This window comes from Eulemur rufifrons, chromosome 16 (genome assembly GCF_041146395.1).
Source record: "Eulemur rufifrons isolate Redbay chromosome 16, OSU_ERuf_1, whole genome shotgun sequence".
Lineage (NCBI taxonomy): Eukaryota > Metazoa > Chordata > Mammalia > Primates > Lemuridae > Eulemur > Eulemur rufifrons.
The window spans coordinates 71635717-72212432 of NC_090998.1; the positions used below are offsets into that span (position 1 = coordinate 71635717).

At 39.5% G+C, this 576716-nt stretch overlaps 3 protein-coding genes, 2 non-coding genes and 2 pseudogenes across 10 annotated transcripts; 4 read left to right on the forward strand and 3 right to left on the reverse strand.

The window, feature by feature from the left end:
* Positions 1–135557: 135557 nt before the first annotated feature.
* Positions 135558–190637, forward strand: PLEKHG7 (pleckstrin homology and RhoGEF domain containing G7). Its single transcript, XM_069490751.1, has 17 exons — positions 135558–135747; positions 138146–138867; positions 139379–139401; positions 152425–152552; positions 155809–155849; positions 160633–160728; positions 161471–161614; positions 164727–164822; positions 165372–165473; positions 168547–168660; positions 175653–175827; positions 177371–177486; positions 177839–177932; positions 182231–182310; positions 185692–185845; positions 189379–189476; positions 190463–190637. Exons 2-17 carry the CDS (start codon positions 138175–138177, stop codon positions 190568–190570), a joined length of 2262 nt encoding a protein of 753 aa, XP_069346852.1. The 5' UTR covers positions 135558–135747; positions 138146–138174; the 3' UTR covers positions 190571–190637.
* On the forward strand, positions 160419–160559 carry LOC138397637 (U4 spliceosomal RNA). The gene has a single exon (XR_011235781.1). It is a non-coding gene; the product is annotated as a U4 spliceosomal RNA (small nuclear RNA).
* A 5853-nt stretch (positions 190638–196490) lies between the features above and the next one.
* On the reverse strand, positions 196491–298683 carry EEA1 (early endosome antigen 1). The gene is made up of 29 exons (XM_069491790.1): positions 298588–298683; positions 278915–279007; positions 266450–266577; positions 262072–262126; positions 261916–261981; positions 258830–258869; positions 257825–257938; positions 257072–257193; positions 256349–256504; positions 249122–249238; positions 239449–239787; positions 237311–237460; positions 236177–236296; positions 230700–230903; positions 227466–227666; positions 224809–224922; positions 222402–222557; positions 221351–221490; positions 213485–213815; positions 212259–212360; positions 210299–210493; positions 208001–208183; positions 202829–203014; positions 201380–201511; positions 200126–200311; positions 198966–199204; positions 198584–198704; positions 197880–197978; positions 196491–196785 (listed from the first exon to the last, which is right to left on the reverse strand). Exons 1-29 carry the CDS (start codon positions 298609–298611, stop codon positions 196663–196665), a joined length of 4236 nt encoding a protein of 1411 aa, XP_069347891.1. The 5' UTR covers positions 298612–298683; the 3' UTR covers positions 196491–196662.
* On the forward strand, positions 215662–216075 carry LOC138396948 (high mobility group protein B1 pseudogene; annotated as a pseudogene).
* A 10506-nt stretch (positions 298684–309189) lies between the features above and the next one.
* LOC138396844 (putative uncharacterized protein encoded by LINC00269) lies at positions 309190–372960 on the reverse strand. 6 transcript variants are annotated; one of them, XM_069490529.1, is made up of 6 exons: positions 372822–372960; positions 333669–333744; positions 330857–330974; positions 330023–330131; positions 327133–327233; positions 309190–309399 (listed from the first exon to the last, which is right to left on the reverse strand). In XM_069490529.1, the coding sequence occupies exons 3-6, from the start codon at positions 330901–330903 to the stop codon at positions 309297–309299; spliced, it is 360 nt and encodes a 119-aa protein (XP_069346630.1). In that variant the 5' UTR covers positions 330904–330974; positions 333669–333744; positions 372822–372960; the 3' UTR covers positions 309190–309296. The 6 variants fall into 6 exon arrangements, 3 of the variants coding, with proteins under 3 accessions (XP_069346630.1, XP_069346632.1, XP_069346631.1); XM_069490531.1 differs by lacking the exon at positions 309190–309399 and adding an exon at positions 317570–318033; XM_069490530.1 differs by lacking the exon at positions 309190–309399 and adding an exon at positions 324809–325475.
* Positions 372961–513863: 140903 nt separating this feature from the next.
* On the reverse strand, positions 513864–513975 carry LOC138397707 (U6 spliceosomal RNA). The gene has a single exon (XR_011235835.1). It is a non-coding gene; the product is annotated as a U6 spliceosomal RNA (small nuclear RNA).
* A 26546-nt stretch (positions 513976–540521) lies between these two features.
* LOC138397325 (ATP synthase subunit alpha, mitochondrial-like) lies at positions 540522–550033 on the forward strand (annotated as a pseudogene).
* The last annotated feature ends 26683 nt before the right edge of the window (positions 550034–576716 follow it).

The following is a 576716-nucleotide window of genomic DNA, read 5'->3' on the forward strand; positions in this document are numbered from 1 at the left end:
AGCCCAAGATGACGGTGCCAGCAGATTCAGTGTCTGGTGAGGGCTCACTTCCCGGTTCATAAACAGAACCTTCTTGCTGTGTGTCCTCATACGGTGGAAGAGCCAAGGATCTCTCTGGGATCACTTTTGCAAGGGTATTAATCCCACTTATGAGGGCTCTGCCTTCTAAACCTAATCACCTCCCAAAGACCCCAACTCCTAATACTGTCACCTCCCGGGGATTAGGATTTCAACATATGAATGGGGGAAGTGGGGATAAACATTCCTATCATAGCATCTACTATTACAGAATTTCATACATACAGCTTTGTATTGATGTTCAATTATTTTCTTAGAATAAATTCCCAAGAGCATCCACTGACCAGTTCACAAGATTTGAACACTACGTATGTACAGTGATACACTATACATAGTCCTGTTGGTTTCCCAAAGCGTTGAAGCAATTTAGTGTGCCATCGGCAATATGTAAGTTATCAAGATTTCGTCACAAACTGGACAGCTGGGTTTTGCCTTTGACCTTTAACAAATATTTATTGAATCTCTACTATGGCCAGCCACTCCTCTGGATCCAGGACAGTAATAAACAAAACAGAGAAAATCCTCTGCTGGTATGGAGCTTACAAGTAGTAGGAGGCTAATTTCCTGGGTGTAAAGTCATTTTCTCAGTGTTGCTTCAGTTTCATGCTCTTGGTTACTTGTTAAGGTGATCACCGTTCTGCGTTTCTTCACTATTTGCCATTGAAGTTGTATAAATTGCTTATTCATGTCTTATTTCCATGTATTAAATGAGTTCTTAATGTGAAAGTTCACGAGATGCTTCACTGCTTCTATTTCCCTACAAGTTCCACATGGCTTCCCGAGTCCCGGGACGACTGTCCTTAAGCCTCACTGCCCTCTTACCACCATGCAAAAAATTTACTCACAGCTAGGAAAAATCCACCTCCCATGGGACCCTGTCTTCCCCCCTTACAGGCCTTTGTGTTCCAGTAGCTCTTTGGGAGACATTGTCTCCATCTTCTTCTTGACCTGCAGAAGCAGTTTCTTTCCTTGTCACTGAGGCTGATTTTCTAGGACAACTCTCCCAATACTTTCCATATCCAGGGCTGTCTCTTCTCTTTCTACCTTCTGGAGTCAAGAACCCTCCTAGAGAGACAAAATTCCTGGGTAACCACATCCTTCCTACCCCGGGATCATTCCCATCCCCCAGCGCTCTGCAAGACACAGGGGGGTGCCAGAGTCAGCCCCCTTCTCCCAGTGCCCAGGCAGGTCCCCAAGACGCCAGCCCTGCTCCCTCATGGAAGCTGTTTTTCCTGTGTGCCTTCCACAGCTTGCACTGTGGGAAGACCCGGGCCACTCCATTCAGCTCTCCTGTGAGAGTTTTCGCCACAGATCATCGCCCCTATTTGTCATGTTTGATGTGATTCTGTCCCATCTGCTGACCTAAGTTATTTTGTTCTTGTTGCTAATGTATTTACAATTCTTTGTGTAGCCAAATCTGTCAGTCTTTTCCTTTGTGATTTCTTCTGTCACTTCAAAGTGAAAAACAATAGTGATTTCTTCAGAGATCTGACAGGCAATAACATATTTTCTGCTGTCTTCTGCTATCTAGTACTTTAGCCATCTAAAATTTATTTTGATCATAAGGTATTAATTTGATTTTTTTAAAAAAATTCTAAGTAATGTGTATTAAATAATATCCTTCACTGTTTTTTTTAAGATGTCTTTTATTATCTATTATACCCTTATATATGATATGTTTATTTCTGGACTATGTTATTCCATTCATCTATATACTTATTTGGGGAAAATGTAGCTCTGCTTTATTGTCCCTCCTTGCAAAATACCAGTTAATGCTTTTAGTTGGCAGTAAGTGCATGAGCGCTGGAGTCAGACGTCCTGGATTAGAACCCAGCTCAGCAATTTATCATTGTGCAAACTTGAGCACGATGATAACCTCCCTCATCCTCAGTTTTCTTATTTACAACGTGGGAATAATAAAGATACCTATCTGTTTCGTGAGGATTGAGATATTTGCTATATGTAGAGCATTTAGAATAATGCCTGCCATATAGTAAGTGCTCAATAAATGACATATATTTTTGCAAATAAAAATTATCATCGTTGTTAAGTTTAAAAATGTATTCATATTTTTGAGATGGATTATATCCAACCTATAAATTGATTGAATGAAATAGAAGTCTTTCTGATTTATCATAATTTTCAAGGACAATAGAACACTTACCTCTCCATTCATCTTCTCTAATATTATTCAATAAAGTTTTACACTTTTGTTTATATTAGATAAGACATGCAACTCTTTCATAAGAATTCTTATTGTTAAATAATTTAGAGGCTATATAATTATTCTAACATGGAATAAAGAGCTCCCAATGATTTATATATATTTATTTTGCATTCATCTGTCTGTTTTATTGACACCTATAGCTTTTTCTTACTTTTTAGATTATTATTTCTTTTAGTTTTTAAAATTATATAATCACAATATCTTAAAATGCTATTTTAATTTTGTTTTCCAATATTAATTCTTCTGAGTTCTTTTTATATTTTCTTGCATTGACCAGAACTTCCAAAGCAGCATCAAACACATATGAGAATGGTTGCCTTTGTTTTTCTTACTGACTTGAAAGGGAAAGTTTCCAATAGGAAGAAGGAGAAGAGGCTTTGGAATAAGACTTGAAGGTTGCTTAATGCTGATGGTGTCTCTGACTAGCTGGATGTCCAGAACGAATTCCACAATCTCTTTAAACCCCAGTTTCTTCACCAGGAAGATGAGCATATGAACACTGATCTCACAGAGTCATAGGAATAACTGAGATATCATCTACAAAGGGCCTGGCACACAAGGCAGACCTACATTTTACCTTTATCTAGTAATGGAGGTGAGATTTGAAGCCAGATCTACCTGACTTCAGGCCCATTCTCATAGTCCTGTCCTCTGCAGCCTCTTCAGGAGGAATTACATTTGTGGCCAGATTGTGCCCTGTATGGAAACAAACACAGTCACAGGTATCTGGGTCTAGCAGCTGAGACAAAATAAATCTCTAGACACCAGCCCTGGACACTAAGCTACCTCTCTGTGAATACACCAGCTTTTTCTCATGCACAGTGTGACATACAGATTGACAGTTTTCAAATGTCCACATTCTATCCAGGAAGTGCAAATTTCAAGGCAATGTCTACCTCTGGGAGAAGAAGCCAGAGAAGAGGTGTTGGGATAGAGGAGGAACATAGAGGGAAATGCAAGTTATTGATCCTATTCTGGTACTTAGATTGGGTGGTGGTTTCACAGGTGATAAGTATATTATTATACTTTATAATGTGCATATGTATTTTAGTCTCTTCTTTAGTATGTATCAAATTTTACATAAAATATAATTTTAAAATACTAAACAAAGCAAAAAAAACCTCTGGCCAAATTTCAAGGTATGTGATCCTTTAATTGACAATCCCTATTCTCTCTACCCTGTGTCTTTCAACAGCAATCAAAAAGGTCCCCAGGCCAGGCCAACCCCCTGATTCTTTCCTCCTGATAATCATGTCTTTCTGAGCAGAAGGCCTGGGAGTTGCCAGACCCCGTTTTTGAAAATAATTTATTCTATACAATAAAACAAAATATCTTTCTTTGAGGGCTAGTCCTCCTTTTGTCACGGTTTCAAGGAGCAAAAAAAGAAGGAGACTTAAAAAGCAGCCTGTTTCACTGCCACCAATTCATAAATACTGCACTACAGGGCAAGGACCATGCTTTACGCCTCTTGCAAGTCCTTGCGCTTAGTAGGTGGACAATTGATGTTTGTTAATCAATGTATGAATGGGTGAGTCAAATCTCACAATTTCCATGGAGACTCTTAAATGTCACTCCTCTTGAAATGCGACCATGCTTCTCAACCTACTAAAAATTTCATCATGAACCACCCACAAACTCAATCTTGTATGAATGTCCCCTGTGTTTCCCCAAATCCTTTGTGACCTATGGACACAATTGCTAAACGTGAGTCATGCCTCTACCACTTCTCCCACACAATGGGTATTTTTAATGCTGCAGCATTTCCTGAAGTCAAGCGCTCAGGAAATGGTTTTTTCAATAATGACCTCAGCCTCCCCATATTCCTCTCACCCCCACCACAGAATCCCAGAATAGCCGAACAGGTGTCCAAATACCTAGAATTACCCAAGAAACTTCACAACCTGTCTTATATGTCCTATCAAAGTCACAAGGTTAACCTCTTGTCCTTTGGCGCTCAAAAGGAATGTGTCCATGGACAAGGCACACCCAAATTTGTGCTTTATTTTTATCGAGACGCAGTTTATTCCGAAGACTGTCAATAGTTTCCAGACACAAGACCTCAATCAGTATAACACAGTGATTAAAGATATGGGCTCTGGGATTCAATAGCCTTCGAGACCGAATTCTGACTTCACCACTAAGTGTGTGGCTCTAGGCAAGTCATTTAGCCTTTCAGAGCCTCAATGTTCTCATCTGTAAAATGGAAATAATGGAAGAAACTATTTCTTGATATATTAGGAAAATCAAATAATATGACCCATGTAAACTGCTGATCTCCAAGCTCGATGCACAGTATGCTCAATACTTGCAAATAGTTACTATTGTATCAAGTTTTCCCAGACCTCGGGCCGGTCAGTCTCTCTCGGACATCATTTACCACACGGCAGTCACGATGACTGTTTAGTATCTTTAGGTGCCAGATGCCTTCAGAACCTCAATCTGTTCCAGGGAGCACTGTCTGTCCACCCTCTGAGGATCGGAAACATCAAAGGGACCAGATGGTAAGAGAGTAGGGGTGGGTGAGACTTGAGGGACGTTGCAAAACCACCTGGACACACCCAGGTTCAAAGCAAATGATGAGCCACCACACAAGGGTGCAGGGAGGGGTAGGTACACAGCAAGGCTGCTTTGAACCCTCATGGTACAAGTCCACACTTCCTTGGAAAGGAGTGTGTTTGTCTTGTGATTTTTCTTAAAAAAAAAAAACTCAACAACAGGGATGATGAAAATGGACAATTTGACTATGGGAAACAGGCTTCTGCTATTCCCACAAGCCCATCTGACAAGCTTCCCAGGGGATTTTCTGAGGCCTTCCAAGCGGCGCAGGCAGAGCAGCCCCTCAAGAGGATGCCCTGGGGAGCCGCCAAGCTGCAACTGCCCCGGAAATCAGATTCCAGCGGCTCAGACGCCAGGGCAGAGGCTGTGATGCCTGCCTCCCTAAGGCACCAACTGTCGAGCCCAGCGGAGGAGCACAGACAAAGCTGCCCCGAAGAATTGCTTCAGAGGCTCAGATGTAAAGAATGAGATCCTGCTGGCAATGCTGGGAAACGCAGCAGCAGTCGGCCGCACTGGCCCCGGCAAGCAGCAACTGGTCAGCTGAGGCCGAGCAAAACCCTTCTGAGCATTAATGAGCAAAACCCCTCCTGGCATGAAAGCAGACCCCTCAGAGGCTCGTGCTCCATGAAGGTTAAGGATCAACAACAAAAAAGATGTCAACTCTTCTCCTAAATGACATTTCATGGCCATCAAATAGCCATCACAGTCCCATCACAGGAGCAGTTCATCTACATAGGCTGGTGGGAGACCCTCACATCGGCAAGCCCGGGCAGGGGGACACAGTCCGTAGGGCCTGTCTATTTACAAAGGGCAGCACTTTGCATGACAAATGTTCCATGCATAATCTTTACTTGGCATAATTCTTCCTGGACCCAATAATGAGAATTACTCTCTATCCTAATTAAGGGGAAAATAAAGCAGTTAATACTTCCATAAATCAACAAGTAGGGTTAGTATGATGTACAAGGAGCCTCAAAATGGCATCAGGAGACCTCCTGCTCTGTGTGACCGTAACTAGGTCGCATTGGCCACCTGGGCTTCCATTTCCTCATCTATAAACCCTTCCTTTTAGGGGAGATCTTGTGGGTTTTTTTAAATACTCCCACCCTAATTTATTATTCTTTTTGTTTAAAGATTTTTAGTGGAGGCTTAGCATGCATGTAGTAAATCACACAACATGATGTAGTACTCTTACTTAGAATTTTATACCTTCCGAGGGGTGGAGGATGGTGGCGGGGTGACACTCATTCTCACTTTGTACCAGCATCAAAGGTCATGTTATAGATGAAAAACTAGCTAATCAAAGGCACAGAGAGCGTGTCACTCATCCCACTCAGGTTAGAATCCAAGACGTTGACTCATGACATTTAGTCTGGTGAACCAGACCTCGGAGCGTCCTTCCGTGGCTCATGGAGAAATTCTTCATGATGCAGGCAACATTGCTTGGATCGGGGCAGGAGGAAAGAAATGGTAGTCTGAGAAGAGATTTTTCTTCCACAAGCAAATGATGAGAAAAGATGAATACTAATGCATCTGGAAAATTATAATGTCTTTTGACGTTCAATATCTTCCATAATTTAACAGCGATTATTTATTGGGCGCTTACAGTGTGCCAAGCATTGCACAGAGAGCTTAACGGGGATTATCTCATTTAATCCTCAAAATGACCCATAAAGTGAGCGATGTTACTACCCCATTTTACAGAAGAGGAACCAGAGTTTCAGGGAGGTTAAGTTATTTTCCCAAGTTACAGGTAAGAAAGGGGCAGTGCTAGGGCTTGAACCCAAGCCCACAGACTTCACAACATTATTCAGTTTCCACCTTACTCTGCAACCAAGGCACCACCAGGCCCCAGAAAAATGCACTACCCTACACTCCATTCCTGCCTCTGCTGGTTCAGCCTTGAGCTTGGCATGGTCTTTAAGACCTTCCGCTCTGCCATCCAAATTCATCCTTTAAGAACTAACTCAAATACCACCTCCTCCTAGCCACTCCACCCCACCCTGAAAATCCTCTTCTCTGAATTAATTTAAAAGGTGTTACCTATTCTGTTCATTTGGGGTCTTCATCATTTTCTGAAATGTGTACATCATTCATTCATTCAATGACATACACATTCACTGTCCTTTCTCACCAAATAATTGCCAAATACTAGAGAGATAGAACCATGTTGTCTATTTCTTTTGTATCTCCCAAATTATGACAGTATAAAATTATAAGTGAAATAATGTAGCTCTGTGTTGCAGATATGAAAATTATATCATATGACATTACAACCCCACCCTGTATTTATTGTCTAAATGGTCCTTTTTGTGTCCCAATCATTTGATCCACTCTCCCCCAGAATGAATTACTCTTTAAAAGTTTTATCTTTTTATCTTCATAAAGCCATAACATTCTGTCTTCTACTATTTCCATACTGAGACACTAGCTACTGTGTGCATATGTATATGAAGGTGCGTGTACTTGTGTGTGGGAAACGTTGTGTTCTGTTAAGGCAAGGTACATCAGATAACAGCCCGTTGCACCTTGCATTAAGCAAACCTGCCTGGGAAATGAGCAACTTTCTCAGGCCACGCTCAGCCTGGTGTGTTGACAACCTCAAGAGAGAAGAGTTTAATTGCAGTCATAAGGTAATATCTACCCCTATTCCCTTTGGATTGCTTGTTTATAGTCTGAAATTGCTGAACGAGTTCTGCAGGTTTTTCTTGTCCATTTGCTGAGCTTGAAGGAAGAAGGGAGATTCACTCAAGTGTAAACAGTACCTCTCAAGGTCAAACTGGAGAGACTGCACAGTGGTGGGGGGTGGAGGGAGGAAGGTTTCTGGACATGACAAATGAGAGTCACATATTGCATACATACTGTCCTGCATGCCTGGGCAGAAGAAAAAGTGATGAAAAAAATAATATTGCAGAGAATCATGTTCAAACTTGATTTCTTACAGTTTTTTTTTTGTTTTTTTGGTTTTTTTTTGCAAAACATGAAGGTTGACTTTTTAAAAATAATTAGACTTTTGACCTTTGCTTTAATCCCACTGCCACAACCCCCAAACTTTTTCTGTCATTATACGAACACTGTTTGAAGTTACAAAGAGTACAAACAGTAAGGTTAATAAAAGATACTTACAGAAATCCATGAGCCAGCCAGCCCAGGCTGTCTTGAAATAAGCACATGAGCCTGAGCTCCAAATGCACAGGCTCAGATACGTTCAATTCACTAACAGGCACTGGACGCTGCTTTGCCCCAGACCCGTGGAGAAACGACCCTGAAGCAAGCCCAGGCTCTGCTCTCGGGGAGCCTGCAGTCTGGAGAGTGATGAGCATGTGCATTGCACGCCAGAGCAACATGAGGCCAGGCAAACACAACAGGCAAGGATGAGAAAACCCTCTTTAATTTTGAAGGGTGCTACTCATTGATTGCAGATACTGGGTTTTGGGGTTTTGTTTTTAAGCCAACATACTGGAAATTAAGGCTCATTTTTGCCTTTTCCAAGCCTTGAGTTCGAGTCAATTCACATCACCAGTTCAGCCTTAGTTTTCTCATCTGTGAAATTCGAGTGTTGGTGTAGACCAGGGGTTAGCAAATAGTAGCTAGGGAGCCAGATCCAACTCCCAGCATGTTTTGTAAATAAGTTTTCTGGAACACACCCACGCCTGCTCATTTACATGTTGTCTGCTCTTACATCTATGGCTGCTCTCCTGCAACAGTGGTGAGTAGCTGTGACATAGGGTCCACAAAGCCTAAAACTGTTCCTACCCAGCCCTTTACAGAAAATGCCTGCTGGCCCCTGATATAGACAATCTGGCCTCTTCCAGGGGCTGGTAAGATTGTGTGCAGACACATGAAAGCACTTTGAAAACTGAAAATAACCATAAAAATAGAAGGACATGTCAAAAGGCACATGCTCGTTCCAGGAAGACAGCAGTTCCCATGCTTATTCTTATCAATGGCAAACATTTAGTCCAATGGGTCTTAACTCCCCATTCATATCAAAATCATCTAGAGAAATTTTTTCATATCAGACGGGTAATGTGCCAATGACATTGCAACAAGCTTATGAACCACAAAAGGATCTAGAGGAATTTTATTTTTAATGTCCAGGGCCCAATGTCTAGAGTTTCTGATTTAATTGGTACCAGGTGGAGACCTGATATCAGCATTTTTGAAAAGCTCTCCAAAAAATTCTAACATATACTCAAGGTTAAGAAACACAGATTTATCAAAGGCTTACATATAAGAGCTAAGATATGTAATCAACCTAAGTGACCATTAACAGATGAATGGGTAAAGAAATATATATATACAGTGGAATGCTATTCAGCCTTAAAAAAGAAGGAAATCTTGTCATTTGCAGCAACGTGGCTAAACCTGAAGGACATTATGTTAAGTGAAATAAGCCAGGCACAGAAAGACAAATATTGCATGATCTCACTTGTACGTGGAATCTAAACTCATAGACATAAAGAATAAAATGATGGTTACCAGGGGCTGGGGGGAGGCAGGGTGGGTTGGGGAGATGTTGACCAAAGGGTACAAAATTTCCACTAGACAAAAGGAATAAGTTCAAAGTATCTATCCTACATTATGGTGACTATATTTAATAATAGTATATTGTATACTTGAAAACAGCAAAAGATAAAAAATATTAAAAATATATATAAAACAAAATCTATTAGAAAAAATAAGAAAAAGTCAACACAATTATAACATTAGGAGAACATTTTAGCACAACTCTTTCAACCTTGGATAGCTCAGGAGGACTAAGGATATGAAATAACAGCATACAAATAAATACATTTTAAAAAGTTGAATCTTTAGGGGGAAAAAAAAAAAAAAAAAAAACCTGATGCCCCGATCCCTCTCCAGATATATTAAACCAGAAAATCTGGGATTGGGGCCTCCAAACCTGTATATTTAACAAGTTCTCAGGATAATTCTTATGCAGCCAACTCTGCAATAGTCTGCACTGAGTAGGCAGGTTTGGGAATTATATGCAAGACCAACCATGATGTAGGGATTCATAATCAAATGGAGAACTGTCTTTAAGTGTCTTTACCTTTGACTCTCCAAGGCCTAACCCAACATGTGGAACTTAGCAGGTATTTGGTAAATGTTAATAAATAGAATTCAATTTAGAGAGTGACCAGTGAGTATTTTGGTGGACAGAGACACACACAAGAGGACTTGGGGATTTAAGCTTGATCTTGAACGAGGTCAGGCTAAGACTCATGTTCTATACAGTATAATAAATAAACGTCAACTGCAACCCTCCCCCACCTACTCCATGTTGACTATCAACCTTATAAAGGATCATTATTTTGGAACCAACAAGCCACTGAAGCTCACTTAGTTAGACTAGAGTTCACAGGATTGCTTAACCCTTTTTTCTGGGAATAGATCTTTTATGCCAAGTAGGCAGGGTTACTACCCAATAAACATACTTTCTGTCATTAGCTTTGACTGTTGACACTTGCAATGATAAGACAGGGTTGAGCAAAGTGTATTTCTGCAGTCTGTGGGGAAGATTATGGGGCATAAACATCGGATCTCATTACAAACTCCTGAATGTGCAAAACATACTGGTTCCAATGCCATGATTAGATAAGCGCCTGCAACACTCATTAACTTCAAAGGGACATGGAAGCCAAATTTGGGCCCACATGCTACCTGTCCTTACACTTCAGCAAGTCAGATGACCTCTATTTTCACATTAAGTTAATTTCTGAAGCAGCCTACATGATAGCTATTGCTCCAGACTTTTAATAATTACCCCAGGGTGGCCTCCCTCAAACCTGTTGTGAAATACTTCACACCTACAATTTCCAGGGTTTCAGATGAGCCTTTGGCCATACCCTGAACATGCCCTTCTTAATAACAGGTCATTTTAAATGACCCTGAGTGACAGCCTAATGCTACTTCACAAAAGAGAATGAGGTGTGATATTGATCCACCCATCCACAGACACGAAGATGCATGTATTTTATGTGAGGGCAAATAATTAGTAAAGTAGCCAGAATAAAAACTAAGGTTGACACTGGAGGATTGAGACGATGGACAGGGAATCTCTAAAGAAGAGAACACGAGGCCTCTCTGTCTCTATCTGTTATAGTCTGTTGGAAAACTGCCCTGCGTGCTGTATCACAAAGATCTGTGGCTCCAGATAGGAGACTCTAACTAGCCTGAGAAAGAACCACACTCAGAAACTTTGTTGTTCCTACGTGAGGCTACTATGACAAAGTAGCTCCCAAAGTCATGACTCATTCAATCAGATGGCCTCGTCTGGTCAGAGTACAACCTAGGCATAGGTGTAGGGAACGACTGGCTACATGCAAGGAGTTCAAGGGCCTGGGAAGATCCCTCTGTTAAAATATGTCTTTACAGCTCAAGTGTTCAAGGTCCCGGAATCCACTTCCTTTGTATGTCTAGACTGTAATAGAGGCACGTAGCACAGAGAAGCGCACAGGCTGGAAGACTGAGTGAGCAGACAGTTGAGAGACAGTTGGATAAAAGAGGCCCCTAGGGGATCAGAAAGATCTCTCCAGCAAGCCATAACTCAGAGGATGGAAAAAAATTTTAAATAAGTGACCTTCTATGAAAATGAACTGATTCCTCCCTCACTTCCCAGCAGTATCATGGTTAACTGACGTGGAGCCATGGATAGAGAGATGGCTGTGCAAAGACTCCAAGGTCCACCAATTCTCAAAATCAGCAATGGCAGCAGAAGGAAGCACAAGCCCCAGGAGAAGCACGGGTAGGACAAAGATGGCATCACCACCAGGAAAGGTTAGGAAAGGACTTTTTTCCCCCTTTCCCAAGACTGAGCACATCATGTGATACTACATGAATCATGGAGATGACTGTAATCAGCATGCTCACTGAAGTTCCAGGACAAGCAGGAAATGTGAAGCCTGAACCACAAAGTCATACCACCTCCAGGTTACCAGATGGGGTGGGTGCTTATTCAGAAGCCAAGGCAACTGAAGAATTACAAATGGCTATATAATTCTGATGTCTACATAATGAAGGATTTTTAGTTTGTGACGTTTCTAAATAGTATTCTGTGGTGGAAACACTTCTCCCTTGGTTCAGATATATCCAAGAGACCTATGCCACTCAGCAAGATGCTATAAAATTAATTACCTAGGGGAACATTGCATAGACTATGGTGTAGCATATGCATAGATACTGACCACTCTGGTGACCTTTCTTCTGTGCAAATATTCTTGATATGGATAACACTTCAAATCATTAACATTTTAGTATAAAGGAGATTTCTTCTGGTGACAGATGGAGTCCAGGGTTGGGGTGACTTATTTTAGTGGAAGTGAGATGGGATGCCAATGAAGGAAAGGTAAGGAAGACAGCAAGCTCTGTATATAAGCCCAGTCTGATATGAAATAGAGCATTTAAGCATTTGTAGTGAATTCCACAGATATTTACTAGGCACCAGCAATATGCAAGGCAATGTGCCAGACATTTGGGAGGATACGAAGACTAAATATGTCGATGCCACTCTCAACTAGTTCAAAACATGGTGGGAGAAACAGCATAGAGATAGTACAAAATTAGATAGGTGTCATGGAATTGGCACAAGGACACACTGCACCAGTATTACCTGGGAGCTTGTTACAAATGTGGATTCTCAGCCCTTGTATGGGACTTTCAGAATCATAATGTGACTTTGACCAAGATTCCCTAGATGATTGGTATGCACATTTGAGAAACACTTGTCTAAAACAAATACATCTAGGACTCCAGAAAAAGGGGATATCCCCCGGTGTTTCAGAAACCAATGGCATGTTCACGGAGACCTACTGCTATATTGTAAGGGGCTTCAGGGATAGTTAAAGTCTCACTATGGGATATGTGAGAGCCGAGGAAAAGGAATGGTGTGAACACAAGTTCAGAAGAGAAGAACTTCAGTTTTTCTCAAATATTCTTGGGGGATGGCAGATAGACCATTTTGCAAAGCATTTAAGGTACTGGTAAGATGGTCATGAAAAAAATTCTGTAATGGATGTACTCTCCATCAAACTGGCACTGACTGGTCAACACTAAGGTGCTCACACAGTAGTAATATTCTTTGGGGGTGGGGGGTGGGGTGGGTAAACTCACAACTAATGGACACGGTGAGCGTTTTAGGCAGGGAAAGGGCAGGTCTCAAATCATGGTTGGGATGTGGCAAAGTCATAACATGTAACCAAAATGTTTGTACCCCCATAATTTCCTGAAATAAAAAAAGAATTCTGTAAAGGTAGGTGTAGGCTAACTGTAGCGTTCCAGAATAAGCCTAATTTCTGATTTCATAATTACATGAAGGGGTGCAAGCAAAGGGGCATGGGGAAAATTTAAATGGACTAAAAATAAGCTTTAATTTCTCCGTAGAATTGCTGGGACTTCACTTCCAACCTGAGTCCCCTCTTTCCCCTGGCAGAGTCTTTGGGAGGCTCATGTGTTATGCTTATGTGTATGGCCTTGATCAAAAAGGAGGTCTACACAGCTGATGGGAGGAGGGTTCCAAGAAGGGCTGCGACCCTGGGGAAGAGTGAAAGAGAGTGCACGTGAGAAGCCAGAGGGAAACATCAGTGCACGCAGGGAACACAGGCAAAGATTAGTGGGAACCTTTGCTCGACAGACATATTAATGCATGTGCTCAGGGCCTTCACCCTGCACTCCAGACAACTAGCTGGGAGCCTGAGTCAGTTTCAGGCACTCCTCTCCCGGAGCCCTAGACACCTGCCCCACTTACAGCACTACTCGGAGCCCGGGGCCTTTGTACCCATCCCACTGCTGCCAGTCCTCTCTGCTTATGATTGGGTGCTGCCTTCTATAACTAACAGATAACTTATGATAGCACTTATTACCTGCCAGGCACATATCTAAGTGTTTTATGTACTAAATCATTCATATCCATAACCACCCTATTATTTAAGCATAATTATTACCACCAATTCACAGATATGAAAACTAAGTTACAGAAATATCAAGAGCCTTAACTAAGATCCCTCCACTAGCAAGAGGTGACGTTGGGATTTGAATCCATGCAGTTGGCCCCAGAGCTTCTTTATCAGCTCACTCTGAGGCTGGGAGAAACAGTTCCAGAAAACAACCACCTGGCTCGTGAATAGTGACCATTCCCTGCTACCTGACCCACCTGCTTCATTGATACCTAGTGCAAAGCACTTTGGCAAATAGAAGGAAGATTGTTTCCTGTCTTGGGTATTATAACAACAATTTTCAGGGCTGGTCTCTAGATCAGGTCATTTTTCCAGGCTTTATTATGCCTCATATTTGTATTTGTCAGATATTCTAGGAAGTAATTAAAAGAAATTGTTCTGAGGCCAGGCGCAGTGGTTCATGCCTGTAATCCGAGCACTCTGGGAGGCCGAGGCTGGAGGACTGCTTGAGATCAGGAGTTTGAGACCAGCCCGAGCAAGAGCAAGACCCTAAGTCTCTACTAAAAAAAAAAAAAAAAAAAAAAAAAAATAGGCAGACAACTAAAATAGAAAAAATTAGCTGGGCATGGTGGCACATGTCTATAGTCCCAGTTATTCAGGAGGCTGAGGCAGGAGGATTGCTTGAGCCCAGGAGTTTGAGGTTGCTGTGAGCTAGGCTGACACTACAAAACTCTAGCCCAGGCAACAGAGCAAAACTCTGTCTCAAAAAAAAAAAAAAGAAAGAAAGAAAGAAAGAAAGAAATTGTTATGCATCTGAAATAATCATTCAAGAGGAGATAATGCATGCATCAGTGAAGGAATATTCCCCAAAATGGGTAAGCCAGAAGAGGTAAACACTGAGTTGGATGGCATGATTACATAGGACAACCAAGGGGACCAAAGGGAGGAGAGAGGGCCCATGAAGAAATGGAACCAGCCAGCATGAAGGCTGTACGTGGACGTTTAATGTGAAGCTCTGTCAGTTTGCCCCTTTCAGACGGAGGGAGGCACGTTCAGGCTTCTCGGGCTGGGAAGCAGTAGTCCCCGTGTGGTAGAGGCTGAGGCTCCAAAGCGGGGAACACACAGATGCCCAACAAGAGTCCTGAAAACTAACCCACAAGGAAGCACATTTCGCTGTAGAAGGAAGACGAGACACCAGTGAAAGATACACAGCAGCAAGAGATACAGGAAAATAACAAGGGTAATGAAAGTCAATCAATTCATTTATTTGCTCATTCATTCATTCCACAAATCCGCATGGAGCACCTCCTCTGTGCTACCCTCTGTGACAGATTTTGGGTTTGTCTTCAGGGAGCTTACAGGACAGTTTGGGACCCAGAAAATGAAGAAAGCAACAGTCTTTTTCTTGCTTTTTGTCTGTTACAGAGTGGAGCGGGAATGTGTCAGAACAAAAGACAGGAAAGGACCTTCTTGTCAGGGTTTCAGGAGAGCCTGAAGTGGTGACTTTTGTGCGTGTGAGACACACAAAATGAGAAGGATTATGTCTCACAAAATGCAGGGAAGGAGCGTAAGGGGTAAAAAAACATTTAAAAAAGAAAGAGGATGTTTATTTCTCAGAGAGGGCATCTAAGAGTAACTGACAAAAGGCCACAGGCCTCCAGGTTGCCTGGGCGACCTCTGGGCACTGTGTCCTGGGTGGAGGGGGTGGGGGTGAAGCCGACAGCAGAGTGTGAAGGGGACAGTCTGTGGCAGGAAGAGAGGACAAGACAAGACAAGACAAGACGTGCAGGTGATCTGTTTCAGCTGGAGTGGGGGAGGGCCGATGAGCCTCTGGTATGGGCGACTTTCAGTTTCCCTTTGAGCCTGGGCTGGGGTCGGTGCATTCCAGAGGCCCAGAAATCACAACCGGGAGTGACTCAGCGCCCGCTGGCTCCCTGGCGCGGTCCCCACACTCACTGTATGACACCTTCTCCTCAAGCCTCCACCTCCCGCTCCCCCACCTCTTCCAAAATGCCTTTGTCTCATTCTTCACTGAAATTGAGGCCGCCAGAGAAAGGCTTCCTCATCGTCTCTTTTTTCCACCTCAGTATTTCTCTCCGTCTTCACCCTCCCTTTTGGGGACAGGAATGCTGCCTTTATTCCATCCTTAACTCCACCTCAGCGCGTGATCCCTTTCTTCTCTCTCCTCCGGAACTCGTTCCACCTTTTATGCTCTCTCTTATTTAATTTCTCCCTCACTACCACCATCTATTCCTACACCAGGGACTGACTCTCCTGCGTTCTCACGCAGTCCTGCTTTTATCTTTTCAGCCAACCTCCACCTCTCTGGAATTTTACCTCAGGACTTCTGAGAGGTGGTTGCATGGCTGATTTTGCCCGCTGGTGGCCTCACTCTCTCCTCACCCCTCATCACCTGGCTTCCAGCCTGCAGAGGCGTGTTTGTTCCTGCTCCGCCCTCTCACCATTCCAGAACGCTGTTCTCTCACCCTCTGCCTGCCGTGAGACTGTGCCCCTGCCAGGTTTCTCGACCCTGCATCCCTCTCCTTGACCTCCAACGGAAGCCCCACCCTGTGCCAATCTAGAGAAGCAGCCCTGGTGCAGGCAGAAGAGACTTCAAGGTTACCAACCCCACCCTCTGCGCTCCACCGCTGGCCAAGGCTTGACGTAGCTCCAGGTTCAGGCACATCTCTGTTGTGAGAACCAGCCTGATTGTCCTGTGTGAGCCCACTTTTAGCTCCAGGACTAGTCTCCTGGTTTCACTCATCCCATTTATTACGGGCAAGACTCCGTGTCCCACACCTCCTACACACCCATGTCCTCGCAGCACCCCTATGATGGTGTGCACCACGCCATCAGTACCTCCACGCTACAGAGGGTTTCAGGAACTTGCCCAAGGACACACAGCCGTTAGATGACGGAACTAGGACCCAAACCATGTGTTCTGACTCTAGAGCCTTTGCTGCATCAATAGTTACAACTTTTAACAGAAGACAAAGCAGAGATGTGTGAGTGTGTGTATCTGTGCGTAGGGGAGTAAGTAATGGGGGGAAGGCTTTCAGAGACCCTGTTGCTCGTGCTAGATTTTCTGGTCCTGATTAGCTGCTGCCTGCCTGCCGGGGGCTGTTACAATCCTCACTCCTGTGCGCCTGTCACTGGGCCTGTGCAAACTTGCTTTTCCTTCCTGCTCCCGGCCCTCTGATGTTGACAGCTACGCTGGAAAATCCCATGCTGGCTGCTGCTGTACGTGCTGGTCCAGACTTCCTGCCTGACCCCACAGGTCCCGTGCCTGCCCCTTCACACGGGGTCTGTCTACTTCTGGGGGAGGGCATATCTCAGCCTGTCTCACCCCTGTGCAGGTATCCGAGCTCTCTCTGCCACCACTTCTCCACCGAGTGTTTTCCCTGATTCTCCCTGACAGAAGCCATTCTGCACTCTCTCTGCCACATTCCTTTAACTCTTGGCTTACGCTCTCTTTCTGGCTCCTTCCTCAACCTGTGTTAGAGTAAGTTAATGCCACACCTGTCTTGTTAACCTTTTCTAAGAAGTAATTTGCTTTTATTTTAAGATCAAAATACGTGTTGTATTGAATTGAATAATTAGAACACACTCCTCCAAAACAAGGATGGGACCAAAAACTCAAGTGAGCAAGTTTATTGGGGACAGTAAGTCCTTGGAAGGAGAAATCTACCAAGAAAATAAAAGCAAAGATAGTCAGAACAATGGCAACGAACCAACATTTCCAAAGTGCATTGCGATCACCAAACACCAGATTCACTGGATCTTTGCTGTCCTGTACGATGATGTCTGTGACTTGCTGAAAGCCACACAGCAAGTATAACGGTGCCAAGACTCAACTCCCAGGCTCTAACTTTAAGTCCTATTGTCTTCCTAAAATGCTTTTAAATAAAAGATTTCTGTCTCATCAGCCAGCTCATCATGGTCAACTGGGTCATTTGAAAACCTCAAGAAGAAATTCCCAGGGTCAGCGTTAAGTGTTCTCCAAGATTACACATCTTCAAACAGAAACCAAAAACAATGAAAACCAAGAACATGATTTCTGGCTTCTTTTTAATGGTTGAGAGTCTTAGTTCTCTTTCCTTACTCCATGTAAAAAATTATAACCCCCAAAAGAGGATTAAAGAGATATGAGCTTAGGAAATGAAACTTAGCTGAGCTGACGCTCTCCTTCCTCCCCTATAACAATACAAGTACACATCCATTGTCTTACATTTTATTTCACTGAACGAAGAAGCCCTGGTTTTTTTATTTATCCTGTTGCTGCTATGGCAAAACCAAATATGTGGCACATAAACTGTTTTTGAATTTTGTCTCCAACAAGAGTATACTGAGTATGCACTTTTTGAGGACATTAGTTCATTCAGGTTGAAGAGAAAACTTAAGAGAAATGTTTCCCTTGATTTAAGATGTTTGTAGGCCAAATGGACTTCCTTTTCTGGCCTAAATGCCATGTCTGTGAAAATGGTATGGTGTGAATCACAAAGTATAGAAGTAAGACATTATCCCTCTGCTGACTAAACCACACTCCCAGGCAAATGACATGCTGTTTCTTCGAAATGAAGAAACAGTTGTTTCCGAATCTCGTGAAACAACAAGTTGCATCCATTGCAAGTCCTGGATAACATAGGTGTTGGGGTACAAGAAAACAACCTCTTTGAAGGCCACAATTGTCACAGCTTTTAATGTATGACAACTTCTTTCAAGAAATATTTCTCAAATCCTTTCTCTGTGTCAGGAGCCACACCAGGTTCCAAACATAGCCTTGCTTCCATTTTTGACACAATGGTCAAAAAAGTTAGTTCCATCATGTCCTGTCACTCTTCTGCTCCAGACCTTTCACTGGCTTCCCTCTGGTGCATCTAGAGAAACTTCCAGCTCCTTTTGGTGGAGTGCAAGGCTCTGCCTTCTGCTCAGGGGGCCTCATCACTCGCCTCCTCTACACTGTCCTCCACGCCAGCCACTCTGGCCTTCCTGGCAGGCTCATTTTCAACTTAGGATTCTTCTACTTGCTGCTCCCTTTTCAGGGGACACACTCCACCTCAATATCACCTACCAGGAGGTGCCTTTTTCTAAAATTGCTGCTCCTCCATTATTTTCTATCCCCTTCCCTTTTACCCCCTTTATTAATAGTATTTATCACTCTGAGACATCGTATTTTTAATTATCTGTTTACTTATTTATTTTCTGTTTTTGCCTCCTGGAAGGTAAGACCTTTATGCAAATTTGTCTCAGTTATTGTTGCATTCTCAGAACCTGCCCCCCCCCCCGCCCCCCCAGCATCCTGAATTCAATTCCCTGAGTAAACATTCAGGATGCCACTTCTAAGGCAAATCTGTTATATTTGTCCCTCATGTGTTAGAGAAGCTGTAAGATTTGAAGGTATTAATCATTAATGCTAAATGGGAGACCAAAGTTTTCTCATTGCTAAGGGTTTTTTCACTTCAGGCACTACAGAGAGGAGCCTCTTTAACTCAGAGTTTTTCTATTTTCTCCGTGTTGTGAGCACAGGCACAATATTTGGGTCAGAAAGGAAAGTCCAGTAAGTCTGCAACTCATCTCAAATGTTGAAGAAAGAAAGTGAAACAGAGATTTGTTCCAGATGTGTTGGGGAAATTCCAATAAACTCGGTGCTTCACATCCACTTTGCGGAATCTTTTGAATGGTTTGATTTGGTTGTTAAACTTTTTTTCCTCTCCAGAGTCGAGGAAGAGAGGAAGATTCATTTATTCATTCAACAACCAGCTCAACTATCCCTCCTCTGAGAGGCTTCTCTCATTATGATGTCTACGGCGGTCCTCCCAGCCTTCTACTGCTTTTTAGACCATTACGTTTTGTTAATTTCTTCCTAGTACTTATCTCTATCTAAAATTCTATTTCTGTTAGTTTTCTATGTTCATTGCCTGACTCTTCCTAGCAGAATATAAGCTCCATGAGAGCATGAGCCATGTGTCTTGTGCACTGATGGTTCTCTAGAACCTAAGAGTTCCCGGCATATAGAAAATCCCCAACAGGTATCTGTCGAGTAGATGAAGGAATGATGCTTCCTCAGCTCTGTGAAGGTTTTCTGGACAACTTCCTCCCAACTTCGACATTATCGTTTTCCCAGATGCCCTTTGCACCTATCAGCTGTGCCCTACCACCAGGACTTTTTCTCTGGTTCTCTTCTCTAAAGGTTGTATGGTTCTACCGAGCCCTTTGCTGCTTCATTATACTAAAATGACACAAGCTTGTTTGTGATTACTTTACGCATTCGCATTTTGTTTCCCCAGCTAAAAAGGTCAGCTTCCCACAGGGAAGGCATATGTCTTAGGCCAGGGAATAGAGAAGGAAAGGAAGGTGTTTGAGGAGATGATAATGATGTGAGTTTTTAAGATCTTGAGTTTTACATGCCTCTGATATATGCAGGTAGAAATGTCCAATAAGCATTTTAGGTATGTAGATCTGAACGTCAGAGGAGAGGTCTAAGCTGAAATCATTCGTTTATAATTCGTCAACATACGCTTAGTCTGTTGAGTGCACGAGCTTACCTGGGGACAGTGTAGAGTTTGAGGAGATGAGCAATGAAGGGCAGAGCCAACGCAATGCTGTCATGTCAGTCAGGACCAGGCAGAGGAAGGAGGCTGAGAAGGAGCCATGTCAGTGGTAGGAGGGAGACCAGAAGGGTGTGTCTCTGAGGATACCCTGAAAGGTGAAATTTTCAAGATGGTAGAGAATGAACAATGATGGCCAATGTCACAAAGAATCCAAGTAAGAAAAGACTAGAAAAATGTCCACTGGATTGGCAGGTGGGCCTTGCCAGAGCAATTTCACCTGAGTAATGAGAACAGAAGCCTGGCTGAGAGGGGTTGAGAATGGACTTTACTGGAAGGTGAGTAATCAAACAAAGCAAGTTAAGACAATGCCCTTGAGAAGCTTAACTTTGAAGACAAGAAGAAAGATAGGCTGGTCCCTATATAGGAGCTTCTGAGGAAAAGGAATTAAATTTTATTACTCAAAAGTAGATTTTAAATTATACAATCAAAATATGTGCAGTTTATTGTCTGCCCGTTATACCTCAGTAAGGTGGTGCTTTTAAAAAGCACAGTTTAGAATTTCATAAAAACCAGAAATATGTAAACTCATACTCCTGGTTTACAAACAATAATAATAAGAGAAATAGTAACAAAAGCCCTCTTTTTCCTGTAGTAGGAAGCAGGAAGGCACTATCAACTGAAATATGGACCAGCACAGAGAAAGGTCTGGAGTTATGGTTACGGTTTATAGATTGCTGAATACACCTCTAAGAGGCTAGACATTGGGCTAGATTATAGCCCAAATTCAAGCCCATAAGAGACAAAGCCTCCAGGGAAAGCTCTAAGAGTTTCCTGAACAGATGATGTCATCAAAACTTCATTTATGGTCATAATAGGAAAAAATGTTTAAGGAGATGTGGGGAGAGAAGAGAGAATATCATCTAAATTAAATATTTGTCCTTTTTCCAAAGGTTCAGCAATTATCCTACCAGTGGGCTAAAACTGAAGTGAATAAAATGCCAAGGTTTAAACAATTACTCAATAGTCAGTAAACTCAAAGATAAGGCACGTAGACAAAACTAAAAACAACTATTAACTTGGTGAACGCTGTTTATTCAGAATGCAGCCATCTAGAATGTTCTCTACAGAGTTTTCACATGGAATAGAAAATAAAAAGGATGCATAGAAAGCCAACAGACTAAATAGTAACATGTGCAATGCTATACACTTCTCAAAGCATGCTTTTCCTCAGCGGATCCTTAAAAGAATTCAGAGAAATGGGCAGTACACTAGGGCCTTTCCCCAGCCCCACCCAAATGATATTTATCTTTGTGGGTTTTTACACAGACCCTGGGAGGTAATAAATTTTTCCTTTGACCTCTCTTGTTTTCCACAACTTTATTCAGAGAAGCAGATGTACCAGTGACTGAAACGCAACAGCGTAAGCAGGGGAAAGAGGAGGGAAGGGGTATTTTATATCTGTTGAAATGTGCATATTCATTACAAAAAGAAACATAAGCACTGAAGATAAGTGGCATGGTTACAAGCTTACTAATTAGAGAACTGTACAGACAGGCTAAGTGATGTGACCATCTCATCCCAGATTGCAATTCGTGGCTAGGAAAGCAACATCCAGTACCTGCCATAGAATTAGTAGAGTCATTATAATGTCCTATACCCCTATGACCTCAGGACATACAGTGGGAAGTGATGGTCAAAAAAGCATAATGATTCATAAGGGCCCCACAAGACACTGAGCATCAGTTTGGTGTCCAACGTACTAGCATCTTCGATTATTCAGCGACTCTTCTCATTTCCCCACCCCAATCCTGTTTCCCCCCTAAAATCCTAGCCAATGTTTATATTTATAGCAGCCTTACTATATACCAAGCATTGTTCTAAGCACTTTTCACGTCCTATATCATTTAATTATCACAGCAACTCTATTAGGTAGGTGCTATCCTGTTCATATCCATTTACAGAGGAAATGGCCATGAACACAAATAGATTAATTTATGCAACTGGCACACAGCCGGTGAGTGTAAGAGTAGAAATCCAAGCCCAGGCAGTCTGGAATCAGAGCCTTTGCTCCCAGCCACTGAGCTATACGGCCTCCATTTTTATTTCAGGACAGAACCATCTCTCTCTTGGAATATTACAACAGACTCCTACTGGACTCCACTAAACTTACCTCTTCTCATATTACTTTTTATTATAAAAAATAATATATGAATATACTCTTTCTTTAAAATACTATAATAGCATGAATCAGACAAAAATCTCATTTGGCCACCAGCTACAATTCCAAGTTTCTTCTTGGGGTCTGATGTGTCTCCTCCTAGATTATTTTCTGCATATATATGGACCTTTAAAAATATACAATATTGTTTGGTAGACTTTTTAAAAAATAAATGTTACTATACCATCACTTTCAAATTTCATTTTTTAAATTTATCTTTGAGAGCATTCTAAATCAAAACTGTGACCTTTAAAACAAGAAAACCCCATTTCCTTTCTTGAAAAACACCCCCACTCCAAAATAGAGATGGCATAACCCTATTGAAGTGCTCTACTATTGCCCTTTTAGTACCAGTGAAATCTAACAAAGTCCTCCAAAAGAAAACACTAGAAAGAAATGAAAGCAACAACAGTTTGAGTAGTATATACACAAAAGGATGAGGGGGTTGTTTTATGGCAACTAATCCATAGGTGAAACAATATGGGAATTTCCCATGCAGTGAGGCCAGATTTACTTCTTGATAAAGTCTATGCAAATCACCAGATTGTTCAATTTACCTGCACATCTCATTCCTGTAGCAACCTGGAGGACTGGATTACCTTAAGGTTCCACTCACCGAACTGATCCCTTCACAGACTTGAATGTGTTTACGTCCCTACTTGTTTGCTATTCCCAGAACGTAAGCTTGTGAAAACAGGAATTGCATCTCTCCTCTCTCCTGCTGCAGTACCATCACCCCGCTCAGTACTTGGTACATAACTGGGGCTCAACAAATATTTGTTGAATGACTATATGAACCCAAAGATGCATAATTAATTCTGATTATCAACATTCCATGAATTCTGTACCTTGACTTTTTCAAGCCTTAGGAAACAGGATGATTCGATCACCCATGACCATTGCACAGTTAAGATGACTCAAACAGTTAGTTATAGATCTTCAGCAGTCACTAATAACAAGTCACTGAAGTAATACCTAACTGTGACACACTAAAAAGAGCATAAGTTTTAGAGTCAGCCACCTGAGTTAACAAAACACCTTCACCACGGGCATGCTGTGTGACCTTGGTCAATTTTCTTAACCTCTCTCTTCAGTTAGTAATAATGATGATGATAAAATCTTTAGGATTTAGTGAGAACTAAATGAAATAATGTATTAAAGCATCTTATAACATGAGAGACATTAAGTAGGTACTCAACATACGTCAGTCCTGTGCCTTTTTTCCTTTCACCCACTTGCCGCCCTCTTACTAATAATAAGACTTTGAGTTTATTTACCCTGATAATCATGTCTCTTCTCTCATTTCCATTTGCGGCAATGTAGGCAACCACTTCTTTCTCTTCCAGTGCAGACCTACTGCTTTTTTGGAAGCAGTCCCAGGGCTCTGGACTCTAGAGATTGCTGTTGGACTGAAACATTATGGATGAAATCCAAGTGCTGCAGCACATAATGGCTCTGACCATTTTAAAAAAAAATCCAAACTGTTGGAGCTATTTTATGGGGTGCAATATATATCCAAAAGTTTATAAAGGGTTACCAAATGCAGTGTTCTAAAAATCAAAAATCATCCAAAAATTACTCATCTCCTCACGGAAATAAATTGCTATGTTGGGTATTAAGACAAACACTGTGCTCTTAAGTGTAAAGTTTTCTCCAAAAGGTCCCCCAATTATAATTTCAAACCAGTGAATGTTATTCAAACAGGAAAAGGTGGAATTCTTAACGTACTTTAACCAGAATTAGACTTTCATCCTGTGATACTCTTTATCCGACTCTCACCATTCCTGCTACCTCAAACTCTTTTAGATCTACCCCCAAACCCCTTATTTACAAAGTCTTAGAGTTTCAGAAACACTTGCATTGATTCTGCCATGTTCTCACCCTAAAAGTTATCCTAGGGCTTTAAAAAGAATTTAAGGAGACTCAGCCACACTCAATCCTTTCTCTAGTATAAGTCTTGTTCTTCTCCAACATTTAAGAATGTCTTGCCACAAATCATTAGGGCAGATCTATTGGGTTGCTACCTGAGTGATCTCCTAGCAATTAGACGTGTCTTTAAAACATGATATTCATTACTTTTTGTTTATCCTGCGTTACAAACTTGAGCAGTGTCTGGCTTGATGAAGGCAGTGTTTCTGCTGTCTTGGTTACGTTCCAACCATAACTTTTGAGGGGAGATCAGTCTGGGCAGCTTATAAATCTTGTTTAACAAAAAAATAAATCAACTTCTTGCTTTAGATTTGGGGAGTTTCAAGAACATTTGGAGTACTTTCTTCATGTGCCCTTAACCTGAAGATTACATCTTTTCCTCAAAGTTCTAGCAAGAGCCACCCAGTTCAAATTATAGTCAATAGGATTAGCTAAACATACTACACCCAAAAGACAAGCAGCAGCTGGATTACTGTCCCACAGCTCACCTGTTGGTAAATGCTGATCTTAGAGTTCCTTATGCACATAAAGCTCAAAGCCCAGAGGAATTCTCACACCACTCGTGCCCTGTCACAAGAGAGCTCTGAAATGGAAATTAACAGCCAAATGGGACTGTATAGGCTCAGGAGGAATTGTATTTTCTTGACTCTAGATTCCAGGATTCTTTTTTAGATCTAAATTTGTAAGACCCTGCCAAGAGATACATCTGCCATCTACAGCTTGCTGTGAGCCTTTGCTGTGTTCAGTAACCAACACGGGAATTTCACAGAGATGCCAACGGAGAAAAAGATATGAGGCTTCCCTTTAAGAGACTTATAATCACATTAGTCTGAGAAAGCTGGTTTCATGCAAATATCCCCAGCGAAGCGGGGGACAAGGAAATATATATAAACTGTATGGCTAGCTAAGTAGCAGTCCCGAAGGCCAAATATTTGCTGGGAGAAGGAGCAGGGGAAGCCAACCAAGAGAGTTACTTCAGGAGCTAGATCTTTCCATGGCCTCAATCATCCCTAGTGTGCCATCTGTCCTTCCAAGGACTGGTGACTGCACCAAAAATGCCCAATGATCTTAAAGTGCAGTATATGTTTTATACTATTGATAGTTCCTTAAAGCGGCTTGTTCAAATACTTTAACTCTTTAAAGATGGAAAAGAGACAAAGAGAAATACAGGCTATAAATTTCACCCTCAGAATATTTCATCAGCTGACTAGCTAACTAATATAATATTTCATTAGCAATAAGATAAGGCAAAGACGAAAACAATCACTGAAAATACATTTCAGACAAAAATCCCAGCCCAATTAAAATTGTAAATTAGAAATTTTTTTTATCTCTCCCTCTCTCTCTCTCTCTCATCTTTTAAAAAACAATTTTTCCCCAATCCCAACACAAGTTAAATTGCTTAAATTCCAGTAGCAAAATCAAAGCTTTGCTCTGGACATTGGGAGCTGAGATCTATTTTGTACAATCATTCACCATTCCAGGACATCCAACTACAACTTTAGAAAACTTTATGTTTCTTCTTGTATCATATAATGAATTTTAAATAGTTTGTTATTCTGTTGTAACCATTTTCCCTCCAGTGGTGAGCAGAGGGATTGGGTAAGGTGGAACAGAGGCTGTGGTATTTGTGAGCAGAGCATCTTTTAAGACCTCATTTAAATGGTTCATTAGGTACAATAGAGATTTCTTGGATGCTATGAAATTATATCAAATCCTTATCTCAAACTCCTGCTTTTGAGGGGAGTTCACTCCCATTTTAAATGGTATTCTTCAGGAAAAAACAAAACACTGAGAGTTTGAACATACCAACAACTTTTCATGGACAAAGAATAAAACAACTATGTTGCAGATAAAAATCAGCATTTTTATCCAACTTTGGGAGAAGTTAAGAGAGCTATCTGCTTGTGATATCAACCTTAGAAATGTGCCTGTAAATGTCCCCATTAATAATGTTCATCCACCAGTTTCTTAAAACTAATTGTTACGGATCCAACCCAGCAGCTACCACCACTGGCCCAAACTGCCCTACAGGAAATTATGCAAGTTCCTCTTCCTAAGCACACCCACCAAAAAAAGTAAAAACTATCTCTGTCCAAGAGAACTGGGTCACGGGATAAAAGAGGTACCATTCTTTTTAATATCATTAACTCTTGATTTTTAAGGAAACATGGTTCCCATAGGCCTAAGAGGGTTTCTTAAACGTGACCTACATTCAAGCATAATTATCTTTCTTTCCCAATTGGCAAACATATACTGTTTAACCTTGTTGTAAAATCCCATAATTAATACAGTTTTGAACGTTAGAAGCCAAATTATCTGACCTAAAATGTAGTAAGATGTATAATCGTTGAAGACAATTAAAATAGTCTGATTGTACTTTGGACCTGCCCCCAATATTTTTGAAACAACAGTCTTTCCTTTATGCAATGTGACTTATTTTATCCATTGAAGTTATCCATAGAGGTCACTAGGAAGAGAAGTTAAAACTGCTATATTCTTACCAAATATTCAGGACCAGTTTTAAATATTATTAAAAAGTAGAACCAAGACTAAAACTGAAGTATTACACATAAAACCCAGTGGAAGTAGAAATTAATTCTGTAGACAAGTTAAAATATTTATAAGTGCTATAGTATTTATTAAGTTTTATCAAGTGGTATCTAAGAAACATAATAAACATAGTGTAGCATAGGAGAAAAAGCCCTGAAATCTTTGGATATAACCAGGTCAACACTCACTAGCTGTATGATCTTAAGTTTATCAGCTTATCATTCAAATCTCTCAGAATCTCCATTTCTCATCTGTAAAATGGGATAGTGACGATGTCTATTTCACAGTGTTATTTTAAAGAACAAATGTAATAGTTAAAGTAACTTATAACCTGAAAAGGATTAAACAAATGTTTGACTTGTTTTTTCTCAAGAAAGGTATAATATTGAGAAATATTGAGAAAATTGTCAGAGAAATGGCACATGTCAAAAGATATCTTAAGCTGAAGATGCATTTTTACAAATGATGTGGACTATAAGTAGATACTGAATACACATCTAGAACTTTCAGGTCAGACAAATGAGCATTTAAAAATTAACATGGACTTCTAGATAAAGATGGAAGATTATCCACATGTATTTTTATATTCTCGTCCACCTAAAAACCCACTAAAATGTTAGTAAAAGAATACAAATATGTACAAACTCATATGGTAAAATCAGAATAAGAAGTGGTCATCAGCTGATAAAAGATTTCAACAAATTTTTGGAAGGTGAATAGTGGAGACATGCTAACAGATGAAAGTTATCCAAAGAGGCTGTTACCTTAGAGTAAAATAGAGGGTAGGGTAGGAGGTAGTGACAGGGATAGAGATTAGCTGCCTAGAAGAATTATTGAGATGCTCAGGAGTCTGAAAACTGAAATACCATAGGGGTGGGAGTAAGACATAAGGCTAAAACATGGAAGAAATAAATCAAAAGTCTGTTTTTGAAACAGCTGATTTCACCACAATGTAAATTACAACCCCAGTCATCACATTTGCCCCATCCTAAAATGTGAACAGCAAACCAAGGATTCCCATACATGTGGGGAAAAAGTCCCTAATGAGAGAGACTCTGACCAAGATAAACAGGAAAATATGATTCCAAAATAAAAAGCAATAATACAAAAACCAGTGATTTTTACAGCAATTCCAACATCTTTAGAAGAATACATTGTTTTCATTAGACAAGAACAGGATATCATAAAAAAAGAACAAACTGAGATTGAGAAGGAAGTTTGATTTAAGAAAATATGATTGCCAATCTAAAGGCTCCTGTGTCATATAAAAAATATGATTGCTGAAATAAAAAATAGAAAGAAATTATAGAATTATAGAATATAAAATTGAGAAAATCTCTCAAAAGATAAAATGAAAACAGACAAAAACAACAAACCAGGAAGACTAACAGATAATAAATAGAAATTATGGAAAATGAGAAGCAAAAAATGGAGGGAAGGAAATTGTTAATCTGAATGAAAGAGAATTCTGTATCACTGAAAGATTTAAATTTCAGATTAGAAGAGCCCATCAGTGACTATAAAAAGGACGTTCATCTAGAATCATCACTGAAAGAAAAACCAAATCATTCCCCAAAGAATAAGAATCAAGCTGGCATTAACTTCTTATCAGTAATACTGGATGCTCAAGAAAAGGGAACAATGTCTTTAAAATTCTAATGTAAAGTTATTTTCAAACTATATTTTCTGCACCTAGTTAAATTATTATTCAAGTGCAAACATAGATCACACTTGCCCGTGCTGATTTTCACACATTCAAAGAATCAGAAAAGTTGCATCTCTCAAACCATTTCTTAGGAATCACGTTGAGTCTGTCCTGCAGCAAAGAGAAGGGAGCTAAGAAAGCAAAAGACCTGAGTTCTAGAAGTGAGGAAACCAACTCAATAAAACAGACAAAGGCGATCACTGTTCAGGAGGCCTAGAGAACGAGTACAGACAAGACCAGCAGCGTAGAGGCTCTCTTCCTGTCTTCCTGCAGTAGCTGCGGAAGAAGGAAGTTGCTGGAAAAATTTTAACAAAATCTCGGACTGAATGGACAAAAAAAATTGACCACATAGTAAAGACAAGTAGCATAAGAAAAAAAAAGGCAATTAGAAACTCTAGAAAAACTAAAAGCTATATAGGACAGGAAGTGCAATAACAGAACTCTACTTGACACTGTAATAAACAACACTGGATCGCGTCCCCATGTAAACACTTACTGATTTACAGAATTATAGACAAAGACAGTAGAATTATAATGGAAAAGGAGAAGGCAAATCTCAATAATCCCAACATTATAGAGGAATAGATTACAAAAATTGTGAAATGGAAGTGGGAGGGAAGAACTGAAAAGATGAGGACTCAAAATTGCCTATTGTTAAAGGAATAAGTGTTTTACCTATAGTTGCTCAGGTAACCAACAAAGAGCTGAAGTAGAAATATGATTAACAAGGGGTATTGAGCCACTTAATCAAGTTACATTCTCATCTATCTGTGTAGGAAAACAATACATAATATCTAAAACTAATAATTCAGGAATTAACAATATAAACATCTTATTCCGAGATAGAGAGGTAACTAATCAAAGAAATGTTATAAAATTTAAAAGATATCTGTGAAGAGAGACACTGAGGATAAGACGAGTGGGACAGGGAGCTGTTGCTTTTCTGCCTGAGTGGTTCTGTCTTTTGTCATTGTTATCACGTGCGGTGTTCTCACTTTGATAAAGACTTTTAAATGATTAATATGAAAATCCAAGTGTATACATTTTACCAAGACATGTGTAATCCACTGTTATACACAAGTTGATCAAACTTATGTAAAACTTAAGTGACAAAGTATTCTACTATAATGGATTTGGCACTAAACATGATCTCAGAATGGGGAGGTGCTCACTTTATTTTGATAAACAGCCGCTAACTAATTCTCAAATGTTCAAACCCAACAAGATGTAAAGTATCTTCCAGTCTCCCCCTCCATTTGGAGACATCTGTGCTCATTGATCTACAATGTGCAGGGAATGCCTGATTATTGTGTTATGTCATTTGCTACTGAGAAATTATTCATGGTCATTCACTAGCAAGCTGTGAACACGTGGGGCTATCTGGATTCCGAACCTCAAACCTAAAACGGATATGAGTACTCAGTAAATTTAGAAGCAGATGCCACTCCACTGCCAGCACTCTCTTCTTCTACCTTCTAAACATGTACATTTACCACCAGGAACTGTGGTGCATTTTGCAAGGAATGTCCTTTTGAGCAGCAGAGAACAAAGAGGATTTTCTGCAAAATGATGCTGAAACATGATCATTGATGCATACTCTCTTGCCAGCATCTTGCCTATTGAATATCGTCCCAGCCTATTATTCAGATATTGTTCTCTTTGGGTAGAAGAGACAAAGATGAGGAGTCCCCTTAAGTGCTCAAACAGTACCCTCTGCTGGTTGAGTTTAAGCTGAAGATTTGATTTGTAGCAGGGCTTAGTCACGCTAACAACACATGGCAAGGAGAGAAGGAAAGAAAGCAAGGTAAAAACTATAGACCAGGACGCAAAAAACAAACACAAATAGAAATCCACTAGCAATTTTAGTTATATATGAGGAAACTGACATTTTAGGCATCATATAACATATATGATGCAAGTGCACTTTATTAAATCTTAATAGAATACTTTGTTCTTGCAAAAAGAATATATTAATGAGTAAGTTTGCATATCACATTCAAGTTCTTTCCTTTGCAAAATGATTCATAAGTTCTCCCAGTGAGTTTCTCTAGCACTCTGAATATGTGACATGATTTATACTCTGGGGAACATACTAACTGTATAAAACAAACTAGTTTCTTAGGCCACAGTCCAGGGCTCTTACATGATACCAGAGATGCCTGCACTAGCTGACATGTTTATAAATGTTTAGGAAAAGTTCAAAATTAATTTTTGCTGGCCTTTTAATATTCAAAGAGCAGTAGTTTCGAGATGGTAAGATTAATTTATCTGACAAAGAAAGGAATGAGTAACATATGCTGTCCAGGGCAGGGGATCTGGAGGATCTGTTTTGCTTAATATAGTATATATGCTTAATAAATTGAGTAGCCATTAAAAACAGATACAGTCGTATATTTAGAAGAATAGAATTAGCATTTTTTATATCTTGAACTAAAAATCTATTGGATATTGAGCTCTCCCTGCCTACCATTGTGGTAGGGTTCACAATGTATAAAGCACACCCTGTTCTCACTAAGCATTTGTAGTTGAGAAAAACATCAACATGTTTTAGATTGTTCTTAAGTGGGACACCCTCCAGGCCTTAATCTGTTTCCTCCAAAGTAAGGGTGGAGGGGATTTAAATGCCCACAGGCACCAGTAAGGTGTGTGAGTGGCACACAGTGGGTTTGAGGCAAGCATTGAGAGAAATAATTCTCCACTATAAGAAAAGCAACAGTGCAACATGATGATAAATGATAACTGAAGCCTCACTTCGGTGTTGGGGAGAGAGTGAGGAATAGGAAGACTGAAGAAATGGACAGTGTATCCCCCACACAAACTGGTCAGATCCGCAGCCTTGGTCATTGTTGCCTTGAAGTCCTGAGGGCCAACGGTTGCCAGATCTTACGATTTTTCAAGAGGATCTTGAAGTCAGAATATTTATGTAACTCTTTGAGGATCAAATCTTTACAAAAGAGTCTGTAAGCCAAAACAAATATTAAAAACTAGATTTCTCCCACAGTCCAGCAGTCTGTAACTACCACAGACTAAAAGCCCTTTCCTTCTGCCTCAGGGCCTTTGCACCTGCCCTTCATTCTTCCAATAATTTTCTTCCCCCTCCCTTCCTTCTAGTCAACTACACTTATCCCTCTGGTATTGACTCACCTGTCACTGCTTGCAGGAAGTCTTCCTTGATCTGCTAGATTAGGTTAGGTCCCCTTGGGATATGCTCACCCACCTTTCTGTGCCTTTACATCATAGCACATAATTATATGTTTATATGTATAATTGTTTGATTTTTTTTCCTCCTCCACCAAGAGGACAGAGACCATGTCTCTTTTGTTCAAGAGCACATTGCATATCATAAAGTAGGCATTGATAAATAATTGTTGAGTGAATGGGTGATAACTTTAAATTAGTTCTCCATAGGCATAGCTGGAACTGCTCATGGATGGTTAATATCTTATGAACCCTTAGATTTGGGCTTTGGAGGAAGGAAGGTCTGGGTTTGAATCCTGGATAGCCTACCTGGTGTTTGTGATGTTGAGTTTGTGTTTCCTCATTTAAAAGAGTAGGACTTCATAGATTTGTGCAGAGGACTAAAAATGAGACATCTAAATACGTGTACAGTATTAACACATAGTAGTTGCTCAGTAAATGTTAAGATTATCATTACCTTTAATACTAATAATTAGTCTACTTACACTGACTTGCCCACATCCCCCCTGGGCCCAGTGGTGGGAGTTTGACAGAGCTGAGCTAACAGTCCCACTTCCATGCTTTTGACCTCAGAGCAGCATTCTCCCAACTAACAACAATGTTCTCCCACCAACCCAGCTAACTAGACAAGATTATCTTCAGTCTAATCTGTATTCAGAGAAATCAGGCTGGGAGAAGGTCTTACAATCCAGAATTTTAACCATGGAATTAAAAAAAATGTCAGAAAGATTTATTTGCCACAAATATCTTTCCTGATTGTGTATCTGATCTAAATCAACCCCTTTAAAATGCTCGATGCTTATCTCAGCCCCTGTAACCTGCCAGGAGTGAGTGAGGAACTAGGATGGAACAATGGACATATTATCACTGAGGTCAAGCATGTAATTCCTTGACTTAGGATATCTGGGAAGGAGACTGTGCTGTATGAGTCATGGGATCAGAGCCAGACTCATCTGGGCTCAATTTTTTTTGTCGTTGCAGCTCTTTGGTCTTGGCCAAGTCCTTAGGCCTTGCCTGTAAAACTAAGCTCATAAAACCTGCTTGGAGGGTTGTTTTGAAGATGAAAGAGAGTACGTGGGAGAGAGCCTGGCATGGAAGAGAGGCGCAGTGAATGATAGTTATGTATCAATAATAAGGGGGAATTAGAGCATTGAACTCATTCTCCACCCCTATTTCCCCCAAATAAAATTCTCTTTGGTTTATACAAAATAGCACCAACCACAGCAGGCTTCATTTGTGCTGTAAATCACAGGAGTCCAAAGTTATAATGGGAAAAAAAAAAAAAGACAGTCTTTTAGAAGTTTAGAATCATGGATAAACCGGGCCAGAAATCCACCTGCCATGTACAGCTTTTTGTCCTCTATTTTCACCAAAAGGCAGGGAGAGGCCTCGCCCAGCCATAGTGCTTCCCGGGAAGTCTGGCAGGGCACCCAGCACTCTGTAGGCACTGGGCCACCCCCGAAATCCCTGTTCCCAGCATTTGCATTCTACAATCAGGTAGATTCCAGATGCGTCCTGTGACTTATTTCTGGACCACTTCCTAGCAAAATGTCCACAGGTTTCACCCTTTGTCTTTTTTTCTTTTTCTATTTTAATGTCTACATGATCCCAGTGTATCTCACACCAGGCTCTGTGGCCCTTTGCCTCCTCCTCAAATTGAGCACAATATGCGTCATCGTTTGTTGTTTCCTATTCGGGGCATCCGTGCTTCTCAGCGATACCACGTGGCAGCGCCCCCTGAGCCTCACCCGGGTACCCATTTGTCTTCCTGACCGTGTGGGATCACAGAAGCTTAGTCTGACTTACCTTTGTTTTCCCAGCAACTGGAGCGTAGAAGGTGCTCATATCTGCCCACAAAAGGGGCTACTTGTGACTGATGGAGGCAAGAGAGGAATTTATTCAAAAGATGTTGGGCGATTTCCTGGAATCTCCAGGAAGCCTGGAGATCCGGCCTTTAGATCTGTGTGGCCAGAAACGAGGCCCCAAATAGCACTGAGTGGAGTCCCTACTGCAGACCACATGCCGCCCTGGCACCACCAACACCACAGCCCGGGCCGCTGGACGCCACCACCTCCTCAGCCACCTCAACTGTCCCCAGGAATCGGCCTTGCTGCTGCTGAGAAGCAGAGACCCCTGCCCTTTCCTCCTTTCCCCCTGTAATAACTACCGCCCAGGTAAAACTCCAGGGCACGTACCCAGGCCCACCTGCGAGGGAGGCGGGGGACCTGGATCCTAACATGGGAGAGGGGCTCCTGCCCAGCGAGACTGCAAGGTAAAGAATTCCCCCATGGGACGGGGGCCAAAGGCTGGGCAGCCAACAGCACAGCAAATCGCTGCTGCACCGACTTCTCAGCGTCGACTGGAGTCCAAATCGTCTGTTTGGCTTTCTTCGCGCTCCCTACAGCAGCTAAAACTTACAGTGCTCAGTATCTGTCGCAATAAACCAACGAACCACAAATCTAACGCCACATAGTCTCTTTTTCCTTGGGTTCCCATGACATCCACTTTGATTCATTTTGTCCTAAACCTTTAAAGTGGCCAGACTGAGACTGGCTCTGCCCCGCGGGGTGGATGCCGCCAAGAACAGCCGCGCTCACTGCCCTTGGCGCCCGCCCCGGAGCTGCCTGGCTTCCCCGTCTCTGGCTTCGTCTTCTCTTTTCCTTCACTCCCTTGCCCTTTGGACTTGATGACTGCATTTGGCTCATTTACTTTTTGACCCTGGGCACTTTGTAGTGTTTCTCATCGGGGGCACTCTCAGGATTTGGTGCAGAACAACTCTGTGCTGAGCAGACCTTTTTCCATGGGAGGCAGGACTTTTTAACGTCCCTGGTTCCATGGGTGGCAGGAATTTTTAACCTTCTTGGCCATGCTCATTAAAGGTTAGGACTGTTCTAAAGTCATGGTGACAACCAAAAACTGGATGTACATTTCTAAATTGTCCCTAGTTTGTTGCGGGGGCAGGGTGGGTGGGGGCAGTCCCCAGTGAGGAAGCCCTGCTTTATAAAGACTATGCTGACATTTACTACCCGGCTCTTCCCGTGGGTTCACCCTTTCCTGCTCAGCACCCTGGACGTGAACCCAGCTACCTGCCCATCTTGACAGTTAGAATTCCATGCCGCCTTGGAGGGGGGAAACTTGTGGATCGAAATTAGCATTGGGAGGAATTATTGGGCCATAATTGGACATAGCGTTGGGTAGAACTGGACTTTGTGTTCCTGCTCTGCTGTGCAATTTGTTCAAATAACTTTAATCACCCTTAGCTCCAATTTCTTCACTTGTAAATGGGACGTATTTCGCCAAAAGCAAAGTCTGAGATGGGGATTTTTCATTCAAACGAATTGGCGGGAGAGAGTTCTCAGGAGAAGTGGAATGGGGGAAGCAGGATAGGGCGGGAACAAAAGGTCAAGCGAGGCCACTTTGAAGCATAAATTGCACCAGAGTTTGCCCCACCTGGAGATGAGGACTGGCCTTTGCTACTCCTGGGGTCAGCCAGGCAATGGCAGAGAGCTGGGGTGGGGAGGCGGGTCCCAGTGGCCCAGGGAAGCCTCCCCCCAACCCCTCACACACACAGGCACATACACACACACAAGGGTGTTATCAGCTGTGGGTTGTTATCAACCAATTCTCACAGCAATGGGCACCACCGGCATCATCTCAGAAACACCTACGGTGAGAAGCGAGAAGCATGGCTAGCACAGCGTGTGGTATGCAGTAAATGGCCATCAAGTGGCACAAATGGAGAGCATGATGTCACTGCTCTCTGACATGTGTGTATGTGTTTGGGGTGGGGGGTAATGGGGGGGACTGCAGGTGGCAGCCAGGCTGGAGGAGCCTCTTCAAGCTCTCGTTCTCTCTCAGGAGCCCAAAGCTTCCCCGGTCCCAGCCTCTGTGCTGAAGAACGTCTATTATTTACCATTTTCACAATGAATAGAAGGTCCAAGTCTTAGAATACCCAAAATTTAAATGAGGATACATGGAAGAAAGACAGTTGTCCAAGCCCTAGTCAGAGCTTTCTGGAAATACGAAGTTACTGCATTTGTATAAAGAGTCATATTTTTGCTTCTATTGGGAGGGGGGAGAGGGAAACGAAGGAAGGACGGAAGCAGGGAAGGGAGGAGGGAGGGTGGGAGGAAGGAAGGAAGTGGGGAGGGAGGAAGGATGGAGGATTTCATTTCTTGGATACAGATACACAGAAAAATACAAAGGAAAGAGACCATTTACTTCACTGCTGCTATATACCAGGGCATGTTACTTTGCCCTTTTGGCTTATTAAAATCCGTGAAAGCTCCTCAAGTGCTGCTGTAAAATTCATCTCAAACTCTGGCTTTACGCACTGTTTCCCATTGGCAGGCCCTGGCTTACTAGGGGAAATGACTCTGAATACTGCTTCAGTACTGGGAGCACAGAAATCTACCTGCCCTTACCACTAAGTTCCTTTATACAATGTCACAAATTTTTAATTTTTTAAAAAAATTAAACAGTTATGATTTTAAGAATACAGTGGCGATATCTGTTCATGGCAGAAAAATTAGAAAACATAGAAAAGTAAAAAGAGGAAATATAGATCACCCACTACCCGGAAATAAGGAGTTAGCATTTTGTTGTATGTGCTTATAGATATTTCCTGTGAGTGAGTATATGTGCAAACACACACTCATATTTGTATGCACACACATATATCCGCACAATGATACTGGGCACTGTTTGATAATCTGCTCTTTTCATTAAAAATACACATTATTGACATTTTTTACATCAACTAATATAGCATAGTATACTATAATTTTTAATGGCAACATAGAATTTCACTGTATGATTATACCATAACTTTCTTTATCAACATATTATATTTGACACATGTGCTGTTTCCAAATGTTTTGCTATTGTAAACAATGCCATAATGAACATCTTCAGCTAAAATTTGGAGCACATTCATAATTAATTACATATAATAGATTCCTAGAAATGGCATTACTAGATCAAAGAGTTTTCACATTTGCAATTTTATATACATTGCCAAGTTACCTTCCAGAAAGGCTATAAGTATGTCTATGTTCACAGCTTCTATATGAAGGTAGGGTTCACTGTTCTTTTGGTTAACACAGTGTTAAGTATAACCTTTGGTAGTGAAAATGATGCATGATGTTATTTTTAAATATTTCAAAGGAAATGCTCAATACACACATAATTTTGACTAATTGCTGTCTAACTAAATTTTTTTCTGTGTTTATGACATTGGTTAACATAGACACTTTGAAAATACTGGCTTAAAAATCCTATCTAAGGATACAATACATTCAGTGCCCAATTTTAGGACACTGAATTTTTTTAATTTAATTTAATTTACCTTTTAATTTAATTTAATTTTCAATTAAATTTTTTGTCTATATGATATTGGTTAACATAGACACTTTTTATTTTATTTATTTATTTATTTATTTTTTTGAGACAGAGTGTCGCTTTGTTGCCCTGGCTAGAGTGAGTGCCATGGCGTCAGCCTAGCTCACAGCAACCTCAAACTCCTGGGCTTAAGCAATCCCACTGCCTCAGCCTCCCGAGTAGCTGGGACTACAGGCATGCGCCACCATGCCCGGCTAACTTTTTCTATATATATTTTAGTTGGCCAGATAATTTCTTTGTATTTTTAGTAGAGACGGGGTCTCGTTCTTGCTCAGGCTGGTCTCAAACCCCTGACCTTGAGCGATCCACCCACCTCGGCCTCCCAGAGTGCTAGGATTACAGGCGTGAGCCACCGCGCCCGGCTGACACTTTTTAAATACTGGCTTAAAAACCATATCTAAGAATACAATACATTCAGAGCCCAATTTTAGGTTTATGAAATAGGTTTTTAATAATAAAAGCTGACATTTATGTTACTTTCTGATGTTTAGGTTTTCACTTAACTCATAAGATAAACATCTTGTTAGTCACACTTACAGCTCAGCCAACGAGTTAACAAATCAGAAATTTTTAATCAAAAATTGAAAATGTGTCCAAGCAAATAAATGAAAGGGAAGAAAAATCCAAAAAAATACTAGATGAAATGTTAATTGTACTCAGTAAGCAGACAAATAACTTTGGCATTAGGAAACTTAGAGTTTGTTCCCAGCTTTGTCACTGATCTTCTGGCCTTTTAGGAGTTACTTAAGTGTGCCACAAAACAGAGAAATAGAAACAACTCCTGCATTCCCACTTTCCTGCACACTTGGCCTCATTGCACGTCAGTTTTGTAAGATTGTTAGCAACTTTCTGCCAAGCACTTTAAACTTCTTGAAAGGAATGCTTTATAAATAGAATTTTAGCTTATGGGGTGCCGTACTAGTTGAGTAAATTTCTCATGTTTCTTTCTTTTTTCTTTTTGTTTCCAGCCATTTTACCACTTAAGGAATCTCATGTTTCTGAAAAAATTATTGCACAAGTGATTGAATAGGAATCAAACAAAAGCTGTCCAGTTTCATAATCTACTAGTTTCTGGAAAGCTTCCCTAAAATATTCTCATTTTATATATACCTTAAAACAGTAATAACACTTCTCTGGGTCAACTATTTCTCTTTTTTTCCAAATTAAGACTCAACCCTATAGGAAACATTTTTTCTGAGAAGAAATAAAAAAATAATAACTGTATTATATATCCTCAATTGTAAAACACTATTGATTCCAGAACTTGCCTTCAATTTAATGATAATTTTACTGTCATTAGGAAAAAGAAAACATTACAAGAAAAGTAGACCTAGGGAGAAAATATTTGCAAACAATATATCTGATAAAGGGTTAATATCCAAAGTATATGAGGAACTCCTATCAAGGCCAGACTGGCTTAGAGCAGAGAATCTGACTGCCAGACCAGGGTCCCAGCCACCGGGCACAGTGCCTCCCAAGTGTGTCTCGAACATTTCCATTTCCAAACCACCACGTGGCCCTTTATCTGGGCTCTCCTCGGGGAAAGTAGGATTTACAGGGACCAGTAGGACCTGCCAACTCCCAGGTGGCTCTGCCAGCCTGCCACACACCCTCTGCTCCATCTTTACATCCTCTGAAATCCCCGCTGAAACTTTCTTTGTGCTTAGGGGCAGAGTGTCTGTGAACTCATAACTGAAATGCACATTATCTAAAAGGGAACATTCTCTTAGCACATTACTTAGATGAATTTCAGATTAAATAAACTACGTAGATGATTCTACTCATCCTCTTATTTTTCTCTTAAAATGACTTTCCCTGCATATATATGAAATCATATATGTATACATAAAATCATTCAGCAAATGTTTACTGAGGCCTACTATCCATTCAAGCACTGAGGATAAAGTCGTATGGGAACAAAGGTCACAAATATGTCCCTCAAGAATCTTATGCAATGCACACTATCTGGGTGATGGGCACGCTTATAACTTTGACTCAAACTGTACAAAAGCAATTTATGTAACCAAAACATTTGTCCCCCCATAATACTCTGAAATAAAATAAAATAATTATAATAATTTTAAAATAATCTACAATCTAATGGGGGAGTTAAAAATTGTTTAATTTCTATTAGTTATTTCATTTCTATTTTATTAATTATTTAAATTAATAATTATGTGAATAAATACATAAATATAAATTGTAATTCATCCTTTAAAGACCAAGCATGCAGTGTTGTCAATGTATGACCAGGTGTCCTAACCTGGTCGGCTGGATCAGGGAAAGCCTTCTTGGAGAAAATGACATTTAAGACAAGACTCCAGTGACTTAGGCAATAAAAGTAGGGAAAAAACAACTCAGAGGAGAGAACACCACCTGTGAATGCCCTAAGATGGAAAAAAGTTAGATCTAAATATTATGTAGCTTCAAAGCTCAGTGCCAATTAGGTTTTCACCTGAAAACTTTCTAAAACTTTCCCCCATTTAGTCTCCCTGCCTCTTTCTTCCTACAAATTCTTCTAGTATTTTATCACTAACGGTTTTGTAATAATAACAGTAATAGCAACAACCACATTTAATGAAGGTTTCCAACGTCCCGGGCTCTGCTGTAAGCAGTTTATCTAGTTTTCTCATTTACTCCTCACGATTCTATGAGATAAGTACTGTTATCAGCCTCATTTTACAGACAGGTAAACTGAGGCGGAGTGAATTACTTCAACTGTCCCAGTTAATAAGTGAAGCAGTTGGGCAGGCTCTCTTAACCAATGCCCCTGTGTTGCCGTCCTCACCGTTTCTGTGTAGGTCTTACCTCCTCTACCGGATGATAAGCCCGGAGAGAAGGGGCCAGGACAAACGACGCATTCATGTATTCATTCATTCAGCCAGCATTTATTCCATGACTCCTACTTGCCAGGTACTGCACACCTCCACACACCCAAGCCAGTACACTGCAGGGATGAGTGAGTGAACGATCACATCGGACAGCTCAGAGAGCCTTCTCTGGGTCAGGGATGCAAGGCAGAGAAGCTTGAATGAGGGCCGGAAGTAGCAAAGGAAAACTTTACCTAAGTCACCAGAGAGCAAGCACCTCAAGCAAGCAGGGCTCCCAAGCACAGCCAAGCACCTGATGGTGTGTTAGGTAGTGTCATATGTTACCTCACTTCCCGTACAATACCCCTGGGGGGGGTAGCATTTGTTATCCCAAACTGCATAAATAAAGAAATCAAACTTTAAGAGTGTGTGTGACCTGCCAAAAGCCGTATAGCTGGAAAATGGCCAAGCAAGGATTCATCCCAGCCTTGTCCAACACCTAAGTCTTCCTCCTTGCAGCCTCCTAGATTGTATTATGGAGTCCTTCCTTGGTGAACTGAAAGCAGTAAAATGCCCAAAAAGTTTGTCAGTTCCCAAACTGTGGTGTTTATTGGTAAAATGATCAAAACACACACACACATACACACATGCACACACACAGAGAAATGGTTACTACATGAGTCAGGACAAGGATTATCTTGAGAAAGGAGGTGGTTGTGTTGGAAAGGGACACTCAACAAGCTTTTGAGGTGCTAGCAATGTTATATTCTTTGTCCTAAGTGACAATTCCATGAGCATTCACTTTATAATTCATTAAGCTATATATTTGCTTGGTGTACTTTTCTGTGTGTGTTATATGTCACCATGAAAAAGTTTTCAGTGTTGCCATTTCTTCCAGCAAAATACGGCCTGCCATATATTATAGAGGCAGGTGGTCCTGGCAAGAGAGGTATTTCGGTGTTGAGCTACTTTTCAGCAAGACTTAAAGGAACAAATTCTTGTGACGGTGGCATAGGTGAGATGAAGTCATTGTCTCCCTCTCCCTGGTTGCAGGGCTCAGAGCTTCTTACTTTAACTGGTCCAGGTACGAACCCAAAATGCAAAAGCAGGTCATGCAGGAGCTGGGTGATGTTCCCAGTCAGGGGTCTTGGAGGGAATGGGATTTACTATAAGGGATTATTTACTCTTCTGGAAATTCACCAAGAGTAGCTAAAGGACACTGGACAAAGTTACAGTCCGCAAGCAACTGCTTGCGCAAATAGTATCATTGCATTCTCTATCTGCTGCCTTGCCAAGCTGCTGCCCTGGGCGATGACATGTAGGAACCCCTGTCACTGCACTCATGCGGGACAACAGGGGTGGGATGGCCAAGAGTGTTAAAGGACCTCGACTCTGCAAGATGAGGCCCATGGGAGAACAGACAGGCCAGGCCAGAGTGTGACCCACCAAGGAAAATTTGAAAACCATCACTCAAATATAACATTCTGCCTTGCTGTGAGTATCCATTTTCTATTTTTTCCTTATATTTTTGGCTCATTATTTTAGGTGCAGTGGGTCTATTTTGGTTTCCCTAAAGCAATATTTTAGCTATAGAACATTTGTCACTTTGAGAGTCAGAGAGGAATCTCAATGTTCTTCATGATTTTGTAACAGCATTCTAATGTATCAGCCACAGACCCTGTTAGTAAGTATCTAAATTGTGCAGAGTGCACCAAATTAAAAAGATTGTAGTTTCCAGCATCATATATATACACAAACACACACACACATACACACACACACACACCCTTGTTCTTCCCGTGCCATGTGACAAATCCCATGACAGATGTGCCCCAAAAGGATATGCATCAACTGTTATTTTTCTTTTTTGTCATTTTAATTCATTTTCGTAATTACTGACAATGTTCTCATCTAACAAGCAGCATTTCAAATATGTATTTTAGAAACAGAATTGATAATGAACTTTTCTACTTTCTTCACTGCCCTAAAAATTGAGTTAAGTCACAGGCTGTAAGTAATGCAGGGGTCTCAGCCACTTCAGAACTGAGAGACTGGGCAAGTGACTTAACTTCTCTGAGCCTCAGTTTCCTCTTCTGTAAATAGGAGCAATAATGCATGGTTCACAGGACTACAGAAGAACTAAATGAGATTACATGTGTAAAGCAGATAGCACAGTGCGTGGCAAACAGTAGGTGGCTAATACATGTCATTCTCTTCCCCTTTCCCCTTAGCTTACTGAAGTCTTTGGAGGATACAGCAAATAAACACATGGTGCATCTGTGGGTTAAAAATGTGGTTTTTAAAGGCATAGAGTGTTTTAGCTTCTAAAACAACCCTTGTGCATCCAAGAATAGCTCTGTTTATGACTGTGTGTTTTTATACATCTGGGTTCACTCAGCCCTCAATCTATCAGTTAGTCTTTCACATCAGGTTTAAATTTCATTTCCCCCAAGGAAGTCTTTCTTGGGCACTTCAGCTCACAATGATCTCTCCCTTTCTTAAATCCTCCCCCTCCTGAATGCAAAACCTTACCTCTGTGTGTGTGTGTGTGTGTGTGTGTGTAATTTTTCTTAATCAAATTGTCCACCTCTAAAGCAAAGATTATAACCAATGCCCCTTTGTGTTCGCAGAACCCAAAACAGTGCCCAGCATTCAAGCAGGTGCTAAAGATATGCTTGTTGGTCAATTGGTTGATTGATCGGTAGACAAGGACTTAACTTCTTGTTATAATTGTGCAACAGGCTTGTACTATCTAGAGTTTATACAGGGGAGCACCAGGAATTCATCCCCCAATTCCCCAACAGCCCCCCAACTACTCCCTCAACTACTTGGAGTGGGTGAGGAAGGATCATCCAAGATCTGTGATTTGAGCCAATCTGAGATCTACTATAAATCCAATAGCTTAATCCACTGCTCCCCTAGCTAAGCAATGAGCAGTGTTTCTTCTCCACTGAAAACAAAAACATTTGTCCAGTTTAGTAAATGTCAGCCCGGCAGCATGAAGAGCAAAAATATCAAGTGCCATTTCCATGAAGCGAAGTTACTGGGCCAACAGCAGATGCATCCGTTGGCATCAGGCGAAGCTCATTTTGTTAACAACCGTAGCACCAGAGACCAAGAGCACACAAAGCCCAAGCTTTCAGAGCTGGTCAAAAGGCCCACCTATTGTCTCCGGCAGACAGTGCCAGAGATAAAGTATCCTGGAGACTCGATGTAAGGCAGGCTGAAAATGCATGTGCCAAGCCACAACGAAAGCAAGGCTGCACAATGGTAACAACTGAAGGAGCAGCTGGTCCTGGTGGCACCAGACTGTGACTTTCAGCCCATGTCATCAACACTTGTCCAGAGAGTAAACATTTTCTGAAGAGGTGCCTGTCAGTTTCCATTTATTTATAAATAAGTGAATGAATAGCATCCAACTTACACATTTTTCATGGTCTTTTTTTTTTTCCTTTAAATTCTGAAGCTAGATGAGAAAGGACACCACACAGCAAAGTGGTATCACAAGGAGAATTCAGCGCTGTCCTGGAAGGACAGTTGACGACTGACGGATGATACACGTTGAGTCAATGGAATGAGGCAGTCGCAGGCTATTGTTGGAACAAAAGGAGGTCAAGTTTTATTCTTCTCCTCCTGGGACACAAAGAGGTGGTCACAACTTTTCTTTAAAAAGAAGAAGAAGAAGAATGCATTCCTAAAATCAAAGCTTCCTAGGGCAGCGAGAACAATCCCAGCACTTTTTAACTATGCAATCTCCGTAGGTGGACAAATGCTTCTGACCTTTCAAATTGAACTTGCAATCTTCCTGGACTTAGCTGCCGCTTTAAGAAAGTCCTTTTGAATGCAAATTAGCCATAGTCATCTCATTTTCTGCATCTCCTCTTGGAAATATCAAAATAACTGTGAAAAGATGAAACTCTATACATCCCATACTATCCTTTATGGAGGTTTATAGATCCAACGGTACCTGAGTAGGTTTCCTATCAGTAAAAATGGCCTTGGAGTGCTTCTCTCCTTAATAGCTCTCTCTTTAAAAAATAAAAATAAAGTAAATTGAATCAAATCCATCTTGGGCCAAAGGGTGAATTGGAAACAATACAAAAGATTAAATAAAGGCACCTTCTTTGAAACCAGTGATGACATTTTCTAGGCCCAGTTCAGATGACATGGAGCTTCCTTTTGCAAAGCAGTATGCTGCACAACAAATGACCAGCCAGGGCTTTGGGAATAAATTTCAGCTGACATCTACAAGCTCAGTGTGATAGATTGATTGCATTAATCTCCCAATTATTTACTCCTTCCCGTATGCAGGTTCTGACTCCCATTCCAGCCATGTGACTTTCTCTGACCAAGGAGATGTTGTCAGGCATGTCACAAGCAAAGAGTTTTAAAAGTGTGTGTTTCAGCTGGTGTTTCTCTGGGCTTCAACCTAGAGCTGTGATCTGGAAGGAATGAAATCTTTGAAGTAACCTGGGAAATTTCAAACACATTGCAGGATTCTTCTGAGTATCACAAGAGACTTTCTGTTTAAATGTTGGCAGTGTACCCTGCAGACTCCACAGCAATGCTCCAAACAGGGCACCAATTATGGATCACATGGTGTCCACAGTGAATGGAGACCAAGACAGAGGACATTAAGAAGGTATTTCTTCAGTTGGGAGAGATCTAAAGGCAGAATGTGCAGTACAGAAGAAACTCTCATAGATTATATGCCAATTGTGCCATGGCCAGTGCTAAACAATTTCACATACCTTTTCCAATTTAATGAATTTAATTATGACAGTCATCTTGTGAAGAAGTTATTGTACACTCATTTTATATATGAAAACATTTTTTAAAAAAACTAAAGCTTGTCGTGTAAGTGATTTGCCCAGTATCATGTTGTATATCAGTTATCTTTTGCCACCATAATGCTTCATAACAAATAATCACAAAATCTGGTGCCTTTAAATAATAAGTGTTTATTCAGCTCACAAGTCTGCAGGTTGCTGATTTAGGCTGGGTTCAGCTGGGCAGTTCTTCTGGCCTGAGCTGGGCTCACTTACATGCTTGGGAGTCAGCTGACTGTCAGCAGATTAAAATTGCTTTGGCTGAGATGAGTAGGAGGCCTCAGCCATGCTCCAATTTTCTCTCACCATCCAGTAGGCTAGCACTGGCATATTCCCATGGCAAAGGCTGAGGGCAAGAGCCCATCTGAAAACCCAGATTCCCAGACATAGATATAGCAATAATACAAGACTAGAACCATTCCCTCATTTTAATAATATTTAATGAGTGTTAGACATTGAGATTGCAATGTGCAAGATTCCAGTCAGGCCTTTGGCATCTCCCTTCTGGGATTTTGTAGTAATCATCTAAGTGGTCTTCCTTCTTTCCATTTTGTCTCACTCCTCCTCACTATCCCTCCTATATTAATTTTCCACACAACTACCACGTGGCCCCCATGCTTAAGATGCCTTAATGCTCCCCTCCATCCCTGTGGTAATTCCAGTCTTCCTAGAATAACATGCAAGACCCTTCCTGATCTGATCATTCCTACCTACCTCTCCTGCCTCATTTGTTACCACATCTCTGTTCCTTCCACCTTGGCCACACTTAATAACTTGCAATTCCTGGCTCAGTGTGCTGTGTTATATTTCAGTGCACTAACATAAGCTATTTCCTCACTCTGATATCTTCCCCCAAATACCTACTTGCTGAACCCTAATTCCTCCATCAAAACCCTGGCCAGGAGATGGAATGGGTTGGGCAGTCATATCTACTCTCTTGACTGTCCTTTCAAAACCTATCTCGAATCCATACACACTTTGCACATTTTGTACACTTTGTGTACATTTGTACACTTTGTGTTTCTTAAAATTTTTCATAATGACCATTATTATTTTTGTTTGTATACAACACACAAAAAATAAGTACAACCTGAACACAGTGATGGCTTATGCTGCAATCAGGTCAAACGAGAGTGAACTTGAAAATGACTTTGTGATAATCACAAAATCTCAGGATTCAGAAGCACCCGTCTGGTCTGAGAGCTCATTTGATGCTTGCATCTGTTTTACAACAATCTAATCTAAGCTTGACTACCTCCAGTAACAGATAACGTGCTGTTGCCCACAGAAGCCCACTTCATCCCTGGATAATTCAGGTGGTAATAAAATTCTTCCTGGTATTGCATTGAAATTTGCCTCACTGGAGCTTTTTCTTGCTGATTTTCATTCTCCACTTTAGGCTTATAAAACAAGTAATCTTTCCCCACCTGAGAGCCCGTCTATACTTTAACACAAAGTACATGGCAAACTTGAGCCATCTCTTCTTCAAACTAAACATCTCTCTATCCTTCAGCCATTCCACATATGGTGCGAAAAGAGTGGAAGAAACTGAAATAGAGTCCATGAGTCATGAAGTAGAGTTTTTTAAGTATAAAATATGTGCACTTGGAAAACGCTAGCAGTAAAGGTTAGTGAATGAGTTGAAATGGTAGCTTGAGAAACAGAGCCAAAATTTCAAGAAGAGATAGATATTTTGAGTGAAGGGGAGAACTGAGCATTATCTACACGGAGAAAATGGTACCAGTAGGAATGGGATAAACAATGGAATGTGACCAAGGACCCAGGCAGACAAGCAAAACAAAAGGTGAGAAAACAGAAGGATTTGGCAGGGAAATAAATAAGCTGAGCTGAGACAAATCTTTCCAGGAAAAGAGGTGAGCAGATGATCAACTAAGAGAGGATGAGGCCAGTAATGTAGGATGAAAGGGGAGGGGGAAGGGGTAGGAAAAAATGAGAGAGTGCATTGTTGAGTTGAAAATTCATATTGAAGGCATCACAGTGGAACTGAGGAAATAGAGGGAGTCAATGGGAGGTAAAAGGAAGGAGTACAGAGCTGGGGTAAGGCCTGGGTGTAGGAAAGAGTGTACTGGTCTCAGGGTTGAGTGAGTCTTTCCTACAGTGTTTAACAACTCACTGTTTCCCAGCCTCACTCCACACACCCCAGTGCAAGGCCCAGAGTGATTGCACTATTGATGGCTGGCGGAGACCGGAGAAGCCCACTGCAGGAAAGACAGCAGCGGCTCTTTGTCCCCAGTTCCAAGGGAGTATGTGCCTTTGTGCGTGCAGATCCACAAGTGTGTGTCCCAATAGAAACATTCTACTCTCTGGGCTTATTAAAGAATCTTAATGCCTTCTAAAACTGCCCAAGCCAGGATAAAAGCCCAGTATCCAACAATGTGAAACAGCTTGATCTATTCAGTCAGAAAATAGGAAATATATTAAAAGTGCTACCTTTTCATGCTCTTAACATAATGCTTTGTATTTCCAAGGCACCCCAGTGGATTACTGTGAATTGCTTGGTAGGCACAAAATTCTGTTTGTTTTCCCTCCCACCCTAAACTATAATTTTTGAAAATGTATTTATCGAAAGTGGAAGTGACTTGTTTCTCCATCAGCCTTCTCTGGAAGAGCACATAACAGTGTGTAGGAAAGCCTAGTGTTTAAAGAGCTAGACACAGAAGGACCCTTTCCACATTCAACTCAGGGATCACCCCCATGCCTGTCTGGTTGATTTCCTGGTCTGTTTCCTACCTCCATGGTTGCTGTTCTAATAGTCATGGAAGCCCTCACCTCACTTCCTCTCTAGGCTGTTATCTTCCCGTTACCTGTGCTAGGACACCCCTCCCCCATGTCCTTTTCAATAGCCGTGACCCTTTGGAATACTAGGTCTCTGTGAAGGAAGACAGAGGCTGGCCAGACTTAAGACTTTCAGGAGATCTGACAGATATGATGGTGGTGCCCATAGCTCCATAGGGACTGTGATTAGCAGCTAGCGAAACAGACATTTTCATCAAGGTTTATATATGAAAGAGAAAAATATCTTTTCTCATCTTACAATTGTGACCTTCTCCTTTAAGTGTTTTTGAGTGGTCTCCTGCCATTTTCTCCCCAAGAACTCTCAACATGATTTGACATTCACCTCAACATCTTTGCAACTTAGGTCCAGAAAAAATAAACCAAAAATAATCAAGTAGAGGAAACATGCATTCTTTTTTTTTCCCCTTGCAAACCCTTACTCACTTAGAGCATAAACTGGTAACAAGCAAAGTACCTCCAGCTGGAGTGGAAGGGACCACAGGGAAACTGTGATGGAACACGAGTGGATTTGCTATCTGGGGAGGGTGTCAGATTCTTGGTTTGAATGCGGAGAAAAGGAAAAAGAATAGTTTCAAAGATGCTCTGCCTTCAAGCTGGGCAGTGAGCACATTTCACCCCATTTTGACTGAACCCAGCCTTTTAAGTCCACTAATCCTCTTCTTCTATTTTACTGAGAAAATCAAGGCCATTTGACAAAAGCTTCCCAAATTTTCTTCTTTTTTTTTTTAAATCAGCATTATGTAGTAGGTTAGGGACAAGTTCTTTGGGCACAGGCTGACCTGAATTAAATCCAAGCTTTCTCTGCCACTTACGAGCTGCTGGGCAAGTTCCTTGATCTTTCCAAGTAAGTTTTTTTCACAGTAAAAAGGTAAAAATCGTGCTGATCTTGCAGAATTGTTCTGAACTTTTATTTACACCACGTATCAAAAGCTCCCAGTCTTTCCTTTAGCATAAGCTCAAAATGACACACAAAACTCCTGGTTCTGGATCTGTGTTTACTAATGTGGGCCAAATTAGGTGTTTAATAGGTGGTTAGTATTATAATTTCTTTTTTTTTTTCTTTGCTAAGGATATGGAAAAGAATAAGAAAATTAGCATGGAAAGAAGCCACGGGGATAACAGGGCCTTGAGTAGAAATTAATACAAATCTCATAGCTTTAAAAGGACTCCACCAACGTAGGACCTGTGAGAACAGCCTCCTAAGTGGTCCTCTAGTTCTAGATTCTGCCCACAATCTATCCCATAGTCTTCAAAGTGAACTACATACAGTCCAGCAGGTGTGCAAACGATCACTGGGGGAATGGGAGAAAACATTAGAACTTCTGGACACATTTATTTTTATCTAAGAAAACAAGAGATTAAGCTTTTCTGATATTTAATATGACATGGCACTCTCAGTCTGTATGCTAGTGATCCCCTCCCACAGAGGATATGGGGGGGACCTGGGGGAGAACGAGGGTCCACACGTCAGAGGAGGACACAGTGGTCCCCTCACAAGTTCATTTGTTTATTTACTATGATGTATGATGAGTCAAGTGAATATGCAGAACTATTGTCTAATTCTAACATACTGAATAATCACAAAATAGATGAGAAACTTAAAAAGACTTCTAAAAATAAATCATGGGCCAAAGATGATACAACAAAGCAAGCCATGTGAGTGGGAAAAGTTGCCCCTTCTCCACTTAGTAGAGGCACTTTGTCACCACATTACAAGCCCCCCAAATTATACAATATAATTAGATCTGACATGAGATTCCCCCTCCCCTACCCAAGAAGGTGATTTGGAATATAAATTTATGTGTACCCTCCTTAACAATGAATGTCACTCTAAATGCATAATAAAATATTAGCTATAATATTTAGTAAGACACTTAAAAACTAAGCAGAATACTCATAGTACAGTTTTTAGTGAAAGAAAAATTGAAAATCAATTTGAAATATTTTAAATGTAATTTATTTTACCTTTATCTTACCTTTTTGAATAGCCTCATATATTTTACACTATACAAAAGTTATTAGTACAAGCATGCATCTATATAATTTGTAAGCAAACACCTATGCATATGTTAGCAGGACATGCTCAAACATGATGGGGCACATTACCAAAAGTTTGGAGAACATGCTCTACACTGACCCCAGGTGTTTGCCTCACCTTTGGACTATGTCCTACACCTGCTGTCTCAGTCAGCTTGGGCTGCTATAATGAGATGCCATCAATTAGACAGCTTAAACAACAGACATTTATTTCTCATAGTTCTGGAGTCTGGGAAGGTTAAGATCGGGATGCAGGTGGATTCTATGTCTGGTGAGGGCTCGCTTCCTGATTCACAGACAGCCGTCTTCTCTCTGTGTCCTCACCCAGTGGAAAAAGAGCTGGCTAGCTCTCCGGGTCCCTTTTATATGAACACTAATTCCCTTCATGGGGGCTCCACCCTCATGACCCAATTACCTCCCAAAGGCCCCACCTCCTAATACCGTCACATTGGCAGTTAAGATTTTAACATATGAATTTGGGGGCAAATAAACATTCAGTCCATAGCCCCTGCAAAAAGATCTATCTGCAACAGTTCTCCACTGCCAAATAAATATGGTCCGAGCTTCTTACACGTATGTAAAGTGCTTCCTAACCTGGCCCCAGTCCTCTTATATCTCTCTGGATCCTGGCAGGAAATAGACTGGCATAAGTGAGCTGAGGGGAGATTAATAAAAGGACTACAGAGAAGTAGGTATAGAGAAACCACAAGGGATAGTGACACAGAAAGATAGGAGCAGCTGCCTGCCCCCCAGTTCTGAAGTGATGAAAAGAAGGAGCAGAGAGGCCATCCTGACCAACTCTTCTCTCACCCTTATCTGTTCCCTATTGGCCAAATCCAATGCAGAGGGAAGATACTGATGTGGTCCACAGAGGTCGGCCTTCCACGACACAGAATTGGATGGAGAAGCGGGGAGACTGGACCCAGAGAAACCAATGGAAGATATTCAATCCAATCTCTTTCCAGATTTTTCATTCATTCATTCATTCATTCATTGATATTTTCATTTCTTCATTCAACAATTTCTATTGAGCGCAGTGTCGGGGACTGACCTGGGCACTAGGCACACACCAGAAACCAGACAGCCAGTGTCCCTACCCTCGTGTCTCATGCTACCTTCCAGAGAGGCGGGGAGGCAGTAAACACAGTGACAGGGAAAATAACCACAGGTCACAGCGCATTCCTTGTGATACGTGCTATGACAGGGGGTAACAGGGGGCCTCTTCAGGAGATAAGACCCGAGGCATGGGAAGGGGCCAGCCATGCAAACAGAAGGGAAGAATGTTCCAGAAAGAAGCAGCAGAAAGTACAGAAGCTCTGAAGCGGAATCACACTAGTGATGATCCAGGGACAGGAAGGAGGGAGTGTGGCTGGGGTTGGGAAGCAAGAGATGGGCTTGGGAAGGTGGGCAGGGCCACCACACGCCAGGCTCTGCCAGCTGCGGTACAGAGGGCGGTGCGTCAGCGTCTGCTTTCTGAACTGCTCACGCCGCCACATACTACCGGCGTTTGCGTGCTGTGCCTCCATGCCTTTGCACATGTAGCTCCCCTGCCTGGAAACTCATCCCCTCCCCTCTGTCGACAGTTACTCACCCTTCATGACCCAGTTTCCGCGTCATTTCCCATGTGAAGCCTCTCTCTGTCTCCGCCGGCTGTCTTAGTCACTTCCTCTTCTGTGCTCCCTTGGCACTTTGCACGTCTCTCACTGCTCTGTCCCCGTTTGTTTACTGATTGCCTCTCTCTCAAGACAGTGAGCTCTTGGACGGCCAGGGCCATCGAAGCTCTTCGCGTCATCCCCACCTGCTCGGTCTCTCACCACCGAGTCCTTTGGGAGCTGAGACATGTTCATCTTTGTGACCTCACCCTACTCTTCCCCCGACCCCTAGTTCACCTGGCCCAGGGTGTCAACCCAATTAAGGAGTGACATGAGCAATGCACCTGGAGTGAGAAGGACTTAGTTCCCACCTTGAACTAGCTGATTCATCATTGCCCCACTCCTTCACCACTCTGGGCATCAGTTTTCTCATCTATAAGAGAAAAAAAAATGAATGAGAAATTCTCTAAGATTCTATCTAGCTCCAAAAATTGGTGAAATTTAGAAATACAAGTCCATGTAAAACTAGCCCTTGTTTATCCAGGTGACAGTTACTCTCATGCTTTGTAATAGTCTATTAATGGCATATGATTAAAACTCTCATAAAACAGGATGTGAGAATTTATCCTTTATCAAAGACCAGATACAATATCAGTTCTGAGAAAGAGAAACAGAATTCACAACAACATGAGGTCTGCAGAGAACTTCTTGTTACTCTCTCTTGACTCATGACCAGGGAATACGATAACATATGACAAGACAGTGTTTCTCTGTATTGGTGACGGACTAGAACCCTTACAGCAGCCCCCGGAGCCCCACGTCACTGTGGAAGACGTGCCCAATGCTCTTTTCTGAACTCCACGGAGACAGTGCAGTTTTCCTTTAAACTGCCATGAGAATTGCAGCAATGGGGACACAGTCTCTTGAGACATGTGGGGAGAAAGTAATGACTGGAACCCTGTCGACATGAGAGGTCAGGAGAGTTAGAGGGGGTGAAGGAGGCAGGACGGCCATTATGGACACCCGAGTGTGGCTTAGTTGGAAAGATCATTGCACAGGAAGCTGGTCCAGCCGGGTAATCAACTGTGTGATTCTAAGCAAGTTACCTGATCTCCTGTTTATAAAATGAGGAGGTTGGATCAGATCAGTGGTTTCAAACTGAGACCTCAAAACAGAAGTGCCTTGTGGGAAAACCAGGTGGGCGGAGAGAAGCACAAGCCCAGGTAGGTCATGCTCTCAGCTCTCGTTCTATCTCCTCTACCATCATTTCTGCTTTTATCTGTTTTGCACTGGAGTTCAACAAAAGAGTTTATTTCAAAAAAAAAAAAAAACCACAATATGCTATTATAAAGAATAAAGAGTTTGAAACCACATAGATTAGATGACCTCAAACATCTCCCAGCTCCTTCTATGAGTCCACAAAAATATTAACACAGAAGCAGGCACACACTTGCTTTCTCAATTCATTTTCACACCCCAGCAAATATCTCAGGACAAATTAAAAGTGATTCTTTTGAATTTGACCCCTTTTATTTTCTTTTGTCCCATAGTGAATTCTGTAGCCCATTGACAAAATGGTCTAAATTATAAAAATCATCAATTGTCTCCCTTTGATAGAAAATGAGGCTGGCTTTCAGCCAGAAAACCACTATGACTTGTTTTATTGACTTCTCAAAATCATTTTTCTTCTTCTGAATCATCACGATAATAATTATTAATGTTATTATTCACAGAGTCTTGACAAGAGTCCTTGGATAATCATCTCTAACATTGTACACAAGCATTATTGTCTCTGCCACCTGAGCAGAGATTGGCAGCGTCCTTCCCAGTGTTTGTTGATCAAAACACTGCCACTATCTAATCAATCCCAACTAGTCTGCAGTCTCATAGTGCTTCACTCAGTCACCTGAGTCCTGTAGGGTAGGAAGCAAAAGGCGTCCACTTGCTAGGAACCTCAGAGGCAGGGGGAGGGATGATAGAGACAAATCCAATTGAAATAAGTAAATAGAAAGCAGACCGTCTTTGTGCATGGAATAAGATAAGGGAAATTGAGAATGGTCCACCGTATCACCCAATGCAGCCACATGATCTGACTCCACGGCAATTGGCCTAGCCAGACCTGTGGAATTTGCCCAGTCTTAATTGGGCTGTTTTTCTATACCTAATGGATCCCAGAATGAAATCACATTGACATCCCAGAAGGCTTTTCAGTTGTTATCAGCCAGCTTTGGTTCAAATATCACGGTCAGGGGAAGGAACACTGACAACACTGTATTTCAGCTCTTGGGATCTGCCCCAAGTTTTAATCACATAGACAGTCCCTTCAAAGTTGAGCACTTATTCCATTTTGCAGTGTTGGAAATGATATACCTAGTGCCACACATGTTGAGGCATTTCTCCAATTCATTTTCTGTACCTGAAAGATGCAGAAGGTCAGCAAATGCCTGCTGCCACACTTCTCCCCCCTCCCCCCGCCCCGCACCTAAGGGACATGCTGAAAATTGATGACAGCACTCTTTTCACTGAATCCAGATGCAGCCTCCAAACAGTGCTTTGAGCATCTGCAAAAAATTCATCAGAGCTGACAGTTAAGATGAAACTTACTCCCCACCCTGAATGTACCCTTAGGTATTCATGGATTTAACATTTATAATTTCAACCATTCAGAAGCACCTGTCAAGCTCATGATAGCCATACAACTTGGCTTAGTCACATAGCTGAATCACTCACAATGAAAGATCTCCTTGTAAGTTTGGAGAGTTAAAAAATTTCTTCTTACAGATCTCTCAGAAAGGCTCTTGTTATTTAAAACCCCACCATAATAGCTACTTACTATTGATATCCATGCACGGCACCTCCCCAATTCTAAACTCATTCATCCCCCACTGTTACTATTTCAATCACTGATGTCATATTCACAAAGTTTTTCAGAGCAGAAACCTGGGGGTCAAGCATAAATTGTCCTCTGAACTCCCCATATGCCACTCTATGAGAAAATGCTATAGAGTCTACCTTGAATATCTCCCACACTCTGTCTACTAATCTTCCACTTCCATCGCCACCATCTTGATCCAGGTCTTTGTCATTTCTTCTCCTGAATATTGTTCCTGACTGATCTCTTCTTCTGCCCACTTCCCACTCCACTCTGTTCTACAGCCATGGGAGTCACTCTGAAAAGTGACTTTACCATGCCATAGCTCCCCTGCTCCCCCACCACCAAAATCACACTCACATCCACTGAAAATCCTTAATGTGTTTTTCCATTGTGCACTCAAATTGGTCTACAACCAGGTAAGGAGCTTACAGCAGAATATAGTGTAAATTAACACATTCCTTTCACTGAGAGAGCCTTCTACAGATGTGGGAGTGCATGTGTGTGTGTGTGTGTGTGTGTAAGCTCAACTAAAAAGCGTTCTAGGTGATATAGTTGATTTATGTCTGCACAAGCTCCTTTTCTCATTGCAAACTGAAGGGCAACAGGGTGCAGACCAGCAGCCCATGTGCAGACCACAGGTTGAGCAACACTGGCTCCACAACCCTGGATAGTGAGGCCCCTGCCTACCTCTCAAACTTCATTTTGAACCTGCCCTCCTTTGCTTCCTCTGTTCCAACCACAGTGGACTCCTTTTGGGTCTTGGACATAACCATGCTGTTTTAGAGACATAACTAGCCTAACATCACTCATTCTAAAGACTTTGCACTTGCTCTTCCTTAGGTTGGAATACCCTGTCTCTGACTTTTTACTTAAATGACATTCTCTCATACCCTCCTTCCCTGACTGCTTATGCAGAGCTTCCTCTTTATTCTCCATCACCATTTGATCTCCAGTTTGACGCTGTATTTTCAATCTATAAGTATATACTTACGTATGTATTTACCTGCTAATTGTCCACTTTCCTTAATAGACTGGGGGCTCCAGGGGGGAGAACCCACCCCCCCCCATGGTCTCTCTGAATTCACTGGTCAAAGAGCCACTGCTTTTGGCACAGTGCACCCCTCACGTGTGTTATGGTAGACAGAAGATTAGAGAAACCCAGGCCCACCATGCTGATACCCCAAGATGTTAATCAACTTCTTCAAAGCTGCCCAGGATCATTTGCAAAATCTAAAGACTGGACTCTGAGACTCAGGTTGCCCAATCTATAAAGCCACATGTCTCTCCTTTTATAGTTGCAACAAGCCTCGGCCAGTTTAAAGTTAGGCAATTTGTTAATACAGAGGAGAAACGGGAACAACTTCATGTGAGAAAACAATATATTACCTTACATAGCATTTTTTCAGCCTGACTTATTGCAATGTTTTCATGTACATTTGCATCATTGTCATTATCCTTAGAGACCCAGTCATATAATAGCTAAAATGTATAAACAGCCTATGATGTGCTAAACACTGGGGCCGTCTAACAGAACAAGACCAACGAGGCCCCATCTTCACAGAGCTTATGGTTTAGCAAGAAAAACAGGTGTTAACCAAGTCATAAACATAAAGACTGGTGAGTAAGAACACAGTGCCACAGGAGCACGGTGCAGGACAATGGAACAGTGTTCAGCGGTGGGGGGGACTGGCACCTGAGGATGAATAGAAGGTGAATGAAGGGAACAGAAGAGTGAGTCAGACAGCACGAGGCTGGCAAAAAGGCCAAGGAGTAGAGTGGGCTTTGCAAATGCTAGCAGCTAAAACTAGCCCAATGGGGCTGGAATGCAAAATAAAGGAAAGGAAAAGACAAGGAGTATGGCCGTGGGGCTAGCCAAGGGATAGACCTTGTATGGCATAGCCAGGATCTGGACTTTGTCCTTTTAAGCCGAGGCACAACATACCCCACCTTCTATTTGCTAACCCCTTACCTTTAAGTTACCTACAACAACACATGGCTTGTAGCACTTGCTAAGTATATGTTAGGCATCAGTAGATGTCTATTCAAGAATACAAAGCAATGATGAAAAAATTCAGACAGTATTTACATCAGGGAAAGAAAAATTGTAGAAGAAAGAAAATCTAATCAGTCTACTATGTGGCTAGGCTATAAGCCACGCTAGACACTAAAAAGTAACTAACTAAATATGCTACATAACTCTACTTGAAAGATTTGTAGGCAGTCAATAGAGAATATCTAAAATGGAAAATCAAGAAATATGTGTAGAAACACATTATTTAGAAATGAGAAAATATATACAAGAATAAACAATTGAAAGATTTTTAAGCAGTTACTTCTGAGACAAAGAAGTAGAAAAGGGAGATGAGATGGGGTAAGGTGAGGGTGGGGACTGCTTTTATTTTATTATAATTCTTATATATGCATTATTTTGCTATATATTTTATATTATTATATATGTATCATTTTGTTATTTTTATTACTGTAAGCCATGACTATGTGTGGTTTTTTGGCAGAGGTATAAGATAAACGCACGCCTTGCAAATACTAACCTAAGCGCAAGAGAGTAGAGGGAGGCGGTCATGGCGCCCCCTACTGGTCTTCTCTCGGGTGGTTCTATTGATGGGTCTTACCGTCCAGACCTGCCTCAGTTCCTGAACCAATCACATCAGCAGCAGAAAAACAGTAGCTTCTGCTCTTCCATTTTTTGGAGGGGTCAGGAGTTGGCTGCTTGCCAAGCACCCTGTGGGTCTGCAGTACTGAGGACAACGCAGGGTTATCTGCTTAGATTCTGAGTCGGCTGCATCTAAGGTGATCCTAAGCACATGCCCGGGCCCCGCTCCACTGGGAGTTCTAGAGGGCTCAGGTTTTTCAGAGGAGGCCAAGACAACACAGAAACGTAACCTCCAAGTACAGCGAAGCAAGCTCCAGAGCTGGGGCACCTACTCTTTTTGATTTGGCTGAAACATTGACCTATGGGAAGTAGATTGAGTCACCAGATGTTTTAGGTGTTTACCATCTCATTACTTCATATCCAGTCATTGACGAGGTGTGATACTTGCCAAGGACAGAACTCAAACTGTCTTTTACTAACTTATGAAGGAAAAAATAGTTAGAGAAAGATTGCTATGGAAACAATCTACTGAAGAGAAGAAGCTTCCATGCATCTTCAACAACTTTAGAAGGACCACTTTATCAACCATGTTAATTAAAAATTATTCTTATTTATGAAAGCAATTCCCCTAATTTTCTCTACCAGGTAAAATGTTATTAGGCCACTTTCAGTGACAAGATACATTTGAAAGCAAAAAAAAGAAAGGGGTTAAGATGTTTTATAAATGAGAATTTTTACTTCTTCTGAATCAGTTTTACAGTCATGAATTTTAAAATAAAGTGTTATATATGCTAACACAACCTCACCCCACTTAAAGTCAATGAGAATATTTATCTCTTCCAAGCATAGGAGTTTTTTGGTTGGTTGGTTTTTTTATTTTTATTTTTTAATAAAAACTGGATATTTTTCCAAAATAAGTGCCAACTATTTCTTCATTATGTCTTGAAAGAATAACTTCCATGTAAGTAAATGTTCATGGTAAACGTTATTAAGCACAGCCAGCATAATAACTAAAAATAACTCAAATTGTCTAGTTACATTTTGTCAACAATCTTGCTCTAGCCAAGTTCCCCATTTATTGCACAATCTATATTTTGGGAAAGGCAGAATTTAATTGTTTCCAAACAAAATTTCAAGCCTGAATACATTCCTTCCCTTTGTCAGTTTCCATTAAATGAATTAATTAATTTTATTTATTCAATCATTTATTTATTTTTAAAGACAGGAACTCACTCTGTCACCCAGGCTAGAGTGCAATGGCATGATCACAGCTCACTGCAGCCTCAAACTGCTGAGCTCAAGTGATCCTCCCTTCTGCCTCAGCCTCACAAATAGCTAAGACTTCAGGAATGACCACCATTCCTGGCTAAATTTTTAGAAAAATATTTTTTAGAGATGGGGGTCTCACTATGTTGCCCAGGCTGATCTTGAACTCCCAGCCTCAAGTGATCCCCCTGCCTCAGCCTCCCAAAGTGCTGGGATTATAGGAGTGAGGAATTAATTTTTTTAAAGGGTGAATGTGGAACAGGGGACTTTTCCAAGAAACTCATTTAATATGTGTATTTCATCAAGGGCTTCAATTATAAAATTGTAATGGACAATTTTTGTTATAATCATCACTGGAGAGATTTTAGTGTTTTAGTGTATTACTTTCATCTTTAGCCATAACATACTTTGTACAGAAAAATAGTAAACAGCAAATGCCAACTTGACAAAAAGATATTTAATCCTATAAAGGCATAAAAGCAAAGCCAAAAAGATTTCTAATACACTTCAAGCAATATTACATAAAAAATGTTATCAGCTCATTCAATTGCCTCTTCTAAAATAAAAGTACATGAGTAACTAACTCATTTAGGACACCAAGTGAATTTTCTCTGAGTTGGTGAATATTACTTTATAGACTATTCTAGTATCCTTTCAAAAGTCATCAAATTTTAATATTCAAAGCACAGTATGTACATAGTTGGGGAATATGAGCAAGTATAAGATACAGTTCTTACTCCCAATCTGATTAAATTCTATCAGAAAAATAATCTTCCTGTGGGTACATTTTGTCTCAACTGAAGCTAGACTTCTTCATTAATAAATCACCTGTGACTCAGAGCCAACCCTGGTCATATGAAGAATTAAAGGTCTGGCAAATCGAGGTGGCAGAGAGAGGTGTAGTAATGGGAATAGATCCACACTAGATCCTGGCTTCTCACCAGTGAAAAAGTCCTTAAAATGGAATCCTTAAAACATATGTTCTCCTGGACATGGTAGCTTACATCTATAATCCCAGCAGTTTGGGATGCTGAGGCAAGAGGATCCCTTGAGACCAGGAGTTCAAGACTGGACTGGGCAACATGGTGAGATCCTGTCTCTACAAAAATTAAAATAATAAAAAATTGGCTGGGTATGGTGGCACACACCTGTAGTCCTGCCACTTGGGAGGCTGGGGCAGGTAGAGCCACTTGAAGTCCAACAGTTCAAGGCTGCACTGAGCCACGATGACACCACTGTACTCTACCCTAGGTGACAAAGGTGTACTCTACCCTGTCTCAAAACAAAAAAAAAAGAAAGAAAGAAAAAATATATATATATGTTCTACCCAATGATTTATATAATAAAGTGCATTACACTTTATATAAATTCTTATTTAATCCTCACTCCTCACAACACTTGAGTGGAGCTACTGTAATTATTCCCCTTTTGCAGACAAAGAAACTGACACACAAAAGAGATCAATAATTTGCTTGAGGTCATGTAGCTTATTGATTGGCAAAGTCAGGAATTAAATCAAGGAATTGCACAGTACATGTATGGAGTCTTTAATGCCACTTTGGTTTAAATGTGATTATTTATGCATCATAGAGACACATATTTGCATGGGAGAAAAGTTTGTGTATCTATGTCATTATAAATATAGATATCGTCTCTGGATGTTAAGATTTTGAATGATCTTTTCTTCTTGCATATGTGCATTTGTAACTTATAATGATTTTGTTTTGCTCATGTAATAAAATAAATAAGAAATGTTACTTTAAGAATAATATTACATGGTAACAATTAATTTAAGTTGACTTTTTTAATGAGTAAACAAAGACAGTGGGTTCTATTCTCCTGCCATTAATAATAAAAATAGCTAACAGTTCTGGAGCATTTATTTCAGGAAGAACATTGTGCCAAGTCCCGTACTCACGTTATCTTATTTAATCCACAGAATTTTCTTACAATGTAGATGTGTTTATTTATTTATTATTCTCCTTTTACGAACAGCGAAAGAGAGGCACAGAGAGTTTGTCTAATTCATCCTAGGTCCCACAACTGCAGATCACAAAACTATAATCTGAAGCCAGTCTCCAGGTTTGAATTCCTAATCACCACGGTGGCAGCCTCTCCCATAGGACAGGAGTTTCGGCTGAGAACAGAAAGAATTTCCGGCACAGATGCTGCTCCCTGGAGACTGATTGATATTTCCTCCACAATTGGGGTCAGTCTCAATTCAAGCCTAGACTATTAAAGTCCTTCTTTCAACTCATATCTTAAGTAGAAAAATGTAAAGCCATTTTAGAGGTCCCTTTATGTAGAAAGAGGGTTTTACTAATCTTTAGTACTTCATATGCATAAAACACTTTGATAGTTAAAAGCACTTGTCAGTATCCTATGATAAGTTTCATGAAACTTTCACATAATAAAATACAGAACTCAAAGTTATAAAAAATATTTCCATGATTTATATTTTTCTAAATCCCAAATTACAAATTCTTGAATTTCATGCTGAAACAGAATTTAATATACAATTAAACTAAGGTCTTGTATTTGAAGTAGCCACTTACATTACATAAGTATCCAGTAAGAAGATGCAAGATTCTAATGAAACAAAGGGAAGACTAAATGGAGCAAATTTTTCATTTTATCCCATAAGAGGTGATTATGGAAGTTTAGATTTGTGATTCCATATGGATTTTTAATGTTATTATAAGACATTAATTAATCCTGAAATCTAAGAAATTACTCAAGTGACCCGTTCATCTACTTTTGACAATATGTGTTTAAAAGTTTTTTTTCAATTAACCTGATACTAACAGATTCTCAGATTTTGCAGATAATATTCTCCTAGGATGTTTCTAGAAGAGTTCCTTAAATTGTATGGGCAATGGATTGTATATTTATGGGATGAACATAAATATGGTTTATTTGTTTGGTTTTTTGCTTGCAAGATGTTTAATTAACTAAATGTCCCCCAAAGCTAATTGTTAGGAGATGGCAAAAATTTCTGCAGTATTCACCAACTAGTTCTTAAAATGGGATGGAAATGTAGCTTAAGACAATTCTTTCCAAGTGAGTGTTTTGCGAATAATCTAATACATCTCCTCCTAAGAGCAATTTAAAGTATTTCAAAGCTTGCTTATTAAGAGAGACTCCCACTTTCTCTTGCACAGCCTTAATTTTATTAAGGTCTTCATTTCATATTTTTATCCCCCAGTAGGATACTCGGGCTGGTTTCTGTCCCAGTACACGGGGAGAAGTGTTCATTTTATCTGTGCTTCTTTAGTATTGGACAGCACTGTGATACATTTCCAGCCCTAACCATACATGCACATTAAAAATAATTATATACTGCCTATCACCCCCATAATAGTACTGTCTGGTGGTCCCATTAAACTGTTACTAGGGTTTCCTGTGTCGCAGAATATATCGAGCTCTTTGCTTCCCGCTGGAAGGGTCTGAAAAACCCAGTGACATTTTCCTCTCTTTTTCCTCTCCCCGCTCTCAATCATCTCTCCTACATTTAGCTGAGCTCTTAATTCCGTTCTCTTCTTTGGGAGAAAAGGCAAAACGGCTGTCACAGGCAAAAAATGTTCTTTCTTGCCCTTTCATCTCCAGGCAGATGAATCAATAAACCATGAAGACTAAAGTGCTCCATCTTCTGGTCAAGGATGAACATTAACCGGCAGACATTCCCTGTTGTAAAAGGAAGCATTTTATCTCCGGGACAAGATCCCGAAGACAACTATTGATGAGTCTTCCAATACCATCAAGAATAAAACATCCTTCTCCTAGTCCCCTCGGCTTACAAGCTTGAAATGATTTTCTTCCAATCTTCCTCTCCTTTTTCCTTTATTCACACCTACCAATCCAAGTCTGATATGAGTGCAGGCTTTGTTGTGGCATCAAAGCTGAGAACCCTTTCTGCCCGTTCATGTCCAGCCTAAGCAACTTAACCTTTTGCACTCAGCCTGCAACATAAATATAATAATAGTTTCTACCTTCTACATTATTGTGAGGGCTACATAAAATGCAATTTGTAAAATATTTAACCCCACATCAGCACATAGAAAACTCCCAATAAATGTAAGCCACTTTTGATTGAATTTATGGCTATGACAATTTTTAAAATAATTTTCAATTTAATTACATACAAATTTTGTAATTCTTACTATGGTCAAGATGTTAAGTGGAGTAGTAGGATTTATTTTTTTTAAATGTAGCCTCTGCCCTCAACAAATAGTCTACTAGTAGTGACAAAGAAGTATTGAAATACTTGTAATGCAAAATATGGCAGATGACGAAGAGACCTATAAAGTGTGTCAGGACAGTGCTTCTTTAACTGTAACGTGCCTGTTAATCATTTGGAGATTCTGTTAAAATGCAGATTTTGCTTCAGTAAGTCTGGGGTGGGACCTGGGCTTCTGCATTTCTAATAAGCACCCAGGTCATGCTGAGGTCTACATTTTGAGTAATAAAATTCTAGCATAGTAAAAGTCTGATATAAACAGAGCGGTAATTAGCTGGCATACATCAGCATATCTCTGCTGTTTTGTTAAGGGCTGTATCTGTTCTGATCGGCCATTATCTGTGGCAAATCTACTGTTAAATTTGTTGTTGAGTATCACTCTGAATATAAATATTTATGTCAGTGCTCTGGGAAGCTGTAGTGAATGGCATAGATGTTCCATCTGATTTTAAAACAAGTGGGTTGTAGAGCAAGTGGTGTACGAGAATAACCTTGAAAGATGAGCGAGACTTTACTCATTTCCACTTGCTCGGCTAGTGAACTCCTTCTCTCCTTCCCAAACCCCACGGTAACTGTGAATTTAGAGTATAAAATGCCTTCCTATGATTGCTGTCTAAAGCAGCCCTTCTCATTAACCTTGGAGAACAGATAATTTCTTTGGAAGAATTATGTCTCATTGGTTGTTCCCATGTTCTCAGAGCTTCATTGTTGTCCTTTCTGGTTTTGAAAGGAAATTAAACAATAAAAAATGCACAGTGATATCCTCTATCTTACAGGCAAAAGCCAGCCCTTCCCAAGCTGAGACCAACCAATGTGTGTGTTCTGCTGACCGGATACCAACTGTGGAAGTGGATACCAGCTTTTCAATTGGGGGCTTTCACATACAAATCTAAATGCCCAGCTTGAAAAATTGGGAAATCCATCTGCCCAGATACCAAATTCCCACTTGGTAGCAATCAGCTGGAGCAATATAGCCAGGTAGGCTTTGGGTGGGGGAGGTGTTCTGCAAATATCTACACTGCAGGCAAACTCCCATTATCTCCTGCACCTGACCCACTTCACTCTCTCATATAACTCAGGGCCTATGTAAGCATTTGTGTTTATGATACTGTCTACTACCTACCTAAAGCCCAGAAATCATTTTGATTTAGAAAAAATAAGTCTTTGTCATTAATGATATCTAACTAGTATACATAGTTTCAGAATACAAGGAGAATGATTTTTGTCCATGAAAATTAATCTCACTGCAATAATCAGATCATATTTAAAGCTGCACTGTTCTCAGACTTGGATTGGTAGGTGTGAATGAAAGAAAGAAGAGAGGAAGATTGGAAGAAAATTATTTCCAGCTTGTAAGCTTGAACTTCCTTTGTTTGTAGTCTTTGTATTTCTTCATCCTTTCAGTATTTAGTTCCAGTAGTTCATTTCTTCCCTTTCCTCTTGTGGAAGAGAAAGAAAATCTGAGTCAGGAGGAGAAAAAGGATAAACCAAGGAATCAATAGTCCATCTCATGAGTGAGACATTTCTAAGAGCTACACTGGCAACTTTATGAACCAGCAGAGAATTCGTGTGAAGTAAAAAAACAGAGAAAAAAAAGTGTGTGACTTTTCCCAGCCTGAGTTCTCCAGACCCAGAATTTTATTACTGACTCAGTAAAACCTGAGTAAATCACTTAGGTTTCCTATGCCTCATTTATTCCTCATTCACAAAATAAGAAAGAGAGAAAGAAAGGGAGAGAGAGAGAAATAAAAGAAAATATTTTCTGAGTCATTTTAAAAGCATTTTCAGTTTGCTAATAATTGATATGTATTATTTTTAAATCAAGGTCCTATTTACTCACTTAAAATACAATAATGTATTTTAGATTTTTTCCATTCATATTTAAAGGTAGCCAAATCTACCAAACGATATTGATACCAAGAAAAAAAGAGGCACTAACTTCCTTTCTTAAAATACAAAAAAAAAAAATTTACAACTCTTTTTAAAGTTTCATAAATAGATGATCCTTCTCCAGCATAACTGTTTGACAATTTGGAAAACCAAGAGGCTACTAGACGAACACAGGATTATTGCAGGTTTAAGAACTTCTCAAAACATGGCTCCAAAATGAATACATTGCTACCCCATTATTTAACTGCACAACTGATGTGCTGGAAGAATCTGGCTTGCTGTGAACCTAGAAGGTTAACATAGTACCTGAGCCCATATCTGGCCCCCATTTCAAATCTTTAGATTCAAGAAGTTGCTCAATATGAGAACAGAACACAGGAGCTTGGAGGCCTCAGCCCTCTGCATGTGTCTAGCTCTGCCCTGCTTGCTGAGAATGATGACCCTGGGCCTCCCCTGGCTTACCTGAAGGCCAGAGGTAATAAAAACTTCCTCTCAATGTTGTTATAAAGATCAAGGTAAGGGATTGTTAATGGAAGAGTCTGTACACTGTAAAGTGCAATGCAAAGGCAAGAGGTCATGGTTGTTTAATAGTCTGGATACAATCCTCCCAGAATGGGCACAAGAAAGGAATGAGCATTGCTCTCCCCTAAACCAGAAAGAGATAGTGCTTGAACACTTTCTTTGTCATCTCCATGATGCCACCGTCTGTGTCATGAAACAGTTAACAGCAGCATTGACGCTGGAGCCATAGGCTGAGATTTTAATCTTGGCACCTCCACATACAGCCAACTGACCTTGGCCAAGTTCCTAATCTCTTCACTGCTTTGTTTCCTCATTTGTAACATGGGCACAATAAAAAAAACCTAGCTTATAGGGTTAACATAAGTAAAACACTGAGAATAGTGGAAGGTACACTGTAAATTCTATATATGTCTTGTTTGTTTAAAAAAACAGTTTCTAAGATCTGTGTGGTACAACATCCTATTATGAATTTCTTAGTAGTCAGTTACACAGAATATTTCCGTTGTTGGCCTGCTCCTCACTGCCTTGCTAAGTATCCCACTCTAACACTTATGGAAATAGCTCAAATACTGATCTTCTGGTCTTGCTGGCCCTCTTTCCAAAAGTGTATCCAAAAAAGATGCTTATCTAATGGACAATGGAATTTAACATTAAATATCACTTAATGCAGTAACATAAAGGGGTATGGAAGCTAAAAATTCAATGCTATTCAAAATCCCAGTCTTTGAGAGTCCTTAGGCTCATTCAAGGGAGCCAAGGTGGAGGGACCTTAAGTTTAGCATCAAAGATGATATTTATTGTGGTTCTGCTGCTGGGGCAAGCGGGCTGTCCCCTTCCTTTGTCTCTATCCTTCCCAGCACACTCTCATCTGTGTTCCTGCCTCCTGGATTCCTCTGACCCCTGCCACTGACATACTTCCGGCCTTAGAAGATCTATTTCTGACTTCCATTTCTTGGTCCCCAGTTAATTGACAAGACACCCTTTTTCCACTTCTACGCATGACTTAGATCATATGGCACCAACATGCATTTATGTTGTTATGGACATTAGCTTCCTATGTGCTGCTGATGTCACATCAGTGCACATTCATTAGGTGCCTATTGTATACAAAGTGCTGGTGAATACAAAGCTAAATAACTTCCTGTCTACAAGGAGCTTACAACATATAAGACATTTATGTCATTTTCTCATGTATGAAAAGGTACATAATTTTTTAAAGTATGACTATACTCTAGAAGAGCACAAAAGGAAGAATAATTGTATTCACCTCTCTTGTCTTTCTCCCTCACTTTCTAGTTCCTTACCCTCCTTTATTTTACCTTATAATAATTATAACCCCTGACAGTTTTGTTTTGTTTTGTTTTGTTTTTTCTTCTTTGTAGCTAATGAGTATCAACCTGACATGCTATATATGTACTTTTTTTGGATATCTATCAATGGCCATCTCCAACTCCTAGAATGTAAATTCCACATGAGCAGGGGCTTTGTCTACCTTGTTCACTGCTGTGCTTCCAGCCCTTAGAATACTAGTTGGCATAGAGAAGGCTCTTGATAAAGATTTGTTGACACAAGGCCTTCCAGAAGAAGTGACATTTGAGTTGGGCTTTAACCAATAAAAAGGGTTTCAATAAGAGAGAAATGGGGGTAAGAATATTCTAGAAGGAGGAATCGCCATGGGCAGAAACATGAAGGTCTCTAAGTATAATATAACTGATATGACAAAGTGGCTGTAAGATGGGGAAGTGAAAGGATATTGTTGGGGGTGAGGAGGAACTTCCCCTTTCCCCCAAAAGTTCACTGAAAGATCAACTCCCAATTAAGGCAGATTAATAAGAGGAATAGATCTATTTACCACACGCAAAAGGGGAGAATCACAGAGTGATTACCCAATGTCCCAGTGGGATCCAGATATTTTTATACTTGCCTTTAAGAGGGGAGGGGGGTGAGGAGTATAGGCAATTCTGTTTAGGGACAATAAATGGTTGCTAGGGAGGATGAATGGAGGACAGAAACAGACTGACTTGTAAATGATTCTCTTTGCAAATTAAATTAATCTGGAGAGACAGGTATTATGTTTAAGATAATTTGTGCCAGGTCTGGTTGCATTCTTGATTTTCCTTCCTGCAATACAGTGAGATAACAGGGAGGGGAAGGGAAGTCCATTGTTCTTTTGATGGGTCTGTCTGGTTAGGCAGATAGAGGAAAAGCCTCTTCCATGGGCCTGTTAATCTTTAAGGGCCTTTAATTAAAAGTACTCTTTATACCAAGGAGTCATATTTTGGAATGAAATTTCCAGAGCTCCTTTAATATGATGGAATTTAACTGTTTAAATTAATTTTACAAAAGAAAATAATTTTGCATCAACGGTATTATACTTTAGATATTTTAATGACATTTATGGGTCAATCTAAGTACTTGTAGAGTGATCCAGGTCCCAAATGGATAAACTGCAAAGTAAAAGATATATTTGTTAATATCATAGAGAACAGATTGAATGCAGAAAGCTGAGAAGCTGAGGAAGCAAAGGAGAAGGGAAAGGAATGAGGAGGGAGAGGAGAAAAAAGAAAGCCAAAGTCCTTGTCACAGTTGTGCTTAGTGTCTGTCATTTTATTGTATTTTATGTAGGTCCTTCCAAGAGACCCATGTCTTCCATTCTCACCACCTATTTAATGACGCCATCTGTAACTGACTGTCATCCTGGATTTTGACTCCTGGTGATGGCACTGCATTAGAGAAAACAGATGGGAGGTTTCAGGAAGGCATTTTAGTTTCTGCTAACTTCTATTACAAAGAAAGAGGAGATTTTGACATTATAGCAAGTTTCTATCATCTGTAGAAATCTCTTTAAAATCAAGAAAAATCCAATAACATCTCCAATATGAGTCATTAGTAGGTTTGAATGAAAACCAAAAATTTTATTTTGTCTCTCCATTTCCAAATGTCTCTTCCAAAATGTGGTCACCTAATGGCATTTTTTTTTAAAAAAAAAATCATGTTTAGAGATTTTTTAGTAGTATCTTTAAATGGGTTATATCTAAACCATTCTTCTGGATATTGATTGGATTGTAGGGAATGTTGTATGACACACTGTTTTAACTGCCCTGCACAGGCTGCAACTTCACGCTTCTCTCTTACTTCCAGTCAAATATAAGTCTTTCCCCTGTGAAGGAGCTCAGGAAATTTCACCCCAAAATATGACTCCTTGCTATAAAGAGTATTTTGAATTAAGGGCCCTTAGAGATCAACGTGCATTGGAAGGGGCTTTCCTTCTATCTGCATAAAACCAGAGGGACATGTCAAAAAGAGCAATTGCCTTTCCTTCCCTTCCCTGTTATCTCAATATATTGCAAGAAGGAAGATCAAGAATGCAACCAGACCTGGCCCAACCCATTTTAAAGATACTACCTGTTACTCCAGTTAATTTAATTTCCAAAGAAAATCATTTACAAGTCAATCTGTTTTCCCCCATCCATTCATTCTCTCAAATATCTAAAGAATCTATTCATTCTCCCTAGTAACCATTTATTGCCCCCAAACAGAATTACCTATATTCCTCATCTCCCTCTCACCTCTAAAATGAGGGTATACAAATTTCTGGACCCCACTGGGATATGGGGTAATTAAATCTCTTTCTCTTGTTAATCTACCTTACTATGAGTTAAAATCTCTTTTTCTTATTAACTGACTTATTGTGAGTTGATCTTTCAGAGAACCATCTGGGACAAAGGGAGAGTTTTCCCTCACCCATACCAGCAACCAGGATGTAGCCCAAGTGAACTGGGTTATAGATATATAGCTGCCCAACCTTTGTTTTAGTTCAGCTTTCAGCCATATCTTCCCAGTCCATTTTCCAGTATGAAATTTAAACCTTGGTGTGTCCCAAATGCCTTTAAATGGAAGTTTCCATTGTCCTCACTGAAGAAGGGGGAGAGGACTATGAGTTGCATCAGAGCTGCCCCAAATAAGGAACTGTGTTGAGGAACAATTTATACAAGCTCACCAGATCTTAACATTGAGAGTACATAGCAAAATAATTTGAAATTCACAACCAACTAGAAATGCCCATGTGACCTCTAGAACTCTACGACAATAAAAGCCCTTGAGGAAGGGTGTGTTGCTCCTTAGTTGCCTTAGAAAACAGATTGATATGACAGTTCCAGGAATTTGGAAATTGAGCTTACCAAGCAGCCACCCCCAGAGGATGCCAACCCACAACACCGCCTGGAACTGGGTGATGTGGTTTAGACCAACCCTGGGAACATGTTCAGTGTTTAAAAAGGGCCCAAGGGAACCAAACAGAGAATGTGGTAAAAAGACCCAGTGGCACACGTTTTTTTTCCTGTCCATCACCCTCTTGAAATAAAAATGGATTTTTTTTTTTTTCAAATGCAAGCTACAGTATAACCACTTCCATTCTTGCAACCCAGCCAGGTCTGGGATGAAAGCAAGTACTTCAGAAAGAGGATGAAACAGGAGCACACAAACCATGGAGGGGAGAAAGGGTTGGAAGATGAAAACTTTTAGTGGAGTCAAAACAAAAACTTGATCAAAGCACACATCTCCCAGTCTTGAAACACAGTATAAAGACTTTATTGCAGGGAACAAAAGATTCTGGAAGGAAGAATAAAAACAAAGAAATGGCCCAAAGAAAGAGGGAGGGATTTAACAATGACACTCTTCCAAGAACAGGAATGAAATTCATCCTAAAATAATGGGCACCAAAAAAAAAAGATAAGTACAAAATAGAAATATAAAATGACTATGACATGTTGGGCCAGGAAGCCAGTATGACAATATTTTCTCATAAAATGATATACTATTTCATCACCATATGCTTTAGGAAAATCCAATATGTTCCTGACAGACTTCTAACATTTTTTCCCAAGATGGTTAAAGCTTTAGGGAATATGTCAAAGATACTTATCACCCACTGCATTTTTGAATATTACACATCGGTAATTCTCCGGTTCATGAATTTTAATACCACTGCAATTCAGTTTGCCAATCATTCTCCCCAGCACTCACTGATAAAAACACGCAATAGCAGATCCTGTTTTGGTTTCGTTCCACTATACTGCTGAATCTGCAAATGGAATACATATATATAAATACACACACACACACACACACACACATATATATATGTGTGAAAAAGTATGCTAAGACTTGGGACAAAAGCATAATGTGAAGAATTATTTAAAAACACTGGTTGATATTTTGAAATACAGCTCACTAGTTATTGAGGAAAAGAAGTGAACATTAAAGATTTAATGGATTCAATTATAGATATACTACTTTAAGTAGTACCACAAATAAGAATTAAACAGGAAAGCAAAAGGAGTCATTATGTGCCATTTGCTCTGTATGTTAACACTTTTATGCAAAGGAGTTTCTGAGCTATTTCTACAGTCTTACCCTCTCATTCCAACTGCTTTTGCATGCCTTTCACCAACTATGGATTTCTAGTTTTCTGGTGGGCTATTCTAGCTTTATCACAAACGATATAACATACCTGGGAACGTACCCAGTAAACTATAAGGTCCTGTACAAATACTGAATTAGGTGCTGTGCCATTAATAATATTATATTAGTGTAAAATTTTAAAAATTTATTGTTTTCTTTTTTTTCTGGCTTCCCTGTCTTTATTCTTCTATCTTGTTTCTGTTACTTATCTTTTGTTATTTTTATCAAAGTATACTTTATTCTTTCAGCCACCCAAGCTCTAAATGTACGTTCTTCCTTTTCCCTGCCTCACCCTTTCCAGTTACCAAACTCTGTTAGTTCTCTACTAGTTCTCCCACTTACTAGCCTTTACAATTGTCTGTCCTCTCTCTGTTGCCATTTCCTCAAACCAGACTTTCATTACTTTATACCTAGACAATGCTAAAAATCTCTGAATAGCATCCTGCTCCCAATTTGGGGCCTTCTTCACTCATTCCTTTTGTTTACACCAAGTAGATCTTTCTCAAGTGCTGCTTTAAATTTGTTACTTCTCTGCTCAAAATCAAAGGCAGCCACTATTTACAAGATGAATAAAGTCCCTATGTCCTAGTCCAGGGCCAAGGCCAAGGTAGATGCCCTAGGGCTCTTCCAGCTTCGCCTCCGCCACTTCTCGACATGAGCCCTTTGCTCAGGCAGATTGTTCCACTCCCACTAACTGTGCAACTGCGCAATTGCTGGTGGTTCTTTGCTCTACCTGAAACACCTTCCTTTCTTCCCACCTGTCCTTGTAAGTCCCATGAAGCTTCTGGAGGCCACCTTTATCTAGGAGGTGCTCTCTGCCTGGGCCACCTATTGAGCGTTTGTTCAAAATCAACTGTGCATCAAATGATTACAGGACTGCCACACTATTAAATCTGTAGATGTGTCTTTTAATTTCCCCCCAATAGATGTTAGCTTTGTGAAAATAGCGGCCTTCAAGTAACATTTATTAAGTACCTGCTGTGTGTAGAGCCCTGCTTTAGATGCCACAAAAATAAGCAGAGTTATACATTTTGGACATTCCACAACAACAATTATGGTACTGTACTTACCATAGCCACCCAATGCACATCTTGAGTAAATTGTCATAGTTTTTATATAATAAAATGATCCTTTTACAATTTAACTGTCAAAATTAAATTCCACAAATGTCTTCTTTTTATAGTAGGGAAACCATGGTAAAGAAAGATGAAACATCTTATTAACCCAATGCATTTGATAACAAACTTAGTATCGTAATGCCCATTTCTGTTTTCTATTCTGCTGTTCTAACTGCCAAGCCCACCTTTAAAGGATTTTAGAGGCAACGTATTTCTCATTTGGCATGTTACTCCAGCCCGTTTACCAAGCAACCTGAAAAGCATCTAGTTTTGAGTGGGGCCTAGAGTAAGAGAAGGCTCTGCAACAGGTCCAGTCCTCTGTGCAAGCTGCTCCTCCACTTGGGCCGTAGGATCCAGCAGACCCAATGGTTTGAAGTGGCCGCAGCACATACGGATGCTGTTTGGAGCCTTTGATGGGACCCCATAGGTGAATTACAGCTGAGACCTTTAGAATTTTGGAGCAAGGCCCAACCACCATCCACAGATAACCATTCTCCTTTTGAGAGACAGCTCTTGGCCTGTTGCTGGGCCTTAGTAGAAACCAAACACGTGACCATGGGTCACCAACTCACCATGTGACCTGAGCTGCCCATCATGAACTGGGGTTTGTGAGACATACCATGACATAGAGTTGGGTGTGCTTAGTAGCTCTCTACCATCAAGCACAAGTGGTATATACGCGATCATCCCTGATCCATCCCGAAGGCACAAGTTACGTGAAAAAATGACCTAAATGCCCCCGGTGCCCACTCCTGTTACATTGCCTTCTCTCCCAGCCTGCACCTGTGGCCCATGATCAGTTGGCAGAGGAAGAAAAAACTCGGGCCTGGTTTACTTATGCTTCTGCACGACATGCAGGCACGACCCTTCAGTAGACAGCTGCAGCACAGCAGCCCCTTTCTGGGACATCCCTGGAGGACAGTGGTAAAGGGCAGTCTTCCCAGCAGGCAAAATATTGAGCACTGCACCTGGTTGTTCATTTTTCTTGGAGAGAGAAACAGCCAGACACGCGATTATATACCAGTTCATGGGCTGTGGACAATGGTTTGGCTGGACGGTCAGGGACTTGGAAGGAATGTGATTGGAAAATTGGTGACAAGAATATTTGGGGAATAGGTATGTGGATAGACCTCTCCGAATGTGCAAAACACGTGAAGATGTTTGTGTCCCATGTGAATGCTCACCAAATGGTCACCTCAGCAGAGGAGGATTTTTTTTAAGCAACTAGGATTACCTGCTCTGTTAATATCAGTCAGCCTCTTTCCCCAGCCACCCCTGTCACCACTCAATGGGCTCATGAACAAAACGGCCATGGTGGCAGGGATAGAGGTTACATATGGGCTTAGCAACATGGACTTCCACTCCCCCGACTACAGCCACTGCTGAGTGCCCAATCTGCCAGCACCAGAGACCAACTGAGCCACCAATATGGCACCATTCCCCACAGTGATCAGCCAGCTACCTGGTGATAGACTGATTACATTGGACCACTTCCATGATGGAAGAGACAGCATTTTGTTCTAACTGGAATAGATATGGATTTGCCTTCCCTACATGTGATGCTTCTGCCAAAACTACCATCTGAGGACTTAGAGAATGACTTATCCACCATCATGGTATTCCATGCAGCATTGCCTCTGATCAAGGAACTTATTCCACAGCAAAAGAAGTGCGGCTATAGGCCCATGTTCATGGAATTCACATGTCTTACCATGTTTCCCCTCATCCTGGAAGCAGCTAGCTTGATGGAACAGTGGAATAGCCTTTGAATATTTACAGCACCACCCGAGTGGCAATACCTTGCAGGGCTGGAACAAGGTTCTCCGGGAGGTTGTATATGCTGTGAATCAATGTCAAATCCATGGTGCTCCCACAGCCCATGTATTGAACACCATACCTAAAACTCATGGGCCCAGGAATAAAGGGGTGGAAATGGGAGTGGCACCATTTACTATTAGCATTAATGACCCATTAGCAAAATTTTTGTTTCCTTTACATGCAACGGTATGTTCTGTTGGCATAGAGGTCTTTTCTCCAAAGGGAGTATGTTACTCCAAAGAGTAACAACACTTCTGATACCAAATATGTGTGGGTTTTTTCCCACTCCAAACAATTTTCCAACTGAGTGCCCAATATTTCAGGTCAGTTCTGATACTATCTAGAGTGAGTGTTAGATTCCACATGTTAAAGAGCTCAGTGCCATAAGGCTGCCCCTACTTTAGACACCAGTCACAAGTCCTTGATCTCTCATCTTTTTGACTAACTGGCTATAAATTGTGAGTTCCCACAACCCCCTCCTCAGGTTCAATAATTTGCTAGAATGGATCACAAAACTAAGGAAGGCACTTTACTCAGTATCACTGATGTATCATTAAGGAGACAGCACGGGAGCAGACAAATGGAAGAGATGCATGGAGCAAGATATGGGGAAGGGTGCACGAAGTTTTCATGCCTGCTCTGCACCCCCCAGTACCTCAATATGTTCACCATCCCTGAAACTCTCTGAACCCCATAGTTTAGGGTTTCTTTTGGTGGTCTCAATACGTAGGTATGAATGAATAATCACTGGTCACTGATGATTAACTCAATCCCTATCTTGCTCCTTTCCCTCCCCAAATGTCAAGATTAGGGCTGAAAGTTCCAACTCCCTAATGCTGCCTTTGTCTTCCTAGCAACCAGCCCCCATTGCAAAACTATCTAGGGGTTCTCAGCCACCAGTCATCTCATTAACATACAAAAGACATTCATCAACAAAGACAGTACTGTGCATATCATAGCTGCCCAATGCACATCTTGAGTGAATTGATTGCCATAATTTCTATAGAGTAAAATGATCATTTTACAATTTAAATGTCAAAATTAAATTCTATGAATGCCTTTTTTTAATAATAGGGAAACTGTGGCAAAGAAAGAAGAAACATCTTATTAACCCAAGGTATTTGTAACAAAATTAGTATCATAATGCCCACTTCTATTTTCTATTCTGCTGCTCTAACTGCCAAGCCCTCCTACAGCTCTTCAAGAGAAATTTTGGAGGCTATATAATCCTCATTTGGGTATGTTACCCCCTGCCTTACTTTCCTCCATAGCACTTAACACCATCTCTATTCTCTATAGACATTCTATGTGTTACTGCTATGGTTTGAATGTATCCTTCATCAAGCATGTGTTGGACACTTAATCCCAGTGCAACAGTACTGAGAAGTGGGGCCTAGTGGGAGGTGTTTAGGCCACAAAAGCTCCACACTTTTAAATAGATTAATACTAATTATGAAAGGGCTTGAGGCTGTGGGTTTGATCTCTTGCTCTCTCTTCGTCCTTCTTCCACGAGGCAACACAGCAATAAGATCCTCACCAGACGCAGCCCCTTGATCTTGGACTTCCCAGGCCCCAGAACCATGAGCCAAATAAATTTATTTTCATTATAAGTTACCCAGTCTGTGGTATTCTATTATAAGGACACAAAATGGACAAAGGCATTCACTTACCTTCGTATTGTCTGTTTCCTCCAACTAAAAGGTAAGTGACGTAAGGACAGATATTTATATCTATCATGTTCATCAGTGTATCCCTAGAGTCTAGGACAGTGCCTGACAGAGAAGGCACTTGATAAATATTGTTGGATAATAAACAGTATGTGTTTGACATATCATTTAGGAATTAATGAAGAAGCAAATGAATAGTTCATAGAATTTAGTTTTCCAGAGACATCATGCACATTTCATACTAATCTGCCTTCTTAAATAGAAGCTATAGATGCTATTTAACTCTCTATGACTGGATCACTGTTATAGCCTAAGTCACTGCATAGCAATGCCTTCAGTTCCCATCAAATCTTATAAAATTGGTTGTTCCTCCAGCACATTTTATGTCTGCTGTGATTCGTCTCTACTTCCCCTCACTGATTTCTTTGTACCCATTTTGGTCAAGCCCTTTTCTAATTTTCACGTTCAAACTCAAGCTTATTAAGCTCCTTAGAAATTAATTTGTTGGCTCTTACTGACAACAAAGAGATTCTCCTGTAAGTTAAATTCTAATACTTGAGTCCTCAAACATTCTCAACGCACATTTTTGCTTCTCAGAAGTCAGTCTGCAGGCCGGGCGCGGTGGCTCACGCCTGTAATCCTAGCACTCTGGGAGGCCGAGGCGGGTGGATCGCTCGAGGTCAGGAGTTCGAGACCAGCCTGAGCAAGAGTGAGACCCCGTCTCTACTAAAAATAGAAAGAAATTATATGGACAACTAAAATATATATATATACAAAAAATTAGCCGGGCATGGTGGTGCATGCCTGTAGTCCCAGCTACTCGGGAGGCTGAGGCAGGAGGATCGCTTAAGCCCAGGAGTTTGAGGTTGCTGTGAGCTAGACTGACGCCACGGCACTCACTCTAGCCCGGGCAACAAAGTGAGACTCTGTCTCAAAAAAAAAAAAAAAAAAAAAAAAAAAGAAGTCAGTCTGCTTACTTTCACATTTTACTGGGCAGGCAATTAAAGAGACAAGGCAAATGACTTCTGAACACTTGGAAAAATGGAGCTATTAATGGAATTTTGGCTAATACATATATGAATATGTATTACTTGGTAGGTATATGTACAAAAATATACATTGTGATATACTGCACACATAGGAAGCACTAGTCTTCTTTGACATAAAAGGGAATGTAAAAATCTGGATTTTATGATCACCAAATTACTTTTTAAAGAAAGTCATATATTAAAACCCTCTAAAAATTCTTCAGTTACATAACTCATTCATACTTATTAAATTCACTATTTGCCTTTTCTCAGATTCAAATGTAACATAAAAATTTCAAGATTTACTTTTCAAAGGTCAGAACAATTTTAATTGCTTTTTAGAATATGATGATCTTAGCTCAATCAAGTAGTATTAATTCCATCTCTCTGTGCAACTAATTTAATAATCCTTTTAGCCTGTAGATGCAGAAAGTAGTTCAGAGCTTTTGAAGATTTGTAACCAGACCCCCCCCCCTTAAGTCCCAGAGATGACCTGATTAGGTTGATTAAAGCTCTCAGAACACCTTAGCCATTTTGCAGTGAAGCAGCCATTGTATGATTACTCAGAGCAGTAATGTGTGCCTGTCCTAGTTCTACAAACTTTATTCTGGGGTCAAATTGCTTAAAGCCAAAAAATTTTTTGTTTTGTTTTGTTTTACTCTACCAACAAAAGAAAAGCAAAACATTGCTTTAGAGAAAGAAAATTTTCAACTTTTAGGGGTCATTTCTGTTTCTGGTGCTGAGCTACCCTTTTCAATGTCAATCCCCCAATTATGAGTTTCTTCTTTGCCATCTTCACTCTGTCCCCATTCCCCAAGACACATTCTTCTCTTCTTAAGAAAAATGAGTTTAGAGTCACTAACTTTGGATCATGTCATAATGTTCCCCCAAATTGTGTATGTTGAAGCCTTAACCCCCAGTCGCTCAGAATGTGACTGTATTTGGAGACAGGCCCTTTAAAGAGGCGATTAAGCTAAAATGAGGTCATATGGGTGGGCCCTAATTCAGTATGAATGAGGAGATTATGACAGATATATAGGTAGACAGAGGAAAGACCACGGAGGACACAGGGAGAAGGGAGCCAACTGCAAAGGGAGAGGCTTAGAAGAAACAAGACTTGATGACATCTTTATCTTGAACTTCTAGCCTCCAGAATTGTGAGAAAATAAATTCTATTGTTTCAGCCACTCTGGTACTTTGTTATAGCAATCCTAGCAAACCAATATATGTAGCCTTTCCACTTAGTAAGCATATGATTGTTCTATAACAGTGAGGACTATGCCTACTTTAAAGAGTTGTTTGGAGAATTAAGCAAAACATATCAAGTTCCCAATTTTTGTATATAATGCATTGCTGAAATTTTTCAAGTTTTTGAAAATTTAATAGCATTATTATTAATACATATTTTATAAGTGGAACTCCATATTCAGTGTGTTATAAAAAAGATAAAATTCCTAATGTCATTGCACTTTAAACATAATCTTTGACCTTGGAAATCTAGAATATTTCACATGTTCTATAATTTTGTTCTTTGCTCTGACAATTAAACCACAGTAGACTGGCTTAAGATCAATAAATGTCCAATTAAGGATAAATTGTCCCAGTTTTTGGCAGCCTGATGCTTTCCATCTTTTTCTAAATTGAATTACGTTTATGAGACCAAATTACTTATCATTAAAATCAGCACTCTAATACTTTCATTTTTCCATCCCATGTATTTTATAAAATAAGTTCAATAGTACACTAAAATTCATATTATTGAATAAATCACTTCAATAAAAATTAAAATGGAAGATGCTCCCAGAACTGAAGTATCAGTTGAGAGGCAACTGTACCAGGCTGAGAACATTAATTTGTTATTCCAGGTCCAAAGGTCCAAATTCAGCCTGGAAAAGACAATCAAGGAAGTCAAATGTCCAAATGTGGTTTGCAGGCAAGTAATGATTCTCTGTTAGCCGAATGCCTTGTTCTCAATAAGCAGTAGCTATTGTTATTCTTGTTGTTGTTTATTATAATGACTGCTGTTAATATCTAAATGTCCCCTAATTGTGTCATATGCCTAAATAGCTCTAAAGAGCTTGCAGTCTATCAACAAGCATTTGTTGAAAATTGACTTTGTGTCAGACACAGGACTAGGTGGTCGTGCTGTGAAGATGAGCAGGACCAAGACCCTTGAAGTTCACAGACACTCTAACAGACAAGGGACTCCAAGTAGCTGATCAGCCCCAGTGCAGCATGACAAAGGAGACCACCCCGGCCTGTGTAGAGTCCTCAACAATAACCCAGATCTCTGCCTCTTGTGGGGAAGGGTCACAAGAGAATCAGGGGAGCCATCAAGAAGGATCTTAAAACCTGAACAGGAGAGCAGAAACTATTGATGCTCTTCTGCATCACAGTGGCAGGCAAATAATACGAGCTTCAGGGGTCCCTGTGACCAGTATGTTCAAAACAGAGTGGCCCACTCCCCAAGCCAATATCACTTCTGGATGGATATTTGTCATTAAAACCTTTCTAACTTAATATCCACGGACTACTAAATCTAAGTATTTTTAACAGAGGTAAACACCCTGGATTTCTGTGCATAAATCCACTCCACCCTTAACAATTATAATGCTCAGCACTAGACACATTTTTGCTAGTCTGTTACAACCACACAATTAGTACCCTTTTCTACTGGTGAAAGAGTCTACATTTCTGACACTGCCAGAGGAAACAAAGCTATCTTATTTTTAAACTACCATTGTTTTTAGTTCCTTTGTCCACAAAACCATAATAAGACACATACCGCGTATCCAATTTTAGATTTGGTGGGCTAACAGGATATTTTCTTTCAGGAGAAAAAATATATAGAGGAAATTACTGTACAAATAATCATTCCCTCTGTTGACAGGGCTGGTAACCACTGGGCAATACACTTTGTCCCTCCCAAGATTTTATGTCACAGAAACCACCATATCGAAGGTGGCTCCTAAAGAAGGCACGCATTTCTCATGACCTTCTCAGATGAACAAATCTGGACTGAATGAATTAGAAAGGCAAGAAGAATTTACTCAGGGATCATAACTTTATAATCTAAGTGGAGTTATTACTTTTTAAAATTCAGACATTTGACACAAGTAAACATTCTGAGAATTTGATAGAAAGAGAAATCTCCAGCTGTGATGAGGTTCAACTAGGTGGGAGCCCAGTCTCTCAGTATAAAGGCAGTGAAGGTGGGCAATCCCAACATAAGCTCACCTATGAAGTCCTTCCTGGCTCTGGACCATGAATTCCATAACTTCCTATTTGGTTTTCACTTGCAAGAATCACTGATGCAATGCCTTATTAATTTGCAAAAATAGGGATTTTTTAAATTACATACACATTACTTTCAAATTTTACATACACATATATATTAGGTAAAAAGATTAGAGACTATGAAGCCATTCCTTTTTTTCTTCCTTTAGCTAAAAATATATAAAAATAGAATTCCGGGGAGGAAATTATTGGTAAATAGAAATACTTTCAATTCTTTCTTCCCCTTTTGTTTGTTAAACTAATAGCTTAGGCCTCTAGAATACACACATGCTCACGCATCTACAAGAGTTTTTCAAACACAGTAGCCTCCCCCTTATCCACAGGGGATACCTCCCAAGACCTCCAGTGGATGCCTGAAACCATGAAGAGTACTGAACTCCATATATACCAAGTGTTTTCCTATATGTACCTATGAAAAATTTAACTTATAAATTAGGCACAGTAAGAGATTAAAAACAATAATTAATAATAAAATAGAACAATTATAATAATATACTCTAATAAAAGCTATGTGAATATGGTCTCTTACTCTTTATCAAAGAATCTTATTGTACCATACTCACTTATTTTCGGGCCGTGGTTGATTGCAGGTAGTTGAAACTGTAGAAAGTAAAATCCTGGAGGAGAGGGGCCTGCTGCACACATAATCTCTCCATTGATCCTTATGTCGATTCTAAGAGGGAAGAAGAAATGTGTAAGAGAGAACCATTTAAGGAACATGGGCCCTGCCAGGCACAGCTCCAGGTGTTATCTCACTCATCTTCTCAGCTACCCTTCGAGCAAGGTGTCAGCGGTCCCCAGCAGACAGAGAAACTGAGCCTCAGGAGATGGAGTGACTCACTCCAGGTCAGTGACAGAGCAGGGTCTGTCAGGATATTGTCACACCCCTGGATTAGGGCCTGGCAGATTTGGACAGTCTCCCACCACCACCATCCCAGCTCTTGGAAAAACCAAACTTTAAGCGTGTTTTTTAATTGCAATGAGACAGAAATTTAGCAGAGGGGAAGAATCTGGAAACAGAACCTCTGAATCGCTGACCTTCTTAGGCTGCAGGTTTTGGAAGGCTGCCAAGCTGCTCAAGGAACTATGGAGAAAATATGTGCTGTCCCTTCATAAAAATTTCTTTCAGAAAAAAAAAAAAAAAAAAAGTACCATGAACAGCTTTGTTTCCCCAGAAGACTAGACTGATTTTTCCCTCAGGTCAATGACCATCACATCACTGATCATATTTTCATTTTTGTTTTGGCCGCTGGCAAGCACAGAATCACATTTACAGCTCAATTTTATTAACCTCATAGAACTCTCTAGTCTAAATATTTATTCTAGCTTTTGACCTGGCCTTGCCTTTTTACATTTATATATTCTCAGGTACCAATTTTCAACTATTTTATACTGTACTGGCTTGTAAATTATATATACTTGTGGACAAACTCAATTCCTATGCAACCAACAGGTAAGGTAAACAATTATTTCATACATTTGGTTACTCTCTTTAGTAGTAGTAGTATCTGCTATTGGGTAAAGATGCCAGAGCACGTGGGTTTTGAGAAAGATTTCTCCAGAGATTAGAATAGAAAGAAGAAGTTTATTTACTTTTCCCTGGGAAGGGGGGAAAGGACCAGCATGGAGGTAGAAAGAGGAAGAATGTGCTGGTCCCAACAACCAGCTATTGGGGCTTTTTAAAGGGGGTTGTAAAAACGGCAAGATAGAGTCGAGAAACTGCTGCATCTGCTCCTTTCTTCTTGGCAGCAACAGAGATCAAGCTGCAGGATGGTGTTACAACGTAGAGATCCATTCTCAGGCCAGACCTCCTGGTCACCTCACTTACCTGGTGGCCAGCCTGTATTGCAACAGAAGACTAAGCATTTAGGTTAGAGGTCAGTGAGTTCCAAAGTTTTCAAATTCTTAAGGAGACAGCCCAATGGGGAGTCCTTAGGTGGAGCCGATTGAGCGTTGCCCATGATGACAACTAGGAGAAAGTAAAGAATGTTTTAGGGATGGTCACATGTTGCCAAAAGTCTGAGAGGGTGATCCCAACTCAGATGACTTGTTGAAGGTCTCATCGGACATCAGATGTCCCTCAAAATCTGAGTCAGACCAAAACCTAGTGATCTGGGTCATAGAATGATGCCCCCAGCCTCTGATTCAGATTGTGACCTTGAAGTCTTCCCCCTAAGAACTGGGACAAGACAAGAGTTCTCACTGTCACCACTTTTACTCAACATAATACCGAAGTCCTAGCCAGAGCAATCAGGCTAGAGAAAGAAATAAAGAGCATCCAAATCAGGAAAGAGGAAGTTAAACTATCTCTGTTGGCTGGTGATAGGATCTTTTATCTGGAAAATCCTAAAAATTCCACCAAAAGACTCCTAGAATTGATAAATAAATTCAGCAAAGTCTCAGGTTACAAAAATCACTGTACACAAATCAGTGGCATTCCCATATACTAATAACAGTCAAGCTGAGAGTCAAACTAAGGACTCAATACCACTCACAACAGCTACAAAGAAAAAATATCTAGGAATATATTTAACCAAGAAGGTAAAAGATCTCTACGAGAAAAACTATAAAACACTGATGAAATAAATTGTACATGACACAAACAAATGGAAAAACACCCCTCACTCATTGAGTGGCAGAATCAACATCATTAAAATGTCCATACTGCGCAAAGTGATTTACAGATTTAATGCAATACCAATGTCATATTTCACATATCTAGAAAAAAACAATCCTAAGCTTCATTTGGAACCAAAAAAGAGCCTGAATAGCCAAAGTAATCTCAAGCCAAAAGAACAAATCTAGAGGCATTACCTGACTTCAAATTGTACTACAAGGCTATAGAACCAAAACTGCATGGTATTGGTTTAAAAGTAGAGACATAGACCAATGAAACAGAATAGAGAACCCAGAAATAAAACCATACAGCTACAAACTGACTAATCTTGAACAAAGTGGACAACAACATATACTGGAGAAAGGAAATCCTGTTCAATAAATGGTGCTGGGAAAATTGGGTAGCCACATGCAGCAGTATGAAACAAGACCCCTATATCTTGCCACATACAAAAATTAATTCAGCATGGATAAAAGACTTAAATATAAGACATGAAATCACAAAATTTCTAGAAGAAAACATACAAAAAATTCTTCTAGACATTGGCCTAGGGAAAGAATTTATGACTAAAACCTCAAAGGCAAATACAGCAACTATAAAAATAAATAAATGGGACTTAATTAAATTATAAAGCTTCTGCACATCAAAGGAAATAATCAACAGAGTGAATAGACAACCTACAGAATAGGAGAAAATATTCATAAACTATACATCTGACAAAGGACTATATCCATAATTTACAAAGAACTCAAACAAATCAACAAGAATAAAAACAAAAACATCAAAAAGTGGGCCAAGGACATGAATAGAAGTTTTTTAAAAGAAGATAGACAAATGGCCAAGAAATATATGAAAAAATGCTCAACATCACTAATCATCAGGGAAATGCAAATTAAAACTACAGTGAGATACCACCTTACCCCTATCAGAATGGTCATTATTAGAAAGTCAAAAAGCAATAGATGGTGGAGAGAATCTATTGTTTTTTGGCATGGATGCAGAAAGAAAGAAGTGCTTATACACTGTTGGTGGGACTCCAAATTAGTACAATCTCTATGGAAAACAGTATGGAGATTCCTCAAAGAAATATACGTAGACTTACCATTCAATCCAGCAATCCCACTGCTGGATATCTACCCAAAGGAAAAGAAGTCATTTTATAAAAAAAGACACCTGCACTCAAATGTTTATCGCAGCACAATTCATGATTGCAAAGATATAGAATCTACCTAAATGTCCATCAATTCATGAGTGGATAAAGAAAATGTGGTAATATACATGCCATGGAGTAGTAATACTCATCCACAAAAAGGAATGAAATAATGTCTTTTGCAGCAACTTGGATGGAACTAGAGACCATTACCCCAAGTATAGTATCTCAGGAATAGAAAACCAAATACTACATTTTCTCACTAATAAGTGGGAGCTACACAATGGGTACACATGGGCACAAAGGGATCTAAAGAACATTGGAAACCAAGAAGGGGGGAGGGTAAGGGGGATGAGGGATAAAAACTCACCTATTGGGTACCATGAACACTATTCTGGTGACAGGCACACCAAAATCCCTGATTAAGCATTATACAGGGTAACCATAAACAAAAACATTTGTACCCCTTTAATATTTTGAAATAAAAATAAATAAATAAAAAGCTTGCAAAAATCCTGTTAAATAGTTATTAACAGGAGTTATTAAAGTTAAATAAATTTATTACTACATCCTCTAGTTAAAGATGAGAAAATGAATGCTCAGAAGAGTTAGGTGATTTGCTTGAGATTACAGTCAGAAAAGTGGCAAAACTAGGATGAGAAATCAGGAATACTTAAATGAAATATTATATTTTCTCCATGCAGCATGCCCCATGTGGTACATAGCCAATCCATTAAATTCACTTTCAAGACTGGGTACCAGGGAACAAATAGGCAGTTGTAAACCTTTCTGTAAAACTGACCTTGAGCTCCATTCCTGACACACGTAACTGACAGTGGAAAAGAATATGTGAGGCAGAGTTTGTAAATTATTCTAAGAAATGGAAAGTCATTATCTAGATTATTCATGCACATGCATGATCAACCTTGGATTTTTACAAGGGGAAGAAAATAAAACATTTTTCATCATTGGAAAGTAATTTGAAATTTGTAACACTTAAGATACTAAAAATGTAGGTGAACCTTACCTTCACATGCTTTGATTTTAAAAGGCTATCACTCTCGGGTGGAACTAAATGTTCTTATTTCTACCCATAATAAGGGAGAAAATATTTGAAGACGATGCACAGAAATAGTTTCATTTTTCACGTAAAGTATTCTTCACTATTGAGTTGTTCTTATCAGGAAAAAAAAAAAAGTAGCTTTAAGCAACCTCCAGAAATGGACGTGGGATTTTAGTGAAATAGTACTCTTAATAAAAGGAGAAGGGAGTCTCTTGAGCAGAAAGGAGCCACAGAAGAAAGGGAAACCGCCCTGGAAGTCATTCGGCTCTAGTGGCCGAGCATCTCATCAGCCCTTGGCAACAAGTGTTCTCGAGTTGCCCTCACATGTGCTGCCCTTGGCAGGTCCAGCATCCTCCTGTGAGTCGTCTTCCTTCCACTCACAAGCCAGCATTTGTTGAGTGTCTCCTGGCTGTCAGAGAATAGGGGCATGAACTTGGAGAGGGCCTCTTGCCTTCTTGGCTGTTAGAAGTCATTGACACTCTCTGTCACCTCATACCCTCTGCTTCTGTGACTGTCCACTTTGTCCTCTACTCTGCCTTTCCCCAGCTTACACTTCTGCTTGCTGACTTTTTTGGCTCATTCATTGCTTTGGTTCATTCTCAACCTCTCTAGACCTCTGTGATCTTACAGCCTCAGTTTCCCCGAGTTCTTGCTGTGGGAGTGTTGGCATCTGCCCCTTCCTTCTGTGTTCCGCTCTCTCTGTTCCTCAGTACATATTCACAAGAGAAAACCCAATTGTCCTTGTCAATAACCCTGGACCAATTTTGACACAACTGTTTCTACCAGGCCACCTCACTGACTGCTGGCCAAGCTATGGGTTGGCCACCCTTGGTCCAGACAGTCACCACTCTCCCCATAAGGTGTAGCTGAAGGAGGCCACATGGAGAGTCACATGGCACAGATGTGAGGGCAGGCTCTGTGATCTGACTACCTGGGTTCAAATTCCAGCTCTGCCATTTACCAGCTGTGGGACTTTCGGTAAATTCCTTAACATCTTTTCTATAAAAGGCAGGTAATTATAACCTCTATCTCATTGGGTTGTTGTGGGGATCAAATGAAATAACACATTTGGACTGTCTTTAGCTACTAGTAAGGACTCCATAAGTGTTAGCTATTATTATTATGCATATCCATGTGGCCATGAACAGGCCAAGCATCCTTGACTATATTCAAGTATTCACCACAAATCTTAGAAGGTATGCCCTGTAGGTAAGGGGAGACTACTGCACATGCTTGTTATCTTTCTTCATTTCATAGGAAGTTTCTAGAAATGATCATTCCAAAACAAGCTGGCTGCAGACCTCTGCAGTTTTAAGGAAACCATTTATCCATAAAATATTCTTTATGCCTTTGATGTAATTTTCTTCTTCTTTTCACTTGCAAATTATCATGACTACAAATCTCAGTGCTCTAATTACTCTGGGGAAAACTGGTAGAGACCAGGCAAACTGTGACCCAGAAATCAATCTTGTATTTGAGTGCTCTGCAAGCAAAGATTAGCATTCTAAGTTGCTGGTTTTCTTTGGTTTTGGCAAGATGTATGTTATAGTAAAAAAAGAGAGAGAGAGAAAGAGAGTACAGGACAGAGTCAGAAATAGTATGAATATGTAATCTATCATACATACTAGAAAATTTTGGAGAGTGAAGGGGGAGCTAATTAGGTGTAAACTAGACAGTCCCAAACAAACTGGGACATGCAATTACCTTAATCACAGGGTCCATATTGGAACCCTAGCCCTGCTACTTATTTACCATGGCCTTGTCATTGACCCAAGTCCCACTTGGACAGTGGAAGCCTGTAGGCAGAAATATTGTCCAGGGACACCAGGCTCTGATCTGCTCTCCTTCCTCTTCCCTGGTACAGTTAAAACTATGGGCCTGTTAGGTTCAAGGGCAAAGAAATGCAGATGTTTGTAACAGTCCCTGATATGAGATTACATAAAGAATCAGTCTAGGTTTTTCCAGAAAAGGGATATAAGTCCTAAGTTTAAAAGAGCAATGCTACTATAAGAAATGAGCTCTCCAGTCCTGGCAAGAGCATACCTGGCAGGGGCAGGCACCCGTGAGGGCTGGGGGAGGGAGGAAACAGAGGGTGTGCTGAGATGCAAGGATTTGCTCCTGTTCTCAGTTCCATTTCATACTCTTGGTGTACTGGCTTGAATGGTGTCCTCCCAAAATTCATATCCACTCAGAACCTTAGAATGTGGCCTTATTTAGAACTAGGGTCTTTACAAATGTAGTCAAATTAAGATGAGGTCATACTGGAGTAGGGTGGGGCCTAAATGAAAAGAGCAGAAGAGCCACAGACACACAGGGGAAAAGGCTACAAAGACGGAGGCAGAGATCAGAGTGATGTATCTGCCAGACAGGGAGTGCTCGGGACTGCCGGCAGCTGCCAGAAGCCCAGAGAGAGGCCTGGAACAGATTCTCCTCAGAAGCTGCAGAAGGAACCAACCCTGCCCACACCTAGATTTCAGATGTTTGGTTTCCAAAACTAGGAAAGAATTCGTTTCTGCTATTTTAACTCACCCGGTCTGTGGTAATTTGTTACGGCGTCCCTAGGAAACCAATATACTTGGCTAAATAAACATGGGATTGATCCAGCCTTAGAGTGGTTTTCTGTGTTTGTTCTCACCCCATCATGATATAACCTACCTGAAATGCTACATCCCTTCGCCACTACCCCAAGTCCAGACAGCCGCCAAGTTTTTCATCTTTTCCCATCTTTTCTGTTATAGACAAGATCCTCATCATATCTTCCTTGGACTATGGTAAAGCTCTAACTTCTCTCTCTGCCTCCCATCTTTACCAACTCTTATCCCTCCTCCAGCAGAGCAATCTTTTTTAAAACCAAATTTAATCAAGTCTCTTGGGGATTAAGCCTTTTTCATGGTTCTCAGAGCCTACAGAAAAAAACTCAAAATTATTTTTCATGATGTCCTAATTAGCTCTGGCTGCTGTAACAAGAGACTATGGATTAGGTGGCTTAAACAGCAAACAATTATTTCTCACAGTTCTGAAGTCTGGACAGTCCAAGATCAAGATGCTGGCAGACCTGGTGTCTGTGAGGGCCTCTGCCTGGTTTGCAAATGGCCGTCTTCTTGTTGTGTCCTCATACGGCCGAGATCAGAGAGAGGAAGCAAGCTTTCAAGTGTATCTTCTTATAATTACACTAATCCCAATCATGAAGGCTCTGCTCTCATGACCCAATTATTTCCCAAAGGCCCCACTTCCTAAGTCCATCACATTGGGGGTTAGGATTTCAACATATGAATTTGGGGGAACATAGTCATTCAGTCCATAACATGGCATACAGGACTTTTTATAGCATGGCCCCAACTTTCCTTTCAAGTCTTTTCTCTTACCTCTCTTACAATTCTGTTGGAGTTTGGGGGAAGAATAAGTGATAGTTATTCAAAAAACTAAGCAAGCAAACAACAACAGTAAACAAAAAGAAGGAATTATGAACTGTAGGGGAAATAAAAAGTCACACAAAATGGAGATATAATCATATTACCTGGATGTAATCATAAGCATAAGTGTCAAAATCTTTACAAAAACCACCATGCAGAAAAAGCATAGCAGGCCTGACTGCTGTGCTTTAAAATTCTTGCTTACAAGATTGGCCCTTTACCCCTTGGCAGGCATCTTGGATTTCAGGATAAGTGATAAGTGATTTACTGTGCCTAATCTGTGTAAACAATATGGCTTATACTGAGTACCTGGTTTTCTCTGAGGAGTCTAGAATTTTGCATATGCCAAGCAGAGAGTACCTAGGTGACAAGCCCCCAACAACAACAACAACAAAAAAATGAGGCACTGTGTCTCTAATGAGCTTCCCTGGTTGACACCTGTTTGACCCTGGTTGACCAACAGGTTTCACACCTGTTGTCACAACTTGCTGGAGGAATTAAGTGTATACTGTGTGACTCCAGTGGGAGGGGACTCTGGAGTCCTGTCTCCTGTAGACTTCACCCATATATGCCTTTGACTGTTGCTGATCATGCTATGTGTTCTTTTGCCATTAAAAAAAAAAAAAAAATCTTAGCCATGATGTTACAATTTGAATGTGTCCCCCAAAGTTCATGTTTTGAAAACTTAATCCTCCATGCAATAGTATCAAGAAGTAGGACCTTTAAGAGGTGATTAGGTCATAGGGATCTTCTCTCATAAGTGGATTAATGTCATTCTGGTGGGAGTAGGATTGTTCATAAAGGGTGAGTTTTGCCCCGTCTTGCTCTCTCTGTCTCTCTTTCAAGCTCTCTTGCCCTTACATCTTCCACTATGGGATGAGGTAGCATGAAGCCCTCACCGGAGGTCCGTCCCTTGATCTTGGACTTCCCAATCTCCAGAATTGTGAGCCAATAAATTTCTGCTCATTTTATATTACCCAGTCTGTCATATTTTGTTGTAGCAGCAAAAAACAGACTAAGACACATGAGTACAATTATATGCTGAGTCCTGTGAATCCTCCTAATGAATCATCGAACCTGGATGTGATGTTGGGGACTCCCAACCACAATATAGTAAATATTGATTCCTGATTTAACAAAATATTTATATTATCTAAACTTGATAAATTGAGAAATATGAGCAAGATATCTCTAGAAATAAAAAGGTAAATAACAGAGAAAATAACTAGAAGTAGAAAGAGGTTATCTCTAAATAATGGACTTGGGGTAGGAAATAGTAGATTGATCTAAGGGATGACTATGCTTTGTTGAAGCTTTGTAGTCATTTAAAATTATATTTATACACATATAGGTGTATATATGTATATGTATATTACTTTTACATAAATTAAAGTTAAAATGAGTATAGAAATTCTTGTTAGGAAAATCTCATGAAATTTATTATTATGAACTTTATATGCCAGGTACTTTGCTTTTTATATTACATATTAACTTTACTTAATTTTATTCTCTCTCTAACACACACACACACACACACACACACACAATTAGCACTCTGCATAGGTTAAATCACTTAATCTTCATAAAATAAAAATTCTTATTTGGATAAATTTCCAAGTAGCTGAGAATAAAGTTAGTCCCTAAATTCAAATCTCCCTGTATATCCTCCAAAGGCAATAGGAACAGCAAGAAAAACAAATAAAACTATTCAAAACCCCACCTTCAGCAGAAATAGAAGACAGAGAATGTCCAAACCTCAAATGACCTATACATAGAAAAAACAACACTAAATCCTAGGAAATTCTCTCTCAAACTTCTGCAGCAAGTCTTAGCAGAGAGAAGAGCTGACTGGAAAAACTGCACAGAAGAGAGGAGCTAGCAGAGAGCTTAAGATTGAACTAACTCACCTACAGAGAAAGAAAAATGTACTCCAAGGACATCAATACTCAATAAGATCTGGACAATCAGAGCAGTGGCAACATGGGAGGAACATAAGAGTATATGTGATTCTAGGTGGCAATCCTCAAAAGGGGGATCACTTCTGGGGGAGAAGAAAGCAAGCTTGAGTAAATAAGTAAATAGATTACAAATAAAGGGAGCCAGGTTTCTCACTGTCAGAGAATGGAGGTTACAGGTATGAAATGAACCTTATGACATTGGACTGGAATTGGAAAGATAAAATCATTTTTCACATAGGTTGATGGAAAGATATAGGAAATGCTCTGAAAGTACATGTGTGTATACATGCATATATTTCCTAGCTCTATGCACTGAGAGGGCCTAGAAGTAATGACATCCCAGTAATAGTGAACACCTCTAGTATTCACATATTGGTTTCTAAATTCTTTCTCCACTAAAAGGAATCAGTACCCTTTGGAGAAATGGCCAATTCCAGAACTAGAACATTGCATTTACAAAATAAATCTAAACATCTTTTTTTGCACCAGAAAGTAAAGAAATGCTTAAAGAATGATGATATGTCAAAACAACACAACCAGCCAGACTGAAGAAGACACAAGTGGCCAAATCTGAAATAATTTGAGCAAAAATAAATAATAATATAATGGAAAGCTTTACCTTATAGTAGAATGCAAATAATAAATCTAGAAAAAATAATAGAAATTAGAAAATCAACATGTGGCAACCATCAACATAATAACTGATTGTCACAAATTGTCAATGCATACTAAAACTAATGGGTGAAAGCTTGATGAGTAATACGATGTTTCTGTAAAATTTCTCAAAGTATCTACCCACATAACATGTAGTAATTGCAAAGGGGAAAATGGTAACTTTATAGTGGAGAAACCTGGCAGAAACCACATTGATCAAGTGATCAGAGTTATCAATAGGAATGGGACAAGTTGACATATATGGAAAGACTAAGAAGAATTTTCACAGATTAAACAGCAGGTAATCCTCAACATTATTGGGACAATTGGAAAAATTGGATTAAATAATAGTATTGCAACAATGTTAATTTCTTGATTTTGATAACTTTCCTGTGATTATATACCCCCCCCAAAAAAAATGTGTTTTTCAGAAATATGTACTAACATTTAGGAGTAAATAAGCAACTATAATTCACTTTCAAATAGTTTGAAAAAAATACAAATACACACACACAGAATGATAAAGTAAATGTGGTAGAATATTATTAACAATTGGAGCATACGGGAGGAAGTACACAAGGATTCTTTGTACTATTCCTGCAGCTTTTCTGTAAGTTTGAAATGATTCAAAAAATTAAAATGTTTTTAAAGAAAGGAAATGAAAAATTATTCTCATTTGGCAAGCAAGGAAATTGCAAATTAGGTTGGGTTCTGCCCATGGTTGCAGAGGCAGTAGGCAGGAAAGTGAGGAGTAGAAACCAAATCTGTACCTTGCCTGTAACCACAGGATACTGCCTACTCACAGCCTTAACCAAGTCCACATATTGTAAAATTTCATTTATATAAAATTTCCAAAATAGGCAAATCTGTAGAGAAAGAAACTAGATTAGTAGTTGCCTAGAGCTGGGAGTGGGAGGGTAATGGGAAGACAAGGGAGTAATAACTAAAGGATACGGGATTTCTTTTTGAAGTGATGAAAATATTCTAAAATTGATTATGGTGATGGTTGCAAACTCTGTGAATGTATTAAAAAACCTTTGAATTATACACTTTAAATGGGTGAATTGTATGGTATGTAAATTACATGCTATGTTAATTATATCTCAATAAAGCTGTTCCCCAAAACACCAAAAATTTACAAAAGGTCAGAACTTTGAGTTTCTGAATAGCATTGTGGCATGCAACTCTATTTTATGCACAAGCACTTCTTAGGAACAAGAAAGAATCATGCTGGCACCAAAGATAATGGTGAAATACTGCACCACTGGTTATTAAAGCACAAGCTAGCCCTTTACTGAAGCTTGAGATCAATAAACCCCAGTTAGAGGGTAGCTGATAATATGTTTGCCTAGAGGGTGAGTCCTACACCTGTTCAGCCTTTTGAGGACCAGGGGCTAGACAAAGCTAAAGAGGAGAGTGGATCCTATTCCATTGCAATAGGATCCAGGAGGTGCTTGGTTGAGGTGGGGAAATTTATATTATATTATTCTTATCAACCTTGTTCCTTACTTAATCTCCTAAAGCATTGAGACGTTAAAATCTGATTCTAGAAGAACTTTGATTTCATGTTTGTTTTATACATATCTGCATATACATATACATATTTGCTTTATACATATCTACCTGTAATTATCTTGTTGCTCTTATTTAAAGTATTTTTGTTTCGGATAAGTAGATAACTGTCTCAAGCTGGAACTGCACCTAGGCCATTTGTATGATGGGAATAACAGAATGTCCCAATGAACTTAAAATAATCCACTTAGAGGCTGGCATTTTAGGAAAGGCTTGCCCTTTTTATCTATAGGTAAAACTATTTATGGGATTATGTGAGATCTCTTATAGACCCTTATAGTGTCCTGAAATCCTTTCTGGAAAGAATTTGGCCATTGACAAAACAAATCATCAGTAGCAATTGATATGACAAATAGGGTATGAGTAACTCTGGTTCAATCTGAAAATCACAAAGTCCCTTGGCTTGAAGGAATCAAGTCTTTAGTGGAGTCCCTTTTGCCCTTTCTTGCTGTGTTTCCTCCTGCATACAGAAAATAGCCAAAGGTGAAAATTCCCTCTTCTGAAGGGTTAAGATACTGCTCAGATGCAGTATCTCCAGAGATCCCATCCACACAGGAACAGAGCTAGGATTCAGATTAAAACCAATCTAGATTGAACCCCAGCTCTATTACACCTTGAGATTATATATGACATAGGCAAGTTATTTACCCTTTGTAAGACTGTCTTCCCATTTGTACAATAGGAACAGTAATGTTTTACTACCTCTTTGGGCTTTTTTGTGAATCAAGTAAAACACAGAACACTCCTATTATAGTGTGTGGCCCATAGAAAGCATCCAATATGTATCAATTGCTATTGATATTCATATTACAAAAGAAAATTCTGTCTAAACTTATCTGGCACCCCCCCACCAAAAACAAAACAAAACAAAACATATGGTATCCAATCATAAAGGTGTAACCTTCTGAGTCTCAGTTTCCTAATTTAAAAAATAAGAATAATACATATAGCAAAATTAACAAATAATAAAATTCATGTGACAGTAATTTGTAAATTTCATGGCTATATTTGTCTCATTTAATATATTAGTTTTGTCAGCAAGATAAAACTGACAAGTTATATATAAGAAAATTTCCGTTAAAATATCAGGAGATTGTTCAGCAAAAACCCTGCTGGCCAGGTGAGAATGAGGTGATATATTCAAAGCGCTGAAAGAAAAAAACTGTTAGCCAAGAACACTATACCCAGAAAAACTATCTTTCAGAAATGAAAAAGAAATAAAGTCTTTCCCATACAAGCAAAAGCTGAGGGAATTTATTACTCCAAGACCAGTCTAATAAGAAATGCTTAACACATTGACTACCACACTAGAAAAAAATTTTTTTTTTACTTGAGGCCACAGTGTTTTATTATGAAAATAGAATAAAAACTTTAAAAACAAAATGATGCTTTCTCATTTAATAAAAAATTTGTTATTTTTTATTGTTTTTTGTGTGTGAGCTATATGCAACTTGAAAAATAGTTCTCGTGGCCCCCAAGGTGAAGAGTTGTGTGAGTTACATATGTTTCATGAGGCCCTGGGCTCAAAACTGTGTGAATTAGATAAACTCACATGGCAGTTAATGTGTTAAGGGAGTGCTAAGTGAGTTTTGCTACAACTGAAAGCAAAAGGATAATAATTACTATCATAACAACATATGAAAGAATAAAACTCACTAGTACAGGTAAATTCATAATCAAACTCAGAATACTCTAGTACTGTCATGGTGCTTTGGAAATCTTTCAAGTCTCCAGTATGAAAATTAAAAGTCAAAATGGTCAAATATAACAAAAGCTATAATTAGTGATCAAGTAATACATAATATATAAAGATGTAAATTAAGACAACAAAAATATAAATTTTGGGGGGAGGGAGCCTAGTATATTTTTATGTAACCAAAGCTAAGTTTTTATCAGCTTAAAATAGTCTATTATAACTATGATACTCTTTCTGTTAGCCCCATAGTAACTATAAAGAAAAAAATTATAGCAGATGCACAAATGAGAAAGAAAACAAATCTTAGCACCACAGAAAACCACCAAACCACAAAAGTAAACAAAAAGAGAGGAAGGAAAGAGCAAAGGATCTACAAAACAACCAGAAAACAGTTAACAAAATGTCAGGAGTAAGTCCTTACTTATCAATAATAACCTTGAATTTAAATATATTGAATTCTCCAATTGAAAGATATTTTTTAAAAAAACAAGACTCAATTATATGCTGCCTACAAGAGTTACCTTCACCTTTAAGGACACACACAGACTGAAAGTGAAGAAATGGAAAAAGATACTCCATGTAAACAGAAACCAAAAAACAAACAGGAGTAGCTATATTTATATCAGACAAAATAGAGTTTAAGTCATAAATAGTCTATCAAGATTGACTTATAAAGAAATAGAAAATCTGAACAGATCACTAATGAGTGAGGAAATTAAATCAGTAGTAAAAAGTCTTCCAACATAGAAAAGCCTAGGACCTGATAGCTTCATTGCTGAATTCTACAAAATATTTAAAGACAAACTAAGACCAATTCTTCTGAAACTATTCCAGAAAATTAAAGAAGAGGAAGTATTTCCAAACTCATTCTATGAAGCCTGCATTACCTTGAGAGCAAAACCAGACGAGGGCACAGCAAAAAAAAGAAAACTACAGACCAATATCCCTGATGGACATCGATGCAAACATCCTCAACAAAATACTAGCAAACCAGATTCAATAGCACATTGAAAAGATCTTTCACTATGATCAAGGGGAGGTCAACCCAGGGATGCAAGGATGGTTTAGCATAGGCAAATACATAAATGTGATACATCACATTAACAGAAAGGACAAAAGCCAGATGACCATTTCAATAGATGCACAAAAAGCATTTGACAAAATTAAACACCCCTCAATGATAAACACCCCCAACAAATGAAGTAGAGAAGGTACGTACCCAAGGATGCCCACTTTCACCACTTCTATTCAACATAAGACTGAAAGTCTTAGCCAGGGCAATAAGGCAATAGAAAGAAATAAAAGGCATCAAAACTGAAATGGAGGAGATCAAATTGTCCCTGTTTGCAGATGGTATGATCTTATATATAGAAAAGCCTAAAGACTCTACCAAGAAAAAAAAAACTGTTAGAGGTGATGGATATGCTAATTACCCTGATTTGATCATTACACAATGTGCACATGTATTGAAACATCACATTGTGCCCCCAGAAAAATATGTGCAATTGTTATGTGTCAAAAAGAAAAATAAAAAATAATATATTAGTTTTGTCATTAGTGTTATTAGTGCTGTAATGCTCCAGGCAGTCACAACTGTTGCCATATGCCCATGCAAAATCTATAACTAGTTCTCAATTTTCAGCCTTAGGATTAAAGATGATGAAGATAGACTGCCTTTTTTTTTTTTTTTTTTTTCCTGATGAGAAAATAAAACACAAAAGAAAAGAATCAGGGAATGAAATGGCAAGTGTTACTGTTAATTTTTAAAAGGTCAATTCAGTTAATGTTTCCAACTTCATGGTTTGCAGTAATGACTAATAGAGGGGAAACAAGTCAAATATTTATGCATATGCAGGCACAATAAGAGAGCTGCATTTGGTTTTAAACAGGATTCTAAACCCTGTTAGTTTTTCTACTGGCAGAATGCAGAAATAATATGACAAAATATGGATATAATCCATCAGAACATTATGATGAATCTGATCCCAATGGCTGGATTCTTGGAAACAAGCACCAAAGTATCCCGTGGTACAGAGGTGACCTATTTTTAATGCTAGAGGAAGGAATTCTCAAATTTGCTCAAACACCAGAATCATATGGAGGGCCAGTTATAACACAAATTTTTAGATGCCACCACCTTAGAGTCTCCCATTCAGTAGGTCTGAGTTGGGGTCCGAGATTTGCATTTCTAACAAGCTCCCAGGTGATGCCCATGCTGCTGGCCTAGGGACCACACTTTGAAAAGCACTGATCTAGACAATACAGGTATTAATACTTCTGTAATAATGCTCACCTCTACAAGAATGGTTGGGAGGAGAACACAAGAGTATTAGATTTCATACAGGAAGATCACTGTAAAAGGTGAGGAAAGAGAAGCAAGGAGATTGAAATGATGGTCAAAAAGTGCCATGACCTACGGAGACAGCTGCTCTGTAAACCAGTGGAAACCAGAGACTCTTCTGACCCCATTGCCTTGCTGGAGCCTCTAGTTCAAAGCATTGGTGGGCATCCAACTGGTCCCCAAGAATGCAATGTAAGTGCAAAGGGAAGTCAATTTAGCCTGGTGTAGACACCAGGATCCCAGAGGAAAGATCTAGATATTGCTGCAAGTGCCCTGAAGGGATGTGAGCTTGTCTTTCAACAGGGAGCAGCAAGGGAGCAGCTTTTTATTCCGTCTCTTTATTGTTCCTTGAGCAAGTTCCAGTATCACCTGACTCCCAGCTGTGCCTGAATTCCTGGCCCATGAAAAGCACTCTTGTTATTGCAACTGGGCAAAGTTATTAATAATAATGACCAGCATTTATCGAGGGCCTACAGTATGCTGGACACTCTACACACATCATCCTATATAATCCTTATATCAGCCTGTAAAGTAGGAGCTATGGTAATTTTCCCCATTTTTCAAATGAGGAAACAGGTTAAGGAACTGGCCCTAAATCACAAAGCCGGTAAATAACACAGCCAAGTTTCAAACCAGAGCACACAGCCTGCTCATCCTGGGCTATACGCAGACAATATAGACACATGTGAAGAATGATCTGTGAGAGACACGTCTATAAAACCTAACTGGTCCCTAAGAACCTTTAGAAATCAAACGTATTTCTGTATGTATATCTTGTCACTTCCCTTGAAAAGCATGACTTTTTCTTGTTGCCACTACACTGCAACAAACTACAAAATGATACAGAGAGATACAAACAAAACTCCCTCTGTTCTGTCAGACTCATAAATAGTTTTTATGTTACTAGGTCAACAGGAATTCTTTTTGTCCACAGACTACGTATTGATTTCTACCCCTGCTGCGCTGTCCTAGTCATTCTTTGATATGACTGTTGGTCCTTCTCTTTTAGTTGCCATACTTCTCTAGGCTAAGGAAGCAAACATCTGAAGAAAACACAGAATTTCCATGATTAAGGACTTAAAAATCCTTCCTGACTTTGCCTTATTTAATATCCCCAACAACCTGCAGGGCAGACAATGCCCGCCCCATTTCATGCATAAGGAAATGAGTCTGGGTATGTTGGGTGTCATGGTTAGTATCACAACTAGAAAGGGGCCTAGGAGGTCCCCCGGTCCATGCCCTTTGACTCCAAACCCGTTCTCTCTTCCTTTCCCATTATTCTCCTTCCTCTTTACACCGCTTCTGTACTTTCAAACACAGATTCCACAAAACCTAAATAGAGAGAGGAGAGTGGAGCTTGTGAAATGTGTTTATATGTATAGCATTTCCCTGATTTCTTCAAGGTCTTGGCAAAGCTCCCCTGAAGCCCCATAGTATCGGGACCACCATTGTCATCCAGCTGAGGTGTCCGGGATCCCTTCCCCTCAATTAGCTAGCGAGGAAGGTATTCCGTGGCTCTGCACCTATGACGGGACGAACTGCTAAGGCCAGTCTGACTGTCCACGGTTTGTCTCAGAGTTGAGTCTGACCTGGTTCTTGCAGTCGGGAAGACGCGTGGCTCAGGCCCTCTTGTTTGAGCTGTGTGATGCTATGCTGCCACCCCGTGGTTCCTTCCTCGTGAGCGCAGAAACAAAGCTGTGGATTGACAAAACACCAACCACCAACCAGGGGGTTGGAGTAGGGGCAGAAGGAGAAAAGGAGATTTGGGAAAGGATATGGAAGAGAGGCCCTAACTTGTCAGGGGAAACAGGTCACTTTTGTCACAAAATAATCTACTGGTCATGAGCACAGGATTGAGGTCAGACAGACCAGAGTTTAAACTTACCAACTGGAATAAGTTCTAATGTTTGATTGCAGAGTAGGTTGACTGTGGTTAACGACAATGTATTGTATATTTCAAAATAGCTAGAAGAGAGGACCTGAAATGTTCCTGGCTCATAGAAATGATAAATACTCTAGGTGATGAATATTCTAAATACCCTGACTTGATCACGACACATTCTATGCATGTAACAAAGTATCACATGGACCCCATAAGTATGTACAAATATGTATCAATTAAAAAATTTTTAAAAAATAAACTTAACAACTGAGTGATTCCTTCTCTGCGCCTCAGTTTCCTTGTCTGTATGAGAATAGTAATAACTTCTCAGGACTGTTGTAGGAATTAAATGAGACAATGCATACAAAGTGCTTAGCCTTGAGCCTGTCACATAAGTTTTTGCTATTATTATGCAGCTGAGACAAGAACAGCGCTCTCCTTTCTAAAGCCCCAATGAGGTCCTCCCTTCCCTCCTTGTCACTTCCTAGGACTCCCGCTTTCCACTTTGCCCCTCTTTGGTTTGAGATTTAAACATTGCGTCTTTCCCTACCCTTGAAGTGTAAACTTTGGGGGAGTCAAACAACACATTTCCAATCTTATCTTCATCATCTAGTGGTTTATGACATTTTGCCAAGTTTCCTCATCTGCAAAAGGGGGTTAATAACACCCACGTCTCCAAATTATATAAAGTATTGAGCACAATGTCTGCACATAGTCATTATCTATATGGTAATCATTATTATTGTCATTACTACACTTGTTCATTCCAATTCTCCACTCCTTCCTTTGTCCTTCAAGAAGCAACAAAATCTTTAAGCTCACCTCAGTCATTAAAGATCCTTTGAGCAATTGGGAGAAGAAACAGCCCTTGTGGTATCTAACTATACAATGCCAATAAAACATTACTTTCCTAGGATTTCACAATATATTTATTTTCTCAAGGCTAAAATACAACTTTTTCACATTTTGACGTTTCTAATATTGAAGTTTTATAATTGATGCTTTTGTTTCTTCACTCCAGTTCTCAACTTCCTCCAAAATAAGATGTTAGTAAATCAAAGTATATTTTATAAGGGATACCAATTTAGAATTAAGGAAGATAAGTGGATTCTGCTTTCATCTACCCCCAAATCCAAAAATCTAGATTTACGGTGACATCCTGAATGTTCCCAGCCATGATAACACGAATTCCTAAAACCACAGTGCTCTTCTTATCTGCCAGCATTATTGTTGTTACGGGATCTGTCCTTAAAAATCTTCCCCAATTATTTTTTAGGGTCCCCAAAGTATCTCACACGTGCCCATTTTCTTTGACTCCAACTCTCTGCCCTCTGGTTTTTCATCCTGGGAAGCTGCTGCTCCCTAGAGACCTGGTCCCTCCAGCACCAGGACACCCCAGTGCACTGAGATCGTACGGAGAAGTGGCAATCCCTGAACACACCGGTGGCTTTGGCCCTCATAGGGCAGCCCTTCTCACGCCACAATATCTCATGGTCACTTTCCTTGGCCTCTAGCACTAACTCTGTGCACCTTCTTCGTCAGGCCTCAAGCCAGTCCCCTCCCCCAGCAGAGGGACAGGTGCCCCCCACCATTCTCGTATCAACCCCTTTCTTCCCATCTCTAACATCCCTGTCCACTCCTTCCACTGAAAAATTAAAGAGCCCCCATGAGCATTTGGTGCTTAGAGAGGTGGTCAGCTTTCCTGCTAGTACAACCTAAAATAAAAACATAAAAAAGAGAAAAATCATTCTTTTTTTCCCAAAAAGGTATCTATCTCAGGCCGGGCACAGTGGCTCACGCCTGTAATCCTAGCACTCTGGGAGGCCGAGGCGGGCGGATCGCTCAAGGTCAGGAGTTCAAGACCAGCCTGAGCAAGAGCGAGACCCCGTCTCTACTAAAAATAGAAAAAAATTATATGGACAACTAAGAATATATATATAGAAAAATTAGCCGGGCATAGTGGCGCATGCCTGTAGTCCCAGCTACTCGGGAGGCTGAGGCAGGAGGATCGCTTGAGCCCAGGAGTTTGAGGTTGCTGTGAGCTAGGCTGACGCCACGGCACTCACTCTAGCCTGGGCAACAAAGTGAGACTCTGTCTCAAAAAAAAAAAAAAAAAAAAAAAAAAAAAGGTATCTATCTCCTAAGATTCCTTTAAATTTTTTTCAGGACATTCAAAATATCATTTAACAAAAATTTATATTCATGTCAACCTCATACACACACATATCTTTACATTGTATTTATGAAATATAGATGTCCACTAACCATATTACATATAATAAAATTATATTACATAAATATATTTATATAATTTATATTAGATGTATATATGCCTTTGCAATATGAATAGTTAATGTTAATCACACACTTATTGTATGCCAGAATCATAATGCATTTAAGCACTACAACAAGCCTCTGAAATAAATACAATTACTAATTTGCTTTTATAGGTGAGAAAACTTAGGCACAGAGCATTCGGTATTTTGTGCAAAGTCACCCAGCTAGTCCAGAGCTAAGCATGAATTTGAACCCAGACAGCTTGGTATCACATCCTAGCTACAGGGCTCACCTATCATCCTCACCATCTGGGCTGGGCTGCAGATGAGAGGAGCTCTGTGAACAGGTTTTGACCAATGATTGCAAATGGTAAACCACGGTCCCACTATGATGCAGTATCCTCACATCCACCCTACCCCACAACACATGAACACACACAAATAATATTCTTGTTCACTTCAAAGGCAAGGATCAATTTCCTTCAAGTGGGGATGGTTAATGGGTGCAAAAATATAGTTAGATAGATAGAACGAACAATATTTAATAGCACAACAAAATGACAATAACAAGCAAGTTAGGGTATACTTTAAAATAACTGGAAAAAATGTTTAAAAATCAGAACTCCCAGCTTTTCTTTTCAAGGAAAGGGGGTTAGGAGGCAGAGACATGAGACAGATGGGCTCCTGATTGCTCTTAGTGGAACATGTGCTTCTTTGAAGCAATCACTGTGAGAATATCGTGAGTTGGGACATTCAAGGGTCCAACCTTCCTGGCTATATGACAATTCCCTTCCCTTGCAACACAGAGTGAGACTGGAACTCTTCTATTTTCGATTTCTCCATATCCCAGAAACAGATGACAAGCCCTGGGCCCTCTAAACTCAAGTGAAAAAAATTTGGCTGTTTCCTGAATATGCAAACATTTAATCACTCCCAGGGTACCTGAGCTGGCAGCACTGATGCTAAATGCTAAAACTGCTCAACCGTGGGCCGCGTAGGGAGCTGCACTTTCAGTCACTGAAATGCGGTTGGGATGGCTGCCTTGGTTTCTAATGAATGGGGACTTGTTGCATAATTGAAAACAAGCCTAACATGGCTTCATTCATTATTGTCATAAGGAAAAAAAAGGGGGGGAGAGGGGAGGAAAAGTCTTGATGCCAACTTTTTAAAAGTCCCTCTGGTCAATTTGCCTGCATGCAAACTAGCCCATCATCCCAGCCACTCCAAGCCTTGGCGGCACCTTCTCCAGTTCACCCCTTGGCACTGAAAATAGAATGATCTTTGTAGCTGCTTCTTTGGAAAGGTAACTTCAGGGCAGTGAAACAACTAACAAGGATGGAGAAATAACTAAGCGTTTCACTCTGGCCTAAGCAGGCTGTTTCAGCCACAGGGCACAGCGGGTAGGTCAGCCAACCAACATCTTTTTCTAATTCTTCCAAAGAAATACAAAGTGAACACCTCAGGGCCCTAGAGAAAGTGCTGACAGCCAGACTGAGCCACAGGCTATATAACTTTGTTATCTGAAGAGCTGATGGCTCACCTCTTTTTCTCTCTTCTCCATGCCCTTCTCCTGATGTTTTTTCTCATTGCCAATAACCCAGAACACCTGGGAGGGTGGAGCACCTATTAAAACACAGGTGGAAGTCATCAAACAGATTGCTTTTTGCTGCCATCTTTCCCCGAACTAAATGGAAACTCTGACACCAACACGCAGATCTTGTGCACAAGCCCCCTTCTCAAGACAAGCCATTAAAAGGCAATTACAGTGAATGATCACAGCTGAGCTATTATGTCCAGGTGCTGCCTCTGCTATCTCTTTGCAGCAACGCGAAAGCTGAAGAGCTGCAATTCCCAACCCCCAGCGGTGGACTGGTACCAGTAAGTGGCCTGTTAGGAACCAGGCCGCACAGCAGGAGGTGAGCAGCAGGCAAATGAGCAAAGCTTCATCTGTATTTACAGCAGCTCCCCATCACCGGCATCACCGCACAAGCTCCACCTCCTATCAGATCAGTGACATTAGATTCTCATAGCAGCCCTAACTCTGCTGTAAACTGTGCATGTGAGGGATCTAGGTTGCGTGCTCTTTATGAGAATCTAATGCCTGATGATCTGAGGTGGAGCTGAGGCAGTGATGCTAGCACTGGAGAGTGGCTGCAAATATGGATTATCATTAGGTTTGACTGCACAAAAAATACTTGAATCATCCCCAAACCATCCACGCCCCCACTCCCACCCCATCCATGGAAAAATTGTTTTCCCTGAAACTGGTCCCTGGTACCAGGGAGTAAAATAGTAAAGATTTTTCCAAAAAATGTCACTGCTGGGATACCATCAACTCAACTTGTGAGTCTGTGAGAATAGATCCAACTCGTAAATCATGCATTTCCATAGCTAGAGTCAGTCTCAATAGAAATAAAGCTTATCAAAGCTGGTCTTAAAAAATGGCCTGTGTTCTGGGCTATTCAAAGACAAGAAGACCAAAAAGATCTTAATCCCAAACAAATGAAAACTCTCTGGCTGAGGAGTACCAAACTGGAAACGGTAGTGAAAGGATCATGTAAGGCTTAAGGAGATAAAAATAGTAAATCATTTATCTTCAAGGAACTAACCTCTCTTCCCGGAGAAGAGAATCTTCAAAGATAAATGAACTATACTCCTCACATCTTTTAACTCCATTTCACTCCCTGAAAACATCAAGGATTTCAGCCAACTTAGGGCACTGTGTATTTCATTTAGTCAACAAGTATTTATTGAGAGTCTACACCAAGTATTCTATGGCAAGGAAGAAGCTTAACCCAATCTCCGTCTTCACAGAGTTTACAGTCTGTTGGAGCCAACTACCCCTCTAACGTAGCAGTAGGGTAAATTGGAAAGAGAATTGGACTACGACTCAAGAAAATTGAGGTCAAGACTTGGCTTTGCCGTTGGCCTTATAAATGACCATTAGCAAATCACATGGGTGTCCTCAAGCCTTAGTAAAATAAAGTATGTTTCTGAGCTGCAGCATGGTCTCCTTTCTGCTTATGTCCCTTGGAAGTCAGAGCACCTTGGAGGCAAGATAGAGGTTCCTGGGACCGGGCTCTAGGCCCTCCACTCTCTCCTTCAACTACTGCAGCTCTGCTGGCTTCTGTTTTAGTACATCAGAGTTCAGAGTAGGATCTCAGCTGCGGGTAAAGAAACTTCAACAGCTAAAATGAAGTTTGAAAACTACTGCCTTAAACAATTTTAAGATCCATTCCTGTTCTGTGGTTTCTTTTCCCAAATGTCATAATTTCCACCTCTTAGAGCTTACATCTCTGGCAGATAAATCACTGGGGGGAACCTCTCTGAGAATAGTTCTTCCTGTATACTTCTCACCTTAATATTATCCTACCACGACCTCACATGATTTCTCTATCTCTACTCTTACTCCCAGCAGCCCTCTGCATTTTTTCCTTTTCTCATCCTTTATATGTCAGGTTGCCAACATAAGGTCTTCGCTGGTGTGAACAGCTCATTTCTTCTCCTAGTTCCTATATGTGCATATTTTTCCTTGCATAAACCACTGCATTTATTATTTTAGTCACCATTACACACTGCTTGTCCTCCTTGGGAAAGATTTTTCGGTTTTGTTTTTTTTTTTTTTTTTTTTGCTTGCTTGTTTATATTCCACCTTGTTCTTAGAATGTGTAAAATACAAGATTGCATAATATCCTTAAATGATATAAAAATAATACATGTACACATTCTTTAAAAGTAAATAGTCCAAACAGACAGAATAGAAAAAAATAGGCCTACTTCCTGGAGGCAGCTACTTTAAATCATTTTGCTATTTTTTAATCCAGTAATTCACTTCATATCCCTAAATAATATGCTGATATTGCTATTTCTTGCTTTTTACATTTTCTACCTATTGATTGCTGTCATTATGGATGGGAAGTTAACACCCACCTCTCCTGTGCTCCCAATGTAGGTATGTCACTATTTTAAGCAAATCAATGTGCATTTTTCTAGTATAAGGATTATGTAAATGTTGTTCCTGGAAAGGCCAAGCTGTTTGCTAAGTGTGAAGCTTAAATAGGAATCTAAAAGTGGAAAAACAAAGACTGGGAAACAAAACAAATTTAATCTATAAATTAGATTAAAATGTGCACTGTACAAAAAACATATGGGTATTTCTCTGGTCCCATGAACAAGCCATCACTTAGATCATTTTCAAACTATCATATGCATAAAAATCACCTGGAATTCTTGTTAAAATGCAGATTTTGATGCAGTAGGTCTGGACCTGAGATTTTGCATTTCTGACAAGTTCCCAGGTGACACTGATGCTGCTGTTCCATGAACTACACTTTCAATAGCAAGGTCTCACCTGACAGCTTCCAAATTTTCTCCGTCTCCTTCTCCACAGACAACCTCTTCAGGGAGACTCTTCTGAATAAACTTCTAAATAATCTCATTCTATTCCATTTCTTACTCTACAGGAAGAGGCAATCTGGCATTAACTATAACTACTTGCACAATGGGGAGAAACAGGTGTCCCATCTCTGATTTACAGATGAGATACACCATGGCAGGTAAGGGACCAGGACTCAATGGCAAATGGCAGAATGCCATAATGTAGAAAGAGTTGCTTCAATTTCTTTCTTTCTTGCTAACAGAAGCACTGAGAAACAAACTAAAGAGCATGCATGTCTGGCTTGAGCCTGATAAAAGTCAGAGTCAATAGAATAAGCAAAGGACCAGGCATACTTCATGTACCTTTTTATGTCTCTGCTTCTTCCCATTTCTCAATCTTTGCTCATACCTAAGTAGGCTACCAGCAATCTGGAGACACAGATTAATGGAAAAGATACCACGGGAAGCCCTCCTCTCTTCTACCATGACTGTCCTTCATGGCAAAGGAAACCTTCTTTAAATATTCCTAGGCCCCACAATATGCTGAAATAAGAATTAAAAAAATAATAATAAAATAAATAAATACATAAATATTCCTAGGAAATGGTACCTGTTGTCGTTTTCTACGTGGGTAAAGGCCAGAGGTTGCTGTGAATGTGTAACAATTGATTGTCAAAAAAAAAATGAGGTTGTGATTTGTAGCATTTGCCAATTTCCATCGTGTAAATACTCCCCCTCTGGCCAACATTAAACTGCCAATGAGACTTTACTGAACATGGAATTAGAAAGATACAAGTACAATGGCTCTCACAAGCTGGTACAAGCTGGCTCCAGCCCGTGACAGCTAAAGCCTGTAAGTTTAATGCCAGACAATTAAAGCTGTAGGTTCAGTAAAGATTTATAGCTGTTTTATCAATCTTCTCGTCACCTCCCTTTACTACCAAAGCAAGTTGACCTGTCAAGATCTTTAACAGTTGATAGTTTTTCTTTATTGCAAAGTATTTGGCAGAAATTACCACATAAATTAAGCCTTCGGTCTATAGATAGCTTCTATAAGTAGCTTTCTTTGACTCCTATTAAATTATTGCCATGAACCAGAGAATAGAGTGCTCATCCAGTGGTTTTCATGAATTTGGTAACGTTCTGGAAAGAGAAACAAAACAAAACATCTACTACTTTACATGCTGAAATTAAAATGATTCAAAACTTTTTATTATGCTCTAGTTATATATGGTATGACATTCTTTCAGACATTGAAATTGATGTCTTCATGAATTAAACTTGCCATTTGAAGGAAACTTCAGATAAAAATTTTTATACAAGAACAAAATTATCTTATGGCTTCTGATCCAATGTTTCTTAAAAATTTGCAAGTTTTTCTGTTGGCATTGGGTAAGTAATTTTTTAAAAAATTTTTGCAAGTGATCAATTTATAGTCATTTAAGAATAGTTTAAATTTAAAATACAAGCTTTAGAAGACATGTATTCTTTGACAGGTTTTAAGGGTTATGGAAGGTCAAACACACTGGGAAGGTAACTATGGTAGATTGCTAAAATGCTCTTGTATAGATATGTCCTTTGCAATATGGCTTTGCAATTTCTCCCATCAAAAGGTGGAGTTGGCCTTGTGACATCTTTGGCCAACAGAACATGACAAAGCAGTACATGCAGCTCAAGCCCACCTTCAAGAGGCCTTTCGGGGTTTCCCACTTGCTGCTGAAGGAAACATGGCACCATGTGAGCAAACCCAGGGTAGCCTCCTGGGAGATGAGAGACCAGAGAGAGCAAAGATTAACCATCTCAGGGGAGCCCCGTAGCCCCATCACCACTACACACCAGCCAGACTTGAGCTGGCCCAGCACCTAATCACATCTGAGCCCAGCCCAAATAGCCAAACCACAGATTTTTGCACTAAATAATGTGTTATTGATTTAAGCCACTTAGCTTTCTAACAGCTAAAGCTAACTGATCACTTATGAATTAGAAAAAACTCAAAATACACCCCAACCAAATGCAATGTGTAGATATTTTTTGGATGCTGATCAAAACCAAACTGACATTTTTAAAGATAATTGAGGAAATTTACAGTAGAATGAGTATTAGATGTTATTGAGGAATTGTTGCCATTTTTGTGAGATGTGATAATGACATTGCACTTATGTTTTTAAAAAGTTCTTATCTGGTAGGGACATAAAAATTTATACATGTATATATACAATAAATATATACATACACATATACACACACATACGCACTGAAAGATACAGGGATGAAATGACTTTATGCTTGGAAATTGCTTTAAAATACTCTAGCAGTGAAAAAAAAAGAGTGAGGGGAACAGAGAATAGAAGAGATAAAAGAGGCAAAATGTTACATGATAATGCTTGAAGGCTGGTGATGGCAACATGGCAGTTTGTTATGCTATTCTCTTTACTTTTGTGTATGCTTGAACACTTCCAAAATAATCTTTTAAAATGTTTTTTGTCTGAGACGAGGTCCTTAAGATTATTTCTAGGACTTTTCCAAGTACCTGGAAAGAAAACAATTACTAAATAGAAAGACCATGTAATACAATCACTGGCCTGATTGTTTGCTCAAATAACCAATAAATTTCATAGTGCCACTGTGGAAGCAGGAGGAATCAAATAATGGAAATAGAGATTAGATTAGCTAAAAAGTCACGGTAAAAGTCAAACCCAAGAAAGTAAATCAGCTTGCAAATGTAAACCCAAAATATACTTAATGAAAATTATAATATTGATAAGGCAACGACAAGAAACTTGGGTAGTCTGATTTTAAGTCCAGTATTTTCCCACTGCAACACTGCCAGTCCCTCACATTAATTCTACTCAAGTGGCCAAATGTAAGCCGGGACTCTTCTGGAGGCGTGTGACCGCAATACAACCTAACTTGCCTTTAGCGATAAAACGTTAATTTCTAGTTGGATTAGTTAAAGTATTAATCACTAGTTGCTTAAACAGTTAAACCTCCAAGTCTCAGTGTCTTAATACAATAAACATTTCTTCTTTGCACATGCCACTGTTCAATGGTGACATTCCTGGCCAGATGGCTGCAGGATTTACCCTTCTCCAAGTCTTCAGCCTCCTAACCAATGAAAGGAAATCAAAGAGTCCTCATGGGATGTGTTTATGGGCTAGGCCTGGACATAGGTCATATGTGCTTCAGCCACATTTGGGGAGAAAGCACAGACCACACCTAACTACAAGAATCTGGGAACTATAGTTTAGCTGTGTGCATCAGAGGAAGAAGAAATGGGTTTTGATGAACACGCTGCAATTTCTGTCACAACTGGAATTTATGCTTGAAAAGGCAGAAGTGGCATATCACGCACAACTGGACCCAGGGTTCCATCATGATGGGAGGTCTCTTTCACCCTCTCCCTTCCTCTCTTATCTCTATCGTGTTCCATCTCAGCTCTGCATCATTCGGTCTGCTGGTTCCCACCCTTGCCCCCCGATACTGAAAGATGTTTGGCATCTATACTGTTTGGAAATGTGGCTAGTGTGTGTGATATAAATACTGACTTTTCCTGCATTTTGCAATATTCATTTTCAGCCACTCTTTGAAACATCTTGGTTTCCACTGGAGTCAGGTATGGCAGAAATTGGAAAGGTGGTGTGCTAAACACCGACATTCAGGAAAAGCTGGGATAACACGTGTCTTCCCTCTTAATGTTCAGTTTTGTGGGAAAGAAGGACATACAAGTAAACATAGAGAAAACAAGACAAGATTGAATGCTTAATGCCAGAATTATGAGCAAAGTGCTCTGAGAATCCAGGCAAGAGTGCATGGCTGGCCCCAGCGCTGGACGACTTTCACAGAGGGGTGATTTCTTTTTCCTTTCTGGAAGTAGGGATGTTGGGGAAAGAGGAGTCAGGACATGCAAAAGTACAGATTTAAGAGAGTGTATGTACTTGGGGAAGAAAATCAACGCAGTTGGAACATAAAGCCATGGAGTGAGTGGGCGATAAGGTATGAGAAGGAGGACAAGGCCATAGTCTAAATACAGATGGTCTTGTCTACAAGTTCAAGATTTTGGAGGCTTTTGAATCAGAAAGTCATCAAATGTGAGGGTGTTTCAGTTGTGCTTGTCATTGTTTTATGTTGAAGGATTAATAATCCGGTGGAGCGTAGTGGGCAATTTAAACTAAGATGATACCAAAGACATGAAGTGCAGAGAGGAAGCTGATGGAAGCAGTGTAAGCTAAAGAAGGTGAGACCTGCACTGAGACTTTGGCAGTGAGGAAGAAAAAGAGAGGAATTTCTGAGTTAGAATTTGCAAGTTTGGTTACTAACTGGATGCAGGCAGTGAGAGACATGGAGGAGGGGGTAAAGCATCTGAAATTTCCATCCAGATGGCTTGTGGATGGGTGACTCCATTCATTGGCTGCTTCAAAAAGAAATATAATTCATTTGAGCCACATTTCTGTATGTTTAAGTTATAGGAAGAAAATTATAAGAGAAAAGCTCCATGGAAAAAGATTTTGATTTGAGGTTTTCAGAGGAATTATAGAACACAAAACTTAAATTTAAATAGCAGAAATTATATTATATAAAGTTTGATTGCTGGGTAGTACATATAGTGTTTCCAAATGAAAACCAAAGTCAGAAACCAAAGTCAAGGACTTTGATCTTGTTAAGTCTCGGTTTGGAGAGTTGAACGCAAACAAATGTTATACCTTTTCAAAAATATTTGTTTCCTTTTTTGCATTTGAAATCCAGATAAAAATTATGACAGTCCAGAAAATTATGCTGTTTATTACCTGTTGTAGTTTTAGCTTGTAAAGTTTTACTGAGAGAGAAATCACAAGACTAATCATTTCAATGGAGAATTTCTAAGTGGCTTTACTTGGAATAATTCATAAGAAGTGGCTAATGATATTTTAAGAGACTCGTACCAAAGGCTTTAGAAAAATAAGGGCAGAGATAGAATATCTACCACAAATATCAGGAAGTAGATTGAGAAAAGTATCAAAAGACACATTCATCCTTAAAGTCTTTTTTTAAAAATTCTGTAAAAAATGATGTAAAATGCTTGATGTTCCTCCAGAGCCAACCCAACTGAATGTGTCAGAATTGAGCCAAAAGAAGAGAGTTGGAAAGAAACTAGAAAAATTCTTTTAACATGATTCTGAAAACTTAACTATGCCCTCATTTGTTCTGAATAGATAATATCTTATATGCTTTTAATAAGGACAAGATACTTACACCATGAATTGATTTCACTTAGTTACCAACTCCAGATGTTCAATGTTAAAAATTCTGCAGCAAAATTCCAATCCTGGGAACTCCATGTTCCCTTGGTGTAGCCAGCACTGCCCACCCTTCACAGGAGATGATGAGGGAGGAATTAGACACTTTCCCTGCCAGCTCTGAAAACTCACCCTACGTCATAGGCAAAAGCCAAGGACATAGTTACTCTGGGGAGCGCAGGACAGCAGAGGAAGGCAGGAAAACTCCGGATCTGCCCTCCCAAGTCACAGATGGACGGTCCTGCGGTTACCACCACCTGCTGTGTTTGGGACATGGAGCAAGTCACTGAGACTCTCCGCACCTCTAAAATTAACGCTTGTCTTTACTGGCCTTTTGGTTTTGTGTGCATGTGTGAGGATCACATGAGATAATTGATGGAAATACAATGTACAAGCAGAATGAATTCTTCTGTTGATGTCGTTCTCACTATAACCCCATTCATAACATCACAGAACTTGGAGAGAAGTTGAGAGTATTATGTTGAAGCAACTTAATGCCTACCACTTGGCTCTGTCATAAGCCCCAGAACTCCACAGTTAAACCTCTCAATGCGATGCACTCATTCAATTTACAAGATAAGGAGCACAAGAAGATTATCTTTGGATTTCATATCTTTCTTCCAAAAATGGGTTTCTTTTCCTTTAAGTAATACTGGCTCAAGACCTTTATCATACAAAACACATGGGCCTATATATATTCCCTATTCAATAGGCTATAACCTATTGAATTAAGAAAAAATTTAGGAGAATCAGTATTCTCAGTATTCCCTCTACTAAGAGGCAAAGGCATGTGGTAAAAAGAATTTGGATTCAGACTTCGTTTAAATTCTGATTGGCCGCCTGCTCTGCCCTTGGGACAATGACTTTAGATTCTTTGGGGGCCTCAGTTTCCCCATCTTTAAAATGGGGGAAGGGAGTGGGTGGGAATAATGCTAACCTTGCAGGACTGTTATGAGTATTGAAGGCAAAGCGTAAAATGTGCCCAGCAGAGGGCCTGGCCAGCAGACATGTGTTCCTTCACCAGTGACGGTTACTCCCGGTATCACCCAACGGCACAATGGCAGCCGTTTTGCCCCTTCCACCTGAATCTGCAGAGATGTCTAGTGTGTTGTTGTGTTGTTTTTTTTCTTTAGACCTATTAGGACTAACTGAAGAGAGGTGTCTGGTTTGGATCATAGTGTCAGTTTGTTCTTCAAATATGGAAATATATAATGGTTTTCTTGTTATGTTGACCAATTTTTATATTGTGTATATATGTGTTATTCTTATTACACATAAGAATGGAGTGAGAGTGAATAAAATATAGTCCATGAAGCCCTGGAAATGAGCACAATGTATAATTTTGATAATTAGCTCTGTTAGAAGTGAAAATGAAGAAAAAACTTATGAAGCTTTCTTGAGAGTGATCTAGGAGATAAATAAATTTTGCAAGTCACGGAATGCCAGTAAGTACTATATCTTTATTAATAGAAGCATTAATATCTATATAACATAACATTCATTTCTCTCCCCTTCCATCTAAATTTACATTCACTATGTCCGTTCATTACATAAATTCAGGGATTTTAATAATTTTTAAAGCTATCACCTTTATGATTGCAAAACACAAATACCTGTTCATTTGCTTTTTATTGCAGAACATGAAAAGGGCATGTGGAGAATGGATTTGACATAGATTCATTATACCAAACAACAAGCTTTATCTCGATCCTAGCTGGGAGACAAATAAAATTGTTGGAACAATATGCGCATTTGCAAAATCTCTTTAGTTTCTATTGAATTGGGCAGTTGCAAAGATGCTAACAGACAGCTGCAGGTACCAGCAGAATATCATGACTTCATTGGCTTTGAATGGTGCCATTTGCTTGTGATTTCAATGATCGGATGTGCAATTCTGAAGACTTTTCATTGCTCTACAACCACTCATTGAACCTGGCCAAAATAACAATTATGAGAATAATTATAAAACATAACTTTCCATCCCACCTGGCCTATGAAACTCTCAAAGATCAAAGAGCATTACTTCCCTCTCTCCTCTCTTCCTAGTCTCTCCCTTCTCTCAGAGGGGGACTCCACTTGCAGATCTAAGCCTTGTGTTTGTTGCCCTCCACCTCTTATATCCTATTAAAGCCATATCTCCAATCCTCTACCATCCACTTCCATCCCCGGTTCTCTATTTTCTCTCTCCTCAAAACAGACTTGACCCATGTAAACATCTGGCTGCTAGAAACTCCTTGACTGGTAAATTCAACTTCACTTGGTTACCTGCAACTTCGTGTCCTGGGCCCTCCTGGTTGGGTGAGGGTCACTGCCCCTTCATAGCTATGCATTCCCACAAGGACCTTCTGTTTACATATGATCCAGAGGCAAGCATGGGACCGCAGTGACAAAGCCAGGGGGAGGATTAGTTTGGAGCAAAAGGACAGCTGCTTGCCTTGAGCACCTTCTCCAAATTGATGCCTTCTCAAAATGTTTGAACCAAATATCTTAACATGATTGTTAAGATGCATTAAATGTCATCACAGAAAGGAATGTAAAGGGAGAGCTGTAGAAAGTTCAAAGGAAGTTAAGGGGCCTCTATTTGTGCTTGGTTTCTTCCTGTCAATCATCGCCCATCAGCAGAAGCCTCTCCCTCACACCCACCATCTCCCCTCCCAGGCCCCAGCCTACAGGCTGGGAGAAGTGCATTTGCTCTGTGCTTCCTCTCCTGCTAGAAGAAACTGACTCATCTTATGTCTGATATTGGAATATCAGAATAAGACAAGAAAGGACAATAATAATCCAACACCGTTATATGTGGTTTTTATCTCTGCCAAAGTACTTTTAATTCAATACCTTGTGCAGCAGGTATGAAAAATATATTCTCTTATATTGGTGAGGAAACTGAGGAACATGGTGGTGAATGAATTTATCCAAGGTCATACCAGGATTAGAATCCAATCCTTGGACTGTACTTCCAGGTCTCTTGCAAATATAAGAAGTTGGCTCCCAATTTATATTGGGATTAACATAAGCTAATGGGTCTTAAATTATGAAAGATATCAAAAGAGCCCAAAAGAAACCAGGCTAAAGACCAATGAATATTTCAGGACTTTTCTATTATTATTTTCATTATTATTAATGACCCTTTAGTGGTATATTTTGGGATATTGATGAGCCTTGACCTCGGATGCCATACCATCATGACATTATTAAGTGTCAGAAGAATTGATAGCTTTTAGAAAGTAACAGCAAGGCCGAAATTAACTCCCAACCAGTAGGCAGGTGACAGCAGCAGATGGATGAGAGTGAGCACAGAAAAGATGTAGTTGCAAAGGAAATCACATGTTTCTGCCCCTTGAATCTCCCAGATGTGATGAGTGTCTGTGTTTTCCCTACAACCACTGTGAACTCCGATGGCAGAAGGAGCTGAAGGCCTTCCCTTTTACTTCCATTAACCACTGAGCTGGAGGATGCTGACGTGTGGATTCCCTTGCGAAAAGAAAAGCAATCCTTTGTCTCAGTCCTACCTGGGAAACAAAATTGTTGGCACAACATAGGCATTTGCAAACTCTCTTCAGTTTCTGTTAAATCAGACGCTTGCCAAAGTGCTTACAGACTGCAGATTTTGGAAGAGATTTACAGCCCACGATTGCTCTAGAAGGCTCTGCTGTCTTCTAGTTTTGTCAACATGATCTGCATGTAGGTTAAGAAAACAGTAGTCAGCTAATAAAATAAAAATTTGGAAAGGGGAAATATAGGTCAGAAAAATTTTGATTTTTTTAAATCAAAAACACAAACAATTCCCGAAAGAGTGGTTTGTGGTTTTTTGTGTTTTTGTTTTTGAATCAAGATTAGCTTTGACCTTTGGCTTAAGAAGCATATTCCTTCTGAGGGCTCTTTGAAATGGAACTTCTACCACTCTTGGGTGATTGTAAGCTCTTGAGTCCTTGGGTAGAAATCGGGAACTCTAGTCTCTGGCTCTTGGAGCTGGAGTTGGCGCTCCATTTTCATCTTAGCTGGCAGTGCTGGGCTGGATCTAACCTCTTGTGGAAAGCCAAAACTCCAAGGAGACTTCAGGAGAACTTGCAACTTCAGTCTTGCAAAGGGCACTGTGTTGCTGTAAGTGCCAGCCAGGACACAAACAGAGCCTGAAGACATTTAGGCAGAAAATCTCAACCCCATAATCATGAAGATGATTATTAGGAACTTTTCAGTAAGCCATACATTCCCTCTTCTTTGGGGAGATGCTATGAAAACCATGGAGAAAGTGAAGGCACACATAACATGTGAGGTCTAATCCATCTAAGCACATTCCCTCCACAGGTCTGGGGAGAGAGCGAGAAAGAGGGAAGGGAACGGAGAGGAGGCAGGGAGAAAAGCGAGAAAAGTTTTCAGATCAGCAGAGTCACCCATTGGCAACTCCGTAATAAAACCACGTTGCGGTTTAGCACCGTGGCTTCCGGATGAGGTCTTCCATGGGATTGCCAGTCGCTGCATGGAATGCAGAGCTACAAACCAGACACAAAATAAGAATTAAAAGATTAAAAGCAATGCCCTTCAAATGCTGCTGCACCCCTGGGTGCCCAATCTCTGTTTTTCACTGGGGGGGTCATTGTCCCCACTCTCCACTGCTCCTCTGTGTGCACTGTGGTCAGAGTCACAGATCAGAGTGGCATTTCCATGTGCTAAAGAGGGGAGTGGGCCTTCAGCAAGCTTATCCGGGGGCCCGGGTTCCAGAGGGAGTTTGGGGGAAGTAAGAGAAAAACTTGGAGCAGTTCCAGAGCTAGGGAGAAAGACTGGCAGTGAGAGTGGTGGTAAATAGGGGTTTGCAAGAACTTCAGCTGCTTCCCCACCCTACACCCCACCCACACCCCCACTCTAAGAGCTTCTGCCTGTTCTATTCTTGGTCCTCTTTTCTCCTACCATATTTTCAGCAACTTCAGCAAACCTTCTTCTTCCCTTTTCCCTTCATTATTTACCTCTTCTGTCTGGTTGGAATGGTTTGGGTTTTGCTGGTCATTGTCTTAAGCCACCCTAAACCCATTTTTCTAAGTAGTAGGAGAAATGTTAATAAGTGCACGCACACACACATGAATAAAGAAACTAGGTAGGACTGACTCTCAACCACTCTCACGATTTTGACTATTTCTGTGAAATGATCCCCAAACCTGAATCTTCAGTCCTAAGACCCTTCTCCCAGGTTCCCTGCATCAGCTTTCTGTTTGACGTATCCACCTGATTCCCCCAGGAGCAACAATCACGCAGACTCCAGAGCCATCACCCACTTGTCTAAACCTGCTCCTCTCCCTGTGCTCCCAAATTCGGTTGCAAGGATTCCTGTCCACCTGGCCAGCCACACAAAAAACCCCAATTGCCTGTGGTTCCTCAGTCTCCCTTGCTCCTAAATATCCAAATAGTCGTTAAATACCATCACCCTGTTGCAGCCATATTCCTTGAATCCAGCTTATTCTCTCTGTATAAAGTCCTCCCTTAGTCCAAAGCCCCCTGTCTCTCACGGGGGCCTTGCAACAACCTCCCTTCCCAGCCCCTAGCCTTTGCCCACTGCCAACCCTTCTTCATAGGGTAACCATTGAATTTCTCACTTAAACCAGGACACTTTCAAGACAGAAAGCAGGCACTATTAACAATTACCTCAGCACAACAGGTATAATCCAATCTAGCCTGGATATATTGTCATGTTGATTCTACATCCTTCTGACGCAGTAAAGCTGAACCCTAATATTGCACAGCCCTGAATGAAAACCTTTGCTAACTCATTGCAGCTTATCAAACAGATTTGATGCTTTTCAACATAGCAACCAAGCTTCTGGCCCCAGCCTGCCATCCCAGCACAATTTCTTTCCACCCTTCTTCCTGCCCCTCCACTCCAGCCAAACTCAGGATCCTGTGCCCTACCCCTTCCAACATTTGGCCTTTGCCTGCTCCTTCCATATCCTCCGCTCCCAACTACTGCCAGTTCCCCGATATCCAAATCCTATCTAATTTTCAAGATCCACCTCTTCTGGGAAGCCATTCCTACTCCCAACATGGTGGGCTCTGAAATCACGCTGCCTGGGTTAAGACAGTTCCTCCATTTACAAGAAGTGTGCCATTAGAGGTTTTACCTCTGTCTTGGTTTCCTCATTTGCAAAACCTCACAGAGTTGCTCTGAGTGTGAACTGAGTAAATACTGAACTGCTAACATTGTCTGGCTTGCAGAGAACACCTGAGCAGTGTGGATTATCATGACCATCTTGAGATGTATCTCTTCCCTGTAAAACACAGAGAGCCAGCCTTATCACATTCTACCTTATACTCCAACGTTTCCCAGGATGAAAACATTTTGAAACAATACATCTTGATAACAGTAAACAAGACAAAAACCACAGAAATAGTACCTCACTGGCCCACTCCACCTGATACGTAACATGGGCCCTGTAGGCTGCCCATATTACTCCTGAATACTTGGCAGAATTTTGGAGGAAGGGTCACCCTCACCAATCTTACTGTATTGGGGTGGGGGAGGCAGTAAGTAAACAACCCGGCCATGAGTTCTGGGAAGGTCCAACACTCTTATGACCAGATGACTGAAGAAGTGACAACAGTGCCAGGTGAGCATGAGGAGGGGTCATAGGTCAACATGCAAAAGGGGACAAGGGAAATTCTCCACACTGAGGGAAGAGTTAAGAGCCCTGTGGCAGGAAGGGCCATGGCACGTCCAGGGAGCGGGATGGCAATGCCAGGAATGAAGGACAATGCCAAGTGAAGTGAGGCTGAGAACTGGAGACCAGGCTGCATAGACAGAGCCACATGGGCCATGAGGAAGAGATCATACTTTATCCATAGAGCAGTGGAGAGCCTCCAAAAGGCTTTGAGCAGGAGGCAGGAAGATACTATTTGCCTTTGCAAAGATGCCTCTGGTGATAGTGTGGAGAATAGACGGCCTAGCCTTAGTATGGGAAACAGAGTTAAACCAAAGGAATCGGCTTTCTTTCCTAGGGGACTTCTTAAAGGCTATAAAAACCATACATGCACTGTAAATCTCTAAGGAGAGGGAGAGCTAGGATGCAGATTGTCACAGACTTTTCTGACCATGGAATGCTTTCATTTGTTAATTCAAGCCATCTCTGGTTATATCCTAAAATACTGTTCTCAGAACACTAGTGTGAGAAACACTGAGGAGGCTTCGGTGAGGATCCTGGCTACTCAGATGTCTGTGGATATGAAACATATCCCAAAAGGCCCCTTCAGAACAGGCTCCATCATAGAATCTTCCTACAGCCTTTGTAGACTGCCATTCTTGTAACATTTGTAAATGATCATTCTGTTGACACTGTTATTACTATTTACTGAAAACTTGTCCTGGGTGCCTGACACTGTGCTTCACATATTTTATCTCATTTTATCCTCATAAAGTCCCTCTGAATTTTGTGGATCTTTAAAAGGTAAAAATGAATTTCTATGTAGTTTTTAGCAAAGACGTGCTAAAGCCATCCAATGGGAATCTTAAATTCTTAGTCATTAATTTCACTGTTTTTATTTTCCTTTCCTGTGTTACTTTGAAAAATGGGAGTAGGGGTATTCTAAAGCCATCAGCGATAATCTCCATCAGTGTCAGGTGTGACTTTTTGGTGATGCTGTAATTATAATTATAACAAACATGGATGATTAATTTTAGAAAAAAAAAATTTTCCACAAAGCAGGAGTGAAATGACAGCTTGCTCACAGACGATGAGATCATTCAGTATGTAAAAGACTCTTATTCGAGAAACCAGGAGCTGGAAGATTTAATGATCAAGTACTTTTGGCCACCTGCCCGGCTGCGCCTCCTGATGAAGCTCGTCTCGGGGACAGGAGTCAGACACATCCCCACCCTGCTGCTCTCCCACAGCCTGGGAGGAGGGCAGCCCCGCGTGGGAAGCCCCCTGGGCTTGCAGTAACACCACCTCCCTTCAGGAGTCAGCCCTCCTCTATCCACCCCAGACTGAAAACAGAGAAAAGTGCCTCCTGGATAATCCAATCCCCAAATCTGGCCGGAATCATCCACAAAAGTGCAAGAGCTCTCCAGAGAAACGGAAAAAGGTTAAATTTGTTCCAGATAGATGGATGGATGTTCTCACCTTCGTCTTTATCTTCACAGGCATCTAGGCTAGTGTGCACAACTGACTAAACAATAGTAATGTCACTACTTCCATCTGTGCAAAATTCATTGAAAAATACAGATAGATAAAGATCAACCTAGCAAGTTTATTACTGATAATGGCTGGATTAGACAATGTGATCACATTAGGCTTCTTGAATACCCCCCTAGTTAAAAAAACTTATCCACATAAAACTGTCTGGCTCCCCCAGAACAGGGCAGAATCTGCCTAAATGAGCTTTCAACATAGTATAAAGCAAATGAAAACACACTCCCTCTGCAGAGGCGGAGCCAAAAGACTATGTTAGGAGACTTTTCAAAGCTGTGTGGCCTGTTGCCCAACCACGACCACTGAGAGTACGATGCACTATTGCCTGACTCTCTGCCATGCTGGCTGCCCCCCGCCACTGTTGACATGACCCTCTGAGTTGGAATAAGAGCCAACGGCTGGGCACATCAGTTGCAGTAGCTTCATCTAAATCCCATGTTTGCTTTACTTGGAACGTCTCAGAGGCCAAAACGTTGAGGAGCCCACAAAGCAGGATCCGATGGTGCTGCTGGGCCTCCCGTTCCCTCCGTGAGCTCCCCTGCCACATGATTTTGGGGGATCAGTCCTCTACTTCATCACATTAAGAAAGAGGTGTGTCCATAGGCGTAGTAGGCAACCTCTGAGATGACCCCCAATGATCCCCACCTCCTGATCTTCGTGCCCTTCCATAATCTCCTCCTCCTGGGTGTGCACTGGATCTGATAACTCACCTCGAAGAATAGAATACAGCAAACGCGATGAGATGCCACATCCAAGGTTAGATGGACAGAGACTGTGGCTTCTGGCCTAGACGCTGGCCCTCTCCTGGCTTGGCTGCAGCTCTAGGTGAAGCTGGTGGGGGGCTGCCTTGTTGTAAGCTGCCCTACGGTGAGGGCTGCCATGTAAGGAGGAACTGATGTCTCCGCCCACAGGCAGGAAGGATCTGCCAACAGCTGTGTGACTGAGCATGAAGGAGGCACAGCTGCTTCCACTCAAGCCCTGAGAAGAGCACAGCCCCAGACAATACCTCCAGTGCAGCCTTGTAGACACCCTGAGCCAGAGAGGCACCTGGCCCAGCTGCACCTGGATTTGGGGCCCACAGGAACTGTGAAATAACAAATGTTTGTTGTAAAACACTATGTTTTGGGATCATTAGATATGCAGAAATAGATAACTAATATAATGAGAGACAATTTTGTATGGTTGGGCACCAAATGGTGACTTCAAATTCTTCTCAGCAGAGTCACCTTTTAATGTTCTCCATATATTATATATTCAGTGTAAAGATAGTGGAACTATTCTGGGTGCCCGACACGGTGGGAGATGGGGTGGGGCAACATTGCAAGCTGAGCTCATGAGATTTTAAGTGTAAGGAGCTCCGCATTCACTGCCCTGATATGCCTTCTGTCTAGTCCAGCACCTGCCTCTTCCAGAAGAGCAAAATTGATGTCTTATATTGCCAACTTCATATCTGAGGGCCTCTACTTACTTATTAAGCATCTTGTGTGTGCATTCCTTTTCTTCTTCAAATCTGTATATATATATATACATGAACATATATGCAATATATTCTCCTTTATATATTGACACACACTGTTAGCTCAATGATATGAATAAATGTAGAGCATTGAACAGTACTGTATACTTAATAAAGATGTATTTTTATTCACAGAGAGACTTCAAAGTCATTAAATGGTAAGTGTTAAATGGTAAGTGCTGTAGCAAAAAAGGAATGAAAACTAGCTTTGCTTTACTAAATATCAACGGAGCAAATCTACAGCATATAGAACAATTTATTTCCTAACAAAATATGAAAACAGAAATATGAAAACAGAAATCATTAAGAACTCTTTCATCATTTATTAGTCATTAAGAGTTATTTTCAATGACTGTCACTTCTCCATTATAATTGCCTCTCCATGAATTTTATTTTCTTCATATAGAGAAATACTCTTTGCAGACAAATACTCTCTCTTCCCCATTTGTTCAGACTTGACTGTCAAGCTGAGAAAAGCTTATGACCACATTTGGCACTGGAAAGGGAAAAATAAATGGTCCCCTGTAAATCAACCCTACTATAAAAAGGCACTTCACCAGTCTTTCCCGGGGAGTCAGAGACATGATCACAATGAATAAAGAATAGTATATGCCTTTTCACACACACATTCAATCCCTTCCCTCAAAGTAGCTATATTTTTCCCAATTAATATTTCAACAGTGAAAAGGATTTGGATCTTAGGACTTATGTGATCACTATGGTGATGCTTAAAATCTCCTGGAATATAAATGATCTTCTAAATCTGGACAGACTTTGCAGTGCTAAGGGCAGCACAAGATTAACTTCACCAGAGGAGAAAGCAGGTATGCTACCCAGATAAATAAGGCAAAGAAAGAAGCACTGACTTTCATGCTTTGGGGGTCACATTTGCACACCCCAGAAACAAGTATTGTGTATGAAACTGTCACCAGATTGACCCTTTTCTCAAAATGCATCACTTGGTACAATTTCAGTCTCATTAGAGCCATCTATACAAACGAGCCAGGTTGCCAGTGACAGCAAGGCTATGTGGTGCACAAGAGCATCACAGCTGCTAAATGAGGGGACTGGGAACAGGTACTCTACAAGGTCTTGCCAGCTCTGCAATTCCTCCGCTGCACACTAAGTACAACAAAGTGGTGAAGCCTCTCCAAAAGAGCTTCATAACCACAAAGAACTGGAACCCTGCACCATTAGCCTGGCCTTGTCCACATGGCCGCAGAACCAGAGGGATCATCAAAGTCCTAGGTCTAGTCAACATTCAAGTGACCGGAACTGGGAAGTCAACAAGCCCAAGAGGCTGAAGCCTGTTGCAAATGGTCCATGCCAGATAACTCTGGGTGTTTTGAAGGCCTGCTTGGATTTTCCCAGAGTCTCCAGAAAAGTTCCTGATTTCTTCCTGTTTCCCTAGCACTCCTCAAAAGAGAATGGAGTTCTTGGACAAGTCAAGGAGAAGCCTACCATCACCATGATGCTTTTGAGTTCTACCATACCAATGGCCAGCCCTCGGTGGAAAGCTGGGAGTGAAGGGCCACATGCAGAATAGCATAAGGATTAAGGAATTCTGGAGTCAGAGGACTTGGGTTCAAATTCCAATCCAATCTTTGCTGTGTGACCCTGGGTGAGTAACTTAACTTCTCTAGGCTTCGGTTACCCCTGGTAAATGGGGACAATGAGACTGACATAGTTCATCCTCCAAGACTGACTCCCACACAAGGAAGGTGTCAAAGACCCCTGTGCTGCTCATGGTGACTCAATTTGGTACCACTGCAACAGAGACATGAAACTCAGCTCCTTCCTAGATTTCATGCAAACATACACACACACCCAAATGCACCACAACCACAATGCAAGAAGATTTGATTGTAGAATTTACTGAAGGTGTACAAAGGAGAGATTTACATCTAGTAGTATACTCCCCTTCAAATTGAACTTTAGGGTTCTGGTTAGACATTAGATTTTTCTGTTCTTAAGATACTTTTTAGCCCAACAAGCATTGAGGAACTTTTACGAGTCACTTCATCCCCAAGTAAAGCCAGTCATGTCATATATGGTTGGCTTCTTTCTACCTGTACACACCCTCCCTCCCGCTTTTCTGTCCTCTCTTTATCCTTGTATTTTTCTTCTCAAAAGCACAAAGGCATCAATCTCATTGTCTCATTCAGAGGAGTATAACCATCACCTTGGCTCTCTTGGCTACTACTGAAGCCAGCACCATCTTCGACCTACAAATACCTCATCGATGTGTTTTTCTAACGAAGACAGCTTCCTTCCTAATAGTTATTCCAGTACCAGCTTTTGAAATAATCCACTAAATGCCTTGCTACAACTGTATTAGTACAAGGTTGATCTGCAATAACCAACCTTGTAATTGACTAAGCATTTCCTCAAACACAACCATGGATAATAATTAAGCATATATCTTTCCTGTGTCTTTTTTCCTGTGCTTGCCATTAATAAAATGTTGTGGCCTGTTCTTTTCCACTTAATTTTATATAAAAAAAATCTTCTATATTACTACATAGTTATTATATGTGTCATTTTTAATGCCTATGTAATAGATTTTTGAATGTATATACCACATAGTTTACTGAATCATTCCACTACTGTTGGACTTCTAGGCTTTTCAAAAATTTTTGCTATTATAAATAAACTTCAGGGTATATTTTGAGGCATAAATACTTTATTTTGCTCTTAAAAACAGAAATTTGGAAAAGCTATTAGTCTGATTTATACTGTCCTGAAACTTTCACAAAAAATCTAAATTAAATTATTGGTCTATAAATTTATCAGTAGCTGAGATTCCAAATATTCTACTGCTAGTTTCTTTTCATCCAGAAAATACTTTTATAGAATCAAAGAAGTGTCTATAGGAAGAAATCAAATTTTTATTAAGTGACTATCATATATCAGGTATTTTTTATTGAGTGTTAATGGAGATAGAGAATATTCAACTATAAAAATAATCCTTTTTATGAAGGTAATGTGATTCCTTACATGCTTGATTGGCATTATCATTAATCCAGTCACATTCAAGGTAAGTTTAACAAAAAGATGGGAGAGTGTCTTTCATATTTTATTATTTCAAATTTATGTCCATGCCATAATTGGATTTTCTCCCGGAATACCCTTCCTCACTTATAATACCTGGTGAACTCCTATTCTTTTCAAAACCCTGTTCAATTGTCACCTCCTCTTAGAACATTCTCCAATCACCCCAGTGGTGTGCTGGAGTCAGCTTGTATAGAGAATAAAAAGCCAATTATAAAAGCCAATGCATCTCTTCCCAAATCTGCTTTTCATGACTTTAGGTAGGTAGCTTAAAATCAGCCATCATGGTAACATTTACCCAATAGAAATCAGCAAAATACACATCAGGGCTTTTCCCCAGGAAGATTGTTAAACATTTACCAGCAACCACTGGACCACCCTCAGACAGGGGTGATCACATCTTCCTCTAAACTACCTTTATTTATTACTACATTTATATTTAAATTTTAAATCTTGTACTCACATTGGCTGTCACACTGTACTGTCTTTGTGTGCAGATCATTCACTCCCCTTGGTCTGGAATTTCTTAAGCCAGAGCACTGTATCTTAGTCATCTTTTTGCTAATAAAGCCAAAGTATATAGAACTCTATGAACTATAGTGGTTATTATTGTTGTTATTGCCATGATTATTATTCAAACGGTTGTTAAACCAAACTGGTAAGTTAGTACGTTAACTTTAGGACAACTTTATTTCCAGTATGGACTCTTCTATAACATTGAAGCATCATGAAAAGTGTAAGGCAGATAGGCAAAGTATAAACTAAACATGTTTTTAAATTGACTTTTACTGTTACATTTTAGAGGCATGATTTGATTAGGAAGTCCTTTGGCTAATGAGCCCAATATTCGACTCAGAACAAACTATAGTAAGTTTATTGGAGCCAAATCTGGGACAATGAGAGAATTCGGGGAGCAAGAGAAAATTAAAACTGACTCCATAAAATAGAGATATTTTATGACCGCACATTCATTTTTCTCTTGCAAGCCAAAAACAACGTTTCTCACAATTTTTTTTTAGCTCAACAGGTGCTGTTGACACACACAAGACTGGATACGCAGACAGGTCTCTAGGTCTGAGTAGAATGGACCCTCTTTTCATGGTCTGCTGACCTTGTCATTCAAACCTCCACATGGTGTGAAATTCTTTAAAAATATTCAAATACTGTCAGAACACATTTTGCCATTAAGGCCTTTGGCATCACAGATAATGATTATAAGGTCTTGTGTGTCTTGCCTTGGCCTGAGAGGTAAAAGTGCAGATTTCTGAAATGTTCATCTGTGAAGGAGCAAATCACAACACACAAATGGCAGTGTCATCTTTCTCAGCATTGTTTTGAGTGGCTTTATAACAATGGCTTGTCTGGGGATGGGTTTTAGAGAGAGTGCTGAACCAGAAGTCAGAATTCCTGGGTTTTAATGCTAGCATCACACTAGAAGCAAAATGATTTTGGACAAATTGTTTAATGTTTCTGCATTTTGTTTCTATAACTGAAAAATGAAGGGATTTGAACTGGTGATTCCTTACTTTCCTCCCAGGTTTTGCTTCTCTGATACCTGTGGAGCCTAGAGATTAGTTCCCCTGAGAAGCTTGTGCTAGGAGGAGCAGATATTGTCACCTCCACATTTTCAATGACTCTCCTTTGTTCTCTGTTAGTTGGAAATTTCTGAGACTGATTTTGCCACAGGCTGTGGGAAAGGAAGGAAGCACTCGTGGGACTTTTGACCAAGGGCATCTTGAAGCTAAAAAATAAAAATATGAGAAAAAATGTATATAATGAGCCCAAGGTAACAGTCATGGAGCTTCCAATGAGACAATTGTGTCTAAAAAAACAATGACGTAAAACTACATTTCAGAACCAAGAAAAACATGTAGGAACAATGAGTGGAGGATGTTTCCATTTCTCTAATCTCTGTGTAGTGCTAATATCAGGAAAGAATAATTAAAGACAATGGCAAATTTAGCAAAGCTAGCCTTACTCTATGGATACCCTGAATTAAAACTGCTTTTAAATCTTTCCTACAAACTCAAATGCATAGTTCTGCTGATGAGAAAGTGAGATGAAAATCAAATTGGTGCTTAAACATCGATCCTTAAACATTTTGAAATCTAATCAATTGGGGGAATAGAGGAGTTCCTTTGAAATAAAACCAGAAATAAGTTATATAAAGGATCTGTCCTGACAAATGTCAAGACAGTATTCATATGTTCTTCACTGTATGTCTTTAAATGAGAGTCTAAGTGACAGTGGTCACTGTAGCATGTCTGCCTCTCAGTGTGCACAGGTTTGTCATATATGCCAGAGGCATTAGTATGTCTTCTAACTTATAACTTCTAGCATCCTTCTTTTAATAAATGTTTATAGTATAATAATTAACAGTAACAGAAGTCAGTCCTGGTTAAACTATATCTTTGTCATTTATTATTAATATTTGAACAATGTACTTTACCTCTTGAAACTTCCATTTCTGTATCTGTAACACGAAGATATAGTAATACCATCCCCATACAGTTATTGAGAAAGGGCTTAGAACATTGTCTAAAAAACAGTACTGTCCATAAACTGTTTTTATCTTGTTTTTATAAATTTGTAGTGTGCATGGCCCTAAGGATTTTTTAAAAATGACAAAAATTGTTTGCATGTATTTCTTAAGTTCCAAGTGACCTAAAGACTTTTATGCATGATGGCCCCATGTGAATTCCAAATACAGGTGGTTGAAGCAAAGCTTCCATGAATTCTAGGAGCCAATACATCCCTTTCATCCAGGCAGGAGATAGTAGGTAGCAACAAGCCATCACTCTAGAAAAAAATGAGAAGACTTTCCTACATGGTCTGAGATTGTTAGCTATGATCATCCCTGCAGGTATAGACTCAATCTGCTGTGAGCTGAGAACTGGCTTGGCATAGGCAGAGGGACACTTCTAGGGACTAGAGAAACCAGCACAGCTTTTGATAGCCACATGGGCTGAGAGGACAGATGAAATCTAGAGGAGCCCCAAAGGCACAGGGCATTTCCCATGGGCATTTGCAGAGTGCTGAGACCATGGGAGGCAAAAGTGGGCTGAGAAGAATGAATGAAATCTCCCACAGTCTCACAAGGCTTAGGTGACAAAATCCCACTAGAAGAAGTGCTCTGTGAGAAGCATACCGCAAATCTCATCCTTGACAGCATAGGTGGACTGAATTTATCCAAAGCTGCTACTCAGTGCTAACACAGATAAAAATCTGATTAGATTGAGATGATTAATACTTCAATCTAGCTGCCAAACAGAGGAAGGGCAAGAACTTCCTGAAAAAAAATCATTTTATATACAATTTGTGTGTGATACCCAGTCAAAAATTATAAGGCACGTGAACAGGCACAGAAAAGTGGCTAATAATCAAGAGGAAAAATATACAATAGAACCAGGCCCACATCCAATCCAAATATTGAAGTTAGCAGATAATAACTTTAAAGTAACTATAATAAATATAAGAAGTATGCTCAAGACAATGGGAGAAAGATGGAGAAAATGAAAGAGAAGATAAGGAATTTCAACACAGAATTAGAATCTACAAAAAAACATGAAAATGGAAATTCTAGAACAGAACCAATAAAATATCTAAAATTAAGAACGCATTGGATAGGTAGACTAGAGGTCTACTATCCTACTGCATTGGAACTCACTGGATAGTAGACTGGAAGTCAAACATAAAATTAGTAAAATCAAAGATAGGCCAGTGAAAACTTTCCAAACTGAAGACCTGAAGTCAAAAAGAATGGGGAAGGGAAAGATGGAAAGAATACAACAGAGCATAACAGACATGTGGGACACATGCTTGGAGTCTGAGAAGGAAAAGAGAAAGAGAATAGAACAGGAATAATACTAGCAACAAACAATTGCAGAACATCATAGGATTTTTCACCTTTGTTGTTAATGTTACATGAATTATATTAATTCTTTAATGTTAAAATAATGCTGTATTCTTGGAATAAGCCCCACTACAGCAGATCAGCAACTCTCCAATCTTCTCAACCCAGTTCCTTCCTCTTACAGTTCTTTCTCTTCTTATAGAGGTCCACACACTGGGACTGCCATCCCTTGGCTGTGCCCCAAGCTGGGGGCCCTGGTCTTCCCGGGTGGGCCTCCCCATCCCATTACTGTTGCTCTGATGATCTAAGGTCCAGGGGCTGGGCCACACTCGCCGGATATCCTCTGTACAGAGGAGAAGTGCTGTGTTGTCATGCTACTACTGCTCTGGGATGTGACCTTTTGAATACCTACAAAGCAGCTCTACACTTTCAAATAGCCCTAAGTGTTCTTAGTTTTTATTTATTTAGAGCCAAATTTGCCTATCTCTAAGTTACAATCTAATTTTGGGCTGAAGCTATTCCAGATAAGTTTATTACTATAAATTCCACACATCAATTCTTTTTTTAATTAACTTATTTCTTTTATTGATATATAATAGTTGTACATATTTTTTCAGTATGTGTCATAATTTGATACATTCATATAATCAAATCAGAGTAATTGGAATCTCCATTAACTTAAATATTTATCTTTTCTTTATGCTAGGAACATCTGAATTATTCTCTTCTAGCTATTTTGAAATACACAATTGATTAATGTTAACTGTAGTTACACTACTGATCTATTGAACACACCAGGTCTTATTTCTCCTACCTAGTGTATATTTGTACCCATTAATCACACAAAATTCTTTAAATCTAGGAAGATAGTTCTCATATACTCCTAGTTTTCTCTTATGCCAGGTAACCAACTCCACTTTTGTTGACTATACCTTATTTCTGTATTAACTGGGACTCTTTTGGTTACTGGGAAGATAAACCTAGCTAATACTGTCTTTGAAAGGGAGGCCTTTTGTTTTGTTTTGTTTTGAGACAGAGTCTCGCTTTGTCACCCAGGCTGGAGTGCAGCAGCATCGTCATTGCTCACTGCAGCCTCAAACTCCTGGGCTCAAGCAATCCTCTTGCCTCAGCCTTCTGAGTAGCTGGGACTACAGGAACATGCCACTATGCCTGGCTAATTTTTCTTATTTATTGTTGAGACAGGGTCTCGCTATGTTCAGGCTGGTCTTGAACTCCAGACCTCAAGCAATCCTCCTGCCTTGGCCTCCCAAACTGCTCTAGCCTGGCAAGAAGGATTTATTACCTAGCTGGGAAATGTAAGGGATTAGAACTGGCTTCAGGCTTCTATATGCTTTGCTTCCCTGAGCTGACTTCACTCTGGGGCAGGTGCTCTGGCATGGTAGCAGATACGACTATGAGCAAATCCCAGTTGACATCCTCTTCACAGTATGCGATCAAAAAGCAGAGATCACCTGCTTCCTTGAATGCAAGCAAAATTCTTGATTGGCCCGGCTTGTGATGCCTGTCAACTCCTTACCAATCACATGCAGCCAGAGTGACAAAACGTTTTGATTGACCAAGCCCAGTTCTGTATTGAAAGGAGGAAAAGCAAAATCAGCCCAACCTGATCGAATCACCATGAGAAGGGATGGAAGAAAAATCACTCTAGTTTAGCAATGTCCTGATGTAAATTAGATGACAGTAATATCAATAGAAGCATGATTACATTATTATAAGTCCATACTGTGGGATACCATACAACTCTTAAATGTTATGTATATTCATTAGCATTAAAGAACACTGATGACATACTGTTAAGTGAAAAAAAAATTGCACACTGGTATGTAAAGTATTTTGCCATTTTTATAAATAATGCTTTGTATAGGCTGCCCTCCACACTGACCATCATGAGCCCTTTTGGAATACAGGTGATCCCTATTAACCTACCTAAACTCCAATTTAGCCACATTTCCTCATCTTGCCCTGAAAGATAGCATAGCAGGAGAATCTTTGTTTGATACGTGTTAAAGTCGAAGTATAGTATATCTAAAAGAATTCTCCTTATCTGTGAAAAGCAGAAGATAAGAATATAAATCATTGGTTTTTCAGACAGTGCAAAATGGACCCATAAAATCTTTACTAAATTAATTTGATGATTGACTTCGTAAGGTGTGAAGGATTTAACCATGCACAAAGGGCACTCCCAGGGTTAAACAAAACACATAGCAATAGAGTACAGCAACATTTGCTAAAGGAAGTAAAACTAATAAATTGCAAGTGATTATTTAACTATCTAATGTGATATATTCAGCCTTGCACACTGATAATGCTCTCAGCATGGAATACGAGGCATAAATCAATTTCTGATTATAATGATTCTCTAAACAATAATCTGAGAAATATTCCTACCCTGCAAAGAAAACAAAAAATTAAATTAGATAAAGTGCTCTGTGGTCATAAAAGTTTAAAGATGACTCTCTTTGTACAATGACCGTAGGTTGTATAGGAAATAACGTGCATTGCATTTTGAAAAAAACTCTACAGCCACTGCATTATTTACATATAATGTGACAGTTATTTGATCCTTCTCACAGAGTCCCCTTGCTTAAGAAAGTTTCAGGAGTGTTATTTGAGAAAACTGAATCAACATTCCTCCCAGTTAGAAATAATTCTTGCTTTAAGTAACAAACCATGTTTTCTTTCTTTCCTCTCCACTTTTGTTGTTGTCCTCAGGAACATTTTCAGAAGAGCAGAAGGTTTATGCCTCTCTGTTTCTAAGGCCCCTGCTGTTTCTGTTTATTTCCCACCTGAAGTCTTAATTCTCTGTTTGTAACACCACAATTGGCTACTGTGGAGATAATTTTGACATAATCACGCTAGAATTATGACTTAGGGACAGAGATCATAGGAAAATGGATGAAGTCTTACAATGGACCCTAAATGACAAAGAAGAACCAGAAATAGGATAATTTTCAGCCGAATTATCTGTACTATCTTTATTACACTTAAAAATAAAATGCACAGGCTTATTTTCCCCACCCCATTGGGCTTTTAAAACTCATTTCCAAGGTTGTTATTGCAGTTATTAACTTCTTCACAGCTAGAATTCTGACAAGGGAGTCACTTTACAAATGTCAGAACTCAAAGTTGGTTGAGTTGAGCTGGCTGAAACATTCTAAGTGAATCAGCAGCAGCTTAGGACTTCAGCACAACTCAGAAATAAATTTTACACCTAAATCTCATCACTTCCGTTTCCAAGGCAGACCGTTTGCTGCAGGTTCAATCAACATCAGAACAAATACATTCAGGTAAGTCTAAGCACTACAGTGAGCCCCTGCTGAACTCAAAATGCAGAGCAGCCCACACTGAAATCAAACCCCACAACGTTCCTGCTGGGTGTTGGCAAACACAGGTGGGTTGGTACGGAGCCAGGGGCAGCCTTTGGAATTGCAAAACCTTAGCTGTGCCTGTTTCCTGGGTTTCTACGATGCTCCGTGTCTTGGTTTACTTTCACTTTTCCACACTGGCTTCTATCCCTCAGAAACACTTAAAACCATTCTTCAGGCCAATCTGACATCAAAGACAGAGTGAAAGAAAGACTTGGTGTCAGAGACTGGGGACATATTTTAGCCTAGCTGTGTTCCAATTAGAAAAACTCAATTACTATTGAAACGACTGTCCCACTCCAAGTCATATTCCCGTCCAAGACTGGAGGGAAAGGCTGTCCCACCGGCCTTGGAGAAGCAAGCTATGTTGTGAACCGCCGATAGAGAAGACCACAGGGCAGGGAACTGCAGGGGGCCTCTGGAAACTGAGAGCCTCAACTCTACAACCACAAGGAACTGAATTCTTCCAACAGTCATGTGAGATTGGAAGAGGATCCCACCAGCTTCAGAAATGAACATGGTCCAGCCAACACCTTGATTGTAGCCTTGAGAGACAGCTAGCAAAGGACTCAGATAAGCTGTGCCAGACCCCTGTCCCACAAAAACTGTGAGATAATAAATGTGTGCTATGTCCAGCCACTAAAAGTATGGTAATTTGTTATGCAGCATTAGAAAATGAATACAGTGACCAACAAAATTCTCACATCGGAAAACATCTGCATGACCACTGGAAATCAAGGATTGGTGCCACCTATAGTCCAGAAATCCAGAGGACTTAATTCTTCAGATACAGTCTAAGTGATCCTGGATCAAAGGATGATGCTGAAAGCTGCCCTCCTCCTGAGAGCAATGTTTCTGGAAGGTAAGAAGAGGAAGGAATAGCCCCCGCCTCCCCACTGACAGCTCTATATCAGTGAAGGTGCATTTGGATGTGAGCAAAGTAAAGCATGACTTCAAGTGGCTTAACAATAAAGGAAATTTAACGACTTAAGGAAACATAAATGTAGAGAAATGTATTTCTAGGGTTTGAGGACTGATTCAGCTACTCAGGATTTCACTACAGTCCAGTTTTGCTTTGTTTTGTTTTCTAAGTTTACTCTCCCAGTCATAGTGTCAGATATATCCTGAAACAGGCTCCTCCACCGCTATAGTGTCTCAAGATATCTATCAACAGTTCCCACTGCTGCCTGCCTCCTCTTCCACCTCCATCAGGAAAGAGTGTCTTTGTCCCAGAATTCTCGGCAAAATCCCTGACAGTCACACTGATAGGGCTGGCTTAGGTCACACGCCCTTCTCCTGAGCCAATCCCTGCAGCCCTAGGATTGGCAGGCATAGTTGGCTTAGCCAAGGTAAAGTGTTCCACCCCTCAAGCTAGGCATGGAATAAGCATGAGGGAAACACACAGAACCTCGTGGAAGCTGCAACTGTGGAAGGGGGAGTAGGCCATGGATATGGGGAGGCTACTAACAAATGTCTGCTAAAAGCCCAGTTCCAAGTGAGGTTGGCGCAGTTCTGAGAAGGGAGAAGCGCGCTGGGAACCCATGGGGAAGCCCAGCCCTTCGGGCCCTCCCACCTTCACTGCGGCAGCCCTGGGGAACGTCCGCAGACTCTGCTCTTGGCAAAAGGTCTCAGCAAGCAAGGACTGGGCATGCTGGGGTGCCCTTCAGTCCTACCTAAGGACACGCAGCTCATGGGCTGGTTGTCACTGTAGCTGTGGCTCTAGATACTTGTCCCTTAGCCTTCAAAATTGCCGAGTGATTAAAATTAAATCTAGTGATTTAATTTTATTTTTCCCATTTCTTCCTTTAAAACAGGTTGTATTTGAGATATGTTGATATAAACCTGCACATTACTTTTTAGAACCCGGTCTACCCTTTCTTGATCATAAATCAACACCAGACAATCAAAGATATCCCTCTATAAGGAAGAGCAAATAGAATAACCAGAGGGCCTGGTTAAATAGCTTGCAGGTCATAAGAATAAAGTAAAAAATTCTAAGATGGCTCAGGCAAACTACCTTTCTTTGAAAAAGTTATTTCAAGAAACAGAAAAAGTCAGAAATTGTCTGATTCATGATTCTTTGACTTTAATCTTTAGACGACATATACAGAGTTGGGTTAATCACATGCCTAAGTTCACAGCACACTAAATGAATTGTACTTTCAGTGTGATTCAAGAACCTATAGTCTGCCACTATAAAAAAGGAGACATTTTGCAATAAAAAAGAACTGCACTGAAATAGTCCTACTTATCTTCAAAGGAAAACTGATGTTAAAGCCATTATGGAAACAGTTAAAAACAACTTGGACTCTGCAGAAAATGGAACAAGCAAAATAGAAAAGGATGTCAAGAAATTATTCCTGACTACAGGGGAAAAGGTAAAGACAATAAAAATAATGTAAAGAGAAGATTAAATATCGGATGTAAGAGATAAGGGATCTCCTCTAATGAAAGAGAAATTAATGAAAGAGAGATAACTGTCAAATAATACAGAAAATAATCTTTATTTGGAAAAATTATTTTAAATAATCAAGAATGCACATCAAATCCTTGGCAAAACAGACCATACCTTGACATACACTAGTAAATATCTCTACCTTCAAATATAAAGACAATTTAAAAATAATACATATAAATTAATTTCACACTTCAAGAAAACATATACAATATTGCAAACAAGTTTTAAAAAAGAAGAAGAGCTCACCAAAGAGCAAATATGCTATTGGCCTCCTATTTTAACTACTAATAGCTGAAAATCATGCAAAAATGTCTACAGACCTTTAAAGGAAAATACCTTGGTGCAAGAATTTCATACCCAGCATATGTGATAGCAAAATAAAGTCAGTTTTGGATATGAAATGGCCTAGAATATGTACTGCCTAGAAAATTTTCTTGAATCAGTAACTCAAAAATGTTAAACTATATCAATATACATTGATAGTAATCATTTTAAATATGGAACTGTTGGATTTTTGTAACCCTAAAGCCTAAAAGGAAACTCAAATAAAAATCATATTTCTTTTCAACAACTAGAAAGAAAATATTTTTTAGGAATTTGCCAATTCAAAGCCAGAAAGTAAGCAAACCAGAATGTTGTCTTTCAGCACAGACACAATTTCTAAAGAACACTTTTTACTGAAGCAAAGCATACGTGGACATAAAACCACATGTACAATAAGCGAAGTGCACCAGCGAATAAGCTTCCGCTGTGCGAACACACTCTGGTGCCAGCACTCAGATCAAGGAATGGAACCTAAAAGCATTCCAGAAAGCACACTCTTGACTTGCAGTCATCACCTCTCCCCAAAGATAAAACCACTGCCCTAACTTCTCACACCGCGGACTAACTAGCTTTGCCTGTTCTTGATGTTCACGTAAATGGAATCATATAGTCTGGCTTCTTTCACTAAACATTATGTTTTGGAGTAGAACAGTCACTCCTTAATTTTCATTGTTGAATAGTGTCGGTTATAGGAATATGTCAGTGTATTTATTTATCTGTTGATGATGGACATCCTATTGAAATGGGTCTTGGGGTTGTTTCCAGTTTGAAGCCATTACTTACAGTGCTGCTAGAAGAAATAAAACCACGACCAGCACAATGATCAATAGCAACAACTTTAGCCGGCATCAGGGAGATTATAGGGAGTGGTGGAGACTGCGGTAAACTAGATGGTGCTTGTCCTATCTCAAACAGGGAGCCTGTCCTCAGATCCAGTCCTTTGATATATATGAAAATATGGGAATAGGAACAAAGTGTTGCCAGATTGATTAATTTAAAAAGAAGAAAAAGAAAACCCTGAAATCCAAATTTTTCTATAAAGTCTCTTAATTCCTAATGTTGGATAAGAAGCTGGAGGACCAATCACAACTCCGTAGCTTGCAGCCTCAGATCTGAATATTCATGATAGAAAACAGCTTGTTAGACTTTAGATTCCATGTGGGGCACATCCCAGGTCACTTTCTCCTCACCCAAAACATCCCAGTCGAGAAACCCAGAGCGTAGGCAAAAAACGAGGAGGCAAGCTGTCCCCTCTGCAGAACTGGAGAGAAACTCCGTGTGTCATACTGAGAGATAAAGGGCCACTTTTGCTGTCAATGGAGTTACCCTGGGTCTTGAAGGAGAAGCTAACCCAAGGGCATCCCTTTCCCATCCAAAAAATGCCTCCCTGTCCCCACCTCCTTGACAAATCAGGTGGAAGTGGCACTATTTTTTTTTCCCTGATAATCCTTTGTGACCTTTCTGTAAGACTCTTAATTCCCTTCCCGAAGTTACAGCCAGAGGTTGGAAAGTTTTGCATGGGGATCAAATATTCCATTATCATTATCCTCCAAGAGAGACAGTTTTACAATCACATGTGCGTGAGGGGACTAGTAGATAAAGTATGACCTTCCTTCCACAAACCAAAAGCTGAAAGACTTTATTCATTTTTCTTTCTTCCTGAATTGAAGAGATTCATTCTGAGACAGGCTTGGCAGAAGCTCAGACTGTGTTATGCGGGCTCTATCCTGGCAAAATAGATAATTCTTGATGTTCCACTTTGGCCTGGGTGGTGGTGATGGTGGCAGTGATGGTGAGGGGAGGAGATCAAGTCATTTTGCAAAGTTCTAAGTAAATGATGTTCTAATAAGACCAAGAGAGAATTAAAGACTAATGCAAAGGTTATCACAAGGTGAACATCTATAAATTAGACCTTTTTAAATTTTTCCTAAGGCAGTGGTTCTCAAATTTTAACAAGTGTAAGAATCACCTGGAAGAGTAAACACACAGACATCTGGCCCCTCCGGCAGAGTTTCTGAGAGGGGCCCAGGGAGAGAATTATCCTTTCTGACAAGTTCCCAAGGGATGCTGATGCTGCCGGTCTAGGGACCCCCACTTTGAGAATCGCTGACCTAGAGGAACCTTCACAATAAGTATCTGTAATGACTGCAAGCAATGAAAATTTCAGTAAATTAGACTTACTTAAAATTAGTTTGAATTTGTTTTGATAAAGTCTATAGAAATTTTTTTAATGCTGCATGAATATGCATGATCTCCACCTAGACACCAAATAAATGTTCTTAGAGGTACCAATCTGATGAAAATGCTGGTTACATGCCTTTCTGTTTGCCTTTTAATTATTTGAAAACTGATGCTCACAAATGTGTTCCCTGGTACGGCGATCATTTCCTCTATTATTCAAGGCTTATTAAAGCATCCCATTAATAAAATATATCAACACAAAATGTTTTAAGATGTGAAGAAAGTAAAGTTCCAAAGAATGATTCTCATAACTTTAGAAAAAATAAAGACCAGAAACCTGGAACTCCCTCACTGAATGATCAATGATGATTATTGGACATCTTAAGGGGAAGTAAAAAGCCACCTTTGCATCATTTCTGATGACCTATTTCGGATCAGCCATCGTTCACCTAACTTTTTCTAGGCGGTCTTAGATTCTGAACTTGTTTCCCTTCAGGCTTTTTCATAAACAAATAACTAGAAATGTCTCCAAGGAGGGGAGAGGCCAGTTCCTCATTTCAGCTGGTATCAGGGTTGCGAGCACTCAGCTGGGCAGGGTCCATTGTTACAGGTGTGGGGCCTGTCGCTCCCAGCCGTCACCTCACCTGGCAGTTCGCTCTGTGGTTCTGCAGACTGCGGATTTTCAGGACCCCCCTGGACAATGTCACATTCAGCGAGGGACCATCTCACAGGTATTAAAGACAACGTTCAGCTGCTCTCCGGGTTTCTCTCTCGCGCTTTCCGTTTGTTCGGGTCCTGTTACTACCAGCTTTGCTTGGTCTTGTTTTGCTGGTCTTTCCGGGTCTAATGAGAGCTAGTGAATCATTAATCTACATGGTTTAATTTCTAGTAGAATGAGATCGCTTCCCGGATGGGTGGGTGGGTGTTTGCTGGATTCTGAAAGCTTGGGAGGTCAAAGGCCGGTGAATTTTCTTTACAATGATCATGTTTTGATTTAGTCTTTTAAATGTAAAGGAGAACAGTTAGCATGGACTGATTTCCTGTTAACTTTTGACTCAACCAGGTCTGCTGGGAGGAGTCATTAAGGGAAGGCCTCCCAGGAGCCTCCGCCATGGTTTCATTTAACTCCTGCAACAAGCCTGGGAGGAAGGTACTTTCATGCCCTTTTTATAAATGCTGCACGGAGGCTGGTAGAGGAGAAGTGACTTGTCCTAGGTCACAAGGTTAGTTGGCAGCGAAACTAGGAAAGAAATCAGATCCATTTACTCCAGCGCTTGGGCTCTTCCTCCCTCTCTGCAAACCACCTCCTGAAGCCCTGCTGCAGTTAAAGTTTCTCCATGTCTGCGGTGAGTCATGCCAGCAGTTGCTATTGCCTTGGTTCCGATATTTAAGACACTGACTAGTAAGTAATACTCAATGTCTTAAATCCTATTGTAAATAAGGTAGGAGGTAAATAAACCTCCTACCAGCAGCCACACCTCTGTGTCCAGACAACTAGAAAGGCAACTTAAAGGTATATCCTAACCCCTCAAAAGAGGAGATAAAAGGTCAAAAGGACAGAGGTGAAGCTCAGAGACTAAGAATTCTGATATAACTACTATGCAAGCAGCTATGTAAGCATACTGAATTCCTTTAATATTGCTGCTGTCTTGAACTTGGACAGTCGTCTGAAGGAGAAAAATAAGAGAACCCCTGGGTGTGTACAGGCATGAAAGTACCTACAACTCTAGTGCTCGGCTCAGCCATTTGATTGTTGGGAGAATGAGGAACGGGCCCCTCCAGGAAGCAGCAATATACCCAACTTTATCAGTGGTCAGAACAGACCTGTTCATTCTTCTCCAGCAAAGTTGATATCAACCTTTAGAGCAGCAGCCAGAAATTACCAATCTAAAACCATAACTAGTTCAACCCCACCTTAACTAAATGTAAGTGTTCAAGCTTGTGTTACCCTCTTTCCTCCACCACCCAAAAAACGATACCTCATGCATTCTAGTTCTACATTTGTAAAGTTCTATAACAACTTGAGTCTTCTGCTCAAAATATTTAAGTCAACTCAACATTAAGAATTTCAGATTTCTTTTGTAAATAAGAGTTGAATTGACTTTAGTTGGTATCTAAGTAGTTCCTCGAGCAACTCTCCAGTCTAAAATCTAATACCAGTTAGTTTGACCTTACACAAGATGAGAGATAGGAAGTAAATATGAGAGATCATGGAATCCCCAAAATCAGTGTCACAACACTGTCATGACAATGTTATAACATTGGGCTCCTCCTCTTTACTGATAGGAATAGATCTAAGAGCCTATTAATTCTCTCCATACGAGGTTGTGGGACTTCTATGCCTGAAACAGATTTAAAAAAACAAATTAAAGAGGAGAGAGTGGTTGCCATAGGCCAGTACACAAAGTATAATGGGAAGTGATGAATAAAAATTAGGGAGTACATCAGTGTGGGCCAGTTAGTGTGTGGGTAAATTATCAGATGCTATAAAAACATGTAACAGTGATTGTATTTGCCACAGAACAACAGTAAATGTAGTAGTAATCATACTAAAAGTATACGAGTGATAGTCAACATAAGGAAGTCAGGTCATGAGGAAAAGGTTTATTGGTTTTCAACATTCTCTATATCAAGTTGAAAAGTAAATAATACACTGTAGAAAGAGTTCTAAAAAGTGGTGTTAATGCAATTAAAATTATATAACACGAAAAAAGTAAATTATTAGCCATCCTCAAAATTTTGGCTATCCAAATGTGGTCATTCCCAAAGGGTTCCATATTGCTGACTTTCAGGTTAGAATTTCAGACTTGCTACAACTATTATTGGAGACCTCAGGAAGTGTGGTCAACTACTGACGTTCCATCCACAGACGATCGTACAGTCTGAACCACCTTCCACACTGTCCGTGGCAAGGGAAGACAGTTCTATCATCTGTTCCACAGTCCCACGCCTAAATAATCGAAGGTTAACTCTCATGCCGTAACTGACAGGATAGGTAAGGACTGTCGTGTTCCCACACATGAATAACTTCTTCATGTGGGAAACTACAAAATACTAGAACTGTAAGTCACGTCCATGACTCAAGTTGTCAAATGGCAGAATCAGCTTTGCTTGAACATACAAAGAGCTTAATTAATCAGGAGGTAATTCTGCATGTGTGAATCCTAGAAGACACCTCTAATCATGAGAAGTAGGTAGCCTGGTGGCATCTGGGTTTTTCTTTTCAAATTCGCAAGTCATTTTTCCAAAACATGGGCATCGATCAAATCTAAAAGGTTTTTTGTCAGATACTTTACGTTGATTATCTCTGAAGCTATGTCTCATTCTGTTATTTAAACCTTGAGGGAAGAGGCCTTGTTTTCCTTATTTGCATGTCCTTGGAATGCACTGAAGTGCATACATACATACATTGATGCAGAACGTAAGGAGAATTTCATGTATATTTGGTTCTCTTAAAATGGAGTCATGAAATGATGAGGGGCTATGTGGTTTCCAAGAAGTATCTTAAGTCACCAAAGTTTTTAAAGGCTTTTTTGTTTGAACCTGGAAGAGATGTTAGGTAGACAGTAAACAGATTTCAGTACGCTATTTAGGTGGGAAGGCTGGAGTCCTGTATGTCTGTTATCTACAAAACGTGAAGGTTGCCCGTGGGAACTGGGCTCTACCTATCTCCTGTGAAGAATTAGTTTTCCTTTGAAATGTCAGACACCTTTTTTCTCACAGCAGTCTCCCCATTTGCCACAGATTCCACAGTCTGCTCTTCCTCACTAAATATGCAACGACCTGCTTGTGATTCTCTGGAAAAGGGCAAAGAAATGCCAGAGGAAGGGCGGCACTTGGATGAGGAGACTGAGCAAGCCCAGTGTGGTCCGGAGAAGAGCAACTTGGACAATGTCCCCTGGAAGCTTCCAGCAACGGGTCCTGTTAGCTTCATGGGGAAGACGGAGTCATCCTGCCCGGTGGTGCAACCCCCAGGCCACGGAGCCTGTCCTCAGCAGCCCCCCACGAGCCTGTGTAAGAAGCACTGTGAGAACCAGGGCGGCCTTCTCCAGTTTGACCGGCAAGCCCCAGGCCGCATTTCCATCTCTCCCACTCTGAGGAGATTAAGGGACAGTGGCTGTGGGACTTTGCACTCGCTGCCCCAGCAACACGCCTTGCAGGTGCCCACCTGGGGAAGCTGGAGAGAGCCTGCAGGCTCCGCATGTTACCTTTCTAGGAGTCTGCCTGGAAGCCCAAAGGACTCTCCGCGCTCGCTACCACCCTGGAGACTTTGCTCAAGGTGGCCTTCCGACCCTGAAAGGGCCCTCGATGCAGCTGACCTGTTCGAGCCCCAGACCAGCCCCTCTGACGAGCAAGCCCTCCCCGAGCTTCAGCCCACGGACAAGGGCTCTCATCACCAGGCCTCTCTTCTGGGGCGAGAAGGCCACTCCCTGCCCAGCCCCAGACCACGGTGTCCTGGCCCTCAGGTAACACAGCTCGAAGCCTTCTGCCTCTCACTTAGTGAACCACAAAGCAAAATAAGTCCCCGGGGTTGCCACATGCCCCCAAAGGCCAGGAGATCCAGTGATAGGAGACAGCACAGAAGGCCACTGCTAAGGGGACACACACTCTTTGAGAAACATTGGCTCTCAAGTCAAAGGGGTGTAGCAATTTAGGGAAGGAATACAATGGAGGTCTAGGTCACTTTCTTCTAATCCTTGAAGGCACTTTAAGAAAGGGCCCACGGAGGCCGAGGTACCGAAGTCTGTCAGGCATTGGACAATAACAGTGGCTTCCTGCAAAGAGGTGGAGCTGGTGGTAGCTGGTTTAAAAGGGGGAAAAAGAGCCAATTTTTCAAATTTCTAGTCTCTCCGCCCCCAAAAAATCCAAAACATTTTAACTAGGACAGTGAATTGTTTCTCCTTTCAAGATGTCTGCTTTGGAATTTTGGATGGGTATGAGCAAGACTAAAACATACGTTTTTAAAATTTGTTACAGGGAGAAGAATCACATCCATCCAGGTATGTACGCAGTTATTTTCTCCAGTGCTGTGACATCTGTTGACTGTTCACTTTTACGTCTTTATTTCTGTTCTGACATGACAAACCTGATGGTGTACTATTAATCAGCATACGTTGTTTTACAACCCCCAAGTCACTCTTCATGTTTGTGGGTGCAGGAGTCTTAATTTCAAGAGTCTCCTTTAAGAGCACAGCATTTTGAGGGGGAAGGGACAACAGTGATCTGTGGTGGTTTTCATTTTGAGTTGTCAATGCCTTAGCCCTGTGGCTTAATTAACAACATCCATTTAGTAATTGGTTTTGGTCTGGTAGAGAAAATGGAAAGGCCAGAGATATTTAACAGCTTTTCAAAGCCAAATTTAGAGGACAAGAATAAAAGGAACGAGATGTTCTGTTTAAATCTAGGGTGACCTTTAAAATGCCTATTATGACAGACTGTGCCCTTATCTAGAACGAAGTGGACTGTGTCATTTCAGAAACCAGCTCTGAACTCTCAGTGTGGCCCCCGGGTTGCAGCAGTGGATTTGCCATCCCTCCCACGTACGAACGGTTTCCTTGGCAGCGAGGGAAAGATCCACACCCAGTTTCATCTCCCTAATTTGTGAGGCTGACAGAAAGGTCTTCATTTCATTTGGAAAGTCACAGAGGAGTGCTTGGGAGAAATAGCCACTGTTTTATTACTGGACCTCAAGCAACAGTTTGCTGTTTGCAGTAGTAAGGATGCTGTCCATCTATACATTCTTTGTTGATTTTAACCCTGGTTAGCCTAAATGTATGAATGAAGGTAGAGGATATTTACAAACCCACAGGAAAATGCAAATTACTGTGTTAGTGTATCAGTTAGTGATTACTATGTAACAGACCACCCTAAACCACTTAAAATAACATCTTAGAATTGTTTCTTATAAATCTATGTGTCCCCTGGGAATCAGTTGACCCAGGCTGGGCCCAGCTAAGAGGTTCTGCTCCATGTGTCTCTCATCCTGCTCATGGGACCAAAGGGCTCCTCCCCTGGACATGTTCTTACAGTGAAGAGAGAGGTCCAACAGGACAAGTGGAAACATGCAAGTCCTCGTGGAGCTTGGGCTCTGTATCTGGTCTAATATTCTTGGCCAGACCAAGTCACTGGGTTGAACTCAGGGTCAGGGAATTATGTGTCACCAACAGTGGGAGACGTCTGAAGTGTTAGGTGGCAAAGGGTGTGGATACAATCATGGAGAGGGGTGGGGCCATGAGTGCAAATCATCCATAGGTGGGAGACAGAGTTAAGCTCTAAGATCACAGCTAATTCAGATGTGTCCAGAGAAAGTGAAAAAGAATAGTCTCAAAGAAAGATGATGATGTTGATTAGAGTCAGATCAGACAAGGCATAACAGGCTGTTTAGAAATTTTGTTCTTTACCCTAAGAGTAAGGTGAAACCATTGAATGGATTGATAAGAGCAGGTGGAGGTAAGGTACACATGGGATTTAGATGAGAGTGGACTTAAGTAGAATAATTAGAGTGTTTAGATATGAGAAGTTGGTGAATTAAACTATGAAGACAATGAGGTTAAAAAGAAGTATGTGAGCGCAAGAGATATTTAGGAGGTATAATCACCCAGACTTTGTGAATGATAGAGAGTAAGGGGTGAGGGAAAGGAAGTTGTCAGGAATGACCTCCAAGCTTCTGGCCTGCACAACTGGGTAGCCGATGTTTTCACTTGCTAACCTAGATAAACTTGGAAGAAGGAGGGAGTTATGGGTGGGTGAGGTGTAGGTCTTGGACAGGTTTGGACATGTTGAGTTCGAGGACCTATGGAACATCTGAGTGGAGATTTCGAGTAAATAGTTGGTTAGAGAAGGCATCAGAGATGGATATGCTATATATACTTGTGAGTATTTAATCAATGAATGTTTCCTAGAGCAGGTAAAGTCTGGGTCCAGCGCTGATTATTGAATGGTGCCAGCAGACATGAAGACTAGCAATGGGGAATGCACTGAGCCATTTGCAAAGATGATTTTCACTGGCATGTGGAATCTTTATGAGGAAATAATAGAAATAGTCTTGGTAATTTAAATAACAACTAGGTCAAAGGGATGGAGGCTTAATAAAACTGTGGGGTTTAATAATCTGTCATGGGATTAGTTTTAAAAAAAGAAAACTGTGGAGTTCAACATGTCACAATCACATACTATAAAACAGTTGAAGATTACAAAAAGCTACAATAGGGGTGCAGAGGGGGTAATTTGAATATCTTGTATCTAGCGATGACTTTGAATTATTCAATATTGTTTCTTTAGGACCTAGCATGCTACTTGGCATATAGCAGGCAATGGATACATGAGAGATTAAGTAAATATAACCTATGAACTAATATTTCAAGTAGACATTCTTACATTACTACTAATAAACAAGAAGTAAATAAACAGATAATTCCCCTGTTTCTCTTTGTTCCCTCCCTCTCTTCCTCCTCGTGTCTCCACAGTCTTTTCCGCAGCTGCCATTCAATGTGCCCACTTCCTTTGAACGGCTGCTTACCAGGCTGTGTAGTCACATGTCAGGAAAAGAGCTCTGCACGAGGGCCTGCTGTCCATCCAGGAACTACAGCTCTCTCCTCAGAAAAATTATGCTTATTAAATGGCATAAGCCAGGAACTAGCAGACCATGGTCCATGGCCCAAATTCAGCCCACCACCTGTTTCTGTAAACAAAGCTTTATTGGAACACACTGATGCCCATCCATTTGTACATTGTCTATGGCTGCTCCTACGCTACTATGGCAGAGTCAATCAGTCATAAGAGACTGCCTGGCCCACAACGCCTAAAATATTTACTATCTAGCCCTTTATGGAAAAAGTTTGCTGACCCTTGGTGTATGCAATTGAGAACTGCTTGCCTTTGTGGCTGCCAATCACAACCAGCTTTTCTGACCTTGAAGAATAGATGTAAACTTTTTCTCAAAAATACTACTTCTTCTTTTACTACAGTGTTTTCACACATTGCCTGAGAACTGGGCGGGTTTGTATAAGTGAGAAGGGCTCAATATACTCTTAGTTCTGAAATCAACTAAGTGGTAGATATTTGCTTCCAGGTTTTTCTTTGTGAACTCTTTTTCCTGTTGTCATTCCCTCTTTCCCTCTGTAATATTCAAGTGAACTCATGCTAACTCCAAACCTTCTTCTCCTATCACCAAAGTATGCCTCCTGGGAAAAAAATCTTTATAATTCATTCTTACTAAAGTGTGAAAGATGTTAGGCTTAAAGGATATAAACCCTCATCTTTCCGAGTAGAGCCAGTACATTCCTCCCTTTTGGATTTCCCTGCATCTTATAAAAGTCTCATCATAGTATGTAAAACATGTATTGTATGTCTTTCACATTCACCTGCCCCCAGAATCAAAACCTTTCTGAAAGAAGAGACCACTTCTTATTTATCTGTGAACTTCCAGCACCCAGTACCCAGCTAGAATCTACCTCCAAAAATATTTACTGAAAAAAAAAACAAATGAATGGAAGAAGGAAGACAGGCAGGATGGCAGGCTGCTGCTTGGATTACAGTGTCACTTATCTATCCCAAAATGCAAAATGTATTTGCATTTTGACAAAGGACATGGTTTGAAGCCAAGCAGTGAAGCTGTGTTGGTGGGATTTTAAACATCAGGTAGTAAATAGGGGAGATTTTGTGGGTAGGGAGACATTCCTGGCACCCCTTCAATTTTGTATTTACAGAAATCTGTCTGTCTCACCAAATTTTCAGGTCCGCCCTGAATCAGCTGAGAAGGGAAACTTACATCCCACTTTTCTATGAGAAAATAGACTAACCTTCCAGTGCTCAAACAGAAACAGGAAAAAAGTTAAAAATATCCAAATTAGCAAGTGGAGGCAACATTAGCATGAAAACCAAATGATGAGATATTGGAAAGTCTATCTTGCAGAAAAAAAGATGTTGAATGCCAGTAAAACTTCCCCCAAAGTCAGATTCATCTGGCGTTACCATTAGGGGGCAGCATAACATGATGTTAAAAGCTACCGGAGACAGCCTCCCTGAGTTTGAATCCTATCTCCATTTCTCTCTGGCAACATGATCTTGGGCAATTTCCTTAACAGCTCAAAACTTTAGAGTCTTTATCTTTGAAGTGGAGCTACAAATATAGTCATGGGCAGCATAATGACGTTTAGGTCAATAATGCACTGTATGAATGATGGTGGTCCTATAAGATTATAATACTGTAGTTTTACTGTGCCCCTTGTATGTTTTTTTTTTTCCTTTTTTTTTTTATTTTACTGGCCATGGTAGATACAGATCTTTTGTATGTTTAGTGTGTTTAGATACACAAACAGTTTCCATTGTGTTATAGTTGCCTACAGTATCCAGCACAGTAACATGCTGTACAGGTTTGTAGCCTCAGAGCAATAAGCTAGACCATAGAGCCTAGACTTGGAGTCCTAGGCTGTATCATCTAGGTTTGTGTAAGGACACTCTGTAATGTTGGTACAATGACACAATTGCCTAGTGACGCAGTTCTCAGGAAGTATCCCCATCGTTAAGCCGTGCATGACTGTAGTATCCATCTCATCAGCTTTTTAAGCTGATTAAATTGTATAACTCAAATATTAATAGTAGCTATTGTTATTTTTAGAGACACTATTAATTCATTTATTCATTCATCTAGCACTTCCCATATGTAAGTCATTGAATTATGCTTTCTAAAATATTCTGACCTCAGAGTTAAATGGATGATTGCAGAAAGCTCATCTGCTTTGTCTGAACATTAGGTTCAATTCAATATTACACCCTCCACAGACTTTTATTTAAAACCTGTTGTATACCTAGCACTTTCTGTAAACTCTGGGAGATACTAGAGAGTTTGTCAGCTCTCTCAGAGCTTTAAAGCTTGTTGGATTAACTAGAGGCTAATCGACGACATATTGTTAATTACTTAAAAGACCACAGCCTCTGGGAGCCTTCCTGCTCTGGGCGTGGCTGGAGGAAAACCAGTTGCTATTCTTCTATCAGCATCAGCTCACCTGGAATGTAAGTTCCAGGAAAGCAGGATTTTTGTCTGTTTTGTTCATTGCTGTAACCCTGGTGCCCAGAACACTGCCTGGCACATAGTAGGTGCTCAATAAATGTTTAAGGAAGACTAAAGAAAAGAGGAAAGAAAAAAGAAAGTCAATTGATTAGTTAGGTTTTGACATGTCTTGTAGGGGAAATTGTATGATCCCCTTTTTGTTTTGTGTATTTTTTTCCTCCAAGTATTTATTTGGTTCCCTGAAACTCCTTTAGACCTCCCCCAACTTCCTTACTGCTTTGTGATCATCTCTGGAGTGTACCTTGGGTTCATGGGGATTTGTATTGCTTGATCCCACCGAGGTTTATGTTGACTCTTGTCCAGAAATACAGTAGCCTAGAAAGAAAGCGAGAGTTCGGGGCAGTTACCAGCAGCTACCTTGGTGCTCTGAACACATGTGTTTTCAATAAAATATTACTGATTGACACAGGATGTTCTCCACACAGTGCCCAGGCTCCTAGGAGGTGTCTCTGTTCTGTGTTCAAGCTGATGGACTGGGGACGAGGCTTCCTCATTCAGTCCACATTTCTGAAATAGCCACCATTCAGCAGGCTCTGGGCAGTAAACTAGAGGCTCCTCCTCCTTTCTGCCTGCTCATTTGCGTTTCTAGCAAATGGAACATTCTGATAAAAAGTTAAACTGGAAATTATTGTCAAACACAAAAAAGGAACATTCCCAACAATCTTCTGCAACTCATAATAGAAAAATATATCCTACATTTAACCAAGGCAGCTATAGATAAATAATTTGCAGGAGAGTTGCCATTTCTCTGTTGATTATTTTTAAAAGGGTTTTATTAAAAAATGTTACTGATTCTTAATTTGTTCCTCCTGTGTAATCTACCCATGGTTGTAAGCAAGCATTCCAAATTGCACTGTATTTCTTGCATAGGGTAAAACACTATGATTCTCAAAATGGAATGCCTACTTTTTCTAGTCAAGCAATAGCTGAAAAGCTGCCTGCTGAAAAAGGCTACATTTACCATGAACCTTTACTATCGGACCAGGACTACGGTTTCTGAGGAATCAGGCTTGATAAGCCTGCCTAATTTAAAAAAAAAAAAAAATGGGGTAACATTCACAGCAAGGGAAAAGATAACACCGTGCCTTATCCAAGTTATAATGCCTTCAATAAGATGTTTATTCCTTTAAGACACACATTATCACTGTAGAGCAATTGTATCCCCCCACATTCTCTAGCATTTTTATTTCTTCTTAAAATTTGCACCTGGGAATTAAAGGCCAGTAGTCCTTGGTTTAAGTCCACTGTACAGAAAGAATCTCTTAAAAATGTAAATGATCTATTAGTCATATTTCTAAAAGGGGAACTTTGGATGATTATTCTTCAAACATTTCTGCCGAGAAGAAGGTCACCACGTAATTACCGCCCCCACCACGGCCGCCGAAGGGGAGAGTGAGAACAGGGCTCCTGAACCCTCAAACTTAGATAAGGATGATGGAAAGAGCCTCACTCACTGCACTCGTCTTCCACGTAAGGTAACGGAGGCCCCAGGAAGGGATATGCCAAGGTCACACGTGAAGGTCACGGTTGGAATCTGGGTCCTAAGTCGAGTGTCCTTGCCAGTACTGCCCCCATATTCATTTCCTGTGGCTGCTATAATAAATGACTACAAACTGAATGGCTAAAACAACAGAAATGTATCCTCCCTCAATTCTGGAAGCCATAAATCCTAAATCACAGTATAGGCAGAGCCACGCTCCCTCTGAAGGCTCTAGGGGACCTCTCCTTGCTTCTTCATCCGGGTGTTGCTTGGCTGTGGCTGCATCTCTGTAGTCTCTGCCTCTGTCGGTCTTCACAGGGCTTTCTCTCTTCTCTGTGCGCTCCTCTGGGTGTCTTTTATAAGGACACTTGTCATTGGATTTAGGGACCACCCACTAGTGTAATCTCATCTCGAGGTCTTTAATTTAATGACATCTGCTAAGACCTTTTTTATAAAAAAGGTCACACTCACATGTTCCAGGGGTTAGGATGTGGACGTGTCTTTTTGGGAGGACTACCATTCAAACCATGATACTCCTCTTTTTACCTAGAGTAGTAACCATCATTGTAACCATTTTTTAAAAAACTCTTTGTGCTTTAAAATGGTTGTTATTGTCTTTTTCTCTTCTTCTGATTCACAAGTCATTTTGGAGTCAGACCTGCATGAATTTTGAATTCTGGCTCTGTCATCCTGTAAAACAATGCAACCTTAGGGAAGCTCCTTATCCAACCCTCTAGGCCTAGTTTCCTCTGGTCTAAAATCTCATTTTGGTAATTTCCACATCATAGGGTGTTTGTGAAAATCAATATGAGGATGCACGAAAAGCACTTAACACAGTGTCTAGGAAGAATCTCTTCTCAGTAAATGGCAGCTGATTTTAAATTAGAATAATGTTCACCAAGACCAATCTATTGCTTACAAAATGTATGCATTTGAGGTCCATTGGGGACACATTTCCAGTAGCCAGAAACTTTTCTGGCACCAGCATGTGAGAGCAGCCTCATTGTTGAGTGTTAAGGCCAGGGTGTGTGGCCTGCTCAGCAGTGGGGGAGAATTCCCTGGATTCTCTGAATTGTTGCTGTCCCGGCCCACATCATGGACCTTCAGATCTTCAGCAGAGGACAGAATAAGGAGAATAAGCAGACATCCTCATACCAGAAGGGAGACGAGATTATTCCAGCAACCATGGGACTAGTCCCTTCGGATCTGACCAGCTTGGAGCAACGCACCTCGGGGTTAGTGAAAGTGTGGCTGTATTTGGGTTTCTAAATGTGGGGTGGGGAGGGAGGCCAGGGGAAGGGTGTCAGGCTCTAGAGAGCTGCACAGACTGGGTCAGGCAGGCACCCAGTTATATTAATACAACGTTCTGGGTCCAGAGTTTATCCTGAAGCAAAGAACCAGAATAGCCGAGCATCAGACCAAAAAAAAAAAAAAAAATGTATTTCTCAAGGATATTTGTTTAGTTGTGTTTTTCTAAACAACTGAAGGTCAGCATTAAGTTAAACTGTACTTACACAGCGACAGTGGGTTTTGCCAGGCACACCCCAAATATTTTGCATTTATTGTTAGTTCATTTACTAGCTTAATCTTCCCTGCCCTCTTTACACAAAATATCCCTACTGCACACAGATACCATTTTGTTTGGGGGAGGAGGGTAAGAATTCTGAATTCATTACAATGATTGCTTCCAGTGGATAAACAATACAGAATCAGACACAATAATTCTGCATGAATGCCACTTTTTATATGAAGCAATCCTAATGTTTAGAACAGCCAAAACAAGCTACCAATTTGGAGCTATAAACACACCCCTCTACCCACCACAAGACCTAAATTCAATGTCATGATGAACTCATTGTAACCATTTACATTAATATCATTAATCTAACGATTTGAACAACCCTGACTGACGCAGACTTAGGTCTTTTCCTGAGTGCCTAGAAATCTCGTCCACAGCCAGGCACGGGTGATACAGAGGAACATTTTCTGTGCCAATCCATGTCTCTTCATGTTTCTGACTGTAGATGTTCTTTCTGATTGCTTTCCTAGGTCTCTATATGGCTACAACTGTGGTTCTTGATATTTCTGTTAACCCATGCTCTCTTGTGATGAACAAAACAATTTCATGCCACAGAAATTCTGTTACGCCCCTCCAGAGGCACACCTGCCCTTGCAGAATGAGCATTACTGGGTTTTGAACACCAAGGCAAAAAGCCAAAGTCATGGCTCAAGCCCTGTGCAAACCAGTTGTCTTCCCTCTGCTGCATATATGCAAATTCAACTCCAAGCCCGATCGATGTGCTCCCAAATGGATGCACTACATCAGAAGTTACCCCAGGCAAGGGAGGAATGGACAGGGGTAATGTAACCAACCACTTTGAAGGAGGTGGGGGTTGATGAGCACTCAGATTTCATTTTGCTTCTGTAGATGCATATAATGATTCATTTATGATCCAGAACAGAAAACAAATTCATCTGAAGACTGTGAGTATTTCATCCTATAAATCAACATATTTATTTATTCAACAAGCCTGTTTGAATAACTGTTCCATGTCAGGTTCTATGCTAAGTGATTAGATTCTGGGATATATAAGACCCAGTATGAGCATTCTATGAAATTATTATAAAGAGACAAGGTAAGGGTAGGGAGAGGAGAGAGAGCCAGAGAGAATTGACCCTTCCTGAATGGATCAGAAAGGACGTCTAGAAGAACATCTAAGCTGGAACTTAGGAATATAGGTTTGCCAAGCAGATAAAGTGGAGACAGGCAGGCAGATGGGAACTACCTGAGCCAAGGCACGGAGGCGTGAAGTGCAGTGTGTTTAAAGAACAGTACACACACAGCTAGCTATTACCAGGGTACACATTCTGCAGGCGTTTGTGTAGGAAAATGACAATGATCAATCACTCTGAGTATGTGCAGGCTTGGTTATTGCTCCATTTACTTAAATGTTTACTGAGCTCTTGCTAAACAGGGATTTAGACCAGGAGCTAGGAGCTGAGGTGATAAGGGAAATAAGACATGAATCTAGAAAATGACCTTGTAAAGCAAGATGCTTTCCATAAGGAAGGACAACATCAGAGGATTATTTCATTCATTTGTATTCATCAGTAATAATGGATTGAGTTCTAAATTAGCACCTACCAACATAAATGATGATAACACATGCACTTAAAGAGCTGGCACTCTAGTGGAATAAACAGATGCATAGATAGAACACTATGTTATAATATATTCAATAAACGGCATGATAGTGTTTACTGGCTGCTTACTAAGTTCTGGACTCTGATTTAAGTGCTTTATATTGATTAATTTAATCCATCTTCACACAATATTAGTATTGTCTACATTTCGCAAATGCAAAGTAGGAGCCAGAGAGGTTGCTTAACTTGCTTAACCCAGGACACACAGCTAAGATTAACATCTAGGCAATTTGACCCCACATTCTTAACCACCACACCAGAGAACTGTAGAAGCATGGAAGAGAAACATGTAAGTCAGCCTAGAGGGGCCAGGGAAGACTCATCCTTCCACCCCACCAGCAGTAATGTGCTCTCTGAGGTCCCCAGGGAATATAAAGACAGTTTATAGAATCTTAGGAAACTACCAAGTTCATGATACCAGATTGTGTAACATCTAGTTTTAAGCTCAAAAGGGTGAGTAAATTTTTTCCCCAAAATTCACCTAGGTTATATTTCTCACTTAAATGATTGTAATTTTTCCAATGCCCACCCAATTCAGCCCCTTTTATTCCCATAAATACCTAAATCTCATTATATGCTTCTAGGATCTTTTATCAAGGGAAGTATAAAGTTGGTGGGGAAGCTTCTGATGTTTCTCCTCAGGGGTCTTTTTTTGTGGGCTCTCAGTATTTTAGATTATTTAATACCTTCTTTGTACCACTTTGAAAATTCCTGGCTGGATTTGTGTACTGCTAATCTGCTATGTGTCAGTCCCAATGTCCTGTATCCAATCTGATGAAACTAGAATTACATTTCTCATTCAAATTACTGTCACTTTTCCAACTCCCACCTCATTCAGCTCCCCCATTCTCATAACCACTGTGGACATTGGGTTGGCAAATAAAAAGGGAAAGTTGTAAGAGGTTGCAACCCTAATATCTTATTATAAAACCTAATCATAAAGTAGGTGGAGAAAAAGTCAAAAAGGAATGTCGAATGCCAGAAGATGGCCTCTTCTTGGAGGAGGAAGTCTGGGATGGGGGACCTGTGACAGTAGGATAATATTTGTCTGCGTATCAAAGAACCCAACTAGAATGATCTAAGCAAATAAAAGGTAGGATTTTTGTTGTAATATAACCAGATGCCAGGCTCCTGTTTTCCTAGTCTGCTATCTTTGCCTATCTTTGCCAGATTGCTGGTATATATTTGGCTTTCAAGCCATAGTCCAGATAGCAAGAAGGCAAACGGCAAAGGATAAATGGAAGAAGCTAGCCAAGTCTAACTCCTTTGAAAAAGTTTTCCCAAAATTCACACACTTCAGCCTCCACTTAAATCTCCTTGGCCAAGTGTGGGTCACATGGCCTTCCCTAGCTGCAAGAGAGTCAGAGCAGGTCAGCGTATTAACTCAGCACATACCATCTCCAGACAAAGCAAGGTTTTAATAGCAAGGAAAAGGGAGAGTATGCACATTGGGTTAGCAACTACCAGTGTTTGCCACATTATTCTAAAGTTTTCCAATTAAAAAAAAATATATAAGAGGATAGAAAGGGCAAGTGGAACAGATTACAAAACCCCAGGGAATATAGTCAATTGAATAAAGCTGAGCCCAAAGTTTTTCAAGTATTTCCCTTTTATGCTACTTAACATAGATAATCCATGGGCCTGAATCTCATGGGAGAGCAGGAATTATACAGGCTTGGAGAAGGCAGGGAGGGAACAAAATATTCCCAAGTAAGGCACCAAGGTGTGACACACCAGGTATTACAATCCATTTCCTATTTCCAGAGAATAGATTGCAAAATAAGGAATATCAAAAAGGTAAATGGGGCCAGATCATGGGAGGTTCATATTTATCTGGTATAAGATGAAGAGACTCTGAGGTGGCTTAAGCTGGGGAGAGGTAGGTCAGACTTAAATTGTGGAAAAGTCACCTTTAATGAGCATAGGGTGGAATCAAGAAATAAAGCTGAAGGTGAAGAAACAAGTTAAGAGGTGACTGTTAATACAGATGGAAGATGCTCAGGGTCTGATTTTGGGGGGATACAGAGGAGTGTACAAATGTGAGGAATTACTTCTTTGCATATAAGGGAAGACTTCTTGGAGGAGGCAGCCTTTTGTAACTGAAAATAAATTCTTTTATGCCTAAAGCATCTATCTGCAAAGTCTGAGGCATCCTTACTTCATATATTTTGTAGAAACTTATGGGATAAAAGTTATTCACTAATTAGAAACTCCTAAACAACTTGTTCTACTATAATAAAATGATCTGGAAGGAAAGTGGAAGGAGCAGAGGCAGGCCTGGGCTAGGGAGACTAACAGGGAACCAGGCATGACCATTTTGGAGGGTGGGGGTTACCACATGGCAATGGACAAAATGGTAATATCCAAGGGGATATGACAAACTCGGGCTCTCAACTTCCCAGACAATGCCACAGCTATGCTTTTGTTGCTAAATCAAGACAAAATTCTTCTCTAGATAAAGTAACCTATATGCTAGACTATTTGTTGGTAAAAAGAGAATTTAGAGATTACATTAGTCAATAAATAGAAAGAATTCCATCTCCCATCCCTTAGAACAGACCAAAGGAATATCTGAACAGTTCTGATGAGGAAACTAAGAGAATGCGTATGATTCCATGTTATCGAGCCCGTCCCCAGCATGACAGACTCCTGCCACTTTTGCTGCTTAGAGATCACTGAGCAAAGGCCTAGTGGCTTTGGGGCTGTTCCCCACTGCATCCGTTACATCAACCATTAATTTTATGAACGTCCAACAGACAAGAAGTTTTATGAAATGGAGTAGAGGAAAGGAGAAAGTAGACAATCATGTTTGCTAAGCTTTTCCGACAGTATTTCAACCTTCTCTGGGAAAAATAAAAGTGCTGATTTTGAACAACTAGCTTCAGATCACCACGGAGTTGGTGGCCACCCCATGCATCTTGCCCCCTTCTGAGGCAGTATGTATAACTGGCAAAGACTTCTGTATTTAGATGTTTCTTCTAGTTTCCATCTGAGTCAGAACCAGCAGGGTGCGTTTGTGTTGACATGTCTAGATCAGCTCTTCTGCTCTTGGTCTAACTCACAAATGGCGGGTAAGGCTAGAAGAGACAATGCGTGAATGTGTGGTAAAGGTGTTATCCCATGCCTGGAGCCCGGAGTGGCCTCTGAGTCCTTCCTAAGAGAGCAGCATCAGGTGCCAGCAGTGACTTTGCACGACCAGAGGTGATGCGCACGATGAACCTGCCTGCACCCAGCTCTCAGCTCTCTCCCCTCATTTCTTGCGCACAGGTTCTACGAGCACAGGCGAAGTTCTGTGGTGCTGAACTTGCCCGGACTCGAGGTGTTCCCTGGGGACCTTCTGGTGTCAGATGGAGCTGCAGATTACCTGTGCCACCCACTTCTGCTGCTGAATTCAGGTCAGGTTCATTCAAGCATACTTGCATGACATGCCTGCTATGGGATGGATATTGTCACCGACAGGGGGCATTTTCAAAATGTTCAATAACTAGTGGAACATGTGCACTGACCTGCTAGAACTGAGGTCTAGCCAGTTAGAACAGGCACCAGCTGCGAATTACTGGAAGCAGCTGAATACCGGTGTTAGTACTGGGCATTCCATTTACAGAGATGAGTAAGACATGGCTCTTCCCTCCAACTATACTCTGGTCAACAAACTTATCCCAGCTGCAGGCCCTGGCACAGGTGCACCATCTCGGATCACAGTGCCCTCTCCAGGCGTGGGGGCAGCTTCCCTACCATTGCTGTGACATCTCTCCCCACTCCTGGTCTTCCATCTCACACTGGTATCTTCCAACCAGGGTGGAACCATGTGGAGGCAGAGGTGCCCATTGCATATTAGTGATAGAGAGAGGCAGCCGTAGGGGTGAATCTTGTGCATCTTCATCTCACTTGTAAAAGCAGAACAACTGTGGTATTCAGGGTACTTTCCTCATGATTCTGAGAGTAGGTAAATTAAAGCCTTTGAGAGCTGAAAGGAAATTTAAAGATTATCCATGCTGGTAGTTTTTAAACTGTTTTTTTTTTCTTAGCAGAGCCCTTTTTACAAAAGAACCCTTACTTGGAAGTCCAATGATTAAAACAGATCCAGGTGAAGTTGCCATGCTTGCAGCTGGGGTGAGCCCCAAAGACGGACCTCCAAGGCATCCCCAGGAGCCTTGGACACTTGACAAAACAGTTTGAAAACCAGGCCGGGCGCAGTGGCTCACGCCTGTAATCCTAGCACTCTGGGAGGCTGAGGTGGGCGGATCGTTTGAGCTCAGGAGTTCGAGACCAGCCTGAGCAAGAGCGAGACCCCATCTCTACTAAAAATAGAAAGAAATTATATGGACAGCTAAAAATATATATAGAAAAAATTAGCCGGGCATGGTGGCTCATGCCTGTAGTCCCAGCTACTCGGGAGGCTGAGACAGGAGGATCCCTTGAGCTCAGGAGTTTGAGGTTGCTGTGAGCTAGGCTGACACCACGGCACTCACTCTAGCCTGGGCAACAGAGTGAGACTCTGTCTCAAAAAAAAAAAAAAATGAAAACCACCAACTCGTTCACAGGTGTGCAAAGGGAGATTCAGAAAGGAGAAGTGGCCTTGTCCTGCAGAGGAAGGGCATCTAGGCGTCTGCCTGCTAGGCCGGTGCCCTCTCTACCAGCCTGCGTCAGTCACCGTTGTATGGGCAGCTGTAGTCTTCTGTATGTGGAGCCCAGAAGCCACCAGGGAATAGATCATAACCAACATTTTTATATCTCTTCATTCTTCATGGATCCCTTTCACATCTACTGTTTTATATGATACAACAATTCAATGAACGAGCCAAAAGGGCTTAAATGATCTGCTCAAGGACATGCCCCTAGAAATCCGAGCTAGTTCTAAACACAATGTCACTTTAACAGAAGTTTTTAAATACACGTTGCACAAGGCTTTGCAAATGCTTTAAACCTGTTAACAACCAGAGCCTCAGTTCCCAAAAGCTGGTCCCAGACCAGCAGCGTCAGCATCACCTAAGAAGTTATCAGAAATGTAGATTCTGGGCGCCCACCCCAGACCTTCTGAATCAGAAACTCTAGAGGTGGTGTCCAGCAGTCTGTTTTTGTTTTGTTTTTTTTTAAGCAAGCCCTGCAGGTGATTCTGATGCCAGCTAAAGTTTGAGAACCACCGTGCTAAGGAACGAGGTCATTGTTGCTGTATGACACTTCTATGTCACACCATTTGTTTTGCTAAGTTGTATGCCCAGCATCACAGTAGATACCAAACAAAAAAAGATAAGCAACATCCTCCACCTTACCACTCAATACCCTTTTCTCAAGGAATTTAGATTAGAGGTCTCATGTCCCCAAATCATGGTCTAAAGCAGTGCTTCTCGGGCTTTGGTGGGTGTATGAGTCACCTGCACTTATTGTTGAAATAGATTCTGATTCAGCAAAATGTAATATTTAAGAGAGATAATAAAAAGCTGTGGGTTCAATGAAGACTCATTTAAACCTTCTTCTGAATATTTAAAAAGCTTTCCCAATGCTCCAAAATTATCCCCAAAGTTAGAAAAGCGGAGAAGAGAAATTGATCAAGGACCAAAACCCCCAATTATTGCAGTTCAAATTGGACATAAGTATTAACCACCAGGCATTTGAAAGTTAAGGGTAGTGAAGCTGATTTGTCCCTAAGGGACATTCTACCTACTCATCCCTGTACGGAGATTAATAAGGTGGTCAGACGAGCGAGAAAGTAATCAGTTGGGCAGGTGTCTTCCAAGGTTACGGTGGGAACAGTGACTTAAACACATCCTTTGCAGTAAATGCTGCCCAGGTCTGACTGCTTCCCTCTGAGAGAGTATTATGCACGCTCTCCTGAAGAATCTGATAGAAAGAAAACTAGACCTATAAGACATCCATTTGTATACTGAGTGGTCAGAACATCCCACCTAAACCTAACAGACAATTCCTAGCTTTTTCTGGGCCGCATTACAAATCGATGCAAACAGCATAAAAATCGACTGACCAGAACCTGATCTAATCTCTACTTCCTGGTCATCAAATGAATGTGTGTTTGAATAATGACTTCCTTCTCAACTCAGAGCAACTTCTGGAGACTATTGAGGTGGTGACCAATAGCAACAGCCCCCCAGTAAAGATTGGTGACATGTGTTGGCATTTCCTATTTCAGGCGTCTCCATTTAACCACACCTGGGGATTGTGGGGTTGGTGCAATCTGCAAGTCCCAAGCTTGGTCAGACTACTGAAGTTGCATGTGATGGGATGGGATGGTTTCATGGTAAGATGGCATAAAAACAAAGGGCCCATCCTTTCAGCCCCAAAGTGCTATGATTTTCTGTCTTTAACAAATTACTCGACATCGTTATTCCAGTTTATAGATTTCTCCCCAAGTGATGGGAGAAAGGAGGCTAACACTACAATAGAAAATAAATAGGTCAATACCACCTTAAGGCAAGAACAGAACATCAACTTTGAGGTTGCAACTGCTTCATTCACTCATCTGCAAAGATATAAATATTCATACTGTGCATTCTCAAGAGAAGGAGAATTAAAGCAGGATGAATCCTGTTTGGCTCATTTTCAAAAAGCAGGTTTTGTAAAGCACTGCAATCATCTGTCACTAGTCACTCGAAGTACCTGTAATAATATATTTTCTTTAATTTCACCCGCCAGAATCCAAAAAGCCAAGATGGCCTTTCTCCAAGAGAGGAGTGGTGAGTGTCTCACATTGTCATTTTTGTCTTCATTAAGCCTCCTGTAGCTAAGAAAGTAAGAAATGGCTGAAGAGCCTTTTCATTCTGCTTTATCTTTGCATAAAGGCAGATGGCACGTGAAATGTAAATGGTATCATCACATCCGTAGTATTGGCTACAGAACATGCCAAATGGTGCCATTTTGTGCAGCAAAACAGTGCTAATTGCCAGTGGTTAATGAGCTCTGCAAAAAAAAAAAAAAAAAAAAAAAAAAACACAAAGCAATCCTAATATAGTGATGCTCGACAACACTAAATTTATAACAGGATACAGCTTAGGAAACAGCTCACTTGATGAAGCAAACTTGCACAAATGTATGCCCTAGTTCACAGTCAGTGCCGTGTATATTGGGAGCATTGAAAAATGAATGAGATATTACAGAAACAGATTCCACAAATACACTTCTATTTCTGGCAAAGCCAGTCGGATGAGGCCTAGTGGGTTTTTAAATTCATTCTTGGTTCCGTCAATTATTGAAGAGTTATAAGTCTAAATCTGTGGCCCCAGAGACTCGACTGCCTCGGACAAGGGCGGCCACAGTCAAGCCGTCCTTTCTGACATGCAGTGGGTGGAGGGACGGAGTGTTCATGGTCACAGCCTGACGACTCCTGTTTTCTGGAGGAAGGGAAGGGACAGATTTTGTGTTCTCCCAGCAGTACCATTTGTAACACATACACACCACGGCCAGCAGCAGCAGCAGGGCCTTATGGCAGGTTACTGTGCCTCACTCTGTTACCAATCTGGCCACATGTCCTCTCCAATCAGTTTGGCATCAGTTGTTGACATCTGCAGTGGTTCTGTGGACACACACTCCCTGATGTCTTTTAAGTCCAGTAGCTAAATAAAAAGCCCTCTGAGGTTCCAGTCCTAGCTGCTTCACTTACCGCCCATGACCTTGGCCAAATGAATTTACCTCCCTCAGCTCAGGTCTCTCCCTGAGCTCAGGTCTCTCCCTTGGCCAAGTGAATTTACCTCCCTGAGCTCCGTGGAAATTCACAGTGCCAGCCTCACAGGGTGGGTGCGATGAGTACACCGTAATGCATGCGGAGCTCACCCCAGAGCCGGGCACTTGTAGACAACCTATCTTGGCCATGTTATTAGTAGCCGTATTTTTAATTAGGGTTTAGAAAACTACTTGTTCTCAATAGCCAAGTGTATGATTGACTTTCACATTTTTATTTTTCAAAAAGAAAACATTTGTATGGAACACAGTCTAAACATGAAGAGCTGCAAATTGTAAATCATTAGTGAAACTGTGACACCACTGTCACCAGGGCCGTAGCTCACCAGTGATTCAGGGACATGCTGTGTCTGTTTTCTGGCAGGTCTGAGACCAAGTTTACAGTGCAACGTCTCCTGAGTTCCTTCCTCATATAAACAGAGGCGGGGCCAGTCACCAGTCAGATCTGAGGTCCCAGGAGAAGAGGCGTGTTCCCCCAGCCCTCCTGAGGTCTCCTCCAGGACAGGGAAGCCATCAGGGCTGCCTGGGAGATACAATGTGCTTTCAGAAGGGACGGATTTGGCTAAGGAAAGGACATTCCTACAAGTTGTTGAGATCAATCCATTCTTTTCTCCATCAATAAGCAACTTTCTCCACACATACGTGTTGGGTGACTGTGCCCAGTGCTGGGCTGGATAGCTAAGATACCAAAATGCCCATTTTCAGCTCACAGTTGAAAAGACTGGACTGACAAGTAATTGGGGAGAAAATGTGCTCAATGGTTTGTACTGTGTTGGGCGGTCAGTTGTGGAGATACCTAACGGAAAAATAATTAGTGGACTGACAGAACGTTCTCAGCAAACGTTCTCAGCAATGAAGAGAAATTAGTGTCCGGAAGCTTCACTGTCACAAGGACACGATACCTGGTACCTTAAGATCAATATGTCTCCTTCCTTCCTTTATCCTCTTAGCCTTACTCATGAGGTAATTCAGATCTTTATAAATGATAATCTGGATCAATGTAACAAACACACTTCTAAGTCGTACTGGATTTTCCCAGTCTATTACAGATTTTTACTTTTCTTTACCTTTTTCCTTCCTTTTCTCCTTTTTTCCCCAAGCATCAATACAATATTGGCAATGAAAGCTAATACATATATAATGTTTACCACCTTGTCAGGCACTGTTTCTCTTTACCTGTGTTCTTGTTTACAGATATCATAGTTTATATGTGTGAACTCGTAAGTTCTCACAACAATCCAACAAGCTAGGTAACCCCCATTTTGCAAATAGAAAAACAGGTTCAGAGAGGTTGAATAGTTTGCCCAAGGTCACACAGCTCATGAGCAGCAGAGCAGGGATTTGTCTCCAGAAGTCCACGGCAGTCTGACTCTGAGTCTGTTCTGGCCCTGGCTCAGTCCTGCTCTCCCAACCATGGGGATCCTCGTAACCAGACCTGGACACTCCTCCCTCCATCTCTCACTGGAGCTCTCAAAGATCTTGTCCGTTCTCTCTAGTTCAACTCCATTTCTTTGTCAACCACTCCAAATGTATGTATTCAATCTTTTTTTTTTTTCCCCCTGAGTCAGAGTGTTACTCTGTTGCCAGGCTATAGTGCTGTGGTGTCAGCCTAGCTCATGGCAACCTCAAACTCCTGGGCTCAAGTGATCCTCCTGCCTCAGCCTCCTGAGTAGCTGGGACTATAGGCATGTGCCACCATGCCTGGCTAATTTTTTTCATTTTTAGCTGCCTGGCTAATTTTTTTCTGTTTTTAGTAGAGACGGGGTCTTGCTCTTGCTGAGGCTGGTCTCGAACTCCTGAGCTCAAGCGATCCTCCCTCCCCGGCCTCCTAGAGTGCTAGGATTACAGGCGTGAGCCACCACACCCAGCCTATGTAGTCAATCTTAACCTTCAACTGGGCTCCAGTTCCACATCACCAGTACCTATTACACACCTCCATTCCACCTACCTCTTCGTGACTAAGTTTGAGACTCCACAATTAACCTTGTCCTCTCAAATACCGTTTAAATGCTTTTTGTGGCTTCTCCTGACCAACACCACCATAGTGGAAGCAACAGGGCACTAAATGGGCCTCTTACTCTTGAGAGTTAATGTGACCACTGAGACAACTGTCTCCTCCCTTCTCTCTGGACTCGCCACCAAGCTGTGTGACCAGGACGTTGAGCAAAGCCATGGAAAGCCACAGTGAGTGCCCGTCAAAGTACGGGGCTGGCACCCACTTTCCCACAGCTCCAGCGCTGCTTCCATTGTCTCAGCTTCTTTCTTTCCCAACCGGCTGCTGATTTTTTTTATTTCCACAACATGCAGTCGCTATGGTTTCAGACATCAACAAAAGGCATATGTCCCGGTTGCTGTAGGAGGTCCCCAGCTGGCTCCAAGATTCCTTTACTGCTGCAAAGGCAAATGAGTCTGCAATAGATTTCCTCTTTCAGTGCCATAACCCTACTAGAGAAACCAGCCACAGCCCGGTAGCACATTCTGAAAATATTACAGGATCTCCTTTCATACACCCAGGGAACCGCTGACACACAACAGCAGACAACCTGTCCCTTCCTTGTTCATTAATATAATGTTGATTGACTTTCACCAAACTTTAGATCCATGCCAATACCATGCACCCTGAGGCAACAGAACAAGTCAAAAACCATTTGCGATAAACATTCATTTGAAATGCTGCCAAGTTGGCTTTAAAAAGCTTTATACATTGTTATTTGATAGCTTCTTCCTGGTGTAGTTGGTAAAATGAACTCTTTAAGTGGGCAAGTCATGATGTCGCAATAGCATACTGAAGGAATCAGAAAAAAAATGCTCACAATATATTATATTTAAAAAGCAAGTTTCAAAGGATGCATAAATATGACACCATTTAAAAATTAATTATGAATATGATCAGAAAAAAATGTTTTCAGTGGGAATCTGAGGGTGGAGATTATGGGTAGCTTTAATTTTCTTGATATTTTTCTTTGTTTCTCAAATTTTCTGCAATAATCATATATTACCTTTGCAGTCAGATTTTTAAAACAAATATTAGTGAGAATAGAGACTATAACAAAAGTAAAGCATTTGTTCCATTCCATGGAAACTAAAGTTTCTAGCATATTCTGGTATTTTTTAGCATAGAATTAATTTGGGGGGGGAAAGTTTCTTTAACACTCTAGGCTTTATTTAGTCATCTGCTAAATAAGGGGTTGAACTAATACATCTGATGTATCTTCTGATGCTAAAGCCCTGTGGTCCAGGGTTTAGAAAAGTTAAATCTGTGAAAGATGCCATGTAACCCCACCAGGTGGGCACTAGGCTCAGAACCCACCTATTTGCTATGTAACTGTTCCGCGCCTTGGCTGTGTTTTCATTAGTAAAGTGAGAGGTTTGGATCAGATAGTCTCATGAGCCTCTGTCCTCCAGGTCTGACATCCTGTGGTCCTGTGGCTCAGACTAGGGCTCAGAACGGCTTTGGAATTGTTGGTGGCTCAAAGACAGCATGTGCAGTCCATTCTCAGGAATGGCAGAGAGTGAATGAAAGATGCTGAGGCTGCTAAAGTTGTGCTGTTAAGGAATTCATGTTTGAGCTTTTTGCGCAGTGGCAGTATCGTAGCCAATGAGGTTTATCCGAGGCGCGATTATTACTAATTGAAAACTTTTCCCAACACCCCGCCATGACGACTTGAAATATAATCAGCATTGTCAATTTTTGACAGTCTCTACAGACACTAAATAAAAAAAAAAATTTAAAAAAAAAAGAATTCATGTTTGAACATCCTGTTTCTAACAATCTTTAAGCAGGGCAAAGACAAACACAAGCACGTATCCGACCTGGAAAACTGCCTCTCCTCTGTGAAGATTACCAACTTCAGGGGCTATGAGTTCTACAGCTTTAAGGTATGTTACAAATTGTTTACTGTGTGGCATGGCTTTTTCTTTTCTTTTCTTTTTGTTTTGTTTTGTTGTTGTTGTTGTTGTTGTTGTTGTTGTTTTTTGAGGGGAGGGTCATTATTTTAAGTTGTCAGATTATTGCCTTGTTTATAATATTAATAACAACAAGGCCCAGGGCTGGAAAGGGCCTGCTCTGCTCCAACACACTAAAACCTGGGGAAAGTCATTTTATTTTAAATAAGGTAATGAATGTGAGAGCACTTTGTAGGTCAGGAAGCCCCCTACAAATGTTAATAGTAATTACTTCTACTATTCACCTCTCTGGGCCTCAATTTCCTCATTTGAAAAGTAAATTGTTTTTGATAAGACAATTTCTAAAGGTCTCTTTGAACTCTAAAACTTTTACTTTACTCTTGACTAATTTCAACAAGTTTTGCCAGTAAAACCTAGAATCTGATTTCCCAAACATCGGTTTGAATTTCTTTTCATTTTAAAGTAAAAATACGGTACATTGTGCATCCCATGCTTTGCATAGGGAGGAACTGGCATCCCGGAGTCCCATGGAGGGGAGCTGTGGTGTGGGTAGCTTGCGGAGCCGCTGTGCCAAGAGAGCTACCCAGGCCTGAAGCGGGAAATCGTGATTTCGGAGAGTGCCTGTTCCTGTTGTACTGCAAGCCAAAGTTAATACCCAACAGGTCAACCCACTGAGGTGGAAATGTTTTGTTTTCTCTTTTCTCCTCATGTACAGGATAAGACCTGGAGTGAAGTCATGGAAACACATCAAAAACTTCCTACCGATCAATTAGACTTGAGAAAGCAGCAAGAGGCCGTGTGGGAACTTTTCATGAGTGAATGCACTTATTTCTTGGACCATTTATTAGTTCTTAAGATGGTAATGCCAGGTTTAATTTTTGTAGTGGATGGAAAATATTAATTTGGTTCTTTGGGGACCAGTTTTTCCCTTTCATACTTAAAAAAAAGGAGAAAGTTTTAGGGGCGGTTTCCCCTCTTTTAGGAGATCTTGAAGAAAATTTTATTTATTGTTTATTTTTGTTTATCTACCACTTGGTTGTGTCTTCATTCTTTCCTTAAACATTATGTGAGATTTACTAAGTAAATTAGTCCAGCTTCCATCTGATGTCTGAATCTCTTCTGCCTGATCTCACCAATTCACACTCTCCAGACTCAGGGAGCTCACACCACCCTGGGGCAGCCCATTCCATCTTTGGTTGCCTTTCTCTCACAGAGTTCTTACTCCCTCCTCAACAGTCCCGGATGAATGCTTTTTAACAGCTGCAGGGCCATGGTCACAGACTTCTGGGGCTACTGTCCACATGTAATTCAGTGTTGTTGGATTACATGTTGTACTCATGATGTCGTCTATGTAAATGGCATCCTTGAGGTTGCACAGCACTGCAGCCCTGATCTGGTGAGGCTGAGAGCAGAGAATTTCTTATGGAAGAACCATAGGGCAGGGGAGGGAACTATAGGACAGCTTCCTTGCAAGACCATAGGAGAGCATGGACCACACGGCTCCCAAGGTCTCCTCTACCCATAGCACTTTTGAATCCTGATTACTGTGTTACACAGCTAAAAAGCACTGCATTGGTAGACTGAGTTCAAGTCTTGGATCTGCCTCTAACTTTCCTTGTGACTTTAGAAAAGTCTAGTCCCCCATATCCTAAACCAGGGGTTGGCAAAACATTTTTGTGTTGGTCCAGATAGTAAATATTTTAGGCTTTGCAGGCCACATGGTCTTTGTTGTAACTACTGGGATCTGCCCTTGCAGTGCAAAAGCAGCCAGAGACAATGTAAAGGAATGTGCCTGACTGTGTCACCAAAAAGCATCATTTAAAAAGCAGATGGTGGGCCAGATTTAGCTCACAGGCTATAGTTTGATAATCTCTGTTCTAAGCTATAAAAGGGGAATGACAATACCATCTTTGGCTATCTCAGCAGACCCTGGTAATGATCAAAGTCGTTTTCTTTGAAGTCTATCAAATGCAAGACAAATGTCAGTTATTTTCTGTAAGTAATATGTATTGTCAGTAACAGCACTAAGTCCTTTCCTTAGCAAAATTTAAACCATAAAGACATTCTATGAGAAAATTGAAATTTTGAGACTGTATCAATTAGGATGCTTACAAGAGCAAGTTAGAGAAAACTAGCTGAAATAATATAGGATTTTATTAGCCCACATGACTGTAAAGCCCAGAGATGGGAAAGAATTCAAGATTGTTTTGATCAAGGGGCTCAAAACCAAGGACAAAATTTCTTTCTGTCTTTCATCCCTGTGATCCATGGCTTCATCCCAAGGCTGGTTTCTCTTGTCACCACAAAATGGCTGCTGTCCTTGAGCCCATGGAGAGAGAAGGAGAAAGGGAGAGAGAGAGAGAGAGAGAGAGAGAGAGATTTTTCCAGCATTCATAGCAAGTCATGAGATTCGTTCTGATTGGAATGGCTTAGATCACATGCCCACCCTGAGCCAAATACTCTAGGTAAGGAAGGAATGTGCTAATTGGCTGAAGGTAGTCAAGGCCCAGCCCTGGGTGTGAGATCAGCCTGCCACATGGCACATGAGGGGCACAGAGAAGAATAGACACTGATGTGAAACCTGGGCCGTTTTTAGGGAAGCGGAGCATTGCAGTTGAGTGGTAACCCATCAAATGTTCACTGCAGAGCATTAACTCCTGAGCTATGCCACCTCCTTATCCCAGTGAACAGAATGGAACTTTCTATGCCCCTATAACACTGTCCACGTTTTTCAAATTAGCATTTTCTATTTAAGAAAAGGTCAATTTGAGTTTATTTTCAAATGCCCCAGTGTATTGAAAGTACATATGTACCTCTCTTTACGCAATCCATGAGTTTCCCAAAGTTGCTTGTGAATTGAAAATATGTAACTCAGAGTAAAATAAATACACTGGAGGACTCAGTATTTTTTTTAAATGGTAATAATTTCTGTAAAGGAAAGAATCTTACAGCAGAAAGAAGATTTCTTCCAAATTGTCCCAATTTGTCTGTAGTAATGAGTTCTGTTTCTTAACATTGTCTGTTTGAAAAGCTTGGATATTGACAGATTTCCAGACAACAAATGCTATACTGGATTTAAAAAGCTCTAAATCAGTGGTTCTCAACATGTGGTCTCTAGACCAGCTGTTTCGGAATCGTAGGCCCCAGCAGCTCTGGTTTAACAAGGCCTGCAGGTGATTCTGAGGCAAGTTCAAGAACCACTCACCACACTAATTAAATAATACAGGAACGGGAACTGGGGAAGGTTAGCTATCTAAAGCCCTGTCTTTTAACCCCAAAAATTCTTGAAATAATTGGTCCCTCTGACGACTTCCCATCTTCTGTATACAAAGTATTTCCATTTCAATCAATTGATATCTCTTCGGTGTAGGCTTTCTGTAGGTAAGGATTGTAGTTCTTCTTTCTTGACTTGCTGTGTAGTTCCCCTGTTGTGTGAAAGCATCAAATCGAGAAAGAATTACATAAAGACTCCCTTAATGTTTGCATTAATATTTGATGCCTTTATCCAAATCAAAACATCTTACCAGCTATCAGATATAAGCTCACTAATTCTCTCTTTTTAAATTCCTGAAAGTAAAGTACATTTGAGTCTTTTGCAGAGGAAGGAATACATGAGAACACAGCATGAACATTGTTTTGCTCTCAAGTTAGTACTGTTGGCAAGAAGAGAACCTTTGGGATTTCTTTGGCGCCATGTAGCAGAGAAAGCCCATTTGGACAGATTGTGTTCAACAGGAATGTTGTTAGGAGTCAGAGAAGCAATAGCAACTTCATACGGAAGAGTACTTTTCCAACATGTTTTATGAAGCTTAAATGTCATTTGTATTAAATAAAATTTTTAAACTTTGAGAATACTGATTTCTGCATCACTTTGTTAAGTTATACTCAGGAGGTTTATGTTTAATGTTCTTACAGAGGGCACGTTTCAAAATTTAAAAATATAAATTAACGTGGATTTATTTTTTTTAAAGATTTTTATGAATACACTAAAATATCTGCAAACTCGTGAGTTTCTCCTGGATGTGGATTTATGGAGACTCTTTGCAAACCTGGAGGAGTTAGCTCAGGTGAGCTATTTTAAACTTCACTAGAGGACCATGAAAATTCATGCTTAATCTATTCTTATGGTTTGTGTTCCATGTTGGAATATGGCATATGATTTATTCCATATTCCATTCCCAGGGAGGACTTCAGGTGAATAAGAAAAAAGTCTGAACATCCATTGACATCTTTGCAATAAATTGTAGATATTAGTAAAGGAAACCTTCACTTTTCATTTTTTCTATGGCTATTTAAAAATGTAGACACATTCCTAAGATCTCCATCATCTTCATAAATGTTTATTTTCAAATGAATGTGCTTTTCTTATATATATTATAAATAAATAATATCTTTCCTTGCAAATGGAAGGAAAGAGAGATAGCAACAAGAATTTATTTAAGAGAAACTTATAAGAAAATATATACTGGAGAGTGGAGGAAAATAAATCTTTGAATTTTGCTAGGAGATAAATTTGAAATAGGAAACATCTGTAAGAATGATATTTGAAGTTCGTCAAATGTTTATTCCTTACCCCTGGGTGTGTACTTTCTTGTTTTCTTTCTCTCTGGCCCTAGACAAGCCTCGGTTTTGTGAACAGTCTTTTCAGCGTCATCAAGGACTATGTAGATGCTTCTGAGACTTCACCGTCGATGGATTTCATCTCCGTGCTCACAAAGGTAAAATCCTTCTGGGAGATCCCAGCTCCATGAAATACGTTCATCCACCTGCCAGGACAGTTGTTCATATCTACTTGATTTCTCTTGTCCCTGGGAAAGTTCTACCTCCACCCTCCCACGAAAGAACCATCCCTGCCTCCACCAATCAAGGTTTTCAAAAATAACTTGCTGCTTCTGTTTTCCCCTTGTTACGTCCCATGTGTGGGTTTTATTAATATGAAAATCTGCATGCATGGAAAAGCCATTTCCAAGTCTGTTTTTTAAATGACTTCAATTTAAAGCAATATTCATGGCAATAGTTTAGTGTATGCTAATTACATGGTTCAGTTGGTCCTGTAACGCAAGTGCCAGACTCTCAGAAAGAAACAAAATAAACCTTCAAATCTATCACCACCCTTAATAATATTTCTGTGTGTGAAATGAGGAGAAAAGAGAAAAACCTGTAGCCCTGGTTTGATAAATGTTATTTATTTCTTGAGTAGATATTTGAACCTCCTCCCCACTTTTTTTAACTTCGAGTTTTTTAATCCAGTTCCTATCTAGTCTCATTTACCAAGATTTGAATTCTTACACTCCATTTAAACAAACAAACAAAAAAAAACATAGATTGATATTTACTGACATCTTACTAAGTGCTAGGTGTGGCTGATCCCCTGTATTCGATAATGTGCAAAACTTAGAAAAGCCTCCAGCCCCCAGCTCTTAAGGAACTTTCAGTCTAGTGAAGAAGAAACTAGTCCAGTAATGGCACTGATGATTATACAATCAAATTGAGATAAATGCTGGAAAAATAAATGACACAGGTAAGTGCCCAACAAAGAAAACCTAAGTTGGGATAGATAACGGGGTAGTTACAGGAAGGAAACCCTCTCTAGGGAAATGATGCTTGAGAAGATGTATAAAACAAGAATTTTAACAAGTCAAAAATAAGCAGGAAATTAGGTATAAAATAGGAAGATCCTTTAGTGAACATTGAAAACAGATTTAAATAAGAAAATCTTCAAAAAACAAGAAAGAATGTCAAGTTTTGGGAATTAGCTAAAATCTCAGGATTTCTCAACTCCTTGAGTCAGAAAATTTTAAAATTTAGTTTTTAGTAAATAGCCTAGAGAAACATCAGCTTCTCATCAAAACACGTAAGGCGCACTAAAAGATTACTAAAGAATGGGATACTATTAGACTCAATAAGAGTCTGTAATAAACCCACATATGAATGTTCCATGCTATGTTACCCATGTGCAAAGATGGGTCATAAACTCTTTTCTTAAATTTAGAAGGTCTACATCAGTCAGGTAAGAGTCAGTTTTCCCACAGTAACAAATAATCCCAAATCTCGGCAACATGGCTCATTTCTCACTTAGGCTCTGCTTCCACTTTCTCCTTGTCCTGACTCTGGGGCCCATGATGATAGAGTAGCCACCACCTGGAACATCACCAGTTGCCATGGCAAGGACATAAAAGACTGTGGCAAAGCACTCACTGGCTCTTCAAGTTTCTGCCTGAACCAACAGATGACATGTCTGTTTGCATTTCCCAGCACATGGACAAGCTTACCTTCAATGTAGCCGGTACATACATCCTCCCCAGGAAGGGTTAGGGTTAGGGTTCTATGAACAGTACGCTGTCTACTGCAATGTCTCACAAGAAGCTCACCAGCTAGGAGATGGGGACATCTCGTTATTCACATGTGACCCATCTGAGGAAGTCACTCAGAAGGAAACTGAGGCTTGGAGAGGTTAGATCACTTGGCTGAGATCATACAGCCAATGGGTGGTGAAACTGAATTTCTAAGCCTGACTATTAATGAGTCTTAATCTTGGCTTCTTAACAATCGCCTCCTAGCTACGACATTTCTCAAGCATCTCAGTGCTTCATGAGAAGACCCTCCCTTACCTCCAAGTCTTCTCTGCCCAGCTCTCAACATCCCCCCCTAAAAGAAACCCATGTCATTTTTCAAATTATTTCTTCCAGAAGCCAAAACTTGACATTGCTCCCCATAATGTTTTGTCTTCTGAGGTCCCATAATGAAATATTTTTCTAGATTTTCATGATCTCTGGCCTTAATACCAGCACTTTCTTTTGTGGCTTTTCAGGCTGGGTCTGCTGTTTCTACTCACTGTAGCCACAGTACTGCCAACAACATGTCTTCCTCCTCTGATGCCACCACACTGGGATAGCACTGGAAATTCCCTAATGGGGCCCATGAGTTGATCTATATTAATCAATAAATCTATCAATTGGCACACAGACTCAGCAACATGGTAGACACTATGGAATCCTGAAGAGAGTGCCTGATAGTAATGAGTCAGAAGTGTCACTCAAGAGGAAAGAATAACCACCGTTTCTGAGAAAGACATTTAACTGAGATGGCGGCATATTGTGTGGTGTGCACAGTTTGCCCATTATATGTATGAAGATATGTATAAAACTTGACAATCTGCCTTATTCTAAAACGAATTCAAGGCAGCTTACAAATGTGTAGTCATTATAGCAAGTTTAAGACATTAAATAAGAATAATGAAGAAAATCTAGTAAGTGTGAGATTGGGTAAGACTGCTAAACAAAATACGTGCTACTAAATTATAGAACATTTAGTAGAGGCATCCCAAATTTCTACATATTTAAAAGCCAGCAGAATTATATTTATGGATAGTTTTGCGGGATATTGGATGAAAAATTGAATGTCATTACTTTAATCACTTGCTACCAACACAAGCTTAACATCAACTGGCGTGGTCACCGAAATCAAAGGCAGTATTTGTTAGTAGGTGCCAGGCAGGGTATAGTGACCTCATTAAAGCTTGAACAGAAGTAAAAGAGTGAATTAAGTTAAGACACACGAAATAGAATTTTCTTTGAGTATAGAGGAGAAAAGACTATTTATTGAGGAATTAGGTGTTTATAATGAGAATACCATATCTTTTTAAAAGAATGCTTTTAAAAGGAGCTATTCAATCATAGCTCCTCTACTTTTCCCTGTTCTAGTTAATGAAAAAAGTGAAGAGAAAGAGAAAATCAGCCAGGGCTCAGTGCATACTCCTTAACTTGAGTTCTCTCTGCTCTTCTCCTGCAGTATTTCCGAGGGAACCTCTGTCAGAGCCACCAGACCTACTGCCTGAACTACTCAGCTGCTGTCTTTTATCTTGACAGCCTGAGGCAGAGAGATGACTTTGGAATTTATTTAAAAGTAAAGTATTGTTTTCTTTTCTTTTATATTTTTCCTGAACTTCTTTGGGGGTAACAGGTACGGGGAATTATTATGTCCAAATTAAATGGGAGAGAAGAAATAAATGATCAACAATATGTTTCAACTAGAAATCTGCTTTCTTCATAAAGACATCATCTACTGCACACTTAGGAATTTTAAATGGTGCACATCTGGAAACATTCTATCATCTAATATCCCTCCAGAAATTTTGGCTGGGGCTTAAAAAATATTTTGCTAGTTCATTGTTTTGTTTGTGGTAGAAATTGGTATATTGTAAGAAGGAAACTAGAATAAGAACATGAGCTTTGTGACTAGAAGTTTGGCTTTTGTAGGATTTAGTCCCAGCACAAGTTGGAGCACCATTACATTGTATTCTGTATGAAGGGCGCCCCCTAGATTAGATCATAGAGCACAATGTAAATGGTGTAGCTGGAGTTGTACAACATGGCAGGTCTGGGTCCCAAAGCATGAAAACATGGAATTTCTGCTGAGGTCCTTCAGCATTTTCTAATAGGCAAACCTGGAACAAATTTTCTTTGACTTTCATAGCTCTGTTGACCCCTCTTTTGGCATTGCTTTAGTCTGAACTATACCTTTTCAGTACTGTGCCAGAGCCCTTTTGGATGATCCATAGAAAATGCCTTTCCAGAAAACCAGCTCTTCCCTGCAGCTGCAAGAAGCCCCTGCCAGAGCTGCACCTGAGAGGAAGGGGAGGAAAGGCCACCACAGTTCCCAGTGACTCAGTTGTGCATCTGTGGGCTTTTGCCATGGCCTTGATTCATGTGCCAGGAAGCCTGGGTGTGGCCTGGCTGAGAAAGAGGGAATGATCTTAGGGAAGAGACGTGGCCCTATTTTTGTATTAATAGCTTCAGCCTGTCAGTGTTTTCTTTGCTACTTAAACTGAAAACTGAAAGCTCATTAGATTTCCAAGTGTATGCACAATCATACTGCAAAAATTTCCCCTGGAAGCTGATGGATTAGACTCTTAGCTAGGCCCCTGTCTTAGTCTGTTTTGCATTACTATACTGGAATATCTGAGACTGGATAATTTAAAAAGAAAAGAAGTTTATTTGGCTCAGGGTTCTGCAGACTGTACAAGAAGCATGGCGCCGGCATCTGCTTCTGGTGAGGGCCTCAGGAAGCTTCCACTCATGGTGGAAGGCAAAAGGGAGCCAACATGTCACATGGCCAGAGAGGGAACAAGAGAGAGAGGAGGAAGTGCCAGGCTCTTTCAACAGAATGGCACTAAGCTGTTCATGAGGGATCCACCCCACGACCCAAACACCTCTCACTAGGCCTCACCTCTGACATTGGAAATCAAATTTCAAGATGAGATTTGGTGGCAGCAAATATGCAAACTATATCAGAGCCCAAACTTGGGAAAATCCAGGTATATATCTTTCCCTTCCAATCTAGAGAGGAGATTAATTTAACAAGCTCCAGCCACCATTTTCAGATAACTGTGGAAAATCCCATACCCATGTATTAACAGCCAAATTATTTTTAACAAAGGTACTAAGAACATACATTGGGGAAAAAAAACACCCTCTTAAATAAATGGTGTTGGGAAAACTGGATATATGTATTCAGAAGAATAAACTAGACTCCTATCTATCACCATATACAAAAATCAAATCAAAATGGATTAAAGACTTAAACATAAGGCCTGAAAATATAAAACTAATAGGAGAAAACACAGGATAAGCACTTCAGGACATTGGTCTAGGCAAAGATTTTAGGGCTAAGACTTCAAAAACACAGGCAACAGAAACAAAACTAGACAAAATGAGACCATATTAAACTAAAAGCCTTCTGCACAGCAAAGAAAATGGTCAACAGAGTGAAGAGACAACCTATAGAGTGGGAAAAATATTAATATTTTCAAACCATTTAACAAGGGACTAATATCTAGAATATATAAGGAACTCAAACAACAGCAAAACAACAACAACAACAAATAATTCCATTAAAAAATAGGTAAAGGATCTGAAAAAAACATTTCTCAGAAAAAGACATACAAATGGCCAACAGGTATACGAAAAAAAACGCTCGACATCACTAATCCTCAGGGAAACGCAAATTGAAACCACAATAAGATATCATCTAACCCCCCAAATAGAATGGATATTATTTTTTAAAAAACAAAACAAAACAAAAAAACAGATGCTGTCGAAGATGTAGAAAAAAGGGAACTCTTATACATTGTTGGTGGGAATATAAATTAGTACAGCCATTATGGAAAACAGTATGAAGTTTTCTGAGATAAATAAAAATACAACTGCCATATGATCCAGCTATCCCACTACTGGGTATTTAACCAAAAGAAAGGACATCAGTATATCGAATAGATACCTACACCCTCATGTTTATTACAGCACAATTTATAATAGCCAAGATACATAATCAACCTAAGTGTCCATCGGTGGATGAATGGATAAAGAAAATGTGGTAAATATACACAATGGAGTCATAAAAAAGGATGAAATCCTGTCATTGGCAGCAACATGGATGGCAGTGGAAGATATTATGTTAAATGAAATAAGCCAGGCACAGTAAGACAAATATCACATATTCTCACTCATATGTAGAAGCTAAAAAAGTTGATCACATGGAAGTAGAAACTAGAATGATGGTTACCAGGAGCTGGGAAGGGAAGGTGGGAGGGGAGGTGAGAGAGGTTAGCTAACGGGTACAAACATACAGTTAGGAAGAAACAATAACTGCTAGTGTTCGACAGTACAGTAGGGTGACTACAGTTAACAATAATTTATTGTATACTTCAAAATAGCTAGAAGAGAAGATGTGAAATATTCTCAATACGAAGAAATGATAAATGTTTGAGGTGATGTATATCTTACTTACCATGATTTGATCATTACATGTTGTATATTAAAATATCACATGTACCCCATAAATATGTCCAATTATTATGTATTAATTATATATATATATATATATATATACACGTACACATACATATCATCCAAAGATATTTCTGGAAAGGGACTAGACTCAGTGTTGTTACGATAATGCATGGTGCATATGGTGCACTTTCTCAAGCATCCCTTTTAATTCTTAACACACACCTATGAAGTGGATTACATTGCTGCCATGTGTCCCTGAGGCTCAGAGAGGTTATGTGGCATTTGCAAGGTCATATAGTCAATACAAGGCAAAGTAGAACTGTATTAATCTCCTTGGGCAAAAGAATTCAATGCTCTTCACGCCAGGACTGTTTCCAACTCCTCAGGGATATTTTCCGTTGCCAGGGAACCTCTAGCCTCATGAAAGGAAGGTGAGGAATCAGGGAGAGACTTCAAAGGAGTTGCAAGTGAGTCTGCCTTCCACAGCCCCATAGCCCAGAACAAAAGCATTGTCGCAGATACCAAAGGAGACTGGGTTTTGAGCCACTGCTATGGGCGAGGCCCTGTGCTGCATGCTGCTCATCTTTGATCTCTTTGTCTCCACAATAACTTGGTGGAACTTGATATTACCCTAATTTTTCAGGAGTTTAGGCAACTTACTAACAGATATGATTGTTCTGGGGCAGAGGTAGGATTTGAATTCAGACCTGTCTGAATCCAACATTCATCCCCTCTATTATGCTCTGTTTTAAACAACATTCTCGGAAAACTTAAATTCTGTGTCATGTTACGGGCTGCCTAAAATGAACCCGCAAACGCACTAGGATGAATTTACCCTCCATACCACGTAAGCCTGGGCATTATGAATGTATGTACGATCCTGGTGCACTCCCATTAATGGGAGTCAAGTTCTTCCCACTATCTTAGAAACAATTAAAGTGATGCAGAGGAAGAGACTGGGAACTTTGTACCAGATCTCTCAGAGTGGCTCGATTACCAAACACGAAGAATTCTAGCTACCACGGACTGAGTGTTTGAGATGTGCCAGGCATTGTTCTAAGCACTTGGCGTGGATTATCTCATTAAAACCTCTCACCAACGCAATGAGGTAGCTACTCTTATCATCTACATTTCTCAGATGAGGTCCAGAGAGGTCAAGTAAATTTCCCAAGGTTCCAAGAATGCCGGTTGCCCCAGCCCAATGCTGCATCCCACCAAGACAGATTTCTTACAAGAACATTTTTATCTGGGGTCCTTAACTCCTATCACTATTCCCCTGAACACATTGGATTATTTATTATAAAGGGAAAGTAGCCTTCATTGATCTGGACCCATCAATAAAAAGGCTTTTTATGTCTAATCTCTTTTGATAGAAATGTTCTGTTTTCCCTAATGGACCTAAAAAATAAAGCTCATAGATAGATGAAAGAAAAACTTATAGCCTTATTTTTATAGTTGTCAGTCAACTTTTTTTTCTCTCTTCTGAGGTTTTCGAAAACACTAAAAGTTTCCAATATCCCTGCCCGGATCTTTGTCTAAATTATTTACCAGTGATGCTTCTTGCCTGATTGCTATCTGGAGGAGATGGGTGTTTTCACAGTTAGCCTGAATTCCAGTGGATCCTGCCAGCCACAGCTGTTCCCCACAGCCAGGCAATGTGGGGCTGTGGCCCTGGGGTCGTGTGTTTTGAGGGGATCCCTAACTGCTGCCAGGAAATCAGTTACAGGAGCTGCCAGCCACCCAATTAGCCCTGGAACGCTGCTCCCAGTGAGTCAGCACAGGAGTCAGCCGCTAAAGCCACAGCTCTGCTCCCCGCCACTCCCAGCCCTTCCTCATCAGCCTGCTTCCTTCTCCATCCCTGCCAATTCCAATGAGAACCACAGCCACTTGGAGCTGGATGAGAACTTGGAGATCATCTAGTACCTTCCACCATTTCACAGAAGAGGGATCCAAGGTTCAGAGAGGGGAAGGTGATCCCTGTCACCTTGCTCCTAGAGCCCCGTGTACCATGCCCCTCTGTGCTCTCTTGGGAGTGAAGATTGCACTGGGCTGTATTCCCCTGAGGAGGTACCCTGAATGTTTTCAAAAGAAATACTTTGATAAAGCTGAGAGCGTGGGAGGGTGAGACCCCACCCCCATTCCCAAGGACATGGTCAAGCTACGAAAGACAAGTGCGAATTGCTAAGACAAGTGCAAATTGCTAAGCGGGTGGCTAAGAGATAAAAAGGGGAGGGTTTGTTTGAAGAAGAAAAGAGAGAGAAAGAGCTCTCTGTTTCTGAAGAAGAAAATGGAGCGTGTAAAATAGTAGGAGAATTGTGGACTATGTATTAGACCCCCCTCCACAACCCAAAATCTTCAGTAAAGTAAATATGCACACTCACAAAACCTTTGGCATGAGGGGGTTTACAGTGGAAACTAACATAGGAAACCAACCAAGGGGCTAAGTTTGGTCCATGCTATTCAGGGAAGAAACAGTGTATATGGAAACAGGAGTCCAGGGGCCAGAGGAATCCACTAGACTCAGTCCCTGTGAGTTTGTAAATATCTAGGGGAGGGCTTTGGACTTCCATGGGCTATTGGATTTTTGGGGCTTTGTGCCAACTGTATCCAGATCTCTGAAATGCACGGGCTGATACTTTGCGATGGCAGAAAGACATAAAGGCATCTTTGTGGAAGCAGGGGAGCTGCCCACAGTGTGCCTGGCCCACCTGAGGATGGCCCTGAAGGGTCTGGGTCACAAGGCATTTAATCTAGGCCTGGGACAAGAATAAAAGGTGGAAACGAGGCAACAGCCTCCAGCAGGAAAAATACTTAGTGGAAGGGCAGGATCCCTGTTGTAGTCAGTTTGGGCTGCTAAAACAAAGTGCCATAAACTGGTGGCTTATAAACAACAGAAATTTGTTTCTCACAGTTCTGGAGACTGGAAGTCTGGGATCAGGGTGCCAGCATGGCCAGGGGCTGGTGAGAGCCCTTTTCTGCATGGTAGACAGCTGTCTTCTCTTTGTATCCTCATATGGCAGAAAGATAGCCAGAGAGCTCTCTGCGGTCTCTCTCATAAGGGCACTAATACCATTCTTGAGGGCTCCATGCTCATAACCTAATCACCCCTCAAAGGCCCCCACCTCCCATTTATGGAATTCCCATGTACAGCCCACAGCAATACCTACTAAAATTCCCCGTGCTGTCTTCCCTAGTGCTTGCATACCCTAGAACCACACCTTCCTCCGACCCCCAACTGCAAACTCTCCCTGTGGAAAATGATCTGTGTCTTTATCCCTCTCTTCTCCCCCTTTGCTCTATCTCATATAGATCAATTTAGCCTCTCCAACTTCTATTTTCATTTTCTCTTCATTTTTGATCAGTATCCTGATTCTCCCCAACAAAGGAGAGTCAGAAAACTGACCCAATCAGCGCGAATCCTTCCTTATCCCTCCCACCGCTCCAGTCTTGATCCTCCATTCTCCTAAGTGTGCATGACAACGAGGATGGGAACAAAGCTGCTGAAACCGGAAATCTCCCAGGGCCAGGGAGAAGGAGAAGGAGAGGGCCAAGCCAGTGGGCAAAACTAAACTCTCAGATGAGAAGGGTAAACAAAGCTGGAGCATATATGTTAATATATCTTTCACTACTACCAATGGAACATGAGGTTTTAGGGTACTTAATGAGTTTTAAACTCTTGTGCATCTAAGTCTTGCTAAATTTCCCCATTTAGGAGGATTGAGTGGTGGAGTTATAGGTGGTCTGATGACTACTGACTTCATCACCGTTCCTGGAAAGGCAAAACATCTGAAAAAAAGATTCTTTCATTTCTTTAACTGAAAAGTAACAATGTCAGTCAGTAATAGTCAATACTACTTCTTAATCCAATCTAAGACCCCAATTGCAGACCCTGAGCTTGGCACTGATAGATAGGTGCTTGCCAAATGCAGTCTAATATGGGCTTTTCAAGAGCAAAGTCCAGTCCGTGGCTTATAAATTTTCCCAACAAGCTCACAAATACATCGTGTCCTTACGGAGTAAAATCTCTAAGAACCGCTCATATCCAGGCCTCTTAGGGCATCCGTGGGAGAGCTGATGTTCTGACATGTCTGCTTTTGCTTTCCCCAGTGGTGTGAGCAGAACGAGCAGTGCAGACGTCTGCACCTGCCAGAGTTGCTGGTGGCTCCACTACACAGGCTTACTCGATACCCACTGCTGCTGAAGAATATCTGGAAAAGGAGCATAGACGCTGCTGAGAAAATCATGATCTACTCCATCAAGGAAAAGGTGGAAAAGTCAATCCGTAAGTCCCTGAGATAAATGAGCTTAATGAAAGAGTTGGGGCCCTTTGACTCCTGGGAACCATCTGGGCTTCCATCCTAGAAGGTAATTCCACTGACCTGAGGTCATGGCTGTCGGAAACGCGGACTCCACTTTGAGTGCGTTGTAAATCAAACACACACAGAACAATGGGCTCCGGTCACATCCTGGCGGACCCTATGAGAACTCTCACACCCGGCTTACACAGGACGTGGTTCTGTCTCCAAGGGTTTCAGAAGTGAGTTCAGGCAGGAAAACTTCTACTTCCCAGATGATGGAAGGCACTTTGTTTTTAACATCCATACTGAACCCACACACAAAGCAAATGGGAATAAACACCAGGGAAAGCGTATCCGGAGGATAAATTACCGGTCATCATTTTTTTTAAATCCCTGAAATCCAGAGCCAATGTAAAAATAATGTCAACCGCAGTCTTTAGAACTGAAACATTGGGGAACTGAGCAAGCCCTAATATGACTTAAGTTTATTTGTGTAGTTCTGTGTAATGGAAACTCAAATAAAGAAGTCCATGATTTATGTCCATAAACCAAGATTTCCTGGTAGGCATTAAAAGGGAACAGTTCAATTGGATAATTATCAGCTGTACAGAAATGGTATTCTTTTTCTTTTGCAAGTTTAAAAATAAAATGACCATTTAGTTGGGATTTCTTTTCTCTTTTTAAATTTTTTATTCAAATTCTAAAATTACCTGAAGAACTGGAATTAAGTTTATCAAGTGAATAAGACAAAAATTCCATTCAAGACTGACTTTTTAAAAACTTAAAAAATAATTTTAAGGGTTATTACTCATTGGAATAGATTTGTGAGAGAAGATAATGGCAGCTCTTCTGGAGATTTCGCAGTAAAATACGGATTCTCACTGTTGAGGGAAAAATCTGTATGGCCTTCCTTTAAGTCTAATACCTTAAAAAGGATGAATTCTCAGGAGTTCCACTAACATCACGATTCCGTGTGTGTATGACTTCCAGTCCATCTTTGCAAAAACCATTTGAAATGCCCAATAGCAACATTGAGAATTTTTTATAAAATGTTGGAAAATTAATACAAACCTTTATAAGAGAAATTGAGTTCTTACCAAAAAGAAATAATCATCCTCATCATGAAGTGAATGTGTATTTTATGGTCAACACAAAAAGATATATTTGTCCTTGTTAGTCTTATTTTTTTTTTTTCTTCCTCTAATTACTGTCTCTGTGGTATAGGGAATAAGAGAAAACTACCAAGGGCTTTATTAGTATTATTGAACTAAAAATGCACAATGCATCTCCAACTTACTGAATTAAATTGGTTAAGCTTCATTTTTCTCTGCAAGAAGCTGACTTCAGATTAGTGAGTTTTCTAAGACACATAAATAAACAGCAAGTAATTTGTCAAATGATCCTAAAATAAAGTTTGACTCCAAAGGCAGCCAGCATCTCTAAAATGATTACTGTGGACCTTGGTTAAAATCTATGCTACAATGTCACATGCATGTAAATATATACTGAATGTGTCTTGTCTTTCAGGGGATCTTGAAGGAAAAGTGAAGTGGCTGGACAATTTCCAAAAATTTAGACATCTACAGGAGATTATAGTGTGGCCTCCGCTTTGGGATAGAGATAAAAGGTTTTTCATTCCCGAGGTACAAAAAAGGACCAATTAGGACTTAAATCCCTTTCCGGAAGTTTGGCATTCAGGTGGAAATACAATAGCCTTAGAAAGTCCCCATCTGTCCACTTGAAGAATAAATCTAGTTTATGACCAAGAAGTGAAGCCTTCCTTCATGGGGCATTGTATGTGGGGAGGCTAACGTCATTGTGACATTCTTGGGATGGTCCTTTCAGAGATTTTCCCATTCTTTCTCAGTCCCATGTCTATCTGCTGGCATTCCCAACTGTTGTGGACTTCCTAGATGGAATTGATTATCCCAGCTCCTTGATCATGTTCTCTTCCAATCACTGACATCTCTTTTATTTTCTCCCTTGTTTCTCAAGTGTTTGAAACACATTTTTAAAGAACACATGGCAGAAAACGTCTTGTCACCAACCAACAGGAACCTTCTCTATGAAGGCAAATTAACTCTTGCAGGTAAATAACTGCTTCCTTTAAAAACTCAACATCTTTGCTACCTTGTAACTTGTTCAATTGCCATTAATTGAAGGGTAGGAGGAAGGACAGCCCCCGAGAGACAAGGCTCCCAGCAAAGGGCATAGAAGGGTGAGTCCTGGAGGCTGGCTGCCTGGCTCACTCCCTGCTTGGCTTTTTGGGCTTGTGCAACCCTTAGGCCAGTGACGGCAACCTCCCATGCTTCAGTTTACCCTTCTTTGTTGAGAGGATTAAATGAGGCAACAGATGGACAAGCACTTGAAAGAATGATTGACACAACATTTGTGCTCAATAAATATTATGACAATCAGAAAGGGCTGCCTAACTACAATAAGATTTGCAATCATTCATTTACTCATTTCTGCACGAACCCTTGATTGGGCACCTGTCGAGCATGAAGCCCTGTGGGATGGGAGGTTGCCTATCTGTGGTGCTGTGAGATCTGGTGGGGAGGTGCTGGGGCGTAATTCCCTACTCAATACATCATGGAGACTCTGCTGTATTCTAGGTGTAGCACTGAGTATCAGGGTAGGACATAATCCCCGCCTGGCCCTGGCAGCTGTCAGATAGGGATGATGGACACATCCGGTGTTTCATATCCAAGCACTTCTTCATGCACTCTTTCCCGTGAGTTATACAGAGAAGTTACCTTTGATCCCATGTTGTAGGCGAGAGATCTGAGGCTCAGGGAGGTTCTGTGCCATGATTGATGTCACCTGGCCAGTAAACGTCAGAGCACCACCTACAGCTCAAGACAGGCTGCCTCTGCCTGGTGGGCTTCCAGAATCACAGCAACTGCCTTGGGAGCCAAACAGAGAGACCCAGCCAGGAAAATGCAGGCAATGAGAAGTCACTGAGTTCTCAGACAGAGAAGTGATAGGATTAAGAGAGTGTTGAAAAAAGAGTTACTATACCAGGATGCAATGCACAAAATGGAGTAGAGGAGACCAAAGCAGAGACCAGTGGAGAAACCAGAAACTCAGCAGCGATCAGGGGGAGGTGAGAAGACTCTGGGCCTGTGGTTACCCAGGCATTGTTGACCTGTAGTCCACCCACCCTCCACTCTCGTTTGGAAAGATAACAATTTTAACTTTTCTTTAATGCTATTTACAATTTCAAAATAATTACATAACAATACCAAATCATAGTAATGAAGCAAAACACAATTCCATGTTCAAACATATATTTTTTCCTACTCCAAAATTGGCCTCTACCTGAAATTATCGGAGATTTTGGTTCCCTCCTTCCCTCTACCTACCCACCTCCCAACACTCTGAGATGCATTGGCCTCTCCTATTGTAAAATGCTAGAAATGGCCATGATAGAAAAGGATAAGTGCAAGAATTATTTCAAAGGCAAAAACAGGAGGCTTTTATGATTGATAAAGTGGATGAAGAAGAAATGAGTCAAAGATGCCTTCAAGCGTTCTAATCTATGTGTCTGAAAGTTCAATAACGCTGTGGGTGGTGGAGATAGTGGAGCAGGAAGTCAATTTTAGGTTTCAGGCTTGGGTATGATGAGAAGCCATGTGGAAGCTGGATGAACATCTAGTGGGTGAAAAGCTACGTCAGATGTGCCTTCACTTGTGACGTGCAGGTGGGAGACTCACCTAAGAAGGAGTCTTCACAGATAGACCCAACTTTTACAGGAAATGCTTCTTGTATGGTCAGATGTGGTAGAATGGGGATGAATACAAAACATCGCTAACACCAGGCACTTGTTTAATGGCATATGCTGTATTAGTCAAATTCTGTCAGAGGAGGACACTCCATATAGTATAGTCTATATGGTATCAAATCAAATTTAAAGCCAATGAGATTTTTACTCAGAGTTGGACATAGAGATTTGATGGGGGTAGGGTAATAGTGTTAGAAGAAACAGGACATATCACTTCTCAGCCTTTTGGCTAAGATGGAGTGAAGAAACAGGACATCATTTTGAATGGAAAAAGCATTGAACCAAGAATCAGGGGAGCTAACACCAATTGTGGGCTTTGGGAAAATTGTCTAAATTTTGTTTACTCTCTTCTGTAAATGTTGATGATGATAATGGTGACGACAATGATGGTGATGTAACCTAACACTTTCCAAATTTCCTCCAGCTTTAAAAAAAACTGTACTATTGTTCTCATTTCCAGAATGTACAAGTTTTCATAACTTGTTTCATAACTTGCTTGGTAGAACACTAGGGCCTCAATAAATGGTAGCTAAAACAATCATTTCCTAGACTAAAGTCTAGGACATAGAAGGTATTTGCTGCCTGTTTGTTAAAATGCAATACTTGAAATTGGAGAAAACAAAGCTATTATTTCATTTTGACAAGGCTCATCAAGCTAATTCATATATGAGTGTCAGAGGGCGGGGAAAACAAATTTAACAGGTCTTGAAGGTTGCTATGGACTGAATTGTGTCCTCCCACCCACACACACAATTCATATATTGAAGCTCTAGCGTCCAGTGTGGCTATATTTAGAGTAAGGAAGTAAGTAAGGTAAATGAAGTCATAAGGTTAGAGCACTGATCCAATAGGATGAGCGTCCTGATAAGAGGAGACACCCTAGGGCTCACTCTCTTTACTGTGTAAGAACATATCTAGAAGGTGGCTGTCTGCAAGCCAGGAAGAGAGCTCTTATCAGGAACTGAATCGTCTAACTTGATCTGGTACTTCCCAGCCACCAGCACTGTGAAATATAAATTCCTATTATTTAAGCCACCCTGTCTATAGTATTTTGCTATGGCAACCTGAACTAAGATAAAAGTCTAGTGTTGTTCCATTCCTAGCCTTATGTATCAGTTGGGATACAGATTAAGGCACTGGAGACAGAGATAGATAACAATCGCCTAAAAAGAGAGTTTATTTCTCTCATGTTAAAGCCCAAGCTATATGACAACTGCACTCCATCAAGTGATTAGAAACCCAGGTTTCTTCTGTCTTCTTGCCATCCCTGGGGTATTGCTTTCTTCTGTGTGGCCTAAGGTGACTCATCAACGTATTTGCATTCTACCCAGTGAGAAAAACAGGAAGGGACAAGACAGCTTAGCCCTACCCTTTACAGATATGACTCAGAAGTTGTGTACTTTTATTCATAGTCCATTGGTCAGAATTCAGTCCCTGGGTCACATTCAGCTGCAGGAGAAGCTGGAAGATGCAGTATTTATTCTTGGTTGATGTGGAATCATGGAATCACTAAAACTCGGGAATTTCATTACTACAGAAGAAAGGGAGAATGATTTTTGAGGGATGACCAGCAGTCTTTACAAAAGTAAAGTTTCTAATAGTGATGGAATATAATTTTTAAAAAATATTCAAAGACTATCCAAATTGAATAAAATACCTGATTTCTCTTCTCTGCAAATATAGAAAGAATCTTGCCTCTCAACTTAAAGTAGGAAAGGAGATAGAAATGAATCCTAAATGTTTTATCTATTAGTTTAATCTTTGCCACGTAGCTTCCAAGGATAAAAGCATATGAGAAAGAACTTCTAGAGCAAGACAAATAAATATAATAAATGGAACAAACTAAAAAAATTTACTGGGTTTTCCTATGTTTGCTTTCAGCACCTGTCACATGATGGCCTTAGCATGGGCTGCCATAACAAAATACCAGAGAACGAGTGGCTTAAACAGCAGAAATTTATTTCTCACAGTCTGGGAAGTCCCAGATCAAGGTCAGCCCTTAATGAGGGCTCTCTTCAGGATGAGGGAGAGTGAGCTCTCTGGGGTCTCCTCTTATTAGAACACTAATGCGACTGGATCAGGGCTCTAGCCTTTTGACCTCATTTTAGTTTAATTACTTTCTTACTCCAAATACAGCCACACTGGGGGTTAGGATTTCACTGTATGAAATTTGAGGGGACACAACAGCATAGTCCATAGCAGTGACAAAATGCCTTTCACTGATAATATGTGCCTTTGCCAAGAACCACCCAGATGGATCGAGAGGCAGAAATACCTCGAGTTCAATTAGTTGATGGATTTGTCCTAGGCTTATTTGAAGCCATTACAAATATCACCCGAGTTATCTTAGAGTCACATGAGATGCATCACAAATACAACTGTCTTTAAAGTTGGAATCTTGGGCTCTAATCAAGTCTGCTTTAGGAAGAAATCAATTCAACATTAATGCAGGCAGTTTTCTGACCTACATGATTGGAGCTCCCTGGTGTGCCATGATACCCACCTTGTTTTGTTTATTAAGGAATTCATTGATTTAAATTAAATTAAAAACTCTTCTACTTCCTGTTTCAAGTCCCCATTTCACCTTCTCTTTCTCTCCTCAGAAAGCACAAGATTCCTAGACGTTTATCTGTTTCTCTTTGATGATTTCCTCTTAGTTACCAAAACTAAGCGTAACAAAAAGGTAAAATGCTGCTATTTCTAAATAAGTTTGCTACATGAGTTTAGAAATATTTCTAGATAAGTTGTGTTAAAAATATAAAATATTCTTATACATCAAATTGGATCTCTCCCTCTAAAAAGTGGAGGCATTATAAAATATTGGCTTTTTTAGTCAGAGAGCGCTGAAGTGAAAAAACAAAAGCAAACTACATCTCTCAAGGCTGTTGAGGGAGGTATACATTATATTAATTTTTTTATTTTTAGTTAGTATGGACACATAATAGCTCTGTATGGGTACATGTGATGTGTTGATACAGGCTTACAATGTGAATTAACCAAATCAGGGCTACTGGGGTATCCATCACCTCAGGCACTTAACATGTCTTTGTGTTGGGAACATTTCAATTCCACTCTTTTAATTATTTTAAAGTATATACTAACTTATGGGTGATTATAGTCACTTTGTTGTGCTATCAAATATTGTTCATTCTATCCAACTATATTTTTGCACACAGTAATCATCCCTTCTTTATTCCCTGCCCCTTGCTACCCTTCCCAGCCTTTGGTAACCATCATTCTGCTCTGTCTCCTTGTGATCAATTGTTTTTAATATTTAGCTCCCACGTATGAGTGAGAACATGTGATATTTGTCTTTCTGTGCTTGGCTTATTTCACTTAACATAACGTTCTCCAGTTCCATCCATGTTTGGCAAATGGCAGGATTTCATTCTTTTTGTGGCTTTATAATATTCCCAATCATCCACTGATGGACACTTAGGTTGATTTCAGATCTTAGCTATTGTGAATAGTGCTACAATAAACATGAGAGTATAAATATCTTTTCAATATACTGAATTCCCCTCCTTTGGCTATATACTCAGCAATGGGATTGCCAGATCATGTGGTAATTCTATTTTTAGTTTTTTGAGAAACCTCCATACTGTTCTCCATAGTAGCTACACTAATTTGCATTCCCACCAACAGTGTAGGAGGGTTTCCCTTTTTCCGCATCCTCGCCAGCATTCATTATTGCCTGTCATTTCATAAAAGCCATTTTAATTGAAGAGGATATTTAACTGAGAGGATATTTCACTGTAGTTTTGATTTGAATTTCTCTGATGACTAGTGATGTTGAACATTTTTTCATATACTTGTGGGGTATTTGTATGTCTTCTTTTGAGAAATGTTTATTCAGATCCTTTGCCCATTTTTTAATCAGAGTATTTGATTTTTTTTCCTATTGAGTGGTGGAGCTCCTTATTATATTCTAGCTATTAATCCTTTGTCAAATGGGTAGTTTGAAAATACTTTCTCCATTCTGTGAGTTGCCTCTTCACTTTATTGATTATTTCCTTTGCCATATAGAAGATTTTCAGCTTGATGTGATCCTGTTTGTCCAATTTTGCTTTGGTTGCCTGTGCTTTGGGGGTATTACTCAAGAAGCCTTTGCCAAGACCAATGTCCTGAAGCATTTACTCAATGTTTTCTTTTAGTAGTTTTCAGGTCTTAGATTTAAGTCTTTAATCCATTTTGATTTGATTTTTGCATACAACAGGAGTCTAGTTTCATTCTGTTGCATATGGCTACCCAGTTTTCCCAGCACCATTTATTGAAGAGACTGCCCTTTCCCCACTTGTGTTCCTGGTGCCTTTGTCAAAGATAAGCTCACTATAGATATGTGGATTTATTTCTGGGTTCTCTATTCTGTTCCATTGGTCTATGTCTGTTTTTATGTCAGTACCATGCTGTTTGGTTACTACAGCCCTGTAGTATAATTTGAAGTCAGGTAATGTGATTCCTCCAGTTTTATTCTATTTGTTCAGTATGGCTTTGGCTATTTTGGGTCTTTTATGGTTCCATATAAATTTTAGGATTATTTTTTCTATTCCTGTGAAGAATGTCATTGGTATTTTGATAGGGATTGCATTGATCTGTGCATTGCTTTGGGTAGTATAGACATTTTAACAATATTAACTCTTCCAATACATAAACATGGAATATCTTTCCATTTTTTTGTGTGAGGAGGAATTGCTGTATGTATTAAGCCATCAGAAATAACTAATGTTTTTTATTCTACTCATTTCTTTACCAAATAACTAGCCTTACACAGACAATAAGATCATAAGACTAGAAATCTCATATCTTTTAATAAGCTAAGCTTCTAGATGGCATTGGTTGGTTGAGCTGGGGGGGGCGGGGAACCTGCAGCCTCAAGGCCACATGTGGCCCTCAAGATCCCCAAGTGTAACCTCTTGACCGGATCCGAACTGCACAGAACAAATCCCTTTGTTGAAAGGATCTGTTCTGTAAAATTTGGATTCAGTCAAAAGGTTGCACTCAAGGATCCAGAAGGCCACGTGTGGCCCCAAGGCTGCAGGTTCCCTTAAGCAATTAAAAATAGGCACCCATTAATCAATCTATGAATAGCTGATTTGTGGTTTGGGAGGGAGTGGTTGTTGGACAATATTAAGAGTCACAGTTTGGGAATTTGTATGGCCTCCTATTTTAGGTTATTCAGACTAGCATGTCTGAACAAGCCAAGTTCTGAAAATCTCTACCCCTTTCAAAAACCTTGATGCTACCACAGCTGACCTTCACTTCAAATAACGGTACAAATCAGAACACATGCATTTAACAGCAGCCCATATTGACAAGGTGATATTCTGGTTTCATGCTTTACAACTTAATTCCAAAGTAAAGACTGTTACTAGTTTACATGTCTCTTTGCTATTTTGTATACAATATATATCATGCAAATAAGAATATTTTACATCCTTTTAAAAATTTTCAGCATCTTATATATTCAATTATTTACAAATTCTAGAGCACGGAATCTAGTTAGAGTTTAGTATTAGATCCCATGCATAGAGTTGGCCTTTCTCATTCATCTAACTCAATACTATAGAGAGATTAAGACATTGGGGATATCTACTGAAAAATAGGAAGAAATTATATGGACAGCTAAAAATATATATACAAAAAATTAGCCAGCCATGGTGGTGCATGCCTGTAGTCCCAGCTATTCAGGAGGCTGAGGCAGGAGGATTGCTTGAGCCCAGGAGTTTGAGGTTGCTATGAGCTAGGCTGATGCCATGGCACTTTAGCCCGGGCAACAGAGCGAGACTCTGTCTCCAAAAAAAAAAAAAAAAAGACATTGGAGATGAAAATCTTCCCATTGATGTGATGGTGATTTATTTATTCAGGTAATTAAACTTGGCGAATCAGAAACACTTTGCTTTAAATCACTATGCTTTGGGGCAATGCTTTTTAGGATCCAGAAAAGATAGTAAGCTAGATTTTAAGCAATTGTTTTTAAGAAATCTATTTGCTTAAGGATGCACTTTAGGGATCTGCAGCAATATTTACTTTCTATTTATCACATTATTTTCCTTATTAATTTCAGAAAGTTGGAGGCTCAGACACTGGTTTAATGTGTCCTTCTCTGACTCCTGAGCTGCAAACAGTAATAAAGGAGGGTGGTTCGTGTACAGTACTCGATCAGCCTATTCCACTAGATAGATTGGTAGTCAAAAGTATTGATCCACTCCACGTGTCAGGTATGTGTTCATTTCCATTATTCAGCTCATCTGTTTGCCATCACACAGTTTTATATTGGCCTTTTTTGGTAGCAGGACATGAATCCAATTAAAGTCTTTGTAAAAGATAAGACTGTGTTCGTATGTGGCTATATATCATTCACTATATAAATTAGTTATTGTGGCCAATGCTCAGATGATCCGGCACTGCCACTTGCTAGCTATCTGACGTCAGGCAAGGCATTTAAATTTTCTATGCCTCAGCTTCCTCTTGGTAAAATAGGGATAATAATATCTACTTCAGTGGGTTTTCATGAGACTTAAATGAAATAATGTATATAATGCAGTCAATAAATGGCAGGTGTTGTTAGTAGTATTATAGTAACATTATTGGTATTAATACTATTACTATTGTTAAAGTACTGGTATACCATGATGTGCTATGCAAGCATATTTTATTATGCTGTAGAAAGAAATATGCCAGAAACTAAATACATAAATATATATGCATGTATACACACACATGCACACATCAGAAATAGATATCATGTTTAATCTTTTATTCAAGCATTTCCTGTGTGTCTCCTGAGAGCCAAGCACTCAGCAGGCCCTGCAGTTACAAAGATGAATAAGAAACAGCCCTCGTCCGTGGGGAGCTCTCAGAATAATGAAAGATCAGTAAATCCTTCGCAGGGAAGCCATGGGACTCTGAGGAACCTGAAGGACATTTGGGCTGCAGTGTTCAGCAGGATGCAGGCTCGTAGACCCGCTGAGGCCAGGCGGGTGGGCATTGCCCTCCTGTTCCACCAGAAGAGCAGGAAAAGGGGGGACACTCACCATTCCCCTCAATTGCCACCCCGGCAGGCAAGCCCAGAGCTTCAGTGACTAGCACAGGACAAACCCACACATACTAGAACAACCTTAAAGAATGGATGAATGAATATGCAAACAATAATAGCAAATATTGATACAGTTATCCTATATAACTAAGCTATATTATATATTAAGTGCTGTCCATATATTAGCTTATGAATGGCTGCAACCTTGCTCTCCACGTGCAGAAGGGAAGCCTCTATCCAGAAATAGAGCCATCTGCCTCCTGTGTCTGTTCTTTCCACGTTCAGTACGATTTGCTGGAAAGTGGCAAGGGCGGGCCTGAAGGCCTCTTGTATTTGATTTGACTGGGAGCAGCCACAGTCTCTACGGGCCGAAGTCTGCACGAGCCAGAGAGCGGCACAGGGGCAGGCCCGAAATGGCTGTGCCCGCTCGCAGCCTCTGCCCGGCCGGGGCGCCCACCTCCAGTGCGGGCCTCCCCCGCGCTCCAGGGACGGCAAGGCGGTCTAGATAGAGCAGATTCGGTACGCAGGCCCAGAAATCACTTCCATTTTGTGATTTGCTATTCAGTTTACTTTTTCATGAAAGAAAAAAATAGAGTGAGAGGCCACCTGTGCCGGAACTCATCCTCTCACTCCCGTGGCTGTCGTTAGAGATTCTGCACGATGGAGACGCCACAGGCCCCGCGAGGAAGGGTGGAAGCAGCTGGGCTGCCAGCAGTTTAGTGGCGGCCCCGCCAGCGCTAAAGCCTGGACTTAGCAGGAAATCCGACATCACGGGCTTACCTTGGGGGAGGCCTGTTTTCTCTCCATTTCTTCTTCTTCTTCTTCTTCTTTTTTTTTTCATGAAAATAATGCCTTTTTAAAAACTATATTTCCACTCTTTTTAGTTTTCTGATTTTTAACTACCGTCTCTTGTTCCTTTTCCCTAATATTTTTCTCGTCCCTCTGGTCTATCGTCCTGAGTGTTCAGGCGTGGTGCAGGGGCAGAGTGGCCGCAGAGTGGGAAAGAGGAGACGGGGACCAAAGAAAGAGATTGAGCTTTCAGGTGACAGGGACCCAATTCAAAATCCTGGCTATGTCATTTACAAGCTGCGTGGCCTTGGAAAAATAGATTTAAGTCTGTTTCCTCATGTGCAAGTGGGAATTAGCTGACCTGTCTTATCGGGTGGCTGTATGGTTTAAAGGACGCAAAATGGAGAAAAAAGTGTGGCACCTGGTATATAGTAAATGCTTTAAAAATGGTGTCAATTATTTTATTAAAATGTCAGGGAAAAAAGAGCTATTCCTGTCCATATATATCTCCTTACTGTATTTTACAGGCCTAGCTATGCCTGGTTCTTTTGCTTATAAAGTCCTTCGTACCAATAGCACAAACCAAACGGATGAGGGATGCCTTGAATAAACTGAGAACTACAGTTACAATTTTTGAGGAAAATGGGTTCCAAAACTCAGCCAAAAACAACCACCTGATCTTTAAAGCCTCACTTGCTACAGGGAATTTATAAGGAGAAAGATCAGGGAGTAAAATAAACATAGCCATATTTTTCCCCCCAGAAAATCATTTTAATAGATATAAGTCCTCTCACCCCAGAGAAGCTGGACAGAATTTCATGACCTGACCTTAACAGACTTTGTTATAGCAGAATTTAGGAATTACGAGGTTTAGGATGTTATGGGTATAATCTGTGATACTGACATAGTTTTTGCAGTTAGGAAAATAAAATCTGGTGTTCACTTGCATTCTGAAATGAGGCCCAACCCCCCTCAAAAAAGTCAGTTAAACTCACAAAATCAACGAGTGAAAACAAGAGCAGTGGACACGCATCAGCTTCATGATCAACCAGGAATAAAAGTTCCTGCCTCTTTCTGCTCCCTAAAGTATTTGATATGGGCAGCAGACAGCCCCGGTTTGGGTTTTTGTTTGTTTCTAAACATTAATTGACTGTAGCAAGAATTATAAACTGCAGAATTTTGTTCCTTGTGTCGTAGTAATAATTTAAGGAGGAGATTTTCATTTTAAGAGCTCCTGCTACATTAAAAAAAAAAAGGGAATCTGCTCTCCCAGTACCTCCTTGTCATTTCTTTGAGACCAGCTAGGAAATGACAGAACAGACTTTCTTTTACAAACACAGAAACCATGCTAACATCCTTTTTGGTTTTGTTTTGTTTCACATTTCACAGTTTGGTACATACTACATTTTCTTTGAGTCACTCTTTTGGCTTTTCTCAGCCTATTGTGAGCCATTCAGGTGGTTTGGTATTTTTGCCACATCTTAATTTGTTTATAAATCTTGTTTTGATGTGACTTTTCTTGAAATACAAAAATAAATTAAATATTTAAAAAATGAGTGGGAGGACAAAGAAGAAAATTACATTGTTTTTCATATTTTTATTATCTGTATTTTCATACACACAGGACCCACCTAATATGCTTCACTTGTTCTATGAGCAAGAGCCTATTTCCCCTCACTTAAGCCATAATTGCATTTCAAGTCCCAGAAGTCGTTAGCTAAGGAAGAAAGGGTTTTACATTCAAGTGGGCTGTATTTGGACATAATAATGGAGTCTTGGCCTTGGAATCAATTTTTTTTTAACAATCTACATAAATCTCCCACTACTATTAAAAAAAAAAAAAAAAAACAGGTTTTTGTACTAAGAAACTATTTGGATTTCATAAGAAATGATTTGGCTTTTTGTCTTTGTAATATCTTTTTCTAGTCTTTGGACTGAGAAATGCTTTTCTTATACAACACGAAAACAGATATCGACAGTGTATAGCAGCATTCTTATTACAAGCCCAAACGGAAAACATCAAAGTATGTATTTTAATTTTGTAGGTCTTTGATTCTTCAGCGTTTACGTAAGGAAAAAAATCTCATCCTAAGTCTCTTAAGTAATGGTGAATGGAGTATTTTGAGTTTCCCTCACCCGCTTTGGGACGGGCAGAGCTGGGAGGAGGGGGGAGACATCTAGTCCAGATCTTGGTGGAAGCCTCAGTGTTGACAGCTTGATCACACTTGCAGAGTCAACACAACCTCCCTCACTTTCTCCTGCTGCAGAAGCTCAAGGGCTGCCTCTGAGTTCTGTACTTTCCATAGGAAATGGGGGAAGAATTGCTTTGGATTGCATGATTAAATTTTAAGATGCTCCAATCAATTTGTGCAAATAATGTGATACCAGCTTAAGTGAGGGCCTGCTGCAATAACGAGCCAATCAAGTTGGCTCAACCTTTGAAAATATGCCGTTGTTTTTACAGCTATGGAGTTGAAAGAGCAGCTGCCTGACTCTGGTTTCTCTGTCTTAGCAGTTTCTATGTTTGTATTTCCCTTGGAAGGCTTTCATCATAGCAACAATATGGCCAGACAATAAATGCAATATTGCATTATTCTTAAGAATTCAATTTCCTGGGTCACTTCCCTCATAGTCTGTTTTTCAAATTATATCATAAGTTAAGAACTTTTCTTTCCACACAAAATGGAAATTCAAGAAATTCCACTTTCAAACTATATATATTCTCAGTACTCATTTTCCTAATTAGTCATCATTGACTATTATGGTTCCTTGATTACTCATGACTGTTATCCAACTTGCATACCATACTCACTTAACCCATTTGCATTTTCCTATATGATTAGAGGTATTTATATTAGATGTAAGAAAGAAAATGGGAAACATATGCAAATGTTTTGTTAGTCTTCAGTTTTAAAGAACAAGTCAAAAAATATAGTGGAAAATATTAATCTAAATGTGAGAAATTGTCAGTTTAACATTCTTTTATATATATTTTTTCTTTTTTCAACAGAAAACATGGATGGTACAAATGACAACAGCAATCTCCTGCTTTACCAAGCGTCAGGAAACCAAGAAAATATCTTTTTTCACATTGCCTGCAGAATCCTCTGAAATTTAGGGACCTAAAACAAGTGGCATACGTTTTTAGAGATTAGGGCTTAAGGTATTATTTCATTCAAACTTTTGTAACACTTATCTCGTGATGAGCTAGAAGGAAAAGTGCGTTTTAAAGGAGTTCCAGAATTTGAGAATTTGAGCTAGGAAAATCCTCGGTATAGAGGAATAATGACTGCAACAAATTTGAACTCTGAGGAATTTCTTGACAAATATATACTGATATTCAGACTACCTTCTAATATTTCAGTCAGGTTTGTAGGAGGTGCAAGTGAAGAATGGTGCTACTATAATTTGTAAAGGGTGAATGATCAGATACATGGAGTATCAGAAGGAAAATGTTCACTGCTTGTGTCCAACGTGAACACCAGCATCTTACTTTGTGTGTATCTATAAAATAGTGAAATCAATTTTCCTACCTGGCTTGTAAATTAGTCCTACTGCTTTATAGTCCTACCTCAAACACAATGATAATTCTTTTGATACAAAGTTTGATTACCCTTTTAATATTATGTAATAAATAAGGTCTACATTTTAACAGCAGCTTTAAAATTTCTATTTTACAACAGTTTATTTATCTCAGGTATACTTTATAATACTCTAACTTGGAAGTAGAAAACCTCAGAGACTAAATTCCATTATCTTATTTCAAGATAGAAAAAACTAATAGCTGTTCTGCTTTCACCAGTTAACACTTTTACATGGGAAATTTTCATAAATCTGAATAGCAAGATATCTTTCTCTTAACTTTGTTTTTTGCAGAATGATGGTGTTTGTCATAAAAATACTTTCTGGTTTTGATTGGTATGTCTGTGTCTATGTGTGTGTTTTAGCACAGTACAACAACTTAATTTTATTTGGCAGGATTTAAAACTTCATTAGAATTTTTATCAAGAAAGGCAGTTTGAATTATTATATACACTATTAATTGCATTTAAAGAACTAGTTCTTACGGTCAGATTATTGTATCAAATGAAGTCCACAAACTTCAGTTTCAGGCATGCTACCTTTTGAAATTTCCAAAGTGGAAGTAGTGAAATTTTCAAGTTTGCCTGCAAGACAACTGAGACCTTAACTAATTTCTTTAAGCTGAAGCATGGGGTAGAGAGAGAATGATGTTTCCGAGGAAAGTCATGTGCACAGTAATTCTTTGAGGAAGGTGCATATTTCCCCACGCAAACCAGGCAGTACAGCAAGTGCAGCAGAAAGACTCTTGTGCAAGGGCCCAGCACTCTCAGAACGGAGAGTAATAGTCTCTTTGTAGTAATGACATTTATTAGAAATAAAGAGAAAATAAAAGGAAAATCTGGAAAGCAGTAACTATTGTTAATAGCTAAGAATAAGTGAGGAGGAAAAAAGGCAAAGGGAAGAACAGACTTCAAGTGAGTTCCTACAGATGGTATCTGGATGGGACTGAAAGCAATTATGTCCAGGAGAAGACAACATAGATTCATGCAAGAGAAGATGTATAAAGAAATTTCTGGCTAAAAAAATATTTTTTAAAAAATTAACAATCACCTTGGCCGGGCGCGGTGGCTCATGCCTGTAATCCTAGCACTCTGGGAGGCCGAGGTGGGCGGATCGTTTGAGCTCAGGAGTTCGAGACCAGCCTGAGCAAGAGCGAGACCCCATCTCTACTAAAAATAGAAAGAAATTATATATGGACAGCTAAAAATATATATAGAAAAAATTAGCCGGGCATGGTGGCGCATGCCTGTAGTCCCAGCTACTCGGGAGGCTGAGACAGGAGGATCCCTTGAGCCCAGGAGTTTGAGGTTGCTGTGAGCTAGGCTGACGCCATGGCACTCACTCTAGCCTGGGCAATAGAGAGAGACTCTGTCTCAAAAAAAAAAACAATCACCTTGCAGGGATTTTTAGATATAAATCAACGTAGGAGGTGAGCAATGGACTAGGACTAGGTGACCTCAAAAGATCCCTTTAGTCCCATGAGTCCAGCAACCACATATTTAAAAGTACAAAGGACTGGTTTTCTCCCTTTGAATTTCATTAAAGGGAGAAAAAGATTGACTAAATTAACATAAAGTACGTAAAACAGCTCAAGAATATGTTATACATAAACTGGAATTCTATAATGTGCAAAAAATAACATATCTAATATACAATATATTAAGTGCTTGAGGATATGCACATTAAACTCTTCAGAGGGAAGCACATTAGAATGAAATGGGGAAAAAATACTTTGGAGACTTCATTCCCTGGGAGGGGGGAAAGGAGGACAGCAAAAAATAATGGTACATTGGGCTTTCAAAAAAGTATCTTTAAATGGTCACCTGGGTATTAAACTTAGACACCTAATAAAAGGAGGGTTTAATTATATATTTTTATATTTCTTTTTACTTTTGTAACTTCTTCACAATATTGAATGGAATGAAAAGGGAACGTCTACAGCAAAATGGCATTAACAGTTTCTCTTGAGATCAGGAAGTAAATTACTAAGTTGAATACCATTAAAACAACCGCTGTCGATATCCAAGTGCAAAGTGCTAATATACTGTAAATAAATTAATGCAAAATAGTTAATGTCTTGTTCTCTCTTTTGTCAAATAGGCAAAATAATTTATAGTCACAGAATATATTTACTAGAAAGAAATTTTTTTAATATCATCTTTAACATATTAAAAAAAAACAAAAGCAACAATTCAATAAGGATCCTTCCATTGTTCTTTATACAGATTTAAATGCTGTCGCGTAATTTATCAGTTACATTTGTAATTAGTAACCTTCCAATCACTGAGTTTAGAAATTACAGTATTTATTTACTGAGCTAAACTCTCTCACAAAATAAGGCACAACTACATGATCACAAGTAGTAAACACAATACAAATAATGAACCTAAAAACTAAAAGAGAAAATATCCATGCAAAAGTATCTACAGAAGGTATGATTCAGTTCAAGGAAGTACAGAATGTCATATACATAACTGTATCATGTTATAATAAATTCATTACTTCTACATAGAAGGAATTTAGCGACTTCTGATTCTATTTTATACAATTTACATAAATTTAGTAAGTTTATGCACAATATTCACATCTGCAACAATAACAAATTGATCATTAAAATTCAGGCAAAGGGCAATTAAGACACGATAATGTGTGGCACATTATAATTACAGAACACCATTCATCAAGCTCATGTCTAGGAATACTAAATTGATGGCACATTTAAGTCTTATGGATTGGAACATCCATGGTTTTATAGCCAAAGTGCATTTTTTAAAAAAAACTGCTATAGTCAAATAGGTCATGAATATCAAAACATATGATCATAATTTGCTCTCCACTTAAAAGCTAAACATTTTTATTTAAATGCAAGGCTAAAAAAAAGTGGCTTTAAAGTTCTTAAAACTACATAAAATAATCATAAAGACTTTTTAAGAGAGATGGGAAAATAACAAATTTGGCAGTTACTATTTAACATTACTGTGAGGAAACTATTAAACTAGCTAATTCCACATTAAGAGGTAGTTCAACAAAATGTTATTTGTATACTGCATTGAGGTTTTTGTGTTTGTTTCCCTCTTTTTTTTTTTTTCTTAAAAATGAACAAATCCTATACCAGCAGCTTTGTCTTCTATTAAAAAAAATTCTATAGGTACGATATATCATACACTACACCAGCAAGACTTGATTTTAACTCACATTTCTGTGCTGGGGTTTGGAATTTACCAACACATGATGCCAATATGCTTTGCATTGAAGCCAAGAGCTGGGGCTCTCTACATGCCAGCTCTAACTCACCCACAAGATAACAGTACCAGCAAACATCTAAAATGGATAGCCAATAAAGACTCAGAAGAGGACTTTTTAATTAAAAGGAAAAAACACACTTTAATTTTGCTTCCAAAATACATTAAATTGGTAAGAGTTAATAGCAAAAATGTTAGGTTTCATTTATATTATCAGTTTACTAGGCTATGGTAGGTAAATTATTTGGGTCTTATGAAATGAAATTAGTTAGATAAAAATGAGAAAATCACTCGATCACATAAGGTTGTTGTCAGGGGAAGGAGGGGACAGGAAGAAGGCCTGCAGTGCATCCAACTAGGAGATGAGGTGAACAAATATTCTAATCTAGAATTCTCATGACATTTTATTATCTTAAAAAAAATAAACTGTGGTTCTGTGAATATCTGTGTTTTTCCAGCACATTTATTAAGTTATTTATATGTAAAAGTAGAGAATTAAGACTATTTTGATTTATAAGTATATAAAAATGCATAAATAGCTCAGTTTATATTATCCAACATTATTTTTAATAAAGAGACATTGTATTTCTTCATTATATATGCTCAAGGATATATGTTTATCCAAGTCCTGGGACTTAATCAGTTCTCTTAATAGCTATTGACATCAGGGTTTACTTAAATGTTTTTTAAAAATAAATAAATGAATATCTGGCAATCTCTTTCAGTTTATGTATGTTGTAGGTATGGCATAAACATAATTTCATTTCAACATGGTATTTGAAAGCAAGTGTATATTACATACTATTTATTATAAATGAAATAGCAACTCATTCTTCTCTGCTATTATTAAATGATTACAATGAATGAATGTATAACTTTACATTTCTTCTCTAGAAAGAGTAATAAACCAATACTAATGACTTACCTCTTCAGATATTTTCCAGTTTTCCAAATTAATAAGACTATGTATGCTAAATTACAGTTCAATTCCATTGTTTAGCATACAAAGAGGCTAATCCTTAATTATCCTTAAGGTGCTTAGACATTCTGTTTCAGTTTTTATTATCACTTTGGGATCCCTAAATATGTGTGTTTTTGGTGATACTCTATTCTCCAGCTGTTACTTAAAGGTAATTTTACAGCATTATTTTTGCAAAGTTAAAAGATTTCCCAGTTGATATGGAACTCCAAACTCAGAACCATTTTAAATTTGTCAGTTTTACAACTTTTTAAAATTCTTCCCTATTAGATAATAAGAAAATATAAAGTAAAACATTTAATGTCTTCTTACCATTTTGTATTTTGTTTTCACAGATAAGACTATAGCAATATTAGTTACTAGCTTTACAATGCAAAATTATAAAACAATTAGAGTGAAATTGAGCTATGCTTAGGAAGGTCAAATCAAATAAAAGTAAGATGCAGATCCATTAAAAAGCAAACTCAGATTCCGAAGGTGCTGGAGAGACAACATAACAGAAGGGTAGGACATGAAGGCTAATCTCAGAAGACTTCCCAAGCAAAGAAACCAAGAATAGGAACATTATACAAGTTCTATTATTCATCCTCCAACTGAGGGTGAGGGTGGGAAGCTTTGTAAGATTCTTAATGGACAATATGTAGGAGTTTAAAAAGCAGATAGAAAAAGACAAAATGAAAAAGCGAAATTAACCCTAATCTTTAAAATATAACCCCAGTTATAACCGTAAGTTAAGCAAATTGATTTTACAGAGGTTTTCATAAAATCTACCCAAAAGAATTTAATCAATATTGTTAAAACAAAAAACCACTTTTGAATTCATGGTTAATACACATTTTAAGATAAACTGTATTTAGAACACCCAGATATTAAATTTATAACATAACAGTGAAACTGAGCTATGGACCTATATTTAAGAGAAAATGGTAGTCAGAAAGTGTTATAGTTCTGTGCATGACTTCACAAAGAGAATAATATAATTAATGTGTTATTGTGCAACAAAAACAACAACAAATGATAACATCATCCATGTACATTTTTGTACATTAAATTTAGGAGAAAGAAGTAAGCTATGGAATTATATTCTTCATTTGTGAACAATGAAATTATATTTAAAAAAATACATTGCTATTTTCTGTCCAAAGTTTATTTACATTTCATTGGCTAATTCTAACCTTGGCATGAAAGCTGTTCCAGGGGCCAAATGGAAGAAAGTAATGAAAGATGAGCCCAAGTCTCACAAAAATAGAAGAGTTTTACTTGATAACATTCCAAAATATACGAATTCTAATTTGGTCTAGTATTGTAACCAGTGTCCAAATCAAATAGTAGTCCAAGACCTCTATTAAGTACATTTATTAAAAATCTAATGTTAGTGTAATATTACTCTGAAGTTGTGATAGCCCATTATCCTTGCAAGTCATTGAAACATGCATCACAGACACGAACAGGCTTCTTGGAAGAAGGAGTTAAGGCATTTTTGGCTGAACACTCAGCACAGAAGATATTTCCACACTGTCGGCAGTGATGCTGTAAATGACAAAAATTAAACAATTTCAAGCATAAAAACTATACCAAAAGCATTATGAAACTACATGAATACCACAAACTATACTGAGAAGGCATATTAATCTTTGAGTGATTAGCGTATCACTTAATGATATAATATTTCATTATTATATCATTTAATCCCTTTGTTAATTTAATCCCTTTGTTAAATTGAATGTTTCCTATTTATCCAACACTATGTTAAATATTTTACATGTTTAACACTGAATTCTCAAAAGAGCCTTAGGAGGCATTTAAAAAGTGCTAAGAAAGTACTCCTACCTATTAAATGAAAACCTATTCTTTTTTTTTTTTTTTTTTGAGACAGAGTCTCGCTTTGTTGCCCAGGCTAGAGTGAGTGCCATGGCGTCAGCCTAGCTCACAGCAACCTCAAACTCCTGGGCTTAAAACGATCCTCCTGCCTCAGCCTCCCAAGTAGCTGGGACTACAGGCATGTGCCACCATGCCCGGCTAATTTTTTCTATATATATATATATTTTAGTTGGCCAGATAATTTCTTTCTATTTTTAGTAGAGATGGGGTCTTGCTTTTGCTCAGGCTGGTCTCGAACTCCTGAGCTCAAACGATCCGCCCGCCTCGGCCTCCCAGAGTGCTAGGATTACAGGCGTGAGCCACTGCGCCCGGCCTGAAAACCTATTCTGATCCGTTAAATGCTTCAGGCATAATGTCTTCAACAGGAATATAAACTTGAGTCATAACATGATGGTATTATTTAAAATATGTTTTTTTTAATCTCTCTGCTTTTCCTTCCTTTAAGAGAACCCAATGATGACTGAAGCATATGAGGTGAATATTGGCACAGCGGCTTAGAAAATGATCGTACCAGAGAGTAACTCAGTAGGAAGGCAAAGACTGAATTTAAAACTAAAATTCAAACACTTGTTAACCAGAAACTAGATTATATGAAGTTTATTCTGTGGAGTTTGTAAATTAAAGTTTACCAATAAATAGAAAATTTTTAAAAATCTATCAAATGCAAGACGATTCTGATGGCTATAACACTGTCACTCAGAAATGAAATCCGGAAATACAGCTATATGAACAAAATCATTTACCCGTCTCACTGTTACAGAAAAGCCTTTCCCACAGGCCATACAGTTTTGTACTTCATTGTCTTCAGCCCACTTTCTATTCAACGCTTGTGTATGTTTGATCTATTTAAAAAAAAAAAGTTTTAATACATTATAATATTCAACATTTGAAAAATCAATGGATTATTTCTAATTTGGTGCCAGAGTGGTATAAAAATTTAACTATATGCCCCAGCAGATAAAATCTTAAAAATCAGAAATACTTTGGTCAACTCCTAGTGCCAAAAGTAGCCATATTCATAAATCTAAATGACAAAATAAAATTAAAGTAAACCAAATCTTATTCCTAAAAGGCCTTTCTAACATTTGGTGATTTCCCATCCATTCTAACCCTAATGATCGATTTTTCCTCAGGACTCTGAGGACATATTCAGATCACGTCTTTAACACATACTGACTCATGCATTCTTCAGTATTCCAGAGTTTTGTAATTCTTTTCCTGTACTGACAAGTCATGAATGGCATGGCCCTCTAACTAATCTCTGAGGTTTCTGAAAGTTCTGTATCTTTTATATTTAATTACCCATAAAATCTACAATATTGCTACACAGTAGCTATTTGAAAGTATTTATAAAATATATGACATTTTTTAAAAAAGTTGAAAATAGCTTTTCACTGAGAGGTCAATTCTAGACTAAGAAACTGCCTTACGTCACCAGGTGACTTACCTGAAGGGACTGATTTTCTCTGCCCAGCTCTTGTACTGCTGCGGTTGTATTATCCAGCTTTCTTTGTAATTCTAGTACTTTGGTTTGAAGCTTTTCTATTTCACCTTCTCCCTTAAGACATCTGGAATAGATTGCAAAGAGATACTTAATTTTTTAAAGACCCTACTAGAATATAGATAATGCTCTACTTTAGTAAATATCTTAAATATACTACATTAATTTCAACTATCTGATTATCTTAAGGGTTAATTTCTAAATGCCTACTTAAATATCTGCAGGGGTTTATGTACTTTTCTCAAGATTCTTCTATTTTTAAAAATAGGGAATAAGACAATCTATCACTTAAAATGGAAATAAACTAATTTTACTAGACATCAATCACCTTTCTAGTAGCGCTCTCCTTTCATCTTGATTATTCTGAACCGTTGCTTCTAGCACCGCAATTTCACCCCGTAAGTCATCCGTTTGTTTCTCGAGCTCACTAACTCTCCGTTGACTGGATTGCCACTCCTTCTTCACCGTGCCTAAATTTTCATTTAATGCTGTAACCTGCATGGTAAGTTTGGCCTCATTTTCTTCATGCTTCTTCATTCCTACTTCTTTTTCTTTTATTTCAGAATGCTGAAAAGGAAAAATGCAGGAAGGGAGAACCTATTACAAAAGTAGCACAAAATAAAGTGATTTATTTAACTGAAAATATTGGCAATATAAGTAATATTGCTTCTTCAGGAAAGGAGGCAGGAGACTGTATTTCATTACACACTAATAAAACTAATTCCATAAACACCTGTGTAATATGAACTGGCTCAAAGGCCATAATGCTGAAATGATAGTTAAAGACCAAGCTAAAGTGAATGATTTTATGTTTTTCTTTTTTCCATCAGAGCAGGGAAAACACATATGGTTAGGGCTTGCAAGGTGCTCTAGAGACAAAGCTGGCATTTCCTTATGTCTCCCAATTCCATACGTATCCTATTTTCTATCAACCTTCCACAAAACAATAGAAGACCTTCAAACCACTGTTTCTTGCAATTGCAACTCTTCAACTAAAGCACTTAGTGTTCAAATTATCTGGGGATATTTGGACTTAATTCAATAGAGGAAAGCCAGATGCTTCCCATTTGGCACATGCAACTTAGGGAAGGAAAAGTAGACATTGGTCATCATAATTCCAAACTGCAGTTTCCGTTCCCTCTTATCAACACTCACTTTGACCAAACAAATGAGTTTAACATAACTGGCACTCACATCACTTGCCCCAATCTACATAGTTGTAGGTTTATTTCTTTCTGGCACTAAAAAATGGTTTTTTAAAATTATATTTCAATTGGATTTTCATTTATATAAGCCAAAATATGACTACATAGGAAAATATTTCCAATCAGATGTCAACTATTTAAACAAATTAGATGTCCTTTCTTAATCAAAAACTAAAATATTAGGCAAGCATTTCAATCATAACCTCTAAGTAGAAAAAATCCTCTCACTGGATTGATTTAAAGCTCCATTATAAAACACACTTCCCACTATTGACTTACTGACCAGTTTAGCTTCTTTCTCAATAAATTCTTTCTTCAGCTCATCTTCTTCCTTTTTCACCTGCTCTTTTAGCATCTGCTGGTTTCTCTTCTCCTGTTCAAGTGTTGCCTTCAGGGAATCTACTTTTCCTTGAAGTTCTAATTTCTGCTGAATCAAAAGCTGTTTGGCATCCTTAAGATTTGTTATCTCCTATTGAAAAAGTAGGGCCCAAATTAATCATCCTTAATAAATATTTCAAAATGTAGCTGAAGTTTATGCAATTTATCACAACAGATACAATGTAAGTTTTACCCACTTTTCTTATGAGATTCTTAAAGTTCACTATTTCAAACAATTGTTTAAAAAGATGCAAGATTATTCACTTCCTACTCAACAACTATTTAAATTCAGTTGATACCTGGTATGCATATGTTTTGATTATATTATTTGGAAAAAGCAAACTCTGCCCCCTACTTTCCCTGTTCTCACTTAGCAAGCATTTATGGGTCATCATTTAGTCATCACACACGGTGTTAGGTTCTGGGAATATAATATAAAGATGAATTATACACATCCCTTCCTTTAAAAAAAGTCACATTCTAGAGGAACAGAAGGATATAATGAGATAATTAATTATAAACCAAATGGCAAGTATGTTGATGAACATAAAAGGTATATTATTAGAGCTCTCAAGAGAGAATCTAACCTTTCTCTAAGAAAATGAGTAACATTTTACAAAGCAAATGATAAACAATTACGTTTCTTCAGCTGGCACCCTATCTATGCTTATAACAGGTAAAATGTTAAAAATAAGAGATTATTAAATAAAAAATTAAAAAAAACAAGAAATTATTAAAGGAGCTTTGGAAGAAAAATAATTGAATAAACAGAATCTCCTAAAATCTTAATTCTAAACTCCTACATATTTTGAAATTTACTATCTACGAGCATAATTTTCTAAATCGATAGCTCTCTTCATCATTATTTCAGTGAAATCTAAACTCTTAGGGATACTTTGCTTTATTCAGTAATCTGAAAACAAAAGTAACATAGTTTCAATATGTGTAATACAAGAGCACTCTGGCAACAGTATTTGACAAAAACAAAACAATTTGCCTAATACTATGCAGGACATGAGCACTCTGGCAAGAATATTTGTCAAAAACAAAATGATTTCCCTGGCATATATCAGGTATCAATAAATACATATAGATATATTTTAATCTCAAGAACAATAATATAATACAGCAGGCAGGAAAAATAATTATCTTAACATACCTTTATGCTTTCTTGTTTATGGGACTTGAGTTCTTCAATTAGTTTGGTGATTTCTTTTTCTTGTCTACACTTAACTTCCTCTATCTCTGCCAATTTAGATTTTTCATTTACTAGTTCTTTTTCTTTCAGTGACTGTAGAAAAATAATTATTAAAAAATAATTGTAAAGCAAGTAGTTAACTGAAAATTAATGTAATAAAAATGACTGCTGCTATTTATAACACTGTCTCTGCCCCTTTTCTACCTAAGTTAATCGAGCAAATTATTTACCCTCTCTCACCTCTGTTTCCTCATTTATACAGTGTGAACAATTATAATAAGATCATCATAAGGATCAAATAGTTACAGTTAATATTACAAAATGAATAGTGCCTGGCCAGACTAAGAATATTATAAAATTTAACCAAAACTACCATTCTTGCTCTTATAACTCCTATTTTATTAGTATCACTACATTTATATAAGGTACCCAGCTAGGAACATGATATATATTATTGTATTTAACCTCTATAATAGGTAGATTTTTTATCTCCATTTTATAGGTGAAGGAACAAAGGTTTAAGAGTAGTAATCTATTAGTGAAAAAGCCAAAACTAGAACAAGATCTGTCTGACCTAAGGCCCTTGCAATTAAACTGACCTATAAACCACAGTTCTGTCAGAATTTTCTAAACTTGAGCCACAAATCACGAATTTCATTCCAGCTTCAACATTCCCACCCTTACAACATATCTCAAATATTTTTAAATTTCAATGGGGCAATATATATATGTGTATATATATATATACAGTAACTTCAAGAATTGAACAATATAGAATATATCAAGAACTTTAGGATCGTACACTTCATAATACCCTATCAGCTGATAGAAATATATGATTTCATTTATAAAAGAAAAAATAAAATGTCTTAGAATCTGAATACCTCTTTCTTACAGAACTGAAAATGAGTTTTTGAAATGTACTGGCCATATAAACTAATGTTTTCAACTTTTTAACTTAGCATCATTTATATAAAATATAACCCTACTTACCCTTAGAGAAAGCTGGTTCTTAATTTTAAGAATTCTTAACAAGCTTAAGAATTATTTCTAGACCTTTTATTATCTTATTCACATATCTGGGATAACATGTTATATAAGAAATAGTCAAGGGGCTATAATATCTGTTCTCAAATAACCAAGAGTCTATGCTATGAAAAATAGGTTTGTTCATAAAACTGAAAAAGAATAGTAAGAAAAATGGGTACAAATGACAAGAAAGCTACTAAGAAGTACTTTCTAGCTTTACAATTCTGAATAATCAAAAGTGTTGTATCAGAAACTATAAAACCATCTGAAAGAGTTATTGAAAATAAAGGTGATGTTTGCATTGGATAAGAGGTTTATTAGCTAATCTCTAATACCATTGCAACTTTAAGATTCTAAACTTAAGTCAGAAAGATGAAATACCTTTTCTTTTTGAATATCTTGTAGTGCTTTACATTGCTCCTTCAATTGCTGTTCTTTCTTTGTTGAATCCTGCTCCAAAGTGGCCTTGGCAGTCTTCAGTTCTTGGATCAATTTATTTTGGTTTCCGATTTGATTTCTGTTTGAAATCAAGTCCTCCTGTGCTAGAGAAAGCTTCTCTTCTACAGACTTATAAAAACAATTTCCCCAAATTATTGTGTGTCATCTTTTTAGCAAATTTCAACAGAAACATAAGTTTAAGATAAGCATTGTAGAAGCAATATAATAAAAAGATAGCATGTTATGCCCTTCAGTAAGATCAAGTAAAAGAGAAAGAATTCTAGAATATTAACTCTCTTGCTTATAGAAAACACTTACAGTATAAAATAATTAGTAAAGCTGAAGTAATTCCAACACCTCTAGAAACAACCTATTTACTAATACATATTTAAAGTATTACTGAATGTTGATCACATCTTTCATCCTGGCTGGGTGATATGAGGGAATATCAAATTAAGTAGGGACCACATCAAATACACTCAGAGAACATATTAATATATATGATGAGGGAAGAGTCATGAGGAGACGAGAAAGGAAATAATTTTAAAAGAAATATAATTAAATGCTATGTTATGTATACATATATATATTTTGTAGGGTCTATGATGCCCCCCTTGATACACTAAAACCTTTAATAAACAGGAAAGGGTTTTGTCTTAGGAAAAAAAAAAAAAACTTTATTTCATAGCTGCTGACCCAATTAAGTGAACTAAAAGAGGAAATCTAGCCAAACATCCGAGGCTCCATCCCGAGACAGCCATCACTTCATCCTCGTATCTTTCCATCCGTGTGGTAGAAGTAGTGATTGTCAGTTAACAAAGCCTATAGTACTGACTGTTTTAACTGTTTCAAGGTCCAGATGTTTTGAGAAGCCCAAGCTGGGGAAAGGGCAAGCTTTCTGAACTACCAGGCTCCATTTGGGGGTTAGATATGGCAACGGGTAGGTCATGGGAAGGGCAGGAACCTTGCCACGCTCTGCTGCTATTGTTAAGAATCAGCAGGGAATGAGATCCAACTAATGCTCTTCCGCCAGATCTAGAAGAAGCTGATCTTTTTTATTCTGGAGATACAATTCTTTTGAAAATGAGGCAGAAAAAATAATCCAGGAGAGGACCCCTGCTGGCTAGGCTTTTATAAAGTTAAGTATTCAATTAAAAAATAGATTAAAAAATAAATGAAGGCCTTATTTATGAGGATCCTTAAGCCTCCTAAAAAAGTTAGTTTATTCCTTACCAATAACTCAGTTCAGAAGTCTTTTCAATACAAATTAAATTTCAATTTTCAATGATTGCCAATAGAACACAACCTTATGAGGCTTATTTTTTCAGGAAAAACCTAAGTCATCCAGTTCTTTATTACTCAGGCAGCCTAGTATTAATTGAGCACACTGCTAAGGTAGAATAGGAGGGTAGGTAAGATGGTCCGCGAAGGATCTGACAACGTAGCCTCAGAACCAGAACAGGCATGTAAAAGGGAAGCTGGACTGGGTGGCAGAGCACATGCTATGTACCAAATGCACAGAAAAACAATGTGTGAGACTCTCTGCAGAAAGTGGTTTACAGAAGGCTCCACTTGCATGTGGGAACTGACCTATGTGTCACAAAGAGTGAGAGGGATTTTACATAAAAAGAAGAAAATTTGACAAAGCCTAGTCCAAACAGTCTATAGCAACTGCACGTAGGTAATAGAAGTCCTGATCTAATGTTTAAGAATACCAAGGCTTGCTAGAACCTGGAAAGTAATAGTACCCCTAACCTCTGACTTGCAAGATTTCTAAAATGCCCATGGTTTAAGTAACAGCCTATAAAATTTTAAACTCACAAAACTCAGTGACCAATTTTTTAAAGCTAAGCTCAAAATTTGGACTGCTCCATCAAGTCTTTTCTGAAAATAACAAGACATACTACTCTACCCTGCATCTAAACATTCATCTATGTCACTCAGTGGTACACTGTCATGCATTTTTAAATATTCCTTTTATCTTTCTTGTTGTAGGACATGTTATTTCATCTGCTCAGCATCTCTTCTCTTAGGGAACCGCTCCATGGTTTTGTTGGGACTATCTTTAGCCCACTGACTCCCATTGGAATAGACAAATTCTCTAAGTGGATCAACCACCAACCTTGACCCTTATTTTACCAATTACATTATACTACCCCAGCAAAAAAATAATTTCTGCAGTGTTCTGTGGTAGCTATTTTTTTTTTGTCTATTCAGCAAGTTTTCCCATTCTTCTTTCAAAATAAAACCTTTACAATTTTAGTTGTTACTTTCCCTTGATGTCTGATGAATGACATAAGGGATTTATTTTTAATTCTAATCTTATTACGTAAGAGTTTCCACTTTGCTCATGTTGTAAAATTTACAGTTAAATTCTACCCTTCCTGGACAACAAAGAATAGTACACAGGGTAGCCAATTTGAAATATCCAGTCAACAAACTCAAGTATTTCATAAATAATCCAGCAGATGGAGCTAAAGCCATAGATCAGGCCAGCTGTCTTCCATTCTACTGGCATCCAGGTATACACTGTGTCAGCCCACAATGTATTCTGACAACCCATAGTAACAGCCTTGACTCAGGTAGGGGTCATGTTACAAAGTTCTGAATCTCTCCTCTTCTCTCATGCACAGCATGATCATAAAACATCACTGAAGCACAAGAAAAATAATGTTTGATAATCATCTCTTAATCTGGTCTATAAATATCGTTTGAACTTTCCTAGCAATTTATTTTTTAAAAAAGTTAACTTCCTAAGTAGTTCATACACTTCTCATTTTAGAAGCATCAATATAGAATTTATCAATCTTCTATTGTATCAAAAAAAAAATTCTACTGAAATGATGGTAAAAGAATAGAGGGATCTGAATCAGAAGAACTGAGATCTACCCGTGGTTCTGTTATTGTGCTGCATTGGGCCTGCTCTCTTTTGCAAAAGGAAGATTTGGCATAAAGGATCTATCCCAGGCTTCTTAACAGTAGTAAAACTCTATAGCAGCCTTGTCCCTTGGCCTTTGCTTTTTGCCCAAATTTACATATGAGTTATTCTTTCATGTATGAGATTACTAGTATAAAATGTAGCTTTCAGGCATAATAAAAATTGCTGCTGGCCTAATGAAAGAATATTGATTCAAGATATATACAAGTATTGTTTCTAGGCTATGCTCTGGGTAAACGATAAATACATATGAAAAGAGTGTGATTTCCACAGGACTTTTACAATGAATCAAGTTTCACCTCCTCTATCACTTAGATATCCTTCAAATTCATCCACTTTTCTCCATCCTTACTGCTATTACCAGCCCAAAGCACCATTATCTTGCACTTGGACTATTGCAAAGTCTCTAGTCTCTACATTCAGCCTTGTTCCCCTACAATCCATTCCTCATCCTGCAGCCAAGCACTTGCCTAAAAGACAAATCTAAGTGACTCCTTTCACTGCCTTTAGGTTAAATCCAAAGTCCTCCACAAACCTCCCCTGCCTTTCAACAGTATTGTAAAGAAAAATAATAATAATTTAACATTACCTAAATGTGGTATTTTTTTCTTAATAACAACTCTTGCTAATGTTGATATCGAGAGAGAGAGAGAGAGATGTAGATGTATACCCTTTTGGCACTATGAAAATTATCTTACCTAATTTCCTATTTCTTTGTAGAAACAATTAATCATCATTGATTCCTTCCCTTCGCTTGCATCCTGGTATGTATTCAGCCCTTTCTTTCATTTGTTTCATCTTTTCTCTCTCCCATTAATCTTTTCTATTCCATCCTCTTTAACATGAATCCCAACTAACCAATTCACACCTTGATTACTAGAATTTATGGAGAAAGTAAGAGAGAGAGAACCTCTTAGCTAGGCTCCCCACCGCTAATCTATCCCAGGTCCAACTCAAGCTGTCTGTAACCACCACCAGGTTGCTTTCTAAAGTACTATTTTCTTCATCTTACTCCTCTGCTTAGACTCTTCACTTTTCCCCCTCAATATAAAATCCAATCATCTTAGCTAGGCATCTAAGATACTTCACAATTTGGACCCAATCTTTTTAACCTTAATTCCAAACATAAACTAGCACTCTATAGCAAGACAATTATGTTAACTGTCTCCTGGCTTTAGTCATTGCCACTGTAGCACCTTTTCTCAAATGTGCCCCTGAGTGAAATGACCTCTTTCTCAGGACTCTCTGTGGATTCAAATTCTGTATGTCCTTCGGGACCTAGTCAAGTCCTACCTGCTTCATAAAGCCTTCCCTATAATAGCCTATAAGTAAAATATATGCTTTATATATTACATACATAAAACATTTTAATATTCTGTGATTTATAACAGAATTTTGCAATAGTACACTTTAAGTTAAACAAAAAAATCCCAAACATAGGAAAGAAACATAAAACATGCTGTTTCACTGTGACAACAAAAAAAAAAAAAAAAAAGAGAGAAGACTGGCTGAATCTTCTGTGAGAGTACATAAATGTTTCATTTCCCTTAGAAAATTGATACCTTAATCTTGCATTAAAATTGTTTATACTTTTCCCATATCCTTCATTTTAATAAACATGATACTTTAATATCTAATCAAATGGTTTTGCAAGGAAAAAATTTGTATATGTTGTTATATAATTAAGGTTAAGTGTATTTTAAGCTATAATCTCCTAATTTTAATCAGGCATTCTAGTAATCTTGAGAAATTGACAAATATATAAAATTAAAGTTGGTATTGCCTGACAAGTAACAGTAAAATTACTTGCATTTTTCACAAGTGGTTTACATTTACAGCTCCTTATATTTTTCTAACATCAGGCAATCTTTAAAGTTATTTTTACACAAAGACAGCAAAATTAGATAGTAGATAAGCTAACAGTACAGCAAGTAACATATATCCAAATTATTTTGTTATAGATATGTCATTTTTAAATGCCCACATTTATGTACATCATTATTTTGTTATAAAACTTTTTAAAAATATGTTAATACAAAATAATAATGTAATTGAAAACAAGCATAATATTCCACAAATATTAATATTTCCTTGCCCATTTGGGTTCAAAGGAATTATTTAATGAATGTCTATAAACAACTTACTGAGTTTTTATGGTATTATATAGTTTACTGTACCTTAAGATCTTGTCTTGTGGCTAGAAGTTCAGATTCTTTCCCATAGAAATCAGATTGGAGCTGTTTTAGATTTTCCTGACTTTTTTCACAGGTGTTTTGTAACACTGATATTTTCTCTTTCTCCGCTGCAAGTTCCTGGGCTGCGTGTGCTGACTGCTGCTGTAGTTTATTCTCAAGCTCTGTCTGAAACATACAGTAGTTATTTAAAACAGTATGCATGCCAAAAAACAGTTACAAATATAAAATGAAATTCACACAACTAAGAAAATTCCTGAGAACAAGCTGAACTGCATTTATGCCCAAAAATTCTACTTCAATAAAGAGTAACTTACTTACCTTATACTTATAAAGCCGAAGAGTTACAAAATCCAACAAGGCTCAATGGAAAAACCATAAAATGCAAAAGCAATTAAATAAAGAAAAAAAGCATTTCACTGGGAAGTCTTACTTTTCAGGTCTGAGGAGACATTCTGATGGAAAATGCAGTACTAGATGTCTCACATGACATAATTTAAGGCTGAACTAAGGGAAACCTCTACATGAAAGAAATTAAGAAGCCATTATTACTGTGTTGAAGTTTCTATTCTTGCAAACTCAAGAACAGCTTAGCAAATTTCTACAAGTCATCTTTATTGATATCAAGACAGAAAAAGAAAATCTCAAAAAAAGTTCTAACCTCTCTAAACTTTAGTCTTTAGTCTTAAGAAGATTCAGAATATATGTACAAATTATGACATAATTAAAATATATCCATAGTATGAAAAATAAGTACTTGTTTTTTAAAATAAATAGACTGCTTCAATGAAACTGCTATTGAGGTCATCAGTGAACCTCATGTTTCAAAATCCAGTATTCTTATCCTTATCCACATTTTACTTATCTCTCAGCAGTACTTAGTATAGTTGATTATATTCCCTTCTAGAAACTGGTCCATGGTGCCAAAAAGGTTGGGACTGCTGCTTTAGGGGGTCATCTAGTAAAGCTGTGCAAAGAACAGTCATTCCTCGATATCCTTGGGAGATTGGTTCCAGGACACCTCCCCCTATACCAAAATTCTTGAATGCTCAAGTCCTTTATATAATATAGAATGGCATGGTATTTGCATATAACCTGTGCACATCCTCCCATATACTTTAAATCATCTCTAGATTACTTACAATATCCAATACAATGTAAATGCTATGTAAATACAGTTGTTATATTATATTTTGAAATTTGTATTATTTTTTATTGCTGTATTGTTACTTTTTATTGTTTCTTCCCCCTGAGTATTTTTCATCCCAACTGTGATCTGAAGCTGCAAAAACAGAGGGCCAATTACATAACCAATAAATATTAATCATAAATCTGGAAGAAATGTTATTGTCACTAATAATTTAATAACAAAAGAAAATGTACTAAAAATAGTTGTATTTTTTATTTCACTAAGTTTTGATATTATAAAAATGAAAACTTCAGAAATATTTGGAAACAAGACAAGTAAATTTTGAAAAAACTGAGCTTAAGATATCAAATATGCAACAAAATATGCACTGTGACAATTACATGCTGACTTTTGGTTATATATACCACAAACAAAAGGATAGACAAATTTGTCTACTCTTGCTTGTATTACTAGAAAACTACTCTTTTATAAAGTAGCATAGTAATAGTTACAAAAACACTAGTCAACATAAAATATATATTTGTGGTTGTTTTCATTTATATTCTTTTAACTCTAGTAGTATGACATCCAACTCTTAATGGCATGACATATTTATTGTATATACCAGAGATTCTATTGCTGTCTTCTCCGTGGACCAATAATTAATAATACAGACATACCAACAGTGGAGGGAAAACTCATTTTGTTCAAATATTTTATATTAAGTACAATTCATTTTTACTAAGTTTTGGTCTAGACAAAAATTAAAACATATTTAATAACAAAAAACAGATGCTCAATAATAGAATAGGTTTGGAAATGGAAATCATTATGATGTAACTTAAAATAATAAACAATTATAACTATATGAAATCTGACTCTACTGAATATTTTTAATATATTCTACTTTGTGATTTTTATTCTTATTTTTCCTTAATAAGGATGATTTATTATCTGAAAACATGGTTATAATAAATGGAAATCCATACTTAGATATTTAATCATATAATCAAATGTTCTCATATATTTAACTTAGAAAAATTATTAGCTTATACTAACTTTTCTGTGTTGTAACTCATCTGTGTTAATCATATTACTATCTTAACGGCCAGGTTTTTCTTCCCATAAAAAGTAAACAAATATCATATCACTACCTTCTGTGAAACAGCAATTTTAACCTCTCCTTGGAGTGTTTCAATTTGCTTTTTCTTCTGTTCAGTCAATTGCTTGAGCTCATTTATGTTTCCCTGAAGTTGTTGCTCTTCTTTTTCCTTTTGTTTTAAAGTACTCTGGGCCTGTGTGATTTGTTCTTGCATTGAATTGAGTTTCAACTTCAACTGATGAGAAATCTAAAAAAAAATAAAATCTGGTTAGTATTCATTTATTTATTCTAAAGATATTTATTGAGTACTACATGCCAGGTACTACTTTAGGAAGGAATTACTAAGGCTGTTGGCCACAAATAATTAGTAGTTAACAAAAGACAAAAATCCCTGCCCTCATATTGCTTTCATAACTGACATCATTTGCTATTAGGTACTAGATTAATTTTCATTATTTGTTTAATTACTTGTAAGTTGTTTTTCAACTTACAACTGTATATTTAGATTGAGTTTCCAAATGAACTAGATTAGTATTCCCTTAAGTCATAGAAACAGGAATGTCAACATCAATGTCTACACTGGATGTCTACTGTCTTTCAAGAATATTCTCAAATGTCTCTGAGCCTATTGGCCACAGTTAATCAGAAAGAATAGCTCTTTTTAACTATTATAAAACTAAATCACTTTTGGCAAATACATTTAGTATCTGTCTGATGACACTAAAGTACATTGTACAATAGTTACCTCATTTAGAGATCTGGGGCTTACTTTGCTACTATCTTATTTTTATTATACAATCCATTAGGATACTTCTGTTCAAAATTAGACATCCTACAGAAGTCACAATAAGGTTCCTCTGTGGCCAAAATGAACCATTACTACCTCTTGCCTCTCTAGCCAAAGTCATGTTTTCTGCATATCCTATTAAGAACCTAGCATTACATTTGACCATATTCAAAGTGACTTTTGAAAAAGTTTCAGTACTATACACAGATATCTCAGCTTATCTACAATACATAGCAAAATATTTTTATCCAAAACAGGAGTCAGGGTCAATAAGGATGATTATGTTATGAAAACCAATAATAAAATAATAACTAGCATATGAACATTTACTTTGATATAGTCAGTATTCTGAGTACTTTAAATATATTAACCCATTTATTTCTCACAATAAGTCTATGACATAAATTCTACTATTGGCCCTGTTTTATTGCTGAGGAAACTGAAGTACAGAGATTAAGTAATCTGTCTAAAACATGGCAAAATGGCAAAGCTAATTAATGGCATAGCCAGGATATAAATTTGAACAATCTCAATTCAGAGCTTAGGCACTAAGCCAACACTATTTTGCCACTTACATGGCTGGCATCTACAGCACAAGAGTCTTCTTTCAATCAACAACCAGAATACAGTCACATGAAACTTGTCAAGACTATGCTTTGCTGCTTTATCAAATCACATTCTCTGCCTTGATAAAGCTGCATGCCTGGACTCTAGCTGCTAACAGGTACATCTTCAGAGAGTAACAACCATATCTTACCCTCATTACTTACCCGCTTGTATGTTTTTGCTAGAGAGCAATAGAAACATTAACCACAGAAAAACCTCTCGGTTGTTATACAACCATTATCAAATACACCATTAATATAAATGTCCATGAAATAAAGAGCCCTAAAAAGGTCATTTCTATGGAAAGCCTATTAAGACTTTTTTCAGTCCTAATAATGTTCTTTAATCTAGATAATCTAATTATAACTCAATGAGTAGCTGGCTAGATTTTCTACCTTTATTCATTATATTCCTTTATTTAAGCCTTTTATTATAAACTAGCTTAAATCTTTTTAATAGTAGGTAGAACACAAATAACAATTTTAAGCTATGTATCTGATCCATTACATTTCAGAGAAATGAACCTTCCTTTGACCTAAGTATCAATGTGAAAATAATTTGAAAATATTAAAGTCTTTATGCTTTACATATTTTATGTTGCAGAAAAAAGAAATCTTACCTCCTTCTCTTTTTCAAGTGATTTTTTCAGTTCATTCTGTTCCTTAAGTGTACTTTCTGTCTGTACTTGAAGTTGACACTTTAATTCTTTGCAAGTTTTTTCCTAAAAAAAAAAAAAAAAAAGGAAATTACATTTCATAGAAAATATTTGTAACAACCTTAAGAAGTGTGTATAAGCTTAGTAAGATACACACATGGAAATAAATTAAAATTTTTGATGAGCTAAGATGCGATAAAATCATCCATTTCAATGAAAAATATAGGCAAATATAGAAGTAAAGGGGGAAGGCCAAGAAAATGCTAAGGGTTTCTATCATCAACCAACAGTCAAATAAAATATTTTAAACAATATTTAGACAATATTTTAGAACACTTTGGAAACCACATTTTTATGTCACAAAATTCATTATAATTAACTTATACTATTTTAAAAATAGAACAATGGGCTTCAAGAAAATTGAAGAAACTTAGAAAACATTAAAACAATAAATTAAAAAATAATCACATATAACTCAAGAGGAAAGGTGTACAGATAGAAAATGTTTTCTCCAATTAGAAAGGAACATAAAGGTAACATACTAGTATGTCATAATTTTTAATACTACTAAACAATTTTACTTACTTTCGTATTGAGAACAGAAGAGTTTTATAATACTTTTCCAGCTACTTTGTGTTATTCTGGATTAAAATATTTTAGAGAATACATTCCCCTTTAAACATTTCCTGAGACTCTGACTTTTTTTCTTTACATTTTAAATACGTTTTATGGTATCTCTAAACATGGTATTATCTGGAGTTTTAGAATATTCAATAAAGAATCAGAAAGTTTATAGTATCCAGAGTTAAAAGAGTCATTAAGATGTTTCTGGCCTTTTTTTTCTTTTTTTCAGGCAAGTGAATAATGTTTCAACTAGTAGTTGTATTCTCTGTGGAAATGTCCCCAAGAAGAAACATGCTGCAGTCTCTGCCAAATCTAGCATTATACCAGCAACAGAGAAAGATTGCTATATTCAACTGAAAATATCCTTGGCCTTTAGAAAATTGTGCACATACATAAAAATACACATACACCTTTATCTTGGGCTATCCCAATTCCTTTCCTCATGAGAACTATTTTAAATCATTTAAATGTAGGATGAAAAATCAATAGTGAATTAAGCAGAAAAATCAGTACATTTTAAATAAAATAATCACTTCTACCTAAGAAAGTAAATGTACACTACTAACCAAATCTAATATAGCAGCTTTTCCTTTCTTATTCTCCTTTTCAAATTCACTTTTGGAATTTTTCAAAGAATCAGAAACTTTTGATAACTTCTCTTTTACTGTAGAAAGCTCTGTCATTAAAGTTTCTTTCTCCATCTTCACTTTTTGTAGTTCTGTTACTGTTGTTTGAATTCTGTTATTCAATTCCTTTTGCTGCATCTTTGCATCTTGACTTAAATTTTCAAATTCTTGTTTCAGGATTAGATTTTCTTGCTCTTGCTTTGTAAGCATTTGCTTGCTATTTTCAAGGGCCTCAGATTTTTTCTGTAGATCCAATTTTGCACTCGATACTCTAAATATTTAAGAAACAATTTTTTAACATAATGCACAATTTGCCATTCCTAATTTACCATTCAAAATTAATCATAAACATTCCTCATGTAAAATGTGAAAGAAAAAAATGTTTTAATTTAAAAAAAATTAAATTAATCATAAACAATTATTGAGTTTTGGAAGTTTTTTGTATAGTTTGGAAGTAAAAATAATTTAATTTCATAAAATCACACAACTGAAAAATGCCTTAGAATATATGATCTGATCATTGAACAGATATAGATGATTTCTCTCAAGTCAAATCAGTTAGCAGTAAAGCCAAAACCATATAAGTGTCCTGACTTAATCCAGTCTTGTCCATGATAACAGATCTCCAAAGAAAACTCTGTGTGTAACAGACCCTCTAGCCTATAACAGCCAGAAAAGTTTTTCCACGTGCCCTAAAGAACATATTCCCAAGCACATAGAGAACTTTTTCTCTTCCTTTAAGAACATAAGACACCTCATTGTTTGATAGGTCTTAAACTTCAAAACACTTAAGGTCAACTCAGGAAAAAATAAAACAAATATTTCATTTCAAATACAGAGCAAAGACAAATGATTAACTTTAATCCTAGAATCTAGCCAATTTATTTTATAGGAGATTTGTTATCATTTGTCCCTTAACATAGGTTTTTTATACCTGAATGAATAAGCTAAAATAATGAAGAAATGAAGATATAGCTTTAGGAAAACTAACTATAGACTTTTATTGTTTTCATAAAAGAAATTAAGTTATGCATATTACACAGCAAAACCCCACACACATTAATTATCAACCACTTTTGTAAAGTCAAAACCAGATGCAAAGTAATATTTCTAGAATGTACACTATTTCCAATGTGATCAGCATACATTTATAACCAGAATAAATTCAACAGTATGTTAAAGGGAGATTATTAAAAGATGTACTAGTGACATATTTTAAGTCAGGTATTAATACAATACCAAAACTGTAATTATACCTTGAAATTTTATAAAACAATGTTTAGTCCCAGAAACATGCTTTTACTTTTTAAAAAAATAGCTACAAAAGATGCTAAAGGTTCATGGGGTACTATACACCTCCTTGATTTTTAAAAGTCTAGGTAGAAAAGTCATTACACTAACATTATTTTACCTTTTTAATATAGTTAAAATCCCTGTGAAGCAATCCTAAAATTGAGACTCGATACATTTATTCATTATGCTACTTAACTTTCCCAAAATTAATTATAAAATCATAAGAATATGTGAATCAAAGAAGGCAAAACAAAATTGAAGGCTTACATAGTCACTATAAAAATTTTTTTGAGTAACTAAAGGAAGAAATAAACATAATCCATAATCATAGTCAGAAATTATAACATCCTTCTCTCAGAAACTGATAGAATAACCAGAGGGGAAAATTGGCAAGGATATAGAAGACAAGAGCAGCATTATCAACCACCTGACCTAATTGTTATTTAATAAAATGCTTCACCCAACAAGACAGAGTAGATACATGTGCATACAGAAAATTATCTAAGATAAAGCATATACTGGCCCTTAAATAAGACTCAGTTTCAAAAGTCTGAATTTTACCAAGAATATTCTTTTACCACAATGGAATTACAAATCAATAACAATGATATATCCAGAAGAGCCCCAAACATTTGGAAAGCAAACATAATTCTAAATAACCCATGCAATGCGTCTGGCTCCCACTCGCCATTGCAGTACACTGAGCTCCATAGAGATGGTGCCGGGGCAAGTGAGAGTCGCACGGGCACTGGGCGACTCTGTGCCTCGCTGAGGACAAGTAACTAAACGTGGGCAAAGGAGATCCTAAGAAGCCGAGAAGCAAAATGTCATCATACGCATTCTTTGTGCAAACTTGCCGGGAGGAGCACAAGAAGCAGCACCCAGATGCTTCAGTCAACTTCTCAGAGTTTTCCAAGAAGTGCTCAGAGAGGTGGAAGACCATGTCTGCTAAAGAGAAAGGAAAGTTTGAAGACATGCCAAAGGCGGACAAGGCCCGTTATGAAAGAGAAATGAAAACCTATATCCCTCCTAAATGGGAAACAAAAAAGGAATTCAAGGATCCCAAAACGCCCAAGAGGCCTCCTTCGGCCTTTTTCTTGTTCTGTTATGAGTATTGCCCTAAAATCAAAGGAGAACATGCTGGCCTATCCGTTGGTGATGTTGCAAAGAAACTGGGATGTGGAAATACACTGCTCCAGATGACAAGCAGCCTTATGAAAAGCAGGCTGCAAAACTGAAGGAAAAATATGAAAAGGATATTGGGGCATACCGAGCTAAAGGAAAGCCTGATGCAGCAAAAATGGGAGTCGTCAAGGCTGGAAAAAGAAAAAGAAGGAAGAGGAGGACGATGAGGAAGATGAAGAGGATGAAGAGGAGGAGGAGGATGAAGAAGATGAAGATAAAGATGATGATGATGAAGAGTAAGTTGGTTCCAGTGCAGTTTTTTCTCTTGTCTATAAAGCATATAACCCCACTATACACAACTCACTCCTTTTAAAGAAAAAAATTGAAATGGAAGGCTGTGTAAAGTTTGTTTTTAAACTGTACGGTGCCTTTTTTTATATAGTTAACACACTACTGAATGTGTCTTTAGCTAGCCCTGTCCTGGTGGTATTTCCAATAGCTACTAACCTTGCCTGTACAGTATGGGGGCTGTAAATTGGCATGGAAATCTAAAGCAGATTCTTGTTGGTGCACAGCACAAATTAGTTATATGTGGGGATGGAAGTTTTTTCACCTTCAGTTATCTCTGATGCAGCTTATATGAAATAATTGTTTTTCTGTTAACTGAATACCACTCTGTAACTGCAAAAAAAAAAAAAATTTGCAGCTGTTTTGTTGACATTCTGAAAACTTTTAAGTAAATATAATTTTTTATTAGAAAAATAAATAAATAACCCATGCATTAAAGAAGAAATCACAAAGGAAATTAGAAAATACATTAAATTGTAGAGCAATGAAAATACATCGTAAGATGGAACAGAAAAGTTGAGTGCATAGATGTAGGTGGGCCCTGAGAAAGGGAAGCCCTGTACCCTAATATTTTGCCTGAGCCCTAGGCTCAAGGGTGGGGTTTAGTCAAACCCCTGATAACGTTCCTATGATGTAAGAGCAGAAGAGACCCAGCCCTCCTTTCCTAAGTAGTACTCTAGAAATGTCAGAAGACTCTGAGGAAAAATGTTTACATGACATATACAGGCAAAAAAGATCTTAGTCTAAAAGGTCTTCCTATCCCAATATGATGTGGGAGTCTCAGTGATTTCTGAACCATGAGATTAGAACACAGAATGAAAATGGGCCCATTTCCATGTGTCCGTAGGAAATGGAAAGAACCATTGATCCTACAGGGGCCTTGGGGGAAGAGAATAAGCACCAACTGAGAAGTGATCTTCACAGACTGATGACTGGATTCCAAAGGTGGTGAAGAACCACGCAGTGGGTGGTATAAAGGATTAAATATATTCATCAAATATCTAAAGGCTGGCAACTACAGTGGGAAGGAATGCCACTTGAGGTACAAAATACACCGCTATAGCCTCTAATTTAAAGTATCAGGAATCAATTTACTAGATATGAGAATTAGAAAATATTAACCATTACATCTCAAAACAAGGATGAAACCCATGAAAGCATGAAATAAGTTCATCGTCATCAACTCTAACATGTTTTATTTCACCTCCCTGATGGGTACTTGTCACAGCCGCTTATCTCCACCTTTGCTACTGGAAGAGTTAAGAGTCCTCATCCCCTTGACACAAGTCCAGTCCATCACCTCTGTCCGAGTGGCCTATTTGGTGTTTAAAGACAAAGTGTTCTTGCACGTAACCAGTCACACCCCTCCCATGAAGACATTCAAATGAATGGGGTGGAACTGACTTTTATCCATCAAAATTCTAGCGAATGATGTGTCTATTGAATACCTCATGGCAGGACTCAATCCAACATCAGTATCAAGAACAAGCTGAGCAAGAGACTAATTCTACCATGAGAGTGAAGGAATAATGCTGCAGCTCCATACTTTTATGGCTATATGAGGATGTGTCCAGAAGCACATATTCCCTCTGTCACCAGAGACATTTGAAATTTCATATACTAATAAATCTTGTAAGTCTAAATATCATCTAAACAAATCTACCCTTATACTCAGGGCTGCCAAGAGTCCTCTGAGCACTTTAGTGCAAATTAGAAAAAAGTATCCTCCTTCAAGATAATTTATTCCACTCTTGAAAAACTATCATAATATACTGATTTTATTATAACTATTATCTGCAGAAATCTGACATCTAGCACGGACAAATGAAAAGGAAGTGAGAAACAGAGAAAAAGAAACAGATACCATTCAGTGTACAGACACAGGGAAGTGTTCACATTAAAAAGCTATTTTAAAAAGAACTAAACACAAAATAAATCTAAGGAAAGAAATAAAGATACAGGGAGAAATAAATGAAATAAAAATTGACAAATAAAATCAATATAATCAAAGGCTTTTTATAAAAGTTTGATAAAATGGATAAATCTCTAACAGGATTGATCAAGAAAAAGATGAGACAAATTACCACTATTAAGAACAAAAAGGGGGCCGGGCGCGGTGGCTCACGCCTGTAATCCTAGCACTCTGGGAGGCCGAGGCGGGTGGATCGCTCGAGGTCAGGAGTTCGAGACCAGCCTGAGCAAGAGTGAGACCCCGTCTCTACTAAAAATAGAAAGAAATTATCTGGCCAACTAAAATATATACATACAAAAAATTAGCCGGGCATGGTGGCACATGCCTGTAGTCCCAGCTACTCGGGAGGCTGAGGCAGTAGGATCGCTTAAGCCCAGGAGTCTGAGGTTGCTGTGAGCTAGACTGACGCCACGGCACTCACTCTAGCCCGGGCAACAGAGCGAGACTCTGTCAAAAAAAAAAAAAAAAAAAAAAAAAAAAAAAGAACAAAAAGGGGACAGCACTACAAATCCTACAGTATACTCTAAAGTACAATATTATGAATATTATCCCAATAAATTTGAAGTTTAGATAAAATGAACAAACTTCTTGAAAGATACAAATTATTAAAACTGACATAAGAAAAATATTAGAAAATCCAAATAGCCCTGTAGCTATTAAATAAATTGAATCCCAAATGAATCAACCCAGACAGAGAACTTCAGGCCCAGCTGGTTCACAGGGGAATTCCATCAAACATTTAAGAAATAAATAATGTCCATCTCATACATCTCATTTCAGAAAGAAAAGGAAGAAGAAATATTTCTCAATTTCTTTTTAAGACCAGCATAACTCTGATACTAAAACCTGACCATGATATTAATAGAACATTACAGACCAACAGCCCTCATGAATATGAAAAATTCTTAACAAAGTATTTTCAAATCAAAAACAGCAATATATGAAAAGATAATATAGCATGATCAAGTGGGATTTACCCCAGGAAAGCAAGTTTAATATTAGAAAAATCAATCAATGTAATTGACCATACTAACAAAATAAAAGAGAAAACTCATATGGTCTTATCAGTAGATGCAGAAAAAAAAGTTGACAAAATTTAATATATATGCATGATAAGAAATATTTTAAAAAAATAAAACTAGGCCGGGCGCGGTGGCTCACGCCTGTAATCCTAGCACTCTGGGAGGCCGAGGCGGGTGGATCGCTCAAGGTCAGGAGTTCGAGACCAGCCTGAGCGAGACCCCGTCTCTACTAAAAATAGAAAGACATTATATGGACAACTAAAAATCTATATAGAAAAAATTAGCCGGGCATGGTGGCGCATGCCTGTAGTCCCAGCTACTCGGGAGGCTGAGGCAGTAGGATCGCTTAAGCCGAGGAGTCTGAGGTTGCTGTGAGCTAAGCTGACGCCACGGCACTCACTCTAGCCTGGGCAACAAAGTGAGACTCTGTCTCAACAAAAAAAAAAAGAAAAAAAAACAAAACTAGATATAGAAGGGAATGTCTTCAATCTGATAAAGGGGGTCTAGGAAAAACCTACAGCTAACTTCAAACTTAAATGAAACATTTAATATTTCCTGCCTAAAATTAGAAACAATACAAGGATGTCTGCTATTACTATTTATATTCAAATTTAATTGGAAGTTCCAGCCAGCAGGAATTCAAGAAAAAGACATAAAAGGCCTATAGATTCAAAGGAAGAAATAAATTTGTCTCATTCACAGATAACATGATTGTCTTAGAAAAATCACAAAAATTCTACAAAACAGCTATTAAAACTAAAAAGTGAATTTAGCAAGGTTAAAGGATAGAAAGTCAATATATATAAAAATTGTATTTTTATACTAGCCACAAGCAAGTGGAAAATTAAATTTAAAAAACATTTCCCTTTACAATAGCATTAAAAAACATAAAATACTCAGAAATAAATTTAACAAAAGATGTGCAAGCCCTATGTTTAAAGCAACAAAATACTGCTCAGAGAAATTAAAGACGACCTAAGTCACTGGGTGCAGTGGCCATAATCCCAGCTGCTTGGGAGGCTGAAATGGGAGAATCACTTCAGGCCAGGAGTTCAAGACCAACCTGGGCAACATAACAAGATCCCATCTCTAAAAATGCAAAAGACCTAAGCAGATGAAGAGATGTATCACGTGTGTGGATTAGAGATTCAATATTGTTAAGCTGTCGCTTCTCCCCAAATTGGTTTAGTTTCAATGCAATTCCAATAAAAACCCAACAATTTTATTTGTAGAAATGTACAAGTTAATACTAAAATGAATATGGAAAAGCAATGAACTTTGAAGAGTCAAGACAATCTTGGAAAAGAATAAAGTTGGAGGATTGATACCTGATACCATAAAGCTATACAGACCGTGGTTGTGTACAGGAAAAGAGTACGGTGTTGACTAGAAAAGTACATGAGGAAACTCCATGAGACAATGTTCAGTATGGGGGTGTGGCGGAAGCATAGTTACACAGAATATACAATTATTAAAACTCAAATTGTATATGTAAAATCTATGCATTTAACTGTATAAATTTTACCTCAATGATAAAAAAAAGGTAAACTGAGTCTGGTGTTTCCCTTGTGCTCATAAGCAGAGATAATTTGCCAAAATGCATCACAAAGCTGAAAAAGATCATTTCTTATAAAAAAGAATCCATTCCCTACTTGGTACAGTGCCTCAAAGCAGAAACCTGACTGCTGTTGGGTAATATATGTAAACATCCCTATATTTTTTAAGTTTACATTAATTTATTCAAATTTGTGAACTCAAAACTGCTTTACCATAGAGAAATATGCACCATATTATTATTGAAAAGAGACTAATGACCCAAATTTTTTAAAATTAAGTTTTCAATGCTTTCTTGTGAAGTTAACTGTAACCATATTATAATGACTTTGTTTTCATTTACGTTAACATCAGCAGTTTATAAAATCAACGCAAAATAAACATTTAATAAATCTTTATGCACTGTGATACCAAAATTAAAAACTCAAGGAAATTTTAATACTTAGTTTATAATTTCCCCCCTTAATTTATAAGTAACATGATTTAGCTTACATTTCTTTCTCCATTTCAAGTTGTTTACTTAATTCTGTGGCTCTAAGCTCTAAATCCGTGTTCAGCTGTCTTTGCTGTTGTAGATCCTGCAAAGCTTGCTCCTTGCTTGCTTTAACTTCAAGAGTATCAGCTTCTAGCTTCTACAAAAGAAATACAGTACAGCAGTGTTATAATTACCAGCATTAATAATAAATCTATTATTAAATATATAACATTTTGTTTATATTCAAATTGGTGTTGACATATACATGAAAATAACCATAAAATATGTGTTATTAAAAAAACACATTCTGAAACCATTCTCCCATATTATATTGGTATATACATACATAAATACATATACACATCTCATGATTCTACAACTGTACACACATGAATCACCTGATTATAGAAGTTTTATATATATGTCTATATATATATTAGAGAAATTTTATTTAACTGATAGTAGTTCTAATTTAGAAGACAAAAAACTCTAGTCAAATCCTCTGATATGTCTAATCATTTCATCTCTTTAGTAAATCAACACTTTCACTTGAAGTTGAGTCAAAGTAAGATACAGTTTAGCATGGCTTCAATGTATTATTAAAGTAGAAGCAAAATACAAGGGTATAAATGTAAAGTTTTAAAATGGGAAAAGTCTACCATATCTGAAATATAACATTAGAATAAGGAGGTAAGGAGATACAAGAATAAGGAGGTAAGGAGATAGAAGAATGAAGGAACAGAAGAAACTTCACAGCAACAAAAAATTGTTAAGTTCCTTACAATTATAGATTAGATCCCTGGTTGGCTGTCTCTTGGAAATAGTCACATATTACAATGGAATCAGTATATATGTTAACTGTCATTTATAAAAGCCACCCACTAATGAAGAAATTAAAATAAAGATGGAGTTAAAAATTAAGACATGAAAAATTACAAGTTTTTTTAAAAACTGTATACAAATTCACCTTTCTTTGTTAGCTAAAAATCTTTAATTCCATGTAGGTCACCAGATTCCATTGCCACTGCAACAAAAAACATGGATAAATTCGACTTCTTTTATACAAACCTTAATTTGACCTTCTAGCTCTTCAGTTTTCTGTTCTAAAGAGAGGTGTTTCTCTTTATATTCCTTAAGGTGACTTTCCAGCTGACTGCAATGCTCTTGCTTATCTTGTAACTTTGTAGTGACCTGATCCAACTGAGTAGTGATCTTATTTAACTCCTATAGAAAAGTACAATTGAAGAAAACTTTGGTAAAGTTTACTATATCATGGTGCCCAAATATTCAGTCAAAGTAAAACTGAAAACTCTAATTTTCTTTGAGAAAGTATTTGGAGTAAGCTCTCAGATAAATCTAATAATACATCAGAGGCTATATTTATCTACCAACATAAAGGACCTGAATTTGCATACTAAATTTATATGCATAACAGTTTAGTAAATTTTCAATGTTTTTCTAAGAAGCATTATCTTAGGAGCCAAAAAAATACAAGAGACTATTAACTACAGTAATAATAAAATAATACTGTTATATCACAATTAAACATTTTCCATATTCAAGACGATTTTAAAAAATAATATTTAAAAAAATTACAGTGATTTCATCTATACTTTTTAAATTCATTTGAATATCCACTTGCACAGAAAGAAAAAAAATACTAGTAAATCCACTGTTTCTAAATAATCACTGTTAATGTTTTGATAACCTTCCTTTTAGTCTTCTCTGTACATTAGTTTCTATTTTTTTCTTTGTACCTTTAAAATAAAAATAGGATTTCACTGTACATACTATTTTATTTCAACCTCCTTTGTTTTTACATAATGCATCATGAAACTTTCTATTATTTTAAAAATATCATTATATTCAATTACATAAATTTCCATTTTATTGATGTAGTCTATTTTTAAGCCAAATCTCCTGCTTCAGATTCTCAGATTGCTATTAAATTGTCTACATTTATTGACAGAGATGCAAACAGAATCTTTAAAGCTATAATTATTCCCTTAGGATAAAAGACTATAGGTGATCTAAGAAACACAAAAACTTCTAAAGTTCTTAAAATATATTACCAAACAGCTCCATCCCTGCCCCTACTCAAGATACTGAATTAATGTATATCACAAATAATGTATTAAAGTGGCTCATTACTCGACACCTTCCCCAATCCTTCTGCTGCTATTTAAACATACACGCAGACATACAAACATGCTTTTCCTCATAAGGGCAAATGTATCCCATTATTGTCTTAATTTTCAATTAATGATTAATAAACTTGAACATTTCCTAATATAGTTTTGATCTCTTTGTGGTATGTTCACTTATTTCGTATGTGAAAGTGCTTTAAATAACAAGAACACTAACCCTTCATCAGACATATTCCAGAAAATGTTTTATCCTTTTGCTATTTGTTTTAGAATTTTTTAAATATTTTTGACAGATAAATTTTAAACTTTTATGTGGTTATTCTTATAAATATTTTTTTCCATTATAATTTCTAACTGATCTCATGCTTGGAAAATACTTTTCAGATGTGTTATCAATATTGTAAGTAAAAAAGCAAGTTGCAGAACTATATATACAGTGTGATTCCATGTGCACAAAAGAAAAATATCAGTGTGTGTGTATATACATATATAAATGTGTGTGTATATATGTTTGTTCAATGCTTATAGAGGTCTGGAAGGATACATACTAAATTTAAGAACAAACATTCCATCTTAGAAGAATAATGGGATTGGCAAAAAGGGTAAATAAAGTTTTATTTTTGTTAATTTGATATACTTCTTCATTGTGTTTTAAAAATGGACCAATAACTAGTATTACTCCTTGAATAACAAGTAAATTTTAAAAATTCCTACCTGGTAAAAGGTAAGAAAAATCTACCAGCACTTTGACCTTGACACAAAAGTTGGAAGTTTCTATTCTATCAGAAGTATTGAGAAAAGTAACTTCTGTGTTCCCTCCAGAGCCTCACTTCCTCCCACCCCCAAGAAAAGGAGTAACTCTAATAATTGAGATGAAATACATAGAGCTCTTTTCCTGCTTCTAAGTGCTAAGTATTAATACATCTGGGTCATGGCCCAGCCCACCTACTAATAACAAGTATAGAAGTCTGTCTCTCTTTCCCAATCATTGACACTTTAAGGGATGAGGCAACAATTCAACAATTAGGAGTAAATGTTTCAGTTCCACAGCAAGGTCTAGGGTAGGGGAGAAATACAATACTAAGAAGCCCAACCACAGGTACACACAGTTGAGCTTTATCAAAAACAAAGCTGATACTTTATTTTATTTCCATCTGTCTGACCCCTACATCTACTACTCAACTGGTTCTGAATTCACAAAGGAATTAAGGGGGATAAGTGAGTGTATCATAAGATTATATAAAACTGGGTATCATTTTTACACATTTGCAATTTATTTATCTAGCAAAGCACTACGTTATGGTATGAAATTCAATCAAGTTTCCTACCTGCTGCTTATCTTGTAATGCATTTTGAGCTGTGTCCAAATGATTCTGCAGATCAGCTCTTTGAGCAGTTTTTGCTGCTTCTGCTGATAGCAATAATTCAGTTTTGGCTTTAATCTGTAAAAAAATTACAAATTATTTAATTCACATTTAGTTTTGATTTCCCCTTACACTTCAGTACCCTTTGCTAAGAAAGAAAAGGTATACTTTTTTACTGAGAAGGGTCACTATATTTTTCAGAAGTGAATATTTGAAGTCTACCACTTTCTCATAAAGTAAATAACTATGTCAAAAAAAAATGGTAACTCCAAAGATACTCAAGAATGTCAGTATTCAAGGACTTTAAAACAGCAAGACAACTGGAACTACTTTGTGAAATTCAGTATTCCCTGATAACTTCTTACATAAAGGGTTTTACTTTTGATGTTCATAAAAAGTCAAAAAATTACACACTAAAAATTTAAGGCTTTCAAAAACAAATATGCTTCCATAAAATCAAACAAACAGATCTGTCTTGTTATCAAAAGTAACAGTTTAGTGTTTGAATAATTTCAGTACAACTCACCTCTAATAAGAAAAGCAAAAAGTAAACAAAATAAAACAAAACAAAAAAACCTCCAAATATTTAAAATGTTTGGAGAAAAGGGTAAAAAAGAGAGGGAGGGTGATATTCTTCTGGCTGGTTGAAGAGAGGATCAATGAACATAAGAAATCAAAGAGTTACACTGCAGGGGTATTTTAACCAGAAACAAATAACTCAAAGAATTCTTTCTCAATAACTAAATAATTATTCATAGAAACAATAGTTATACCAAGGTATATATACATCTACATTGAATTAAAAGTGAAGACTAAAGATATCTACACTTTAAACAATACATAGTAAATCTATACTAACTGTATAGAATGTATAACATAGACTATAAAGAATATATTTTTTGCAGAAGTCACCTGTAAAATATGTTATTTTATCTATCTGAGGAATGAACCAAAAATTCATGAAATATTTTAACACATGATAATTGTTCATGATCTTTTAATACAGTATGCTTCAACTAATGTGATATATCCTCCAAAGTCATGTAACATGTAAAGAAAATTTGGGAGAGATTAAGTAGTAGCTCCACTGGTTTACCTAATTTCAGAAATGCTTCTGATGAGGGAAAAAAATCTGGCCGTTCATATAGCCAGCCCCTCTACTGGCCCTTTATATGCAATAAACTCAGACTAAGTACCAATTGCTACAGTGCTACAATCTTTGCAATTTCTGTATCAAAGCCCTTAAAACAGTAAGAAAGAACAGTGAAAAGCCCTCTCAAGATGTGCTGCCAAACATGCATAATAATTAAACTTGATGCTGTCCTGATCATGCATACCAGGAAGTATCTTGAATGTAGGAATCAAAAGGTATGTTATGTAACTCAAAACTCAGAAACAGCTTAAAAATCACATTTGTATAGTTAAAGAGACATTCCAGAAAAAAAAAAAACATTATCTTAACTGCATTTGTCTAGTACATTTTTTTAAAAAGCCACAGCTAATCCCTTTGGCTAAGCACTTCTGTTTAACACTGCTATTACTAATATAATAATCTCACTTAAAGCACTAGGTTTTTATCAGTGTCCTAATTCTTAAAAGAAAAGTAAAGCCATACATCCTACTTTATGAACTAATACTAGCTCATAAAAAATTTAAAGCAGTCTTAGAAAAAGAGCATCAAAAAACTAACAAATTCCTACAGGTAACATTTTTCAAACACTAATGGCAAAGAGGTTATTTTAAAGGTGATAAAGGGAGCACTGACAGGAAAAAAGGTGGCCGATCTCCTTATAAGAACTAGTTCTGAAATGAATAGCAGTGGCAGGGCAATCTTTTGTAAAGGGAGGAATCCTGCAATGCAAAAAGAATCATAGACTGTCCTAATATATCTGTTTGTTCATATTCCCTCCTCCCATCCGTCCCCCTCCCCTTAAATTGGACATGCATATATTGAGTTATCATATAACTCATCTAACAAATAATTATATTTAGAAAAATGAAGAAAATGTGTACTCTCTTCAAGTTCTAATAAAGTATACCAGTTGTATTATTTTGTTATGTTTCTTATTTCCAGTGGAATCATTCTCCTATAATACAACCAAGGCTTAAAAATATTTCTATAAATTTCACTTTTATAGCACTGTATAAGAAACCAATGATGAGAAGGGAGAAAGAAATACGTCTTACTTCCCACTCTGTGATTGACTCATTGAGCAAGACTGCTATATAGATTTCCAAAAGAATATATATTAAAATAGATAATGGTATCATACAAGGATATTTTTTTAAAAATCAAAGCTTTAAAACCAAAGTCAAAATATTTAAAAAAGAAATCTAATGGCATAATATCAAACTAATTTGGATTTCAAAAACAATAACAACTTGTTCAAAACAAAGAAAAGCTAAAAGAGTGATTTCAGAAGGTGTAGCTTGCAGAGCCTATACAAATAGGGAAGTTCAACAAACTGTCTTAGATACAACCTTTATCTAATTCATATTCTTGATTTTTTTCTATTAATACGCAAGGAAAAAAGAGAGAAAAACAGAATTTAAAATATTTGATAGCCTAAAATTGGTACTTTATATATACAAACTTACTAAATACCATAATTCAATATTACCTGTATGTCAAGCTGGGAGACCTTCTCCTTGCTTTCATTTAATTGACTGTTTAATTCATTGACACTGGTTTCTAGGGAAAGGACACGGTCTTGTGCAGCTCTGAGGTGTGCCTTCTGCTCTTGTACTTGGTCATGCAAATTCTCCTGGGCTTGTTTATGGCTTTCTGACTGATTCTTCAGCTTCTCTGTTAGCTGAGTTACCTATCATACAAGCAAGACCCTAATTATGAAGTGCATAAATGATATAACAAAAACTAACAAACCCAAATTTAAGCACTGTGAGTATATTGAACTATTCTATGATAGGTTATCTCAAATTTTTTCAAGTATCAGTATTCACATCTTTCCAAAAATAAGTAAGCATAATATCTCAAATCATAAGAAATAAATCAAAGACACATTATTTTTAAAATCATCTCTACCGAGCTATAATTTACATAAAATAAAATTAATCCAATTTAAGAATACAGTGTGAAATCTGATAAGTGTATAGACTCACTTAACTAACCATAACCACAATCCAGATGGAGAACATTTCCATTATCACAAAATGTTTTTTCATGCCTCTTTGCAGTCTTTTCCCCCCAACATCTCTAGCCCCAGCTAATCACTAATCTAATTAAGTAGCAAGGGGAGTTCCTTATACATTCTGGACATTTCTAAATTGTCAGATATATGTATTGTAAATATTTTCTCCCACTCTGTGTCCTGGCTTTTATTTTCATAATGGTATCTTTTGAAGAGCACACTTTTTTAAAAATTTAGATGAAATCCAATTCATCTGATAGTTCTTTGACGTACTTTGCTTTGAGTTCATTGAGCTTTTTGAATCTGTGGATTTATATTTTTAATCCAATTTTAAAACTTTTTAGCCATTATTTCTACAAATATTTTCTTCCTCCTACCCTTCTGTGATGCTAATTATATGGATGCTAGCCTACATGAAACTGTCCCACAGCTCACTAGGGTACCGTTTCTTCCCCAAGCCCTTTTTTCTCTCTGGACTTCATTTTGAACAGTTTCAATTGCCTTGTCTTCATGCTCACTGATGTTGTTTTCTACTTGCTTAATCTACTAAGTCCACCCAATGAAATTTTCACTTCATGTATTTTTCTATTTTTACCTCTAGAAGTTCTATTTGGCTCTTTTTTATTGTTTCCATTTCTACCTCCATTATCATACTTTCTCCTTTATATCCATAAGTATATTTTAAGAGCTGTTTTTAAAGTACTTGTCTGATGATTCCATCATCTCTCATTTCAGGATCTGCTTCTATTGAACAATCTTTCTCCTGGTTATTGCTCACATTTTTTTTCTGCTTCCTCAAATGTCTAGTAAATTTTTGCTATTTATTGTGACCAGTCTGGATTTTGTTGTCTCCTTTCAAAGAATGTTGAGTTTTGTCCCAGCTGGTAGTTAATATATTTGTGGTTCAACTGGATCCTTTTGAGGCTTGTTTTTACACTTTGTTAGGTGAGGTATATGATAGCTTTTACTCTAGGGCTAGTTACTCCTCTCCTAAGGTGTGACATTTCTTGTGTTTCTATTGAATGGCCAAGGGTTCAACCACATCTTTCCTCTGACTGGCTGGAACTTGCACATCTCCCAGCTCTCTATGAGCTCTGTAATTTCTCAGCCTGCAGCTCCCTGATACAGTTCATTGCCTGGCCTCACGGAATCCAACCTGATAAATGCAAAGCTTAGCATTCAACCAAAGCCTCAAATGGATCCCTGTGCAGATTTCTAGAGCTTTTTCTCTGCATTATTCCTTCCTCTCGGAGATTCTGCCCTGCAAATTTGAGCTACCTTAACCTACCTGAACTTCAATCTCTCAACTAAATTCAGTCTCTCACTCCTCAGTTCAATAAGACCACTGCAGTCTTGGATTCTCCCCATCTGCACCGCAGTCTGGAAAATGTCTCTGGGTCAAAAGTTACAGCAATCAAAGAATTCACCTCACTTGTTTCTTTTCTCTCAGGGATCACAGCCCTGTCCAATTTCTGAAAATGGTGGTTTTAATACCTTTTTTTCATATTTCTAATTGTTAATGGTAGGAGGACTGAACAGATATCAGTTACCCCAACATGGCCAGAAGCAGTACATAGACTTAATTTTTAAAAAATACATAGCTTCCTGATCATATTTGTATAATAAGCAATGTCAAGTTCTGTACAATCAAAAACTAACTTAAAAAATTCTTCAGGCCAGGCGTGCTGGCTCATATCTGTAATACCAGCCCTCTGGGAGGCCAAAGTGTGAGGATTGCTTGAGGCCAGAAATTCAAGACCAACCTGGGCAACAGTGAGGCTCCATCTCTACAAAAATATTAAAAAGTTAGCTGGGAATGGCGGCATGTGCTTGCAGTCCCAGCTACTTGGGAGGCTGAGACAGAAGGATTGCTTGAGCCCAGGCATTCAAGGTTGCAGTGAGCTATGATCATACCATTGCACTGCGGCCTGGGCAACAAAGCAAGCCCTAGTCTCTTAAAAAAAAAAAAAAAAAAAAAGAATCCTTCAAAACTAACTTTGAAATTTGAAATTTGGAGAGAAAAATCTGTTAAATTCTAATTCCTAAATTAGAAAAATGACATGGCCTTCTGATACTTCATTTCAAATACTTTATTATTTAGATAACAATTCTCTTATTAGACAATTCTTCCAAAAGTGCAACCATAAATTCTTTTGTTTGAAAAAGTATTAATCTAAATTTTATAAGTTTTTCTTAAACTACATATAAATGTTAGAATAGGCTTATCAAAATTATTAGCCATATATTGTCCACAGACATATATATTAACAAAAATAAGTAACCACTAAGTCTGTATATTAATCAGTACACAGCAACAACTAACACTTGATCAGTACCTTTATTTATGAATATATTTTTTCATTCATTCTTTTTTTTAAACATCACAAAATGCCATGAGGCAAGAATGCATTATTAATAACATCTCTACTTTTCCACTAAGCTAATGAGGTATAATTATTTACCCATAGTCACACAAGTAATAATTTATATCCAGGGACATGAGCTGAGGATTTCCTTTGTTAAATCACGTTAACTAACTTACTACAACAGCAACTTACCTCTTAAGGTAAATGAGATACTATTCGTCAAAAATACATAACATTTAAAATGCGCTAAGAAGAGGCAGAAAGAATAATTTAAAATGAAACATTTAGTTTAGAGAGATAAAAGTAAATTTTAGAAATATAATACATTTTACAAGCTTACTTGTTCTTGTAATGTATGGTTTTTTTCTTGTAACTGGTTAAGAACAGCAGTTTCTCCTTCACCAGCCTGAATTTTTGCATAAAGATCTTCTCTTTCTTTTTCCAATAACGAAATATTTTCTTTACTCTTCTGTAATAAGGCTTCAAGGTTCTGGATCTTTTGGTCCTTATCACCAATTTGACGTAATACTTGTTCCAAATCATTCTGTAAAGAATTGAAAACTATTACTTTAAAAATAGAGAACTTAAAAAAGTTATTCCTCAAACATAAAATAACTGATACTAAATTAGACACTCATGATCTTAGTCTTACATTTTTAAGATCTAATTATTACATTTTACATGTAATAATTACATTATTAAAATGTAATAATTACATTTTAACATGGCAAATTTAATTAAATAGAACAATATATTTATTTATTGTTAAAATTAATTTAATATTAATCTATATCATTGATAATAAGCCAGAATTTAACAAAACCCCTCCATTAACCACATTCTTTTTCTGACACCCTATAATGTCACCTCCTACTACTACTCTTCTCATCCGTTTCAGACACATGGGACTCATTATTCCTGAATCACACCAGGCACACTCCCACCTCAGAGCCTTTCCATTAATTGTTCCTTCTGCCTGGAAATCTTCCCCTATAGAGTCACATGGTTCACTCCCTCTCCTTCAAATGTTTGCTCAAACGTCACCTTCTCAATTAGGCCTACCCTGACCATTATATTTAAAATTGCAGCCTTTCCCAGTATTCCCTATCCTGGTCATTTTTTTTCTTTCCATGGTGTTTCTCTTCTTCTTCTTTTTTTTTTTTTTTTTTTGGTGTTTCTCTTCTAACATATTAAATAATTTACTTATTTTTCATGCTTATCTGCCTCCCTCCACTAGAATGTATGCTCCACAAAGGTGGGAACTTTTGTCTTGTTTTATTCACTGATGTATCCAAGATATCTGACACGTGTTCTACAATATTAATTGAAAAAAACAGAAAAATAAACAACTACATTGCAACTTACATGCACTTATGCAAGTTTACCTCAACAGAATCTTCTATCGACATAAAAAGGGATCCCTCTTCTACTCTACCAAGGTCCTCAGTGTTACAGAGGATAATGCAATAGCCTACCTCCAGAACAACACCCACTGATATTCCTGGGCTATCTGACTCATAGCCTTTGCCTCTGCCACAATCATTTTAAGAGAGTCAAAAAGCCTCCGCAGCACGAGTCCCTAACCAGCCCTCTGTAAGTCCTACAGTGCCCACACTACCTTGCTAAGACAGAGCCAGTAACCATGTGGTGCTCTCAGTGCTGTGTGCTAATACTAAAATATTTGAGCTCAGTCACTTTCAAGTATACTTCTCGTCCTTGTAAGTTTTGGCCAGATGGTGAAAGGTAACCTAACCTCTCTGCTTTCAGCCTCTGCTGCTGCCGCCGATAACCTCTCTCTCCATATTTTTCTAATTTTCTAGAACCACAGTTCTAGACCTAAGCTTTTTTCCATAAAAGTTACTCTGTTTCTAAGTCTTAATTGAAATTTGGTTCTCACTTTCCAGAAGTCAATTACTGATCAGTAAGGCCTATTCCACGGGGCAAACAGAGGAGGTTGACCTTTTCCTGGTTTTTCACTGCTATGATTCTCTCCCTCACGTAAAGGCTTCGTGAGGCTATGGGGAGTAGCCATTTACTTATTTTACCCTCTACTCTTCATTGCTATCATCTATAAATCCCTACCTCATTCACTGAAGACTTGAGACCTGATTTAGTCTTTCTCTCAATCCCAATTTCTGCCAATTTCCTGGGAAATACAAAATACATAGAGAATTAAGAGCATAGCCTCATATCCATATCATCTTAATTCCTGGACTCATTCTATGTTTGATTCACTCATATAGGACCTTGTAATCACCTGAAATGGTTCCAGCTAAAAATTTCCAACTATTCTACTCTGTGACACAATTTACTGTCTTCTAATTTAATAATCTCGTTTCTACTCTTGAATGTCAGAGACCTCGATTTCTTTCTAGTTTACTTGGCATATGCCTAGCTTCTCCTCCTTAAACTCATGCTTGGGTATGAACTAACCTTAACTATTTTTCAATCACGTTCTCTACTTCCTCTCATCCCAAAATTTCCAAGACAGCCACCCCCAAAATGTCCAGTTCTAGATCAATATTACAATCTGCTTTTTCCACTCCTGTGCTTCTAAGCACTGTTAGAGTAAAATCACAAATCTCCATCGATTAGTGCTGCTACAAATTTCTGGATTCCAACTTCCATTACAATGTATATACTCAGAATTACCTTGTCAATCCTTTTCTTGAATCCTCAAACATTCCCCTCAATAACTAACTAAAAGCTTAAATAGTCTCTCCAAATTCTCAATATCTGCTTGCCTGATATTCAGCTATTGCTATTAACATCTCCAATTTTATCCAGAAACATGAGGTCTTCAGGAATGATCTACCTTGATTTTCCAGTCCCTTACTTATAAAATTATATTTTAAAATTTTATATATATTCACCTCCATATTTACCTCAAGCTTCAGTGGATAGGTTCTAATTCACCCTCCCCCATTGCATGAGTGGCATCGTAGCTTCTTACCAATACCTTATCCCTTCAGTCACCTCTCCTCCAATATCCTTAATAACGCCCTCTTTACAAGTCCCTTTGCCCTAGACTTTAAAAACGTGTTCATGTCTATCTCATTCTGAAAAAAAACTGCCCAGACCAAAACCCCTCCAGTTTCCACCTAGTCCTTATCACGTTCAAATTTCAAAGTAATTTATATTTACTTTCCTGACTCCCTCATCTCTCATTTAGTCATCAATCAAAAATCAGATTTCATCTCTATCACCTTATTGAAATTATGTTTAATTAGGTTATCAATTTACTTCTTAATTGCTCAATCTAATGGACATTTTTCATTTATAATACTGAGCTTCCCCACCACACACCCACACTTGAAGTTGCTGATTACTCCCAACGTTTGACTCTTGCTATTCCTTTGGCTTCCCTCTGCAGGTTCTCCCTAATTACCCTGCTCGAAATTTCTGTCTTTTGCTGGGCTCTCTTCTTCTTCCACCCCCCTCTTAAATGCTGGTGTTCCTCAGATGTCTTATGTGACAATTGTCTATTTTTCTCACTATACTCTCTCCTTGGCTGATTGCATCTGCTATAATTTGGATGTTTGTCCCCCAAACCTCATGTTGAAATTTAATCCCTAATGTTGGAGGTGGGGCCTAATGGGAGGTGTTGGGGTCATGGGGGTGGATCCCTCATGAATGAATTGGTGTTGTTCTTGAATACTGAGTGAGTTCTTGCTCTGTTAGTTCCTGTGAGAGCTGGTTGTTCAAAAGAGGCTAATGTCTCCCTCCCCTCTCCTTGCTTTCTCTCTCTTGTCATGTGATCTGTGCACAAGTGGCTTCCTTGTGCCTTTTGCCATGAGTGGAAGCAGCCTGAAGCCCTCATCAGAAGTAGATGATGGCACCATGGTTTTTGTACAGCCTGCAGAACTGTGAACTAAATACGCCTCTTTTGTTTATAAATTACCCAATCTCAGGTGTTCCTGTAATAGCAACACAAATGGACTAAGATGGCATCTATTCTAATAATTCCATTTACCCCCTATATACTGATGTGTCTCTCAGCTAATATATAACATAATCCCCTGCTCCATGTTGCCAAATCCAATAGGATTCTAAGTCTTCATCTTGCTTGGCCTCCATTCTTCCTATTGCCCAGGCCAAAATCCTTGGAGTCTCCTTGACTTCTCTCTCAATACTGTATATTAATCAATCTATCAGTAATTCAGTCAGCTTTACCTCTCAAATATATTTAATATCTAGAATCTAACCACTTCTCACTACTTGTACTTTTCCATTCCAGTCCAAGTCACATCATTTCTTGTGTGGATTTATTATAGTAGCCTCTTCGCTAATTTCTCTGCTTCTACTCAGGTACCCCTACAGTCTACTCTCAATATAGCAGCCAGAATAATCCTGCAAAATTGTAAGTCAGATTATTTTATTCCTTTGCTCAGAACCCTCCAATGATTTCTCATCTTACTTAGAATAAAATAATGTCCTTAAAATTACCTAGGAGTCTCTGCATATTCTGATCCTCTGTGATCTCTACGACGGTGGCCCTTTTAACTCTTCTGGCATTTACCCACTTCAGCTACTGACTTCTTGTTATTCTGAGACATCCTCAGGATCTTTTAATGCACTGATGCTCTTCTCTCTGATATCCACATGGCTCGCACCCTCCCTTCCTTCAGGCCATTCGTATTCTCAGAGAGCCTAACACTACAGTCCCACCATCAGTTCCAAGATACTTCCGACTCCCTGTCCCTCCTTCTTTCATCTCCACAGCACATTTCACCATTAATATGCTATATGTTTTGCCTGTTTACCTTGGTTATTGTTTGTCTCTCTCCCTAGGCTCCAGGAGAGCTAACATTTTTGTCTGTTTTGTTCACTACCATTTTCACAAAATCAGTTCCTTGGCTGAGAGTAGACATTAATAAATATTTGTTGACTAACTGAAAAGAACAAATAAATGAATTCAATATTCTGATCTCTATGCATCTGACTCCCATGCCACCCTCCAAACTCAGAAGGGAGAGAAAGGCATATTACTTACTGCCTCCCTCAAACTGTAACATTGTTTCTAGGTACACATCATTACATTGCCATTTCCTAGAGGGCAGGCACTGTATCTCTTTATTCTCAGTGCTGAGCACAGTGATGAACACACAGCAATCAATAATATCCAATGAATTAATAAAAGAATGAATTAATAAACCAGTATCAAAGGCAAAATCATTTCAAACATTTGGGCAACCTCCCTCACAAAACAAAACAAAAATTTAGCTTCTTTCAATATTCTAAGCTATGCTGTAGACTTTGTACAAATTTAACCCAATCAATTATATTTTCTATGCCTACAATTCCAATGTTCACATGATGGTTATGAAGTAGGAAAAGAAATGACCAACAAATACTAAATTCTATTGTAGGAAATACAAAATGTTCTTCTGTACTGGGCTAACTAAACCAGGATATTTTATTTTACCATTTTTGACTTTTCAAATAAGCTATTTTAATAAATAATAAATCATGAATTTATTATTTACAAATAATTTAAATAAATACTAAATGTAACCAAATACTTTTTTTTTCCAAATACATTTAATAGATAAATTTATCTAATAAACAAACTTAACATTAAATAAATATTTTATACAAATTAATATACTTATTTAAAACAAATAGTTTCCAACTATTTTAGAAAAACTTTTCAATATACCAATCAAAAGAAAAAGAATTTTCTGATTATCCAGATACTGAAAATTATCAAAAATGCTTATAATCAAGTGTTTTGCCTTATCTAGTTTCACCACAACAAAAGAATAATGATTTGGCTTAATTTTTGTTTAAAAGGCCAATGATTCAAATAATGTTTACCTGAGCTTCTCGAAGTTTTGCTGTAGTACTTTGCTGAAGAGCTTGTTGTTCTTGATGCTGCTGCTTTGTTTTTTCTAACTGATGCTGCAATTCTGTAGAATTTGTTACTTTTTCCTTCAACTTAAAAAAACATAGGCTTTCAGTTGACAATTTAAAGGCATAATGCTATCATTCGTAAATATCTGGCAGTATTTCAATTCTTAAGTATGAACAGAAAAATAAATTTAGACAATATATAACATCAACTTTAAAAGCAACATCTCATTACTTGTAGAATCTTAATCTCATGAAGAAACTATTCTCCAAGAATAGACTCTCATCCTAAAAAGAACACAAATCTTTCTCCAGGTTGGCATTTAGTTTATTATTGTTTTTTGTAGACCAATATGATCAAGGAATTAATTACATACAAATTATTTATAATAATAATCTAAACCATATTATCACTATTTCTTTTATTTTCTTCCATAACAGTCATTTTCCATAACATATAACAGTTGGAAAAGAATAGGATCATCCACCACATCTAAAATTTTAGGTCTAAAAGAAAATCTATGGCTGAAGCTACAGATTTTGACCCAGAATATTTGTTTAATTCCAATAAAAGACATAATTTAATAACATTTATCCATTTAATGGGTACCATTTTTAGCAACTACAGCTTTAATTAGGATAGCATTCAATCATATGTTTAATTTTTAAAAGTGAAAATCCTTAAAGGTAAAGTTTAAGGTAAACTCAAAGTTTATATGTACCAACTACATGTCATTAATGACCCTCACCAACAGTTCATAGTTCCCTGTTTCATTACTGAGTGGTCCTTCCTGAGTAGGAAGACCCCAGCAGTCTAACAGAGGTTCACCCCCTGAATTTTTCGTGCCTAAAGCTGAAAGAACAGTCTTCTTTGTGCATTTTTGTTGAGAACTTTGGGGAATACAATCACAACAAAAATGACTTAATGTAGTTAATAAGTAAGATATTGCTGGGTAATAATAAATGTTGTACTTTAAAATTTTTTTAAAAGTCCAATTAAAGCTCTTGACCATTAAAAGATTGATGAACCACAACAATATTTAAGATTCCTCAAGTCTATCAATAAACTTGGTAATAGAAGCTCATGAAATGCTAGCTTACCTGTTCTTCTAAACGAGAAAGTTTCAGTTGTAAATCAGCCACTTGTTGCTCTTTATCCATCAACTTTTCACTTGAAAGTTGTCTCTGCTCCTTCAGCCTACCATGAGCTTCCCCTAGTTGGCGCTCTGTCTCCAGAAGTTTGCCATGTAACTTTTAAAGAGAAAAAAATGTATATACGTATAAACACACACACACACAGACCACCACCTACTTTCCAAATAATGTTCTATTTTTTACCAGTATAAGTATAATATAAGTATATATTATAAGTATAATATCTTAATTTTCATGATACTTTAGGGACACCTAAGATCTTATACAGTAATTTTAACTGCAGCTGAATTTTAATCACATAAATTATAATGAGTCACATAAAATCATGACTAAACATCACAGTTTTTGTTTTTGTTTTATTGTTTTCTTTTAAAAAAATACAGGGGACTGGGACTCTCATTTGCATATAAGTGTTAGAAACATTTAAGGAGCTTAAAATAAAATGAAACTTAAAAATTAAGATACTCAGAGCACACTCAGATCTATTCCACAGTAATTTTTAAAGTTCCACAGTGACTCTTGTTGGTTTTCCATAGTCAAGAACCACCACAGTTGACTTCCTACATTTGGGTATTGGATAGAGCCCAAAACACTACCAAGTCCTCAAATTGGCACATAATTTATAAAAAAAAAAAAAAAAAAAAATAGAGGAAACTATTATATATCTCTTCTTAAATGTTAGGTGACCCTCATTCATTAATTTTTAAAATGCTACACAGATAAAACTAAAGGAGAAATTTTCCCTAGAGCCAAGAACCATCACTTTCTCAAATTATTTTCTCTAATACCACCAGATATAAGAGCTGGTTTTTCCTGGGAGGCAGAAAGGGACAGAAAAGGAGTTTTTTTTTTCTTTTTTCATTAAAAAAAGAAGAAAAGTTTATAGTAATTTCAGAAGAATTAATGCACAAGTGCTGGGAGTGTAGAACATGTAGGAAAAAAACTAAAGCACGCTTCTGTATTTTTGCAGTGGAGAATAAAATAAAGAATGGTAAAGAGCTGAGGAGGGAGGCCAACGAGATCACTGCATGCCATAACAGGCACCTGAACTTAATCCCTTGGGCCAAAAAAAATAAGCTATTAAAGGGTTTAAAGCAGGGTTGGAACATGGTAAGACTTGCTTGTACCCCACTGGTTATATGGACAATTTGACAGGGACAAGACTAGCTAGAGGCAGATCAGTTAGCAGTTGTTTGAGCGGTTTAAGAGTAAGATAAGGAGGACTGGACAGTGGACAAAGGAAAGGAGAAGACAAGCTAGAGAAATATTCCAAACTTTTCTGACCTATCATATCATGGAACTCACAGTCTAATCTCAAAAACCCGTGATAGTATATATGAAATACTCTAATTCCTGAAACATGACTATAGCTCAATAAATTATTAACATAATCATTATTATTACAAAAAGATAAGTCCATAAAAATAATTAATTACAATAAAATAAACTATCACTGCCACTTAAGTAAAAATATTTGAACGTTACCAAAAAAGTGGCTGAGGACTTTAGTCTCCCCTAAATCTCCATTTTCAACCAATTTTTAATATTACCTATAATTAATAATTAGAATACAGACATTAAAAAATTAAGTTTATGGCAAAGTCAAAACCTGCATTAAACTTCATCTAATAGATGTTATTTAACTATAAAAAATAGTTGTTTTAGGACTAATTTGTTTTCTACTTTCAAAATATCTAATTTTTATACTACTGGTTTTATAATAATTATGTTTTAAAACTTTGGCAACAAAAAAGAATTTTTGAATTAAAACATGGTCAACAATTTGAATTAATTATAATAGCTAAAATCTAGTGATTACCTACCATGTGCCCGGTACCATCTAAGCAATTTATATGTATTAATTCATAAGCACTTCACAATAAACAATACTTTGAGATAGATACTATCATTTTTTTCTTAAGAGAAATTGAAATTAAAAGAAATAAGATCTGACAGCATTCTAGGATGTAAAAATTAAGAGTTAATTTTTTAAATGGCAGCAATTTTTTAACATGATCAACTGTCAAGCACACTAAGAAGAAACCATAGAGGGAATTATAATAAATAAAACAAGTATCTCTTACTTGATTAATTTCACTTTGGAGTTGTAACCCATGCTGCTCCTTTTCTTCTCTCTGCTGTTGTAGCTGTTTGAACTCTGCCTTAAGGTGCTGGTACTTGGTCTCTACTTCAGATAATTCTTCTTTGAGCTTTTGAGAGGCTTCTCCTTTTTCACTCAGTTCTGCCTGTATTCTCTGCAGCGAGGTTTCAGACACAGATAATCTTGACTGAAGTTGCTGACAATCTAGGTCTTTTTGATGAAGGGTTGCTTGTATATTCTTTTTACTCACAGATTCTTCATTATGTTTCTCCTCTAACTGGGTATAGTCCAGTTCTTTCTTCAGCAACTTTTCCATCAAGTTCTAAAATATCAATGTAACAATTTATTTCCTTTCCTAATATTTTTAGTTATTCCAATCGTTTAAATAATCTTTGGAGCAGTACTAGGTCCTACTAAATGTTTTAGTCAGTATTACAATATAAATCAGTAAAATATTCTAGTCAGGAAGAATTAAATTATTACATACTAACTTATGATTTTATTATTGGTCCACTTGACAAAACTCTACAAATGTGACTTAAGAAATGCCAAGAAAATGTTAACATAAAATAAAAACACTAAAACCTACTGGATTCTTTGGGGTATGAAACATATTTATACTTTTCTACTTAAGTTAAAAATTAAAACTACTTTTCTACCACCAGAAATTATTTTGAACAACAATATACTATGCCAACTCTGATTTTTGGCTTTGCAATTTCATACTTGGTAAGAGCTTCAGCATAACAATATTGTCCACTGCTTTAGTACCTAATCCTATTAATTGCATTTTTTTCCCTCCTAGTCTTGATAAAGACCATTTTTTAGAGTCATGAGCTAAGACTAATTCAAATTTCTCTCTAGGTATTTAAAAATAGTGATCTCAAGATATCACTCACCTGCCATATATTTTTTCATTTTACTCAATACTATCAAGTACAAAATATAAAAATAACACCTCAAATCAAAGATCTGGATCAACCACCCTAATCAAATGTTGAAGTCTGATCTCAGTGGAGTTGTAACAATTAATACTGAACATTTTAAGTCAATATATTTACATATAAAATATGGATCAGAATTTTAATTCAATTCTGCAAGAAAAATAGCCAGGCTAAGAAGCCACTATATGAACCTGGTGGTTCAACCAGTAGACCTTTATTATATTCACTATCATATGCAGTGTGCTGGAAGGGGATAACACACAATAGTAGAGGACAATCAAAGCCTTTGTACGTTAAACAGACTATAATCTAAATGTAATACATACATTTAAAAAAAAAAACCCTTTATAAGAAAGTTAAAACATAATGCACAAGCAAGAATAAATTAATAGAAAAATGTGTCAAATTTCTTAAGTACATAATTTTTTTAAAAAATAAAATTAGCAAAGTCAGGTGGTAGGGGGCTAACTAGTAAGATCACCTGAAAATAATATAGCTTGAGCTTGATTTTAAAAGTAGATATCCCAAGTACCCTGATTTGATTATATTAACGTATCAAATTATCACCCTGAAAATACGTATATCTAATATGTATCAATTTTAAAAAATTTAAATAAAACAAGCAAAGTCATATGGGTTAACAAGTAAGACCACTTGAAAATAATAAAGTTTGAGCTTGGTTTTTAAAGCGGTAAGAGGAATTAAGGACTATGTATACATGACTCATGCCATCCGCTCTATACAAATATATAAAAAGACACAAAGGAAGGGACAAACAAGTCACAGGTAGGGAAATGGCAAACACTATTCACTCAGGGGGGTAATAATAAGTCTAGGTGCCCCAGGTCCCAACATGGGAAGGGCAGCAATAAAGGTTCTTGAATATTTACTTGTCTGAGGAAAACTGAGTTAATGCACATTATGAAGTAGGACTATACTACAGAAAAGCATTGTCCAGAAAAATGATATAAGTATGTATAAGAGAGATAGGATGAGAGACAAACTTAGAAGTAAGAAGAGCAACCAGGAGTTTGCAGCACAATTAACCAAAAGATGTGTGCCTTGACCGAACAATAGAAACAGAAAAAAGAGCTAGAGCCAAAAGATCAGGTAAAAAATTATACTTTTGATTCAACTATATATTAAAAAATTATCTTTTTATTTTATTTTATTTTATTTTATTTTATACATATTTTTTACTTTTTTAGAGATGGGGTCTCTGTCGCCCAGGCTGGAGTGCGGTGGTGCGATCAAAGTTCACTGTAGCCTCAAACTCCTGGTTTCAAGTGATACTCCTGCCTCAGGCTCCCAAGTAGCTGAGACTATGGATTTGCACCACCACACCCAGTTAATTTTTATTTTTGTAGAGAGAGCATCTCACTATGTTGCCCAAGCTAGTCTCAAACTCCTGGACTCAAGCAATCCTACTGCCTCAGCCTCCCAAAATGCTTGAATTACAGGTGTCAGCCACTGTACCCGGCCAAGAAAACTTATAAGCATTTCTCTGTGTTACTAATAAGTAACTCCAAATCTTTCTTGACATAATTTTACATTTGTTTTGTTTGGGAAAATAGCATTTATTTTAGAATTCATAAATTGAATTAAGTCTATTAATTGATCTATAATTCATCTTTTTAAAAGAAAATTCTAAGTTATTAGAGTTCGTGAATGCAACCATGCTCACATACACTGAGGACTTGAGCAGTACATAATTTTTTAAATATGCTACAAAAATTAAGGCCAGTAATGAGTTAAGGAGTCTTCTTCTCCATAGGCTTACATATAAAGTGACCAAGTAATCCCATCGCTTCTATAGATCCTTCAGATAGCTTCACTCTTTAAGACGCAAAAATACATGGCAATAATCAGTGACTGCTTAAAATTGACTTGTCTTAAAAAATTAAACAAAATCTACCTGTTTTATTGCACAGATGAGAGATCATTCAATTTTCTTTAAAAAAAAAAAACCTAAACCACTTTTTTTAAAAGAAACTAATCCATTCACACTATATAATTTTTACATTCAAAAGGCTAACATATTTATTATTACAACCTATTTATTCTTATTATGGTTTTCCCATGGACTCTGAAGCAAAATATTATAGCGAATACATGGCTTTTGAAGACAGATTTTTTTAAAAATACAGTAGAATACATTAAAGAAAATAAGAGCATTTTCACTCATCTATATTAATCTTCACAACAATATATGAAATAGGCATTATCACCCCCATTTTACAGATGAAACAGCCAAAGTTGAAAGGATTGGCCTGATATGATTGGTAAAGCAGAAGAATAATAGATTATGATTCTAAATCCAGTAAATTTTTCACAACACAATTTATACATGCTATAAATCAATTCATGCCCCCCAAAATATATCCAACTTTAAATTATAAAATGAACGTTAAGCGTATCTCATAATCCATCATTTGAGTAAGCAAAATTCTTCCCTTCCAGGCCAGGCATGGTGGCTCCCGCCTATAATCCTAGCACTCTGGGAGGCTGAGGTGGGAGGATTCCTTGAGGTCAGGAGTTTGAGACCAGCCTGGGCAAGAGTGAGGCCGCGTTTCTACTAAAAATAGAAAAATTAGCTGAGGCAAGAAGATCACTTGAGCCCAAGAGTCTGAAGTTGCAGTGAGCTAGTGAGCTATGATAACGCCACTGCACTCTCGACCGGGTGACAGAGCGAGACTGTGTCTCAAAAAAAAATTCTTCCCTTCCAAATGTCTAGTCTATTTCGATTTTCTCACCAATTGTTTTCTTGATATATTAATATTTTCTTACAGTGACAATCTCCTTATATTAGGCTCCATTATTCATCTGTTACTTGCCCAGGGAATGAAAATGAATGCCAAAAAAATGACATTTTTTAATGTTTTCCAGCATACAAAGTTGTTTCAGAAATCTCATCTCATTTGTTCCTCTGAACAGCTTGGTGAAAAAGAACAAACTACTTTGTAGCTCTCCAATATCTTACATTTTATGAGATACATATGCTCTGCTCTTATGTGGTCCTGTGCCTTTTATACATCTACCTCTCAAATGAAATGCCAATCACCCCTCTGTCATGTGAAATGCTCCTTAGCATCCTTAAAGACTCAGTAAAAAGTTAAGTCTTCTACAAAAGCCTTTCCCAATTTACCAGGCAAGGTAGAAAACTTCCACCTTGGTCTTGACCCAACCCTGTGTCACAACACTTAGCAAATAAAAACAACAAAAACAACAACAACCAACATTCACTGAAGTGATTACTAAAAGCCAAATAAGCACTTTAACATCTGTTAATTTATTTAATACTCATATCAATCCTAAAACGTAAAGGATTTAATAGTACTTCTTAGCAGGAGAGCAAACAGACTTTGAGAAGTTGAGTATCCCAGCAGATAAGTGGCAAAGCTGAGATTTAAACATGCCTATGACTACTGTACTATGCTGTTCATATCGATATACTACTTTGCAGTGCATGGTAACACACAGCAATGTAATAACTACTTGCCACATCTGGCTCCCACTTTGGCCTATGAGCACCTTAACGCTTGGACTGATGGAAAGGGAGAGCAACGGGGACTAGAAAAAGAGTGACAGGTGAGACTCAAAAGATAACTCGGTCTCTAACAATGACCATATTACAGTAGCAGCTTTAGATATACATTATGATTTTGTTCAGAATTTATATGGAAATAGTTAATTAAATTAAACTGCAGGATTTTGTTCGGGTGTCAGAAGTGATTTTCATTAGAAACTAAGAAGGAAGTTCCTTCAGTTTTTCCATTTTGTTTTTAAGTTTTCAAGGCCAATGATTATAAAACTCTGGTTTAAAGCTGAAAACCTTGACATTAGCACAAAAGCAATTATCTTTTCTGTCCATTATAAATTACAATGCTACCTATCCACCTTGATGCTGCCTGTGACCCACAAAAGCTGCCCAAAGCATTTTGTATAATAGCCTTGAAAAGACCATGTACAGAGATTCCCAAATTCAAAACACTTGGCTATTACCACTGTCAACAATAATGGTTTGCCCTTAAAGATATGGAGTAAGGAGAGGTTGAGGAGGCAGATGCAACTCTGTGCTTGCTCTGACTGGTGATCAAACCCTAAACAATGAAACACTTGGGGAAAAAATTGTTATATTTATGTAAGGCATTATTAAGCTTAGTAGAAGATCCTATTATTTCCTAATCAAAAATGTTCCAATTTTACCACACTAAAATCATCTTGATTCTATACATTATCCATAAAATAGCCATAGTACTTCTTTCCTTAATGTGTGTATGAATATACACACACACACACACACACACACAATCTGTGCTGGATTATTTGACTGTACATTATATGTCAAATCATGTCCTTTATTAGTATTTTAATGTTTCAAAAATACATAAATTACACTGATCATAAACACCCATAGCATGCAAATCGCTACTCTACATATCAGAGACAGAAGGTAGGCTGTGAGTTCAAAGAAACTAAAAATCAAACTGAGAACAAAGGCAAAACTAAAGTGTTACATACATAGTTTGCTATGTATAAACTGACAGGAGAAAAAAGCAGTGCAGAGGTTTACTAGGGAAAAACATAGCTATACAAGAAAATTAAATTTCGAAAATCAGTCAGCATCAAGAGTTGATGGAGAAATGGGCAATGTGAAACTGGTATAATTACTTTGGAAAATAGTTTGAGGTTACTTAGTAAATTTGAGCATGTGTGTACCCTACAGCCCAGCAATTTGACTTGTGAGGATGTAACATAGAGAAATTCTTGCACAAACGTGTTAAGAATTTCATATGGACGTTCATAAGTGTAATACTTGTAGTAGCAAGGAAAAAAAATAGGAAGTATACATGGACCACTTCTATTGCATACCAAAGTATAATATAGCTGTGATGAGGAAAAGTACTCATGTGATTGTTTGAGTTATAAACTGAACTAGCCACTTTTTTTATGGAACATCATTTTTACTGGAAAGATTGACAAGCTATGATTATTCAGACTTGAGTAGGAAGACATTCTGTCACTTCAAAGAACAGAATTGATAGCGTTTGTTGCCAATGAAAAATTCAGGCTTTCAAATGAAGCTTAGAATTTTGGAAAAAGTATATCTACCACCACAAACTTGACAGCTTCCTCATACTTGAAGCCTGTTCTGAGACTAATGCTGATATTGACAAATGTGATTGTTTTTATATTATACAAGAAAATGTGTCAACATTTGGAGGATCTGAATAACTCAGTGAACTAATATTTTCCACATGACTAATGCATGATATTACAAAATCATGCACAGGAAGAGATCCACTCAAAAGACAAGATAGAACAAATTTTAATGTTACTAAGTACAAAAAGTTCATTGATACAGTTTCACATTCTACATTGTAACTAAATTTTGAGAAACTATCACTTATCAAATTTTAGTATAGTATCAAATAAAAATAGCCATAATTATCTGAAAAGGCTATTAAAATACTCCTCCCTTTTCCAACTATATATCTGTGTGAGACTGCATTTTCTTCATATACTTCAACCATCTAATGTAAAAGCAGATATCAGAATATATCTGTCCTGTATTAAGCCAGATATTAAGGAGATTTGTAAAAATGTAAAACATCACTATTCTTGCTGAATTCTTTTGTTTTGGAAAATAATCACTTTTCATAAGAAATGTTATGTATGTGAATTTTTAATGAGTTAATGTTTTTAAAATAAATTAATATTTTTTAAACTTTTAAAATTATTAATACACTAAGTAGCCATAGATATAACTCCCATTTCCTCAAAAAAATAGCTCTCGAGTCCTTAATCACTGGCCAAGGGCAGCAAATTACCCCAAAACTTAGGAGCAACCTAAAATAATATCTACTATCTCACATAGTTTTTGAGAGTCAGGAATCCAGAAGTGGCTTAACTGAGTGGTTCCACGTCAGGATCTTTCATGAGGTTTTAATAAGCTGTTGGCCAGAACTACTGTTTCTGAAGACTTGACTAGGGGTTAGAAGATCTGCTTCCAAACTCATTCAGATGGCTGTTGGTAGGAAGCTTAATATTTACAGCTAATTACATTTATCTCTTTTTTCACTTCTAGCATATTCTTTTCTTTCTTGACATTTCCCTTGTTTTACTTTACCAAAATATTAGGTTCAAGTTATTAAAACCAAACCAATATATTTGCTACATCTTTGAATAAAAGGGTTTAATAAAACTCTATTCCCCCAGCACCAAAAAAGTAAAAACATGGAAAAAAAATATTAATACCAGTACTTCCCCTGCCCCCAAACTAAATACTATCTGTTGCTCAGTTATGAAGAAACAAGGCAGAAAATATTAACATTTAAAAATACAAAATAAAGAACAAATTTGGAGGCTGACACTTCCTGATTTCAAAACTTATTACAAAGCTACAGTAACCGGGCAGGTGGGAGGGGGAAGGAGGGGATGGGTAAATTCTCAACTGATGGGTACAGTGTGCACTTTCTGGGGGATGGACACTCTTGTAGCTCTGACTTGGGTGGTGCAAAGGCAATATATGAAACCAAAGTGTTTGTATCCCTGTAATATCCTGAAATTAAAAAAAAACAAAAAACAATGTGGTGCTGGCATAAATATGGACAGAGAGACAAATGGAATAGAATAGAGAGCCCAGAAATAAACCTTTGCATATATGGTTGCTATGGTCTGAACTTTTGTGTTCCCCCAAAATTCAAAAGTCATATATTGAAATCCCAACCCCCAAACGAGATGGCATTAGGAGGTGGGGGCCATTCAGGGGTGACTAGATCATGAGGGCTGAGCTCTCAAGAATGGGATTAGTGCCCTTATAAAAGAGTCCCCAGAGAGACACCTGTCTCTCTCACCATGTGAAGACACAGCAAGAAGGCATCATCTATGTACCAGAAAGCAGGTCTTTATTAGACACCAAATCCGCCAGTGCCTTGATCTTGAACTTCCCAGCCTTCAAAACAATAAGAAATAAATTCCTGTTGTTTATAAGCTACCCAGTTTATTGTATTTTGTAATAAGACCCAAAATAGACTAAAACAATGGTCAAATGATTTTTGACAAAGGTACTATGACCATTCAATGGGGAAAGGACAGTCTTTTCAACAAATGGTGCTGGGAAAAATGGATACCCACGTACATAAGAATGAAATTCTTATATCATATAAAAATTAACTCAACATGGATCAAAGACATACATATAAGATCTAAAACTATAAAAATCTTAGACAAAAAACAAAGGAAAAGTTTCATGATATTGGACTTGGCAATGATTTTTCGGATATGATGCTAAAAGAACAGGCAACAAAAGTGAAAGTAGATAAATTAGACTACATCAAAATTTAAAACTTCTGTGCATCAAAGGACAGAACAAAAGAGTGAAAAGACACCCTACAGAATGGGATAAAATATTTGCAAATCATATATCTGATAAGGGGTTAATATCTAAAATATATATAAAACTTCTACAACTCAACAACAACAAAACAGTTAAAATTACATGGCCAAGAAGCACATGAAAAGATGCCCAACATTCTATTCATTAGGAACATGCAAATCAAAACCACAGTGAAAATTTAAAAACCACAATGAGGCATCACTTTATACTCATTAAGATGGCTACTCTAGGCCGGGCGTGGTGGCTCACGCCTGTAATCCTAGCACTCTGGGAGGCCGAGGCGGGTGGATCGCTCAAGGTCAGGAGTTCGAGACCAGCCTGAGCAAGAGTGAGACCCCGTCTCTACTAAAAATAGAAAGAAATTATATGGACAACTAAAATATATATAGAAAAAATTAGCCAGGCATGGTGGTGCATGCCTGTAGTCCTAGCTACTCGGGAGGCTGAGGCAGTAGGATCGCTTGAGCCCAGGAGTTTGAGGTTGCTGTGAGCTAGGCTGACGCCATGGCACTCACTCTAGCCCGGGCAACAGAGTGAGACTCTGTCTCAAAAAAAAAAAAAAAAAAAAGATGGCTACTCTAAGAAAAAGAAAGAAAGAAAGAAAAATAAAATAACCAGTTTTGGGGAGGATGTGGAGAAACTGTTGGTAGGAATACAAAAGGGTACAGACACCATGGAAATCAGTATGGCAGTTCCTCAAAGAATGAAAAATAGAATTACCATACATCGATCCAGCAATTCCACTTCTGGATAAAAGAGTTGAAACCAAGGTTTCAGAGAGATATTTGTACACCCATGTTCTGACTAGCATTATTCACAATAGCCAAAAGAAATAGTAACCCAAGCACCCATCAGCAGACAAATCGATAGTATGATATAGACATATAATGAAATATTATTCAGGCTCAAAAAGAAAACTCTGAAACAAGCTACAACATGGATTAAGCTTGAGGACATTATGTTAAGTGAAATGTCACAAAAACACAAATGCTGCTTATGATTCCACTTATATGATTCCACTTATATGAGGCACGTAGGATATTCATATTCATAGAGATACAAAGAAGAATGGTGGTTGTCAGGGGCTGGGGGAGGGAGGAATGAGGAGCTAATGGGAACAGAGTTTCAGTTTTGCAAGACGCAAAGAGTTCTGGAGATTGGTTAGCATGACAATATGAATATACTTAACACTAAAAAAAAATACAGAATAAGTCACACTGTACTGTGTCAATATGTACTTTAAAAATATGTAAGATTAAAATTTAAGATACATAAAATAAATTCACCACTACATAAAGCTTTAAAATTCTCACCTCATTTTTTTGTGTTAATTCATTAATTGAACTTTTAAGTTTTTGTAGTTCCTGTACATACACAGCAACTTCCTGGGGACCTTTGGCAAGTTCATTCCTTAGCTGGGTTATTGTGGCCTTAAAGAAAAAAAAGAAAATTAGAGCAAAATAAAATAAAAAAGGAAATGGAAGTATATAAAAGTCTTAATATTACACAAATTTTTGTCATTGATGCTGCTGTTAAATTGAAATAATCCTTGGAACTTTCAACTTGGTTCCGTGTCCTACCACCTTTACTGCCACCTCACAGTTTTGGGGCTTAAAACTAGTTTTTGAAATTTACCCAAAATACCCAACTACATTTATTTAATAATACATGAAATGAAAAGCTGACATACTACTTTATGTGTCTGAAGCACCAAACTACAAGCGTGAATTTATTAGCTTTGAAACTCTACACTTTAATGCTTCTGAATTTAAAAATGATATGCAAATTATATCTACATTTTCTCCCAATTTCTATAGCATAAAATTTTCCTTTTACTTTAAGACATGTATATGCAAACATGCAATACAGAGTTTTTGATACTGGTAAGTCACCTTTCTGATTATAATGAAAATGTATTTGTCCAAAGAAGTTACCAAACTGAAGTTATATATAGTTCCATTAAGCTAGATCACTCCACAGTCAGGTGTAATAGCTAGACATGAATTTGCTTTAGTGTATTCTTTTTCTTTTTTTTTTTTTTTCTTAGTTCAACAAATTTCAAGCCAATGCTTTAGTGCATTTTAACATTTTAAAAAAATGAAAATTAATGTGTATTAATAAAATAATAGTTTTATCATTTTAAAAATAATGTAAGAGACAGATAAGCAAAGATCTTAGAAATATAAACTTCCTCTACATAAAAGTTCAACCACTACAGAGAAAGACTAAGTATTGTTTTTTTAGGTATGGTTTCCTGCAAATGACTCTGACAAAAGAATTTTCTATTTCTAATACTGCTCATGGCTTTACTTTTTACATTTCTAAAGTTACAACTATTTCCATTGTCTGTATTCTTTATTACTGAATAAACGTTATAATATGGGTGAGACAAATTTTCAATTTTTTCCTTAATAAACACATCAACAGTTATACATATCATATATTACAAATAAGTACTTTCATCTTCAAGGGAGAAACCTTAGAAGGCTACTGATTGTAATTATCGTGACAATAAGGCCATTGCTCAATAGAGCTTTGGCTATTCCTCTTTTGGAAACCCTTCCAGTGTGCAACTTATTTTTTTAAGGGATGTTCCATGGTGGTATATCTTCACCCATTTATGGTGACTTTGGTTTTAAGTTTTGGAAACCACCAAGTTTGTAAATAAGGTAAGTGATTGACATGAGTGATCAAACACTTGGGCTTATTTTATTTCAATAACCACATGTTAATAAAACTAGTTTTTCCAGTGCGTTTCAAACTGGTTTAAAATCAATTAAAATAAGTTTCAAAAATGTTTTTAGGAACGGAGCATATCTGAGGTATGTGTACGGCCTGACCTTTGAGGAAAACACTCAATTAAATGCACCAATTCTGATACAATGAAAGGCAATCTATAAAACTAGTGTATAGTTCCACCTCATATATATATTCATGTATTTTCAACTATGTTCAAGTTAAAGGCATACTCTAATATTAATACTGTTAAATATCTGTCTTAAGCTGATCATGTAACCTTGAAATGGGATATAGGTATTGGAAATTTCTTTCAAATTACTATTTCTAACAACTTTCAATGTCAGAATTTTGTCAGTAGGATCATGGATTTTTGTTTTGTTTTTGTTTTATTTTTTATACAGGGTCTCACTCTGCTACCCAGTCTGGAGTGCAATGGTACGATCACAGCTCACTACAGCCTTGAACTCCTAGCTGAGGTGATCCTCCTGCCTCAGTCTCCCGAGTAGCTAGGACTACAAACGTATGCCACCATGTTCAGCTAATTTTTTATTTGTGTAGAGACAGGGTCTCGCTATGTTGCCCAGGCTGATCTCATACATAAATGTCAATTTTTCACAAAAGAAAATAAATTATTACATTTAAATCCCTACATGTAAATATCCTACCAAAGGATTTTGCACAGGTTTCTGGCACATAATAAATAAAAATAAATAAAAGTATATATTAAAATGAAAAATACGTGTATATTTCAATAAAGTCACATGATTTCATATTGAAGTTTATAAAATGAATTAAACCAAGTGTAATGTCTATCTAGAGTTTATCTTGCTAATAAATCCCAACATGTAGAAAACATAAAATTAAAAAAATGTAAAGTAAATATGTTCCAAAAATATCTTGTCCTTTTTATAGCTTTTAAATATATCCTTATAAATGATATTTATAAGATTAGAACCTAAAGAACTGTACATTAGGTGTATCATTTATACTTTGTACACTGAATTCAGATATTTTGAAAAACTAAAATTTTTATAAAGATAGATCCAAGCACTGAAAATTTTAAAATTTACTCAAGAGGACAGCAAAAAAGATGTGGGAAGAATATACACCAAAAGACAGACTTCAGTTATGAGGAAGGAGAGGGAGGAGAATGAATAACAGAAGGCTTTCCCCTTTTCTGTTGCATATTATAAATCATTTTAATCTTTTACAATGATCCCAATTATGCTTATATTTGGGGGAAAAAAGATAAAAGAAAGACAATAATATCAAAGGAAAAATAAAGAAATACATAACCTCTTTCAGATATCACTACGGGTGAAATTCAAAAAAAGAAAGATCTCCGCTCTTGCCACACTGACTTTGCAAAACAGGCCAAACTCACAGGTGCCTTGGACGTTAGCACTTACTATAACCTCTTCCTGGGAATCCTAGCTCCCAATGCTTCCCCTGATTCTTACTTACTTCATTCTTCTCACACATATTCTCCTTGAGGAGATCTTCCATGACCATTCTACCTAACATTGTCCTACATTATTCTCAGCTCCACTACTGCCCATATCATGCTTTATTTCTTTTCTTCATAGCACTTATTAACTGACTTTCTGTCATGATTTGGTGTATTTATACAGTTATTGTTTGACTTCCACAAAGGAATGCAGGACTTATGAGGGCAGACGCTCTGTCTTATTCAGTATTAAATTTCCTACACCTAAAATAATTCCTGACGTTTAGCAGGCACTTAAAAAAAAAATCTCATTAAAGGAATGAGTAATTTTACTTCTAAGGAGTTAACAGATATTTATTCCCAAGGAAACAGTATAATAGATCCTGTAAAATAGTTTGCATTTCCTTGGTTTTTTGAAATATTATTGAATTCAAATTGAATTTTTGCTAAAAAAAAAAAAAAAACTTTAAATTACAAAATGATTAAGGAACAATATTTCCAGCAAATGTCCTGCTGGTGCTTAAGAATTATATCATTTTAATATTTTACTGCTATTAGTAAATAATCATTTAAATGTGGCTGAAAAGTTGCTTGATTAACAAAAACAAGCATGTCTTTGAAGTTCTGAGATTGCCTTAAAACACAAAATTGCCATGACTCTAGAAGGTTGATATATTAAGAGTATTGTTAATATTAAAAAGCCTTCCAAAAACACATTACCTCAAGTTTAAGCATCTCCATGAGAAAGCAGAAAAAAAAATAACAAAATGATGGATGAAAGGTGGAAGACTGACAAAGATACACATTGAACATACAATAAAAATGTCCAAACATACCTACACATCTAGTCTCTTAAATTAGCATACTTTCAGAAGATGTTTAAATACTTTCTTTAATAGCTATACATGGTTGTAACCATACTAATTCCATACCTATATAAACATTTTACCTCTTAAAACTGGAATTCAAATTAGTTCATTTGGAATACAAATAAAATTCTTTAAAAATCACTTCTATTAAGGACCATACCAAAAATAGGTTGATTACAGCTTTGACATTTTCAATAATGTATATTTTTAGAAATAATACTTTTTAACCTTTAAATCCTCAATTGCTAATCTATAAAACAGCCAATTATTTATAATATACTTTCAAATGCTTTAGAATGAAATATTTTCTATATGCCTTCAAAAATATCTAGAGAAAAGTCAATGACTTCATAAGGTATATATTCAATGAAAGTAATAAACATAACATTTAATAATGTAAACAAGATTCTATATCATCACTAGAAATACCAGTCAAATAAATTGTTTATTTTAAATAAATGTTTATTTGAAATTAAAAAATAAATTTTTAACTTCTAATTTCTTTTTGTTTTATTTGATGCCAATATTTAGATTCAATAAAAGTCGCACATCTATAATAAAAATTTTTCTAATAAGTTCTTTAATATAATTCACTAACACACTTAACTGAAAATAAATAGAATTAAATTTTAATAAATTAATGAGACACACACTGTATATTTGAAGTAAGCAGAAGCTAAAAAACAAATGGAGTTATAAACAAATAAATGAGATGAAGTAATTAGCAATTTTTTTCATATGGAAATGGTATGAGACACAACTCAAAAGTATTTTAAGCTATTACCCAATATAAATGTTACAACATACAAAATGGTAAAATTTAAATAATAATAACAGTAGGTATTAGGAAAAAATTAATAGCACAAATTACTTATAAGGCAATCATCAGACCACCTAAAGTAGGAGACAACATGATACAGAAGGAAGAACACAGGCTTTGGATAAGATCTGGGTTCAAACTCTAGTTTTTAAATTAGGTGTATGGCCCTGAACAAGTTACTTAACCTCTCATTGAGCCTCAGATTCCTTGTATGTAAAGCACACTTAATTTAATTTGCAGGATTATAAGAAACAAATGAGATCACATACTTAAAGTGCCTAGCACAGTATCCAAAACCTAGTGGAACTCAAAAAATAAGTTTGTTTGTAATAATATTATTCTGACTGTTATGCTACCATTTCCTAAAGCTATTCTAAATATTTCAACCTAGCCTGAGGTCTCATTCATCACTAAATATCTATTAATTAACTAAGTAGGGAATAAATATTCTCCTTGTCTTATTTAATACTAAAAATATAATGAAATATTAAATCACCTATTCGATTACTCAGCAAGAGTGAATGTTTCTAAATTTATTTCAAAATACTTGAAAAGATAAATTTTTATGAAAACTTGAAGTCAAGACGTAAGAAATTGATTTCTAAGCTATTTTCCTTCTTTCCCGGAAATATCTTTTCTATAAAAAGAAAATCATTATTTACTATAATTAGCCTTATTGACAGGACAATGGAGGGAGACACTAAATTCTTTCACCTCAAATCTTTTATAACTCTAGTCATAACTTTTTCATATTAAATGACCTCTTCTCATTACATATAAAGATATTTTAAGCTATAACAAAAATATAAATTTATAAAAACTCTCCAAACTAAACTTACAGTAATTCTTAAATATTACTTAGAAATATTTTCCCATCACTAAGTTACGTTATGTTCCCACATGTATTTTTTCAAATGCAAGTAATTGTATCAATTTCTTTCCCTTGTTACTATTCTATTTATTTAACAAGTACATGTATAACTCCAGAACTTTCAGCTGGAAAGAGTGGTCTGCACTTTAAAATACATATATTCTAAAACTGCCATTATTTTGGTTCAATTTAAGTCATCATATTACATTTATTTTAAAATTTTAAATAACACTCTTTAATCAAAAGAGAATGTAATTTTTTTTTTAATTTGAGAAATACCAGTAGGCAGGTAGATTTAATCAAAAGTAGTTCTTATTGAAATAAAGATATAAATAACTGGGTTCACCCAGATACTTCTACTTTAACATTTGAATGGAACTTTTCTTCACAGGACTTCTTTGATTCAGCCTCTCCTTAATTCTACATTAATACTTATAGATTAATCATTGCCTTTTGCTGACTAGTAATACCACTAGAACAGGGGCTTTTAACTGGCTTTGGTATGTTCATGATATTGCTTAAGAAATTGTTTTTACAAGTGTGAGATTAAGTGTTATTGGGCTATGAAGTATCACTTTTGGGAAATCGGCATCTAAAGATCATAAATCTCAGAGTGATGTGTTAAGCATTATAAGGCCATATGCATGTTAAACCCATAAACTTTCACCATTCTCCCATCGATAAGATATAGGAGAAAGGAAAACAGGAATGAAATGGATTTGGGTTATCTAAATTTATACCCCATAGCTTGCTGACATGTTATTGTTTATGAATACAATGGCTTTTAGATCACAAGCTAAAGAACTCTAAGAAAGAGATGCAAATTGAAACATCACTATAACAACTTTTTAAACTGAAAATATGAAAAACAGAGGTCCATTTCACATAAGGAAGCTTAAAGATTGCAAACAATAGTAGTCACAACAAAATATCTCCTGTAATACAGTAAAAAGGACAAAGGTTAGCATTTTTGAGCAAATATATTTATTACATATCTTAGAGCTTGTCATATGCTGACATAATTATATAAGAGATTTACAGGACAAAGACATAGTAAGAGGAACTGAGAATGTTTATCCTGGAAGAGAAAAAACTCAGGGTAAATATGAACAGTCTTCAAATATCTCATGTGGAAAGAGGAAAGATTTATTCTGTGTAATTCCTGAGGAGAGAACTAGAACCAGTGTATATAAATTACAAGGAAACAAATGTCAACTCAATCGAAAAGCTGACTTGTAAAGAAATATGCATACCCAATACCACCTGGCATGGGTTGTGGATCACTTTATCAGGGTTGCTTCAAAGAGGAGATTTGGATGAAATGTTAGACTAGATAATTTTTAAAACATCTTTCGAATACATAATTCAATGTGCATCAATTAGAAATAAGCTTATAAGAAAATAAGTCTTTCCTAAATGTTTTTACTAAACATTGACAATATACTTGTAGAAAATGATATCATTATTCCTTTACTCAATTACCATTTATCAACTAGCCTTGAGTAAATTTAACTTTAAATATCATCTCTCCACAATATCCACCGTTTATTAAACAAAATAATAATCTTTTAAGGAAACATTCCTTTCCAAGTGTCTAGCTTTATAAAGTGAAAGTAAAACATTTTGACTATCAGACCACATTGACTATAGACTAATATTACTCAGGTCAAATGAAAGACAGACAAATACTGTGTTAATAGACCACTCAGAAAAATCTCAAATCCTGGCTTTATCCTAGAGTATGCATTATACAAGCTGATATTAATCACATTTAAGCACACTGAATTTCATTACCTCTGAGTTAGCATATTCTGCTTGTAACTTTTTGCACTCGTCTTTTAGTTTTTCAGATTCTTTCTCACGTTCCAAGGTCATGTTGTCCATTAGTGTTTGAACTTGGACTAGTTCTTTCTTCAGCACAGCAACATCTTCTATACCAGGTCTCTGAAGCTGTGAAACAACATATTTTGATTAAAAATTATAGTGAAAAACTAAAATAATATACATGTTTAAAATAGTTTCACTACAAAGAAATCAAAATGAAAACAATCTTTAATATCAATTGTTGGACTCCAAACATTGAACACTGATATCTGCCCCCCTAAGTAAAGGGAAAAAAGAAGTCAAGAACAGATCCAAGATTGTTAAGCCTGGGAAAAGTGTTAAAGATGACAGCTAGAAATTCAATCAGAAGTATACTAAAAGTAGTGGATTTATAAAACTAAAGTGGAAAAGAAGATCAAGATCAGAGATGCAGATATAGAAACTACTAGAATGACAGATGATATTTAGATAGAAACAACAAAAATATTAGAACAGTAAGTTATATATCATAATATTCCATTTTTATTTTTAAAAATCATATATAGTTTATATACGGAGGTGGTACAATATATGGAATTTTTATTTCTTCCATTTCACTCAAACTATATTTTTAAAAATTTTTTCTTCAGAGTATGTATTTCATTTTTAATTTAAAAAAATATAAAAGTCCATCTTAAATGGTTCCTAAATTACCAGTTCAGTCTTCAGATCTTGAATTACAGTTGCCTCTTTGTTTAATTCTTCCGTCAGATGTGTCACTTTTTGTTCGGCAGCTTCATGAAGACTCCTTTCTTCATCATATTTTGACTTTATATCTAATTAAAGATAGTTATATAAATATTAATTTCATGACATTAACTCTAAGGAAAAATAGTTTTATAAGTTCCTGCATATTACTCTGCATATCTATCATTCTAATTCAAATTCACATACCTTAAATAACCATAAATATATAATAAATCTATACTTCTGATTACATTGAATGATGAACTTAAAAATAATGAAATGTTTTTGTCTACATAATTCCACCCAACCCTAATTTACTAATTACCATTTTAATGTATACTTAATTACATACAATAATTTGCTAAAAGCATGTAATGTTAAAAAATATAATCGATAGCATAAGCAAATGTTAAATCTAAAGTATTTAATTCATTTCTTTAAAATGTTGCCTTTTAATCTTTAAGCATACCACAAAAAAAATTTATCTTCTCTAAATTTCAAGTAGAATCTAGAGAAAAACCAGTCCTTTGAAGGGAGAAAGAGGGAGGACAATAAAATAATTTACACAGCAACTCTAATATCATTAAATTCCATTAATCAGCACTATAGTCTTTAATAAATACTTTACCACACTCAGGTGGTATGTCTATTTCTAGGGTATATAATGGCGAAAGGGTAACAAGACTGACTTACTGGCTGAAAAATTTTGACCCGATTTACCTGCAATTTCAGTAGCAAGTTGGGCAGCCTTTTGCTCAAATAAGTCTTTCATTTGCTTAATATTAAAATTTTCTGTTTGGGCTTCTTCTAATTGTTGTTCCAAAGACTGTAGTTCTGCAAAAAAGTGTAGCAATTATTCAAATACAATGTTAATTACATATGGTAAATTATTATTATTATTTATAATTATTATAGTAGTAAAGACAATAGACATATAGACAATAGAAAACATGTGTCTATTATCCAATTACAAGTAGAATATTTCCACATTTCAAGAACTAAGCATATCTGATTCATTTAAGTCATAATTTAAAAACACATAGAACAAATGAAAGGAATATTTAGAATCACCACCAAATAATCTATGAATATTTGTTTGGAAGTTATTTTGATTTCACATTTCAGTTAATTTTCCTACATCTATCAACTGACCAAAAAGGAATATATTCAGATCCTCTGATAAAACTAGTGATAAAGCAAGATGAAATTAGAAATGGTTAAGAGCAATTAAGGTCTTGAAAAAATTAGTGAAAATAGTAGTCAACTCCTAATACTTCATCCTAAAGAAAAGAGATTTCAGAGAGAAATTAAATGTAACAGCTAACCTCAAAATATAATTCTGATTATTCATTAAGCATTCCTTCAGTTAAAGATGTCAAAAAGATGCTAGCTTCATCAATTTATTTCAAAGACCAAAGACTATCTCACTCTTAAGATAGACTTAAATTTTCATTAAACAGCCATGTTAATGTAATATTCCAAAAGTTTATTGTCTAACTTCAGATTATAATGAACTAAAAAACACTAAAATTTTAGTTAACTGATTAAATTATAAAGTTCACATGTAACTTTCTAAACCTAGAATATGACCATTATCTCCACTGTTTTAGAAGCCTAAAATATAATCATAAAACAAAATTAATTTAGCAGGCATCAAAGAAAAAAATAATTATGATAAAAAAGAAAAAGAAAATTGAAAAAGTATCTGCTTTCAAGTAAAGTTACCTGCTGATGAATCAGTTGCCAATCCATCAGGTTTAGCCTCCTCAATGAAAACAAAAGACATAAACAAAGGCATTAAAAACAAAAGACAATACTGTTACAATTGCCAATGTTAAAAATCTCTGAAAGTCACATTCTATCAGGTAAGTAGTAAGATTTTGGTGAAAATTACAGTTTGGTGGTTTCCATCCTTTGAGCCCTACAAGGTACCAGTAGGCAGACTAGCATAATGATCTAATTTCATTCAGTTCATGATTCTAAGGCAGATTTTTTTTTTTGTATAGTAATATACATAAAATTATTATGGGTCTTATAATAGATGACATCTTAAATTCCATAAATTCAGTAATAAACAGTACAAATTTTTTTTTTTTTTTTTTTTTTTTTTTTTTGAGACAGAGTCTCACTCTGTCGCCCGGGCTAGAGTGAGTGCCGTGGCATCAGCCTAGCTCACAGCAACCTCAAACTCCTGGGCTTAAGCGATCCTACTGCCTCAGCCTCCCGAGTAGCTGGGACTATAGGCATGTGCCACCATGCCCGGCTAATTTTTTGTATATATATATTTTAGTTGTCCATATAATTTCTTTCTATTTTTAGTAGAGACGGGGTCTCACTCTTGCTCAGGCTGGTCTTGAACTCCTGACCTCGAGCGATCCACCCGCCTCAGCCTCCCAGAGTGCTAGGATTACAGGCGTGAGCCACCGCGCCCAGCCAACAGTACAAATTATTACAATTATAAACATAGATTCTAAAATAAATGCTTAAGTCAGCAGGCAAGATTCAGTCCTATTGCTATGTAGTTTTGAAATGATTCCAAACACTTAACATAGTTTGCCATGTGGATAATACATATATTGCTATAATAAGAACTCGGGAATGTTATGTCAATCCATTTGAGCATGTAATGCCTGTAAGACCCCATATGTGAGAACCTGGAGTGAACTTCCCCTCCACTTGGGAATGTTACATCAGGTATCTTCAGTCCCCACATGGGAACTACTAACCTCAACTACTGAACTTCAAAATACATATAAACCTAAGAGTCTGACAGAAACTTTGCAAACTTAGGCCATTGCACACTGCACTCTGTCAGCTGCTTCTCTGAGACTGACAGCTTAGGCTGCAACAGGGCCACATTCCAGCTGGTTAGCCTTTGAACTTTGAAGTCACACCTGCCAGCACCTGCATCGCCCTCTAGCAGCGAGGGATCCCTGTCCTCAGGATCTCCACTGTTTTAGACACCATCTCACAAAAGAAACCACCCATTAAAAAAGGTACACTTCAAAATTTAATCAGACTTTACTTTCTACAAAGTCCTGCTTCCATCCTAACAGAGTAACTAGATGCTAATAATTTTGGAACTCACTCACTATGTGATTATGTGCACCTCATCTATTGATAATTCCCTGTGAGATTTATGTTATTCTCCCCTGCTTCAAGCGTTGTAAACCTTAGAAAAATTTATGTTTGTATGGCAATAAGTCATACGATTTGTGAGATCACACTTTGGTCATCTCCTTTTTGTAACTATATAAAACAACTATAATATTTGAAAATTTGGGTAAGTTAAATTATGCCATCAAACTATCACTACTAAAAAATGTGGCTTTAAAAGCATACAATTTTAATTCAGGATCATAAATTATCTTTAAAAGAAGCAGAAATAAAGAACATATTGCATAAGCTTTAATTTATCATATGCATTAGGAACAAAATAATATATAATGTTGACATTATTTTCATATGTTAAAGAATTATACACATCTGAAAGAGTTTAATAAGGCATTTCATAGTATACCTGACTTTCTAGACCTGGACTTACACATATTGACTGCTAAGAATCATCAGTATTTAAAATACATTTTCCCTCAAAGGGAAATTTTCTGCCAAAGTAATTTACAACTTAAATGGTGGAGAATTTAATTAAATGTGTCAAATGTAAAATAAACATCTCAAATGCAGCACATAATTTCCTCTGTTTTCAGGTACAGAAAATAATACAGTCCATATTTGAGTAATTGTTAATGGCATCTATACAAAACATGAGTAAATCAACTATAAGTATTTTAGATTACTAAAAACTTCTTTACCATTAACAGAATCCCCAATTAGAGAAAATGGGTAGTAATAAGATTTGATATCTTGTTATTTATTTGTTTTTGTCTTTTCCAGTCCAAATGACAACTATTGGTACAAAGACTAAAAAGCAAAAAAGACTGAGTAAAAGTCACAATATGCTAAGATAATGTACAAAGGGATCATTAATTACTTTATAAAAATAGTAGAACTATTACTGAAGGGTATCTATTATTGCAAATGATAATTTGGTGAAATTCATTATTTTTTGAATCTTCCTGTAATTTTAGCATAAAGTCAATATAATTTTAGCTTAAAACTCATAATCGGTTAAGGTATTTATTTGGAAAACACATCAAACTGTAAAGAATCTAAAATATCAAAATAACCCCACTCAGAGATAACCACTTTCTGTATAACAGTGATTTTCTTCTGGTTTTTCCTATGTATTATTATGTCATAAAGTCATATACTATATATGTGTGTGTGCCCATGTACTTTTATATATATATTTATATATATATATACATTTTTATTCAGTCTTTTTAAAACCTAGCACTGTTAATAGAACAGTTTTCCCAGTTTTCAAATAATCTTCACTAACATAAATTGCTAATAGTATTTCTTTCTCTACCAAATAGACATTTTAGTCATTTCTAATTTGTCACAAACACAAATACTTTGAAGAGATTCACTACTGTTTGAACCTATATTTTTTAGCCATTTAGCTATAGTGTCAAAATTAGATTAACATCACCTGGTATAAATAAAGCAATCAATAAGTAACACTGCTTCTTACTGGGACACCTTTAAAAAGTTATCTTCACTCCCCAGGTATTCGCTGGCATTCATTAAAATTACAAAGAATTTACAGTGTAGGCTATTGAATACAGAGAAACAAGTTAAGAAGTTATTTATATCAGGCCACCTGCTTACAAAAAGGTATTAAGCTTAATGTTCAACATAAAAATAAATAGTTAATAAACATGTTTTAAGTATTTAAAAGCAATTACTTGCTGCTGCAGCCCTTGATATTTCTCTAATTCTTTCTTTAATTCTTCCGAGTACCATTTTTCTTCCTAATGAAAAAGATTTTTAATTAGTAAATTTTAAAAGACTTATTATCTGAAATATCAAAAACAAACAAGTATTATCATTTCTATTCTTACCTTAAGTGAAGCCTGTAGGTCTTGGACCTCTTGTCTGAGTAGTGTTATATCATCTCTAAACATGTATGGGGGGAAGGAATTAATAGTTAATATTCTTTAATTAATAACCTGGTCTCTTAAATCATGGCTAGTAACTGTATATTAATATTTTAGTTTTCTCAATTCTTAAAAAACTACTGAAGATTTTATGTATAATGGCATACATATAAAGTCCTTAGAAAAATAATTTTATTTCTAAAGCTCATTGGTTATAAATGGAAAAACATTTTTTCATGAAATAATCGTATTACTGGACTACCAAGTGCCTGAGCCAGAAGCAAAATGTCTCTCATTAATTTACTAATAATAAGTATCAGTGGCTTCCTCCTGCAGTTAGCATAAAATCTAAACTCATTAGCAAAGACTATAAAATCTGCACAATCTAGTCCCTGCCTTATCATTCTCTCCTTCATTCATTTAGCTCTAGCAACAATGGCTTCTTTCAGTTTGTTGAGTCTGACATGCTCTTTCCTGTCTGAGAACCTTCTCAAATTCTGTTCCCCTCACCTAAGAGTCAGACTGCAAAAGACTGGTGAGTCAACTACTCTAAGCCCTAACGCAGGAGAGAGATTTCATGGGAAAACACATTTAGGATTATTATTCTGGATGTCAGGAACATATCTTCCCCTGTTGGACTGAAACTTATCTTACAGATATACTCAAACATGTGCAAATGACAGCTCCATAAGGATATATACCACAATGTCATAAGTGCAAAATAGTGAAAATATCCTAGTCATCAACAGACTAAAATTCTACACTATCATTAAAAAGAATGAGACAGCTCTGTCTGCACTGCTGTGAAAGAATCTATAAGATACAGAGAGAAGCAAAAGGTATATAACAATGTAGAATTGCCATTTTTATGTAATTACAGATATTTATACATTTATATGTACAGAGATATAAGCATATGCATATACATGCATAGACTAGCTTTGGAAGAATATACAAGAAAATGATAAAAACAAAGAGGCTAGGGAAAAGGGGTGGCAAAGGCTTAATTTTCACCATAAACCTTTTAGAACCATTTGAATTTTGTTCTAGGTACCTACCATCTATATACATACATTTAAAAATCATCTAAATAAACCACTAACGCCATCAGTTTTCATATATTTGATCATGTTGATGGAATTCACATGAAAACTGATGAACAGAGAGTTTGAAAGTGAAAAGGTTTTATGATCCACTCAAGGCATTCAGACTTTTGATCTAAAAGACATGTCCTGCCCATAGTCATATATTATTCAATGTGTTGGAGGAGTAGAATATAATTGTCAGAAACCAGAGAGGTGTAGGAAGATAGGAAGAGGGGATACAATAAGAGATAAAAATGGAAAAGTGCTCACTAACTATCCCATAAGCAATGAGAAACCAGTAAAAGTTATTATTTAGAGGAACAGCAATCATATTTGCATTTTAGGAATATTATTCTAGCAGCAATATGGAGAATTAATTGGAAGAGTACAGACTAAATACAGAGAGCCAACTATAAATAGTGAAAACTATTGTTGAGTGAGATATGATAAGGCCTAAATAAAATAAGCTATAGCAGTGAGGATGGAAAAATTATAAGAGCTGCCAAAAAAACAGAATTAACTTTGTGATAGATCAGATGGGGGAAGGAGGGGCAGGTGTGTAAAAATGAGCACACTCAATTTTCTGGCTTTAGCAACTGGGTGATTAGATAACGCTGCCAATCACCAAAAGAAGTAACAATAGACAAAGAGCAGGTTTAGAAGAAAATATAATGAATTCTGTTTATAAAATTTCAATGATGAGATGCCTTGGAACATCTAACAAAAGATATCTAGTAGGCAATTTAGAAGATAAATTCAGGTTGAAGATGTAGTTTAGGAGGAAGTTATGGATGTGGACATCATCCCAGGCAGGTCACATAAAGGAAGAGGGGCACGCAAAACAAATCAAGAAAAAAAAATCACAATGGTATGTTATCTCAGAAGACTAGAAGGAAAAAGAACTAGCAGAGTCAAATTTTGCAGAGGTTGTGGTAGTCCATCTACAAAGATGACTGCCACGAAGTTCTTCCCTTCCTATATGCAAAGTCCGCTGCTCCATTGAAAGACAAAGTTTCAGGCCTCTTCAATCTGACCTGGCTCTGTGACTACTTTAACCAATAGAATGTGGCAGATGTGACGCTCTTGACACTTTTGAATCAGGACTAAAGAAGACTGGAAGCTTCTGCTGCTTCCCTCTTGGAATGCACTTTCTTGGAATCCAACTGTTGGTTCATTAAGTCCAAGCAGCCACATAGAGAGGCCCATATGAAAGAGGACTGAGGCCCATGGCCTATAGCCCCAGCTGAGCTCCCAGCCAGCATCCAACACCAATGTCCAGCCATGAATGTGAGGCCACATTGACCTTCTGGCTTTCCTACGACCACAGACTACATCACTTAAACAGAAGAACCATTCGGTTAAAGAATCATGAGACGCAATAAACTGTGATAGTTTTAAACTACTCTAAGCTTTGAGTGGATAGACAGTAAAGGTAACACAAATTGATGTTAAGTAAAATAAGAACTGAAAATAATCCAGATTACTATTGGACTTTGAAGGAGCAATTTCAGGAGAATGGTAGAGCAGGAGTCAGTCAGTGAACTAAACACTAAATGAAAAGTTAAGAACAAGGGTAGACTGTGGATGGTTTATGTTGAAAGTTCATATATTGAACATGGTCTAATTCATAGCTCAAAATGCAACTCTGTTAAGTTGATATTAAATACAAAGACATTTATAATGTGATTTAAGATAACTACATATATTTTATCTATTTCCTAACAAATGACAAAGAATAGTCGCTAAAATTATTAACTTATACATGAAAACAGCAAAGAGCATTAATAATCATGTAAAAAGAAAGATCAATTCTTCCCCAAAGCACTGGTTTTCCCACATACGTTAATAAATTAAAAGAACCATATTTTATAGTGCTACATTATCTATCAACCATAAAGTTATATAGTTATCATACTTTTCTCTATGTAGTAGTTTTGTGTTAGAGCAGATTAGTAAAACAAGAAGTATTTTTTTCAAGGAAAGCATGAAAAAAATATTTTTTACAAGTAGAAAGAAGTCAAGCTTTTTTCCGGAGTGTGGGTAAAAGATGAGCATTTTTGCCAAAAGCTGAAGAAAAGCAAAGTTATATTGTTGGATGATGCTCTAAGTAGTTATATTTTAGTTTAGTTTTAGCTCTCAAAATGGTCAGGCTAAATTGCCAAAAAGTACAATGTGTATGTGTGCTTACTAATATATTGATGATTATAAATGACTTTTTTTAATTTAAATTAAAAATTAAATTTTAATTCTTGGCTAAATTCATTATTTTAACAATTTGCTATAAAAGTATTTAAACAAAGCATATCATTCTTTATTAAGCAGAATATGTTAAATATAATTTAACCTTCTTTTGCTAACTCACAATCTCCATTAAAAATACGACCTCTGGCCAGGTGTAGTGGCTCATGCCTGTAATCCCAGCAATTTGGGAAGCCAAAGTGGAAGGATCTCTTGAGGCCAGGAGTTGAAGACCAGCCTGGGCAACATAGCGAGACCCCCATCTCTAAAAAAAAAAAAATTCAGCCAGGAATGGTGGCGCACACCTGTGGTCCCAACTACTTGGGAGACTAAGACAGATGGATCCCTTGAGCCCAGGAGTTTGAGGTTGCAGTGAACTATGATGATGCCACTGCACTCTAGGTGACAGAGACCCTATCTCAAAAAAAATAAATAAATAAAAAATAAAGGCCGGGCGCGGTGGCTCACGCCTGTAATCCTAGCACTCTGGGAGGCCGAGGCGGGTGGATCGCTCAAGGTCAGGAGTTCGAGACCAGCCTGAGCGAGACCCCGTCTCTACTAAAAATAGAAAGACATTATATGGACAACTAAAAATCTATATAGAAAAAATTAGCCGGGCATGGTGGCGCATGCCTGTAGTCCCAGCTACTCGGGAGGCTGAGGCAGGAGGATCGCTTAAGCCGAGGAGTCTGAGGTTGCTGTGAGCTAAGCTGATGCCACGGCACTCACTCTAGCCTGGGCAACAAAGTGAGACTCTGTCTCAAAAAAAAAAAAATAAATAAAAAAATAAAATAAAAATAAAAATATAAGTTCTGTACCATGTTGTAAATGCTGGTATAGACAGTTGCTGATCAAGGACTAAACAGGTTATAATAAGGGAGGAAGGCCATGCTAAATGAGGACAGATTGAAATTAAATAAAAAAAATTACCATTTTCATAAACTAATTAATCATGATTAAACCATGATATCATATGCATATTTATAACAATGTTACACTTCAAAATTATCATACTGTACCGCTTCAAAGCAATATTAGCCTCTCCTCCATGACTTGAATCATTACCAGCATCATGAACTGCTTCATAGTGTTTGAAAAGTTCATCAGCAGATCCAAGAGATTTCATACATTGGGGACATATGAAGCCCTATAGAAAGAAGCAGAACAAAAGTTTCAAAAAAGCATTTAATATTGCAAAATCACAATTTGCATATTATGAAATATGGTCAAATGTCTTATTCTTACCAATGGTGCCATTAAGTAAATTGTAATTTATGGTGTTAATCCCAAATTCCAGTAGCATGCAAAGGTACTTCACTGTCTATTCTGGTTGAAGTTCACAAAATACAAAGAAAACTCCTGCAACCATCTTTTAGGTTGAATAAATTAATGGCTAGAATACCAAATTCTAATTTGAGAAGTTCTAATCTAGAAGATTAGTTGAAAAGATTTGCCATCATATTCTTCTTCTTTCCAGACATCCCCATTTGCAAAATAATACCTGTTTCAATCTACTTCATAGAAATGCTAACAAAAAAATTAAGAAGATGAAGCACTCTGATCACTGAGGGGGAAAACGTAATACAGTAAATCATTCATAATTGCCACAGAGTTCAGATACCTACAATGGTAGAGAAATAGTCTAGTCAGTAAATTTCCTTGCTATCCTAAGGTTAACACAGTAAATGTCTAAACTTAATGTATGATCCCATAAAATATAAAAACTTATAATTAATCCCACAATTATTATACAGTTAAGACTATCAACTACAGTGCTATGTTAAATATGCTGATACAAATCCATGTTTTATAAATTTGCAGTTGTAATTCATTAATGAATCATGAAATCAATCTATTGGGATGGAACTTTTTTTAATAATATTCTACTAAGGATAAATAATGTTTTACTAGCTTTTGTTTTGGGTGATGACAAAAAAGTATATTTCTTAAGTGGTTGCCATCAAAAACACTTGAGAAGAACTGGGATAGATAGATGTTAGATGTGGGATGGAATGTGTAATAGTAATGACTACTTGTTTATTGAGTCCATACTACATGCCAGGCACTTTCCCTACATAATCTCATTTAAATCTCACAACTCTTTATTAGTAAGTATTATTACCACCATTTTATAGAAGAAGAAATTAAATCACAGAAAAGTTAAACAGCTTTCCTAAGGTCACTAACTAAACCAGGATATGCACAGATCTGTTGGACAAATCCTATGTTCTTTCCAGAATGCTACACTATCTCTTGAACTCATTGACTTACCCTTATAAGTGACTTCCTTAAAATAAACTCTTTTATATGCTACTTTTTAGTGACTTTATTCAACAAATATTAGTTGATTATAATTTCAAACGTTGTAACAGTTCTGTGGAAGGTATAAATGGTAAAACAAAGCCTCAGTCTTCAAAGAACTGAGGAGGCAGAATATGTATGTGTGAAAAAAATACATATATATATATGAAAAAATACCTTAGTTCATGAAACTGAATTAATGATTAACCAGATGACATTAAAGCTTACATTGTAGAACCTCAGTGCAAAGCAAATTAGCAAATCAAAGGCTAACATAGGTTTCTCTCCAATTATCTGTTGGTCTTGGTCAATTTTTTATCCTTCAAATTGTCAGTAGTTTTCAAAATATCACATAGTTTTTCAGCATCATCAAACCAATATACAATAGAGATCTCTCTCAACTTTGAATTACTCTTTAAATTATTTACATTCAAAATTTTTTATGGATAATAAAGTAGTAGTTCCTCACACTTACATACACACAAACACTCAGACATATACACTCCACACCAAGGGTTTTAAGGATGCCTTACTCCACAATTTTACTTTTTAAAAATATTACCAGATGTCGATTCTGAAAACATTACCAGCCCGTCTCCTTTCACCCTAATCTACAAGAATATCCTCATGCAATCTATTCTGCAGGAGTACTTAATAAAGAATATTTAATTTCATTCATTAAAAGAAAAACAAAATAGTGATTAGCAAAAAATGTGATAAAGTTATTACAGATACAATTCTGCTAACTCAAGGCGGCAAGAAATAAGCTTGTTTTGCTTTTATCAAGTACCTTGTAATTCTAAAATGTCCCTCTATTACAGATACAAAAATAGAATGGAATGTGTGTGAGGGTGGTGTGCTTCAGTGTATTTTCTTTCACACTGTGAGCAACAAGTAAATACATTATGACTTTGAAGCTTCTATGGAAAGTAAGTTTTGTTTTATGGGAACATACAGCTTTTATATATAAGAATGATCATCCTCTCTTTATTCTATAAAAACCAAAACACAATTCCCTTTAAAAATTACTCTTCTCCAAGGCTCTTTCAATGACCTCCCCCTCTTCTGACTCAACATTCTCCTGGGTATATAATAATGCAAATAGTTTCAGCTATTACTTACATGTCAATGACTCCCAAATCCATATGACTAGCCAAGAACCCTCTACAGAATTCTTCTGGATCTTTATAAGCAACATCTATCTCTACCTGCATCCCATACACATTTAAAATACAAAAAGTCCAAGACTCAATTCATTTCCCAAACCTCCTTTTCTCACCAATATCCATCCTTCGCCTAAAGTAGAAACCTAAATATTATGCTAAACTCTTCTTCCTCAGTCTCATTTCTAATAAAACACTAAGCCTAAACATTTCTCCTTTCTATCTTCTCATCTCCATCCTCACTGCAGCTGTCTGTGTTCGGGCACTTAGTATCTCTTGTCCAGACTACTGCAATAATATATCTAGTCTTCCCTGTCTCTAATTAATCTTCCACACAGCTGCCAGAGGAAACTTTCTAAAACAGATTCTTCAATATTCTTCACTAACCTTTATCATCAATACGGCACACAAATCCTACATGACCATTCCCCTAGTGGCCTATGCAGTCTGATCTCCAGACAACTCTCACTCTACACAACATGCTTCGACAATACTAAAATACTTATCTTTCCCTGAGCACACCATGGTACCTCAAATTTCTATGCCTTTGCATATACTGCTTTTTTCCTCCAACTGCACCCCCATTAGCTTGTCAAGTTTCTACACTCACTATAATACACAACACATCGGATCTTTTCATCTATATTTTCTTAATGACTAAAGTAGTACTTTAAGCATACCATATTTTTCTACATTGTATATTTATTTACTGGAATATGAATAAACCTGGCAGTGCAGAACTTGGCAAGAAACAGAAGATCTTTAACACCTTACAGATTAGAAAAGCTTCCAAGGGGACAAAATGAACTATGCCATAAGTTCTCTTAACATGTAAAAATCTAAAAATAAATAAAATCTCTGCTCCTTCGTTGGATGCTGATGCAAAAAATGCATATCTTCATTTATCATTTATGCACATTATGTGGCAGAAACAAGACTCACTGATTATGGGGGATACTGATATATAGACAAATACTACCACACAATGCTATAATACCAATATATATAAAGGACTATGGGAACACAAGAGAAGTGTCTAGCAGCAGTTAATTGATTACCAAAAATTATATATACACACATTTACCTATTATGTATGTATCTCATATTCATCCCCACTGCAGCTGTAATTATGCATATGTGCATATATACATAAACATGTATGTATAAATATGTATATATATATGAGACATTGGAATTAGATACTAAAGAATGAATAGGAGATTTCCTGGCAGAGATAAAAGACAGGCATTCTAAGCAAATACAGGCACATGAACAAAGGTGTGGGAAGCACTATTCAAACAGGTATGCTACATTTGGGAAACGGGGCTTCTAAGTGTGTTCTGATCACAGAGCCAGAGTAAAGGGCAGGGGCACAAGAGGTGAATTGGGGCAATGATCCTCTATGAAACTCCTGAAGTAAGCAAAGACAGTAGTATTGAGGATGTGTCTTTGGAAATCGAACACAGTGATGCCATTAGGCTTCAGAGATATTTGGTGCTCCTCATTGTCTTCTAAACGAATAAATGCTCCCAGCCTACATGTTAATCTAGCTGGTGTAATAACCACGTTTCATAATGGCTCTACATTATGCTTAATTTGGCATTCTTAGATCTTCTGCCCAGTAACTGTTGTATAATACTAGTAGACATGCCTTTAGTGCAACAGTACATGAACCCCTATAACATTTAGCCTTCCATTTCTCTTTTGCATCTCAACTTCTGCTGGTCACTAGAAAGTAAATTATAAAGTGTTCCTCAGAGTCTACATCCGTATTATACTATATAATCTTCACAACTTTGGCTTTTTGGCTATTGTCTCTGTTTCCAGGTTTTAGCTCTAGCTACTAAGAGCACCAGAAAGCTAATGATCACACTGAGGTATGCCATACCTTCTTAAAGTTTCCAAATATTACCAGGTTAGTATCCCAAAAAGAACTGATTCATTCCTAAAGAGAAATTTTAGAAATCAGTAATATGTATTTCATTATAGAATTAGTCCACATATGTGAATTTTTCATGTAATTAGAACTTACACATTTAAATAAAACTTAAATTTTGACGCATTTCTGATAAAAATAAATCTTTCTAAAATAAATATACTTCCTCACTTTCTTAAATAGATGATATTAAATCTTTGCCTGATGTCTCAGAGACATAAATATTAATTACTGAATGGGTATCTTCCACTCTATTAAATTCTGGCAAACCTCTTTAACTCCTGTACCTTTATCTCTTAGTTTTCCTATACCCTGCTTTGTATTTCAACAGTCATTTCTAAAAATTCTTAGCACAATAATTCTAAGAATGCTAGCCTGTGATGGATGGAAAGGGTAGATTAAGAAAAAAAGTTTATAATTAAAACCACATCATTCATTTAAAATAAAAATAAAATAGGTTCAGAATGAGTGCCTAAGGAATGTTCCTCGAAGAGAGTGCATGATCTTTAGTTCTGGATTTAAGAGACTCTTTCTCCATTTATGTTTTTCTAAACTACCTCTACGAGGATTGAGGTTGCTAGATAGATAAATTCCAGAGAAGGACTATTAGCTAATGATAAAATACTAAAAATCGCCAGCTACATTTATTTCCCTTAATTATTCCAAATTTGTCACCAACTTCCAAAAAACACAATTTCCTTAAGATTAAAAATAATAAATTCCTTACTCTTAGAGTTCAGTTATCTGTAATCCTATCTCAGATCCACTGCAGCTAAGAACTTATCTTAAAACCTGATATTGTTGCTATACCAAGTGTCCATTTAGTTAAAAGAAAAGCTCTTACTAAGTGACAAGTGGGTGACATGGTTACTTTTGATTTTAGCTAACCTATAAAGAAAAAAAGTTGATTCACAAGTTCTAGAAGGATGATAACTGCAAAATGCTAAGCAGATTTCCAAGAATCTTCTATGCCTTCACTTTGTTTCACTAATCTGGCTAGTTTCATTGGTGTCATCCAATATGCACTCATTCCCCACCACTACAGAGAATGTCTGCTTGAACTGTCTTTCTGTGAAATTTTTCCTGAGTTTCCCTCAAGTTGAATTAGCCATTGTACTCTTTTCGCAAATAATAACTATCATAGAAACTTCCTAGGGTAGAGATCATATCTTACCTACCTTTTTCTCTCCTTTACCTACCAAAATACCTGCTACACAAAATGTACTCCATTAATATGTTAAATAAGTGAATGTTTGTGAGGTTTTTTGTTTTTATTTTTATTTTTCGTGGATCTGTTCTCTATGAAGAGATTGTTTTCTTCTATACACAGACAAAAAGCAAGTCATATTTTTTGGTCTTCTGTGGTGTTATACAAAAAGTTGCATTCTTTTATAAGATTTGTAAAAGACTAAAAAAAGCTATATTTCTCTTTGTTTTTAGAATACCATAGTGATTTTCAAAGAAAACAGATATATCAAGATCATCTGAGAAATTCTTTCCAGCCTAAAAATGGGCAATGCTTCCCCTCACTTGCTCCCACCCTCAGCCTTAGATACGTACCAGCCCCACACTACTGAGAGAAATATTTTTGGGGTGATCCACTGTTACTTGTAAGAGTGTGACATTCTGTCACCTCCCTCAAGTCTGGAAGAGTTAAAACAAAGATTGAGACAGTCTTAGATTCAAGTCCTGATGCTGTATTTCCCAAATAAGGAAAATAACTGTCCATATGCAAAGTTCTCTACCTATGTAGGAGCAAAGCATTTTAACCTAAAACAGTGTAACACATTCATTAATAAAACATTAACAAAATAATAAATATATAATTTACAAATGTTGAAAAAATAATTCACTTGATATTTCATAGCAAAATTTATACAAAAATATTAACTTAAATTTTTATATTTGCAAATTCACAAAAAGACAGCTGCAACAGTAAGAGAAACCAAGCAGACTTCCCAAGAGCCTCTTTTCCTTATGGAATCTTCCTTTAAGCATGCATCATTAAAGCAATCCGTATTCCCTTGTAGCATAAAAAGTTAAGCAACACCAAGGCAAGGAAAACCAAAGCTATTCTGAGCAACCCATAACCAAGCTGCTAAAACAAAATATACAAGACCCACAGTAACACTGGAGTCATTAAGAAGTTCCTGTCCTCTTGTTTCATTTTCAGCGTGCACTTTCTGGTAATGCTCCGATAAATCAATAGCAGCTATGTATCTTTTCATACATAATGGGCAGATGAAACCCTGTGAAATAACAACTTTTAGAAGGACATACAGAAAAAGTTTTCTATAAAACAAAATATAGACAACACAAATAGAAATAATAGGAAAATAATTAGCATATCTCTTTTTAGTATAGGTAAGGAAAATTTTCATGTAGTAACTGTGAAAGATCTATCCAAAATAGGACTCACAAAATTAGCTCCAATCCTTACGCTGTAAATTTTCATTGGTTCTATTTTTCTTATTTTAGCACCCAGTTGCTTTGGTCGGAATATTCTTTCCTTTGTGACACTTTTAATTCTTTTTGTTTATGACACTTTGCCCTTACGTAACTGAAACCTACTATTGGCAAGTTAGCTTTTCTTTTAGATCAAGAAATTAGTGGCAGGTACAAAAAAATACCTTTATGTGGTATAACGTTCTCTACAAAGAAGTTCTCTTGATGAAAGCAATTTTTAGTCTGAGTTTATTCCACTAGCCTGAGATCCCATTCTCGCCCACACCCACAATTCCTAGTGGATGATCCCTCCTTCTAATTTTCTGAGTCGAACAAAACCATTCTAAAACAATTTCTCAAATTCCCTACATCTAACAGTATCTATATTTTAAAATGTGGGCTGTTACACTGATTTATGTATGGCTTGAGGTTTTATCAAGTAAGAATAGTAGAAGGGTGAGAAAATAAGAGATTGAGAGTATCCGGGAGAAAGTAAATAAAATGAAGACAGTGGTGAGGACAAAAGGTTATAACAGTTATAACACCATGAGTTTCAGTGTCAAAAATAGATCTGGATTTGGGAACCAACCAATGCTGATTATATGCCCTTAAGGAAATCACTTTACTTTGCTAAGTATCAGTTTCCTTATCTGTAAAATGAGGCTAATATTAGCACCTATTCTTCTATAGTTACTGTGTACATAAAATGCTTAATACAGAGCCTGAGACATCGTAAGTGCTCAACAAATATTAACTGTCATTAGATGTATGCTTAGAAATGAAAGGAAAGGCCTGAGAGACTAGAAGAAAAGATAGCAATTAAAAACCTGGATGACTGACCAAAGCCAAGGAAATAAAGTAGTGAGAATATGAGAAAGAAATGTTTTGAGAGAATAAACAGTTATAATAAAGAATGGGAAGATATGATTTTAATACTTCAAGTGAAACTATTCTGCCTGATGATAAAGTAGAAGGTACAGCCATGGAATTGAGTATCAAGAAAAGAGGTAATAAAGGTCATTGGCACTGACATTGAGGAACTGGGAGGCTAAAATGTTCCTTGAGTTACTAAAGTCACTTAGGATAATAGCAAGGAAGGAGAGGAAGACTGAAAACAAGATTCCAGAGTGGGAAGCAAGACAGGGTAGCAATTAAGTGATAGGGTGGGCTTGAATCCTGAATTCACATCACCCTTGGTAGCTGCGTGACCTTTAGTTTCCTTATCTGTTAAGGGGGATAACAATAACACCTACTTCATATTGTTCTCATGACCATTAAATGAGATAATACACGTAAAGCACTTATCATGGTACCTGGTACAAAGAAAATGCTCAATAAAAGTTAGCTGTCATTACTATCATTATTCCTTTTGTTAGCAACCCTTAAAGGAGATTATCCAGGGGAAGAAAGTAAGGAACATGAATTCATTTTTTTTTTTTTTTTTTTTTGCATTAGGGTCTTTTAATTTTGATATTATGTTGGTTGTTATATTAGGTTCTTGATATTGCTGTGTTTTAATAAAATAGTCAATTATGTGACAGCTACATGATAAATGATATTTTATGAGGTGGGTTAGGTCATGGTAAAAAGGAATATAAGTAAAACTGAGGCATACCAACAATAATTTGATGTTTGTAGGAAGACAAGCAGTATTTTCTGTTTTATATATAGTAATAACTATTTTGCCCTAATCCCATAAAATAGAACATTTTTTAAATCATCAAAAATGATTGATGCCTCAATAATTTGTTTTCCAGCAGAAAAAAATCATGCTATAGTATCTACATACATTGGAAACTCACTTTTATGATATAGTACTATAATATAAAATTGTCTTTTTTTTTTTTTTTTGTACTTGTATAGCCTAAATTTATTACAAATAATTTTTTTTTTATTTAATTTTACAGAATCAAAGAGTCTAACAGTATATCTTGTTAGATACAGTATGTCCTCATAATGTATACATTATTTCTTGTACAATGATATGAAATAATATGGGAAATATTCATGATAAATTATTAAGTGAACAGTGCAAGTTAAAAACAATAGTTTCATATTTTTTTCCCCACCCCCCCTTTCCCGAGTCAGCACCTTCAAGTGTTACCACTCCCCAAACGGTGAGCAATGCACTCATTGTGTAGGCATACCCCCATCCCCTCCCCCACCCCCCACCTCAGTCTGATGTCCAATTGGTGTCGTTTCCAGATTTGTATTTAGGTGATGATCAAGGAAACCAATTTTCTGGTGAGTACATGTGATGCTTGTTTTTCCATTCTTGGGATACTTCACTTAATATAATGGGTTCCAACTCTCTCCAGGAGAACCATAGAGATGTTGTATCTTCATCATTCCTTATAGCTGAGTAGTATTCCATGGTATACATATACCACAGTTTACTAATCCAATCATGTATTGATGGGCATTTGGGTTGTTTCCACATCTTTGCTATTGTGAATTGTGCTGCTCATTTTTTTTTTTTTTTTTTTTTTTTTACTGATGAAAGAGTTGTCTTCCAGACAACCACAGTCTCAAGTGCTAGAACCACAGAATAAGACTTCTTTAAAAGATGTTTTTTTGTTTTTGCCACCATAGCTTTATGCTACCTTTCACTTTACTCTTGTTTATTCACTACTAAGTTTCCATATACAATCATTCATTCAAAAAGTATTTACTTTCTGGTGTTCTATTACCCAATAGGGTGACTATGGTTAATGGTAAAATATTGTCTATCACAAAATAGCTAGAAGAAAGGTTTCTGAATGCTCTCAAAACAAAGAAATGATAAATACATGAGATGATGGATTTACTAACTATCCTAATTGGATCATCGTACAACATAGATATGTATTGAACATCAAACTGTACCCCATAAATATGTATAATTATAATGTGTCAGTTAAAGAAAAATTTTAAAGTACTTACTCAATGTGATTACTATGTTCCAGCTGCTATGGTATGATGCTGAGAACACAATGGTAAATAAGGCAAAGTCCCTTCCTGCAGGAAGCTAACAGCATTCTTGAAAAAGTTACAAAAAATAATTACATTTTATACCCCACTAATCAGAAAATCCTATTAGATCCACATTCAAAAAGTATCCAGAATCTCAGCACCTCTGTTACCATTCTGCTCCAAGCCACCATCACACCGTACATGGATCACTGCAGTAGCCTACCAACATCTCTGCTTCTACTCTTAGCCCACTACAGTTTATTTTCAACACAGCAGCCAAAGTGTATCCTACAAAAAATGTAAATCAAATCTTGCCATTTCCCTGCTCAAAACTCTCCCACGGCTTCCTATCACACTAAGAGTTAAAAACTAAAGTCTGTGGAATAGTCTATAAGGCCTACAAAAGGTAGGCCTGATCACCTCCCTGACCTAATCTCCCCTCACTGTGCTAGAGCTACCCTGGCCTCCTGGCTGCTTTTTTGACATGCCAGGCACACTCCCACCTCAGGAGACTTTCCACTTATTCCACATGAACAACGATTGCTCCAGAAACCCACATGACTCATTTCCTCACCTCCTTCAGTTCCTTTTGCACTATCCCCTTCCCTGATAACTAAAAACTGCAGCCGCCCAAAACAATTTCTATGCCCCCTTTCCTACTTTATTTTTTTCAATAACACCAATTGTCTAACTCAGTACATTTTTGGTATGTTTTATTTTTTTCCCTGTTTTGATTCACTTCGATATAAGCTCCACCAGGATAAAGCTATTTTACTATTTTATCCACTGCTATATCTCCAATATACAGAACAGTATCTGTCAACAAGAAATATCTGATAAATGAATGAATCTCAGAATAATCATTACCAAAAATATAAAGAATACAGTTTCACACAAGCGCATGGAAAAAGCATCTGTCCTACATGTGAGGCAAGAAAAGTCCACTGAAAAAAGTAATATCTACAAAAATAACGGAAGGATATCAGATGTTAACCAGACAAAAAAGTAAAAGCAAGAGCAATGCTCTGGTCTGAATGTTTGTGTCCCCCCAAAATTCATATGTTTAAATCCTAACACCCAGGGCGATGGTATTAAAAGGTGTGACGTGATCAGGTCATGGGGGCAGAGTCCTCGTGAATGGGATTAGTGCCTTTATGAAATAGGTCCAGGGAAGTTCTTTCACCCATTCTACCATGTGAGGACACAGGGAGAAGGCACCATCTATGAACCAGGAAATGGACCCTCACTAGACACCAAATCTGCCAGCACCCTGATCTTGAACTTCCCAGCCTCCAAAACTGTGAAGAAAGAAATCTCTGCTGTTTATAAGCTACCCAGTCTATGGTATTTTTTAATAGCAGTCAGAACTGCCTCAGACAAGCAGGTAAGGCATAAAGATTAGCTTACGCAAAAGCCCACAGATAAGAAAAAACTAAGCACACTGTAAAAGCAGAGGGAGTTCAATATGCCTGGATCAGAAAGTATCAAGAGGACTGTGAGAAGAAATGAAGCTATAGTGGTAAACAGAAGCAGATCACAGGAAAAAAAAAAAAAAAAGATTAAAAAACCTTCTAGAACAAGCTAAAGAATTGTAGGAAAATGGCCCTATTAAGAAAATATAGCAATATTGCCAGGCACTGCTAAATTAGAGTTGGTTTTTGTTCTTTGTTTTTGTTCTGACTGAGGTTAAGCAGTTATTGCTAGATGCCTTTCCTGGGTTACAACTGAACACTTTGAGCCCATTATATCATGAACACATTATGGGACATTTTTCTTAAAGACATTTCCTCAAACTTGTGCTTAATAAAGTTCAACTGATACTTTTCTTCTCCTTCTCAAAATCATCTCAAATCTTACTATGGTTAATATACACATACCTGAAAACAGATGATGAAGAGACAGATGGTCAGAGAGAGACAAAACGGAAAGATGAATGAATAAAAAGAGAGACATACCCAGAAAGGCATGCAAATAGACCAAGAGGTGGGGAAGGGTATAGAAGAGAAAAGGGGATTGGGTAAGGGGTGCAACTGGGCCCAGGAAGGGGCAACTGACAAAACCTATCAGCGCAAAATGTTGAGTATGTTGATCTCTTGGTGGCAGCATTATGTTCTTCTTTTTCCTTATCTCCTTTTCAATAATGAGCAAATATTACTTGCTTATTAAAAATAATAATAATAATGCAACTACTAAAGCTAACTTTTCAAAAATTTTGCGTTATTTTTTTAGACTTATCTACTTTCTCTTACTTTCTAATAAGATGTCAAAGATAAAAGTCCTTACAAAGTCCTAAATGAAGATAGCAAATAATATACAAATTTTGTAGATAACCCAATTTTTTATTAGCCCAGTAGTTCATGATAGTACATACACACAAAGAGATACTAATTAACCAGTAATTCCTTCTAAACAGACTTTTAAAAATCTTCATCAAATTGACATTAAAGCATTAAAGACAACTTGACAATATTATTTTGCAGTCTTAGAACACACTTTCTCAGTCTCAAAACTAAGCCAGGTATATAATTAGGAATATGATTCAAAAGTCGCATTCCAATTTGTACGAAAAACTTATGAGAATTTTTCCTACAAAAGATAAGTTTAAGTCACCAATCATTATACCAAATATTTGCTAATTTTCCCTTAAATAATATTGAATTTTATTGCCAAGTTATTATTTTTCATACCTCTGAAGAGCTTTCATTATTGACATCCACTGTGTTTATAGGAGTTGCTGATGAATCTAAATCAGAACCTTGAGAGCCAACTCTCCCAGGAGTCTGAAACACAAACAGAAGGAGGAAAAAAAAATCAAAGCAGATATTAACAATGTATTCATAAGCCATTTAATAATCTAAACCTTTCCACATAAGAAAAGTAGGTATCTTCACAATAATAACAAACAGTACTAAGAGTATCCTTTATGGAAGACTGTGCCTAATTCCATATTAAGATCTCTATATGCATTCTCTCATTTTAAATTAATAAGGCTTATTTACGTATATAATGCTTTATAGTCTTCAAGTCACCTTCAATAAACATCTTATTTACTCATAATGACATCTCTAAGACAGGCAAAGTAGATGCTATGTCTACAGAGGAGAAAACAGATTTAAAGCAGCTAAGTGACTTGCTCATGATTATATGGTTAACAAAAATCAGAAAAAAGCAGAAAGTGTGGATCTTTTGATTCCTCTTGCATTGCTCTCTTTACTACACAAACTAAAGCTACAATGATGCAGAAATGACCAACAAAGCCTAAATTATCCAGTCACCCATCATCTCACTCAGGCCAACTATTACAAGTTTGTCTCCAATACTTGATAGGACACCACCAAAGACATATTTTGTAGGATTAAAGGTCTTCTTTTTCCCCTGCAACATTTGTCATCTAACATTATCATTCATTAATATTTAAGTGTTACTTTAAATGAATTTGAAATCCAATAAAACACTGGATAAAAAGATTTTGAGCAGCGGTCCCCAACCTTTCTGGCACCAGGGACTGTTTTCATGGAAGACAATTTTTCCATGGGGGCGGGGGTGGATTTGGGATGATCCAAGCACATTACATTTATTGTACACTTTATTTCTATTATTATTACATTGTAATATATGATGAAATAATTATACAACTCACCATAGGCTGGGGACTCCTGATTTAGAGCACAAAAATTGACTCAATAATCCTCATCAAAAATATATATGTTACATGCTAGCATTATTCACACTTTACACAAGAGAGAACCAAGGCATAGAGATTAAGTAACTTGCCCAAAGTCACATGGCTAATGAACAGAAGAAAGGATCTGAGCAGTGTGGTTCTTAATCACTGACCAATACTGCTTCTCTGCGAGACATCTCCACTGAAATGCCCCTCAAATACCCAAAACTGAAAACTACTCACCTCACATTTGCCTCAAACATCCTGTACATCACTATTAAACATTCAACCTAAATGCCAAATAAGGATGAACTGATAACTATTTTGAATTCATCAATTAAAATGATTTATAAAAACTACATAAAATGAGAAAATATACTGTGTGATTTTAATTATATATAAAAACTATATAAGAAAAAAGATTATAAAAAATTACAAATACAAATAATAATTTCTATAGCAAGACAGGATGAGAGTTTTGGTTTTTAGTTTTTTGGTTTTTGTTTTTGCCACACTTTTTTTTCAGAATTTTAGATCTATACTTATTTTTTTTTTTTTTTTTTTTTTTTTGAGACAGATTCTCACTCTGTTGCCCAGGCTAGAGTGAGTGCCGTGGCGTCAGCCTAGCTCACAGCAACCTCAAACTCCTGAGCTCAAGCGATCCTCCTGTCTCAGCCTCCCGAGTAGCTGGGACTACAGGCATGCGCCACCATGCCCGGCTAATTTTTTCTATATATATTTTTAGCTGTCCATATAGTTTCTTTCTATTTTTAGTAGAGGTGGGGTCTCGCTCTTGCTCAGGCTGGTCTCGAACTCCTGAGCTCAAACGATCCGCCCACCTCGGCCTCCCAGAGTGCTAGGATTACAGGCGTGAGCCACCGCGCCCGGCCTAGATCTATACTTAAATTACTTGTATGTTGAAAAAAATATTTTATGTTAAAGATAAGCAAACTTCTCCAATTGAATAGCCAATATTCCTTTTATTTCTTTGTTCCTTATGCAGATACTTTGCACATTTATTTATAGACATACCTCATTTTATTGTGCATTGCTTTATTGTACTTCACAGATATTATACTTTTTAAAAATTGAAGGTTTGTGTTAACACTGAACCAAGCAAGTATAACAGTGCTATTTTTCCAAAAGCATGTGATGATTTTGTGACTCTGTGTTACATTTTGGTAATTCTCACACTATTTCAAACTTTTTCATTATCATTATATCTGTTGTGGTGATCTGTGATTAGTGATCTTTGATGTGACCAACCAACCAAGATGTCCTTCAGTAGATGAATGAATGAATAACTGTGTTATATCCAGACAATGGAATATTATTCAACACTAAAAAGAAATGAGCTATCAAGCCATGAAAAGACGTGGAGGAAACTTAAATAAATGCATATCACTAAGTGAAAGAAGCAAATCTGAACAGACTGCATACTGTATGATTCCAACTATATGACATTCTGGAAAAGGCAAAACTATGAAGATAGTGAAAAGATCAGCAGTTGCCAAGAGTTAAAGAGGAAGGAAGGGTAAATAGGCAGAGCACAGAGGATTTTTAGGAAAGTGAAACTACTCTGTATGATAGCATAATGGTAGATACATATCATTATACACTTATCTAAACCCTTAATATGTACAATACCAAGAATGAACCTTTTATACCCTAATGTAAACTACAGACTCCAGATGATAAGATGCGTCAATGTAAATTCATCAACTGTAACAAAGGTACCACTGTAGTGGGAAATGCTGATAACTGGTGAGGAGGGGCGGGAGTAGGCATGGAGGTATGTGGGAAATCTCATACCTTTTGCTCAATTTTGCTGTGGGCCTAAAACTGTTCTAAAAAATAAAGTCCATTTTTAAAATCCAGGAATTCTCTTTTCTTAAGGAAAGAGAAAGTACAAAGACTTAGTAAGCAAACATCAGTGATCACTACTGAAGTAGCAAGTATACCAACTCTTATTTTAAAATTCGTAATTAAAGGATAATAATTAAGCATTTATCCTGCCTTCCCAGTATGTACTAAAATTCAGGGTAACTAAATAGCCCTGGTTTATGTTGAAAAGTTCTTTACAAAAAAAAAGAAAAGTTCTTTACAGTAAAATTTCAGTAAATATATGTAAAAGGAATGAAAGATTTAGAAAGTCATCATTTTGCAAATATTGATGAAGTCAGTCTAACTCAAAAGACATCAAAAAATCTTCTCTCAGCCTTCCCCCTCAAATAAGAAATCTTTCTATCCTTGAAATTCTACTATGTCCCTTATTTATACTTCTCTTGTAGTACTTACTCATAACACAAGAAAGAACAAAGTGGTGTCAGCAGTAGTTTGTTACGGTAATTTCCATTGATGAATCAGGACTATGTTTCAATGCCTTTGTAATATTCTTATATAATCTTTTCCCACATCAGCTCTGGGCTGGCCATGAGAATTGCCTTGGCTGATGGTAGAGTAGCAAATGAGATACAAGCAGAGACTTGAAAGGTGCTTGCACAATGGGATGTGTTCTCTTGCTGGAAACTCCTCTGCTACCACATAAACCCAAGCTAGCCTTGGACACATATGGCCCAATGCATATAACCAGCAATATGAGTAAAGCAACCTTAAACCACGCATCTCAGCAACAGATGACTACAGCTATCTGAGTAACTCCAGGAGAGACCAATAGAAGAACCGCTTAGCTAAGCCCATCCCAAACTGTTGATCCATGGAATCAAGAGCAAATAAAAGGGTGGTTGTTGTAAGCCAAAGAACAGAGAAAGTTTATCATACAGCAATAGCTACAATTAGATACAATAGATACAATGTCATATCTTCTCCACAAAAGAAGGAAGAAGCCTTTTTTGAGAATGGGAGCCCTATATAGAGTGAGTTATTCACTACAAAAAATGTAGTGACACAATAAACATAATTTGCCTGAATCCACTAACACATAATACTGTTCAAACATTAAAAAAAAATTAATGAAGCTAGTTCAGGATTTACATCATTCTGTTTTCCATCTTTTTTTTTTAATCTTTTCAAATTAAACAAGAAACTGGAAGGGTAAAATGACAACTGCCAATCTGGTTTTCACAGCATTAAAGTAAAATGATGTTTTTATTCTTATAATATTCACTGATGGAAAGAGTGTTGGAAAACCAGCACTTTCAAACACTGTTAGAGAGAGTGTAACTAAGTACAAAAAATTTGCATATTTTCTGAGCCACTGCTAGCAAATTACTCAATGACAAATTCATAAAAGTGCCACTTAAATATATGTATAAGCATGTTATTTGCAGCATTGTTTATAATAGCAAAACTGGATATAAATGAAATGTCCTTCAATAGAGGACTAGTTAAATAAATTTTGATAACCCATATAATGGAATACAATGTAGTTATTAAAAATAAACAAATAAGTCCAGCACAGTGGGTCATGTCTGTAATCCTAACACTTTGGAAGGCCAAGGTGGGAGGATCACTTGAGCCCAGGAGTTTGAGACCAGCCTGGGTGACACAGCAAGACCTCATCCCTACAAAAAAATTAAAAATTAGCCCAGAATGGTCGCATGTGCCTGTAGTCGCAGCTACTCAGGAGGCTGAGGTGAGAGGATTGCTTGAGCCCAGGAGTTTGAGGCTGCAGTGAGCTATGATCACACCACTGCATTCCAGCCTAGGCAACAGAGAGAGACATTGTCTCGAAGAAAAAAATAAATAAAATAAACAAACAATAAAAGTAGTTCTGAAAGTGCTGATATTGAAAGATCTGAAAACTATATTAAGCGGAAAAAATGCAAACTCATATGATAGTAAGATCATGTTTGTATAATGTTGATGTCCATTAACAATCAAAAAATTATAGAAGAATACAGAAGAAAATATTAGCAATGATTATTGGGGAAGGGGCCTTCTACTTTTCATTTTATACTTCCTATACTCCAAATTCTAACTCCTAGCTCTTAGCCTCAAATGTCATACAAAATTTGTCCCTTAAGTCCTTTTCTTCTTGCTCTAACTTCAACTTTGAAAACTAATCTTCTTCATTCTAATCACCATTATTACCCTAACATCTTTAAACTTGTCTCATAATTCATCTTTGCTAATTATATTTTGTCCTCAAATACATTTTTTTGTCCTCAGAGTTTCTTCTCATTTCTCCGTCTTCTTAAAACTCAATATATCCTGATCAATATCAAATTCTGAAGTAGAAGGCTTACTCAGGTTTTTGCAGCAATACAATCTTGACCTAGAAAACTTAAGGTACCACAGAACTCTCCATGTAACTCCACAGATGCTTTTCTACCCATCATAAAATCATATATATCATGCAATAGTGAGCTTCTTTACAAATATAACACATTTAACCCTAACCCATTTATATCAGCTTTCAGCTGAATACAATTCCTATTTTCTAAAGCATGAGCAATTCTACCTAACCTAGAGCCATCTACAACTTTAATGAGCAAGAGAATACTGTCACCTATTGTTAAATTATTAATACTAAATTGAATGTAATCCCTGTTCAATTTATCTCTCAAAGTGGCCTCTAAAAGGCATCCCTCTTGTTGCATCTGACTCCACCCCTCTCCAAAATTTCTCAAGCACCAGCACACAATACGCTTCTGCCTCCTAAGTCTTTCCTGCCTAATGACTGGCACACAATTTACACTATGCCAGCTTTGAGGTCAGAAACACACAACTATCTAAATGCAGTTGCTTCTTATTTTCATCAGAAAGTATCTAGTGCTCCAAAAACAAAAGTCCACCTAAATCTAGGTATAGTGATTCAGATGTAGAAGTTGGAGTCACACACATCTACCTTCAACTTCCAGTTTAGCCATTTAAAAGCTTTGTAAATTTTCTTAATTTCTCTAAGCCTGAAATTCCCATGTGTAAAATGGAACCAATAATGTCAGCCTCACAGAATTTTTGTCAAGATTAAATAAATAATAAATGTAAAATGTTTAAATCAATGTCTGACATTGTGGTAGATATATTGTAAATAGTAGACACATAATATTATTAAGTACACCTCACCCAAAAAACAGACCCAGAATCAAAATTCAAAAGCTACAAGGCACTCATAAATCATCTGTCCCAATTGCAATCATTTCATAGATAAAGAAACTAATAGCTCTAGAAAGAACAACTGACTTGTCTGACAACACTCTGTTATCTAATAGTAGAGTTGCAATTAAAACTTAGGTTTCTGAGGTCTCAATCCAATATTCTCTCTATAATCTCAAAATGTTTCTTGTCCATCTCTCTGACACCAATCAAGACACTTAATTTTTCTGATCTCAATTTCTTCATTGATAAACTATAGGGATAGGAAAAGATCATGGGTCCTTCCAGCTCTAAAATTCTCATTCTGTGATTAATTTGGGCCCTAAATTGGCTAACTTAAAAGTATGTCAAATATATTTTCAGTCTCTATATATGCTTCTTTCTTATGGTCATTTTCAAAACTCTAAAAGTTACTAGTTACTAATAGTTACATGACAATAATTTACCTCTCACAAGCAGCCAACTCAGTAAGAGACTGAGACAATTAGAACTAATTATAGACGATAAGTTACTAGTCACTAAATTGGGGTTATAGACATCATTAAAATTAACCTAATATTAAGTGAAATAATAAAAGTTTTTTAAATACCTAACATATAATTAAAACTGATCTATATATTTTAGGCAAGTTTAGAGTATACATATATTTTTTTCTTTTTTAACCAAACACCAACTTGAATCGGAAAGTTTATAGTGTTTTGATTAATCAAATATGGATAGACAGACACAAAAACATACCAAAATAAGGGTTTACAGTCTAGTTTTGGCAATATTACCTTTCATTTTTTAAAAGTCTTATAATCACTGGGAAACAGAGAAAGGTGCTGACAATAAAATTTCCTGAACAGAACATTTGTGGACCATGATCAAAATCACAGACTGTCAAATGGACTTGAAAACCTACTAAGTAACACTTTATAATCTAACAAAAATTCTAATCTACTGGCTACAGATCCCTGTTATAAAAGATACGTAGACTATCAGTTTCAAAGAAATAGAACACAAAATTCATAAAATTAAAATCCATCCTTAATATAGTCATTTTCTATGATGCAAAAATCCCTGAGAAAGACTAGCCAAATAGTAGATGACTGCCATAATTCAGTTTCCCAAGGTAACAGACTCTGAGACTGCAATCTGCATACAGGTTTATTAGGAAATGATCTCAAGAACACCACCTGTGTGGGCATAGAGAAAACATGACTGGGCAGAGGGAGAAGCTGAACAGTGTTGAACAGTAACACAATTATTAATACAATAGCAGCCGCAGCTAATCCTACAAAGAGTTCTGAAGCTGGGATAGTCCTTCATTTAAGTCCCTAATCAAGGCAAAGCAATAATTGTTGTATCCCCCACATTAATCAGTAATTAAGTACAAGCTGCTTCCAGGAAGGAAGCATAATCTTGGGTGAAAGAGCTTCCTTCTGCAAGGACAATTCCCAGAAAAAGATGTAGCTATGAGCCATTAGCAGCTATGACTCCAGGCAGCTAAAGGAATATGTTCCATCTTGAATGGAGATATAGCTGTCGGACTATAATACTGTATCTTACTTGCATTTAAGACATCATCAAGGGCTATACACTGGAGGGAAAAAGATCTCAGCAAAGAAGGAGACCTTAGTATGGAATTGAACAGACAAAAAAAAAAAAAAAAAGAAGAAGAGGGAGGAGGAAACCTGGCCCCACAACATGATTCACATCTGTAATCCTAGCAGTTTGGGAGGCCAAGGTAGGAGGATTGCTTGAGGCCAGGAGTCTGAGACCAGCCTGAGCAACATAGCAAGATGCCCCATCTCTACAAAAAAATTTAAGAATTAGCCAGGCATGGTAGCATGTGCTTGCTACTCAGGAGGCTGAGGCAGGAAGACCACTTGAGCCCAAGAGTTTGCAGTTGCAGTGTGCTCTGATGATGCTACTATACTGTAGCCCAGGGAACAGAGTAAGATGCTGTCTGAAACAAACAAACAAAAAAAAAAAAAATAGGAGACCTAATATCTTCTGGAGGCTACTATGTGGCAGGTGCACCTTATATGAGTTAACAAATTTTATCACTGAATCCTTGATTCCTGAAAACACTGTTTTTTTCTTAGAAAAGACACTAGAGAATAGAGTAAAAAATAGGTTATATAGCACACCTAAAATGCTACTTTCAGGTTGCAAAAGATCTGCATACTCAAAATCCTGGTTCTTCTTTGGTTTTCAACTAAAACTTTTACCCTGAAAAGCACTTTAGAGATCACATAGGTGTCGCCCTTATTGGCCAGATAAGGAAAATAAAGCCCAGAAAAGCTCAATGATTTGCCTAAGATCACACTGGTAGAAGGGGCAGAACCTGAACTCAGGTCTTTTGATTCCAAATTCAGTGATTTCTCTACTTGCTCTGATGCCTTTAAACTCAAAAGCTTTATAAAACCAAAATAACCCTGAGGCATGAATCTTATTATAAAGCTCAGAATATTAACTTCCCCTAGACTGTGTGCATTTTCAAAATCATGTACACGAGAAACTTGAGCCTTATACTAGCTGAAGAAATATCAGTTGGTGGTCTGCTAGATGAAATATTTTATCTTTTTATTATAAATAATAATAGCTAATATATAAATTCTATGACAGGCACAATACTAAGCACTTTAATTGATTTATAGAATATCATTTAATCCTTACAACAATCCTTTGAGTAAAGGCAAAGGATTGCTCCCATTTAGCTAAGGGGGGAAAATAAGGTTAAAGAAGCTAACTTAGTTTGTTAGCTAAGACCAAAAATATGTAATAATAATGGGCAGAGCTGGGATCCACCTGACTTCAAAGGTTGTGCTTTCCATGTTAAACTATCCACTATGCTACAGCCCTATGCTACTTCTCAATTTTCCTTTTCTGAACTTTTCAAATTTCCATGGTATACATGATTTTTTATTTTTATAATCAGAAATACATTCTCTTAATATTTTTAATATTTTTATTTTTAAAGCTAAACCATTGCTTAAAATATATAAGCAATTGCAAAGATATAAGTTTTTATTCAAAGAAAAGTACAAGTATTACAGAACAAAATAAATGCACACTTACTTCTCAGAGACCTAACTCAATATGATCTACCAATCACTTAATTCATCCACAAAGCAATGTATCTTGGCATAGCACAGCATAAAGGTGGGAATTCTTAGATTGCACCTACTGCGATGACCCATGCAACATTTAAAAACATGTCTATGCAACTATTATTCATGTTATTGTATTAAATATGTCAATCAATCAGAGAGCATACAATGGCCATGACCCATCCTAAGGTAAGCTGCCCCACCGTAGTCCATCCATGTGGAGAAGATAGCCCAAGACAGGTGGGCTGTATAAACCCATGGCTATTGCCAATTGACCAGATGTGATCACCTGGACTCAAAAGCAGCTATTCACAAGCTAGCTAGTAGCCAATAAAATGGCCCTGTGGCAAAATAAATAAATAAATAAATAATCTCTCCCAATGCAGGAACATCTACATCTGAGTCCCATGTTTAGGCCTTTGAATTGCAAACTATGAAGAGAAATGCCCAATAGCTGCATAAACTGGCACTAAAGCTATATATGGTGTAGTCATGAGATAAAGTAAGAGTACATGAGGCATTTAAGCAAAACAAAGTTACAACCCACCCAAGGTTTCAAGAGTGTACGGAAGATACATAGTTAAGAAAAAAACTAGAGTAGAGGGTAAGAAAATTACTTGACAGCAGAAACAAAAGTACATAGATACAAAGGACACAAACAGTTTGTGAAAGGTCACAGAGTCCTTTAACAGCTGACCCCTACAGTAGAAAATCTATAAAGCCCTGTCACGTAAGTCCCAAATAGCACTGCCTTAGATCCTGCAAAGCCTTCCAGGAAAAAAATGACTCAGAGGGCTCAGCCCCATATTATATATTTGGTTTTGGATTTCTATGAAATTCCATCTTTCTGATTGCAGAGTAGTATATCCCTATAACCATAACTATTCTATTATTAATATTTGAGCTAACCTGATGGCTCCTTTACTCCTAGAACCAAATGAACCTAATCAGAACGATTATCACTATTTCAGAGCCATGGTTAAAGCTTATGTCTAGAAAATGACCTGAAAAAGATATATTTCACGGTGCAACAACTCTTAGAAGGGAAAATCTTAAGTATCCTAAGACCCCACCCGACTCCCAGTCGCAGCTGACCAGACCAGCAATGGACACCTGACCCAGAGGAAGCAACTCTATTAGCCATCCAGAGACCTATGCATGACTTGACAAGAAAAGATGAGAAGGACATTTTAGATTCTTCTCTCAGGGTTTGGGAAATGAGACACTGGGCCAGTTGGCTATGAAAAGCTAACAGGAAAGGTGTGTAGAATTCCATGCCAGATGGCCATCTGAAGTCCTGAACACACTGAGTAAGGAGCAGAAAGAAGGACAGGCACAGAGAAGCAAAGGCAAGAAGCCAGGGGTCCATGAGTGTGAGACTGAGAAAAGAGCTATCTCTGTCCTTGACACCATTCTAGGTTCTACTCTCCAGACACCCAACTAACTACGCAGCAATTCCTGTTCTTAGATCACTTTGAAACTTTACAATAAATCTCGCTTTCAACTTAAACTGATTTGAGGAGGTCTGTAATCCTTGAAAATAAAAAGTTATTAGAACATGATCCAAGGATGACAGATTACATTAGTGCATTTAATATTTCAGTGCTATCCATTTCTTCACCTCTATAGTTCTTGGAGGAGTAGTCTATGCTCCCTGTTTCTATTTCCTTACTTCCCAATCATTCATTTCTCCCTATGACTCTCTTGAAACTGAAATAGGTACGACCTAGTTATCACATTCAGTGGGCACTTCTCAGTCCTTATGTAACGTAACTTCTCAAACATATCTAACATTTGCTTCTACTTGTCTCCTGAGTGCTGGATTGAAATTTCCACTTGCCTATTGAGCTTCTCCACTGGGAAGTCCAGACCTGTAGTTCATATTCACCTTCTTCCCCAAACCTGTTCCTCCTCTTCCTCTATCCTTACTTTGGTCCATTCCACCATCGTCTCAGCGACCCAAACTACTTATAAGTCAATAAGTCCTATCAATTCTATCTCTTAACTTTCTTAAAAATCAACCTATGCTCTATCCTCAAAGCCACGCCTGAATTGAAGCTGTCATCATCCCCTAGACCTACAGCCAGAGGTCTAGAAATTGATTCAATAGGGAAACTAAAAAATTTTTTAAGGTTTCCAAAGGATTCTAACATGTAACAATATTAAGAACTGCAATAACTTTCTAGCTGATCTCTCCCTTAATGAAGTCATCCTCTCTACACAGCCACCAAGTAGTCAACATGTATTACTGAAAAACCACCAGGCATCAAGCATTGTGTTAGACCCTAGACATACAAAGAAAGAAAACAAAACCTTCACCCTAGGGGAGTCTAGTAGGGGAGCAGCCAATAAACAAATTACAAAAACAGTGTAATAAATTTTCTAGAGACATGTAGTATAATAGCTATTATATAGTAAGTATTTACTAAATGCTGGATATTGTGGTGTCTCATGAACACTATTTCATTTAATCCTTCATTAGCACTATGAAGTAGATATTAACTTCAATTTACAGATTAAACAATTAGATCTCAGAGAGATTGGAATTTTGCACGAGACTTTACCCTCATGAGTAAAGAAGGCCAGGATTTAAATGATGATCTGATTCCAAAAACCCAGTCCCTTAATTAGTATGGGGTAGCTTGGGAGGAAGAAAAAAAGCCAGCAAATAATTCCTAGTGTCACCTGAACTGGGTAATGTGGACAACTGGGAGAACAGTTGAATTGTGAGAAACACAATTACTGAGGAATGGCAAGGTCAGTGCATGGACAGAGGTATGGGGAGATGAGCCTGAAACTTAGTTGTAGCCCTAGATCTTTTACATCTTAATATCATCTTTCTTCTTAGTTCTAGCCTTGATTCTTTTATATCTTTACCTCTTCTTATTCTTTTTGAGATGGAGTCTCACTCTGTCACCTGGGCTAGGGTGCCCTGGCATCAGCCTAGCTCACAGCAACCTCAAAGTCCTGGGCTCAAGGGATTCTCCGGCCTCAGCCTCCCAAGTAACTGAGATTACAGGCACAAGCCACCATGCCCAGCTAATTTTTCTATATTTAGTAGTGATGGGGTCTCGCTCTTGCTCAAGCTACTCTCAAACTCCTGATCTCAAGCGATCCTCCCACCTCGGCATCCCAGACTGCTAGGATTACAGGCGTGAGCCAGCACGCCTGGCCTTTATTCTTAACACACTAAAAAAACCACACAAAAAGAAAATTCCATTAGCTATCACTTTTTAAAATTCACTTTAATAAATTAGTAAAAATTTTATCAAACTTAAATGTGCAACTAATCTGGGAAGTCTTTCCTGACACCTTAGTTTAGGTCAAGGCCCTCTTGTGTGTTCTGGGGGCTGCTTTCCCTTTCTTGTGCTCATCCAAGTGTGTAATGATACAGTTACATGATTCTTTGAACAATTCCACTCCTCTCCACTGAACACTAAGCTCCACAAAAATTCATGTCTGCTCTACTCAACTTGTCTCCACAGGACATAGTAGGCTCATAAAAGGTCTTCCCTATTCATTACCTCTTTTCTTCTTCTCTGGAGACAGGATCTCACTCTGTTGCCCAGGCTGGAGTACAGTGGTATGATCATAGTTCACTGTAGCCTCGAACTCCTGGGCTTAAGTGGCGATCCTCCTGCCTCAGCCTCCCAAGTAGCTGGGACTTCAGGCACACCATTAAGCCTGGCTAATCTTTTAAAATTTTTTTTAGAGACAGGGTCTCACTATGTTGTCCAGGCTGGTTGTGAACTCCTGGGCTCAAGTGATCCTCACACCTTGGCCTCCCAAAGTGTTGGGATTACAGGTGTGAGCCATCACACCCTCATCACCTCTTTTCTGTTCACAATATCATCATCCTAATGCAAATCATGATTACTTGATTATGTCTGAAATATTAAAAATCACTGTCATCTGGTTTCTGCTTATACTCTCCTATAGTTTTAATACATCATCTGTAATATTGGCAAATTAATCTTTCTAAAACATTCAACAATCATTCAATAAATATTATTAAACTCCTACTATGTGCCAAGTATGTATATTTCACTGTTTAATAAAATCTTATTGATTTCCTACTGCTTATAGAATAAAGTTCAAAATTTCAGTTAGATTTGTCTGCTGAAAGAACCAAGAAACAAAGCCACCCCAGATCTTGGTCTACAATACCATTCCCCACTAAAAGGAACCAAGGCTCCTCACGGAAATGATTAATTTCAGGGTTGGGAATGGGTAGGTACAGGATAAACTTGGAGTATCTTAATATGCCAGAAAGTAAGAATGTGCTCAGCAAAATGATGGGGGCGTGTCAAAGGACAGAGGAACCACCTGAAAGAGTTCCCACTGTTCAAACCTGGGACAATTTGAGCACCAAAATAATGGATAGTGACAAGTTATAAATCATTAAAAAATGGAAATTAATGAGTGCATACCAATAAGAAAGAAAGAAAGGGAAGGAGGGAAAGAACCAAAGACCAATTGGTAAATGTGGAGAAAGTGCTAGAGTAGAAATATCAGCATTTTGTAGCCATGGTGGTGAAGACTAGGTCAGGTAAGAATCAACAAGGGATGCTAAATTTAGGAGAAAATTTTTGATAAGGAGCAGGATATTTGCAGGATCTTAAATTATTTCCCCACAGACTACCCCATTAGTTTCAAAGGAAGAAAAAACACAATAATTACACAGTGGCAAGACTGGGCAACACCTTGATCCTTAACAGGGTAATCAAAATTAACATCACCTCAGAAGAAAAGAAAGACATCATAGGCCCCAGATGTGATAACCTGAGAAAGACACAATATCTCCTAGCAGTATTCTGGCCAAGAATGCATAATCTCAATGTAATTACAAGGAAACTTCAGGCAAACCTCATTTACTAGAATGAGGAATATTCTAGTTTAAAAAAAAAAAAAGTCAGGAGGGAAAATGTATTCTTCAAAAACATCATAAAATACAAATAAATGCTGTGGAAATGTTCTAGATTAAAAGAGGCTAAAACAACTAATAACTAAATATATCTACTAAACATCAACTAAATATAACATCTAACCCTAACTGGTCTTTGCACTGGAGGGAGGAAAATGCTACAAAGGACATTATCAGATCAACTGTGAAATAGGAATTATGGAATGTGAACCAATATAAATTTATAAAGTTGACAACTACACTGTACTTATGTAAGAGAATATTGCTATTCTTCATTTAAGTATTCAGAGGTGAAGGGCCATAACTGACCCTCAAATAGTCCAGAAAAAAAAATTACACACATTCAGAGAGAGAAAGGAGAGGAGAGGAGAGGAGAGAAGAGAAGAAAGTGAGCATATGATAAAGTAAATAGGGTAACATGTTAATAATAGGTGAATCTGAATAAAGAATATGCAGGTGTTTCATATATTATTTTATTCTTGCAACTTTTTTAAGTTTGAAATGAGTTCCAAATAAGAAGTTAAAGATTATACCTCTCCAACTAGACTAATACAATAGTGTTAGTCAGTATCGTCTAATATAGTAGCCCCCAGCCACACAAGGCTACTGAACTGTTGATATGTATGATTAGTCCAAATTGAGATGTGCCATTAATGTAAAATACACACTACATTTCAAAGTCTTAGTACAAAAAAGAGAATGTACAATATCTCATTAATGTTTATATTGATTGCATGTTGAAATATTATATATATATATTAGGCTATAAGAAATATGTTTTTAAAAGTAATTTCACCTTTTACTTTTTAAAAATATGACTACTAGAAATTTTAAATTACATATGTGACTCACATTGGCATCAGACAGTGCTGAGCTCAACAACCAAGTATCTCCACAATGAGGTTTCCTACTACCTTTGCAAATTTTTCAATTTCTTTCTGTTCTAAATAGACCTCTATCTCTAAAGTCACTTGGTTTTAAGCTGCTGAAGGGCAGAGATTGTGTCCATTCACCGTTATATCCCCAGTATCTAGCACATAGCAAATGTTATAAATATTTATTTGTTGAAAGGCAATTTGCTCAGGAAGGAGGGAGGGCAGGAGAAATGAACTCACTCCCCTCTTTGTGTCTTTGCTTACACTCTAACTCCTTCCTGCAATGAAACTTTTCCTCTCAATCACTCATATTCTTCAAAACCCCATCTCAGTTTCACTCACACAGGTTCATTCTGACCTTTCCTCTTCTGTACTGCTACAGCCTTCATTGTCTGTATCATTTGCTTTGACACTTAATTATGTAAGTTCCTCGGGGCAGAAGCTGGGTCTCATATTTTTCCTATATCCTCCACAGTGACTAGCATAGTGCTAAGCATATTAATAGTTGAGTAACGAAAGAAAAGGGCAGCAGCTTGATTGACAACATTTGGCTACCAAAAGAAAAGGGCAGCAAAGTGCCAGGAAATGGGAAATGGATTGGGAATTAGGAAAATTTGGCTCTAGTCTCCTAAGTCTTTGACATCTACTAACTGTGTTGCCTCAGATACCAACTAATCTCCCTCAGTTTTTACTTCCTTATTTTAAAAATCAGACAGACCTGATGATCATAAAAGCAGCCCTTCTATTTCTACAATTATGGAATAATTAAATCCATTTTTAGAAATATTATTGATATTTTCTAGCAAAAAGAAACATATTACTATTAAATCACAATAAGTTCCTTAAGAAAGAAATGGCAACAAAATTTACAAACTGCCTAACTTTAAATGTCGGTCATGTTTCTGGCCATCAAGCACTTTAAATTCATCAAGCACTTTCTTCAAAGGACCATTAAGCAAAATATTCAATACATACATACTGGAGCCACCTCATTGTGTTGGTTTTATGGGGGGGGGGGGGTTCCAGGCCCTTTCAACCCTCAGAGAAACACCATCTATTAAGCTAATGAAAAAAAAAAAAGGAGCAGGAGAAGAAGAACCAGAAACCAAATTTCTATGAAGTACCCTGGGACCGTATTGGTGATGTTCAAAGACCATGAGTTATCATTGATAATAATCACATTGTCTGTCTCTTCTTTCAAAAATGCTATTTAGAGGACATTATTCAGGAGAAAAATTACAATTGTTAAAATCAAAAGGTCATCTAAAAACAGAATGTTGGCCGGGCGCGGTGGCTCACGCCTGTAATCCTAGCACTCTGGGAGGCCGAGGTGGGCGGATCGTTTGAGCTCAGAAGTTCGAGACCAGCCTGAGCAAGAGCGAGACCCCATCTCTACTAAAAATAGAAAGAAATTATATGGACAGCTAAAAATATATATAGAAAAAAAAAATTAGCCGGGCATGGTGGTGCATGCCTGTAGTCCCAGCTACTCGGGAGGCTGAGACAGGAGGATCGCTTGAGCTCAGGAGTTTAAGGTTGCTGTGAGCTAGGCTAACGCCACGGCACTCACTCTAGCCTGGGCAACAGAGTGAGACTCTGTCTCAAAAAAACAATTTAAAAAAAATAAAATAAAATAAAACTAAAAAAAAAAAAAAAAAACAGAATGTTAAAAAAATACAATATAATTTAAAAGCATGGAGACCATTTCAAACAAATCTCTAAATCAGCAATTATATTAATAGTAAAATAAAATGGTTTCCATGTTACATAAAGATTCAACTTATGCTTGTTAGTAAAAAACACCTGTACAGTTAATAAAATATATATTCTAAGTTCTAAAGTAGTAATACAAATCACCAGATTTCTTTAAGACTTTTATCAAAGTATCCCTATTAAATGCTGAGCATTAACATGGACCCACCTACAAGATAAAAGCTGAACTCCCTCAAAGGGACTCCAGGCCCTCTCATAATTTGGTCTCTAGCTACGCTCAGTAGCTTCATCTCCCACCAATCCCTGCGTATCATCTCATTTCCTAAACTTAATTGCTCACACTCTCCCTAGTATTACTTGCTCCATTTATGACTCCATGTCTTTGTATTTATTGTTCCCTCTGCCTGACATGCCCTTCCCTCTTTTGAACTGTGTACATCCTCTCTTCCCTGAAGCTCTCCCTGATTGCCCTGTCACCATCCCACAAAGCGGCTCCCAGAGTACTCTTCATTATTCTATTACATAGCACTATAATTACTTTTTAAATGTCCACCTCCCCAATCAGGCTATGAGTTCTAAATGGAGGACCCGTATCTTATTAAACCATTTCCCAGCTCCTAGCATAAACGCCTGGAATTTACTGAAACTCAATATAAGTACACTAAATAAAAGAAAGTTAAGTAGTTAATCATGAGAAACACTTCAAACTTTCCTATTAAAGAGTGAGCACAGGGCTGGGCGCAGTGGCTCACGCCTGTAATCCTAGCACTCTGGGAGGCTGAGGCGGGATGATCGCTGGAGGTCAGGAGTTTGAAACCAGCTTGAGAAAGAGTGAGACTCCGTTTCTACTAAAAATAGAAAAAAAGTAGCCAGACAACTAAAAACATATAGAAAAAATTAGCTGGGCATGGTGGCACATGCCTGTACTCCCAGCTACTTGGGAGGCTGAGGCAGAAGGATTGCTTGAGCCCAGGAGTTTGAGGTTGCCATGAGCTAGGCTGATGCCATGGCACTCTAGCCTGGGCAACAGAGTGAGACTCTGTCTCAAAAAAAGAGTGAATATATTTAACGCAGTGGTTCTCAACCAGAGGCAATTTTGCCCCTAGGGGACATTTGGTAAAATTTGGAGATATTTTTAGCTGTCACAATGAGGGGATTTGGGGGTACTGCTACCAGCTTCTAGTAGGTAGGTGCTAAAGATGCTCCTAAGCATCCCATAATGCACAGGGTAGCCCCCTACAACAAAGAATTATCCAGTCACAAATGTCAATAGTGCCACAGTTGAGAAACTCAGTTGTCAACTGACTTATTCAGATGTGACGATTCAATATTACATCTCAGTAAAAAACAAAATAAACCCCAATTTTGTAGTTTCAACTGAGGCTTCTTCTGTAACAGTTGATATGTATGAACCAACACTAAAAATGATCTTTATATAATCTCACTGCTTCACAACATTAAACCAAGAGTACGGGAAAGCATCTTATATTTCTAAAAACTAATCTATAACTATCAGAAGCTACTCTTAAATCGGTCAACACTTTTCTTTTTAATAAACTTTAAAGCAAACCACAGGCAAATTAAATATCACTTGTGGAACTGTGACAGAAACACAATCTGAGACAGGAAGTAATCAGTTTCTCCAGGTCTAATAAAAGAAAAATCTCTTAAGTACTGCAAGTAAATCACGCACAGATATCTTTACTGTTGAACAAACTAAGTAATAGGGAGAGTAAAGGGCATACCCCTGCTACTGCCAAAATCATCGCTTATCAAGATTTCAAAACCCTGACAAAAATCACTGCAAAATATAATCAAATGTCAATACAGGGTGTCAGATAAAGAAGTTAACCAATAGATGATCAAGTTTCACATGACTTCAACATTTCACCAGAAAGCTATGCAGAAGCCAGAACACTCCCTTCCTATATACTGGATGACTCAACTCTCTTTGACACATTCTTTAACTGAATACTACAAATTCACTAATTTCTTTTGTCCTTTGAACTAGTTATCCTCCCTTGGTAAAGAACTAATCGATTTGGCACCCACTTTTCAATCATCTACATTTTTTTTATACTCTATCAGCCTCAAAAAGAAAAGAAAGAAAAAAGCTAAGCTATACAAAACAAAAACTTGAGTACAGTAACTCTTATAGGAAAAGAGATTTTAATGTTATTCTAGGAACTGATTCCTAAACGATACACCTACAGTTTTCCAATACTCTAATCCTTTTATCTTTCAAGGTTTTCCAGATTTCAAGTAGAGATAACACTGGCAGAAACTAAGCGTATACCATTTAGTAAAGCTTACTGCGGATTTATTCTTGGAGAGCTAAAATAAGGTACTGGGCCTTGCAGGGGAAACTCATTTTTAATTAAAAGAAAGTTTCCAACAGTGAGTAATATCTTCCTTCTCAGCTGACTTTGCCAGTAAGTGCCAGTCCCACGAGTGGGCCCACGCTAGGCCGGGTCTCACCACATTACCCTCCAATGTGGTCCAGATGAGACAGGGAAGCCGTGTGTGGCAGGTGCCATGTCGTATCAAGTTGGGGGACACGGTGGGCGGGGAGGGTGCGGAAGAGCGAGGCAAGCTGCCCGCAATTTCCCACGGGGCGTTCTCCAGCCCGGCAGGCGGCTGGCCGGCCAGTCCCACAGACACCAACTCTCCATTTTCATTCCCACTCTGGGATCCCGGGAGGAACGCGCCTGCACCACACCCTCCAGCTCGCCCTGACAGCCCCGCGCCCCAGCGGAGCCGGCCCTGGGCGCTCAGGGCCACCGGAGCTCCGGCCTGTCGCCCCACCGCGCCCCACCCGCCCCGCCCGCCCCTGCGGCCCGCCCCAGGGCCGGACGACCGCGGCCTAAGCGCCCGCCGGGCTGCGGGGCCTAGAGAAGGCAGGAGCCCGCGCTGAGGAGGGGGTGCCCGCGCTGCCACCTCGGCTGCTCTGCGCGGCGGCAGCGCCCGCGGCCCCGGGCTTGGGCTCTCCCGCTCACGTGCTGCCGGAAAGACGGTTTAACTCTCTTACCCTCTGCAAAATCCTCCTTAACATGGTCTAAACACCACCCGGCGCCGCCGCGGTGACTCTCCGGACCCTACGCGGGGCCACTCACTACTCGGGGGTGCGCGGGCGGGAGGGACCGGGCAGGGAGGGGACGGAGGGGGGGAGAAGGTCGGGGCGAGGCGGTGGCGGCGGCCGCTCAGGCGGCCCCGACTTCCCCACGGGCGGCGAGAGGGAGCGCGCTCGAGCGAGCGAGCGAGCGACAAGGTAGCCGGCGAGCGACAAGGTAGCCTGCGAGCGCCCACCAGCCCGCCGGGCCGCCCCCGTAACTGACAGCTGGGCGGGCCCGCCCGCGGCCGCCGAGGGGCGGTGCCGCCGCCGCCCCGCCCCCGGCCTGTCCATCTGCGGGAGGCGGGGCTGGGAGAGGGCCGGTCCGGGCCTGTGACCAATCGGAAGCGGCGGCAGCGTGGGCGGCTGCGTGACGGACAGGCGGCGGGACGTTGGCGCCACCGCTCCTTCCGGCTGGCTGGGGGGACGTCGCGGCCGCCGAGCACACGCCCAGGCCCCGTCAGAGTGCCGCGCCCGCGCGTCGACCGCGTGCCCGCCAGGGGAGGGCGGACCAGGACCCCTGAGGCCCGGCCTGGGGGTGTCCCTGAGCCGGGAGGGAGGAGGCCGCACCGGGTAGGTGCCTGTGTCGGCGCCTCGGGCTGTTTTGTAGTATTTGTCAGTGTGACCCTTCCCGTGACTGCTCCCGGCTCTGGACGCAGTGCCGAACCTGGGCTGGATCCTCATTTCTGCTGGAAACGCTGACGCTAGGGCTTAGCCCTGGGTCGAAGCAGGCTGGAGAATGGCAAGCATGCTCAACCGGTCTGTTGGGCTTCCCTCCCCTTTTCCAACCCTGGTCGACTTCCCTGCTCCCTTCCTCCTTCTAATTTCAGCCAAAGAGAAAGTAAAGAATCAGAAAAAAAGGGTAGGAAGAAGCTGGAATTTAAGTTGGCAAGAGAAGTTTGAGGTTGTCCTTTTTGGATCATAACGATATTTAATGGGCTGATGTTAACATGTTGCACTTTCTCTTTCTAAAGCCCATGCATGGCCTATTCTCATAAGGAATTTTAAATCCTATTCTGATAATAGATATATGGAGTAAATTGTCATTAATGCCTCTGTTTTAGAGATTAAGAAAAAATGAGGTCACAGATAAACATTGTGCCAAAACAAGACGTGGACTTGAAACTCACCTCCGGGCACGATGTCATTATTTAACTCAAAAATCACATCTCCTGCAGCCTACCAGTATTCGGAAGCCAAGAGGCTCAATTTTCACATTGGAAGGAAAAGAGAAACCTTTAATATTGCTTATATAGGGAAGGAACAGGAATAATGGAACTAACCGTGCTGGCAGAGGGGGAAAAAAAACACAAGTAATGAATGGAGTCTATGAAGCAATGAATGAAATGCTTATTGGAAAGTACTTCCAGATCTTTAGAAAAGATGTAGCAAATTAGGTATTATTTACAAATGAGTTAATGGATTTTAAAGTGTTTTGTAAATATAATGCATTATATAATGTAATATGATATTTCTATCCCAGAAATTTTTTTTACTATGTGTTGTTTGTGTGTGTCTCTATGGTCCAGCAGAACAGTCATGCCTACAACTAATACATTTTTAATCGCTATTGATAATGCACTTACAAAGCACATACTCCTCCATCTTTCTAGACATGAGGTGCTTTATTTTCAGATAATATGAGGAACATTCTCAGTGACATAGAGTGATAAGGTGACTTGTTTTCTCTTTTTGTTTTTCAGAAATTGGTCTAAAACTGGTTATTAGCATTAACATGCCAAGGCCTTCCTTACTGGAATTCTCTTGTAGAATCTTTCGACTAATAGGCTTTCCTCTACTGCTTAGGCACAAAAGTTATTCAAAAATCTGTGTATTTCCCTGCAGTTTATGATAACTCCAGCACAGGAATAATATAGTAGAGAACTTGGTTACTCAAAAAGAAAATAAGCAGTGGGTGAGACATAATCGTGTAAGAATACCCTTCACCAATAGCAGCTTCCCATATACAACAATTCTGCTTGCCCCATCTGACCACTAATTTCCTATCCATTCAGCTCTGGTACATCAATATTCCTACACCATCAGTTTTTTGACCCCCCCCCCCCAGACCTCCAATCCACTGGCTCCTCTTACTTTCTTACTGTCAGCCATTTCCCTAGCCTACTTGTTTTCATCAAAACCCAGCCTAAAGCCCACGGTCCAATTTTGTAGTACCGCTTTTGCAAATATGCTTAACTTCTTTACTTCTCTCTTCCTCCATTGTTTTCATCTAGCAGAGCCCAAACCCTGGTTAAAGCCAACTGTCCATCTACTCTGTGCTGCATAGGAACAGCTAAATACTGCTAGAGATACATATATATAACTGGAGTCATTAGGATCATTTAACAATAACAGCCATAGATCTCAGATAGGCCTCTGCACTGACCAGCAACATTCCCGTTTCACTTCCCTCCTGTCTTTCTCTAGGTCTCCAGGATGGCTTATACATCTACAGTTGCTGTACCATCTTAACATACATTTTCTTCTCAACCCATTCCAAGCAAGCCTCTGTCTCACATACTCTGATGAGGCTACTCTCGTTAAAATCACTAATAACCTGCATGTTGCCCTATCCAGTGACAACTTTATTGTTTTGACTTTGACTCTCTTCTACGTTCAAAACAGTTGACTACTCTCTCTTTGAGTCAGTTTATTCTCTTGACTTCCTTGATGCTGTACTTTCTGGTTTATCTTTTCAATGATCATTCCTTCTCAGACTTGTTTGATGTCTTCTCTACTGCATATCTTGATGTTGGAATGCTCCCTACTTTGTTCTAGGGCCCTTGCTTTTCTCTATCACACACAGCCTAGAAGTGATCTTAATAGACCTCCTGGCTTTAAATTATATCTATTTGACCATGACACCAGAATCTACATCTCTAGCCCTGTCCTTTCCCCAGATTTTTACATAAGTATGTACTTCATATTTCTTCTTGGATGTCTAAGGAGCATCTAAACATAACATAGCCAAAACAAAAAGTATTTCATTTTTATCTTCAAAACTTCTTTGCCAGTGTTGCTGTTTCAGTATGTACCACTACCAGCTACTTAGTTGGTTCAAATCAAAAATTTTGGAGTTCTCTCTTCATTTTACCGCTTTTCCTCCCTCCAGCCAATCCATCAAGAAATCCTGATACAATTTACTTCCAAAATATATCCCAAATTTGCCACTTCTCTTCATTATTACCCTAGACACCAGCACCTTCACCTCCTGTCCCGACTGCTATAATAGTCTCCTGATTGGTCTCCCTGCATTTACTGCACAGCAGCTAGGAACAACTTGTAAAAATACAAGTTAAATAGTGTCACTGTCCTCCTTGGTTGTAGCTTCCTGTCACAATCCCAGTGAAATCCAAACACTTTATCTTGGCTTACACACCCTGCTGATCCGGCCTTACTTGCTTCTCTGCCTCCCACTTACGACCTCCTCTCCTTGGCTAACTATGCCCCAGCCGCCTGGGACTTTCATTCTTCAATTGCACAAAACCTATTCCTGCCTTTATACCAATCAGTTTCTATGCAGGAACTGCTTTCCTCTGAGATATTATGGTTAATTTTGTGGCGTTCAGATTGTTCTTTTAAAGTGACCTCCTCAGAGAGATCTTCAAGGACCACCTCATCTAAAGTGGTCACTATCACGTCACCCATTCTCATTCCCTTCATGGCAAAGAAACTTCCATTTCTGACTATTCTGATTTGTCTATGTGTCTCCCCAACAGGAATGTACATTCCCTGAGCACAAGGATCTTGTCTCCCCTTCAGTGTTGTATCCCCCAAAATTAAAACAGTGCTTAACTCATGGCAAACACTTAATAAATACTTGTTGAATGAATTAAGGAAAGATGGAAGGAATGAAAGGTATATAATTACTCCTGTTATAGTTGTCTTCTAAGGTTCTTTAAGCTAACAGCTTCCCATTTGTGAAGATATGATCAGGATCCAACAGTCTTGAAAGGAATCTAATAATCTTTGATCCTATCTGATAATCTGATAATCTTTTTTCTTTTGACATAATATGCATGTATTTTTCTTGGCTCTTCAAAAATTCCCAATATTATGGGTCACAACTTATTTCCTGCCCTCTGTAAATCAGAATAATGTTAAACTATTTTCCTTCTTGTCAATTTCATGTGTGACAACCAAATAATTCATTTGCAGCTAGAAGCAAGTCCATGAAAAATCACAAGAAAAATAAGCAAAGTGTAAATAATGGCTCAGTATAAGTAAGGCCAAAACAATTTATAGATGGAAAGGAATACACACGGGACCACTAACCAGTTATTTGGCATCAAGTAGCTTTTATTTTTTTTAACTTCACTGAATTGTTCACTCTTGACAAATTATATTAGCATCATTGAATTAACTAATTGAAGCCTAGTATCAATCTGTACTTCTTTAAGGTCTTGAGGGCAGGATGGGGAGAGAGGCAGGGGTGAGGACTTCAGAGGAGTGGGGAGATACATGAACTCTCTATTAGTTTCTACTGGTTTTCTCCAGGCTTTAGCTGACTTGAGCAACCTGAAGAAAAAGTATCAGGTCTCCACTGAATTTTTTGGAGGCAGGGTGAGAGAAAATACCAAATAATAGCTACATTTTAAGATCTATTAAAAATAATGCTCTTAATATATGTAATAGGCCATGGCCAAGTCTACAGCATTTAAACCTCAAGTGGGCAGAGTACAAAACAGTACAGAGACAGCACAACAAAAACTCCCATGTATGAAAGCAGGGTTGGACTCTTGAGTGCCGATGTGGCTCCTCCAATCATGGGCAGAAAGTTGATGATTGGAATTTTTTGACACGGTAGATTTCTCATTCCACATGGGTTTTTCTAAGACCACACATTTTGAGAACTAGAAAAGCAATGGTGAACTATGACAACACACTTGATTATGTGAACGTTCTTTGCATTAGCTATTTGCTGATTTGGTAGTAAACCAAAATGAAATTGATCTTAAATCAAATCCACGTCCTCATTCTTGTCAATCTTCTAACCAAGACCAGCCTGTGGACCCTCAAGCTGAATATCCAATCACATGTAATATAGCCTCTGAAATACTACAAAGATGGTGTAGGTAAATTCTAGAAATGGAGCTAATATCTGAAGCTGGGTTCTCACGTGCTCCTGAAATACATTTGTGTGGTCAGGTGAAGTTATTAATATTTAATGAGTGTTGTATAGAAATATCATCCCAGCATTGATCAGGGCTTGCATTTCCTTGAGTTTGATCAGTCCAGTGTTTTTCAAAGTATGTTTCTCTGAGCCCTGGGGTCCTCAGAGGCCACCTCAGTGGATGAGGAAAGTCAAGCAATCAAGGCCCTACATCATTCACCCTCACATCAGCTGGAGTGGCTCCACTTCTATCTGTTTTACATAACGGGGTTCTCAGTAAGATTGGTTTCAAAACAGAAGAGAGGTATCAGTCAGGGGTCCAGCAGGAAAAAGGGTATTTGAAGATATCCTAAAGGAGGAAATTTTTAAAATAGGTATGGCCAGGAATTAAGAAAACCAGTAAGAGATGGTAAAGCACGCCTAGGTTAGCAAAAGCATGAGTTACCATATATCTACCTGGACTAATGCCTGAAGGGGCAAGAAGAGGGAGTGGTTACCAGAATTCAAAGAGTGCTATAAGAGAGGACTGCAGGTCAGGAACTGTGAACTTCAGCAGAGGAGCATTTAAAAATTACTTAGAAGTGGAAGGAAGGGTACCACAAGAATATATACCTTGGCCTCACTCCTACCTACCTTCTAGATTTTCTGCCAACCCAATGAGAAGCCAGAGGGTAAGGGAGCCTGTGGATGTAGCCAGTGCATCATGTTCAGCATCCAGAGAAAGAACAGTTAAGACTTTGTGTTAAATAAGAGTTAAGCTATCCTTCCTCTAGAGAATTACTGGAAAAGGTAAGATTCTCTATGGTCTTTTATACTAGATCTAAGCTATTAAGAGCAAAGGGCCTGGCCCAGTGCTAGACTCTCCACATGTGGTGTGTACAACTGTGTTATTAATAAATACCATAGATGAGTTAACTTAGGATCACAGAAGTTTGAAACTTATCCATGCCCAAAAAGCTGCAATTCTTTCTATATACCATATTAAAAGGAAAAATAAAAATAATGATTAAAAAAATAAGGGTCAACATTTTAAAACTTTTCGATTAGCAAGTTCTGGAGATGGATGGTAGTGATGGTTGCACTTAATGCCACTGATGAGTACACTTAAAAATAATTGAAATAGTAAATTTTATGTCATGTATATATTGCCACAATAAAAAACAAATGGAGGCAGAGGGTGTTGATGCAGTGGAGGAAGTGGAGGACGTGACAGTGGAAACAGGAGTTTGGAATGATGCAAGGAAGGGGCAGGGAGCCCAGTCATGCAGGCTTCTTCCAGGAGCTAGAAAAGGCAAAAAACCAGATTCTCCACTTGAGTTTGCAGAAGGAACCAGCCCTGCAGACACCTTGATTTAAGCCCAGTGAAACTGATTAAAGCCTTTGGTCTACAGAACTGAAAGGTAATAAATATGCTGTTAAACATTTTTTTTTCTAGTGATATTATCTATTAGATTTGGAGCTTACCAGTTGTGACGCAGTGTGTAGCTATTATCTGTAAGTGAGGAAAGAAAAAAAAGAAAAAAGGAAGGAAGAGAAATTTAAGATTGGTTGTTAATAGAAAACTAACTGGGTAAACCCTCCATAACACATAGCCTCTTTTTTCTCAGACCATGGTGATTTTAAAACATATCAGCAAATTCTTTGACTCTCCTCCCACCAAAAGGTAGAATCTAATTTTCCCTCCCTTGAAAGTGGGCTGTACTTAGTGACTCATTTGCAATGAGCAGCATGTGGTGGAAGTGACACTCCCTTGACTTCTGAGGCTTGCATGGAGCTGCTTAAGAAAAACAAATGGAAGATTTTGTTATGTGATTGTTAACTCAATCTGCCTTCCAAGAAGTTGTCTTGCTTGATAAATAACATGCAATAAATAAACTTAATCAGGTTTTTTTAGTGTCTCTTCAGCATTCCATTTTTTTAAAGAATGTCTTAATCAGTTCTTTATTATGAACATAAAGAAAAAGATGCACAAATTTTAAAAATACAGTCATCCCTTGTTATCCATGGGGGATTAGTTCCAGGACCCCCATACCAAAATCCATACATGCTCAAGTCCCTTATACATAATGGTGTAATATTTGCACATAACCCACACACATCCTCCTGCATACTTTAAATTATCTTTAGAGTGCTTAGAATACCTAATACAATGTAAATGCTATGTAAATAGTTGTTATACTATATTTTTTAAATTTGTGGGTTTTTTTAATGTTGTATTTGTTCTTTAGAATATTTTAGATCCATGGTTAGTTGAATCTGAGGATGAAGAATCCATTGATACAGAGAAATTACTATATTTATTCCTTATCCTCTTCCTAATTATTAAAGAAATAAATATTATTATTCTGCCCAAATATCCACATATCTCAGTCCAGTTTGCTCTCAGCATATAAAATAGCAGTCCCCAATGTCAAATCCATGGCAGCAGCTTCTATCCATGATATGAGCCTATAATTTCTCCAGCTATAATCAACCAGGGACAGCAACAGGAAGATTAGCTGGCATAAGCCCAGCAAGGATATTAGCAGTAGTTTACTAAAGTGGGAAATAAAACACATACTGCTCCTTTCATGGAGCTTCCAGTCATGTGCTATAATGACTCAGCTTTGAACAGATCTTGCCAGAATGCACACAGAAGAGTGACAGATATTATTATTTGTTGATTTTAATAATTTTGGTTAAGCAAAGTGAACTCCACCCAGGCTTACAGCTATGGAACCATTGTCATCCACCGCCATGCATTCTCAATGGGTCATCAGCCCCTCTGGGGTTGCTATTATACCATTATTTATTTGCTGGTGATCCCCAAATCTCCAGGCCAGATCTCTTTTGAATATGAAACCCCAATGTTCAACAGCCTATTGAACAAATCCATTTAGATATCTCAAAGAATCCTCAAGCTCAAGTCAAAATGTCAATGCTAAACTGAACTCATCATCTCCTTCTGCTCACGCTGTGAGCTCCTGGGCCCAAGCTAGAAATCTGGACATCACCCTTCTGGTTCCCTTTTTATTTCTGCCCATATCCAATTAATGACCCAGTCCTGCAAATTCTACCTACCTCTCTTCACCCCATCTTCCAAGCTCCTTCATTCTAACCTGGGTTGTCAACCCATCTCTCTGGGGCCTGGCATCCCTCCAATTCACTCTCCACACCACAGACAGAATGATTTTTCTAAGGTGCAAATCTGGCCATCATTACTTTCCTGCTTAATATTCTTCACTGGTTCCTTGTCATTTTGAGGACAAACACGCAAACTCCTCGTTGCAGCTTTCAAGGTCTTCATGTGCTCTTGCCTCAACTACCCCTCCACCCTCATCTCTTGAGATTATTTTCTTTCCACTGTACACTTCAGGCATACAGTTTTCTGGGCCCACCACAATCTGTCCCTTACTTCTGAACCATTACATATGTTATTCTATATCCCTGGAATGTTCCCTACACTCATCTTCCCTTTACCTAGTTCCTACTCATCCCTAAGTCTCACCCTGCCCCCCTCCCCAAAATAAACTACATTGCCTATGTGCTCCTGTATTTTGCACTCAGCCTTATGAAAGGGGAGAAGGAACCTAGGGTTGCAGACTCAAAAGACTCCAGACCACATGACAAGCTTTTCCCTAAGGTGCGTCTTTCAACTACCTTCTCTTGTTCTGAATACATACCCACAACAAGTTTTCAATTCTAATTGGCTTCCCATGTAGTTTTGTCTTTAAAGATTAAATGTGCCAGTCCTGTTGATGCAGCACAATTCACATAAAAATTTTATTGCCCATTGTAAATTAATAAAATGGCATGTCTGTCTCTGTAAGCTTGGATGATATGAGTATGCCAAGAGAAGAATTTACTTTCAATGTGCTGACAAAAATCAAGTTTTAAACCTGCAAAGCAAAGATTCAGAGCCTGTCTAACAGTGAATTTACCAATGTAAATGAGCTTCCAGAGGTCTCTTGACAGCTAGCCAGCTGGCCTCCCTACGTGATGTAATTAGAATGATGAGCTCTATAGAATTTAGACCTATAGTACTTCTATCTCCCCTTATAATTTGATGGAAATTCAGTGGCGGAAGATCCCAGAAGCCATCTAATTCAAACAATACATTGCTTAAGCCCATGGATTACTTAGAATGGTCTGAAATTTTAAGGCAATGTGGTAAGGGCTCAAATAAATGGTCCTTTGTGAAATACTAGTCTGAAAATGTCACCTAGAGCATAGGGATAGTAGCATGAGTGAGGACTAGAGAAAACAAAGTACTTTGGTTAATATAAATATTATTAATAGTTAAACTATTTTATAAAAAATATTCTGGTGAAAGAGGTATACACACTCTCTCTATCTATATCTCTGTACTAAGAAAAGTGTTTTCTTTGTTAAGGGAGAAAAACCTACTTATAACTATTGAATTTTTATTTATTCATTTATTTATTTGGCTTGTTTGTTTCTGTTAGAGAATTATTAGCTACTAAAGTTTGGGATAAGTAGAAATCCTCTAAAGAAATGTTTGCTGCATCTTTTCTTTGTATTTTAAGTTGCTTACTCAAGCAACAATTCACTTAGGAAATTTATTTTTTTCATGCAAAAGAAGTGCCATTTGTTGAAACTGAGGTTTGACTGGACAACAAAATTTACCTGTGGTTGTCAAAAGTTCTATAATTCAAAAAATAAAGATATAAATGAAGGACTATCTGGGTTGATAAGAATTAATCTATTTTAATTCAAAAGAAGCCTTGATAAGAACTTTTCAAGATTGAGAAACATTATTCTACTGATAATTGCAAACATTGTATATGTTTTTTTTAAACAATTGACACAATGATAGGAAGCTACAATGGTTACTTACTTGCTCTGTGTTACTTTATATATTGTAACTTTTCCTTGCAAAGATAACATAACTAAACAGAAAGTTTGTAGCTAACATTGAGCACTTCTTAGCACTGTTCTGACCTTCTTACTTATATTATTTTATTTATTCCTCAGTACTGAAGTTTAGAGAGATTAAATCACTTGCCCAAACCAAGAAGTGATTGAGCAAAGATTTGAAACCAGGCAGCCTGACTTGAGAACCCCTATTGTCAATGATTTCAAATACTTAAATACCTAGTGTACTGGTTATACCAGTAAAGAGGCGATATTATTCTAGGAGTTTAAATGTTTTATTTACTTATCTATCCACATATTTTAAAAAACGTTCTCATAAGCTCTTGTCACATATAACTGCTTGGTCTTCATAATTTCCATTTCTAATGCCCAACAGTCTATCAATATTAGAATGTAAAAAAATCAATCCATAGGATTTTTAAAATTACTATTGTTTTATTTTTTAATACATAAATATATTTTAGGGGCCAGGCATGCTACCTCATGCCTGTAATCCTAGCACTTTGGGAGACTGAGGCAGGAGGATCATTTGAGGCCAGGAGTTCGAGACTGCCTGGACAACATAGTCAAACCCTGTCTCTACAAAAAACTGAAAAATTAGCCAGTCATCATGGCGGCATGTGCCTGTAGTCCCAGCTACTCAGGAGGCTGAGGCAGGAAGATTGCTTGAGCCCAAGAATTTGAGGTTCCAGTGAGCTATGATGATGCCACTGCACTCCAGCTCCGGCAGTAGAGCAAGAACCCTATCTCCAAAAAAGAAAAAAATACACACACGTGCACAAACACATATATACACACACACATATATATTAATTTTTGTTAGTTTGCTCATTAAAGATATATAACAAATCAGAAACACATAAACTGAATTCTATATTCTAATGTATAATTTTTAAAAAGCGAAAAATCATGGCTTTCATAGTACAATATATAAAGAGTACACAAGGTCATGGATGAGAGAGCCAGCAGGATGAGAAAGCCAGTTCCAAGGGGCATAGGACAGACAGATGTATTTGTAGTCACTGAAAGAAAAATGTTGAATATGACTACTAAATTACATAAAAACTAGTTAATGCCCCATAGGGTAATAAAACCCTTGGGCTGTAATCTCTTTTACCAGACTCAAATCATCTGCATCTCTATAGGACAAAGGTTATTTGTACTTATATTACATAATGATTGTTTGCATCCCTATCTGGTTTTCTACAATTTATCTTCTACTCTTAGAATCATCTTTACCAATTATTTCTGTATCATATTACATATTTTACATATTTACCTTGTTTATTGTCTGCCCCTTTCATTAGAATATAAGGGCAAGCTGGATGCAATGGTCCACGCCTGTAGTCCCAGCTACTTGGGAGCTGAGGCAGGAGGATCACTTGAGCCCAGGAGTTTAAGGCTGCAGTGAACTATGATTATGCCACTGCACTCCAGCCTGGATGACAGAGTGAGACCCCATGTCTAAAAAAAAATGTTAAAAGGCAAGACATTCATTTTTTTCATTTTCCTTTTTTTTGTATACTGCTATGTCCCTAATGCCTCCAACAATGCCTGGCACATAATATGTACTCAAAAATATGTGTGAAATGGAGGAGGAGGAGAAGGAAAAGGAGGAGAAAGAAAAATTTTTTTTTAATGTATGGAATAGATAAATGAGTAAAAATAAAGAAACATACACTTCACTTTGGCTTTAAGAATATAAGCTATTTTGGGCCGGGCACAGTGGCTCACGCCTATAATCCTAGCACTCTGGGAGGCTGAGGCGGGAGGATTACTCAAGGTCAGGAGTTCGAGACCAGCCTGAGCAAGAGCAAGACCCCATCTCTACTAAAAATAGAAAGAAATTAGCTGGACAACTAAAAAATATATGGAAAAAAATTAGCCAGGCATGGTGGCTCATGCCTGTAGTCCCAGCTACTAGGGAGGCTGAGGCAGGAGGATTGCTTGAGCCCAGGAGTTTGAGGTTGCTGTGTGCCAAGCTGACGCCACGGCACTCTAGCCCGGGCAAGAGTAAGACTCTGTCTCAAAAAACAAACAAAGAATATAAGCTATTTTGAAAGGAAAAATGTAAAGTGAACAAATGCTAAAGGAAATTACAAAGGAAACTAAATTAGTTGCCTGAAGGATACGCAAGCCCTCATTGATGCTGGAACAGAGGAAATCTGCCCACCTTTCCATGCAGAGATTGATATAAATGGCGTGTGATGAGGTGGTGAAACAAAAAGCACCTGTAGAAAATCTATTAACCCTTCATTCTAAAGGTGACAGTGAAAAGGATACAACTGGAGTGTGTAGGAGAGAAAACAAATTCTTCTCCTCTCTTCTTTTGCATTGCTTGGGGCCCTGCGAAATAGACTGACAAAAGACAGAAAAGGCATACAAATTTTATTTAATGTTAATTTTTAGCTGATACAGGGACCTTTCTAAAAAAGAAGTGAAAACTCAAAGACATAGATGGGCCTGAGAGCTTATACACCACGTAAACAAAGAAAGATAAATTGTGGAGTAGGCACAAGACAAAGAAAAGGGGTTTTCAGCTTCCAAGGGCAGCAAATTGTGGGAAGGTAAGTATATGGCAGAAACTGATGGAGCAAAGTGGGTCTGTGCAGTTCTACCTAGCGCTGAATTTCTATCTTCTTCATGGCCATAAAACTTCCTGGAACAGAGGATTTATGACAGTCCTCATTTTTCCAGAGTTTTTGCTTTTAGTCAGATAAGGAAAGCTCTGGGCATGCTTCTTTCTTTCTACATATATTCAATCCCAAATGCCTTTAACTCAAAATAATCCTTATGCCAAAATGACATAATTTAGGGTGGTTTATTCTGATCCCTTACTTAGTGAATCACACTAATTGATTTTCTGATGTTGGACCAATCCTGCAAATATATGGGGAAACCAATAGTAGATAAGGCCCAGTTACTTAGATTTGTTTGTGTAGACACTGTCTTGGTGCCATCTTCGCTCTAGTGATAAGATTGTTGTCCCTTTCCTGGTGGGAGAAGTGGATATGGAGGGGAACAAGTTGTGAACACCTAACAAGGGGAATTTATGTTCCATTTTCAGGTCAATGATGGAGGGCAGAGAGTTCATCCTGTACCTGCTTTTTGTCAATTGCCTCCAGCTCAAAATAATCCTTATGTCAGAGTAGCACATTTTGGGGTGACATTTTCTGACCTGCTTCAAAAGTCTGTTTTGTCTGGTATGAATATAGTTATACCAGCTTTATTTTTGGTTAATATTAATATTTGATTAATATATCATACCATATGTGCTTTTTGGTGACTATCTTCTTTCATTATTGCATGTTTTCAAGGTCCATCCATGTTGTAGCATGTATCAATGCTTCATTTCTTCTTATTACTGAATAATGTTCCATTGTATGGATGTAGTACATTTTATTTATCCATTTATCAGTTGATGGGTATTGGGTTGTTTCTACTTTTTGGCTATTATGAATTATGTTGATATAACAATCACCTTAGGCTGCTTGTCACCATCTGAGGCTGTTTCATTTAACAAACTAAACTCTAAAATCTCACTCCCTGATAACAACCTTCCTCAAGGAGTCTGCATTATCAACATTGGGCTTGTTCTTTAAAAAAAAAAAAAAAGATGAAGCTAATTTAAGAGGAGAATAGTATCTGGCTGTCATATGCATTTCTCTTGATTAATGAGGTAGAATGTTTTCAGTTTATCAGAAATATAGATTTCTTTTGTGAATTTTCTCCTCTTTGTCCATTTTCTACTGATAGGTTAATCTGTCTTTTGGATTCGTAAGAGTACTTTATGTATTAGAAATATTAATTTTTTGTCCAGCACATATTTTGCAACTAATTTTTTTATGCTCGCATTTGTCTTTTAGCTTTTCATAGTCTTTTCAAACATAAAGATTTTTTTTTTATTTCTTGGAAGTCAAGTATTTCAATCTTTTCTATTAAAACATTGCAGGAATTTATAATTTAAAAAGTAAAATTCCCACATATTTTTACACTCTGCCCCCACCATGAATATCTCTGGTAACAAATTAGAACAAATGTATTGATAGTCAATGTATTTTCAATTGTCTCCCCTTCTCTGTTGTTTTTTTGTTTGTTTGTTTTTTTGTTTTGTTTTATTTTTTTTCTTGAGACAGGATGTTCTTGAACTCCTAGCCTCAAGTGATCCTCCTGCCTTGGCCTCCCAATGTGCTGGGATTACAGGCTGAGCCACCTTCCCAGCACTCTCTTCATTCTTAATTCTCCATTCTGGTTAAAGCAACCATTATCTTTTGCCTAGATGACTACAGCAACTTCCTGTCCTTCCTCCCTAAATCACTGTTCATACCACAGCTGGATGGCCACATTTAAACATGAACTAGGTTTTTTTCTACACATAAACATATAGGTCATTAACCCATGTATACATACTGTTCTGTTCCTCATTCTATTCTCACTTAACAACATATGTTGGACCTCTGTATGTTCAAATATTACATGGGGCGTACTTACATATATTTTTAAAAGTATCTCTTGTTTACCTGAAATCCAAATGTAACTGGGTGTTCTGTATTTTCATTTGCTAACTCTGGCAGCTCAACTTTTACCATTGATTTAAGACAAGGTGGCTCCTTTGGTTTTAGCCTTCACTTAGCTACAAGAGGGGGTTAGGGAGACCCAAGCAGCTTGTGTCCTATTCTCTTCAGGGCAAAACCTGGATGTGTCTCATAGTACTTCTGTTCACATCCCATGGGCTATAGCTTACTTGCCACATATAGCTTCTAGGGAGGCTGGGAAATGTGATCTTTAGCTGGACAGGCATGTGGATAGCTAAAACCCTATTGCCATGGAAGAGGGAAAGAATGAATATTGGGGAACAACTAGTAGTCTGACATAGATAATAATCTCTCCCTCAGTGGATACAGTCTTGGTGGGATTGTCATTGGAGATACCCAACCCACCTCCTCATTCCAACCAAAAGATAGGCATGTGACCCAAACTGGGCCAACCAGGCACTCCTTCTCTGAAACCGAAAGCTTGAACAAAGTGATACAGGGACTTAAAATAGCTGAAGTTCATTCATCCTGATTGTGGTAACCTGAAGAAGCTAAACATTATAGGTTTATATTAATCCCTATTTATTAATAGGTCTTTAGGGTTTTTCTGGTTCCTGAGCTTGCCCTTAGTCTGCCTTTCTGGATCCAGATTTTCCTTGGATTCTGTGAGATAGCCTATTGTTTTTATTTTCTTAAATTGGTCAGACTTGGTCTGTGTAACTTGCAATCATAGAAACCCAACTGATGAAAGGTCAAATCTGGATGCATTCCAAGATGAGGGGATATAAAACCAGCTCCCCCACCCCTGAGGATTTTTGACTAAGGACATTTTCACTTCTGCAGCTTTCAATTTTAAGGTACCAAGATAAACTATAATCAAAGATAGTAGCTTAAAATAAAAGCATAGTGACAAATGAAAATTAAGTCTGATTAGGCTAATTAATACTTGCACTCACTTTGTGCCGAGAGCTTTGCTAAATGTTATACACATGCCATCTCCTTAATCCTTTTTGCAACAATAAGAGAAATTATTATTATTCTCCCTTAGCAGATAGGGAAAATGAAGCTTGTAAGAATTAAGTGACTTCCCTAAGGTCACACGGTTTATAAAAAATGTAGCCAGTATTCAAAACTATGGTTAATTTCATTATGCCATACCGTATTCCGACCTTAAAAATAAAATATCTAGTATCTAAACAGATTGTTTGATTTTAATTAATTTTTAACCTTTTATAATGAAAAATTTCACATGTAAAAATAGAAAGGATAATATAATGGAGTCATGTATACCTATCACCCAGCTTCAATAATTATTTCACTCTGCCATTATTTTTTCGTCAATCCTTCCCCTACCCCAAATTCTCACTTGTTTTCTTTTATCCTGGAGTATTTTAAAATAAATCCCAGACATCATATTTCTTTACCTGTAAGTACCTCAGTATGTTTCTCTAATACATAAGAACCTGAAAAAAAGAAACATAACCACAATAGCATTCTCATGCCTCTCAAATGAATAATTCCTTAGTATTATTGAATAAATACTATTATTAGTAACAGTAATTATTTAGGTAAAAATTCAAAAATAGTGCACGTATTACATGTGTTAGATATTCTTCTAAGTCCTTTTTAATTTGTGACAATTCTCCTTCCTTTGTTTTCCCTCCTTTTCCTATTGTTTTTAACTCTGGCATTATGAATTAACATGCCATGTGTTTGTTGAAGAAATAAGGCTGTTTGTCCTGTTGAATTTCTCACATTCTGGATTGGGCTGACAGTTTCTTCTGGTGTCATTAACAGATTCTTCCATCTCTTGTGTTTCCAGGAAGCTGTTACTTGAAGAGGCTTGATTAAATTCAGGTTCAAGTTCAAAAAATAATTATTTTTGGCAAAAAATAGACCATCGGTAGTGTAGTAGCTTACTTTTTCAATAAACTGTGGAACTGATTTATTAAATGTGCTGAACCAGTGATTTATTCAGTAAAGTGTTTTTTCTTCTCCACTGCTACCTTCAAACAAGCAGCTCTCCCTTTTCAGCCCCTAGATGACATTTCAGGCAGATCTGTTAGCTTTGAGGCCATTCTCGGATGTGAGAAGAGTCTCATTTTCAGCTATGGAAAATTCTAGTCCAGTCTAAATTAAACTTTAATTTTCACCCAATTCAAATCTCCTCTCCTACTGTCCCTGTTCCTCCCCTCTCTTCTATTACAGCTGTCAGGTGGGACCAGCACTGAGGAAATGGCACATGACCTGTCCTTTTTTCCATTTGGTGGACAGTCTCTGTGGTGCCCCCTTGATTCATGGGAAACCTTGTGCATTTTTGCCCAGCCAAATGGTGGCAATGGAACTTGCTCCTACTGCAACCTTCTGTCCTTACCTTGCCGCTAGCGGCCACATTAACTAGCCTCTAGTTTTCAGACTTCTCTATATCCCTCAAACTCCAGGTTCTCCAAAAAACTCACTTGTCCTCTACTTCTGTAGCAGCCCAGGACAGGCCTACACGTTCCTCCAGCTCAACAAGCATCAAGCCAAGGACTAAAAGTACAGCAGCTCTTTCTGTGTAGCACCCCCACTTCTCTAAGGGGTTCTTTTCCTGTCTCCCTTCACTTGGCTCCATTCCATGTAAACCAGGGAAGAAATGCCATTATGATCTCTCTTCTTGTAAAGGTCCCCTGAAGATGGATCTGCTTTAATGAGTCTCTGGCCTTCTCTACTACAAGCTATTGGAAGACCTGTCTGGTTGCTGCACCAGAAAGAATGTCTATGTCATGGTAAGGCTTAGGTACATGTATTCAGAGTTCTCCTTTAAAATGCAAGGCTCGCCAGGCACAGTGGCTTACGCCTGTAATCCCAGCACTTTGGGAAGCTGAGGCAGGAGGATCACTTGAGGTCAGGAGTTCAAGACCAGCCTGGGCAACATAGCGAGACCCCCATCTGTATAAAAAATAAAAATTCAGCCAGACATGGTGGTACATGCCTGTAGTCCCAGCTACTCAAGAGGCTGAGGCAGGAGAATTGCTTGAGCCCAGGAATTTGAGGTTACAGTGAGCTATGATCATGCCACTACACTCCAGCATAGGCAACAGAGTGAGACGCTGTCTCCAAAAATAAACAAATAAAAATAAAATGCTGTGCTGCTTCTCATCTATTGTTGGCACCACTAAGGATTATCTTCAATTCTTAGGCAACAGGAAAATCTTAATCTATATTCATACAAGCCTATTAAGATTTATCCTTGACTTCATTTTATAAAGTGGTTTTACTAAACATACAGGATTTCCTAGTCTATTTTTCAATGAATGACTTAGAGTAATGCCAATTTATATAATACCCTCCAGGACATTTTTTTCATGTGTCAGAGGGATGTAAACATTGTACACTAGAGCTAACAAATCCTTGTCTTCTGTCCATACTTAAGGAGACCCAGGTAGACTCCCAAAGATCAACAACAGCAAAAGCAAGAAAAAGAAACTATTTCTAAAAACAGCTGAAGACAAAGAAGCAGATCCACAGGGACATATCGGCTAAATTAAACGTACTCAGTCTTGTTTAATATTTCAGCCTTGGTACATAGAACTAGGTGCTTGTTTGATTCTCATGCTTTATTGGCTACAACTTATAACCATTTTAACTGATGTGTTAAGGTCTATGTGTATTTTTTTAATTAATGGGTTTAATTACAATTGCTGGGTAGAGAACCACTTACTCTAGCCTTAAGTAGACTAGAATTAGGAAATGAAAAGAAGGTCTACTGACTCACTAAAAAGTCAGCTAAGTACATTTTATTTTGCTCTCAAAGTAGGAGTGAACAGTAATCTAACCAAGCACTTCATGGTGGTGAATCAGTCTCCACAGTTGAATGGAGAGGGCAGAAAAGCCAACTTTGTTACATCAGATTGGGCTTAAATAGTTTTAAGACGTGTGCGACACTTCTGTATGTATACTATAATGGGTCGATTGAGTCATGTTAAACTTACTCTGGAGGTTTCTGGTTAAATATGCCTGAATCTAAGTATTATTAATATATATTCAAAATGTGTGCACCAGCAGAACTTCAGGCTCACTCTAGGATAAATCTTTGTGGAAGAAAGGAAGAAAAGAGGAAGAAAGGGGAAAGACGAGGAAGGAGAGAGAGAGGGAGAGAGGAAGGAAAGGGAAATTGGTTTTTATAACTTTATTTCAACAACTGAGTAAGCATAAATTGGCTAATGGTCTATTCATGGTGCAATTAAAATGTTGATTTTTGGGCCTAATCATGTAAATGAAATAAAAGTAAGAGTTTAATAAAAATCATGCTATGGTAATAATTGAAAAGATGACAGCACACCAGGAGTTCAAAAAAGGAATGTTGAGCTTCAGTTTTTATGTTTTTGTTTTTAACTCTGGCATCATGAATTAACTTTGTAACATATTTCACATTCCAGAATATCGAGTCATTGATTTGTTCTCTTAGAAACCTCATTTTCCAAGTCATTTGAATTTAATTACAAATGTATTTAAACACAAAGGCACACTAATTAATAGAAAGCAAATGTTCCATTAAGAAATACAATGTGGAATGTATGTTTAAAGCAAACTTGATGAAATAAAATTTCACAGCAAGACAGCACTTTAGTCATTCTTCCCGATTGTGTATCATGTGCAGATTTCAAAATTATTCTTTGTCTACATGTGAGTCTTGGATGCAAGTGCTGCAGGGAGGGTCACAGCCATGGAAGGTCCCGTGGGGATCACCTAGAGGCTGCACCACTCAAACTTCCTGCTTCCTTCTCCCTCCATTGCAATTGCTGTGCATTTGCCGTGTGGTGTCATCACCCTCCCCACGTTTCAGCCTCTTGCAGAAACCTACAAGGACAAAAAGGGAGACGGGAAATTGCCTCATGGCCAAAGTAACCCTTCCCTTCAGGGTGTTCCTTTGGTGCTTTATACAACCCTCTAGTACTGCACTGATCACATTGGTCGTTATACTTTCTAGTTCCTAGAATGTAGACTCTGTGTAAATAGAGCTCATATTCATTTTGGAGTCCTCAGTGAATAGTCTTTTTTGTGTGCCCACACTGGTCAAGCGCTGTGATACGTTACATTTACAATTGAACAAAGTAGGTGTGGTCCTTGAACTCTGGAGGGGTTGCCCTTTTCTGAGGAAGAGAGTCATTACGTACACCAGCAGGAAAAATCCAAGAGATTGCAAATTGTGCTATGAAGGAAGACACCAGGGTTCCAGGGGCCAGAACAGCAGGAGAGGCAGAATCTGACCAAGGGTTTAGCAAACCTTCTCTGAGGAACCAGTATTTAATTTGAGGCCCACGATTTGGAGTTAGGTTATTTGAGCCTGAGTGAGAAGAGAAATGTGCCTGCCAGATGGGACAGTGTGTGGAAAGCCTAGGGCCACCGGGCCTGGAACGGACTGAGCAAGGGGAGGGTGATGGCGGAGAGTCGGGTGCCCTGATGCTGTGTGGCCTTAGAGGCCACATCAGGGATTTTGTATTGTATCCTAAGTGCAAACCATTTAAAGTTTGAAGCAGGCTGATGTGATTTGTGCACTAAATATATAGATGAATTAAACAAATAAACAAATAAACAGATGAATTAAACATCAACAGAATCAATGCTACAGCTCATCTGCACTATTTCCTAGTTTTAACAACCTTGAGCAATTAGATTAATTCGCTATAACGTGTTCTTAGGGAACATGTAGTTGGAATTTGTTGATTTTTAGTCACTCACTATTCATTTTCCCTTTCTCCAAATCCCCCATTTTGTTTTGGATAACAAGTATGTTGTGATGGTTAATTTTATGTGTCCACTTGATTGGGCTAAGGGATACCAGGATAGCTGGTAAAACATTATTCCTGGGTATGTCTGCGAGGGTTTTTCTAGAAGAGATTAGCATTGGAATCAGTAGACTGAATAAAGATCCACCCTCACCGAAGTGGGTGGGCATCATTCACTCTGTTCAGAGCCCACGTAAAACAAAAGGGCAGAGAAGAGTGAATTTGCTATCTCTTCTGGAGCTGGGACATCTGTCCTCTCCTGTCCTTGGACATCAGGAGAAGGCCTTTGGGCTACAGGACTTACACAAGGGCCTCCCGGGTTCTTGGTCCTTCAGCCTCGGATGGGGGACTCCACTGTTGGCTCCCCTGGTTTGCAGGTCTGTGGCCTTGACGGCATTTGACTGAATTAATAACTGGCTTTCCAGGTTCTCCAGCCTGCATCTTTCCTTTATTGGCCATTTGGGATTCTGTAAATTCTTTTCACCTCCTTCCCATAAAATCTAGCACAGGGCTGCCACTAGGGCACACCCTTAATGAATATCGCTGATTCTACTTGCCATGGCAATGTTGCCTGGTTTCCTAACACTGATGTCATTTCCCACCTTCTTAGTTGGGGTTACTGAGGTCCACCTTTGCAAGTGTGTGGCTTCCAGAAATAGTTGTTTTTCTGTAGACCGACCGTCTGTGATGTCTACAGTGGATCCACTGAGTTATAACACTCTCCTACATCTCACTGTGGGGGTCTAGTCTGTGTAATTGAACTTCTGCCTTAAGAACTAGAGCCCAGCTCCACTCAGCTGGAGCCCTGTGAAGTCTCCCCATTCCTCTTCCTGAGGGACTAGAGACTTCACTGACCCCAAGTTGCTGGCTAGGGTTCTGCTCTAAAAAGATGAACCACTCAAAAGCATGCTATTAGTTCCCTGCTAATTTGAAGCATCACCTCCTCAAGGAGACCTTTGCTGCCATGCTCTACCTGTAAACTGGACTCCCATGGATATCAGCATTGGATACATTACATCAAGGGCTCCCCTTCCCTCTGAACGCCAACTTGGACCATCAGCCAGCGTCCTTGGGGGTCAGAGCCACAGTCATATCATGTTCCTGAATTTGCCTTCGGCCTCTACTTCCTCCCCACCAGCCAGATACTGCAGACCCTGAGGCTGACCTGCTACAGTATGACATCTGTCCTTTTTCCTTAGTTATTAATGTTCTGATTAAATAAAATTTTTATTGATTTTAACTTTTAAGAAAAAACTTTTTTTGCTTCTTCGAAGGCTCCTTCTTAGAAGTCAAAAAATGGTGAGTCACAAATCTTTCTTTCTGGTTTTTTTTTTTTTTCTTTGAAACAGAGTCTCACTCTGTTGCCCAGGCTAGACTGCCGTGGTGTCAGCCTAGCTCACAGCAACCTCAAACTCCTGGGCTCAAACAATCCTTCTGCCTCAGCCTTCCACACAAATCTTTCTTAAAAGAGGAAGTGGGACTTGATTCCCTCCTATCCAATGTCTTCTCATGACTTACTCTTACTGTTTTTCTGTCCAGGACACAAACATTTCAATCCAAGTTAGATACTTACTTAAAATCATGTTGTCATGTTAGACAAGTATCTCTTTTAAAATTTAAACAAGGGGGAAAAAACTCCAAGTCTGATATCTCAATGGATTTTCATATGTTAGGTAAGCATATTTCTTTGAATTTGGATATGTGGAAATACTGTGGCATTTAGTTTATAAAATAGGCCATTCAACCGGACTGTACCGTGGACAGAAATCTCTGCAGAACACGGCAGGATGAGGCAGTGAGTGGCTTTCTGCCAGCTCACTCCAGGTGCCCAAACATGGCTCAGCTCTGTACTGGAAAAGAAAAGCAGAACAGCTCTCTAACCTTGTACCTTCTGTTGTTCTAATGCACAAGACTATACCTCTCTTTCCCAAACTCCACACTTCCAGGATATAACTATACTGCTTGATCCCAGCTGTCCAGAAATATATCAGGCAGAGAGAAAACCACTATTCTTTAAGGATATGTTATTCTCCGTTGTCACTTGGAACAAATCATTTACAAGCTCAAAATGTTTTCATAATATATCTTAGAAAAGAAAAAAAAAGATCAAGTTGCACATTGGGAAGCTTTTCAGAGAGAATATTATCACTGCAAATCACTACTCATATGTTATTGCCTTGGCAAAACGGATGAATAAGAAATATTTGTTTCCATAAAAGCACAACCCTGATTGCAAGAATTCGGAAATTTGATTTGGTTGCTAGTGGAAGGATTCTGACCACTAACCTCTGAACCTTTGAAGTCTCAACCCTACAGGGAGAAAATTAGCCACAGTTTTGAATTCTAGGAGTTTGGATAGTGTGTTAAAAGCATTAAAAGGTGAATAATGGTTTTTAAAAAGCAAGGTTTGGAAAGTTGAAAGAAGCCTTTCTGCAGGTTTATTTTTTTCTGTTTACTTGGTACCTTTTATTGCTATGTAGCCTTTGAGTGTATATTGCCCTGACTAGTGTTCCAATTCCTATAAAGAGGTGATATTTCTTAGGGATAAAGAGTATAATATACTTTGCCCGACTCATTCTGCAAAGCCTTCTGTCACACATACATAAAAGCGTGTATCCTCAGCTGGGAGAGGGAAATCAATTCTACATATTGATCAAAATCTGGCAACATATCATAAAAATTCAGGGAACGCCACTATGTCACGCACCCAGGTGCAGAACCTTAGGTCTGGCTTAAAAAAAACAGCTTACCCCGGCTAAGAAGAATGCTTCGCCTGACTAATAAGGAACCCATATTTGTGGCTGAGGGTCTTGGCTGATTAAGTGTAGGTTGGTGTTTTCAAAGTGCCTTACAAACAAGAGGTGAGTTTGAGTAATATATGGACACAGCAGTAATTAAATAGCATTATAAGATTCTCTTTCCAATTCCCTTTCATCTTTCTGATTATATCAAGAAGAAAATTTCAGTTTGGTACTGCTAAGTTTTTATCACCTCTCTTCTTAAGAGAGAGAGAGAGAGAGAGAGAGAGCATGCCAGGAAGCTCTCATAACAACTATTCGAGGGAGAACTGTGCACTCTATGCCATGGATCAGGGTTAACATAAGGCCAGAGGTTAAATAATGACTCTTCTCTGAAAATGGGGCTTTGAAGGAGCTCCAATCCCATTCTGCCTCCAATGGCTGCCAGCTGCTGGTTTTCATTGTGATCAAGGGCAATTGGTTTTCAAGGGATACTCAGAGCTGCAAAGAAGGGGGATGAAAATAGGATAAGTTAAAATGCCACAAAGCTCACACTTACTGAGATTCAGGCATTTTTCCTACATAAATGTTCCCCAGATTGCTGCAAGCCTTTGGTCATTTTGCAGAATTTCAAAAAAGTTGATTGTAACAATTTTTGAATAATCATTGCTTTTATGGAGGAGAGGATTTTTTTTGGGGGGGGGGGTTCCTTTTCAGATGAGCAACAACAACGAAATGTTTAGTGTAAATATGTCCAAAATATTTTGTTGTTGTGTATCTGAAATTCAAATTTAACTGGGTGTCCTGTATTTTATCTGAAACTCCATTTCAGGTGAATAGTGAGCAAAAAAGTCCTGTAAAGGAATTCTCAGCTGGCTTGATGGTGATACTTTCTTTTTTTTTACTTTCTTCTCTTTACTTTTAAACTACTGTTGAAGCCCTTTTCTAGTCTATAAGAGATAACTAGTTTTGATTAATGTGGGTTTAGTTCTCTTGTGGAAAGATGTGCCAATCTGGCATGGTGACAATCCTGTCCATATTTCTCATACGTTAAAGGAGTGTATTTAAGATGGTCTACTGGTAAATACTAATCAAGGCTGGTAGTCTGTGCAGACAGAATTTCAGGTTCAGTTCAGCTCTCAGGAAAGCGCAAATATAGAATAAATGTGCTTATGAAAGGCCTCTAGAAAACCAGAACATTCAAATCAAGAAAATAAGTCAAATCAGTAAAGTCAAGGACTTGAGGATAGATAGATACACAGGTACATAGATAGAGATATACATATGAATTTAGGCAGTTAAATACCATGGAAAAGTTTATCCCATAATATATAATTTATTATTCATCAACAGCAGTCAATTGCCAAATTGACTCACACACAGGGTCAGTAATTTGGAATTTAGATGTCACCCAAGGAAGACAGGATCTCAAGAAATGGTCAGATAAAAATAGTCTCTCAAGACATGTGTGATGAAAGTGTGGAAAAATATCAAATCCCCTTCCAGGCATAGGAAAGTCTTTGAAGAATCTCTCTGGACCTCAGAGGCAGCTTTTTGCTCTCAGTCATACAATTTCAACCTACTGCAATCTTTTTACTTGATCATTACAAAGTAATTTCAAAGTACTCTTAAGAAAATTGGAACCCATGGCATGACATGATTCATGTACCATTTCTAATTGCTTTTCATATTTCTTCATTAACTATTTATTGATCACCTACTATGTGTCAAGCATTGTACTATCAGCCGATCTTTTCAGAATCCATTTCTCTTTGGCCATCAGTCAATCGTTTTGCCTTATAACTACAATGGACAACTGTGAACATGGAAGGAAACCCCGGAAGAGACCAGCTGGATCTGCTAAATATTTCTGTCTCTCACTTTGCTCTCACTGCACCCGGGTGCTCCCAGGACTACCCCGGGTTTCTCTCTGACTTCTCATTGAAACACTGCCCCTATCCACTGCCACGAGACTAGCAATATTCTGAGGGAATGTGGTGTGGAGAGGCAGAGAGAAAGATGCCCCCACTGCCACGCTCAGTTGCTGTCCAGGAATGGGAGGTGGCCCACCAAACATCCCTTCATGCAGGACGCAGCCAGGAGGAAATGACATTGCCGGCCCCCTGCCTAATGACTCAAGCACAAGACTTCCTTCTGTTAAAAATCTACCCAGAATTCTTCTCCCTGGTTGCTCAGTGTCCTGAGTGTAAACCCTAAATGGAAAAGAGAGATAGCATCAAACATTCATAAAACGGAACCCGTGTCCTCACTTCTACCAGCTGCTGTGAACAGCAGTAGCCACTCTGCACAGACAGAGGAATTGTGAGCTCCGAGAAACTGAAAAGACCACTCACTCAAACTACAAATATCCTTACCTGGGCCACCAACCTCCCACCCCATCGTCATCACTGTGGCCCCCAGTTGACCAGATTTCCTGAGACTGCCAGTTCTGAGGTCTTTTAATGGAGTTAAGGCTGGGCAGTGGCAACAGTTTAATCTTCTTTCTTGGGATCCATGTGGTGTAACTCAACATGCAACATGAGGGAGTAGATCTGGGGACCCGACTGCCCGCGATCATACCCCAGCACAGAGTTCATGAAGCCCGTCTCCTCTTCATTCAGATCTCTGCCAGAAACCACCTTCTTCTGGAAGACCACCACGACTCCTCTACTTAAAACAGGTCACCCCCATCTCCCTCTAGGCCACTTGCTTGTTTTTATCATCTGCAGAGTACTTATCACTCTCTGAAAAAGCATCTCTTTTTAAAATTTAAACATTAATCCCTTTATCTTCTCATTAGAACGTAAACTCCATGCGAGCATGGATCTGTGTCTGAACAGTGCTTGGCCCCTAGCAGGGAGTCAATAAGCGTTTCTGAATGAATGAATGAATGAATATACTGGGTGGGAACTGAAGCACATGAGCCTCTTGACATAAGTGGGTGGGAGGAGAGACAAAAAGAGGGGTAGAGGAAAGGACTCTTTACTGATCCTTCCCTTACTGAAGTGGCACTGCCTCCAGGCAGGGAGGCGGCAGCCAAAAACAAAGTGAAACAAAAGAAGCTAATTCTTGGTTTTTATGCTTCCTGACAATTTAAGGGATTTTCATGATAACTTTGAAAAATATGATTTTTTATTTTTATTTTTTTGCCTTAGGCACTGGCATCAGAAACAACACCCTGAGATGTGGTTTCTCATACTCCTGAAAAGGTTGGCCTACAGAGGGTGCTAGTTCACTTCAAAAACCTAAAACAAGTGCCTACACTTTTACTGAGTCCTGGAAAGAATTTACAAAGCATGCAGCTTAGTAACAGCTAATGAAACGTTAAATCACCACATTTTGCTTCATAACCAAAGTTGGGGGGAAAAAGAGAAGCAATCTGTGAAAATGCCAGAGGCATTCAAAGACCTCTGCGGAGGAAAAGAAGTGGCATTATTTTTCAAATGCAAAAGAGAGAAGCCAACCGCAGCATCCAAAAGTGGAGAAGACTGAGGCTGTTGTCCAAAGGGAGATGGAGGCTGGGGGAGTTGCAAGCCCCGGAGGGAGGGGAGACTGACGGGCCCCTGTCACATTCCGCCCCACACTTCATGCCGGGAAATGGGACTTTGAGGCTGGGTGTGAGATGCCTGTGGACCCTGTGAATGAGTGCTCTTCTGACTGCTGTCCTTCTTGATACTGAGGTTTCAGGGCTCAGCAGGGACAGCAGGGCGGTGGGGCAGTACTTGGGAGTTTTGAAATAGGTAGCTTGTCACAGCAGGGAGAAGGGCCAGAGAGCCTGGAAGGAGGGAAAAGTCTCTTCAAAGTCTGCATCTGCAAAGAAATCTCTAGGAGAGGTAATGAAACAAGCAAGTGAGTTTTCATGAAAGCTTTCAAGCTCTAAAATAAGCAACAATTGAGGCAGTGTTAACAGTCCAGAGCTAACCTCAAGGCTGAGAGTCTTAATCCTAGTACTCGCTCTAGCCATGTAGTCCAGTGACCAGAGGCAAAATTCCTAAGAGCTCGGACACATCTTATCATTACATGTGGTATTTTCACTTGGTGGCTGTCCTTGATTTTGTCAGTTCATGGTGGCTTAGTCACTTTATTGTAATGTTCAATGGCTAAACTTTAAACAAAAATCAATAAAGGGCAAGGAATGAGTTTGCAAAAACAATCAGCCACCTCCCTCAATTTAATTGTAAAATCAATCAAATCAGTTTTTTGGCACAGTGCAGAGAAAACACGTACTTTACCGATGAACCGTCTCATTGATTAAATGGTTCATTTGAAAGCTAGAATAACAGTCTCAGATTTTAATCTCAAAAAAAAAGTTTATCCTTCAAATATATTTTCAAGATTCTGAAACCAGATGCTTTTTCCCTAAGGATTTGCTTCTCAGATGCTCATCTAATTCTCCTTTTGCTATTTTTAACCATGATCCACATATTTAAAGCAGAAAATCTATTTAGATGCTTAAAAGTCAATGTAAGCCCAGGAGTCTAAATACCAGCAAATATAGAGGAAAAAGCAACAATTATTCAAGTTTTACTGGGAGCCCCTTTATACATTATTTGGACCTCATAACAACTGTCTGAGGGAGAACTGTGCACTCTATGCCATGAGTCAGGGTGAACCTAAGGCCAAAGACCAGGTAGGTCATGACAATGAGCAAAGCAGGCAGTTATGAGGTTATGAGGGCTGTCACCTTATGAGGAGATGGAAACAATGTTTCCTGGTCCTATTTTTCAATAGAAGCCAAAAGATTTATGCGCAGTCTTCTGATTTTTTTTTTAAATGGTGGTAACTGTTAAAATAAATGTTTTCAATACTGTGTTGACCCAGTAAAGGAAATTTGGGGCTGAACCTGGCCCAGGAACTTCCACTTGTTAATGTCTGGTATTGCGGTAAAAATGAGGCTCAGGAAGACGATATCACATGCTGCACGGCTGATGCTTGACAGGCAGGCACGTTTCCCGAGCCCAGGGTTTCCCACCTATACCATCCTTAGATACTGACACATGTCGCTGATGGATTACATCTACAAAGTCCTTATAATACAGGCAAACATGAAAAAATTCTTTTCTTTCTTTCTTTTTCTTTTCTTTTCTTTTTTTTTTTTTTTTTTTTTTTTGGAAACAGGGTCTCACTCTGTCTCCCCAGGTAGAGTGCAGTGGTGTGATCATTGCTCACGACCATCTCGAATTCCTGGGCTCAAGCCATCCCCCTGCCTCAGCCTCCCGAGTAGCTGGGACTACAGGCATGTGCCACCACACCCGACTAATTTTTCAATTTTTAGTAGAGACAGGGTCTCACTCTTGCTCAGGCTGGTCTCAAACTCCTGACCGCAAGGGATCCTCCCACCTTGGCCTCCCAGAGTGCTAGGAGTACAGGTGTGACCCACCACACCCAGCCAAAAAAAATCCTTTCTTAAAAATCACAAAACATCCATTCACCTTAGCATCAGGTGGCCACACAAGGAAGCACGAGTTTCTGAAAGGAGTGAGACCTGAGGCTGGAGCTTCTCTGAGGTATATCCTCCGCTTGCTGTGAAAACCTGAAACAGAAAACAAATCTGGAGATAGTCAGGAGTGACTTTATTCAAAAGGATTATTGCAATAGGGAGAAAGCACGGACCAAAATGTCTGCAAGCCTCTCAAGAGTTAGACAAGCAGGGGTTTTCTTTCATGGAGAGGAATAAACAAGAACTGGGTGTGGGGAGGGCAATGAAAGGGGGACCTGACGGGACAGAGGATCAGAGAATGTTCTACCCAGACGCCAGCTTATTCTGCGGGAGGGGCTGCATGCTGACTCAGGCTGAGGGAGGGCCAATGTTCGGGGTCCTGGGGGAAGGAGAGAAGCTTCACCGAAGTTTGGTTAACAGGCATTTTGTTCTGATTGCACAGTGCGGACAAGCAGCTCAGCTAATCATTTATGAGGCCAACAGTAGGAATTTGGATGATCCCTGTCTGGCCTTGTCATGGATACACACGAGGGGGCATTCATGAGTCTTATCTAAGTCCTAGGGGGAAGGGTGGTTTTTGGCAGTAAGACACTTTCCAAAACACAAAAGAGTCAGGGGCTTTCTTAACCTTCGGTAAAATTCCACATTGTCAAACATAAGCACAATGTGGACAAAAGCTGAGAGCGGTATCAGGCTTACTGCCCAGTCTCAAGCTATTTCAGGCCCTGGTGGACTTTCCCCTCAGGAAAGAGGGAAAGAAAGAAGCTAGGGAGGCCCTGGGTTCCAGTGGAGAAGGACAGCTGTTGTAGCAGCTCAGGACTGCACTGCCCTGGGCACACAGGGCCGCGACGGTTTGCTGAACCCAGCAACTGTGAGGAGCGAAAACCCCACCAAGGTCAAGGGAGCAGGGGTAGAACTGGCAGGTCATAGGTGTGACAGTCTCTGGTCCCAAAAGGCCCTGGAAACAACTGGGAGTCATTTCAGGATCAGGGAACCAAGAGAAAATGTGGAGCAAAGAGAACCCTTGGGTTTCATTCACAGTCATCCCAGGGCCATCTCAAGAAAGATTCAAAAAGGTTCCAAGAATCAGTGGAAGGGGGCTGATGCAAAATAATAGTTTTTCTTTTAATTATTATTGTCTTGCACCCTGAGTCAACTCTCAGGTTGATGTGACCAGGGAGATTATTTTTGTCATATTACATTTATATAAATGGTGACTTTTTTTTTGGTATGGACGCTGGACACCAGGGAATGCTCTTAAGTTAACTTTTTATTTCATCGGATCCTCCTCCTGTTTAACTTGATCTTACCCCTATCATTTCAACTCAAGATTTATTGTTCTTGTCTTACATTCTAAAGAATTGGGGGCTGTCTTTGAAGTGGACATGAAAAGTGTCACCCCAAACAGCCTACTAATATATCACTGAAAATTTAAAACAACAAACACAACAACAAAAATGCTCTTCACTGGTCTGAGCATCCCAGGAGGTCTTCTCGTTGTTTAAATTACTTTTGAGTTTAAATTGCAATTGTTCAAGTAAATTAGCTAACATCTGTTATCTGCCTGGCAATGAAGGCCACCCTATTAAAAACAAAATACACCCTTAACTTGAGTCATTTATTTAATGTTCAGGACAGCATTGGCTCATAGAAATATAACATGAGCCATATGTCATTTTAAATGTTGTAGTAACCACATTAAAAAAATAAGTGGAAAGAAACAGATGAAATTAATTTAATAATACATTTCATTTAGCTCAGCATATCAAAAGTATCATTTCAGTACATAATCAATATAAAAATTATCAATGAGATATTTTATATTCTTTTGTCTTCATGCTAAGTCCTCAAAATCCTGTGTGTATTTTACACTTATAGCATATCTCAATTTGAACCTGCTGCTGGAGGGGATTAGCCACCCCCAAAACATGTCATTTTGGCATAAGGATTATTTTGACCTGAAGGTTATTAAGAATCAACAGATGGAGGAAGAGTTCTCTGTCCTCCACTTACCAGCCTAAAAACATTACATACATTTCCTGCCGTGCAGGTCTCCTCCCCAACCCTCTCCTACCAGGAAGGGAAGAATGACTATTATCACTGGAGACAGGAGTCAACACTGAGATGAGTTTGTGTAACCAGACCTTACTAAAATAACCCTTACTTTTCATGAGTTCCCCCATATAGTTCCCCCATATCCTAGTCACTTTCCTATGATTTATCATCCCTTGAGGCCAAAATCCTCTTTTCTTTGTTAAAATGGTATGTAAACCCAAATCCAAATGCTTCTTTGAGTTTCACTTCTTTTATGTGAATTCCCATGCATATAAATATTAATAAAAATTGTATGCCTTTTCTCCTATTAATTTGTCTTTTGTTAGTTTAATTTGCAGGCCCCTGGGTACTGAAAATAAGAGGGTAGAGGAAAAGTTTTTCTCCCTCAACACTACATTTCAAGTGCTCAATAGCCACATTAGGCTAGTGGCTACATACTAGACAATGCAGGTCTAGGAGAATGTTATGTAGTATAAATCACTTCTAATCCACACTTTATTTTTTTCTTATATAAAACCTATTTTTGTCAGTACTTTCATGGTTGCCAAAACTCAATATAAGCAGTGTTACATTTTAGCAACTAATAGCAATTAATAACTTGAGTCTATGATATTTCAGTTTTACATTCTTGCAGGTTTCAGAGCTTGAGAAAAAGGCCAGTCCTTTCCCAAATACCTTTGTACTTTGGTCCTGAAAAAGCCATTACTAAATAGCTTTCCAAAGTGGAGGAAAAAAAAAGGAAGTCTCAATGCAAAAATTATATGTGGTTTTAATTTTAAAAGAAATAAATAAACAAGATTAAATCAAAGTAAGGATTAGATTTGTACCTTGCTGGAATTTTCTGTTCTGTAATCAATGGTGGTTTCTAGTAGTACTTTCATCTCTGGATCCAGGGTAGGAAAACTCTTCAGAGCCCAACTAAAACAACTGCATGTTCTGAAGTTAATTAAAAGTACAAATCATTGTTATAAACAGTAGGATGTCCCATCCGATGGTTTTAATTATTTCACATCTTTGAAACAACAAATGGATTTGATTAAAGTATAATTTGATTTATTAAAATCTAACTGAGGGCATGTATTTGGGCACTTCTATTATTTCTCCCAAAATATACAGTTGTGCCCCTTTATGCCTTTGTATATTTTTTGCCTTCATTTAAAATTTGTACAAATGCTGAATACCTAAAATCTAAGATTAGGATTTGGTGTAAAATCACCACATCACTGTTGTTTTATTCTTCCGACCACAACATGTGAGACATAAAAGGTGAATCACAGACCTTTCTTCCTACTTTTCTTTCATGCTCGGCTCGGCTACAGCATTTGTCTACTTCTCTGAATGGAGACTCATAACTGCGGAAGTTAAATGAAAATAATATTTCTTTCTCTTGAGCTTGTCTTTACTCCCAAAGGATATTGTTTTCATTGTACACTTCACTTCCTGGCAACGGAGATGATTGCAGCAGATTTGGGAGGTGCAGTAAAAAAATAAGTAAATAAAAGAAAGTAAAGAAAAGAAAAGAAAGAGAAGATGAAAATTCACTATTAATAGGCCCAGCGGACTTATGGTAATATCAAGTCGGTGTGTGATAAATGAAAGACTCTGAGGGAGTGAGTGAATGAATATGGCCGTGACATAGGATGTGACAAATAACCAGGTACCTGGTGTTGGAATCAGTGCCCAGTTCTGGGAAGGCTCTGTGTGTCATCCCGGGTCCTTGTCCAGACTTCTAGGAATACACCATGATGACTAATTTCTAGAAACTTGTACAAAAATAATCTGCAGAAGGTCATGGATGTTTGGGGCTGTTAGTGTAATTGCTCAAAGGAACTGAAGGTCTAATAAGATCTGTGCAACCCTGCACTCCTTATATCACGACATATCACAGACACACAGTCCCTGGCAAGCTGCTGTTGCATTCAGCTGTTCCCTCAACTACTCACCTAAAAACCTGGAACTGTCCAGAAAATGAGTAGTGGCTATACTGAAACTGAAAGCCAACCACAATGTGGGGCTTCCAGTCTTTTTTTTGTTCTTGCTGTTCTATCTCAGGGGTTTTAACTCACAGTCCACAGACCCCTACTCAGAGCATGGCTTTGGGAAGTCTATGAACTTCTGGAAGGAGCATGTCTCTTTCCTCTTTTTCATTTTTCTGCAAAGAGCTTTCAGTGGTTTCTTGCAAGATTAAGAGGCACCGTGCAAACAGACACGCACTGAAGAATCGAGAAGCGATGCTATCATAGTCAGCCAGCAGGGAAGAACCCACCAACGCCTGACTGCCAGGGGCCCTGCTCAGCTGCTGTGCATCAAGAGAACAGACAATCCCAGCCTGGCGTGCCACACGTCAGCAACGGGGTGTCCTTTGGACTGGCGGCTCCAGTTCACTCCATGTATAACTGTAAACCACACCAGGCTTCACTAATCAGAAGTTTTGGATGAAAATCTTTTAGAGGAAAGATCACGTAGGAGTAGTATATCAAATGGTTGTGTCTAGGGCTTCTCTGCCACACCTATACAGACAGTGACTGAAGTTAAGAGCATCATCTTTTGATACAAAGAACAAAGGCAGAACTTGACCGCGAGGTAACTGCCGTGTCATACCACGGAAGGAGCTGCACGTGGGGAGGGCTGAGGACATTCACCTCTATAGATCGGTTTCAAAGTTTATCTAGGTTATTGAAGCCAAAACCATGGGAAAAAAGCAACAATGGTGTTTATTCTTTTATTCCAAGTATTTATCAAGGTCATCTAATAAGAGTAATTTACCTCCCTGACAAGTTTTGCGTTTCGGCCTTGGCCCATGTTCTTCTGATCAAAGAGGTAGAGATTGAGAACAAGTTACTTTTTCAGCAAAATTAAGTTCATTTGCACTTTTACTCCCATAATCTAATTAATATAAAAAGCAACATGCTTTATTCTTCATTATCTAATAAAGGAGAGACTGTTTAAGGGAGAATGAAACTACATTCCAGGAACATAAGGAAGGCTCAGAGTCAGAAATTATAGCAATGTTATTCACCACATTAATGAACTAAAAGACAAAATCATATGATATGCAGAAAACAAGGTTTAAATCAATGTTTGAAAAAGGAGTTCAGAAAACCAAGAATAGAGAAAAAGTTTCTTAACCTGCTAAAAATCAGCAGCAAGTTTAGTGTTTATTAGAGAAATATTAGATGCATTTCCTTTAAGGTTCAGAATAAGACTAGGATGGCTTTTAAATTACTTTCACTTTACATGTGATATTGGAAGTTTTGACCAATAAAATAAATCAAGAGAAAGAAAGAAGTATAAAAAGCAGAAGTAAAACAGTCCAGAGATTCAGTTGTCATTATTTGCAAATGATATATATATTCACAGGAGATTAAACAAAAAAACTGTGCAATTTAGAGTTGTTAATAGAGTAAGTAGAGAAAAACTATTTAGAATTGTTAACAGAGTTAGGTCTAGAGACCTTTGCTGAACTCTATTAACCTAGGAATTAACAAAAATGCACAAAATCTCTTAAAGAAATCTTTAAAATTCTACTAAAGTAGTATTTTTCCAACTTTAGTGTACATAAAAATCACCTGGGGAATCTTGTTTAAAAAGCAGATTCTTTTTTTTTTATTTAATTAATTTGATGTTCTTTGATTTCAGTCTTTCCGTGTTTTTCTTCATTAAGATTCTTGTTTACTATCATATATATTTTTATATTTATTCATTAGATCATTCAAAATATTTATTAAGCACTTCTGTGCCAAGCAACGTTATTCCTAGACAGAGCTTAAGAGCTGGCATTTCAAAATCTCCCAGGTGAGGCAGCTGGTCCATGGGCCATACTTTGAGTAGCGTGGTCCTGAAGCACTTAAAGAATAAGTAGAGATAAAAGGCATGCTGATGTGGGGACACCTTACCATTGTAAAGATTTTAATTCTCTCCAAACTAATCTATGATTTTTAATACAATTCCCATCAAAATCCCAGTAAAATTTAAGGTTAGAGGGGTTTTGCTCAATTGACATGGATTAAAAAAAGAAAAAAGCCAACTTTTGGAAAAAAGAAGAGCAAAGTAGGGGAAAGGGGAGTTCTGCTACCATATATTAAGAGATGTAACAAAACCAAGGTAATTAAAAAATACCATCACCAACAACTTGGTATTGGCACAGGAACAGGCAGTTAAAACAAAGAAACAGAAGAGAGTCTAGAAACAGACCCCATGATCTTGATTTCTGAAAGAGATGGCATCAAAACTTAATGGAGAAAAGAAAAATTGTTTGGTAAATGATACAGAGAAAATTGGCTTACCATATGGACAGGATAAAAAATTAAATCTCAGCCTCTCACACACACAGCAAGCTAAAGACCTCCAGTTGTCTGTGTTTCTAGTGGGAACTGATATTGGGCTTCCAATCCAGAGGCAGAAAGCAAGGGAGAGACAAACGCTTTCAAGCAGGTTGACTTCCCACATCAGCACGTGGGATCCACTGCTTACCTCCTTCGGTTACTTTCTCTTGGCCTTGTCATTCTGGGAAATTCTTCTCACAACAGGCCAGTTCTTGTATATGGTCCTGGTAGACGGTATTGAGAGTTTTCAAGATTTTTTTTTTTTTTTTTGGTCTTCGTATGTTTTTTGTTGTTTTGTTTTACTTGTCACTGACTTGAAGCTCAAGTTTTTGTACGTTATCACAAACTTGGAAAAAGCCACAGTAGGAGCTGCTAACCACGTGCAAGTTTAACTACATTTCACATTTTAATTATTGAATCCAACATATTAGCAGTTTTCCCCAACTTTGCATTGCTCATAAATTTGATTTTCATATCTTTGCTTCGGGTTCATAATGAAAATGCTTGAATAGGTCAGGGTCATGGACAAAGCTCTCAGACAAATAATTAAGAAATTTTCCACAAAGCTGATTATTCAGCAATCTTTGGGGAAGGCACTTCCTGATTCTTCCCCTTTGTGCCCCTCCTCTCTGTAGCTGAGGCCACTTGACTTCCGTCTATGGTTTGGCCTCCCCATACGTCTAGGAATCATGCTAGGAATTTGAAGGTCTCCAGACCAAAACTCTAGAACTCAGCATGGAGTTGTGTTTCTTCTCAGTATAGTACTGGCCCTCGTCCGAGGGCTAACAACTGAGCTTCTGCCCTGTGGCCTTTTCTTAAATTACTGCCTCATTGAACTGCTTTTTATCCCGATTATCCTATAACTGGAATACTTTCTATTTTTACAAAAGTGTTTAAACTTGGGGTCTTTTCATCTACTTCCCAAATAATCCCCATACAGGCATCCCCCCATCCCCTATAAGCCAATACAAAACTTAGAAGCCTATAACCTATCAATTTCTCTGTGATGCCAACTCTTGCCTGCCTGGGTCTCCGAGTGTCATTTGTACCTGATTCCCAGCACACTGTCCATTTTTTATTAGATGGTGCCCCACCATTTGTATTAGACACTTGCCAACCTCCTCCACCCTCTCTGCTTGCCTATACTATAACCCATTTGTTACCTATCATAGTACCTTTATTTTTTGTTTATTTTTATTATTAATATAAATTGACAAATTATCATTATATATGTTTATGGGGTTAATGGGGCTCAGAAAATGATACCCCAAAGTGAAGACCTCAGAAGCAGCCTCAGAAGCAAGTTCTCTCTGACCTTCCCCTGCCCTCCTGTCTCTGGTCCTTCATTCTCTCCTGATGGGGTAGCCATGAAAACTAGAATTCCTCTTTCCCAAGGTGGGTCACAGAAACCAGAATTCCTCTCTCCCAAATCCAGCCATAAAACCTAACTATATTCCTCTAACCTTCCCCCCACCTTTCTGTGTAAGAGCTAGCCATAAAAAAATTCTGTGATTTCCATTGTTTGATAGTAGGTCATAAGACCCTCATTCTAGAAAGGGTTCTGCTCTACACCTGGAAGGAAAGACGGCTGCGCAGAGAAGCCAAAAACAACATGAACAGACAGGCCTTGCTGGGCTTTCCCACTCAGCCTATTCCCATTAGGTCAGACCTTTTCTCTTCAATCACGGGATTACACAGCTGTTCCTTCTTCATCAAACCTAAGCATAAAAATGGATAGTTTTCCCTATATCTTTGGGTCTTCATTCTGAACTCCTGTGTCGTGTAAAACTATGACTAAATAAGTGTGTTATGCTTTTCTCTTGTTAACCTGCCCTTTGTTAGAGGAGTGTCAGCCATACGCCTTAGGATGGGAGGGGGGAATCACTCTCCTTCCACCCCTATAGGACACAAAGTGACGTCATGATTTATATAGTCAATGAGAAACCATTCAATCAAGCTAATTAACATAGCCATCACCTCAAATATTTACCATTTTTTGTGGTGAGGACATTTGAAATACACTCTCAGCAATTTTGAAATGTACTACACACTGTTATTAACTATATCCACTGCACTATGCAACAGATCTCAAACAAAACAAAACCTTATAGCTCCTGCCTAACTGAGGCTTTGTACCCTTGGACCAGTATCTCCTCATTTCCTCCACCCCCAGCCTCTGGTAACCACCATTATACTCTCTGTTTCTGAGTTTGATTGTTTTAGATTCCACATATAAGTGAGAACATGCAGTATTTGTCCTCCTGTGCCTGGCTTATTTCATGTAGGATAATGTTCTCCAATTCCACCAATGTTGTTGAAAATGACAGAATTTCTTTCTTTTCTAAGGCTGTCACAGTACCTTTAAAATGCTGGGTCCTGTCGACTAGTCTTGTTTTCCTCCAGCATGTTGTTTTTCTTCAAAACTACATCTTCTCCTAGATATTGTCCCACCTTGTTGACAAAAACATTATAGACAATTTTATCAGATATTTGCTGAAATCCAATATTGGATGTCTGTGATTTTCCTTGATATGTAGTCTACTAATCCTATCAAAAAAGAAATGTTTAGCTTGGCACTCTTGGTCTTAGTAAATTCAAAGTAGAACCTACTGTTTACCATCCCTTTCTCTAAATGCTTGCATATCAAATGTGGTTTCATTCTCTGGAATGATTTTTACTGAGATACAGAGATTTGAATGTCATTCTGCAGCAAAATTCTGGAGCAAAAAAGCCACTGATTTATAGTCACCAATCTATAAACAATAAGGAAATTTTACTATCTCACATAACAAGAAATCCCTGGGAAGAGTGGTTTCAGGTTATTTGATTCAGCAGGCTCAATACTATTATCAAAGACACAGATTCTTTCCGTCTCTCTGCTCTGCCATCTATCAACACTATGACGGCCTTGTTCTTGGCTGTTTTTTTTCATGGACACAAGAGAGCTGCCACAGCTCCAAGTATCATGCACAGCCAAAAATAAGGACTGTTTTTCTTATAAGTCTTCTTTTAGGAGCAAGGAAACCTTTCCCAGAAGCTCCCTCTACCTGAACTGCCATCCCATTTTATTGCTCAGAACTGGGTCACCTGTCCCCTCCAAACCAATCCCTGGCAAGCTGTGACAGTTTGGAATTTAACCCTGAGACACATGGAGAAGGGACGGGCAACCCCTCCAAATTGGCTCTTTACCACGTAGGAGAAAGTGGGCAAAGGCTCTGGTGTAGGCAACCGTACTGGCTGCTCCAAACAGAAGGAATTACTCCCTAATTTGGAGGGTGGTAATATTGGAAGGCAGTTACTGATGAAGTCCCATTAAAATAGCACGGATTGTTATCTATTCAAGAGAGTTTAAAGCAGGATTGTGTCCAAAACAAAAGGGTAGATTAAGTTATCTCTAAAATTCCCTGCCAACCGGTTAATGCTGTGATTCTGTTCTCATTGTTTTCACTGGGGAAACTGCTTGCAGTCTGGAATTGTGCACATCAGCAATGTTTGTGCTGCCAGCAAAAGTGCACAGTTGCTGATCTGTGAGCATTTCCCCGAATAGCACATTTGTGGAAAACTGAGTCACTGGGCTTCTAGGTACTGTGAATCCATAATCTGAACAATTTTCTGAATGCCTTACATCTTAGGCACTGGCTGCTTCCCTGTAAATAAACAAACGATAATGAAACAATTAACATCTGATGTGGGGTTGTGCAAAGCAAAGCAGGTTGAGCGAATGGGTTTTTCTTTGGCAATGTTCCTTTTTATTTATTTTGGGCTGGAAGCAGATGATTTTGTGAAATGAGGCAACCAATTAAATGTGGATGTTAGTGCTGCAATGGAGAAAAACTTGCATAAAAGTTGACCTGACTCGTTTAATCATGTGTGGAGATATAACAACACTACCTCGGGAGCTCTTCACATAAAACACAATCCATATGACTTCTACCTGGGCAACCCAGGTTCTTTCAGTACTAACTAGAGGATGGGAGGGGAAAACAGGGTGGAGAAGCAAGTTATTTTTGTGGCAATTAAGGTATGATTACTTGTAGGTCCATAAACTGTCAGCCAAGGTTCTCTCTTCTCTGGCAGTAAGCACAGGGAGAAGGAGATGCAGGAAAGTGATACTGCAGGGTAGAATCATAACCTTTAGGACTCAGCAACTAACTGGATTTAGGGAGCAAAAAAGAAGTGTTGAAGATAATGTTGAACTTTCTCATTGGGAGATTTTACTAATATTGTTGAGCAATTACTGCATAATGGATACTATGCTAAGTGCATATTATAATTACTATATCTCTTACTTCTCCCAGTTTTCTTAAGTTAGTACTATTGTTATTTCCATTTTACAACTAAGGAAACTGAGGTTTCATCGGGTTAATTTAGTAAAGGACAGAGATGAGATTAAAATCTAGATCCCAATTCTTAATTCATCACTGCACTCTTATCTTTCTGGTGGGGAAGAGGAAAATGAGGAGTTTCCATTCAGACATATAAGTGTTGGCAGGACATTCAATTGAAGATGTTCAGCAAGCTGTAGGAAATGTGAAACTAAGTTTAGGAAACGCTTTAGGATGGAGGATAGATCTGGTAGTCATTTGCTGAGAAGTACAAGTTAAAGTCATGAGCTTGCCCTTGGAGAATCTGAGTTCTACTTCAGTTTTGTTGTGTGGATATCTGTATGCACCTGAAGCATCAGGAATTAAGAGAAAAATGGATTGATCTATAGGCTGGGCTTATTGGTCTGACTGGCCCAGTGATTACCGGTGTGACTTTGGCAAGTCACTTAAGCACTCTGGGCCTCTGTAAAGTGAAGTGTCTTCCAACTCTGAAATTCTAGACAAGTGAAGGCCTGGACTGAGGCAGTTGCAGTGAGAGAGACAAAGATGAATGCAAGAGTTACTGCAGAGACAATTCACTGGATGCCGAAACGTGAGAGAGGAGGGATAGAAGATGGAGATAGCCCTTCCAGCCTGAGGGTTTAGGAGAATCATAGCACCATTCACCAAGACAGGAAAGGCGTTGGTGCCACAGGTTTTTGGAGAAATGATAATGAGCTTTGTTTTGGATGTATAGCATTTGAGGTACTGTTCACAAGGTATTTCTTTGGACATTGGTAACTAAATGGCTGGGATAGAAACATTTATTTATATATACACTGAACATAGATTTGAAGGTAAGAGGGTGGATCCAGGTTATAAAAATAACCTTTGAGATCTCTATGCCTCTCTGACAACAGTCTCCATAGCAACGTGGCTCGCTTACCATGTTGGATTACCTCACAGTGGATTAGCTGGTCTTCCAGCTACCTGACAAACGACAAAGCACTCTTGATATTTTCTGAATGAGTGGCTGTATGTTTCAGGGAATTTCATGTATTTTCCCATACCCTAGTTTATTGCTGATTCTTTCTCTTTGTACTCCTTTCTAATAGGCCCTTCCTTGAACTTTTCCCATCTTGATCTTCCTTCCCTTCATCTTTCCCCTCGTTGGTGTAGGTGCCTGCTTCTTCAATGGGCAGCTCTTCACTATTTTAATTCATTTTCCACCCCCATTGCCTGCACAGTTTCATTCATACCCTTTCTTAGGCTCCACGAAAAGCCTCCCACTTCCTTAATTACTAACCAGTGATATTCTACACTTCAAACTCGTGCACCGTTATCCTTATCTTGTATCCTCATCATCATTAATATAATAGCTAATTTGTCTCAGGCCTTGAATTAAGTGTTCTACCTACATTCACTCATTTAATTGTTACAATAATCCTATGTGGTAGGTACTGTCACTCCTGTTATAGATGGGGAGGAATTGACGTTTGAAATGAGTATGTTACTTGCCTGAGTCCCACAGGGAATGGGAGACCAGGGAATGGAGCTCCGATGGTTTGACACCAAAGCTCTGACCACATGTCACTGCCTTGTCTGGCCAAGTGAATATTTTTGTCTTTCTTACCTGTGGCCAGTTATAGTCCATTTTTCTGAAGTATTTTCAGCATTGTCATTAAGACAATGAATACAAAGATTATTTAAGAAGCTAATGCTTAAATATAGTACTATAAAAATGCTTTTCAGTTTCACTGTCTCTTAATCACTCTCCAAACCAGCAAGACGGATATGTCATGTTCTCCCAAACATATGTATACACAAGACATCCACTTGCTTTTACATCATTTCCTTTTCTGTTCATCTCAACCTGATGAGGTTAACAAGGGAAATGACTTTACATATCAGAGGAAGGAAGTGTTATAAAAGAATATCAGACAATTTTATAAAACAAAAATACTTGTATGAGATACATGATGTATATACAGAGAGCGGTTAAATAAAAGTAAACTGCAGAGAATGATTAAGTGTTCCAGAGAAAAATAAAAGCAGCCAACACTGCAGGCATCCGTGGAAGAGGTAGACCTTAAGGATGAGTGGGATTTGATGGGAAGAGGGTGGAAAACTAGAGTGAAGTTAGAAATCAGCATCTTCATCACTGACAACTATTTGTCAAGCACCTCCATGTGTCAGACATTGAATTAAAGTTACTGGGATAAAGAGATTTATAAGCTATTGTCCTTCTCCCAAGTACTTTGTTTATGGGGAAGGCCTAAACGGAGAGTGAAATACACAGCAATAGAAAGAGGCATATGATACACAGAGCAAGAGTTTCAGAAATTATAAAAATGCAGGGAACTTACCCCAATAAGAATGATAAGCCCCGGAACATAGAATGAGCAGTTTACATGGATCAAAGGGCTCACTCATTATAATGACGGCCTTCTACAAGCCAGGCACTGAGTACAATGGATACAAAGAGTTCAGAGTCAACCAGAGGAACCAGGAACTCTCATGTGAGGTGTGGAGGCAGGCTATGAAAGGAGGGGTACCTCTCCCAGCCAGAGGCATCAGAGAAGTCTTCCTGGTGGAGGTGAGTAGGACTCACATGGGCCAGTGTGCAGGCAGGGTGGGCAGAGCACACTTCTGAGTAAAGGCACAGGTTAGAAAATGTACTTGGTGTGTAGGGAGAAAGAAAAGAGCCTCCGGGTCACCCAGGGTTGCTGAAAGTGTGAAGTGTAAAGGCAGGAGCAGTGAGATGACATGGGAGAGACAGGTGGAGACTGGATCAGAAGGGTCCCCGCGAACCCTCTTAGGGAGCCTGGGCTTGATGGTGAGCCAGGGAAATGTTTGAAGCATCCTTCACGTTGGAGGGTTATAAGAATTAGATTCAGGTTGGGCCCAGATTTCATCAAGCTTCAAATGTTAAACTGAGAAAGTCTTTCCTCAGTGTGAGTTTGCTGTGATCACAGTTCATGTAGTTCAGAGAATAACTGTGCTCTAGATATTCAGCCCAATTCAAAGTGGAGCTATTGAAAAATTTATTAGTGCAGAAGAGCATAGGATGATTCATGGAAGACTAGCATTTCAGAGGGCTATAGATAAAAGGTGAGAGGCCCCTGAAGTCCAGTTTCAAAACCCAGAGGCTCTCCCGCCTCTATCTCCTACTTGCCACTAACCCTGAATGGGTTTTAAGAACACTCTAACTTCACCTCCTGGCCTTCACCTTTTCTTCTCTTTCTACCATCAACCTTTATGTCCCCCTTGGGTCTTTTTCTTTTTCTTTTCCTGTAGAGCTGAATGGCATTACCATCTGCCGAGAGCCTGCTGGGTCCCAAACATCATCTGGGCATTTGAAAGCATTATCTCATTTAATCCTCATTGCAACAGTAAAAGATGTCATTTTACAGATGAAATATCCAAGGCACAGACAGGATAAATGATGCCCCAATTCACACACAACTAGTAATGGACAGAGGTAGGAGTCACATAAGCTTTTTTAATATGAATTTGAACACACTCTTGTCTATTTCAAACACTTGCTTTGAAATGATTTCCTAATGCTGTTGGGATAAAAACAAAAATCTTTCCTGATGTGACCTACAAGGACTTGCATGGTGACTCCTCTCTGCCACTCATCCTACAACCAAACCCAGACAGTTGATGTGTAGGGCCCAAGTCCTAGCCACTCTGCTATAGCAGCTCCAGGCTTTGAAACGATTCATTTAGGATCCTTTGTATACAATGAGTTACAAATCATGCTCTATGAGTTTCTAATCTAACTAACTAACTGTTCTTTCTCACCAAGGAGATGATCAACAAACACATAGAAAAAGAGCTGTAGAGGGAACAATAATAATAATAAGCTCCAATGAGTTCTTAGTTGGAATGAAGCCCTCTTACAAGAGACAGGTTAACGAGAGAAAAACAGAAGTTTATTAACAGGTATAGTCCAGATACACATGGGAGACACTCAGAGAATGAGTAGTTCTCAAAGAGGTGGCTTTAAATTTCAGCTTATGTAGCACCTTCAACGAAGAGCAGTAAATTTTTAGAGAAGTGACAAGACTAAAAAAAAAGAGAGAGAGAAGGACTTTGAGTCTCTCTGGGTGGGCTGGCAATTTGGGGAAAGGCAAACAAATGGCGGATAAAGGCGAGTTAGCAAAACCTGCCAATATGCCAATATAAATTCCTCTGGTGTCATCTCCGGGCTGATGAGGATCCAAAGCTGTCTTCGTGAAGTGGTTAACCTTTGTTCTGGGGGATGGGGTTGGGGAGGATTGATGGCCAGGATACCTTTTGTCTTTGTAAATCTATGTCCTGCTTTTAGGCAAATGGAGGGAGGGCAGAGAGCTCTCCAGTATCCACTTCTTCTTAATTGTCATCAACTCTACAATCCTTCATATTGGGGGGAAGCATACTCTGGTCTTCCACAGAGCCTTTCAAAGTAGGTTCAGGTCTGCTCTGGGTTCCTCAGCTCTAAGTATTACCCAAGTTCTTCAGTGTGTCCCACCCTCCTCCGAGGCTATGCTTGTGAGTTGAAGAAGACTGCTTCCCTGAATAGAGGCCTTGGTGTTCTATTTGCTCCAAGTTTGCCATCTTTCCTTATTCTGAACTTGGCTTTATTACTAAGGGGCTGTGAGATCTTTGTGTTGTCAACTATCCTATGTCAGTCCTGGTTTCCTCATCTGTGCAAAATCCTGTCGTCAGACTGGCATCTCCAAAGTGTTGCCCAGTTCAGCAGTTTTAGAATTCTATGAAGGGCTTTACCCAGTGGTAGAAAAGAGAATCAAAAAGTTCATTAACTGGGACCCCATTTGCACTATTGGTCAGGATAATTATTTAATCATTCTATCTTTGTGGCATTTATCATTACTTCTTATAAATGATAACTGGTGTGGAGGTCACAAGTTGTTTTTAATGCCTTTAAATCTCATCCAAAGGTACTTTCCAGCTGAAAAATTCCATGATTCTAAGTGTGTATCAATTTCATGTCAGGCAGGATCAGAGGCTAGGTCAATATTATTTTTTCCACAGTGAAATTGTGTAAGGCAGGAGATCTTACTTAGGCTAACAAATGTGTATCCTTCACAAGGGAAGAATAAATAAAAGTATAATTTGTGAATTTCCTAATGGTTCCTTCCGGCTAAAAATACTAATCTCCTCTATTCTTTAACAAGAACTTAATACATACAAGTAGTTTTAGGTTAAAATGGGAATTTTGGTGTCTTGAAGTGATGTTCTGCAAATTTATTTCTCATCTCCAAACTCCATTTCCCTTCTCTGAATATTCTTGATGCTACATTTTCATAGATTCATCAGCTTGGGATGTTTGGCTCCTTTTATACTGTTCTCTGACCTCACCAACATTTCCATATTTCCTAAATCACTATTATCTACCAAAAAAAAAAAAACCTCTATCAAATATTTCATTACTTGAAAGAAGTGATATCAATAAAGAATTTGCTCTCTCTTTACACGGATATAAGGAGCTACCCAAAATTAAGGCCTTACAGTTTTTCATCTACTTACTTGTAGTAAAACTAAAATTGAAATTAAGTTGTGATAACTGGGACATATTGTATCTAAGTAGCTATTGTCAAATTGTTTCTAAATATCCTAGTCTGAGTACATTCTGGAATGCACAAGTGATCCAAAGAAGAATGGATTTTCAAGATGACACAGGGCTCAACATTGCACGTTTCAGTCTCCAGGCCCAGCAGGGAAATGCTAACAGGTTACTTCTTCCAATTTTGCCATCAAGGCAGATTGGCATAAAACTGTGGGTGAAACTGTGGGTGAAACACTCCAGCCTCTGCAAATGGTCTCATTCTGAAACTATAGGTGTCAGGGAAATTGTGTTTTCCTTCTACAGCTCATTGAAATGGAAATGGCATAGGATGGAGTAAAGGGATCTGCTTTCTAATGAGGCAACATTAGATTCATTTGAATAGGGGCATGCACTGAAATGAAGGGAAAATCCAACCAGTGCCTATTTGCACAGCCTTAGATAGCCTTTGAGCAACTAGACAGAGCAAAACTACATATATGCTGCTCAATATTTCCCAGGTAGAATACAGAATTCATGAGGAAGTTATTTCCACACTAATGGAATGGCTCTACTGCCTGTATTATACAATATAAAGGAAAAAATTACCAAACTCAGAAGCACATTTCCATATTTTTCATCAACTTAGTTCCTTCGATACAAACATAAGAAACCACCTCAATCATTACAGAACACATTTGCAGCCTTCACTAATGCATGATATTCCTGTGATAGCAAGAGCAGAAATATTAATATCAAAGCAAACATACACATACACAGACAACAAATGAAAACAACCACAACAAAATCTTTACAGCGTATTATTCAGTGAAAAATACATATTACAAAGAGTTGTAACATATGATACTATGGAGCTATAATATATTCTAGTTTCTACAATTTAAGTTCTTTCCATATTTGGTGTTTATAAAATAACCTAGTAAAGAAGTGATAGAAGAAAGTGAAATTTTACAGTGGATTATGTGAAACACAAACTAATGAAATCAGCCAAAGTTTCTGAGTTCTTAATTAACATGGAATTTTAAAAGGTTTGCCTATTTAATTCCCTTATATATTAAATGTTAACATTCTCAGGTTAGTGGTTCCCAGAACTTAAATTTTTCAGGACAGCAAAACTTCCCAAAGCAGTTGAGAGAGAAAACATAGAGTTGCCAAACCGCTAATTTTGCCAACAGCAACAATAACAAAAAGCTACCATTTCCCTCATTCCAGAAAGGAAAGGATATTTCAACACCAAGAAATGTAGAAAGTTCATAATGTCAGAACAAAATAGAGCTCTTCCCAAGAAATACTATTTGTTAACCATAGAAAATTTTAAAAGATATGCTTATAGTTTTATATAAATGCAGAAACATTTATACTGTGCTCTTTGGAAGGAAGTCACTGTGTGCAACTCACACTTAAGGACTGGGAAGTTATGCTCCACCTCCTTGAGGGTAGGGTTCCCTCATATATTATTTGAAATTCTTCTGCATAGAAGATTTGTCCATTCTAATTGTTTATTTATTAAACCATTTATTTATATCAATATGTGGTCATTAGTTTTCATTTTAGCAGCTCTAATTTGTATATAGTGATGCCCTAAATTTGCATTTCCCTTAATGGCCAATGATATTGAACGTATCTTTGAAAGCTTGTCTGCCATCTACACAACCTCGGAGATGAAAATTCTCTGGATCTCTTTTACCACGACATTGAGTTTGAGAGTTCTTTAAATATTCTAGATACTAGTCCTTTGTCAGATATGTGATTTGCAAATATTTTTTCCAGTCTTTAGCTTGTCTTTTTATCCTCAACAGGGTCTTCTGCAGAGCAACACTTTAAAATTTTGATGAAGTCCAATTTATCAATTTTTTTTTAATGGCTCATGCCTTTGGAGTCATATTCAAGAACCCTTCACCAAGCACTAGGTCCCAAAGACATCCTTCTATGTTATCTTCTAAAAGTTCCACAGTTTTACATTTAAATCTATGACCAATTTTGAGTTAATTTTTGTTTAAGGTATGAGATTTATTTTTCTCTAGGAATAGCCAATGAGCCCCGAGAATATGTTTAAGGAATTGATATCAATGGATATGAACTCTAAGTCAGATGAAGGAGAAAACAAAGATGGGAGAAGGCTTAGAGATAATTCTCTTATAATGGTGGATTCCACTCATAAAGAAAAATAAAAGTAGCTATTAATACAAAGTAAGTCAGCTGATGATTAGGAAGGAGGTTGTAGTCAGAGACTTCAGAAAGAAAGCAATTACTGATGACGTAAATCAAGGCCCTGTAGTGGCCAAGAGGGTGGGTGGCTGAGATGGAGTGGAGCAGGGTGAAGAGGTTAAGAAACTGGGATTTGGGGGTGCAGAGGGGAGCCCTGTGAAAGCTGAGGTCAAAGTATGCTGCAGGAATAGGATGGAGAGGAAGCACCTTGATCAGGTGCTCAAATATCTCTTGAATGAGCGGGAGGTAGCAGAGGTCTGGCAATGACTGGTCCAGGGAAAAGAGCACAAGAGGCGGTTTCAGGACAGAGAGGGAAAAAGCCTTTGCAATCAGAAATAGGGAGCCAGGAGGATGCTTTTCTACTTCTCAGCCTTAAATTGCAAAGGGCATGACAAAGAAAAAAACAAAACAGAAAACTATCCTACCCTTGAAGAGGCAGTGGGGGAAGAAATGTCCTCAGGAGACTTCTGGGTCTCCATGAAAGCACACAGGGGAAGGGAATATTTGGAGAAAATGTTGCATTAGCTCATCACAGGGCAAGAGGTAGGCGAGTGGTTTCAGAAACCCAGAAGTACTGGGAGTGGGGAGGGCTTTGAGTCAGATTGGAGAGCAGAGCCCCAGTGACAGAGTTGAACTTGGGCGTCATGAAATTCTGAGGGACACACAGTCGTTAGACTTGGCCTGGAAGTGAAGAGTGGAAGTTCTGGGGTCCTCAGAGGAGAAGAGGGTGACCTAATGTTCAGGCCATTCAATGAGATAATTATGTGAAAGCACTTTGCTTATAAAACTGTATCTTAAAAAGCTGGAAATTTATAGTTAGGTGGCGAAGGACATTGCCCAAAGCAAGTTAATGTTTGATCCTTGTTGTCTAGAAATTACATATTTATGACTATACCTACACTCATGAAAGTATTTAGAAATATCATGGTTATAATAATTTCATGGTTAGTTATAATAATTTCACGGTTAGTTATATAAGATAAATATCTGAATACAAACACACGCAAAGTTCAAGCAGCTAGAAAATGAAATGCACTCATTTTACAGATTGTTTTAAGGCCTCAGTTTAGTTCAATCCATCTTCTCATGGGTTCCTGCCTCTTTCTCCTTTGTTCTACTTCTATTGCTCATCATGTTTTGACAGGTGAGGTTGTTCACGCAAAGGGATCCAACAACAACACAGGAATGCCCCCTTTGCCTCCTCATCCCGGACAGACCAACCCTCCCTTTCCTCCTTGCAACAAAGCAGGCAGAACACGTGCTCCCCTACCACCCCTCACAGAGCCCAGTGACGAATGGCAGTGGGGCCGTTGTTTTGCTTGCAGGGAGGGAATCTGTATGCAGTCCATAGGTCACCTGCCCTCTGCCCAGGATCAGCTCTCCGCCCAAAACCCCGGTGAGCTCCAGTCTCAGAACGCTTCAAGCTTCAGCCAGCACAAACATGTCACAGCAAGAGGGACAGCGATTGTATTTGCACATGCAGTTGGTTTAAACACAGGCTTTATTTGATCCTTTAAAAAAAAAAAAAAAAGCTTTATTATTATATTACAGCCAAAGGAATTTAGCCTTTAACCTGCCGTTTCCTTCCTCTCAGGAATATAAAACCTTCTTTTCTGATAAGAGTTCAGGCCCGATAAGAGTTTTTTTCTTTCCCCTCATTCGTGAGGTAATTAATTAACAACTTAATCAGACCCTGTTTTACATGAACTAAAATAATAGAAGAAAGTCTTTGGTAACATGGAAGAGAAAAACAGAAACTTCCAGCATTATACTGCAGGGAAATACATGATTAGAAGTGATTAGTATCTATAAAAGAAAGACATGTTTGTCTTGTAGATGCATCACTCTGAGGCCATGCCATTTTTCTTTATTCCCCTCCAATGGGTACAATGGAAGGGACTTGAGCCCTCTGCAGTGGACTGAACGTGTGTGTCTCCCCCAAAATTTGTGCGTTGAAATCCTATCCCTCAAGGTGATGGTATTAGGAGGTGAGGCCTTTGGTGGTTATTAGGGTTAGATGAGGTCATAAGGGTGGGGCCCTTGAGACGAGATTAGTGCCCTTGTAACAGGCCCTGGAGAGATAAGAGATAGATCCCTTGACTCTTCTACCACCTGAGGTTACAACGAGAACACAGGGGTCTTTGAGGAAACAGGCCTTCACCAGACACTGAATCTGCCAGCACCTTGATCTTAGACTTCCCAGCCTCCAGAGTGGCGAGAAATAAATTTCTGTTGTTTAGAAATCCCTCAGTCTATGGTGCTTTGTTATAGCAGCTTGAAGGGACTAAGACACTCTCCCCTTCTGCCCAGCTCCACTGAGAGCCTACGAGCAAGGACAACTGGGAGGGAGAAAGCCGGCTGGAGAACAAAGGGAGATAGATCAGAGAAAAAGATCTCCCTGCTGCCCACCAAGGAGGAGGATTCTCACGGATTGATTTCCACCAATGGACAAAACCCAAGAACAGGTTTGTACCATCCTCTCTGAGGCCTGAGAGGGTTGGCTACCAGTTTGGCTCCATGCTTCCCTCAAAGCTGTGGGTCCCTCTAACCTCCTGGGTGGCTCTGCCGGGGGTCTCTAGCCTGCCTTATCCTGCATCTTCATCGGTGGAACCAGTAAGCTTTTGCAATGCTGGGTTCAAGTTCCCTGCAGACCTCCCGACTGCACAACTGGAAGGCCTGGGGGAAGGCTGGCCTCCCCCCTCTTCCCTCCCCCAACACCTCCACCCATCCTGTGCCCAGGCCGAAACTCTGGGGTCCTGGATGACTGTCTTAGCATAAGCTTCCTATCTGCTAGTCCTGCTTAGACCTTGGAACCTGGTTCCTGAGATGGGTGCCCTCAATTACTCACTCGCTAAACACTTAGGCAACACCTACCATGCGCCAGGCCCTGAGCTAGTTTTGGGGAGAGAATAGTGATGAATGCAGAGCCCTCCCTCCACGCAGGCCATCGGCCAAGGTGAAGGCAGACACACACCAACAAAGGAAAGCTGACCGTGACTTTGGGCAGGAATATACCGGACACCTTACACCGACCCTTCAGTCTGCGTAAGTGCAGCGTTCAGACAGGCCCACATCTCACCACTTGTGTGTTTCCTGCTTCCACTAAGTTGCATGCCTCGCTTGACAAGCAATTCTGTGCTAGCTGTTTAGTAAATGTTTAGTATTAACTAAAACATTGCGCAAGCCACGTTTTCCTCTCTCCACAGAACACGTGCCACGGACTCATTCACTCCGTGGATCTCGGGCACTGCCCAGCTTCATGTCCTGCTCTCCCATTTGTCCCACATTTCTGAGGATTGGCTGCCTAAGAACCATCACTTTCTCAGAACTCAATACTTTCCTTTATTTGGCTCACCAGCAAAGGCTGATATCCTTTCTAAAATGTTGTTTTCACAAAGAAACGAAGTGTTTGCGATTTCGGAAGAGTCGCTCTCTACGTACAGGTGAGCAGAGCGTGCAGAGCCTTGTTGAGGTGCACTCTCTGTTGTCACCGTCTCTCCCACCGATGGACACGCTCCTGCACACCAGGCTTCTCACAGCCCAGGAGGTTCACATCCGTGCCTTGCCAGTCACTGGCATCTTAATAATTCTAAAACCAATACAGCTAATAATAAAGGTTAAAACCTGTGGAGGGATGACGATGAGCCAGGCATTTATACGTATTACGTTATCTAACCCTCACAATCACTTTTGAGCTAGGCACTAAGACCAGCATTCAAGAGCTCTGGAAGCTGAAGTGTAGAGATTTTAAGCTCCAGGTCACATAGCTAGAAGTGTAGTGGGAGAGTCCATCCCCCAATAGTCTCATGCAATAGGGTTGCCCAAGTGTGAAGAGGGATGTGTGGGTCTGAGAACAAAGTCAGCCTACTCAATACGTTGTCCAAGGTCAGCCCTGGCTCCAAGGGGCCAAGGCAGGATCAGTGGCCACGAAGGCCAATAGTTAGCCAGTCACCCATCCTTTAGGGGCATCCATCACAGCCCAGCTCTGGACATGGGCAAGTAAAGTGCCCGGGCTACCTCTGTAGAATACCAAGAACAAAAGAGAGGCAAAAGATGGAGGGTGGCCTAACTGCAAAGGACAAGGGAGCCTAGACAACTTTTAGACAACTCTCAGGATGGAGGAGGAAGTCCCCTTTTTTTTGAACAAAGCTTGTAATTCCGAGTCTAGGGTTCCTAACAATGACAGGGACTGTTGGCTGTGAAGGGCACTAATCAAAGACACAGTAGACTTGTGTTTACCCTGGGAAGGACTGCTGATCTGGCATAGGCCTTTGAAGCCACCCTTGCTCACGCAGATCATAATGCACTATGAAGTAATGTCTTTGAATAAAAGGGGGGAATTGAAACACAAGGGTCTAGCCAGTTATTTCTCTAAGGCACTTCAAAGAAGCGTTTCCTTTGATCATTTTGACTTCCCATCAATAAGGAATGTGAACATATTACTCATAGAAATTACTCAGAGACCTCAGGCTGATGAAGGTTTCAGTTTGACCCCTCACCAGTGCAATGGGAAGGGTAAGGTAGGGAATTGCACTCCGGCTCTTAAAACTTCCACCAGCAAGTGACAGACACCCCACTGCTCACATTTCACCAGCCACAGCAAGTCACCTGGCCCGTCTAACTTCAAGGGGGACAGGGAAGTGCCATCCTGCTATATGCTGGGGGGGGAGCTCTGGAAACACCTGCTAAACAGCACCGATGACTGACACACAAGCCAAGTGATAAGTAGGTATTTTTAGGAAGTTAAATAAAGGAGTGAAAAGGAGAAAATAAGGCACTTAGGAGCTTTGTTGTGTCTCCATAGTAATTTCTCAAATGGAATATCCCCATGAAGGCCTTTAATATGAGCACCACAATTGTTTAAGGAAACAGGCATCCTGAATTGACTAGCTTATCAAGGACAAATGATACTGAAAAAATTGCAGAATTTATGGAACTCGGACAACAGCAATTTTCTCATGTGTGACAGGAGGATGAAATTATCCATCTGCCGTTCTGGATTGTCAGTGGAAATGCTAAGAAAACCCACTGTAGGACTCTGCAAAGGTAAGCTACCAACACTCGGAAGGCACCATTAACCGTTTCTCCCTTGAACTTGCCTATTGTCTTGCTGTTTCTCCAAGCAATTTCAAGGCAGTTTACTGTGTATCACCACATCTAGAGCTTCAAACAATCTGACGGTGACTATTGATGTTTCATTCACTCGTTCCTGCACTCAGCATACATTTATTTTCAGAACCTACTGCATGCAGTATACTTCTCCAGACACCAGCGATACAAAGCTAAAACACGGTCCTTACCCTTAAGGCATTCATTAACAAATGTAATGGGGGAAATTAACCAAATTTAATGAGGGAGAAAGAGCAAGGATCAGAAAATTATAGAGTATTGTGAAAGTGCAGTTTATAGAAATATGTACCAATTACAGAAGAGTTGTTAGAAGTGATATTTACAAGGACATCACCTACATTGAAAGGGAGCAGTGTGCTTGTATGATCCACACAATGCACAGGGACAGGACTTGTGCAAGGTGTGCACTGCACAATTTCAGGGCACACCCACCCCCTCACAGGCTTCTTAGATTTGTGTGGATGTCAGTTAGCTGTCTGGAGCCACAGGGGCCTCTATAGAAGTCACCATTTGGACTAGCAACAGGTCTGCAAGCAGCTAACCAACATTTAGTTCTCTGAAATATTTTCATTATATGCTTGCTCTGATTTTTATTAATACTGATGTAACGGTAATCTCTAACTCACTGAGCAATCTTTTTCAGTAATCATTGATTATACATCTAGACTAAGACTGTTCTATCCACATTGGAAGACCTACCTAAATATAAGCCACTATCCTTGACCCCAGAAAGCTTTGAAGCTAGCTGGGGAAGAAAGGCAAAGGCACATAAATCAATTAGAGAATAATTAAATGTTAACTTGTATAACATTCAGTTTAAATACATCTGAGTTGTGAGGGCCAGGAGATCAACCTCAGATGGGATTTCACGTTGAGCTCAAAGACATGGAAGATTTGGATAGGTTAGAGGAAAGGAAATGACAAGAATGTATGACTCTATCAAACTTTGTTCATTACATCATGGGAAAAATACCTCAAAACTCAGACCTTGCTGGTGGAGATTAGCAGCTGCCCCTGTGTTGCAGCAGAGGGTGGCACAGCTGATACGGGGTAGTGAACTCTGCTCATCACTCCCTGAGCTACTCTGGCTCCTGTCAACACATCGAGTTACCCTTTGTCTTTCCCCCAGGTTTCTCTGGGACAGAGCCAGTCCTTCCTTCTACTGTTACCTCGTAGTGGGTAAGAACATAGGCTGGTCCACTCATTCTCAAAGTGTGGTTCCCCAACCAGCAACATGAGCATCCTTGGGGGAACCTGTTAGAAATGCAAATCTTTGGCCCCCACCCCAGACCTACTGACTCAGAAACTCCAAGGGTGAGGTCCAGCAATCTTGGTTTAACAAGGCCCCCCAGGGGATTCTGATGCACACTAATGTTTGAGAACCACTGGACTCCTCAGATATCCTGGCTTCAACTCCTGGCTCTCTGGGCACTCATCAGCTCCATGCCTTAGGCAGATGGCTAATCTTGCTAAATCTCGAAAGGGCAGAACAGCAGTACCTGCCCCCATGGGGTTCTTGTGAAGCAGAAATGAGTCCATGCATAATATAAAGCACTCCAGCTAATCCTTGGTGATTGGTAAGCACTCAAAAAATTATTACTATTATCACTTGGCAAGACTTCCTTTTACTTCTAAAATCATTTTCATATCATAACCTAGTTAGGAAATCTTATTTAGGGCTGTGTTTCTTTTCTTCTCATCTCCTTTACCACCGTCACCTCAATAGCACCACCCGCACCACTGTTTGGCCAAATAATCTTTTTTTTTTTTTTTTTTTTTGTAATAGCATATGATTTTTCATTTTAACCATTTTTAAGTGTACAATTACATGGCATTAAGTACATTTACATTGTGCTACCATCACCATCATCATCTCCAGAATTTTTTTTTAATCTTTCCAAACTAAAACCCTGTTCCCAGTAAGCAATAATTCCTCATTTCCCCTCTCCCTTCTCATCCTTGGAAACCAGCATTCTACTTTCTGTCTATATCCATTTGACTACTCTAGGTATTTCACAAAAATAAAATCATACAGTGTTTATCTTTTTGTGATCGGCTTATTTCATTTAGCTCAATGTCTTCAAGGCTCATCCATGTTATAGTGTGGGTCACAATTTCCTTCCCTTTTAAGGCTAATATTCCATTGTTTGTATGTATATGCCACATTTGTTTCTCCATTCGTCTGTAGATGGACACTTGGGTTTCTTCCACCTTTTGGCTACTGTGAATAATGCTACTATAAACATAGGTGTACAAATATCTCTTGGAGTCTCTGCTTATAATTCTTTTGGGTCTATACCCAAAAGTAGATTGCTGGTGGTCTAGTAATCTTGATATCCCCCATCTTTATAAGATAAGCCTTACCTTCTTAGCTCCTCTGTCAAGCTGGCTTGGTCTTAGCTACCAGAGAGCAGCATATCCCCCTTCTGTACCCCAGAGAATGTTACAGGGTTGCCTTGCATTCTTTGAAAACTTAAAACTGAGTGAGTACAGGCCAAGTCTTCCCCTAAAACCTATGTATGCCTCTCCTACCCTATACACCATTTCATCAGCATGAGTAGTTTTTCTGCCCATCTGCAAATACAATACAAAGTACTCAAAGAGAAAACTTTATTTTCTTACATCCCACTGGTGGTAAGGACCTGGGGAAAAAGAGGGATTATAGGGTAGACTGTCTGCTATGATAACTTATTTTCTCCAGTTGTTTCCAGCCAAACACACAGTATAATTAACTTTGACTGTGGTCATCACTTTGGCTTCAGGCTTAATCTATTTTGACTAGGAATATTGTCCTCGGAAACACTACAATTTCCTGAAGAGACTGCAAATCAGCAGTCTTGCCTAAAATCATACGTGGCCATTATCTTTCCTCCGCTTGAAAGATGTACAAAGACAGTATGTCATTGTGAGCCAAGAGGTTTTCTTTATTTAGTGTCTGCCTTCTGGCTCAGCTATAAGGTAAGCCAATTAGATACCCAACATTTATAATAGACATGTCTAACTTCCTTGATATGTCCTGCAGAAGTTAAGCAAACACAAAGATAATAGACTTTAACTAGCAGTTAGGAAGTTTAGACTTCAAACTTTTAGACTGTATAAAATATGATGGCGAGACAATGGACAATGTACTCATTTACTGCTCAAAACCACCTTGAGCTGAAAATTTAAGGTAGAATCATTCCTACCTGTGAGGTCCACGGTCCACAAGAAATGGGTACTAAACATCCTTTTAAACAAGGCTTTAGTTTCAGCTTTGTCAAGATCAGCTAAACAAATGTGATCCCTCTAGGAGGCACTGTTGTGTAGTGGAGATGTAGTCTGGATTCAGGTTGGCTAGGTTGCTATTCACCTCCACCTGGTACTTGACCTTGAGCAATTTACCTAAGTTTTTTCATGTCTCAGTTTCTTCATTTGAAAAGTGCAGATAGATACTAACAGCACATGCAGGGTATTTCCTGTCATTCAAGGGTAATTGGTACCTGGAAAATGCCACTTAAAAGCACCAAACGTCATTGAAAAAAATAGGTATTATTAAGATATATTCTTGAACAATGAACTAAAGATTGTACAAATTATACAATTATCTTAAATTTTGCTTAAAATTTCAACTATACAGTTATTCTCAGGGGAAAACCCAACAACTAGATTATTTAGCAGATTTTTGTTAAATTTTTCAAACTAAATTATATGATAGCACTATATATTCATTTCATATCTGACCCCCAAAGGAAGATTTATAGGATATATATTTTGCAAAACTATTCTAAGACTTGACCAAGTTTTCCAAGGATCTCTTCTATTCCTTTGGCGTTGGTTCCTTCCTTTTGAAGTACTCGTCACTGTTCCCATCATTGTTTTCTTCAGTTGTTAATAGGTTGAGTCATGTCAAATTCTCATTTGCCAATGGCTTGCAAGGAATTCCAGTACCTTTCGTGTATCACTTTCATCAACTTCATGAAATCCTAAATGTTTGGCAAATTGTGCTTTTCCCCTTGGCAATCCATCTGCTTTATATTTTCATTGTACAGTCTCATGTTGTAAATATCTTGCAATCGATGGGGTTATGACCAATAAGGGCCATTGGTCCACTGGTCAGGATAAAACAGGAGTAGATATTTGAATGGAGACACATTTTAATAAATGGCTAGCTCATTAGGACAATTTTTGTTTTCCTGACACCTCTTAATTGCAGAACTTGGAAAATGAATACTCAAATAGCAAGGACCCTCCGTCTCTCATTGAATTGTTGAATGCTATTTGCTCAGCACAGGGCCTCATGAGTAGGATGTACCTTAGTTGTCAATAAATATTCTCATTATTTACTTAAAAGGACCCACATGTTCACAAAAGTATTGCAGGCATTTAATACAAATTATTAATAGTAATACAGGCTAAGAAGGATGTTTTCCTTAAATCAATTCCCCCTCTCCATCAACAAACACCATGATCAGAGAATAAAGGAATCTCTCACTCTGCAACCTACCTCCATTCCTTATGCCCTTTTCCCCATATTTCGTTTGCCTTCTCTCAATAACACTTACTCCCATCTGACACGCTGTCTGTTTACATATATGTGTTTTATCTGTCTCCTGCCACTAGAATCCAAACTTGCCTTGTTCATCTATGTGTCCCCAGCACCAAGAACAGGGTCTGGCACCTGGTGAGTGTCCAGTGAGTATTTGTCAAAAGGATGAAGAATGGAAGACTCCTCTCCTCCTCCTCATTCCAGGGCCCAAGTTCCCGGGGGCCATCACAGCAATTCCATAGTTAGGGGTCCTAGTGCACTACGGCCTGAAAGAGCCCCCTATATGAATAAGAAACACAATCTGTGGATGCCATGAAATCCCAAGAAGGAAAGACAGCATGGGGACTCCAAGAAGCACACGGTAGAATGAAAGGCTGTGTATAGTCACTGCGAATTCAGCTCCTCTTTGTCCCTAGACTAAGTTCCATTCTAATTCAATTCAGAAGGAATAGAAGGAAGTTCTTCTGCAGGACAAGGGAAGGAAGCTGGAATTCTCCCTCCTACAAAGAAAAAGCTTTGTGTTTCCAGCCAGGGTGTAGTGGAAAGAACTACCCCATGAGAGTCAGGAAACCTTTGTGTTGATCTCAGCTCTGAAATTAATTGAGTCTGTAACTCAGGGAAATCACTTCAAACTTTCAGGTCTCTGCAACTTCATCTGTATCACCAGAGGGTGTGACTGGATCAGCAGTTCCTAAAGTATGTTCCTTGGAACATCTGGCCCTGTGCATCAGCCCATAACGCAGCCACTAGCCACATGTGGCTGTTGAGCACTTGACATGTGGCTGGGGCCACATTTTAAAATATAAAAACAAAAGCAGGATCCAGGAACAAATGTAAAGTATCTCATTAACCATGTTTATCATAATTGATGTTGAAAGAATAACAGTTTTATATAATGGGTTAAATAAAATATATTATTAAACTTAAGATAGTAGGCGAGGCTGAACGTGTATGGGGGCAGGGGTATGTGGGAACTCTTAGTACTTTCCACTCAGTTTTGCTGTTGAACCTAAAACTCCTCTAACAAATAAAGCCTGTTTATAAATAAGTAAATAAATAAACAAACACAATTTGTATTAAAAAGTTTAAAAACTTAGGTTTACCTGATTTTCACTTTTAAAATGTGGCTACTAAAATATTTAAAATTTCATGTGTGATTAGAGATATGGTTGGCAATTGGCAGGATATTTCTTTCTTTCTTTTTTTTTTTTTTTTTTTAAGAGACAAGGGTCTCGCACTGTCTCCCAGGCTGGAGTGCAGTGGAGCAATCATAGCTTACTGTAATCTCACACTCCTGGGTTCAATTGACCCTCCCACCTCAGCCTCCTGAGTAGCCGGGACTAGAGGCACATGCCACTATGCCCTGCTAATTTTTCTATCTTTTTCTAGAAACAGGGTCTCACTGTGTTGCCCAGGCTGGTCTCAAACTCCTTGGTGTCAAGCGATCCTCCTTCCTCCGCCTCCCAAAGTGCTGGGATAACAGGTCTGAGCCACCACGCCTGGCCCCAGGATATTTCTATTTGATACATATTTCTGTTGCTGCTCTGCAATCTGAAAGATGAAATGTTTCTCTGTTCAAACACTACATATCATATCCCCACTCCTTATTAACCCTCATCCCAGGTCGTCATGATCATTATCAAATGATGGAGTATTGAGACTTTTTGTAGGACACAGTAAAGAGAAACCCGTTTAATTGGCATTTTCTAAATGCATTTGATAATGGAATCTGTTTTCCACTGAGCACCTATTCATACCCTGCAGTTTTGAGGAAGACGTTTTGGGAAACCTGGATCTAGATTTCTGTAAAGTCTTTTTGGTTTCCAATCATTTGTGATATTATGATTCTAAGGAGTTGGTAGGAAGTCAGGAGTGAGTATCTAAGATGCCTGTTCAGACAGGGGAAGTTTCAAGGACAAATCATGTTCTTCACCAACACCTCCTGGCAGAGGTAGCAGCTAACCGAGTGCTGAAAGGGAGGAAAGTTGGGGACTAAGAGCATGGGATGGAGGGATTGGGGACGGGAGACAGTCAGGCTCGGAGCGTCTCCTAAGAGAAGTAACCCTTCGCTCTTTACTGCTTGGGATGCTGACACCCTTGAGAAACCAGCACCACAGGAAACATCAAAGTCCTGCAGAGAACATGCAGCGAAAGAGTCACAGAGGAAACTGGAAAACCTAAAGTTCCCAGTGAAGCATTATGAGTGACTGCAGGGCTGCAGAAATGCCAGCGTTGAGGGGACACCTTCCATGTCAGTGAGTCAAGCCCAGGGAGGCTGGGCTGCCCCACACTGCTACCCTCTCACCTCCAGGGCTCCAGGGAGCAGATGAGGAAAAACCTCTAAGGATTTATCTAGCCAGATAAAGCAATGAAGCCACACACAGCTTGTGGCCTCTGACTGAGATTTCTGTGTGGGTGATAAGAAAACTATTTCTGTGCCTGACGTTTCTGCCTGTGCTTCCAGAGTGTCCTAAGTCAAGTGCTATATGGCCTAGGATTTCTGGGGTTCCATTGAATGGAAGTTTCTCCCGGGTGAACCTCAGAAATTCTCCTACTGTACTGTGAACTTCTCCTTTACTTCTCCTTTGTCCTCTGAAACTGCCAAAATATTACCTTGTAGAATTGCTTTCTGTAAGTTCCAAGTACTTTTTTTTTTTTTTTTTTTTCCTGAGATAGAGTCTCACCCTGTTGCCCAAGCTAGGGTGCATTGGTGTGATCATAGCTCACTGCAACCTCAAACTCCTGGGCTCAAGTGATCCTCCTGCCTCAGCCTCCCGAGTAGCTGGGACTACAGGTACCTGCCATGGCACCTGTCTAATTTTTCTATTTTTAGTAGAGACAGGGTCTTGCTCTTGCTGAGGCTGGTCTCGAACTCCTGAGCTCAAGCAATCCTCCCGCCTTGGCCTCCCAGAGTGCTAGGATTACAGACGTGAGCCATACATTTTTGTTTTCAATCAACTGTGTTTACAGCTCTCTTGAAGAATAATTTACAACAAAGAAATTCACCAATTTTTTCCTTTTTTAAATTTTTTTTAAAAATTTTAAGTAAATGGAATCATATAGGACTATATGTGGCATTTTGTTTTGGGCTTCTTTCGCTTAGTATGATGCTTTTAAAATCCACCCACGTTGTTGTATCAATACTCTGCAGGGGAGAAAAAAATAATTTTTCCTCTACCCTTCATGAGTTCTTAGTTGGGATAGACTCCTGTAACAAAAGACAGATTAAATAAGAGAAAAACATACAGAAGTTTAATACATTACATTTACAGGTATACATTATATTTACAAAGGAAAAAGTGAATAAAATCTCCAAAGTGATCTCAAAGAGTTGCTTAGACTTCAGACTTAAATACTATATGTACCATAGCCCTGAATCAAATAAAGAAAGGTGTGGAAAAGGCTCAGAAATAGGGAGGTGGCCAGGAAAAGCACCATAAATAAGGCTCAGATTTGCTTTTGGGGTTTTTTTTCCCCCCTTCTATTTTCTTCAAGAACATTCTCATTGGGCAAAGGCTCAGATTTGTTGTAAAGATTTAAGTCAGTACCTTCTGCATTGGTAAGAGTCCCCAGTATTTAGTCATCCTTTCCTCCTGGTGCAGAAAGGGAGACACCCTTACAATGGAGATTTAGTAAGAGATGCAAATTTCTCTTACAAAAGAATAATTTCTACTCTCATTTTCAGAGCTCTCCTATGTCTGCTAATTCTCAAAATAATATTTATGCCAAAAAGGCATATTCCAAGGTGGCACATTCTGGTCTTCTGCAGTCATACTTTAGGGTAGTGTGTCCTGAATACCACCAACTCCATTCCTTCTAGTTGTTAATATTTTGTTGTTTATCACCATTTTCATTTTATCTATCTACCAGTTGATGAGCATTTTGATTGTTTGAAGTTTGGTACTATTGTGAAATAATACTATAAACATTCATATGAGTCTTTCAGTAAGCGTGATGCTTTCATTTCTCTTGAGTAATACCTAAGGGCTGGATTACTGGGTGGCATGGTAAGTGTATGTTTAATATTTTAAGGAACTTCATTTTTCAAAATGGCTGCATTGTTTTGCATTCCCGCCAGCAATGTATGATATTTCTAGTTGTTCTACAGCCTCAGCAACACTTGTCATTGTCAGTATTTTTAACCTTAGCTATTCTAGTGTGAGTGTAGTGGTCTCCCATTGTGGTGGTTTTAAGTGGCATTTCTCTAATTACCAATGAGGCTAAGCATCTTCTCATGTGCTTTTTGAGCAATCATATATTTTCTTTCATATATTGTCTATTCAAATATTTTTTCTCATTTTATTATTGGATTGTTTTCTAAAGTTGTAAGAGAAATTTATGTTTTCTAGAGACCAATCTTTGTCAAATATATGCCTTACAAATATTTTCTCTTAATTGATAACTTACCTTTTTCTTTTCTTAACTGTGTTTTTTGATAAGCTAGTGGTTTTAATCGCTATAAAACCCAATTATCTGTTTTTCTTTGATAGTTTATGCTTTTTATATTCTATATAAGAAGCTTTACCTAACCCAAGGTTACAAAGACTTTCTGCTATATATCATTCTAGAAGGTTTATAGTGTTAGCTCTTAGATTTAGGTCTATGATCTATTTTGAGTTAAATTTTGTGTATGCTGTGTGGAAAAGGTCAAGGTATCTTTCTTAATACAGAGATCCAGTTATTCCAGCATGATTTATTAAAGAGTATCCTTTTATTACCTTGGCACTTTATCAAAACTCAATTGACCATGTAAGTGTGGGTCTATTTCTGGACTTTCAACTCGGTTGCATTAATCCATGTGTCTATCTTTATGCCCCTACCACACTGTCTTGATAATTGCAGCTTTTATAGTAAGTCATAAAATGAGATAGTAGACATCCTGTAACTTTGTTTTTTTTAAAAAAATTATTTTGGCTATTCTAGATCCTTTGCATATGCTGAATTTTAAATAATGCTTTAAGACCAGCCACCGTGGCTCACACCTATTAATCCCAGCACTTTGAGCAGCTGAGGCAGGAGGATTGCTTGAGATCAGGAATTCAAGACCAGCCTTGGGCAACCCTATCATTACAAAAAATAGAAAAATTATCTGAGCATGGTGGTGTGTATCTGTAGTCCTAGCTATTTGGGAAGCTGAGGCAGGAGGTTGGCTTGAGCCAAGGACTTTGAGGTTGCTGTGAGCTATGATGACGCCACTGCACTCTAGTCCAGGCAACAGAGTGAGACCCTGTCTCAAAAAATAAATAAATAATGATTTAATGTCTGGGAGATATAGCATATATAATGCTCTACCCATTTTATAGACAAAGAAGCCACAGACTTACAGACAAATGTGTCTGACTTCACATCACAATGTTGGGTTCTGTCTCTTTGTGGTCACATCTCATTTTCCTACTGGAATGTTAGCAAAAGATTCCATGACACCAAGGACTATGTATGTTTTCTTCCCCTCTGAATCCCAAGTAAAATAGTGTTCATGGTAAGTTTTCAACAAATACATATCGAACAAAAGAAAGAATCAGGTCCAAGAGAAATTCAGTGACTTGTCTCTGATTCCAAGGTCAACGGCAGAACTGCAACCAGAACTTGAGTTTCTAAACTCTTCATTTAACTTTTTTTCCATCATATAATCTGAGTGGAGGAGACAGAGAAGAAAGGAAAAGGAGGGAAAAAAGTAAACGAAGTTGGAGGTAGATGAGAGTGTTATTAGAAAGTTTTATGAGAAAGTGTTTTGATACATCTCTACCTATAGACTACAGCTCCCAGGCACTAAACATTTACATGTTTATTCTTTGTTTGAAATATTTTGTTACACGCAGAGGGATACCCAAATGATTCCAGATCCAAAACCACAACCTAAACAGGCGACATTTCCTTCCTGAGCATGGTGCAAAGAAAATAGAGAACAGATGCACATGGCCTGAGTGGGTCCAGGGGTCGGCAGCAAACAGACCCAGCTGAACTGCTGCGGATTGGCAATACTTCCAATTTGGAAAGAACTTCAGGAAGCAATAGTTGGCAACTTTTTCCCCACTAAAATTTAATTCAGAAAAGATTTCTGTCTTAAAAAAAAATCCCTTATGCTACAGTTCTTTCTAAACCTGGAAAACTAGGTGCCAGAAAAAAAATTTTAATAACATGATGTTAATCTGAGAAGGAAAGTAACAAGAGAAGAGGATAAGGAACATACAACTATCAAAAGGTGGAGGTGGCTCCAAACTCCACAAGCTCTAATTCATGTGGCATGTAATCTTCTTAAACAATGGTTATAGATACTAAATATGCGTGTGAAGGGGCTGGAATTGTCATTGATTGCCATGCCATATCTCATCCACCAAATTCTCCCTTCCAGTAAACACATGTCACTTCCATTGAAATTAGTGGGTGTCACAGGTAACTGAGAGGAGAATTTGATTCTGTGACCTTAAAAGGCACTGTGAAGACTTTGATTTATGAATAATTATTAAGTAAGATTTCTACCAGAAACAGTCATCATCAATGGGGAAAAAAATTAAATATCTTAATTTTAATAGAGTCAAGAAACATTTGTTTCATGTAGACTTTGTTCAGGGCAAGATGCTAGGTGCTGCTGGAGGAATCCAAGATAAGACAGACAGTCCTGCCTCGACCTGCTCCGACATCTGCAGGTGAGAGGTCTGATCAATGTCTCTTGTGTCTGGCTCATTCTCTCAGTTCTCAGCTTAAGTGTCACTTTCTTGGGATAAGATTAGTTCTGCCTGGTAAGATGCATCATTTGTAATTACTCGTTTTGTTTTCCCCTCCAGCTCTAAGAAGAAAGGGACCATGTCTGCCTTATTCTGGTGGGCTGTGGACGTCTTGGTAAGAACACAGGTTCTGGAGCCAACAGCCTGTGTTTAAATCTCAGCTCCATTACTCACTGTCTGTGTGATCTCGAGCAAATCACTTATCCTCTCTAAGTGTTGGTCTCCCCACCTGTAACAGAAATAATAATTCTGTATACTTCTTCATAGCACTGTTGCGAGCTATGATAAAATGAAGTAAGCGGCCTGACATATATTAAGTCCCCTAAAAAATACAATAAAATATCAACAGTTAAATTAGGCTAATCTCTTTAATGAATAAAAAGAGACAATGGTTACCATTCTTTGGCTATTAAAACAACAACACAACAACAACTATTATTGAGAGCTTACTATGGGCCAAGTACTGTGCTAATTGCTTTACATATAATCAGTGAATTTGGGAGGTATGGACATCAAGGCATCAATAACAACCTGTCCCTTTAGCCTCTTCTCTCCGGGCACATCAGTATTTCTAAAAAAAGTAGAAGCATCAGAACAGTCTATGTATTGGTGGTTATCAGTCAGGCTTGGAAGGAAAGGAATGGCGTGCTCAAAGGGTTAATTGAAGAGTGCATAATGAAGGGACTAGGTCAAGGATTTGGTCATTGGGCATGGTTAAGGAAACCAACACAGGATCAAGGAACACCCAGGGACTAGCAACAGTCAGGAACTTTTACCTCTCCTAGGCTTGAATGTGCACGGAAGAAAAATAGTGTTTCCAGGATGCCGTGAGACCTTTAGTGAAGGCAGTACAGCTGCCCTACAGGTGCTGTGGTGGGAGAGAGAGAAACCTGGCCACGCCAGAACTGTGGAAAGGCAGGAAGCACCAAAGAAGGAACACACAGACCACTCTCCCCTCACCTTCTGACCTCCTGTTGCTACCTCTCATTGGCCAAACCCAGCTAGAAGCCAGACAGTGATGGAGCCCAGAGTTACCTCCTCCAAAATCAGAGAACAGGAGAGAGAAGGGCTAAGAATGGATCTATCTAGAAGAGTAAAGAGAATAAGTGGCACAAAACCACTGACCATCATGTCTACTCAAACTTAAATAAATTCATATTGACTACATTAAGAACATAAAAGGGAAACAAAGCATCTAAATAGTTAAATTAAACAAAACTAGCAGAGCTACTGCTACATTAAAAATAAAGGCAGGCTTTTCTTTCTTGCTACAATTATGAAGAAGCAAAAAAGGTAGGCAGCATAAAAAAATCAATGAGTGTCTGTTATTCCTCTTTCTCCGCCTTCAGTGAAAGATGAAAGCTCATGCAGTCAGGCTCCATGCTTGCAAATGGCCCAACTGTCGTATTTAGTTGAATTTTAAAACCCTAGTTTTGCTGATGAATCTGAATCATTATAACAAATCATTCCTCCCTTTCCATTTTTCTGCCTAACATCAACTGATTAGGACTGGGGGCATGTTCTGTTTGTTAACTTAAGCACCATTCTTCTGGAAGATATCCTTTAACTTTATTTTTTGTTGTGGTAAAATATACATAACATAAAATTTACCTTTCTAACCATTTTTTAAGTTTGCAATTCACTGGCGTTAAGTACATTCACACTGTTGTGGGACCATCACCACTGTCTATTTCCAGAACTTTTTCAATATCCCAAACAGAAACTCCATACCCATTACTCAGTAAGTCCCATTTCCCCTTTCCCAAGCCCCTGACAACGCCATTCTACTTTCTATCTCTATGAATTTGCCTACCCTAACTACCTCACATGAGTGGAATCATACAGTGTTTGTCTTTTGTGACTGGCTTATTTCACTTAGCATGCTGTCCTCAAGGTTCATCCATGTCATAGCATGTGTTACCATCTTCTTCCCTTTTTAAGGCTGAATAACCTTCCATCATATGTACATACCACATTTCATTATCTGTTCATCTGTTGATGGACACCAGGGTTATTGCCACCCATTGGCTATTGTTAAATAACGCTGTTCTGAACATGGCTGTACAAATATTTGTTCAAATTCTTGCTTTCAGTCCTTTTGGGTGTATACCCAGAAGTGGAATTGCTGGATCATATGGTAATTCTAAGTTTTATTTTTTGAGAAACTGTCATATCATTTTCCACAGTAGCTATAGCATTCCCACAAGCAATGCAAAAGATTCCAATTTCTCCATCCTCACTAACACACGTTTTCTAATTTTTTTAATGATAGTCATTCTAATGGATGTAAAGTGGTATTTCATTCTGGTTTTGATTTGCATTTCCCTAATGATTAGTGATCTTGAGCATTTTTTTATGTGCTTCTTGGCCATTTGCATATCTTAATTAGAGAAATGTCTATTTAGGTCCTTTACCCATCTTTAAATCACGTTGGTTGTTTTGTTGTAAGAGTTATTTATATATTCTGGGTATTAATCTCTTATTGATTTGCAAATATTTTCTCCCATTCTGTGGATGGCGTTTCCACTCTATTGATAGTGTCTTTTGATGCAAAACAAAAAAATCCATTAATTTTAGTGGAGTCCAATTTATGTATTTTTTTTTCTGGAAGATATCTTTTAACATTGGCTTTGCATGGCTGAAACTTTTGGAGAGCAGAACTCAGATTAGACATGGTTGTGGTGGATTTTTTTTCTATTCCATTTATAGCAGAGCAGAAAGAACAAAGACTTAGGTTTCATAACTTCCAAAACTGCACTAACTGATTTATGTACTTTGAATGATTCCATCATATGCCCAGCATTGAAATTTTTCCTCTTGGCAACTGAAGGCTTTCCTCATCCTCTTCCTTTTATTGGATGCTCCAGTGTCCTGCTGGGAGGCACCAACAGGCAGCCAGATGAAAAATCTTTTTCACCTGCAGGTGACAGTAACCTAACTCGATTTGTCTCAAGCAAAGGACCAATTTTAAATGCAGGGAAAAAAGTAAGTTCTTCTCAGAATTCATTAGCTCAAATAACTGAAAAGACCAGGGAGAGGTAACCCGGCTTCCGGTGTGGGTGGCTCTAGGTTCGCAAACAGCGCCACAGCTCTGCTTTTCCCTGGGTTGGCTCCATTTTCAGGTAGTACTTCCCTTTAGGACGACAAAATGATGTCCAATGGCTCTTGAATTACGTCTTACCCTCTTAGCAGCTCCAGGCAAAAGATAGATCCTCTTTTCCTTATCATCCCAAGAAAAGTGTCTGTATAATGTTTTGTATTAAAACTGACTATATTGTTAGCCCAGTGGCTGATAAAACATCAGTGTGTGACCTGAAGTGCTTTCCTTGTTGGGCAGACACGTTCTCTATGACCAACTATAATCAATATTGACATTTATGATACTGTGGATTTATTTCTTCCCATAACTAACTTGCTTCAACTCATAGAGGAACTACTCAAGTTGACGTACGCCATTCAGGGGCTGCTTAAAGTTCCCCTGCTCACAGGATGCAAGGGACCCGTGGGCTGAGAGTAGTGGAAAGAGAAAGCCACCGAAATATCTTGTTCATAGAAGCAACATTTAGGTGCAGATCACTGCCTCACGTAATATTTCGGAGTAAATAGAATCAGTTTCATTAATCTCAAATTCTTCCTGTTTTGTAAAAATACGAACACCAGCTAGACTGAAGAATTGGATAGATTGAGTATATGTGCCTATAATGGAAAGAGAAAAGCAGTGATTATAAGAAAAACACCTATCCTTGTATTTTCTGACATCCATCTAAACAAACAGAGGAAACTGAAGATAGAAGACCATTTTGGGCCTATAAAATATCAGGAAGAGAAATAAAAATAGCCTGGGGTATATGAGCCAATGATCCAGACTCTGACAGAACTGTTACTTCTCTGAGGCACAATTATGAGGCTCCTGGACAGAGATCTGAAAGTTGAAGGCTTTTCTCTTTCCTCCTAAAAATGCCAGGTTCAAGTTTGACTCCTGTACCACCATGTTACCTTCCACACGTTCTCCAGGCAGTCAATTGAAAATACAACACACTCCTACCTCGCCACTCAGAACACTGTTTCCCCAGAGAGCTGCACTCCTCCATGGCACTCGCTCTCTGCTCAGCTGTCAGCTCATTCCAGGGGCTTTTCCAGTCACTCTACCTGAAATAGCCTCCTCCCACCCCATCACGTTCTACCTACCTTCCTTCTAACACTCATCCCTACCTGACATTCTACACATCAACTCGTTTTTGTCAGTTTTCCCCACTAGAATGTAAGTACTACGAGGGCAAAGATGTTGCTTTGTTCACTGCCGTATCTCCAGCACATGGAACATGGCCTGGGACAGTAAAATGCTCGATAAATAGTGTGGACTAAACAGATCTCAATTTTTTTCACACATTGTCACACACAAATACAGCATTGTTCCCATACAGCAAAAACTTCCACGCGGGGTAAATAGACCATGGAAAATCTTAGAATTAATTTTCTGTCCAGTAAATCAAATGCTGCCATTCTGCTTTAGATGGAAATGGGATATGGAATTCTGAAGCACTTTATAAGCACATCAATGATATAATCATCCATTTGAAGATTCCAAAACTCTTTTTCATTTTTTTTTTTTAGAGATAGGGTCTTGCTATGTTGCCCAGGCTAGGCTCAAGTGATCCTCTCCCACCTCAGCCTCCCGAGTAACTGCGACTATAGCTGTATGCCACTGCACACAGCCCCAAAGGTCATAGAAGGGAAAATACATCTATATCTTACAAGACAACATAGCAAATCAAATTTAAAACTTTAAAACTATATCTTGAAAAAAGAACCTTGATTTCTTTTTCTAGACTTATCCTCTACAGGTAATATCATACATCAATTCTCTTTTTATTCTTTGTATCTCAGTTTAGATATAACTTCCCTCCTAAGAGCTTCCCCCATGCCCCCTCAAATTGGGGTTATATGTCTCTCCCTGTGTGCCCCATGGGCCTCCAAACTGACCCTACCAAAGCTTTAACACCCTGTATTTTAATTGCCTGTTTACTTATCTATATCCCTGGCCCCATCCCTCACCTCCACCCCACGCCACCCCCTAACACCCACCCCCAGTATTTTACAGGCCTCTCCCCTTATTGGTGGTTTTGCTTTCTATGGTTTCAGTTACCCACAGTCAACTTCGGTCAGAAAAAATGGACAAGTATAGTACAATAAGATATTTTGAGAGAGAGAGAGAGACCACATTCACATAACTTTTATTACAGTATATTGTTATACTTATTCTATTTTATTATTAGTTATTGTTGTTAATCTCTTATTGTGCCTAATTTATAAATTAAACTTTATCCTGTATGTATATACAGAAATAAAACATAGCATATATAAGGCTTGGCACTATCTTGGAATATATCGCTTGCAGATATGGGGAGACGACTGTACGAGCTTCAGGAGAAAGGAGCCCATGTCTACCTTATTGACCATTTTATATCCAGCACCTAGCACAGTGTCCAGCACATAAGGCATGAATAAATGTTTATTAAATCAATTAATGATATAAGTTCTATTTATGAACAAGCACACACGAACCACTGTTTAAAACTGAAATTTTGCAATGCATAGATTTTTGATAAACGATAAAAATGATGCTGTGACTTTTTAGGCACAACCTCATCCTGGGTACCTGTATTTTGGGGATCATGACTGTTCAGTTCTAGAAAACCATCATAGCTCCCTTGCCTTCTTCTGTATTGCACGATTGACCCTGGATAACTTTTTTTTAATGGAGTACTACACCAGTGAACACACATGCCAAAACTAAATTTACAATACAGGTAAGGGAGTAGGAACATTGTTGAGGCCCTCGATAACTCACTTTTCATACTCAGGGAAAAAGAAATGAAAAGACACTGTAGAAGCCACGAAGTCACAGCTCAAAAGCACTACAATAACTGGTAATCACCACTACTACAAATACCAGCAAGTCACTCACTGCAGATGTGGCTTTGACAAGGCAGGTTTCAGGTTAAGTACAATTTCCACCTTCATGATTCTTCTCCCTTTCCTTCCCATTCAGGAAAGCGTAGCAAAGGCAAGTGAACAAGAATTGCATTATTACAGGAGGAACCCTGAGTCTTCATCAATTTATACAGAAATATAAGTCATCACAAATGGTATTTCTATTATTAGTAGCAACAAATTGTTTACACAGAACCTCACAGTCAGTCACAACGTCAAGACCTGAGAGGTCCAGGTCTAGTGGCTGTGGCTGTCCACATTTTTTGGCCGGGGACAACTCAGGCAGGCAAAATATCCTGTGGTCCATATATTCTACCCAATTTCACTTTCCTATTAAAAGAAACCCTCAATAATGACAAAGATTGCAAAAGCAAAATTTTGAAAATAGCAGTTAAATTAAGAATAGCTGGGAGGCCAAGGCGGGAGGATCACTTGAGCTTAGGAGTTCGAGACCAGCCTGAGCAAGAGTGAGACTCCGTCTCTAAAAAGAAAAAAAAAAAAAAAAAGAATAGTAGAAATTGAAAAGAATGACCAACTCAAGAAAAAAATCTGTGATGTGCTGATAACAAAGATACTTTCTAAATATGGTGTCAAGTTCAACTATCTCTGTGTGTGTGCACACAGTGGGAGTTTTACAATGTTAAGTATTGTATGCTAGCAAGCTATCTTAGAATATTCAACGAACTCTAGAAGTCTCTAGTGGAATACTCAACAAGCTCAATAAAAATATGTATACCTAATTTTAGAACCTTTAGTAAACTAACTTATTTACTAGTAAGTAGGCCATTGTATGTAAGGAGCTCTAGACTAAAAGGGACTGCATTTTTTAATTTATTCATTTAATGCCCGTCACATGGATCCTTTCAACCTTAAGTGAACCATGGAGTATACCTTGAGAAACACTGCAGTAAAACAATTACCTAATCAAGTATTCATTTTAGCTGCTAGTGTGTGCTGCTTATGAAAGGGATGTAAAAATACAAACAGGCCCCGGAGGAGCTTACAGTCTAGTAGTTGCCTGATAAATGTTTAGAGAGGTCAAATTTTAGAGATCAAAGCAACGTATATGACTAGTAGTGTTGGAAAAAATGAAAACACTCTTGTGCAGCGTTGAGAATAAATGCAATCCTTCCAAAGCTGTGGTCTCAAGATTTGTTTTCCTTTATCTGATGCCCAGTGACCTTTATCAGCAAAACACCCATTAGCACATACAAGATAAATTACAGTGAGAATAATCAGTGGCAATAAAACTGGAGCAAGGTCTGGGTTTCCGGTTTATTTGGCTACAAGTGTGGATAAGCATGAATCATAATTCTGTAATATGCTCAAAGCTCAGGAATATGTGCATCGGTTAACAAGTCAAAGCAGCTGTAAAACACTGCTCTATGAGAGTTGATTCAGCCTTTTAAATCTTTTACACCTGTTACAAAATAGTTGCTGTAAAAGAAAATCAGATACAGTGAATAATTCACAACATGTGTGCTCTTGTGTGGGTGACAGTTAGGTGGTGTTTGCTTTTGTGGGGTAAAATCCACAGCTGTAACACAGACTTCTTTCTAGACAGAGAAACTGAGGACTCTAAACCAGCAACAGACAGATGCAGGGCTGATGCGAATTCACTGGTCGCCTAGTCTAGCTACTAAAAGATAGAATGGGTTGTGGCAGGTTTTCTCATAACTCTTTTCTTTGTCGTTGCTTTTCTTTTCATTTTCCCTGAAAACTGCTCAACCTGTGCACTTGACTTTGATATCTATGATTTTGTGTATTTTCAGAGAGCCTTTAGGGTTGGGGAACCAGAGAATGAGGGTGGGACCAGATGAATCAGTGTATTAATCATTTTGTTTTATTTTCTGTACCTTTTGATGTTTCAACATTTGGGTTATCTTACAGACCTGGGGAGAGGCTATAATAGCTATAATAATTCCTCAAGATGGTAACTTGCCTACAAGCATGCCTTTCATATGCAAACCAACCAATCTCAAGCCCATATTCCCCAACCATCTCCTTATCTAACTCTAATACACCAAGCCAATATTTCCCCTGCCCTAAATCATCCCAGGGCCAGGTATCAGGCAAGCAGAGATCACCCCTCTAGCCCAAAGCCCCCTAAAATTATTCTAACTACCCAGTCCTAAACTGTTCACTCCGCCCTGCCTTCCCTTTCCTGCAGAAACAAGGCTCTAGCCTAAGCTTCCCCCTCGCTCCTTTCTGCCTCCAGCTGTACCAGGTGCTTGCCACGTGTCCTTGCATGTGTGATGTTCCACCTCCTCTTGGGAAATATAAGCAATAATTCTTCCTTCAATAGCATTGGCCTCTCTGTATCCCCACTCAGTCACCTCTGTAAATTAAATTCCCACAGGTACAAAGGAGACATTGGGTTTTTAGAGCCATTTTTAGGGACCTGGTAGGTTGGCTTCAAATCTGGCTCAGAGACAATCTACTTTCACAAAAGCATCATCCGTGACTGCAACATATTGCCCAGGATGGGAACCAGGCATTCTCTCCACGTGTCTTCCTATTTCCCATGTGACACCATGATGAATGGGAAGCATACTCCTGTGTTGACTTTCTACAGCAACACCAAAGCCCAGAAAATGTGTGTGACCTACTGAAGAAAGTAGCAATGCAGATCTGTAGAGAAAGTGGAAAAAGTAGAGCCCTGCTCTTTTGATTCCTCACACAGAGCCACCAGAATCACAACACGGATGATGACAGTAGCATTTATTTACTGAGTGCCTGGCTCTGTGCTCAGGGTTTCACATGCATCATGTCATTGAACCCTCACCACAAGGCTATAAGGTAAGTACTATTATTATCCCACTTTAGAGATGAGAATTTAGAGGTGAAAGACACTGCTCCAAGGTCATAGCTCTGGTAACTGGTGTCCTGGGACTTGACACACCAAGTCTAAATCCACAGCCCATGTGCTAACCCCCTACTCTATACCATCTGTCAAAGCTCCGTGAGGCTACTTCTCCCCCACAATGCAGAATTCAAGAGTGCAGTTCCCTCTATGAATGAAATATCAGTCTGAAAACCTCAACCCCAGTTGGCATCTCCAGTTGGCTGGTGGATGGTACCATGTTGCCTTCCAAACCAAACACATTTTTGGTAGGTTTTCAGAAGCAGGACCAGCTCCAGGCAACATTGTGAAATAGGCAACCTTCTTGGTTTCTGGTAGGTGCCCTTCCTGGAATTCAGCACCCTCATTACCTCCACAGATGGCCCAGGTCACTCTACCCCAAACACTGTCCTCTGTGGTCTGTGCCTTAGGTGTCAAATTATTTCTCTGTATTACTAAACCCATCAGAATTCTCATTCCCTCTTTTTTTGTAGACCCATTAAGGGCTCTAGATTCACATAGGCCTGTCTCCTAATTCCAGTTGTACAGCTTTTAGCTATATGACCTTGAGCCCCAATTTCACCATCTGTGAGACTGCCACAGTAACATTGACTTTCTCCATTTTTTTATAAGTATAAAAATGATATATCTTATGTGCCCAGATCAATTCTTACCACATAATCGGTGGTCTATAATGATGGTTCAGCCATGAGGAGTATTTCCCCAGTTTTCATATATGCTGTTTAAATGTAGAGTAATAACACTGGCTTCCAGAGCCACAAAAGACTCAGCCTTCTTACATGATAGACATACTTCACAAATATGTCTTAACAAATCAGCCATAAAAGCAAGCACTGGCCTAGCACATTGGCTGGGAATTCAAAAGACACACAAGGAAGTTCTGTCAAAACTAAACAGTAGAATAAATCAAGCAATTGATCTAATAAAAGAATGTAAGAGAATGCAGTCTGTAATTTTGCCAAATGTTTGAAGCTCTCATGTCATAAAATGCTAGAAAGAGAATTTTTAAATAAGTTCAGTAGGGGAAAAGCACTAAGTCAAGCATCATAAGACAAATGTCATCTCTGCTCTGCCACTTTTGGCCATATGACTGACCTTGGATATGTCACTTGACCTCTATGAATGTCAATTTCCTCCTCTGTGAAATGAGAGTGTTGGAACAGACTCCCCAAGATGTCTTCCAGTTGTACCATTCTATGAGCCAACGACTGCACCATTATTCCTCCCCTTGCTCTCCGGAGATATTGTTGCCACAGTAATTAGTGTTGCCCCCGAGTAACATCACGTAGCAGAGTGCAGTCATGCACAGGAATTCCAGGCACTGTGACTGTGAATTCTAATCCCTCTTTGGTCATGCCATCATTGAATGACCTTGGGCAGGGCACCTAATTTCAGCTGACTGCCTCACCAGACAAAAACCTCCAGGGATTTACCAGATAAATTTCCAACTCCTTACTCTCTACAAGCTGCCCTCCAAATGCCTTTACAACGCTTAACTTGGGACTACCCACGACAAATCATGAAACTAAGCTTTTTCCCTGAATAATTCTCAATTGTAGTGTGTTTTTACCTCAAACACAGAAGCCCTCTTTTCTTCCTATTCAAATCACAACCATATATCAAGGGAGGTCAAATACAAGGGAAAACTTAAAAGGCTAAAAACTGTGTCAAATCTGTGGCAAACTCAAGGCTAGGAAGGAGGACTGATACACATTGTGTAATAGAGCCCCCATAATTTCATTAGGTGGAAGCAAAGAGTAGAAACCAAGGAAAACCAAAGCCAACTTGCAGCAAATATTTTTGAGTGGGGCCTGGCACTATAATCCCTGACCTAAATTGAATAGAAAAGAAGTTCAATTAATAATAAAAAATAATAATACCTGCCATTTTTTGTGCAAATATTATGTGTTAGGCATTATGCTAATGGCTTTACATGCTATGTCCATTAGAAAGCTGTCAGCTGCAAGTTAGAGTACCTACCTGAAAATAGGTTAAACAGTAGGAGTTTCCTATCTCACGTAATAATTGGTGGAGGAGTGGCTGGTCCCAGGGTTGGTTGATTGAGAAGTATAACATGTTACTTCATGGAGGATCCATCCTCCGACTCCGATATTCTCAGTGTGTGGGCAACATCTCCCCTTGTGGTTGCACAATAGCTGCAACGATTCCAAGTGCCACAACACAACTATTTCAACACTAGCAAAGCACACCTCCCAAATGTCTCTTTCTATTGGTTAAGAAATCATCACCCAAAGTTTCCTACAAATTTTCCCTCACAGCTCATTGTTCAGGATTAAATCACATACCCATACCTAAACCAATCAATGACAAGAGAAACGAGACGGCCATTATCATCGTAGACCGATCATGATTCACCCCTGGTTCACCTTTCTTGATCACATGCAATGGTAACCACCCCACTCAAACAAACTGAGCTCTACTGGGCAAAGAAGAGGAGGATGGGCTGGGAAATGGCAATTGGACAGGAAACCAACAGTGTCAGCTACAAATACATTATTACTTTAATAAATATCCTTTGAGAAATTATTATCTTCATTTTGTAGATGAGAAAACTAAAGCTCAGAGAATTCAAGTAAATTATCCATGTTTACACAGCTAGAAGTTGGGAAGTTCTGTATTCTTAACCACCATATTGATGGTTCTGAAATTTCAGTGTGTGTAAGAAACATTAGAGAGTTCAGTAAAAAAAAAAAAGTAGATTCTCAGACTCCACCCCCAGAGATTCTGATTCAATAGTCTAGGATAGGAGCCCTCATTCTTCATTGTTCACAAATAATTTTAGTTAATTTGGATACAGGTAGTCTTTGAACCACATTTTGAAAGAGAAAATGGGATTGGCTATTATTTGGACAGAAGTTTGATTTAAAACAAAAACAAAAACCCTGGATTTTCTGGAATTCCTAGACCTACTGTCTACAAAAGCCATCCACCTTACACAGAAACATCTCATCACATTCCCTCTATGGTCTGCACAGGTCAGCCCCCAACTAGTGTCTCGATCTTGCTCCCTAATTTCAGAAGGTTATAGATAAAACTTTCAGATGAGGGCAATGAAATCCAAGAGGAACACAACAGGTCTTCTAAATAACCACTGAAGAATTTGGGAAGATTCAGGGTTGAGGACAGCCAATTTTTTGGGATAGGGGAGGGAAGAATCTGTCATTGCCCTTCAAATATTGACTAAGCTGTTACATGTAAAGGATGCTCAGAGGTAGGATCAATGATCAGAAATTATTAGGGGGCTCATTTTGTTTTATTATAAGTGAGAACAGACTAATAATTAACATCATGCAATGATGGTACAGTCTCTGCCTGATGAAGCATTTGGAACGTACCCCAGCAGAGGCTGGCAGACCCTGTGTCATTGTAGAAAGAGCCTTCAACTGAAAGGAAACCTGATGCAGATGACTCCTAAGATACGATGTGATCCTCCAACCACATCTTCTGCAAACTGACTTGTGTTCATTCCTCACTATGGTCATTTCTGCTGAACACCTTAGAGTGCTATTTAATTTCTGATGCATATATGTCCTATTTTCCCAAATTGATGGAACACGTCTGACTCTTATTTGTGTCTTCATGGCCTGTAACTCGAAACCATGTTCATCATAGGCACTTAATACATAGTTGCCAAGTGAAAAAGAATGGCCCACAATGGAGGATGAGCACATGCCGATGATAACCTGGACCAGATGGGTAAACAACAACTTTTAGTACTTCCGCCTGGCTTACTGTCATTGTTCCTTCTCTGGGCACAGGGCAGAGTGACTAGATTTGCAATAGGTACCCTCCTCTCTGGCCATCATTGACTGGACCAGAAATTAACATCTGATTCAAGCTGGGAAAACAAGATTGACACTAAGATATTAAGACACTCTCTTAAGGTGGCTGTACCTGTGACATGCTGAGAAGTGTGGTCGAGTGGAAAAGAATGAAGCAGGTGAGAGACAAAGAGTGAGTTCCCTGGCTTACACCTCCTGGATCCCAATCCCTTCGTGAGGCTCACGTGTAAATGTGCCCTTGGTCTCTGTGATAAACCCCTCTGTCTTTATAAATTTCTTCCCCTCCCTCCCTTCTTTCTTTCCTTTCTTCTTTTAGATTTTTACTGAAGTTGGCTTTAGTTGGTTTCAGTTCATTTAATCAGAATCTTGAATCCAAATTAATTTGTCTCTGGATTTGTTGTTGAGGCTACTGATGAAAATACCTTATGCTCTTATAACTCCAAGAAAAAATAGGCTTTGGGAAATGTCAGATGAATCTAGAGCACCTAGACCTCTGCCTTTTGCCAGATATTTTGGAGAGTTTGAGATTAGAGCTACTAAAGGCTGATTTTCTTACCACTCCAAACCCTGATGTGCAAAAGCATCAATACTCCTTCAAAGGCTCCACCACCAGATGACTACAGGTCTCCTTATAAACAAGATTCTGTCTCCCTGGAAGAAATTTTGAGACAGGAACCAACCTTTAGTGCAATGAGGCAACACCAGCCCAAATAACAGATGGGAATATTTGTGGGTATCTACAGCTCCCTTATGCCACAAAAAGTTTCTCCACACAAAGTTTTGGGTCTGCATAAGGGAAAGCCCCAGTAAGGTACAGATGGTCTCTCAAAATCACTTTATCTGTGAGTAAACACATGAACCTTTGTACTTCAAAATCTTGTAGCAAAACCGTTGCCCAATATGCATGTGTTTTCCTCACTTTGTACCCCACAGCTGTTAAGCAGTGGTCTGTCACTTTGGCATACTTACTGAAAAACAGTGCCTGAACAAATCCCGGTGACACTTTTCCAAAACACCCATTTCAGTCTTGGATAGAAGGGCCTCACTGGCTGCAGGTGAGGGGTAGGTAGAGATGGGCAGTTGGGGAGTAGGCAGGGAAATCCTGACAATTTCATGTTTCTCTCTCCTCTCATGTTGGCTAAAGATGGCGAATCATTAGCTTATGCGAGGTAAGAACCGAGCCTGTCCCCTTTAGTTCTGATTCCTTAGAGTCCTGAGGATCTTCCTTTGCCAAGGACACACGGAGCCCCTCCCACAGTCCTTTTCATCCCCTTTACTGCTTTTTTGATCCTTTTCTTTTCCCCCAGGCACAACTACCACCTGTGCTGTCTTCTCGGTCCCCTTAGGAAGGAATCACGTTTCACGAACTCTCACATCATAGAATGAAATCTCTCTAACTCATTGTGCGGTTGAAGACGCAAAGCCCTAAATTCTCTTAATTAAAAAAGTAGAACCAGGAAAGCCAACTCCACTTATTGCTCCAAATATGAACAAAAGTGTTATTTGGGAAAAGCACTTCCTCAGACGCGCAACCAGTTCAATATCCACGGGTGGTGATGAGGAATAACTTTAATAACCAATACTCTCTGAGACTCCCCCTGTCATCAGAAGAGACACTGGGAAGTTTCCCTTTACCCTCAACTTCCTTAGGCAACTATTTTTATGAGTTTGTAGATTACTCTTGATATATTTGTGTTTGCAAATATAATAAAATATTTCTCTTTTTCTTATTGTTACATATTTTGGTATTTTAGAAGGTTTATATTTTTATTATAGTGGTTACCTTTTCATTAATACCTTATTTTTTTAGCAGTCATAATCTCCGTTTTTCTGCCAGAGACTTCTACAATTGGTTTGTGTCTTTAAATGGTATCTTCTGACCCCTGTTTATAACCTATATGCCAATCTAGGGTCTTATTTTACTTTCTCTTTTCCTTTTCTCTTCTCCAATGTCTCCAGTTGTGTTATTTATAATTTATCAGAATGTTTATTTACATACTATTCTTTTACCTTTCTTCCCATCTTTGTTTAAGTTTTAGACCTTCAATTAAATATAATCAGTGCTCACCATCATGGCTTTTGCTGAAATTCCCAGTCATTTCGTGGTGGGATACATTCATTGTCTACTAGATTTCTCAGGATGGGATCTTGATTACACATATTCTGACTTTTTGCATGTTTACAACTACTCGCCTATAGCCTTGATATTTAAAGGACAGTGGGCTAGATAACACAGCCTTGTTTTTAAAGTGGGACTGGAAACCATTCAAGTAATCAACAATCAAAGATTGATATATAAATAAATCATGTTCAGTTAAATAAAGGAACCTTGGTCCATACAGCTTTTATACATGCTACAACCACTGTGGAAAAATAGAAAATGATAATATAAACCTGCAATGGTCAAATCTGTGTTTATAAAGTATAAGGATGCCAAGTGTGTGTGCACATGTACTTAGCAAAAAGTGGGTGGATATGCATGAAAAAGTTAACAGTGATTTTCTCTGGTCAATAGAATTATCGGTTACCTACTTTGTGTTTTTCTGTATTTTCAAATTGTAGCACTTGTGGGATTGAAGGGAATACAATTTTTTTTAAAAAAAAATAGCAAGATAAAGATCTAAAGTTTTCAAGTTCGTTTTTAACATGTTGGTTTTAATCAATACCACAAGACAGGGTGTACCAGGGAAAGAGTAGCATGACCTCATTAGCAAGCTCAGGACAGCAGAGCTGGTCTCGGTGCCCTGCCTGTGCTGGGTATTCAATCAATGTTTGCTGGGGATGAAGAAAACTAAAACGAGTCAGTTCCAAGGAAAGTCCTTCTGGGCAGTAGAGTTAACTCTCTGGAGTCAAGCTCCTGCCTCTGGGATTGTACTGAAGACAAAAAGAAGCACTGTGTATGTGAAACAACCCTGTCACTTCATCCAGACAGAAATCACTTCATCCAGTTATTAGCACCTTGTTCTCAAAACTTATAGGACTGCGTTCGGTTTTACTCACTCTGAAAAATATAAAAAGAATATGGATGGATGGCCAGTAAAAAGAACCTGAAGCTGCCTATGAGGGTGTGACAGAAAAACATGAAAGGGAGAAGAGAAAGGAAAAGGGGACAGATGGGGAGGAGGAGGGAGAAAGAGAGAGACAGGGAGGACCAGATAGAAAGAGTTTAGAATCTGTAATGCTTGGGGCTTCAGCCTGCATACCAGCAAAGTGGAGGTAATCTGTGACTCTTTATCTTAACTGTGCCGTTGTTATAATAAAAAGAATTCAGTGGAGTCCAGTATATGCTGTACACCTGCTTCTTTAGATAATTATTACCAGATAGTGAACTAATCGCTACAATTCCAAGAGCTGTTCCCCCAGTGGGGCTGACACAGAGCAACTGACTCAGAATTTGAATGGGAAATGTCAGGCCTAGAATTTTTTTTTTTTTTTTTTTGAGACAGAGTCTCGCTTTGTTGCCCGGGCTAGAGTGAGTGCCGTGGCGTCAGCCTAGCTCACAGCAACCTCAAACTCCTGGGCTCAAGTGATCCTCCCGCCTCAGCCTCCCGAGTAGCTGGGACTACAGGCATGCGCCACCATGCCCGGCTAATTTTTTCTATATATATTTTAGTTGGCCAGATAATTTCTTTTCTATTTTTAGTAGAGACGGGGGTCTCGCTCTTGCTCAGGCTGGTCTCGAACTCCTGACATTGAGCGATCCACCCGCCTCGGCCTCCCAGAGTACTAGGATTACAGTCATGAGCCACTGCACCCAGCCAAGGCCTAGAAATTTTTAAAAACAGTTATTCAAGTGGTTATGATGAGCCACCTGATTTAAGACCTGCTGGCCTATGTGTACAACCACCATCTATCCCACCTGCTGGGACAGCCACAGTGTAATTATTACTAGCACCCTCTTCTCTTACAAAAATCTCTCTGCAGGGATGTAAATTATGTACTTTCTTGCCTACACCTCACCTCCCCTGCTGGCGCTATCAGCGAAGGCAGTGGTTACTTAATTCACTCCCATAGGGATAGCCTGGCACCATCACTTCCATTCCACAACTAAACACGACTTAGAGAGAAACTACCCCTTGAAATTAAATCCACATTAAAGTGTAGACCAATAGTAAGATTCTCCCTGAGTCAGAATCTGCCGAGTGGACAAGGCAAAGGCATACCTTTAAGTGAGGGAAAGATAACGGGAAGCCCAAGGGACTCAAAGACAATTGTTTCTGCTACATCATTGTTTGGTCCAAGTCAGTTGAGAGAGCCAGAAACAAACATAGGCTTGGTTGTATCTGTAAGAACTTTTGCTTGTTTCTTCTTTACCTCTTTCTGGTCACCAGTTTCTACAAGAATCAAAATAAGATAACCATTTGGCAGTGATATAATATTGCACTTCAACTGCTGCGAAACCAATCAATATTCCACATCCAATTAATGTGTCACCAAATATTGAGTGTTACCTTATTCTAGTTTAATCCTGATCTGTTCCTTATAAAATAAGGACATGCAAAGATAAAGATAAGAGCTTGAGTACTCTCAGGAGTATTCATGTTATAAAAATTTAAGAGAAAATATTTCAGATCACAATCCTCAGTACACTTTAATACTCTCCATTTTTATCTTGCATTACAATTTTGGGGTACCCACCTTCCTGCAGCACCAGACACCTCGCCTTCCTCCTACAATCTGGACATTTTCATTCTTCCTGTCTTTACTGATTGTATTTCCATATCCTATATAGGGAGCCTTTTCCATAGAAAGGATTTTCAGTTAGTCGATTTTTTTTTAATAGGATATCACAGCGACTGGATTCAGTTAGTTGACTTTGAATAGTCAAGTTACCAAAGTTACAAATTTTAAAACCTAGTTTTCTTACTTTCAGTCCAAATTATAACTCTATTAACAAAACTAGTAAAATAAGAAAATCATGTTCAAATTTTCTCTGACAAGTTTCCAGAAATTCTAGTTGCCAGATTAAACTACTTAAATAATCAACCTCATTTACAAATTTAATCAATTAGTTTTAATTTTAAGCTGCATTTATAAATCCAATATATCCAGATTTATTTATATGTACTTCAAATGCTTGATAGGACAAACTTCCAACCCTAACAAGCAAAAATTTCTCTAGCATTTAAAGATTCTTGCTGCAACTCTAATCAAATACACTTAAAAATATAAATTGAATTCTCTTAAATATTCCCGTTCTATTTACAAACTAAACATCTCTATTCCCTTTCAACTTAAAAATCTCAAGAATACAATAGTTAAACATCTTATATTAATATCACAAAGACAATTTTTTTAGGGTCAGAACATGCTAGATTCTCTTGAAATAGCAAAAATACTGGCTCTTTTTAGAGCAGCTTAATTTGGGCAGATGGAATTCAGCAACTCCTGTCCTAGGCTAGATTCAGCTAATCTCTTCACTGCCTGACTGAATTCTTCATTCTTTTCATATTCCTTTTGTCCAGCTCAAGCCACAAAAGCCCCTATCTGTCTAAAAACCATTAGCCTTTCTTTGGTCCAAAATTTAACCGAATCATAGTTATTCCTTCAAGTTGATGTGCTAAAGCCTGAAACTCCCTTTGAAATGCACAAATATTAACTTGGATGGAAACCACATCACCATTATTACAATCCTTGTAACGCCACCATCACCACAAACACATTGGTTTCGCTTACTCAAGAAGAGTGCGATGAGGTAACAGGCTATTATGAAATGAGTTTCAATGTCTTTTAAAAACATTTTTTTGTTGATATTTGTTTAGAACACCCTGTGGAAAGAACACAGGCCTTTTTGTAAGCAGTTTATGAAAGGCTCGTCTCCAAGGCAGTTACAAACTCAAGACATTGCTAGGAGAAGTTCTGTTATATGAAGACGGGAAGAGCTGGAAGAGATCTGATGGTCATTCAGTCCAACCTCATGCTGTACAAAGAAGAAAAGGGAGCTCCAAAGAGCAGGGGCAGAGGAGGGGTAAACCCCTTCACTTCTTCTATGTTCCAGTTACTGTGCAAGTTAAACTTCAATTAAGATGCACAGAGTGGCGCTCAATGCTTTTGCACTCTTTACTGCTCGGACACGTTGCAAACATGACCATGCTCCTCAAGCTCACCCCTCCCTCTCCTGGCCCTGCATTCTTAGTAGACCACTTGGCCTTCTGCTCCATTGAGTCTGCAGCAGGAATCAGACATTCACTACCCAAACTTCTAACCCAGCCTCACATGAACCTAAATACCTTGCACACCGAAGCCACATTTCAGGTGACCAAAGGATGAAAGGGAGATGATTAAGTAGAGACTCTCTTTCCAGAAATTTGGAGAAGGAGTAAGGTTGACCAGAAGCTGGGTGGGGGGTTCAGGTCCAGGGAGGATGGAGAATGAAGGGAGTTGAGCACGTCCATAGGGACAGAGGGGAAGGGTGCAGACACGGGGCAGAGAGGGAATGATTGGCAGGGAAGGACCCTGAGGAGAGGGAGCAGGGATGGAGGGCGCAGGCTGAAGGATTGATTCTGAAGAAAGGAGAGATGCTTCACTCTCCAGGACAGGAGGACAGAAAGGTGGGGATAGGCCTAAGTATTGCTGAGGATGTGAATGAGCAAACAGTCACGGGGATGGTGAGGACAGAGGCTAAGCCAGGAGGGGATATAGATCAGGTGGACATGGAAGAATCTAGGATCTGGATACCTCCACGGGCTAGCTGATGTGGTAAAAGGGGTGAGAGGATGAACGAGCTGGAAGGACACAGGAGTTTGAGATTTGGGGATGGGGCAACCCTGGTGATGACGCAGCAGGATAGGGCTGTTGAAATCCCAGCATGCCAATGAGAGGCCAAATGAAACACGCTGGGCTGAAACTAAAGGTCTGGGGAGCCAGTGGGTCAGGAGGATCATCCTCCCGGACACCGGAGTCACCCAGCTGACAGCTGGCAGAACCTGGGAGAGAGAAAGGTCACGAGCCTGCTGCCAAATCTTATGTGAATGTCAGAGGCTGGTGGGCAGATTGACACATGATAGGGATGGCATAGGGTGAGGTGTGATCCTCAAAGCTGAAGGGAATTTTACATGGGGTGTGGCCTGGCAACAGCTTTGCAGAGCCAGAGAGGTATTAACTCCTGACTCTCAGCTCCAAGGCGCAGAGGGTAGGTGAGCATGAGCCCCCTCCATTTCAGCAGGATTAAAGGGAAGCAGGAACCTTTGAGGAGACCAAGGTTTCATTTGATGGCAGACAACAGAGGAAACATTTAGGAGAAATGTTAAGGATTTAGGATTAGAGTTCCAGAGGGCACAGTTGAAAGGTGTGGAAGGGAGGGAGGCAGGAGAGGGAGACAAAAAGCATCCTGGGATAGTACCATGTAACAGAATAAAGACTAAAGAAGTCTTTATCCAAGGCAACCACTTGGATGAGAGGGACAAGAGGCAGAGAGACCTCTGGCCTCAACTAACTAGCTGTGTGACCTTAGGCAAGTTACTTGCCCTCTCTGTGCCTCAGTTTAATCATTGTAAAATGAGGATAATACTAGCACTTACCTTATGAGGTTGTTGCTGCAAAGATTAAATGTATTAATACATGTGGATTATTTAGAAAAATGATCAACATATAGTCAATTCTGAAGAAGCATTAGCTTTAGAGGGAAAAAGAGATTCCCTCTCCACACTTTCCCTCAAGTGACAGACATCCAATTATTTCAAGCACTGAAGAACACAGCTTCACTTCCTGTCACTATACACAGCAAAAACTCAACATGCCAAAAACAAAAAAAAAATCTATCAGAGTCACTGATTCAACTTCTTGCAAACATATCCTATGGTGATTAACCACTATCTGTTCCTGGAAAGGAAGGACAGAGAGATGAAAAAGTTGGTTGAAGACAACATGAATGAATAGTCAATAGAGTCATCTAGTATATGACTCAACAAAAAAAATCAAATAACCTGATTTAAAAAGGCAAAAGAGTTTAATGGACAGTTTTCCAAAGATGATACACAAATAGCCAACAAGCACATGAAATGATGTTCAACATTACTAATCATCACAGAAATGCAAATCAAACCCACAATGATATATTACCTCACACCCACTAAGATGGCTACTATCAAAAAAAAAAAACAGAAAATAACAAGTGTTGGCAAGAATGCGGAGAAATCGTAACCCTTGTGCACTGTTGGTGAGAATGTAAAGTGTGCAAACAGTGTGGCAGTTCCTCAAAAAAGTAAAAATAGAACTACCATGTGATCTAGCAATCCCACTTCTGGGTACATATCCAAAAGAATTGAAAGCAGGGACACGAACAGATATTTGCACACCCATGTTCATAGCAGTGCTATTTACAATAGCCAAGAGTAGAAACAACCCAAATGTCCACCTATGGATGAATGGAGCAACAAAATGTGGTGTGTATGTACAATGGAGTATTATTCAGCCTTAAAAAGGAAGGAAATCCTGATGCCTGCTACAATATGGATAAACATCAAGGTCATTATGCTAAGTGAAATTAAGTCAATCACAAACAGACAAATACTATATGATTCCCCTTATATGAAGTATCTAAAGTCGTCAACTTCATAGAAACAGAAAGTATAGTGGGGCAAAGGCAATATGTGTAACCTAAACATTTGTACCCCCGTAACATTCTGAAATTAAAAAAAAAAAAGGAAGAAAGGAACAGAAAGTATAATGGTGGCTACCAGGGACTTCAAGGAAAGAGAAGAAAAGAGTTGTTTAATGGCTACGGAGTTTCAGATTTGCAAAATGAAAAAGTTTTGGAAATCTGTTTCATAACAATGTGACTATACTTAACACTACTCAACCGTACACTTAAACATATGGTTAACATGGTAAATTTTATATTACGTGTTTTTTACCACAATAAAGAAAAATAAGGGAAAAAAATCATCCAGTATCTCCCCATCGCACCCTTTCCAGATGACTAAAGTGAGGCCCAGAGAAGGTATCCAACACAACCAAGGTCACACAGCTCACAGAGGCAGAATGGGGACAGAACCTGCGGCTCTGACCCCTGCAGTAGGGTTCCTTCCATTACACCACGCTCTCTCTGTGAGGTGCTGAGGTAATGGAAAAGATGACACAGTTGATTTATCAGTGGTGACAGTGACATTCTGATGAACCCGAAAGGGATAAAGATTCTACTCTGCTTATAAACGCTCATAGGCCTGCGCCCTCTCTCCAAATCTCGCCGGGATTACTCAAACCAGCAGGCTCTGACGGGCACGCTGGAAACCTCAAGATACTCACGGCCTCTTTAGTCTGAGGCCGGCCAGAAATCAGATGAGAGCAGCTTTTCTGTTCGGGGGCTGTTCTCCCTGTAATTTAGAAGTCCAGACAGTTACACCGGAAAACAAGAAGAAAAACTGAGTGGCCGACATAAAAACAAGCTCAGCGAGGGGTCTCCTGTGTCGTACAGCAAAGCTGCTAGTTAAAACGTGCCGCTTTGAAACCGGTTCACTCACTCCTCTGGACCCTGGGAAAGAAGTCTTTTCTTCCCGTTTAGGAGTTTTTCTTTAGCTCCTTACTCCAAATTCCATAAAAGAGACAACAGGAAAAGCTGGCCCTAGCTTAAGAAGCAGAGATGAAAACCAGACCTCTGTTTTTGTACGGGTGATGTCCAGAGGTTACCTTCTATTAATATTTTATATCAGAAATTTCTATTGTTTCCATGGAAACAATGAGTGGTGCTTGGGTGATGGGTGCTGTTGGCCTGATGATTCCAGAAATCTCCACGGGTTTAAAAGTGCTAGTGCTGAAGCCAACCCCCTTAATCCCCAGCCACGCTCCTCTCATCCCTGGACACACAGACACCTCATGCAACACACCCTCTGGGCTCTGAAGGTGTTAGGAAAATCCTCCCTGCATAAATATGACCCGTGATAAAGAACTACATAAAACATTTTGGCAAGGACATTTCTAAAGATCTTTCCACTCCAGAAATATTTTTTTGTTTTCAACAACCCGACCGAGGCTGGTTGCCTATAAAAAGCCTTCTGTGTTCCCCTGCACACTCTTAATGAGCCCTCAGGAAGGATGGAACAGGATGGGGTCAGAGACTCGGAGCCCGCGCCAGAGGCTGCGGGTCCCGGCTCGGCCTGGCGCACTGGTGGCGGCGCTCAAGGCCCCTGCCTCCCGCTCCTCCCGTTGGCACAATCTCCGCCCACGCTCCTTAACGGAACTGGCTGCACGCCTGCCTTGTCTCGCCTGCGTGTCTGCTAGTTATCGAACAAAGGGTGGGATTACTTCCATGCGCAGTTGCCCAGATGCTCACAAACATGGAGCCAAGAATCAGCTGAAACAGAAGGGATGACTAAGCCGAGAAGCCCTCCTGACAAGACTCAGCCACACTTGAGCTGCTGTTCCTGCCACGAGACACACCTGTCACTCACAGGCCAATGAGCCGTTTAGGAAACGTCATGTGCATCCTGTTTACAGCAGATCCTGGAAAACAAATACTTTCCTGGGAGAGAACCAAGCGTGAACGTGGGGAGAAAAGCCAAGGGCCCTTGGCCGTGTACAAACACCTCCCCCTGGTGCGCAGGTGGGAAGAGTCAGATCAGAAGACCTTCCCTCACCTCCTCCTCACCTTCACTGGGTATATTTCCCGTATTCAAGGATGGCTTCAGAGCCTGAAACTCCAGGAGCTGGCTCCCTGGTGACACTTTCCACCCTAAAGTCAATGCTGGCAAGGTGCTTCCTCCAGGCAGAATGATGGACAGCTTCTTCAAACTCAGAGGACCCACAGGGAGGGGGTGTCTACTGCCCCTGAGAACAGAAACACAGGGGACTCTCTTACAACCATCTCCATCCTCAAATGCTCAGAGGCCAATGGGCTGTGCGGCTTCTCCAGCGGCTGTGCATTCAGGAACTAATTCCACAATAATTTCAAAAACAATTCCTTGACACCTTGTCCAAGGAAACCAGGACTCAATATCCAAAGAAAGCTATGGAAATGGGGTCCCTAGTGGGTGACTAGATCCAGGGCTTTGGGAGAACAGGGGGTGGGGAATGGAGGAAGGAGAGGGCAAAGCGGAAGATTATTCAGGGGCAGGAGAGAAGAAACCAAAACTATGGAGTGAAGTTAATGAGGAAGGCTGAAAATGAAGGATAGCTGTTTGGCGGGATCCAGGGAGGGAACCATTCCCCCAGCACAGGGGTGTGTTTGAAGGTCTAGAGAGAGAACCTACGGAGAACACAGAGTGAGGGTGTTGGATTTTTTTGCTGGCTACTTGTTTCAAAGGAAAGAAAAAGAATTGCACCCATAATTATGTCATCCTCTTTATAGGGCTGAGGGTGAAGAAACCAACTTGGTCCTGGAATCAAGACATTTATTTATTTTTTAATAAAGCAGCTCCATTTTTGTACAGGTAAAGAGAAGCCACACAGTGTTACAGATCAGTACTGACGTGGGAGTCTTCTCTTCTATGCAGTTTTCGTGAACAAAATTTGGGAGTTAGAGGTATGGGAAGGGAAGGTAACTGCAAATGAGTGAGCATTGCTCTGCTCTGAGCACTGGGCTGGGTGCCTTATATTCAGGCCCTTTGAACTCTAGGCCCATACAAGCAGCTGCCCACCCAACATGCCCACTTGGGTGTCTAAAGGCATCTCAGACTGAGCTTCTGCTCCCCCCACCCACCAAAATCCTGTTCCAGCCATAGTATTCCCCATTCCAGATGATGTCAGCTCTGTCCTTCCAGTTCTCAAGCCACAAGTGTTAGAGTCACACCTGAGCCCTCTCATACTCCACACCTGATTTGTCAAGAAAGTCTATTGGCTCTACCTTCAAAATACAATCTGGAATATCTCTACTTCTCCCCACCTCTACTGCCTCCACCCTGGTCCAGACCACCCTTAGGTCTCACTTGGATTATTGCAAAGTTTTCCTTGCATCTACTCTCGCCCATTTGCAATCTATTCTCACCACAGTGGCCGGAGGGATCTTTTTAACATGTCAAATCATGTCATCTCACCATGCAAAATCCGCCAGCAGCTTCCCATTCTACTCAGAGTGAAAGCTCAAGTCCTTACCATGCTGCAGGGCCCCACCCGTCGGGACCACACTCCCTCTCTGACACCATGTGGTGATACCCCTCCTCACTCTGCTCCAACCTCACCGGCCTCTTGGCTGCTCCTGAGCATGCCAGGCGTGTTCCCACTCCCAGGCCTCTGCGCTCGCTGCTCCTTCTGCCTAGAATCATTGGCCCTGGATCTCACCCCCTCAAGTTTTTTCTCAAACATTACTATGATGAAGTTTTCCCAGCTGCCCTGCATGAAATGGCCCCTTTCCTGCTGTTACTGATTTTCTTTATTTATCATGTGTCTCTCTTCTCTAGAATCTAAGTTCCTCGAACTTAGGGTTTTGCCCACTGCCATATCCCCATTGCCTAGAATGGTAATTGACACAAGGAATGTGTGATGAGTGATCTATGCCTAATTTTGTCCTCTGCGGAAAGTCCATGAGTTGAGGAGTCTATTCTTCACCCAGAGCCCCCGTTCCAAGTGAACTATGCACCTGACATAATGCGTTGCCTAACCTGTTGGCCAGAGAATTAGCTCGAGCAGCCCACCGGCAACCTCTGATTTTCAGGCACTGTTGGGGGAGGAAAGAAAGATACAAAGCAACCAATAGGAGTCGGTGTCAGGGATTTCACAAGGGATAGGAAATTTCAATTTGGTTCATGCAGCCTGGATTCCTTCAGATAGCCTTGAACCCTCACCGTTAAATGCACACACACACACATCTGCCTGGGAGAACTGACATCACCTAATTCCAGACAAACAAAAAGCAATCTTATCCTAACAGGGAAAGAGACATCTTGGGGAGAATGGCACTTAGAACAGTCATGAGAGGAGGAAGCTTAGCTCGCAAGTTTGAATGGCAGAAGAATCTAAAAATTACTTGTTATACTCAAAGATGTCTTGTTTGCCATATATTTTATGTTAAAAATAAATACATGAATTGAGGGACCAAGGTGAGGGTAGCTATAATACCTTCTTCTGTTAATATCCTGTCTTTCTTTCTGAAAACACACAGTACATTCCAGGAAGATGGCCCTGTCTTGTTACTGGTTTCCAAACACTATTGTTACTGACCTCAGCAGTAAGTCATAGGTTTTTCCAAGTCCAACCACTCGTGATTTTTTTAGCCTAGTTCTCTTTATACCCAAAGATGCATTTTGCCCTTGGGGCTGGGAAGGAGGAGGACGATCATTTTCGGAATCCCTATTATATGACAGGTGCTTTATATTTCATTCCCCAAACTTGAAGTGCTTATCATTATCCTTAGTTCACAGCTGAGGAGACTGAAGCTTAAGGACATAAATAAAGTGACTTGCACAAGGTCACACAGCTAGCTAAGACATGAACTCATGGACTGATACACTCAAAAGACTCTACTTTCTTCAGCTATGCAGTGTTACCTTTTTCCTATAGTGGGTAACAGTGGGAACATATATTTCTCCTAGTGACAGAAGCACCAGTAAAGTCCCACTGCACAAGCATGTTTCAATCCCCTGCTTATGTTGCATCTGTTGATATTCCATTGCCCAAAGCAAATTCCATGGCAAAACCCAAAGTCAAGGGGCAGGCAACACTGCTCCTATTATGGGGCTGTGACAAGGATGTGGATATATAATATCACTACAGGGAATGAAGAATTGGGATCAAGAATTCAAACTACCCCCAGTGGTTATTTTAAGTAGAACATTATGAAATTGCTATCTTTTAGGTACAAGGTAGTAGAATATTGATTATCTTATATGATTAAATGTAATACCCTCAGTAGAAGTAGAACTTAAGCTAGACTATTTGTCCACTGGCTATTGGAACTCTCTGGAAAGCAGAGCAAACAGGGGAAACCCTATAAAAAGCAGATTTATTAAGCACACAGGAAGTAAAAAAAACATGTAATTGTCTCTGAAATGGCAGTTTGGTCCCCTTTGAGTAGAGTCATGCTCTATTTGAAGGGAGCACTTATCAGAGTTTAAGGATTATGTAAAAATAAACCTTCAAAGCTAAGTCTCAATAATATTTTTCCCCAGGGAGTCACAGGTATTATGTTCCCAAGGAGAACTGTTACTTTTAAGTGGAGATTTAATTACATCTTGGGCTTGGTTAAATTATCCCTTCTCAATAATGTAAACTTCCCCTGCAATAGCATCACATTAAATAGCGCATCCTAATCACAATTTCCCAGGTTGTTATTCCCCTCACCCCATTTTCCCTTCACCACGTATTACTACATATACCCATGAACTTGATTTCTCTGCTTCCACCTTTGTTCATGACCATCTCTTTGAAATGCCTGTCATCTGGATAATCATTCTTTCCACTCCCATCCCCACACAGGCAACCTAGTCTGCTCTCCCGTAATACTCTGTACATATCTGTAATGTAGGACTTAACACACTATAACAAAAATATGTAAATATACACTCGTTTCTACCCCTAGATTATGAGCTCCTTGAGTTCAGGGACTGTGTTTTATTTATCTTTATACCCTTAATACCCAGCATAGTGCTTGGGAAATAGTAAGGGCTAAGAGATAGTTAATAAAGGAAGGGCAATATATTAGTCAGAGCAGGCTAAATGCAAGCCCAGTAACAAACAAGCTCCATGTATTTCTTGCTCATGCAAAATCTGAAGCAGGTGTGCCAAGTTCTTCTCAGGAGAAGGACTTCCTTCCACTCAACCTGGGTCAGGCTAAGGTGGACTGGAATATTGGTAAAGGCTGCCAAGTGCACAGTTCATCCATCGATGCTTTTTCCTGGGATGCTTTTACCTGCATCTCATGTGCATGTAAATGTCTCTGCTGAGAAATATTTCAAGGTTAAAAGATTCCCCTTATCTGCCACTGCCCACAGTAAGTCTTTACCTCATTTCACACCAATTTTACTGAATACCAGCTATGGTAGAGGATGATATATGCCATCATTTTTAATGCTTGAAATTACCCTGAGGGGAAGGTATTATTATTTCTTGGGATAAAATATATATTGCAAACGTTACCATTTTAACCCTTTTTGAATGTATGGTTCAGTGGTGTTAAGTACATTTGCAATGTCGTGCAAGCAACACCACTCTCCATTTCCAAGACTTTTTCCAGCTGAAACATTGTACCCATTAAACTTTTTTTTTATTTCAGAATATTATGGGGGTACAGACGTTTTGGTTACATATAGTGCTTTTGCTTTGCCCAAGCCAGGGCTACAAGCTTGCCCTTCCCCCACACAGTGAGCACCACATCCATTAGTTGTGAGTTTACCCACCCCCCCCACCTGACCAGCACCCAATGATTATTATTTCCATGTGAGCACCTTAGTGTTGATCAGTTAGTACCAATTTGATGGCGAGTACATGTGGTGCTTGTTTTTCCATTCTTGTGATACCTCACTTTGAAGGATGGGCTTAAGTTCTATCCAGGATAATAAAAGAGGTGCTAGTTCACCATTGTTTTTTGTAGCTGAGTAGTATTACGTGGTATACATATACCACATTTTATTAATCCACTCATGTGTTGATGAGCACTTGGGTTGTTTCTACATCTTTGCATTGTGAATTGTGCTGCCATAAACATTCGGGTGCAGATGTCTTTATTATTGAATATGTTTTTTTCCTTTGAGTAGATGCCCAGTAGTGGGATTGCTGGATCAAGTGGTATTTCTACTTTTAGCTCTTTGAGATATCTCCAAATTACTTTCCACAGGGGTTGTACTAATTTGCAGCACCACCAGCAGTGTAAGGGTGTTTCTATCTCTCCACGTCCATGCCAGCATTTGTTGTTTTGGGACTTTTTGATAAAGGCCATTCTCACTGGAGTTAGGTGATATCTCATGGTGGTTTTAACTTGCATTTCCCTGATGATTAGAGATGTTGAGCACTTTTTTATATGTTTGCTGGCCATTATTCTTTTTTGAAAAGTTTCAGTTCATGTCCTTTGCCCACTTTTTGATAGGGTTGTTTGATTTTTTCTTGGTAATTTTCTTAAGTTCTATATAGATTCTTGTTATCCGCCCTTTATTGGATGTGTAGCATGCAAATATTTTCTCCTATTCTGTAGGTTGTCTATTCACTCTAATGATAGTTTCCTTGGCTGTGCAGAAGCTTTTTAAGTTGATCAGGTCCCATTTATTTATTTATTTATTTATTTTGCTGCTGTGATTGCTTTGGGGGGGTCTTCCTCATAAATTCTTTGCTTAGGCTGATGTCTGAAAGAGTCTTCCCTACATTTTCTTCTAGGATTCTTAAGGTTTCATGCCTTATGCTTAAGTCTGTTATTCATTGTAAGTTGATTTTTGTGAGAGGTGAGAGGTGGGGATCCAGTTTCAATCTTCTGCATGTGGTTATCCAGTTTTCCCAGCACCATTTACTGAATAGAGCTTCTTTTCCCCAGTGTATAATTTTGTCTGCTTTGTCAAAGATTAGATGACAATATGAGGATGGTTTTATATCTGAGTTCTCAGTCCTGTTCCAAAGGTCTATATCTCTGTTCTTGTGCCAGTACCATGCTGTTTTGGTTACTATACTCTTGTAGTAAAGCTTGAAGTCTGGTAGACTGATGCCTCCCAATTTGTTCTTTTTGCTTAAGATTTCTTTGGCTATATGAGGTCTTCTCTGGTTCCATACAAAGCATAGACTTATTTTTTCTAGAGCTGTAAAGAAGGGTGATGGCATTTTGATAAGGATTGCATTAATTCTGTAGATCACTTTAGGTAGTATGGACATTTTAGCAATATTGATTCTGCTAATCCATGAGCATGGTAGGGTTTTCCATCTGTGTGCATCGTCTACAATTTCTTTTATCAGTGTTTCTTAGTTCTCCCTATATAGATCTCTCACCTCCTTCATTAAATATATTCCTAAATATTTAATTTTCTTTGATGCTATTGTGAAAGGTGTTACATCTTTGATTTGATTTTCAGCTGGACTGTTATTGGCATATATGAATGCCACTGATTTGCGTGCATTAATTTTGTATCCTGAGACTTTACTGAATTCATTTATCAATTCCAGGAGTCTCTTGGTTGAATCCTTGGGATTTTCTAGATATAATATCATATCGCCAGCAAAGAGTGAGAGTTTGACCTCTTCTACTCCCATTCGGACAGTCTTAATTCCCCTGTCCTCATTAAACCTTAACTCTCCATTCCCATCACACCAATTTCAGGTAGTCACTATTCTATTTTCTCTATGAATGTGACTATTCTGGGTACCTCATATAAATGAAATCATGTATTTCTCCTTTAGTGACTGGTTTATTTCACTTAGGATGTTTTCAGAGTTCATCCATGGTGTAACATATGCCAGATTTCCCTCCTTTTAAAGGTTGAATGATATTCCATTGTATGTATATACCATATTTTATTTATCCATTCATCAGTGGGCATTTGGGCTATCCTATTGGCTATTGTGAATAATGCTGCTGTGAACATTAATGTGCAAATATCTATTCAAGTCCCTGTTTTTCTCAATCATTTTGGTTATAAACCTAGAGGTGGAATTGCTGGCATGTGGCAATTATATAATATTTTTAAATTTTTGAGGAACCACCATACTGTCTTCCACAGTGGCTATACCATTTTACATTCCCACCAGCAATGTACAAGGGTTCCAACTTCTTTCTCAACAGTCTTGGAAAATATTATCTTTTTTATCCCCATATTACTGACAAGGAAACTGAGGCTCAGAGAAGTGATGGCTTCCTCACAGTCACACAGCTTCCGAGTAGCAGATCCCACATGGGAAGCTGGGATTTATGACTCTATGTCCACCATACTTCCCCATCCCTGCCGCTGCCTCAGTTACAGAACAGCAAAGAAGTCCACTGAAACACAAAGCAAGCAGAACTATATCCAGCCTAATGAGAATGAGGCCAACACATCAGAAAAAAAGATTCAAGTAATAGAAGGAAAGAGGCAATGTGCTGATGCAGCATTGAGACCCACGATGCTGTTGATCCTGGAGCTAACTTCATGATTATGTAAATCAATGAATTCCTATTTTTGCTTCAAATTGTTGGGTTGAGTTTCTGTTGCTTGTAACCAAGTGGGTTCTGACAAGTACAAATGGCATTTAAATGGATGAGATTACACAGGAGGAAAGCACAGGTAGGACTGAGCTGCAAAGCATGGTAACAATTAAAGATCCCTTAGTAGGAGCCAACATTTTGGTTAGATTGTTTTTTGTCTTTGGTGATAATGGGACCAGAAAAATAATGTGATTCACTGTATTGCAGAAAGAAAATCTGCTGGCAGAGTATTGATAATGTTTTAAACTGGGTGATAGGTACGAAAGGGTCCTCATGTTTTTGAATTCCCAAATTAAAAAATTTGGTCATGGCTTAGTGTTGCCACGTCATTTCTTTGTTCAAAGAACAGCACCTCTTTGCTGGAGAGCGCCATTGCCGCTGAATCATGCCATCCAAGATAGCTGTGGCTACCTGCCTTTTCTTGGCACCTAGCACTCTGAGATGCTGGAATTCAGGGGTTTTGGTGGAGACAAGTCAGACATGTGTGGACTGTTTGTAAATATCCATGAGCCCTTTGTGGCTTGACTACTCAAAGACAAAGGAGCTGGGACAGTACCTCTGTTGGCCCCTGAATTCACTTTGGATGAGACAGGTTGGTGTCTGCCAACTAGGCTCCCCATTCCTAACAATATCCAGACTGGCATCTTTGGCTCCAAAAGGGATTGTTCTGGCTCTTCTGTTGACAGTAGACTCTGCACCAAACTGATAATTTGAGCAAATTGTACAGAGTTATGAGCTGTGAGATGATGAGTTTTGCCCAATAAAGAGTGTTGAGACAGCCAAATGGAGGCTCTGGAGTGAGTGCCAGAAAGCCTGTCTCAGGGATGGGAGAGGAGTCATCGTAGAAGTGGAGGAATGGCAGGGACTGCAATAACAGTCTGCAGTTAGAAGGAAGAGTTTGCTATTTTAACCAGACAAAAGCAGACAAAGGGGAACTCTTCCTTTTGCAAAACAGGAAAGAAAATGTGAATTCCAACTTGTCTTACATACTCTGGGACACCATTCAGCTGGCTGCATATTTGCATTCCGCCAAGAATTCTTGGGTAGTTAGCTCTCCATAAGCTGCACATGTTCAGGAAGAAAATAAGTCTTGCAAATGTAGAAGGGTTTCATGAGATGATGTGTCATATGGAAATGCAATACTTTATGGAGACCCAGGAGTCTCTGTTCATTCACTGTGCATGTTCTCGGTTAAATTAGGAAAATTTTCTGATAAGGGGAAGCTACATCTCGTCAATCTCTGAACATACAAAGCCCAGAGAAATTCCTTGAGTGTTTGTCTGTACACTTGAGTGTTTGGCTACGGAATCTATAGATAGTGGCTGAGTCTCATCCTGAAGAACAGAAGGTAGCATGGCAGGATGCCCATCTGACTCCAAATGCAGTGCTCATTCAATGTCCCTACCACCAACACTCTCCACTGAAGCCTGTAGTGACATTCTAAAGAAAGGGGGAACTACCTTGGTGTTGCCCCTTTCACCCCAGGGAATCTGAAACTCCCTCACTCAATTTTCCTATCCCTGAAAGAGCAGAAAAAATGCATTCATCCTTAAACTGCTTTGATGTCATAAAAATAAATATAATAATCCAAGTTATTTGGAAGAAAATTATGTCATTTTATTGACAAAATAAATATATATTTATGGGGTAAAATGTGATGTTTTAATAAATGTATACAATGTGGAATGATTAAACCAGCCTAATTAACATATCCATTACCTTATCTACTTATCATTTGTTTTTGTAGTGAGAACATTTAAAATCTACTCTTTTAGCAATTTGGAAATATACAATATGTGATTATTAACTACAGTCACCATGCCGTGCACTGGATCACTAAAATTTATTCCTCCTGTCTAACCAAAACTTCATACCCTTTGACCAACATCTCCCCTTTCCTATTCCCACTCTTTACCCCCAGCCTTTGGTAATCACCATTCTACTCTCTGTTTCTATAAGTTCAATTGTTTTAGATTCCACATATAAGTGAGATTATGCAGTATTTGCCTTTCTGTGCCTGGATTATTTCACTTAATATAATGTCCTGCAGGTTTTCCTATGTTGTTGCAAATGACAAAATTTCCTTCTTTTTAAAGGTTGCATAGTATTCCATTGTGCAGAAAATTCTTCATAACCCCCAAATATCATTACTATGTGATAATTAAGGTAAGCGTATAAATTATAGGAAACTTCAGTAGGTCAAACTAATAATAGAAATGCTGATCTGAATGAGTGTATGCAATGCACAGACTGTGTTTTTTAAAATGCAACAGCATATAATATCTAAACCTGCTACGGTGTTGGGAACCAAGTAGTATATGTACTTAGCTAGTGACTAGATGAGATGATGTATCACTGACATAGTTACTTATATGCTTAACTGATCCAAACATTTACCCTATACTGCTATTTACATCCGTAACTTGTTCGATTTGCTAAAAGAGTTTCCTAAGCAAATGTGTCTTTATTTCAGCACCTGTTTTGAGTCTCAAATATCTGTATATTCTGGCTTAATAACTGAGTACCTAAGAGTTGGATTCCAGGGCCTTGCTATTTAATATTTGTGTTTGTTTCCCAGCTTCCCATTTCTTGGCTATGTGGCCTTGGACAGTTTACTTAACCTCTATCTGTGTCTCAGTTTCCCCAATGATAAAATGAGGTGCCCCTCACAGTCACCTCAGAGGGTAGTTGGGAAGGGTAAATGAATTAATTCATGTCAAATAATTAAAGAACCAGATGAATAGTAAGTATGTCATACATTTTAGTTCCTATTGATTTATTTTTCTTGAAATTACCTATAGGAATTTTACCATGTGACATTTACAGTGACATTATCCTATGAGAACAATACTATGTGGAAGAATTCTATAGCGGTTTGAGTTCAAATTTATATCCTTGAGAGTTTTACATTATAAAAAGAGCACAGGGAAGGAAGTTAGGATATCCAGGTTTGGCTAGCGCAGCAATCAACTATGTGATCTTAAATGAGTCACTATACCTCTCTGGACATGTTTCCTCAAAAAAAAATAAGGGAAATGGGTTAACTGCATGATCTCAAGACAACATAATGTGCTGAAAAGAACCTTAGAGCAAGAGTTCAAAGTTCAAGTTCTAATTTTAGCACTTATTGGGCATAAAATTCACAGCCAAGTCATACAACCTCTTGGAAACTCAGTTTCCACATCTGGAAAGTGTGTAGAGTGATAGAAATACTTCACTCCCAGGTTTGTGGTGAACAAAAAATTAGATAATGAAGAAAGATAAACTACAAACCACTAAATAAATGTAAGGTAATTTTATTAATAAAATTTCATTTAGTTTAATTTTTGTGCTAAATTTTTTTATTTTCTTATAATCTTTTCCAATTATTTGTGCTCCTGCAGGTTGAATTCTGTGGGTTGGAACCAGGCTATAAAAATCTGGTTTTTGGGCCGGGTGCGGTGGCTCACGCCTGTAATCCTAGCACTCTGGGAGGCTGAGGCAGGTGGATCATTTGAGCTCAGTTCAAGATCAATCTGAGCAAGAATGAGACCCCATCTCTACTAAAAATAGAAAGAAATTATATGGACAACTAAAAATATATACAGAAAAAATTAGCTGGGCACGGTGGTGCATGCCTGTAGTCCCAGCTACTTGGGAGGCTGAGGCAGGAGGATTGCTTGAGCCCAGGAGTTTGAGGTTGCTGTGAGCTAGGCTGATGCCATGGCACTCTAGCCCGGGCAACAGAGTGAGACTCTGTCTAAAAAAAAGAAAAAAAAAAAATCTGGTTTTTGTCACTCAGACTATCTAATATAAATAATGTCTTCCCTTAGTTAAAGTAACAACTATAAATTTTCAGTTTGCCCCAGAGTCATTCATTACCTGAGTCATCATCCTGTATGAGTCAAGAAATCTAAGAATTATCTATTTGTCCATTTTCCTTTCCTTGTGCAAGTATCTCTGTAGATATAACTTAAGAAATAACTTGCCTCTCTCTTGGTTTTCTTAATATTTTAAAGGGCTGTTGTAGAGGAAGAGGGTAAAGGTGGACAATCTTCATCAAGAAAGGGCATGTGCAAATGGCCCCTGCACACACACACCTACACACACAGACAATAACACAACACAACATACACACACACACACATGAACATCAACACGACCCCATGCTCTGGCCATTTTCCTGCCACTAGGCCCTTAGTCATGCTGTCCCCTCCATCTGGAATTCCCTTTCCTCCAATTTCTATTAATATCCATCCAGTCATACCTAGAATTCAGGATTTTATTAAAATCTCAAATTTTCAGTGAGATGGATTGAGTGGTTCTTTGCTCTGTCAATAATCTTTAAGGTAGATGTTCCTCTTTTACAGTTGATGAATCTGACAGAGGACGGATTAAATGACTTGTTCAATGTTACCTTTGAGAAATTTGCAGAAAAGTTTAACTCATGTATTTTTTCTCCTCTCCCCTATCTTTTCAAATCCTCCTAGTCTGAACCAATTTATACCCCTCCTTACCTGTCTGCTTCTCCTATAACACATATATGAAAGCAGATGGTGTCTTATACTGTAGAGTTCCTTGTGAATAGATACTTCCCTCCCCAGAAGGAAGGATTACTCCCCTCACAGAGCAGCAATCATCCTATTCTCCAAATCTTTCATAGCTTTTAGCACTGTGTATGTACCCAGGTGTTGCAAAATTTATATTTGTTGCATTGAAGTGGAGCATCCCAAGGATATTTTTCTACTACCTTTCTATGAGTGTGCTTAGTTCTGTATGAGTCCACTTTGATTCTCACAATTCTCACCTAAAGAAGATCTTTGGGAAACACCTGGAGCACCAACGTGGTTGCAAGTGATGACGACCCAAGGCCTATGGCCACCTTCTGCTAAACCTGCAGTTCTGAAAGGCAGAGCTTTCTCATTGTGAAGAACAAGGGAAGACAGGCAATCCATTCCAGATAGCTTTCAGGAGTGACATGTCCTTGACACATTTTGAGTTAACTGTGGTCTGAAGGCCCGTGGCCATTTGAAGTATGATTTTAATGACTCTCATTACTTCTTTCATTACCACCACCCAATAAAAACCACCATCAGCTTAATGTAATTATTCCTCAATTGCGCAGTGCCTCCAGACTCCAGCAAGTGACAGAGCATATGGTCTTTGCCAACAGCATTATTCATCAATGGAGGATAAAAATCACAGTAGCACCCGGCTTGTCACAGTGGGTAATGGCTTTGGGCAAGTCACAGCTTTAACTCAGCTTGGGTCTTTCAAAGATGTGGGCCCTTTTTCCACGATGCACTTCATAAAAGTGAAAATAGAACACATGCTGAATGGGATTTTCAGAACAATGAAAACTCTATAATTAGGAAACAATAGTTAAAATTATATTATCCCTAAGAGCAAACCATAGTAACAAGTTAATGCAATTACTAATTCAGCTTTTTTAGAGATAGAAGCAAATAGTGCAATTAAATGCTTAGTCTATATTTTTTCAAGGGCCTAATGAAGGGGAAATAAAAGAACTGGATCCCCTTCTTTCTACCCTTGCCTCTTCTGTGCCTTTAGAGAACAAGTTTCCCACTTCCCTCTCTCCAATTTCATTTGAAAAATAAAACAGGCCTCCAGCTGTGAAATGCATTATGCTCTACAACTGTGCACCTGGAATAGGAGCCATCATTTTTGATGAAGGTTGCCAAGAATTTTGTATCACTGCCTGGCAGCTTCCTATCCCCTCATTAGCCGGCTTATTCTATTTAACAAAAGATTCACCATGCACTGCTTTGTATGTGAATGGCAGTGTGCACAGTGTGCATTGTGACCTGTCCTCATCCGAACACGGCACCAATCTAACTCATCATCTCACCTGTGACTGTTCTCCCACACAAAGCCAGTCTCCTCCAGACAGATGATCTATCCACGACCTCCCAAACACAGTTTTCACTTTCTGGTCGCTACACCTTTATATATGCCAGTTCCTCTGCTTGCAGGGGCATTCTGGAATGAATACCAAAGGAAGGTGACTACTCTAAGCCACCCACCTGGGAGGGCACTGGTCTAACATACTGACTGACAGTTCATGATTGCAAAGAGTACAGAGGAGAGGGTGGCTCAGCTCTTTGACGGTAAGGAAAAAAAACAGAAATTCACCTATCCACATGTAATTATAACCTTTAGTATCCATCGGTACCAAGCCAAAATAGTTCATGTTTGACACACATTATTATAAATGAACAACCACATTTAGTAGACTTTTGGCCAGTTCTGAATGCAGAGCAGTGACCTCTGGGTGATTATTTTGATCAACTCCAACACATACATTTCTGGTTCAACAGAAGCACTAGGTGACAAGACCCCAAACTGTGCATAAACAGGACACAAATTTATAAACAGTCAATTTAGATACATGTATGGCAAATTAACCTGTATTTCACTGATCTAAGATGCCACTGATCATAAGGCACATCATCATTTAATCTGTCATGAAGAAGAAAAAAAAAAACAATTAAACCATGACACCAGGCTTCCATATTAGAATTTTCCTTTTTATGTTAAATTTATATCACATAAATACATATTTGTTTAAGCAACACGGGACCACAATGTGAACATCCATGCCCAAGTTTCCACGTGCCCAGTGACAACGATATGGTCATGATTGCTGCCCAACCGACAGTGACTTGGACACCAACAACTGTAAGATGCATCCTGGTTCCTGTGGTTCGACTCTGAAAAAATGGGCACCTCAGCATCGGTGAAATGCGGTATCTGTCTGCTTCAGAGGAGCACCTCATGCCACCAACAGCCTCTCCTCGCCTGACTCTAGCTGCAGCCCCAAGTGACATATCAGATCGCTTGTGTCCTGGGAGTCTTCTCTTCCTCTGTCTCCTTCCTGTGCCCTGTGATGGTCCTCCCCGAGCTGACTGCCCAGCTGACACCCCTCACCGGGCTACTCAGTGACCAGGGAGTTGTAAGGCTCAAGCCTTTTTATATTTTATTTTTAAAAATTTTCCAAAGCTCCTTAACATTTGCCATTGTCACCTTGTTTCTACTATTACTGCTCTCGGTTTGTTTATTTATTTATTTATTTTTGAAGTTCTTTTTCTTTACACCAAGAAAATCCTCCCTTGATTAAAAAATTAGTAACTGCCTCTGTTCTCTCCCAGGAGGATTGATTTTATTTATTTATAATATTTTGAGAATGAAAAGATTATTATTTTTAATATATATTTTTATTGCAGTACCATGCATGTACACAGCATGAAATTTACCATGTTAATCGTTTTTTATTACAACAGCATATTTTTATTTTTTGTGCTACTGTCCTCATATACTTTGCTTCTGCCTATGTTATAAACACCACAAAACATCGTTATTATTTTTCTGCCAGGAGGCTTTTAGAGGTCTGCAAGGATTTGGGGTAGAAAAGAACAGGGGACAGGGTGCTAGTTCAAAGACTGCTCCTCCCCCATCTCCAGGAAGCCTCCTAAACACATCCTCTCTATTTGCCTACCTTTTCTTCCCCTCAATCTTTTTAAAATCTGTTACAACTATATAGCAAGATCAAAGGGAACACCTTTTCCCTGGGGCTTCAGCTCCTGGCTGGAGAGAAACACAGAAAGGCGTTTAACTCTTCCCTGGACATCACTGAGGTTATCCAATCATCTGATGACCCCTTGGCCAGAGTGGGAGAGATTCCCCTACATCCCTTAGACACACACACACACACACACACATACACACACACACACACACACGTCCTTCAGGCTTTCTGTTGTCTCTTTATTTTCCTTATTTCACCTTTGAAGAGGATTTTAATATTCATGTTAACCTGATTTCACCTGTATAAAAATGTTTGGGGACATGTGGGCATTCTGTGATTTGTCCTGGTTCTAAATATCCCCGAGGGTGGTCCTGACCCACATAAAAATAAGTTTGCTTTAGAGCCAACTTCAAAGCTTACCTCTCTGACCCCCAAACCTCAGGTGATCTCATTCTCCTCTAACCAGTGATGATTCTTCCTTATATGATATTTATATGCAATGCTGTGCTGGTGAATATTTAACAACTGGATCTGGGGAGAGTGGGGGGAAAAATGTCTTGCTTTGTAGAGTTTGTCAATGTCTATGGTGTAAATACTCCTGTCATGACCAATTTCAAGCCACTGATATGATGCCACTGACCACAGTTGGGAAGAAATGCACAGTGGCACACCATTAGGTAGTAATTCCATGACACAGATACAATAAACATAAATAACTTCAAGATCAGAGATAATAGTAAGATGTAGTAAAATAACTAGGAAATGATGATTTTTTATTGTATATTACCTTTGCTATTAGTATAACTTATTTAATGATAAATGTATATAATTTAATTTTTAATAATGGCTATGTTTAATAACAAGCTCACAAAACAGGAAAATTTAGCAACTGGCTCTTGAAAGCTGGTATGAGCAGCTCCAGCTCATGAAAGTAATAAAGTATATGCTACCTTATATTATTTTTTTATCTTTTATATCCCCAATTAAATTACATACTTCAGATAATGAAGCTATTTGTCTTATACTTCTTTTTATTTACTGTGCTGCTACACACAGATAGGTAATTAACTTCTAATATTAATAATGATGTTTACTCATTATAAATGTTTTTTAGAGGTCATTAAAATTTGCCAATAACAAAATTTAAACTATGCCCCAAAACTGACTCTTCTTCAAATCCTATCTTTAACCTAAAAAAGCTTATGACTAAAAAATATGTTATCAAAAAGGATATATTACTGTCAATGTAATTGAATCATTTTTGCCACCAACTATAACGTTTAGCATTAATGGCAGCAGTGACTAGCTTTGTTATCAACATTGTTAGGAGCACTGGTCAATTTTCAATACCAACAAGCAAGCAAGGCAGATCCTATGATTGTTGAAGTTAGAGCTCTATGGTAAAGAGTATTCTTGGAGACGGGAGTTCCATTCAGGGGTAACCAAACTGAAAATTTTAATTAACCAAACTCCAAAGAATGATCAATCCCTTTAAAATTTACATTTACAAAGAATTGGCATATACCCCAAAATGCCAGCTTATTATCTAGGAGATACTATTATTGTTCCCACTGGAGGAATAGCTTCCCAGTAACTATAATATTGGTATTCATTAACCAGGATCCTTCCTTCCTAGAAGCAAGGGATCAGATTAGCAATGAGAAGAGTATCAAGCCAGAATACAGAAAATTGAAATGTCTCGAAAGTACATCCTCCAGGATATGAACAGCCCAAATGAACCATTTCTGTTCTGGGAGTGTATCTATCAAACCCCCAGACTAGTAATACGTACCAAAGTGCATTGGTCATCTTTGAAAAGTGCTGGTAAAGTCTTGAAAATCCATTGTGTGTCACCAAAAGCACTATTATCTCATAACAGAGAAGTTACAATTAAATAAGTTTTAGCTTTGTACATTACAGTTGTATGGCAGACACAGCTTATTGAGAATATGCTCCAGTCCAGGATTGGCAAACACATAGCACATGTGCTGACGCCACCCCTTCCCACACTCTTGGCAGACATTACTAATTGATCACTACACTCTTTCCCTATTGAGTTCTTACAGTTCTTCCTGACACAGCCCTCTGGGCAGCACTACCAAATGTGGCCCTGGGCTCCAGATGAAAAATTAGGAAGCAAGGCATATGCAAGCCTCTCCCAGGGAAGGTAAGGGGTCCCCATGACTGAGTGCATTATTTCAGGTTCGTTTTGATGGTGTGCTCTCAGAGGATTAACCTTTTGAAAATTTTATTACCAGTTGCTCTTTCCTGTAAACTCTTGGGTACTGACTACAAAGGGAATATCAAGAGCTCTGTGTTGGCTTTGGCTTCTCTCCTCCAGTGTTGCAATGTGGAGGTTCCTATGTCTTACTTAGACTCAACTGTTGACCATCACTTTGGTCAGTGAAGGTCAATTACATATTGAAGCTTTCCTTGGCTCTTTGCCGCTTCCACTAGAGGGCGCCACTGGAAGGGCGAGGAGGTAAAACTGAAGGGAAGCCATCTTCCTCCCCAGCGCCCTTATGCTGGCTCTGCTTGGCCTCACCATCCAGTGAGGAAGACCTACCTAGCCAGCACCACCTCTGGTATACCAAATAGGTGGCCACTTTCCAAACAAGCGAAAACATCTCTTCACCTCCCTGTACTACCCCTCTCCTCTGATCCCGAACACCTTGTATTCTTTTCACTGTCCCGTTTACTTACCTTCCTCTTTCGATTAGACTATGTGCTCCACGGGGGAAAGGCCAGTCTGTATGTGAACTGCCATCACGGTGCCTAGTACAGAGTAGTCTTCCAAAAACATCTGTGTATTTATTAGGCTATAGACCTCATGTGCTAAAAATCACCAGCCTTTTATTCGGGGTGACAGAAGTGGAAACCGTGCCTATTAAGTTGTAGCAAATTTTCCACAAGTTCATAAGCATGTACTTGCACCTGCTCTCTGCTTCTTCATCCGAGGAAATAATTCCCATATGGGCACTAGTTTTTCTGCTCTTTCACCTGATAGAATTAAGCTTCTTAACTCCATATTCATAAGGTTTGATACGGAAGGAAACTGAGGATGTCATTCAACTTGACATTGTAGCCATTTTCATTGAAGGTCTCACAGGAGAGCTTTGGGGACAACCCTCTAATCAAAATGATGTCTAGCTGCTATCCTTCTCCCACTTTGAAATTCTTAGGGTTTTTTTTTTTTTTTTTTTTTTTTTTTTCTTGTTGACTTTAATTGTGTTCTCCCAATAGCCTTTTGAAATTGAGCAAGCTCCTGGGAGCATTTTGAAAGGCCCTATGAGCTCCCTGGTCAGCGTTTTCAATCACTAATTATAACTTTGCTTGATGGCTTTCACTTAATACTTCTAAGGTGGAGCTGAAAGTAATTGATGGTTTTGAAACTAACTCCGCAGTAGCACCCGTCAACGTATTAAGGCTTAATTCCTTTTATAATCTCAGAGAAGTTGCTACAAGTGAAGAGGAAACTTATACTATCTTCCATCCTAAGAAAACAGAGGGATTTTATTAGAATATAGTGAAATATTTATAAGAACATTAGAGCTTATCGAACCCAAGGACTGAATTCAGCTCAAACCTTCATTTGCATACTTGCTTCCAGGGAAATCTATTAGGGGATGGCCTGGATGTGTCACTTTGAAAATCCTGCTTTTAATGAACAAATGAGAAAAGGTGAGTAGTTTTCTGCAGAAAGAACATTTTTCTTACCCACTGCCTTCCTGGAAAGATAAAAATGTGCTCAAAATACAGTACAGAAATAAAAGGACTATTTTGAAACAGAGACAAAAACATTTTGACTGGAGCAACGAATGTCAGTGATGTTGGATAATTTCTTTAACACAAAGAATAGGCTTTACTTTTTGTTTTGAGAAGGAAACTCTGTCTCTCAGGCTTTAGTTGTGACATTCTCTTTTACCAAACTCTTATACTAATTTTTGGCTTCTGTGTCTTCTCCTAGCTTTCCCTTAAGACTTCCATGTTACTTGGTTGGCACCCATCGACTTTCTGACAAGACATTTCAGTTCCTTCCACACCACTCCTTCCATCAAATGTACCCTATAGCACCTCCACTAGCCCATTGCAGATGCTCCATCCACAAATTCAACAAGCGTGTATTTTGGATCTGCCATTGGCCAGATGTGATGGCTAAGAACACAGAAAGCAGTCCACACTCTAAAGGAACCTGCAGTTCAGTGAGAACTAGACTGTGTAGAAACTGTCTGGCAACATTACAAACTATAATAAATTTTCAAGATACATTCAGGTTCTCAGGGGGTGTCATCACTCCTCCATGCTTGAGTTTCTGATTGGCTGACACAGTGGTAACACTGATCTACTGGACAAGGTATATCTATGATTCCTTGACTTAAATCTAAAGACCCCCAGTATGCCAACAGTGCTGGGAGAGAAAGCTTAGGGGAGACTGGTAGAATTCTGGAACGGCAGTAAAGAACAGGCACAAATTCACAGAAAGAGAGCTCTGCTGTTCTCTAGCTCAGTAGTGCTAGAGTAAGACACTGTGTTACTGGGATTAGGCTGTCCCTGCAGCCGAGCTCCATCAATCCATTATATAATAGGTTTACCTGGGATAATTCACACTCCCTTCCTTAACATGCTACCTGGCCAAACTACCCATGCTTCACATAAACCTCAGAGCCCACAGGGAGAGTCTGACATCCTTCTAGTTTCTCTGGCACACTGCAAAAAGAATCCATTGTTTTTATGAAGTAAATGATCCTTAATACCCAAAAGCACACTCATGGGCTAGCTCAAGAGACGTCAATTCAGACAGAAGCCTATCTCCAAGTATAGAGCATAAAAAAAGCATTCTGTATTTACTCCTCCCTCACGCCCATGCTTAAAGTCAGCATCTATGTAATGCTAATGACTACTAAATCAAAAGGCGTTCATTTAATGGAGCTGTGGCTGTATCCAGCAGTAAGTTGCCTCCTGCCATATGGCTCTGGGCATGAAGTGATTAAACTATATGTCTGGAGCCTCTGTTGCCAGGCTATTTAATGGCGTTACGCACCAGGAGCCCTGAGATGGCTGGGAATCTGTTTTCAGTTTGCATTCCCAGCAAAAAAAAGGACTCCTTTTGACCTAGAGGGATTTAAATCCTCCTCCACTAATCACCAGGGCACACAGAAGCACACAGGTCCTGCATACAGTTAGTAGCCATGCACGGCCCAACTCTAGCTCACAATAGAGACAGGGACCTTCATTAGTCAGCCATTCCCAGGGTTTAAAAACAAAGAGAACGATAATCTGTAGTGATTAATAAAGCAGGAAGAAAGACCAAGCACAGAGCCCTTGAGACAAGGACAATTTGGGGCACAGTAAATAGGCTGCAGCCCGGACCTGTTTGAACACTGTTCCCCAGCTAAGATGAATCACTCCCAGGCAGCGATCCCAACTTCTTTGCAAGGCTCTCTGCTAGGCACTTGAACATCTATCCCTCATTTCATCTTCACAACAGCCCCTTTCAAGAGGTACCATTATTGTCCCCATTTGGCTGATGACAAAACAGAGGCTTAGAGGAATTAACCTGACCAAGGTCACAGCTAGTTAGTGGCGGGGCTGAAATTCACACAAGGCTGCTGGATTCCAAAGCCAAAGTTCTCTAACCACAATGCTAGTTGAGTGTTATTACAACTTCCCTAGTTAAAGGAAATTGATGATGAATGCCACTAGGTTTTCCTAGTTCCTTGTTTTTTAATATAATCAGTAAACTGTGTAGGATCCTCTTTACAATGGGTAGATTTATTTTCAACAGATCGTTTGGTTGGCTTCATAAAATCCAAAGTTAAGGAACCACTTCAAGTGTTATTACATGCAGACACCTGATCCAGCAAATCATACCTGACTATTGTCAACAAGATTCTGGAACCCAGAAAGAGCAATGGTAGATAACTATCTTCTGTTCAGAATTGTGCCTCAATATGGCTTATGCCATCTTCTATGCTATCCATCATAGTATTATAAGTATTTTTAGGAATATAACACAGTTGCTGTTCCCAGGTATCATACACTCCCACTAAAGAGACTGGAAATCTAATACTAGCAATTTAATTCCTCAGTGGCTCAGACAGTACTATAGACATTCAGAGACTCAAAAGACCTCAAAAGAAAGCCCTTGTTACTTTGCTATGTGAAAGACCAGCTCATAGTCATCATCCTACCAGATTAAAATCAGAAAAGGAACTCTTGTTCATATGCTTGACTTAGCATGAATAAGTCATTTGAAATCATAATTGCTCTGGAACTTTGGGTGCCCATAGGCAAAAAGTCCTATAGACAATTTAATAAAACTGCAGACATTGTACCAACCAATCCCTTTGGAAATTTCTAGCATAACTCTGAGAATTAGAAACTTGCTTCTTGCAAAAGACAGAGGCACTGTCTCACCCTCAGCAAACAGCCGCTTTCCTGATGGGTCCTGCTTCATTAACTTTTAACTGGTGCTTTTAATATTCAGTTTGTACTTTTAAACTTTTAAAGCTTTTATCAGATGTTCTTTGAAACCAAAAGCATACCATTAAAATACACACGTTTACAACGTGATCAGATTTCTTTTAAACTTACTCACAAAGACCTTGAGAGGACAAAGAATGTATTTAATGATAGGAACTAGCATGGCGCCAGTAATGAAGGGTTCTGTTCTGCCAATAATACCCAAAACTAAGGCAATGATTTTTGCAAGCCTTGTTTTGCTTTAGAAATTTACAGGAAAGCACTTTCACATATATTATCTTATTTAGTCCTTCTGACAACCATAGAGCCAAGCAGAGTGGGTTTTATTGTCCTCATTTTAAAATACGGAAACTATGGTTGAAAGCATTTAAATAACAGAGCCAAGCTTACACAACCAGTAAGCTACAGAGTCAGCGCCAGAATTCCGGCCCTCTGGTTTCCAGCCCATTGCAATTTCAACTCAGCTATTTATATCAAACAATATAACTTCTATTCTTATGTGATCTCTACAAGGAGAGGTTGCAAATTCTATTTGTCTTTGGATCCCTGGCACCTGTCTTGGGACAAGTAAGAATTTATGGTGGACCTGAAATAAAGACACTTTGTTCTAATGTCCGGGCTTTTCACAGTCACTATTACCAGTTAGCTGGGTTGAGCTGATACTAATAAGGCAAAGGTTTCAGGTTTTCAGTATGCGTTGACAGTGAGCTTTCTTGTATTCCACGGCCACACAGTGGATTCCTAAACACAGCTGGTTATCTTACTAAACCTATCCCACGAGGGACTTGGCAAGGTTTGTGGGTAGATTGGTCCAATATACTCCCCAAAATCCATCCTCCCTACTTGAGAACAAGGACTGTCATTCCTACAACTAACTTTTCAGAAAATGTCCTTGCCTATAGTCTCTCCCAGGAGAATCTCTAGACAGGATCTTATGTAGCGGTGGCTGCGATCTGTTCCCAGTGGTTCTTCCTTGTCCCGCAGCCTGGAATAACTAATTAGAGCCGAGATGGTGCTGGGGCCAAAGGCAGTCAGTGACCACCCAGAAATCTTTGAGGAGTCCTGGCAGGAAGGTATGCCCTAACAGGAATGTGTTCCCTATCAGAAATTCAAAGTGAAGCTATAAGAAGAGAGAAACTCAGGAGTGAGAAGAGAGAGAATCAGAGATGGTGGAACACCAGAGCAGGGAACTCGTTAGACTTCCTACTTGAATTCCAGCCAGGGTTACAGAGCTGATGGCTGTCGGTTGGAAACAGGGCTGGGTTTTCTTCCCTTCTAGGCCAGTTTCTCTTTAATCTTTTTGGATCCCAATCCCTTTACTAATCTGATAAGAAATATGGGTCTCCTTCCCTCCTCCCCCCCCAAAAAAATCAAACCAGTGATTGTATTTAATTTCAAGGGATTTCTAGATCCCCTAAGCCTAACTTCAGATTCACTGGGGATCCATGGACCACAGGGCAAGAAATCTTGGGTAAACTCTTAGTTCATCTCAGATGGCTATGGTATCACATCTATCTCTGAAGCTCAGCATCTCATATAGGGCCTGGAACATAGTGGGCATTACATACATCTTGGTAGAATGAGTGAGTAATTGCATGGATGAATGAGTGAATGAATAAGCAAATAAGTAAAAGAAATAACATTTGAAGTTCATGTCCTATGGACAGCACATTGAGAACATCCTCTTCCTTCCTCTTATGAAATACTTTATGAATATAAGCTGGGCAGTATGTCAGGAAGGAATGCCTGTTACTCAGATGGTGTTTAATATATCCATCAACACAGTTGATGTTCACACTCTCCTTTTCCATATTTAGAGCTGGAAGGGCATTGTGCCCACCCATATACAAATAAGAACTTGGAATGTCAAAGCCTAGGAGGGCAGCTCAATTTTCTAGTAGATACAGAAATGAAAAGTTACTATGTTTTCTACTTGAAATGTGTATGTAGTGATTATTTTGAATTTTAAGCTACTTTTTCCTAATACACTTTAAAAATAATGACACTTTTATTTCTTTTCTGATTTTGGGGAGAGAAGTCTAATTATTTTCAGAAATCTAAGATTCTATTTGGGGGGCGTCAACATTAGCTGGCTCTTCAATTCACTACACATGTCTTATTTCACTGAGAAGGAGAGAAAGAGAGAGACAGAAACAGGGAGAGAGCAGCCTATTTTTTTTCAGTTTCTCTCGCCAACTTTATTTGAGCTATTAACCATCTAAAGATTGACCAGAATGCAAACTCTGTGAGGGCAAGTTTATGCAACCTAGCTTTGTTCCTGTCCCCTGCCCACCGTCATCCTACGTGTGTTACAGATAGAGGGATTTTAATTAACTTTGTAGTGTGGGCCTTAAAGTGAGTAGGATAGACCTGCCTTTTGATTTGGGGAGGGAAAAAAAGAATTATAGCAGAATGTAATGATCTCAAATTTTAAGCAGTAAAGTCATCATTTCAAACTGATTACATTTAAAGATAAGAGCCTATCCTGTGGGCTATATTTTTAAATTTCTTAATTCTTGATCATGAAACTCCTATGTAAAAGCCTGTGCTTCAGTTGAAATCTTTGGTGATTAGAATGGCAGGGGGGCATACAATTGTATGTTTTCATGTAAGGAGTCGTTCCCTTTTTCGGATCTCATGCCCTGATGGTGCAAGAAGACTGAGGGCCTCTCTCTCTCTCTCTCTCATTCTGTCTGTCCTTCTAAAGGATAAAATAAATTTTACTTTTATATATCTTGAAAAAGAAAAGAAAGAAGACTGAGGGCCAGATTTACTCACAATGCACAACCGATGGGATTCCATTTGTTTCACTACTTCCCTATGGGTACAATGGCACAGATATTGTATTATGCTTTCATCCAAGGAGCACACACATTCTCTCATTAATATATGTAAAGCCCATTAACAGGAAATCTATACTTGGTATGTTGCATAGCTAACCCTAAAGACCTAATTTTTGTAAGCTCTTGAATCACTTAGCTTACCTAAGCATATTTTTTTTAATGTGATGCTCAAAATATGGCTGCTGTATTCAGCATGCACGTGGGGTGAGGAATGGTGAAAAAAAAAAAACAAAAAAAACAAACATTTCCTGAATACCCTTTATGTGACAGGAACTTTCCAAAGATGATCTTATCCTAAGGAGTTCTTTTTACCCACTTGAAATACCAGGAAATTGAGCTACAGTGAGGTTAAGGGACTTGCCCAAGGTCGCACAGCCAAGGAAGGCAGTGTTGGGATTTGAACTCAGAATACTCTGACCGCAGTCTGGGAGCTAGTCTCTTGCTGCCTCCCCTGAGACCTGAGATTATGTCTGAATCACCTCTGTTGTTGCACTTCACATATTAAAGACCAATTCTGCTTCCCAGAGCAATCACTTGAGTGGGTATGAGACAAATGTCGCCATTCGGTCTCACCCTCCCCAGTTAGAGGCCAGGACTAGAGATGTGATAACTCTTTCCAGTCTAAGAGAAAAAACAGTAAGTCAGAATAAGGAGCTGCTCTGACCCAGCAACAGGAAGGTCAAGTTAAAGAATAGAAAGACATAACCTGACCCATAGCTTAGCTCTCAGGTTTCATAGGCAAGGAGAGCCGGATCAGGAGTAGAGACGCAGATTTTATTTCTGCCTCAAACAAAACCTTGCAGGGTGATCTTGGGCCGGACCCACAACTGTAGTTTCTTTCCTCTTTGGAACGATGTAACAATATCTGCCTCACATCCACCCTTTAAAGTTGGTTTTTAAAGTAGAATGGGCACAACCCTCCAAGCAGTGTCCTGCATGGAGAACAGCTGTCCCCAGGCACACAGCAGGTCGTGGGACAGAAGATCAGACCATCAGACTCCCTCCAGCCCCAGGACCTTTCCCTGATCATGGAAAGGCGATCTGTATCTCGAAATCCTAAAACCCTTATCCATACCTGCTGCACCCAGGTGTGCAAGGTGAGTCCTAGAGGTCATGTCCCCCACAATCCCACATTCTCCCATCAATATTCTTTGCTGGTTGCAGACATTGCAGCACCACTGCTGTTCAGGCTTAGAACTTAAGAGCTTGAAAGTCTCCCAAAAGATGTGGTTTCTTGTCTCCACATTGAGTAAACAGCCCATGGCATTGGCTTCTGGCAAGTGACAATAGACACTCACGGGGCAGCAGTTGAAGAGCTGTGTTTACATGATACTTAATATCCTGGAAGGCATGGGGCACATGGGTGTGCCTGCACCCAGGGAACCCAGCCCGTGGATTTGGACCAGTGGTGAACAATAGGGTCTCCACCGTTTGCTCAGCTGTCACCATCTCCCCTGCTGCAAGAAAATGGCCAGTGGTGCCAGAGGATGACCCCAGCCTCTTAAATAGAAAAGGGTGGTGTGTTGGATATCATCCAGCCAGTAGAAGAGAAAAGCGACCTTTAAGAAAATCTGTTTAATGTCAGAAGGAAACATAAGGCAGCTTTTGAAGCTATTTTCATAGTCTTCAAATGAAGACCAGAGCTGAGAGCTGCAGACAGCAGGCAGCCTGACTCAGCTCTGTATTTCCTTTATTCTGACCTGTCGGGGAGGACCTCGGGGGCCTGCACGCTATGAAGCACTTAATGTACATTGTCTGATTAATCCTCATGACAACATCCCCTGCTCTGGCATGAGCCAGCTCTGTGACCTTGAGCCAATCGTTAACATCTCTGGGCCTGCCCTCTTCTAATGCCAAGGTAAGAATTATCAACATGTATGTTGAAATCCCCAAGGATTTTGCCAAGGAATGACATAGACAGGAAGACAGTGAGGCATGTTTAGGGAATAGAGGACTTTTATATAGAAGGGTGAGGCAGAGAAGCAGTGCAAATGAGAGACTATCTAGGGAGAAAAGGAAAGACAAATTCAATAAGCAGTTTCAAAGTATGAACCTCAAAATAAGTGTCTTTCTTCCTCGTGATATTACTGTTTTGTGCAGGCTTAAGAAGCTAGACTATCTCCTGTCTGCCTCAGAAAACAGACAGGATAACAGGAAACAGTTTTGGATTCCACAGTGATTATAGCTACTTAAGTTGACTTACCAAATACTGTCTCAAACAGATGGTATGTAACATTTGATTAAGGGCTTATCCTGCAAGCTCAACGGGGAACATTTCTTTCCCTCTTAATATAGAAAAAATGCAGAGAAGAAGGGAAATAAACTGACAACCTTACCCATATTTCATGTATATCAGCTTGGCCCAGTGTTTATGCCGTTTCTAAAATGAATCTGTGCCTATTATGCAACTCAAGACCAAACTACGTCATGGTGACACCATAGGATTTTGGTGAAGAAGGATATTGAAGATCATCTCAGTTAAGCCCCTTGTTTTATAGATGAGGAAACTGAGACACAGGAAGGCAAGCTGATTTGCCCGTGGTCACACTGTGGCAAATCTGCGGCTGGGTGTCCTAACTCCAGGTCTGGCATGCACCCTGGCCTTTATACGTGCATAATGTTCAAAATAGGGAAAACATACCAATCTGTCGGCACCATTCTTACTAAATTAGCATCAATCTGTGATGAGCAATTATCAGAACTTGAAGCTGATGGGTAATGCCATTTGAGTCCAGTTAATGAGCCAAAAGCTCGGTTCTTCAAAACACTTAACATTAATCAGCATTTGGCTTCGGTTTGTGACAAGTGTTTTCAAAACATCGCAGACAATTACAATATTCTTAGCTTTGCCTGGTGTAAATACACGATGAAAGAAAGTCAGAGATTCATAAATGACAGTCTCCAGAATGGAAATAATGAGCCCCACAGTGAGGGTACAATGTGTTCATCTTTCCAGCGGGCCAAATGTAATTTGGGAACTAACGAGGTCACTGAGAGATTACCAAGTGTGAGCCTTCTGCTGAGTGAGGATGAAAAGGCCTCTTTTCACAATACCAGAGCAGAGCTAGCCCCACAGTGCAGCGATGGAGGAATTACCCAGGCTGCACACCCCATCACACCCCCACACACCCTGCTCCCATACTGACAGGTGATGGGGACTCATCTCACGGTGGCCTGGTGCTGGGAAAGTAGCAGAGGAAAGAAACCAGAAAAAAATTGGTGGTTGGTAGAAGGATGATGTCCTCAGCTCCAAGCACCAGGGTTCAAAGGACTGTTCTTGCAGAATTTTGTCCTAAGGTTTCCTGGAGCAGTTTATCTGTGATTGATGGATTGATTGTTCCAAGCTAAAAACGCAACTGTGGTTAATGTTAGGTTTTCTGAAAGACAGAGGATTGCTTTATTAACTAGGCTTCAGGTAGCATTACTCACTGGCTAGTTTTTTATTAATAAAAAGATGTTAATCAACTAACCAGCCATTGTTGATTACCCCATTAATAGCTGGCATTTATTGACTAGTCACTGTGTGAAAGGAACAATGTGAAATTTTTTCCCCTGCATTATCTCATTCACTCCTCACCATGAGTCTTTGAGATGATGATAATAATAATAATAATAATTGTAATACATTCCCCCATGGTTACTGGAAGTGCCACCAAGGAGAGGGATTCTTAGCATGGAATACTGACATGCTAAGTAGAAGATAAGAATTGAGTAAGTATAGTAAACAATTTATTCAATGTATGTATACATGGCTCTAGGCATTAAGGATATAGCAGTGGACAAAACAGGCAAAGTTTCTCCTGTCAATTACGTAGCTTGTATCTGTTAGCTATCGCTGCCTAACAAACCTCCCCAAAACTTACTGGCTTAAAACAATTAACACTTGTTATGGCTCATAAGTGTATGGGTTTCGCAACTGGTTTTTTTAATCTTGGCTGGACTCACTCATGTATCTGCAGCCAACTGGCAGATGAGCTGGTCTAGGAGGATCTCTGCTGAGATGACTCATCTCTACTCCACAAGGTCTCTCATCCTCCAGCAGTTCTCCTGGGCATGTTCTTATACGAAAGGCAGGGGCTCCAAGAGGACAATTGGGAATGTACAGCCCTCTTAAGGCTTAGATTGAGAAAGAACACAGTATTACTTTTGCCACATCCTTCTGGCCAAAGAATGTGACAAGATCAGCCTAGATTCAAGAGTGGGGAAAGAGTTGCAAAGTCATGTTGGAAAGCACATGGATTGCTTTAGTTTAGGGACATTAGTGGAGTCCATCTACTACATATATAATGAGGACTAAAATGATGCCAAGGAATTATGGAAATATTTCATTTCAGTCTCACAATAATCCTGTGAGATAAACCCTATTACCAATTTCTGTTCCCCAGATGAGGAAGTTGAGGCCTACAGAAATTATAAAACTTGCCTAAAATCTATGAATACTGGGTGACAGAGCCAGGATTCAAACCCAAGACTCCAATGCCTAAGCACCCACGCACTGTGTGATTCCAGTCTGGGCACTTCGAGAGGGAAAAAGTATAATGCGTGGCCACCACCCACAAGGCACTCACAGTCCTACTGGGGATACCTAACATAAATCCATGAGGAAACATACTAGATAATTGCCCACAAGCAGAGGAGATTAAGGAGGCCAGGACAAGAGACAGAAGCTTCTTTAAAGAAGGGGAGAATTAACGAGGCTTTGAAGGGTGTGGACAGTGAACAGCAAAAGGAAAGGGTTTTCTGATAATGGCATCCCTCACCTCCCTATAAAAAGAACTTATAGAAGAAACTTCAGTTTCTTTAGAATGGGATACATTTAGTATGCCATTCTAACATCTTTAGCAATTCTAACATATGGCTTTAGAGGTTAGCATTTTATTCAGCTCTGAGAGATAGAAAACCTGACTAAGAATGACTTTTTTTTTCAAATAGGGATTTTTGTCTGTCCTGAATAACAACGGGTGTGGGGGACAGCAGTCTAGGACTTCACAGTAGCCAGATAATATCATCAAGGAACCAGGTTCTCTCTTTCTCCTTTGCCATCCCATGAACACACCCTCATTCTCGGGCTCTCATGGTGCCACGATGGCAGCTATACCCAAGAACATTCTTGTACATTCCCAAGTAGGAAGAAGGAGGAGGACAGGAAGCCCAAGGTGAGCCTGCGAGCACATCCTGTCCACATTTTAAACGCTTTCCCATGATTTCCACTCAGTTGCACCCTGATTGCTCTCTTTGGCTAGAATTCAGTCAGGCATAGCTGCAAGGGAATCTGGAGAAGCTAATGTTTCTGTTTTCAAGCTCCAGAATATGGGAAAACAATGTGGGACAATGAATGGCTTTTTTTACGACCAACCCACAGTGTCAACCTCAACCTGCCCAGCACCGTCCCCCAGCACTTTCCCCAGCTACTCCCACGCACCAGCGAACTGAAGTCCTCATTCCAAGCACACCTCGATCAATTGCTCTCTTGGTTTCCCTTTCTTGTAATGTCCTTTTGCCCTCATGAACTGTTGAAATTCTTCCATGAATCTTCCCTGATCCCAGCAGCTCGTGTGACCCCTGTCTTCTGTTAGGTCTCTTAGGCCTTTCTCCTCTGCCCCTGTCGCAGCACTGAGCATGTTCTGATTTGGCTGCTCCTTTGCTAGAATGCAAACTCTTCAAGTCAGGGGCTGTGCCTTGTTCACTGTGGTACCACCTACAGCATCTCACGCAGCTCCTGGCACTTGCAGACGGCATGAAGGAAAGGGATGGAGCCCCATGACTTAGTGCACAAGAAGGGTAAGGAAAAGGAAGACAACCTAGAGAATTTGGGGATTGGAAGGAGCTGTAGGGGAGGAAAGAAGAATTCTCCTCTTCCCACTTAGGATTTCCGACTGGGCCTAAGAACCAGACTAACATAAAATAGATTGACCAGAGAAAAGCATACATGTTTTATTGAAATTTGTACATGTACTTGGGAACCTTCACAAGAGAATGGAGAATTGACGAAATGGCCAGAACAGAAAGCTTTTATAACTTCTAGGCAAAAAAAAAAAAAAAAAGATCAATTTGTGAAGAAACAACAAGACTGGCCGGGGCAGTAATTGTGGAGAAGTGACTCAGAGATATATTAGGGGAAACTAGTGGAAGGTAAGGGCTATTTTAGTAAGTTTGTTTGTCCAGATCCATTTTAGCATCGATTCCCAGTCTCCGGTAATGAGGATGTTCTTCTCTTGCTGGTACAGGAAGTACACCTTTCTCATGAGAAATTTTATGGTCTGTTTTTGGTTAAAAAAAAAAAAAAAGTAGGTCAGAAATCCCTTTGTGCATCTGCTGTTTCTCAAGTGCCTTTAGCTCAAAGTAATCAATCTGTCAAGGTGGCATATTTTAGGGTGGCATGTCCTGAACGCCTTTAGAGCAGGTGGCTGGCACAATGCTGATGCCCTCACCAGCACCAGGAGATGGCCGAGTTCTGTTTCAGACTTGTTGAGTGGGAGCTGATCATTGAACTCTCAAATAGAAATGAAAAGCAGGCATCTAGTTTCAGGAGAAAGGTCAGGATTTGGATTGTACGTTGGACACAAAGTGGAAAAAGCTAAGCATTTCACCCACAGTCTGGAAAGACCGTGTGAATGCAGAACAGGTGAGCTCCAAAGAACAAGTGTACGTCAAAAGCAGTGCCGGGCAATGACACAGATCTAATAGCACCCAGGCTTCTCCCAGACAGGGAGCACCCAGGTGGTCAGTGTGTCCTCATGAAGAGCGATGGAGGCCAGGACTGAGTGGGCATTTTCAGAGCCAGCTCTAAATTTCAGATTAGCTATGGATGGAGGCAACAGATATTTACCACTGTGAAGCAGTAAATAAATGTATTGGTCCAATGTCCTTACACTGCAAATTATAGAAACCCAGTGGAAGTTGGTTTGAGATTGGCTTAAGTAAAACAGAATTTATTGGCTCATGAAAGAGCAGAATAGCTTTGACTTCAGGGTCCAAGTAATGTCCTCTGAACCCTGCCTATCTCTATTCATGTCTCATCTCTCTTTATTTTTGATTCTTTCAATGTTGGATTTGTTTTCTCTTACTACAGATGGCTTTCCCCACGCGTCCAGGAAAGGAGACAGAAAGCAACTCCAATCTATATCATCTTCACAGCATGTGTGTCCAAGACTGAAAGAGAGCCCTTCTCTCTCTCTAAGCACCTAACTATCAAACCTCAAGGAAGAATCTCATTTCCCTTTCTAGGGTTTCCTGCCTATCCCCAAGCCAAGGGAATGGGATTTCTCTGATTGATTGGACTTAGGTCACATGCTAACTTCTCTGGGAAGTTGGCAGAATCTCCCATCAAAAAGTAGTGCTGTTAGCAGAAGAAGAGGAGAAGGGATGCTGGACAGACAGAAACAGGCCTCTTTTAGTAGACCTGTTGCAATCAGGCTTTAGCCACGTGGGCTCTACTTCTTCGTCAGTGGATTCAGACACATGGAGCTTATTAAGAATCAACCATGAAGACTTGCTTGACTCCTACTCCTGCTGCCCGCCTACCTGTTTAGCTACTAAACAGTCTCATCACCTTTCAGGCATATCCCAGGCAGAGGAACTGATGGAGACTTAGGCCGGTCAGTCTCAAGGCTGGTTATTTTTAGTAACTGGATTCTGCCCTAGTTGCCTTATAATTACATCTGTTTTAGATTCTATTTGCCTTCCTGAGCTACATCTTGGATTCCTACTCTGTATGCTATTTCTTCCAGGCCTGGAATATTACTTTATTCTCTCCTGGTAGAACCCCCTTGCCAAGTTTCCATGGTGAGTCTTCACTCTTCATTGAATGGCTACCTGTACTAGAGCTATCTGTGGCTGCATCCTGAGCTCTGCCCACTTGCCAAGCCTTCTTCTTTTTGTCCAGTGGTTGGACCACCCTGTGCCATTTCTGAAGGCTAGTTCAATTTCTAAGTCCCATCTTCCACCCTTACTGGCCAATTCCCCAATGATAACAACTGCTAACATCTCTAAAAAACTTCCTTAGTCTCTAAATGTACAGGGTCATCAGACCACATGGAATAGCATTCTTTTAAGCACCCAAACTGTGTTTATTGCATTATAAACATTTGATCTCTGGAGAGCTATGCAGGAGTGGGAAGAACGCCCACCTCCTCTTCTTCTTCATCACATGTTGTCACCTGGGCTTTTAAAGAGCTTATACCACTGAGTATCAAGATATTAGGTTCCTCAAAAACAGATCCTGCTCTTTCTGCCTCAGCCTCTTCTTCTACTGAGTTTGGACCTTGTCATAGGGCAGGTGACATCTGGCCCTTCCACTTCTCCCATGTCTCTTTCTAGGCTCTTATACATAAAAATACCTTTCCCCTTCCTTCAGGAAAAGAGCAAAGAACTCCTGCATATGGATGCAGACAAATACATTCTCTCAGGTCTGCCCCATTAATTTGCCAAACATGCCTGAACATGAACTCCAACAGAAGAATAGGCCTAGGTTCAGGGAGAAATTTCTGCTACAAGAAAAGACGTGTTGCTGGAAAACTTTCCCAGTCTGGGTCTACATTACCCAAGCATTCTTGTTATGTGTCCTGGATACGTCTCACGCACCACTTCACATCCTCTCAGCCCCACCTCGGACGGCAGCTGTGGCTGTAGTGTTGAGTTCCATGTAGTGTTTGTCCAGCCTCACGTGGGTGTAATCTGATGGGGTCTTGCCTGGGCCCCACCACATACCTCTTGCTTCCTGTCCCGGGTCTTCTCTCACACTAACGTGTGGTATACCTGGGGGAACCTGCTTGATATGCACAGCGCAACCCGGAAGTAAGAGGGTAGTTAAGGCCATGGCACCACCCTCGACCAGTAGTTGACAGAAGTTAATGGAGACATAATTTCCTCTTTTGTCTTCTAGACAGGCATTTTTGAGACACAATTCATAAGGCTCCTCGGAAGGTTCCAGTGATACAGAACAGAAGTTGTCTGCAGACGTGGCCAAACCAATAACTCATCCTAGTATGGGCTTTCCCTACTTCCCTGTCTCACGTCCCTTGTTCCCCACTCCTCCTCTTTGGGATCATGTTTCAAATAAAATATCTCAGGCTCTGCTTTCAGGAAAGTTCACGTTAAGAGAGTATATCACGGCTTCTTGGCAATTATCTAACAGAAAGAATAAAGCGTTGGTCCCAAAGAGACCGAGTGTCAAATTCTACCTAACCGTATGACTGTAGACAAATTACTTAGCCCTCTTGAAAACCAATTTCCTGATCTTTATTACGAGGATCATGAGATTGTCCCCCATGATGTTTTTCTAAATATTAAACCAGAGTCTGTATGAGGAGCCTAGCGGGTCCCTAACACAGGGTAGCGCTCAACCGATGTTCACTCTCTTCTCTTTATTCTCAACCATTGTTCGAATAGAAATAAGGACTATTTTTTAAATTGAAGAGTTGTAAGGCAGAAATGAAAATAAACATAATAGGCCGGGCGCGGTGGCTCATGCCTGTAATCCTAGCACTCTGGGAGGCCGAGGTGGGCGGATCGTTTGAGCTCAGGAGTTCGAGACCAGCCTGAGCAAGAGCGAGACCCCATCTCTACTAAAAATAGAAAGAAATTATATGGACAGCTAAAAATATATATAGAAAAAATTAGCCGGGCATGGTGGTGCATGCCTGTAGTCCCAGCTACTCGGGAGGCTGAGACAGGAGGATCGCTTGAGCTCAGGAGTTTGAGGTTGCTGTGAGCTAGGCTGACGCCACGGCACTCACTCTAGCCTGGGCAACAGAGTGAGACTCTGTCTCAAAAAAAAAAAAAAGAAAAGAAAAGAAACATAATAAAAGGATAGTTGTGTGTACAAAGAAGACATACTTCAAATAGATATACTTACCAGCACATAGATGAATGCATATGTAAAAATTCATTAAGCTAAACACTTTAAATGTGTGTCATTTATGTAAGTTATACTGTAATTTTTTAAAGGTTAAAAATTGAATAGATGTATCATATACTCCCTAAAAGGAAGAGATACATACTTGTTCGAAAACATGACTTTGACATAGATCCACAACGAGATGAACAAAGGGGTTCTTATTTCTATCAGTGCAGGAACTCTTTCTTTTAACGAATTTTAAATGAAAATGCCCTTATTGAAAAATATATATATATATACATATATATAACAAAGTTTAGTATACTAACCATTCTTGTTTTTGAGTAAAGAACTTTGAATCTGAACTAATGAAAACACAACTAAATCACTGGGGTTAAATCAGGACAACAATGTAGCTGCTTGCGCCATTATTTGATTGTAATTGTGTCTCAGCTAATAGTAAACACTGCATGGGAGGCTCTAAGCCTGCTGTCTCTTATAATGCAGCTACACAAGATCAAACAAGACGTGACCATTTAGGCTCAGTCATAAACAATGTTAATAACAATTAGTCCACAGGAGAATAATGTTTATCAAACTTTTTTTGAATGGCAGATTCTTTAAGAATCTGATGAAAAGGGAACATTGCATTTTTTAATTTCTTGTGTGCTTTTAAGAAGATATCAATAGTATACCCAGGGGAACATGCTTTGCAGACTCAGTCTCTGAGTCCCCCCTCTTCACTCCCCTCCACTGGCCAATTCCCAGTGATGACAGCTGTTAACATCCCTAAAAAAGCTTCCTTAGTCTCTAAATGTACAGGGTAATCAGACCACATGGAACAGTGTTCTCGTAAGCACCCGAACTGTGTTTATGGCATTATAAACATTTGATCTCTGCAGAGCCATGCAAGAGTGGGAAGAAGGCCATGTCCCCTTCTTCTTCATCACACTTTGTCACCTGGGCTTTTAAAGATATCAAATATATCTTTAAACATATATCAGCAGAGAAAAGAAAGACTGGATATTTATATGCGGAAAAAACACTAATAGTGGCTAACTCTGGGTGATGAGAATATCGATGTGGTCATTTTTATCTCTGTATTTTTAAAAATTCATTTTTTAAAAAGAATATCATTTAACACACTTGAGACATCAGCCATACAAAGTTAGCTTTATTTTTAAATATTAGGACCATAATATAAACTAGTTAAAAAACAGGCCTGATTGAACCTCGAGCACCCGCTGAGAGCAGGTTCCCGGGGGTAGCTTAGCCCCCTGCCCCCACTTGGGCAGGAGTGAGGCAGGTCCCAGAGGTAGGGGCCGGGGGTCCCCAGAGCCAGCCTGTGAGGCAGAACTCTGACAAGAAAGGACAACTTTGACTTGATCTCTATGGAAGTGACGCTGAAAGTATTGGTCTTACTAGAACAGATAACCCAACTGAGTTAATGAGCCAACAGTGCAGTGAGAAATTGCACAGTAAAGTACAACAGGAGAGTGCGAGCTGTAGATATCACACAGCCAGAGTTCAGGGGCTGCCTGAACACTTGAGAGTGAGAAACACTTGTCCAACGACTGCTAAAGACGCTTCCTTCTCAAGCCTTGACTTTTACTCCACTGGCTTCTGTTCTTATCGTCTTTTCCTGCTAACATCACACAGACTGGGGACAGAGGAGTAGTGGAAGACAGGATCCCCTAGTGTAAGAGCAGAAGGTGCCCCCAGCTCCCCTCAGTTCTCTCTGCCTCCCCTACCTAGTGGAGGGGCAATGTCTTGAGAGCCACCACTAGTGCCTTGCACAAGGCATTCACAGTTTGTGCTGGATTTGTGGAATGGATCCTCTGGTCAATAAGAAACAGCCATGGAGCACAACAAGCACTAGCCTGCATTGAAGCAGAGAGGTATAGGGCCCAACCCTTGCCTGGAGGCCTTCCCAGTGTGGTCGAGAAGACAGAAAATGCACTCCAGCAGTGGCCCAATGTGGTAAAGGCTTTGTGCCAAGTGAGAAAACCCAGAAAAATGTGTGCACAATGACCAATGGCAAGCTTGCCCCGAAATGGGGAAGGAAAGAAACATCATGGGGATTATTTGCTTAGTTTATGAGCATCTAAGGGCAAAAACTGCATTCTTAGAACACATCTTAAAATACCAATAAAACTACACAGAAGCATAGAGGTAAATCAGTGGATTCTAATGAGACAGAGCCACGGTATAATAGGTTGTGAGGGTAGCAGATATGGCAGGAGCCGAGGCGGGCAGAGGAAGCCCACCCAGTGCCAGGTCTTCCAGGTTACTGAACTGTACATGCAGGAGACCCTACAGGGCCCTCTAAAGACCACAAAGTGCCACCAGCCTTTAGGTGCCTGCTACATAGGAGCACCAACGTGCCAGCAGGGCTAGGCCATGACACAGCATCAGTGGTGTGAAAGGACCACAGATGGGAGAGGGCAGGTTAGAGACGCTTGTCCTCCCCTTCCCCCTTTCCCCGCCCAACACACTAAGGGAGCCAGAGCCTAGAAAGGGCAGAGAGGAAGAGAAAAGCTGTGAACCAGAATGAGATTTAAACGATAGGAACCTAGCTTTTTAAAACTGCAAATTTCTACAATCTGCCCTAGATGTTGTTGAGGAATAGAAAAAGGGATTAGACATAGCACCACTGAAAGTACTGATTAGGGACAAAAAAAATGAGTCCATTTCATGTTTGTGTCCCCAATATGTTGAGATTTCCCAATTAACTACTTACTGAGAGATCAGTGATAAGAGAGAAAGAGAGAGAGAGAAAGAGAGGTGGACATATATGCACACATGCATATATAGAAACAAGCAATAGATCGAGATGCAAAGAATTTCAGGATAGGCTAAAAATAGCTATATTCACTGGAGGATGTCTATTGTGTCCTTCATCGAACCAGGTAGTTATTTTTTGTTTATTTTGTTGTTGTTGTTCTTCTTCTTCTTTTTTTTTTTTTTAATTCGATAGAGATGGGGTCTCACTGTGCTCAGGCTGGTGTCGAACCCTTGAGCTCCAGCTATCCTCCCGCCTCAGCCTCCCAGAGAGCTAGGATTACAGGCGTGAGCCACCGCGCCCGGCCAGGTGCTTTATTTTTAATCCATGTCATCCTCACAAGTATCACATTACCCCTATTTCTCAGATGAAGACTTGAAGAGACTTTAAGAGGTAAGTGGTCTGAGATTCCATCAGTTGTGTCTAGTAAGTGGCTGTCTGCTCTTAATCTCCTCTTACTGCTGGTCCCCAACCAGGATTTATTAAATCAATCCAGTCCTACTTTCTACCACCTCATTTTATAAATTTAGTCCCAGAGAAATTAAAGGACTTGACCATAGTCATTATTATTTAGTAGCAGAGAAAAGATTCCTAACATAAGAAAGTCTTTAATTTTTACTACAGGTCTTATCATTTTATCTACAAGAAAGAAAAAAACCATTGCAAACTTGCTTATGGACAGGTGACATGAACTTTGTTGTGAACAGCAATTGTCATTATCTTCATTATCTTATGAGAGAGATCAAAGTCCAAGGGTGGTGGCTGGCCCTGGAGGTACTCTTATTGAGCATGGGGGATGGGAAGGCCTCATAAAATTCTTGTCAAGGTCAAAGCATTGTTATCGTTCCTGCCATCAGCACTATAAAACTGGTGCATTCACAGCACCTAGTATAGTGCCTGACATACATAGATGCTCAATAAATATTTGCTGAGTGAATATTGAATATAAGTCAATGTACCCTGGACAAAAGAAATAAGTTCTTTTCCCTCTTAACATTATGAAGAGGCCGGGCGCGGTGGCTCATGCCTGTAATCCTAGCACTCTGGGAGGCCGAGGCGGGTGGATGGCTCAAGGTCAGGAGTTCGAGACCAGCCTGAGCAAGAGCGAGACCCCGTCTCTACTAAAAATAGAAAGAAATTATATGGACAACTAAAAATATATAGAGAGAAAAATTAGCCGGGCATAGTGGCGCATGCCTGTAGTCCCAGCTACTCGGGAGGCTGAGGCAGGAGGATCCCTTGAGCCCAGGAGTTTGAGGTTCCTGTGAGCACGGCACTCACTCTAGCCCAGGCAACAAAGTGAGACTCTGTCTCAAAAAAAAAAAAAAACCCAAACATTATGAAGATAATACTGATGAACACATTTGCTTTGGTTTCCCGCCCCTGCCCCCCCCCCCCCCCCCCCCCCCCGCAGCTCACATCAGTCCAACTTTCATTTGCATTTGTAATACAGACACACACACATGGGCTCATCCATCATCTCCTCTGAGCTAACCATCATGACATCATCACCAGACACCAAGGCCAAATCTTCTAGGCTAATCTCTCTCCATTTGTGTATTGCATGTTCCTTTGTGTTACTTATTGCTTTTTCATAATAGAACTCATATTGCAGGAGTTGCCTCCCAGACAGACCCTCTTTACCTCCAGGGATGGACGAGGGGCAAGACTCTGCTCGCCTCTTTCTTGCTGACAGATGTTGCTAAAAGGCCCGTGCAGAAACTTACAAAATGAAATGGGAGTTTTCTTTCCCTCCCTTCTGTTAAATTCTAACTCACCACCCCTCACCCACGCCGCAAAGTCTAGCTCCCTCCCGCAGGCGGTCTCTGCCAGCCAGATCTTGTTCTCTGCATGTCTGAAGCAGAGAGTCCTAAAAGGAAATAGTACTCTCATTCCAAAGTTCCTTCGTCTTCACGGGGACAAAAACTTTTTCAGAGAAAAGTAAATGCAGCCAATCTGAGAAATCTTAGTTGATTATTTACTGCTGCTTAACCTTCGAAAAGATTCCACTGCAAAAGGGGAGGGCAGGTATTTACACAGGTCATAACCCAGGTAACTTCTCTTTCCCTACATAACCAGCCGTGCTAAGCCAGTTAGCTTGGGCTTATGTGCAAAGAGGCCAATTCTATGACCCCTTCCATTTCCCAGAATGCCTCACCGTGGACATTCAGAGCAGTGGACTTGCTAGCAAGGCTGATGGAGTTAGGTTTTACATCATTCCTGAATTATTGATGGTGCCTTGCAAATTAGCTTTTCCTGTGCACATGACTGTCCTTAGCTAATCTTTCCAGCATATAAGGGAAGCTACCAAAACTGTTTTGCTATATGATTCTGGGGTTTCAGAGCAACAATTCATGGGACTTGAGTTTTCAGGACAAATCATTGTGCAGAGATAAGAACTTTTCTGCTTTATAGGTGTCATTATTATGAATCATCTAAAGCAGTTACTCAAAATACCTAAATGCCATTTGCAAAATAGTGAGGTAATAGCAACACATGGAAGCTCATATTTAGGGCTATCATTTCAAAGGATGTAGGGAACACTGTCCACCCATCTTGAGGTCCTTAAAAAATATAATGAGCAAAAGTAGAATGGTTTATGATACATAAGAGGCAAAGGCAAAATGACACATGGTAAACAGACTTTAATCAAACCCCAGAAATAACAATGCACTCTTTATTATGGCTGTAAGTTAGGAGTAACAATTGAATGCAAATCACAGAGACACAACTAGCAGCTAAAGCAAATTAATGGTTATTCTCCCATATAAGAAAACCTGAAGTTATATAGTCATTAGGGACCCAAGTCCTCTGTATGTCTGTTCTTCCATCCTTAACCTCATGACCCAAGATGGTTGCTAAAGCCCCAGCTATCCTATCCGTGTCCCAGGAAAAAAGGGAAAGAGAGAAAAGGAGTGTCTACCTTGCTTCTTAGAACCCTTGTGCGTAGAGTTGCCAGATTTGGCAAATACAAATACAAATATTTTACATAGGACATGCTTATATATATTCTTACAATTAAAAATTATTCATTGTTTACTGAAATTCAAATGTAACTGTGCATCTTGTATTTTATCTAGCAACTCTGACCACCCAACAACATCTCCTTAGATCTCATTACCCACCCCTACTGCAAGGGAGATGAGGAAATGCAGTCTTTTAGGCAGGCACATTACCACTTTGGAGTTGTTTTACCAAGAAAGAAATGGAGAGTGAATACTGGGTAAGGAGCCAACAGTCTTTGTGGGGAGTGAGATGGAGTCTGGGGGAAGCAGACAGGGTCTCATCCATGCCCCACACCTGTGAAGAATTTCTTGACTGTATCAGCCTCTCATGGTTACTTTGGCCTGTGGCTCTTTTTGTCTTGGTTCTAGATATAAAAATACTGATTTTTAATAAAAAGATAAGAATTGATATACTCAGGTGGCTCTTGTCTTCTTCAAAGGGATCAGACACTAACTAATATTACTGCCACCCTTCCAAATATTTCTGGAATTTAGACCTGGCAGCCGCAGGAGTCTTCCCTTACAAGGTATACAGAAAGCTGAGGGCTGCAGGCGGGGCCAGGGACGCCTGGAGATTTGTGGTCTCTAAGTGGAAGCGTTCAACAAATTCCTTCTACATCAAACTTACGCCATTCCTCCCCAGAGCTTCCTCCCACCATCATAGGAATACAAGGTCATCTTCCAGGATGTCAACAGCTCGGGCCAGTGGGGACAGGACTGATGAGAAGCAGCTGGTTGAGGACACTGACCTCGAAAAGCTCATGGCCTTTCATAACTCCGTCACCCGTGGCCTCATCAATGTCACTAAGGCATGGTTTACACTGTACGGTATATCCTAAAACAAAGGTGGGGAACAATGATGAGAAGTGACCTGAATTAAAAGTCTCTCCACGTTTCCCTTGAAAAATTCCAATTTGGAGGTCCCTTTTGTGTAATAGTGACTGCATATAGTTCCTGGCCAGTATAAATCACACTTCCACGCCTTTTCCCTGGCTCTTACCTGGCCATAATTGGGATATTTTATAATGGTTGGCCTCTACGTCCAAGTGACACGCAATCACATCCACCCTATTCTCAGGTGCCCTCCCCAGATTAACTCTGTGGTCTGCCAACTTCCAAAAATAGTGATAAAATAATTTTTCTAAGATTAAGCCCTACTAACTCCACTTCTACGGTTAAACTCCTTTTCTGGACGGCTGCCAGGCAGATATCCTCGTGGAGGTGCTGATAACAGTAAACACGTTATACGTCTTCAGCCTGGGGTTTAGCCACATTCATTTCTGGGTTTGTCATATGCTCTCTCGCTATTTATACTGCTTTGGGTCAGCTACTTGATACTTAATAAAATTTGCCTCCAAGTTGTCCTGGAGGGAAAATGACCTATCAGGGAAGAATGCTGTTCCAACTCTGTAACCTCTGATGATTGCCCAACAGTCCTCTGAGAAGGCTGCAGGACAGGAGTGAGGGAAGGTCTATGCCACTTCCTGGCATTTAACAGTACCAAGTGCTTTAGTATAATTATATCCCCTGCTCTCAGGAGGCCTCTCCAGCCAACCTCTCGCACGTGGGAGCAACTGTAGATGGCATGAGTGATGTGGCAATTCGGCCTCTGCTCAAGGTCAGAACACGCAGTTCACCCGCGTTGATTTTTTTTTTTTTTTTTTTACCAACCTTTTGGTTATTTCAGAAAGCCAGAAGAAAACGTTAACAGAAGCAGGAATGGATCTATGGGATGGAAATAATGAGCCATTTATAACCCAAAATGAGACTGCCAGGAAAAACAAACACACAAAAAAGGACATTTTATCAGAGGCTCGGGCTGCCCAAGGCTACCGGGGTACAGGGCACTGCGTGTTCAGCTCCCTGGGCCAAGAGCTACAGTAAGTCCTGCCCCCCGCAAGGCTTCTCTTCTGTCAGCCCCGTCAAGCAGCCTTAACCACCTGGTGGAGAAGAGCTTTAGTGTTTTTTAAGTGTGTGCTGGGTGGATGTTTCACATTTTTGATAAAGATGTGGAGTCATGTTGCAACTCTTAGCCAGCGCTTCTGCGTAACAGTTGCGCAATTCCGACCGGCACCAGGTTCTGTGAATCGGTGGCACACCGGCTCACAGACGGCTTACGTAATGTGCGGTGGGGCCCTCCAGGTTTCTCCTTGTAGCCTTTGAAAGAATTTTCAGGCTCTGAACTTGGCCCTGGTTTCCGGCAGTTCTGTGCCCCAAAGGTGCGTGGAATAGCTCAGCTGTCAGCACCTGCTGGTGAGATAAAGAAGAGTGCCACAGGCTGATCCTCCCCTGGCACCGGCACAAAGGAGGCTGGCGATGGTCCCCAGATGGCCTTGGCCCCCCCGAGGCACCCTATGGAGAGGGAATGAGGACTGGCAATCTCAGGAAGTGTAGGCCGGGAGATTGAACCGGGGTTGCTGTGATAGGAGACCAACATGACACGGATGTCCCGAAGCAAGGCGTTCTAGCTATAGCAGGAGCACTGTGACATGATTTGCTCACAGCTCTTTTGCCTGCTGACGGGAAATCCGGCACTGGGATCTCCTCCTAGGGCTTACCTGGAGCGACGTAAAAAGTAGGTCAAGTGTTTGATGCCCTCTCACCTCCAATCACTGTACTCGTGCCGCCTCCGCGCCCGGCTTCTGTTCCATCTGGGCTTCCATGCACTTGACAAAGCCTTTGAGCACCTGCTCTAGGCCAGGTGCTGTGCCAAGTGCTGGGCACCACGGCAGGGCTTTCTCAACACTTGGTGGCCCCCTGCGGCCCACTGGGCCAGTCCTACCTGGGCCTTCTCTCCTGGGTCACCCTCAGCCCCACCATTTCCTCTGTCCCTCTCCTATAACTCTTGCCCTTTCTTCAATCTTAGGAGTGGGACTATTTCTTTATAGTTCTCATCACAGCAATCTAAGAAATTATCTTCTAAAAGGATTGTTCTTCTCAGGTCTTCTCAGGAGTTTCTGCACATTAACAAGTGATGGTGTGAAGAAAGAATGTCTGCCATGGAATGAACAAGGGACTAATTGGGGACTTTGAAGCAGGAGGGGACCGGGGAGTAATATATTGTCTGAGCAGAATCTTTCCAACTTCACCAGGTAGACAAGTTGCCTATTCTACCTGTTCACTTGTTACTGGTGAGCTGTGTGTATAACGGTTAAGGAGACAAACTCTCAAGCTAGACTATATGGTTCAAATTCCAGCTCTGTAAATTATAATCTACGAAAGCTATTTGATCTTTGTTCCTTAATTTCCTCATGAAAAGAGGGATCGTAGAAATATCTAAGCATATCTCACAGGGTGGTGTGGGGATTAGCATAGATTAATATGTATGAACTGTTTATAAGACTGGCATGCGTAGTAAGCACTCTATAAATATTAACTTGTGATATTTCATGAAGAAAACTCTGTGCTTTCTACATTGCAGTCAGATTCTCATGGGAGTTGTTGCATTCAAAAGAGACTTCGTTATTCAGGCCACAGTTTCCTCATCAGCACAATAGGAAGCAGTGATTGAATGAGTCTGTGGGGGCAGAGAACCAGTCAGACGACTGTGTTTTTGTCTATGATCTCATCTGGCCTCATGACCTTGGACAAGTCACTTAACCTGTCTGCATCCGAGATGTTGAACTTGATCTGCCTTTGCCAAACTCAGGTCATTCAAACAACACTAGCAGAGTCTTTGCCATACCCCTGTTCCACATCCCTATCTGCAGATACTTCCTTGATGTTTTCCTGTAGATAATCTTTAAATCAATTCAGTTTCCTATGTAGCCTCACAATAGGCGGTAATATCCATGTACTCAAGAATTTGATATGCTATAGATTTTTCTAATGGATGTTAAAATAAACGCCTGATGAAAATTTTAAAATGTCTGTGTAATACTCAAATCATCTTGTGTGCCACCAATGATGTAAACATGCCATTTTAGGAAACTCCAGATTAAATGCTCATTATGGATCCAACCAGCTCTAAAATCTAAAATGTTATATAATTTTCATGTGATTATTTAACTTTGGATACGTTTTTGTCCTTGAGGGCACAGACTATGACTTATACCTCTTTAAGCACCATAAGGGTGAGGGGAAACTTGCCTTTTCCTCCAAAGTTCAACTCGCAATGAAGGCCCATTAGTAAGGGAAGGGTTTATTTACCATGCAGATTAATAAGGGAAAGGTTTACTTACCATGCGCATGGGGTGAATCACAGAGTGATTACTCAGTGCCCCAGTGGGATCCATATATTTTTATCCCTGCCTTTTAGAGGGGAGGGTGGAGATAAACAGTATAGGCAATTCTGTTTAGGGACAGTAAATGGTTGCTGGGGAGAATGAATGGATGGGGAAACAGATTGACTTGTAAATGATTCTCTTAGCAAATTAAATCAACCTGGGAGGCAGGTATTATATTTAAAATTATTTGGGCCAGGTCTGGTTGTATTCTTGATCATTTTTTTTTCCTGCAATATACTGAGATAACAGGGAGGAGAAGGAAAGTCAATTGTTCTTTGAGTCTGTCCGTCGGTTTATGCAGATAGAGGGACAGTCCCTTCCAATGCTTTTTGATCTCCAAAGGCCTGTAATTCAAAATACTCTTTATACCAAGGAGTCATGTTTTGGGGTGAAATTTCCTGAGCTCCTTCAGCACCTAGCATGTAGAAGAGTGCTTGGTAAATCTTAATTTAATTTTAAATTATAAGTACAACATACATACATACATACATACAAATATATCCATCACCTACTAACTTGCAGGCCAGTACCAAAAATGCTCATTTCTTCCTCCACCTCAGTATCACTGCATTTCTCAGGTAGCTGTTCACTAAATGAAGTGAAGTGTGTGGAGTTCTAGGCCTTGAGTGGGCACTCAGGAAATGTTACTTTCCCTGACCTCTTTCCCTCTTCCTATGGCCCTTTGTTAGTGAGTAGCTGTTTGTTCCTGTGAAAAGTGAGCCCACTTCCTAGGGAGTTTATAGCCCAGGCTATTGTTGGGCCAGTATAATTGTCCTCAGTGGCAGCCCTAAAAGAAGTTCTATTCCCAGTTCTAGAGACTTCTAATCTAAGCCAGAAAGGATCATTTTTCCATCTATGAGCCTGACTCCAGAGAGAAGTTGCTGGGTTGTTGTCATGTGACTGATTTCTAAAGGCCACAGACTTTATTGGCTCCCGGGAGTGAGCAGGGTATTATTTAATGTAAATAGATCAGTTGGTGTTTATCCTTCCAAGCATTCTTTAGCCATCCACAGGCAAAGAGAGAAATGGCAATAATGACTCCTAAAGGGCTATGAAATTAGACTACATGAGAAAAGTGGGAAAGTTTTAATTCATGATTTTGTAGGCTTTAAGTCAGTGTGATCCTTCAACATGAAAGGGCCTTTGCCATGACTTCCTGGGGAAAGGTGCTGGGCTTTCCACACAACTCTCTAGGATTCCAAACTGTCAGCATAAAAATAGCAGCCCAGATCAATGTTCTCTATTATTCATTACTTACTGAAATGCCCTTCCCAAATACACACTTAACTGAAAGATGCCTTATTTCATAAGGTTCTAAACCATTTTTAGTGCATGAATCTGACCATATATTTCAGTTCATTTCATTGGGCACTGATACCATCACAGCAAAAGTCTAATTAATCGGGAAGAATGACATTCCATTAAAATTCTTTGTGAAAAATGCCTTATGCACCTGGCCAATAAAAATTTCTAACAGTGCAAAACAGTATGGAGAGGAAAGTAAATTTCGATCACCCTCTGGAACCCAGTCTCCCAATCTTTTTTTCATAGAGACATCCAGCGTGAAATTTCTTGAGTATCCCACCAGAATATTTTACATATGTGTATATATATATTACTGAAAATCCGGCACTTGTCTCCGCAGCCGAATGAAGAACGAGGACAAGCAGCTTGAGAAAAAGGAAAGGGAAGTTTATTAATTTCCCAGCAAATAAGGAGAATGGTAGACTTGTGTCTTAAAGTGCCATTGTCCTATCTATAAGAAGAAATACAGAGCTTTTAAAGGGAGTTTTCGGCTTCAAGCTCTTGCTGTTTATCTGTAGCAACTCTGGTGAAGACAATCCCATGACCTCTGCCTGGACACTTGCGTTGAGCCAACACTCCCTGCCCTTCTGATTACTAGCCTTGGGCAGGGATGCAGGTTTTAATTCCCAAAAAGAGTGAGGCGGGATCATTTAAAGAGACAGCTTGTAAAACATTTTACCCTTTTTCAGGCTGCTCCCTCTGTTACACACATACACACACACACACACGCACACATGCACACACACAAGCATAAACACATATGAGGGGGTCTTCAAAAATTCCATAAAAAATGTGTATTATGAAAAAATTCTGAAGCATGGGCTTCAAAAATTTTTTGCACCAAAATAAAGTTGTACTAACTTTGTTATAACATGTCTGAATAGAATCTAGTGTGAAGCATTAAGAAGGATAAGTTATAAGTTTGAAAAGAGCCCCTATCAGAGCAACATAAATTCTGCTAACATTGAAGCAAGGAAAACATCAAATTTATGGTGAAGCTTGAGTGGAAGAATAATGAAATCATTGATGCCTTAGGAAAAGCTTATGGGGGCAATGCTCCAAAGAAATCAGCAGTTTACAAACAGACAACTCATTTTATGAAGCCTACAGTGGCAGACCATCCACATCAACTTTCCAGGAAAAAATTAATCTGTTTGTTCCCTAACTGAAGAGGACTAATGATTAATAGCAGAAATAATAGCCAGCACCAACCATAGATATCTCATTTGGTTCAGCTTACACATTTTTTTTTTTTTTTTTTTGAGACAGGGTCTCACCCTGTCACCCAGGCTAGAGTACAGTGGCACAGTCAGAGCTCACCACAGCCTCAAACTCCTGGGCTCAAGCGATCCTCCTGCCTCAGCCTTCCAAGCACCTTGGTCTACAGGTGTGCACCACTGTGCTCAGCTAATTTTTTTAAATTATTTTGTAGAGATCAGGGTCTCACCATGTTGGCAAGGCTCAAACTCCTGGCCTCAAGCAATCAGTCCTCCTGCCTTGGGCTCCCAAAGTGTTGGGATTACTTACAGCCATGAGCCACCAGGCCTGGACCTGCTTACGTAATTCTGACTAAAAAATTAAAGTTGAGCAAACTTTCCACTTGATGGGTGCCAAAACCATTGTGCCCAGATCAGCTGTAGACAAGAGCAGAGGGTTCAATGGGGATTTTAAACAAGTGGGATCAAGATTCTGAAGCATTTCTTTCAATAATTGTAACAGGTTCTCACATTTTAATATTTTGCAAAAAAAAAAAAAAAAGGAGAAGAATTTTAACAGGAGATGAAACATGGCTTTATCAGTACAATCCTGAAGACAAAGCACTATCACAGCAATGGCTACCAAGAGGTAGAAGTGGTCCATTCAAAGCAAAAGCAGACCAGTTAAGAGTGAATGCCTTAGCGACAGTTTTCTGGAATTCCGAAGGCATTTGGCTTGTTGACTTTCTGGAGGGCCAAAAAGCAATAATATCTGCTTATTATGAAAATGTTTTGTGCAAAGTTAGCCAACGCTTTAACAGAAAAACACCTGGTAAATCTTCACCGAAGAGTCCTTCTCCACTGCAACAATGCTCCTGCTCATTCCTCTCATCAACTAAGGGCAATTTTTCCAGAGATTCCATGGGAAATCATGAGGCATCCACTTTACAGTCCTGCTTTGGCTCCTTCTCACTTCTTTTCACTTCCTAATATTAAAAAATCTGCCTGTAATCCTAGAACTCTGGGAGGCTGAGGTGGGAGGATCTCTTGAGGTCAAGAGTTTGAGACCAGCCTGAGCAAGATTGAGACCTCATCTCTACTAAAAATAGAAAAAAATTAGCTGGGCATGATGGCACACACCTGTAGTCCCAGCTGCTCAGGAGACTAAGGCAAGAAGATCGCTTGAGCCCAGGAGTTTGAGGTTGCTGTGAGCTATGAGGACACCACAGCACTCTAGCCCGGGCAACAGAGTGAGACTCTATCTAAAAACATTACAAATAAATAAATAATCTGTAAAGGGCACCCATTTGTCTTCAGTTAATAACATAAAAAAAAAAAACTGCATTGACATGGTTAAATTCCCAGAAGCCTCAGTTCTCTGAGGATGGACTAAATTGCTGATATTATGTTTATAAAAGTGTCTTAAACTTGATGGAGCTTACGTTGAGAAATAAAGTTTATATTTTTTATTTTTATCTTTTCATCCCATTTTTCCATGAAGTTTTTGAAGTCCCATTGTGTGTGTGTGTGTGTGTGTGTGTGTCCTCTTCCCTTTTTTATACATACTCTTATGTTCCTTGGTGAAACTTAACAGACATTGTGGGATTTATTGCAAATCTATACAGTTGCACTACATTCCATAATATGCATGTCCCATAATTTACTCAGCCCCTTCTGATAGACATACTTGTGGTTTTCAGTTTTTTATTTCCACAAATATATTTTTGCACATCCATGTAGAATCAATCGCTTAAAGTGGAATTATAGAATCAAGGGATATGTGAATTTTAATTCTGATTGTCACTGCCAAATAAATGGTGACACTTAACATTTGATGAGAATTGCTAAAAGTAAAGTATTTGTTCATGCCAGAAACAAGAATGAACATAGTATTTTATTTTAAACTTTAATCCCTCGGCAAGCAAGCAGCACACTTTATGAAACTCATTTGCCAACGCCTTGCTCACCTAAAACACACACACACACACACACACACACACAACCAAACACACCCTGGGTATAAATCCATTCAAAATATACTGTGACAACAGCTTACTAAATGAGGAACTTGCCAGAAGTTCCTTATCACCAAATTGCGTGAGCATTTGTTGCAATGGGGTTAGCTCACAAATGTTGCACACTCTCCCCTTTGCCCTCACTGTGTTTACTACCTTGGTGGCCCTGGTCAGTTAGCAACTCTGCCTTACTTTTCTTTTGTAACCGAAGGTCAGTTTGCGACCCCATCCCCCTCCTCTGCAACACAGGTGCACCATTTCTTGTCACCCTGGTTTCCTGACAGAAGTAACCAGTCTTAAAGTGTCAGGACAGACCCTTGAGCATCAGTGAAGGGCACCCGGGCACAACGGGACCCTGATTGAATTTTCTATCACCTGCGGGGGTGAGTTAGGGAACAGACAACCTTGTCCTCTGTTCAGTTGCCACTTCCCTTACTGGCTTTCTCTAACTGAAAAAAGTAGAGACCTAGAACATTCTCGTTTCTGGAGTGTTTACCCAACACACACTCTGTGCTACAATCCCCAGTTGCAGCTTCTTTCCTATTTGCTTTTGTAACATGAGAAAGAGTGTGGAGATTTTATGTTTGTTTTATAACCATCTGTAACCCTTTTCTTTTCTCCGCCTCTAACTACAAACACATTTCCTTCCTGGTAACCACTGAAAATCTACATCTGACCAGGTGGAAATCAAATGAAGTCATTTTGGTTCCATCGGTGACAACCAATTAAATAAATCTTCTGTTTACATTTAGAATGGGTTGTAAATTTACGAAGATAACTTAAGTCCTGCTTAAAATATTCTTTGGCTCCATGAAACCATGAAATAAATTCTGTAATATGAATAACCAAGAGCCTTCATTTTTACATTTGCCTCACAATCACTCTCAAAGAGCCAGAGACTAGATGCCCTCCTTCCCACCCCCAACAAAAAAAATAGATTTCAAGGAAAAAAGATTGCAAGGAAGCTATTTCACTATCCCCATTCTGTAAGCTGTTTAAGCTCCTTATCCCAGATAGCCCTATTCTCTCAGGGAGCAATAGAAAAGAAAAAGATCTTCTATTTAAAAATAAAAGTAAAAACAAGAAATATACTGCAGTATGTTGATAAACTTCAAACTCACCAGTCAGTCACCTGCCCAGGTGGGAGTTTATACATTGGTGCTACTACTCTGGGTCCTGCCATAAGAGGTCATCAGAAAGCAGGACCCTGGGGCCCAGGAAAAGGGATAAGAATGGACAACAGGTGAGAGCCACCAAACTGTTCCAGACCAGGCTACAGAAACCTTGAAAGAAAATCTCCAAACACAATCAGCAATCAAATCCCTCCACAAAGTTTCAAATCGGAAAAGACAATTCCCCACTTTTCGGCACTTATAATAAAGATGCAAATGTATCTTTGGCGACGGACTTGCTTATTGAGTTCTAGATCCTTTTATTCAACAAGCATGTTTTAGGAATGTTTTATGTGCCAGACTTTCAGCTGGGTGTTGTACAAAGACTAAAAAGTCATTGACTCTACTCCATAGTGGACACTCATTAGATATTGTTAAATGAATGAACTAATGAATGCATACATGAATGAATGAATGGGTGAATGGATGAAGCTTACAGTTAGGTTAGGGGAGAAAACACAGGTTTAATTTCCCATTACTTCTGGGGGTGGTATGTACAGAATACAGGGGTACAAGTGTTCTGCCCAGGGTAGTATGGAAAGACCTCAGACTGGGGTGACAACTGAATGGATAATGGACAGCCGAACAGGGTAGGAAGAGACATTTAATGTGGACAAGTGAAAGACCACAGCATGAGCAAAGGCCTAAAGCAGAGATCAGCAAATGATCAGCCTGCGAACCAAATCCAATCTGCCGCCTGTTTTTGTAAATAAAGTTTTATTTGAAGACAGCCACACTCATCCATTTACACTTTGTCTATGGCTGCTTGTACACTACAACAGCAGCACTGAGTCGTTGCAACAGAGACCACATGACTCAGAAAACCAAAAATATTTACTATCTGGCCCTTTACAAATGTCTGTCAAACCCTGAAAGAGGTGGATGTTCTGGAACCTGCAGGAAAGTCCCAAGAGCTGAAACTTATAGTCCAAAGAGGGTCTTAGAGAAGAGACAGAAAGGTGAACAGGGGCCAACCCCTGAAGATTCATTCTTCTGTGCTACATTAAGAAATGTGGTCTTGTTCTTTTAGGAAATAGGCAACAAGAGCAGTTTGGCATTTAGAAATATCTTTTAGGCATCAGGACAGAGAGGAGAGATGCAAGACTGCAACAGGAGATAACCTCTCCAAATGTTACATCTCACAAATTCCTTGATTCCACAAACATTGACAAGCTTAATGTTGTCATCATGCATCTTGCTGGAAAACAGAACCTGGCACACAGATGCTCTCAATCACTATTTATTAATAGGATTAAGGAAGGAAAAAAGATAATATTATAATGGCATCATTATTAAAAGTTTTCCTGAGTAGACTGCCTCTGCTATGAAACAAATAGCTGAGATTCTCACTGGTTTCCAGTTTCCACACTCGTAGGCACTGAGATCTAGGCATGAGGAGGTTAATGGTGAGACACAAGCCAGAGAGAAATTCTTGCCCTTCATCTCTAGTGCCAACATCGTCAAATACCAGTCACTGGCCAAACCTGTGTTTATTCCATGCCCTGTGGCCTAATGACAGGGGATGGGACAAGAAGCAGCTCAGCTAATAACCGTCATAAAAATAATAATATCACTTGGCTCCATGTGGCGTCTTTTGTTGGAAGATCTTGAATCGTTTCTTCTCTGACGTAACCATTATTTCCATTTTATTTCCACTAAAGGAGAAGCCAACCCAAACAGAGAGGTTGTGACTTGCCCAGGGTCACTGAGCAAACCAGAAAAGCAGTTTTTAAAAGCTGAGAAGGATATCAGAGTCTGTGAAATTCAGTTTCCCTCCCAGCCTAGAATGGGCTGGGTTTATGACTCAGGAAGGAAGATGGCATTATTCAAGCTCTGTGTTTCTTAAACATCAGTCATACTAGAGGAGACTCAGGGCATAAGGGTCTGTGTCAGACACACGTTTTCAGTAGTCACACATTGTCCCTGCCCGTTGGATTTTAACACCTATCACCAAAGTCCATCACAGACAGGGCCTCTTTGAAGTTTTAGCCTTCAGAAGTGGAGGGGTTTGGGGGTGTCTGTCCTTTCTGGCCATTCACCCAGATGTCAGTATCTGTGATGTCCAGGCCTCCCCACTCCACTCTCCCTCAGGAGCCCATGGCTAGGGTGGCCACAGTTTCCAGTGGGTCTGTGACGATCCTAGTATTTGCGTTTTGTCCCAACATAATTACTAATAAATCCTCCTTTCACTCTAAAAAATGCCCAAGTTTGAAACATAAACTAATTATATGGTCATGCTAGCTCTGACCAATCAAGGGGAATCTATGTGGAAAGCAAAAGCCTTCCTTTCATCATGATTTTCCTATTTCAGCCATTTTTGTTTCATAGACCTAGGATCTTCAAACTCTCAATAGATCCAAACTCCTAGTCAGTGCTGAGATCTCCTCTGAGAGGCAATCTAACCTCTGTATAAATGTTCCCGGTCATAGAGTCTGCTATGGAGCCCATATAACAGTTAATTGCTAGTTGTTAGCAATCACTTCTTTACCTTGTACTAAAATCTGCCTTCCACGTCTTTTATACATTGATCTTAATGCTATTATCAAGAAACTGAAAACTCAATCCTCCTTCCTGTTCCATAAGGGAACTCCTTTAAGTCTTTTGTTCTCCACCCCAAACCAAGCATCCGGAACAAATTCTAGCACAACATTTAGGAATGCGTCTTAAGAGTCAGACACCTGGATTCAGGTCTAGGCTCTGTCACTCCCTAGCTAGATGACCTTTGGCAAACACTTAATTTCTCTAATTTCACTTTCCTTATCTATATATTTTCATATCTATATATGTTTGAACAAACATTAACTACTTAAGCTAGTTACAGAGCCAATAGCCAGTCCTCCTTTCTTTCCTTCTAACCAAGGGGCTCACTTAAACACACCCTGGATTACTTGACTCCCTTATAGCTTGATGGGAGACATGCAGCACAGCTCTGGACAATGAGGTATGAGGTGGGGGAGGGGGTCCCAGCTGCAGCTTCTGAGAAAGCTTGTTAGAGGGTGCATATCCAGCTCGCATTCCCCTTTTTAGTTTTTGCCTCTTGGACTTGCCCTTCTTCCTACTCTCTGCCTAAACATCAGTTACGATGCACAAAGCAGAAAGGCCATGCTGCCAACATGAGGAAGAAAGCCCCTAGTGAAGAAGCCTGGTTCCCAATGGCATCACGGGGCTCCCATATTCTCCCTGACGTGCTTACAGCTGGACTTCTTATTATTTGAGAAAAATAAATCCCTCATTCAGTTAAGCCATTGAAGCTGGGGTCCTGCTACTTGTAGTCACACCAATCCTAAATGACATATACTTTAGAGTGCTGTTGTGAACATAAAATGAGCTTGCTACAATGCCCAGCACAGAGCAAACACACAGGGAATAGTTCTCTATTATCATTACTAGTCATTGCCCTTGACCTTAGCGACGAGAGCAAGAACATGTAGTTATGGCAATCCTTCCAACCTCTGAGAGCACTACAGAAATACCTGTGATCTCTTAAGCACACCAAAAAAGTCAAGGGCAGATGTTTAAATGAGTGTACCTCTGTTAGAGGCTACTGAAGCCAGTTCTTCAAAGCATCAGGTCCCAAAAGCACACAGAAATGAAATTCCACCTGGCTGGCAGGTCAGGGAGCAAGTTTTTGCCTGTCATGAAGGCTCTGCCTGTTTTCTTTTCTGGACAGGGAATCCATCCATATTGTAGAGTGCATCTCCTGAAAGTGCTGTCTTCTCTGAATGACAAGCAAAGCACAACCCTTTAAGGATGCCATTATTTCATGGGAACAGACTTTCTACTGAGGAACCAAAGCCACACCTAAAACCAGCCACAGGAGCACATGTTCAAAAACAGCACTGGGAAATGTAATCAGCTTTCAATAACCTAGATTCATGTTCACAGGGCCCTGTCATTGCATTTGTGCCACCTCCACCTACCCTGACTCCAAGTCTGCAGCTATAGAGAATGCTGCAGTGAAAAAAAGATCAACGAAACAGAACACCTGCGGGTTTTAGAGTCCAACAGTCATAGAGTTCAAATCCCCTTGGGTCACTCACAAGCTGGGTAACTCTGGACAAACCATTTTCCCTCTCTGGGCTGCAGTTTTTGTATCTGGAAAACAGAGATAAGAACGTTCACTTCACAGGTTTGCAGAAGATTGAAGGAGACAGTGTGTGTGACAGTTCCGGGTATGGACTTATCATCAGTTTCCCTTCCTTCCCTATCGTCAGGACGGCCCTGGCTGACGTTTTTTTTATCTGTCCCCCAAGCCCAAGAAGTAGACCCAGCTCAGATCACTGCCATCAAGCGTAGCTGGCTGCCTTCTGCCCTGTGCGTCATCACCCAGGTTTTTGGGCCACACTTGGGAAGCCAAAACCTTCCTTGAAGCTGAGGTCATAAAGCAGAAAAAGACAAAGCTCTGCTTTCAGAGAGCAGGTTTGGTTGGCGGTGAGCAAAGCCATCTCTCTGTGGCCAATCTGCCCTTGGGGATGGGAGTGAGTGAGCCGCCAGAAATCACAGCAGGAAGGGGCTGGCCTGTTCAGCCCTCCCACCCACCACAGCCACACATAACACCTGGACAAAGAGCTAAGGACGGGGAAGCCGCTTCACCCAGTGTCTCCATGTCTGGACACAGCACCCTTGGGCCCCAGCCTCAGGCAGAATGAAATATGACAGTCACAAGATTCACACCTCAAGCCTTGAAACATACTCTTCTTGCTACATCACCCGCAGGTGTCGTCAGCAGTTGGCTCTATAGATACGGTGGCGCACACAGCATATCCTCACCCTGTGTCACAGGAATGACCACTGTTATTCTCCTATTAACCACTGGCAGATCCGGGGATGTTGATCAACAGAGTTTGTGGATATTGAGACTGGCTGGATATTTGTACGTACTACCTGTCTCTGCAGTTCCATAAGCGAGCAACATAAAACCATGCAGAAACCAGAAATTCAGCATCCCTGTATCATGGCTTCCTACAAAATGTGTTTTGTCACAGAGGATAAAAACAGAGAAACTGCTGGGTGTGGTGGCTCACGCCTATATTCCTAGCACTCTGGAAGGCTGAGGTGGAAGGATCGTTTGAGGTCAGGACTTCAAGACCAGCTTGAGCAAGAGCGAGACCCCGTCTCTACTAAAAAAAATTTAAAAAAAAACCAAAGAACAGAGAAACCAATAAGAGCGAATAATAAGCATTAACTGTACAGCAGGCTCTGTGCTGAGCACTTCACTTTCTATTATTATTATCCCCATTTTACCAAAAAAAATTAAAGTTTTTGCTGTATTCTTGATATTAACTCCTTGTAGGTTTTAGATATCATACATCTTTTCTCATTCTGCCACCTTTTTGTTAACTTTGCTTATGGTGTCTGTCCTTTAACAGAAATTCTTAAATTTTTAAATGTAGTCAAATGTATTAAATTTTCAACTTATTGTTTGTGTGTTGAGGATCTTCTTTAGTACTTCCAGTATCTTCTATTAGCTTTATAACTAAAATTATAATATTGCTTTTGCACTGAATTTCTCTTAACTATATGCTTAAGATAGTGAGCCAACCTTTTCTTCTTCATATTATGAGCTGTTTCTTCACTACCAATTAATGGGTTTTAGGCAATCCCTCCTTTTGCCACTGATTGATGGTGCCATGTTTATTCCAAAGCAGGTTCCCATGTAGACGTGGTTCTGTTTCTGACTCTGTTCTTTTCCGTAGGTCTCTCTGACTATGCACCGATTCATACTGCTTTTGTAATACCTGGGAGGGTGAGTTCTTCCTTTTCAAAATGGACTTAGGCATCATGAACCTTTATTCTTCCAGAAAAGTTTTAGAATAAGTATGTTGAAGTAGGTCCTCAAGAAAAACCTTGTCATGATTTTTGTCTGAAATTACATTGAATTTATAGGTTGGTTTTGAGGGAAATTAACACATTTACATGTCAAAGATGTGGTATATCTTTACATTCATTCAGATCTTTTCAGATGAACAATTGAGTTTTAAATTTTTCTCAGAAAGTTCTTTGTTAGGTTATTTCCTACAGACTTTATACCTTGAGAATGGTACCTTATTTTCTATAGTTTAAGAATGATATCTTATTTTCTATTATATTTTCTAGATGGTTTTGATAAAGTTGATAAAGAATAATAAATTTTTAAAAACTGATCTGGTACTCATCATCCTTACTGAAGTCTCTTATTTTAGTGTGTCTGTTGATTAAATCTGCTCATCCAACCTTGTATTTCTTTTTTTCTCTCCTTTTCCTTTTTTCTTATCTTCTTGTCTTGCCCAGAAACCCCAATATATATAAAACAATTAACGGTTAACTCTTGTTAAACAGTAAAGTGAAAGCAGGATGTGTCTAAATTTTCTTTTTACATCACATTGTATGGCCCTTAAAATTTTCAAACAGCTTCTATAACCATTATACCATTTGTATTTTATAAACACCCAATGAGGTAGGGAGAACAGGTATTGGCTCATTTTACAAATAAAACTCCATATAGTAGGGTTTTGTAGGATCACAAACTAGAAAGGAACAAAGTTCATATTCAGGTATTTTAAGCTTCAGTTCTCTCACTATAGCAGGCTAACCTATATCTAGTCAAAATATATTAAACTACATGATTTAATTCAGTAATACACAAAGTGAGTTTTATTTTATTTACTTACTTACTAACGTATTGAGACAAGGTCTCGATCTGTTGCCCAGGCTGGTCTTGAACTCCTGGCCTCAAGCAATGCTCCTGCTTTAGCCTTCCAAAGTGCTAGCCTTCCAATGAGCCACCGTACCCAGCCAAAAGTGAATTTTAATTTAAACCTCATACTACCTGAAAAAGAAAATCTGATATAATCCTATCATTTTTTAAAGAAAACTGTATCTATTGACTGATATTATTAAAAAAAAAAAAGTTCCAAACATTTTTTAAGGTTCGAGAGCATATGCCCATATCAGTTTGAGTTGTAATTCTACTAAAAATTTTGATCTACACAATGGCAAAATGGTCAGTTAATTTGGTCAGTTTAGAGAAACAGGTCAGTTCTGTAGGAGGGAGGGAAATTGGCTGAGAAATAGTCAATAAATTGATTTTACTAATATTACAATGCAACTAGAATTTTTATTTGGTTGGACTTATTCAAATATTTAAAAGCTGCAGTGAAAACAATGTTGCTAGTCCATCTTTTTTTTTTCCAGAAGGAAAAACTAAGTAAATCAATTTCTTAGTTGTGCAAAAATTGCCCATTGGGAAGTGACAGACTTGTGGGCAGAACTCATGAACTAAGCCCAAACTTGGTCTACCAGTTCTCTGTAATCGAGCCCCATGATTCACTCATGAAAATTGTTGCCTTTTAAATTCATTGAATGACACCTCAACAGACACACATCAGTGGATACTTGTAGCACTTTCAAAAGATTAACCATAAGGAGGCAATTAGGGACTGCATTTGTTTCTAACAATCAAGGTATTTTTCTTCCCGTTACTTGCACGTCCACTTAGGAAATGTATTACTACAAGGGACTGTCTTTAAATGTCTCTATTACTTGGAGTGTACACATTATGCTGACTTTGAAAGGATACCAGGCTTAAAGAGCAGGAAGGTACATATAAAGATGTAAAGGTGCTCAAGTAAAAAGAACCAAAGTGTATCAGAAGAGGAAAACAAAATACTGAAATCTTTCTTAAATGCAGCTTTGCAAACTGAGCAATAAAATACAGTCATGTTCCCAAGCAGAAGGCTTACACAACTGTGAAAGAAACAAGGGACAATAAATTGCTCCAAATCCATTATATTTCCTTTGTTAGAACTTCTGGTTTCTTTTAAAATGGCACATGCTTTACAATGAAATTTACTATAAGCTAGCTAACAAAACTCTTGTTTTTATGGAAAATAAGTACTGCCAGAAAGACTAATAGATTCTATTTTAAATCCTCGAGATTATAAAATTGAGCTTTTGACAAATAAGGGGAAAAAATAGGCTCCAGAACAGAAGCATCACAGAGGCAGTGATTTCTATTTAATCTCTTACTAGAAAAAGCAAAAAAAAAAAAAAAGAAGAAGAAGAAGAAGCCGCCTTAACTGAAACTAACGTCATTTTCTGAGGCAGAATATACGGTGACAGCTAATACTGCGGTGGCTGTCTGTGATGAATGAATTTTCTTTTGTTAAAAAAAAATTGCCATGCTTGTTAAACACATGAACTGTACGAGTTTATATTTGGCCAACTCCTGTCCCCACACCTGTTCATTCAGGCATTAGACCTAAGCACTTGTGAAGCAAATGAATGTATCTGTACAGCAACGGGTAAAAATAAACGGAACTATTCTTGTAACACTATCACAATGATCTGGGCAAATAGAGGATCATATTCCATGGGATAAAGTAGCCAAATTAGATGTTTCCTCACGTTTTAAGACTGGTTTGTCTTATTCACTGTGTACAAAATAGCTGACCTCCATTCCAGGAGGATGAGTAACACGCACATTTAATGCTATTCGCTCAGGGGTTCGAACACTAGTTTCATGGCCTCTGAGGCAAAGTTTCTAAATGTGCTCCTGTTACGCAGAGACTCAAGGCTCGGGACATAACTGAGAAGGAACACTGAATTCAATGGACACTCTACCAGTTTCGTGGGGTAATCATGGCATGTCAATGTTGTTCAACTCTTTGGGAATTTTAGAAGTTGGCTAAGTCCTTACCCTTTGTAGTAAGCTTCCATATATACATAATCTATACAAAAAGGAGTTCCCAAGGACAGGCAATTATTTAAGACCAACCAGTAGCATCAATCCCTGGCTCACTATTCTTTAGCCGCACTGAAAATGGGTTCCTCGAAAAATCCAGGTGAGTTGATTGAATCATCGTTCACAATTTTTCACATTTCCTGTATTAAATTATTCATCCACATCCTGTGTTATGTGACTCTGAAGTGCCATCCACTGTAGGTAAAATGTTTTCCCCATCCCATTGATTTGGGGCTTAGCCATATGCCTACTTTACCAATAAAATGTTCCTGGATGTGACATGAGGCCTTGAATGCACTTAAATCACATGTGATTTCATTTGGGCTTTTGTGCTCCCATCCTGTGCTATAAAAGGAATATGTTCCAGGAAGCTATTGGTCCAAAGAGGACATGCAACATACAAGGGAGACCTGAACTCGAGTCTAGCTAAGCCCAGCCAGTTGCAGCTGACCCACACACCCACGTGGGAAGAATAAACGCTTATTGTTTCATGCATTTCAGTTGGAGATGGTTGGTTGTGCCACATTACTATAGCAAAGTGTCATCTCAGTGCCTTAGCACATACCTTTCCCTCTACTAGGGACACTTTTCCATGGCTACTGTTTGCCTAGTTAATTCCTACACACACTTCAGATCTCAGTTTAAATGTATTGACCACAGAACAGATGCTACAGACCAGGCTAATTCCCCTTTCATACCCTACATCTGCCGTTGTAAGATTCATCACATTTATAATTATTTGCTTCATGTCATCCAACTAGAATATACACTTCTGTGAGGGGTGGGAGCACAGTGCCTTGGTCATTGGTCTATTCCCAGCACACTGCACGCAATGGCTAACACAGAGTCGATGCAATAAATACTTGTTAAATGATTTTTTTAAAGGCAATGTGGTTCTCCTACTTAATGGTTGGGTAAGAAACTTAACTTTTTTGAGCTTTACTTTTCAACAACTGCAAAATGAACACAATAATACTTACCTCCTAAAACAATCAGGATTAAATAAATTAACCATTAAATTTAACATTACAAGTATCTGATACATAGGCACACAAAAGGCACTTTGTAACCAACAGCTTTTATTATGATTAGAAAGATAAATACATCTACCCTCTGTCTAAGAAGGTGATTTGTTTTAAAGTGATATTTCTGCAAGTCAAAAAAGGAAAAAAATTACATTATGTGGCTACTTATGATTGTTTAATTTAGATATTTCAAAGTATTATGCAGACTTACCATGCTCTGAGTTGCTTTTAGAAGCACCTTAAGGTAGAATTCAGCTAAGAAGAAACAGTAAACTGGAACCTATAAATCAACACATGATCGAAACTACCATAACAAAAGGAGAAAATTCTGAAATAAGAATCAGGGAAACATAATGAAAACTGTAGGCCACTGTTGTTCTCACACTGACTGTAGCTACCACGTCCATATTTGTTTTGACAAACACTTTCCTGCCGCAATCTGGTTTGCTGGTATGATGAGTGCTGTTGCTCCCATTTTACAGGTTAAGAAGCTGAGGCACACACAGAAAGGCTGACTGACGTGTCCAAGCACAGCCAGCGGTTGAGCCTGTGTGCCTGGCTCACAGACAAGTGCTCTTTTCGTGCTCACGTAGTTCTCAGTAATACTGGGAGTTATTAAGAAGAGGGAGCAGGACACGGCATGGCAGGGAGATTAGCAGAAACATAATTCTCCTGAGAGACAGCACGGAGGCATCTGTTAGCTACTCGGCACGGGCCTGACGTCCTCAGGAAGAGGATAATAAATACCTCTATCCTCCTCTCTAGGGCGATGTGAGCATTATGGCTTATTCAGAAATTTGTCCCTGTAAGAGCTTTGATAGTCTCAAAGCTGAAAAGTGAAAATATTTTCTTTGTTTCTACTGTGCAAATGAGGGAAAGGAGATTTGGTTCAGGTAAGAGAATTATTGGAAGACACAGAAGTTCTTTATCTGATAATGTGAGGACTGTCCTCCTGAGCCCCTTGGGTGGAAGTATCGTGGGTCCCTGCCGTACTTAGCACATATTTTACACTGCAGTGAAATCTTCTTACTCAACACAATCAGAAATGGTAATTAATGGGCTAATCAGAAACGTCAGCTAAGGAAAAAAAGGGATACAGTTATGTTGTAAACATTATATTTTAACTTGAGTAAACGTAAGTGTATTTGCCAACCTGGTGGAAGGTCATGGCCCTTTCTCTCCCTGTGGGTTCACTGGCAAGGGTCCAATGCCACATTTTTTTGCCTAAACCACACCCATAAGATCTCATTTTTCTTTTCTAATTTTTCTTTCTTTGTAGTGGGTGAGAACCTAAAGATACTCGTGAGCAAAATACTGTAGATTTTATTATTTTTCCTAATCTTTTATTATTAACTAATCTGACATTATCGAGTCTTTTCAAAGCAGTCCGTTTATATTTCATTGTAATAATTCTCTCTCTTCACACTCATATGTCGTTAGTTGATGTAACAGTGGAGCAAATAGCATAGTTTTAATAACAAGGAACACTGGCACAAATATGTCAGGGAACAAACAATTCTGACTCTCAGAAAGCACAAAACTCAACTCCTGGGAGCAGAATGGGCTGGGCCAGACAGAGTGGCCAGCTCCGTTCAGCGTGTTTTGAACACCAGTCCAAGGCCTTCCAGAGGGAGTAGAGCCCTGCTTCCTCCTATGAGTCACTTAAGTGGACATTGGCTAAAATAGCCCCCACCATCGTTTTTATTGGTTAACTGTTAATATTAACCAGTGTATTCGTGAACAATGACTGGTGACAGTCCCAGGTAGGAGTTTAAATTGTATCCATCTCATTTGTACTCAAAAGTTTAAAATCCCGTCCTCCCTACCCAAATAAATTCCCTGACTCTGTCGAGTTACCTCTCCAACTAATAAGTTTGGGTTTACCTCATCCTGCTCCTGCCCCTAAAAGAGCCAGTTACTCAGCAAGGAAGCTTCTTGAGATGGGGGAAGAACTAAATGAGCAAATTAAACCCCAGCTTTTTCTTCCCAATCCTTACAAGCATTGTCAGCTTTCTCATTATTTCTTATTTTCTGTCTTCCATCATTAGAAGGCAAGTTCTGTGAAAGGGGGGATTTCATCTGCCTCATCTACCTCAGTATTCTTGGCACATCTAAGACAGTGCCCAGCACAGAGACATCATACGACAAATGTTCGTTAAATGCATGACTGATCTGATCGGGGTGTACACAACGTAGATGTCTTCTACACTGATTTGATTTCACTTAATTGCTAACTTTTTGTTTGTCCTTTTAAAAAACGAACTTCTACACTGTTTGAAGTTTTTCAAATTACATGGCAAAAATGCAGCCTGCAGATTAGATTCTCATCTTGTCTAAATGAGGTCAGAAAAATCACTTTTGCTCCAGAAAACACAAAGGGCATAGTACAATGACCAGAGCTACATAACAGCTGCGCTCACAAAGGGATTTAATATGGTTGCTCAGACCCAGCCCTGTTAAATGATCTCATTCATCTAGATACCTAATAGCAACCAGCCACTCACAACACAACACTGTTCCCAAGTTCAGCACACTTTATGTCACTTCCGGACGCACCTACGGCACAGGACCTTTATCAGAACTTCTAATATGGGCCGTGATAGAACTGCTGATAAATACAGAAAAAATAGATTTTATATCTGTGTTTTCAAACTTGATGTTTAGTTTTGTTTAGATGTATTTTTTATTCTGGTACACCTAGATTTGCAACTGAAAAGGGACATCAGGAAGAAGCTTTTTGTTAAAACAGATTCATGAAAAAACTAATTATAGGTGGATAGAACAACTCGTTTTAAGGTACAGGAGGAAGCAATGAAAAGTTTCCTCAAAAGAAAGAAAGAGGAAAGAAAGAAGCAGCCAGTTGGAGAATTATTTATTTTGCTTTGCCAATTAAAAAGATAGTCAAGAGATCCCATGTCGCATGTCACCAGAGAGTGTACGTGACCACAGTCTCTCTTTCATACAGTTTTCCAAGCTAGAGCTACGGGCTTTGCCTCAAATTTTCCCTCATTTTCTACATCCAGCCATGAAAACCGTTGAATACGACCTTTAAATGCCTTGTGAGTTCAGCATTTCTCCATCGCGTCGATACTGGTTCAGGCTCCGGTCCTCATTGCAGTGGGCTGTTACTACAGCTCCTGAATGGTGTGCCTGCCAGCGTTCTGTCCCCAAGCTAGCCCATCTTTGTGCTGCCACCGGACGTGCCTGTCCCCCAAACTCCCTGGCATCCCATTTAAGACTTTCACCCTGGCTCAACTCACCTCTGAAGTGCCATCTCTTGTCAATCCCCTCACAACATACACTCTGATGCTTCAGGCACAATAAGGAGATCGTGGGCTACGTGAGTCTGAAGCCCAATGAAACAATCTGGAACAACTGAAAATCTGTAAATCGAGTAAATACTTCATTGTTTCTGTGCTGGATACTCTGATGCACCACTCAGACCCTTCAAGACCAGGGTGCTCCTTGGTCCAGGCTCGGGGAGTGCTGGTTCGCAGCCAAATCCCTCTCCAGAGACGCCGCCTCACGCACACTTGTGTCCCCTCCCAGCTGGCAGCCCATGGCCAGCGACTGGCTGAGGCAGAGCCCAGAAGCCCAGACCCCCTGCCTTGATGGGGGATAACTCTGCAGAAATGGGCTGAGTCCTCTGTGTGGACCACATCATAGTTCAACTTCTCTTTCTGCTCACGCCTGCTTCCCTTACTTCCAGGGAACTCTTCCCAATAAATGTCCTGCATAGAAATCTCAGGTTCAGGATCTGATTCCAAGAAACCCAACCTAAGACAGTTTTATCCTTAAATTTTACTTGAAATATTAATGTTTTATAAATAATGACTTGAATTTTAATTAATGTCCATGTTTGACTATTTAAACTTTTTCAAGTTTCCATTTTTATTCAGAATATTTAGTTGAAAGGAAAGGCCATCTATGTTTTTTCAAAAAAATCTATTTATTCTTATCCATCTCTACTATCAGATATTGCTTAAAATATTACAGCCAGAACTCTGTTTGAAATCTGCCTCCAACTTTCCCAGCTGTGTGACTTCAATAGGTTACATAGTTCTTCTGTTTCAGTTTTCTCATCTGTATATTTGGGATAATAACAATGATGTGTTCCTAAATAAATTGTTGTGAAGATTAAATAAGTTATTATATCATATATTAAACATTAAGAATGACACTTAGCAAAAACATAAGTGTTAAAATTCATTGGAGTGACACTAACTGCTGTAACAAGCAGACCTAAAATTGTCCAATGGCTCAAACAAAATAGATACTTCTTCCTCATTTATACAACATTCTAAAGTGTTCCTGGTCAATTGGGGCAACTTTTCTCTACCTAGGTTAATGGATGCGCAATTGTCTTCAGTACATGGTTTCTCTATCCTAATTAGCCAGAGAAGGGAAAGAACATAGAGAAATATGTACGGGAGATTTATTTCTATGGGTCAGGCCTGGAAATGGAGGTCATTATTTCTGCTCACATCTCATTGGCTAGAGCATAACCACATGGCCACACCAAACTGCAGAGCAGGCTGGGAAATGTAGTCTAGAAAATGGATTTTAATGACTAGCCGGCTGTGCAGCAAACTTTGCTATATTAATAATGATTATTATCATTCATATTGTTACTAACCATCTAGCTTGGGCTCTTATCTCCACTCACCTGGACTGTCACCTCACTGATCTCCCTGCCTCCAGACTGTTTTGCCATCCCAAAGCCTTCCTCCACACCAAACTCAGAGTTATTTATCTAAAGTCCAAGTCTAATCATGCCCCTCACCATCCCCGAATTTCCAGCTTAATTTCCTTCTGTGACTTCCCACTGCCTGAGGATCCAGTCAAAGTCCTTTAAGTTCCTACGCAACTCAGTCCCCCCCACATCCTTTTGGTTCCACCTCCAAAATCACCACCCACCTTGCAGTTGGCGTTTGTGATTGGCTATGTTCTTTGTGCCTGCGACTGTGCTGGACCCTGAGGATACTCCAGAAAAGAAAGCAGATAAGATCCCTGCCATAGAGACTTTACATTTTAATGAGGTAGCCAAAAAACAAGTAAACAAATAAATATACAACATTAAGTACAGTGGGAAAAAAATAAAGGATAATGAAATTGGACATGATGAGCCAAACAAATGGTTGACTAAATAGCATCTCAAATTTTACTGGCAAGCGATAGCTGCTCCATAGAGAGATACCTCGTGGACTTCATCTTTGGTATAATTACATACACCCTCCAACTGCATGTTACAAAAGAGTTCTTATCATTGACCTATATTTGTGTTCCTTTGAACTTCTTTTATGACTGCTATTCATAACAATATGAAATAATATAGAGCACTAAAGATTGCCTAATGTTCTGTTTGTGTAGGATATTGAGAAAATTATATAATTTGTTATTGCCCCATGGGGGAGTAAGAGTACAAAAGACTCAATTTTTTCCCCACAACTGTCTTTGCAGAAAAATTCAACCTAAAAATACTTAATAAAATCAAGTGTTACTCAAGTATGTAAAAAAGTCATTTTTTAAAATTATCTGGGCAATGTTGCTGTCACCTTCATAGCTTGAAAAGTATTCCATGTGTGAAGTTCCTGGCACCTTACTGGATTTAGGTTTTCAGATCAACAGGTGCAGTTGAGGGTTTTCTTGCCCATGCTGTTCTTTTAATCAGGGTAAGTTGCTCCCACCTGACTTAGATCTTTAATAGTCAAATATGACCACATGCCATGGTGTGAGATCCGCATGAAGCCATGACTTTCCTCTTAGAATCTGCCTACTAAAACACTGGAACTTTTTTGCATAATAATTTTTAAAAATTGGAAATAATCTATTTGTCAAATAGTTGAAGAGTCATTAAATAAAAATTGGAATGCTGTATAGTCATCAAAACTCAAGTTTTTGTAAAATACTTGCTAGCATGGAGAAATAGTTGGGATATAAAACCAAGTGGAAAAGGGAGAATGTAAATGAGTATAAAGAGTATAATTGTATCAGTCAGATTTAGAAAATCCAAAATAACCTATGAGAAACCAGGAGACCAGCAGTCCAGGGATGGCAGGGCAGTTCTCAGAACCATCAGGCGCCCAGAGCCTTCCACATTGCTACACTCCCATCCTCAGCCTGTCACTTCCAACCACAGAGGGTTACTTCAGCCCCAGCTGGTGTGCCCACACCCAAGCCATGAGAAGAGGAAACTGGTAAAGAGGGACATGTCCCTTGTGGTAGACGGAACGATGGCCTGCTAAAGATCCCGCATCCCAATCCCTGCAACCTGGAAATATGTTAACTTTCTCAGGGGAAGGGGCTTTGCAGATGTGATCAAATTAAGGATTATACCAGATTATACAGGCAGGCCCAAGGTAATCACAAGGGTCTCTATAAAAGAAAGGCATATCCAGATGAGGAGATGTGACCATGGAAGCAGAGGTACCTGTAGCCTCTAGAAGCTGGAAAAGGCAAAGAAACAGATTCTCCTCTAGACCAGAGGGATCCCAGTCCTGCCAACCCGTTTTAGACTTCTGACCTCCAGAACTATAAGATAATACATTTATTCTGTCTTAAGCCCCTAATTTTGCGGCAAAGTGTTACAGCAGCAACACGAAACTAATACATTCTCCTTTAACTTCCCAAGGAGGAATGTGAAATGGATAATGGGGCACAATTAGCTTGTTCTGCCACAGTGTTTCCCTTCAAAAAATGAAAGTGTATATTCTAAAGGGAATAGGCTAATTATGTTTTTACTAGGAGCTTTTAGCTGCAAATATGAAACCCTAATCCCAGTTAATTTAAGATTAAGAAAGGGGAGGAGAGGTTTATTCATAACATATTTGAATGGCTCACCCTGTTAAGGAAGAAATGAAGGATAAATTGTGTACCCACAGAGCTGTAACCAGGAATTTGTCCAGAATTCTTTCTTTTTCTCTTTCTCTCTCATTCTATTCCGTCTGCTTTTCTGTTTCCATTCATTGTCTTCCACTGAAGATGGACCTTATTCATGCGATGAGAATCAAGGCAGTGGGCATCTTGGGTCATTTGGTTCAATTTAAAGATCTTCACCTGATCATTCATTCACTTGCCATGTGTCTACTGAGCCCCTACCACGTACGAGGCTAGTGAACAAGACGAACACATCCCTGGACCCACCCTGGTAGCTGACACAGATAACAAATACATACACAGGATCTTTAAAGATTGTACCTGGGGTGATGGCAATGCACAGAGATAAAATATAAAGCACCTGGGGAGACCACTCTAGACTGGGTGGTCAGAGTCCTGACCCCAGTCTTGGGCCATGGTTAGAAGTGACGGGCTGGGCATAGAGGAGCAGCAATGTGGAAGGCTCTGGGTCCCTGATGGTTTTGTGAAGCTGCCCTGCCAGCCCTGGACTGCTGGTCTCCTGACTTCTCTTAGGTTATTTTGGGTTTTCTAAATCTGACTGAAACAATTATGATCTTGATGCTCATTTACATTCTCCCTTTTCCACTTGGTTTTTTATAAATAAGGCAGACGAGAGTATGACTAAGGGGACAATGAAGATGCCACAGTAATGTCTTTAAACAACAGAAGGGAGGCCATCCTACCTGGAGCAACAGGAGCAGGTGGGGACATTGAGTTGAGGCTGGAGCAGGATCCAGCAGAGACTCTGGAAACATCTTGGTTTTCCTAGGAGAGTCCCCGTTACACCTGTTTTCCTAACATGCGCATTAATAGCCATCCCAGTGAGGATGATAAATTGTACAGTCACCCTGAATATAAGCTATAGGAGTCATATTCCCAAATACAACATATATCCTAAAGAGAAATGGAAAGACACTTAAAAGTTTTAAGCAGACAATGACATGACACAATTCTTATTTAGCATCTCTAGAAACCAGAGAATGAGCTACTAAATAAAGTAAGGTCAATATGCCAACATCCAGGACACTGAATTTTTTTAATATAATAAGTCAATATCAAGATAAAATAAAAAGAGGCAAGATTTGTGCCTTATCATAAAGTACAGATATATCCTCATCATCCCCTTCTAACACATACACCTTAAATCCACTGCTGATTTTCTTCCCACTTCTCTTAAATGCAGAAGGACTTTCTGAGGCAGAACATGGCTCTAGCTTTCCCGGTCTCACAGCAACGTGGCAGCACAATGCTTCTAGGCTAAAATCCCAGCTCCCGTGGATCCTGGCTGTTGCAGTCACAAATATTTACCTTGCCTGGTTCCCTGGGCTAATTAAAGAGGTAGGCTCTATTCCTCTTGGCGCCCTCCTAAATTGCTTTCAGGAGCAGAAGCAGCTGCAGGACAGGAATGACAGCCCCATCATTCATCCCCACAGCCACACTGAGACTCCCTTACAAATGTCCTTTTCAGATTAGAAAAAAGGTTTGTAGCCAGACCCAGCCCTTGCCTGTCTCCAGCTGGATCTGAAGTTGCATCTCCTAATGGTTATTTCTCCTGGGAGCTGAACCTATTCCTAGCAGTGTATCTAACCTATGGCCACCTCTGGAAGAGCTACTCTCAGGGTCAAATACCACGAGCTTATTTTATACCAGTTACCGCACAGTATTTCATTGTGAATATTTATTTTTGTTATAAAAATGACATATGCTTATTATTAAAAAATTCAAGATGAAGTGAAGGTGGCAAGTGAAAAGTAAATTTTTCCATCTATTGTCATTTAGTCCCTGGCACTGAACCAAAGAATGCCTTTCCCCTAGTAACCTCTGTTATCAGTTTCTGGAATTTCCTATGCATCTATATATACACACACACGTATGTATGCATTTAAATAGATCACCCTAAAGGTTTTTAAGTGATTTTATGATAACAAGTAAGTCCAATTTGATAAACCGTGAAATGGAGTCGCATCACAGTTCCCATCGGCAAACTTTGTACCTTAACACAAAAGGCTTGGCCCTTCCTGCAAAGCAGAATAGCTGGGTTAATCCTGGTTACAAATCCCAACAGGGTCAAGAAACCAAAATCCAGTCACCAGGCCCAGGAAGAAATCAGACCACGAGATGAGGTTTACAGCGCTGAAAACAGATCCTCAAATCTTGTGCAGGGAGGAAGACAAATGGAGAAGGTGGAAGTCAAGTCTGAGATATGGACTGAGAGTGCTGGGTCTGGTCTGGGGGGAGCGGAGGTGCCCCAGGGTTCACTGCCATCACTGGGGAGTGAGCAGTGGGGAGAAGCAGAAGTAGAGAAGCCACAGCAGCAAGATGAGCTTGCCTTACAGAAGGAGCAAAGATACCTTTGGGAAAGCAGAACACATCCACAAGGCGAGAGGAGGCTGGGAGTTAGTTCTAATAGCACGAAATAAGTGGGGAATAGTAGGTGGTGGGAGGGGTCCAGAGTGAAAGAGAAACGTAACCTCCCTCTGCCTCCTCTTTGAGAGACTTCGAATACTATAAGAAGTTGCCTTTTACAGTGTTTTTGTTTGCTTGTTTAAATATGTAAAATATACACAATATAAAATTTACCATTTTAGCCATTTTTCAGTGTACAGTTGGGAAACATTAAGCATATTCACAGTGTTGTACAACCATCACTCCCATTCATCTCCAAAACTTTCTCGTCTTCCCAAACTGCAACTCTGTCATCATAAATAACTCCCCATTCTCCCTCCTTCCAGCCCCAGGCAGCCACCACTCCACTTTCTGTCTCTACGAATCTGACTACTCTAGGTACCTCATATGAATGGAATCACACAGTATTTGTCCTTTTGTGACTGGCTTATTTCACTTAGCATAAGGTTCATCCATGTTGTAGTGTGTGTCAGAATGTCTTGCCTTTTTAAGAATGAGTAATATTCCATTGTGTGGATATGCCACATTTAGTTTATTCATCCATTAGTTGATGGACACTTAGGTTGCTTCCACCTCTTGGCTACTGTGAATAATGCTGCTATGAACACGGGTGTCCTTGCAGGTATTTTTCTAAATGAAGTGCTCTAAGCCATGAAAGATGAACAGGGTTTTTATAAGCAGAGAAGGACCTCGTACATAGGTGAGGGAACATGTGCTTGAGTGTGGAGAGGGGAAGCGTGGCTTGTCCACGAAAGGCAGGAGGTGCCATGAGGCAGCAGCATGAAAGAGGGGTAGAGTGAAAGGTAAGGTAAGAAATGGGGGTCAGGCCATTGAAGTCCAAAAGTACAGAAAAGAACAGAATGTATTCACCACCCAGTTGTGCCATATTTTAATATTTTGCCATATTTGTTCATTTTTTAAAAAAATACTATATTACAGATACAATTGATGCTTCCCGCATAATCCCTCCTCCCATTCTTTCATTCCCCATCATAATGACAAACCTTTTCTGAATTTCAAGTTTATTTTTTCCATGTTTCATGATTTTACTACATATATAAACCATGTAGTGTTTTGCCGACTTTTAAACTTTATATGAGCTACATCATACTCTGTATTCTTCATTTCCCAGCTTGCCTTTTTTAAATCAATATTCTGTTATAGAGATTTACTTAGATTATTTCATATGAATATTCCATTGTATGAATATTCCGCACTGTATTTTTTCACCATTACAAACACTGCAGCAATGAACATGCTTGAATATTTTCCTTGTTTACATGTCTTAAGACTTCCTCTAAGCTGTGGACCTAGATGTGGCATTAATGTACATCTTCAACTTAATTTATAAAGGCAAATTGCTCTCCAGCTACGTGATTGTATCAATTTACACTCTCATAGTGTACAATCATTTTCATTTTGCTATATCCTTGCCAACAGTGAGTGTTATCAGATGTTTAAATTTAACAAGTTGGTAAAGCAACATAGTAGGTAAGAGTCCAGATTCTGAAGCCAAACTCTTCATGTCCAAATGGCTTCACTACGTTCGAGGTGTATGACTTTGGCCCCACATTCCCTTTATGGCAGAAGAAAGAGGTAGTAGTTTCTGCCTCACACAGTTATTACCAGGATTATGTATGTTAACACACGCAAAGCATTTAGAACAATATGTGGTTAGCACCCAATGAAGCCTTTAGAATAATATATTATTAGTGCTTGGTAAGTGTGAGCCCTGTTTTAAAATTTTGAATTGCCCATTTAATTCTTGTGAATTTCCTGTTCCTTTTCTTAGTATGGAACTTTTCATGTTAATTTGTAGGTATCGTTTAAATATTCTGAGTAATAATCATTCATTTGTGGTTATAAATTGCAAGTATCTTCTTGTAGTCTGTGGCTTGTCTTTTTTAGTTTTTATGACATCTTTCATTAAGAAGCTTTTAATTAGAATCCAGTCAATGTGTCATTCCTTGTATTCTTTTTTTCTCTTGTTTAATAAATCCTTCTCCTCGGTGAAGTCATAAAAATATTCTCCTATATTTTATTTCTAAAAGTTTTTAAAGTTTCGTCTTCACATTTAGGATTTGGGGAATTTAATCCACCTAGAATTTAATTTTGTGACTAGTGTGAGGTAAGGATTTTTTTTTTTTGCTACTTTTCCATCTGAGAAACCAAATATCATGGTGTCATTAATGAATTTGTAATGCTACTTTTGTTGTATTATTTCTATATATGTGCAGGTCTGGTTTTAGGCTCTCTGTTCTGCTTCATTACTGTTTTTTTGGTTTTTGTTTTGTTTTGTTTTGTTTTTGCATGCACCAAACACTTAACTGTTTAATTACAATGGCTTTAACATTCATCTTGACATACTGGACTGTTTCATTACCATTTTGGTTGAGCTAGGAATTCCCTTCCCTGTCTGGCTCCAGGTTCAAGTTGGCCGAGAGAAGAACTTGGGTGAGACTTTGGTATGTGCAAGCAAAGGGGAGGCCTTGACCCTATGAAAGTCTTCGTAATTAGATGGAGTGACAGACCCACAGAAGTATCCAACTGATTCCAACTTGCCTGTGTTCTCCTCTGCTTTGCATCCTGTTCTTCTTCCCAACTTCTGCTCCTGCAGCCCAAGGCCCACCACTAGATACCTGGCCAAGCTCTACAGAGGAGGAGCCTACACAAAGGCAGTGGCTTCATGTAGATGTCTCCCCAAGCTCCTTCTGCAGTACAGTCTCAGGAGCTGGACATATGCTTGGCTTCTCAGATTTTCCTGTAAACTCTGCTTGTCCACCCATTCCAGTGCTTCAGGAAGACTGGTTAGATTCTTCTCTGATCTCCCAGCTCCTCCCACAATTGCATAAGGTCTACTGCCTAGAATAAATCCCATGTTGTAATGTTCACTGCAGCTCTACTTTCTTGATTGAACCCGGACACGCTTGATATGGTAGAGTGAGCATTCCCATCTTGGTTTTCTACAAACTTCTCAGTCCTTTGCTCTTCCATATGACTTTTTTAATCATCTTGTCAAGTATGAAAAAAAATCAGTTGGGATTTTTGAGTGGGACTGTTTTGAATATATTAATTAACTTGAGGAGAGCTGATCTTTTTATAATATTGAATCTTTTAAAAATTATTTATTGATATTGGATGGGAAACCAAATTATCCTTATACTAATCTTATATTTAGAAGCTTGCTGATCTTTTAAATTAGTTCCAATTGTTTGCTTATATTTTCTCTTTGATGCTATGAAGGTAATGGTATTTCTGTGAATAGTGAAAGGTTTTTTTATTTTTACAATTGATATGCCTTCCTTTTTCTGTCGACTGGGACCTTCAAATAATGATTGGCTAAAACTAGTAGTAATAGGCATCTTGTCTTCTTCCTGATATTAAAGGAAATAATTCTAAAGTTTTACCAGTATATATGTTTCCTACAAGTTTCTGATAGATCTATTTCATTCTATTAGGAAAATTACCTTCTATTTGTATTTCCTGATTTTTAAACATGAAAGAGAACTAAATTTTAACAAATGATTTTTCTGCCTCCATTGAAGTAATCATGTGCTTTTTCTCTTGCAATTTGTTAATGTGGTAAATTATATTAATAGATTTTTCTAACATTAAGCTATCCTTGCTTTCCTGAGATAAACTCAACTTTGTCATACTGTATTATTGGTTTTGTTTTTAAAGTTACTGATTTTGCTAAATTTTATTAGAATTTATAAATGTATTTAGAATTGAGGTTGTCTTACAATTTTCTATATTATCCTTGTCTTATTTTGGATTCAAGTTTATGCCAGTCTAATAAAATAAGGTTGTGGGTGCTCCTTCTTTTTATAGGCTTGTTACAGTCTAGAATAGTTTATATAAAATTGGGATTATATGTTCCTTGAAAATTTGGTAAGATTCATCTGTAAAAAATTATCTGTCTCTTATTTCATAATTTGAGTAGATATAATCACTGATTTAATGTCTTTCAAGGTAATAGGATTTAGGTCACTTATTTCATTTCTTTTTGAATAAGTTTAAATTGATTATTGACTATTTTGCATAAGTCTTCCAAATTAATTGACATAAAGTTGTATCCACTTGTCTCCTGTTACCTGTTTTAATTCCTGGTATATTTGTGGTTATGTCCCTTTCCAATTCCCGATTTCAATATTGCTTTGATTATCTTTTAAATGTACTGTCATGTTGAGACTGGCTTTTAACAGCCAATGCTTACAAATAGCCCAGAGTTGTGAAGTAGGAACAGAAAGAGAAATACCACTAGAGCTACTTCTCTGTAACTTCTGCCTCCTGTCATTCTTCCCTGTGGAGTGACATAACCTCAAATGTAGACTTGTACATACTCCTTAGAAATTTGCAGTAAGTAAATCCAAAGTGGTGGTCTTTTGTCTTCTCTAATTGCTCAGTCCATTCAAAACACAGCAGACAATACTGATCTCTCCTGAAATATATCTCCTGCAGTTTAAAGATCCTCTGTTTTCTAAAAGTTACTCAAACTCCCCAGGTCCCAAGCTGTTTGCTAGCATCCCCCTTCTGGTGATCTGTCCCAGGGCATCAGCATCCAGAACTCAGTCCTTGAATCCAGGTGGAGTCTGACCAAGGCAGGAGAATGAGTCCGTGACTGTCCTTCCACTGGAACATTGCGTTAGTGCTTCCTAAAGTTCATTTTCTGTTCTTTCTGTCACACTGTTGACTCATGTTAATTTGGCAGCTGACCAAACATCTGGGTCTTTTTCACACAAGCTGTTGAGGAATCTTTATCCCAAGTAATAAAGGAGGGCTCCATTATGTAATTCCCTAGTCTACTCACTTCCAAAGAAACTTTAAAGCATGTTTGGGCTGTGAGCAAAGCATCAGAATATAACCACAAAATCCAGGGTGAAGGAGCTCATAGACAGAGTTCTTTATAAAGGAAGATATATCAGCTCCGTTATATCATAGTCCAATTTCCAAGAATGTGGTAGGAAAAATAATTATTATTTATTGAGAACCAACTGAGTGCCAAGTCTATGTTTGGTGCTTTATTTATGTTATCTCCATGTTATGCTCATAACAACACTAGGTCAAGGTGTGGTGTGATACATAAAGATGTAAATAAATAAATGCCAGGTAAAATTATCCCCATTTTATATATGAGGAAACCAAGATTCACAGTATGACTTGCCCAACATGATACAGCTAAAAAGTTTCCATTTCAAAATCTGTGTGATTTCTTGTACACTCTCAGCCAGGAGTGAACGAAGACAGGGAGAAGGGAAGGCAACCAGAAACAAGGCCATTGTTTAATGTTTCATAGTCTAATGAAGGACTTTCACCTACTTTAACCTTTTAATTTGATTCTCACTACATCTTCCTATGGTTGGCAGAGCAGGTGAGACAATCTTTATTTTACAGGTAAAAGTATCAGGGCTCAGAGCATGGAGTGACCTCCCCAAGGTTGCCCCGCCAGCCAGTAGTGGAGACCCTTTGACACCAGGCTTTCTGGCAGCAAGCGCCTCTCGGGGCAGCAGGCAGGGAGGACAGCAGGGGCCTGGAGCACGTGTTGACAGACCAATGTGGATGTGGGGAAAGGACACCCTAACCTTATCAAGAAAATGTTATGTTCTTCTCGAGTCTTCAAGATGCAAAGGAGAAAGCAAGCCCAGGTTGATGACGGAAGCAACAGAGGAGCCTAGGACAGAACGCATCACATCGCCGCTTCTTCCACCAGCATTTGCTGGACACACCCCTTCAAGGGCAAGGCTGCCTTGCACTAGCGATGACATTCATTCAATCCATTCTTATGGAGATGGCACTTGTAAACTAGAGCCTGGTGCACCTATATCCTCCTGTTTGATTTCTTCAACAAAGCCAGAATTAAAAATATAAAAAATACCGTCATGAATCTAATGTGTTCATTCTGAACCTGTTGAAGACATGTAGATTTAACATCAGTCAAGTATCCGTAGAACATTTGTTTTCCTCAGCTATTTTCAACTTCACTGAAGTCAAGCTGATTGAAGCCTATGAAATAGAAGCCTGTTAACTAACAATTTGTGTACTGGTTACGGGTTCCCACTGTCAGGTCCAGAGCTGAGAGACAGACACACGAAGCCTCATGTGTAGCAAAATGCTGTTTATTTCGAGCATCTGGGTGCAGATGGGTGGAGGCCAAAAGAGCGTCCACCCCGAGGGAGGGGAAAGCCTTGGGTTTTACAGAGGGTTTCTTTGTGGGGAGTGAGTACCTGGGCCGGAACAGCTGCTGCAATAAAATTTTCTAAACAACCAATTTCTGGGACCCCTGAGTCTGTCTCGTTCTGCAGAGGTAAGGGAGGGGTGTCGTTTTGTCGTTATCAGGATAGGAATGCGGCTCCACCCATTTGCACCCAGATGCTCAAAATAAACAGCATGTTGCTACACATGAGGCTTCGTGTGTCTCTCTGTCGGCTCCGGACCTAACACCCACTCCATCTCAAGTGAGACCAAATCCCCCAGCTAAGTGGTCCTCTTTTTTCCCCTAGGCCACCAATTCAGGTCTATTGCTCCCTCTTAAGCCTGGGAAATTGTTCCCCTGAAATCCCTTTGGTTACCTGGGGCAGGGGGAAATACTAGATTCCCCCGACATTCAAGGCGGCATTCTTTACCTGTCAACAGGTGGTGGACATGTGCTTTTATGATTGTGCTCAAGTTCTTCAGAGTTCTGTTTCTTCAGCCAAGATGTTAAGAAATTTGGGAGCAGACACAGAGCTTCTCCAGTACTTTCCAAGTCTAGCTGTGGATCAAATTCAACCAAGCCCCTTAAAAGAATATACAGATGCCAGGACCCCTCCCTGAAAGGATTCTGCTGAGAGGCTCATGTTAAACTACATCATGAGGATGTAAAAAATCCAGACTCTAGGGGAAAAAAAGAGACAAAGGGAGAACTTGTAAATTCAAAGAGACTTAAGAGATGTAACAACCAATGCAATGTTCGATTCCCACTTAAAGCAAACACATAGTAAAAACAAGCTAACAAAACAGAAAATTTGGGACAATTGGGAGACAATTGAAATTTTGAACACTAGATATATGGTGATATTAAGGACTTATTGTTATTTCTGTTTAGATATAATAATGGTGGTGTGGTTTTTAAAAAAAACAGCTCATATCTCGTAGAGAGATGTACTGAAATATTTTTGGATAAGAGGATAGGATGTCTAAGATTTGATTCAAAACACGGAGGGGAGTGAGTAGAGCATAGACGGAGCAAGACTGGCCGTTGGTTGATAGTTACTGCAGCTGGGCGTCAGGTTCATGGGGGAAGTAGGACTCCCCTATGCTTTTTGGTGAACTTCACTATATATTTGAAAGTTTCCATAATAAAATTTTAATCCCCCCAGGTTTGTGAACTTTTCTATTTCTGTTTTCCTCATCCTTTAACACTGCGGTCCTCAACCCCCAGGCCGTGGACCAGTACCGGTCCATGGCCTGTTAGGAACCGGGCCACACGGCAGGAGGTGAGCAGCAGGCAATTGAGTGAAGCTTCATCTGTATTTACAGCCGCTCCCCATCGCTTGTATCACTGCATAAGCTCCGCCTCCTGTCAGATTAGTGGCAGCATTTGGTTCTCATAGGAGTGTGGACCCTACGGCAAACCGTGCATTCAAGGGCTCTAGGTTTCGTGCTCCTTATGAGAATCTAATGCCTGAGGATCTGAGGTGGAGCCGAGGCAGTGAGGGTAGCACTGAGTAGTGGGTGCAAATACAGATTATCATTAGCAGAGAGGTTTGACTGCACAGTAGATATAATGCACTTGAACCATCCTGAAACCATACCCCCTGCCTCTGGTCCATAGAAAAATTGTCTTTTGGCACCAGTCCCTGGTGCCAAAAAGGTTAGGAACCACTGCTTTAACACATTTATATGTATGGAACATCTTGTGTACAATGTGTATTCAATGTTTATTCTCCAGAAGAGATGAAAAGGGAAAGTAGGAGTAAGCATTTTTGCAGTTTCAGACTCTTTTATATAATATATACTTAGTACTAGATTGAAGCACAAAGTAGAGCTGTAACTGAGGTCAGATCAGTCTGGTTAGCTCTAAAAAACTAAAAGACTAGTCCTCTCTCCTTCTAAACTAAAGCAGCCTGTTTTTTCTTCTGTGGAGTATATACGTATGTGTATGTGTATACATAGGCCTGCCATGTACCTTTGTGCACGTTGCACACTGCACGAGGGTATCACATCTAAGGGGGCATGCAGCATGCTTCACTTCATCAATATTGTAGATTTGTATATTTATTATGATTACTGTCTTATAAGTGGCAGAAAAAATGTCTTATTCTAACAAAATCAGTGTACTTGTTAACTTTCAAAAGATAGAAGCAACAATGTCTTCAAGTAGGGGCTCCTTTTCTACTTATGTACTCACCATATGGGCTAACAGAGGACCTGAACTACCTGACTGCCTGCGTTTGAATCCATCCCCCAAAGTCACTCACTGACAGTGTCATCTTCGCAAGTTACTTAGTAGCCCTGAGTCCAGGCTACTTTATCCATAAAATGAGTTGAAAATATTACCTACCCTGAGAGCATAGTTCAGAGGATTAAATGCACATGAAACAGTGCCTGGCCTATAGCTAGCCTTCAACACATGTTAGAGATTAGCTAACACTTAGATATCATTGTATGTACTCACACATATCTGATTTTATGGGTGTCGGTATGCGTAAGCACTGTTGTGTTGTTCAAAAACTCAATGAATATCTTTCGCAATGGACTTCAGAAAAACTATATCCACTATTTTACTAGTCCAAAGTATTTTAAAAGAGCACTTTTCCTGATCCATCAAGTTTTGAAAAATGCAGTAAAGCTCAAGCTCCAGGACAGGTTTATAAGCCAGAACCCTCCCTGTACGCAGAAGCTGTGTGCATATGCTAATGAGGAGCTCTCGGAAGAAAAATTCTTGGGTTTTTCCATGGGCCTAACTACTTGGCCGGTAAGCCTGTAATGGGAAAAGACCCAGTGGGAGTTGCCAGCCACAAAAGGGGTTTTACCCCACAGGCAGAATAGAGTCAAAATGCTTCAAGAGGTTAAAAGTCTACTTTTAAAAGGAAAGAACACAGAGTATGCCTTTAACTTGGTGTTAAAAATAAACTCAGCCGCCTCCTCTGCACTTCCCACCCCTCCCACCGTCCTTCCTACCCTGCACTGCCCCAAGGAAAGAAAGAGTGCCTGTGTCATCTCCTGACTTTTTCTTTCTTTTCTTCTCTTCGTTTCTTTCCTTCCTTCCTTCTTTCTTTTTTTAACACTTAGCCAAATATGGGCTACTTGGTTGCTAGTTCACAAAACAGGCTGCATTTTCTCTCAAAAATTCCTCGGGCACCCCCAAGAAGCAGGGTGGACTATAATTTAGAATTAGCTCGTGCAAGGGGCTGAGTAAAAAAAATCCACACTGAGATAGGCAAGAGGGAGCCCTGCCAGCTTCCCTCCAGCGTGGGAAGTGTCCGCAGGGGACACTGTTCAGGCAAGAGGGCCTTTTAGTGAACGCTTTCTGATATTGGGGTTTCAGCGCAGCCCCTCCTGAGGCATGGCTATGCATGGAAACACTACTTTGCTGAGTTGGTTTCAATACATTTCCTCAGACAACCACAAAAATCCTATAGATCAGATAAGCCAGTTTTTGTTCATAAAAAAGCTGTTAGCAGAAAACCTGTTGTCTGGAGTGGGGAATCTTGATTTCTTACTGTCTGTAGATAGTGGAGGGATTTCAATACCCCAGTGGGAGCCAAAGGTGTTGAAGGACAAGGAGACACGGGTCTGTGTACAGTATTAAGATTTCACTGGGGGAAAAAGGTAAGAGATGAAGGGGTGGCTGAGTGCTTGAAGTCTTGTTTACCTAAAAAGATTAAATTGGAAAAAAAAAAAAAAAACACAGCCCTTAGGCAATGTAAAATAAAGGAAAAGGCAGCAAAATTCATTTTAAGAAACGAAGTCTTGCTGGGCATGGTGGCCTGGGCCTGTAGTCCCAGCTACTTGGGAGGGTGAGGTGGAGAGATTGCTTGAGCCCAGGAGTCTGAGACCCGCCTGGACAACATGGTGAGGCCCCATCTCTAAAAATAAGTAAATTTTAAAAAAGAAAAAAAGAGAAAGTTCTAGTCTTAGATCAGCTTTTAACTTGCCATGTGACCTCAGTCAAGTGATTAGCTCCCCTACAATTTCCTTTTCATAAAATGAGATCCCTGTCTTCTTAGATTTAGGCTTTACTAGGAATATATAATTGATAATTTGTACATAACTAATAACAATGACATATTATATCAGGGGAGGTAAAAGGATAAAATCACAATACAAATGTGTGTTTAGGTAAACATTGTTGAAATGTAATCAAGTGATTCTGATGCATATTCAGAAAGTTGGAAGGGAGCCAGGCACAGTGGCTCGTGCCTGTGATCCCAGCACTTTGGGAGGCCAAGGCTGGAGAATCATTTGAGGCCAGGAGTTCAAGACCAGTCTGGGCAACATAGCAAGACCCTGTCTTTACAAAAAATTAAAAAAAAAAAAATTAGCCAGGGTCAAGTGTTGCATGTCTGTAGTCCCAGCTAATTGGAAGGCGGAGGCAGTAGGATCACTTGAGTCCAGGAGTTCAAGGTTGCCATGAGCTACAATCAGACTGCTACACTCCAGCCTGGGTGACAGCATTAGACCCTATCTCAAAACAAAACAAAACAACAAAAAAACAAAATTAGAAGAGAAATTTTACCCCTAAGTGTTGAGTTTGAGTAGATGATTTTCCAATTTTCATGAAAGGGAAACACTCCAGTGCCACAGCAGACCTGGGGACACTAGCAGCTAACCAAACATGCCTTGAAAAATGAGTAAAGGGACAATGCCAAGATTCCCAGCCCATAAAACTCAGCCTCCAGGGGGTCTATGGCATTCTTGCAAGGGATGTTCTGCTCCTGAAGCTCATCCACAGTATCTGAGACCCAGTGGAGACTCTGCTTCCACCCTATGTATGCAACTATTTTTCATATGTAGGTAGATTGGTTGTGGCTAATAAAGTACAATAAATAAATTATAAAGTTCAATAAATAAATTATAAAGTTATTTGTATATGTATTTATAAAATATAAACTCATTTAAAAACATTACCAAAATTGAGTCAATTGTTGACATCTATTTCTTGATCAACCAACTCTAAAATTACAACTTCTTTCAGCTAGGAACTCTGGAATTTAACATAGATAGCTTTTTGCCATAAATTTGTCTCTGCTGGATTAGTTCATTCTAGCACGTGATGGAATGTTGATGTAGCTTGGTAGCTCAAAGTGCTCCACTAAAATAAAGCCAGGAATCAGGTCTATGATTAAAAACATTTGAGTCATTAACTATTAATTTATTTATTTATATATTTGTGTTGTCCTAGGAAGGATTGAGGATGGCTTACAAAGATGCATACAAGTCAGCAAGATAAAATCAGTTAAATATAAGTGAAGGGGGGAACAAAAAAATAGAACAGAAAAGTGAGTCACAGCGGTGACCTTAGTACTTAAAAGGCATTCTGTGAAATCCTGCCTGCTTCCAAGCCACGGATCAGTAGGGCTCTGCCCTTTGTAAGCAGCCAACGGGAAGAATAAACCATTAGCAGGTATATAATTCTTATTATCTGTTAAATAAACACACATTGGCTTCTCAAAAGAAGCTCAGCTCTTTCTTTCTTCTGGCAAGATGAGAGGAATTTCAAGAAAGGGCAGCATCCCTAACATCGTACTGGTTGCAACAGATCAAAAAATTAGTTTCATCCAATGTCCTCTTGCCAAAGCCAGATTCAGTAATTGATTCATTACAGACTTTCTCTAATGATTAGGAAGTACCTTCCAACACTTGGTTAAAATGATCTTTGCCCCCTTCTTTATATGGGGAAACAGAGGCAAAGAAGAGTGAGTTGCTTCCACTTCATACAGCAGGTCGATTGCTACCATAACAGTGGACATCATTTGTCGTAGCTAGAGATAGTTCCCAGCTCTTCTTCCCTCCAGATGTGCATTTTCAAATTATTATCGTTAACACCCCAGAGAACTCTTCGATGGTGACCTTTCACCCCATTTCATTGTCTCTTCCAGCCCCCCTGGCTGCAGTTTTCCCACTCTGACCCTTATCCTTCCCTTAGCTGCCACCGGAGAGGCAGAACATGGATGGCCTCTACGAGGGAAGGCTGGGAACGGTACTGCAGAACTGGATGGAACGGCAGAGCGGGAACACTGGGAAATGCCGTGTGGAGCTGGCCTAGAATCAGTTCCTGAAGAGAGGCTGGGCCTCCAGATCCTGTGTCTGCATTTCACTGCTGACCGAGAAGTCCAGAAACAAGTCCATGGAACATCTACTCTCCACGGCATCGGCAAATCACCAGGCCATTTAATAAGTCACGGAGCCAATGTGCAGTGAATGTTTTCCAGATACCAGGTTCCCCGCCAGTGTTAGGAAATCAAAGGCAAAAACGTACAGGCTGTGACCCCAGAGAAAGTGCAGCTTAGCTGAGAGAGAGAGTCTATCACACAGGAGTTTCAATACAGCAGTAAACACTGACTCTGAGTCCTAGACAGAGGGTCCTGCTATTGTTCCCATTTTACACATCTGGGGCACAGCGACTCAGAGAGGCAGTGCAGATCAGTGGTTAGGGACACACACTCTGGGGCCAGACTACCAAAGCCTTGCCACCGGAAGCCCTGTGAGCTAGGGCAAATTAGCTAACTTCTCTGAGTCTGTCTCCTGCCTGTTTGCTCTCAATCCACTCCCCATCTTTCCCGTGACCTCTGCAAACTGCATTTCCCAGGCTGCTGCCCATGAGCACCTGGTTAGCTGAGCCAACGGGAAGCGGTGGTGGATCTTAGTGGGTAGGAGGAGGGAATGTCCAGGTATTTCACCCCCTCTCTGTTTGGGGTGGCTGCTCTGGCAGTGGCTGCAACTCCTCCAGGGTTCTGGTCCCAGCACCTCAGCTCTGGTGACACCCCCGGTTCCTTCTGTCCTTCCAACCTGCAGCAGCAGCTTCCCACGGCATCCACTATTTGCCTGTTCTGCTCTTGCGGTACCCTTGCAGTCAGGGCCTCATATCGAGTTTTCACTGGTGAACTACTAGAGCGGCTTCAGGTCTCCTGCCTGGACTGTGACAGATATACCGCTGCTAAATGGGAGTATAATGCTAATAATTGTGCCCATCTACTTCATAGAGGTTTTGCAAAATTAAATAAGTTAATATATTTGAAGTGCTCAGAACAAAGTCTGGCCCACAGTGAGTGGCAGCTATACTGAGCACATAGCCCAGGCACCGAAGTGCCCTTCTAGATGTCAAGGAGGAGATCCCCGAAGCCTTTAAGGATAAGTAGCAGTAAGCCAGGCACAGAGAAGGGGGAAAAGCATTCCAGGCAAAAGGATCGGACAGCTCAGTGAGGTGGGAGAGAGCAGGGGCCCTTCCAGGAGCCAGGAAAGGGAAGAGGCTCAGAGAGACTGGGGCCTGCACATAGTACAAGTGGAGGGGACAGGTCGAGGGAGAAAGATGATGTTGGAGAGGAGAAGAGAGCCCAGCGCGCACCTTTCCAGCCACCTTGGAGTTCAGACTTTGCCCTGAGGACAAGGGAAACCACTGGAGCATTTTACACAGTGCAGTGACACACTGGAATTTCTGTTTAAGAGAGGCTGCTGCACAGGACACAGATGGGGTGGAAAGGAGAGAAGAGAGACCAGCAGGAGGAGTTGTCAGGAAGCCATCGCGCCGTCCAGGCTAGAGATGGTAGCTTGGACTAGGGGGTGATGGGGAAGCAGAGAGAAATAGAAAGCTCAAGCTATTCGGGAGGTAAAAGTGACAGGATTGGCATTGGATTGGCTACGGGGGCAGGGGAAAAAGAGACATCAGAAACGGTGTCCTGTTTCTGGCTTGGGTAAACGTACAACAGCAAGTGGCACAGCAAAGTAGCTGAATGTGTGGGCCCGCTTTAGACAGCCCGCATTAAATCTCCAGCTCCGCCCACACCCAGCTGTCCAACCTGGGACAGGGCACCCAGTCGCTCTGTGCCTCAGATGTGCAAAATAGGGATGATAATTGTATCTTCTGTATTGGGCTCTGGAAAAGGTTAAATGAGGTAAAGTATGTCAAATGCCTGGAAGCAAGCCTGGAATATCACACGCACAGTAAATCTTGGCCGCTTTACAGAGACAAGGATCTCAGGAGCAGGCCTGGTCTTGGGAGGGCAGGGGTGGGGGGACATCATGAGTTTGTCTCCAACATGTTGAGTCTGAGATGTCTCTGGACTCAGAGAACAAGTTTTGGGCTAGAGGCGTAGATTTCATTTTAGAGCCGTCAGCAATAGAGATGGTAATTGAAGCCTTGGGAACGGATGAGATTGTCCAGGGAGTGTAGATAAAGTAAGAATAGATAAGTGCCAAAGGGCACGGCCTGGGAGAATGTCATTTAAGTGACAATTTCAGGAAGAGAGGCCAAGAAGGAAACCAGAGAAAAGCAGTCAGAGGAGGAGTAGGAAGACAGCCAGCAGAGGCCACAGTCCCACTGCGAGGGGAAGACAAAAGACAAAGACACTGTACACACAGCGGGAGCTGGGACCAAGGGTCATTGGTGTAGCCTGAGATCTCTCCTCCTCATCATCGTCTCCAGCCAGGGCAGCAAGAAGCCCGTGTGACGCAGGAACCAGAAGCCCGTGTCAGTGGATGCATAAAAGAGCAAACACCAGACATCCACGTCTGATTTTCCACGCTGATCCAGAAGCGCAGGGTAGCCCACCTCGGTGACTGGAAAAAACACTGTCCAGTTTTTCTGGTCACTCCGTTGAACCCCTGATCTTTTCCTTCACGTGACAAATACACCGCAGATATTTCCACTGAGTCCAAACCGCCTGTACGATTGAGAGCGAGCATGAATCTGGCATCCACCTCCTGCACAGAAGGCGTATGTAGGTTCCCCGCCTCCTTGCCAATGTCCACAAACCCCTTCGAGTACTTGTGACTTCAAATTTTCCTTTCTTGTTTAAAACTCTGGTTCCAGAAGGTTGTTAACACCATATGCTATGTTCTGGGGTTTTTGTTGTTGTTGATTTTTTTTTTTTTTTTTTTAAGATAGATTCTCACTCTGTGCCCCAGCTAAAGCGCAGTGGCATCATCGCAGCTCACTGCAACCTCCTCAGACTCCTAGGCTTAAGCGATCTTCTTGCCTCAGCCTCCCGAGTAGCTGGGACTACAGGCGCACACCATGACGCCTGGGTAATTTTTCTATTTTTAGTAGAGATGGGGTCTTTCTCTTGCTCAGGCTGGTCTCCAACTCCTGAGCTCAAGCAATCCTGCCTCCTCAGCCTTCCAGAGTGCTAGGATTACAGGCATCATCCACTGTGCTAGGCCCTAAGTGCTATGTTTATTAGAACCCCCAAACCCAACCCAAGGCCTCTCTACCAGGATTCTGGTGGCAATTCCGGCATACTGTGGGCTCAGGGGAGGTTTTTAGATACCAGGAGGATTACTCTAATTCAACGCAGAAATGTTATGAAACTGCTTTGTGTTCTGTCTAGCATAAGCAAATGGGGGTTGTTATTTTTACGATCATCCTAAAAGCCTTCTACTACATAGTTTGGGGAAGTGGTGATAAAAAACAGAGTACTTCTCCTTTGAAATCTCCTACCCCCAAACTTTCATGAACAGTCGATTAATTTTCTTAGAAAAGTTCAGCATTAAACTCTCTGCAGCACTTTGGCACAGTGGTATCTGTGCATTTGGAATGACACAGTAATTTCTTACTCTAGGAAAAAAAAAAATTACTCGAGCAAAATGAAACTTTTAGCCTAAGATGAACTGGTTCCATTTCTCATTCCTCCTTTCTCAAGGTTAATTGGGTGGCTGAACTCCCACAAACCCAAAAGGAGGCATGAAATGGTTTCCAACCTGGCCTGGGAGGGATGTCTGGAAAAGCCAGAACCAAGGCTGACCAGTGTGAAAGCTGGCAAATGGTATCAGCTTAACAACTTCCCATTTATCAGTATGTGACCAATAAGGGAATGCCCATGGTTTTTAAGAAAGTCTCCATGAAAAAATAAGATGTGTTGGCATAATGACTTTATTATTCAGCAACAACATAAATGGCAATCCACTCTCGTAGAATATTTGTGTTGAAATTAGGAAATGGTAGCACATTTAAACACGAGAGCTAATGGAAGCCCTAAATATAGATCCTATTCCATCTGGCTGCCAGGAGCCTGCCTCAGCACATCAACCAGAATACCAAACCAGAGAAGGGAAATAACTTTTAAAAATGCAAAAGAGAAAAGAGATTCACTGAGAATTTTGATTAAAAAAAAAAAAAAAAAGCATCAAGTCATAAGATAGGGAGTCATCTGTTTCATGGACTATTTATGACTCAGATGTTAATTTGGATACTGTCTTTAAATATATGGAGAGAAAAGAGAGATTCTCTCCCTTTACACTTGAAAGTTTTGTTCAAGCAGGTAGCTCATAGCTGATAAATGGCATTCAGTTGTTTAAAATAGTTTTTACAATTTGGCTTTGATGTTCACTACATTTGCACAATAAACAGAGCTGCTGTTTTTATTCCTCCAAAACCGTGTTAAACCCTAGTGCCATGGGGACCATGTACCCTTAGCATTTTGCAAGAGTTATACTTTGCACTAACTGAACAGCAAGCCTATGTTTACATAACAAAATTATTTTTTCCATTTTCAGGTTTGCTTATTAACAAAGTAAACTAGATATTTCTCAAGTCAAAATTTTCCCTTCATTTATGGTTGGAGACCTTGACCCAGATGAAAAAACAAAATCCACTGATGAGTACAGAAAACCACCACCACACAGAAATCTCTATAACAACTCTGCGACACACGGAGCCACCATGATTGCCAATGTACTCATAGCAAGTCAACAATGCCTGTTTGCAGTTGTTCCAGTTCCCCTATTTAGGAGATTTTTGTGGCATAAATAGATTAGAGGGTTTGCAAAATGTGCACTTAGGGTTGACTCTTATGCTGTTCAGAATTTGTTTGGAGTACTGAGGCAATGCTGTCCTGGGTGGGTTGATTTCTTTTTGTGCCTAACACCAGAGATAATCAACAGGATGAAGAAAGTTTAATCCAGGCACTGGGTTGATAGAGAAGTTGACCTCTGGGTCTAGGGGGGTCAGGGGTGCTTTAGTCCTCCTTGTTGGAAGCTCCAAGCAAACTCTATCTCCCAAGTATTCATCAGATCTGTAGACTCCTAATTAAAGCCTTCCAGTGACTCTTAAATAAAACTCTACACTAGCTGACAACACCCTAGACACCCTGCTCAGGCCTGGCTAGCCCTATTAAGAGTTGTTTCTTCTGAGGTCTCTCGCTCTGTTGTCACATGGTCTCCCTTGGTGACTGTCCTAATCTCTTCCACTTACAAGGATACCAGTGTTGTTGGATTAGGGCCCACCCTTGGGACATCATCACCTCTATTAAGGCCCTATATTCAAAACCAGTCACATTCTGATGTACCGGGGGCTAGAACTTCAACATAGAAATTTTGTAGGGGGATAATTTGCCTATTCTGCACATTCCATGTAAATGGAATCAAACAAAATGCAGCCCTTTGATTCTGGCTTCTTTCTCTTAGCACAGTGTTTCCAAAGTTCACCCAAGTCGCTGCGGGCATCGGTACTTCATTCTTGTTACAGCTGAATAATATCCCATTGTATGGTTGTACCACGTTTTATCTGCTCCTCAGCTGATGGACTTTTGGGTTGTTTTCACTTTCTACTATGAATAATGTTGCTATAAACATTTGTGTACAAGTTTTTGTATGAACATATGTGTTAGAGTGGCGATGCTGGTGCACGGGGGTCTTGAGAAAGATTTCTCCAAACAGAGATTAGGATACAAAGAAAAGTTTTATTTACTTTTCCCAGAGGGAAGGGGAAAGGACCAGCATGGAGGTGGAAAGAGGAAGAATATGCTGGCCCCGAAAATCATCAATTGGGGCTTTTTAAAGGGGGGTGTAAAAATGGCAGGGTAGAGTTAAGAAACTGCTATGTGTGCTCCTCTCTTTCTTCGTGGCAGCAGGTAGATAACAAAAACCGCAAGGATGTCAAAGTCCAAGACTTGGTTTCCTGCCTTTCCTTGGAGAAGGGATTATCACAGGAGATGCGACTCTGTCCTCGAGATACCATTGAGGCTGTAGCTCATTCTTCTGCTATTTACCCAGGAACTCTGTAAAAGCAGATTCTCAAAAACCATTTTGAAAGAGAGAGATTTACATCTCTTCTCCATCCATTCAGCTTTTTCAGAAGTCGTGCAAAACAGAACTCCTGCAGGGTGTCTGTTACTGAGAGAACTCATAGGATTGATCTTTAACCATTACTGGGAATTTGTAGGATTAGGTATTTTCCTAGGTGAGATTAGGTATTTTCCTAGGTGGAGTTAGGTGTTTTCCTGTTATTTTGCAAGGCTGTCCCTTTCAATATGTTTTCAATTATTTTGACTATATATATATAACATATATATAATATATATATAGAAGTAGAATATTCTGGGCGAAAAACACACAACTTTGTGTTTATCTTTTTAAGGAACCACCAAACTGTCTTTCCCAGCAGCTGCGCCATTGTACATTCCCACCAGCAATATATAAGGGCAGGACATGTATTTAGAAATTAGATCATCACAAAGGGCACTGTCCTTTATAGACTGCCCAAGGTCAAAAGAGAGAGGAAATAGATATTTTATTAGAGAGGAGATGTTTCATTGGCGCAATGAATGGTTCACAAAGTCCTGCTGACTCACTTTCAGCCAACTTAGCCATGGGGTTATTTAATTCACATTTTGACCTCATGTTCAGTCTTCACATGAACAGCCTGGGTCTCTGGGGCATCTTTTCCCAAGCAGTAAAAACACCTTCAAGATGTCATCCAATATGCACAATTTTATTTCCTACTCAGTAGGGAGGAATAGGTCTTGCTTTGCCCATTTAGCTTTATTCTTGGCAATATATTAAATACTTTTCAAAGAGTAGAAAATTCCGTTTTGCTTTAAACCACCAAGCTGCCTGAATGGATTTCATCTATTATTTCAGTCGTTATTTTAAACTTTTGACTAAGGCAAATTTTATATGTCTGAAAGACTTTTGGAAGTTAAAAAGGCCTAACTTGTGTGTGTGTGTGTGTGTGTGTGTGTGTGTGTGTATACACACCACAGAATGAGGGACACATGCTGCCAGTCATTAATTATCAACTAACAGAAGGCCACCACCTACTCTGCCTGTGACAGCCAGAGCCTACTACCACCCTGGCAGATACCAAGTCGTTGTACCTTCTTGAGAGAAAGCAACACAGATCACAGTAGATGGATAGACAAAGGAATCTGAATGTGTGGGTATGTGGGTACGCGTCTTATGAGTGGAGTAACAACAAATGGAAGAAATATATTCACAAATGAAAGGGAACCTATATTTACTTCACTAAAACTGATTTTTTTTTCTCTCATCAAAGATTTCTTATTCACGCCACTCAACTTCCCCAAAAGAGTCAGCACAAGGCCACAAACTCAACAAAATTCCTTCTCCATGTTCATAAACCTCCTGTCCTGACTCCAAGTCCACATTCTATTTTTTTTTATTTTTTATTTTTTTTGTTTTTCAGCTCATTATGGGGGTGCAAAAGTTCAGGCTATATATATTGCCCATGACTCCCCATCCCCCCGAGTCTGAGCTTCAAGTGTGACCATTCCCTAGACAGTGCACATCACACTCATCATGTAGGTATGCAGCCATCCCCTCCCCCCACCCCATCCCCCCCAGTCAGAACTTCAAGCGTGTCCATTCCCCAGGCAGTGCGCATCGCACTCATCAAGTAGGTATACACCCATCCCTTCCACCCAGCCCCGACCTCTGTCCGATACCCAATTGGTGTTATTCCCAAATGTGCACTCAGGGAAACCAGTTTGCTGGTGAGTACATGTGGTGCTTGTTTTTCCATTCTTGGGATACTTCATTTAATAGAATGGGTTCCAGCTCTCTCCAGGAGAACCAAAGAGATGTCATATCGCCATTATTTCTAATAGCTGAGTAATATTCCATGGTATACATACACCACAGTTTACTAATCCATTCATGAATTGATGGGCATTTGGGTTGTTTCCACATCTTTGCGATTGTGAATTGTGCTGCTCAAGTCCACATTCTAAATAAACAGGCAAGCCTTTGCTCCGTGCCCTAAGGGGCACTCTTCCAGGGCTTTGTCCCTTCAGAGAGCTCATTTCCAAGTTTCCAAGAGAAGCCCTTCCATCCACCCAATGCTTCTCAGGCTGCACAGTTCCTCTGCAAACACAAGGCATTCACACAGCTGCACCTGCAGAGAAAGGGAGGAGGAGGGCTGGGGAGGGAAGAAAGAGCTCTGGAGAGCTGGGACTCAGGGTAACAGATGAGACAGGCCAAGGGGGTAGCAGGTGAGGCAGGCAGCTGACCGGGTGATACTCTCCTTCTGAAGGGTGGGGTTGTGTTCCAAGAAGTGTTAAAGGATCACTCCCTCCCAGCAGGCCAGCCACGGCCAGAGCACCCTATGGCCAGCCCTGAAATGCAGTGGGAAAAATATCACTATGAGGCAGAGGCCCAGTGGCTCCCACCTGTAAACCTAGCACTCTGGGAGGCTGAGGCAGGAGGATCGCTTAAGCTCAGGAGTTTGAGACCAGCCTGAGCAAGAGTAAGACCCTGCCTCTACTAAAAATAGAAAAAAATTAGCCAGGCATGGTGGTGCTTGCCTGTAGTCCCAGATACTAGAGAGGCTGAGGCAGGAGGATGGCTGAGCCCAGGAGTTGGAGGTTGCTGTGAGCTATGATGATGCCATAGCACTCCAGCCCAGGTGACAGAGCAAGACTGTCTCAAAAAAATAAAAATAAAAAAATAACAAATACAAAAACTATGAAAGCTCATAGAGAGGCCAGTTCCAGACCCCTCTCAACACATCTCTAAGCCTCCATTTCTCCAGCTCTGAACTGAAGGCAGGAGATCATGTCATCTATCTGGGAGAATAATGTGAGAATGTTGCTACTAAATGAATGAAAATTTTGTTGTAAACTCAAGGTTAGTGGTTCTCAAAGGCACTTGGCCATGTGCTTTTTTTTTTTTTTTTTTTTTTTTGTTAAAACACAGATTTACTTGGCTTTATCCCAGAGGTTGGATTTATTAGATCTGGGAGGAGGGCCTGGGAATTTGTACTTCAAACGACTTCCCAGGGGTGTGCTAATTGCGGACCATACTTTGAGAGCCACTTGCTAAAGCCCAGGACAAATGTCAGCTATGGCTACGATGGGCAGTCATGAGGTGTGCCTGGACTGAGCAGTAAAAAGGCAACAATTTCATCGTCCAGAACAAGCAACAAAATAACAAAATATATAAAAGTAACAGAATATATAATGCCTGAGTTGCCAGAAGCAAAGTGTCACCATTAGGTCCCTAAAGTCTAAAAAAGCAGAGATTAACCAACCAGACATTTTTGAACAAGCCCTGTCCTCTAAATCAACAGAAAGGAAGAGAGCAAGTCTACCAACCCCCTTCACTTCCCCTCCTAACAGACTAGGAATCCCATCCTGTAATTCACACACAGCAGGGAGAAGATAAGAGCTGGGGAAATATCTGTCAGGCCCTGGTTAGTCACTCCTCTACTCACACTGCCTCCTGTGGGGATAAGGCTTTAGGGGTTTTAAAAAGCTTTCCAGTGATCAAAACAGTATGGTATTAGTGAAGGAATAGACAAATGACTAAATGGAACAGAATAGAGAGCCCAGAAAAAGACCCGTAAAGATATAATCATTGATTTTTGACAAAAGAACAAAGGCAATTCAATGAAGAAGGGATAGTCTTTCCAACAAATGGTGCTGGAAGAACTGGACATCCACATGCAAAAAAAAAAAAAAAAAAAAAAAAAGAACAAGAAGAAGAATCTAAATAAAGACCTTACACCTTTCCCAAATATTAACTCAAAATGGATCAAAGACTTAAATGTAAAATGCAAAACTATAAATGGTGACAGACAGAAAGAAACAAACAATAATTGAGTGGCTACTAGGTGCCAGGTATCATGTTAGATACTTTTTCTAGCCTATCACATTAATTCTTAATTCTGTACAAAATATATTATTATTCCCAATTTACAAACAATGAAATTTTTTTTGCCAGTAGTAGCAAAGCATAATTTTTCTATGTTACCCCAGTAGAATCTGGGGCCAGAGATTCACTCTCCTATCGAAAGGAAAGGAGCTTGAGAAAAACTCTTCTCTTCCTTCTGTCTGTCCTGGGGCAGTGACCTTGAATTCAACCTCCCTCATCCCTTCCAGATGACAGAGGGGGAAGCCTCACAGAGGATGCCCCTGTGACACATTCCCTTCTTTTCTGTGTTCTTTACTTGCACAGGAAGCTATAAAGTTGGACAGAGTAAGAGGTGAATGTTATTGCAAAGTTTACACAACTGTGCTGATAAGTTCGTGAATACATGCACAGATTGTTTACTGAATGTGTTAGATATCACACACAGCACATCCTGTGTTGGAAGTGATACTTTTCCATTGGCGGTAACCCCTCTTTTGACCTGGGGGTTCACTGAACAGCTAAAATCAGGCAGTATTTATATATGCAACATGTGACATATTATACCCTTTTACTCAGTGACCCATACAGGATCCAAATGGTACCCAGACTAGAAATCAACATCAAATTGTTGAAATAAATTCCACTTAAAGAATGGTGGCTTGGAAAGTGCTCAGTCAGAAAGAATTCTCCCAAGATTTGTTTACTGCAAAAGGAAGAGCATTTTAACTTGGTTTGAAATGACACCTGATGAAATTACACAGAAGGCAATGAAACATCCTCCAAGCAGTGGTTCTGATCCACTTTAGTACAACCCCTGTCTCTTGCCACTTTCCCATTTTACCCACTGAAGAGGCTTTCGAGAGACTAAGAAAACCAACCAATGTAAGGTCTAGTTGAACCCGAGTGCTAGAAACTTGTAGGGAGAAATCCATAAGTAAACTGAGCAATTACCTCTTGAAATTAACTGAGGCCAACTCTGAGCACTACTATAAAGTTATACAATCTCCGGCATCCCATTTCTTTGTCCCTCCACCCAATTCCCTCTTAAGTGTCAGCCTCTCCCCCTACTCCTCTCTCTTCTGCCCTCCTTCGTATTTTCTATTTAGCAAAACTGTTTGCAAGAAAAGGAAAGAATCTTAGGTTAGTCATATACACTTTAGTGTGAATTAAAGCCAGTGTGTCAACTCTCCCAGGAATGAGGATTTCAAGCCATAGCTCTAGTTGTGGAATGGCTGTCTTTGAATGCTTTTGAATGCTATTTCATGGAACAGCTAAATACAAGGAAGAAGAGAGGAACTGCCCAAGTCTACCTGTGCATAAAGGCAGCCTTCAGTCCAGTCTTGAGAAATGAGAGCTTTCAGCTGCCACTCCTAACTGAAAGTAAATTCAGATTAATTCCCAGACATTGAGTGGGAGTTATAAGTCATCTTTTCAGTAATTAACTGGTTTCAATACCCTCCTCTTCTCCTCTAGGCCCTGAAAATGGATCAATTTCTGACAGCCCATGCCAGCCCTGTAGGCTCCATTCTCACTGGACATCTGGTTCCTCCCCTCCAGATACCTTTCCCTTTACCAGCTCTTATTTGAAAAGGCACAACATGAGCTGCTTGGGCCAGACGTCTCTGTATGTCCTTCAGCAAATGTCCAGTGAGCACGGCCCTCAGAGCAGAAAGTTGATAGCGCTCCGACACGTGGCTGGTCCCCCCGAGGCTCTCACTCCTCTCTGAGCCGGAAGAACATTGAAACTCCAAGCCAGTGGAAAATTCAGGCTGTTCCAAGCAAGAGACACAAGTGTGCTCTTAAATTAATACTGGCATTTGGAACTGCTCCAAGGTATTATAAATATAATCTTCCCGAGGTGTGTGTGTCAGGGAGAGAATGAGGGGGAGCGCGTATGTGTGTTTGCGTGATGACAGAAAGGGGCCAGCACATAGCGGTGCCAAGAACACAAGGCCAGGCGGAGAGAAGAATGTCCACCAGCTGCCCAGCAACTGCATTCAGAATTTTCTACACCTTCCTCCCCAAAGAAATGGGGAGGAATGAATTAAAGGAAACGAAAAGGAAAGAGAGAGACGGAGAGAGAGAGAGAGCAAGAAGGAGGTAGATAAGCAGGGTGCAGAGAGAGAAAAGGGAACAGGAAGTGGGGAGACTTACTGCACATAAACCAAGAGAGCCAGGCTGACAGAGAAACAGAATGAGGAACTGCTGAGAAATCTCCCAGTTACAAGGGATTAATTCCTGCATTTACTGTGCTTTGCAGCCAGCAAGTTCCATGTCCAAAAGACCCCACCCCTCCCATAATGCAATGCCAAGACATAATCCATCACCCATGGGGCATTGTTTTCTGCCAAACAGATGGGCTTGGGGTGAAGTGAGCTGATCCCACAAGTTGCTCCCTACAGCCTTTATTGTTCTTTCCCCAACCAGCTGACCAGCCACTGAAGCAACATGGCCCCAGGCAGAGGCTTTGGCAGGCTGATGAAGCCTACAGACTCCTTCTCAGAATAATGGTATTAGGTATGAAATAAAATACGTAAAACTACAAAGGAAATCAATTACAACATTATAGTTATCAAATATGTTTATAATATGTGTAGTAATATTTCTTCTCCTTTATCAATGCTTTAAATCAGGAATGGGGAAAATTTTCCTGTTGGAAGGCCACATTGAATTTAGCTATAATCAAATAAGGCTGCATTCAAGAAAATTCAATTAGATATACTTATTTAAAAATGTACATTATTTTGTAAAAATCTAACTGCTATGTACTTAATAATTTCAAAAAATGAAAACTATTTGTTAATTTTAAAGTTAACTAACCTTTTAATGACTTTGTTGTGTCTGCTTTTTGATGGAAATCATTTGAGTATTTGGTTGCAGCATGGAGGTCTACAGTTTCAGTTGATCCTTTAGATGGGCATCAGTCATTTCTGACCTTAAGGGCATCTTGATTAGGGTTAGGTAGAAGAATGTAGATTTGCAGCAGTAAGTGATTGAAAAGCAAGAAAGCATTTTTCAGGCATGTTGCCAAAGGCATGGGTATTCTGCATCTTTCCATATTTCAATTGGATCTTTCTTAGCCTCAGACAATGACTTTAAAATGTCATCTACTGAGAGCTCAATCAATTCCATCTGTAGTTCTTTAAGTGCCTTGGTGATATCAACCAGGTGAGGCTGAAATGCTAATTTGAGTGTAAAGTCATGATTCTCAACGTCAGTGAACCTTTCATTGTGTTCTCCAATTAATAGTCCTATGATAACTAAGTATTCTTCAAATGATTCATATATATCATCCTGCTCATCAATGACCTTTGCTAACTGGAGAAAATGTTCATCAGAAATTTCATTTTGAAGAAGAAATGTTTTGAAAAAAATAACTTTTTTCAAAATGCTTAGGTTTTTTGCCACATATCATATTAATATATAGACTTAGTTTTACTTTCCAAAGAAATATTCAAGTTGTTTTGATTTGACATAATATCACACAGAAATGCTGCATTCCTATAGAAATTGTCTTTAAATAATTCACATTGCTGATTCTTTTCTTCATAAAATTTCACTACCTGCTCTCACAGAGATAAAATTTTGACTAACACCTGTCCCTGTGATAGCCAATGCACTTTGGAATGATATGGCAAATCCACACTGAATACTTCCATCATTTAACTTTAGCGTGTTAAGAAATTGTCAATGCCATGTTGTATTTGCACAAATATAGTTAACAATACTTATAACTTGTTGAAAAGTGTCAGTTAAAACAGTAGCTTTAGCACAGAGATTTTGCTGATGGATGATACAATGAAAAGAAGTGAGAGTATCTGGATCTATTAATACTTTTTTTCTCTGTGCAATAAACCCATCACGTTTTCTTGTGATGGTGCACCACCTGTACAAACACTCACTAAACTTGCCAAATGCAATCCAACTTCACAACGTTTATCTTGAAAGTTATTGAAGATATTCATATCTATTCCCCCTTGTTCTGTTCACAAGAGTGCCCAAAGCAAGTAACTCTTCCTAGCAAAGAAAATCTTCTGTTATGACTCAAATGAAGTATAAAATCTGTACCGAATGAGTAGTATCAGTTGATTCATCCAAAGCAATTGAATAATATATATTTTCCTTTTGAAGTATTGCATGGGGTTTTGCTGTTCAGTTGAAGGCTATTTCATGCTGCCAGTCAGTTACGGTTCTCCTTGAAAGAGGCAGTTGTTTTTACTTTGAAACATTATTAAGGTCTAAGCATCCTACAACTTTGACAATGCATTCTTTCACAATTTCTGCATCATTGAATGGCTTCCTTTTTCCCCTGAGAGTATAAGCTACTATAAAAGTTGCCTCAGTGGCATTATTGCTGCTTGAAAGAATTGTCTTTGCTTTTGCTTTTCATCTTTTAATTTCTGCAAGACAACCTTTCATGCCTCTCCCTCTAATTTAAAATATTTGTGGTCCTTATGAGTGTTATAATGCTGATGAGCATTGAATTTCTTTAACGTTGATATTGCAGTATCACAAAGCAAGCAAATCATCTTACCTTTAGCAAAACAAGGTAATATTGCAATTCCCAATCCTCATTAAAATATCTGTTTTCTTCCTTCAGCGTTTTCTTGATCTTCTTTGACATGATGGGCTGTTAAGCAGAAAGAATTAAAACATACTGTGGAGCTGTGCAACTATTCACAAATTTCACTTCAAACAGAATTACGGTGCACCATTGTCAAAAGTTGATAACAGGGCCGGGTGCAGTGGCTCACACCTGTAATCCTAGCACTCTGGGAGGCCGAGGCAGGAAGATCGCTCAAGGTCAGGAGTTCGAGACCAGCCAGAGCAAGAGAGAGACCCTGTCTCTACTAAAAATAGAAAGAAATTAGCTGGATAGCTAAAAATATATAGAGAAAAAATTAGCTGGGCATGGTGGTGCATGCCTGTATTCCCAGCGACTCAAGAGGCTGAGGCAGGAGGATTGCTTGAGCCGAGGAGTTTGAGGTTGCTGTGAGCTAGGCTGACGCTATGGCACTCTAGCCCAGACAACAGAGTGAGACTGTCTCAAAAAAAAAAAAAAAAAAATGTTGATAACAGTCTGGCATACTCGACCTCCATAAACTCTCACCAACCAGCCTTGTGCGGTAGTGGCACCAATCAGGCAGGGGAAGTTAGAACTAAATCATGAGCGTAGCCACTGTCAGTTTAGCCCTTACGGCTTACTCATGTTCTATGTAATTGTGCTGGTCAATCTGGGAGGATTATTTCATCAAAACTTATTTTATTCTTTGGTAGTTTAAATATGTTCATTTTTAAAATAAAGATATAAAAGACAAACAAAAGTGTATTAATAAAAATAAGAGGATTTGTTCTATAAAACTTGGATTCAGTCAAAAGGCCCCACTTAAAGACCTAGAAGGCCACGTGTGGCCTTAAGGCTGCAAATTCCCCACTCTGCTTTAAATAATATCTGGTGAAGGGTCAGATAACTACGTCATTTCAAAGAGTGTTAGGAGAAACAATGTTCCCAGATGTCTGCAACACTATCAAGTGATATGAAAAGATCTGTGATTAATGTGGCAACTGAGTAGCAGGCACTGCTCATGCCACTGCTGTTTCTTGCCTATATTCTTAATAGAAGCAAAAGCAAGATTGCAGTGAGAGGTTAGATAAGATAAAGACGCAGTTTTTTCCCATCCAAATTCACAAACCAGAACAAAGGTGATAAAAGGAAGGGGTTTGCAACAACAGGAAATGTAATAACAAAGCAACATCTGCTCCAAGAACAGCAGAAAAAATGGCTGCCATCTCTTCTCTGTACCAGGCCCTGGGTTCAGTGCTCTTCGTGAATCTTCTCTTTCACGCTGAGGACGGCATCATTTTGCCCACTTTACAGAAGATGAGGAAACCGAGACTTAGGAATGTTAGGGACAACCTGTCTAAAATCACAGAGGTTGAGCAGCAAGATCACAGCTGTTAAGCAGCTGAGTCAAGACTGTTAACACTAGAGTCTACATTCACTGTATCTCAGAGAGAGAGGTGCTCAAAAGCGCAAAGGTGCTGTTTCCTTTTTCTCCTCCATACCAGAAGAATTGGACCAGTTTAAACACCTATACCACCCATTCTGCTTCATTTTTTCAATATATATTGGATACTATATGTACTGACACTGAAAATTCAAAGATAAATATGTTCCCTGACTTTTAGGAAGCTTACAGCTTATCGGAGAAAACATACACAAACAGATAAATTATATTATCTGCAATAATTAGGAGTCAAAATACTTTACACAATAAGGAGAATTTATTAACACATATAACTAAAAAGTCCAGAGGTAGATCAGCCTTCAGGCGTGGTTTGATTAGGTTTCTATCAGAAGTGTGCTACAAAGTATATAACAACTAACTGACTCTCTGGAAAAAAAGAAAATCTTGATTTATACAGTTTACCAATTTCCACAGTGTAAATGCTTCCACCGCCATGACCTAGTTCAAGCTACCAACATAAAGTCACTGAAGACAGAGTTGGGAAAAGATGTGCACAACCACCTCTCGTCTGATGTAGGCTAGCTACAGCATGCTATTACCGTTCTCAATTTCTCCACAATTCTCCCAGTCCTTCCATCCTCTGTATGCTGGTTTTGTCCTGATGTGACCAGCCACTGGGACTATATACTTTCTTGCTAGTGTCTAGCATGCTTCTCTTCTACTATTAAAAAAAAAAAAAAAAAAAAAAAAATCCTGAGCTCTGCTGAAATAATTGCTGTACCCAAGAATTATCACTCCCAGCTGGCTGAGCTTTGGGCAACATGTTTAATTTAAATAAGTAATAGCACTATCTCCCAAGACTCTTCATTTCACCTGCTAAGTGCTTCTTGTTGGACAGTGATCTGAATGTTGTTGTCCCTCTAAAATTCATATGTTGGAACTCAGTACCCATGGGATAGTATTAAGAGGTAGGGCCTTTGAGGAAATGATTAAGTCATAAGGGCTCCACCCTATGAATAGGATTAGTGCCCTTATTAAAGAGGTTGAAGGGAGTGCCCTTGCCCTTTCTACCATGTGAGGACACAGCAAGAAGGTGCAGTATGATGAATGGGCCCCTACCAGGCACTGAATCTGCTAGCACCTTGATTTTGGACTTCCTGGCCTCTGGAACTGTGAACAATAAATTTCTATTGTTTATAAATTACCCAGTCTAAGGCATTTTGTTATAGCAGCCCAAATGGACTAAGACAGATAGAATTAGTACCAAAAACCTACCCTCTAAAAGGCGAAATTATCAGCAAGACAAGAAAATATTAATAGCTTATTCATATTTGCCCATTGTAGTGCCTCTGATAGCCAGATGTTCCCTTCACAACTCAGACTCTCATTCTCCCACCTGGGAGTGTTAGTTGACGATGGCTCCCAAGGCATCGCTCTGGCTAAAGGGAGCTTCCAGACCCAAGGATACTGTTCATCTTGGCAGAAAACTGCCTCTACCGGCTGGTCAGTGGTGAGTATGAAAGGCTGGCCCCACCTCAATTCAGACATCTCTGAAGGGTCATCCCAGCACAGAGCTGCCAAGGGGGAATCAGATGAGGCCTCTGTTGTAATCACATGACAAGTCAATTTCTCCGTCTGCCCCATCAGACTTCCCTCTCTCCTTCCACTGTTCTTGTGAGTCCTCCACTACACCTCCTGCCTGCACATCTCAGTGTCTGTTTCCATGGAGCTGGATCTGCAGTGCCCATCCCTGAACAAGTCACTGGATGTTCTCGACAAATCAGGGCCCATCCTGGAAGTGGGGTCAGCCCCTCCCACATCTCATGGCCACCCCACAGTGAGAGAGGGTTGGAATGGATCTTAAGACCTAACATTACTACATAATACAATGTGCTCAGTGATGTAAAAGATGTATGAATAATGTCACAGTCCAATGACTCGTGCATTGTAGACGCAGAGAAAGGAAAAAGCAGCCCCTGACATCCAGACATCCAGAAATAATCACAGCTAAACCACAATATTACTACAAGCTGGTCTGACACAGCCAGGCCATTTTGTTCCCCTGTTGGACATAAACAATTTCACAGAATACCAACCTCAGACAAGCTTATTCTGAACCATGATAAAATGAAACAAAACAAGGTCACTGTATAATTTTGTCCATGCACAAACAAAATCAAGGTCACTGTCCCACCCACAAAATACTCAGTCATAAAATTGCCCAGATTTCTGATGGTGTCTAATGTAGAGCAAATCCTTGATTCCTTAGACCCTCCCCAAATCATCCAACCGAAGCCCAAATCTTATAACAGTTTCTTTCTAGGACCACCATTGGCACAGTGTCTCCATACTGTATGTTCTCCCTTCTCTCTTGGATACTGAGTAATAAACCCAGCTTCTTTGATTATTGGTGTGGTCCTAGTGGTCTTTGGCTTAAGGCCATTAATAGGCCTCCATCAGCATTTGTGCGGTGAGTAACCAGGTGTATAGATGACGTGCTGCTCCGCTTTCAGGGAAGCCTTAGCAGAGGAACTTTGAGCTCATTCATGAAGGACAACTGGGCTTTTCCAGGCAAAGCAGGGTCAGAGACAAGTCGTTCCAAGCAAAGGAAGAAGCATGGGCAAAGATTGGCATCACAGAAATGAAGGATGAGGAGTCTGGGTGGTGGGGTGTAGGGTGGCCTGGAAGGGCACAGGACCAAATATAGAGATCCGTGTAGGTCACACTTAATTCTGTAGGCAAAGAGGACAGAGAAGTAGGAGAGAAAGAGCTCTAAATTTGAAATCCAGTTGCAAAGAGAATTCCTGGAGTAGCCATGCTATTTTTTCCCTAGCCCTTTTTTTTTTTCTTTTATTTTTTTCTCTGTGTAGGGGATGGGGGGAGAAAGACATTTTCTTTTGTTAAGTCAAAATTGCATATTTTGAGTTTTCATAGTTTTCCCAACCTGAATTTTAGGGCAAAAGCCTAACAGCACAGAGACCTGTACTCCCTGGATATCGTGAATTCTTTGAAAGACATCATGGCCTTCTTCCAAAGGTTCGGTAATCTGCACTTCACTATATAATTCCTCTTTGTTTGTCAGAATTGAGAGCAGTTCAGATAGTCACTTCCTTTAAAATTTATAACTAAATAACTTATCATATGTTCTTTAACCAAATGAGACTTCCAGATATCCTAGGAGAGAATGCCAATGTCTTCCCAATTCCTCCCAGGAAAGGATGGATTGAAATCTTGCAGTCACAGGAAGCTTAAGAGAGAGTATCTGTTGCTGGACCTTGGCCTGGTCTTGTGTGTGTGTGTGTGTGTGTGTGTGTGTGTGTGTGTTCACATGTATATTTTTGAGTCTCCATTTGTGGGCCCCCCCCCCCCAAGGTGACATTCTTTCTCTGGAGATTTCGTCTCTAGGAGCACCCAGACAATACAACTCCTATGATTCTGCCCTCTGTGTTAAATCTTACTGGCACTACACAAAACCTTTCTGCCTGAACCACCCCCAAAACTGAGTGGAGTCCCTCTGTCCCTGTTCCCTTCTGTCTTGCACTGTGCTGCCACTGAGCACTCACATTTCATACTGTCTTCTCTGGCCAATTAGTTTTGTGAGTACAACAGACATAACTGTTTAACTACAGGTCTTTTGCAGATAACGGATATCTGATACAGCTGAAGCAGACTCAAATGCCCTCATCCTCATAAATCCTCCCTAGTGCTACCCTAAACTAGCCTTAGAGAGAATTTGTGTATGTTTGTGAAATCCATGTTCTCTACTTTTACCATACTTGTGTACCAGTAACCCATATAAATATTATTTTGTTCGTTTAATCATAAGTAGTATCATAATGTTGTATCATTTTATTATGTGTTTTTCTCACTCAACATTGTGCTTTGATATCTAGTTTTGTTGTTGCCAATAAGCACCATGTAAGTATTAACTATTATTATTAATATTTTCAATATTATTAATATATGGATTTAGGTCATTCCTTATAAGTACTTTATAATAATTTATCGTTGATAATACTACATTTTATTTATTCATTCCCCTATGGGTGGTATTGGGGGTCAGAAAATGATAGCCCAAAGTGCAGATCTCAGTGGCAGCCTCAGAAGCAAAATTTCTCTCTGACTTTCTCCTGCCCTCTTGTCTCTGGCCCCTCAAGGCTAGGCATAGAAACTAGAATTCCTCTTCCTCAAGGCGGGTCATGGAAATGAAATCCTCTCTCCCAAAGCCAGCCATAAAACTAAAACCATTACTCTAACCTCCCCCCACCACCACCACCTTTCTGTGTAGCAACTGGCCATAAAGAAATTAAGACCCTCATCCCAGAGGAGTCCTACCCCATAGTTGGGAGAAAGAAATGCTACACAAAGAGGCCAAGAAGAATCTGAACAGGCTGGGCGTGGTGGCTCACACCTATAATCCTAGCACTCTGGGAGGCTGAGGTGGGAGGATCACTTGAGTTCAGGAGTTCGAGACCAGCCTGAGCAAGAGCAAAACCTCATCTCTACTAAAAATAGAAAAATTAGCCGGGTGTTGTGGTGCATGCCTGTAGTCCCAGCTACTCAGGAGGCTGAGGCAGGAGAATCTCTTGAGCCCAGGAGTTTGAGGTTGCTATGAGCTAGGCTGATGTCATGGCACTCTAGCCTGGGCAACAGAGCAAGACTCTATCTCAAAAAAAAAGAAAAAAAAGAATCTGAACAGACAGGCCTTGCTCAGTTTCCCCCCTCAGTCCCTTCCTGTTAGATTATACCTTTTTTTTGGTCCAATGACAGTTCTACACAGATGTCCACTCTTCATCAAACCTAAGCATAAAAATGGGCAGTTTTCCCTGTACACTTGGGTCTTCATTCTAAAGACTTTGTGTCTCATAAAACTGTGATCAAATAAATTTGTTATGCTTTTCTTTTATCAAATGTTTTTGTCGTGGGTGTCAGCTGTGACCCTTATGATGGGGAAGAAAGGGATCAGCCCCTTTCAGCCCCTACAGTGGATACTTAGGTTGTTTCCAGTCTTTTTCGATGATAAACAATACCTCCAGATAGTATCCTCAAACATGTCATGCTCATGTGTTTAAGAGTTGGTATTTACTTAAAAGTGGACTTACTGGGTTGTAAGGAGAATGTATTTGAAGTTTTGCTAGCTATTGCCAAATTGCTCCCCAAAATGTATCATCAGCAATATATAAGATTTCCTATTTTTCCATATTTTTGTCTACCACTATTGATTTTTCAAAAATTTGTGGATGCAAAGTGATAATCTCTTTTTAATTTGCATTTTTCTGTTCACTAAGTGAGGTTGGACTTATTTTCTTACATTTATTGGCCATTATGTACTGGGTCTTAACCTTTTCTGGGTTCACAGACCCCTTTGAAAATTTCCCTTAGAAAAATGCACATACACACGCATATCACACTTTATGTACACACTGAGGGGCTTCGTAGAGCCCCTGAAGACTATGGACACTTTGGAGCAGAGACTCTCAAGTTTTTAGTGGAAATAAGAACTTTCAGGGAAGTTTGTTAAAATGCAGCTTCCCAGGATCCATCTTTAAGGACCTTGACTCACGGGGTCCCAGGTAGAGACTGAAGAGTAGGTGCAAGTGATAATTTTAAGAAAGACAATCTTAATATTCTGCGTTCCCTATAAAAACTCCTATTTCTTTTTTCTAAAACTGTCCTTTCTCCCACAGCTATGAAACAAAGGATAAAATCGCCAAGTTTAATGCACAAAAGCTGTACCTTGCCTTCAAATCAATGCTGTAGCTACTTTTAAATCCAGGATACTCCCTGTGCCTCTCTCCTCCTCAGCTGAAAAGGTTGGTGAGAGGATTAATAAATAGGGAGACATGTGACACAAAGAAAAACACAAGGAAAGGAAAAAATTTAGGAAATTCTAAGCATGCAGAAAATGCTACATAAAAAGCATCATCCTACTAAATATGAACAGCTTGTGTTTGAAATGCCTTGTGTTTCTAATTTTATTATATGAACAAGCTCATGTTTTTCCTCTGCCAGATACTTTAAAGATTCTCTTGTGAAAAGAAGGAAATAAATTTAGTTTTCTCTTAGATCCAAACGCACATAAATGACTCTGTTGTAAAATGAAGACAATTGATTGCCTCAATTGCAAATAAGATATTTTTTAAAATTTAAAAACCTGGTACTGACAAAGCCAGGACTGGGGAATTTGCAGAATATTTTGAGAAAGGCTGAGAATCCTGGTATGATGGGATGATGATTTTACACATTCACAATTTCCACCTTTCCTTTTTGAGCCTGCAGGTGTCAAGAGAGAGTTAATCCTTATTTTTGACTGAGTCACACACAAATGAGTTCCTCTCTGAGCCGTTCAATGACCAGCATCCTCTTGAACCTTTGGTGGAATTCAGCGCCATGAGTGATGCCAGGAACAAGAATTAGGATCTGGTTCTAGGACTTTAGGATGACTCACTGGGTAACTTTGGTCCAGTAACAATAGAAAAATGACTCGGTTGCTCTGCCTGTGAAACTGGGGCAGGGATGTTGGCTGCCTGCCCTACCCAAGGGTTGAGGGAGGGCCAGGATTGCGGGATAACAGAGGCCTCCAGAACATGGGCTTCACTTGGATAAGGTGGGGGAGGGGTGCTGACACAGAGCTGGAAAACAATGGAGGGGGCAACCTGACAGAACTGAAGGACATCTCTGAACCTTGCTGTGATAGCCTGGGTGTAGGGTGTTCTGTATGCAGTGGAGAAAACCAAATGAAGTCAACTCCCATCTCTTGTCTTTCTGGAGACTATCTTTCTACTTCCTTGGGTTACTCATGGATGCAGAATTAAAATGGTGGCCAATACACTTTCTGGAGCTTTCTGATGTCCACTATCTTGTTCATTTGGCCATATAGTGCTTCTCATACTCTAGATTTCCAGATTCTAGACTATATGTTCATTAAAGGCAGGAATTATGATGTCTCTGTGTGTGTGTGTGTGTGTGTGTGTGTGTGTGTGGTAAGATGCCTGGATATAATACTGTATTACTAAATGAATGACTGCCTACACACAGAAAAAAACAGTACATCATACACACACACACACACACACACACACACACACACCCCAGCATTTTTCAGGACTCCAGCCTCAAAGAAAAGGATTTGGGTGGTGGGGACATTTCTGCTTTCAACCTCATTCCTGCATGTATTAATTAGGATATAGACACAATGGCAGTAATGGAGACAAAGTAACCATAACTTAAAAAATTGAAGTTTATTTCTCTCTTATACAACATGGCTGCTCTGTAGTGTTACAAACCCAAATTTGTAGTGTCCACCTTTCTTAGGGTGTTACTCCTGTCTGCATGGTCTGTGTAGTTCACCACAGTAGCTGCCTCCCAGCTGGTAGAATGGGGAAAGGAAGGAGAACTCATCTCTTCTTTCGAGGACACATCCCTTCTTTCATAAACCTTTGGCCAGAACATAGTCATGTGACCACATCTAGCTGCAAGTGAGCCTGGGAAATGTAGTCTTTATCTGAGTAACCATATATCCAACTGAAAATCAGGATTCTCTAACAAAAAAAGAAGAAAGAAATTAATATTGGGACAACTAGCTGTCTCTGTCACACTACCCAGCATAAAAAATAAAGGCACAAAGATGTAGATTTCCCAGAATTACTAGAAAAATTCCAGTGGGCTCAGCCATAACTGTTACTTAGCTGGTCTCACAAGCATACCAATCTGCTATGCAGATGTTCATTCAAAAAAAGATCATTCTTGACTTCTTATATTTGCCTGTTAAACAATTTACAGTTTCATCTGTTAATCACTCATACACTTAAAGCACCCTTCCTATACCAAATTTGGGTTTTCATACTATAGATAAATTTTTATGTTTTTTTGACCTCTGTGAGAATAAAAGCCCAACTTGGTTACTGTACATACAAGTCTAGAAGATGAATGCATTAGGTGTGAAATCAGAGATCTGCCTGCCTTCAGCCTAGGAAATAAGAATAAAAAGCCCATAAGCCTGCCCCGAGTAGGAAAAGTTATGAATGATCAAATAACCTAATAGTGATAATAATTAAAGTAACCATGAAATAGTCAAAATCTATGGAGGACTTTTTATCAAGTGCTTTGCCTGCATCATTTCATTTAGAATGTTGTTAAAAATGGAGAAGGGACATGCTGTTACCATCCCGATTCACAGCTGAGGAAACTGGGCTTAGGGAAAAGTTAAGTAACTTTCCCAAAACCACACAAATACCAAGCGGCAGAGCCTGGACTTTAACTCAAGAATCTAACTCTAGTGTTGGTAGCTGAAATCACCGACCTCTGCCACCATGCCGAAGGCTGGAATGGAGGACTCTGAGCAATACCCCACGCATCCTTCCCACCCCCCATCACATGCATAGATATCAGTCCTGTGTTCACCCTGTCTGGGAATGTTGGGTGGGGGACCTAAGCAAGAGTATAAAAGTTCTAACAATCAGTATCTAAGAAGTGATCTTAGAAAATGTGTTTAAAGCCTCTGCATACCCTTTGTACAATGAAGAAATTCCAAAAAATCTTTAAATATATCCAAAAATAGCTCTAAATTTGATGATCATTTTCTGTGATTATTAATGTTCACAAAATCTAAACTATTCCAGATGTCAGATCTACAAACATCTCTTTTATAGCACTTACTGCTATTGTAACTCACCACATAATAATTTAAGTTCACCTCACCAGGAGAAAGTGGACTCCAGAAAGGCATGTTTGGCTTTATTCCCAAATCAGGAACAGAGTGTGTCCAATAATTATTATTGAATGAATAAATGTTTTCCCTCAACATATCCCTTTAGAATTATTTGTCACCTATTGGAAATGGTTAACATAAATAATTATATTATTAGATGTTGCTGTGCTTCAAAATTTGATACTAAGAACTTGCACTATAAAAAGTTTTGCTTAATCCGTGTTAACTTATCACAGGAATTTAATATCCCACTGACTTGTAAGTGTCCGTGTTCCCTGTGGAATTTCATTTCTATTAATAAGTTTGTTTACTGGACTACTTTTTGCCCCCAACATTTTGTGTGGTCAGTTTTAAATTTGACACCAGTGAATATGAAGGAGTCAAGTCATTAGGATCTCAAACTGCTTCAGAACGTGGTAATTACACTCCAAGTAGAATGACCCCAGGACCCATTTGTCCTTAATAAATCCATTCTGGAAAAGAAATCTTTTCTCCCTGAGATATATAATTAATATATCAAGAAGTCTAAAAATACATGACATTTTTCTCCTCAGAAATTCCAGGTGAAAATTTAGGATTCTTTTTACCCTAGAATTCTGATTCTTCATCACATAGGCAGACAAAATTCTTTTCTTTTTTTTTTTTCTTTTTGAGATGGGGGTCTCACTATGTTGTCCAGACTGATCTTGAACTTCAGGGCTCAAGCCATGCTCCCACATCAGTCTCCAGGCAAGATTATTTTTTTACTAAATTTACAGCAATGCTTAATGGGCAGAAGGGACTTTTATTTCCCTAGATTTTTTTTAATGGTTACTCTCTCAAATGCATGTTCATTTCATTATTTCCCTTTTTGAGCAAACCCTCTTTTCACACCTCTCTCACAATCCAGGCTTTCAGCTGCAGGGTTGTAAAAAACTGAGGATTTCCCAATGCGAGAACTGGCCAAGAGCTTAAATACCTCACTACCTTTTATAGCTGGTAGGAGTCATTAGTCTCAAAAGGATAACAGTGTCCTAGTGTCATTGCAAGTTTGCATCAAGGGCTCCTCACTGAACAGAATGTTGGCTGCATGAAACCATGCAGACCGACTAGCTGTTTTTTTCCCCACGAACTTCCCCCAAATTCCAACTTTTTATTTTGAAAATTTTCAAAACTGCATAAAAGTTGAAAGAACAGTTCAACAAACACCCATAAACTTTCACATAGATTAACTAGTTGTTAGCATTTTCCATGTTTCAAAGAACATTTTCTATCTCTTTACATATCTGTATCTATATACTTACGGATACAGAGACAGGGTCTCACCATGTTGCCCAGGCTGGAGTGCAGTGGCTATTCACAGGCCCAATCATGGCCCACTATAGTCTCTAACTCCTGGGCTCTAGCGATCCCCCTTATCAGCCTCCTGAGCAGCTGTGACTACAGGCACATGCCACAGCACCCAGCAGATATGTGTTTTATTGGACCATTTGAAAGTAAGTTGCAGAAATCATAATACTGCACCCCTAAATACTTACTCCTGTATATCCTAAAAAAAAAAAAAAGAATGTTTTTCTACAGAGCCACAATACTACAGTCATGTCCAAGAAATTTACCAGTGATTCAATAATATTATCTAATATACAATCCTTAATCAAATTTCCCCAGTTGTCCTATAATGTAATGTACTGTATAGTTGTCGGGGTTTTTTGGTGGGGGGGAAGTGAGGGCTGTTTACATTTATTCAAGTTTCATGCATTGCATTTAGTTGTCATGTATATTTAGTCTCTTTTATTCTAATTCACCTACCTCCAGCCCTGCCTTTTTTGCTTTGCTTTGTCTTTCAAGTTCTTTTTGAAGAGTCCAGGACAGCTGTCTTGTAAAATATGCCATATTCTGGGTTTATCTGATTGTTTCCTTGTGATTCCACTTAAGCAATTTTGGCAAGAATGATACAGTGGGATGCTGTTCCCATGAACTTTGAACAAACTTGACAACAAGGATTTTATCAAGCCTGAGTGATCAGATTCAAAGGAGAAAATAAAAGCCACTTTTAAAATGAGGAATTTAGTCTATACTGCTCTTAATAGAAGGGTGAGATGTCCAAAGCAAAATGAAAAAATGAAGTGTCTAAGATTAGCATCTGAGATTACTAATAACTTGTATATGTTTGAAAGGGGCCCTTATTCAAATCTAACAACCTTTGTTGAATCATCAGAACTGAGATTTGGGCAGGGTCAGCCTCTGCCCTTGCAAAGTGGATAATTACTAAGTTGGTGCAATTTCAGGAATGCAGGAGGTCACTGTCCCCCCCCCCTCCCCACTCAGCCACAGTGCCTCTATTATGTGAGCAGTGGTTCACATCTATTATTAATCATCAGAGCTGTCCTCTAATGAATATCTACTCTATGTCAGGCCTTGTGCTTAGTGGTTTATTGATCTATTTGTTACAACCTCATGAGGTAAACACTATTATTCCCATTTTATAGGTAGAAAAATGAGGTTTAGCAATGTAACTCCCCCAAGGACCCAAGCAGCTAACTTGGCGTTTGAACCAAAATCTGCATCAATAACGAAAGTTCCATAATTCCATCCTCCATGTGGTACTCCTCTATTCCCCAGTCTCACCTGATTCCCCAAATACCTTTCTCTTCTCTCTCTGGACCACACATTGCACTAGATATTTGAAAACTCCATTCCGTGTTAACAGGTCCTTCTAGAAATTATAACCATTATTATTTGTACCATGCCTCCTTTGTGCCAGGCACCTTGCTGAATGCTCTACACACCAAATCTCATTTACTCTTCCCAAGACCAAATGAGGAAGGCATGCATTAAGAATGTCCTGTGGCTGGGCACGGTGGCCCACGCCTGCAATCCTGGCACTCTGGGAGGCTGAGGCAGGAGGATCGCTTGAGTTCAGGAGTTCGAGGACAGCCTGAGCAAGAGTGAGACCCTGTCTCTACAAAGAATAGAAAAAATTAGCCGGGCTTGGTGGTGCGTGCCTGTAGCCCCAGCTATTGGGGAAGCTGAGGCAGGAGCATCTCTTGAGCCCAGAAGTTTGAGGTTGCAGTCACCTATGATGACACCGCTACACTCTAGCCTGGGTGACAGAGAAAGACTCAGTATCAAAAAAAAAAAAAAAAAAGAACGTCCTGTGGGAACTCAGATAGTAGATGGCAGAGAGAAAATCTGAACCAGATCTGACCTCAAGCCTGAGCTCCTAAACAGGGTACTTTTCAGCCTGGCTGCAGGAGTAACACGGCAACCCCAGACATTACAGAGGCAGAGACTTGCTAGAGTAATAGAGGCCAAAACATTGACTCATGAAGCTCTGAACTCCTCTGCTCCGACACTGCCAGCTATACGACCCCAAAAGAGACTGCCCAGAACATCCCCCCTAAGGGACCGTTGACTCATCTGCTCCTGTGAGCAAATCACTGTACAAACGCCTCCCCCACGGAAGATGTGTTGGTCCTCCTGTGCTCAGAAAGAATCGGGAACCGAAATACCACTTAGAGGAAGAAAACGTACACACTGTCTCTATTTGTTATTCCTCCTACACAAACTCTTTAAAATGATTGAGTTTAATAAAAGATGTTTCCCTGCAGCTATAGAGAGGAAATGTTCCAAACCAAAAATCAGAACACAGTCTGACTCTGATCACTCTGCCTGTAGCAAGGACATCCCCAAGAAATGATAATAATAATTAAAAAAAAAAAATCAGCTTAGCCAAATGTATCCAGCTCGTTCCCCTGGCTCTTCTGAGCAGGAAATCTGGAAGGTGAGGTAGGTGGTGGTAGCACCAGTAGACACCTCTTAGGGTACTTGCCTTACCCCTGCCCTGTTCTTTGACAACTGTGCCTCACCCACCACCCTCATTTCCCTGACAAGGCTGATGGGACCAGGACCACATGCCTGTTAGGGCATCTTGCCTGGATTCTCTCCTAGAGATTGTGATTCGGGAACTCCTGCTCCCTGTCTCAAGGTGCTTGAACTTAGAACAAAGGAAAAGCCAGGAGAAAAGGCCGGTCAGGGCTGGGGGTGTGAGCAGAACAGAGCAGGCTCACTGAGAGATCTGAGAGATGGGAGGAGACGCTCACCAAGCCACAGTCTCAACGCTGCCACGCACATCACTACACACCCCTGGGATTCTTTCCCCCCCTCCCAAAAGTACATTCTCCTCTCTTCCAACCCCGGCCCTCTGGTGCCTGCGCCGCCCTTCATTTGGGGTTATTCCCATGAACATACAGCAAAACCGCCTATCCGTGAAAAATAAACATCCTCCCTTTTCCACACATTCTCTTCCAGCCTCCACTTCATGTTCTGCTTCTCCTCACAGCAGGGGCCTGTCTCTGTTCACCGCCTCCACTTTGTCTTAAATCTCATATTCTCTCTTCAATCTACTTTAGCTAAGCTTCCTTCTCTATCACCCTGTTGAAGTCCAAATAAAAATGTAGAGACAGACCTCTAAATGTAATGTTTTCTTTGGGAAGAAAGAATTGCAATTGCAGGCATACACACAGCCCAGGTGGTCTTTGGTGTATCTGAAGACAAAGGGAAGGTCAGGGTTTTATAAAATAGAGAAATGTTGCATGTGGTCCTGAGAGGAAGCGCATTGGTATTAGTGAAGCTCTGGGGAGCTGGCAAGCTTTGATGGGCGGGCGATGGCGGTAGGAGAAATTCGTCCTAAAGATGCAGCAAGTTATCTCAGCAACTATCCCACGCCCATACTTGCTCCTCCTATGTCTTCCCTATCTTGGTCAACAACATCTTAATCCAACCAGTTGCTAAGCTAAAAATGGAAGAGTTGCATTGGTTCCTCTCGTTTCTTTATCCCGCTTATCTACTAGTATGTTTTGTTGGCTCCAGCTACAAAATGCATCTCAAATCCATCCCCTTCTCTCTGTCTGCACTGGTTTCAGGTTTCAACAGGCAGTTTCAGCAAAAAAAAAAAAAACAAACTTGCAGAGAATAATATTTCTAAAGTGATGTTATGTACCCTGAGTGCTTTTCTCCCTGGCCCCTCGACTCTGTTTCAGTTGGGTGTGACAAGAATGCTCCAATTCATATGATCAACTTTCACAACCCCATGAAGACTAGTTTCATCAAGGTTATTAATGGCCTCCATGTTTGCCAAGCCCAAGGATCACTCCCTAGTCTTTTCTCACTTGGACTGTCTGCAGCCGTCAACAAAGATGAGCATTATCTCCTTTGCAAGGTTTCCATTACGCTCCTTTCTCCTGACCTTCCTTACTTTCCTGCCTCCTTCTCCATTATCTTTACTGTGTCTATCAGCTTCTCTTGTTCCCCAAACATTGAGGGAAAGGAGAGAGAGGCAGGAAAGCAGGGAAGGCAAACACAAGGGTGCATCACTGAGCTGGCTTCCCCTTGGGATCGAGCATGACTGATTGCTCCATGTCCCAGGACCTTCTTCCAAGAGGCCACATGATGATTGCATCTGAGGACTGGCTGTCCAAGGAGGGGAAGAGGTAAAATTTATCTGCTGGCTCCCATTTCTTATTGGTCAAAGGTTTACTCTATGGGGTGTTAAAGCTTCCTCACTTCCCAGTTGCTTCTACATAGACAGTGAGCAGGTGTCTCTCATCAGTAAGAAATCCCCGAGATAGAAAGTGATAGATATGTGCAAAACAGGACTTTATCAGGTTGCGCCCAGGAAAAGTCAGGGGCAGCACCAAGCCAGCAACAGAGGCAGAGCAAATACGCAAGGTTGCTGAATCAGGTGAATCTGAGAGCACCTGGGGCAGCTCTTAAGGGGTGTCTAATACGGTGTCCCTGTCCTCTCTGCACAATTCCAGACTTGCCTGCTTGACATTTCCACATGAATGATTAGTAGGCCTGTGAAGCTGAACATGGCCAAAACAGAACTTTCCCTCCCCCACCTCCAATTTGCTGCTCCTATGCTTCCCTATCTTGGTCAATAACATCTCAACCCGACTAGCTGCTAAGCTAGAAACTGAAGAGCTACATTGGTTCCTCTCGTTTCTTCACCCCACTTATCTACCAGTGTGTCTTCTTGGCTTCAGCTACAAAACGCATCCCAAATCCACCTCCTTCTCTCTATCTGCACTATGACCAACCATGTCTTGGGTGGACTCTCCTTGACTCATTGACCCTCTTGCTCTTTGTCCCTTTGAAGCACAGTCTCCACAAAGCTGCAGCCAGAGGGATCTTTTTTTTAAAAGAAAAAAAAAAAAAAACATTTCACTATTAAAAAATTTTAAACATATACAGAAATAGAAAGAATAGTAACTCAAATCCCCATGTACCCACTGTTAATAAGTATCTAATCATGGCCAATCTTGTTTCATCTCTATCTCTAATTTTGAGGTAAATCTCAGACATTATATCACTTGGTCTATAAATGATATGATTTTGCATACATTTGCATCTCTTAAAGATAGGAACTTTATGCAGTGGCTCTCACCTATAATCCCAGCTCTTTGGGAGGCTGAGGCGGGAGGATGGCTTGAGCTCAGGAATTTGAGACCAGCCTGAGCAAGAGCAAGATGCCATCTCTACTAAAAATAGATGAATTAGTCAGACATGGTGGTGCATGCCTGTAGTCCTAGCTACTTGGGAGGCTGAGGCAGGAGGATGGTTTGAGCCAAGGAGTTTGAGGTTGCAGTGAGCTATGATGACACCATTGCATTCTAGCTCAAGCAACAGAGTGAGACCTTATCTCAAAAAAAAAAAAAAGGACAGGAACTTTAAAAAAATAACCACATCAAAGGAAATATCAATAATAATTGCAAACAATTCAAAAAAGCAATTAAAACATTGCAGAGTGATCTTTTTAAAAAGTAAAGTAGGTCGTGTCACTTCTTTGCTGAAAAACCTTCCGAGAACTCCCACCATGCTTTGCATAAAGCCTAACTCCTTATTAAGACCCGACTTCACCTGGCCCCTGCCTGTGTCTCTGGTCCTATTTCCAACCACCAGCTCCCTGCCAATCACACACCAGCCTTACTGCTCTTTATGTTCCACAAATGCTCCACTCTCATTCCTCCCTGGGAGCCCTTGCTCTGGCTGTTCTCTCTACCTAGAACGCTCACCCCTGTCATCTTCCTTTGCTTGGCTCCTTGTCACTCGGATCTCTGATTACATAAGGACACTCTTACCACCAGTCTCAAAGAGCCACCCAGCTCTTGCCACAACCCTATGCTAATCTTCTCCATAGTCCTTTGCCCAGGATGCTTCCAGGGTGCCCGGGACAGGTGCACACTTGGTGTCAAGCATGGCTATTAATAGCACCTCACTCTTAAAAGTGATCCTCACATTTTATAGTCACTCTACTCATAAGAATCGTATTTTTGTTTGTTTAGCTTTGACTTGCTTATTACCTATCTTCTTCTATGAGAATATGAGCTCTTCGACATAAAGACGCTCATCTGACTAGTTCTCCACTGTACCCACACTGCTTGGCTCACAGAGGTGCTTGATAGATATCTGAGGAAAAAAGAGTGGGAGGCAGGGAGGGAGGAAGACAAAAAGGAAGGAAGGAAGGAAGGGAGGAAGGAAGGAGAGAGGGAAGGAAGGAAGGAAAGAAGGAAGAAGGTTGGTTTGGTTTTCCTTCCTGATTTTCCAGTTCCTGGTTTCAATAATCTTTTGTGCTTTCTGTGCTAGGCTTCCATAATCTTACGTAAAATTTTTTGTTTTGCTTAACATAGATACAATGATTTTCTATGACCTATAAGCAAGCAATTCTTGACAGCAGCTGGTTTCTTTTAATAAAGCGACCGTTTTCCCTTTCATGTTAAAACTTTACTTCCAGCAAATTGCTTTCTTTAATAACAAAAAAAAACTACTATCAGCATCACCCCTGTAAAGCAAGCAAAATTCAAAAAAGTATTTTCCTTAACCATAAGTTGTTGAGAAGCCTGGAATTGCAAACAAGAAATCCAAATAAAAGATAATTATTTCTGCTCCACAATAAATATTAGTGACACTGGTCATAAAGCTTAAGATCCCGATTATTCATGGACCCAATTTTACAAAAAAGTTTCAGTGGAAGAAACTTTATAAGTGAATTGTGAAAATAACAACAAACGTTTGAAATAAGGTGCAGATTTTGTTTGTTTGGGGTTTTTTTTTTCGGGTTTTGGTTTATTTATTTTATTTCAGAGTATTATGGGGGTTCAAACCTTTTAGTGACAAATTGCTTTTGTACAGTTTGAGTCAAAGTTATAAGTGTGTCCATCACCCAGACAGTGTGTATTCTAGCCGTTAGGTGTGAATTTACTCATCCCCTCCTTCCCACCCCCCACCTGCTTGATTTCAGATGAGTTTTATTTCCATAAGTTCACGTATAAGTGTGGTTTGATTAGTTCCAATTTAATAGTGAGTACATGTGGTGTTTGTTTTTCCATTCTTGTGACACTTCCCATAGAAGAATGGTCTCCAGTTAGATTTTTTTTGTTTTCCATTCATGCATGTGAAGCGTGTATACTGCCAGTGGCCTTCAGGTCCTTCCATTTCAGGATATTTATGCTTTAAATGGTCCTTGTCAAATAAGACCCCTTCTGTAAGAGAAAGAATGCTTGGCATATTCATTCAAACACTGCAATCCAAAAATCAAACATCATTTTGTCTTGTTTTTGATGGGAAATGGTGGGGGCTGGGGTTAGCCCTGAAAGTCAGACAGTACATAATGGTAGGATAATGATTCACAGCACACAATATTGAGAAAAATTACATAAGCTCATTCTCCAAGCAACAGGAACAGTCTTTGAACAAAGAATGAGGTAGCCAATTATGGAAGGAGATGAAGTTTTACAAAAGAATTGTGCCCCAAACCACTTCTCCTCCAACCTTGGCTCTGCTTTCTTCCCCCAACTCAAAAAGAAAGATGAGTTTTAACAACCGAAAGAAAAGCAGAAGGTCTCAGCACCAGACACGTGCCACGCCCTCCTCCAGGCAGCCCACGCCCATGGGGACAAGTGCCATTTCTGTAAGAAAAAGGTACTGTTAATTCACTCTTTCCATGAAAATGTGTGGCACTGAACTGTGCCAGGATTTGGGTGCACATTGTGAGCAAAACAGACAAAAATCCCTGCAGTTGTGAGGCTCACATTCTTGGGAGGTCTCAGAAATAGCACTGCCCAAATACCAGCCAACGTTATTTTTCTGCCAAGGAGACAGCATGGCATAGGCCCTATAGTTAGTCAAAGGGCCTGGGTTCAAACCTTGGCTTTACAACTTAGTATCTGTGTTATCTTGGGCTAGTTAATTAATCTCCCTGTGCCTCAGTTTCCTCTTCTGTAAAACTGGGATAATAATAGTATCTGTCTCACAGGGTTATGTAGAGAATTAAATGAGATAGTGTAAAGTGTCTGTCCTAGATTAAGTGATATATGAAAGTCATTTTTATTACTATAGCAAAGTGCGAGATTGATGGAAAAGGCCTGTATTTGAAACAGTTAATCAATGGAGGTTATGCACCCAAACATCCCTGAACACAGCTTCCAGGTAGCCAGGCCCATTTTCCCCAAGACAGTAATTAGGAGGTTTCATATCTGAAGAAACTGAATGGCTCCAGAGAAAAGACTTCCGTAGAAAGGCATTTGGAATTTTCCCAGCATTAGAGCCAACTCCCTGCGAATCATCCTAAAACAACCTCTCTGAAGAGTAAGCCCCAATCATGTCTGAAGTACCCCCACTGCCTCCTGCAGCTCATGCTGAATTATGCATGAAGAGTTAAGGGTGACCACACCTTTGAAAACAGAGACACCAAGACAAACAATGATAATGTCATCTCATCAGAAACAAAGAAAACGTAGGAAACTAAAGAGAACTTGAAGTCCCTGAAAGATTAAGAGAGATATTGCATCTATAAAACAAGATGAAAATGCTACAGGGAGAAAAAAAGAGAGAGAACAAGAAAGAGTTCTTGGGAAATTAAAAATAAAATTGCTCAAATTGAAAATAGAGGCTGGGCACAGTGAGTGGCTCACGCCTGTAATCCTAGCACTCTGGGAGTCTGAGGCGGGAGGATTGCTTGAGGTCAGGAGTTCAAGACCAACCTCAGCAAGAGTGAGACCCCGTCTCTACTAAAAATAGAAAAATTAGCTGGGTGTGGTGGCTTGTGCCTGTAATCACAGCTACTGGGGAGGCTGAGGCAAAAGAATCGCTTGAGCCCAGGAGTTTGTGGTTGCTGTGAGCTAGGCTGGTGCCACGGTACTCTAGCCCAGGTGACAGAGCAACTCCATCTCAAAAAAAAAAAAAAAAAAGAAAAGAAAAAAAAATGTAGGCCAGGCGCGGTGGCTCACGCCTGTAATCCTAGCACTCTGGGAGGCCGAGGCGGGTGGATCGCTCAAGGTCAGGAGTTCGAGACCAGCCTGAGCAAGAACGAGACCCCGTCTCTACTAAAAATAGAAAGAAATTATATGGACAACTAAAATATATATATACAAAAAATTAGCCGGGCATGGTGGCGCATGCCTGTAGTCCCAGCTACTCGGGAGGCTGAGGCAGTAGGATCGCTTAAGCCCAGGAGTTTGAGGTTGCTGTGAGCTAGGCTGATGCCACGGCACTCACTCTAGCCCGGGCAACAGAGCGAGACTCTGTCTCAAAAAAAAAAAAAAAAAATGTAATAGAACAGTAAAAAAAAAAAACAAAATTTACATATCTAGTCAATCCTGTTCCCCTCCCCCAACAGTGGCATGAAGAGGCTATCTTCCCTAACCCATTTGCCTGCCACACCCCATGCCCTGGGCTACCTTGGCGGGCTCTTGACACTAGAGACCTCTGTTATCTTAAAGCCCCTGGCACATGAGACTGGAAAATGTCCAACGAGGAAAGGAAAGAATGAGTGATGGCAGAAATGGCACCCTAATGGCATGCCTTTGCAGCCTCCTGGGCTCAGCCTCTGCTGCCCTTCTCTAGACATGCTTCCGCCTTCGCATGGGGGAGACGCCTGGTGAAGTTTTCGTGAGTACATGGACACTGGACTGCAATTATACAGACTGGTCATGTCATTCCAAAGAGGTGAGAGTCGTGTTCATCAGAACATCTATTGGCTTTCAATTTCTTGTAACCATCACCCTAAAAGAATCAATCTATTTGAATGGTCTTTATCAATGTTGATCTGAGAACATGCCTCATGAAACAATAATGGTTAGTATTACATTCATGATGATAAATAAATTATATATATATATATATATATGTATCAACTGAAATACAAATGATAAAAATGGATAATACGGGAGAAAAGAGAAAATATATAAAGGATCAATTCAGGATCTCAACATCTAATAGGAGTTCCTGAAAAAGAAAACAAAGAGAATAATAAAATATTCAAATACAGAACTCAAAAAATTTTCCTAGGGTTTGAAGAACATTAATCTTCAGATTGAGAGAAATTAGCACAGAAGAAAAAAAAGAAAAAACTATAAGAAAAAAAAAACCCACCATCATGAAATTCGAGAGCACCAGATGCAAAGAGAAGAAATAAAACTCTTACCTCGGCCGGGCGCGGTGGCTCACGCCTGTAATCCTAGCACTCTGGGAGGCCGAGGCGGGTGGATCGCTCAAGGTCAGGAGTTCGAGACCAGCCTGAGCAAGAGCGAGACCCCGTCTCTACCAAAAATAGAAAGAAATTATATGGACAACTAAAAATATATATATATATAGAAAAATTAGCTGGGCATGGTGGCACATGCCTGTAGTCCCAGCTACTCGGGAGGCTGAGGCAGGAGGATCGCTTGAGCCCAGGAGTTTGAGGTTGCTGTGAGCTAGGCTGATGCCACGGCACTCACTCTAGCCTGGGCAACAAAGTGAGACTCTGTCTCAAAAAAAAAAAAAAAAAAAAAATCTCTTACCTCACACAGTACACCAAAATTGATGCCGAGCAGATTATAAACTTAAATGTGAAAGCCAAAACTTGAAACCTTTTAGAAAATAAATAGCATAATATCTTCATATCTTTAGGATAGAGAATTATTTTTTAAATAAGACACCACATGCATGACTTATAAAGAAAAAAATGTGACACATTTGACTACATTAAGTTTAAAACTTCTATTTCATCAGAAGAGACTGTATAAAAGCTGCCTAATTGTTCCCTCATTCTTTTGTCCTCTCCTCCTGCACTCACAGTCAGACGCCATTTCTCAGCGTCACCTACAGCAAGATGTGCCCATGTGACTGCCTACTGGCTAATGAAATGCATTCATCTGGGACAAGGTATCCTCTATCACTTTAAACATACACAGCTAATAGTGTTCTTGGTATTTCTTAGTGTTCAAGACATATTTATGAAGCACTGGTTGGGGCTCAGCATGGAGGTAGGTACGAGAGGCAGTACTCCTCTGTGGTTACGAACACTACTCTGGCTGGGCACAGTGGCTCACACCTGTAATCCTAACACTGTGGGAGGCTGAGGCAGGAGGATGACTTGAGGCCAGGAGTTTGAGAACAGCCTGAACAAGCGTGAGACCCGGTCTCTACCAAAAATAAAAAAAATTAGCCAGGCATGGTGGCATGAGCCTGTAGTCCCAGCTACTTGGGAGGCTGAGGCAGGAGGATTGCTTGAGACCAGGAGTTTGAGACCGCAGTGAGCTATAATGAGGCCACTGCACTCTAGCCGAGACAATAGATCAAGACTCTGTGTCCAAAAGAAAAATCAAAAAAAATACTACTCTGAAGTCTCTCAGCTCTGCCAACTACTAGCTATATGACCTTGGGCAAGTTACTTTGCTTCTCTGTGCCTCATTCTCCTCATCTATAAAATGTGAGACATGGCAGGGCCTACCACATGCAGGCGCTGTAAAGTTTCAATGACACAAAGTAAGTGTTCAAATATCTTTTCTTTTCTTTTTTTTTTTTTTCTTTTTTCTTTTTTTTTTTTTTTTTGAGACAAAGTCTCACTCTGTTGCCCAGGCTAGAATGCCTTGGCCTCAGCCTAGCTCACAGTAACCTCAAACTCCTGGGCTCAAGCAATCCTCCTGCCTCATCCCTTGAGTAGCTAGGACTACAGGCATGGGCCACCATGCCCGGCTAATTTTTTGTTTCTTTTCAATTTTTAGTAGAAAAGGGGTCTCACTCTTGCTCAGGCTGGTCTCAAACTCCTGACCTCAAGGAATTCTCCTGCATCCGCCTCGCAGAGTGCTGGGATTACAGGTGTGAGCCACCTCGCCCGGCCAAAGTACAGCTTTTGAAAGCGTTTTGTCAGGTATGAAAGGTAACACAAATGAAGGAATGCTACTAAGAGAAAAAGAACACACAAAAGAGAGAGAGTTACATCCACAAAAATCATGTTATTTTCTGTAAGGAGATAAAATAGCAACTCCCTCAACAGTTCACTTACCCTCTGTTGTTCCTCAGTGCCTACATGTGTAAAATGGAGATAATAATACTACCTTCCTCATGGGATTGCGGTGACAATTAAATGAATTAATAAATATAAAGAGCTTAGAACAGTATCTGGCATTTATAGCAACCATTATAAATAGTTAGTTTTTAATATTGTCTTCAAGATGTCAATGCTTGCAGCCCCCAATCAGGAACGGAAAAGGAGAATGAGTTGGAAGAAGAGGAGGTTGGAAACACACTAGGTGCCAGGCGCTTTTCACAGGCTCTCTGATCTGAATCTTCCCTACAGACCTATGAAGTACGTAACACTGTCCCCATTTTATAGATAAGGACATACAGGCTCCAAACTATATAGCTATGAAGTGCACTTTAGACACGTTTTCATTTTACAAGGCACTAGAAGTGCTTTATCTTTAAGAGAATTCCTCCCTGTTTTCCAAAACCATTAATTCCATGGACACGGTTCCATTATAATGTGCTAAAGATCATTAAAGCTGTTGACTCTTGCTAAATGGTACCATAATCAAACTGTCAAGGAGGCATGAAAACTCAAAGACTGCTTGCTGTTAAATCACCCTTCTGGCTCTCATTGCCAGGGAAACTGACCTGGCTCTTTTAACCTGTCCCCACAGGTGTTATTTTCCCAGCCTTTACTCACTGCCACTTCTCTCTATGGTCCTGAAACTCAGAGGGGTCCAGGAGAGGCTGCCTTGGATGGGCCCGTTATCCCATATGTCCATCCCTCTTTCCCTGTTCCTTTTGGCAACCGTGGCTAATATCACCAGGGATTTGTCTCATTTTGTTACTTTTCTCAAAGAAGAAACTTGCCATTATTGATAACTTTTATTTTTGTTTTCTATTTTATCGATGACTACTTCTTTTAAAAAAATTATTGCAATGTAATTTACATATAGTAAATTTTACCCTTTTGAGTGTACAGTTCTATGATTTTTGACAAATGCACACAATCATGTGGGCCACTACCATGAAGTTATATAGCATTTCAATTATCCCAAAATGCTCCCTTGTGGCCTTTTGTTGCCGGCTCCTTCCCTCATCTCCAACGCCTGATAACTAATGTCTCTTTTCTGTTCCTCCATTTTTGCCTTTTCCAGAATGTCATATAAGTGAAACCATGTGACATGTAGCTTTTTGAGTCCGGATTCTTTCACTTAGCATAATGCATTTGAGATTCATCCATGTTGTTGTATATATCAGAAGTTAGTCCCTTTTTATTTCTCAGTGGGGTCCCATTGTTTGGATACACTATAGATTGTTTATTCATTAATAAACTGGATTCGATGTCCAGTTGAAGGACATTGGGGTTGTTTCCAGTTTGGGGTACTTATGAATAAAGCTGCTATAAACATTTGCATACAGGTATGTGCGAGCATAAATTTTCAATTCGCTTGGGTAAACACCAAAAAGTTGTATTACCAGGTCGGTCATATGGCAAGTCTATTTTAATTTTCTGAGAAACTGCCAAACTGTCTTCCAAAGTGGCCATACCGTTTTGCATTCCATTCCCACCAGCAATGGATAAGAGAGAGTTCCAGCTGTCTGTATCCCCATCAGAGGATATGGATACTGACTGATACTGTCAGTTTTGGATTTTAAATATTTTAAGCCACTTTATTGTGTGCGTAGTGGCATCTCATTGTGGTTTGAATTTGCATTTCCCTAACAATGTTGAGCTTTCATGTGTTTTATTGGGCATGTTTATATTTTTTAAGTTTCTTTTCAAGCCATTTGCCTATCTTTAATTGGGCTGTGTGGTTTTTGTTTTTTGTTTTAATTTTAATTTTTGAGTTTTGAGAGTCCTTCTCATATTCCAGATACAAGTTCTAAATCACATATTGATTTCCTGCTTGCTTTTTTATCCTCCCAGGGGCTATATCTGACATTTCTGAGATGAGACTACAGATGGTGCTCGGCCCACAGCCACTAGTCACAAGGGAGGCGGGAGCCACATATTTACAGAAGACAGGAAAGGCCTTGAATGTACAGTAACCCAAAGTTTTCCACTCTCTTCATCCTATTCCATATAAGTTAGAATAGCACAGAGGGTCTACAGTAAGAGGGAAGAAAAAAACAAAATAACATAGATGTCTTACAAGAGTGGGCCCAACCAGTAAGGGAAGAATCAGTTTGGTAGCTGTTTCACTCTGAGACCAGACCAGGAGGTGCCATTTTTATTTGACCCGTTTCATAAGAATAAGGACCTCCTGTACTTCCCTCACCCCCAGTTCTAACTGGAAGTACAGAATGAGCTGACTGGCTGAGCACTGGAGCCAAAGCCAAGAGGAAGAAGAGATAGAGTCCTTGTGATCACCTCCATGAATAAACACAAAATGACACCCTCTCCCCCTTATAATTTTTCCTGTAGCCTTCTTATGCTTTGGATTCCCAGGCCAGGAGGGCTCAATGACCAGAACATTATCATCTTTCTGTTTAACCCTTTTACCTTTTGAGTTGTCTCTCAGAAACAGCAGACTCCTCGCAGGATAACAATGCCAAGACGCACCATCCATCACTCACCTGTGACTTCTGAATTAGACCTCCTGCTCGTGTTGCTTTCAACACAACCTGCCCCGACACATGTAGCCATCTTCCCAAACCCCTTAAAAAAACCCTTCCCTCAGTTGGTCAGGGAGACCGATTTGAGGCAGTGCTCTTGTCTCCCAGGTGACTTCATCTATAATAAATTACCTTTCTTCCTTGGCAATCCTCGTTGTCTGAGTAATCAGCTTCCTGTGAGAAGAACCATCAGACCTAGGCCAGAATTCCCTTGTGGGTTCAGTAACATCCTGAGAGGGGGGCACCAGGAGGGAAAGAAGAGGAAGAGGAGTGCCCTTGTGCCCATCAGAGGGACTCAGGGTGTACTGAGTGATCATTATGTTGCAATGTCATGTCGACTCTCTATGCATGGTTGATCAATAGAATATTTTTAGGTAGGAAAGGCTTTGAAGTGGTAATCTATTTAGGAGTAGAAGAAGGGTCTACAGGGGCATGAATCTATATTTCCAAATCTCTTCACAAAGGATTGCAAATACCAATACTCCATATCAAAGAAGGGGCAAAGGTGAAGCTTTATGCTAATGGACTGTAACATCCACCTTCTAGCCTTAAGGACAAAGTTAAGGAGAGAACTCCCCATCTCTGTTTGCACTACACTTCTACTTTCACAAAGCATCTATAGATATAGATATATAAATTTTTACATATTATATAAATTATATTACATAAATTATAATCATATAATTTCTATGATATAAATCATATAATTATATGAATTATAATCATTATATAATTTACATATTTATATATTTTATATATATGTTATCAATCACTGGTTTTTAACTTTAGTCAAATAATCAAAACAATCTTAAAATTTCTGATTCTGGGCCAGGCACAGAGGCTCACACCTGTAATCCCAGCACTTTGAGAGGCCGAGGCAGGGGGATCACTTTAGCTCAGGAGTTCATGACCAGCCTGGGCAACATAGTGAGAACCCATCTCTATGGAAAAAAAAAAAACAAAAAAACCTGATTCCATATTACTACTTGACCTGAGAATATGTTATGGTTTTGAAGTACTCACAGCATCTAAGAAATGAAAAAAGACAACTTCAAATTGCCCAGCCTTTCGATGGAAAACATAGGTAATCAGCCTATCTTCATTTTTTTATCTTCTGTCAAAATAGACAATGAACCCAGCAATACGAGGTGTGAATTCCTGTTGGCACAGATGATGCCAAATTACTTGTGCCCTGGTACGTCACTAAATGTCTCGATCTCTACAGCTTTTCTGTTCACTCCTATACTTTGGATTATTTCCTTAATTATCAGTGTTTACATAGGGCTGTTCCACATTGTGGCATTCTCTGTAAGACGAGTGGTTCAGAAAACACATCATCATGGATCATCAGTTATAATGAGAAGTAGATTAACCCGGGGGCACGCCATCAAATCTTCTGCCAAAGGTACAGTTGACACAGTCTTCATCAGTCATAGCTGATATAAATACCATCCCTCCTCAGCGGATCATTTGCAATGTGTCTCTCAGAGCTAAATCAGTACTCTAATTGCAACATCAGTTACGGCCCTGCTCAGTGATGAGAGGGGCAAAGATAAGAGAATGTTCTCAACCGAAGCTATTTATACATGCCACAAAGCCTTTAATTATCCATAGGGAGGAGATAGAAAGAGGTTGAAAGTTGACATGAAGGAAAATTGAATCCACCCACCGCCCTTTGTACCATTCCTGCAAACGAAAATTCTAGGTACTTACTTTCTAAGAAATAGGTAAGAAACCTCAAATCCTGTGAGAGTGCAATCTACCCAGTTGCCAACTGAAATTTTAATGCTAATACTCCTTTTCATTGTGTGAATCTTACAACCATTCAAGACTTCAGGAGACTAAGAAAAAGAGAATTCAAGTTTTATAAGCCCCAAATTAAACAAGCATTCTTGGTAGAATCTCCTTTTATCCTTAAAGATAGAAGAAAGTTGGCTGGGAGCGGTGGCTCATGCCTGTAATCCTAGCACTCTGGGAGGCTGAGGTGGGCGGATCGTTTGAGCTCAGGAGTTTGAGACCAGCCTGAGCAAGAGCCAGACCCCGTCTCTACTAAAAATAGAAAGAAATTATATGGACAGCTAAAAATATATATAGAAAAATTAGCCGGGCATGGTGGCACATGCCTGTAGTCCCAGCTACTTGGGAGGCTGAGGCAGAAGGATTGCTTGAGCCCAGGAGTTTGAGGTTGCTGTGAGCTAGGCTGACACCATGGCACTCTAGCCCGGGCAACAGAGTGAGACTCTGTCTCAAAAAAAAAAAGAAAGAAAAAGATAGAAGAAAGTTGTAGATTAGAAAATTGATTCAGTTATTTCAGAAGTTTGCTCAATAAAAAGTCCAGACTTGAATGTAAGAAAACTTCCTGGAACACAACATACAGTTGTTAATTACATAAATGCATAAATTGATATATGCCAGGAGATTCAAAATATGCAACAGGATCAAATATAAAGTACATTTTGGAAGAAATAACTATAATAATAATTGCATTTATTTAGTGCTTTCTTGTGTCAGGGACTGTGCTAAGAAGCTTGCCTATATTATCTCAATAAATTCTTCCAACAACTCAATAACAAATATATTATTTTCTGCATGTTACTGATAAGGAAACTATAGTTCAGAAGATTAATCAATCCAAGTCCATAATGTTTAAGTAGAAGAATCAATATTCAAATGCTCATCTGACTTCAAAGCCTTTATCCTAAAACACTATTCTTTACTGTACCATATTTACAAATACTGTACATATTTGAATTGACCTCATAGCTAATTTTACTCCTATTTCCTGCTTCCCCATAATGTCAACTGACCTCTTTATGATCTTTCAAGGCATCTACTCTCCCTCTTGGCTTTTCTCATGCATCTCTAAGCTGTGAACCCACTATGAACTGTTTGACTTTCCGCTTATTGGCCAGCTCAGATCTAACAGTAAGGTCATGACTGGTCCAGCTCTTCTCAATCTGAGCAGAGATTTTTGCACCAGGCCCTCTCATAACCTGGCAATGGCACCTGTGTTGGGTACCGGGTCTTGTTCCAATCAGCTGGTGGCTGGTGGAGAGGTAGCAGAGAGAGGAGGGGGGCTCTCCAGCAGAGGCTGTGGGTGGGCCTGGTTCCCTTGAGAGAGCTGCAGAAACTGGGATTCATCTGGGTAATTCAGACATGGAATCATTTGAAATCATCAAAAATAATGTTGTCAAAGAATATTTAATGACATTAAAAAGTCTACTCTCTATTAAATTGAAAAATACAGTAACCAAACTGAAATGTAGAGTCAGGCCTCACCTCATTTTTGCAAATATATCCATTTGTATATATGCATTGAAAGTCTAAAAGAACATTCACTAAATTATTAACAACAATTACCTTGAGGACCAGGAGCAACTTTACCTTTCTCTTTTATTCTTTTTTGTATTCTTTCAACTTGTACTAATAAATTCATATACTTTTATGTTGAAAAATATGCAAATATTATCTCTTTTGGAAAGAAATAAGGATTTATTCATAGCATTTGATGAAGCATATTATTATATTTTTTAAAATTTATCCTAAAAAAAATAAGGATGAACTTAAGAACATAGCTATGAAAGCATTCATTGCCATATTGCCAAGATAAAACTTCAACTAATCTGGTTGCTTCCTTCTCATACTGCAAGTAAAATTAAAAAAAAAAAAAGAAAGTACTTAAAACTAAAAACGTCCAATAATACAACATTGGATATATAAATTATATTACATCCATAAATGGATATTTTGTAATCTTAAACATTATTTTAGAAAATATGACATGGAAATATGTGTACAATATATTGATTGGAAGAAAGTTATAAAACAATAAATTACAATATGGCTCTGTTTTCTAGTTAAAAGTTGCATTAAATACATTTATTCCTAGAAAATAATCTAAATAAATTTCACAAAATGTGAGTGGAATTATAGATGATTTTAATTGTTTTATTTTTATGTATCTATTTTTTTGTTACCCTACAATGAACCTGCATTACATATGTAACTTCTAGAAATAGAAGTTGGGGCTGGGGGGGTTATTCTGGATTTTTATTTCATTTAACGTAAATATCAGTGGCTTCAGTTGGCATTTAGGACTTTTCTTCTTTCTTTGCCATCTCAATTGACACTGCTTAGAGCACATGGAGAAAAGGATTAGCTATTAAGCTTGTATAGTCACAAAACAAGACCGGACCAACAAGTGTACATTTTAACACAGAAGGCAGAGGCAATTTCTCAATCACTATATTAGGTTTTCTTAATGAGTGTTCCTTTATTCATCATTGAGTGGCAGATTGTCCCCAGAGGTTGGTTCTATTCCAACAATGCCTCACAGAATCCTGTGCTCCTCATATCCATGGTAACAAAATATCTGGGAGAATTCTTATTTGCAAATTTGGCAGGCTGCTGCAAGGTAACGGTGAGGAAACAGATGCACATTCTAATGCAGTACATCATATCACAGTAGCTGAAGTTGAAAATCATATCTTGACAAAAATCATTGCCTTCCTCAAAAAATTAAAAATAGAATTATTATATGATCCAGCCATTCCACTTCTAGGTATATACCCAAAAGAATTGAAAGCAGGGACTTGAATAGATATTTATGCGTCCATGTTCATAGTAGTATTAATTACAGTAGCCAAAAGGTAAAAGCAACCAAACTGTCTATCAGTGGATGAATGGATAAACAAAATATTATTTGGTCTTAAAAAGGAGGGAAATTCTGACACATGCTACAACATGGATGAACCTTGAAGACATTTCACAAATGAAAATAAGCCAGCCCCAAAAAGGCAAATAGTATATGATCCCTCTCCACGGAACTTGCTCCTTTCACTCAATATTAACATAAGATCTGTCCATGTTGATACATAGATCCCATTAATTTATTTTAACCATATTAGTCAAATTCATAGAGATAGAAAGTAGAATGGCGGTTGCCAGGGGCTGAAGGGGAGAAATGAGGGGTCAGTGTTCAAGGGCTACAGAATTTCAGTTTAGCAAGAGGAAAAAGTTTTGAAGATGAAAGGTGGGGATGGATGCACAACAATGTGAATGTACTTAATGCCACTGAACTGTACACTTTAAAAAATAGTTTAAATAGTATATTTTGTCATGCATATTTCATAATTTTTTAAAAAAACAAATCTATATAAATTAAAAAAATCATTGTGCAGGTAATTTCTGTGCATGATGTTTCTATTGTTCTTTCATTACAATTTTTTCCAAACATACAGAAATTAATATATTACTAATAAGCACCGATGTACCCACCACCCAGATTTTTAAATGTTATTATTTGTTATATCTTCTTTGTACCCTGTGCTGGTCCTATTCCTCCCCCTCCCCAGAGATAAGAACTATTCTAAAGTGTTGGTGTATATCATTCAGCCCATATTTTTACACTTTTACAACATGCATATATAGATATATGTGTGTGCCGTGGATACATGTATATATGTACACACACATATAATATACAGATATTGTTTTGTGTGCTTTAAAAATCTTACACACAAGGCCGGGCGCGGTGGCTCACGCCTGTAATCCTAGCACTCTGAGAGGCCGAGGCGGGTGGATCGCTCGAGGTCAGGAGTTCGAGACCAGCCTGAGCAAGAGCGAGACCCGGTCTCTACTAAAAATAGAAAGAAATTATATGGACAACTAAAATATATATACACAAAAAATTAGCCGGACATGGTGGCGCGTGCCTGTAGTCCCAGCTACTCGGGAGGCTGAGGCAGTAGGATCGCTTAAGCCCAGGAGTTTGAGGTTGCTGTGAGCTAGACTGACGCCACGGCACTCACTCTAGCCCGGGCAACAGAGTGAGACTCTGTCTCAAAAAAAATAAATAAATAAATAAATAAATAAAAAAATAAAAATCTTACACACGTGCTGTCATATACTACATATCTTTCTTCAACTTGCTCCTTTCACTCAACATTGATGTGAGATTTATCCATGTTGGTCCATGTAGATCCAGTAGTTTATTTTAGCTGCTCTATAGTATTCCACTGTATAAAGAGTACCATGAATTATTTATCCCTTCCTCTACATATGTTCATTTAGATTACTTTCAATTTTTTTGTTTTCCAAACAATGAATAGTCCTTCCAAATATATGTGTTTCTCTAGGGGGTACACTTGGAAAGGCAATTACTAGAGCTTAGAATCAATGAGGAACATTGGTACTGCAAGAGAAAACCTGGCTCACAAGAGAAGGGTGTTGCTGGAATTGGTTTCATGCCTAAGAGATCAGCGCCTTTATTAATCTCTTGACCTTCCCCTCATTGTGTCAACAAGGCTATGGCCGTTCCAAACACCACTTCCTCAGACCATATTCAGAATCAGGCAGTGAGGAAACGTTCATAAAACCATCCGGCAGACCTCCTATTTCTCATTGGCTGGAAATGAGTCACACAGCCAGCGCCAGATGCAAGTAAGAATGGGAAAGTTTGTATTTGGGTTTTCCAGCCTCTATAGTGGGAGGTGGGCAAGAAAAACGTTGTTGGAAGGGGGCTTTTGTGTAGCCAACCAACATATCTGCCACATCATCAAGTTTACTAGATATTGTAAAATTGCTCATTCAAAACAGTTGAACACATTTACATGCCCTCAAGCAATATGTGTGTTTCCATTTCCCAAAATTTTGTTGATATTGTCAGACTTTTTATTTTCTGACAATCTGATAGATGTGAAATTGTAGTTTTAATTTGCATTTCTCTAATTAGTGAAATACAGCATCTTGTCACACGTTATTGATCATTTGGGATACCTGTTGTATAATTTCCAGAATATATTCTTTGTCCATTTTTCCTTGAGTTTGTATCCTTTTTTAATTTTTTTAAATAGTTGGGGGTTTTTGCTTTTTATTTTTTTATCTTTATTTTTCAAAGTGTTGATCAAATATCACACTCAAGGAGTTGGTCTTTAAAATATAATCTAGATAAAAGTACTTTGTCAAATTTATGTATTGCAAATATCTTCTCCCAGTGAATTTCTTTAAGATTTGTATACCATGTCTTTGGCTTTATGATTTGTATTTGTTATGTTCTTGTTTAAAAAAGAATCTTTGCCTACTCTGAAGTCATAAAGATATTTCCTTCAATTTTTAAAAAATTTTTTATGGAACGCTTCACGAATATGCGTGCCATCCTTGCATATGGGCCATGCTAATCTTCTCTGCGTCGTTCCAATTTTAGTATATGTGCTGCCGAAGCAAGCACTTCCTCAATTTTTAAAGTTTCTATTCTAATATTTAGGCCTTAAGCTCATCTAAATTTATATATTCATATGACTATATGTCAATTTTTTCCACATGAATTATTTTAGCATTATTTATTAAATAATTCACTATGCATTGATTTGTAATGTCTTTCTGTCATATGCCATATTATCATAGATACTTGGATCTGAGTTTATATGTCAGCTATTGGTTTTTTAATTGTGTTACTCAAATTTTCTATACCTTTACTGCTTTTTGTTCTACTTGATCTATCAGCTAATAAGAGAACTATGTCAGCCAGGTGTGATGGCTCACGCCTGTAGTCCTAGCACTCTGGGAGGCCGAGGTGGGAGGATTGCTTGAGGTCAGGAGTTTGAGAAGAGAAATATGTCAGGCTGAAGTGGCAAGACCAGCCTGAGCAAGGGCAAGACTCCGTCTCTGCTAAAGAGAAAAAGAAATTAGCCAGACAACTAAATTAAATTTAAAAAAAACAAAAAAACTTAAGGTCAGGAGTTTGAGAAGAGAAATATGTCAAAATCTTTTCCCTATTATCATAAATTTGTTGATTTCTACTGGCCAAATTTTCCTGCTATATATTTTGGGGCTAAGTTGTAGATACATACATATGTAGATGGATAGATAGATTTTACTAGCTCTATATATAAATATATATTTTTTTACTAACTACTAAAATATATATATTTTACTAAAATTTTACTAACATGAACTTATATACATATAGTGTGTGTGTGTGTATGTTTATGTTAGTAAAATTTTCCTGAAGACTCATACCTTTAAGTAATAACTTCTTTTTTTTTTTTTTTTTTTGAGACAGAGTCTCACTCTGTTGCCCAGGCTAGAGTGAGTGCCGTGGCGTCAGCCTAGCTCACAGCAACCTCAAACTCCTGAGCTCAAGGGATCCTCCTGTCTCAGCCTCCCGAGTAGTTGGGACTACAGGCATGCACCACCATGCCCGGCTAATTTTTTCTATATATATTTTTAGCTGTCCCTATAATTTCTTTCTATTTTTAGTAGAGATGGGGTCTCGCTCTTGCTCAGGCTGGTCTCGAACTCCTGAGCTCAAACGATCCGCCCACCTCGGCCTCCCAGAGTGCTAGGATTACAGGCGTGAGCCACCGCGCCCAGCCAAGTAATAACTTCTTTATCCCCCAAAATGATCATTACCTAAAATTTCTTTGGCATATCCAAAGTGCCAGAATCATTACTCTTGTACTTTGGGGCCATTATTAATTAAAATAAAGGTTACTTGAACACAATCACTGTGATAGCGTGACAGTCAGTCTGATAACCAAGATGGCTACTAAGTGACTAATGGATGGATAGCGTATATATTACGGATACACTGGACAAAGGGATGATTCACATCCTGGGCAGGACAGAGTGGAATGGCATGAGATTTCATCACATTACTCAGGATGGTGCACAATTTAAAACTTATCAGTTGTTTATTTCTGGAATTTTCCATTTAATATTTAATATTTTTGAACCACAGTTGAAACCACAAAAGGTAAAATGGTGGATAAGGGGGGACTACTGTATTACAGAGATAGCAGGAGCTGGCCACAAATGTATTGACAGGCAGGAGGGGGGGTCATTATATGTGCCTACAGCCACCTTGCATCCTTTTTGGAATTTGATAGTATACAAATATCATTGCTATTATGCCCTAGCTATTCCTGATACAGTCATAATTTCAGACATTGTCAGTGCCCATGTTACACCAGTGTTTTCCACTGCAAGTAGTGAACTATTTAGTGGGTTGTAAAATCAGTTTAGTGGGTTGCTCTGCAGGGTTTTTGTTTTTTAAATGAAATATAGATTCGAATAGAAGAAAAAATATCAGAGTTGAATTATGAAAAAATAAGATTGGGTTTTGAAATTTTTTTCAGTTACAAATGTATATGTATGTGTGTGATAAAAAATGTATTTCATATGGTGGGTCATGGTCAAAATTGTTTGAAAGCCTCTTAGTTAGATCATATCCAGACACGGGGATTAGAAAAAAAGTGGAATAAATTATAAATTAGTTTTGTTAGTGCACCTCTATCAGTAATCAGTGAAGTCAGCAAAACATGGTGGAAGGCAAGTCCTTGGTGTTTCTACTTCATCACTGCCCTTTTCAGAAGCATATTTCTTTCTGATTCACTCCAACACCTCTACAGTCTTTCTAATTCTCTTTATTTTCTGATCATCACACCTAAAAATATATGTGATGATCCCAAAAGGAAAATCTAAGTAGTAAAGGATATCAACAAACAGCAGATTTAATATTTCAATCTACTTAAGTAAACAAGGATTTTCCCTACCCCTCTAGCTCCTTCGTATTCTTACATGTTGACATGCCTATGAAAATCTTCTCTTCTCCATTTCTTGGGTCAAGAGAGGCCCAGTAGGGACAACACTGGAGGTCAGCACTCTTGCCCAGGCTGAAGTGACAGCTGATTGACACCATATGGAACTATGGATCCCTGTGTTAAGAGATCTTCTGATTTTCAAAGAGAAACTGGAAATTTTGGTTTTTATGTGAAATATCCTGTTTTTAAGTGTTGGCAATTCAGAATGATTTTAAACACTGTGAAGGACAAGTACAATGTGTCTGCAAGCAGTCCAATTTGTGATTCTTCCAGAAATACACTAGATAAGACTTAACAGTAATGACTCTCAGAGCCTCCCTAGCTTTGGTCCTTTCTCACCCCTTTCCTTCCCTCACCCTCAAATCAACTGTTCTCTACTCTGAGTTACTAACATAATTTATACATGCCTCTGTTATGGTGCTCATCATGTTCTATGATGGTTTTGTTGTTTTCATTTGTTTTTTTTTTACATCCCCACCTGCTCTGCTAAAAATAATTATTAATTGAATGTTGAATCCTGGGGTTGGAGTTCAGGCAGAGTTTGAGGAGATCAGTTGGAGTGCCGGCTCTGACATGAGACAACTGTGGATAGGTTTTCACATCTAAAAGTGTGAGTAAATAATAATAATGGATTAGATGGTGGCAGCATTATCAGCCTTGCAGGAGACATGATCACCTAGCATTAGCATGTGCAAGGGGCACCACCACAGAATTGCCTTGGCATTGATGTAAACCAGTGTGGATTGGACAGATGTTTCTTGGATACCATCTACTCCCTTTTGCTGCAGTCTCTTAATCACTCTCCCAAGCTTCTCAAAGTAGGCATGTTCCTAGATACTCCCGGGAAGGTCACGCTCTGTTTGACAGCCACCTTCCCAGGGCCTCTGGTAGCAAAACTCAGGGCTGACTATGGAGATGGGATGGGGAGATGAGCCGTCCGGTACCACGAGCATCTAGGCAGAGAGATTTACTCCCCGTCTATGCCACTTCCAAATCAATTTGGGCTCTCTATTCCGGGGAGGGGAAAACATTGAAAGGTTTTCTTTTCAACCATTTTCTTTTCTTTTCCCCTCAGCTTCCTTTCTTCATCCTTATACCATCCTTCTTTTTCCTGTCCTTATTTCCCCCGAGGCAAAAAGAAAACGTGTACTTCCAAGATTCTCAGTCCTCAAACACTGCATGATTTCTATCAGCAGAATTCCTGGTGAAGCAATGCTCCCTTCACCAAAAATTAAAACCTGAGTGGCATTTATATTTTTTTTTCCCCAATGTCACCTAAAAAGTTAAAGGTTAAAGTAGAACATGAAGCCAGATACTTCTCAGTCTCAGCTTTTGGAATTATTTTGCCCATTAAATTGTCATGCTCTTTCAATGGTGAATTTATTATAGTAAATTGAAATTACCTTGAAATTAGACTTGAACCCATTTGAAGTGGCCAGAATTAATTCTCAATCTACAGAAGGAAAAAAGCAAAACATGGCAACTGAGTAATTTGTTCTGTTTCAGATCCTGTACAAGGAATAATTTGGAAACTGGGCAGCTTGCCCCAACTAATTATAAAAGTTGAACAAATAGTCAAAATGCTTATTATGCTAATTTTTCCTCTTTTGCTAGATTCTATTCACAAGGCCAATGTGAACCTAAAGCTTTGCTTCTTTCATGCCTATAATAAACTGAAAGTTTGTGCTCAGAGCAGAGTATAGAATTAGAACTGCCCATTTGTCCTTTTTCCCATTCTTTTAAGACTTCTTCAGATTTATAAGTGATGTAACAGCAGAAGGACGCTCATGAATACTTAGCCATAGCAACAGAGACACAGTGGTATATCTGCAGTCAAACCTTGCCAGAAGGCCTCAGGAAGAAACCTGGAGCATAGACTGATTTTTTTTAATAACTATAATTAATAAGAGGAATATTGAGTACTTATCTGGGGCAGGCATGTCCCAGATGCTTTATATGGTTCCATAATCTCCACAACAACTCCATAAGGTAAACAACTGTCATTATTTGCATTTTAGCAGTGAAGAAAATGAGGCTTAGGGAGGCTGAATGGCCTGTCTACTATGGGGCAGAACTGGAACCAGAATTTCAGCAGCCTGCAATCCTGATCACTCCACGGGCTAAAGCCTCAGAACCATGTCTTTCTCTCAATCTGTTTTGTCTACAAAGCAAGAAAATGGACATATACACCCTTGTATCTTTTATATTCTTTTTACAGAGAAGTATGCTTGCCTTTATTTATGAAAAAAATCTAGAGTGGCTAGACTGGATGACTGGTTGCCTGTTGACACAGGGCAGGGGGCTGCCTACTCAATGGTTTTCTCTAAGGAGATAAGATTTGAGAAAAGCTCTCAACAAAGGAAAGGAGAGGAGTTAGCAGACATGAAACTGGGAGCTTGTTCTTGCCGCCCGAGCTCCCAGCCCCACCCCAGCTGTAGACGGCGTGTGTCTCAGAGACGGTGCTGCCAGCCAGGCAGGACCGGGCCAGCGGTGACAGCTGCCCTGGGAAAGGTGGAGGCTGCTCAAACTTCAGGAAAGTCCTTTATCGTGGCAATGGCAAGTGTGCCCATTCATCGTGGAAAGGTAAATACAGGAACCCAAATGATGACCGTCTGCTAATGAAGGTTTGTTTACTAATACAGTTCTTACTTAAAGATTAATCCCTGGTGCATAGTTAGAGTTTCCCTTTGTCAGAGAAATCAAACTTTTTACGCACAATACTTCACTTCTGACACACGAGAGGAATAAGGAAAAAAACAAACTTTTTTTCTCGCTATACTCACACAAAACATAGAACACTTCTGTGGCCAGAAGTGTGGGTTTTTCCCACACCAAACGGTTCTCCAGTTCTCCATGGACACCAACTGGGTGTCCTACAGCTTAACTCAATTCTGACACTATCTGCCTGGAAGTAGCGTCAGATCCCACTGGTTCAGGGCTGAGTCCCATAGGACCTCCCCCACTGCCACTCCAGACATCAATCACAGGTCTGTTGTCACCCATGCTTCAGACTGACCAGCTATAAATCGGAGGTTCCCACAACCTTCCTCAGTTCCATCATTTGCTAGAATGGCTCAAGGATCTCAGGAAAAGTTTACTATGGTACCAGTTTATTACCAAGGGTGTAAGTCAGGAACAGCCGGGTGGAAGAGATGCATAGGGCAAGGTACGGGGAAGGGGTGTGGAGGTCTATGTACGCCACCCTTCAGGTGCTTCCCTACCTCAGCCGGCTGGAAGCCGCCCCACCCATCCTGCTGGGTTTTTATGGAGGCTTCGTTGCATAAGCATGGTTGATTACATCATGGGCCACTGGTGATCAGCTCGACCTTCAGCCCCTCTCTCCTCCCTAGAGGTAGGAGGTGGGGGTGGGGCTTAGAGTTCCAACTCTCTAATCACCTGGTTGGTTCCCTGGGTTCTCCAGAGCCCCCAGCCTCAGTCATCTCATGAATATACTAAAGACACTTATCGCTAAGGAAATTCCAAGGGTTTTCAGAGCTGTGTGCCAGGAAATGGGGGCAGAGGCCAAATATGTATTTCTTACTATGTGACACCCGTGTCCACTTAAAAAGGCTTTAACAGTGTCATTTCAAAAGAGGAAGGGAGTGGGAGGGACCATGGGGTGGGGGGGGGCATTATTCTAAACACAGTCCCCTTGCTGGCTTTGTAACAGAGGTAAAGGTTGGAAAAAGGGCAATGAAATGTTTTACGAGTTGTCTCTCTAAAATCCCCACCCTTTTTGGGAACTAAAACCTGCATTCCTTCCCCAAGGCCAGTAACCAAGGGGGCAGAAAAATGTTGTTTGCTGTTTATTTGCTAGTATCTTCAACCACAGGAGATGGCCCAACAGAATTGTCCAAGGGTCACAAGATCACAGGAGATAAGGTTGACAGAAACCACCAATTATAGTTAAACAACAATAGCCTGACGCCACCACACGTGACACTGGTCACATAGACCCAAGGCCAACTGCTGAAAAGCCCCCTTTTAAAAAGCCCTGTTTTTCTGCTTAAAGCCAGGATGGCAGTCTTTGAGATCCTAGTCCACAGCCCTCTTCTTTTGCCAGCAAATTAATAAACAACTCTTTCCTTTTCCTCCAACCATTTCTCTTCCTTCTTTCTTCTCATTGATTTGGCCTTGGGGACAAGTACTTAATGTTCAGTAACAGCATTATAAATCCTTAACATTGTTGGGACAGAGGGAAAACTTCCCCTAAGCCCTTGGAAGTTTCACTGAAAAATCAACTCACAATAAAGCAGATTAATAAGAGAAAAACTATCAAATTTATTTTAGCATGTATACACGGGAAGCCTTAGAAAATGTGGACTCAACATCACAATGGGGTTCAGAAGCTTATTTGCCTTTCTGATAAAATGGGTGATGGGGATGGGGAAGAGGAACTCTGTCCAGGGGCAACAAAGGACCACCAGGGAAGAGAATGGATGGGGAGCAAAGACTAACTAGTAAGTGGTTCCCTTTGGAATCCAAGTGAGTCTGAGAGGTGGGACTTTATCTTCTTAAAGAATCTGTTCAGGTGTGGTCACACTTCTGGTCTTAAGGGGGGTCAAGAAAAGAACAGTTGTTCTTCTAGGTGACTTTGGATCTCAGGCACAAAAAGAAACTTCAGAGTCAGTGGTGGTGATGGGGGAAGAAGGTCAGAGAGATCATGATCGAGGCCTCTTCAGTCAGTCCAATATGTCAAAATGCTATATTCTAGGGTAAAAATATTTCTCATTTCTTTAACCATTTTTTTTCTTTTTCTTTTCTTTTTTTTTCCCAAAGAAATTCACTGCATCCTGCACCATTTATGTTTAAATAACTATGCATAAGAAAAAAATAAATACTTTCAAAAACCTTTACAAATTCAGATAAACTTGCCTGGAATTTCTGGTTGTTTAGTTTGTGAAAAGCTGTTCTCACAATCCAGAGCAGTGATATATGTGAAAGCTATGGCATGCCTGCCTAACCCGGGGAGGCTTCGGGCAGATGACCTAGCTGAGAAGGAGCCAGCACTTGTATCCAAGGTTTCTATTTTCTAAAGATAGAAATAGTTGGGGGTGTGGGGCGGGGAGAGTTATTCCCTGCTGGGCTATTTTAACCAATGCTAAAGAGTTAAAGAGAACGGGACCCCCACCACCATGACTGCAACAAGTTCAGCCAGATTAAACCAGATGAGAATAGTTAAGTGAGACTACCCAGGAGCCAGGGCCAAGAAGAGAGAAGTCCCCAGTCATTAGGGTGTGAAGTCAGAGGAACACTATGGGGTGGCCTATTGGGCAGCCTTCAGTGTCCTGTGGAAAAAGTTTGGATTGCTCCAAGCCACTGAGCAGATCTGGCCTCCCCTAGGGAGCAATCAGATACTTGCCCAATAGTCCATGGGTCCATGGGGTGACCCACATATTTCTTTTCATGGCAGTGAACTGACGACTTGAAACTCAGCCTAGCTGACTGGCATCATGGGCGTCGACCAGCCTGTTCTGTGGAGGGCATCCAACTCTGAACTTGTTACCGACAGCCCAGCCATTTGTCCACGAGGCTGAATCAGAAAAATGAGGACTAGTGGTTTGAGTGGAAGGAAAGAGACGGTTTTATCACTTTTCCCACAAATCAGAAGGATAGAGACTCCTGTCTGAAATGCCATCGTCCTAATAAAAAGCAGAAATGCGGAGCTTTTAAAGGATGAGTTCTCAGCTTCCGGCAATTACTGTTCAACTACAGTTTATGATTCTGATCGGCCCATCTCGGCTGAAAACAATCTCATGATCTTTACCCTAGACCTCCCTTTACCAGATCTGGGCTGGGTCATCTCTTGTTGCACAAATAACAAAAAACTTACCCTGCCTCTCCAACCACCAGCCTGAGGCAGGGATGCAGGCTTTAGTTCTCAAAAAGGAGTGCAGGATGTGTTAGACAGACAGAAAATATTTTTGCCCTTTTTTTCAGGCCATTCCGTTACAAAGTGAGATTTTCTTACTTCCTACTGGGTCAGCCAATATGGTCCCCATGCCTTGTAGTCTCCCAGTAGGAGTGAGAAGAGGGAGGGGGAAGAAGGGGAGAGGAGAGGGGAAGGGGAAGGAAGAGAAGGGAGGGGAGAGAGAGGGGGAGAGAGAGAGAGAGAGAGAGAGAGAGAAGGAGAGGTCTTAACCTAAGTGTTCCAGCACTTAGGGGACCCGCTAGTGACTGGACTTACTTTGCCCTTAAGACAATCCTGTGAGGGAGATACTATTCCTTTTTGTCTGTAGATGAGAATACCAAGCACGAAGTTCTTAAGTAATCTGTCCCAGTGTGCCAATATATTAAAAAAAAAAAAAAACTATGTGACTCTAGAATCCGAATGTTTAAACACTATGCTGTACTCATTCTCTTGACAAGATGATAAAAGTGGTTTGGCAGTGCCTGCCATATAAAAAGTTCAATAAATATTGATTACTATCATTATTCTCCTTTTATGGTGTTGGGGCTCAGAAAGCAATAACCCAAAATATCCTGCATTGACATACTGAAATGAAAGAAGCCTCAAAGTCTCTCTAACCTTTCCCTCTGCTCCCAAAGTCTCTCCCAAAGCACAGGATGAAGTTGAAGTTCCTTTATCTCCCTGAGTTCCAGACCCACCAAAGAGAACAGTTGTTTTTTCTTCCCCACCCTGTAAGACCAAGAATGTCTGAACAGACCCTTTCACAAGATAATGTTTGTCTCTCAGTATCATTCAAATTCCAAGGACAACTATTTACAAATTAAGCTGTTCCTGGATCCATCCATTATTAATCCTTTATTGCTCTGCAACAGAATTCTTCTTCTCCCCTCTCCCACAATCTGCTTTGCAGAACCCAATCCCCCATTCTTTCTGTAACCTCAAGATGGTACATGAGCTTCTGAACTCGATTGGAGTACAGGTAATCATTCTGTGGTTCTCCCAAGCACAGGTTAATAAATTTGTAGCCTTTTCTCCAATTCATCTGCCTTTTGTGAATTGATTTTTCAGCAAACTTCAGAAGGCAGAGGTGAAATTTTCCCTTGGTCCCTACAATATACAGACATTCATATTCCAGTTAAAATGATCAGTTAACCGAAAAAATATTTTAAATAATGATATAATAATTTATCAAAGCACATTCCCCAGGAACTTCTGCTAGGTTTAGGTAGTGTCTGTAGAAGCCAGCCTCCCAGAGGGCTGCCAATGATCCCTGCCTCCTGGCATTCACACCCTTGTATAGACTCCCACATTGTATCAGAGTTGATCTATACGATCAATAGAATGTCACTCAAGGCTAGGTTATAAGATGTTGTCTCTTCTGCCTTTCTCACTTTCAGAGTGAGATCCCTCACTCTGGGATAAGTCAGCTGTCATGTTGGGAGTGGCTCTGTGCAAAGGCCCCCAAAGCAAAGAACTCAGGCCTCCTGCCCACAGGCCTGTGGATGAGCCATCTTTAAAGTGAATGTGTAACAGTGTAGTCGCCCCTCCTCCCATAGATATGGAAGGGAAATATTGAGAGTGGCAAATATGTAACCGAGGGAATGGACTGGAAAAAATAGCAAAATATTTTCTGTCTCTAAAGCCTGCATCCCTGCCTCAGGCCAGTGGTTGGGAGGGGCAGGGTAAGTCTTTTGTTTATTTGTGCAATGGGAGATGGCCCAGCCCAACCTCCTGGGCGGAGGTCACAAGATTGTCTTCAGCAGAGATGGGATGATCAGAATTATCAACTGTAATTGCCTGAAGCTGAGAACCCATCCTTTAAAAGCTCTGTATTTCTGCCAATGTTTGGGGAAATTTGGGATTTTTGAGACAATAAGGTCTACCCTGTTTCCTCTTTTGTTGACAAAGTAAACTCTTTCCTTCCTCCTCAAACCGCTTGTCTTCGTTCTTCTTAGGCCTCGTGGACAAGTGCTGAGTTTTTGGTAACAGATCCTTCCCCAGTCAAGCCTTCACATGATGGCAGCCCAGGCCAACATCACGACTTCAGCCTCCTGAGAGACCCTGAGCCATAACCACCCAGCTAAGCCACTCCAGACTTCTGGACCTTAAAAACTATATAAGACAATAAATGTTTGTTGTTCAAAGCCACTGTGCTTGGGGTAATTGTTACACAGCAACACACACCTAATATATTATCTCTTATAGAAACCCTCAACTGATTCCCAGCGTTCTGTGCCCTCCTCTACCATAGCACCTACTGTATACTGACTTACACTTTTTCTCATCTTGGTCTCCCCTTGTAGACCAATGAGCTCAAGGACAAGGACGAGCTCATACAGATTTTTGGATTCCTAGGATCTTGCACAATGCTGCAGTTGATATGGACTTCAATAAGTGTATGTTATTGAACTCTATCTTCACTTACTTTATGTCCTTTTTTTCCCCTTAAAATATAGTTGTATTTCAGACTTTTCATGAATTCAGGGAGTTTTTCCCATCTAAATTAGGCCTACTTTCATTGGACTAGTATTTGATTACTAAAGTTAATGTTAAACTTGTACCATCCAGAGTATCTTTTTAAAAAGATCTTAGACATATCTTTTTTTTTTTTTTTTTTTTTTTTGCGATATAGTCATATCAACTTTTTTTGGGGGGGAGGACAGGGTCTTGCTCTGTCACCCAGGCTAGAATACAGTGGCATCATCATAGCTCACTGCAGCCTCAAACTCCTGGGCTTATGCAATCCTCCTGCCTCCAGCCTCCTGAGTAGCTAGGACTACAGATGCATACCACCATGCCCAGCTAATTCATTTATTTATTTTGAAATTTTTTTGTAGAGACCAGGTCTTGCTATTTTCCCCAAGCTGGTCTCAAACTCCTGGCCTCAAGCAATCCTCCTGCCTCAGCCTCCTGAAGTGCCAGGATTACAGGAATGAGCCACCGCTCCTGGCCCATATCCACTCTTAACAGAAGAGGTTACATAGTGTGTAAGGTAGCAACACTCCTGTGACTTCAATTGTGCCATTAGCCCAGAATTTTCTTTTTCTCAAATAGTATTTAAAAACCTAGACATAAAAGTAGTTCATCAATGGAAAAAGTAAAATAATTTCCCAGAGAATATTGCCTGAGTTGGTTGTACATTAATGTAACTTTACTGCACCATTGTCTTCATTTACGCAACTTTACTATTCCAGCACACTCTTGCCCAGGCAAATAATTTGATTGTTCATTACAGGAACTTCCAAAAAAAAACTCTTCAACTCTCCAATGGGAAGTATTGACAGACAGTCAGACAATTAATGCCTTAAGGATCTTCAAATCCCCCACCTCAAAATTCTTTCCTGGCTGGTCGGAAAGTAGTGGGTTATCTCACTTGATTGTTCACAGTCAATTACAGATTGAACTCCTTGTTCTACTACTTTCCCCGCTTCTCACTACTGCACTTGACTAGTCTTAAAAAAAAGAAAAATTCTTTCCTTGCTGTTTCCAATTCTACACTGTTGTGTTATTATCTTTACTCAATCTTCATCAAGCCACCTCATTGAAAAAACACCTCAAACCAAATTTCCAATAAAATAATTTTTAAGTAATAAAACCCAACCTTGCCTTTTCTTCTCAGAGACATTATTAAAGCTCTGTCTAGGTGGTAATCTCCCTTAATGCAATAAACAATAGACATAGCTTTGTCTTATCACCGGGTTGTGTTGGTGATATTTGGACAGCCAGCATTTGACAAGTGCATAGTGTGGATCTAGCAATAAATTAAATTTCCAGACTAACATATGGCCTTTAACCTCTTTCTCCCTGTGGGTCAGAAGCCTTCAATGTTAAAACAATTCCACATCCAAACATTTAAATTTCTGCCTGGTCCAGGATTTGCCATCCATGTTCTGTCAGATGTTAAAAGGTGTTACTTGTTCAAAAGAAAAAAGTTTCCAAGGTCAAACAATTTGAGAACTGCTGAGTTAAGGATAAAACCCATGATTTCATTCCTGCAGGACTTCTCAGGGCCTTTAGTATATATTACCAGTATCAAGAATATCCAAGAGGGAGTTATTAATATACAGCCTATGCAAAACATATATGAATGCTTTAGTAACGTAGCTCACTAGATTCTCGCTGTATACAACAAGGATGATGGACAGTTTTATCTAGGCTTCCATTCCTTTATTGACAGACCACTACTAGAGAACGTGACCAGAGAGGAAGCTAAATGGCCACAGCTGTCTTGGCACTCAGCAATCAGCTCTGCGGTGATTTCAGGGCTGCCCTGAGCTGCGGGCGTGAGGACAATGAAGGAAATGGATTGGCCGAGTCCTGCCAGCGTGTCAGTGATGAAGTTGGTGTGCCCTGAGCTATGCTTAGATAGTTTCAGCCCTTCTCCTGAAAAGGAATGCTGGTCTTTCAACATCCTGCCCCCGGGAGTTCCTTAAGCCACACCTGAGAGCACCAGACATAAATTGGCTAAATAGTCCAAGCTGCTGATCTTTGCTCAAAGGAAGGCCCCGCTGGCACAGACCCCACAGGTTACAAGGAGGTGGCATCTGGCACACTCTGCTTCGCCAGCAGCTAAAATCCTCATGTCGTCACCTTTTTCAACCATGCTCTTCTACCGAGACCTCCACTTAAAAGACATTCTTTATTTACACTTACAACTCTGACTTCCCTGTTTGGGGTTGAGAAGAGGAAATTGACATTTACTATGCAGTTCCTATGTGTCTGACATGACATAAGGCACTTTACATGTTTTATCTCATCATTCCCACAACTACCAAAAAATCATAATAGCGAAGGTTTATGCATGTTTCCCATGTACCAGGCACTGTTGTAAATGCCTCACATGCTTTCACTCCCTGAAAGCTCATAGCAACGCTATGTGGTAGAGGCTGCTATTGCCCCCACTTTACAGATGAGGAAACTGAGGGACAGAGAAGTGAAGTAGCTTAGCTAAGGTCACACAGACAGTGGCAGGCCAGATTGGAACACAGTCCACACATCCAACCACACTACCGTGATCCGCCATTATCTGCCCTGTCAGAGGAGAATACTGAAGCTCAAAGAAGTTGAGTGGCTCACGCAGAGGCATACAGGACGAGGAAGAACAGAGACCAGAACCCATGTCTGTTCCTTGTTTCTCCTCTAGACCAGCTGTTCTCAAAGCATTATCCCCAGGCCAGCAACACCCACACCAACTAGTTAGAAATGCGAATTCTTGGGCCCCAAATCTCATTCATCTGAAACTCTGGGGTGGGGCCCAGCAGTCGCTTGTTTAACAAGGTTTCCAGGTGATTCTGATGCAGGCTAAAGTTCGGGCAGCATTCTCTACACCATGCTGCCTTCTGTAGAATATTGACATTACCTGCAAGGCCCAGAGAGACTGTGTTGTCCAGGGGCTAGACTCTGGGAAGCTAAGAAACAACTTGATCATGACCTGGCATATTTCACTGGCCTGTCAATAGACAGTCCAGACAAAGGTGGCCCGTTGCCCCCTTAACAATTCTCGGAGCAGGAAAAGAGCAGCTGCAATGTAGTCTGTGGTCGAGAGGACGATTGGGTTCTGTTCTTTGCCGCCCTTAACTCTGCCACTCGCTTCTGGATCCAGAGCTTCTCGGTGTGTTTTGGTTCAGTATTTTTGCTGGTTTTGCCGGCCAGCTTTGCCTGCCACTACCTGTGACTGCTCTTGTCTTTCAGCTCCTTCCGCTTCAGGAGGAAACTGCTGTGGCAACGCGGTCAGCTGATAGGCTGCCCTCCTAGCTGGCACATTATGTAATGTAAAATGCTTCTCACGATTCTGAACCAAGCTTTTTTTGTTTTGTTTTCCTTCTTTGCAGTAAGGGTCAGTTCAGTAGCTACGTTAAAGCTTGCATCGCCCACTGCTTCGCCGAAATGTTCAAGATCCCGGCTTTCCCCCAAATCAAGCTGCTGTTGAGAGGTTCAGTGTACATATATGAGATAGAACAATAAATTGATTTTTATAAAGGCTGAAAGGAAGTTAAGGAATATTTGACGGTTCAAGGGGGGAGCTTGAAAGGCCTTTGGCTCAGGACGAGGGACCACACGGTCCTGAATTTGTGGCCAAGAGCTGGACAGCACAGGGTAAGAGAGGGAGCCACAGTCAAGAAGGGACGGTGCTGAGTTGGCTCCAAAATGCTTATTTTGCCGTCAGGGATGCTACATTTGCAAAAGGATGCTACTTTTTAAAACCATTTTTCTTCTGTAACAAACATTACTCTGAGCTCATTGAGTTTCTGCAGGCGATGTGTTCACTGCAGCCTCAGCAACATGGAGTGTGTGATTTTACTTTCAAGGCCAAGGGGCCTTCTGGTGGGCAAACATGCTGTCTATCGACTAAAGTTACAGGAGAAGAGCTACAAAGGAGCCACCCAAATGTCATTAATCTCTCTGTTCCTGCCTCTCGATAGGTTTCTGGGAATCTGTTGTTTGTCCGTCTGTTTTGTGCTTGATTTGGAATCTCAGTTTTTATTGGCCCACACTAAAACCAGTTAGTTACTGGAAAGAACACCAACTAAGATTAGCAAGCCCGCCTTGATTTATCAAACAGGAATGTGTACAGGGGTTGAGTGGGTGATGTTAGAATCAGGCAGAACATTTCCCAGCTTGTGACCGCTCTAAACCCCAGTGGTTGTCTTGTGGATTAAATGAGAAACTGTGTGTCATTCTGACCTGCACAGAGGCGGCGTTTGATACCGTTAGCTATTGTCATTGAACTCACACTGACCCAGAGCCTAGTGGGTGCGCCCCTATGCAGGAGAGGCCCTGCAGGGTCGGGGAAGGGCTCTCTGTGGGGGCAGGCCAGGAGGCAGCTGCACTGTCACGGGCCCTTCCCTCCCACCACCACCCCATCGGCCTGGCCCGGACACTTTGGACAAGCTCCGTAAGCCCCTAAACCTCCATCTCTTCCCATCTGAGAAAATACATGTCCTCCAAGGGGCTTGGGAGAGCGAGTGAACGAAGTCATCTAAAAATTTCCAACTGCTCCACCATGCTAACAAGAGAGCATCGTAATTTGTTATATAAGTAAAATCCCTGCGTTTACATTTCTAATTCTGATTTCAGTTAAATTTTTACTGCTGTGATATAATAGAACCCCTGAATTTGGGATCGGAAGACCTGAATTTAGGTCCTGGTTCTGGAATGCTGTCATTTATTTATTAGCTGTGCAACTGGGTCATTTCACCTCCCTGGGCCTCAGTTTCCTTATCTAAGAACTCAGCTAACATTATCAGCCCCATAGGTTTTTATACCAAAAGCATAAGATATTGGGAGGAGGAAGATAAAGTATATTGTAAACTGCAAACATTGCCCAAATGTGATTGCTGTTGATAGAGAGAAATTCAATTAGCGAAAACTCCCTCTGCTTCCTGAACGGGTACACCTTCCTATCACCACTAAAAACTATAGTCTGGACTCTTGCCACCTTAAGGAGCTGCCCAGAAGTGTTCAATTTAGTTTGAGTATATCATAGAAATAGTAATTATTTTAAAAGCTACCATCTGTTTAGCACTTAATGCGTGCCTAAAACTGTGCTAAGCACTTTACATACATTATCTCAGTCCTTACAACTCCACAAGGCAGGGATTACTCTTCCCAGCTTGCATGTAGGCTCAGAGATATAATTTTCCAGAAGTCACACAGTTAATAACCTGAGATTTTGGACCAACACTTGGGCCCACACTTGTAACCGCTATTATAATATTATCACTGTTCTTTTCTTGTATGTGCCCCTTGGAAGAAGGATGAAGTCTATTTGAGTTGATGAGCCCAAATCCTGCCTCCTAAATCTCCTAGAAGATTTCTAGCATGCAATTTAAATTATGATCTGTTTTCCCACCCTCATTCCTCCAAAATAATCATAGTTATAAAACACTTGATGTTCCTCAACCTTGAGAGTTATAAAAACTCTCAATTATAAATGACAGATGCTGTTTTGAGAATGAAATCTATCTTGGTTAGTTTTAGAGTTTTAAAAAATATTTGATGTAAAACATGTCGGGCACAAAGGGGGAGAGGAGAGAGAGAGAGAGAAAGAAAGAGAGAGTCTTTAAAACTTCCCCCTCCCCCACCCCTCAAAAGCAGCAGAGAAAAATTTTCCCAGGAACCGAGCTCCAGATATTCCTGATACCAGACGCCTCCACAAGCAAGGCTGCTGTCAGGGAAACAGAGAAGCTGCCGAGAAGCCAGGCCATTTCCACTCCACATTTGGTCTGAGGCCAGAATGTTGTCTTTCGGCTTTCAGCAAAACCTCCCGGGGTGAGGTTGACCCGGCAATGACCATATGTGACCATTATGTCCTACAGGGACAAGAAGAAAAGTAAGGAAGGCCTTGGTAAATGGCCAAGATCGTATTTGCAAGAGCTGGATAGTGCCCTGGGGCTGTGGGCCTTCAACAGCAAGCTTGGTTCCCCATATTTGGCCACAGTGTGATTATGCTTGCGTTATTCCACGTGAGTCCCTGGGAATGTGACAATAAGCTTGGTAAGGGCTTCACCCTGAGGAAGCACAAGCGCATGCATGGCTCATTGGCACCGTGTCCATACAGAGCACTGGAAAGGGAACGTGTGGAAGGAGTAGGGAAGGAGAGACAACTTAAGATCTCTTGCTTTGCCCTGCCAGGTTTTACATTTACAGGCTTCTGTAGATGGCACTGATTATTGACGTGTGTCCTTGGCTTCCATTAAGGCAGTGGGGGTGAAGGGAGGGGAAAGGGAGACGCCTAAAGTCCCTGAAGGTTCCCAGTGCATTCGGTCAACGACTACTTATTGGGAGTGGAACCAGGTAAGATGCATGTGCTGCAGATACAAATGTCCAAGAGCAGGCATCACTGCTGCCCTCACCGCATCCAGTGGGGAATTGGTCAGCAATCAAATAGCCACAAAGATGTATGAAAAGTGGAAGCTGTGACGAGTGCTAGGAAGGAACGGTCATAGTGCTTTGAGAGCCTATGTCAGGGGACCCTGACCTAGTCAGAGAGGTCAGGAAAGGGTTCCCTGAGACAGCGATGCTTCAGCTGAGAACTTAGGGATGTGTAGATGCTAACTAGACAAAGGAATGGGCATGGGATGCAGAGCCCTGGCCAAGAGAATGGCAGATGCAAAGGCCCTGTTTGGAGAGAGCCACCTTGGTGGGAAGGTAGGAGATCTGACTAAGTGTCACCAGGAAGGCCCAGCAACCCCTAAACACCTTTGCCTCTGGTGTCTAAAATCCCACCTTTATTAAGGCATGCTTTAAGACTTTCCCTTGAAGTGTTCTTTTGTGCTCAGAAAAGTAACCCATTAAAGTCAAGTGAATGGCTTTATCTGATCAATTTCTCCCTAATAGCAGAGCTCATGGCCACAAATCCCTGAGATTGGTATGGAAATTTGGGTAGGTGGGTTTATTTTCAAAAGAAAAAGAGTAACAAAAATGGGAGATGGAGGCCTCAAAGATCAAACTTCATATTTTTCTAAATTTAACTCAAGAATAGAGTTGCCAAAATTCATTAAAAGTCTGATTCCCAAAAAAATCCTTGTAACCTCTTGCCTTTGGAGAGACTAATGAGGGCTCAGGATGATCTAGCCTTTGAGAGAATATGAAAATATGCAATCCAATGAAAAGAGGTAAACATCACATTGTGAGAATGCCAATAATTTTTTTTTCTCCTACCCCAAGTCTCCCACCCTCAATCATCGTTGCCAGCTGACAAAATATAGTCATGTACTGCAGAATAACATTTTGGCCAACAATGAACCACATATACCATAGTGGTCCCATAAGATTATAATACTATATTTTTACTGTACCTTTTCTATGTTTGGATATGTTTAGATGCACAAATATTGACCATTGTGTCACAATTGCATACAGCGTTCAGTGCAGTGACATTGCTGACCAGGTTTGTAGTCTAGGAGCAGAAGGCTAGACCACAGTCTTAGGTGTGTAGTAGGCTGTACCATCTAGGTTTGTGTAGGTAAGCTCTGTGTTCACACGATGGCACATTTCTCAGAACGTATCCTGTCATTAAGCAACACATGCCTGTATATTAGTTTCAGTATTCTTTTCCTAGAATCTCAGAACAGATGTTTCTCCCCCATGGCACAAAAACAAGCAGTAAACTATACTAGCTTTTCAGCCAGCTAGGCCTGGGTTCAAATGCTGAGTCTTGAATTCAGCCGTGTGACCATGGGTGGGTCATTTAACTGCCTTAAATCTTATTTTCTCAACTGTAAACTGGGAAGCATGATGGTTCCCAATCCACAGAGTTGCTTTAAGGTGAGATAAAATAATGCGTTCAAGAGCATAGAAAGGTGCCCATCAAATAATCTGCACTTACTATATGGGAGAAATTGAGAAAGAGGCGCTAGGTGAGGGGAATTGGCAAAGACTGAGAAGGGTGCATAGTTCCTAAGAGGTACAAGTGTGTGGGTTCCAGGTGATGAATCACTCACCTGGGCAAAACCACACACACACCAAGTCTCAAAAGAAATTAGGGAGCCAGAGAGAAATTGGGCCTGGGATTTGCAGACAAAATTAAAAGAGTGTGGTCAGTCTCTCTCTCTGTCTGTCTCTCTCTCTCTCTCTCTCTCTCTCTCGTGTTCTCTTCAGACATGTGAGACGAGTTCACCTGCAGACAGAAAGGAAAAACAGCAAGGACCACCCAGGTGTGACAGCACTGGTTCCCCCTGACGAGGCCGATGATGTTGAAATGGAATTGAAGATTGAGACTTTTGGCCATGGTAGGACATCCGCCTGGGGAACTTCCAGGCAGAGTGACGCAGAGGAAGCTGGTAAGAGCCTAAATAAGGGGGAGTAATTTACAGAGCTGGATGAGAAAGATGAAAGGCTCTCCCTGCCTCCCCACAGACCGTGAGCTGCAGGCCAAGGGACTGGCTGGCCTCTGTCACTGCAAATGAAATAATTTCCTACTGGAAAGCTCTTTGGCCTTATTGAGCTTGGCCTGGGATACTCAAATTCTCAGGCTTGGCATGGCTTTCTCCAGTAAGAATTTCTTTTTCTGGAAAAAAAAAAGCAACATAGTAAAAAGATATATATACATAAATATATATATAGTGAAAATGCCAAAGAATGTCCGGAATATGAATCACACAGGAGAGAATTCCTGAATTTGTCTTTTCCCAGAGCTATTTTTATCAAGGAGAAAGAGATTTCTTTATTGAGCTCCTAGATCTATAATTCCTTAAAGCACTTTCTTAGGCAGTTCATGCCTGTGTTTCATTTTTTAACACGTAGACACTGTGAATACCTGTTTCTGTCTCTGTCAGCCTTCTGCTTTCATGCCCAGGCAGCTGTGAGAAGAATTCCGACAAGCCCAGGAAATGAAGCTAATAACCCCAGTAAGCTACACCCTGTGCGTTTTGGAGGCTGAGGCATGAAGACTAGAGACCATAAACAGGGTTCAGAAAATGGCTCGTGGCGCCCTCCATGTTGCAGCTCCTGTAGTTGTAGAAATGCATCGGGTGGCCCTAAGTGATGCTCCTTTATTTCCCTGGGCCTGGTTTCCTGCTTCCCTGAGCAGACCAAGCAGAGAATGAACAGAGAGCATCTGCACAGAGGGTACTGTGGTCCTCAAGGGCCCAACAGCCCCATAAGGACAACATGGCCAAACCTCCCACTCAGCCTTACAGGAAACGGCTAGAAATTGGAGGTGGCTACAAGTTTGCCAAGAAAGTGAATCATGCACTCGAGATTTCAGGACCTCTTCATGTACAGCATATTTAGGACCATTTCATCCATGGAATCAAATAAATGAATTAATAGAAACATAGAAAAGATTACGTTTTGGTGGAAAACTATGCATTGTTTATGGCATATCCTTCTGGGTTATCAGATTCTAGCCCTACTTATCGTCTTTGAGCTATTTTGGAAAGCTTTGTAAGTTGTAGGTAACTTGGTAATAGTTTTGTCCTATCTGTTAGTGATACAATTGACTCTTCCGCTCTCATTTTTGACCTGTAGAAAAAACTGTTTTGTCTCCATTTGCAAGTCATTTCGACCTCCCTTCACTTGGAAAAAATCCATGCTGTTTTGATTTCTTCTTTGAACCAGTTGTTGCCAGTTGAATTATGTCCCCCAACCCAAAAAAAGATGTTGAAGATACATCCTAACCCCTAGTATCTGCGAATGTGAGCTTGTTTGGAAATAGGGTCTTTGTAGATAACTAAGTTAAGACCATTAGGGTGGGAACCCACAGGACGGGCTGAAAGAGAATTTTTGACACAAAGAGGAGGATAGAAAGAGGTAAAAAGTTTATTTTACTTTTCCCTGGAGGGAGAGGGAAAGGGCTAAGCACACAAAAGAAAGGAAGAGGTGTCAGCCCAGAGGACAAGCAGCTTGGACTTTTATTGGGGATCATACAGGGTTAAAAAAAAAAAAAAGGTTTATTGTTATAGACTGATAGCAGGAAAACCAGTGTGTTCGTTTTTCCTTTTTTATTCCCCCCTCTCCTAGAGGCTGGCTTATCAGGCTTTCTGGAATGTGGTTCTGGCTGAGATGTTGAGGAAGGGTCACGCTCCTTCTATCTGCTCAGTTCTTTTCAAGTGCTGTAAAAACAAACCTCTGTAGATGGTTAATCAAACAAGGGGGCAGCTGTGTGCTGTGAGTTTACTTCTTTCTTTTCTTTCTGCTAGATAGTTTACTTTTTTCTGTTAGATAGTTTATTAGCAAGGCCATCCTTTCCAAGATGAGGCCATGAGGGTGGCCCTGGTACATTATAACTGTGTCCTTCGAAGAAGGGAGGGGTTAGCAAAAAATATATAAACATGACTGGCCATTATTTTTAAAAAAAGTAACTTGGGCACAGAGACAGACATGCACACAAAAGAACACGAGGTAAAGAGAAAAGTCAGAGATCAAGGTGACGCATCTGTAGGCAAGGAATGCCAAGGATTGCCAGCAAACCGCTAGAAACTGGGAGAGATGCATGGAACAGATTCTCCCTCATGGCCGCCAGAAGGAACTAACTCTGCAAACAAACACCTTGATTTTGAACTTCTAGCCCTCAGAGCTGTGAGAAAACAAATTTCTATTGTTGAAGCCACCCAGTTTATGACACTTTTGTATGGCAGCCCTAGCAAATGAATACACTGGTTATAACATCTGCCTTATTCTTTCTCAAAATATGAGTAAAATAAATTCTTTAACACAGGTTCATTTTTATATCTATAGGAGAGTTGTGATTTTACTTCTTTCTGAAAATTATCTTTTCAAAGTTTTGGAGGATTCACCAAGATGCCCAATGGATTTGCTGACCAGAGCTAGGTAGACTTCATCCCCAGATAAGGGTACCACATGGGCAGTTAAGCACAGGTGTATCTTTTCTTGATTTTAAGGTCAAATAATGCAAAGTGACAACAGAACTTTGCTGACTCTTTTCATAATTTTATTTTTGCCCTTACTAACTTTGTTTTTGGTTTGTTACAGCCAATAAATTATCCGCCATTGAGGATTTAGTTCTATGGTCTGACCATCTGATGATCTCTCTAAATGGATTAATGGTGCATCGAGATCTATTCCATGTCAAGTGAAACGCTCCAGAGAATTTGATTTGTTGGCCTTTTTTGCTTGGGATGAGAGCTTTATATAGATTTCTTTCCATTGGGTGAGAGAGGACAAGAATCTGATCTGTTAGTCTTTTCTGCCTGTCCACTTTTCTATTTTGAATACAAATCAATTAAGAATTTAAACTGTAAGGGAGCAAAATCTTTTTTCCTCTTTCCTCCTAGGTTCAGTGGCTGGGACACTATGAATTAAACAATGTGACAAAAAACAGATTAGCAAAAGGGAAAAAAAAACAGATTAGATTAAGTACATGCACACACGTGTAGCTCAAGGAGGCGGTTAGAATTTGGGGCTTGGCCGGGCGCAGTGGCTCACGCCTGTAATCCTAGCACTCTGGGAGGCCGAGGTGGGCGGATCGTTTGAGCTCAGGAGTTCGAGACAAGCCTGAGCAAGAGCGAGACCCCATCTCTACTAAAAATAGAAAGAAATGATATGGATAGCTAAAAATATAGAAAAAATTAGCCGGGCATGGTGGTGCATGCCTGTAGTCCCAGCTACTCGGGAGGCTGAGACAGGAGGATCTCTTGAGCCCAGGAGTTTGAGGTTGCTGTGAGCTAGGCTGACGCCACGGCACTCACTCTAGCCTGGGCAACAGAGTGAGACTCTGTCAAAAAAAAAAAAAAAAAAAAAAGAATTTGGGGCTTATATACCATCTTAACAAAAGGGATAAGGTGTAGAGAAAAGCTTGACAAAGGAAAGGAGGCTGGGGGTTTCTTGCGGAGGGTAGAGTTAGGAGGATGATTAGGAAATGTCTGGTAAGTAAGGATTGTTTAGTAAGGTGTGTTATGCAGGCAGATAAGAGTGAAAGTGTCATGCCGGTAGTAAGAACAGTCTCCAGAGTAGCTCTCTTCCTGATTCGGGAAGGCACCTTCACAAATGGAAACTTATGTTACCTCTACAAAGGCAAATGTACACCCTGCTTTTAGACAGAAGGGGGCAGAGGAAAGGAGCTTTTCCTGCATCTGCTGTTTTTCAATCACCTTCAGCTCAACATAATCCTTATGCCAAAGTGGTATATTTGGGGATGGCATAATCTGGTCCCCTTTAGTATCTATGAGGAAAAGAGCAGCTCTTGGACATGAACTGGTGCGTTTTATGTTTGCTTTGACTCGTGGCTGAAAATCTAGCATTAAAACTATAAGCTATTTTTACAAATTAGATGTAATATTCACTGTCTTCTTTGAAAATAGTGTTAATTGTTCTTTATAATTATTTTGTCTAAAAATTTTTAGAATTGACTTTATTTTCTTCTTTGATGTCTACAGAAGCACCCAAATTTTCTCATCAGTTGCATTATTATCATTGGAATGAATTCTTATCAGAACTTTTGCTTTTGAAAATTATCAGTAACAAATTAACCACAGCTTTTTTTTTTTTTTTTTTTTTTTTTTTTTTTTTTGTTGAGACAGAGTCTCACTTTGTTGCCCAGGCTAGAGTGAGTGCCGTGGCGTCAGCTTAGCTCACAGCAACCTCAAACTCCTGGGCTCAAGCGATCCTACTGCCTCAGCCTCCCGAGTAGCTGGGACTACAGGCATGCGCCACTATGCCCGGCTAATTTTTTCTATATAGATTTTTAGGTGTCCATATAATGTCTTTCTATTTTTAGTAGAGACGGGGTCTCGCTCAGGCTGGTCTCGAACTCCTGACCTTGAGCAATCCACCTGCCTCGGCCTCCCAGAGTGCTAGGATTACAGTAACCACAGCTTTTTGAGTCTTTTGTCAACTACAGTTTTTTTTTTTTTTTTTTTTTTTTTAATTGTACTCTGATGCTGCTTGTTTCATCTTCAACAAAAAGGGACTGCCTCAGAGGCCCATGGAAAAGGACTGTGCCAGGCACCTGTAAGTCCTGGCTTCTGATGGCATCACTGGAACAATTTTGAGGCCATCCCCGTGAACTACATCAGGATTTCCAGATCTCTAGTCAAGAAACAAATGAATTCATGAGACTGTAAACCCAAGATCCAGTAGAACTGAATGAAATGATGAGGGATGATTATAGGGGTTTTTTGGGGTGTCGGTGGGGGTATTATTGATGTTTTAGGGTTCTATTTTCTGGGTATATAAGGAAGTCCTTTCTTTTTCCTTTTAAGTTATCTATAACTCATAACACTTTAGTAAACTCTGTTTTTATAAACTGAAATGAAACATTTGTAAATGATATCATATTCTCCTTGCCTGACCCCCTTGAGAATTTGGAAACCCTTAATTAACATTCTTAATTTGATATCAATATAGTTATTTGCATAGGTGCAATAAGGATATGTCCTCCTTTTTACTGGGACTTAATTGACAACATTAGTTATGCAATCAAGACTTTGCCTGGAATGTCATATTTGAAGATGATGTTCATTTAATCAGATATCATCACATACTTTAAAGGAACTTGGGTTGACTCTATAGGGTCAAAAATTACAAAACCTTTTGGAAAAACTGGCCTGGAACCCTGTTCACAGGGTCCCCAGCCTTACAGTTGAGCAAAGAAAGTCAATTTGTGAGGAAATTTAGGCTGTTGTGGAGGCCTCAAAAAAAGAGGAATTAGTAAGTACTCCAGGCAAAATATGGTAGTGAGTTCCTGGCTTGGTAGCCTAGCCTCACCAGGCTCTTAAAAGTACACCTGAGTGTCTTCTGTGGATTTGTATATATTGTCTATATTTTCCTCTTGATTTTCATCTATTATTTTTTATGCCTAGTTATTTTTGATTGACATTTCACACATTGTATGTGCAAAATCATAGATATATTTTAAGTCTCTGGGTGATGTTATTTTTTTCCAGAAAGCACTTACTTTTGCTTCTGTCTAGCAATTAGATTAGGGACAGATTTATTCCAGGTTAGGCTTTAATTCTTCTGTGGTATAGTCAACTGAATAAATGATTCTCCTAATTCCTGGAAACTAAGAATGTTACCTTATATGAGGGGAAAAAAGGATTCCATAGCAGCGATTAAATTAAGGATCCAAGAATCTTGAGTTGGAGAGATTATCCAAGTGGCCCTACACACTATTGCATGAATCCTTACAAGAGAGAGGGAGAGGAAGATTTGACACATACAAACAGGAAAAAGCAATGAGACCATGCGTGCAGAGACTGGAGTGACGTGGCCACAGGCCAAAGAATGCTGGAAGGCACCAGAAGATGGGAGAGGCAAATAACACATTCTCCTCTGGAGCCTTTGGCAAGAGCTGGGCCCTACTGACATCTGGATTTCTGTCCACTATGCTGATTTCGGACTTCTGGCTTCCAGAACACTGAAAAAATATGTTTCTGTTGTTCTAAAACATCAAGTTTGTGGTAATTTGTTACAACAGCCACAGGAAACTAATACGTGAGTGCTAGTCTATTTCTTTTTACCCAATAACTAGCGTATACACTCTTGGGGCCTCAACAGAAAGCCTGGGTATACAGCAAGCTACCTCCTTCTTGGTGGACTCGGAATTTTAGTTTTTGTTTCTCCAGTCCTATATGTTGATCGTAAGCTCTGCTCAGATTCTCTTTGTCACCTCTGAGTAACTGCTTTTGAATTGACTTAATAGAAAAAGTGTCAGAAAAAAAGTTCCTCTGGACTACCCTTTTCTCTGGGCAAGTTCTTTCGGTTTTGGTGGCTTTTCTGGTTGTTTGCAACATGTGCTTGTCAGCCACAGCTAGTGTCAATTTGTTCTTTGCAGTACTTTGTTGCGTTATAATTTATATATACTAAAATGGAAAAAATAATAAGTGTATGGCTTGATGACTCTTTACATGTGACTATCACCCACGTCATGGTATAAAATGTTCCCATCACCCCAGAAAGTTTCCTTATACCCTTTTCCTGTCAATATTCTCTTCCCATAAGAGGGAACTATTATTTTAACTTCTATAAGCAGATTAGTTTGGCCTGTCCAATGATCATGTAAGTGGAATTATACAGTATGTACTATTTTGTGTATGACTTTTTTTGCTTATCATGATTTTGATGAAATTCATCTATATTGTTGCATGTATCAGTAGTTTACTCTTTTTTTTTTTTTTTTTTTTGAGACAGAGTCTCACTGTGTTGCCTGGGCTAGAGTGAGTGCCGTGGCGGCAGCCTAGCTCACAGCAACCTCAAACTCCTGGGCTTAAGCAATCCTACTGCCTCAGCCTCCCGAGTAGCTGGGACTACAGGCATGCACCACCATGCCCGGCTAATTTTTTCTATATATTTATTTTAGTTGGCCAGATAATTTCTTTCTATTTTTAGTAGAGACGGGATCTCGCTCTTGCTCTGGCTGGTCTCGAACTCCTGACCTCGAGTGATCCACCCACCTTGGCCTCCCAGAGTGCTAGGATTACAGGCGTGAGCCACTGCGCCCGGCCAGTAGTTTATTCTTTTTTCTTGCTTAGTGAGATCTCATTGTATATCTATACCATAATATGTTTATCTGTTTATTGATAGTAAACATGTAGATTGTTTCCAGCTTTTAGCTATTATAATGAATAAAGCTGCTATGAAAACAAAATGAAATAAACGTTCGATCTGAGACTCCTTATGCAAACTTACAGCAGAGTATGTTTTAAAAGGCTCTTCTAGCAAATTAACACTCTTAATGCATGTATGCAAATAATTAGGCCAAATACAGTGGGACCAATGTTGTTTGTGATTAAGAATAATCTTCCTTTGAAATTTTTGATCAAAAGTAGGGAAATTGTAGAAAAAATTTGTGTCTCAATGGAAGATTATGCATCATTTATAGCTGCACCCTCCAACCCCCAGGCCGCAGACCAGTACCGGTCCGTGGCCTGTTCGGAACTGAGCCACACAGTGGAAGGTGAGTGAAGCTTCAGTGGTACTTACAGCCGCTCCCCATTGCTCGTATCACTGCATAAGCTCCACCTCCTATCCGATTAGCAGTGGCGTAGATTCTTGTTGGCAGGCTAGGTGAGGTGGCTCACGCCTATAATCCTAGCACTCTGGGAGGCAGAGGCGGGAGGATAGCTTGAGCTCAGGAGTTCAAGATCAGCTTGAGCAAGAGCAAGACCCCATCTCTACTAAAAATAGAAAAAATTAGCCAGGTGTGGTGGTACACACCTGCAGTCCCAGCTACTCGGGAGGCTGAGGCAGCAGGATCACTTGAGCCCAGGAGTTTGAGGGTGCTGTAAACTGGGCTGACACTACAGCACTCTAGCCCCAGCAACAGAGTCAGACTGTCTCAGAAAAAAAAAAAAAGACTCTCATAGGAGCGTGAACCCTACTGTAAACTGCACATGTGAGGGTTGTGTGCTCCTTATGAGAATTTAATGCCTGATGAGCTGAGGTGGAGCTGAGGTGGTGATGCTAGCTCTGGGGAGCAGCTGCAAATACAGATTATCATTAGCAGAGAGGTTTGACTGCATAATAAAGGTAATGCACTTGAATCATCCCAAAACCACCCCCTGCTCCAGTCCATGAAAAATATTGTCTTCCATGAAACCAGTCCCTGGTGCCAAAAAGGTTGGGGACCGCTGCCTTAGAGCTTCCCTTCTCCATGATAAAACGTCAAGCTCCACTGCTTCCTACCCAGCCACCATCAAAGGCAGCCCAACTCCTGGAAGCACCAGGCATGCCCTGGTAGGGCCCAGCCTCTTTTTGTCTCTACTCACTTTGCCGGCCTACCTGTCACCCCCAGGGCTCTGAGAGCTTTGGCGTTCAGTGGCTCCTGGCAGGGGCAGGAAGATAAAATCCCACTTGTTCTCTCTCTCCACAATAAGACCTTTGGCAATTTAGAGATACACAGAGATAAAAGGCTGGGTTTTGTTTTTTTTTTCCTTTCTTTTCTTTTTTTTAAAAAAACAACAAATGGTGGTTTGTCTTTACCAGCCGCTACTTCAGAGCCACAGCAGCATCAAAGAGCCTGAAATCAGCAGAAACCCGAGTCAGGGGTTTGGATGTTTAGGAGACAAACAGAAAGTGGAGCGGGGAGGAGGTAGCTATGTGGAAAGAGCGTCCGTTGGGGACTGCAGAAGTTTGTTTTCCTACCGTTTCCCCTATGCCACTTCAAGCTTGGAAAGCACACAAAACTGGGACAAGGAGGGACACGGAGAAAGGAAAGCTCAACTTGTCTCACGAATAAATCTTGAGTTGACTTGACGTCTTCTAGTCCAGAGGGCTTACAGTGGTAACAGCGGGAGGCCTGTGTGTGAGTATTCAGCTGGGACTCACGGAGAGGAGAGGAAAGAGAGAAAAGTCCACTTGCATAACAATGAGGCCTATTGGCTTTTTGAGTCTATGCCACGTGCCGGGTCCTGTGTTAAGTACCTAACATGGAGCAACCTTGGGGTAGGTAGGAGACTTTTCCCACATTACATATGTGGAAACTGAACCTTAGAGAGCTAAAAGCAGTTGTCCAAAAGCAGAGGCAGGACTTAAATTCAGATCTGCCCCAAGTGTGTGTTATTAACCAGATGTTATAAAGCTGCTTCCCACAGGGATTGGGAGTGTAACTTTCAAAAATGCCAAGCAGGATACAATCATAGGGTATCTGTTATAGGTTGAATGTGACTTCAAAAAAGACATGTTGGGCCTGATGTGGTAACTCATGCCTGTAATCCTAGCACTTTGGGAGGCCTAGGCAGGAGGATCGCTTGAGTCCAGGAGTTCAAGACCAGCCTGAGCAACATAGCAAGACCATATCTCTACAAAACATAAAAAAATTAGCCAGGAATAGTGGTGTGAGCCTGTAGTCCCAGTTACTAGGGAGGCTGAGGCAGGAGGATCACTTGAGCCTGGGAGTTTGAGTTTGCAGTGAGCTATGATCATGCTACTGTACTCTAGGACAGACAACAGAGTGTGAGACTCTGTTTAAAAAAAAAAAAAAAAAAAGATATGTTAAAGTTCTCACCCAAAGTACAGTATCTGTGCATGTGAACTTATTTGGAAATAGGGTTTTTACAGACATGATCGAGTTAAAAACGATGATTTATTGGGTTAGGGTGAGCCCTCATCCAGTCACTGGTGTCCTTATAAGGAGAGGGAAATTGGGCAGAGACCCTCACAGAGGGAAGATGGCCATGTGAAGATGGAGGAAGAAATTGGAGTTGTGCTGACATAAGTCAAGGAACACCAAGGATCGCCAGCAACCACCAGAAGCCAGGAAGAGGCCGGGAGAGACTCCCCCCCTGGATTCTTTGAGAGAGCATGTCACGCTGACACCTCAATTTTGGCCCTCTAGCCTCCAGAATTGTGAGAGAATACATTCATATTGCTTTAAGCCACCAACTTCGTGGTATTTTGTTACAGCAGCCCCAGGAAACGAATGTAGCATCTGTCTGTCTGAGTTTGGAGAACGCGTGTGTGTGGTTGTCATTGAGGGGAGAGGGGAGGAAGGCAAGACAAGTTCCAGGCAAATAATATAAAGACTATCTCCAGCATACTGGCCTGGGGAATGGGGCAAAGACGCCCGCCACAAAAGAGAGGCAGAAAAATGGGGGATGAAGGTAGTAAAACAAGAGTTTCACTGAAGTCAAGGGACGAGAAGGAAAGAGAAAAGGGCTGGAACCAGGCTTGATGGGTCAGCTTCTTGAACTTGAGGAGAGTCAGAGAAGGTTCCAACGTTCCCTGCCAGTGAGAGAAGGGATTGAGAAAGAGCAGGATGCTGCCATGGTCCCCTCCCCCCCACCCCAGGACGACCTTGCCCACACGGCCGCCCCTGCTTTCTCACACCTCCTCGGGCTCTTACGTCAGACTCTTCTTCAGTTACTGCTCTCAGGGAACACGCATTTAGCACTCGCAGAGTGACTGGTGCTGAAGGGGCAAGGGACGAGGAGTGAGGGGACTAAGAATCCCACAGTTTCCTCAGCCGGGCAGCCTAGAAAGTGTCTCCACAGACGTCCAGCCCCACCACCGCTTGGATGGGACACCCACCATCTCGCTGAGCCATGGCACTTTCCACACACTTTTATTTGTCCATTTGTTTGTGTGTTTTTTGAGACAGAGTCTCACTCTGTTGCCCGGGCTAGAGTGCCATGGCGTCAGCCCAGCTCACAGCAACCTCAAACTCCTGGGCTCAAGCGATCCTCCTGTCTCAGCCTCCCGAGTAGCTGAGACTATAGGGGCATGCCACCACGCCCAGCTAATTTTTCTATTTTTAGTAGAGACAGGGTCTCGCTCTTGCTCAGGCTGGTCTGAAACTCCTGACCTCAAGCGATCCTCCCACCTTGGCCTCCCAGAGTGCTAGGATTACAGGCATGAGCTGCCATTACTGGCCTTTTCTTTTAATGGGTATATAAAATGGTTCGCCCATTAGATTCCATCTCCATCTAATCTCTTCCTTTGGGGGGCCTGGTGCAACGTAGTTGATCAGTAAATAGTTGATAAATGAATGTTGCGAGTATTCTAGAACTCAAACAACAAAATGTTTAAAATGATAGAAAAATAGGCAAATGGCCAAAATGCACAATTCACAAAATAAAAGAAATATAAGTGGCTTTTAATCATACATACTTAATCACGTCAACTCCAGTCACACCAAGAGGAATACGAGTGAAAGCTACACGGAGAAAACACATTTCACCTCTCAGACTGGCTAAAGTGTCACAACATATTGTATTGGGAGGCTGTGGGGACACAAGCAGGTTCATACCTGCTCACAGGAGTGACAAATGACATATCTCTGAGGAGGTCAACTTAGCAATGTTTATCAAAATTACAAATATGTTTACCCTTGGTCCAGCTTCTGGGAGATATCTATAGGATAACTAATATACATACCTGCAAACATAAAACTGGAGAGACCTCGCATGTGGAAGGGACAAGGGAGCTCTCTGCGGCCTCTTTTTTTTTTTTGTTTTGTTTTGAGACAGAGTCTCACTTGGTTGCCCAGGCTAGAGTGAGTGCCGTGGCGTCAGCCTAGCTCACAGCAACCTCAAACTCCTGGACTCAAGTGATCCTGCTGCCTCAACCTCCCAAGTAGCTGAGACTACAGGCATGCGCCACCATGCTCCACTGATTTTTTTATTTTTTTTTTTAGTAAAGACAGGGTCTCGCTCTTGCTCAGGCTGGTCTCAAACTCCTGACCTCAAGCAGTCCTCCTACCTCAGCCTCCCAGAGTGCTAGGATTACAGGTGTGAGCCACCTCGCCCGGCCTGTTCTTGTTTTTTATTTAACATTTTTTATACACTAGGATTCTGTTTAAGAAGGTTAAGAATACTTGGTACATTCATGTGGCCCTCTTAGACTGAAAAATCAATGTTTAGACAGTAGATGTAAAATGTAAAGATTACAATAAAATAAAAACTATTTAGTATACAGCTATCATTTGGTAAGGTTAAGGTAGTGATCTTAAATTAGAATGTTAAAATTCTTGTGGATACAACTCAAAAATATGTGTTTCTGGGGATTTGGATACAACTCAAAAATATGTGTTTCTGGGAATTTTCTCTTTAGTAACTGGTAGAATCATTTATAAACAAAACAAGACAAACAACCTTTCCAGGCATCAACACTTAAGGTAAGAGAGAGAAAAGTCATTTTAAAACTCTAAGAAGTGTCACACCACAGGACCTTTCTAAAAATGATTACTTAAATACATCAATGACAAATACTTAAAGAAATTAAATTGGTCTTAAAGAAATTAAATTAAGTTTAATCATTGGATTTTGTCCCAAATTTTGTGGTACCAGAGAACATTTTGTCTTTGCAAACTTCAGGCAGGGTATTTTTCTGCTCAGCCGCAATTGACATTTCTTGCAATTCAAAGCAGTACTGCTGCTCTTTTTAAATAAATTTATTCATGAGCTAGAAACAGTGCTCCCCTCTTATACAACACCAATCACACAGATATTAAGATACTTGATAAAGCACCTTGAAAGCCTTTTTTCAGGTATTAAAAAGGGCAATTCTTGAGTTTAATACTTGATCTTTCAGGTTAAGGAACCCTAGTGTCTTGAAAGGGATCCAGTAATTTTTCTATAAAACCGTCCTGTACTCAATGGATGTTAACTGAATATTTTACTAGAATGCCAAATTTGACCTTCGCTATGATCTGAATGTTTATGTTCCCACAAAATGCATATGTTGAAATCTTAATCCCAAAGGCAATGGTATTAGGGGTGGGGCGTTTGGAAGGTGATTGCGTCATGAGGGTGGAGCCCTCATGAATGGGATTCGTGCCCTCATGAAAGAAGCCCAGGGGAGCCCATTCTCCACTTCTTCCCCATGTGAGGACACAGCCAGAGAATGCCCTCTATAGGCCAAAAAGTAGGCCCTCACCAGACACTGAATCTGCCATCGCCTTGATCTTGGACGTCACAACTTCCAGAACTGTGAGAATTAAATTTCTGTTGTTTGTAATCCACCCAGTTTATGGTACTTAGTTATAGTAGCCCAGATGGACTAAGATGACCTTGATGTTTCAGAATAAGCTAATTAGAACATCCAAAATTTTCAATTCCAGCTTTGGAAAATTCCTGGCTTATTTTCCAAGATCAGGTCTCTCTCTTTTACTTTATGTAAACCTTAGGTAGTTAGTATAAATATCAAGGCAGATGAGGCACTTTAGCAATTTTAGGGACAGTGACTGTTTTTCCAAACCTTGGAAGAATGTTACGTCTGTTAAGCAGACTTGGGAATAAAAACTGTAAACTGACCACTTATACAATAAAACTGAAGAAATCATGTCATGGGCAATCACCGACAGTTATGACGTAATAGTGCTAATGTCACTTAATCCCTTTCAGACATACACAATGACAAGAGATTTTATTTTCCTGGGGGCAGGAGTGGATTTATGTTCCTGCACGCATACTTCCATCATTGCTTAATCATATGGTCACGTAATTAAGTAGTTGGTGTCTTTCTTCTCCAATAAACTACAGAATGTTTTACAAAAGTTGCCACAAACCAGCAACATCAAATTTTCCTGGGTGTCTGTTAAACGTGCAGATTCCTGGACCCCACTTCTGATCTACTCTATCAGGAAATCTGTACCTTTCACAAATTCCCTGAGTTTTTCTTGTGGATGTTAACATTTGAAAACCACTGGGCAGAACTGTTTTTCTCATTTTTGTTCCTCAGTGATAAACAAAGTCCCCAGCACCCAGTAGAAGCTTAACAAATGTTGTTGAACAAAGTAATAAATGGTATTACCAGTTTATCCTTGGGTTCTCCTGGGACACCTGTAAAAAATCATAATATTAAATTTGCACTCCTGATCTCTTTGTTTCAGATGCAGACCGACTGTCGTATAATGGTCTATGTAAGTGTCAGCTGGCCCAACTAAACCGGAAAATTTCTTACACTTTTGTCAGTTGTGTTTACCTGAAACCTAACTCAGTCGCTAGACATGTTAGGAGCTAAGTAAATAAGGTGTTCAGTGACTAGACAGATAGATGAATGGGCATCTGACCACCCACTGCTTTGATAAGTTGTGCATACTTATTGCTTGCTGGCCCCTGATGTTTTACGATTTCTTATCCTGTCTTAATTTTAACTGTGTTATGTGTTAGACATTGTACAATGATCTCATTTAGATAAGGCTTGTTTCTGGCTCAAATGAGAATCATCCAAATTGAATAATTTGGGGGCCAGGAGAGGTGGCTCACGCCTGTAATCCTAGCACTCTAGGAGGCTGAGGTGGGTGGATGGTTTGAGCTCAGGAGTTCGAGACCAGCCTGAGCAAGAGCGAGACCCTGTCTCTACTAAAAAATAGGAAGAAATTATATGGACAACTAAAAATATATAGAAAAAAATTAGCCAGGCATGGTGGCACATGCCTGTAGTCCCAGCTACTTGGGAGGCTGAGGCAAAAGGATTGCTTGAGCCCAGGAGTTTGAGGTTGCTGTGAGCTAGGCTGACGCCACGGCACTCTAACCAGGGTGACAGAGCGGGATTCTGCCTCAAATAATAATAATAATAATTTTGAAACTATTTATCCTGTCTCTTCCTTCCCTCCCCTTCCTGAATATCCACATCACCTGGTACATCCAAACACCCGTCTCCCCTAGGCCTCCACTAGTCTTCATCCCCAGTTTCAGGAGGAGGCAACCCAAAAGCAAATTCACTATCACCAACAAAAATGAGAAGAGGTGTCAGTACCATTTCTCCAAGTTTTACTTCAGAAAGAAGAGGCACCAACAGAGAATGCCTGGCAAAAATGAACGGCCAAGGGGGAATAGTATGCTTACACCTCCAGCTGTGGCTTCATCAAATAAATAGCTCTTTCTAGTTTAGTTCCTCTGGTTTCCAAGTCCCCCTGATTTTCTGTGATAGGGAACACATTATGGAAGTCAGCCCTAAACAATTAAAATGTCTAACAAATATAAACCAGAGGTTTTCCAACTTTAGTGGACGTACCTGAGCTCTGTGAGCATGCAGATTCCCAGGTCCCAATCCCAGTGGGTTCTAATTCAATATGTGTATTGATAAGGTCACAGGATACAAGGTCAATATATGAAAATCATTTACATCTCTATATACTCACAATAAATAATTAGAAATTAAAACTTTAAAAACAATACCATTTACAATGCATTTACAATAGCACTAAGAACATTAAATACTTAGGTTTAAACATAATAAAATACATATTGATTAGATAAAGTAAATAAGATCTGAATAGGTCCCTGTCACTTCAGAGACTGGGGCTGCAGAGGAACTTCCCTGGGAGAAACTGCAAAGGTGTTGCTGGTTCATGCCGACACGGCTGTGGCCCACGCCCTCCCTTGGCAGGCAGGGCTGGTCTCTAGAAATGCTCTGGGTTCATCCTTCATGGCTACAAGGAAACATGCCTCTCTCACTGATCTTCAGAAAACTGGCACTGCTGAGATGTCCTCTATTCTTGAAGACCCTATTCTTGGAGCTGATACCTCTGTTGACCTTGAAGAAACTAGTCATGTCTTAAGTAGAGGTGATGATACTGCCCAAGTACATGGGCTGAGGAACATCCAAGCAGAAAAAATCATAGAGTTTTCTTCAGGCTTACAGAGTAGGTCTGTGAACTTGTAATCTGACAATGTTAGTATTGTCATGTTTGGAAATGATAAACTAATTAAGATACTGTGAAGAGGACAAGAGCCAGGTGAACCATGTAATAGATGCCCTCGGTAATGCCATCGATGGAAAGGATCTAGTTGGTTCCAAGGCCCAGAGGTGAGTTGGCCTAAAAGCACGAGGAATTATTCCTTGAATTTCTGTGAGGGAATAGGTGAAGACCAGCATGGAGCCTGTGGCTAACTTGGTGCCGATTGGTCGTGGTTAGCAAGAGCTGATTGATTACTGCTGCCAGACACACTGGGAAAACATTCCAATCACGGCTCTGATGAAAAGGAGAGGCTCTATTGCATCTATCCTGTCACTGGTCAAGAGAGATCCACTGCTGCCCAGTTGGTGAAGAGACTTACACACGAGGATGCCATGAAGTACATACACCACTGTGGTGTCAGCTGCGGCTCCGGATGCTGCCCCACTGCAGCGCCCAGCTCCTCATCCTGAACATTCTACGGTCGAGTGTTTTAGAGATAATGGCAAACTTGCTTTGGTCATCTATGATGACTTACCCAAACAGGCTGTTGCTTACCATCAGATATCTCTGCTGCTCTGCGCACACCCTGGCCGCGAGGCCTGTCCTGGTGATGTGTTCTACCCCCGTTCCCAGTTGCTGGAGAGAGCAGCCAAAATGAATGATGCTTTTGGTCGTGGCTCCTTGACTGCTCTACCAGTCACAGAAACACAGGCTGCTAATGTGTATGATTATGTTGCAACGAATGTCATTTCCATCACTGATGGACAGATCTTGGAAACAGAATTGTTCTGCAAAGGTATCTGCCCCACCATTAACATTGATTCGTCTGTGTCCTGTGTCAGATCTGCTGCCCAAATCAGGGCTATGAAGCAGGTGGCAGGTACCATGAAGCTGGAATTGGCTCAGCATTGTTGCTGCTTTTGCCCAATTTTGTTCTCACCTTGATGCTGCCACTCACCAATGCTTGAGTTGTGGTGTGTGAGTTGACTGAGTTGCTGAAGCAAGGGCAATAGTCTCCCGCAGCTATTGAAAACAAGTGGCTTACACCTATTATGGTGTAAGGGGGTATCTTGATAAGCTGGAGCCCAGCAAGATCACAAAGTTTGAGAATGCTTTCTCATGTCATGTTATCAGCCAACACCAAGCCCTGTTGGACAATATCAAGGCTGACAGAAAGATCTCAGAAAATTCTGATGCAAATCTGAAATGGATTACAACAAAATTCTTGGCTAAATTTGAAGTTTAAACTCTTATGGATTCACATCAAACGTCGGTTTGGTTTTGTGATTTTTTTTCTCCTGGTAAATCAGTTCCATTTGTAAAAGGATTGCTCTCATACTCATGATGTACAGAAATCATGTTAAAAATAAAAGTTCCATATGGCATGATGAAAAAAAGATCTAAACAAATGGAGACATACACTGTGTTCATGGATTGGAAGTTTCAATATGTTAAGATAATCATTTCTCCCCAAATTGATCTATAAATTCAATGCAGTGCCATTCAAAATCCCAGAAGACTTTTGTAGAAATTGACAAGCTGATTCTAAAATGTATATGAAAAAGCAAAGGAAGTAGGATAGCCAAAACAATTTTGGAAAAGAAGGTTAGAGGTCTCACACTACCTGACTTCAAGTCTTAGTATAAAGTTACCATAAGCAAAACAATGAAGATGTAATCCTAGCACTCTGGGAGGCTGAGGTGGGTGGATCATTTGAGCTCAGGAGTTCGAGACCAGCCTGAGCAAGAGTGAGACTCTGTCTCTACTAAAAAATAGAAAGAAAATTAGCTGGACAACTAAAAACTATACGGAAAAAATTAGCCGGGCATGGTGGCATATGCCTATAGTCCCAGCTACTTGGGAGGCTGAGGCAGGAGGATTGCTTGAGCCCAGAAGTTTGAGGTTGCTGTGAGCTAAGCTGATGCCATGGCACTCTAGCCCGGGCAACAGAGTGAGACTCTGTCTCAAAAAAAAAAAAAAAAAAGAAGAAGAACTGCTGTAAATCACTTGACCTAAATCAGGTGGTAAAGATTTCTGCTTCCAGAATGACTAAAATCAAAAAGATTAACAATATCAAATGCTGGTGAAGATGTGGAGCAGCCAGAGCAAACCAGAGTGTACCCAGAGAAATGAAAACACGTCCACAAAAAGACTTACACAAGAATGCTGACAGGAGACCCATTCATAACAAAACTACGCTGGAAACAATAGACCCAAATGTCTATCAACAAGAGAATGGATTGAAAACTGTGATATGTTCATACAACGGGAAAAGACTCAGTGATAAAAAGGAGCAAACTACTGATACACACAACATTATGGATACATCTCAAAATCATCATCTGGAATGAAAGAACCAGAAACAGAAGAGCACATTTTGTATTTTTCCATGTATATGAAGTTCAGGAAAAGGCAGAACCAGTAACAGAAATCAGAACAACGGCTGCCTCTGCAAAAGGCAGGCATTAACCAGAAAAGGACACAAAGGAAATTTGAAGGTGAAAGAAAGGTTCTATATATATATCTTGATTTGGGTGATGATTTTCAGGAGTATAATCATTTGTCCAAACTCATTGAATTGTACACTTCAAGATCCGTGCATTTTCCTGTATGTAAAATATATCTCATTTTTAAAACTTGCATTTCTACATTGGCCAGAAAGATCAAAGCATGGTCTATCCTCTATGCATTGTGCTTTTATTTTTAGGACCATTGGGAAGAAATCTAAAGCTTAGTCTGCGATTCTAGTCAGAGATGTCACTAGTATCTTAACACATGACCCTCTTTCTAATGATTCTACAAAGGGAATGCAAAACATCAAACGCTGCTGCTCCAGTGAATAATTTATACAAGTGTCTGGCACTGTTCTGGCTTTTTATATTCATTAGTTGATTTAAATCCTACTTTTAAAAACTGTGCAGTGGGAATATTTAACATATGAGGATCTAGGTCCAGAAAGGTCAAGTAACTTGCCCAAGATAACATAGCTAAGGAGTGAGGTCACCAGGACCTAAACACAGGTCCCAAGCCCACACCCTTTTCTCTCCCAGTAAACACACACACACAAACACACATGCACACACACACACACACACTTGTGTATATATATATATGCACACATATAGATGAAATACCCAAATCACTATTCATAGATTTCCCATTCTTTTATCATGAATTTGATAACAGTTCTTTCTGTGATACTTGAAAATAAGTAAACAAAGCCTTTAGAAAGGGCTCTAGAGCACAAGGAAAGTTTTAAACCATCGCCTGATTCACCACACCTGGCTCTCATTCTCAAGCCCCTGTTTGCTTTGGAATCTCGAGACTGGAATAATCTACCCAAGAGTAAACCAAGGAAACCACAGAGTGTTTGTAGCTCTTGCCAAAGGGCAAAAGGGAAGTTTCTTTCACTTTGTTTAGGTGTTAAAACATAATTCTCTATTATCCTGCCTACTGGAGTAATGTCAGCATCTTTAGAAGGGAAATAGACACATTGATTACATATTCAAATTAAAATTTGCAAGCAATTAGCAGAGGGAAGAGAGTGAGTTTTATTGTCTATAACCACTGGCTATTCTTTCAAGTGATTTTCCTTAGGATATGTTTTGTTATTGAATTTTTTGCTCTTTTTAGTGGGGTTTTTTTTTTTTTTTTTTTTTTTTGACAGAGTCTCACTCTGTTGCCCTGGCTAGAGTGCAGTGGTATCACCATATCTCACTACAACCTCAGACTCCTGGGCTCAAGCAAGCCTCCTGCCTCAGCCTCTCAAGTAGCTGGGACTACACACACACACCACCATGCCCGGCTAATTTTTTTTTCTTTTTCTATTTTTAGTCGCCCGGCTAATTTTTTCTATTTTTAGTGAGACGGAGTCTGGCTCTTGCTCAGGCTGGTCTTGAACTCCTGACCTCAGGCGATCCTCCCACCTAGGCCTCCCAGAGTGCTAGGATTACAGCCATGAGCCACCACACCGGCCTTTATTAGTGGTTTTTAACATTGAATTTCTAAATACCGAAGTCTATATACCAAAGCCAAGATTATTTAATTCTGATCTGTCAGAACCCTCCCCAAAATGCCAGAAAAAGCAGAGTGACGCTCATGTATGTAGTGAGATTAATATTCCACAAAAATGCGTCATTAGAGTAACATCAAAATAGTTCACTTAAACCTTTTCTTGGCAAAACATAAAACATCTATGAAAAAGAATGATATTGTGTAGGTACCAAGACAGAAACAAGCTGAATAGCTGCTCATGTTTCTAGATGAGCAATGGATTAACTGATGCAGAAAAAGAAAAAAAATATGTATCACTATTAAAATAGCAGACTTCTGGTCCCATATACTTCCATAATACTAATGCTGTAAATGGCATTTTGCATCATCCACAGAAAGCCCTTACACATTCCGTCAACAAAATTGGAAGTTGGTTTCCAATTTGTTTTCAAGCCCTAATCCTATTTTCTCTAGAAAGTAGTTTGTACTTTCAAGAGCTCAGGACAATAATTCCCTTGGAGAAAATTTACTTCTGTGGTTGGCTTATCATTGTAGCTACAAAACATCTTGGGTGTCAGCTGGAAGCCACAGAATCTCATTCTTCTCTTTTGGCTCCTAGAACAAGAAAGTAATGAAAGTGTCTCCCCAGATCTTACAACCTTCTGAGTTTCAGTGAATACGACTCCCAGGACTGCAAATAGTCTTATAAATCTTGCCTTCCCTAACAGTTTAATTTTTCGTTTTTCTTAGATATTAGCAATAAAAGTACTATGTGTAAATATCCTTAAGCTTTGGGCAAAGGATTTAAAACACCCAATCCCTCGGGACAGATGGCTTCTCACATGGTTACAAGTGGAGAAGGAATTCCAAGAGTATTCCAGGAATAAGAAGGAAAGATGCAGGATAATGGAGGTGGGACAGAATCATAAAGGAAAATGCTGACTTTTGAAACGTGATTTTTTGTTCCACAATTTCAAATTGGGTAATTCAAGCCAAAGTGTTTTCTGGCCAGGCGCGGTGGCTCACACCTGTAATCCTAGCACTCTGGGAGGCCGAGGCGGGAGGATCGCTTGAGCTCAGGAGTTCGAGACCAGCCTGAGCAAGAGCCAGACCCCATCTCTACTAAAAATAGAAAGAAATTATATGAACAACTAAAAATACAAATAGAAAAAATTAGCCGGGCATGGTGGTGCATGCCTGTAGTCCTAGCTACTCGGGAGGCTGAGGCAGAAGGATCGCTTGAGCCCAGGAGTCTGAGGTTGCTGTGAGTTAGGCTGATGCCACGGCACTCTAGCCTGGGCAAAAGAGTGAGACTCTGTCTCAAAAAAAAAAAAAAGACAAAGTGTTTTCTGACTTTGGTTCTCCCTTGGGAAAAATTCACAGCAGCAAAGGATAATGGAAGGGGCTAGGGGATTTGGATACAGGAAGTCTGAGTTTTCAGTCCTAGTTTAACAATCCCTGGCCAAGAAACATAATAACAATAACAACAAATTGATAATGGTAACAACCAACAGTTATTGAAACATTGGGTGTGGCAGGCAGTTCCAAGTGTTTTATGTGTATTAATTCGTTTAATTCTATGAGGTAGTGAAATGTTTAAAAGGACAGGTTCTGGAGCCATGCTGCTGGGGTTTAAAAACTCTCTCTCCCATTTACTAGCTATACCATCCCTGGGAAAATTCCTCTTCTGTGTAATGATCCTGCAATGGTATCTACCTCCTAGGTTCCTTCTGAACATTAATGAGTTAATACTAAGGTTAACCACTTAGAACAGTGTTTGGCACAAAGTAGGTACTTAATTGTTTGCCATTCTTATTCTCATTTTACACTTAGGAAACTGTTTGCTAAAGATGCAGTGATCCAAGTAATGAACCTATAGTATCTGGTACTTTATAAATATTTCATACATGATAGCTATTCTTTATTCCATATTAAAGAGATCACTGCAAAAACAACTCTCCCTTTATATTTCAAAGTTGTACTTTGCTTAAACTGATCATAAAGAGCTCCAAGTGTAGATTTATTTATTTTTTTTCTTTTTCTTTTTAAAGGGGTGGGGTGTTGTGAGGAGGGGTGTTCAGTTGCCTTTCGGGTTTTATTTGTTGTTGTTGAGGCAGAGTCTCACTGTGTCGCCCTGGGTTGAGTGTCGTAGCATCATTGTGGCTCACTGCAACTTCCAGCTCCTGGGCTCAAGTGATCCTTATGCTGTAACCTTCAGGTAGCTGGGACTACAGGTGCATACCACAATGCCTGGCTGGGGTTTTTTTTTTTTTGTTTCTTTCTTTTTGGTAGTGATGGGGTCTCACTCTTGCTCAGGTTAGTCTTGAACTCCTGACCTCAAGTGATCCTCCAGCCTTGCCCTTCCAGAGTGCTAGGATTACAGGCGTGAGCCACCGCACTCAGCCCAAGTGTAGATTTCTAATATAAAACACTTAAATAATTGTTAATTATTATCTTCCCCTTCCTCTTGTATTCCTCATCATAAATTCAAAGAATATCAACAAATTCCACAGATGGAATGGAGACCTACATTATTCAATAAATATTGTATTAAAACATCTTTCCAATAACAGTTTACTGATGTATAAAATGGGAAACCCAAACTTGTCCCCACAACAGGTCCTTTTCAGGGTGACTTCTCCACTGTCCAGGTTCTAGCCTACGGGCTGGACAACCTTCGAAGCTTGACATTGAGAACACAGCCATCTCTTAGGGACAAAGTCTTCTTAGCCAAGCTCATCGTCAAGACCCATGTATGGGCCGGGCACAGTGACTCACGCCTGTAATCCTAGCACTCTGAGAGGCTGAGGCAGGAGGATCACTTGAGCCCAGGAGTTTGAGGTTGCTGTGAGCTAGGCTGTTGCCATGGAACTCCACTTAGGGCAACGGAGTGAGACTCTGTCTCAAAAAATTAATAACAATAAATAAATAATAAAAATAAAAAAGACCCATGTTTGAAACCAGAATGCAAAATGATAAATTTATTTTATTATTTTTTTTTTTTATTTTTTTTTTTTTTTGAGACAGAGTCTCACTCTGTTGCCCAGGCTAGAGTGAGTGCCGTGGCGTCAGCCTAGCTCACAGCAACCTCAAACTCCTGAGCTCAAGCGATCCTCCTGTCTCAGCCTCCCGAGTAGCTGGGACTACAGGCATGCGCCACCATGCCCGGCTAATTTTTTCTATATATATTTTTAGCTGTCCATATAATTTCTTTCTATTTTTAGTAGAGATGGGGTCTCGCTCTTGCTCAGGCTGGTCTTGAACTCCTGAGCTCAAACGATCCGCCCACCTCGGCCTCCCAGAGTGCTAGGATTACAGGCGTGAGCCACCACGCCCGGCCCAAAATGATAAATTTACAAGGAGATACAGCACACCAAGCAGGCCTGAGACTAGATCAGTCGATGGCTGTATTCGCTCCCTGTCAGTCTGCGTGGGCAACCAGATCATAATGAGGTTGGTTGGTGAACGCACAACCATAGAGAAGGCAGAGGCAGCCATCTCCAGAGTCATTGGAATCAGGGTGTGGTGGGCCTGGTGCTTTGCTCTGTGGGTAACCCCTCCTAGACATACTTTAGTTTACCCTCCCTCCCAGGCTAACCAACCTCCCTTCTGAAGGACACATTCTTTCTTTGTCTCTATAAATAACTTTAAGCCTGTTAATCAAGTCTTGGAGCCTAGAAGCCACTCTGTCCTTTAAAGTAATTTGCCTATATAAGCTGATCCATTTTATGTTTGTTTTATAATTTAGCTCTCTTAGAAGGCAATCTCCTTTCCAAAGTTCAAAGCTCATAGGGAGAGACATCCCTGTTTCTCCCAAACACCAACAGTAGGCTCATCACCTAGTCTAGAACAAAACAAATTCTCTAGAAATGCAATCCTCTTTCCTAATGCCCTCCTTCCAGAAGTCAACGATAGTTTTGCCCACCTGCGGCTCATGGGTGAGCTCATCCACTCATTCAACTTCTATTTACCGGGTGTCTGTTAGGTGCCAAGCGTGGAGCGATGTGCTGTGAGTCAACAGGATGTAAAAAGACAGGGCCTCTGCCGGCCTGCGTCGCTGAGGTCTGTGACAGGAACGCTGATCATTGACTGCAATCTCACCAAAGACGGTAAAATTACAAACTGAGCAAAGCACTCTGAAGAAGAAAAGAAATATTATCCTTTGAGAAAACAATGAGCTGACCCAACCAGGAGGGTTAAAAAGTCTTCCCTGAAGAAATGAGATTCTTTTGCAGTGTTAAGAGGAGCATAGTAGGTGTGAACTGGCGGGGCAGAGAGTGGCTGAAGGGGCTTAGGGGGGAGGGAGCCTTTCATTTGAAGGAAGCTGCACTTGCAGAAGTCTTATGAATGCTTGCAACAGTGAGCAGCACGTGCATAAGAGGAACCAAAAAGGCCAACAAGGCAGGAGGGCGGTGAACCACCGGCCAAAGCAGTCGTGAGACAGGTCACATAGGTAGGAAGGTGCTGGGCCATGCAGGGCCCGGCCAGCCGAAATACAGATTTTGATCTTTATCCCAGGGTGAAGCGTTTTAGGGTGGGTTGATGAACCTTAAGCAGATTTGTATTTCTAAAGATCACTCTGAGAGCATACTGGAGAATAAGTTGAAAGGGACTAAAAAGGAAGCTTGGAGACCAATTTAACAGGCAATCCACAGTAGTCCAGGTGAGAGATACTGCTTCTATTAGTGGAGGTGAAAATAAATGGACAGGATGGAGATACTGCAAAAATAAATGTCCATTAACAGGCAAAGGGTGAGAAAAAAATGTCCATACCATGGTGTCAACCTAAAGGAAAAAAACTGAGGCACAATTAATATAAGTAGAGAGTTTATTTGGGCCAAATTTGGGAACTGCAACACATTTGGGAACTGCTCTGAGCTATTTTTCGTTTCTCAGTGGAATACTACTCGGCAATAAAAATGATTAGACTCTACGCAATTATGGGACAGAAACCTGGGGCACAGCCAAGAGGTATGACCAGGGAGAAGCACAGCGGAATTGGGGAAGTGAGATCTAATTTGTATTGGTGGCTACATGGACATAGACATTTGTCAGAATTCATCAAAATGTATGTTTAGATGGTTAAGTTTTATTGTATGTAAAGTAAATCTCAATAAGGTTGATAGTTTTAAAAAATCAATGTAGCGTAATTTGGCTGGGTGCAGTGCTCATGCCTGTAATCCTAGCACTCTGAGAGACGGAGGCAAGGGAGGATTCCTTGAGCTCAGGAGTTCGAGACCAGCCTGAGCAAGAGTGAGACCCCGTCTCTACTAAAAATAGAAAAAATTAGCCAGGCTTGCTGGCATGTGCCTGTAGTCCCAGCTACTGGGGAGGCTGAGGCAGGAGGATTGCTTGAGCTCAGGAGTTTGAGGTTGCAGTGAGCTATGACAATGTCACTGCACTCTACCCAGGGGGACAGAGCAAGACTCAGTCTCAAAAAAAAAAAAAAAAAGTAGCTTAATTAGTAAGCACACGGATTTTGGAATTATACACACATGGGTTTGAAGCCTAACTTTACCATTAGTAACTGTGCACTTTTCTCATTGGTAAAATGGGGATTTTGAAGCTCAAATTGCCCTGTTTAGCAGATTGCCAGAAACAAAGGCAAGAGGGCCCATCATCCCAATTTTATTCCTTGCCCCAGTGGGAGCAATAAGTGAAGAATTAGTATTTCTAGGGTGTTTCCTATTGTTAGGCTTGTGCTGGGCTCTTTACAGAGCTTGTGCTATTTGATCCTTATGAAAATTCTCAGAGGTGGTCACTGTTCCTATAGCTTAGAAATCTCCCAGGAACCCCTAAGTTGGCCAAGGCCACTCACAGACTGAATATGGAGCCCAAGGTCCCCGCAGCAGCGAGAGGACGCTGCCTCAGACCCACCCTCGGTGTTGGGGGAGGAAGCCTGATGGTTCTCGTGGGGGATTTTCCAAAAGGCAGCATTTAAATCCAGGTAGTTTGAGAGATGATTCCAAATGGCACACATTTGGACATTTATTATTTTGCTTTTATGGTATTCATGGTTAAGGTTAAATTCCATTTGATAGTTGTTTTCCATTTATGGTGATTAATGTTGGGGTTCAGAAACCAATACCCCAAATGTAGCACATTGACATGCTAAACTGAAGAAGCCTCAAGGTCCCTCTGACCTTTTCTCCACCCTCTCCCTGCCAAAGCACAGGATAAAGTTGAAGTTCCTTTCTCTGCCTATGATCCAGACCTGCCAAGGAGAACAATTGTTTTTCCTTCTCCTCCCTGTAAGACCAAGAATGTAACCACACCTGAACAGACCCTTTCACTGCCAAGGAGAACTGGTTACAAGTTAATCTCCCTAGTAATTCTGCATTGCCCCTCAGCAGACTTCTTTTCCCCACTCCCATAACCTGTTTTGCCAGGATAGTATATAAGCTTCTAAACCCCATTGAGGGGGTGGGTAATCACTCTGTGAATCTCCCCGAGTATGTGTTAATAAAATTTGTAGGCCGGCAGTGGTGGCTCACGCCTATAATCCTGGCACTCTGGGAGGCCAAGGCAGAAGGATTGTTTGAGCTCAGGAGACCAGCAAGAGGGAGACCCTGTCTCTGCTAAAAATAGAAGAATTAGCCGGGCATGGTGGCACATGCCTGTAGTCCCAGCTACTCGGGAGGCTGAGGCAGGAGGACCTCCTGAGCCCAGGAGTTTGAGGTTGCAGTGAGCTATGATGCCACTGCACTCTACCTGGGACAATAGAATGAAACTCTCTGTCTAAAAAAAAAAAGAAAAAATTTGTGGACCTTTTCTCCAATTAATCTGTCCTTTATGAGTTGATTTTTTTCAGCAAAACTTCAGAAGGCAAAGGGAAAGTTTCCTTTGGCCCCTACATCAATTGAATCTCCTTTTAAAATAAGTTTAAGTTTTTATCATTTTGTAAAGCCTCAATCTTCTTAAAGTTTTTAAAGTGCATCAAAGTAAAGAAAATTACGAAGGAATGGACAGCATGGGCATTACTTGGGTGCATCAAAACTGTGGAGAGGATGTGGAAATGACTGAAGCTTGAGAAAGACTGAGCCGGCCCAAGCAGCGAAGTGCTGAGGCCCCAAGATGCCAAGAAGGGTAGTCCAGAGTCTGGGGAGGCAGGGGGATTCAGGCTGGGCTCTGGTGACCCTGGGCCACCTGGGAAGAGGGTATGGGGGTGATCCCTTTCCTCCCCATCATAAGTGTCACAGCTATCACCCCTATAAAAAGCCAAGTTAACAAGAGGAAAACATAAAAATATTTCATCAAAGTTTTATGTGGCCAGAGAGACTTCAGAATAAAGACCCAAAGATGCAGGGAAAACTGCCCACATTTATACTTAGTTCAATAAAGCAGGAATAGTCAGGTAGAACTATGGTTGGGCAAAAAATGGCACATGAGCTAATGGGAATAGACTTGAGTGGGGAAACCAAGCCAGGCCTGTCTTTTCAGATTCTTCTTGGCCTCTCGGTGCTGTGAAGCATTTCTTCCTTCTGGATATGGGGCAGGACCCCTTCTGATGAGGGTGGTCTCAACACCTACACTCAGACACGGTGGATCAGAGAATCTCTTTTTTTTTTTTTTTTTGACAGGGTCTCGTTCTGTCACCCAGGCTAGAGTACAGTGGTGTGATTATAGCTCACTGCAACCTTGAACTCCTGGGCTCAAGAGATCCTCCTGCCTCAGCCTCCCAAGTAGCTAGGACTGCAAACCATCATACCTGGCGAATTTTTTTTATTTTTTGTAGAAACGGGGTCTCGCTATGTTGCCCAGGCTGGTGTCAAACTCCTGACTTCAAGCAATCCTCCAGCCTTGGCCTCCCAAAGTGCTGGGATTACGGTCATGAGCCACCATGACCAGCTAATGATTTAATTTTTTAAGCACACAAAATGCAAGAATTCTAACCATCAGATCTTGAATGCTGTTGTTGTTGGTGCTATAACACATAGTTAAATCTCAATCTACATTTTAACATATGTCTGGTCTGTAAAGCAAACAACATATAATCTTATTTTTATATGCATTTGTCAAGTCATGATTTTTTATATAATTTACTTAGAGTAAATTAAATAGCATATGTCATTTGTTAAGTAGGGCAAAGTTAAAAACGGTCTTCATATATATTATAAATATCATTACAGAACATATTTAAAATGTACTTCAAAATAATCTTTAATAATATACCTCTTAAGTCGATTTTTTAAAACCTAAAATAACTTCTTTCCTTTCTAATTACTTCATAGGAATAACACAATGATTTTTTCAGTTCCTAAGAGAGTTCACGAAATTATTGCTGTGAAATAGATTTGTGTTTTGGCACCAGGGTATAATTTCTGCCACTTAGGACATATTTTATAACCCAGTGACCCCCATGAACAACAGTGACAAGAATAAATCTGAAATTTTTTCCATTCCGGAGCTTGTGGTGGAAGGTTTGGCTTTGACTTGGGCCCCTGACTGGGTGACTAACCATTACAGGGACTTCCTGGACATGCTCGCCGGATGTTATTCTGTTAAGAGCTCAGTGCTATTTAACTTGGCTTTAGTCCTTCATAGATCAACCCTCTTTGAAAAACCAGGTTTAGTAGGATATATACGTAACGCATTCTCAGAAATGGAAGAGGCCAGGCGCAGTGGCTCACGCCTGTAATCCTAGCATTCTGGCAGGCTGAGGCAGGAGAATTGCTCAAGCTCAGGAGTTCAAGACCAGCCTGAGCAAGAACAAGACCCTGTCTCTACTAAAAATAGAGGAAAATTAAAATAGAAAAAATTAGCCGGGAGTGGTGGCGCGCGCCTGTAGTCCTAGCTACTCAGGAGGCTGAGGCAGGAGGATTGCTCGAGCCCAGGAGTTTGAGGTTGCTGTGAGCTAGGCTGACGCCACGGCACTCTAGCCCGGGCAACAGAATGAGACTCTGTCTCAGAAAAATAAAAATGAAATGGAAGAAAACACTTTTAACCTACTTCCCTGGTTACCGAGAACTCTAGAACTTACTGTATGTAACCTTACAAGCAGCCAAAAGGAAGATCTTTTCTCTTGACCCTTGCATAACCTTTCTTTCACTTCCTTGAATTTTCTCCCTCTTTCTGGCTATGGCATAAGTCTCACTCCCATTGAGGCTCAGTTTTCAACAGAATGTAAAATTCAGGCAGGGTAACTGCCTAGAGAGCTCGCCTGTGACTACTGAGTACTCACAATACAACTACAGTGACAGAGAAGGTAGATTTTAGTTAATTTTCACTTTAATTTGAAAACTTACACCAGATTTAGTTATTGGAGAACTTCTGAATATGTTTGGAATAACTTGGGTGTGTGAATCTACTTTTTCAACTGTAAATTTTATGAAATCTAAATACAGATCAAATATTTCTTTTTTTTCTTTTTCATTTGATATAAATGCTTTCTCAGATAACAAATCAAGTTATTTCCAATGAAAATTTAGTCTCCAAACTGAGACATGCTCTAAGTATTAAATACACACCAGATTTCAAAGACTTAGCCCAAAACAAAAAATATAAATATCTCAATAATTTTTATATTGATTACATGCTGAAATGATAGTATTTTGGTTATATTGGGTTAAATGAAATATATTACTAAAATTAATCTCATATGGTTCTTTTTACTTTTTAATGTATTTCTTAGGATATTTTAAATAACATGGGACTGAAATTATTTCTACCAGACAGCACTGGTCTACAGCATGGGCCATGGTGTCAGAGAGACTCAGCTCCCCCCATTTGCTGGATGTATGACTTTAAGCAATCGACTTAACATCTTTAAACCTCTGTTTACTCATCTGTAAACTGAAGAAAATATTACCATCTTTTCAATAGGCCTATGTGCATGTCACATGAGACAGTGAACAAAAAGCTTACCACAGAGCCTGGCCCATAGTAAAATATTCTGTAAATATTCACCTTCATTATCGTTGTTGTTACCATTATTCACTAATAATCATCCAGATGTTTAACAAAGACTGCATCAAAATAAGTATGTGTTGCCTATGTGTTAACTCTGGTATCTCATGACCAGATAAAGTAATCTCATTTTCCAAAATAAAAAAAAAAAGGGTACTTGAAGTCAGATATAGATTTTTCTCATATTTGTGAATTTCTCAACATTTAAAAAATCATCTTTTTTAGTTGATGAAATGCTTTTATTTAAAACAATGAAATTACTTAAAACGCAGACTTTCCTGGAAAATCCAGGGCATGAGGTTTATCCCTAAGAAACAGTGGTGCTTGGTATCTCAAAGAACCCAAATTCAACAATCCTCCCCTTAGATTCAACTTTGAAGGCTAAAGTTTCATTTATACCCACATTCTTTCTGGCCAGAGATTTCTGGCCAAGAGACTTCTATATAAATAGTCTGGATATACATTAGGAACTTCTGCTTTGAGAAAGATGGAGAAGTACCTTTTCCTATTCCTTTTATCTGATACAACTAAAAAACCTAGACCTTATATATAAAAGCAAAAAGAAGAATGCAGACTATTAGGGACCTCAGGACCCAATGGGTGACATGGCGGTGAATTCCCTGGGCTTTCTCATTGCCTCACATATCCCAAACTTGGAGCTGGAGAAGGTGGACACACAAAATGCCAATGGATACATAGGAAGTCCCATAAAAAGCCTGATCTCTCTCTTTTTTTTTTTTTTTTTGCACCCAAAAAGCCTGATCTCTCTAACCATAGGGCCAGGAAAGGAAAATTCTAGCCAAATAGTAAGACAGAAATCTTTTAGATAATAACAACTCTATTCCAGCCAAACACCACAGAAAAAAACTTTGAATCTATCTCCACCCATGCCAGCAAAAATCAAGTAGGGAGTCGACTTCCACCCCTGCTAATGGAGTGTCCCTCCCTGTCTCCACTGGGGTAGTGTCAGAGGAGGTCTAGTGGACACAAAAAGACTTTTCCCACTGCCAAGAAGCAACAAGCCCACTCCAACCCTTGTGGTATCAGTAGAAGCAGCCTGGGGAGCCAGAATTCCCACCCACACCCAGCATTAATGAGGACCCTCTCCTGTCCTCAGGTGTCAATGGAGGCTGAGGGGGAAACCTGGCTCTCTACCCCACCTGACATTAAGGAAGAGGTGACGCGCCCCCCCGCCCCCCCGCCCCCCACCAGCCAGAGTGGTATTAGAAGAAGCCAGCTAAAGCAGAAGGTTTAAATAAGATCAGAGTTTCATAATATAATACCCAAAATGTCCAGGTTTTGATCTAAAATTACACATCACAGTAAGAACAAGGAAAATCTCAACTGGAATTTAAAAATATAATCAATAAGTGCCAACACTGACATGACAGATATTAGAATTATCTGACAAATTATTTTTTTATTCTTTTTTATAAATACTTAAAATTATCTTTTAATATAATTTTATACTTCCTTTATCATTTTTCACCATTATACTAATGAGGATCTGACAAGTATTTTTAAACAGCTATCACAAAAATGATTCAATGAGCCATTATGAACATATTTGAAACAAATGAAAAAAATAGAAAGTCTCAACAAAGAAATAGAAGATTTAAAGAAGAGCCATGTGGAAATTTAGGACTGAACAATACAAGAATTGAAATTAAAAAATTCGTGGATGAGATCAACAGCAGAATGGAGAGGACAAAAGAAAGAAACAGCGAACTTGAAGAGAGAAAGATAAAAATTATCCCATCTGAACAACAGAAAGGAAATAGACCAAAAAAAAAATTACCAAAGCAATAGGAACCTGTAGACTACAACAAAAGTCTAACATTAATATCACTGGAGTCTTAGAAGAAGAGAAGAAAGAGGATAGAACTGAAAAATTACTTGAAGAAATAAAGGCTAAATATCTCGAGTTTGGCAAAAGATATAAACCTAGAGATTCAAGAAGCTCAGTATACCCAAACAGAAAAAAAAAAAAAAAAAGAAATCCATGCCAAGACACATCATAGTCAAACTTGAGAAAATGAAAGACAAAGGAAAAAATCTTGAAAGCAGTGAGAGAAAAACAATACCTTACCTACAGGGGAAAACAATTCTAATGACAGATTTCTATTCAAAAATCATGGAAGCCAGAACGAAGTAGTACATTTTTCAAGTGCTGAAAGGAAAAGAACTGTCAATGCAGAATTCTACATCCAAAGAAAGTATCCTTCAGGAATGAAGGGAAAATTTAGACATTCTCAGATGAAGGAAAACTAAGAGAACTTGTTGCCCTCGGATATAAAGTAAAGCAATGGCTAAAGGAAGTTCTCTAAATGATAAAAGAAATCATCAAAGAAAGAAAGAAAGAAAAAGGAAAAAAGAAAGAAGGAAAAAAAGAATATGAATAAATACAATGTATCTTTCTTCTCTTGAGTTTTCTAAATTTTTTAAAAATTGAAGCAAAAATGGTAATACAGATGTGGTTCTAAATGTATATAGATGGAATATTTAAGACTTAGAAACAGGGAGAGTAAAAGGACATAAGGGGAAGTAAGATTTCTATGCTTCACTTTAAATGGTAAAATGTCAAATACCAGTAGACTGTGATGAGTTATGTATATAATCTAATACCTAGAGCTACCACTAAAAAAACTATACAAAGATACATTCAAACACACTATAAATAAATAAATAAAAACTCTAAATAATGTCCAAGTAATCCATAGGAAGAAAAAAGAAAACAGAGAAACATAAAACAGAGAGAAAACAAATATAAAGCAAAAAAATAAAATGGCAGATATAAGTCCTACATGACAATAATTATATTAAATGTAAATGGTCTAATACACAAATTAAAAGATGGAGATTGGCATAGTAGATTAAAAAAACATGATCTTACTATATGCTGTCTACAAGAAATTCATTTCAAATATAATTAGATAGATTAAAAGTAAATGCACAGAAAAAATATATATCATGTAAACATTAATCAAAAGAAAGCAGGAGTGGCTATAATAATATCAAATAAAGTAAACTTCAGAGCAAGGAAAATTACCAGAGATGGAGAGAAAAACATTACACAATGATAAAAGGGTTAATCCACCAAGAAGAAATAGCTATTCTAAACGTGTATGCAACAAACAAGAGAGCTGCAAAATATGTGAAGCAAAAACTGACAGAACTGAAAGAATAAATAGACAAATCCATAATTATAGCTGTAGGCTTCAATACCCTTCTCTCTCAGCAACTAATAGAACAACTAGCCAGAAAATCAGCAAGGATATAGACGAACTCAATAACACTATCAACCAGCGGGATCTAATCAGCATTTATATACTACTCCACCCCACAATAGCAGAATACACATTATTTTCAAGCACTCATAGAATGTATACCAAAATAGACCATATCCTGAGCCATAAAACCAACATCAACAAATTTAAAAGAATTGAAATTATACTGAGTGTGTTCTCTAGTCACAACGAATACAGAAAAATAAGAGGAAAATCTCCAGACACTTGGGTACTAAACAACACACTTCCAAATATAGATGCTTCTCTACTTATGATGGGGTTGTGGCCTGATAAACCCATCATAAAGTCAAAAAACTATTAAGTCAATGATTTTTAAGTCAAGAAATTTTTAAACATAAAAGCAAAATAGGCCGGGCGCGGTGGCTCACGCCTGTAATCCTAGCACTCTGGGAGGCCGAGGCGGGTGGATCGCTCAAGGTCAGGAGTTCGAGACCAGCCTGAGCAAGAGTGAGACCCCGTCTCTACTAAAAATAGAAAGAAATTATATGGACAACTAAAAATATATATGTAGAAAAATTAGCCGGGCATAGTGGCGCATGCCTGTAGTCCCAGCTACTCGGGAGGCTGAGGCAGGAGGATCACTTGAGCCCAGGAGTTTGAGGTTGCTGTGAGCTAGGCTGACGCCACGGCACTCACTCTAGCCTGGGCAACAAAGTGAGACTCTGTCTCAAAAAATAAAAAATAAAAAAATAAAAAAAAAATAAAAATAAAAGCAAAATAAACTGAAAGAAAGAAAATAATAAACAGCAGAAATCAATGAAATTGAAAATAGAAAATAGAAAAATAATCAATGAAACAAAAAGCTGTTTTTGTTTGTTTGTTTGTTTGTTTGTTTTTAAGATGGCATCTCACTCTGTCACCTGGGCTAGAGTGCCGTGGCGTCAGCCTAGCTCACAGCAACCTCAAACTCCTGGGCTCAAGTGATTCTCCTGCCTCAGCCTCCTGAGTAGCTGTGATGACAGGCATGCGCCACCATGCCCGGCCTAAAAAGCTGGATTTTTTTAAAAGATCAATTGACAATCCTCCAGCAAGACTGACAAAAAAAGGAGAAAAGACACAAATGACCAATATCAAGAGTGAAAGGGATATTACTGTAGACACTGCAGACATCAAAAAGATAATAAGGGAATATTACAAATTAAACACGTAAGTTTCACGACTTAGATGAAATGGACCAATTCTTCAAAAAAGCACAAACTACCACAACTCATTCAATATGAAATCAATAATTTTAATACCCCTGTAACTGATAGGGAAATTGATGTCATAATTTTAAAACACCTGAAAAGAAATCTCCATGCCCAGATGGTTTCACTGGAGAATTCTACCAAACATTTAAAAAAGGATTAACACCAATTCTACACAATCTCTTCCACAAAATAAAGAGGGAATAAATAGGTGATTTATGAGCTTGGCCTCTTTGTTCCAGCACAGCTGTCTGCTTGCAGTGCTAGAGTATGCAAGGCATCTTCTCCACTCCACTCGGGAGAAGCCTGAACCCATGCTGCTGCCTTTGCCCAGCTGCTTCCCAATCGTGTCTCATTCCCCTCACCTCCCCCGCCCCGGCCCCAGATCTCAGCTTATACAGCTCTCGTGTTACTTCCTCAAGGAAGCCCAAAGCAGGTGAGGGCTTCCATCCTGTGCAATTATAGTTCCTTATATCTTTTTGCTATGGAACTTACTGCAATTTTAGTTAATTATTCACAATGATATGTCTAAGGTCTCTCCCTCTAGCCTAAGCTGTAAACTGTAAATGATATTAGGGCAGGAAACTGGACTGCTTTATTTCACTTTCTATTTCTGCCTTGGAGCCCAGTGCCTTGGATCCAGACATCATTAGATCAATATTCATTGATGTATTAAGGTTCTCCAGAGAAACAGAATCAATAGGATGTATATGTATGTGTGTGGGGGGTGTGTGTGTGTGTTTGTGTGATTATAGAGGCTGACAAGTCCCAAGATCTGCAGGGTGAGTCAGCAAGCTGAAGAACTGAGAGAGTTGATGGTGTAGTTCCAGTCCAAGTTCAAACGCCAGCAATGGCAGGCTACAGACCCAGGAAGAGCCAATGTTGAGTCTGAAGGCAGAAAAATGCTTATGTCCCCATTTGAAGGCAGTCTGGCAAGAGGAATATTCTCTTACTTGGAGGAGGGACAGACTTTTTGTTCTACTCAGGCCTTCAACAGATTGGATGAGGCCCATGCACACTGGGGAGGCCGGTCCTCTTTACTCAGTCTACCAATTCAAACGTAAATCTCATCCAAAAACACCCTCACAGAAATACCCAGAATAATGTTTGGCCAAATATCTGGGCACCTCACAGCCCAGTCCACTTGGCACATTAAATTAACCATCACATTTTGTTAACAATAAATGAATATAGAAAAAAAGATTTTCTTGGGCAATTACTCAATCAAGTGTCATAGCCTCTGGTCAAAGTTTAATTTTATCTTTTGACTGAAAAGTATACAGCAGCTAAAATCCATCAGTGAATTCGTAGGCATTAGCCAGGCTTTGGACTTGAATGATACGTGATAATAACTACCATGAACTGAGTATTATTCCTTGTGTCTATTGTCTCTCATCTGGCCGGGCACAGTGGCTCACGCCTGTAATCCTAGCACTCTGGGAGGCCAAGGAGGGAGGATTTCTTGAGCTCAGGAGTTCGAGGCCAGCCCGAGCAAGAGTGAGACCCTGTCTCTACTAAAAATAGAATATATATATATATTATCTCTCATTCTTCCAACAACGATGTCAGGCTCAGACAGGTGGCACAATGTGTCCAAGACTGCTCAGGTAATGGCAAAGCATTAGCAGAAACTCAAGTTTGTCTTCAGAGCTCAAGATTTTGCTGCAAGTGCTTTCCATTAAGAAAACAAAGCCAATAGAATTTCCCAAAATTGAGAAACAGTTTGAAGCTCAGCCATTTATAATTTGAGCCAATTATTTAATCTCTTCAAGCCCCAGATTCCTCATTTTTAGAAAGAGGTAAAAAGTACCCTCCATAGGGGTTGCTGAGGCATGAATGGAGCTAATGAGCGTTAAGAGTTTAGCATAGCACCTGAAACACTGTGGGCCCTAAGTAAATGCTGACTTGTGGCAGCTGTTGCTCAAATTCCATACATTCAGACATACACCTATTTTTGCAGGCTTCCAACCCCCTAAAAATCCTCCTTGAGTATTTCTGCACCCCTCCCCCCGGGGTTGGGAGGGCATCAGGAAAGGGACAGCTCAGATGTCTTCACAATTCAGTCCACCTGCCACAGTCCCCTCACGGCTGGCAGCTCCGATGCTCCCCCCTCCCATCTCAGCTTGTCCTGGACACAGGCCACACATGTGCACACATACTCCACCCCTCAGGAAAACAGCCCCTTCTGCTCCAGGAGTCTCTGGGGTCGGGCCAGGGGACATTATCTGAGACTGGCACCAGGCTGTCCCTATCTTTCCTTTCTTCCTCCCCTGAGCAGACCCTTCCAAGTAAAGCAAGAAAATTCATGATAATAGATGCGTGGAGATTACCAGGCCTATCAGCTCCTCAGAGGTGCCCAAACATGCCTGAATCCTGGCTGAAACCCAACCTAGACACAAGATTGGGCACTAACTCAATTTGCCCTCACTTTGTATTCTACCTAAGTGCTTCTCTGGAACATGTTCTTATTTCAGATGTCAACATCTGCCTGTCCTATCATTTTTAATTTTTATTTTATTCACTTCTGTTTCATTCTTTTTTGTAGATACTTATTTTTAAACATGAGTTTATTAAAACTAATAAAAAACACTAATGAAAATTTCTAATTACTCAAATTCTACCACTCTAATACAATTACTTTCACTTCTAGCAAATCATCTCTTCCAAATTTGTCAGTGTGCATACATTTTACAAATATATACACACATATATAGACATAAATACATACATACATGTATGTGATAATGTACTAAATATTACTTTTCAATAATTATGTTGACTTTTCACTAATTCTAACTGTTCTTATCCAGTCTGCTCATTTTCAAAAATAGCCAGTTTTCTGATAAATTTGCAATTATTGGGTCACCCTAATAAAATATGCCAAAGACATTTTTAATGCTATTTCTCATGATTTTACTCATTAGTCCTCCTTGTTGGTTATTTAATACAGGGAAATTGTTTATTTTATTTTATTTTATTTTAAGACAGAGTCTCACTCTGTTGCCCAGGTGAGTACCATGGCATCAGCCTAGCTCACAGCAACCTCAAACTCCTGAGCTCAAGTGAAACTCCTGCCTCAGCTTCCCAAGTAGCTGGGACTACAGGTGCACACCACCACGCCTGGCTAATTCTTTCTATTTTTAGTAGAGATGGGGTCTCACCATTGCTCAGGCTGGTCCCCAACTCCTGAGCTCAAGCAATCCTCCCTCCTAGGCCTCCCAGAGTGCTAGGATTATAGGCATGATCTACCTTGCCCAGCCTAAAATTGTTCATTTTAAATTTGAAAAAAACAAACTGTGAAAACCTATTCTTCCCCTTTGAGGCAAAACTCCGCACTGGCTTATACTGGTTTGATCTTGATGGTAAATGTTCTGTTCTCCACACATGACAGGGCAGGTGCTGGAGACTGTTTTCCCAGCTATGTTGTCAGATTTGCTGTGGTCACCCACGCTCTCTCACTTGCTCCAAGAACAGGACAAGAGAATAGTTTTGGCTGACTGTTCAGGTTAGAGTACCAGGAAACAATGGAAAATGGACCAGACAAGGACATTGAACCACTGGCCTTTTTCAACAGGGCCTCTGGTCTCAGACTTTCACCTCTGCCACATGGCCACTCTGTGTGGCTAGCGGTCAATTTACACCTGATGGCTAAAACTTCAGCATTAACCAGTAGAACTTTCACACTGCAATTTTGTTCCAGTGGCGTTCAAAACATTTTCAATTCTGGTTGTACCCTGTTCCATACACAGAAAAATTTCTAAACATACAAAGTCTCTGAAAAGCAATACATAGCAATTCCTGGGATAAAAATGTGCATTTCTCCCATAACAATAATCCACATGAGAAATAAGATGATAGCCGTATTTAAGGAAAAGTATTGTTGCAGGTCAGTTTCCCTGGGAAACAGATTCAGAGATGGAGAATTGCACACAGAATGTTTATCGGGAGTTATCTTGGGATCAATACCTGTAGGGATATAAAAGCTGCTGATTCAGGCAGAATTTGGGCTGTGATACACAGTCACAGCAAAAGCCTCAGCTGATCTCATGGAGAGCTCTCCTGGGATGGCTCTGCAGAGGTATCCCAAGACAAAGCAAGGAGGCTGGACTTTTATACCCACACATACACCAGTCATTGGGTTCTGGCTACCACTAGGGAAGGGGCATGACCTTGGAGTAGCGGGTTCTCATCACCAGGGCTGGGGGAAGCAGGAGGACACAGGTCAAAGCTGTCAGCCAATCACACTCCCAGCTTCATCCTGAAATGGGGGACCTGGACAGCATACCCCGGTGCCTATTCTAAGTGCGAATCACATATCCATTCACTCTCACCAGGGAAATCTCGATGCAGACCCAGTAAACAGTAAAGGCTACTTATTAAACAAAGAGTGGGCTGTTAAAAAAAAAAATCATGGGCCACAGAACATTTTCTTACCAGAGGTAAAACTTCATGTCACTACCAAGATAATGCAGCACCTTTTGCTCAGCACGAGACTGACCCCAGCTTCCTCATCCCAAGTGAAAAACTGCCCACCAGTCACCTCCGGCCAGTGACCCACTCTTCTCTCTGCCCCTACCCAGCACTGACAATGTCTTCCCAAACGCCATGACGACAGCAACATGAAATGCATTTTATCCCAGAGAGCCTCCCAGATTTCCTCCACGGGACTCCTACAAGTTAGTTTCTTCACGAATGCCAGTGGACAGAACGGACAAGGAGAAAAGGTTTATGCAGAAATCTTTGTGACAGAAAAATGGTCTATCGCTGGGTGTCTCAGCAGAGCTCAAAGGCCAGTCCCCTGGGTCTGATCATACAGTCTGCACACTCGATGCGTGCTGGAGGCTCCCCAAAAAGGTTTTTCAGCAGAAGAAATAAAATGACCATTCAGAACTGAAACAACATCAGCACCTCATACTGAATGTTTAAAAACCACTTGACTCTTCATTTAAAACAAGGAAACTCGTCCTTCTGCCCACTAATAGTATGATCGTTTGAAATAACATTTTTTTAAATTGTATAGTATAAACTTAGGTGGAGGGTGCAGGGAGAAAGGAGGAAGGCTTGCTTCTCTTAGGCAATTTCCAAAAGCGGACAGATAAAATACTGACCTGTCAAATGTCAGCACTGGGATAATGACTTCAGACAAGTCCTGTGAAAGCAAGTTCAGTCTGTCTGTGATGTGACCCCAGCAGTCACACCCTAGAGAAGGTGACTACAAGGCAGAACCTATTTTAGGTATTCTTACAACACCCTTGGCCTTATAGAACCCATGCTAGAAACTGGCCACTCTGCTAAGTCTAAATCTCCAGGGAAAATTTTAAAAAAGGCTTAAATGCAGGTAAAACCCAAAGGTAGGAGAAGTAAACCCACTTAGAAAATAATCGCGGTCCTGCATTTCTTTTTCCCTTAGGGATGAGTGCAATAATCTTGTCCCTGGTCTATGGGCTCTTCTGTTTCTTCCAATCGATTTCTTGCAGGGACTCCATCTAATCCTTTGCAAAAGGTCCCAGGTGTCTGCCTTCCTGGGGCAAACACATTCCTAAAATGTTATATGTGACCCCGATGTTTGTAGAACAAATAATACTTTTCCACCAACTTTCATTCTGATCCCGTAGTGCTTTTATCATCGTTTCTCATCTATCTCTCAGCGACAAGAAGTGAGTCACTTGTAAAGTGAAGCATTCATTTTAAAGTGAGCAATCACACCACCTATTTTCTGCTTTCATCTAGAGAAGTGTCTAAAAATGGCTTTTCCCTTGCAGTCCCAAAGGCGGAGCAAAGCTCTCAAACCTACGCTCATCTCCTTGCCGGCAGCCTCCAGCCTCGACCTTAGTGCTTCACCCTGGCTGAGAGATAGAATTGCTTGCTCTTATTATTGAAATCTTACAACAACCTTGTTAGTGTACATTTTTGTATCTGAGGAAACTGAGGCTTAGACCTAAACTTGCCCCAGGTGACCCACCTGAACCTAGGTGTGGCAGATTCCAGAGTCTCAGCTCTGGAGGAGCCAAGGTGACTTGAAGCTCCTACTAGTAGCAGATGAAAGGCAAACACAGGCCAAAGCCCAGAACCAAGGCAATGGCCCTGCACAAGCTCAGCCTCTATCTTCCGTCTCTGACCTTTGCACTTGGAAAGCCAATCCCAATGCTGCTAGGAGTTAAGAGACTTTTGGTTGGGATAGCAACGGAAAAGGGTCAAACAAACTCACCTGGAGCTTGGGGCGGGGTTGTTTATCACCAGGGAATCCATGTTAAGTGACACTACAGTCAAAAACAGAGCTCCAGGCTTTTCTAAACAAACAGTCTCAGTCACTGCTGGATTCAAAGTCCACTGCAGGGCTGGCGGACCCCAGCACGCACTGCAGCTCAGAGCCCTCGGGCAACAAACCTCCTCTTTCAGAAACGGACCCTCCCGACTGAAGGAAAGATGCCCCGGGGCAGAGACCTTTCCCAGGAGAAGATCCTGGTTCAGCACCTGAAGTTTTTATCGCTCCTTTTTGACTTTTGTGCCCTTTCTCCCCTCGGAAGAGTTGGCCATGCTTTGTGATCTCCAAGTGCCTTCTTCCAAACACCCTTGGATTCTAGCCAGTCACCAAAGAGAATGTACACACCAGTGGAAGAGAGCTGCATTGGTAAATTTCCTAGATGTACAACTACTGATCTCATGATGTATTGTTCAATAAGGCGACTTTAAAACAGGACAAAAGACATGAGACATACCTTTGTTTTTTCTTGTCATTAATATCTGGTATCTTTCTTAGAAAAGCATCAGTTATTTTGCAATTTTGCATGCATTTGTAAGTTCTTCATTGTAACTTTATTAATGAATAAACTTTGGGTGAAAAAATAAAATTCCCTTGGAAGGCGATGGGGAGGAGAGGGAGGGAAGGCCCTGCAAACAGAAATGAAACAATTGCTATGATTTATTCTGCATTAATCCCTGGGAGAGGCACAGTGGACATACTGTGGGCTTAGGCTCACTCAGAAGGACCCAGATTCAAATCCTAACTCTGTCCATTGTATGTGACCTTGGGCAGGTGTCATGAGCTGCCCTCCCTTGTCTACAAAATGAAAACAGCAAGATCCAGTTCTGAGGGTTGTTTTGAGGAGATGAAATAGTGCATGGCAAGTGCCTAATCTTATGTATGGTCCAGTCTTGGCTCAAAAATGGTTTTTCTTCCTTTTATACCCCTGCTTCCTCTTAAACATCCTCCCCAAAGGCAGAGTTAGTTGTCTGTCTTTTTTGCCCTCCTTCAGTACCCACAGTTGATTTATTCAGAAAGAAACAATTTTTATCCCTAGAATTTAGAGCATCGGCCAGGCCACAGTAGGTACTTGGTAAATGCCTGTTCATTTGGACTGGGTGGTGCTATAATTTATGTGCTGGCTGAGAGCTCCCAGGGACAGAAACCGTGTCAGCCAGCATCCAGCATGGTACCTAGTACATAACGCCTGGTCCATAGGCTACGCTCAGTAACATAGTTGTGTTACTACGCGTGGCGCCTCCCATTTTGCAAGGTACACAAGCATGTCTGTCTTCAGCAGCCAGGCAGGTGACACAAATCAGCTGAATCAAAATAAGAGTGGTAAAGTCTGTGACAAACTAGAGAGAGTCCGTCCATAAGACATTCTCATTTAACTAAACAAAACACACTTTTCTGACCAAACAAAGCAATCAGCCCACAAGATCTGCCCCTCTGGCCATAAACCTGCCACTATAAATAAATAAATAAATAAATAAATAGATTTTTGTCATTCACTAGTGCTTTCTTTTCTTTCTTTCTTTCTTTTTTTTTTTTTTTGGAGACAGGGTCAGTACTCAGTAGCCACATGTGGCTAGTGGCTGTCATGCTGGACAGCACACATCTAGGCCAAAGACATTCCTGAAGGTCTGTATTTCTGGCATAGTGGAAATGAGTGACATAGCTGTCTCCAAGGCCACAGAGAGCCCTCATTTCCAATCTTGCTGGTACAATTTCAAAACTGATCTTTCAGGGCCACCTTCAAACTTTGCCGCCATTTGGAGGACAGCAGTGTCAGTTTCCAGCCAGTTGCTCTGCAAAGCCAATCCGAGGCCATTGTGTTTGGCTCCCTGCTTCTGCCTTGCAAGAGTGCAGTCCTCAGCATGTCCCCTTTCAAATACCTATTATTCTCGCTCTGTCTTCAGTGGTGCCATGACTGGCAGTGATGAGGGTGACACTTTTTATGTGGCTGAGTTCACAGAACAAATCACATAGGGTGATAGAGCTTGGTGATTAAGTGGCTGTGTGGAAAGACTAGAATCGCTACATTTGCATGTCTGAATAATGAGATTCTTATCTCCATTATATGGCAATGAGGTAGAAATTGATAGTGCTATTAGCTGTTTACACAGTAAGCACAATTTTCTATTCTTTCTCTCTCTCTCTCTGGTTTCAAAGAAGCCAAAGTTACCCCCATTGAGCCCCTCAGCAACCCTCCCAAATAGAAGTTCTCCATAGCAAGAGCTTTTCACAACCTCCTCAATAAATTTTCTGACTGCCTTCCAGAAGGGAGCCCACGGATGATCCAATCCAGCCACTTGGTTTCATAGGGAAGAAGCTGCCGTGTGGAGAGGTGAGATTTACCCAATGTCAGAGAGAGAGAAGGAAGACAGGGGACTCCAACAACACCTATCCCCTGTCTGATTCACATCCTCTGGCACCTGGCTGCAGCTTTGGAACAATGGAGTCCCACCTGCCAGCCTAATAACATGTCGTGCATTCTGGTCATGCACCCATTTTTTCTGTGGAAGACATGAAAAAACTCGCTGAAATTACAATTCGATTCTCTAAACAGAAAGACCTTTTTCAGTCGACTCTAGAAATGAACCCTAACTAGACACTGACTCAACAAACATCAATTTTTGCAGCAATGAAATCAATATATGGAGAGAGATACAGTGACAGTGGGTTATAAAAGAGGGTAAGGGAAAGCTGTGATTATGTGTGCGTTTGGCTCTGCTCCCAGCAATAAAGCATTTATCCATCAGCCATGTGGCAGTGACATTTTCATATCAAGGGCAAGATCAAGGTAAATGAATATCTAAAGAGACCCTTTTTAAAAATAGATTATCAGTATAGCAACCTAAAAAATGCTTACCAGGAAGTGCTTCACTAGCAATATCACAGGACATAGGAGGGGAAAAACCCTCTTCAATTAAATTCTAACACACCAGTGCTTTAGTGGTAGAATAAACAACCACGACAGCATGAAGGTTAACTGCCTCTGCATGAAAGAGGAGACCAAGGAAGGGGATTTGTCAAGTATATGGAGGCATCAGCTTAATGTCTGAAGGAGTTAAATGAATGCCTGAACAGCTGTAATGCTGAAATCCATTAATAAATGCAATGGCAAAATGGCCTGGAGTGAAGTATTATTATTTGTTATGAAATAAAGTGGGCTGTTTGTTTGTAACACATCTTAAAAAGTGCCTCAAAATAGCTAAAAAGGTCCATGACCTCCTTACCCCATCCATACTCAAAGGTCTTGTCCTTGGAGTCAGAGCTGAAGGAGCT

Coding starts and splice junctions, on each gene's coding strand:
- EEA1 (XM_069491790.1), bottom strand. CDS start 298,611: ATGTTAAGGAGGATTTTGCAGAGG. Junction 249,239..256,348: donor CAGAATATGCTAACTCAGAG/GTAATGAAATTC, acceptor TTTTTCTTTAAG/GCCACAATAACCCAGCTAAG. Junction 236,297..237,310: donor TTTCTCGTTTAGAAGAACAG/GTAAGCTAGCAT, acceptor TGTTTTTTTAAG/TTGAAGGAAAAAGTAACAAA.
- PLEKHG7 (XM_069490751.1), top strand. CDS start 138,175: ATGCAACGACCTGCTTGTGATTCTCTGGAAAAGGGCAAAGAAATGCCA. Junction 152,553..155,808: donor ACTTCTGCTGCTGAATTCAG/GTCAGGTTCATT, acceptor TTCACCCGCCAG/AATCCAAAAAGCCAAGATGG. Junction 161,615..164,726: donor ATTTATTAGTTCTTAAGATG/GTAATGCCAGGT, acceptor TTTTTTTTAAAG/ATTTTTATGAATACACTAAA.
- LOC138396844 (XM_069490529.1), bottom strand. CDS start 330,903: ATGACACACAGAGCCTTCCCAGAACTGGGCACTGATTCCAACACCAG. Junction 330,132..330,856: donor GGCACTGATTCCAACACCAG/GTACCTGGTTAT, acceptor AATTAACTTCAG/AACATGCAGTTGTTTTAGTT. Junction 327,234..330,022: donor GAACAGAAAATTCCAGCAAG/GTACAAATCTAA, acceptor TTTCTGTTTCAG/GTTTTCACAGCAAGCGGAGG.